Source organism: Misgurnus anguillicaudatus, chromosome 17, assembly GCF_027580225.2.
Source record: "Misgurnus anguillicaudatus chromosome 17, ASM2758022v2, whole genome shotgun sequence".
Classification (NCBI taxonomy): domain Eukaryota; kingdom Metazoa; phylum Chordata; class Actinopteri; order Cypriniformes; family Cobitidae; genus Misgurnus; species Misgurnus anguillicaudatus.
In genome coordinates, this window is record NC_073353.2 from 31,524,880 (window position 1) to 32,101,595 (window position 576,716).

At 37.6% G+C, this 576,716-nt stretch overlaps 2 protein-coding genes across 6 annotated transcripts; both read right to left on the reverse strand.

Annotated features, from left to right (window-relative positions):
• Positions 1-22,076: 22,076 nt before the first annotated feature.
• Positions 22,077-460,171, reverse strand: erbb4b (erb-b2 receptor tyrosine kinase 4b). Its single transcript, XM_073854619.1, has 28 exons — positions 459,800-460,171; positions 259,356-259,507; positions 199,143-199,329; positions 161,840-161,971; positions 152,593-152,658; positions 146,024-146,142; positions 143,462-143,603; positions 140,479-140,592; positions 140,196-140,322; positions 138,321-138,394; positions 132,352-132,442; positions 126,424-126,623; positions 121,676-121,808; positions 115,752-115,823; positions 107,578-107,671; positions 100,375-100,529; positions 95,973-96,017; positions 84,268-84,400; positions 80,839-80,961; positions 80,420-80,518; positions 76,608-76,793; positions 38,012-38,167; positions 36,804-36,879; positions 35,492-35,638; positions 33,433-33,530; positions 31,179-31,349; positions 23,314-23,647; positions 22,077-22,960 (listed from the first exon to the last, which is right to left on the reverse strand). Exons 1-28 carry the CDS (start codon positions 459,876-459,878, stop codon positions 22,299-22,301), a joined length of 4,167 nt encoding a protein of 1,388 aa, XP_073710720.1. The 5' UTR covers positions 459,879-460,171; the 3' UTR covers positions 22,077-22,298.
• A 33,312-nt stretch (positions 460,172-493,483) lies between these two features.
• On the reverse strand, positions 493,484-528,989 carry ikzf2 (IKAROS family zinc finger 2). Of its 5 annotated transcripts, none has more exons than XM_055215644.2 (8): positions 528,790-528,984; positions 525,756-525,804; positions 517,333-517,437; positions 511,550-511,741; positions 506,823-506,990; positions 501,597-501,734; positions 498,446-498,574; positions 493,484-497,456 (listed from the first exon to the last, which is right to left on the reverse strand). In XM_055215644.2, exons 1-8 carry the CDS (start codon positions 528,796-528,798, stop codon positions 496,732-496,734), a joined length of 1,515 nt encoding a protein of 504 aa, XP_055071619.2. In that variant the 5' UTR covers positions 528,799-528,984; the 3' UTR covers positions 493,484-496,731. The 5 variants fall into 5 exon arrangements, with proteins under 5 accessions (XP_055071619.2, XP_055071623.2, XP_055071620.2 ...); XM_055215648.2 differs by having other exon boundaries at positions 528,716-528,982; XM_055215645.2 differs by lacking the exon at positions 528,790-528,984 and adding an exon at positions 527,946-528,310.
• Between the last annotated feature and the right edge of the window lie 47,727 nt (positions 528,990-576,716).

Here is a 576,716-nt window from a genome sequence, read left to right on the forward strand (position 1 = left end):
AACGGCGAATCCGTCCATTGAGTTAATATGAGATTCAAAGCAGCCGAAAGTGTTACCTGTCATTCTGGCCGCCCTCAAATCCGTGGCGGAAGAAGTAGTTCTCAAACAAAGAGGCTTTTAAAATTACTCCGTTGTTGTTTTCTAGTTTTTCGTTTTTTAATTAAGCAATATCGCTCTCGGAGTCGTGTGATATAGTTCTATATCATCACGGCTGTGATTGCCTCCGGCACTCGGCCTACGGCCTCGTGCCTCTGGCCTAATCACAGCTGTGATGATATAGAGCTATATCACACTCCTACTCGAGCGATATTGCTTAATTATTAGTAATATGTGTTATAGGGACTGAATATTTCGATTTTTTGCACCCTCTGATTCCAAATTTTCAAATGGTAATAGTAATATCTCGGCCAAATAGTGTCATATCCCAACAAACCATGCATCAATGAAAAGCTTTCAGGTGATGCATAAATCTCAATTAAAAAATGTTTCCCCTATGACTGGTTTTGTGGTCCAGGGTCACAAATATGAACAACCCCACAGGTGAGTTATTACAACCCAGCATTTTTTCTATTTTTTGTATCTTTAAGATGGCAACTTATTGCCCAGAAGTCATAATTCTGCTTTGAATTGAATGATTTCCTGTCTATTCTGGACTCTTATTGTCTGGGTGTCTTATTTGGTGTTCCTGTAACTCAGAAGAACATTGCATTAGCAGGGCAAAGGTCATGGGTTCGATCCCAGGAATTACACATATAAAAGACTCAATATGTCACTGTAAGTCACTTTGGATTAAAGCATCTGCCTAAAGCATAAATGTAAAAATATAAGATATAACATTGAAAATATGTTTTTTTCCTGCATTATCTAGTAGAAGTCGTTTATTTTCAAAAAAAAAAATGACTTTCCTACTTAGTATTTTTTTCTTGCTTTCCGTAAAAGTATCTAAAAATTCTTAAATTAAGATGTATCTTCTTGATGAGCAAAATGACCTAGGAAAGTAAGTCTAGTTTTTTGACAAAAAATATAAAATGTATATTTTAAGCGAATTTGTGCTTAAAACAAACAAACACTGCCAATGGAATAAGAAAAACATATCTTGAATTAAATATTTATGAAAAAATGTACTTATTTAAAAAAAAATCTTATGCCATTTGCAATTTTTTGCACTAATTTACTTAAAGTGGATATTTTTTGTCTAAATACTAGACTTATTTTCCTAGATAATTTTGCTCATCAAGAAAATACATCTTAATTTAAGAACTTTTAGGGTGTTTTCACATTAGCACATTGGGCCGGTTACCAGCTTCAAGGTATACCGAGGTTTTAAACCGTCAAGGTTTCAAAACCACTAAAAATGTTCTGTAATACCGTCTCCAAGGTATGAGCTGTGTTTATACAAAATTCATTAAATCATTAAGTCATGTGATTGATTTGATGTTTACGTTTAATATACATTACGGAAATATTATATATTTTTTGAAAGCAAATTATAATTTAAAAAGGCTATATTTTTACCTGGCATTTAAAAATAACACATTTTAGTGTTGCAATGGCAATACAGCAACACCGTGACATTTTTTGCTAAAGGTTATCATACCGCCAGAATCTTATACCCGCCCATGCCTAGTCCAGACCCTATTGGGTCAGGGGCGTGTTTGTTTAGGTGATTTCAAATGTCAACATCGGCTTTCAGAGATCATGCACCCTGCCTTTAAGTTAGTTTCTCTCAACACTACTAATTACAGCACATATGTGTGGGTTGTATGAAAGGATGTTAATTTTGGATTCACCATGTTTGTAATTTTTGTTAAAATATTGATTTAAAACATGGCGGTTTACATTTCCCTATGCCTTGCATTATTCATTGTATACATTTCCACTCATTGCTTGTTCTCATGAGACATATGCAAAGAAAAAAAACATTCACTAGATTTGCAACTACATTCCAAAACCACACTGATCTCGGGAACCAGAAGGCACTGGGAGGTGATGAAGAAGAACATACCACTGACCCGGGATGACTGCAGGACCCCAGAGTCTCTTTTCATGTAGACGTTTCTCCTTACTGTCTAAGCAGAGATGCTCATGTCTCCCTCGTGACTTGCTGTGTCTCATCACCTACCTGCGGTGTAAAAGGCATGACTCATACCTTATATGAGTGTTGTTTGTTGGAACCAGCGGTCAGAGAGGCCACATCTTGAGTTGTTTGCTTGCCAAGCAGTAAGGTAGTGAGGGAGATGCTTGGCTTTACACTGGAGATTGGATGTGTGAGCCATTTCTACATTTAAATTAAAAAGAGATGGAGGGTCAAGAGTTGATCAAGACTGCACCAAAATTCCTAACGAAGAACTGAAAGGCATAAATATTTTTTAAATTGCTAACATTTTTGTGAACTGAGACTTCGTACTTTAAAAATATATTTTATTAAAAGGTTGCTTTTTACAGTTGTATGATGGCTTGGCCTGAACTATTTTCAGGGTTCCCACACCTTAGTTAACTTCAAAATCAAGGACCTTTCAAGGACTTTCCAGTCCCAATAACCTCAAATTCAAAGACTAAATGTGGGGACACATTTCAAGTGAGAGCAAGGTTATATCGTGTTACCTTTTAAGATACATTGTTACAGTTCCCTTTCGAGGGAACTCGGGCTGCGTCGCTGCAGTGACACTTTGGAGACGCCTCCAGGGGTAAGTACGTCTGAATGTGTATATCAAATTCAACCAATGGTGAGGCTTAACGACAAAGACAGGGTGACGCGGAAGTCAGGAAGTATATCGCTATCTGAAATACTGCAAAATATGGAGTTACAGGGACGCAGGAAGTATGGCAAGGGAGACACAGTGTCTCATTCCCTTCTCAGGGAACAACAGTTACATACATAACCCTAGACGTTTTCATGTCAAACACAACTGTGCAAAAAATCATTTTGGTATGAATCAACATTCACATACAGAAGCATTTAACTAACAGTTTAGCACGTGTGCTTAAAAAGTAAAAATTTTCTTTTGTTATCCTACACTACACAGAGAATAAAATGGATTTTTTCCAGAAAACTTCTTGCATAAAATAGCTTCAAGGACTTTCAATGACCTGTATCTATGTATGTTTTTTTCAAAAACTTCACAGGGCCTTGAATTCCCCCCCCCAGATTCACAAAAATGTGTCCCCACATTTAGTAATTGAATTTTCAAGGATTTCAAGGACCCGTGGGAACCCTGTAATTTGATTTCACCCATCTGTGTTCACATTGAATTTACAAGTTCAATTCAATTCAATTCAATTTTATATAGCGCTTTTCACAATAGTTAATTGTTTCAAAGCAGCTTTACATTAATAGAAGCAGTGAAAATAACAGATTTATCTAAAACGACTAATGTAAATGGTAATGTACAGCCAGTCGGTTGTTAGCAGAAAAATCCAGACAGGGTGATCAGGACCCCAACGTGAAGCAGAGGGATTTATTTGTAATAACAACCCGGCTAGCTGTACATTATTGGTTTTATACAACGTGGTTGTTAAATGCTTTATTCTGATTGGTTGAGAAATGTTCCACGAGTATGCATTATGTAAGGGATAATGTAGAGGCAGTCAGGGAAATAAGCCCCGACAGTGTGATCAGGACCCGACGCGAAGCGGAGGGTCTTGTATCACACTGAAGGGGCTTATTTACCCGATAACTACCGGCTGCCTCTACATTATCCCGCTTATTACACGGCTACTTGCCACATAAGAAAAAAACTTGACATGAATATGAATTTGAAACATTTTATTGCCATATTTGTTTTAAATTAATATTTTTATCCTTCCGCGAAACTTTGCACAGATGCATAAAATGATTGTAATACCTTATTAAGATCCTCTGCTTCATACTTGTCTGCCTCCATTTTTTTTCTCTTTTAGCCAGTCTTTGAGAAGTTTTAATGCCCATTCTGTATTTTTTTGTGTGTTGGCTTCGTAGCTGTCATGCTCTATTTTGTCAAGTTCAGTCTCAGTAAGCTCTCTGTGTCTTGTCGTTGTTCGTTCTTATATCCACTGTTTAAATGTTTTGTTTTTTTCCGTACATGTTAAAACGAATGTCAAAATTTTTCAGTCTTAATTGTGGTTGTCCAGTGTTTGTCACAAGATGGCGCCAAACAGTAATCTTTGTTGGCGCGGAGGGATTTAAAACATAAAAGTAGTACCGGCTATGCGTTATTACTTTGGAGTGGTTATTATTTGAAAAGAACGAACCTGCAAATGTCTCAACTGACCAATCAGAATCAAGTATTCCAGAGAGCCGTGTAATAAAATTTGATAACCGCACACCTAACCTGTCAAATGTCTTAAAACAGCCACCAGAGCAATGTCTCTAGTAACCAAGGTATAAGCAGAAATATTATTTGAAAATAATTAAATAAATAACTCCGCTTTGCATTGTGCCGCATTACCACCTTAGGTGTGCATTATTTTCGAATAATTCAACGGCCCGTCATCAATTATTCCTTACATATGGTTCCATGAAGAAATTTTAACATCAACAAAACTTTTCTGTTTCACTCTTTACTGCTCCTTTTTTTCTCACTTCAGATAAAAGTGTCTAAATGCCCAAAAGATAAATGCATCTGTAACCCAGACCACTTCTCATGTACACTTGAATGAAGTTGGGTCAAGAATTTACACTAACTACATAAACCAAACTTTTACATCAAATGGACCAAAAGCTTTTATATGAAAGCACCGTTTGAGAAATGAAGCTGATGGGACTTAAGCACTCAATCTTCAGCTCTCATGCCCAAGGGCGAGCAGAAAAACTTGTCTCATTTAGAAGGAGCCATGTGTAAAAAAGACGCAGAACAATTACACAGAGAAAGAAGGATGAGAGTTTGTCTTGAGATCGTTTCACTTCAGACCGATGCGACAGAGATGGGCCGCGCTGTAATTACGAAGACAAACACGAGGATGCGCGTCCTGCCACGGCTTTGCTTGACGGCTGTTTCCTGATTGCTAATTGTGATTAAAAGCAGCACCTGAGGATGGAGCTGACCTGAAGAACGATCCTGTTGTGGGAGAGAAATAATTGGGGTAATTTTCTTCGTTCCGCTTAAATGAGACCGCGTGATTAAAAAAAAGGAGAGACAAGAACATTTCTAATGACGTTTCCATCACAAAAGGAAAAGAAAGGAGTCCGAGGAAGCCAAGTGTGTGCGTGAGGACGACGGAAACAAAAAGCAACCGTTGTAAATTGACAGAGGACTCTGTGCTCGCAGTTTACGTTTCATCTCTCCATTTGTGTGATGAATAAAATGAGACTGCATCATTCTCTATTCAGACTAATGAGACATTGTGCTCAACCGAGATTCTCTCCCGCTGCACTATAGTCCTTTACCCACTGCGGTTTCGGGTGGGAATGAGTGTTTCAAAGGCTCAGTAAGCATGTGGATGGGGCGGTAATTCAATCTGGTTGTGATTTAAGCTCTGTACTAAAACCTTGTGAACTTCCACTCTGCCTGCTGACTACATAAGCAACTGCCTTTAAAGGGAACAACTTTTTTGCATCACTCCACATAGGCAGCAACAACTCTGCATGCCAAACAATCAACACTTATGATTATACCCAATTAAACACAATTTAGATCTTGATGATTACCAGGGGCAAAAAGTGGCAGCTCACCCAGTACACCCCTGTGTTTTGGAACCCCTTGGTAGCTCGGGGCCCAAGGCAATTGCCGACCTTAGCCTAATGGGTAAATCCGCCCCTGCCCATGAATATACACTCACCTAAAGGATTATTAGGAACACCTGTTCAATTTCTTATTAATGCAATTATCTAATCAACCAATCACATGGCAGTTGCTTCAATGCATTTAGGGATGTTGTCCTGGTCAAGACAATCTCCTGAAACTCAAACTGAATGTCAGAATGGGAAAGAAAGGCAATTTAAGTAATTTTGAGCCTGGTATGGTTGTTGGTGCCAGATGGGCTGGTCTGAGTATTTCACAATCTGCTCAATTACTGGGATTTTCACGCACAACCATTTTAGGGTTTACAAAAGGGAAAATATGTGGCGAATGATGTGGGCGAAAATGCCTTGTTGATGCTAGAGGTCAGAGGAGAATGGGCCGATTGATTAAAGCTGATAGAAGAGCAACTTTGACTGAAATAAGGTATGCAGCAAAGCATTTGTGAAGCCACAACATGCACAACCTTGAGGCGGATGGGCTACAACAGCAGAAGACCCCACCACTCATCTCCACTACAAATAGGAAAAAGAGGTTACAATTTGCACGAGCTCACCAAAATTGGACAGTTGAAGACTGGAAAAATTTTGCCTGGTCTGATGAGTCTTGATTTCTGTTGAGACATTCAGATGGTAGAGTCAAAATTTGGCGTAAACAGAATGAGAACATGGATCCATCATGCCTTGTTATCACTGTGCAGGTTGGTGGTGGTGGTGTAATGGTGTGGGGGATGTTTTCATGGCACACTTTAGGCCTCTTAGTGCCAATTGGGCATCGTTTAAATGCCACGGCCTACCTGAGCATCGTTTCTGACCATGTCCATCCCTTTATGACCACCATGTACCCATCCTCTGATGGCTACTTCCAGCAGGATAATGCACCATCTCACAAAGCTCGAATAATTTAAAATTGGTTTCTTGAACATGACAATGAGTTCACTGTACTAAAATTGCCCCCATAGTCACGAGATCTCAACCCAATAGAGCATCTTTGGGATGTGGTGGAACGGGAGCTTATTGCCCTGGATGTGCATCCTACAAATCTCCATTAACTGCAAGATGATATCCTATCAATATGGGCCAACATTTCTAAAGAATGCTTTCAGCACCTTCTTGAATCAATGCCATTTAGAATTAAGTCAGTTCTGAAGGCGAAAGGGGGTATAACACAGTATTAGTATGGTGTTCCTAATAATCCTTTAGGTGAGTGTATAAGTCATGTGGCAATATGATAAAAATAGCAAATATACTACAGGTATGTTTAAATGCTTGCTTTATGCCTACTGTTTCATATACTATTTTTAATAGTATATAGTATATACTGTTTGGTGTGCTGTAGGCCTATCAATAAACTACAATGCTTACTCAGTACCACACCACTCAACAATTTTCTTAGTTCAATTACAAATTATATTCCATGCAGTTATAAAGGTTTATACAAATTGCAGTTAACTGAAAAATAAAACTTTCTTTGCATGTATACTATTTAGAATAAAATTACTTTTTGATTTCAAAACATGCTATATCTTTAAGCATAAAATTCATGAGTTGTATCTGCAGTCAGCCCATGTGATGCTGTGGTATAAGCTGTTCATCATACTGTAGGTAATATATCACTAAAGCATTTCCCATGGTAATAAAGTGCTTGTTAGTAGCTCTACGGTGTGAAGCTGTGGAAAAGCATCAGCCTCTTTGTGTAAGTAAAAGATAAGCAAGCAAGTAAAGACAAATAATTAGGTAAACACAAGTGTTGGGGAAGCTACTTTGAAACTGTAGTAAAGCTACTTATAAGTAAAAGTAGTTAAACTACAGCCAAGCTACCCATCTGAAAAGTAGTTAGCTAAACAGTTACTATTAAAAAGTAGCTACATTAAAACTGCTGATTTTTTTTATTTATCTCAAACTGATAGTTTGCAAAATTGACAACGGATAGACATAAAAAATATTTTAAAAGACTCAGAAACACTTTTATTTCAGCTCTTTATAATAATAATCATTCAGAATTGTTATTAAGAATTAATATAAACAAACTAAGATAACATCATGTGGTTTGATAAATGTATATAGACCATTTCAAAAGATGTAAACACTGGTCCAGAACCACTTCCTGTTTTTTTTTTCACACATATCATTATCTTTAAGATGTTTGTTTAACTTTTTGATCCAGTTCTATATGTTCTGTTGGTTGTATTTTATCCAAGCGTTTATCTAGTGTTAAAAAACTGAAACAGGAAGTGCTTGGACCAGTGTTGTTTACATCTTTCGAATTGGTCTATATACACTGAACAAAATATAAACGCAATACTTTTGTTTTTGCCCCCAATTTTTACCGTACATAAGTGGAGATGCATGCTTAAAAATAAACCACTAAGCTAGACTATACCAGTATCTACTGTACTAAATCAAAAAATTTTAAAACTGCATACAGAAGATGAATACCGACTGGTTCTGCACTGTCAGAAAAAAAAGCTAGTCAATGGAACAGTACCCTTCTAAAGGTCCTAATATGTACCATTTATACAGATATGTAACTTTATGGTACCAGTACGTACCTTTGAGTAATGATATGCATTCTTAAAAAAAAATGCATTCTTTTGGTACACACATTTGCACCCCAAACTATGACAGCATTTTTAGCACACAAACCCTTGACAGAGCCGACAAATATCACGTTATTTACTCACCGTTTTCTCGTGCAGATCCAAAAAGGGTTTTACAACCATGATAAGCAAATTCCAAAACCGGTCATTTTTTTCTTATAAACGCATTGCGTTTATTGTTTCATGTGATCAATCTGCAAGTTATTAAGTGCTCACATCATGAGGTTTGCCTTTTCAGAGTTTTTCAAAATAAAGTATGTCGGGTGTGAGGAGATCCTACACTTCTTTTCCCACCGTTGTATATGTTGATTTAATTTCATTTCATTTCCATAGTGTTCAATCTGTTGAAAAAAATTCAACAATTTAAGTTTGTACTGTTGGTTGCTTTTGAAAAATTTGATAAAACGTTTTACATTTGTCCAAAATTCCACCTGGTATTGATAGACCACACTTGTGAGTTACCGACCACAGCAAAATATCTCTAAAACGTTATTTATTTATTTATATATATGGTAGGCTACTTTCACCGCCCCCCCCCCCACATTTCAGATTGTGAGCTGCTGTTGTACAGTACACCATATGACCCTACACTGTCTCAAAAGTTACAAAAAGATATTCAAAAATTTAAAAACCATACATTTTCTGTTGCGTTGTACCTTTACTAAACATAATAGGCTATAAGGTTGTACCTTTTGGGGTACATTACTTCTAAGGATCTAGTGTGAACATTTAAAGGTACAGTTTTGTACCACTTAAATTTAACTGGTACAAAATTTTACCTAAGGTACATGTCAGAGAGCTGCCCTCTGTTCCCTGGTTAGCCCTTTAGAAACACATGAACACATAAGCCTACTTGGTTTTTAAAAGACTTTTTTATTTACCTTGAAGTACCAGCAAAGGGAGAGATGGATAACACCCACATTTGCCCAAACATACATCTACAACTCGAGTGTGGTGTCTCAGACTGGCCACCTGAGCACAAGCCCAAAGGACATTTAATCTTTCTTCAAACTATGGACTGTTACCTGGATCAGCAAGCATGGTGGCGGCCATCTTGATTTAAGTAAAAGACTAGAATGGGCTTTTGTTGTTCATTTTATACCTGTGCTGTGTTGCATCATGGGAGTGGGAGATACCAAGTATGATATCAAGGGGTGTAACTGTTTTAATTAGGTTATTGATGTTTTCTTTCTACAACTATAGACCCCTTCAAGGTTTGTAAACATTGAATGACTATCGGGTGCGCGCGCAACATGGGGTCAAACTGATCATACCATTTAGGCTTTCTAGTTTAATTTAACAGGGCTGAAAATGACGACTTACCTGAAATGAAATGAGCACTACAAACACAAGCCTCTTTGATCTTTGCATTGTCCCAGTCTGCATGTTTAAATGCTTGCAGCCACAGATGTTGTATTTTTTGTTTTTGAGATTCTGCAGGAATCCCGAAAAACTTAACGGCAGACCTGGTGCTATTTTCACAGCCCATGATGCAATAGGCATTTTTGACGATACCGAATAATACGCAACTCAATCTGCTGTAATGACTTTTCTGACCCCGACATGCGCTGTGGGAACCGCCTGTGACGTGAACTGTGAAGGGGTCTATTGTTGAAATGAAGTTTGTGCTGTGCTATTTAAATTTGTGGGTGGAAGGAAATTGGGTTTTTGATCTTCTAATACTTTTATTCGATCTTTAATACCTGTTCATGACCTTAATACTTCCCCAGGTTAATTTTTTGCTGGAAAATACTTGTACCCATGTGTATAAATTCAGACACAAGGAAGTGGGCAGGTTAGTCTATGACTGGCAGTAGTGAGAGCAGTAGTACTCTGATGTAATTGTTATACCTGATCCAAGGTTATTGTTTTTATACGTTAAAGTTTTTTTCTGTTTTTGCACCTGTGAGCACCTTGCACTGTACTGGCTTGGAAGAACTCTAGACTGTGTCCCTAAACTAGTCTATGACAGTACACAATAGGTCCTTAGGGTATAAGGTACAACATTTCAATGTGTATTGGAAAAATGAACCTTTTAGGGTACCACCGCAGCAACAGAAACTGTAGTTTTGTACATTTTTTCTGACTGTACCTGTGAAAAATCAGGTAATTCAAATAATCAAAAAATTAAACATCAAATAATTTTTTCTAAATAAAATCATTCTACATAATGCAAAGAACATTCTATGAAAATGTAATCTTAATATCTTTAATATTGGCTGGTCAAAGATTAAAATCAATGCTTGAAATCAAACTTTGATGCTTCATATCTCATAATAATTAGATTATGAGACTTTATCCCAGATTTGGATGAGGTAACAAATTCATATCCTGTAACTTAAACAAGTGTTACAACTATATTGGGTCCCAAAGGCTTTAATGCAGACTCTAAAGTGTGAGATTTTCAGTGCCTATATTAAGCAGCATTGCGCATTTACTGTGAGCTTGTAATATATCACACCAAGTAATGAATGAGGTTTTATCCCACATTTACAGATTAGCCGAGTACAGCATTGCTCAAAATGGCAGCGGGCGTAAAAATATGCCTAAAACATGAAAGAATGCTAAAGTGTTTGGTGGCAATCATTCTGTTATGTTCAAAATTATATTTTGTAATGGGATTCAGTCAATGAGATTGCCTCATAGGTTACCTGTAGGCTGAGGCATATCGACAGACGCGTTGAGGGGAAAATGAAAAACTCTAGCTCGGTGGCTTTCGCGTCTCATCTCTCCACTGCAGGGGAATGTAATATGCGTTCTATAATGAAAGCTCTCAGGGGAAGTCTTCCTCTGCTTAGTGGTCTATACCGGGCCCACTCAATCACGAACTCCGTGCGTACTGCTGTATGACAGGGCTTTCAGTAACACTAGACTGCCTAGCCTGGGATGTTGTGAAATAAAGGATGAGATGGTAAAAAACAAGATGAGCTGAGACGGAAAATGTCTTTTGCGTTTTGCACTTTCACTTTCCTTGCCACGTGATGAAGCGCAACATTTATCTCTGCTTTTATGGAAATGATGATGCTCGACTTTACATTGGGCTGTGCATTGGGCTTTCATTGACCTTTGCCCCAGCTGGTTCATTAATGAAAAGGGTAACTGTGACTTTAAGAGCTATAATTTATGTGTAATGCAATTTAGAAAGCGTAAAACTGCATTCCATTATTGCATACAATTATAACAAACTCTTTAGTCTTAACTTTTAAGCATGTGGGTATCTTTACAAATATAAACTGTAAAATTGGTCTTTTTACTTTCACAGAGACAGATGTTTGCATTTGCATATGTGCTATTTCTGTATCACTCAAATTTTACAGTATTAGAACTTTCTGTATATGTGTGTATGTATAAATTATATAAAGTTGAAATAAGTCAAGCTAATTCAACTTTATTTTTATAATTTGTAGCAACTCCTTAATTGTCATGAAAGTTCAAATTGAATTGAAGTTAAACATTTTAGTGCAACAATGAATTTTGAATTGAGTTCATCCCAAAATTTAATTCTGTCATCATTTACTCACCCTCGTGTTGTTCAAAAACTGAGTTTCTTAATTCTGATGAACACAAAGGAAAATAACTTGAGCAATATTTGTAACCAAACTGATCAGAGGCCCTGTTGACTTCCATAGTATTCTTTTTTCTACTATTGAAGTCAATGGGGCCTCGGATCGGTTTGGTTTGTAAATGATGACAGGATTTTAATTTTTAGGTGAACTATCCCTTTAAACACAAAATATGATATTTTGATAAATGATGGTAAGCGCAGCACACAGTTGACTTCCATAGTACTTGTTTTTCTTACTATAAATGTCAGTGGGTAACTGTGCGCTTACCATAATTTATCAAAATATCTTCTTTTGTGTTCAACACAATAAAGAACTTTGCAAATGATGCCAGAATCCGCTACTCCAAAATGCAGAGATGTTCAGAACTACAGGTACAAAACCAGCAGCAATCAATCATCCCAGCTAGAAAGATCGGGTCATATTTAGATCCAGAGATTCAGATCATCTCTGCATGGGAAAAATCCATAGGAATGTCATAAAGAAACGTTAGGAGGAAGAGAGGTAACAATGATGGATTGCATCTATCACGCAATTATGTGCTTGAGAAAAGCTATTTGACTCAGTATGAGGAAAAAGATAAAACAATACTGATCACACCCATCTACGATATTGGATTTCCAGTGACAATGCTATAAAATGTCATTGCCAAAAAATAAGTGCAGAATCTTTCATGCACAAGCAAATGCCACAAATAATCATACTTAGTCATCTTGCAGTCTTATTTGCAGGGATGTACTTTATTTATTAAGGTTTTTGATTTCAATGTAATTCTGTGCAAACTTAATCTGAATTAAAAAATGACTTAACCCTCATAAGCCCAAATTTTCCTGTTTACATTAGAGTTCTGTGGGGGTCAAAATGACTCCCAGAAATTTAAAGAGTGATTACAAAAAATATATATCAATTTTTAATGATACAAATATTATAGCATTTTTTTGTTTACTTCTCATCTATACATTAATGCTGTGTTTTGGTAGATATGAAGTACTTTTGTACCTGTTTACAACTCAATTCCTCAACTACACCATTAGCTTGCATGTAAAATATGATTTTTTTACGAAAAAAAATTCACAAGTATGATGTAAATTTGATTTAAATTGTTTTTGGATATTGATCAAGATGTTATATGTTAAATTCGGCCATCTTCTGGTCAGAAGAAACATAAAATAATTACAGTTTAGGAAATTAAGAGTTTCGTTGCAAAACGAGATAAATCCATTTTTTAACATTTTTGTCAAAACATGTTTATTATTATGTTATCATGTTATTCTTTGTTTTATGGTGCTACTTAGCTGTATTTTTTATGTTATGAAGGTTTTAAATCAAAACAAACCAACTGCAGTTGCATTGAAATGAATTGGAATGCACAACCAAAAAACGCAATTTCTGAACAATTAAAAAAACGGTGGTTATCTCGTTTTGCAACGAAACTCTTCAAATAATCATTTCGACCAGCAGAGGCCCATAGAGAGCCATTAATTTCACTGGATGTGGCCAACTGCTCACATCACTACTTTAGTGATACATTTTGTGAATTTATGTATCTAAACATAGTAAGGACATTAAAAATAAATAGTTTTTCAAATTTTTAAGAACTTTGAAATGTCTGTTTTTACAAAATGACACAGAAATTTGACACTGAATGTAAGTGTGTGTGCCTGTGTCTGTGCGTGTTTGTGTGCGACTTTGTCTTTCTGTGTGTGCCTGTGTAAGTGTTACTACATCTTTGTGTGTGTGTGTGTGTGTGTGTGTGTGTGTGTGTGTGTGTGTACCTGGTAATTATCACGACCAATTGTCCCCACAAAAATAGGAATACCAGTGTTTTTTTGACCTTGTGGGGACATTTTGATGTCCCCATGAGGAAACAAGCTTATAAATCAAACAAGATGATGTTTATTGAAAATCTAAGGTACAAGAAAGGTTTCTGTGATGGTTGGGGTTAGGGAATGGGGTAGGTAAGGGGAATAAAATATACAGTTTGTACAGTATAAAATGCATTACGTCTATGGAATGTCCCCACAAAACATGGAAACCAGAATGTGTGTGTGTGTCTTTGTATGTGTGTGTGAGTCTATGTGTGCATTTGTGTGCGCATGTGTGTGTCTGCACGCACTTGTTTGAGCATTAGAGCCCACCAATTTACATCTTTGTTTTGCATCTGTGGCTGTTTTTATGCCAAATTCTATAAAAAGTGCTCTCTGCATACCTTTGTGTGTTTGTGTGTGTGAATAAGCATGTCTTTTCTATATTGCATTTTGTGCCCTAGTACCAGGCCTATTTTCTGTCTTGAAATTTTCAGATATATTCTGGATGCATTAATTTAAAAAAAAGGAAAAAAAATCATTTCCCATTCATTTTCAATTGGGGTCATTTTGACCCCAAACGCCTCTTTTGGTAACATTTGGAAACATTTTACACATCTTTAGAACAACCGAATCAAGCCCAGTTTTTATATGGATATTTATAATCTAGAAAAGTCACAAAATCTTATACCACTGAGATGAAGGGAACCATTTTTTTAACTAAAGAAAACTGGCTTGGGCCAAAGAACTAAACTAAAGAAAAGTGGCATTTTGACCCCAAGGGACTTATAAGGGTTAATGGCCCGTTCACAACAAGAACAATAACATTTATTTTGAATCTTAGAAACTTTAAATGCATTGGCCCTTTAAATTTGAATGGATTTTGATTGGCTGTCAACGTTTTCTTGTTCATCAGCAGGAAAAGTGATCCCAATTATATTATTTCTCTGTATCTTTATTGTTATAGTTGTGATGTATAGACTCCTCTTGGATTTTAAAGAGGTCCTATTATGCGTTTTTATCCACAGTCTTGATTATTTTTGGGCTGGACTACAATAGGTGTACATGCATAGTTAAAAAAACATTATTTTTCATATATTTTACCTTTATTCTACATCGCTTACTCATCAGTTGTCTCTTTATGGAACAAGTGGAGAGATTTCTGTTACAGACAATATCTCCATTTGCAGTGAACTTTAAACTTTGCAGAAACTTTTGTGCCGAAAAAAACCCCTCTAATCTAATCTGATTTTTTAAAAGTTCATCTTTATGTAGTTTGTTATCATCCTTTAAGTCTGAGCATGTGATCATTAACGTCTATGGCCGGTACACAGTGACATTTTGATGCTTTTATAATGACACTGTCTTTTTAAAAGCTTTAAAAAGCATCTGATTTTAAGAGCATACAATACTGAATTATTTCTTCCTTAAGCATCTGCTGTGGATTTGAAGTTTTCTTCACTATCCATCAAGAGGTTTAAAATGCTGTGGAAAAATGTCAGCTTTTGACATTCAAAAAGCAAAAATCTCCTCTTAATGTCACGTATACATGAATGTTGGAAGCATTCATAAAAAAATCAACCGAGACTCACATATCAGGTGTTGTATTTATTTATATTAAATTAAAAATATAGATTCAGGTAACAAAACTGTGAAACAGTATTTAAATGCTCTAGCTTTGGGGAATGAATAGCTGTGGAGGAAAGATGAGCTATTTAACCAATTACTCCTCGACTCTCTCTTTATGCTTGGATCAAAGTTGACACGACTTGACTTCAGTTTTGACAAGCCGTCACTCAAGACCATCGTGACCAAATAAACCCTCCAGGTAATTAGCCTGCTTGACAGCGCAAATAACACATGCTGGCGGACCACCCAAGGGGTGCAAATCTGGACACCAACAACAGAATTGTGGCTTTATGCCGTTTTTTTCACCATATCGGGCTTACAGCCCCGGACCGGGCTGAGCTCAGAGGGTTAACAGTGTGTGACTGGCTGCGGTTGCGAAATGGAGACGAGGGATTGCAGCATGAATATGAATTATACAGAACTAGACACTGCTGATGTGACCAGGACTAAAGTCAGTAAAAGCCCCACTCTGGTTCAGAGAGATGCTGGGAGATACAAATGCTTTTGTCACACAGCTGCAGATTCCCCACGCTGGATTCTGTACAAAAGAGAAAATCGAGGATGCGGGGTGATGGGAGAAGGAGAGGACAGGCTGTACCTTACAAAAAGAAAACATCCTCTACATCTTGAGCTCGGGCAGAGGTTAAAAAACACAAAATGCACCAAGCCGGGCTAGATACAGTCACGAAACACACCAAAATTACTAAAAGAACCTGCGAGATCTACAAAATCAAATATGTGCTTTTCAAATTACAGATATATACAGCCATCAAATAAGAATAAATGCTCACACACAATATAGGTGAATAAAAGAAAAAACCTTAGAAAGAAAATGAGTTTCCCAGCTATTTACAAATACATCTGGCCAATTCGACTGTCTATAAAAATACTATTCACATTTTTCATTGACATACAGTAGTAAAGTGATGAGGAACAACCATTCCCAACGTCAATGCAGTAGGAAGATGAATTCGTTCTTTAATTTGTCCTTATGATATAAAATGAAGTACGTACTGTGCTTAATCTACCGATACTTCCCAACTATATGGTCACATGCAAAGTAAATTCCAGTGAGCATACTGTATCAAAAAAGACAAAAATGAAAATAAAAAGAGGGCTCAATAAATAAGCAAAAGCAAATACAGTGCTTGTTTCCATGGTGCTTATGAACATCACATGAGATCAGCAAAGGTAGACAACTCAATATTAAAATACTGAAAATTAATTTAATCCAGTAAATATCACAGAGACACCTCATTCCTAAAACGTAGGCCAATGGGGATCTTAGTGGGCTTCTCACATTTTAGGGTCCTTGCGTATTTCTTGGATCTAAACAATATCATCGTAGACCTTACCTTACACTATTACTATTAAAAAAATTAAAATAGTAGTGCTTATTTATATGCAAGCTTTATTTTGTTATCTTATTGCCTCTTAATATTGTAATCCATCAGGGTCACTTACATGTATAGTTGTAGGGCTCATTTTAGGTCAATAAAAAGCAAAATGGGATTTTATGAGTATCTAGGCACATGATTAAAATCATATGCATTATAATTACATGTGCATTGTATTTGCAGGTGTTATTAAAAAAATGTAAAAATGCGAACATAAAGAAGCCTTCACCAATACCTTTTTACTTACATACATAAACATCTTTCAGCCCCTAATAATAAAATAATGTATATTTACTCAAGTTCATTTTACCATTTTTTTTTTTTTTTGAGATACAATTTGGTTACATCAATGAACGACGCATATGGAAACGTTTGTGCTCTATCTCTCAGTGTTCCTAAAGAGACAGCAATGTGTTTGCAAACTAAAGATACAGAGACACATTTTGTTCCCTTCTTAATGGCCTAGTTGTTGCTCACTTTGCAGGAAGGATAGGAAGATTTCCACCCATCCTGTATTCACAATTTGCCACATAAATACAATTTAAACACCCTGACCCACCATCTGCAGGCCTTGCTGTATAACAAGGGGTGCTAACAGTAGTTTAAGCACATTGGTTACTGTATTTTGCACAAAGGGCTTTTTTGCTCTCAATCCCACCTATGGTAAAGGATTGTTCACATTATAATGATAAAAATTGAGAATTGCGGAGGAACGATATCGTTGGGATCACTTGCCGGGCGATTTTTTTTTTCAACTGGTGAACGATAAACTAATGACACACAATAAAATCTACTTGAATCTAAAGCGCACACGCAATATGAATCAGTACTGTAGTTAATGCCATTGAAGGTAAATGGTTTGCACGAGTACTGCACCTCACGAGCGAATTAGCATAAAGTTATCTTTATCGCCCGGTGGTGTGGACGCTAATATAGTTAACGTTATAGTTAACGTTATAATGTGAATGGCCCTTAACTGCTTAATGTATCTCCAATTCAACTGCAGTCCTGAAAGGCTGCTGTCATGAAGACGGCAACTATAATTAAGGTCACTGAGAAATTGAAATTAAAAACTTAAAATTTGTATGAATTATTGTAGTGTTTTATTGTGTATAGTGTTGCACTTTATATTTAGTTTTAAATTCATAATCTTTAATCAAAGAGGTTAACCTTCTTCAATCCTCAAAACAACCCCTCTTCACTTTTTGTCACGAAGAACGGTGTGAGGGTGGGGCTATCGAAGACTAGTTTTTGCCTGGGAAAAGATTGCGGTGATTAGCAATTAGCGACATGACTCAACGATCCAATCAGTTCTCGATGGACTAAATCAAGTCCCTCCCTATTTTTTTGCTAATTTCAGAATCTGTTTCACTCGGTATATACGTCACAATACGGAAAAAAAGACTTTTTCGAGAAGAAATTATGTTTTTTGAAGAAAACATTCCAGGATCCTTCTCATTCCAATGGACTTCAATGGACCCCAACACTCAACAGTTCTAATGCCGTTTAAAATTGCAGTTTCAACGAACTCTAAACGATCCCAAACGAGGCATAAGGGTCTTATCTAGCGAAACGATTGTCATTTTTGGCAAGAAAAATAAAAAATATCCACTTTTAAACCACAACTTCTCGTCTTCCTCCGCTCGTGTGACGTGCCAGCGCGACCTCACGCAATACATCATCAAGTCAAGAGGTCACGGATGTGGAGAAAGAGGACCGTTCCGACGTTGTTGTATGTGGAATGATACTAATTAATGTCTTTGTGTCAGTTTATTGTTTGAAATGGTCCACAAATGTGCGTTTCATATATGTAACACGTGACCTTTCTACGTCATTACGCAATTACGTGAGGTCGCGCTGGCGCGTCACAGGACCGGAGGAAGACGAGAAGTTGTGTCTTGCCAAAAATGACAATTGTTTCACCAGACAAGACACCCATGCCTCGTTTGGGATCGTTTAGAGTCCTTTGAAACTGCAACTCCAAACTGCATCAAAAGTGTTGGGGTCCATTAAAGTCCATTAAAATGAGAAAAATCCTGGAATGTTCTCCTCAAAAAACATCATTTCTACCGACTGAACAAAGAAAGACATCAACATTTTGAATGACACGGTGGTGAGTAAATTATCTGGATTTTTTTTCAAGAAAATGGACTAATCCTTTAACGGTGACTAAGTTAGCATTAAACATATTGTAAACATAAATAGGAATATCACATGGCCTCAGTTTTACACTTTGTACTTACTCAACATTCCCCAAACTCTACCGGAGCTAAAATAAGTAAATTCAAGTATCCGATTCTTTGTATTAAAGTGTCTCATATTGTTTTTAGAGGTGCATCTAAGAATAGTCATATGTTTAAATATATTATTCAGCAATTGCTTTCAGCTAGATACAGATTGGCAGATCATTATTTTTCAGACAGGTGAAAAGCTTGCGATAAATACTTTCATTAGTAAACATCTGTGTTTGGCAAAATCACAGCACGTCACTAAAATTCCCTGATTTTGTTTTCAGTAGAGAGCCAAAAATGTCTAATCTATCATCACATGGCAACACCAAAACCCATAACGAAAAATCTCTCTTCTATCTTTGTCGCTTTTGATAATTAAAGTGCTCCATTTAACCGCAAAACCTTCATATTTGTAAGCACACACACACACATATAAATGCACATAAAACATGATGCGGCAAAACAAAAGTACAAGAGCAGGTGATGTTTGCTTTAAAGTCATCTCGGCTATGATCATAATAATTCAATCAGTGCTTTTGGTGCTCAAAACAAACTCATGCGGCCGTGCCAGGCTGTTAAGTGCTATAAAACCATATCATGTCCTATCCATCAACATCGCATTATTGTTCCTCTTAGCAAAAGAAAAGCGAAGTGCCTGGCAGTGTTCAAAACTATACACCAATCTGGCCTTAGAAACAGAGATGGCATGATTCATATCCAAGATGTTGCAAAGTTTCCTAGCTTTTGAGAGGAATAAAATCCTGATGTCATCTTCATAAAACTCATCTTTGTAGTTACCTCCTTGATACTTCCACAATCCATAGAGAAAGTTATTATGGGAGACAGTTCAAACGGAGATAACAGATTTGAGGCAGTCTCATCTCTGGCCCGGAGGGCAAAACATTCCCTTAATGCATTTTCATTTGTTCCTTGTGGCATGATGGTATTCCTGTCTACCGTTTCATATGTCTCCAACGTCACATTTTATGAACAAAGCTGCCGTCTTGATCGTTTCCCACTTTTGTGCATCTGGATGAAGTTGCATGTGGTCTTTAATATTCACCCTTTTTACAGTCATACAGTTTTAACAGTTTTCCGGCCATATTTCAAAACTGGTGCCAGGTGTCATGTGCTCGAGTCTTTCGTGCAAACCTGGTGTGTAAATATCCTTTTGCCGAATGTCCATCTACGTGGGACAGACATCTTGGTCGCTATTGATTTTACTATCTGAAGTTCAAGGTGCATCCAGTTTTTCAACTTGGGTTTTAATTTCCTCACATTAAATGGCACAAATAAAGAAAGGCTACATTAAGGTGACAACTGTGTGAGTGTACAGATCAATGCTGGCAAGATCCACAATAAAAACATTATTAGAGTAGACTGCTGCAGATCTGTTTTTATGAAGTTATTGATTTAGCAGCAGGCTACAGTAAGGCCTGGCTTTTGTATTTCGCAAACAGGCTGATATGAGAGTTTTTCTCAGCGTGGAGTGTTTCTCTTTATCTGTTTTTCTTTACACATGTTGTTACATGTGTGCTGCTCAGAAGTCTAACGTGGACTGTTACCACATAAGAAATATATCCAGTCTTGTTGCGTATTGAAAGGAGAATGGCTCACAAGTATTAAGATGAAAAATAAAAGTGCCTTGCTTGAGCGATATAATACATATGAATACAAACCATGGATTTAACAGGATTTAACATACAACCAGGGCCATTGCTGAAATCTATCTTCTATCATTGGTTCAAGTCCTTCTTTCCAAACCGCAGTACAAGACGCCTCTTCTCCAAGAGTTTGGCTATTATTCATGTACATTACTTTTATGCATTCGGGTGATTCTCGCGAAATTAGACTTATGCTATCAAAATAAGAAGCATACAGTTACAAACATCTCTTCATGTACTATTTTGCACATGATTTCAAATGACATCATTCAAACCAATTTTGTTGTTTTTTCCACATTTAAGGGAAAAATTGTCATTACCGCAACGTGTCCATGACTGGATTTGGGTTCTTTGACATGGAAAAATTTCTAATTAAAAAATCTAAAAATATAAAAAGCTTCAGTGCATGTTATCCTATAAACATTTACAGTAAAGAAACATGTGGTATTTGGTGATCACTGGTAAATAATAATAAGGAATACAAATGTGTCCAAGAAATTGTTCTTATTCTCCGCAACAATTTTCAATTATTGTTTAAGCCCTCAAGGAACTAACATTTTCAAAAAAAAAAAAAGATTGTTGAAAGGGACATAATTGACCGTGACACTCAAGATGGCTACCAGGTAAGTAGTTCTTATTTTTTCTCTCCAGGTAAAAGTTGACATTTTTTTGTCATAGTACATAGACAACTTTTTAGTTCTCATTACCGAAACATGAGTTTGTAAATGCATATATTTCATGTAATATCATGTTGCGGTAATGACAATTTTTGAAAATGATAATCTAAAAAATTCAAATAATTCTATAGGAAATATTTTTTAAATCCTCAAAAAATAACGTTTATAGTTAGTTCAGACCTTAATCTTATATGTGCAAAAAATAGTTTCAAGGGCTTTTAAAAAAATCTGATGCTGAACACCTTCTAAGTCTGGATTTCGTGAGAATCACCCATTCGGCAGACGCTTTAATCCAAAGCGACTTACAGTGCATTACAAGCAATACATTTTATCAGTATGTGTGGTCCTTTATATCGAACCCATGACCTTTTACATTGTTAACGCAGTGCTCAACCAACGTTGAGCTGCTACAGGGACACTCCCGGGTTGTCTACCCTTGATGATGGCCCTGCATACGCCATATCTGCCTTCTCATATAATCTAAAGTAAACTATACTTGTTTAACAACAATATTCAAAGTTATAAATTACAACAGATCATACTGTAGTAGTTTTAAATCAAAATTCAACCCAAAACAAGATCGAAATTGTTGTCATTGCACAAACGAATGGCTCCTTTCTGCTGTTTAAAACGAATCAATGACGCATTTTTGTTTTTATGTCCAAATGTCCACACCATGTGGCACTAGGTTCGTACTTACAGAAAATACAGGTACCTCTTGCAATGAATGTAACATCTACCATTTGATGCGACGAGTATTTTTATATAGCTTTCCAAATGGTGGGAGGGGAACAGGTGTAAATGATGATCAGATTGAGGAAACACAAGCAGATGTCACGCCTCTGGACGAGAAGCCTACACAGGTCGTTGAAAATTTAGCGTTAAATCCAGTTTGGAAAGGATAGGAGACATCTGGATGCTGGTGTGAGAGAGCCAGGGTGAAAATAACGTTTTAGATGGTCTCTTTCTACCTGTATATTTCCCACTTTGTCTTTCGTTTCAATTGGCAGATGTTGCTACACAACAGTGTTCCTCTGGCGATAAGGGGGCGGTGGCAACACGGTGCCCGGCTTTAGCGCATATTCCGACAGGTACTCCTGGTTCTCGGCCACGGCAGGCCGAATCCGACCGTTTTGCCGGTAGAAAAAGCGTGTGCTGCAGTCCTGCAGGTACTCGGGGTTATGGAGAGTTGCCTTGGGCGGAAGACTGTGCTGCCAGTACTCAGGATTGTCGAATGTCTTTTTGGGCTTTTTGTCGACCATGATGGTCCCGGAGTGAGTGGGATGGAGGGTGTGCGTTGGATGGAGGACGTGTCCAGGATGGGCAGAGTGGAGGGTGTGGCCTGAAAGTGTAGAGATGCTTGGTTGGCCGTGGTATAGAGGCTGTGGTGTGATATGGGTAGTGGGTGCTGGTAGTTGAATTGTTTGGGGAAGATTCTGGCTTTTCGAAGCGCCAGAATTAGCTGATGCTACTGTTGCCGATGCATGAGGCCCAGGGACTCCATTCTTCCTCAGGACGTCGTGACTCTTTTCCCCGGAGTTATGGAAGGTGTTGAGGTAAAGCGGATCGTTGACGTAGTCCTCCTCCACCTTGGGCTGCCCATTGGAGGCACTGTGGACCTCTCCGTTTCTGCGAAGGGTGACAAAGGGGTTCTCCTCTACAGGGGGGTTAAGATAATCTGCAGGAGAAAAGAGAGGAGGAAAAGTGAAGAGCCGAACAAGACTTTTTAAGAGTCGTACAAAGTGAGAACATCTTGTTGATTGCAAGCTAGTGCTGTAAGGTAACGGCAAGTACAGTATCATTGATCTCGGCAGATTTTTCTGACAGACTCAGAGAGATGTTAGCACTCTAGGCTTTATCTCTGAAGACCTGGATTGAATCAAAGTTTTGAGCATGAGTGACTAAGACATGAAAACTTTCAGATAAAGAACTTCAATATAGTTTACAAAAGTATTGACCGAACTCTCCGCGAGCCCTATACAATTAGGCTTCTTTAACAATTCTGCTCGCTTTACAGTTTATTTCAATTACCCGTGGGCTTTTTGTCCTGTATGGAGCCCATGTATCCATCCTGGTCAGTTTCAGCTCTGGCTCCACGCTCGCACAGCATCATGGTTGGATCCGCGCAGTAACGCTGACCACTGCTGTCCTCCCCGGTGCTCGCCCTGGGTGAAGCCTTCTTCCTCAGCGTGCCATTACAGCGACTGTCTTCAAATGCCTCCGAGGACCCTGAGGCCCCCTGATGGGCCACAGATTGCTTCTGAGAGGAACAAGCCGGGCTTACTGCAGATACAGCCACAACCCGAGGGATAGTGGCCATCATCTCCTCCATGCCAAAGCTTCCATCCTGGTATGCAAACTGGTTTCTGAAGAAAAACAATTAACAATGCAGTGATAATCAACCAGATGCACATTTACCCCAAGGGAGATTCAACTTTAAGTTATATTTGTACAAATGACTACACAGCATATTTGTATTTGAACATCTGTGATATTTCTCAATTGTTTTCTGTCTTTTAAACCATTTTCGCTTGGGTTTAGGGTTAGATTTTAGATTTGCTTAATGAGGTTATTTAATATACAGGTTTTTCCATGTTTTTGTCCATATTTAAGCCATGGTCACTTGGAGTTGGGGTTAGAGTTGGGGTTTGGGTTAGGATGTCATTTTTATATAACAAAAAGTTGTTCTAACCCTAAACCCAAGCGAAATGGGTGGTAAAAATAGCAAAGAAATTGAGAAACCAATAACTAAAACGACAAAAAAGATGCACTGTTTAAGTGAATGGGAAGGACTGGCGTATCATATGCACGCCAAAGTGGAATTTGGCGTATGTACTGCACGAGTTTTACACTTCGTGCTATTTATACGCATCTTTAGGAGACTGGGCTGCTATGACTGGAACTAATAGGGCCCTATCTTACACCCGGCGCAATGCAGCCCAATGCGCAACGCTAGTGTTTTTTGCTAGTTTCAGGCCAGCGCAGTTATATTTTTCACATCCAATGTCACGTTGTTTAAATAGCAAATGTTTAGGCGCATTGTTGGCAGATTGCTATTTAGACTACACCATTGACCAACTAAAACCTGGTCAATGGCGCAATACGGTTTTTGTTATTTAAATATCGCGTTAGTAATATGTGCCTATAAACCACACAAACGTTTTTAAATATAAAAATTAAAGGATTCAAATGTAAAAGATTATTATTGAGTCTCTTGGACATAAATGAGGACCGATTATGAGACGTTAGAAGGCGTAAACCTTTTAAAAGGTACTGTCCCAGTGACAACTTTTGTACCATTTATTTCTGAGAGTGTACCATGGTCCTTTGATCTATAACACTGTACAGAATAAAAACCATTTTCATGTACCATGGTATTTAGTACTTTAAAGGATTAGTCCATTTTCATCCAGATAATTTACTCACCACCATGTCATCCAAAATGTTGATGTCTTTCTTTGTTCAGTCGAGAAGAAATTATGTTTTATGAGGAAAACATTGCAGGATTTTTCCTCATTTTAATGGACTTTAAAAGAAAAATAACAAATATACACTTTTAAAGCACAACTTCTCGTCATGTAGATAGTTGTGGTTTAAAAGTACATATTTGTTATTTTTCTTGTCAAAAATGACAATCGTTTCGCTAGATAAGACCCTTATGCCTCGTTTGGGATTGTTTATAGTCCTTTGAAACTCCGTTGAAAAAAACTGTTAACTGTTGAGTTAAGTATTAAATGTTGGGCTCTGTTAAAGTCCATTAAAATGAGAAAAATCCTGGAATGTTTTCCTCAAAAAACATAATTTCTTCTCAACTGAACAAAGAAAGACATCAACATTTTGGATGACATGGTGGTGAGTAAATTATCTGGATTTTTCTTTTAAGAAAATTGACTAATCCTTTAAAGCAAAAACATTACCACAATACCATTTGGTACTCTTCTGTTCGATCTTCTGTAATTTTGCAGGTGTTCTGTGTGCCCAGAGAAACACTGTCTGTGTCCTGAATTTAATGTCTGTTTCCTTTAGCCCTGACATTTCCTCTGTGTCACCACTAAGCACAAAACACCCATCTCATCTATCTCGCTTTCTCTCTATCATCTCATCTAGCTCTCGCTCTCCATCCTCTCTTCTCTAGCAGCCACCCACGATTCTCTTTGATCACTCTCGAGCTCATTGCTGTGAATGAAGGCTTCTGTCGGAGAGAGTACTTGTCTGATGAAGAGGAAACAGACAACTTAAGACTGTTACAGCGAATGTAAAACTAGACTCGCATAGAAGAGTGGGCAGTATGACCAAAATCTTATGGCACACTAATGGTACTGTACATGGCATATTCTTTTAGAATTTATTATAATTCACAGTATCAACCGTGTACAACCTGTTTGCATATTAGTCTCTTGTACATTAATATTGTCAATATTTATTATTAAGTCTTCAGTATACTGTTCTGCACATAGAATTTTATTATGTAAATACTATTCTATGTTATATTTTAATGAAATTATTTAATTTTCTATTTTTATTTTTTATTCTATTCTGTCCATGGAGCGGACCTCACTGTCAATTAACTACTAGATATATAGTCTCTATACAGGACTCTAAACCATCCCAAACAAGGCATAAGGATCTTATCTAGCGAAACGATTGTTATTTTTGGCAAGAAAAATAAAAAATATGCACTTTTAAACCACAACTTCTCATTTTCCCGGTCCTGTGATGCGCCAGAGCGACCTCACGTAATACATCATCACGTCAAGAGGTCAAGGACGACGTATGCGAAACTACGCCACAGTGTTTACTGTGTGGAGAAAGAAGACAGTTCCGACGTTGTTGTATGTGGAATGATACTAATTAATGTCTTTGTGTCAGTTTATTGTTTAAAATGGTCCGCAAATGTACGTTTCATATATGTAACACGTGACCTTTCGACGTCATTACACAATTACGTGAGGTCGCGCTGGCGCATCACATGACCGGATATAAACGAGAAGTTGTGGTTTAAAAGTACATTTTTTATTTTTCTTGCCGAAATTGACAATCGTTTTGCTAGATAAGACCCTTATGCCTCGTTTGGGATCGTTTAGAGTCCTTTGAAACTGCAATTTTAAACTGCATTAAAACTGTTAAGTGTGGGGTCCATTAAAGTCCATTAAAATTAGAAAAATCCTGGAATGTTTTCCTCAAAAGACATAATTTCTTCTCGACTGAACATAGAAAGAAATTAACATTTTGGATGACATGGTGGTGAATAAATTATCTGGATTTTTTTTTTTTTTTTTAAGAAAATGGACTAATCCTTTAAAGGTATAGTTCAACTAAAATATTTCTGTCATCATTTACTTACCCTTACGATACATTCACACGGGGCAAAATCGTTAACGGTTGAAGGAAAACTTGTCTGAAGCGTGGCCAACAGCCAATCACAGTGGCCGCACCACATGCTCCGGTCTTGCATAAATGTAATTGGCTGGCTCGCAGTAGGTTATTTGCATAAGGCGATCTGATTGGCTGATGCACGCATTGGCGAGCTGAGAAAGTAAGTTACGAAATTTTCAACTTCTGCCACGAGCAACGGCAGTGACACGACGTTGATGGATCCACAATTCAGTCCGGCAACGCATGACGTCACCCATTAAAAGTAAATAAGAAGTGTTAACACTTTCGCCCCGTCTGAATGTAATGTCAAGACCTGTATGAATTTATTTGTTATGGTGAACACAAAGGAAGACATTTTGAGCAATGTTTGTAACCAAACTGTTTCTCAGCACCACTGACTCCCATAGTATTTGTTTTTCCTACTATGGAAGACAATGATGCTCCTGTTTTCTGCTTCATTACAAATAACTTTTTTGAACTATCCCATTCAATATTACTAATCTAATCTTTAGCCTGGTTAAAACCAGACCATTCTCAGTAGTAACTGAGTTATGGTCTGGCAAAGCTTTATAGACAAATAATTTCCAAAGGGACGTTACCAACAGATGTCACTCAAATGCCTCTGATCGCAATTGGATAGACCTAAAACCAATCAGAGCGATGAACGAGATGACATATTAGATATGAAGGCTTCGAGTGTTTTTCTTTGCTTGGGTTAAATGAAAAGGAAAAGTTTAAATTGCTTAACACAGATGCGATAGCTGATTCGAACGAGTGATGTTCCACGGCGGAATCCATCTTTGTAATGTACAAAATCTGCTTCACCGTCGCTGCGCTGTCGTCATTGTGTAAAGCCCGCCTTTTGATTGGTGCTGCGATTTCAACAGATTAGAAATGGGCTTGAATGGGCTCTTTGCCAGCCTTAGGCCCTGTCCCAAATGGCACACTTCATGTAGACTTTCGGTCTCGTGGACCTAAATTACGCATGCTCGCTTAGTCTACGAGTCCGTAGGGTGTCCCATCTGTCATTTTTACACTCCGAAGTGTGCTCATCAGGCTTCGCGCACTTTACCAACCCAGAAGTCCTTGCGAAAGAGCAATCAAACCAATCAGACAACGGAAGGAAGGAGTTCACACTACATGATGTCATCAAAGTGTGGACTCTGAAAAGTTCCACAAGTCCGGAGTGTGCCATTTGGGACAGGGCCTTACTTGCAGAGCAAATCTAAATTTGCCGGAACTTGTCTGGGTTTTCCCAGGCTAACCAATCTTATAAAACTGATCTAAATTTACATTGGATGAATGTAATTGAACTTTGGTCAAGCCACCGAGCTTTAAGGTACATGCATAATAGGATGGATTGCTAAATTCCTCAAACCTTTTAACAAATGCTGCCAATAACCTTATTCTGAATCTGTAAAAGTAGCTTTTATATACAATAAAACTCACATCAATACCCAAAGCACAGCTACAATACAAATGGACACATACATATTCACAAATGTGCTTATACTCTTAAACCCAAACTTTAAAGCATTCTGATTAGATATGAATTTGAGCTAATATTTCAATCTGCTACTCGGGTTATTTGGCCGAGTTTTGTTTTCCCAAATCTCAGTTTATACGGCAAACTGCAGGCGAAAGATTTCTGTAATGTTCCAAAGAGCCTCTGAAGGATTGATTTCCCTCATTGATATTCAAACCACCCGCTTTTCTCTTTTCTCTCCCAGTCAGACGAAAACAAAACGCAAGTTAGAATGCAAAATGGCACAGATGGTTAGCAAACGCGGTCTAGACAAAAAATGATCCGTTTCATCACACCACCCTCCTACTCGCTCTCACAACTATTAAGACTATTGTGGTGTCCGAAACCACTTATCTGTTTACATTCACTACTCCCTATATAGTGAAAGACATTTTTTGTTCACTATATGGGAAAGAAGTGAGCGAAAATGAGAGAATGAAGTAAAACGGCCGACACCCTACATAGTGCACTATACAATAGGGCGAATATCATACACAGCTTTCGCCATGTGTAAGTTACAGTTATGAGTTGGGAGAAGCCACCAAGCTGCATTCTGATTGGCTGTCCTTTCCTGGCTCTGCCACACAGACGAAGAGTTAATAACATGCTCATGGCTGACAAACAGAGAGCAAATACCCATCTCCGGACTCCCCGTCTATGGGCAAATATCATCTTTCCTTAGTGAGGATCCGGTATTTACACTGGCATGCCCCTGTAATGAAAGCCCAGCAACAGCCCATTATAGGCACACATGTGGTGCCGACTTTTCCCGCTCCACATGAAAGCCTTAATGCGTGTCACACAAACACAAGACTGCTGATGTTGGAATGCTCAAAAAACGTAATGCATATTGAAATACAAATAATTAGTACGTTGGACCACGTAATACCATTAATAAACAAGCAGGCATTATTTGCTATGAATGAGGCTTTTGATACGGCCTTTTTTCGGCTGTCATCACATTCAGAATTTTATATTTCGGGGTGGACAGGTTAGCATTAGGAAAGATGGATGAGAGTCTGTCAGCAGCAGTATGTGGGCTAGGCTTTCCAAAGTGCTTTTTGTAGGCGGTACCTAATTGGCTAAAGCCTGTGGGAGCATCCATCCACCCCAAGGTCGAAGTCAGTCGGATGATAAACTCATTTAAAAACTCAATTCAGCCTCGTACAAGCAATAAATAAGAGCATCGTTTATAGAATGAGAAAGGAAAGTGCTTTAAATTGTAAAGGTCTCCTAAAATATGTAAATTCGAAGGTTGCATGCATATGCATGATGTATTGTGTAAATGCATGAATATATCTGCGTGACCTCTTGTCCTTTATACGATTCGAACATACATTATATTAATATTATCTCTGACATTATTTGACTCATTCTCCAGATTCAATGTGATTTTATCCTGAATAGCGCCACCAAAGCCGATTGATTCTCTCAAATCTCTTTTCACAGGGAGTAAAAAATAAATGGGTTGCTATTGAAGACTCTGTGGGATTAATAACATCATGATTAAAAAATAAATAAAACACAAAATCGTTGAAACAACAAATTCAATAGCTGTTTTCAAAACCGAAATAAGCTCAGTTAAACAGTAGTTTTTTGGCCCATTGATTCTTCAATTCATCTGTGGTTCAGCTGTAAGTCAATAGACATGTATCAGGAGATGGGGTGTATTTGTTTTTGTTTTGTTATATAGCTAAAATAGAGACCATACTGCGTATGAATGATACAGAAGTGTGGCATGCTTGTGAAAGCAGGTGACTACATTGATGCATTATTCCAAAATACACAAAAAGGAAAAAAATCATTAAAACATTAACTCAACAATAGCCATGGGAAAGGGTACACTATAACCCTTTTCACACAGACATTCAGTAAAATACACGGGAAAGGCATCCGGGATTTTTCCGGGATCCTTAGATTTTTTTATTCATTCACACTGCCATGATTACCCGGCATCTGATGGTCCTGAAAGACACGTGACCTATTGAAAGTCCCGCCCTCTCTTCTACGCAGCGTCTGAAGTTTGCATATTATATATTATTTCTCTCTCCAAGAACCGCGCAATTTTGTTTATGATAAGATTATAAAGGAGTGCATGACGCGCCCTTCTAATGCTGGTGAATGATCTCAGCTTCAGAGTGGATATTTGATGAGCTCTCTGATCTCTGCTTTAATACAGTTTTCAGACATTTCTCATCGTGATTGTTTATATGCATTTAAAACCTGCATTTTGAGGAACTGAACGATATATCTTGTTGGGATGATGCGCGGGTATTTTCGTTTATTATAGCTCAAATGAGCATGTGACGCGATATTCTTTTATGCTGCTGAATGACCTCTAGCTGTTTCAACGCAGTAAGTAACGAGCTAACTTACCTGATATCTGCTTCAGTCCAGTTTGCTGACATTTCTCGTAGTTAATGTTGTAAATCCCTCATTTTAAAGAGTTGAACCAACTTCATGTTGCCATGACACGCGCGTCCACACTACGGCACCTGTCTCATTGTTTATGTGTCTCATTTATCATTTCCTGAAAACTGCATCAATATAGTTTGCAATATTTCTCGTGGTGAATGTTTATATGCATGTTATCTCTCGTTTTAAGGAGCTGAACCATAACTTTTGTTGTGATGAAGCGCGCGTCCTCACTACGTCACGCCCATTACGGCATTCTTTCGGCTTCTTGTTCACACAGAGGGTTATCCGTGTATCTGACTAGGTCCTCTTTCCGGCAACGATCCCAGAAGATTAACGGGACAAGTTTGTGTTCACACAGACGCTTGTCTGGCAATTTTACGGGTATTTTCTGGGACCAAAGGTCTGGGTGAATGGGGTTTATGTATATTGCAAGCCTAAAATTAAACCCGCCTACTGCATTTTAAAAATAATACAGATTTTTAAGAAGAAAAGCTGATCACACAAATCTCAGATAGACCGTGGTGTGTTAAATCACTCGACTAAAGGGTATACGTGTGAAAATTAGTGGAAAACTCACTCTGTTGGAGTCCATTCGTGATCTGGTGGTATATGCCAGTGGAGGAATACTGAATGCTTGTGGGACCAAATACTCTTCAGCATCCATCAGATCTTCCAGCTCCTCTTCATCTAACAGACTCTGGAAGAACTTACTGTCATTGGGGCTGGGGAGCTTCATGCGATCATCACCCTGGAACAGACATCATCGACTTCAGATATGATTCATTTTACAGACAGATAAAACATAATGGCTCTTGACATTAAGCATTACTGTATTTTCTGGACTATAAGTCACACTTTTTTTCATAGTTTGGTTGGTCCTGCGACTTTAGTCAGGTACGACTTATATGTCAAAATTAATTCATACAGACTAACATGAACCAAAGAAAAACATTACTATCTACAGCCATGAGAGGGCGCTATATGTTGCTCATGTAGCCTACCCCTGAAAAAAACTGTTAACGGAAACATTAACTTAAAGACAATGGAAAAAGACTTAACAAACAAAATGTCCCCCAAAAGAATAATAATTTTCTAAATAAATGCGACTTATAGTCCAGTGCGACTTATATATGTTTTTTTCCTCTTCATGATAGCGTTTTTTGACCGATGCGACTTATACTCCAGAGCGACTTATAGTCCGGAAAATACGGTAGTCCATTTTCTTAAAAAAATTAAGATAATTTACTCACCACTATGTCATCCAAAATGTTGATGTCTTTCTTTGTTCAGTCAAGAAGAAATTATGTTTTTTGAGGAAAACATTGCAGGATTTTTCTCATTTTAATGGACCCCAACACTTAACAGTTTTAATGCAGTTTAAAATTGCAGTTTCAAAGGACTCTAAACTATCCCAAACGAGGCATTAGGGTCTTATCTAGGGAAACGATTCTCATTTATGCCAAGGAAAATAAAAATTATGCACTTTTAAACCACAACTTCTCGTCTTTCTCTGGTCGTGTGATGTGCCAGCGCGACCTCACATAATTGCGTAATGCTGTGAAAGGTCATGTGTTAAATATATGAAACGCACATTTGCGAACTATTTTAAACAATAAACGGACACAAAGACATTAATTAGTATCATTCCACATACAACAACATCAAAACGGTCCTCTTTCTCCACACTTGTAAACACCGTGGTATAGTTTCGCATACGTCATCTGTGACCTCTTGACGTGATGACGTATAACGTGAGGTCGCGGTGGCGCGTCACACGACCGGAGGAAGACGAGAAGTTGTGGTTTAAAAGTGCATATTTTTTCTTTTTCTTGCCAAAATGACAATTGCTTCACTAGATAAGACCCTCAATCCTCGTTTGGGATCGTTTAGAGTCCTTTGAAACTGTAATTTTAAACTGCATTAAAACTGTTAAGTGTTGGGGTCCATTAAAGTCCATTAAAATAAGAAAAATCCTGGAATGTTTTCCTCAAAAAAAAAAAAAAAAAAAAATTTCTTTTCGACTGAACAAAGAAAGACATCAATATTTTGGATGACATGGTGGTGGTTAAATTATCTGGATTTTTTTAAGAAAATGGACTAATCCTTAGTGAAGATATTATGATCTTGTAGGACCTACATTGTCAGAATAAAGTGTTAAAAATTGGTCCCTAGATGAAAGAGTTCATATTAGTACCTCAGAGGTACATATTGGTAGGCTACTAAGTGTATACATATCTGAACCTAAATGGTACATATTAGGACCCTTTTAACTCTTTCCCCACCAGCGTTTTTTAAAAAGCAGCCAGACAGCGCCAGCATTTTTCATGATTTTAACAAAAGTTGACTGCCTTCCAGAAAGTGTTCGTCTTTAAATATATAAACATACAATATATCAGAAGAGACCATCTGCTTTAAAAAAAAAAAACCTGTTTCATCCAACCTTCATTAGTTCTCTTTGTAGTACCTCTCAAATATGGGCAGGTTTCTTCATAAATACCATACTTTGAGCAAAACGCTGAGATAATTCCATTTTTGTGAAGGACTTTTAATTAAGAACAGATTCAGAGCATACACGGACACACAGCTGTTTACCCTAGGGCGATACTTCTGGGTTTTATAAGTTGCGGAAGAAGTTGTCAATATATTCGTCATTGGCAAGGAAGCGTTTTCTCTTAATTGACAAGTTAACTCGTCGTCAATGGCGAGAAAAGAGTAAAAGGGTACTGCCCTAGTGACAGCTTGGGGTCATTTTTTGCCTTTTTTTGAGTGTTTAAATGATGGGAACCTTAGTTATTTCAATGCTTCACCAACACTAGTTGCAAGGTTTTTACCTGGATCACGAGGTAACGCTGTGGGTCTCTTGCCATTCGACTGAATTCTGCTGCAAGCTCTTTAAACCTGGGTCTGCTATCTGCATCTATCATCCAGCCTGGAGGAGCACATATACAGTAGCAGATATCTTTAGATGTAAACAGCGGACAGCAAAGCACAGAAGATTTACTTTGGGGAGCTTACACAATGCAGTGAGCTTATTTCTTATATTACTAGACTTTTAAAGAAAAAAAAATAATTTAGCTTCCCTTAATTTGTAAAAATAAACAAATATGTACTTATGGAAAAAGGCAAGGCATAGAATTTTAATGAATTGTATAATGTCATTCTCAAGAACTGAATAAGATCGTCTCTGAGGGTCATGTGTTTGTGCTCTGTAACATGGCAAGAGGTGAGAAATGTGGCCATCTACTGTCACTCAGACTCCAGAGGAACAACATCATTTCTGCATCACTGCTTGTTTACATCTACAGTGATGAAAGATGATGACCTATGACCCCACATCCCTCCATGACACCCATGACAAAATCACATCAGCGTGAGAGCTGCAAATATTTTTTTTTATTCACAATCAATAGATGTCATATTAATAATCACTATGTATATCATATTACGGATGTGCTTAATCACAATATAAGGATATTCCTGGTTATACAGCATTGCAGGAAAAGTGTTACAATTTATTAACAACAATGTTGCCATTTATTAACAATGGCAAAACCTTTAAAATAATAATAATAATAATTGTAAATAAATAAAATATTGGGTAACACTTTACTTGATGGGGTGTACACAAGACTGACATGACACGTGTCATGAACATGAACATATTTTATGCAAATGAATGACAACTGTCATTAAGTGTGATTTGTTCAATATGTCATTTTTAATGCAAAGATGACATTGTTTGAGATGTCTTTGTTATGACAACTTGACATAAACCAGTACATCATAACTTCTCATGAATCTGTCATAAACATGACAAATCAGAATAATTATCAAACTTAAGAAACTACCTTTATGGGTTAACATTACATTAAACTGATATTGAAATGATTGTCATTAAGTGTTATTAGCCTGTCAAATAGTTTTATGCACAGTGTCATGAATATTTTTCTTGACCTCAACCACAGTGGCACAAATTGAACTCCTGATCAAAATGTCAATGTGTTAATACTGTCAAATAATTTTAAATACCTTAACAAAATGCAACAGACACGTCAAAAGATTATACTTTACATAAAAAACTGACAACAGAACCTGTTCTTCCTCACACAGAGGGTTCTGAAATTGTCTGACATAGAAGAAAAAACGAACAAAACATTTAATTAATTGAATTAATTAATTTAAAGTAATTAACTGTTTTTCCAGCGATATGGACCCAACGCTGCATGGTTTAACCAATTATTGTACTGTTATCATTTAATTTGAGGTAAATCGGTCTCCAAATGCAATACAACATAATTTATTTAATTTTAATTATTACTATTATTGGATGATTGATTTTATTTCTTAAACACCTGGAGGAAACTTAAAAAAAAAAACATTATAAATTGAAGAATATTCATGACGCTGTTATAAAAGTATAAGACAGAGTATTAACACTTAATGACATTTTAACCACAAATTATATTTGTACCACTGTAGTTGAGGTCAAGAAAAATATTAATGACGCTGTTATAAAACTGTATGACAGAGTATTAACACTTAATAACATTTTAATGACAAATTCAATTTGTATCGCTGGTAAAAAGCGGTCAGTTATGTTGTCTTGGTTAATGTCAAGTTGTCATAACAAAGACATCTCAAACAATGTCATCTTTGCATTAAAAGTGACATAATTGAACAAATAACACTTATTTTACTTACTTACTAGTTGTCATAAACCTGCACAAAATCTCCTTCATGTTTATGGCACGTGTCATGTCATGATTATGAAGGTGTCATGGCAGTCTTATGAACACCCCTTTAAGTGTTACAAAATATTGTTTTAGGGTTGGGTGTAAAGAACAGAAAAATTAAATTGTGCAGGTGAGAATCCAGGCAAAGCAGCCTTACATTTGACCATGACCATGTAGACATCAATAGTGCAAATGGGAGGTTGAGGAAGCCTCTCTCCTTTCTCCAGAAGGTCGGGAATCTCTCGTGTTGGGATTCCATCATATGGTTTTCCACCAAATGTCATCAGCTCCCAGATCGTCACTCCTGAAGAAGATCCAATAAACTTTTTAACTGTTTGTAGATGTATTAAAGGACAAGTTCGGTATTTTACATTTAAAGCCCTGTTTTCAGATTGTTTATGATGAAATAGAACGGTTTTGACTGAAATTTGGACATGTGATGCTGGCCCGGGAATTTTCGGGTGTTTGTTCTATCGCCTCCCACCTCTACAGTGGTGTACTGGAACAATCCTTCCTAAAATGCATTAAACTTTCGTTTACAAAGACGTGAAACTCACCGAGTGATCAGGGGTGTTCACTGATATGCTCACACAAAAATCGCTGCAAAAGATGCTTTCCAACCGGTTTTATCGTAGTTTTTGTCCAACTCCATTGACTTGTATTAGATGTGCTGTGAGGTACGATATTACTCCGCGCCAGGAACTTTGTTTCTATTCTTGCAATTGGCAAAGCCGGATTATCGGCACCACCTGGGCTGGAGTGTCTATTATTCAAGCTCTCAACAGAAGAATATACGGGTGTGAGGCGTTTGGAAAAATAGGTCCACAAGTTTACAATGAATGCTAAAACACCTGATGGAAAGCATCTTTTGCAGCAATTTTTGTGTGAGCATATCAGTGAAAAATCCAGACGACTCGGTGAGTTTCACGTCTTTGTAAACGAAAATTTAATGCATTTTAGGAAGGATTGTTCCAGTGCACTTATCGGGCCAGCACCATATGTCCAAATTTCAGTCAAAACCGTTCTATTTCATCATAAACAATCCGAAAACAGGGCTCCAAGTGTAAAATACCGAACCTGTCCTTAAAGACTGTTTGTAGATGTATTGAGACTAAAATATTTCAGGTGTGGTGTGAGTTACTGATGATTTTTTGGGGTTGCATGTAGATCAGTTGTATTAGCATGAACTTCAAGTGGTCTTTTTAAATCATATGTCATGCAAATATTTTTTCTGTCCACTTTTCAATATAAATAAGACGGTTAAACAGCATTATCTGCATTATTTAAATTTTTAAATCCAAACATTCATTTCCAAATATATATTTTCAAAAGTGTCAAAAGTATTATGTCTATAGATAAAAGTGTAAAAAAACTACAACCATTTAACTTTCTTATTTTTAAACCGGGCTTATGTTATAATTTATGTTGCTGAAAAATAAAGTCATGCAAACAATATAGGCTCATCTCACCGTAACTCCAGACATCACTTTGGTGGGTGAATTTCCTGTAGTGTATACATTCCAAGGCCATCCACTTTATAGGCATCTAACACAAAAAGAAGGCAACATTTTAAATAAAACCTACTGCTTAGGTGTTCTGTTTTTCCCATACTATGAATTCAGGAATTAGGCACATTTCTGCAGCATTGTCTATTTCACTATGGCAGCCAATGTACGATTCAGCAGATTCAGATGGCTAAAATCAAATTAATGTGAAATGGAGCGCATACAAGGACACAGCAGCAGCAGCAGGTGGGCCAGGAAGTTTGTTGAAATAAAAAGATGCAGCAGGTACCAAACAGCGAGAGAAAATCATGCCGAGCTAAGCAAATACAGAAGTCCATATTTTTTTCACAAATTATAAAGTAAGCTCATGCAAAATTTGATGCCACAGAGTAACAGTGGTGTGGATGATTGCCCAGGTGTTGCAATGTCGATGACCCAAGACAAAAGAGCCCACCCGCTTTTTAATGCAATATTCTGATCCCTAGATACTGTATAGTTTACGTTGCACATTAACATTTATGCATGTAGCACATGCTTTTATCCAAAGCGACAAAGGTTCAAAGGTCTCGACTTTATTTTATAAGTTATAACAACTTATCTCTAGTCAAAATAAAGTGTATAACGCCAATATTAACTCATTTAAAATCAATTAGTTAGTTTCTGTTTGTTGGCATTTCTTGGATCAGTGTAAATGAGCATTTTCAGTGCATTCAAGCTACACATTTCTTCAGTATATGCGTGCCATGGGAATCGAATCCATAACCTTAAAATTTGAGCAACAAGACTGGATCCCTGTTCCAATGCATTGAAAATGTTTTGCCTATTTTATCATCCGATTGTTGAAAACTGAGTGCAATCACTTGGCAAAATAACAGCATACCAAGCCGCATGTTTTAAAGGACCATCTAAGTACCGAAAATTAACACCTGCTGTAGGATTGGGGGTTTTATAACAAAGGGGTAGTAGAACACCAATAATTAGCCTGTTACTCATGACTGTGTTTTTAAACCCACAGGATGAATATTAAGCACAACAATCTGGTAATGATGACTCAAAAGCCGTACTAAAAAAAACATGTGTTCTTTCAACACAAAGTGCATATGTTAACAGACGCTACACAAAAGAGTAAAAAAAGCGTGCCATTTACTCTGCTGGAGTCATGTGACACTAACCTTGCCGCCATCTGCATTATATTCCTTCTCATTTGCATCCAGGAGACGAGCCAAACCGAAGTCGGTGATCTTGATATGATTGGGTGACTTCACTAAGACGTTTCGGGCTGCTAGATCTCGGTGCACAAGTCTCCTCTCCTCCAAGTACATCATACCCTGAAAACAACACACACACAATTACACACAAAACAACAGACTAGGAAATAATGCTCATCATCATTTAGTAGGAATAATCCAACAGTTGTGTAGTGATTAAAATCACTGCTTAGAATGATCATCTACAGTGTTATCTTCTAATACAATCACATGATGTCTGATGACACCGTCATTACCTTCCATTACCTAAACACATTCTTCATGTAATTTTGCATTAGTGTAATGATAAAAGATCCATCATATCATGTGGACCAATTTGAAGCCATAAAAGTGAGTTCATTTAGATCAATGTTTTTACCATGTATAACCTGTTTAACTACACTCACCCAAAGGATTATTAGGAACACCTGTTCAATTTCGTATTAATGCAATGGTGTAATGGTGTGGGGGATGTTTTCTTGGCACACTTTAGGTCCCTTAGTGCCAATTGGGCATCGTTTAAATGCCACGGCCTACCTGAGCATTGTTTCTGACCATGTCCATCCCTTTATGACCACCATGTACCCATCCTCTGATGACTACTTCCAGCAGGATAATGCACCATGTCACAAAGCTCACATCATTTCAAATTGGTTTCTTGAACATGACAATGAGTTCACTGTACTAAAATGGCCCCCACAGTCACCAGATCTGAACACAATAGAGCATCTTTGGGATGTGGTGGGGTGGGAGCTTCCTGTCCTGGATGTGCATCCCACAAATCTCCATCAACTGCAAGTTGCTTTCCTATCAATATGGGCCAACATTTCTAAAGAATGCTTTCAGCACATAGTTGAATCAATGCCATGTAGAATTAAGGCAGTTCTGAAGGCGAAAGGTAATCAAACACAGTAGTAGTATGGTGTTCCTAATAATCCTTTAGGTGAGTGTATATCACATGTCTGAATATATATACTCACCGTTATGTTACTTAGTACATTACTGCTGACATGAATAGCAAAATATGCATACATATCTTTTTAATAATATTTCATTTACACCCTCAATAACAACAATTATATAAAATAAAATAAATAATAAAAATGTCATTATTATATAGTCTAAATTTAAAGTCTAGAGACCCTAGAAGCTATATGAGTATAATGTTGTTGGCTATAACACTTTAGTGAATTTACCAAGTTAGAAACATACAGCTTTTTTTGCTCTGTTATAACTTTTCAAAGATGCTTCATAGGGGGATTAACTTAGAAAAAACCGCTGTGGTTTTATTCATGGAAATTGTTCACATTGATAAGCGCTGAGTCTCTTCTCAGGCGTTGCCATGTATTGCAAAACAACGAAAACTCCAGACATCAATTTTCTGGAGGAGTGAACAATGCGCGTAATCGATTTAAGTCCAAGCGGCTGCACTGAAGCCCTTTCACAGGACGTGAGCCTCCATTCGTGAGAAAACAGCCACTCTGCTCTTTCCTCCAACAGGCTTTCAAGTGTCCTTGAGCTGGAGGCTGGATGAAATTTAAATCTTAATGTGATTGGTGAAGAGGCTGGGACAGCGTGTGGCAAAATGGTTTTACTGAGAGAAAGATTAGCTTGTAGAAAACAAGCAATGAGGACACAGTTCAGTTTGCTTTTAAGCTGTTAATAATAAAAAATATAAAAATGATATCTATATAAGGTAGAGATGTTATAGTTACTACTGTGCGTCATTTGTAAAGCATTATTGCATGTTGCTTTAGACACAGTTGACAATTGCAATTTCTCAATATGCGTTCTTATGCGATCTTGCATTCTTGTGTCCTCGCTCTCATCATCAACCATCAAAGTCCGTTTCCAATACTCAAGAACACAAAAACAGAGAATGCATGGAAGTACCCAGATGTGTTCTTGATATTGAGGATGCAATGAATGCGGACCTGCACAATCCTAACCCGCTTGAAGTGTCATAAGACATTGCAACAAAATGATGAGTGAGGAAGGAGTTGCTACTCATAACTATATTTTTAATGCGTTTCTAATGACAATAGCCTAAATATGCATCTTTAAAGAAATGGCAATGAAGCAGAAAACCTGCATAATATTGGAAATTGTGTCACAAAATGTAGTCGTGTCATGTCAAAGATAAAATAAAATTCATTTCGCGTATATCTAATGAGCATTCTTAGGTCTTATGTATTATTTGTGTCTATTATTCACATATCGTCTTTTATTTGATATTATAATTTTAGTTCAGGTACCAGCCAGAAGAGGGCTGGTAAGCTTGTAAACATTATAATAAGGGAATAAACATACAAAAATGTGTGTTTTGCTGAAATTTACATTTACACGTACAAAGCATTTGCAAAATTAGGCCTAAATATTTTTTTATTTACGCATTTAAAAATGACAAAAATGCAGCAATTTATGTTGCATTTTTATGAAGATCACAGCACAAGCACATTTCAATTCCTTCCAAGTTCGTTCTTCCAAGGTTGCCCGGCAAGACCAGTCTCCACGAGAACACAAGTCCATTCTTTGCATTCTTGGAATTGAGAAACGGCCCATGTGTCACATATTGGGGTGTGGTTTAAACCAGAGGTCTTCTGGGGACCCAAACCAAGAGCTTCACTATCACTTGTAAATTATATGCAGGTGTGTTGGAGCTGGGTTGGAACTAAACTTTCCAGGATAGTGGGCCCTCAGGGCCATGATTGAAGACCTCTGTTTTATACCTCTTTCAGTACACCTTTGCACCTAAAGAGTTCATATTAGTATCTCAAAGATACATTGGTACCAAATGTTTACATATCTGTACTTTACAATGTATACGTATCTGTAAGTTACAACTAGAGCTGTGCACGATTAATCGTGCAAATGCGCGTTTTCTCAATGAATGAATTTGAATGAATTACTGTGAAATGCCGCCACATCCAAAAGCCAGAGGGCGCTCTCGTGTAGAAGACATTTGTGCCACAGAAGAAGTAGCATTACGAACGCTATTTCAGGAAATGTCTAAAGGGATAATAAAAATATTTGAATAATATTTGAAAAATATTTTGAATGATTGTGTTTGACCAGTGTTGCTTTTTAATATCACTCAATGACTTAAACTCATAGGGGCGGTTTCCCGGACAGGGATTAGACTAGTCCTAGACTTAAACACTTTTAAGAGCACTCCAAACTGAAAACAACTTGCACTTACATATCTTAAAATACATCAGTGCCCTTTGTTTTACCTCAAAATGCACACAGGTAATGTTTTTAGTAAGGCATGTTTGTTAAAACTAGTTATATTTCCAAATTAAACTAAGGCCTAGTCCTGGATTAAGCTAATCCTGGTCCGGGAAACCGCCCCATAGTGATTTTAGATTGATAAGGACTTCCTAGTCACAGAGCCGTAGTACACGCACAAGCTGTGCATGAAACACAGATTCGGAGCCTTGCCATACAGAATCGATTTCAAGCAGGTCTTTTTAATGGGGAACGTGATGTTTCGTCACAGCCCTAGTTACAACATATTCAACCTATAGGAAGATGAAGATAAACAAAAAAAATGACACGTGCCTCAATTTGCTCTTTTTAAGAAACAACCAATCTGAACATCTGAATATCCTTAATTTTAACACTGATATAACGGAAATCTCATAAAAAAACATTCTGAATTTTTGTAACCTGACATTTTTAACATTTTATAAACAAAGCAAATGCCACTTTCTGACATTTACTTTTTATTAATACTTATTTTAAATATTTAAAATAAGTCTGCTGAAGACGAAGATGTTTCAATGTGAATATAATATATATAAGAGTGGATTTTGATGCTTAAGGTGAAATGCAAAGAATATTTTTTTAAATATTCAAATCTGCTAGATATTCCTCTTAATTCCAAACTAGATGGTGATCATTGCAAAATAATAGTTAAACCTGAGATTACAAAACTAAATGTAAAAAGAATGCGAGCACTGACTGGTTTGCAGTAATCTAAACACTCTAGACCCATGACTAAAAATGACTAAAAGCTTACTCGAGACCACTTGAATGAAATTACATGACTGCATCAGCTGTCAAAAAGAAAATCTTTCAATACATATCAAGTTCTGAATACATAGCAGGAAGGGTTACGTCAAACCATTACCCAATGGGTTTTTATGAGGTTAAAGACGCTTATGCCTAATAACATCAATAAAGAAAAGACTAATTTGTTGCCAAGATGGTTTTTCGATAAAGAGAGAAAAACTTTAGGTATGAAAGAGAGTCACAAGGGGGAGAGATATTATTATATATATTTTATTATCTGCTAATAATGTTGAAGCTTTTTGCACTGTAGCTCACAAACACTTCCCAAGTGAAGCCAAAACGTCTCGATCGCCCCCCAGTGACTGGTCCCAGTATAGGTCATAAACCCCGCCTCCCCCATGTTATTCAATGGGACTTTAGACCAACTAAACAATTTATTTACACTTCAATTATCTTTTATTCCGACGCTGGTTTCAGTAAATTACTGTAGGTTTTACCACGCTTATGTAAATACAAGTGTTTGTTTATAATATAAGTTTGTTTTTAGTTAGTTATTTAATGCTATAAAAACGGTGGTGTCACGTCATGATTGACAGCTGTGATATACGAATTCTGCGAGAGAGGGGGGGGCTTGATTTCTCAGCTTTACTTCCTGCTCACTACTGCGCAGGGCCGGGTTTCCCAAAAGCATCGTGAGGCTAAGTAGATCGTAAAAACGATCGTACGAATCATCTTACAATTACGGGCCGTTTCCCAAAAGCTTCGTAACTTAAGTAGCACTTGAAAATCATTGTAGATCTACGAGTGGTTTGGAGTAATCGTTCATTCATAAGTGCATTGTAAGACAACAGTGTTACAAGGTCACCTGCAGGACAACCAGCAAATTGCACTCCTGCAATGACGATAATGTAATGTTTTGAATGTATATTTATATATTGGGTTCTTCTTTGTTTATTTTATATTAAATATATAATATAATATATTTAAAATTCAAATGAGAAATGAAATTTAAATGACTAAACATAAATTAATAAAGAAGGAAAACGTATTTGGTACAAGTTGGTAAATTTTTGTTGGTATTTTGGTAAAAGTTGGTATTAGCAAATTGATAATGGGTTCCTACAGATTGATGCATCTAAAAATTTTTTTAATTTTTTTGGGAAATGGCATCTAATTAAAGAAACTAAATAAATATTTACGGTAAAATGCAATAATCCACAATAATAAATTAACATAGATAATAAAAACAAATAATAATAATAATCTAAACTAAAATATTAAATGCAGAGGGCATTTCGCAGTGGGACGACTCCTAACTAAATACGGAAAATAATATTTCATTATGCACAAATTATTAAAAAAAATAAAAAGTCTTTGAACAATTATGAATAATAATATTACAAATATTAGTGCACATCGGCTGAAAATAATTAGCCTAAACAAGCTTCTGCTAAAAATTCGAGTCCTTCTATTGGTGACATTTCAGCACTTGACAAACAGATAGCGACTCGTAAGTAGCACTTAAAACCCAACTGCGAGCAATCGTTATACATGCATCTTTGGGATACGCACGTAAATGAACAACGAATGTTCGTAAAGTAGCTCGTAGAAAGCGCTCTTAAGTGCTAAGTTCAATCGTTATCGGGAAACCCAGCCCTGGACTGGTCCCAAAAACACTACTGCGCAGAAATATGTATAAACTGAAATGACCTTTTGACTGTTTGTTCGAAAAAATTACAATGCGTGTACATCAAGCTTGTTCATGTCCAAAAATTTGATGATTTGTTCATGCTATGACCTTGAAAGCTTAAAGTGTGTATAGACAACTTAATTGGACAATTTATTTCAAATAATTCTGCTTCCCCAAGTCTACCATCAATGTTATCTAATGGACTTCTATCTACATCTACATCCAAACATCATCTTACCTAATGCATCTTGCACAGTTTTAAGTGGTGATTAACTAAACCGTGCTTCTGGTTAGTAAAGGCACAGATGGGAATTGTGTGAATGTGATTGGTTGAAAATGATAAATGAAACAATAAGCCTTTAGTCTCTCTGCGGTTTGAGGTCAGTGGTCTCTTATAAAAGGCTTGTAGTCCACAGGTGCTTATAAAGGGTGGAGGAAGAAATGAGCGGCTGCTGCTTCAAAATACACAAATGTGTGCATAACTGTGTGCACAGGCTTTTCGCAGCAAGCAAGTGTAATCCAAAATTAGTGATGTGGGGATTACACTCTCTGTCCATTATGAAGGCAAAATCAGTTATTCCTCTTTACGCCCACCAATACTCTCACATTTCATATGGTGCTTTATTACATCCAGATATACAGGGCCTTCAAAACACACATACACTATTAGCTAGTAAGAAACTAATCTTGGCCTCAGCTGACCAATACTGATACACATTGCACACATTTATGGGTGCAGATCTGTGTTTAAATTGTTTTGTTTCAAAAAGATTTATACTATGAGCTTTATGAGGGGGAACAATTTGCTGGATAAATTTGTGAAAGTCTTTCTGTGCAACCAGCATCACCAAACAGAATGGCGACGGTGTTTCTCACACACCCTCCATCTGTCTTTGGTTGGACAAACAGACAGCCCAGCCCAAACTCAATGGTCCAGTCAGTCCACTCAAACAAACAGATTTTAATTATAGTCCCAAATCTGGTTCAGCTACACTAGACACACACAAACCATACAACACCTTCACCTAGATGCTCTCAGGAAATCACAAACAAAATCATTGATCACTGTCACTAACAGGCAGAGATGGAAAGTAGGTACGAATGACCATTCGGTTGTCCTCCCTCCCTCAGGTACCCGCAAATGACATGGTCCTCTGACAGGGTTTTTTTTTTAAAGATAAATGAGCCTACATTAACATTAATTGTCATCTAAAATGCCATTACCTTTGAGTTTGCAGAGCTTAAGTGGAGAGGAATATGTATGTATCATGGTAAATAATCATAATTTTTGCATAGCTGTACTACCTATAAAGAGGTTTGCTTAAAATGCATATACGTCATTGAAAAAGCAACAGTTTTGGATGTGCCTATATTGGGTATGAGCGCAACAAGACATGTTTTCAAGAGTCTTGCATGCAGCACACTCAATAATCTTCTCGATTTTTGAGACAATTAGACAGTGAGGAAATTTGGTATTACGCTACAGTGCGATCATTAGTGTTCATTACGAAAGTGGATGCAAATTAAACAAACCAAAGAAGATACACAGATGTGCCTTTATAGCAATGGTTCCCTCATTTCAGCTGTGTGATTTGTTGATGAGAGACAAGGAAAAAAACAGCTGTTTTAGCATTAAGACCACAGGGAGAGAGAGAGAGAGAGAGAGAGAGAGAGAGAGAGAGAGAGAGCTGGAGTGCTCTCGAGGGCAATACATTATGGTCTCAGGAGAAAATCACTACCCACTCAGAAAATACGAAGGCGCCCCCCCTGACATTCTTATTTATGATCTTATTGAAGGCAAGCAGACAAAGGTTCAGTCGATAGGATTGTCCTGGAATGCATTTCGTCGTAAACAATTTGCCGGCCGGCCATGGTCGGATATGAAATTTATTTGATCCATGTCTATGTCTGGCTGTGGGCGGACCCTGGAACCACCCACAACTATTGGACACACATCTGCTTTAGTTAAAGAAATGTGCAAGTGATGTGCCACTAGCACTGCAAAAATAATGACCAAGTTTCAAATTATTGAATCTTCCCAAAATCCCAGAATCCCCTTCACTAAACTCCACATACTTTTGGTTGAGCCAATTCTGTTATGTCAATTATACTACTTAAACAAACAGATTGTGGGTTTGAAGTATTGGGTAGGTAACACACACATACAGACACAATGTATAGCTTGTCGCTTTAGATAATAAGCATCTGGCAAATATATGTGACCCTGTTTGTTAAATCCAGATTTTCATAGAATGGTTTTACAGTACATTATGTAGGATGATTTTATTGTAGGATGTATTAAACAGTAATAAATGACTTTATCTGGTTTTCCACAGGCAGGGTCACAAAGTATTGATATTAAGTAAGTCTTTGCTTAAAACAATAAAAAATATTTTAATTAGACTTAGACCTGTTTATCAAAGGTGTAGCGAAGGATTTTCTCAAATTTTAGAAAAGAACCGCCTTCTCCACTTTTTAAAAAAATGCAATTGCGCAACACTCCTGATTGACAACTAGGAGGACAAATAGTCTTGATGATCCACAAGGAAAAAGAAAATCCTTTGTTGAATCACGATTTGTTTGTAAAACCATCCGTACATCTCACGCATAAATTTGTGCGTACGCATGCTTGGTGAATGAGACACAATGTTTTTTCCTATTTTCTTACCATTGTTGCTAGGGGTTGGGGTTAGAATTAGTGCTGGGCAATATGCCCCATTTTGAGATAGTCCTATCGTCAGCCTGTGAGATCGGCGATTCGCGATAGTATCGGGGGGTGGGGCAGTAGTTTACTCATTTTTTATTTGTTAATTTTTTACTCATTATAACAAGTCCCTTGATTGGTGGACAAAAAAAGAACAAGAGCAACGCCGTCATGACCGCAACCTTCTTAAAACTGATGCCATTAATGCGGGCGCGTCATTAAAACCCTAACCATGATTACTTAACTGTTAAAACATGCATTTGTCATTCGTGCTCAAGTCACGAAAAAAAGCTGAATTTCCTGACATGGACACAAATAAATCAATATAATTTTGCGTGACTATAACACGACTTTCCCTGAGATCATGTTGCAAAAATACCAATTTAGGGACCAGTCACACCAAAAGCGCTTTAAACGCTTGCAAACGCAAGGCGCGACGCACTGCCTTTTATAAAAAAAGAGCATATTTTTCATATTGCTAAGCAACCACCGAGTCAGCTGTCTTGTCAATCAAATATTGAAGCGTGAGCGCTCTTTTGCTGTTAACTGTCATATAAGCAGAAACTTTAAAAAGAGGGTGCTTGCTCTGACCTTGTTTGAGGGTAAGAGGTGCACAAACACGCAGGAGAGAGTGAGCGAGTGGAGTCCGGTTCTTCAAAGCAACTGTAAACTTCCCTCACCACAACGTAAGGCCCGACTCTCCCCTCATTCGATTGGACAATGGAAAGACGCGAATGATGTCGGGCGCTTCTCCGCTCTCAGCGCTCCTTCAAAAACGCGTGCGCGGCAGGCGGCAAAAAAGCGCAAGGCGCTCGGCGCGCATAAACAGCGCGCAAACGCGCCCTGCCCATAGAATATCATTCAAAAAAGGCGCCTGCAATTGCCATAAACGCTTTTGGTGTGACTGTCCCCTAAGACATTTACTTTTGCCATGTAGCAAACTAGCTAACACAGATTCCGAACAGAGCCCAATTCTCTCATACAAAAGGCCTGATAACATTACTAGAACACAGATTTAAAATCTTCATGTTAAAATATGCACTCTCACGTTTATTGTCTTTCTGTCTCACAGCAGTGCACTGCAGTTTCCTTTAGTTGTTCTGCATTTCTTGCTGGACTAAAGCTGAGCCCATTGCACAGTCAAAGCACAGGCCGTTCTGCCCCATTCTCTGGTCCCAGTGTATTTAAAACCGATTACTTCTGCAGCCCAGACAGCCAATCAATACCAACTCTGATTACAATAAGCCACAAGATGGCCGCTCCACACAATATTTATCCCCAGAGTGGACTTCAGTGTAATTAGAAATCAATGGCTCACACAGTCTATTAATGCAGTGAATGTGCTGATAGAGTTACACAGATTGTTGTATGCATCAGTGTGACAAACTCCAAAGACAACGCGAATGTCTTTATGAAAGAGCTGATCAGCTAAACAAGAACAATCCCGTTTAATTACACGTCGATATTTCTTCGTAACGGCAAGGGGGAGTTTAAATGTTTTTTTCAGAGTTTAGATAGTGTGCAGTATCTATTTAGGACTACACAAAGCAGGGACAACTATAAATCAGGTGCTTATTAGTTTGGTTGGCTTTCTAAATATGTTAAAATGCAGCCTATAAAAGTGTACTTTTGATTTCATAAAAACATTTAACATTCATAAACTTTTTCTGTTGCACTTTCTGTTTAAAGATTCCACAGACTAATGCTATGTTTACACGCCATGTTGTATTGAAAAACTGAAAAGTTTGTCCTTTGTGCTCATGAAAAATTTCACGTACACACACCTGTAAAAACAAGCAACGTTTACACAGATCAAAATGACTAAAAAACGACCCAAATGATGTTGATTTGTAAACGAATAGACAAACCACATAAGAACGTTCTTGTTTATGATTTAAATCAGTGTTGGGCCCTATCTTAAACTCGGCACAATGCGACGATTGGCACGGCACAAGTGTTTTTTGCTAGTTATGCCCGACACAGTTATCATGTTCACGTCCAGTTTGAAAATATGAGATTCTGATTGGTGTATTGCATCAACAGGTACAACTCTTTTTGACAATGCGCATGGGGCCCCGACTTTCATGAAGAACCCTTTCTAGGACCCCACTTTGTTCATGTAATGCACTGCAAAAAATTATTTTCAAGAAAAAAAATTCTTAGTATTTTTGTCTTGTTTTCTGTAAAAATATTAAAAAATTATTAAATTAAGATGCTTTTTCTTGATGAGCAAAACGACCCACAAAAATAAGTCTAGTTTTTAGACCAAAAATATCATATTTAAGTGATTTTGTGCATAAAAAAGCAAAAAACCTGCCAATGGTGTAAGAATTTTTTTCTTGAATTTTTTTTTAGTGAAAATCACTAAAATTTGATATTTTTGGTCTAAACACTAGACTTATTTTCTTGGGTTGTTTTGTTCACCCAGAAAAAGCATCTTAATTTAAGAATTTTTAGATATTTTTACTGAAAACAAGACAAAAAAACTAATAATTTTTTGCAGTGTGGTGCTTTTTCATTGTATAGGACCCAACGGTTTGGTTTGGGCCAGGTCAGCTTAATTTTGGGGGCTTTTCCACTGGGTTCAGTACATAGTACCATGATACCACTGATACCAAAACTTGACATGAAAACACTGTAGATCACTGATTGGTCTGAGAGAATCGTCACTACCAGCGTCATCGCTATAATGTAAAAGATTAGCTTTAGTTTACCTTCATGCTAGCTTGCGCTGTCTTGAGCAAACCTATTGTCATCTGTGCCTGGCTGTAAGTTCCAAAACTGCATTTTAACGATGAAAAACATCCACAGGTTGTGAATCAGGAACACCATAACAGTTTTTACAGACTTGCAGTTTGTGGCGGCACATTCGTGATGCGCAGTTGCGCACGTCCGCATATGCTTAAATGCAACTTAAATGAGGCTCAGTGGAGCGTCGACTGACACCATGGGTGTTTTTACAGAAACTGTCATGTGAGAGAGAGATAAACAATGTGCAAACATCTATTTGTGGTGGTCAATTTTAATTTTGTGCCGGACTGAGAAATAAATGAATGTATGGGAATGTACAAAGACGCTCACACTTGTATGATGTCACAGCAGTAGGTAGCGCAAATATAACGACCCGCCTATAATCCCCTCCACTCCGAAGTGTTACTAAATTCGATGGAAAAGCTAACCAAGCCAAGTGAGCTGACTCGACCTGACCCAAACCAAACCGTGCGGTACTATGCAATAGAAAAGTCCCATAAGAGAACAACATAAAAATTTGTTTCACAAAAGAGAGAAAATATAATGCAGGTTTGGGATAATATGAGAGGGATTGCATTAAAAAAATTGGGCGAACTATTCTTTTAAAATCACTTGAAAAGCATTAGTTCTTACACACAGATGAAAAGGATTTGACTCCATGTGTAGTAATTGTGTTTTAAACCGAGAGTTTATAAGGAATGAAACGATTCTCCAGTTTCATCATTATCGGATTACTTTCTCCACGCATGTACTGTCTTCTCTCCATAAACTGTTATGATTAAATTAACTTACTTTTGACCTTATGAATTGTGTCCTCCATTTCCCGGAAGACATATTTAAATTATCTTTGACACCTATTAAGTGTTCTGGCACTGCAGTCATTTAAACATCTTAGAATTCAAAACCTAAATGCTTGCGTGCGGTTCCTGTCTCTGCGGAGCTCTGTGCGCTTATAAAATAAGACTGAGAATAATCGGTGAGTAAAGATCAAGGAAGGTGACCCGTGAGGATCTGTTTTCGCCGTCCGATTTCTCTTGCTTTCTTCCGACTCTCTTTTAGCTGTAAACACATCCGACTGGGATTAAAATCAGTCATCTTTCCTCACCCGAGATAAATTACCCATCCCTGCTACTTCAGTGCTGCAGAGCGTGGGATTGCGTGATTGGCTAACCCATAATTAGTTTTAAAGGTGTCATCATCAGTTTTCCAAATGTCCATTCGGAGCTGTTTTACTCCCTTTCAAAGCACTCCATTAATTTTAAACCTGTCTGTGGACCCAACTTCTTTAAAAAATTATGACAATCAACAAAATGGGAAGTGGGGCGTATGTCTATTGATTATAACTTCAATTACACTGGGGACCTTTGTCAGTTGACTCTTATTGGGAAGAAATTGGGGCTTTGACCTCGTACATAAAGTTGACTGTCTGGAAATGCAGTCATGTTGGAAAGGCCATATCGAGGCAGACTACAGATACAGTATTATCAAAGAACCATTTCTGGTTCCCCAAAGAACCTTCAAGTCACAAGTTCTTGACCTATAAAGAACCTTTTTTGCAGGTTCGGTAGAAGTTAAAGGCGGGGTGCATGATCTCTGAAAGCCAATGTTGACATTTGAAATCATCTAAACAAACACGCCCCTACCCCAATAGAATCTGGACCTTCTTTTTAAAGATCCGCCCCACACATATGCAACCCAGGCAACGATGTCAGTTGGTGGACATGCCCCTTACTGCTGATTGGCTACAAGTGTATTTTGTTACCCGGCCCGACTCCCTTTTCCAAAGTGTTTTTCAAAAAATCATGCACTCCGCCTTAAAAGGTTCTTTATGGAACCACACCCCAACCAAGAACCTATACAATTTTATTTTTAAAAGTGTAAGAACTTTTTGGTATCGGCCGTCTAGGTGTGTCATTACTCTACAACACATTTCCCAGTTGCATCAGACCTTATAGTTTTAGAGTTGAACCCTTCAGTTTCCGTCATGTCTGAAACTTAAGGTATGTTCACCCTATTTATGTAGTGCTTATAAGAAATTATGTTATTAATAGCCCGGCACTAGAGGCTGGATTGTGCATTAATAAAGGTTAAAGGATCTCCTTTTGGCAGCATGAAGCTCCCTCAGTGACCAATTTTCAAGCCAGCATTTGAAAAACACACAATGCGAACATGGGAAAAAATAATAAAGCACGGCATGCCGCACAGACAAAGGGCTAATTAAAAGATGAGCGGCACAACATGGCTGACAAAAAAGCGGCATGTTTAAGTAGTTTGTGTAAACATGCCACTGAAGACTACTAGTGCAATAATCACAAGAAGGAGGAGGACTGGGGGTTAAAGAAGTTGACAGGTGGTGAGAAAGAGAGGTGCTGCAAAAAAGATATGGCAGAATACATGGAAATAGAGCGAGAGACACATGAGAGAAAATAACAGTACTAACATAACGGCACTTATGTCTTGCAGCATATATTGTTTAGGTAAATGTGAGCTGCACTGCTTTAAAGAGCTATGTTTTGGTGGTAATGACCAGCCTGATCCCACAAGAAATCCTACGTATTTTAGGAGGTAGCTAATTCATAAGAATTCATACCAGAGAGTCGTACCAATACGTACAATTATCATAAAAAACAATAACGAAACCCACCCCTAAACCTTAACGTCACAGGGGCAAAAGCAAATCGTAAAAATATGTACAAATGACCTACCTGATAAAATACGTTCAAATTGCCCTGGGATGACGTTGTATTGACACAACACTATTGTAATGACACAGATCAAAATATGGACAGTTTAAAAGTGCCACAAGTTTTGTTTTGGGAACACATGACTCTACAACCAATTGGTGGTTATTGTACGGTGTACATTTTAGGACATCCTCAGACCTCAGCGTCAGTACTCAGCATCAGATAAAACGGCATCGTGCCTCAGACTTAAAAGCATCAGTTTTTAGAAAAACATGGTCAGGACTAAAGTATCGCACATTAGGCAAAACGACCTCGGATTGATGCTACATACACAGCAAACGCAGGGCATCGCGTTACTCGCTCTAGATTACTCGCGGAATTTAACTTCGTGTCATGCAAATTTTTGGCTCGAGTTGAAAATTTTCAACTTGGGCGAAGACGCGTTTGAGGTGAATAGCGGGTGTTTTTGCGGCAAAGACGCCGACCATATAGTGTCATTCACATCATCCCACGCGAGGACGCATCTGATCGCGTCTTTGCATTGACTTTGTTTGTATTTTCCCGCGCGAATTGTTGAACCCGCGTCTGGTGTGAACCCACAGTAACAGGCATCAGGTGAAACGGCCTTGGACAAAAAGGGATCAGGTCTCACTCAATCAGACATCGGGCAAAATGGCCTCGGACTAAATGGCATCAGACGAAACGGCATCAGGTTTCATACAACAAGTCATCTGGCAAAAAGGCCCTGGACAAAATGACATCAGGTCTCACGCAGGGCCTGTTTACACGAGAACGATCGAGGGTGAAAACTTAAAAATATTTTATCGGATGTGCCTTTCGTTTACACGGCAACAGCGTTTTGGGGGCTTAAAAACGCAAAAAAGTGAAACCACCCTTCAGAGTGGAAATCTTAAAAACGATCTACCGTCGCATTCTCGTCTAAAGAGTAAAAACGAAAAGTCTGCTCACGGTGGCTCTCGTCGCATACTTATTTACGTCACAGGCATGCGCCTGTTCAGGAAAATAACAACAAACATGTCGGATTATTTCCATACGTCGGACCTTCAAGTTGCCATAGCAGCTCTGATAAATATACAAGTCTTTCCAGCAGTTGTACGAAATATTCCCAGCTAGTATTACTGATCAGAGAAGGCGCCAATTCATCGGAGGCAAACCAGACGGCTTTGGACGAGACCTGGGAGAACCAGGGAGAAGGTTGTACGCAGGCACACGGACTTGGTGTTGTTGTGTGTCAGTGCTTCACATTGCCACCTAGCCACCTGGAGTGCATACTACATCGAATATCACAAACTTTTGCGTCACCATATGCATGCAGATTTCCCCCTCAAAACGCTCGTATTAACGCGGAATAAAAAGTGATAACGCAACGCCCCTTTTGCGGTTTCTTTTCAGATCGTTTCCATGTAAACTTAGCCTCAATCAGACATCGGGCAAAACGGCCTCGTGCTAAACGCCATCAGGTCTCACTCAGACATCGGGCAAAATGGCCTCGGACTAAATGGCATCAGACGAAACAGCATCAGATTTCGTACAACAAGGCATCGTACAAAACGGCATCAGGTCTCACTCAATCAGATATCGGGCAAAACGGCCTCGGACTAAGCAGCATCAGGTCTTGACAATAAGGCATCGGACAAAACGGCATCAGGTGTCAATCAATCAGACATCGGGCAAAATAGCCTCGGACTAAATGGCATCAGACGAAACAGCATCAGATTTCGTACAACAAGGCATCGTACAAAACGGCATCAGGTCTCACTCAATCAGATATCGGGCAAAACGGCCTCGGACTAAGCAGCATCAGGTCTTGACAATAAGGCATCGGACAAAACGGCATCAGGTGTCAATCAATCAGACATCGGGCAAAATAGCCTCGGACTAAATGGCATCAGACGAAACAGCATCAGATTTCGTACAACAAGGCATCGTACAAAACGGCATCAGGTCTCACTCAATCAGATATCGGGCAAAACGGCCTCGGACTAAGCAGCATCAGGTCTTGACAATAAGGCATCGGACAAAACGGCATCAGGTGTCAATCAATCAGACATCGGGCAAAATAGCCTCGGACTAAATGGCATCAGACGAAACAGCATCAGATTTCGTACAACAAGGCATCGGACTAAACGGCATCAGGTCTCACTCATTCAGACATTGGGAAAAACGGCCTTGGACAAAATGGCATCAGACGAAACGGCATCAGGTCTCGCACAACAAGGTATCAGACAAAACGGCATCAGACAAAAATAGTCTCAGACTTCATCGGATCAGCATCAGATGATTTTACACGTGGCCCCGCCCATTCACATGACGTCACTATTGCAAACTTACTAGAGATCAATAAAAACTTATGAGGGCACTTTTGTTTCTTTAATTGTGTATTTAATTGTAGCCACTTTGTAAAATACATCTGAATTCCAGTGAGATCAGGTTGTAAGATGACAAATGTACACACAAAACAAAACACGTCATTAAGTCATTAAACACATACAGCTGTGCAACACATACAAACAGACACACTCAATACTAGCCTGACTTTCTTGTGCAAGTTTAATAAAAAGTTTTTTTAAGTGATGAGCAGGTAGTTTTTAATCTCCTGTATTTAAATTCAAAATGTGCCTGTCTGTTTTCAAGTGTGTATGTGTGTTTGTGTATATGTGTTTAAGTCTGGCTTCTGTCCGTCACACTTCAGTACCCATTCAGCAAGGCTCAGGGTGACAGAATACCAATAGGGAACTTAGACAGGAGAAGGACAATCGGGCCACAGTGAAACCACACTGGACGCTGACAGAAAGAGAATTAGAGGCAGGTGTGCCATAACACAACACTACAATATATTCAACAATTTTACTTAAAATCTCAGAGGGTGTTGGGTTCAGCTGACAAAAAGGTTTGAAAACTCCTTTTCTAGATTAACTCTTAATTTGTTCGGCTAAAGAAAGGAAGTCATATACACCTGGCATCGAATTTGACTATGTGTGTCTCTCCAAACAATCCCAGTGCAGAATATATGGTTGTGTTATACTACAAAACATCCTCTCCAGTATACAGAATGAATACCTGTAATTATTAATCTTATTTCTATTTTAACATATTAAGTATTAAGTGTTACCAGAGATGTACAAATAAATGAGTGTACAGAAAAAACTGAAATATGACAGAAAATCGGCACAATATTAATTCATAAAAAGTTGTCCAAATCATTCTGATTATAAACTATTATTATAGTTATTTTCAGTTTATTAAAGTTAGTGTGCCAAGCAACTAGTAACTGAACATATTTTAGTTTTATTAAAAGTGAGACCTTGATCCGCCTTAAAAGCATTTGTTTGGAAAAATTTCCTCCCGCGACACCGCTACTTGGCGATCTAGTGCACTGATCTGATCTCAGGTGTTGGGCCTTTGGGGAGTGAAACGGTGAGCCAGAACATAAGGCAACACATGACCTTGTTCTGACGGGCTGGGCTGTACTTGGCATGGAGCACAGGGCACCAGATGGGCTTGGTAATGTGCTTGGCGTGAGGGCATAGCGAGACCTATGTGCACTTTTCCATCAGGTGAGACCTGGAGACCTTTGGAGGTCTGGGATGGGGGTCCAAATTCATTAACAACACAGTGTGGTGGCCACAATAGGGAAGAGGGGGCATCACCCCCACCCAAAAGACATTATTTGTCCTCTGTTGTGACCTACAAGCATGAATCATACAATTGAGACATATGTAGAATAAAAGCAAAAATGTTGTCCTTCGTGTATTTTCCAGAACAAATTTCAATTTAATATCCACTTAAAGCTTTTCAAGGCCCTTTCTGTTTATTAGTTGCTGGAACAGATGAACAGAACAGTTTATTATAGAACAGCATTTAGAAAATCCCTGAAACAGACATAAAACGTCTAGACATGAAATCAGGTTAAGGATGTTGCTGTATGCCACTTAACCAAAAGACATTTTAGTAAGCAGGTTCATAGAAAATAATTGCTGTATTTAATTTAAGCTTCAACTTTTGCCTCAGATGTTGCTTAATAAAAAAAAAAATGAGACACATACTTTTTTATATATTTAAAATGGTTTATATACGTTATATACCTATAGGTCTTATATTTATATATCAAAAGCTCAGATGGAAAACCCGCTAAGTGTGTCTTGCATGATTTCTTGCAAGGATTTTTTTTGGATTCTGGCTAAAACCAGTATTTCTGAGTGCGAGATTAAGCAGATTTGATGCGAAAGTATTTGTCCCCGGTTTAATCCCTGGCTAGGTCAGGTGGCCTTTATGTGTGGAGTTTGGATGTTCTCCCGCTGTCAGGGTGGGTTCATCCCGGGTACTCCGGTTTCCTCCCACAGGTAAAAAACAAGCAGGTTAGATGCATTGGAGATGCCAAACGTATGTATAGATTAACTTCTGATAGGATCCACTATTCAGTTGAATAACTTGGCTTTCCAGATTAAATGTCTGCTCTTCAGCTTGGATTTTGTGAAATTATTTTCTATGAAGGTAATTTAGTGCCTAAAAGATTTGCATGCACAGGATAAAATTTCTAAGAATATACTTAACATTGCAAGCGTAAAATAAATTTGCATGTGCAAAAACAGTTTTGTAAAGGTGTAAATCAAGTTGCAAGCATAAGAAAACAAGTTTTGCAACATTCTACTGTTAATGGTAAGTGTAATTCATGTCTTGTAAAACTGAAACTTCATATTTACACTAAATAAGTATGAACTGTATGCATCTGACCTCAGTTTTTCCGCTCTTACACTTTTGGCACGGTTTTTGCGCTGAAATACTGGCAAAAGCATTGCAAGTCTTCAAACAGTGGTGTGCAATGAAAAGCACACGTTCATGAACGGCAAATATGAATTAATCGCGCAGAATCTGTCTCTGTGTGTAAAATAAACCAGTTGTAAATGACTTGTTGCATAAGAAGGGAAAACTATTTCCTGAAATAACCCGACATCTACTGGTCCCTCTGCCCTTGCAGTTTTGTCACGATTCTCTCACTGATTTGAGTTTGCAAGCGCGGGTGGGAAGGCGGGGCTATGAAATGAGGCTCCTGATGACTCATTGTTTTCACTTTTCTGATTGGTTCAATATAACGCCAGGACTTTTCTCAACCACTTGACCGTAGCCTGCCTGTAGTCTTGCTTACTAGAAGACTGCTGCTAGTTTTTACTTAAAACTTTCGTTTATACATTACAGTAAAACAATGTTGCAAAACGTGTTTTCTTACGCTTGCAACTTGATTTACATCTTTACAAAACTGTTTTTGCACATGCAAATTTATTTTACGCTTGCAATGTCAAGTACATTGTTACAAATTTTATCCTGCGCATGCAAATCTTTTAGGCGCTAAATTACCTTCATAATTTTCTAAATAATGCGACGGGTAGTCCATTGTGACTTATATATGCTTTTTCATCTTTATGGCGCATTTTTGATTGACTTATACTCTGCAGCGACTTATAGTCCGGAAAATACAGTACACATTTTTTTAAACTCTTAAGTAACTTTAAATATCGATTTGAAATATTTAATTAGCTCATTTTAATGAATGCAGATCTTCCACGAGCAAAACCTGTTTATTTTAGGCTTTATAGCAACACTAAAGAGTTTTTGCTCTTTGCTCCCCCTACAGGTTAGAAGCGTAATTGTTCATTACCACTGTCGTTAATACTGCAGCATAGCTGGCTCTGATTGGATTGTAGGTCTGCTGTAAAGTACGTTTTTGTAGTTTTCACTCGAACTACAGGACCACTACCCGACGGTTGGAAACTTCTTTAGTGCGGTTTTGGCCGATAGAGGGCTGCAAAGCGAATGTGAAAGTGCCATTCAGCCTGTTTTGAGTGGATGAACCACTGAAACGTTTTTGGAAACGTTATTTTAAGGTAAAAAAACCTCTTTGGTGTTGCTTTAAGATAAGACATTTAAATGTCACAAACACACTATTTGGTTTAATCATTTGTTAAAGTAATGTCATATATGTTATTCAAAGACATATTTATATTTAGTTTTTGTGTCAAAAGTGATTTTCCCGTCAAAGTAATTTGCAGCTTTCGGGTTTTCGTGTGTTTTTACTGTGGGCTCACACCAGCCACGTTTGAGGCGTCAAAATCGCATCTACGCGCCTAATTTGCCGCTTGTACAGTTTGGGTTTACTCGCTTCATTCACGCGTGAAAGACGCACATGAAAGCCGCGCATGAAATTGTAGTCATCAAGACATTCACACGGAAATTCTTTTGCGATTCCGCTCGCTTCCTGTAATCACGTCACTGCTAGAGCAAGCTCCTGATTGGTTAACGCGGCGCATTCTTCCGCCAAAGTTCACATTTTTCAACTCGCGAATGAGGCGGAATCGCGTCTACCTCCAGACGAGCATCAATGTGTCGTCACATTGACTTAACATTGAAATCACTCGCGCTTGATGCCTCTACCGTGGCTGATGTGAATGCAGCATTAGTTTGTGTGGTTGTTATCTGGGAATAAAAAACGGCAAATGTCGCGAGAATCAAACATTCCAAAGAGCCGTGTATTAATTTTTTTATTTTTTTATTTGACCTTTATTTAACCAGGAAAAAATCTCTCTGAGATTTAAAATCTGTTTCACAGGAGAGTCCTGAATATATAAACGTTCTCTCTCTCTCTCTCGCTCTCTGTGATGCTGTCATTATCTTAACTTCCCTTCAATTAAGGTGAAACACATTAAAAGTGTGAAAGTTCTTAAATCAAACTATCAAATCCAATGTAAACGTACCTGCTGTCACGAAATCGTCCTTTTCATTATGCGACATTAGACGGAGGCACAACCAGAGCTTAATTCTCATTTGCCAGGAGATTAATTTACTCTCAAACAGCTTCGAGCTTCAGCTTTGAGCAGCATTTCCACAAATTTCTTTTTTTACACAAACGCTGGCCTCTGTTCCATTTAAGGTCTTTTTTCTCACTTTGTTTGTCTTTCTCTCCAAGTTCTTCATTGCCTCTGACCTGGCCTCAACAATTGTTTACAGATTCACAGTGAGGTCTGGCCTTCCTCAGGCCACAGTAAATAAAACACACCTGTCTGCTTTTTAAAACACAGCCCGGCTCGCTGGTGTCTGTTAGGTGTTGGTCTAGCGAATCAATATTGCAGGTTGTGTTTGGCGCCAGGGGCTCGTGTGTGGACGGGGGTGTACGTGCCTTTTCTCTGAGGCTGGTCTGGCATCGCAGCGAAAATGAGAAGTCTAAACCTCTGTGGCAGACATGATAAGAATTTTAGCATAAGCCTTTTGGGAAAAATAATGATTAACTGTTTTTGCCTGTCATCAAACTCCCGCAGAAAAAAATATATGTGTACATATCCATAGGCATCTATTGTCATGCACAAGGATTATATTTAATATTAAATATGCCTATGTGCCAGTTGATTTTTACATATTGCTGATTTATTGTTTTACATTGAACGATTTAGTTCATGACTGCAATATTCATTTCAAAACCCTGATGTCAAACAAGAGTTAAGGTCACAAAAGTTTCTCTGGACCAATGCTGATGCTCACATGCCTAGAAAGTAAATATAGCAAACAAATAAACAATGCTTCTCTTCAGAAATAAGAAAAATAACAGAAGGGATTTATTTATTTAAGATTTTTTTTGCTTGAGGTGGCACGTCTGGCGCATCTGTTCTTACGCTTGTTTAACTTAAAACACTATGCCCAGTGTGTTTGTGTGTTACAGAGCAACTGCCCTCTCAGCACACGACTAGCCTGGACTGCTCATGCAAAAGCCAGAAATAAAGAGAAAGATACAAGACAATGGTGAGATGAGGGCAGACAGGTACATCGGAACGAAAAGAAAACAAACCTGAAGTGGAAAACATACACTTTAGCTTCATATTTTAAGTACAAATGAAGCACTAATCTGCAATTTTGCACGTTGTGAATTTAAAAGATCAACTTCGATAAAAATAAATATGGCTAGTTCATCAAAAAAGAAACATTTCGTATTCTTTTATTTCAACCCCAAATATAACGCAGGGTCATAATGGCATGGGGTGAATTTATTTTCGGTTCTAATATTCCTTTAAGCTGTAGCCTGTCAATCATTGATTCACATCCAGTTTCTTAGGGTATTATATTGCCCTTGCATATGTCAGTTTATTTCCACTGTAAAGGCCGGATCACACAGAAGTCATTATGCCTTTTTTAATTGTTTTCTATGGACAGTGAGCGTTATGCCCGATGTTTATGCGTGCCGAACTCCTCGTGTTTCTGCAACCTGCCGCGCCATACAGTTTTGCAGCAGCGCGCTAAGCACCTGATCACACCAAACGTGCTTTAAACGCTTAAAATTGCGAAGCAGATAGCACTGCGTTCTTGATACTTTGGTTTGCTTATAAAGGTAAACACCACCGTTTTCAATATTTTACTATGTTCTTACCTCAGCTTAGATGAATTAATACACACCTATATCTTTTTTCATTGCGTGCACTTTTAATCTTTATACAGCGCTTCTTGAATGTGTTAGCATTTAGCCTAGCCCCATTCATTCCTATGGCTCCAAACAAAAGTTTTATTTTGTGCCACTATACTTACTCATGTAACTACTCATGTAACAGTCTTTAAATAGGGAAAACATGGAAGTGTTTGGTGGCTTCTAAATTCATCCCTGTTTGGATCCTAAGGAATAAATGGGGCTAGGCTAAATGCTAATACATTCACGAGGCGCTGTACAAAGTTTAAAAGTGCACGCATTGAATAAAGATAAGTATGTATTAATTTGTCAGTTGTTCCAAGCAACTTTTGTCACAACAATATAAGGCTCGCCTTATTCGATTGGACAATGGAAAAAACATGAATGACTTTGGGCGGCAAAAACGCGAGCCTTTTCAACGTTTTCTGCTTAATCCACACCTTAAGTTGAAAAAAGTTAACTCTGAGCAGAAAAGCGTCCGACGTCATTCGCATATTTTCCATTGTCCAATTGAATGAGGGAGAGGCGGGCCTTATGTTGCTTGGAAATAGCTGGAGACTGCACTCACTCACTGTCTCCTGTGTGTTTGTGCACCTCTCACCCTTGATCAAGGTCAAATAACTCTCTCAAAAAAAAAAAAAAAAAAACGCAGCGCACTGCTTTAACCATCAAAAAAGTCCCTTCTATTTTCTTATATATTTTTGCTTTAGTTATGCATCTGTGCACCCACAGCGTACAGTAAGCGGTCCGTAAAAGCTTCTTCACACAACCACAAGGCTTGTCAGGCTTTCTGTGCACGCTTGGGCATAACAGATGGCTGCCTGTGGTAAATACGGCTAACTTGACCTGACGGAATAGCACAACATCCGATCCAAGTCATTATCATCTCCAGTTAATTGCAGAGGACTCGATGAAACAGCAAGACCACATGTGATTATATTAAGATTAAATAGTTAAACCACCCATTCAGGTACACACTAAATGCTGGGTTTGGTTAAATATGGACAAAGCAAACCGTTGGGTTTAAATAAACCCATGCTGGGTTGCCCTTGAGCCAAAATGGTTGGGTCAGATATGGATATTTTCTTTAAACTTCTTATAGCAGGGTTGTGCAAGTCATAACAATTTAAAATTCCAAATCAGTTCCCACAGAAATAAAAGGTCTAATAATGGTCCCTAGCTCAAAAAGTACACATTTGCACCTAAAGAGTTCATATTAGTATCTCAGAAGTACACATTGGTTACAAATGCATACATGTCTGTACCTTAATGGTACGTAATATCCTTTGCCAGCTATTGAGAGCTTGGGGCCATTTTTTTTGACAATTTTTTCTGACAGTATACAGAATTTAAATAAAACATCAATGTGAACATATGCAGTATCAAAAGAATAATGTAACTTCTGATACACATAATCACATTTTAAAATGTATATTAAGTTAAAGGCTATAGATCGCCTTAAAGCTTTTCTTTACATAACACACGCTGTTTCTGCATTTCTGATGTTAATCTGGAGTACCTATACAGTAGTATTACATCCTTTATATCTCTGAAGAGTCTTTAGTTTAATCAAATTTATAAAAGAAAGATTAGCTTTACCGAATCTTTCCGATAACGTACGAAAAATGAGGAGTTATTATAACGGGAGGAGTGAGTACGAGTCATGCAACACTATACAACACTGTTTAACTTATGATTCACTATATCTTCGTGTCATTTATATAATATGCACGCGACTATTTTCAATATAAGACAAAAGTCTTACTTACCGCATGCAACTCATGACCCCGTTGGGATTTTCAATGAAATTCAGCCCATCAAACACACACGCAAAACTCCGCTGAAACCCCGAATAATAAACTATATCCATTGTTTACATAAGGCTGGCTTTCTTCTACTTACATCCAAAACACACTTTTTCATTCATGCCACTGTTGAGTTTTGAAATTAAACAAAACTGCCGCGTGTATGAATGTTTGTAAGTTCTAGCGTCTCCCGCTGATTGACGGGTGGGCGGGGTTTTCCGGGGTAAGGGCCCATAAAAAGAAGTGATACGTATAGAAACCCCTTAAACGTCAGCTGGACCTGTAATCGAAAAAAAAAAACTTTACGAAACTTGTACGAACCCTGGTGAAGTGCATTCGGCACAGAAATACTCTGTAACACGCCCAAATGCTTTTTTGACATTTACCCAAGTTTAGCACGAGGAAACAACTCTATAACTGTGTTAATAAGTCAGAATGCATGAAATACCATTGAACCACCCATTTAAAGTAAGTTGGTGACAATGGAGGACCAGAAGTGTGTAGCTGTGTCTGTCATCTTATATATCTATGTCTATCACCTTTGAAGCAGAAAAAATAAGATCAGAAATACTGATATATGTATGAAGAGACAACACCGAGTTACAAATATTGCATCATCACACTGCGAAACAGTTTCATTCGAATAATCCCAAAGGTCTGACATATTTACACTTGCTTCTGTCATAAAAAGAAATTGACTGAAGCAAACACTTGACAGCATAACCTTACACTCTTCTTCTTACATAAACATCATAAGTGATGGCTTTATAACACTCAAAAGTATATAGACAGCGACTGCAAACTGTACAAATAGCACGTTAGTGTGTTTTTTGGCTGTAAAAAAATTCAGAATTTTATTTGCATGTGATGCCACCTAGACTTTAAGCCTCGGGTCAAAATAATTTTAGCATAATGTTGCTGTTTTACATGCAAAAACAAAACACCCCTGTCCTTTCTTATTGCTTACATTACTCCTAAATGTTTTTAGTCTTGATGAGGTTAAAGAACAAATAATAGGTCTCTGTACAACCTTCTGTCCCGCTTTAAACAACCAGACGTTTCCTGCAAGGTCAAGGCAATTTAATTTGCTCTGTCATCCAGTCGCTTTCAATACTCTGATAATTAAAAGTGAAGCTTGGCTAAACGGTTGGTGTCCACTTCATCTCTAAACCATCTAAACCATCGAGTAAGCAATCCAGACACATCCAGAAAAGATCTGTTTTGTCTTTCTGTGTTTAAAATTTCAGCAGCTCAACATTGCGGGAAGAGAGAGGGTGATGGAGAAAGAAAAAATCTATTTCGTATGAATATTGCAAAAGATTAGCATGGATGGCCTTTAAAGTATAATTATATGGTGTGTGCCTTTTGTTGGTCATGAGTTGGCAGAACATGGAATGGATTTAAATGCAAGGTTTAGTTCAAACACTAAGTTTCAGGCATTAGCCAACCAGAAGACACAACTACAATGCCAAGTTATGGATTAACATAGCTAATTAGGTTACATTGTTCAGGAAAGGTGTAATTTTAAGACATCACACATGATACTCTATGGTCAATTCATAGCTTACATTGTTCGCGGCCCGACAATTGTCATCTCGACTGAATACCAAGCATCAATATAATTACATCTATTCAAAAAACAATTGTCTGAGTTTCACCAGTAAAGAATTCATTTCCTCTATGAATATGAACCATGATAATAGGAATAATTGTTGCCTGTTATTTTATGCATATAATCTTTAAGCTGAAATTGAATTCAGTCGTGTACCACTATGCCAGTGTTTCTCAAACTTTTTCAACCCAAGGACCACTTTATCTTCCAATTTTTTTCTGAGGACCACCTAACAGAATCCCCCTCTAACACGCCCCCAAAACACAACAAAATAGGAAGGATAAGCTAAATTTAAGTTTAACATGCAACTGTTTCAAGTCAAAAACTAATATTTTAAACACAAATGCAATGCTATGTTCAGAAATTATTATATGAATTTTATTTCATTTGAACAAGTAAATGTCAAATGAGTTACAGCTTAATATGAAAAACAAACTGCACATATGAAAAAAAAAACTGCAATTAAACACAGTATAACAGCCTAGGTCCCACTTAATGTCATTCCAAAGAGCCATTAGTTTAAAACTGAGGTGGTGGGTATATGAAGTCTATGGTTGTAACTATGGTAACAATAAAATGCTGAAAAAAATGTTCCCCTTAATGTCCAAAATCACTGAAATTACAGGGATTTTACACATGAAACAAAAACTAGTACATTACAAAACTAATAGATCTGTGGATTTTAGCTGTTTTCAGTTGAAGCTTGATCTTTTATTTTGACCCTCTTTGGTTAAGCCAACCGATCCATTTTTACGTTATTAAAACAGAATGGCAAGAACTGATATCACAGTTTCGCAAGTGCATTAAAAATCTACTTAAATAAGTGACGATTGTATAAACACTTGAATTACTGCACTATGCCCACTGTGTACCTTTACATTCCCAAATAAAACTAGAACTGTGTCGGATCCCAACTAAAATATTGCTACATATAAGTTCATATGAAGCAAATTTCACTGGTTTCTACCAAGACCATGAGAGTCTTCACCGCCAACTGTGACAATATCAAACATGTTAAATGTTTTCAGAATGAGAAAGAGTCGGCAAGCGACCACCGGCTGAGAGACGTGTTCGCATGGGCCGACTCCCTATTCTCAAACGACTACGTAAATAGGGTTTACAACTGAAAATTGGCCGGAAAATCAGCTAGTGGGATGCCGGCCTTAATGAGAGTGTAGGCATGTGTGAATATTTTCCTGTTTCATGCTGTTCGCCTGTGCTGTCACTTTCTGTACGTCACAGTCTGATTCCGAAACAATTACACCTCTACGCTGCTTTCATAAATGCCACTCGGAAAATACAGGCTGTAGTGGTAAACAATCACAACACAACAGCCACATGTGTAATTACTGCGTAAATGTTACGGTACAGAGTCTTACAATTAGTATTTGAAGGAAACTTCAGTCTTGCATGGCTGCAGCTGGTGGTCTACTTCACTTTGATGATTTGAGAGATGGTGCTACTGTGTACAGCCCTACAGGACCATAAGAAGTGCTTCTGACAACAATTACTAGATAAACACACTTTAACTTACCAGATAAAGGCCAAGGTCTTTCATTTTTTTTTTGATGCCCCTTGGATTAAATATTAGATTTTTACCATTATGGAATCCTTTCAGCGGATCTCCAGGTATTGCGGAACCACTTTTAGCATAGCTTAGCACAATCCATTGAATCTGATTAGACTATTTAGCATGGCGCTCAAAAATAATTAAAGAGTTTCAATATTTTTCCTATTTAAAACTTGACTCTTCTGTAGTTACAACGTGTACCAAGACAGACGGAAAATTAAAAGTTGCGATTTTCTAGGCAGTTATGGCTATGAACTATACTCTCATTCTGGAGTAATAATCAAGGACTTTGCTGCCGTAACATGGCTGCAGGAGGCGCAATGATATTACGCAGCAGCCAAAAATAGTCCCCTTATTAACTTTTTATAGCAGGGGACTATTTTCAGGCGCTGCGTAACATCATTGCACCTCCTAAAGCCATGTTACAGCAGCAAAGTCCTTAATTATTACGCCAGAATGAGAGTATAGTTCACTACAGAAGAGTCGAGTTTTAAATTATCGAAACTCTTCAGTAATTTTTGAGCCCGATGCTAAATGGTCTAATCAGATTCAATGGATTGTCTTAAGCTATGCTAAAAGTGGCAGCGGCAGGCAGTGTTGGGGGTAACGCATTACAAGTTACGCACATTACGTAATAATATTACTTTTCTGAAGTAACGAGTAAAGTAACTCATTACTTTATAAATGTACACATTAATATTTGAGTTACTTTTTTAAAAAAGTTTTCAGTTTAATTAATTCAATTTAAAGATAATATAACGTACTGAATTAAACTGAACATATTAACGTAGATTTACGCACTCTATGCGCCTGAGCAGGAACAGTTTGAGTCAGAAACGGAGATGGCAGGCCAGAGCTTGACATTTTTGTGACCATAAAAACACCTGCAAGGCCTGAAAGAGATCAAGCCTCAACCAAGTAAGAAAAAGTAACGCAAAAGTAACTAAAAAGTAACTTAAGCTTTACTTTCCATGAAAAGTAAGTAAGTAACGGAATTAGTTACTTTTTTGTCAGTAACTTAATATTGTAATGCATTACTTTTAAAAGTAACTTTCCCCAACACGGGCGCCAGACCCGGAGATCGGCTGAATGGATTCCAAAATGGTAAAAATCAAAAGTTTAATTCTAGAGGATCTGGAAAATTGGTATATTTTCAAAAAAAGTGAAGTGTCCCTTTAAGGCTAATTTTACACAACATTGATGTAATAAAAAAGGAAAAATGTTCACATACAGTAGCAACACTAGTCAAAAAGATCTGCACTAGATGATTAAATAAGCTGTATTACGTGTGCCAGGCCAGTAGCCTTGTGATGAAAAGCTACATGCTTTTGCACATACAGAGCAATAAACACAAACACTCAAAACATAGAACGCATCATGCAACTTTGTTTAGATAAACGACGAGGTAAGTTGATTACTACAAGAGACCCTGGACTATAAAGCACCAAAACTTTGTTGGAGAAACTTTGTTTTCAATAAACCCAGTCCTGTAGGCCGCCATTGTTTTGGTTTGGTTATACTTTTGCATACCTGCACAGAATTAACACAATCGCATGATGTCACAGTACTTACAGATTTGCGACAATGTCTCATAAAAAAAAAACAGGTCCCCAAAACGCCATTGTCTAGGCTAGGTGTTTCCAACCATGCTTCTGGTTAGCTACCATCATGCAGTCCAACACACCTGTCTGTAATTATCAAGCAACCCTGAACATCTTGATTAGCTGCTTCACCTGTGTTTGATTGGGGTCAGAGCTAAAATCTGCAGGATGGTTACTCACAAGGAGCAGGGTTGGAGACCCTTGGACTAGGGGGACCATACGTGCCATTTTCCCAGACACGTTCTGGACAGGATTTTGGGTACATCCCCTGGAAGTTGCATTGATCGACCGCATACGTTATTAAAGGGTAATTCCGCTATTTAACACTTCGAGTCTCTTTTCTGGTTTGTTTTGGATGAACTACAGTGATGGACACTGAAATTTTGACAATGGGTCGTGTCTTGACTTTTTGACTCCTTTAGAAGCGTCTCTTGACTGCTTCAGAATGGAAGTCAAGGGCCATGCACAAACATGTCATTAAAGCAACACTTAAAGGAACAGTACTGTATGTAAGAAATTTATATCAATTAATCATAAAATGGGCCTGATATGTCACTAGACATTAAGAAATCATTTTCATTTCAATACTTATATCACTGACAACAATGGTCCGGCCAGGATATTGTCATTTAAAAAGCGGAGTTGCAGCCCTCAACTGATGTTTATGTTGTCATGTTGTGTATTGGCCACCATTTGTGTGATTGCAGTACCAGTTTTAGCCACAAGTTTTGTGATTGCAGTACCGATTTTGGCCACAATCCAAATACTGTTCCTTTAACGTTAATTTTCAAAACTGTGCTACTCACCGAGTGGTTTGTGGTGTTCGTTGATGATTAAAAACAAGTAGTGTAGTGAAATACAGTTTCTGTCATGTTTTATTTGGCATTTTGTAAGACTCAAATATAGAGCGGAAGTTTATATGCGGTTGTGAGGTATCTGAAAAAATAGATTCCCTATAGCAAATAACACGGATTGAAAACATATAGTGCGCCGATATATTTGTTTTTAATCTTCAGCGAACACCACAAACCACGTGTTGTTTTAATGACATGTTTGTGCATGGCCCTTGACTTCCATTCTGAAGAAGTCAAAAGACGCTTCTAAACGAGTCAAAAAGTCAAGACACGACCCATTGTCAAAATTTCAGTGTCCATCACTGTAGTTCATCCAAAACAAACCAAAAATGAGACTCAAAGTGTTAAATACGGGAATTATCCTTTAAGGTTTATTTTTCAGAAAAACCACTGTTACATTTCAAGGTAAGAATGAAACTACGATTGTATGTCTTAAGAGAAATAAATGTAAATTTTTATGTTTTTAACTTGTATGTGACGTATGTTGTCGACAAATACGACTTCCGAAAAACGGACATGAAATCCTGGACAGGACGTGTTTGAGAAAAATGACACATATGGCACGTACCCTACCATTGTCATGTAAACTAACAGCCAAACCGCATAAAAACGTTCCCATTTACAGCTGAAAATGTTATTGTATAAATGACCGCTAAGAGTTAGAAAAACAAAATGGGAGGAGGTGGGTTGTTCACTAGCATTAAGATTTGATCTAAATTAACAGGCCAATTCTATTTTATTGCTCATCTATTATTGCAGTTCCTGACCTTTAATCCAATAAAAAGTTAATCGCTGGTGATCTTTGGTGAGGGTAAACTTTCAGCTTCACACATACTTTAATGTATTGTATCAGATGTGAACTGAGTCTTGTCGAGTAAGTCATGTCTGTATCTATACATGATCAGGCTTATTCTGTTCCAGGTGTCTATCTGACATTTATTAACATTGATAAAGACAAAAGAATAGAGAGAAATAGAGCGCCTGTTGAACTGTGAAAAAAATAAGGATGAGGAAATGCTGGTTTAGTGCAGCTGGCACCTCTGGCCAATCTCATTTCATTGCATTATTCATTTATTAATCTACTCATCAAAATTACTTTTATTCATGATTATTTCATCAATAATCTATTGCATGAAGTACGTTTTCTTTTACAGATATGCCACTGACTCCCAAACTGCCATTAACCTGTAAAGCACACGGCTGAAACTGAGAAAAATGGGCCTGTAGTCATATATGACACGTTTGACTTATTATCTCTCTGCTTGGCTCTTCCTAAACCTGCTTTAACCCTCTAGGCGCCACGGTCGACTTTTGTCGACAAGATGCGTCACTGAATGTAACTGCCGATTTTGTCACATAGGGTGTCAAATTTCGTTCACCCCCCTCCACTAGATGGCAGACATGTCCTACTTTATACCTGACTCAGAAAAACATCATGCTTCTATACAAACTCTTAGAGCAAGAGCGCATTGAAGTGCGCAACAGCATAGCTAGTGTGCAAGTGAGTCATTTTATCAGAGCGATAACCTCAGCGAGTTTTTTCAATACATGATCATATAATGGCATCAAAAAAGCTTACCTGCAATGAAGTGTTGGGTCTTATATTTGCTGGCAATGATTCTGAAGGGGAATATTTGCCTTCAGAAGATGCTGGTGATTCATTTAGTGACCACGATTCAGACGCGCCCCTGCTTTGCAATCGCGCGGCTGCACAAAGTGAAAGTGTAGCTATACACCAAGCACATGATAAATCCTTTGCCCAATGTCAGTGGTGGGAATGTTACACGGGGTCGGAGAATTCATCGGGTTAGCAGGCGTGTTACAGGTGTGGGGAATGAGGCTGGAGGTAATATGCGCGTCCAGTCTTTTTACCGTGCAAGCAATGTAGAGCAAGCTGCGTCTTCCCGAGCGGGCCCTGGGAGTCTGTCGGGCGAGCGGCCGACTTCCAGTGCTCCGTCCCGTGCACCTCCTCACAATCACGCCGACAGTAATGGCAATAGTCCCAGCTGTGCAAATTCTCTCCACTCGGGGCGCATGCGAGCAGAGGCGGTGTTATACACGGGGCAGAGGAGCCATTATGCATAACGTTAGTCTATCGGCGCGCAGATCAGTTTGTTTACTACTTACTATTTACCTGAGCATTCAGTATTGTGCAATATAGCATACAGAAGGTGAGGGACATTTTGGGGGAAAGAAGTGCTGCATTTTATCAATCAAACATGTGACTTTTCATGAAAATTCAAGATGGCTGCCACATATGACGTCATAATATGCAAATTTAATGGGACATTTTATTCCCCTCCATAAAGTGTGTCATCCTTAATATTTCTCTAATTTACAGAAAGTCTCTATCTCTTATCACGTTTAAGATATAGCCTTTTGAAAGTAACATGTCAAAATTAAACGTTTTAGGAAAAAACCTCTGGCGCCTAAAGGGTTAAATCACTACTGTACATCATCTATTTTGTGTCTCATCTTTTGTGCTCCATTTCCTTTTCCATAAAAACTTTCTTGTATGTGGTTACTGTCATTATACCCATGACCCTGTTCATCTGGTAAAGGAACAGTTTTTTTAAAGACTAAATGTCATTATTTGCTCACTCTAATGTTGTTCACCTTATTTTTTTTTCTGTGGACCAATGAGAATTTAGAAAAACCTTTGCACTGGTCTTTTTTATATAATGATGGGTCATAGTGGCGATGCCTGTTCGAGTGATCTTTGTATTTGTTAATAATTAAAATTTTTATCTATTCAAAGTCAAAGCTGTCATTTGGGTGCAGAAAACAGAAAACGTTACCTATTATGCAAAATCCACCAGGTGTTTAGACATTAATGTGTGTTAGCAGTGTCTAAACATAACCACCCTACAGTGATCCACCTACCACTTCTTTATTAATCCCCATTAAATCCAAAGCAGTCTCATTAGGCATGCCGTTATGATTCCATTGTTAATGTGACATCACACTGATAAAGCCCCGCCCACGACCACACAACAGTCCTGCATTACCACAGTTTCCACCCTTAGCCAGTTATACACAGGAATCAGATCTATTTGAACTCAAAGCGGGCACTGTCTCTTTTGGTAAGGGAGTGAAGATTAGTAGCTCATTTAAATTGAAAGGAATAGACACGGAAACATTGTGTTTTTGCAATTGCGACATTATGGGCATGCTATAAAACAATCTGTAAGGTATTTTGAGTTGAAACTTCACAGACACATTATGCGCACACCTAAGACTTATATTACATCTTGTAAAATGGGTATAGCAGATGCCTTTTAAATTATAGCACATACGTCATAAACGTTACTTATTATTATGCCTGTTTGCAGTCTGCCAGACATGGTCATGACAAACTGATTTTGGATGATATAAGGGGGAAAAAATGGATTTGGTATAAACTACTCTATGCACCAGACATCTTCGCTTATTCTTGCACCAGCAAGCACATAAAAAAATCTTCTCAATTAATAAATGTAGATTGGGTGAACATTTACTTTATTGAATCACCTAAGACAGATAACTGTGAACAGTTCAATGTCCCATTATCCTCAAATGTGTGATTCTAAGGACAAGTGTATGACTTGCACTGTATTTTGCATTTAAGCATAAAAATGTCTCCAATTGAAGACATGCATCTAGAATTCTGCATCTATATGAACTCACTGCTTGCTGAAACACATAGCAGTAACTGTTGCCATTCTTGTTATCGTATACAAAACTATCCAAAGCCTCTCCCTGCAGCTCGGTGCTCACAAACTGATTGTTAGTGCAATACAAGAGAGCACTTTCATTGTGTCCTTCCTCAGTTTTTCGTCTAAGTTGTCTTTTTGGCCTCATTAGAAGCAACTCCTCATAGCCTTACACACACACACACACATGCACTGCATAAGGAAAGCACTGCAAAAACAACATGCTCTATGTCTGTAATAAGGTGTTTGTAAATAATGTATACTGTATACCGTGGTTTTGCTGTATCAATAATACATGGAACATAACAAAACATAGAAAATGTAGCTTTTCTCATCAAAATGAGCTGAGCTTTAGTAACTCAACAACTTTGTGCAATGAAAATGAAGAAAGTTAAAGGCATGTTATACTGATCAAGATAAAGTGCAGACTGTCGACGCGCTGCAGTTATTTACCATATCTTACAATAGTGCACACGTATAGGAGATTTCTGCACTAACATATCCTTCTATAATTTTGCATAATACATCAGAGTCAACCGTTGACATTTTTAAGCTAGATATTTAACACAGAGTATATTGAATGACATTTTTAAAGTGTCAAAAAAAAAAACACAGGGCAGACAGTATTTGATTTTACTCCCACTCCACAGTGTTGAGCTTTTTACTTACAGAAAGAATTTTGTGTGTTTAATGCATAATAAATAGCCTTAGATTCCAGCGGTTCAGATAACAATTGTATTCTGATTAAAATCCTTTATATGTTATGCTTTGGAAAAGCCTGTGGATTGGTCATGTTGGTCAGCAACAAAATCACTCAATATCAATTCAACATAATTCGATTTAAATGCATGATGTTCATAGTTTTGATGTGTTCTGCTTTATACAAAGCTACAGTACAATATGACAAATAATATGGATAGTCACTTTTTAAATATGTAAAATAGATTTATTTATATAAATAAAAGGGAAAGATTAAAAGAAAACAGGTAGTTCATATTTTACTTACCCTCCAGCCATTCTAGGTGTATATGTATTTTTACTTCAAATAATATTTTTTTCTGCTTATAATGGAATTGAATAGTGCCCCATTGTTAAAGATTTTTGTCAGGCAACATTTATGTTTCAAACTTTACAAACTACGGCTGTACACGTTTACGAGAGGTGAGGTCAGGCAGAAGGCTGACTTTTGACCCAATGTTACAAAAACCCATTCTTTTTTTATCAGAAGACATTTAATAACTTTTGATGGATGGATGTGCTTTTTTGGAGCTTAAAACTGGGGTACTATTCAATACCATTATAAAGATATTATTTAATATAACTCTACGGGACCTATCATACACCCGGCATAATGCAGCGCAATGCCCAATGCAAGTGTTTTTTGCTAGTTTGAGCCAGGCGCAGTTATCATTTTCACATCCAGCATTAAGTTGTTTAAATAGCAAATGCATTTGCACCCATTTGTGTGCCCATGGGCATGATGACTTGCGCATTGTTGGCGCATTGCTATTTTGAGGCAACTAAATAGACTACGCCATATACCAACTAAAACCTGGTCTAAAGTCAATGGCCCAGTATTGTTTTTGTCATGTGAAGAGCGCGTCAGTAATATGCGCCTATAAACGGGAGACAACGCAGTTTGCTTATTACACACATTGACAGCACACAAACATTTTTAAATATAAAAATTAAAGGATTAAAATGTAAAAGATTATAATTGAGTCTCTTGGACATAAATGAGGACCGATTAGGAGACGTTAGAAGGTGTAAAGAGCTAATTGAATGTTACAAATGGGTCATTCTACAGAAAAGGTGGAATTTGGGTGATGGAAATGTGCTTATATGAACTTCTTTAATAGCATTAATTAACTTTTCAAATCTATGAATCCGCAAAAGGGGGAGCTTAATCTATTTTTTAACTTTTTAATACATTTTAATAAAGAATCAATGAGTCATTTATTTGTCATTGGTGTTACCTGTGATTTAAACAACATTAATGTTGATACTAAATATTTTTTCTCATTACAGCTTGTGTATTTAGTTAAAGGTTGAGTAGAGGAATGGTAACAGCAAGAAAAATCATTGATTATTAATATTTTGTTTAATTAAATTCTTCATCCAGCATTGTATGAAATTATTTGATCATCAGTTTGACTTTTTTCTTTAAAACCAACAAAAACAAAAAAATATTCAACCAAAAAGGCTTTGATGCAAAGACTGAAATATCAACAATGTCTTACATCCCATATCAACAATAAAATATTACTAGAAAGTACACGAAAATACATTCATAACACCAAAACTTGGTTTAACACCAATGACATAATGTAACACCAATGACACAATTAGAATATAATAATAGATAATGAATATGATAAAACTTATAAACTTTCATAAAATGTTCCATCTTGTTTTGTTTTTATGCTTTTATGTTGGTCAGTTAAAGGAATAGTGCTTAGGAAGTACTCATTATAGAAGTAACACTAATGACAATTTACAGAAAAAAACTAATATTTTAACAAAATGGCTGCCATTAACCATGTGCCATTTCATCAGAGATGTAACAATAACATACTTATTCAGTATAATGTATTTTTATGTAAAGATCTTAACACTCCCGGCTATAAAAAAGAGTAACACTAATGACATCCAAAAAATCTTATCTCAAAATTCTTAGATATATCATGATATTTTAGACAAATAAGGTAAGACATCTCACAAACCTTTTGCCTTCCTCCACTGCAATTCTTTCACTGACCTCTTGACCCATGAAAAACTTCAAAGAGCTGATGCATTGTTTCAAAATAAAGGTGCTTTGGGTAGGGTAACACCAATGACATAAATTTGGGGGACAAATATTTATTTGATATTATTTATATTAATAGTGTATTTTTAACATTTCAGTGTTGTATTAAATTCATACAGGGTTAAAGGTAAATGTAAATTCGATTTGGTTTACAAAAAACATGGTTTTAAATAATAAGTACACAGTTCAACTTACATGTATGATCAAAGGGACAGGGCACTTTTCAGGACCAGACATTTAAAAAAAGAAAAAAAAAAAGAAAAAAGAAAATTAAATAAATAAACTCTCTCCTCATTTTTTAAGGACAGTCTATATTTATTAAATATATATCATTATGGGATTATTGGGTCAAATTAAATGATTAAGGGGTCTGCAAAAGCAAGGGACAAGCATTTCCACCTTTTTTGTAGAATGACCCAAATATTGCAATTATTTTGAAATGTTTTTTTTTTTTTAATGATACCCCAAGAATTTGTATATGATGACTTTGTACCATATGGTGAGATGATAACCTTTTTAAGTAATGCTTTTCAAAACTCATGTCGCTGTTCGAGTGCTGAAACGTTTTGGCTCTTCACACGTTTGTAAATTCTTTATCTCCTGTTTGTTACAAATAAAGTTTTTTCCCCCCTTTTCTTGCATATTTGTAAATTATTCTTTGAGATTACACTGATCATGTAGGCTATCCATACATTTACAGCAAATAAAAGCCTGCAATTTTTTACTTACATAACTGAAAGAAAACGACTTTAAAAGAGAACCAAAGGTTTAAAAAAATTTATTACATTTATAAAAAAAATTTTTTTAACATCAATCTTAAACTGGTGGTCTTCTACCTCCGCTTAGTTTTTCAGTTTACAAATTCCGCCATCTAAATAAGGAATCGGCATGGAGCGAGCGCAACTGGCTTTTAAAGGGGATGAGAGATAAGACTCTCATTGGTTTATTGCACGTTATGCCCAAAACACACCCATTACTCATTACGAGAATAGAAACAACCCTTTTAAAATATTTTTTCCCGTCGTTAAATTAGCAAAAGTGGATTCGGACACACCATTTTAGACTTTGCGCTGTGTGCTTTGCGCTGTGTGCTTTTGACCATGCCCTTAGATCCTTAAAATAGGGGCAAAACTGTGTTTAGATGTAAGAAAAAATCTTGTACACATAGGATTTCTTAAGAGTGAGTAAGTTTTAGGTGCAAAGACTCACCGCAAGTTGTTATAGCTTTAAACAGTTTCTACAGTTTGGGTTATGAACATAATTTAGGATATATGTATGTAAGGATAAGTAATGCAGTACACAGTACAGTCACTGCAAAAAACATTTCAACTATCAACAAGCTGTTATGTAACTTCTGTATGTAACCTGTACGTTCATATTCAAGGTTAAGCTCATATTCTCCTTTAAAGAATTTTTTGTAAACAAAAATTCCTTAAATGTCGGTTCTGCCAGTGCAGAAAAAAGAAATCATTTTCTTTTATGCCCCCACAAAATCTTAAAGCATTTTGAGTTGACAGACAGCTGTGCATTTCGGAGGTGTCAGAGATTTGGTTCTCAGGTGACAGAAACTAAATCGGTTACAATGTGAAGTTCAGATCAGAGAAGGCGTACGTGCCGAGCTGCTGATCTATCCCAGCAGCCTTTGAGGTGCCGTTACTCTGAGATCAACTGCATGTGCATCTACGCGTGCGAGTCTGAGAGAAACTGAGAAGAGGAAATATAAGCACCACTGGTGTGGGTGGAAGATAAACAGAACACTACAGACAGCAAACCTGGTCGGGGGTCTGATATCAAAGAAATCTGGTAAAATGAACCTCTCTGGATGACTGATAAGAAGAAAGACTAAGCAAAGTCCTGATCAATATTTAAATGCAAGTTCAAACGCCAGACATAAAATACACCCTAATATTTACTTTAAACATTCACTCGGTTCCGCGTAAAGTTAATTTTACACGTAAAGAAAGCATAATACTTTTGGCAAATCTGTCTGAAATGTGTATATTACTGGGTGAAATATAAACATTTTCTGAGTTAATTTAACTCAACAGCTGGGTTTTTCCTTTTCTGACCCAACACTGGGATGAAAACAGACCAGTATTTTTCTGCAAACAGGATATTTATACAATGACATCAATAACAAAAAAACCTTTTGCTGTTGTATGATGCTGAGGACCAGTTCTATAACTCATATCAGGATCTTAGGCCGCCCCTATACTGGGATTCACATTCATATCCCAAATCTCCTCTGTCCAGGCAGGATATGTCGAGTCTTACCTTGGCGATTTGAACACACCAGTTGAGCAGTAATTGGGAGCCAATGTTGTCCTTGTGCTCATGCACGTAGTCCAGCAGACAGCCGTGGGGCATGAGCTGAGTGACCAGCTGGATGGTGGGGCTCAGGCAAACCCCCAACAGTCGTACAAGGTGAGAATGCTCCATACTGGCCATGATCAGAGCCTCCTGGGGGAATAACAGGGACTTAGATCACAGGAAATCACACACTATATTGGAATGCTGAACTATGAGTTTGTGTGGCCTGTCGTATAATACGATAGTATAGCCTGGTATAGCCAGAACTAGGGCTTAGTTGAATTTAGATGTTTAAGCATCTTTTATACACATTCCTTAGAAAAAGATGTTACCGGTATATATCTTGAGACAAATCAACGGCACTGGCATATTTTAAAGAGCACGTATTTCATTGCTAAAAACAACGATATTTTGTATATTTGGTATCTGTTTGTGTGGTTTATGGTAAAAAAAACACATTATTTTCCACATACCGTACATTTTTGTTGCTCAAGATTTCACTCTCTTCCTAAAACGCACAGATTTGAAAAGCGCAGTGTCCCTGATTGGCCAACTAATCTGTCTAAATTAGTGAACGGGTCCACTTAGATTGGAAAACGCGAGGTCCGACCCGAGACCCAATTGGGTTCTGGTCTAAAAGTTTCACATGCGCCTCGGACATGGGTCGGGTACAATAATTTCAGCATCGGGTCTCGGGTAATTTAAAATGAATGTGTTTTTGCTGAACGGGTTAAAAAAATTAGTCACTAGTTCGGGTCAGACTCGGGTCTAATTTTCTCGGGTTTGTCTCGGGTCGGGTCTTTCTTTAAAAAAAATTATTTATGCACGTCGGGTTCGGGTATAAAGTGATTCAGGTCATTTCGGGTCAGGTACATTTCTTTGGACCCGATAAGACCTCTAGTCTGAATACCTCTGATGTCAGCCTGAAATGTGACGCTCCCTACCATGTTTAAAATAATTGGTTGCTAACTTACAAGCTGTGAGTCCGAAGCGGGAGGAATTATGATAATATCGTATATGTCTTGACTATATCACCAATCCCAGTAAGTAAACTGTTGCCTACAATCAATGTGTTTGTTGTAGTCCAAGAAAAGAGATTTACAGTGGAGATGATAACTCGCATCATCGTTTACTTTGGGGTTATGTACCTTTTGCATATCATTAACATGAACTAATACACACTTACACACCAAAGGAAATTTAAAAACGTGAATCGGACAATAGGTGCTCTTTAAGATCTGTCAGTCCAAGTTATTTTCAGTTGAGACAGCTCAAACATTTTAGTCTTTTAGTCTGGAACTAGCCTTAAGCCTTGTCTGTGAAACCGGGGGTATATGTTAGATTGCAAAATAGTGAATTATATAGAGAAATAATAGGATATTTAAATTACAAAATATAGATATAAACATATTACCATTCAGAACACATTCAGTACAGCTAATTTATTGATGATTTAGTCTATACTACACTTAGCATGCTTGTAAACACACACAAACACACAGTGTCCCACTGAGATTAAGAAGTGAAAAATACCTTATACTCAGATATTGCAACAATGAGTTTTGGATACTTACTCTGATTTAAAGGGACACTCCACTTTTTTTGAAAATATGCTCATTCTGCAGCTCTCGTAGAGTTAAACATCAGATTTTTACAGTTTTGGAATCCATTCAGCTGATCTCCGGGTCTGGCAATACCACTTTTAGCATAGCTTAGCACAATCCTTTGAATCTGATTAGACCATTAGATTAGACCAAAGAGTTTCGATATTTTTCCTATTTAAAACTTGACTCTTCTGTAGTTACATCGTGTACTAAGACCGACAGAAAATTAAAAGTTGCGATTTTCTAGGCAGATGTGGCTAGTAACTATACTCTCATTCTGGGGTAATAATCAAGGACTTTGCTGCTGTAACATGGCTGCAGGAGGTGCAATGATATTACGCAGCAGCCGAGGATAGTCCCCTTAGTATCTTTCAATAGCAGAGGACTACTTTCGGGTACTGCGTAATATTATTGCGCCTCCTGAGAGTGAGAGTATATTTCCCAGCCATATCTGCCTGGAAAATCACAACTTTTAATTTTTCATCGGTCTTAGTACACAATGTAACTACAGAAGAGTTAAGTTTAAATAGGAAAAATATTGAAACTCTTTGGTTATTTTAGGCGCGATGCTAATGATCTAATCAGATTCAATGGATTATGCTAAGCTATGCTAAAAGTGGTAGTGAAGATCAGCTGAATGGATTACAAAACGACAAGAATCAAATGTTTAACTCTAGGGGAGCTGGAAAATGAGCATATTTTCAAAAAAAGTGGAGTGTCCCTTTAAGACACTGGCATATTTTCTCTTATGAACCCTAAATAAGGTGACTTCTTTTTTTAAGAAGATGACTCCATAAGCAAACTATTCAGCTAAACTAATATTAAATATTAAAAACTCTAAATATTTTATTGTGCATCAAAAGGAATATCAAATGGTTAGGTGGGCTAAAGTTGCAATAATTACTCTTAGTCCTGATACAAATAATGTTGGATTCAAATTCCACAAATTTATCTTTTACAATCAATTTTATGGAAATAGATGTTCAAAAGTTGTACAAAATAAAAGTAATTTGAATATTTTCCCTTAATCACAGAAAAATAACTGTAAAGGCTTTTTTGCTGTTTAATTGATGGGGTGAGGGGTTCTCTTTTTAAATTAGAGAGGGTCCAGGTCACCCCGTATGATTATTCAAGAGCACACCAATCAGTACTATATTAAATCAAATAATCTAAACAAACAGATGAAATGTCTGTGAGTCATTTCACTAAAACAGCATGTTCACCGTTTCCATTCTAATTGAACCGATCCTGTAGGAATAATTCCAGTTTATATCCAACATATTTTACTTATGGTAAAAACAAAGGATAGCCTGGAGTATAAAGTTAACAGGGCACAATACAAGGAAGAATTAGAGAATGTAAAAAATATATATATATAATTTTCATAAACAGCTGAGGGGATAATTCTGAAATAATATCCAAACTTCGGGCCATAAGGTTATATTACCGCAATAAACGATGCCTTAGCCATTAATAAGATTTCTGGCCTCAAAGGGAATCTCTTACGATGTTTCAACATTTAAAAAACAAAAACAGCCTGCTACACACATTCACAAACACACACATGCACAAAACCGTTATCTGGGCACTACATAAAATTACACACTTGACAGTTATATAATGAGCATTCACGCTCCTGCTATTCTCCAGCTGCCGATATGATTGCATGCATTCATGCTGCTCATCCAATCAGCAGCAGGGTCCGGCATACAGTACACACATCTGATCCGCCTGCATGCGCGTGTGCATTTTTAGCGCGTTATGAGAGGAACTACAAAACCTTCTAAGGAAGTGCGATCCATAACCAAAAAAATAATTGTGGGAAACCATATAGTCATTGTGGCCATACACAGGGGTTGTCGCATAGAGACCCCTTAAATATATGCTTAAGTCACACTTGCTGAAGACAGATGAAGACCTAACATCAAAGCCAGTCATCTACATCGCCAGCAAACACGCGACTTACATATAAAAATAAGACGTTGTAGACTGAACTCAACATGGGTGTAAAAGGCCCTTTGGTATGTGTTTCATAGTCCTTGCATCATCTGAAAGGATGAAGTTTACATACATGTTTCCTTTTGAAGTATGAAAGAGCTGAATATTCTGAAAATGTGGGTGAAGCCTGAAAAACACAACAAAAAGAGCTGCAGGCACGGCAGTGACACTCACATCCATAAACTCCACGTTGGCTTTGGGGCCCGTCGCCTCGTTTAAGATCTTGATGGCCACGGGGATCTTCACAGTCTCGCCCTCGGGTACCCAAATGCCCTGAAATCACAAAGAAGAGATTTTTTGAGGAATTTTGGATGAACTAGATTTTCACATTTCTGTAGAAAAGATGAGTGGTGCGCGCCATTGCATTGTGGGTTCTGGATGGGTGCTAGATGGTTGCTTACGGCCATCATTTATGGCAAAAGTTTTATATTTTGTTTCTCATAATCACTTGTGAAAAACAAAAGTACCTCCAACAATTATGTAACACAAATCGAGCTGAAAGACTGACACACAAAAGCTCATTACAAAATCCTCTAAGAGCCCTATTCATAGGCAACCTTGTTCAGTTACCTCGACCACTTTAAGGTCATTACCTTGTAGACGGTGCCGAAAGCTCCGGCTCCCAGAATCTTCACCCTTTTCAACTCGGTCTCCTTCAGAATACGCAGTTGGGCCTGGTTAGGGGCGGCACCACTGGGCGTCAGGGGCTCCACCAGCTGAATCGAAAAGAAGTGAGACTTCATAAGTGAAGTTATAAATCTGGGACATTCAATCTGGACAATCGATTAATGTTCGGCCTAACTCAAATAAACTGCAGTGCATACAGCACAGTTTATGATTTCCACCTAATTTATTTTATCTTTCTGTGCTCTTATATTTTGCATGTCAAAGTTAGAGAGTCCAATCAATGAATAAAAACCCCTGGCGATCAAAGGACCATTGAAATGCAAGAAAGGAACAAAGATAAGAGAAGAACGAAGACAGGAGATACTGGAACAATGACAGAGAAATAGAGAAGGTTACCCTGATAAAAATATGAAGCGCGAGTGAGAGAAATCGGGAAAGAACCGGAGAGAAAGTGAGAGCGTAAATCAGTCGTTCTATCGACCCTTTTTGTCATCCCCTGGCTCATCATAGCCACCTGATTAAAAAACAATAGCAGTTCTTCATTTAAATGGAATTGTAAATCAGGAGTCTGGACACAGAAAGGCGGAGGAGAGCTAGGGGAGGGGCTTTCAGAGCGGAGGCACTACTGCCAAGATACACATCAGGAACTGTCCGTGGTCCTGATCTCCCCCGGAGGTGCTGAAAAGTCTGAGCAGAAATGGTGTAGCTCACACTTAACCTAAACTGAATCCAGACAGAAATGCCCTATTTTAGTGAAAACAGAAGTATGGACATGCTTTAGACCAGGGGTACGTGCACCCGAGGGGGACTTAAAGGGAAAGTTCAGCCAAAAATGAAAATTACCCCATGATTTACTCCCCCTCAAGCCATCCTCGATCTGTATGTGATTATCTTTTTCCAAAAAACACACTCGGAGTTATGTGTGACCCTGGACCACAAAACCACTCATAAGACGCACGTGTATATTTGTAGCAATAGCAACAATACATCGTATAGTTCAAAATTACAATTTTTTTTAAATGCCAAAAATCATAAGGATATTAAAGCAACACCAAAGAGTTTTTTAACCTTAAAACAACGTTTCCAAAAAAGTTTCAGTCGTTCATCCACTCGAAACAGAGTGAACGGCACTTTCACATTCGCTTTGCAGCCATCTATCGGCCAAAACCGCACTAAAGAAGTTTCCAACCGTCGGGTCGCGGACCTTTAGTTCGAGTGAAAACTACAAAAACTTGCTTTTACGGCAGACCTACAATCCAATCAGAGCCAGCTATGCTGCAGTATTTACGACAGTGGTAATGAACAATTACGCTTCTAACCTGTAGGGGGAGCAAAGAGCAAAAACTCTTTAATGTTGCTTTAAAGTCTCTGCTATACCCACTTACGCAAACATGTGTTTCTGGCAAAAAGTTAAACTACAAGGTCATAAGGTCTATGAAATGTTATGGTTGGGGCGTAATCAATGTGACATCACATTGATAGGGGATCCCCAACAGCCTGTTTTGTGTCACTGTTGCGGTTTAAAGGAGATTACACAAAAAATAATATATGTATTTGTATAATAACAGGCTATTTCTGCACACACTGGCGACTCATTTTCTGATAAAAAACATTTAAAAGTGCATTTTTAGGTTCGGGGAGCTTTAAATAAAGATGAACATTTTCATGAAGATATTTTCTAAATTACCTATCGTAAATGTATCAAAAATGTATTTATCATTTGTAATATGTGTCGCTAAGGACTTCATTTAGACAATTTTCTCGATATTTTGATTTTTTTTTTTTTTTTGCACCCTCTGATTCCAGATTTTCTAATAGTTGTATCTCGCCAAATATTGTCCTATTCTAACAAACAAAATTAAATAATGTATAAATCTCAATTTTAAAATGTAGTGATAAGTTAATGGTAAAACATTGTCATGAATTTCCGATCACATAATTTTGTATGTGCTACTGGCCAGGTCTTCGTCATCCACATTAACTGTGTTAAGTGACTTTAAAGGGACCCTCCACTTTTTTTTGAAAATATGCTCATTTTCCAGCTCCCATAGAGGTAGACATTAGATTTTTACCATTTTGGAATCCATTCAGCTGATCTCCGGGTCTGGCAGTATCATTTTTAGCATAGCTTAGCATAACTCACTGAATCTGATTAGACCATTAGCATCACACTAAAAATAACCAAAGAGTTTCAATATGTTTCCTATTTCAAACTTGACTCTTTTGTAGTTACAACGTGTACTAAGACTGACGGAAAATTTAAAGTTTCTACTTTATAAGCCAATATGGCTAGGAACTATACTCTCATTATAGACAATAAAGGGTTATTTAACTCTTAATGATGCGGCTGTTCTGTACATATGGTTTTAGACAATTTTGGTTGTTGGCATGTATGGTGTCCATTTTCACACAAACAGTACACGGTTTCTTCTTGGAAACATGTGTGGGCCTGCTCCAGATATCTGTGTGATATTATTTTCTCTACTCAAAGCCTCAGGTTATATGGATATATGCACATGTGAGGAGGAGGGGTCAGAATCTCTGGATCTATAGTCAACCTGCATTCCTAAAAATCCTCCACCTACATTGTGATATGAAATAACCTTGTGTTTTTAGAAAGACAGATACAAAGAATGAATAAATGAAAACGAGGGATTAAAAGATAGGATGTAAAGATTTGTAAATAAAAATGTCAATTATAGTAGTAGTATTGCTACAATTTACTGTTACACTGAGTAGTAGTAGTAGTAGTAGTATAATTAAAAACTGCAATTTGTATTAATGTGCCAAGTTTTTATATTGCATGATAACAGTAAACTAAGCTGAAACGTTACAACAATAATTATTAATAATAGATACAACTCTTTATTGAACATTGGTGTCTTTATCATAGCAATAAACCTCAGATCCATCTGTTGGTGTGATTGAAAACCCCATACTGCATGGTTTCTTGTAGCTTATTGCTTTAATGGATATCTAATTATTGCATACTGATGCATTAGATGCAATAAATAACACAGTGATCTTTCCTTTTCAGTGTTTAGACCAATTTAACGAGGGCTATGACAAACACTCACACTTAAGTGGCCATGCATAAAATAAACATGCATGCAATAAAAACATGCATGAATAACCAGCATAAGATTCTGTTTTCAATTGAGAAAACTTTAAGTAAAATTAAATCAGGAAATCATCTCACTCATCTCTCAGTAGTGAGTACTTCCTCTCTGAACTTGACATGAGACACAATGAGGACCACAGGTCACACTCCACTTCTCGTGCCTCTCTTTCATCATCTGCTGTCTCTAATTGGCACTCGATTTCCAGAGGTTTTCAGGTCTTGTGGAATTGGAGAGTATGCTCTTCATAAAGTATTTTAAATATAGATGTCTAACCTCAGTCTCCAGAAAGCGTCTTAGGGCTCTTTTCTTCTTGATGCTCCTCCTTCTCATTGATACTGCAATGCTCAAGCCCACGATGATCACCAAAAACAGTCCACCGATAACCCCAGCCGCGATGAGAGGAGTCCTGTGTCAAACAGAGGACAGATAATTAACATTACAATCTAAACATAATGGGAAATTAATGTGGAATACATCCATATACGGGTGATTCTCTCGAAACCATTGAAACACCACGGCACTAATGATTTTAGCTTTAAAATGTGTAATATAGTAACATTAAAAAGATCAGAATTTACACAATACTGTGTTCTACTTTGCACAATGTGTGATTTCAACATAAGAATTTATAATTGGAAATTTTATCTCATTTTCTGCTGAAATTCTCATTACCGCAATGTGTCCCGCTGTGTTTGAACATGCGTTATGTTGTAATTTAATCAAATTAACACAAACATATTAAGAAAAAAAATAAATGGATGTTTTGCTAGACTACTTTAGATGACAGAAAAAATATTTACTGAATATTCATGTATAAGAATAATGAAGAAAAATTAGGAAAATGATGTGTCCATGCCTGATGTTCTCATCCTCCGCAACACTTTTTGAGAACAGTTTAAGCACACATACAGAATTTTAATAAAGTTTGATTTTGAGTGACCAAGCACATGGACCAGTTACTTCAAAATGGCTACCAGGTAAGATCATTTTTTTTACAGTTAATTTGAAATATTGTCTTGTCAGAATGCTTACACGACATTTTGATTATCATTACCGCAACAGATGCTTATTAAATGTTAATTTAATTAATAGAAGCATAATACTTTGATTTTAAATGCATGTGCAGAATCTCCAAATTATGTTCTTTCAGGTTTGTCATGTCATTTTGAAAATATGTCAGTGTTGATGTTTTCTGACTGTTGCGGTAATAAGATTTTTTAGGACTAATTTTTTTAATTATGTTACAAAAAGTGTTAAATGATAAGTAAAAGTTTTTAAATTAATGTTCCCATTTACTCCAGACTTTGTTTTTCAATGTCTGGTAGGAAAAAAGTAAATTTAAGCAATTTTTACATTTCCATGCTTGACATTTTTAAAACCAAGTTTTTCGTGAGAATCACCCATACAGGAAAATATTTTTTTTATGTATAATTGTAACAGTATGTCTAGTACTTATATTTATAATGCTTTATTAATATTTTTGTTTTACTTTTGTCACAGACTTAAACTTAAACTATAAAAATACATGATGAAAGCATTTTTACTTGTTTAAAACTACATGCAGTATTTCATAAATGAGTAGAAACCCGCACAAATTGTCTCTCTCAGCGAAGAGATATTTAAAAGGATATGTCTAGAGTGAGTCTGTCCAACTAATGTCATCTTACATCAGTCATCTCTGAGCCGTACTTTCAGCTTTCAGTATAAATTTCATGTAAACATGTTCCCTCAGCATTAATGAAAGGCCTAATTCAGTTAGCATGGAAGAAGGCAGAACTAAAGTCAGCACTGCCTGCAGAAAATACACAGCACAAACTGTCCTATTACAGCTTTGTCATTCTAATTCCAATCTTCAGAGTGCAATACAAGTCTTATCACATTTATTTACCGCATAGGACCCTGTTATGAAACGGTTAATTCCAGTCCGTGATTGGATTACGATAAAACACAGCTATGACCGCTGCACCCAGCGATTCTGTGTATCACTTCGCAGGGAAAGTTAAGTGAAAGTTGAAATTTTAAAGTGACAATAAGTAGGATTTACCCCCATCTAGTGGTGAAATTGTATTTTGCATTCAAACGAATAGTGCTCTCTTGCGCCTCGCTTTTCCAAATGCGTGTTGCAAATAGGGTAGCCGTTATGTAATCACTGATCACCTTGTCCGTTTCAGCTAGTTCACGTGTTCTGAATGAAAACGCATTGTGGAAACGCATTGGTAGGCTAGTGCTTTTTGTCCCTCTCTGCTATTATAGTTTATTAGTATGGCGGAACGACATGGAAGCCTCCTTAGACTTACCCATTCAATGTAAGTAAAGAGAAGAAATTCTAAGCTTACAAAGAAAAGTCAGATCACTTTGACACCAACGAGGACATATTTATGAATAAAGACATTGATTTTGATTAATAAAACACTTAAAATCCTACTTACTGTCCCCTTAAAGAAAAATGTTGTGATTTTCCCTTATGCATTGATACATTTTTGTTTGATTTACTCTTTGTATTGTTTGTTAACCATTTTATTTAAAGATGTAGTGTGTAGATTTTAGCAGCATATACCGGGGAGGTTGCGAATTGCAACCACCCCTCCCTTTCTAAACAAATAGGAAAGCTACGGTACTGAAACCACTCGCGGAAAAGCTTCAGTCTCTTTAAGAGCAACTATCGTTTGATTCACAATTTTACATTTCCTTTGGTGTGTAAATGTGTATAGTACATGTTAAAGATATGGAAAAGGTACAAAGCCCAAAGTAAACAATGACGCGAGTTATCGTTTCCAACTGAAATATCTTTACTTGGACTACAACAAACACACGGACTGTAGGCAACAGTTTACTTCCTGGGCCTGTTGACGTGGACAAAACCGACATTTATAAAACGGTTAGTTCCAATCCTTGATTCTGATTGGTCAATAGGTGTGCTTTATTGACAATAAAGCACTGCTATGACCGCTTCACCCAACGGTTCTATTTAATATCACTGCGCCCTTAGCAACACCCTTAGCAACACATAAACATATAATGAGACAAAGTCTGAGAGCAGTTTGTTGTTTTTATTTGAGCTTCCATGTTGTTGTTTGCTTCAGGGACTATTTTTTCTAGCGGAAGGAATGCTTTTATTGATTTAACTTCATGAAAGTTGCACTAATATTTTTTTTACTTTAATATTGTGTGGTAACCGTTTTATAAAAGCAATAAGGTACTCGAGGCAAGTGCTGTATCGTGAATAAGTAACGGCTGAAGGGGTTGCAGGCACTCCGCTTCGCGTCGTGCCTAACAACGCCCTTCAGCCGTTACTTATTCACGATACAGCACAGCCTCTCGTACCTTATTGCTTAAATATATATCCTCCCGCTTGGTCTTACAGCCTGTAAATTAACTCCTGTTAGTATTGCATTGTAAGTGAATCTTTCAAACATGGTAAGGAGTGTCACATTTTCGGCTGACTCGGAGGTATTCATGCCAATCACAATGTACAGATTAGCAGGGGAATCAGGAAAACAGCGCTTTTCGAATCGATAAGCTTTGTACAAAATCAAAGCGTTTGAGGAAAGCAGTATATCTGGAGCTACAAAAATGTACGGTATGTGTAAAATAAAGTGTTTTTGTAACCATAAACCACGCGAACACATTGTATTATACCAAATACACAAAATAACGTTTTTTTTAGGAATGAAATAGATGCACTTTAACTGCTAATTTAAACACATTGTTTTGTGTTATGCTATTTAACACATGTGTTATTCTGTGTTTATTTTGTTTTCAAATTAATAAAAGGGAAAACACAAGATGGGTTAAAATAAAATATGTTATCCCTAACTAGACACATCTCTGTGTTATTATTTGAGCAACACATTAATTGTGTTGTCCTTAACTAGACACAAAATGTGTTGTTTTAACACAACCTTTTTAAGAGTGTCCTACAACCTGAATGAATGCTTGTGATTGTTTTAGGGCAATCACAATACACTTAACAAGACACTGTTTTAGCTCCGCCCAACAAATCCTGAGCACAGAAATGTGGAAAAACTGAATTATGTCTTTAGGAACAATTCTCTTTAATTCGCGCAGCCCTTTTTGAGTGGAGGGGGGGGGGGTGAAAAGGTGATGTACACCTTCAAATTAATATAAAATTTTTTGGTCTAAAAGCCTAATTTTGGTCTTGGTTTAAAGAAGACACTTTTAAAAAAATTACGGACGTGTCTGGAGGTGAAAATGTATATATTTTTGTATAGGAGTTTACATTTATTTGTAATAAATAAAAAATGCAATATAGTATTATTTTTATACATAAAATTATATATATATATACTGAGGTTTATGTTGGTTTGCTGTAAGGTTTGCTGCATACTCTTGTCACAAATGAATAAATTACAGTTACTGCATTATTATTACTGCTAAAAGGTTTTGAAATATAAAAACTACATTCTTAGACCTTTCCAACAATATATAGTTTTTTTGTGATAACTGAACATTTATAAAATATAAAAAGTAAAACGCCAGTTAAAGGGTTAAATTACTTTACAAAGACTTGATGACTAAATGATATAAGGGGCACCCAAACAGAATACATTGTTTTACATTTGTGTTCTTGTTAAACTGGTCTACACTTTGTAACCAAGTCGTGTTCCTGAAAAATTCAAACTTTTTGAAAAATGTTAATCAAAACTTAACATAAAAATGAATATAAAATATTTTGAGGTTATACAGTATGTCTAGGTCAAATAAGAAATTTTGTGACATTGACCATGCATGTTAACTTGCTTTGTATAAATGGTCAGATTTTCTCTCTTTTCCACATCCTACATTTTTAATTTTAAGAGTCATTCACGCTGTGATAAAATTTACTTTTGCTCAAGCTTGTGCAGTCCATGTCAGCTCGGGTGCATGTCAATAAAGCAAAAAAAGACAAATGCTGTACTGTAAAAATCATCAACAGCATTTTATATAAATTGTTATGCTGCTATTATAATTTGTAATAGAAAAACAAAACTCAAATCTCAGCTGAAACCATACATCACTGAGATCTAATGCTGTAAATCAGCAGTTTTATGGAGCAAAGACTAAAGATCAAATTATAGGGGAGCAGGGAAAGACAGAAATTATGCGATGGACTCTGTTATTGTTTGGTCTTTCCTCCTGTGTAAACTTGAAACTGCAAGTTTATGGAATGAAAATGAAATCCCACCCAATAAAGCGTGAAGCATTGCCCGGACATGATGAGTGATAGACTGCTAAATTATCTCCGGGCCAGATGAGAATCTCCCCCGTTAATTTGATATTGATCTGCAGTCAGAATACAAAAGCGTATGGGCCGCAATAAGTATAGATCCCACGTGCATGAGGAAGCTACCGTCGCACTGACAATGAGCAGGCAATTATGTTGATGCTGCATTGCTGTCAGGGCGTAGTGTAGTGTGGCGTTGCCGTATATTGCAGGAGACGCGGCGCAGGCTGTCTGACATCTTGTTTTGTGTAACCTGCCATGTCTTCTGCAAGCAAGCAAGAGACGTTCTGGAGAGATACAGTACACTTACAATATACATTCGAAACATTTCTGTTGGAATGCATTGCTCAGTAAATGTACAGTAATGCTTTCGAGTATGTGAATGGATGCTATTGCACTTGATAAAAGCATGCACCTGTTTTGATGGGTGTGTTACATGTGCATTATTTTATATTGCTCCATTATTTTTCTACAAATCAAATGGCATCTAATATGCCTTACTACAGTATGTGAATCTGCAGGCTGTTAAAAGTGTTGCCAATCATCTGCTTCACCTCTACAGATCCTCATCTCTCCCCTGAGTGTTTTTAGTCTCCAGGGTTACTGCTCTTTTTCTTCAGGGTTACTTTTAGCAGTCTGTACTGTGATATTCTGTCCAAACAACCAGCACACACTCTTGCTCTACAGCAGACTATTAAGACAAGAAAAAAATGTTGTGCGTGAGTGTGAGTATTAAAGATTTATTTACATGGCTCTAGCTACAGCAATCTATGTAAACTGTCATTTTTCCAGATGATTGTGTTCAGTATATATGTGCAATGTCGGCAGATACCGTTGCTCAATAATATTAGGATTTTTTTAAGGCCAAATGTTAAAGGAATATTTCATTTTCTTAAAAGAAAAATCCAGATAATCTACTCACCACCATGTCATCCAGGGTGTTGATGTCTTTCTTTGTTCAGTCGACAAGGAATGATTTGTTTTGGGGAGAACATTGCAGGATTTTTCTCATTTTGATGGACTTTAATAGACACCAACAATTAACACTTAACGTTTTCTTTCAACGGAGTTTCAAAGGACTCCAAACGATCCCAAACGAGGCACAAGGGTCTTATCTAGCAAAACGATTGTCATTTTTGACAAGAAAAATAACAAATATACACTTTTAAAGCACAGCTTCTCGTCTAGATCCGGTCCAGCGCGACCTAACGTAAATGCGTGGTGACGTAGGGAGGTCACGTGTTACATATATAAAACGCACATTTGCGGACCATTGTAAACAATAAACTGACACAAAGACATTAATTAGTATCAGTTGACATACAACAACGTAGGAATGGTCCTCTTTCAACACACTTGTAAACACTGGGGCGGAGTTTCACGTTCGTCTTCTGTGACCTCTTGACGTCATGACGTATTGCGTGGGGTCACGCTGGCGCATCACGACCGGATCTGGACGAGAAGTTGTGCTTTAAAAGTGTATTTTTGTAATTTTTCTTGTCAAAAATGACAATCGTTTTGCTATATAAGACCCTTGTGCCTCGTTTGGGATTGTTTGTGGTCATTTGAAGCTCCGTTGAAAAAAATTGTTACGTGTTGAGTTAAGTATTAATTGTTGGTGTCTATTAAAGTTCATTAAAATGAGAAAAATCCTGCAATGTTTTCCTCAAAAAACATAATTTCTTCTCGACTGAACAAAGAAAGACATCAACATTTTGGATGACATGGTGGTGAGTAAATTATCTGGATTTTTCTTTTAAGAAAATGGAATATTCCTTTAAATACTCTATTGCTTGTAATGCCCAGTGTTGGGGGTAACGCATTATAAGTAAAGTGCATTAAGTAATTATATTACGTTTCTGAAGAAACGAGTAACGCATTCATTTTTAAATGTACACATTAATATTTTAGTTACTTTTTAAAAAAAAGTAATGCACGTTACTTTTTTTGTTTAATTAATTCGATTAAAAAATATGTACTGAATTAAACTAAACATAGTCACATTATGCACTCTATGCGTACACGCCTGTGTGGGAACAGTTTGAGTCAGAAACTAAGGCGGCAGGCCAGAGCTCGACATTTTTGTGATGAAATATGCAATTTCTCAATGCAGAACTTTTCGGTCATAAAAACACCTGCAAACCTGAAAGAGATCAAGCCTCAGCCAAGAAAAAGTAACGCAAAAGTAACAAAAAAGTAATGTAAGCATTACTTTTCATGAAAAGTAACTAAGTAACACAATTAGTTACTTTTTTGGGGAGTAACTTAATATTGTAATGCATTACTTTAAAGTGACTTTCCCCAACACTGGTAATGCCACAGTCACACTAGACTTTGAGCATGCGAATATGTGTCGGACATTACTGTGAAAATGGGCGGGGAACGGTTTGCATTTGTCCATTTGTGCTTTTTAGTAGAGAGAAAGGTCACGCCATGACGTACTGGTTTCTACTGGCCACATATCTCCATAGCCCTTTTCACACAGACATTCCGGAAAATACATGGAAAATGCATCCTGGAATTTTTTGGGATCGTTTTATTTTTTGTTCATTCACACTGTCGTGATTTGCCGGGATCTGCAATGTCCCGGAAAGGCACGTGACCTGTTTAAAGTCCTGCACATCTTCTACGCAGCGTCTGAACTTTGCATATTATTTATTATTTCTCTCTCCAGGAACCACTCGCGTGCATTTTTGTTTATGATAAGACTCAGTAATTGACGAGCTAACTTACCTGATATCTACGTCAGTCCAGTTGCTGACATTTCTCGTCGTGAATGTTGTAAATCCCTCATTTTAAAGAGTTGAACCAACTTAATGTTGCCATCACATGCGCGTCCTCACTACGGCACGCGCATCATTATTTATGCGTCTCATTTATCATTTCCTGATAATTGCTACAATTTAGTTTGCAACATTTCTCTTCATGAATGTTGATATGCATGTAAATCTCTCGTTTTAAAGAGCTGGACCATAACCTTTGTTGTGATGACGCGCACATCCTCACTACGACACGCTCATTACGGCAATGTTTCGGCCTCTTGTTCACACAGAGGGCTTTCCGTGTAACTTACTAGGTCCTCTTTCTGGCAATGATCCCAGAAGATTTACAGGATGTCTTTGCGTTCACACAGAAGCTTGTCTGGCAATTTTACGGGTATTTTCTGGGACCGAAGGTCTGTGTGAATGGGGTTCATGTGATACAAATTCGCAGGTCAGAGTTCACAAGATTTGTACTTTGGCCAACAGCCAATCACAGTGGCCGCAACACATGCTCCGGTCTTGCATAAACTTAATTGGCTGGCTCACACTAAGTTAATGGCATAAGGCGATCTGATTGGCTGATGCACGCGTTTGCACTTAAAAAGTCGAGAAATGTTCAACTTCTTCCACGAGCAACAGCAGTGACGCAACGTCGACGGATCCACAATTCATGGTACAGCACAGGGCGAAAGCATTAACACTTGACGGAAGCCTTGTCTGAAGCGTGGCCAACAGCCAATCACAGTGGCCGCAACACATGCTCCAGTCTTCCATAAACGTAATTGGCTGGCTTGAAAAGTTGAGAAATGTCACACAACTGGAGCAATGGCAGTGACGCGATGTTGACGAATCCACAATTCAGTTCGGCAACGCATTACGTCACCCATTAAAAGTGAATAAGAAGCGTTAATGCTTTTGTCCCGTTGAACGTAGCGTTAAAGCATCTCCTGCATGAATAATGCAAATGTTTAAATTCTGAATAAAAACTTTTAAAATGAGATTTCTTTGTGCTACAACAAATTCTGTTCTGTATTGCAGACATTTTGGAATTGGGTCATTTAAATATTTGTGACCCTGTCTGTGAAATCCAGGCTAAAGTCTCATAATCTGAAATTTGGAGCATCAAAGTTATTTATGTTGATTTCAATCTTTTACATCTTATTCAGTTGATAATAAAGATAGGTTATTTTCCAGAGAATGTTCTTTACATTATGTAGAATGGTTGTACTGCTTGTAGATAACAGTAAATCACAATAAAGACTAGCTGGGTTTTCACAGACTGGGTCTCATATTATGTAAATTTATTGTATACATACTGTATGTCATATATTTATTTATATTATATCCTGATGTACTCATTTTGATGTACTAATTTGAATTCATTAGGTGCAAAGGTGTACTTTTTGAAAGGGTACCACCCCACTGACAGCTGAAAGCTATTTTTCTAACAGTGTATCAGTTTAACTAGGAATCTTAAATCTGAAACTGCATACAAACCAGAACTCAATGAAATATACCCAATATATAATGAACACTGTGGATATCAATATTTTTACCTTTAAAAGTATTCAACACTCTCAGAAATAAAGGTACAAAAGTTGTCACTGGGACAGTACCCTTTCAAAAAGGTACACCTTTGTATCCAAAGAGTGCATGTTAGTACTTCAAATGTACATATTGGTAGTTCAAAGATACATATTTGTACCTAAATGGTACATATAGACCCTTTTACAGCATACGTGATCAAATAGCCTGAGCGCGCATTTAGGCAACAGAAGTGGTGTTATTCCCCATTGGTTCGAACGTGTTAGCAACTCAGAAAGTTTATTAAAACAGTTTCCCAGCATCAAAACGTCTGGTTGTTGTGTTTGGTTGCACTAATATAGTATACTAATATGTATGTATGTATCTGGCAACTTTATTTTTGGCAATCTGCTAACGTCTTCTATCCACTTCACTATATTACACGGATCTGGTAGCTGTGTTAAAAAAGTTGATAAAGTCAACTTTTTAAAATAACTTTCTCTGTCTGTGGTGCTTCACTGCTGATTCTTGCCATACTTCTGTTGCCTAAACGCGCGCATACGCTGCCACGTCATCATTGTGTACAAACAATAAAAGGGTCTATTAGGACCTTTTTTAAAGGGTACTGCCCCAGTGACAGCTTTTGTACCTTATTTTTGACAGTGAATACTGCAAATCCAAAAACTGCCAAAATCAGCCAAATTCAGTGAGGAGTGTTTCATCCAGCATAAAGCACTTTATATTATTACCGTAGCAGGTATCCGACAGTCTGTGATTGGTTAAGAATAAGGCCTGTGATTTTTAGTTCTGACTTCCTAGCTGCAAGGACTATGTGTCTAACACTACGGTAGATTTGAAACGGCAAATGCATTTGCTCTGAACACTTAATGGTATGTTGTTCCTGTTCTCCCAGGAGACCAAAGGAAAGTGATATCAATTTATCAAATATGCCGCAAAGCAAATGCAAGCTCACACACACATACACACAAGCCTCACAGCAGCACATTAATCACAGAACTGTGGCTTGGTCATTATATAACACTCCTTCTCCAACACCCCCACCCCTATCTGCTGTTCTTGAGTTGAAAGGCAGAAAGGTTTTATGTTGAAAGTCAGCTGGGGCTAAAACAATGAGTAAGCGAAGACAATTGTGGGTATATTTGAATGGGTAGGGGGTGTCCAAAAATGTGGAGTTTTTTGCATCCTTTTTTTAAACTTAGTTGAAATTGTTTAGTATTTTGTGTGACCCATTTTGTTGTACTGACAGCATGCATTTCAGAAGGCATAGACTTTAAGGGGAAGTTTCCCAGACAGGGCTTAAATTAATCCAGGACTAGGCCTTAGTTATATTAAGACATTTGAATAGATTTTTACGGAGCCCCTAAGGGGACATGGAGCAAAAATTTAATAAAGTTTAGTTTCGCATGCGCACGTGAAACTATCGCGTGCGCACGTGAATCTATCATATGCACACGTGAAACTTTCGCTTTCATGTAAAATCTACTGAGCCCCTAAGGTGACATTGGAGAAAAAAATCTAAAGTTTTGTTTCTTGTGCTCACACGAAACCTTCATGTGCAGAATTTTTTTTTTAAGTTTTGTTTTGCGTGCTCACGTAAAACTTTTGTGTGCGCACTCGATAGTTTCACGTTCGCACACAAACGTTTTACGTGAGCACGCGAAACAAAACTGATCTTGCATCCTCGTGTCCTCGCTCTACGTCATCATTAACTGTCGAAGTTCAATTCCAATTCCCAAGAACGCAAGTACAGAGGACACATGAAAATACCCGAATGTGTTCTTGATATCGAGGATGCATAGAGTGCAGACTTGCGCGCTGAAATCACTTTACACCCCATAAGTCATTGCGGCAAAACAATAGCGGAGGTCAAGTGACCAACAAAAAGATCGCACACATCTTAATTCTCACAAGAGCGTTTTGTGTTCTCGCGACCTTCTGAGTTCGTTCTTCCAAGGTCACCTGGCAAGAACGATCTCCACGAGAACGCAAGTCCGTTCTTTGCGTTCTTGGAATAGAGAAACAGCCCATGGTTATTTTGTGGTAACCATGGTTTTACAACAGTAATCATGTTTTTTTACTGTAGTAAAACCATGTTTAATTTTCGTAAGGGATGTATGTGTGCTCCAAGTATAATACTACAGAATTGTGTGTGGACAAGGATCTCTAGACACAGTGCTTCTCTATCGATGCCAGTGTGAATAGAATCTAGTGCTGGACGTTGGGCGCAACACCAAAATAGATGCCATGAATAAATGATGGCTTGAGGGAGGGCAGGCGAGACAGAAAATAAAGATGAGAGAGAAACTGGAGCCAAGATTCTGACCTTGCAAACCTACTGACAGTGGGAGTCACTGTGCCTTGGAGAATGAGTGTGTATTTGTGTGTGAATCCAGAAGAGTGCAATGTATGAGATCATTAGATATAAGTAACAAAAATGTAAGGGATACCTGTCCATCATGCCAATGCAGTCTTGCAGACGGGGTCCTGTGCATCTGAAACAATTAATTAAGAATGCAAAATTAATGAATTTATAATTTAACACGCAAGCAGAAAACAACACACTAACATATATAAAGAAGAAAAAATGAATAAAAACAACCTTAAGTGGTTAGTTGAGTTTCACAAATGCAAAAGATGTGCAATGTTTTAAGAGTTCTTAAAGTGGCAATTCACCCAAAAGTGAAAAAATACTCACCCTCATGTTGACCTAAACCTTATGAGTTTCTTTATTCTGCCATAATATATTTTGATAAATGATGGTAAGTACATACCTGTTTACATTTACAAACCAACTGTTTACATGAATACCTTATAGGTCACTGACAGAATTTTGTGGTACATTGGTAAAGCAGTACCATTCAAATGTACAATATTCATATATTACACTTTGACAGAGTATCACTCACTTTAGATACTCACAACTGAAAAGAAGCAACAGTAGTGACCATAAGCTTTATATTTACTGAAGGTTATAAAGATAAAGATTATTATAGAGAGCTCATGAACTGATGGAGGAACAAAGTCATCCTTGATCTAGTGTGTATAATTAATAGTGATAGGTAAATGCTCATAACAGTCTCTTTATAGAGGAGATTAATACAAAAGTCTGGGTGCTTCTGCCAATGGAAATATCTGCCATCTGGAGAGCTATTCCCCCATTCACAAGCAGATGTTTTTTAATAGCAGCATTCTTTAGCCTATTGAGAGTACAGGACTCTCAAGGGTTATGGGGATCCTAAAAGTGCTCTGTAGAAGACACATAATGACTAAGTGTGTTTTGTATCTATAGAGCTGAGGGAAATAGCTTAAGCATTTAGCAACATTTAAAGTCAACATGAAAAACGATAACTCTTTTTAATAGTATATTGCAGTGTTTACTATAAATGATTTATCTGTACAGATCATGTTTTTTTTTTAGTTTATGTGCCCTCATAATCTTTGAATAAAAACACTAACTTTTCCTCTTCCTTAAAATGATATCTCTTTTGTTAATAATGCATTTCTTAGCCTGAGGGCAGGGCTATATTGACTGTCCAATAGGCCAAATATGGAAAGCATATTTATTCAGCTTTCAGATGATTTATAAATCTCAATTTCCAAAAATTGATCATTATGCTTTTTGTGGTCTAAGACCACATTTTATAATATTCGTGTGTTTGTTTCAAAATGTCAAACATGGGCATTCCAACATGTGCAAGATAAGTCTACATTATCATTCAATATTCATGAGGAAAAAGTACTTTTTAAATTCATATATTTTCTAGAAGGTTAATTTGTCAAATTTTAGTTTAAATTTTAGTCGAATTTTAGTTGAGCGATTGTCTTAGTTAAATAAGACAATCGGGTGATTCAGGCGAAATTAGATTTAGGAGGTGCCATGAAATATTTTGATAAAAAAAAAGTAAATGCAAAGTAAGAGTATCAAAATAAGAAGCATACAGTTGCAAAAATCTCTTCATGTACTATTTTGCCCATAATTTCAAATGACATCATACAAACCCATTTTTTTTTTTTACATTTAAGGAGAAAATGTTCATACCGCAACGTGTCCATGACTGGATTTGGGTTTTTTTGACATGGAAATATTTATAATTAGAAAATCTAAAAAATAAAAAGCTTCAGTGCATGTTATACTATAAACATTTACAGTAAAGAAACATGTGGTATTTGGTGATCATTGGTAAATGTAGTGACAATAATAAGGAATATAAATGTGTCCAAGACCAAATTTCTCACCCTCCACAACAATTTTCAAGTATTGTTTAAGCCCTCAAGGAACTAACAATTTCAAAAAAAAAAAAAAAAAAATTGTTGGAAGGGACAAAATTGACTGTGACACTCAAGATGGCTACCAGATATTTTTTTATCTTTTATCTTCTCTCCAGATAAAAGTTGAAATTTAGTTTGTCATAGTACCTAGACAGCTTTTTTGTTCTCATTAACGAAACATGAGTTTGTAAATGCATATATTTAATGTAATATCATGTTGCGGTATGATAATTTTTTATAATGTGTTAATCTAAAAAATGTAAATAATTCTATAGGAAATATTTTTTAAATCCTCTAAAAATAATGAGTAAGTTCAGACTTTAATCAATTAATTCAATGGCTTTTTAAAAAAATCTGATGCTGTACTCCTTTTAAATCTGGATTTTGTGAGAATCACCCAATCACCATTTGTGGGTTGTCACGTGACAGTGAAGAAAACACAAATCCAGTGTGCAGCAACAGTGCACAGTTCCCTCAGTGGATGTTTTTCTTTTTTTGCCTGCAGGACATCTAAGCTGTCAGTCATCTTAACCCTGAGGGGCTTATGAGGTTAACCTGCAGGTGCCTAGCAGGACAAATTTGGAGAGCATGATGGGTATCATTTAGTCCAAAGTTAGATCGCAGAGACATAGCAAGGGCAAACTGTTTCCTTTAAAATTAATGATGGCTTATGCGCAGGCAACTCTAAGGACACAAGCGCTCTTAAAAGGGTCAGTGAATTGAAAAACAGGCTCTCCAAATTTCCTGAGGCTTGAACAGCAGACAGCACATGAAAGCGCATACACTTCCACTTTAAGACCCAAAAACATAATTTCCGCAATGTTTTAATATAAAAAAAAAAAAACATTTACAAAGACGTTTGGCGTGCTGTCCAGGGAGGGCTTTAAATTCGGAATCTGGCCCATAGCCAGAATACTACCCCCCCCCCCTTTAACTCAGAAAGAAACCAGCCAAGAGTGAGGTGATGGGGTGGTGGAGGATAGAGGTGAGAGACCAGCTTTATATACCGGCTTTCTCTTGCACTGATTGGTTAAACGTGCACCTCCCGAATTTTGTAAAACTTCATTTTGTGAACAGCTAAATATACAGCTAGTATTCACACCTGGAAGCCGGGAACACAAAGAGCTCCGGCCATTTATTTTCACTGTTTTCTCTTAGCTGCAGACACCAAACAAAAATACACATTTGCCATTGATAAGTGACATTTTGGGCCCTATTTTAACGATCTGAAACGCAAGTGCGAAGCGCAGAGCGCAAGTGACTTTGTGGGCGGATCTTGGGCGCTGTTGCTATTTTCACGGCGGGAGAAATAAGTCTTGCGCCGGGCGCAAATCAATAAGGGGTTGGTCTGAAGTAGGTTCATTATTCATAGGTGTGGTTTGGGCGTAACGTCAAATAAACCAATCAGAACGCTATCCAACATTCCCTTTAAATGCAAGGGCGCAAGTTCCATGGCGGGTTGCTATTATTATGATGGATTTACCAGGCGCACGCCAGGAGCGGTTCACAGCCGAGGAGACCCACGTTCTTGTAAGAGCAGTCAAAGATAGAGAAGTTGTTTTGTATGAGGATGGGAGAAACCCGCCCGAATCAGCGTCAGTTAAACTGGCGTGAGAGGAAATAGCCGCAATTGTCTCATCAGCTGCGCCAAGCACTACAATGATGTCAGGAGACGGGGGGATCCCAAGCTTGCCAGCATAAATCGGGCACGCCGGGCACACAGGAGGACATCGCTGCGTCCACCCTCACAGCTGAAGGGGTTTGGGGGCTTTGAAATCGGACACAAGAAACGCAAGGTCCAACCCCAAAGTACACTTACAAATCAAGTTCATATACATAAAGGTTTCTTATGAAAACACTTTAATTATTATTTACATAAAATAAAAGTAATACAGTCACACAACAAACTTATGAAAATATTTTAATCATTATTTGCATGATAATTGTTTAACGCTGCCACACAAAATAAATAAAAACTATCACCACAATGCTCACCACTATGATTTCCCTTATCTCATGTGTTAATATTTTTTATTGTAACAATTTATGATGATTTCCCTTATCTTATATTTTTTATTGTAAAAATTTATGATTTGCAAAAATAACTGTTGCATCTGTGTAGATTAGTTAGCAATGCGCGTTGTGCACGCTATACATTATGGTCAAGCATGCGCCCTTAAAATAGCATAATGAACCACGCGCAACGCGCCACTGACTTTAGACTAGTTTTTTTTTGGTTAGTAGAGCAAATGTTTTTTTAAACTGCAAAATAGCCTAAGAGATGGTTTGCGCCGGAGCACGCCTCCATTTTTTCGCTGAACCGCCCAGGGAGCGCAAGTTCATTCCCTAGTTTGCCGACGTGCGTCTGTGGAGGGAAAAACCCGCTGTGCGCCGGTGCAAAATACGAAATGATACATGCGTCACTGACAAAGTCAATTGCGCTGGGTGCAAGATAGGGCCCATTATGTTTGTGCTTCCCTTTTTAGAAAAGCAAAAGCTGTCATCGAGCTTGACACCCTTACAAATACTGCACATCATACACACACACAACTCGCAAACATTTAACAAAAACATCCTTACCCCTGGGTACAGTTGACATGGCAAGGGTGACACTCATTGTTGGCCTCAGCATATTTGAAGATGAAGCTGTTTGTTCCCTGTAGGCCATCGGGGCATTTCTCCACACAGTTGGGCCCGTCTTTAAAGTGAAGACATTTAACACAGTGATCAGGACCCTGTGTGAGAGAAAGAGAGCGAGGTAAGAGAGACATAAAATACCAACAACAGCAGATAATAAACATTCCTCAACACACACACACACACAATGACCATAACAATCAGCCGGCGCAGGATTTATGGTGGTAATATGGAGAGAGGAGGCAGGAGAGAGGGAATTGTTAGCTCAGATATCAATATAAGAACCATTGGAGTCAGCCGGGCACCTCATCAACCTACTGTAAAGACAAATACCACTTCACTTACAATATGAAAAGATGCTCCATATTCTTCAGTTTAAAGTCCGACACACGCACAGCACCCACATCACCTTAAGAAACGTCTGCGTGCCAGTGGATATGACTGGACCCCTTGTGATAAATGAATAAATGCCTCCAAGCAATTACAGCTGCTCTTCATTTCACGCTGTAAACCGGCCCTGATGCAATAAAGCAGCGAGTAGATGGCAATGCAAGCCTGACACAGAACATTTCGCTTCCTTACCCAGTCTGTGAAATCTACTGCTTTCGGCAAACATATGCACTGTTCGCAATTAATGAAATAAATCATTGTTGGAGCTGTGGCCTAGTGCTTGCAAAATGTAAAAAAACTAGGAGTGCACCGATAAATGCCGATATAAACTAATAATACGTGAATAATACGATAACTATTCTGAATCGCACAGCCGGTATTATTCACAGCTAAGTTATTTCATGTACTACGGCTTTTGATCAGTTAAGTCTTTATCAATCAAATCACTGTTAGTTTGAGACATTTATAACATGCATTTGAAAAAGCAACACTTGTCACACATAATCATTATACATATTCTTTATTATCATGAAAATACCGGAAAAGGTTTGAAGAACAGCAATATAAATATATCCCTAAGCCATTTCCTGGAGCTGCGTGTCAATGGCCATGTCCCAAATGGCGCAAAGGGGGCGCTGATGAGCACACTTCAAAGCGTAAAAATGACGGATGGGACTCCCTACGCACTCGTAGACTACACAAAAACGCGCAATTTAAATCCGCGAGACCGAAAGTCCACATGAAGTGCGCCATTTGGGACAGGGCCATAGCTGCGTGTGTAAGGTTCTTCGTCTACAGCGCATATTGGGTTTCTGCACGAGAGCGCCCCCTGGCGTTTGGATGTAGCGGCATTTCACTGTAATTCATTGAGAAGCATATCAAGCATCAAAACCCGATATATCGGTGCACCCCTAAAAAAAACAGTTGTTTGAGTAGCCTAGCATGATTCATTGTTTACCTATTCATTAATGCATTGGATTTGTACAGAGGTGGAAAAAGTAATAAAATATTGTACTCAAGTAAAAGTAAAGTTACTTTAATAATATTTTACTTAAGTAAAAGTAAAGTTACTTGTCTAAAAATCTACTCAAGTAAAAGTAAAAAGTAAGTCATTTAAACTTTACTCAGAGTAAAAGTAACTTTTTTTACAGCGGGAAGAGGTGGAGGTTCTAGTATAGTTCAAAAACGACAAGGGAATATACATCTCAAACTAGTTGTTTTTAACTGTAGGAACATCTTTACAATTAAAGTGCAATAACAAAAAGTTAATTAAAAAAAAAGCTTTTTTAAAGTAAGAAACATTTATGGAATTATTTAATGATTTTACATGTGAGTTATGCACTTTTGAAGGTGGTCAGCAGCTTGTAAATACAATCACTATAGTAAGGTTGTAATTTATGTATTCCTGTTAACATACATTATTTTATTAAACTATATATAGTTTAAATGAGCATATAATGAGATGAGTGCCATGTCTATATACATTTGACACGTTTATTATTTTCTTACTTCCCTGACCTGGGTACCTGATGACCTTTATTCTTCTCTCTCTCTCTCTCTCTCTCTCGCAATGTCTAATGACCAGCGCATTCTCGAGGACGTTTTGAAGTTGTGTTTGACTTGACACAAAGCTGCTATACCTCAGAAGATAATGCGCATGGTATTAAAAACGCGTCGTGCAATTTCGTACTTAAGAGCATGAATCCTACCTTTCATAGAAATTAAACACTCGCTTCGCGTCAGTGGAAAGTGGTCGCTTAAATATGACCAGGGGTTTCTTTCATAAGATTTGAACTGAGGCGGGTCTGCATTAGCGCGCACCTGTCTCCTCCGTCTCCATGGTTCTTTTTGCGCGTTCCCCCGGGCCCCGCCCATTTACATCCGTTGCGCGTCTTTATCACCTTGCTTTTTAAAATATTTTTTTACTCAGTAACGGATATGATTTAAAATGTAGCGAAGTACAATACTTTAAATAAAACATACTTAAGTAAAAGTAAAAGTACAGATTTTAAAAACTACTCAAAAAAGTAAAAATACACAAAAAACCTACTCAATTACAGTAACGTGAGTAAATGTAATTCGTTACTTTCCACCTCTGGATTTGTAAGTTTTAAAATGCACCTATTAAGCAAAATCCACTCTTTGGACATAAATGTGCATTGGCAGTCCACACAACTACTCTACAATGAACCCTTTTTAATCCCCATTAGACATGTTGCTTTGATTTTCTTGTTAATGTGATGTCACACTAATAAATCCCCGCTCATGGCCACTGACTGACAGTCCTGCACCACCATATGACCGGTATCAGTAATCAATATGTGCAGACATAATAATTGGTTAGCTGTATCGACAAAAAAAATTGTATCGGTGCATTTCTAAATTGATCCTATTTATAAGGTGACTACGTTTCCCATCATTCATTTTGGCAGCATGAGAATTATTAAACCACTGCAAAAGCAAAAGAAGCAGGCAGCATTCGACATCTATCAAACTTCTAAGAAACAGTTACTATTGTGTTTCAGTTTTAGCATTTAGATAAGGGTGGAGGAATAACTCCAAGTCTGGCTAGAAAGCAGGCAATTTGCATCTCAGGTAATTGTGCCGCTTCTCCAGACACCTGCTGCACGGAGATCTTCATTTCCTCGCCACACTACAAATAACGAACTCACTGTTTGTTAGTGTTGTTTAATTACACCTTTGATTGTTTCACAGCTACGTTAGACAACTCAGCTGTAAACATGAACTAATAGCAACAAACAGGGTAGGAGCAGACTAGGCTAAGCTTAAGTGGTATTTACACTTGGTCACTTTTGAATGCTCTTCAAGATGCGGTGGAGACAGAAAGCAATCCGCTTATTTACGTTTATGCATTTGGCAGACACTTTTATTCAAAGCGACTTATCCAGAGGCGTCACGCCCATTCAAACTGAGTTTTTTTGAGCCAAATGGATTTTGCATGCAACCTCCAAATCAAAGAAGCATCCTTTAATCTGTTACTTCTCTTTTTATCTGTTTAATGTGCACAATATTATCAATTCCGCACTGCATCCTTGTCACTTTTCAAAGATTTTCGCCGTTTTGATCGTGTTACATGGTGCTGCAGTGCAGACGCAATAGCGCAGTCGCAGACAGCATCAGCATCTGAGCACTATCTGAAAAATGAAAATGTCAACAAAAACGCTCAAAACGTTTCCAAACCCCAATCCTGTAATGTGCAATTAACCTTTGCTGTGTAAAAAATGTATGGTATGAAATGTGACGATGTATATACACTCACCTAAAGGATTATTAGGAAAACCTGTTCAATTTTTCATTAATGCAATGGTGTAACGGTGTGGGGGATGTTTTCTTGGCACACGTTTGGCCCCTTAGTGCCAATTGGGCATCTTTTAAATGCCACGGCCTGCCTGAGCATTGTTTCTGACCATGTCCATCCCTTTATGACCACCATGTACCCATCCTCTGATGGCTACTTCCAGCAGGATAATGCATCATGTCACAAAGCTCGAATCCAATTCAAATTGGTTTCTTGAACTTGACAATGAGTTCACTGTACTAAAATGGCCCCCACAGTCACCAGATCTCAACCCAATAGAGCATCTTTGGGATGTGGTGGAATGGGAGCTTTGTGCCCTTGATGTGCATCCCACAAACCTCCATCAACTGCAATATGGGCCAACATTTCTAAAGAATGCTTTTAGCACCTTGTTGAATCAATGCCACGTAGAATTAAGGCAGTTCTGAAGGCGAAAAAGGAGTCAAACACAGTATTAGTATGGTGTTCCTAATAATCCTTTAGGTGAGTGTATTAGTCGATAAATAGATTCATATTGGTACAACGCCGTAGTTCACGGGGGCACACATGGCCGCGGGAAGTGGGGGTGCTGCGGGTGCTGCAGCACCCCCTGTTGGCGAGAGGGAGATTTTTAAAAATTTTTAGATGGGTTGCTCGGCGACGTCATTAACTGGTTGCGAGAGGCAGAAAGAAAAGACGTGCCTTGTGTTTTAGGCTAGCTGTGCCTGTAAGTCAAAATGCAAAGGAGTTGTTGTGTGGATAATAGTACCAACAGAGTCAGTGCTGGGTGCCTGATGTTAACATACCAGTAAATGCGACTGTTACTAGCCCAACATTATAATTCATTTCGTCTTTTGAAGACATGGGTATACGCACTCACCAAAACCCAGAAAAGACTCACACACCTTTGGCTGATGCATGCCCACACAGAAATTCTAAACTCCCTGGGCATTCGTCCCCTCATGAGAGACTTTGGACTTTATTATACAACCGGCGCAATGCGCGACGCGAGTGTCTTTTGCTAGAGTAAAGAGCGCGTTGATAATATGCGCATATTAACGGGATGACAACGCGGGTTTGTTATCACATACATGGATGCGAAGCATCACAAACACGCCTTTTTAAAGGATTAAATGTAAAAGATTATTATTGAGTCTCTTGGACATAAATGATGACCGATTATGAGACGTTAGAAGGCGCAAAGAGCTGCTTCATCTGTAGCTAAGTAAATAAATGATTTGCTTTTAAACAAATGCATCTATTTTTAAATGCTTCCCCGCGAATTTATTGTATATAATGACTCTTTGGATATGGTGAAATGAGAACGTTTGTAAATTCTTTATCTCTTGTTTGTAACAAATAAAGTATTTTTAGAGTACAAACCTTATATAAAGCCTATATATTCTAAAAATGTAATTATACAGCATGTATTTCTTTATAAAAGTATACAATATCAGAACTAAACCCATTATTATTTTTGTTCAATGTATGAATTATTTATAAGTTAAAAAAAGCCAGCGATAGTACTATTTAGTAAAAAAAGCTCTATATAAGGTATGTAATTGTGAGAATATTTTACCACTGTTAATCGACGTGTGATCCTAACTTAAAAACGAAAGTAAAATATGTTTGTCTGAACATTGAAAATGTTGAAGTTTATTTAATATTATATGTTGTTATAATATTATATGTTGTATGTAAATATATATATGTAATGTATGTCTGAAGTTGTAACGAAAGTAATTTCCCCTGGAATTTTTATAAGTATTTCTGCTTCTGATTAATAGCGCATATATTAATCTGATGTCTGTGTGTTTCACTAAAGTGTATATGACAATAAAGTAGTGTGAAACTCAATGTCTTTATTTTTAAAATGTATTTTAAATGGGCCTATAGGCTCATAGGTTTTTTGTAAAAAAAAAAAAAAATTCACAGCACCCCCTGTTCAAAATGACTTCCAGCGGCCCTGGGGGCACAGAATCACATGCTCATACTGTATAAGAGAAAAAAATTAGTGTAAAAATGCGTTCCTTTAATCATTTTATATAAACATTTTTCTTATTATTGAATATTAAAATTAACCACTTGACTGTTGTGAGTGTTATGTCATTTTCATTGTTTATAAAAATTTATAAAATTATACATTTTATAACAAAACGCAGTTGTTGTGCAAAAATTAAACAGAATATAAATAAACAAAAAATGCAATTTCAGATGTAAATATGATGCCAATATGTCATTATTCTGATTGAATTAATTGATATAAGTATTTTATATTAAAGTTAGTCAGCAAATTTTTTTGGTTGGTTTTACATGAAGGCAGTGGGCTCAGATTGTTAGAAATGTAAGTGGGACTGCCATGGATAAATATTTATTTTAATGTCTGTGTATGCACACTGTGCCCCCTTAAAAAATGGTACATGACACCCCTGGGGCCATCAGCTGTACATTTTATTATATCAGCATTTGTGTAACCAAGGATTCAAACCAATGACCTTTGCGGAGCTAGTGCAATGCTCGACCAGTTGAGCTGCATGAACATGCATCACTACATCAAAGTTGCATCTGGAAAAACTTTCATCCCTGGCATTAGCAGAATCAAAGTGATAAGCACGTCTGTATAAATGTGATCAAATGTAAGCTAAGCCTCTCCTAGACACTGTGGTGATATTTTTTATTTGGTTTATGGTTTGTCTAGAGTTTCAGTTATAAACCCAAACATAAAAGTATCATATCGGTGGCTTATTGTATTAGACAGCTAAACTGCTAAAAAAGTCAAGACACGCATGCAGTTTGTGTCAGACTTGCATCTCGGTGGGCTCATGATCGCGTCATCCGTGAGACCTCTCTGTTTCAGTCAAGCAGACAACAGCCTGAGGGCTCGGCGCATTAGAGATGGATCGGACAAATCCTCTTTCGGCAACACACAGCCGTACGCACCTCGCCGTGTTGTCATCCATAAAAACCAAAAGCACTCGAGGCTGTTTTGGAAAAAAAGGCCAGCACTGAGCACACAGCCCATCTGTGAAAACGCTCCTCTCGCCTGATCAAATTCGTAGATGTCGAAACGGCTTATTCGTCTAACTCTCGGGTCTCTCTTTGGGGCAGGGCGCTCTGTAAACACTTGCCAAGATTAGGCAACTTAATCTACTTTCTCACTAAATTAACAAGAAGCTAAATCAATCCCACGGCAGCAAAAGTACACTTCAAGAAGGGATTCAATTAATCATTTGACCGAGCCAATCGAAATCAGTGTCTGCTGTTCAGCCATGTTTGTGCTCTAAGCTAATAGATATTGAGAGAGATCACATTGAATTGAAAGAAACATACTTTCAGGGTCTGAAAATAACAATTGCTTTGGTAAGTATTGGTCAATTGCACTAATAGGAACTGAAACTTCAACAGTCCATATACATAAAAATTTTCATTCACGGTGGACAAGCAGGAATGAAACTTACAGGTCCAGTGCAGGCAAGACCATCATCTTCTGCCACCTCACATTGTGCATCACACTCCAAACACATTGAGCCATTCGCAAACTCGCGCACGTCCCTATGGATGAGAGAGAGAAATAGAGAGAGAGAGAGAGAGGGGGGGGGGGGGAAGACGAGACAAGAAAGATTGTATTAGTCCAAAACATTAAAATTGAGAAAACTGCATGTCGATCTTGAAAGGTATACATTTTTTTTAGAGAACTTTCTATTTTCGGACTACAGTATATGTTAAACGTATAGATACGTTTTCAAAACCTAAATAAATACACTGAATCATATGTAAAGTAGAAAGCAGAGGTGGTCTCACACACAGACACACATGCACGGTGGTAGGTGGTGAAAATATAGCCAAAGGGAATTCAGTGCCTGAGGCGCTGCAAGGCCGTACACAAGCGACAGTGGAATCTAACACATCCGCCGAGTGTTTATAGCACTTGTGGTTCACTTCTCAGAAGGCTGCTACAAAATCTTGCAACAGCTGGCAAACACAGTTACTATTGACCAAAAGCAAGCAGTCAACAGCCTTCACCACCTATAGAAGTGACAATTCATCAGGCGTGTTCAGAGGCACCTCAAACCACCAAAGGGATTTTTGAAAACAATCACAAAATGACTCAACACTTTTGTTTTCTCATCCTGGTGGACAGAAACCTGACATCAGTTGGAGCAAGAAATGTAACCCAGTGGGAACGGCAGACGTAAGAAATACAGGTGGCAAAAATGTGAGCTGCCTCAATGGCAAGAAGAAATTAATAGAAGAAATGTGACCCTGGTCATAAGGTTCAGTATGAATAAATAAGCTTTTCATTGATGTATGGTTTGTTAGAGGACAATATTTGGTCGAACTATTTAAAAATCTGGAATCTGAAAAAAAATCTAAATATTGAGAAAATTGCCTTTAAAGGGACACTCCACTTATTTAATCCATTAAATCTGATTAGACCATTAGCATTGCGTTTAAAAATAGAAAGAGTTTTGATATTTTTCCTGTTGAAAACTTGACCCTTCTGTAGTTATATTGTGTACTAAGACCGGCAGAAAATTAAAAGTTGTGATTTTCTAGGCAGATATAGTTAGGAACTATACTCTTATTCTGGCGTAATAATCAAGGACTTTGCTGCCGTAACATGGCTGCAGGCAGCAAAATGATATTACGCAGCAGCCGAAAATAGTTCGCTGCTATTGAAACTTACTAAGGGGACTATTTTCGTCTGCTGCATAATATCATTTTGCTGCCTGCATATAGTGTCCAAATGAAGTCCTTAGCAACACTAGTCCTAAGTCCCTAATGCCAAATACATTTTTGATATATTTACGATAGGAAATTTACAACATATCTTTATGGAACATGATCTTTACTTAAAATCCTAATAATTTTTCGCATAAAAAAATTATAATTTTGACCCATACAATGTATTGTTGGTTATTGCTACAAAAATACCTATGCGACTTATGACTGGTTTTTATGGTCCAGGCAGGGTAACAAATAATTAAAGGGTTAGTTCGGCCAAAAACGATATTAAACCCATGATTTACTCACCCCCAAGCTGTCCGAGTTGCATATGTCCATCGTTTTTCAGACAAACACATTTTCGGATATTTTAGAAAATATTTTAGATCTTTCTGTTGATTAAATGTAATGTTACGGGGTCCAGCAATAGTCCACGACCTTCAAGTCCAAAAAAAGTGAGTCCATCCTTCACAAATTAAATCCAAACGGCTCCAGGATGATAAACAAAGGTCTTCTGAGGGTAATCTGTGCGGTGGTGTTGTAGAAATATCCATATTTAAAATGTTATTAACTTTATTAACTACCTTCCGGTAGCGCCGCCATCTTAGAGTCATCCGCATTCAGGATGAGCGCTTACGCAGCATACAACGGTTTCTCTGTTGCTGCTCTGTCCCCCGCCCTCCGAATTTGTCATACGTCACTAAGAAAAGTGCGTACACTACGCTAATACTCTCTCCTGAGTCTAAGATGGCGGCGCTGCCGGAAGGTAGTTGGTAACGTTGATGGCATTTTAAATATGGATATTTCTGCGGCGGCGCCGCACGGGTTGCCCCCGGGGGACCTTTGTTTGTCGTCCTGGAGCCGTTTGGATTTGATTTGTGAGGGATGGACGCACTTTTTTTGGACTTGGGGGTCGTGGACTGTGGCTGGACCCCGTGGCATTGCATTTGATCAACAGAAAGATCTAAAATATTTTCTAAAATATCCAAAAATGTGTTTGTCTGAAAAACGATGGACATATGCAACTCGGACAGCTTGGGGGTGAGTAAATAATGGGTTTAATATCGTTTTTGGCCGAACTATCCCTTTAATTGTATATCTATAAAGCACAGCACATATTGTATGTCTCAGGACAGCCAGTGAACAACTACTTTGTCATAGATTAAATACTGTATGTTCTCATACACTATTAAACATTATGGTTCTTAGGGTGTTTTCAGACTTGAGCCTTTGTTTCGGAACCTGGTGGGTTTTCTCCCTTGGTTCGGTTCGTTAAGGCACATGTAAACATTAATTATTTAGGAAAAAGCTAAAATAATTGCATATTTGTGAAGGAATTTTGTTAGAGATCAGATTTAGAATGATTATCAAACATACGCAGAATTTAAAATTAGTAAATAACGTTTTTGCTTCAGTTTTTTCATAAATTGGGTAAGTGCCATCTAGTGGATAATTGCGGTATTGCAGAGAAACATAAAATTACTCAGAAACACTTTATGCAAATGTTTTCTCTTAATTGACGAGATAACTCGTCAACGGCAGGGAAAGAGTTAACTGAATTCTGGTGAGCACATCAACGCCATTCACAACCAAAGTTCCGCAATAGGTACATGTTAAAAATGTTGTCCCTCCTAAGTTTTGATTCCTGCTCACAATAATGAAGTTATATAACCATAGATACCAAAAACCGCCACACGATAATCCCGTAAAACTGCTGTCTAGAGCAGAATCACAGAAAATAAACAGATGTACTTTGACCAATTAAAGAAGAGTTTACTTGCACACAGGGCTCAAAATTAACTTTTTTATTTGGTAGCACTGGTGCTCCCAACTTTAAAGAGTTAGGAGCACCAGCAAAAATTTAGGCGCATTTATCCAAAAATTTAAAAGCACCACAACTACAATGTAAATGTTAATAGATTTATTTTATTAAAAATAAAACACCACCACCGGGCTTTACACATCCTATGGCCAGCATTTAAAAGTTGGTCTTCTATTTTATTTTATTTTGCTGCATAAATTCCTAAATTAATACCCAAAGCTGTTGAAATAGTATAGCAGCAATAATAATTTAACAATTACAGGTAACATGATTAAGATTACATAGAAATCTAGCAAACACGTAAATTACTGATTAATTGTGACATTACAAAAGTGACCCTAATATAGAAGGCTAATATATATTGGTATTGAAAACTGCATTACCAGGATGCTTTTACTACTAAATAGGCAATGTTTTAAAAAATACAACAAAAACATACCATCAGCAATGTCGTTTTCCACATCAACATGGACAACAAGGATGTTTGTCGGATGTCCATTCACCAGCGCATGCGCACATACACCATCAAACACACTTTGACAGACAGGAGGTCGGTGTCTCCATCAGTAATAAACACATTTGTCATGACACGTCTTTTATTTTTGGCACTTTCGCCATGTTTAAGCAAGGTACGTCTAGCGCTTAAAATGTTTTGATTCCGCCATTAACGCCGTTTTACAGGATTTACAGTAAACACAGTAAGTTACATTTTAATAGCGAAGACACTCGAAATCTTTAAGCCACTCTGAAAGGTTTAACGTCAACTCGTATTTTCCGGTGGTGGAGTTACATTTGAATCCGGATCGTTTTCATAAAATACAGTAATAACCTTGGCTGTAATCGGCTTGCTCTCGTCATGCTCGCGACGCGTTCGTCTTTTCACATTTCCGCGCTCCACGGCAACAAGGAATGACTGACGCTCATATTAGCCAATCTGTGGTCTTCATTAAACGCAAGAACTTAATGGTGAAATTTGATTGGTTATGTATCGTTGGAGAGAACACTGAACCTGGGACAGCGCCAGCACGCAGGATCACAATCAACTCGCGTCAAAATGGGCAGTCGCACAAATGCTCCCAAATATATTTTAAGGTCGCACAGATTAAATTTCGGTCGCATATGCGACCAAAATGGTCGCAATTTCGAGCCCTGTGCACATGACTATATTAACAAAGTCTGGTTCGTTTGGAAATATTGCCCTGTGAATGCGAACTAAACCAACATAAAATTGCAACAATGTAGTCATTTAACCCCCAGTTTCTTAACAAATCAATCGATCTACAGGTCTGAAAAAACACCCATAAAGGGTACACCAAAGGGAACCAATTTTGGTTCTCCAAAGAACCTTTTAGATCAAAGGTTCTTAAAAGAACCATTTCTTTTTAAAGGCACACTCCACTTTTTTTAAACTATGCTCATTTTCCAGCTCCCCTAGAGTTAAACATTTGATTTTTCCCGTTTTGGAATCCATTCAGCTGATCTCCGGGTCTGGCGGTACCACTTTTAGCATAATCCATTGAATCTGATTAGACCATTAGCATCGCGCACAAAAATGACCAGAGTTTCAAAATTTTTCTATTTAATTCTTGACTCTTCTGTAGTTACATCGTGTATTAAGACCGATGGAAAATTAAAAGTTGTGATTTTCTAGGCCAATATGGCTAGGAACTATATCTCATTCTGGCGTAATAAAGAACTTTGCTGCTGTAACATGGCTGCAGCAGGCGCAATAATATTCACAGCGCCCGAAAATAGTCCCCTTGTAACTTTCAATAGCAGGGGACAATTTTCGAGCACTGCGTAATACACATGGCCGGACTTACCATTGGGCTGGAGTGGGCTTGAGCCGGCTTGCGTTCGTTTGATTTGTTAAGTCGTTTTTATTTTTTATTTTACAGTCTATTGGTTGGTGCTGCATTTAATTCGTTAATATATGTCAGTCATCTTGGTGCTGAATATGACGTGCTGAGTTTACTGCTTTTGAAACCCATAGATGCTGGTATAATAGCGAATACGCGATAACGCGAAATGAGAGTCATAAATGAGCTTTACAAATAACGAGAAAGAGCAACGCGAAAATGAAGCGCTCCGTATGAAAGATTACTAGAGTAGGTTTTGTAACTCTGTTTTTTCTTGTTTGTTTGTAATCTAACGTGATACACAGCAGGTATACGCAGTATACCCACTAGGAAAGGTCAAGGATTTCTGTATACCCATTTAAAAAAGCGTGAAAATACTTAACAGTGTGTGACAAACCTTTGACACTTTCATTCATAAATTGACATCTGAATCACTCACCATTCGCATGCTCCACTTGCTACTTTGGCGGGTTGAAGCTCATATACAGTCGGCTCTTTGATATTTGGTACATTTGACTTCATGCGGCACTGCGCGATCCGATCATTATATGAAATCAAACTATCACGGCGCAAAAGTGACTGTAAAGCAGGCGGGGGTATTCATGTGGTTCAACAACAGCCAAAAAAATGACATCAGAGTACCGCGAGAGCGATTCGAGAAATCACACGGAGAAGTCTACTTTATAATCGCTCTCGCGGTACTTTGACATCATCACCAAGCGGTCTGCGTAGCGCCAAATGAAATCCAATCTGCTCGCAGTCTGCAGCTCACACGACACTGTAACCAAACTATGAACGAGTGGAACAGAGCTACGAAACATAACAAAATCCGGAGCGTTAACCACGCACATATGATTATGTCAACATTTAAATCATCAGTCCAGTTTATTACTTCATCTGGAGGTGAGGATTCACTAAATCATGGCCATGTTGATGTCCGGATGGTTTTTGATATAATCCACTATAACTTAGCCTACCTGTAGTTTCTCTTTCAGCATGTTTGCTAACAGAATCACAGTTTAAACTTCTGAAAAGTGTTCATTTTTATATCTACGTTCAAGGTTTTAATGTATTACGTTCATATCAGACGCAAAAATTAATGAATGATCATCTTCTCCACTTTGGTTTTTGGTGTCTAATATTACATGATGGTCTTGTCATAATTATTAAATAACATCCTAAAATATTTTCTTTTCACTGCACCACTTAGGCTATATGCACAAAATACACTTGTTGATTATGTTTATAACTTTATATGGTGTGTAATAAGGTGAATGTTAATCAAAACATATCATTCTCTTCTTAAGCTAAGTCTAACACAATGATTTTAAATGTTGTTATGGGGTATTTTTTAATGTGCATGATTCATTTGGATTTGTGACATCCCTAAAAATACATGATTTAATTTTAGACTGGGCTTATGTTCTGCTATAGAGACATAGGGGCAGTTTCCTAGTCAGGTCTTATCTTAGTCCAAGACTAAAATGCATGTTTGATCTGTCTTAATTTAAACACATGTTGCACTGATGTATCTTAACATATATCATTGTCATTGTTTTGTCTCAAGACGCACACCAGTGATGTTTTTTGTAAGGTTTGTTTGTAAAAACTACTTGAATGCCCTAATATAACCTATAGCAATAGGCCTAGTGCTAGATTAATCTAAACCCTGTCGGGAAACTTCCCTAAAATGTAGTTCTATGATATATTTTTATTTTAGGTTGTTTACTGTATGTGCACTTTCAGAAGATAATTTACACAAGCTGTCACTGGGGTGGTACCCTTTCAAATAGTACACCTTTGTACCTAAAGAGTGCATATAATGGGTACAAATGTACCTATATCTGTACCTAAAGGGTAAATATTAGGACCCATTTAAAGGGTACCGTCCCAGTGACAGCTTTTGTACCTGTTGTTCTGATAGTGTAGGGCCCAAAATTTATTCAAGCCCAGGGGCCTCCACCCTGTTAAGTCCTGCCCTGACGGCAGGGAAAGAGTTAACTGAATTCTGGTGAGCACATCAACGCCATTCACAACCAAAGTTCCGCAATAGGTACATGTTAAAAATGTTGTCCCGCTTAAGTTTTGATTCCTGCTCACAATAATGAAGTTATATAACCGTAGATACCAAAAACAGCCACACGATAATCCCGTAAAACTGCTGTCTAGAGCAGAATCACAGAAAATAAACAGATGTACTCTGACCAATTAAAGAAGAGTTTACTTGCACGTGACTTATATTGACAAAAGTCTGGTTCGTTTGGAAATATTGCCCTGTGAATGCGAACTAAACCAACATAAAATTGCAACAATGTAGTCATTTAACCCCCAGTTTCTTAACAAATCAATCGATCTACAGGTCTGAAAACACCCATAATGGGTACACCAAAGGGAACCAATTTTGGTTCTCCAAAGAACCTTTTAGATCAAAGGTTCTTAAAATAACCATTTCTTTTTAAAGGCACACTTCACTTTTTTTGAAAATAGGCTCATTTTCCAGCTCCCCTGGAGTGGAGCATTTGATTTTTGCCGTTTTGGAGTCCATTCAGCTGATCCCCGGGTCTGGCGGTACCACTTTTAGCATAATCCATTGAATCTGATTAGACCATTAGCATCGCGCACAAAAATGACCAGAGTTTCAAAATGTTTCTATTTAATTCTGTAGTTACATCGTGTATTAAGACTGATGGAAAATTAAAAGTTGTGATTTTCTATGCCGATATGGATAGGAACTATAATCTCATTCTGGCGTAATAATCAAGGAGTTGCTGCTGTAACATGGCTGCAGCAGGCACAATGATATTACGCAGCGCCCAAAAATAGTCCCCTTGGTAACTTTCAATAGCAGAGGACTATTTTCAAGCACTGGGTAATATACCTGAATTTAATCTCACCTCAAATGTCACATCACAAGTGTTATCATTTTAGACCGCATCCATTCCTGCACTGTACATCCACACACCACAATCTATCTTAACAATGAACGTCAGAGTATTTTGTGGTGAATTTGTTTCTGAATTTTTGGTCTGTTTGCTCCTAGCTCGGTATGTGAACAGTAGGAGGTTGACAGCCAGAGAAGAGGAAAAACACAGACTCTCTGATCACCTTATGAAAACAAATACATTCACACACACACACAGATATCACTAAGTGACGCATGTGGCACGGATGACACGTGACGTGTGAGACAGTGATGCGTCTGTGCGCCTGTAGCCGTGTGCCGTACCTCTCCAAACCTGCCTGTCGCTTCTCGACCACGTAGGGCCTGCTGAGCAGCTTGGGCCTAGAGCCAGACAGTCTGCAAGGCAAAAGAATCATGTGGGACGATCGCAGGGTGAACCAGCCCTGAGCTACACATTGCCTTTAATAATGCCTGCTGATTTATTATCAATCACAGTCAGAAAAGACAAAACTGATGTCACCATTTTACCCCATCATTCATGGTGTACATTTATGGGACACTTTCATGAATGGGGTTGTAAACGTGGGAAACAGCAAACAGTATATTGTTTAACTAAAATGAATTGAATGCCAATTTACAGTAATTTTAATTATTGGATACGGTCAAGAAAAGGTCTTGACCAGAGAAACATGAATGAATGAAGTACTTGCAGACCAAAGTGCATTGTATTTGTGGAAAGTGCCATTGCATTTATGTGTCTGGATAAAAGGGACAAGGGAACACATAAAACAGCCTATACGGTTGCTTTACAATGTGATTGTGTTTGTTGTTGTCTTGTTTTAGCTCTGGGCAAAGTAGAAAATAAATTTCACTGGTTCATTCAGTCAAATCAATCAAATGCTGATATTCGTCTTTCCCTTCGAGCGGTGCGAAAGCACAAAACAAATAAAGAGGGAATTCAAATACAATCTCCTATTTACCTTCTCCATGGTACTGATTAACAGTTTCACTGCGTATTTATTCTAATTGTAAAAAACAAAAACGAAGCCAGTTTATCAATCCAAAGCTATTTTGGAGAAACAGACAAACTTTGTTGCTGAAAAGCAAAGATTAGTCCAATGTGAATTCTGTATAGTGCTGGTTTGGCCACTTAAGGCGCTTTTCCAATGCATCATACCCCACGGGTTGGGTCATGCCAGCTCAATACTTTGGCTCGGTTAGCTTTTCCATTGAGAATCTGGTACTACTTAAGGCCATTGCATAGTAACCCCACGGTTTGGTTTGGGTCAGCTTACTTTTGTGAGCTTTTCCACTGGGTGCAGTACCCGATACTTTTTTTTTGGTACTACCTCGGTCGGGATTCCAAGCGACCCAAGCTGATACCAAAACGTGACCCGAAAACACTGTAGATCACAGATTGGTCTAAGAGAATTGTCACTACCAGTATCATCGCTATAATGTAAAAGATTAGCTTTACCTTCGTGCTAGCTTGCGCTGTCTGGAGTAAACATGCTGTCATCTGTGCTCTGCTATAAGTTCCCAAACTCCCTTTTAGTAATGAAAAACAGTCACAGGTTGAGTATCAGGAACACCATAAGAGTTTTTTCCAAACTTGCAGTTTGTGGCGGCACATTCGCGACGCGCACATTCACATATGCTTAAATGCAACTTAAATGAGGCTCAGCGGAGCGCGTCGACTGACGCCACGGGTGTTTGTACAGAAACTGTCATGTCAGACATTGGTAGTGATAAACCCGATGTGCAAACATGGTGGTCAATTTAAATTTTGTGGCGGATTGAGAAATAAATGACTGTATGGGAATGTACAACGACGCTCTCACATGTATGATGTCACAGCAGTAGGCAGCGCAAATATAATGACAGGCCTATAATCCCTCCCACTGCGAATTGATACTATACTCGATGGAAAAGCTAACTAAGCCAAAGCGAAGTAAGGTGAGCTGACCCGACCTGACATGACCTGACCAAACCGTGGGGAACTATGCAATGGAAAAGCGCCATTACTGTATCCAGTTGAAAACCCCCCAAAAGTTAGCTGACCGGTCCCGTGGGGTAATATGCAATGGAAAAGCGCCATTAATGGTTGATCAATGATGTCTTTCTGGTTAAACTACAGTAGTTAACCAACAGGCTGGGAACTTCAGAAATCTGGCATCCAATGCCAGGAACCAGTATTTAAACATTTACTGTACATTTATGCATTTGGCAAATGTTTTATCCAGAGAGACTTACGTATTATATATTAAATCTATATATTTTTCTGCAGAATGAGTGTTTCCTGGGATCGAACCTATGATATCTGAGATGCTATGCTATGCTTAGAAACGCAATGCTCTACTAAGTGATCTCCAAGATCACCTGGATACTATGCTGTGGTTTCAGCATAGAAACAAAAGTGTGCACTGCTGTTCAGAGATGATACGATAAACTCAACCAATCTGAATTACATTTTAACCCGGTTGTAAGTTTTTACTCTGAACTGAACTGAAGTAAAATGATCAAAACAGGCTATTGTATGAATCACAAAAGAACTTAAAAACAATACACAGACAACATTTATTTTTACTGCATTAACTTTGCCGACTGCATGCAAAACAAGAAGCACAAGATGCAGACATGTTGCACAAAATGTTTCGGTAGAGTGCTTTGATACACATTCCCTGTTCCTTATGCAAAAAACCTCTTGATTTACATGTGTGATTTGACACTATGTATATCTACAGTATTTGCATAGAAATCCTCTGATCTTGTATATTTGCACTGGCTATCTGGATTGCATGGGTTTACGCTAGCTTCAGGATGAGACAGCTGAGCGCTGTCAGTCATACACATACTGTATATACACATAAACACACACACACACACACACACACACCCCAACTAAATCCTCACATCTGTGTGGAAATAAAACCAGAGCTTTAGTCAGTTCTTCATTCTGTCATGATTCCTTACACGTCGCTGTATTTGATGTAGACGCCACGTGAGGTAGAAGATGAACCCAGCTCATCTAGCTGGCCCAAACATTGTTATTTGTTTAGGGGCTCAGCCAAGCTTACGTTTCATCATTCCAACTCGCTCTTAAAAGCCCAAGGGCACGCTGCTTTGTTGTTTTGTTTTTGTTTGTCTAGAGGATGCAGACATGCATCTTTGTGAAATCTCCAGGGACCGAAACCAGCAACAGTTCATCATTAGCAAAACACACCTCCTACAAATGAACATGAATGAATCACGAATATTGGCTACTGTACAAAAGATCCGATTTCCTTTTCAGAATTCCACAAGATTCTTAGGCCCTGTTTATATTAGAGCATTTGCGTTTTAAAACGGCATTTTAAAATGAAAACGATCCTCGTTTATACTGGCATTTTAAAAAGAATCTTCATCCACACTGTACACCACCATAAATGCATGAAACATGACCAATCATGTAACTGGGCATGCGCATAAAAGTGTAAAATAACTTATTACTCTAATAATAGCTTACCTTTGCGCGTTTATGCAGCCTAGGGGTGTGCGATATTGACAAAAAGTCATAATTGGGTCCTTTGCTGGCAACTATAACAGACACTATTTTTGAACCTATAAAAATGTGTTTGGGAAAGTCTTATACTGTTTGGTCAGATTACCCAACCATGGGTTAAAGCCACACAATATTTTTAGAGTGTAGGTAAATATTTTAGTTCAAAATTTCACTCAAATTGTTATGTGACTTAAAAAAAATAATAAAATTGTTGCATTAATTTAGAAAATATTGCAAGATAGACTCTCATTTACTGTATATTTGTAACCTGCTCCATACTTCGGAGTCACTTTGACCAAGCAGCACATTTGAGTCACACACCAGGGGTTCTCAAACTTTTGCAACTCACGGCCCACCAATGATTGTTTAAAAGCATTCGAGGACCACCTTTCTACATATGATAGCTTGAACGCAGAATAACAGAAAATAGAAAATTGATGCCTTTCGCATCACTATGAAATCTATAAAAGATAAAATGTACCCCTAAGGTGGTATCCCTATGTAGACAAATGAGAACTGCCATTGCTTCCAATGAGTAACCAAACCACAGGCGTCAAATTAAGTGAAAAAAACATTTAAAGTTCCACTTTGCATTCACACCAGACGCATCAGAGGTGGCAAGCGTGAGTGATTTACATGTTAAGTCAATGCAAAGACGTGAATAGGCATCCTGTGGCGCAGTACACATGAATGACGTGGAACGCGTGACGTGGTTGATGCGTTTCGCGCAAATTGAAAGGTGCCGCAGGAAACGAATTGGAAACAAGTTGAAAAATCGGAACTTTGGCGGATATTCGCACCGCGTTAACCAATCAGTTGCTTGCTCTAGTAATGACGTGATTACAGTGAGGGAGCGGATCGAGTCGCAGAAGCCCCTCCCATGACTAGAATATCACAGGTGAATGAAACTCAAAATGTTCAAGCGTCCAACTATGTAAGAGTAGCGTGTTTTTGCAGCCTCTTCCACAGTTAGATTTTATCTTTATTACGGTACTCAAGGGTAGTACCTAGTTAAATCTTTAAAGTAAAAATATACAGCTATTGGAAAAACCTAAGAGACCACTTCAAGACGTTTGAAGTTTTTCTAAATGTACTATTTGTGTGAATTTAAGTAAAATTATTATTTAAAAATATATATTTGCATTTATTTACGGAGAATTTAAATAGCTAAAAAGTAGTCAGACTACTACAAAAATCTGCAATAACACAATATTATTTTTTTACCTGTATTTAGGAAATGTTATATTTGATGGAACAGGCTAACCCTGATTTTTAATCACATCTTTCCTGTGCAATGGCATGTTCTCAGTCTTTTACATTACTGTTTGGTGACTTAGGTTAGGTGAAGTTATGTTTCCTTTTATTAGAATTCAACATATAGTGGACTGAAACAGTCGCAATACAAGCAGAAATTATGAAAGAAAAAAAACCTGAAGTGGTCTCTTAGTTTTTTCTCTTTCATTTTTTGCTGGCTATATTAAAAAGTATTTTTACTTGTACACATGCAATGAAAATCTTCTTTATGGCATTTTTGGGGGTCTTAATTGGCATAAGTCAAACAACTGAAAGTACCCTCAAAAAAATGGGAAAAGCCCTGAGCAGCAAAAAGTGATGCGCAAAGCATGTCAAAAAGTGGCGCAAAAGGAGGGGATACCCTGTGTTTTTAAAACGAGGGGCAACCTTATGATCTCTTTGAAGAAGCTAATACGGAAGTGACTTAAACTGCAATTGATCGACTGACCACTAGGGGCTCCAAAAGGGAGTCAATTCCCATAGACCCCTATGTTAAAATGCCCAACTTTACAGTAGAAAATAATATGTTTACAGCCTGCTGCAAAAAGTGTTTTTAGTCTATATTGCTAATTTTGTCCTTCATGACAACTGTAAGGGGGGCGAATTTTTTTGTAACTTATTTGTTTAAATTATATTAAGCCTTAAAGTTTTGGATAATTAGGGGCGTGGCCACTTGAGTGATGGGTGATGTCACTAGAATCGAGCTAGGTGGGTGTGGTTTCAGCAACCAGGCATCTCAGCTTCATCCACGCCTCTTTACCCATTTTTGGTTATCTGTGAGTGATGCACGGTGACATGTAGCCAAGATGGCGAAGGCAGGCACCGCCTACTTTAAGCTGCCAAAAAGCTCTTCACAAACCTATGGCTGACATCACGGACACTATGTCCATATCTTTTTTACAGTCCATGGTTTAAAAGCAATCTACACTGCAGGGGTGAGGCTTTTGCTCCTTTTCATGGTATTGCACAGCGGAGGAGCGCTGTGGACAGAAGCCACCAGTGCTTGAATTTTAAATATGTAATGTGACGCGGACGTGCGGTGTGCGACCCCCTTAACGTAATGTGTGTTGGCTGCATCTGAATAAACAAACGTTCTATCTGATGTGTGACTTGATTGTTTTTGCGATAGAATCATGCATCTTCACTGGGTGTTTTTATTCATATAAATTTATAGGAAAAGTTTAATGCGAAAATATCAAAGATTTGTCTATCGAAAATAAATAAGAAATCATTTGGCAGTAGTCTACCTCTGCCTACGCGACCAGCTTAGATGGCGCTCCACAGGCACTGGTTGAGATCATTGATATACACTAATGTAAAATAAAAAGTCACATTTATCAAATTGATAAATAGATGTTAGTAGTTTAAGCACAAATCTAGTGCTGCTGAATTATACGTCTCCACGTGTACTCACCCTTCGTGTAGGTTGCAAGACTCCACACAGGTGCGACCCCTGCTGAAGAATCGACAAGACACGCACTGTTCAGGCCCCGGACCCCAGCATCCAGCATCCGAACACAGCGGGTCACATATCATACGGTCCGAAACTGTAAAGAAAGTAATTTTGAATTATTAATGAAAGGCCAGAAAACAGTAAACGTTTAATTTGACTACAAGCATTAACATTTGAGAGTCTACACCATATTCAGCAAAATAATAATAAATAAGCAGGATTAATCGTTTTTTTTTCTTTCAATTCCATTATTAAGGGAGACAGCTCTAATTGAATTTTGTTCTTCATAATAAATGTCACAATGACAAAGTAGTTTCTGTCTATACAGTTACAATTCAATTTACTGTATGTTTTTCTCAGAATAGCGCTGTCAGCCCCCCATCTGGCAAAGCATTCAGCCGAAACAGGAAAAAAGCTTTCGTCAAATTGTGATTGAACAAAATGCACGCGCCATCTTGTCTGGTCATGGATCTCTCATGCTTGTAAAAGGCTGGTTGTGTATGAACTGCTGTATTTTGAAAATGAATTTCTGAAAGGACATGACGGTTCAGACAGCCACCCACTGAGGAGCTGGATTCAGCAGCAGCTGGAAAAGTGTGTTAAATTGCTGCTGACGCTACTTAAAGAGGATTCATAGACACGTGACAGATGTAGGTCTCTCCGAAATCTTAGAATCAGAAGCTGATCAACTTCTGAAATGGATATAAACTTCATGACTGATGGACCATATTTAAAAATGTCCTCTTATCCTGTAAATATGTAGTGATGTGCAAAATGTCAAATCTTCACTAAAGCACACAAGATGCTCTTTGAATCTCAAATGATGCTAATGATCAGACTAAGAAACAGACATATACACTCACCTAAAGGGTATTAGGAACACCATACTAATACTGTGTTTGACCCCCATACGCCTTCAAAACTGCCTTAATTCTATGTAGCATTAATTCAACAAGGTGCTGAAAGCATTCTTTAGAAATGTTGGCTTATATTGCATCTTGTAGTTGATGGAGATTTGTGGGATGCACATCCAGGGCACGAAGATCCCGTTCCACCACATCCCAAAGATGCTCTATTTGGTTGAGATCTGGTGACTGTGGGAGCCATTTTAGTACAGTGAACTCATTGTCATGTTCAAGAAACCAATTTGAAATGATTCGAGCTTTGTGACATGGTGCATTATCCTGCTGGAAGTAGCCATCAGAGGATGGGTACATGGTGGTCATAAAAGGATGGACGTGGTCAGAAAAAATTCTCAGGTAGGCCTTGGCATTTAAACGATGTCCAATTGGCACTAAGGGGCCTAAAGTGTGACAAAAAAACATCCCCCACACCATTGCATGACCACCACTGCCATGTGATTGGTTGATTAGATAATTTGCATTCATGAGAAATTGAACAGGTGTTCCTAATAATCCTTTAGGTGAGTGTATATTGGAAGTCAACTGGGCTTTTGATTGTTTTTCATTTATTTTCATTATTATTCAATATTATTATTGGTTAATGCATTAGCTAACATGAACTAACAATAAACAAAACCGATTTTCAGTATTCATTAGTCTTTGTTAATGTTAGTTAATGCTATTTTGCAATTAACTAATGTTAACAGTTACAACTTTAGATCTTAAAACTACTAGTAAATGCTGAAACTAACATGAACTAGGATAATTAAATACTGTAGAAGTCTTGTTCATTGTTAGTTCATGTTAGCTAATTCATTTACTAGCCTTAACAAATACAAGTGTTACCATAATTCCAGATAATTTCATAATTAAGGATATAAAAAGGATTTAACTTTACCTAAAACAATAAATAACATATACACTCTCAGAATAAAGGTACAAAAATGTCGATGGGGTGGTACCCTTAGGTTCCTTTTGTACCTTTACAGGTAAACAAAAACATAATACAATGTTTTACCTTTTTAGGTACATTACTGTACCTTAAGGAACTATTGTGTTTCTTTAAAGGTACAATTCCGCTAACATTTAAAGGGACACTCCACTTTTTAAATAAATATGCTCATTTTTAAACATTTGATTTTTAACGTTTTGGAATCCATTCAGCCGATCTCTGGGTCTGGCGGTACCACTTTTAGCATAGCTTAGCACAATCCATTGAATCTGATTAGACCATTAGCATCGCACAAAAAATGACCAAAGACTTTTGATATTTTTCTTATTTAAAACTTGACTCTCCTGTAGTTACATCGTGTACTAAGACCATTGTTGCAGGAGGTGCAATGATATAACGCAGTGCCTGAAAATAGTCCTCTGCTATTTAAAGTTACCAAGGGGACTATTTTCAGGAGCTGTGTAATACCACTGCGCCTCCTGCAGCCATGTTACGGCAGCAAAGTCCTTGATTATTACGCCAGAATGGGAGTATAGTTCCTAACCATATCAACTTTTAATTGTCTGTCTGTCTTAGTACACAGTGTTACTACAGAAGAGTCAAGTTTTAAATAGGAAAAATATTGAAACCCTTTGGATATTTTTGAGAGCGATGCTAATGGTCTAATCAGATTCAATGGATTGTGCTAAGCTATGCTAAAAGTGGTAGCGCCAGACCCGGAGATCAGCTGAATGGATTCCAAAACTGAAAAAATCAAATGTTTAACTCTATGGGAGCTGGAAAATGAGCCTATTTTAAAAAAAAGTGGAGTGTCCCTTTAACTGGTACAAGTCTGGTCCTTAAAGGTACACAATAGGTCCTTAGGGTATAATATTGTACCCCAAGAAGAACAACATTTCAGTGCGATGAATACACATAAAGGTAAAAAATTGAGCATTTGAGGGTGACATCCCCAGCCCAGTGACAGAAAAGGTACAGTTTTAAAGCTTTTTTCTGACAGTGCCTTATCTTCCATGTAGCCATACATTATTTGCAGAAATCAATAGATGAATCAGCAAAAACAAAACTGTAAACACTTCAGAGTCCTACGTAAAAACCCAACCTTTCTCAGAAAGGCACACGGCTGGTTTCTAACACACACTTTCAGCTGTACTTTTTGGGATGGATTGATCAAAAAGATGGTAAGATCAAAGTTTTGACCTGCTTATAATGGGCCAGTTAAGATGTGCTGACGTCAAAGGTTGGTTTCCAGAGAGACAGGTAAGAGCCAGAAGGATCAGTGAGCCCTACAAGACTACGGTTGCTGTGAGACATTAACAATTGCTGCTACATGCGCAATGGAAAAGACACCAAAATAATGGGCAAATAACTTTTTTTGTCATAAATATAACCCTGAGCTTAGAAAACAACAACGCTTTTGAGATGGGGAGAAAGTGAATTCCCTGTGGTGATTATAGCTTCTACATGAAAAAAATCACATTCGAAATGTCAAAAATTGTTCCCGTCTCCCTCTGCAATTAATTCTCTACAACGTTTTAAGGAGCAACTTAACATTTGCGGTGAATGGATAATTAGATTGGCGACCTGTGCTAAAACGCAACTTTATCTTAGACAAAAAGTCACTTTGGGGTTCAGTTTTAATGTAACGTTATTCAACATCTTTCAAGTTCTTAAAAACCTCAAAAAGCTTAGATGTGTTTTAGGCCCCCTGGCATTTTCAAAGGGTGAAAAGAGTTGGCACTATAGGAGGGCCACATCAGCACACGGACTTGGTGCCTTTCACAGCAGAGTGAAGCTCAAAACATGTAGACGCTTTGTGACCCCTCCATCTGCAGAGGAACGTGGCCCCCGGTGGGCTCAGTGAGGTGCATTGACCCAGACAGTGGTACGGGTAGCTGCACCAGCCTGCTCCAAAGTGACAGAGCTTAATGCCTCAAAGTCAGGATAAGCTCTGCGTGAGACGCCGTGATCTTTCACTTCGGTTAGGGTGAAGCCGGCCATACAGCAGCTGGGAGGCTGGGACCGATACTGGGCCAAATAAATGACATCCAGTCTGAAGTAGAGTGAGCGAGACCTATTCTTACAGGTCATATATTGCACGTAGTCAGGTATATATTTGGTCTGAAGTCTGATGAATTTGCACTGTTTTTGATTTAAGATTGGCCCTTTTGTAATTGGATATAACACTCACAGAGGCCGGGATAGCATTGTGTCGAGGTGACGACATATTGATTTTACTTTTGCTGATGGAAGTGCACTTCTTGAGTTTAGAAAACTAGTTTTGCCACTTTCCTCAGTAACTGTACTGAACTTTAAAATAAACTAATAAACAAGGACCTGAACGTGACCAATCTAGGAAGCGTGTCTTAAAGGAACAGTTCACCTAAAAATGATGTTTAAATGGCATATAGAACTGAAACTACTAGAAGTCTTGCATAATGCTGACTCAATCCTTGTTTATGCTTGAAACCTTTATTGCTCAGAGCTTGATCTTGATTTTATAAGTTCTTGGTTCAGTTTGTATATCAGTATCAACTTTCTCAAGTCTTGCCAGGTCTGCAATCAAAGGCCAATTTAATAGATTTTAATATGAATATACAATTGATATTAATATTATAGCTCTATACACTTCATTTATTGCAACGATTGTCTCATTTGTATCTATTTCCATTTCTCTAAAGCAACTTTAGGAGGAAGATCTGAGGGAAAGTCGATACTTAAATAAGAACTCCATCAAATGTCCTGAGGTATGAAAGAGCCACCTCTGATCAATAATGCTTTCCTTTGGGTCTAGTTTAAGGTTCATTTATCTCAAAGATGACTGATACACTAAGAAAACAGAGCAATAAACTCACTGCACTCCTTCGGGTCTCGGTTGTTTCGGATCATGGCCTTCTGGGTGTTGGTGCGGAACAGCTGCGTCCAGTTGACGGTGTTGTAGTAGCAGAGTTGGCTGTTGTTGGTGACGTAGATGTTTCCCGCACTAATCTCACTGAGAGACTGCAGCTGCAGCGAGGATATCCACTGCTGCTTCAGCACCAGAAGAGAGATCCCACTAGACAAAACAAAACCAAGAGCAGACTTTAAAGTTCTGAATGAACAAACCCATCACTTTACTGTAAAACATCTGAATCAAGAACAAACCCAACACTTTACTGTAAAACATCTGAAATCAAATATATTACTTTAAAACATCAGAAACATGAACAAACACAACACTTTAATGTAAAACATCTGTAACAAAAACAAATGTATCACTGTAAAACATCTGAATCAAGAACAAACCCAATGCTTTACTGTAAAATATTTGAATCAAGAACAAACCCAACACTTTACTGTAAAACATCTGAATCAAGAACAAACCCAACACTTTACTGTAAAACATCTGAATCAAGAACAAACCCAACACTTTACTGTAAAACATCTGAATCAAGAACAAACCCACACTTTACTGTAAAACATCTGAATCAAGAACAAACCCAGCACTTTACTGTAAAACATCTGAATCAAGAACAAACCCACACTCTACTGTAAAACATCTGAATCAAGAACAAACCCACATTTTACTGTAAAACATCTGAATCAAGAACAAACCCAACACTCTACTGTAAAACATCTGAATCAAGAACAAACCCAACACTTTACTGTAAAACATCTGAATCAAGAACAAACCCACACTTTACTGTAAAACATCTGAATAAAGAACAAACCCACACTTTACTGTAAAACATCTGAATCAAGAACAAACCCAACACTTTAGTGTAAAACATCTGAATCAAGAACAAACCCAACACTTTACTGTAAAACATCTGAATCAAGAACAAACCCAACACTTTACTGTAAAACATCTGAATCAAGAACAAACCCAACACTTTACTGTAAAACATCTGAATCAAGAACAAACCCAACACTTTAGTGTAAAACATCTGAATCAAGAACAAACCCAACACTTTACTGTAAAACATCTGAATCAAGAACAAACCCACAGTTTACTGTAAAACATCTGAATCAAGAACAAACCCAACACTTTACTGTAAAACATCTGAATCAAGAACAAACCCACACTTTACTGTAAAACATCTGAATCAAGAACAAACCCAACACTTTACTGTAAAACATCTGAATCAAGAACAAACCCAACACATTATTGTAAATCATCTGAATCAAGAACAAACCCAACACTTTACTGTAAAACATCTGAATCAAAAACAAACCCAATGCTTTACTGTAAAACATTTGAATCAAGAACAAACCCAACACTTTACTGTAAAACATCTGAACCAAGTGAATCAAGAACAAACCCAATGCTTTACTGTAAAACATTTGAATCAAGAACAAACCAAACACTTTACTGTAAAACATCTGAATCAAGAACAAATCTATCACTGTAAAACATCTAAATCAAGACCAAACCCAACACTTTACTGTAAAACATCTGAATCAAGAACAAACCCATCTATTTAAAAGATTTGAATCAAGACTAGATCCAACTCTTTAAAACATTTGAATCAAGAACAAATGTATCACTTTAAAACATCTGAATCAAGAACAAACACAACACTTCACTGTAAAACATCTGAATCAAGATCAAACCCAAAACTTTATTGTAAAACATCTGAATCAAGACTGGACCCAACTGTTTAAAACATCTGAATCAAGAACAAACCCAACACTTTATTGTAAAACATCTGAATCAAGACTGGACCCAACTGTTTAAAACATCTGAATCAAGATCAAACCCAAAACTTTATTGTAAAACATCTGAATCAAGACTGGACCCAACTCTTTAAAACATCTGAATCAAGAACAAACCCAACACTTTAAATATTTGAATCAAGAACAAAACCAACACTTTACCGTAAAACATCTGAATCAAGACTGGACCCAACTCTTTAAAACATCTGAATCAAAACATACACAACACTTTAAAACATTTGAATCAAGAATGACCTTTGGCTCTAAAACATTTAAAACAAGAACTAACCCATTGCTTTTATAAAATCCAAGATGAACCAATCTCTTTAAAACATCTAAATCAAGCCTAAACCCAACTCTTTAAATTAAAACATCTAAATCAAGCCTAGACCCAACTCTTTAAATTAAAACATCTGAATCAAGAACGAAGCCAACCATTTTAAACATCTGAATCAAGAACCAAATGATTGTTTAACACATCTGAATCCAGGACAAATCCTTTTCTTTAAAACCTCTGAATCAAGACCGGACCCAACTTTTTAAAACCTCTGACTCAAGAACGACCTTTGGCTGTAAAGCATTTAAATCAAGAACTAACCCATTGCTTTAAAAAAAATCTGAATCAAGATGAACTCATACTTGTAAAACATCTGAATCAAGAACCAAATGATCAGTATGACAAGATCAACCGTTCTAAAATATTTGAATGAAGAACTAACCCATCACTTTAAAACATCTGAATCAAAGACAAACCCTTCCCTTTTATACATTTATATGAGATCAATCCTACATAGTAATCTGATATATGGAAATACATTTGTTCATGTATGGAATTTACTGATTTACAAATACTTCTACAGATATTTAACATACTGTACATTCAAAAATACAATAGGTCACAATTGCATACAGTAGATATAAAAAGATGTTCTCTGTTTCATGTTTGCACTAAAAAATCTATTTAACACATAGTTAAATTCATACACAAAAAATATACTGTATATTTGTGGACCTACTGTACACTACATGTGCATATATGACCATACATCGGATTTATGAAGTCCCAAAGTTTGGATTACTCTCCTCAGCCTGGATACTGAACAAGCACTGAATGGAGAGTGAAATGAAATCCTAAAGCTCTGAAATGATGGCTTCATGAACAAATGTGAATGTATGATTTCTCAGAGCGACACACGCAAGAGTTTAACATGCGTCTCCATGTACCTGCGGCGAGGATCCCCTGCTGCAAATTCATTGAGATCAGTTAATATGGAGCCATAATCACGACAGTGTTTTTAATCACAGACGGGCGTGCTGAAGAGCACATCAAAGGGGCTTTGAAACGGCCATCAGAGAGAGTCAGGGAGAGCTGTACGTGCAGGTGCACTTAGACACTGACATCGCTCTCATCGCATTGACCTGACTCTCTAAGAGTTCTCTCTCTCTCTCTCTCTCTCTCTCTCTCTCTCTCTCTCTCTCTCTCTCTCTCTCTCTCTCTCTCTCTCTCTCTCTCTCAAAACAGAGGCATTAGACACTGTGTGTTTCTTCATTCTTCAGCATATTAGGTGACAGAGAGTACAGTGGTAGAGCTTTCAACAAATAACCCGACAAATGGCTGGCAAAAACAGGCTCTCTTCTATTTTTGCCTCTCCTGGTTCTTTAACTCTGATCAAACGGGTGTCGAACTGTGTGAATGGAGCTTTTCACTGGAACTCTTTGAACTCTTGGCAAGAAAAGCTTGGCCTCTTTAGAAAACGCAAAATCTATCCAACATGGTCTATCGGATTGTCTAGGCCAGGGGTCTTCAACTACTTTTCTTCGGGGGCCAGATTTTAAAATTGTAAATATGACGCGGGCCAAACTTTTACCCCTATTTTTACTTTTGAAATATTTTTTACTTTTACCATATATGTGTGTGTGTTGTTGTCGTTTTTGTTACTTTTGTTGTAGTATATTTCAAAAAAACATATTAAAAATATGCATTTTCAAAAAAATTGAAATTTAAAAGCCTTTTAATTACTGAAAACTCATATTTTCTTTATTAATATTTAAAAACAATTGCAGTTTAACATGTAAGAGCCAAATGTTAATAGTAAAAGTGTAAGAGATCAACACTCCTAAACATATTTTGTTTATAACTGTTTACTTTCATTAATTGTTACATGTCAAGTACTCACAACATATAGCCAGTCTTCTCCTAATGACTAAAATTGCACTACATGTTTTATTTTTTAATATTTTATAGATATATACCTAAACAGCCTTTCCATTGTACATTACATACAGATATAACTGTCGGGAGTTCGCCCCCTAGTGGCATAATGAAAATGTAGTTTAATCGTAAATCTGTCGTGGGAGAGAACATTTAATCTACGAATATATGTATAGTTAATAATTTACTTACCAGTAATTAAAGTATTCAAGTGTTACTGATAAAGTAAAACAAAAAATAATTAATAATTTTAACTTTGCACACAGTTTTGATTGGAACACACTGAAATACATCACTTCCGGTCGCGTGTCACATGCTGTCGCATAAGTTTATTTTCTTTTCCAAAGCTCGAATTGGATAAGATAATTACGCACCCGCAGATGGTTGGCACCCCACACAGCCCCCTTTCTGTGTTGTCTTGTACAGTGGAAAGGTAAAAGTAACCACGCTGAATTTAAATCAGAGTATGGTCGTTTCTCAATAAGGCTGCACCCTCCGGAGGTCGCATTTCCAGGCTGCATACGTCATTAAGTCTTATTTCAGAATTTTAACAATTATAAAATTGACTGTTATTTTCAGTTAATCGTAAATTGTTGTAATATGCTTATGATTTGTGAATGTAATGCTCAGTTAACTTAATCTTGATGACGAATGCAATCTGCATATGCGACCTCCGGAGGCTGCAGCCTTCCGATTGAGAAACGGCCAAAGGTGACCGGCGGGCCGGATAAAGATGATTGGCGGGCCGCACTTGGCCCGCGGGCCGCCAGTTGACTAGCCCTGGTCTAGGCTAAGATGAAACGCATATTATATGTAGAGAAGATGCTGTGATAAATATTCATATCTATGAAATCCCTTTAAACAAACCTAACGCTTAAATACTTTCAGAACAACATACAGTAGTAGCATGTGCACAGCCAGTAGCGTAAATTTAAGCCAGGACCGTCTGTTTGTCTGACCAACGGTTGACAAATAAGAGTACCAGTACAGATAATGATGCCATATTACTACAATACAAAGGACGTGATTTCATGCCAAATTATATCAAAGCAGCCATAATAGTCAGAAATAAAAATGTGATAAATCATCCATAACGAACATTTTGATAAAAAAGTAAATGCTATCAAAATAAGAAGCATACAGTTACAAACATCTATTCATTTGCACATGATTTCAAATGATATCATACAAACCAATTTTGTTGTTTTTTCCACATTTAAGGGGAACATTTTCATTACCGCAACGTGTCCATGACTGGATTTGTGTTCTTTGACATGGAAATATTTATGATTAAAAAATCTAAAAAATAAAAAGCTTCAGTGCATGTTACACTATAAACATTTACAGTAAAGAAACATGTGGTATTTGTTGATCATTGGTAAATGTAGAGGCAATAATAAGGAATATAAATGTGTCCAAGACCAATTTTCTCATCCTCCGCAACAATTTCAATCATTGTTTAAGCCCTCAAGGAACTAACATTTAATAAAATAGTTGGAAGGGACATAATTGACTGTGACACTCAAGATGGCTACCAGGTAAGCAGTTCTTATTTTTTCTCTCCAGATAAAGTTAAAATCTTGTTTGTCCTAGTACCTAGACAACTTTTCAGTTCTCATTACCGAAACATGAGTTTGTAAATGCATATATTTAATGTAATATCATGTTGCGGTAATGATCATTTTTGATAATGATCATCTAAAAAATTTAAATAATTCTATAGGAAACATTTTTAAATCCTCTAAAAATAATGGTTATAGTAAGTTTAGACCTTAATCTTATAAGTGAAAAAAATGGCTTCAAGGGCTTTTTAAAATGTTTGATGCTGACACCTTCTAAATCTGGATTTCGTGAGTATCACCCAGCTGCATCTCACCTGTAGAGAGACCTGCCACCTATGGTTGCCAGATTGGAGAAGACACTCAAATCCGTCATGTTTTCTGGCCAGGACTGAATGTTCAGGAAACCTGGAAAACACAAGATGACAAACACTCAGTGTAGCTCAGCGTAAAGCATAAAGCCAAGGTTACAGGTTTGAAACAGGAAACACATGAACATACAGCAAATCACTTTAGGCCTAGTCCACACGGACACAGGAGTTTTTCCTCCAAAAAAATCCCATTCACACATGCTCAGTTTAAAAGAAATCTCCATCCACATGAAAAAGCAAAAACACACGCTATCAAGCACTGTCAAGAGCATGCCACACCAGCAGGCGGCGATATAACCCAAACCGTAAAGCAACCTTGGCCAATCAGAAGCCTAACAAAAGTGATGTCTCAAGGCAAAAATCCCGGTTTTACTGTCTACACAACAACACTGCAACTGCGTTTCTTAAAATCCTCACCCTGGCAGGGGTTTTCAAAAATGTTCGGTTTTAGTGCCCTGATACTGCGATTTTGTGTGGACGAAAGGCCGAACCGCGTAAAAAAGTCACGGTTATAAAAATACCCTGTGTCCGTGTCGACTAGCCCTTATGCTATGTACACACCAAACGCTGGGGATCGCGGTACTCGCTCTAGATTACTCGCGGCATTTTATTTCGTGTCATGAAAATGTTTCGCTCAAGTTACGAAGATACGAAGGGCGAAGATACGTTTGAGGTGAATAGCGGGTGTTTTCGCTGCAATCGTGCCGCCCATATTGCGTCATTCGCATCGCCCACGCAAGGACGCGTCTTATTGCGTTTTTGCATTAACTTTGTATGTAATCTACTCGCGCAAATCGTTGAACTCGCGTTTGGTGTATATGCCATTAGACACAACGTAAATGTGTTCAATTCTCAATTCAATTCTCAGAGAATGTACATATTCATAATACATATAGGTTTATTGCCCTACAAATCACTTGGGATATAAAGTCTCGCAAATGCATAAAGGTAACTAAGTAGCCAATGCAAACAACGTTGTGAAATTTACCCAGGGATGAGCTTAACATCGAGAAGTTTCATTCCTCATCTTAGTTTGAGCTTATTACAAGTCATTAAGGAATGTGAAATGTGATTCATGGCAACTGATGTGTTATTTGTATAAATATGCCAGCTGTAACATGTATGGCTACTTGTATTGGCAATTCCTGTATGCATCTCAATATATTTAATGCAGACCGAAGCGTTGATAGCTATAGATCATTGCAGCATTTTAATAATGGATTTTTTAAAAAATGCATTATTTATCAAAGGGAAAATCTTGTGTATAAGCCAAGAGACAATAAACAGGCCAGCGAGAGAGAAGGAGAGCAGCATAAATACACCAATTAATTTATCATTGGCAGCATCCAGGCTTTTCATTGGTAAAGTCAGTTGCATAACAGATATTTGATTCCCTTTAAACTAATTCATTACTTACAAAGGAACATGTTTACAGGTAGTGTGTTAAAAGGCTAATAAAAATATTATTCCTGTGAGGTTTTATCATAGCTGTATCTCTAGGCCACAACTTTCTGCTCATAATAAAATGGTAAGTTTATAAGCCATCGTCCCTGGTTTGTTTTGTTCTGCTCTGTTAAAATTAAGTTTGGTTTCCAGCCCATTAATATGTCGCCTAAAAAGGATACAATAAATATTAATGCAGGCTTTTGATTAAGGCGTTTCCAGCGGTGACGGAGAGAAAAATCCCATCAATAAATGATAAATCTGTATCATCTTAATTTCACATATCCTGAGTCTGACACTGATACTAATTGAGCTTTTCGCATTGTTGACTGCAATTTTCACCGTGCATTATTCATCCTCAGAGTTTAGTGTTTATTAATGCCAAAACTAACGACGGTCTTAACACAAACACGGCTATAATTTCATCATTTAAGCTTTTACAGGCAGATCTCATCAGAGTAAAGGGCTGAAATGGAGTTAACTACAACATGTGCGCTTTTAGCTGCAAGCGTCATTTTGTCTAAGGTTGTAATGGCAGATTAGAGGAAGTGTCTCGGTGAGGTGTCATTAGTATGGTGTCGACTGACACTAATTGCCTTAATGACAAAACTGCGGCGATGGGAATTCTCAGTTTGTGTGTGCGTGCGTTTTGAGAGCGGGCTGCTTGGCTTTGTGCGTTGTAATCTGTTTACTTTACGTGTGGAGGCGAGACTTCATCATGCTAATAGTGCTAACAAGGTCCCACCGAGCACCTGTCTGCTCCAGACGACTCCAGACAAACATCAGGAGAGCAATGCTGCCCCACACGTGAAGGGGTATGCATGAGAAACAACACAAGAAACTGCTGCCAATCTTTGAGAATTTATACATGTGCTAACACGTGATGTTAATTTATGGTCTATTCTATATTATTACAGGGCTTAAAGGAATACTGGATTAACTTCCCCTTTGTAAAATGATTAGGGGGGTGGTGTCAATGGTATTTCATGCATTCTGACTTATTAACATAGTTTAAGAGTTGGTTTCCAACAAATGCAAAGTGTCAAAAAAGCAGTTGGATCTGTTACAGAGTATTTCTGTGCCGAATGCACCTTACCAGGGTTCGTACAAGTTTCGGAAAGTTTTTTTTAAAACAGTTCCAGCTGACGTTCCAGGTGTAAGCTATACGTATCACTTGTTTTTATGGGCACTTCCCCGGAAAACAAAGCCCACACGTCAATCATCGGGAGAGGACGTTAAGTTACAGGCATCACTTCATGAGACAGATTTGTTTTATATCAAACTCAACAATGGCATGAAGGAAGAAGTGTGTTTTTGGATGTAAGAAGAAGAAAGCCAGTATATGGAAAAAATTGATATAGTTTGTTTATCCAGGGTAGCAGCGCAGTTTTGCATGTGTGTTTGTTTAACTCTGGATTTCATTGAAAAGTCCAGTCATGAGATGCATGCGGTAAGAGAGACTTCTTTGTTATGTTGGAAATAGGCATGCAAGTGCATATTATATAAACGACACAAAACATGTAGTGAATCATAAGTTATCCAGTCAGTGTTGTATAAAGTGTTGACTTGAACTCGCTCCTCCCGCAGCTCGTGACTCCTCCTTCCAAATTTTTTCATAAGTGATCGGAAAAACTGTAAAGCTAATCTGTCTTTTATAAATCTGATAAAACTTAAGACTCTTTAGAGATATGAAGGATGTAATACTACTCTATACACTCTTAGAAAGGATCTTTGTTGCATTAAGCTTTTAACACATTATGTGTAATTTTAAAAGTTAAAAGTAACACAAAATGTGTTGTTTCAATAATAACACAGAGATGGGTGGATTCTGGGACAACACATTTAGGCAGAAACAGCGTGTGTTAAAGAAACAATGTACACTTGACTCTTGAGGCACTTGACTTCCCAAATGACCCACCCCCCAAAATGTTTGAACGAAATCTACAGCCTTAAATAAATTGATATAACATCTAGCCAATATATTTGACTTAAAATATTTTTCGCAGCTACATCAAATACAAAGAGACAAGAGAATGAATCAGGATATCCACCTTTGTCCACTTCTCTCTTAAAACATGATGGTACACACAGAGCTCGAGCTGAATGCAACACGGTGAAGAGCTGCAGGCTGTTCTCAAACCTTCAAAAACTGGTTAGGAAGCATCCAGCTGAGGCTTTGAAATTTTCATTTAATGTTAGTCAGGGATGTTGCTCCATCTTTGGGATTTACTGGAAGCCAAACTGGTAGTGTACTATATCCATGCAAAAATTTAACGACAGGGCCGAGGAACATGGGTTTAGCGAACACATCTAAAATGCATTTTTGCTGCACCATGGACTTCAATGGCACCCTAAATGACCCACTTCCAAATATCATCATTTGATAACACATTCGATTTCAAAAACGAACCGCATTGAAATAAATATCGAATGTGAGCCTGCATCTGTCAAAGTCTTCAAGTAGGGGTCACAGAGCAGAAACACCTTGTCAGTGAAGATGTTGTTCTGTCAGAAACTGTGGCCACCTGCATACAGATGTGACAGGCTGACATGCATGCCTGACTGACTTTTGAGAGCCCGCTTTGCTGTCACCACAGAAAGAGAGGACCGGAGTAAAAGAGAGAGAGAGAGAACTTCTCTATGTGGTTTCAACCTCTTCTTGTAAGCCTACACTCCTGGTGCCCTATGGGGAGCTCTGTTCAGCTGGAGAAACGCTCTTATCATGTATTCATCATGCAGTATATAAGGCCTCCCCACTGAGCTGTCCAAAAATGTACACTGGTACAAATGCACACAGTTACATACAAACGCGCACACTATCTCATACACATGCTAGATCTTTCAGTGCTTTGTTTTAAGTGTTTTTGATGCAACTCTTAAATAAAAGGGTAATTTTGTATATCTCTTCATATTTCAAGCTTAAAGTGCAGCTTTCTAAAGCCTTTTTACACAGAGATTATAGAAAATACAGGGAAAATGCTTTGTTTGGGATCATTTAATTTTTGGTTCATGCACACTGCCAATGATTTTCTGGAATCTGTGTGTGCATTCACAAACAAACCGTAAAGATCATGTAAAGAAACGTGACGTATTTAAATTGAATGTTGATCGGCGTTTAAATCCCTTTGTCAAAGAGCTGAACCATACTGTCACTTCTTGTTGCGATAACACAAGCGTCCTCACTACGGCACGCCTCTTACAGCATTGTTTCTGCCTCTGGTTTTCAAAGAATGCTGTCCATGAATGTTACGGCAATGTTACTAGGTTGTCTACGGCAGAGGTCCCCAACCACCGGGTCACGACCCAGTACCGGGTTGTGGATAAGTTGTCACTGGGTCGCAAATACGTCTTTGTCATTAGAGTTTGAGCATACAGTACTTCTAAAACACAATCAATCAAAGAATTGCATATTTATGTTTTTATGAATAATTTGCAAATGTACCTCGCAAATCATGTAAATACATGAAGACGTTCAACTCTGTGACATCGCATATGACTGAAAAGTAATTGCAGGCACCATGATCAAAATAAACTCTTTTACTACAGTAATAATATTTTAACTGACCCACTTTTAACGTACGTTTGAAAGAAACCTAAACATTTAGTCCTGTGTCAATCATCATTAAAATCATATGGTAAACGGGAGTCTCCGTGCCTCTGCGGTGCGCCCAGACGCAATTCTTCTGGCATCTCTCCTCCTCATCTCCTCCTTTTTTTTCTTCTGTTGTGTTACTTGAACTTGGGGGTCGAGTCCGACCTAAGGTTTCAGTTGCCTTCGAGAACAGCAAGCCAAGTTCGTTTAACGTTAATTATTAAGACCAAATGGGCAGGCAAACTCGTGAAACAACGAAAGCAAAACAATCCACCGCTGTGTGAATGGGGTATAACAGAAATACAACTATTTTGTAATGTTCTATATAGACATTATAAAAATTGTGCTCCTCATGTGATCTTTGCATGATTCTGAAAGAGTTTGCCGTTAAAACAATGCTACGATTATCAAATAAGAATAAAAAAACAGTAATAAGAGAAAACTCAAAAGCAAAGCCAAAATTAATCAAATAAAGTTGGTGCTATTAAAATAGCAGGCTGAATTCAGGTAAATAAGGGGATGTCTTGATCTTAAGGGGCAGTCACACTACTCTTTCTTTACACTACTGTTTCGTTGACTTCAATTCATGTGAATGCACTAGACCGGAAGCGCAAGCTCTTGCGAAGATATTTTACTGTGTACTAAAGTTCAAGTCTGGTTAGCTCTGACCTGTGAATTCATATTATGTGGAGACATTTGACCAGTAGAAAACTAGTACACCACGGCGTACACCACACATCTACTTAAAAGCAAAGATGGATGAAGCGTTTCCCGTCCATATTCGCAGCAACGTCCGAAAAAAATTGCTTATATTTTTACAAGTCTAGTGTCTAGTGTACAAAAGTACAAAAATGTGTAAAAAGTGCTTTAGTTGACCTACCAGTGATTTCTCGAACAGTGCGAAAGACGTTGAGTTTCTCCGGATCCAATGGCTCTATGTTGTGGTATACATCCCTATAACACACACGAAGACCATTTAAAACTTATGAACCTTTTCTTTATAACTTTTTACAAAATAAAGCTAATTTTATAACAAACTGAAACAACAAGGTTGTATAAGTGAACATTAGTTAATGAATTAGCATGAATCTAAAATATTCTTGGTTATTTTCAACACAGCGTTGGATCAAAAATGGACAAACCCAGCCGTTGAGTTCACTTAACCTAGAAAATTTTTATATGTGACCCATCAATGTGTTAAAAAACCAAGCAGAAGTCAAATTACCAACCAATATGTTGGGTTCATCCCTTTTTGACCCAAGAACAAAGCTTGTCCAGAACATTCACACAAAGCATTCACATAACTCATCTGGGTAATATACTTCTGCCGCAATAGTTAGCCTGTCTGGAAACGAGCTGATTTAAACCACAATACTGTATGACACTTGCATTACATGTGAACGGCCCCTACGCTAATAGGATTCTGTATCTCTCTCCCTGTCTCGTCCTCGACCCCGAGGACAATGAGACAAACAGACCAAGTTCCTGCTGCTGTGAAGGTCATCACACCACTGATCTACTGACCGTCCTTCAACGTAATGCCCAGCCGATGCCTGACCAACGACCACCGGCGGAACCTGTTTAATTTCTTTATCCATTTACATACCCCAACAGTATTTATATATATAAATATATGTGTATCCCTGTCAGGGGTTTTTCTCCTCCTAGGAGTTTTCCTCCTAGGACTAGCCATGAGTATTTTTCTCCTAGGGTTTTTTTCATCCCCTGGAGAGTCCGCCACCATTGGCTTAACTTAATACTTTACTGTATATGTTACATTATTACTACGCTCGCTTTTCCATGCTTTTTCCTACACCTATTAATGTAAAGCGGCTTTGAAACAACTAACACTTGTGAAAAGCGCTATATAAATAAAATGAAATTGAATTATAAAAAACAACCCAGTATTTTTTTTAGAGTGAATTAATAATGCCTCTATACTATAAGTTAATTCTGGGCAGTGTCTGGTGAGCCTATCAATGCCAGTATGCCAAGTTTTTATTCTTCATGCAGGTCTATCAAGCAGTACAGCAGCTTTTAAAAGCACCATTGAGCTGGAGACCTTCAGGGAGGCCGTGTACTGTACACAACACCTGCTGATGCAGCATGAGTGAGTATGTGTGCATTGGGAATACATATCTGCACTCCATATAACAGTTTGCGTTGCAGATGATGTCACATGTATCAAAATCGGTGTGTGCGTGTGTGCACGTGGCTTTCCCTAGAGTATGTGCCGGCACGCCATGGCTGCCGGTCCTGGATTTCTCTTTAAGAGCAGAGTCAGCTATCTGGGGTTAAAGGGCCGGCCGATTTAGGCACTACGGTGTCACAAAGACGCCACCAGGGGGACAGTCAACCAGAGGTTAAATGACTTCTTGACAACATGACAATCCAATATTTCTCATTTCTCCCAGCACTTACAGAGAAAAGGGTCCTGTGCGCCTCCCATTAACTGTGGCAGTCTTTAGAGACCCTGTCTAAGTCAGCAGTTGGCACAGAGGTCTCATACTGTAGGTTTTGCTGGACTGTCTACACCCTCAAAATGTGTGTCCTTTACACTCGACTGCTGTACTATTTACACTGATGATGTGAAAGGTTTTTCTAACGCTTATATTCCAGACAAATCCCTTTTTCCTCATTAAAGCTGATGAAAAACAACACTATAGGTCAAATGGCTTTCGGCGATCCAATATTCAATATTCAGCAGTAAGGCAAAATGCAACTAACCCGAAGGGCATGAAAGAGCAACTCTCACCCTTTAATCCCGGTGATGAGAAACACCAAGTTGCCATTGATCTTGGTACAGTTGATGAATCTGTCAATATTACTGGAGTCGACGGTTTGAGCCGTCTGAAGACTGGCGGTGCCGATGCCATCACATGCTGTAACAGAACCATCACCTCAAACACCACAAAATCTAATATTTATAGGCCATGGAAGTATCAAAATCCAAGCAACCCATTTATAATTTTTATAATAGTATTTTTATGCTGTAATAGTAGATTTTTATAAAGTTAGAGCTTTGACAAAGTTTGTACCTTTCGGGCAGATATCTGTGCAGGGAATGCACATCTTGATCCTGTTTTCCTCCACCTCCATCTTGTTGCTCGGACAGGCTCTGACACAGGAGCTGTGGTCCACCACGAAGTTATCTGTCAAGCCACACGCAAAAGGAGAACAAACTGTTGGAAACCTCTGAACAAACTCTCAGCAATCTCTGAGGAAAAGGCCATTGACATTTTCTAATGGTAGAGAAGAAGCATCTATCCTCAGACGAAACCATTAACACATCTGCAAGGACGCGTTGGGGACTGTGGCGTGCGTTTGATGGAAAGGACCCATTTCTGCTGGTGTCTGGGCGGCATGGCATACATCACTCGTGAGGAGAGAGCTACAGTGAGGGCCAGATAAAAGAAGATGGAGCTCTCGCGAGCGAACATCTATTTTCATGACAAACTCCTAAACTGTGAGCTAACCGACACGGGACCATGCTGTTGGTATGGATATCTTGTGTTTAGGTTTGTTGCATATAAAAAGTAAATCTAATCACCTCCTTAAATGCACCTTAAGATAAGATAAATGAATTTTCCATGGCACCAGGTTAGGTTAATAATCTGCTCAACCCTGATCAAGCCATCGAGTCACATGACAGCCTGGAGAAACATTGCTGTTCCCATTGGCCTTGTGTGACTGTGGAGGGCGGTCTGGGTGACGGGACTGGTGCCTGAGTACTTCACAATAACATTCATCATGGACTGAGTACTGAAGTGGGCATCTCTCAGTGTGCAAACCCTTCATTCTGCACCAGTGACAGCTCAGCGAAGGGGAATAATGGAGCTCGCACTCACCTATCATCTAGCCATCACTGTTATCATAGCACCCTTTCATTCTGACCCTCTATTCTTTTACTTCCTGTCTCTATTCACTCCACTTCAATACAGCCAGGTTAGGTCACATGAAAACGTTCATTGATTCAATGAAAAATACAGAAGATCTTTATCTCTATAATTACAGCTCTCTCTCTTTCTCTTTCTCTTTCTCTGTCTCTCTCTTTCTCTCTCTCTCTCTCTCTCTCTCTTTGTTTATTCTTCCTGCATTTTCTTTTAATTCTCTTTCACTTTTTATTTCCATAATTTTGTTGCTTAATATTCCTTTTCTTCTTGTTTTGCTTAAAATTTTGGCTTTAAAGTTATTTCTTCTTTATTGTATTCTATTTCCTTCCTTCTGTTTTGATTTCCTTTTATCTTTTTTGATTTCTATTTTTTTATTTATTTTGCTATTTTATTTCTTTTTTGCTTTCTAAAATATTTCCTTCGTTTTTGCATTTTATTTCCTTTCTTCTTTTAACTTTCTTTTCTGCTGTCTATTTCCTTCATTTTTTTGCTTTTAATTTCCTTCCATCTTTTTATTTTTTTAATTTTCCTTCATTATTGCTTTCTATTTCCTTCCTTTTTTTGCTTTTCTATTTCCTTACTTTATTGTTTTCTTTCCTTCCTTAATGTTTATTATTTTTTTCTTTTGCTTTCTGTTTCCCTCTGTATCCTTTTCTTCCTTCTTTTTTGCTTTTTACTTTCTTTTTAACTTTTTATTTTCCTCCTTCTTTTTCCTTTCTATTTTCATCCTTAGTTCTTTCGCTTTCTATTTCCTTCCATTTTTTACTTTTTATTTTCTTCCTCCTTTTTTGCTTTCTGTTTTCATCCTCAGTTCTTTCGCTTTCTATTTTCTTCCTTTTTTTACTTTTTTCTTTCTTTTTTGCATTTAATTTCCTTCCTTCTGTTTACGTTTAATTTCCTTCCTTCTTTTTGCTGTCTATTTTCTTACTTTGTTTTTCTTTTCTTTTCCTTCCTTTATTTTTTTTCCATAATTTTTACTCTTTTTTTTTCTTTAGCTTTCCGTTTCGTTCGTTTTTGCTCCTGTTTCCTTCCTTCTTTGTTTATTTTTACTTTCTTTTTAACTTTTTATTTTCTTCATCCTCTTTGCTTTCTATTTTCATCCTTAGTTCTTTCGGTTTCTATTTCCTTCCTTCTTTTGTACTTTTTTCTTTGTTTTCGTGTTTAATTTCCTTCCTTCTTTTTGCTGTTTATTTCCTTCCTTTGTTTTTGCTTTTCTTTTCCTTCCTTTATTTTTTATTTTTCTTTCCTTCTGTAATGTTTATTCTTTTTTTCTTTTGGTTCTGTTTCCTTCCTTCTTTTTTGATTTTTACTTTCTTTTTAACTTTTTCTTTCCTACATCCTTTTTGCTTTCTATTTCCTTCCTTCTTTTTGCTGTCTATTTCCTTCATTTGTATCTGCTTTTCTATTTCCTTAATTTATTGTTTTGTTTTATTTCCTTCTTTTTAACTATTTACTTTCTTCCTCTTTGTTCTTCCTTTGTTTTTTGCTTTTAATTTCCTTCCATTCTTTTTGCTGTCTATTTCTTTCCTTTATTTTTATTTTTCGTTCCTTCCTTAATTTTTATTCTTTCTTTTGCTGTCTGTTTCCTAAGTTTGTGCTTCTGTTTCCTTCCTCCTTTTTAGATTTTTACTTTCTTTTTAACTTTTTCTTTTCTTCCTCTATTTTGCTTTCTATCTCCATCCTAAGTTCGTTCACTTTCTATTTCCTTCATTGCTTTAATTGTTTTGTTTTATTTCCTTCTTATCAACTGTATTTTCTTACTCCTTTTTTGATTTATAATTCCTTCCGTCCTTTTGTTTCTTTCTTCCCTCGTTTCTTATTTACTTCCTTTCTTCCGTCTGTCTGGATCACTGCCAGGAACAAGAAAAAACTAGACTGGTGTTAATGGGGAAACAGAGGTCAGCACCAGAAATGAGACTCAGCAGATATGATCACTCCTGAGACTTCATGTGTGGACCTCACCATGTCAGAAACCTCAGGAGCATGAGGACTCAGGTGCAGCCGATACGCCTCGTTTAGGTTTAATCTGAAACATGCCCTCCCGTGTGCTTCTCGATGTGCCACCTGCTATCCATTTATGTGTCCACAGCTAAAATAGTGTATAAGCATCATGTTCGGTTTCACTTACGTGGGCACTTTTTGACACAGAATGCACCGTAGGTGTATTTGGCCCGTGGGTTGTGCTCCAGCTGAAATGTGGTGGGGTTGTAGACGAAGGGCTGTGGGCATTGGGTCACACATGCGCCGCTGTCGTTGAAGTTTGTGCAGGCCTGGACAAAAACAAACTACATTATTGACAGCAATATGCACTTAATAATGAAAGATCTGGCTGCAAAAGTACTCTTACAGTGTCTTTTGGGACATTATGAGTAAAGTTAACACTTAATATCAGCTTTGTCTAAACCAACACCAATACAGCATAATACCAATAATGCAGTAATGCTTCTTATAAATAACAATTAGACCTGAATAAAAAAAAATAAGCAAGCGTCTTGCTGTAAAAAAAAATCAGATTTTTGGGTTTTCTGACTCGAAATTGCTGAGATGTAAAAAATGAAAGGCATTGATCGAAATCCCAATGCAGGCCGCAAAAGTGCATTTTCAATTAAAAGAGAAAATTGAGAAGTACAATATGATTACAGCTGAGGATAACTAATTAAAAAACTGAGAGGTGCGATAAATCGCTTTTCGGAGAGCCGGAGAAGCGAAGAGCAGTCAGAGAAGGCCGGGATGTGCCCAGGCAGCCCGCAACAAAAGAGCCACAGAGGTGTGGCCGCGTTCTCATTCACGGCAAGGCATTGTGGGAGGAAATGAGATTTTAATGGTATCTCTGGTGCAAAGAGCGTTTCCTACAGGGAGATTTTCTGCTCAAAAGCGAGTCATCTGTAGTCAACATGGGTCTCTTTTACAGACGTGCATATCACATCCGGACAAAAACCCGCAGATAAGGTGAGGGAGCTGGAATGTGTCTGCTATTACTGAATGAGCTCTACAACTGAGCTTTATGCGATGGCTGACAAGTGGACTGGCACTTTTTTGTGTGTAGTGTATGTGTGCATGTTTGGTAAAAATATGTGCTACATACTGAGACATTTATTAGCATGCTGTGAGTATGTTGATGCAGAAAACAACATTCTGGGGCTACTGTAGCTTACTAAACAGCTGTGTTTATTGCATGCAAAAGCTTGAGTCTTATTCACTATATTTTAACCACTACACAATATACACTCACCTAAAGGATTATTAGGACCACCATACTTATACTGTGTTTGACCCCCTTTCGCCTTCAGAACTGCCTTAATTCTACATGGCATTGATTCAAGAAGGTGCTGAAAGCATTCTTTAGAAATGTTGGCCCATATTGATAGTATAGCATCTTGCAGTTGATGGAGATTTGTGGGATGCACATCCAGGGCACGAAGCTCCCGTTCCAACACATCCCAAAGATGCTTTATTGGGTCGAGATCTGGTGACTGTGGGGGCCATTTTAGTACAGTGAACTCATTGTCATCTTCAAGAAACCAATTTGAAATGATTCGAGCTTTGTGACATGGTGCATTATCCTGCTGGAAGTAGCAATCAGAGGATGAGTACATGGTGGTCATAAAAGGATGGACATGGTCAGAAACAATGCTCAGGTAGGCTGTGGCATTTAAATGATGCCCAATTGGTACTCATTCTGTTTATGCCAAATTCTGACTCTACCATCTGAATGTCTCAACAAAAATTGAGACTCATCAGACCAGGTGGTACCCGGTGGGGTCTTCTGCTGTTGTAGCCCATCCGCCTCAAGGTTGTGCATGTTGTGGCTTCACAAATGCTTTGCTGCATACCTCGTTTGTAATGAGTGGTTATTTCAGTCAAAGTTGCTCTTCTATCAGCTTGAATCAGTCGGCCCATTCTCCTCTGACCTCTAGCATCAACAAGGCATTTTCGCCCACAGGACTGCTGCATACTGGATGCTATTCCCCTTTTCACACCTTTCTTTGTAAACCCTAGAAATGGTTGTGTGTGAAAATCCAAGTAACTGAGCAGATTGTAAAATACTCAGACCGGCCCATCTGGCGCCAACAACCATGCCACGCTCAAAATTGCCTAAATCACCTTTCTTTCCCATTCTGACATTTAGTTTGGAGTTCAGGAGATTGTCTTGATCAGGACCACACCTCTGAATGCATTGAAGCAACTGCCATGTGATTGGTTGATTAGATAATTGCATTAATGAGAAATTGAACAGGTGTTCCTAATAATCCTTCAGGTGAGTGTATTTTAAACAGACTCCTGCATAGCTTAGTTGTAATGTGGCTCGCACACTCACTGGGGTAGTACCCTTTTAAAAGTACACCTTTTGAAAAGTGCAAATTAGTACTTTAAAGATATCAAATGTATACATATCTGCTTCATGATGGGACCTTTTAAAAATGTACTTTCCCAATGACACCTTTTCTATGTTTTACCTGAGTGCATGACTAAGTTTACTACCCATATTAATATTAACCATGGTTTCACTAATGCGATCTGGGAAGCCGTCTTTGAATAGCAGATTGCCTCCTTGTCAACTGAAGTCATGTATCACATGACTAGCGGACACAAACCCAAAGCATCGATTAGTGGTGGAGCGATTTGTCGATTATTTACGCCAGTGCCTAGGTTGCATAGGCGTTGTGTAGGAAGAATAATGCAGACATACAAAGCAGTCCGTGTCCTTTGGGCCCGAACAACCTCCGGCACACTCGCGATGACAGCAGTCACTGACGTACGGTCCAAAACAGCGACCATCACACTGCTCGGCACATACTGTCTTTGTCACTGAAACACACAGAGAGAAAGGTTATTAGTGAAAGATGCATTATTCATTACAGAAAAAAATAATAATCAGTAAAACTAATGTAATTTTCTGCTGCACCGTGAGTAAACAACGCCCTGGCCAAGGGGAACATGTGGAGACATGTGGTCTCTTAGCTACCGCAAAACTGCTTTCTCTTTCTGCAAGCGATGTTCACAGTAATGAACACAGCCATTTACAGTAATTTCTACCATATGGCATGTAAAATGTATCTCCAGCGTACTCGCTAAATGAGCTTGGGAACGATTTCTAAAATAAGGGCAGAAAAATGGTTCACGCAAGCATGCACTTGTAGATACAAATGCTCGGCCAACCATGTGCACCGTCCTGTTAAACAAACTTCATGCTTGTGTTGCTTTGGCCATAATAAACGTATTACTCAATGAGTTACAGAATTACAGAACTGAGTGTGTTATTATATTATATATAATATCAGGTTATCTATGAACGTCTTAACAAAATTGTTAAGTAGAATTTCATTCAAACTGTTGCTCCACCATGACGGTTGTCCTAAAACAGAAAACCGGAGTAAAATTGCAAAGGTGCTTAAACGGTTCTTCATAGCGATGCCATAGAAGAACCAATTTTGGTTCCACAAAGCTCCACCTTTTTATAATCCGAAGAACATTTTTCATCACAAAGAAACAGATGTTAAATGGTCTTGAAAACGTTATAATGGTTAATGGCTTCTGCGTCATAAGGCATCTTTATTCTTAAAAGTGTTGGTTGTGTTGGAGATTTTAAAAGATGAGTTTATGATATACTTTGCTTATCAGTGTATGATGTATAATGATGTAAATGGATTTCCACAGCATCATTTATATGTTCATGCGTGTTCAAAGAAAACAAACTCTTACTCACGCATATTAAAATGTTATCAAGAGCTCATAATGCTCTTTTAGTGTGACTGGATTCAGATGTACTTGTAAAGCTGACATGAAATTTCAATCAGCATCATCACTGTCCAATGTGAGACACTACACCCATACAGGGACCCCATTTTATTTATTTATTTTAGAAAGGTTTGTATAATTTTATGGGGGTGCCTTCTGTATGACCTTATATTAATAGTCACAGCACTATCTGAAACGGTAATGTTATGAAAATCAAATTCACACTTTGAAACTCGGTCATGGTGAGGCAACATGCGATAACTTAAAAAAAGTTTTGCCTCTCTGCTCACCATCACATCCTTGTTTTTATAAAGACATCATGATTTATTTTTCAATACATTATTATATGAGAGCCATACATAAAAGTTTTTTATGTGCATAGATTGAAAGTTGACCTTCCTCTGTAATACCACTCCACCGCTGCCATTGACAGCAGAGCAAGCCATTACGGCACAGAGGCCAAATGGTGTACTTTATATACACAAAAAGACGTTTTACTGAACCACGAGCAATTGCATGTATTCATTTGCCATAAAACACACTTAAAAAAGAACCATCTCCATATCAATCTGATCCAGAGAGTGCTATAAAACTAAATCCTCCAAGAAATTCATTAGTGACCTAACAGCCGTGTTTTATAGCACCGACACATTTTAGGCCAAGAAGCCTTACTTTTATTTAGATATAATTCCAATTTAGCAATTTACAAATTGATGCTGGATGTAATTATGCTCGAAAAAGATCACTATTTGAATAGAATAGATTGAAATATTTACTCTGCAACCACTGAGTTGAATAGAAATGAAGATTTAACTTTGCTAAAATGACAGCTAAACAAATGCTCAATTCAAACAAGAACGTTTAATGTGCTCAACTTTGTGAAATAGCTTCATTAGTGTAAGAGGAAACTCTATTTCACAGTTGCACAGTTACTCCATTACTTCATCCTTATCATTTGGGCAATTAAGGCTACTCAAGCTAGGCGTCTGGGGGTGAGGCGAGCGGCGGGTTTAACCGCTGTTACACTCCACGGTGAGTGAACAGAGGTGAGGAGGGTGAGGTAAGAGGAGAACGCAGTAGGATTTATCCGGTACAGATTAGTGACATATAGGCGTTTAACGTTTCTTCAAATCCTCAATCGATTACATTTTTGATTCTGAGGATTCGATTCTCGATTTTTACTTTTTTTTAAATGTCTGACCTTGAACCCTAAGATGTCCTGCCATGTTAGTCGTGCTGCCAATAGAAAAATATGGTACACGAACATACATGATAAAACAAAACTTCCTGTCAGATGAACATTCCTGTAAGTACTTTGCACCTTAAAAACGCGCATTTATTACTGTCAGACGAGATTGTGAAACTATACCCCAATAAGTCATGTTTAAATGCTGTTTTCATAACGCAAATTAAATAAATTGTTGTGAAACTTAAACAGGTCTCAGTTCAGAGAAACGACCAGTCCTGTTACAGACGCCGTTCTGCTGTGCACGTGTGAGTGCTCTGATTGAGATCAGCTGAAGGCGGGAGGCGCTTGCTGTTTTTTGTTTCCCATGTAAAGAGCAGCTCGCATGGTGTCTCCTGCATCAGCCATGTTATCTTTTGACTGGCTGTAGCTAGCTAAGTTAGAGGAGGTTGACTTGCGGCACTCAACACGTGTTTTTTTATTCCCGCTTGGCAAGGCGACCGGACGCAACATGGGGGCATGGCAGCATCGACTATTCCAATTTTTAATTCGAAGTTCGAGGTTGTGACTTAATTTCGATCGACAGCCTTAGTGACATATCGTATCTTTGTGCAAGGAGTGCAAATGCTTATGACTAAATGATCTAAATCAGAGACACAGAGAGAGAAAGAGAGAGAGAAAGAGAGACTGACCCCCCTTGCTTGAAAGTGAATGAGTAAAATGACAGATTTTGTTGGCACCCAGATGGAGAAAGTGAAATAACAGGTGCATCTGCAGGTGAGAGAGAGGAAAAAGCACATTACGGATAATTATGGTGTGTTTGAGCAGCGAAAAGACCCGTATTGCTCCACTTGACCTGCCGAACCATTTTACTGTACAGAGAAGGCTGTAAAAATGATTGTCCATTATAAGAATAAATGGCAATATTACTAGAAAAATACGAATTTCTGATACATTATATTTTTCCTGCAATTCACTAACCTCTATATTCGGAATGGCAGTAAAATTGCTCTGCCCTGCAAACCTTTGTAATGATATTGTTGTGAATGCTACACCATGTGCATGTGCCTAACCCGTTCGTCTGGAATATGCAGAAGGTTTAGCTTTTGACATTTTGTTTTTCTCATTTTTAATAGTATCTGTCTACCGACTTAAAAAAATAATGAAATTGACTATTTTACACATAAATATCTCTATGGATAACTTCCACATAAGTAGGAGTGCACGAGGCAAAAAAACTAACGTGGGGTTAGTTGTAACACAGACCGTTTACATTATTGCACAGGGTTGAGCGATTTGTATTTTCCGTATTGTTTTCACGCTGCCAGAAGGCGATCTCCCGCAAATTTATGGAAAGGTATAATGTTTTCCATAGATTAATTGATGAAAGAGGTTTTGGTGGCATGTAAGTACATTTTTTCATCATATGTTTTTTTTTTTTTTTTGGTTTTTGAGTTGGGTGTGTAAGATACCAAAACCAATGTTATGTCATATTAATAAGGGTTTTGTTTACTTAAACATAGCATAATTTTGAAATATGTCTGCAGCAACTTTTTTTGGTAGGCTTGAAAAGTTTTCATCCAGTGGGGTTAATTGTTACCCTGTGTTACAACTATCTCCTCAGCACTTACGATATGAAAACCGCTAACGTTAGCGTAATTCTTGCCGTTGTTTTAAAGCAACACTAAAGAGTTTTTTTTTTACCTTAAAATAACGTTTTCAAAAAAGTTAGAAACAGGGTGAACGGCACTTTCTCATTCGCTTTGCAGCCCTCTATCAGCTAAAGCCGCACTAAAGAAGTTTCCAACCGTCGGGCGCGGTCCAGTAGTTCGAGTGAAAACTACAAAAACTTGCTTTACGGCAGACCTACAATCCAATCAGAGCCAGCTTTGCTGCAGTAGGCTAAATTATTTACGACAGTGGTAATGGACAATTCCGCTTCCAACCTGTAGGGGGAGCAAAGAGCAAAAACTCTATAGTGTTGCTTTAAATAGGCTACACACTAATGATTGCTTCCAACAAAATAAATGTGCCTGTCTTATCAAAAATTGTGTGTCAAAATGCATTTGTGTTCATATATTCAATATTAATTGAATAAGGTCACGTCAAAGATTGAAATCATAATGAAATTAATGGCTAAAATCAGACTTTGATGCTCATTATCTCAGAATTTGATTTTGAGACTTTAGAATGGTTTACAGACTGGGTCACACATAAAACTTCTTTTTTTGTCATAATTGTGCTGCTTTTTCTCACATATTTAGACATTTGTATCCAGTTATAGAGGGTTTCATACACGTCTGGATCCAAACCTTACTTCCGGTTTCGTTTTTTTTAATGGTCTGACTAGTTGCTAAACTGATCTCCTGAACAAATGCCTCGTCGAAAATAACAAATGTTTTGGTTTCCTAGGTAATCTATGTGTTGTTGTTTTGCTTGTTATATAAATAAACTACGTTTAAAGTACTTTGTTGTTATTTATTATTAGCGAAGTTTACCGGAAGTTACGTGCGTACCGCGACAGCCGCTTGTTTATGTTGTTACTGCTGAAACCATCTATAATTGAACTATGGTTAGTTGAGGGATGAATAGTGTAAATACTAGGGATGCTCCGATCAATGCTGATCTCCACTAAAAATACGTGGCCGATCACTATTCTGAATCTGACAGCCCATCATATTCACATCTATTTCATGTAAAACGGCTTTTGATCAGTAAGTCATTATCTATCTAAAATCACTGTTAGTTTGAGTCGTTTATAACATTCATTTGAAAAAGCAACACTCGTCAAACATAATTATTAAACATATTCTTTATTATCATGAAAATACATAAAAAAAGTTTTGAAGAACAGCAATATAAATATATCCTTAAGACATTTCCTGGAGCTGCGTGTCATCATAGCTGCGTGTATTGTTCTTCGTCTACAGCGCATTTTGAGTTTCTGCACGAGAGCGCCCCCTGGCTTTTGGATGTAGTGGCATTTCGCTGTAATTCATTGAGAAGCATAGCAAGCATTATCAGCCGATCGATCGGAGCATCCCTAGTAAATACCTGTCTATTATAGACAGATATATAAACAATATTCACTTCAAGTATATATAGACAAAATAGTATTGAAATATTTGCCTGCAAACTTAATTTTTAGCACTCTGCCTTTTACAATTAACCACACCTATGGGGTAGGTTGTAACGTTTGCACTTCTGTCATGTTTGGTAGAATTGTCTAAGAATGGTAAGTAATAGAAACAAACTTCAAATTCTCATTTGTAGCAGAGATGTGTATGTTGCTTGTGTAAAAAATATAAATAATCAAACTTAAATATTTGTTTAATGATCGAGCCAAAACCAAAAAGCGTTTCTCCCTACATCAGGTGTAAACTATGGTAAAATGTGCTGAACTGAAGCGTTACACACTTTCTAATAACTGGATGAATAACCTTAACAAATTAGCTACGATTTTAATCTAATAAACATGCAAGGGCAGGTGTTGTGAATGACAGACATTGTCCATGTGTGTCACCCTATTAGCATCCATCTCCTCTAACAGAACATCATGCAATTTACACGCCACTCTAGTTTCCAATTTCTTGAAAACCATGCTTTTCATATTTTAGCGGACAAAATTCAATATGGCGTGAGTGTTTTGATTTTAAAAAGGGATTTGTATGACTGCATTAGCGTGCTTTCCGATGCTCCCGTAATGACATGTTTTTGACTTAGCGCTTGGCCGCGTGATAAGAGCATGTCGAGGGAAATCAGAGTTGCGATGTGTCGTGATCAAGCTTCTTGAGAGGAAACCTGGAAGGCAGGCAAAAAATCGTGCTACGTGCAAGAGTTTTGAGGGTCCTGAAGTAATTAATCTCGACAGTTTTAAGTGCAGCTGGTTTCCGCTGCTACAGGTGAGAGTACAGGGAGATTCAGGCTGCCTGCCTCTCTCCGCAATCATCCTCCATGGGGAGGGCGGCGACGTGCCGTGGCCTGTCGGAGATGCCTTCAACGGGCCTGCGAATGAAGCTGGAGAACTTACACGTAATGGAATGACTCTCACCTATGAGTCGATGTATTAAATTCATGAAACAAAATCATTTCTGAGGATCAGAGTTCTTCATTTTGGTCGATAAATGAGGGCATGGAAAGTAATATGAAATTAATTGTAATTATAGAAATTGTGCACTGGAGATGCATAATTAAAGGTGCGCTACAGTGATTTTACCACAACCAGAGGATGTTCTTATTAGCATAGTAAATATCTGGCAGATAAATGACTACATACAGTATCACTAATAAAAAACAAATATCAGTCTATGGATGCAGTCACTATTGATACTCACAACTTTGACATTGGTTCTCCTTTGGTCCCCAACAGCGTCCATTACATGCTCTGTGACATCTCTGACCTGCAACCAGAATACAGTATTTACTTTAGATGCTTTTATCTATAGTGACTTACAAGGTTTTACATTTCATCAGTAAGTGTGTTTCCTTTGGGTCAAACCCGTGACCTTTTGCTCTGCTATTGCAATGCTTTAGCAACTGAAAACAAACATTAATACTACATTAATAGGAAAATAATCAGAAACTCACTGGAAACTAATTGCATCATAAAATAGGTTGTTACAAAACTACATTTTATGCCGTATTGCGTACAAAATCTCCAACCGTGCATATTACTATCCATAGTAAATCCATATTGTATATGAGACCCTGTCATTGAAAACTAAGTAAAGTCTCATAATCAAATTTTAAGAAAACAATCCTCAAAATTAGATTTTATTCGCTCATTTCACTATGATTTTAATATTTGGCATGGCCTTACTCTTTCAATATTAAATATATCAAGGTCATATTTTCACACAAGGTTCTTTGCATGATATAGGATGATTTTATGTAGAAAACAGTAAATTATGAAAGGAGGGTCACAAATACACAGTGTAGTCACACATATTGGCATAGGGGGTATAGGTTATCATCTGAGGGTTGTCGCCTCAAAAACATTAAAGGGACAGTGAATCAAAAAATCAATTTTAACTTGATATTCTGTTATAAGAGGTCATCATACTTAAATGAACATCTTGCACGCTTCAAAACTGAAAACGTCCTCTTTACTGAAATATAACAGTTTTTGGCACCAAACCAAGAAAACGGTCGGTTCAGGAATGTGCCGAAATGTGATGTCAGATTAGAATTTAAACACCTCCAAACCGAAAATTCAACGACCACTTTTGTAGCCCTGCCCACAGCTTTGCTTGACACACATGTGGGCCAGGGGCAAAGCAAACCATGCAGTGTCTCAACAATCAGTAAACCTGTCTTTAAAGATTGCCAAATGTAACCAAAATGACTTTTAAATACATTTTTCCTGAGAGACTTTTACTTTGACACAGTGATCTGTTATGAGTACCCATGGAAACGGAGTGTTCGGTTGTGGAAGAACACAGTCGCTGTATAACCTAACATTAGGAATGCGTGATAGTTTGTTTTTAAACAAATTCCAGCTCGCATGGGGAGTGTTTGTTTAAAAGCACCATTAATATTGGATCTGACAGGAATGGCAAAGCAGTACACAGTGAGTAAAACATTTTTTGAAGTTACTACGTTTCATTATTGCTTTGTTAGAGATCGCTTGATATGTCCTGCTTGTAACATCTGTGTCTAAACAGGAATGTTTGACTGTTTTAATTTACTAAAAACATTAAACGGTTAATAAAGGTTCAACATTTAACAATTCAACTGTAATATAACGATAGAAATATACAAAGTTAGTGATACGGAAGGACTTACCAGGCGCAATTTAGATTCTGATGTCCGTTTACTGTGTTGTATACGATAATTTAGGCAAGTTGCGTTTGAAAGGTCCAACACTCAACAAAGCTTTTTTTATCATATAACTGTGTTATGTAACGTTATGTGTATGTAAGAGCAACCTCACAAGCACAATAGAAATATACAAAGTTATTGATAAGGACTTATCAGCCAGGGTTTAGATTCTGATGCGTGCTTACTGTGTTGTATACGATAATTTAGTCATGTTGAGTTTAAAGTTTTGTTTCTACTTTACTATACGCATTGTCATTTATGTGTATCATCTTTAGCACCCAGAATCTTTTGTGGCTCAAACATATACGTGTTCGGCTGCTATTTTTACGCACTACTGTTTTTAAAACATTTCAACACATATAGGGGTGTCACGATTCTTCAAATCCTCCATTTGATTACATTTTCGATCCTAAGGTCACGATTCGATTCGATTCTCGAAATGCTATGCCATTATTTATTATTATTATTATAGTTTCACATTAACATGCACATTGCGTGCTTTTCCTCGCATGGGGGTTTGTGGGCTTTACTACGCGAGAGAGCTTGTAGAGAAAAGATTCCTTCTTGCACGCACATGGACTTAATGCGCGCGTCTGGTTGAAGTCTAAACATAAACCTAAGTAGTAATATTTACGTATTTGTAAATTTTTTTGCATCATGCGAGCTGAGGCAAACTATCCCTTTTGTTTAAAATATAACCTGCTGGATCTTGGCGCCTCTCTCACTCTGGCGCACGTGCAGAGAGCTGCGCTCTGTCCGAAGCAGATCACTAGGTTGTAATCCTGTTATTATGATATGCATTTCAAGGAGTTGTAGCAATACATCCCTCGTGTTTAAAATATAAATGGCGTTCCGCTGGACCAATGTTTTTAAAGGCATCTCTGAGTTTTTTTTCCGCTTGGCAAGCCGACCAGACGTGACATGGGGGCGTGGCAGCATCGACGATCCCATTTTTTAATTCGAAGTTCAAGGTTGTGACTTAATTTCAATCGATTTTAAAATTAAAATCGTGACACCCTTACCCACATATAATGACAAGGAATGAAGCTATCCAATCATAGCAGTGAGCGTTTACATCCCGGTCTTCAATGCTGCCTGCCCATTCAAACGAACCATTTTTCCAGACAGCATCAGAACCATGTTACAAAATAGCCAATGACTTATTGCTTTTGATGTATTTTGAATGTAAAAATCACCTGAACATCATAAGTAGACCTCAGACAACAGTATAAAAAAATAAAATCGACAGATTCATTTGCCCTTTAAAAGCTATGCAGTGTATGGTAAATAATCGAATATACAGTATTCTAAAAAACCATGTAAGTAAAACAATACAAAAACTGTTTAAAGAAATTTAAAGGAGTCCCCCTCCCTTGCCTCACAGTGGTTTGGTCCACTGCCTGCTTTCTCCCTTATCCTTACCTACACGCATACAAATCCAAGAGATCTACACTCTTGTTGAGCATCAGAAAGCCTTATAAACTAATGCAGATGATTTAAACATGAATATAAAAGGCGTGGGACATGTGTAGAATTATGTATGCCACATACCCAGATTGCATGCGGGTCTAGTCATAATGTTAAAATAAAAATAACAGTGAACAGGATTGACTGTGATTCTGTTTTCAGACAGAACTTGCTCATCATTCTGTTCTGGTGATTTAAGAAAGAGCTCCTGACTGACAGTGCAATATCCTCACTGTCTTCCCCAGAGCTCTGCCTGTATCCACACTGCTCCGGGGGAGACGCGTCGTATGGCTTTGCTACATTCATCTGCTGGGCAGCTTGCTTTTTCTGCCACCCCAAGCTTAATTGACTGTTGGGTAATTGCTGTGTGAGCATGTCTGACTGATGGACTGTTGTCCCCTGTCTCTGTTCCACTTCACTTAAGAGTAATTATACTTGCGGATTACTCACTTCAACCACATGGGCCAGCCACTTTTGACTATTTCCCATACTCATTTACCACCAATTTTGCCCTGGCTGGTTTTTAGCCTCACTGCTTTGGTTTTTCTGCCAAAGTCCTCTCAAATCCTCTTCACAGGAGTTCACTCACAGAGTGTTTTATATGAAATTCGGGAAGAAGGTTGGCTCATTTCTTTTCTTAAAGAAATAGTTCACACAAAATTGAAAGTTCTTTCATTATTTACACTGCCTCATACATTAAAAAAGACTTGAGGAACACTTGACCAAGCCTTAATGAAAGCACTTAACTCTTTCCCTGCCATTGACAAGTTAATTAAGAAAAAACGCTTCCCGGCCAATAACGAGTATTTCCGGCTTTCCGCAATACCACCAGGTAGTTCTCTTCCTCAACTTATAAAACCCGGAAGTATCGCCCTAGGGCAAACAGCTGTATGTCCATGTTTGTTTTGAGGATCGCTCTGCATTTGCTCTCTATCAAAAGTGAATCACAAAAATGTAATTATCTCAGCCTTTTGCTTAAAATTTTGTGTTTTTGAAGAAACCTACACATATTTCAGAGGTGATAAAAAGAGCACTTTTTTTAAAGCAGTGGGTGTGTTCTTTTATTTGATATATTGTATGTTTATATATTTTAAGAAGAACATTTTCTGGAACGCATTAAACTTGTGAAAATCATGAAAAATGCTGGCGCTGGCTGGCAACTTAAAAAAAAACGCTGGCGTGGAAAGAGTTAAATGTCCATAAATCCATATCTTCTGATAGCTTTGTGTGATGAACAGACTTAAATTTAAGTATACAAAAAAGCACTCAAACCACATTGGCACATACAGTGTCAGAAACAAATTAGGGGAAAATGGTCCCAAGCTGTCACTAAGGCAGTACCCATAAAGGACAAGTTCAGTATTTTACACTTAAAGCCCTGTTTTCAGATTGTTAATGATGAAATAGAACGGTTTTGACTGAAATTTGGACATATGCTGCTGTCCCGAGAATTTTCAGGTGTTTGTTGTATCAGCCCCCACCTCTACAATGGCTGCATAGGTGCACAGGAACAATCCTTCCTAAAATGCATTAAGCTTTCGTTTACAAAGACGCGAAACTAACCGAGTGGTCAGGGGTGTTCACTGATATGCTCACACAAAAATCGCTGCAAAAGATGCTTTCCAACAGGTGTTTTAGCATTCGTTGTAAACTTGTGGACCTTAGTGTTGGGCGATATGCCCTATTTTCAGATCGTCCTATCGTCAGCCTGTGAGATCAGCGATACACGATATTATCGGGGGGCGGGGCAGTAGTTTACTCATTTTTTTATTTGTTAATTTTTTACTCATTATAACAAGTCACTTGATGGGTGGACAAAAAAAAACAAGAGCGACACCGTCATGACCGCAACCTTCTTAAACATGATGCCATTAATGCGAGCGCGTCATTAAAACCCTATCATGATTACTTAAAAACTGTAAAAACATGCATCTGCGCACGCACACACACGTGCGCGCACATACAAACAATTCAATGCATTGGTTTAGTGCTGTTGCAGAAGGCTACACGTGTCAAGCAGTGGTGCTCTCAGATGAGACTTTTTAAACGCATCTGTCCAGCAGAACGCGATCATATTTTAAACACAATCATATATTAAACACGAGGGACGTGTTGCTACAACTCCTTGAAATGCATATTATAAACAGGATTAATACCTAGTGATCTGACTTCGGACAGAGCGCAGCTCTCTGCACGTACGCGAGAGTGAGAGAGAGGCGCTAATATGCAGCGGGTCATATTTTAAACAAAAAGTAAAGTTTGCATCAGCTCGCATGAAACGCATTAAACTGAACAAATAAGGATTACTACTTTAGTTTATGTTTAGACTTCGGACAGGCGCGAGAGCGCGTGCACGTGAGACAGAGAGAAGCGCAGCTGCTCATGACGCGGCGCGCTGGATTTAGTGGTAGAAGGAGACCAAGACGCACGCATTAAGTGCAGGTACGTGCAAAAAGGAATTCTCTCTTTACAAGCTCTCCGCGTAAAGTGAAGCCCACAAACCCTCATGCGAGGAAAAGCATGCATTGTGGATGTTAATGTGAAACTATGATGATAATAATAATAATAATAATAATAACCATTCGCCAACTATCGTCATGACTATCGCCATGAAAGCCTGCCATTGGCGATATGTCTGAAGATCGTCGATACACGATACTATCGTCTATCGGCACAACCCTAGTGGACCTATTATTCCAAACGCCTCACACCTGTACATTCTTCCGTTGAGAGCTTGAATAATAGACACTCCAGCCCAGTTGGTGGCGATAATCCACCTTTGCCAATTGCAAGAACACAAACAAGGTTCCCGGCGCGGAGTAATACCGTACCTCACAGCACATCTAATACAAGTCAATGGAGTTGGACAAAACTACGATAAAACCTGTTGGAATGCGTCTTTTGCAGCGATTTTCTGTGTGAGCACAAGTGCACCTATATACCCATTGTAGAGGTGGGAGGTGATAGAACAAACACCCGAAAATTCTTGGGACAGCATCATATGTCCAAATTTCAGTCAAAACCGTTCTATTTCATCATAAACAATCTGAAAACAGGGCTTTAAGTGTAAAATACCGAACTTGTCCTTTAAAAAAGGTCCTATAATATCTACCATTTAAATACAGATATGTATACATTTGGTAAAAAAATTAGATACTGATATGACATCGCTAGATATAAAGGTGTACTTCTAAAAAGGGTACTGCTCCAGTGAGAGCTAGGGACCATTTGTTGAGCATTTTTTCTGACGGTATGGAAAAAAGGTGATTTAGGAAACATGTATGCTTTTGGGTACATTTCACATAAGGAAGTTAACATTGTCAAAAATGAAAGAATACCTCTTCTTACATGAAAGACTGAGTTTAAATGAATCTAAACCAGGGAGAAGATGGCACCGTCACCTTGTAGAGGGCTCAAGGTCTTAATGTTTACATTGGCAATCAAGATTAGTCTATGTTGTACTGCTTCAAGCCTAATCTGAAGGTTAAATATATTGGAAAAAGAAATTGATAAACATTGGCCGAGAAGGGCAGGACTGCATTTTAATTGGTAAAAAGAACGTTGGCTTTTCTTTGAGGTTTTTTGAAGAGCTAAACTAAATACAACCAATGAAAACACCCCTACCTCAAAAATATTCCCATTATTTCTATCTGTGTCTTAAATACGATTCGGACGGGACTAGTTTTACATAGGGAGGTGGGGTAAAGCAATTTTTATCAGAGCTTCTCAGTGATTTTAGTCCCGTCCGAATGCTCCATGTTAGTAATCATTACAGACAATGTCAGTAAAGATAACGGCGACTTTTACCTTCTGTAAAAAGGTCCTGAGAAATTACCTCAAGTAATACTAATCCAGTGCGAATAGACCAGCTGTAAATATACACGTAAATACCGTCATTTCCTTTTAATTTGCGGGTTTCTTTTAAATATAAAAGCACTTAAAGAAGCCTTAACTTGCCTTCTAGGCGGAAAAACAAGTCAATGGCAAGTCAGTTCCTGAATAACACGACACAAACTTAAAAAAAAAAATTACTTCTCAGAGGCGCGGAACTGTTTATGAAACTGACGTTCTCCCCAAACGGAAATTAAACACAGTGTTTCGCGTTTTCCTCGTCTGTGTCATGTTGTTTGCACATGTGATATCAGGAAGAAAGGTAATGTGCACATGAAGACGAGAGGTGACGCGCTGCGCAAACGAGTTACCCCTTCCACTTCTGAATGTTTTACTGAGATTTCTGATCCCGTCCGAATCGACCATTAATATTACAGACGTCCTGTGGTAAAATTACATTATGCCATCTACCCCTGTAAAACGATTCGGACGGTATTTTTATCAGAGCTTGTCAGTGATTTTAGTCCCGTCCGAATGCTCCATGTCAGTAATCATTACGGACAATGTCAGTAAAGATTACGACAACTTTTACCTTCAGTAAAAAGGTCCAGAGAAATTACCTCAAGTAATACTAATCCAGTGCGAATAGACCAGCTGTAAATGAAGAGTTTGGTTCCAAAACGCAAGTTACTGTCAAAATCAATATTATATCAGGTCAGTATTTAAAAGTAAATTCTTAATTTTACGCAAAATGCAATATCCGCCGTGTTATTCTGTTATCTTTTCTCCCTTTTTTTCCCAAAACGCAATAAACGCCACTCCTCCTTTTCTGCAGAATGCAATAAATCCGCTTAATAATTCACGGCGCATCATTCCACGCATTGGCGGCGCGTTGAATACACTCAGAATCCTAGTTTTCCTCATCTTGTACTTTCATGTTTTCTGTAAGCCATCAAAATCGAATAATTTACGCGAGAGCTACTCGGGAGACAGGTTCTCCTGACAGTATCAAGCTTCTCACATTGACTCCAGGGGATCTTAAGAAAAACTTTTCATTATTTTACGCAAAGCCAATGAAAATCGAGCAGGACCAAAACATTTTACAGCTGATCGCTTTGAAAAATGTTAAGCGACGATGTCCCAAGTATAACCGCAGCAATGACAGTGTTCTTAATATGACAAAGTAAGTGTTTTGATTAATGCCATTAATGTCTATTTTTTTAATCATTGTAAGACTAGTCAACTAAATGAATATAACATGGCAAATATGAATGCACATTTATATATTGATTCAATAGATTTATAGCAGTTTTTATAATAAATCTTTGAAAATCAAATTATGGATTTAATTTTTTTATGTTTTATAACCTAAAGATGCTATGTGAAAGTTCGTAACAGAAAATAGGGGTTTTCATCTTGTCACTTTCTTGGTATAGACCATTTCATCGGATGCACGTGCGTTGACGCGATACGCGTCTGGTCCGAACTTTACTTCCGGTTTCAGTTTTTTAATGGTCTGACTATTTGCTAAACTGAACTTTTAAGCAAATACCTCGTCGAAAATAACAAATGTTTTGTTTTCCTAGGTAATCTACGTGTTGTTGCTTTTTGCTTGTTATATAAATAAACTATGTTTAAAGTACTTTGTTGTATTTATTCTTAGCGGAGTTTACCGGAAGTTACGTGTTGACCACGGACGCCGCTTGTTTATGTTGTTACTGCTGAAACCGTATATAGAAAACACGTTTTTACCTGATTTTTTAAAATGGATTTATTGCGTTTTGGAACCAAACTCTTCAAATATAGATGTATATTTAGTCATTTCCTGTAATTTTGACCAGTTTTTTCAAATATAGAGACACTTAAAGAAGCATTTCCATTCTAGGTGATTGAACAAGTCAGTGGCAAGTCGGTTCCTGCATACCACGACACAGACTTTAAAAAATGTCAAAATCACTTTTCAGAGGCACCTAACTTTTCTGAAACTGACGTTCTACCCAAACCAAATTTAAATATGGTGTTTCCTCTCCGATTTCGAGACTTTCTCGTCTGTGCCATGTTGCGTGTGATATCAGAAAGCAAGGTAATGTGCACATGACGACGAAGGAATTGACGCAATGCGTAATCGAGTTACCCTTCCCACTTCTGAATGTTTTACTGAGATTTTTAATCCCGTGCGAATTGACCATCAATATTACAGAAGTCCTGTGGTAAAACTACATTACTCCATCTACCCCCGTAAAACTAATCCCATCCAAATAGGGCTTTAATCTGTTGCAATGACAAAATTATTTGTCTCCATTCAGAGAGAACTGGGAAAACATGCATTATATGTTATTTTACTCTAATGTTCATTTTAATTTATTCCCAGCAAGCAAATTTGTGTTTAAAAGACGTCAATGTGTCAAAATGTATTGGATGTCTAACCATAGCCCAAAAAAAATTATCAATGGCAACACTTACAGGAACTGCTGCTATTGGATGGCACAACCAGGTGATCAGGACGGGCATTCTTCACAATGTCCTGCCAGTGGATGGTGTCAGCATGACACAGGAACTTGTTCTGGTCCACGTACACCCCTCCATTCAGACTTTCTATCAGAACACAAAGAAAAAAAACATGAGGCATATATATCACAGCATGTCATTTGTGTGAAGGTGACTCTTATTAATGGTTGAGGTTGTCTGAAAACCAAAGACAACATACAACATTTTGATTTCTGCACACGGTGGCTCATTTCGGTGGCCCTCTTGTCTGTTGGACAAGACTTCATTCTTAAACGGGTTAGTCAGCAAGACTCCCACCAAGCCCCCTAATTCCCTGAAATCCAAAGTCGGACATGACTGATGCTTCACAAAGAGGCCAGACAAATCCAACTCGTATTGCTTTTATTAATAAACATAATCTATCTTTGTTTTGATTTTCTCTTCATTTTATTTTAATTTTTTTCTCTCCAGCCCACAGAGAGACGGCTACTCTCAGCAGACGTGAATAGAGGAAAGGAAATAATTACATTCCCTGACAACAACTGATTCATCTCAGATTTGGAGCTTCGGCATTCTGGACAGCAGCACTAACAGGTTTGTAATTTCACATTTTATCTGCAGGGAGATGCTTCTCAATGCTTTGCCCTAATATGCATTATAGTGTCTAACATGGATCACCGGATTTGGAACGAAATCAATCTGGTTTTCCCCTCCCCAAGCTTTCACCAAATTTCCCTGTGTGGGAACATTACGATCTTAATATTTCTCTTGAGTAATCCTCACATGCGTGGACAAAACAGTGGAGAGCTTATAGCAGATTTGCATTATTTACAGAACTGGATTTCTCTTTAGCGGCTGCATGCGATTATTCGCGTGGCGCTACAACAGATGAGACATATTCATAGCCACGGGCCATCTGAAACTGATAATAGCCTAACAAAAGCTTGATTAAACTGTACTCCACGGATGATTGGAGATGTTGTTATTGTGTGTTTCGTTTCTCTCTACAGGGCATTGCGAAACCTGTCGCTCAATGGATAAATTAATTTAAGCGTTGTTTCCGTCTGGCATGCTGGGAGGGATGAACGCAAATGTCTTGCGCTGTCCTACAGGCAGGAATGAGAAAAAACAAATAAACACAATGGCACGTAAACACAGCATGGGGTGTTCAGACAGTATAAGCCATTGAAGGAAGGCAGGAAACTCCCTCTTTCCTTTCTCCAGCATCACTAAACCTTAGTGTGCACATCAGATAAAACACCAGAGGGAAGCAGGTACAAAAAAGACACATCATTATGATTAAGATTAGCACTCATCATCAAACACAGATTATACAATAAGAAGTCCTGTGGTAAAGTTGCATTACTCCATCTACCCCTGTAAAACTAATCCCGGTCAAATAGGGCTTTAGACAAATAAATAGATTTGCATTAGAACATTTTTTTCATAGACTAATGGGCCATACACACCAAACACAAAGCATGTTTCGCATCAGGTTCCTCGCTGATCCGCTGCGGAGTGGCGGCGGAGTCAATCGGTTTCCATTCAAGTCAATGTGTGACTGCGTTCCGAATCCGTCAGAACTCTGGCCATCCGCAGCCCTCCGGAACAAATACGCAGAGCTTCTATTTTTGCCGGATGCCGGACAGCTCCGCAGGGCGGAGCCAGGACTATATCGCGTGATCATACCTGAATTCGCAAGATCTCGTGTCATGATCTGGGCTGGTCCAGCAAAACATCATAATTTAACGTCATAATTGGCGGAGACAGAACTAGATATCGCGCAATCATCACCTGAATTTGCGAGACCTCATGGGTCCTCGTCACTTCAGCATGCAGCCGCTCTGCAACAAATACGGAACTGGTGGGTATAGGCGATCTGCAGCCGTTCCGCAGTTGGTGAAAATCCAGCGTTACTCATTGGATTTAAAAGCGAGGTGCATGATCTCTGAAAGCCAATTTTGACATTTGAAATCACCTAAACAAACACACCCCACCCCAATAAAATCTGGACCTTCTTTAATAGACCCACCTTACACATACGCAACCCAGGCAATGATGTCATTTAGTAGACACGCCCCTTAGTGCTGATTTGCTACAAGTGTGTTTTAGTACTCGGGCCAACTCCCTTTTCCAAAGTGTTTTACACAAATCATGCACCCCGCATTTAACGTTGGGTCAGGCAAATGTTTTAAACTTGTTTGAGGCGAATATAGCACATTCGCGGCAATCACGCCACCTTATTCATGTCAATCACATTGCCCCGCGTGAATTTACGTGTGTTCGCGTCTTTGCATTGACTTTGTATGTAATTTACTCATGCAAAACGTTGAATTTGTGTTTGGTGTGTATGCCCCATTAGATTTAATGTGTATATGCAATATTCAGATGTACATTTTTAACATTTTATTCATTTTTGTATTAAGTACATATTTCAATATTTCAATACGGTTTTTTTTAGATTGTTGCGGGCAAAAATCCTTGATCTTCAGGCACTTTTTTAATGCTATGGAACATGCAGGATATTTATGCAATTTTATGCAATAAAATTGTGAGAATTTGCCAAAATTGCGGAAACTTGCAAAAACTGTGTGAACTTGCAAAAACTGTTTGCAGCTTTTGCAGCTTTTCATTGATGTTCATGTCGCGTAACTACTGTATGTCACTTCCTAACATTCCCATTGGACATGGGACATGGCTGCGCATGTGTGAAGTACACTGAAAAAAAATGATTCATTGAATTTAATAATTTTTTTAAGGTAAGTGGTTGCAACTTGCAATCAATTTATTTAAGCTACATTTAAACAAAAAAGATTAGTAACGTAAAATAAAATATAAAACTTTTGTTTAAATGTAGCTTAAATAAATTGATTGCGACCACTTTCCTTAAAAAAAATTATTAAATTCAATGAATCATTTTTTTCAGTGTAAATGCAACATTTTTCAACTTTCTGCTAAGATATATATGACTTTTTGCTACAAAAATGATCGAAATCATGCAAGCCCCACATATTTTGTGAGCGGATATCTGCAATTTATGCGGAAAAAGTGCGCTGACTTAAAAAATGTGATTTAAAAAATGTGTTTAAAAAATAAATATGCAGACTTTGGCTGATTATGCATTGAATCATGCAATTGCATAATCGCGTTTTTCTAAAGGGACTGATATTTGCATTACTTTACATAATAAAAAATGAAATTAAAAAGCATAGTTTTAATTTAGAAAAATACATTAAACAATGGGCAGTACCACCCAATGTTAAAGTCCCTGTAAATTCAATCATGAAAATTATTTATAAAACACATTATAAATGTTAGAAATATATTGCTAAAACATGCCACAAAGACTTTAAACTATTGATACTGAATTGTGGAGTTAAGCCAGTTTTGAATTCAGGATTCAGGATTTTTTAACAGTGGTTCAATGACGCATTTGATACATCGCACATGGCCCCGCCCCTAACACAATCACGAGAATCCATTCAAAATAAAAATAAAAATTCTGTCATGAGAATACCTTACATTTAATATCTGACTTTACAGGGACTTTAAAGTCACATGCACAGATTGGCAGGCAAGTTACTTGTATCAAAGGACGCACAGCTGGAGGGTTAGGAGAAAAGCACACGCACACCATTAGATGCCAGAACTGGCACTCAGATCAGTAAAGTTTAGTCTCTCACCACAGTTGAGACAGCTGGCCTCACATCGGGACTCATTTGCATGACTGTCTGACTTCTTATTGAGTCCAAATAAGCTACAGGTTCAGTTTAGTCTCAGATGGAGCGATAAAGGCTTTCCAATAACATCATTTTTTACGCCATTCTGTACATTTATGTTTACATTTTTACTTATATTTTGGGGATTTTGCCTTTATTTGATAGACGGTATTTCAATTACGCTTACTGTATATATAGGCCGCTCACTAGGTTTTGAAACACAGCCTCTCATGCTTACTTAAACTTGCGGATCGATTCCTTCAATGAGAGTGTGAGGATGTTTAACGTTCCCCTATAGGGAGGTACACACTATGGTGGTTATGCCATGCCAGTTTGGTTTAGCTAAATGAAACAGCACACCAAGAGCTTTCACCAGCTCAACTCAAAATCCATACACTTAACCTACAGTAAGACTTTCTTTGGCCTCAAAAAGAAAAAACGTATATATATATATATATATATATATATATATATATATATATATATATATATATATATATTGGGCATAGATATTTTAATCTGTTTGTCAAACAGTGGCAACATCTGCGCAGCCTCACAGCAGTCATTGCCAGCAGTCTGACTTTGTGTGTGGCACAGAGGGACTCCGGCTGGCAGGGCTTATGAGGAATGATACACCAGACTGTGCCAACTTCCCCTGCCGCCACTGTACAAATAGGTGATCTTCTGCGCAATCCATCAAAGTAAGACTCTGTACCGCACAGACCGGCCTCTCCAGCCGCGTTACCAAGGAGATGCTGTCTGGGTAAAAAATCCAGCGAGTAAAGTTGAACAAACAATGAGAAGGAACACGCAGTGATTGTTCTTGCAGATGAGTAAAACAAAAACCTATAATCTAAATCATTAGGGCTTTTGTAAGAAAAACCCAACATGTAGTTTTACTTGACATTATTGCTCTTGTTTTCTATGAGGTTTTTATCTATAAAGTTATCTTTTTTTCTTTTGTGCGACCACTAAAATTAGAGGTCTACTGGATATCATTTTTATATTGATTTCTACTGTGCTAAAGTCTTAGGCCACCATGCCAGAGTTAAATTTGTTGTTTTAGCAATGTTATAGTGATCATATATAATTGTTTCTCAGTCTCTTTAATAGAATACATCCAGAAAATACAGGAAATGTACAATTTTCTGATTTTCCTTTTTGTATTTTAATATAGATAGCAAAAAATGAATACGGATGGTCATTAAAACTTTGCTAAAACAACAAGGTGGTAGTGGCCTAAAAGGCTCATTATAGTTGTGCATAGGTCCTAGAGCGTAGCATAGCATATGGCTTAGCTAAGGCGTAGAACCTATGCACGACTATAAATTACACTTAAAGGAATAGTCCATTTTCTTAAAAGAAAAATCCAGATAATTTACTCACCACCATGTCATCCAGAATGTTATGTCTTTCTTTGTTCAGTCCAGAAGAAGTTGTGTTTTTTGAGGGAAACATTGCAGGATTTTTCTCATTTTAATGGACTTTAATGGACACCAAAACTTAACACTTAACTCAACACGTAACAGTTTTTTTTCAACTGTCGCTGATAATGCACTTTTAAACTACAACTTCTCATATTCCTCCGGTCCTGAAAGCGTCAGCTTGACCCCACGCAATACATCATGACGTCAAGAGGTCACAGAGGACGAACGCGAAACTCCGCCCCAGTGTTTACAAGTGTGTTGAAAGAGGACCGTTCCGACGTTGTATGTCAACTGATACTAATTAATGTCTTTGTATCAGTTTATTGTTTACAATGGTCCGCAAATCTGCGTTTTATATATGTAACACGTGACTTACCTACGTCACTACGCATTTACTTTAGGTCGCGCTGGACCGGACCTAGACGAAAAGTTGTGGTTTAAAGGTGAATTTTTTTTCTTGTCAAAAATGACAATCGTTTCGCTTGATAAGACCCTTATGCCTCGTTTGGGATTGTTTATAGTCCTTTGAAACTCCGTTGAAAAAAACTGTTACGTGTTGAGTTAAATGTTAAGTGTTGGTGTCCATTAAAGTCCATTAAAATGAGAAAAATCCTGCAATGTTTTCCTCAAAAAACATAATTTCTTCTCGACTGAACAAAGAAAGACATAAACATTTTGGATGACATGGTGGTGAGTAAATTATCTGGATTTTTCTTTTAAGAAAATTGGCTATTCCTTTAAGACTTTTGCACAGTATCTTTTACTAGAAATTGAGAAAGAAAATGAGATACCTCCTTGCATTTTTTCGGTTATCCCACTCCTATCAGACAGAAAGATCTGCTAATACCCGATGTGTAACATAATATTAATAAGTAATCTTAAACTTGTGTGCGGTTGGAACTTTTAGGCAGATGCTAAAGCTTCATAAACCCATCACACAAAGAGCAAGCTAAAAGGCTGAGAGCCACATACTATTGCTCACTGAGGTATTTAGCCGTGATAATAAGAAGCTTCAATGATATGCTTATCATGAACACTTCAACCAAGGTCAGAGAAAAAGATCTCCTCGCATAAATCTAGAGGAGCATGGGTTGCAAACTGGAAATAAAACACAGCCAGACTCCATTTGAATTTAATTGCACTTTTATGTATTTAACTACTGACCTGAAAAGAACAACGGCTTTAATTTAACTACATAAAAGCATTTATGAGCAGTTGATGCCGCAGGCGTTCAGGAGAAGGTGCGGACACATGCAGGAGCAGTTCGGCGGGCGTTCACGCCACGCCGCCTGCAAGCAAATGCACTTTTAACGAGACACTGTTGACATTCAAGCATGAGTGGCCACGGCTTGCAAAGCATCATGGGAGACTCTTGATGGTTTATATGTGACTGTCGCTGACAGCAGAACATGTGTTCGACCGGTTACATGTGTCTGCGTCAGTCCTTGAAATTCTTCGGAAACCAAGGATCCTCTTGTAGTAGCACACAATGCATCATTTTTGCTCAAGAGAGCAGACAGGACAAAGACCCAACACGATAATGACTCTTGAAAACCAATGACAAAGGCAATAAATAATAGGCAAGAACTGCATTGAAATAAATCCTTTTCAAATCCGACCAAGGTTCATACAAATGAAAAAAATGGGGGTGAAAAATAGGATGCTCTTTCTGTCCATGGGAGGGCAGTTTTTATTGACGAATGTTGTATAGGAAATTGTCACAGTAACTGCATGATATACGAGCAACAAAGACAGAATAGGAAGTGTATTATGTGCTAAGAGAGAAAGTGTGTCAAAACACCAGCCTGATCTTAAGAGAATTTGTACACATTTTACCAGTTAGCTAATTCGTATAAACAGAATTATGTTTATCATAAAAAACAATAACGAACCCCTAACCCCAACAAACTGGGGCAAAAGCGAATCATACAAAAATGTACGAATGTGGTTGTTCGAATTTATACGAATTAGCCACCTCGTAAAATACATATGAAGAGCCATGAATAGCATTAGTAACACCTTTAGGCTAGAAGTATAGTTAATTTTACGAATACGCAAGGAACCCCATACAGTGCGGGTAATGCAAATTTCATCATCAGAATAGTATGTGCGCACTGTACGCGCACCGTCAGATTTTTGTAACCGTACATATTTTTAACTTGTACAGGAAAATGTATTACGTAAAAAATGTAGTATGGAGATGCATTGCGTTTTGTCGCAATATGCATGCTTCGAAAGTGTGTGTACGAGTCAAACAAACTATGCCTCGCAACCATAAAATGCAATATGCAATTGCGCAACACTCTACTTGTCTGCGCGGTTTGTGACTTGTGCCAGGGCTAGCATCGCTAATCATAGCTTAAATCAACTTTTACTAGCAGTGATTTTAAATGGATTTCTCCAAATAGCATGCAAAACTTTACCTGTCGAGTAGAAACTTTGCGTGGGAAGCCCAACCTGTGCTTTTAGCGCTCGTCCGCATGTGACGCCTTTCTCTTTTTGTCAAACAATTTGTAGACACTTTTTCTCTTGCGACTATCAGACATTTTGAAAAAAAACACGGTGAGAACGTGAGCTTCAATGTTGGCTAAACCCGTAGCTCACCACACATATACACCTGAAAGTGCGCATGTGCAGAAAGCAAACCTAGGGACGAGCACGTACGATGGCCTTACGTAAACATATCACCAGAATGATTGACAACTAGGATGACCAATAGTCTTAATGTTCCACCCGGAAACTAAAATCTTCCGCTATACCTTTAAATTTTAAACTACCCAGTCTCACAAGGTCTCGTGATATAGTAACGTAATTTTTTTACTATTTTTTCGTGATATTATCACAAATTTTCGCATTTTTTTGTGTGATCGTATAACGAATTTCTGTTTTCGTGTGATTATCACATATTGGTTACTCAACTGCTTTTTCCTAATTTCAAATCATTGTCGCTTCGGTTTAGGGTTACATTTGGTGCTTGCGTTAGAATGTCACTTTATGTATTGGTTAATACTATTTTTTCTGATTTATTTTGTTATATGTTGCCTGGTGTTAGGGTTAGAGTTGGGTTTGGGTAGGGATGTCATTTTATGTAAATCTAACCCTAAACCGAAGCAACAAAAGTAAGAAAATAGGACAAAACAGTTGAGTAAGCAATACGTGATAATTACACGGAAACACAAATTCGTTATATGATCACGGAAAAACGCCTAATTTCGTGATAATATCACGAAAAAATAATAAAAACTATATAACGTGACTATATAACGAAATTTCGTGAGACTGGGCTGGTTTAAAAAAAAACTGACAGACATTCACAATGCACTCAAATAAAAACGCTTACTGCAAAATAATGTGAAAATGTTTTTCGCTACCCAGTTATGGTTCTGTTCGGCTATTAATGTACATTATTACTGTACTTTACTACAAGAATGCATGGTATAAACAAGCTTCTTGATGAATGGAGGACTCAGACTGTCAGGAGAAGTTACCCACAATCCTCTCTGCCCCCACACAACTGCTGTGACTTCCTCAGGGTGGTAATTGCATTTAAAGCAGGTTGATTAAATTCTGTTATCCCTCCGCAATTGTTTTCTTTGAACCTTTATGAAAAATGGCCAAGATTAAAGGCTTATGATATTATCTAGGGCAGAGAGCATCTGCTTATTTATTTAAAAAATAATAATAATAACTGAGAAATAGGAGAGGTATAAAGAGTACAGGGAATAAAGGAGAGCAGGATTCTCTCTCATTCTAATAACTGGAATGACCTTTCATGTTACAATATCTGGGTCAGGTACTGTAGGTGAGCGTGTATAGGCTGAACAAAAGCAGGGAAACAGCTGCATACAGTGACTTAAATGCACCTATAGGAAACATAACGTATAGTAATGCTCTGTTTGCAGATAAAGACTACAGCTTAAGATTATCATCTATGTTATTATTGAGTATATGTGGTTTAACCAGATATCTCCTGTGGGAGGTTTTAAACACAGTTATGTCAAGTCAGCATTGTGATGAATACTTATAATATCATAGGGCAGGTACAACTGTACTTACACCAATATCCAAGTGACAATATTAAACATGTAGCATGCATTACTTTCTATTTAACTGAGGACCTCTCCAAATGTTCAGAGTAAATGCATATGCATTTACGTAGCTGTGGCATGTGGCATGCATGTGCATGAAAAATAGTATATCTACACCGCCATGTTTATATATGGGATGTACAGTAGCTACAGCAACTGTTCATGCTATATGCGATTTTGTATGCAACCTACATCGTAGAGGTAAAATAGCACTTCCAATGTAAAAAAGCTGATAGCCGTACCTGTAACGCTTCAAATTATGAGAAGGAGCCAGAGTTTGCTCATTTTGTGATATCTGAAATAGGCTGTGGTAAATGCTTTTGTTAAAATTAAACAATGAATCATATGCTTTCTTTGGGTTTAGCATCTCTGCAAAGCGAAATGGTTCTTAAACTGCACAATGGTTTAATCAGAAAGCACAAGAGAGCTTAAACACGGGCCTGAATGAAAATAAGAGCAATAATAAAATATAGGTGGGGGGTATAGGTGGCTTTAGATTTTAAAGCAAAACTGAGTCACCTTAAGAGCTTTGTCTCTGGAAACTCCACAGAGACAATGAAAAAAATCACTCCTAAATGAGACCCATGAGGACTTGCATGCAAATGACTTCATTGTGACCTCACTTATCCCTTGTCTGGCAGCAGGGGAGCTGGGAATGCCTTTGAACTTAACCTCTGAATCTCATAATAGCCTAAAATAGACTGATTATTGGTCATTAAAAATATAAAATAATACAGTTTGAGGTTTATGCTACTGAGTGATTCTCACGAAATCCAGACCTAAAAGGTGTCCAGCATCAGATTTTTTCAAAAAGCCATTGAAGCCAATTTTTTTGCACATAAAAGATTAAGGTCTGAACTTACTATAACCATTATTTTTAGAGAATTTAAAAAATAATTCCTATAGAATTATTTACATTTTTTTAAAAAAAATCATTACCGCAACATGATATTACATTGAATATATGGGTTTACAAAATCATGTTTCGGTAATGAGAACTAAAAAGTTGTCTAGGTACTATGACAAACAAAATTTTAACTTTTATCTAGAGAGAAAAAATAAGAACTGCTTACCTGGTAACCATCTTGAATGTCACAGTCAATTATGTCACTTCCAATAATAGTTTTTTTTTTTCCGAAAATGCTAGTTTCTTGAGGGCTTAAACAATGATTGAAAATTGTTGTGGAGGATGAGAAAATTTTTCTTGGACACATTTATATTCCTTATTATTGTCTCTACATTTACAAATGATGACCAAATACCACATGTTTCTTTACTGTAAACGTTTATAGTATAACATGCACTGAAGCTTTTTATTTTTTAGATTTTTAAAAAATAAATATTTCCATGTCAAAGAACCAAAATCCAGTCATGGACACATTGCGGTAATGAAAATTTTCCCCTTACATGTGGAAAAAACAAATTGGTTTGTGTGACGTCATTTGAAATCATGTGCAAAATAGTACATGTACTTTTTTTATTAAAATGTTTTATGACACGTCATAAGTCTAATTTCGCAAGAATCACCCTACTGTGTGTCATTTCATTTGCGAGCAGCACCTATTAAAATCACAACAATATGACTTTCTCCAGATGGGTTTCCCAAACACATCTTTCAATTGTTGAGAAATTACATAAATAAACTTCTGAATATAATTTAGGTCTCTTCCAACTGGTGGTAATGAATGCGATATAAATTGCTTTCCAAACATTTTCTATTACTTCTTCTTCAAAGATACATCTAATGACCGGTTATACCAAAATTACAGTCTGCTCTGCTACCAAAAATAGATGAGACTTACATTGTGCAACACCTGATAAAGAGTTCATGCAGAGTACTACGAAGTGATGCAAGACAATTTTCCGTGTTTAAAAAGTGTTTTCAAATGTACGTTGAGCCCCTTAAATGAGAGGCCAGGTGGGGAGTAGATACAGGGGCTTGGGGTATATTTAGCACCGTGCATTCATTCGCATGGCAGAGCCCACCTGGGCAGCCCGAGTGCTTGGCATGGCTGACATACGGCAGCATGGTCTATTCCTACTACTCTCCCCAGCACATCGCCCCTGAACCTTTCCCTGTGAACCACTATGCAAAAATAAATACATTAATTATTAAACCACAGAGGAAGGCAGGGGAAGCTGCAGAAATGCTCTGTTGTGGCATTTTTGCTAAAACATCTAGACACTAGATTCACCGCTCCAGATGCACACCAGCTGTTATCTCCATTTTGCTGCCTCTCTTACTTCTTCTGGTGTTTTTATGTCACATTTCATTGTGGCTTTGGTAACAAGAATTAGGGATGATAATGATGCTCAAACTCAGTTCGTATATCTAGATTTTTATCTTTTATGAATATTTTAGTGGTGGTGTTTTAATGGTGGCACATTTTTATAATCTACAAATTCAGAGTCATGACAACACCGCCCATCTCATCCCAATTTCATCCCATCCCAAGCTGCTGCTACAGCCATATCCACATACATACACACATACACATTTTAATGGACATATAAGGAGTTTGGATCCAAAGCCTTTTAAGTGCATCTGATATGTTTTCTTGTAAATTAAATTTTTTTTATCAGACTTTTATGTTTAGTTTCAGTAATTTCACTTTAATGCCAATGAAAAGGTCATCAGTCAGTAATTGAAATGCCTTATTTTTTACAAATGTCCCTTTTGTCTTTGCATTGTAAGTGCAGTGCATGCAAAGCTTTTGTGGTAAAAACTTCCACTTTCTAAAGAAATCCACTTCTTTGGACAAAACATAGTAAATAGTTGCAAAATCACTAAAGATGGAATTAGAAACATTGTACATTTTGTAAGTCAAATTGTAAAAATGAAGAAACTGAACCACACATAGGTGGCCCATGTGACTCACAGTTCCAAGTACTCACAGGGGACACAAGTTTAAATGTGATCAATAGTCGTTTAGAGAGGTGTATGGGATCGGCAAAGGACCTCGAGCCGGGATTCGAACTCGGGTCGCGGGAAGTGCGTTTGCACCATATGTTGGAGTAGTGGTTCCCAAACTTTTTCAGCGTGCGGCCCCCCTTGTGTACCGTGCATTCCTTTGCAGCCCCCCAAAGAAAATTTGTGACAAAAAAAATGTTCTAAAACTCAACATTTTAATTAAAAAAACATTAAATTATACAAAAAAGTAGTGCTTTTGGTTAGTAGCCTTATCTTTTTAGGTTAAATTACACAGAATTCATAATAAATTAATGTATTTCATAAAATGTCATAAAACTGGGGCCCCCCTGGCACCATCTGGCGGCCCCCAGTTTGAAAACCACTGTGTTGGAGCACTGTCCACTACACCATTGGCACCGACGCATATCAGATTTGACAGACTCACTGTCCACACTGTTCAGATCCGATCTGTGCATCCTGTAGCGTTTTGCAGTGTTCCGGATTATCTGCACTGTTTTTATGGCAACATCTGATGTTGTAGAAACTATATTCCCCAAAACATGGACATTTCCAAACACCCCTATCATTTAGTCAGAAATGAACGGTTCCAAGGTTCGCGCTGGGGTTCCGTTTACGTGACGTGACCGCATGACATAACAAAAAGTTGACGTAACGTTTAGCGGATTTTGACATCAATGCGGCATTTCTGAATGGCGTGAGGCCGGGATTAAGCACATTTAAAGTGAAGGTATTTGGCAGATGCTTTGTTCCAAAGTCCACAGACTTACATTTATCAATGCTCTACCAGCTGAGCTATAGAAACACATACATTATTTGATGCATTGTGCCCTGTTTTAGTGTCTTATGTTGCTAGTGTAACACTGTTAAAGGCTACAATTTAAAAACGTAACATTGAAAAATGCCACTTTTATTATCTTTGAAAGATACTGTACTGTATGTCCTATCGTTTCTAAAAATGTGAGCCAGAAACCTACTTAGGTATTTACTCAGGACACACACATTTAGGATCAGATGACCAGTTGATTATGAAAAATGCTACTTTGCACATCCTTATCAAGAATGAGAGCTTCTGTCTCTTATAAAAGGTCAAACATTCTGTAAACATTATGAAGATGAATATCTGAGTGATATCTGAGCATTTCCCATTATTTTCCCACCATCTGGGATTTCCAATCCCATTAGTCTTCGATATTCCCCTCAATGCACTGTATGCTACCATGCAGTTATATTATCAATATTGCATGATCTGTGAAACTATTATAGATATATGATTTACATATTATTGCATAAACTTTTCTCTAATTGCATGAATTCATCTCCAAACCACCAAAGACCCATCAACCAACAACATTTCTTCTTCCTACCCTTGACATTCCAGAAATTGGGGTCTGTGATTGGCAGGAGCAAAGATAATTGGCTTTACACTCTTAAGTGTTTCAATAATGTTTCCCGCTGTGGGATTGATGAAACAATGATAAAGTTACAACAGGCAACATCAAGTTCAGAGAAGTTAGATATGCAGACCAAAATCTTCTATCACGATAGGATTTATTTTATATCATGATAACGATATGTATCATAGTAGAGTTTTTTATTAAAAAAATCTTTAATACCATAGAAGTGTTTATAATTCTCACAAAAACATTATACAAGCATAAAAAGAAGATAAAAACAAAACTCAAGCTCTCTAAAGATAAACAGTCAATAAAAAGGAATGATAATAAATAATTATTTAAGGTAGAAAAGTGATTTAGTCAAGAGCAGTGAGAGATTTTCTCTCAACGCTGTTTGATAAACATGAGAGACAGACAGGAGCAAAATTACGTAACTTTCCCTTATCAGATCTGTTACACATGCGTTTTCTCTTTTAGCTGTTCACTTTCTCTTAAGCCCTAAATTGTTGTGTTTATAAGGATACTTGCAAAGACGGGAATTTGATGCATATGTATTTAAAGGTATTGCGGAGGATTTTCTTTTTCCGGGTGGATCATCAAGACTATTGGTCTTCCTAGTTGTCAATCAGGAGTGTTGCTCAATAGCATTTTTAAAAAAAAAATGAAAAATCCTCAAGAGCTTAATGAGGAGCGGTTGCGCGACTTGCACGCTCCTCACACACAGAAAGAGTGCACACATATAGATCTGTTGTTTGTGTTTCAATGGCTTAAAATAAGTTAAATACGCGTAGAAACGTTACGTTTTTCGTGACCACGCGCATAGGAGTGTGACGTGCGTAACCTCGATAGAGACGATAGTCCAAAATCTCTACTGGTTGACAAATTTCTACCAGTTAATCATGTCTACCGGTTTATCGCCCACCTCTACTGTGTAATAAGCGGTATAATAATATATATACACACATACATGCATACATACACACTTTATTTTTCCATGTTTTATATGGACTTTCCATAGACTTTTAATCTGTAGTGACTAGGGATGCACAGAATCCAGATTTTTTAGGTTCGGCCGAATCCCGAATCCACCGTTTAAGATTCGGCCGAAACCGAATACCGAATCCTACTCGCATCCTTATTCCATTAACACAGTAAAACACATTAATGAAGTAAACAACGTCAACAGCAGTGTATTTTTCATTTTATTTAATTTTAACTGTGCATTATGCCAGGATGACAAGTTGGAAAAACTATTTTGACAATTACCATAAGCATATGCATAATGAAAGCGATGCGTTGCGACACGCTCGTTTTTCCAATAAGCAAGCAGCTCCGCGCTGAAAACTATATTTAACTTTGAGTGAGAAGCTCCGCTCGCCAATGTCAGTTTTCACACGGCCATCCAATTACAGTGGAGGAGGGGCGGGACATTACCACAGCAACCAACCGGCTCACAGCTGAAGCATCACAGCTACCAAGCGCTCGACTGAAAAGCAGCTGGCATTTGGCGTCCTCAAGGCGTTTTCAGCCGTGTTTAAAAGTTTTGGTGTGTCCAGCCCCTAAGTCTCACCGAAAGAAAAAGCTCATCTCCACGTCAGCACCCGATGTGTGTAATCAACGGCCACGTGACGTCGACCAGCGTAGCGCAAGCCAAGGGTTCGGTTCGGTGGAAAAAAAATCTAGGATTCGGCCGAAGCCAAACCCCGTCAAAAAGCCCAGTATTCGGCCGAATCCGAATCCGAATCCTGGATTCGGTGCATCCCTAGTAGTGACTGTATGTTGTCCCATTCCCAAACCAAACCCCTAAACCTAACCTTTAGGAAAATTTCAGCATTTTTACATATATTCAAATAAACATCATTTAGTTTTCCTCATGGGGACAAAAAAAATATGTGGTCCACACACACGTGCGAGCTAACACTGCCATTGTTACACACTTTGTCTGCACATGCTTTGAGAACCATCCAGAACTGCTGGCAAGAGCAACATGTCGCTGCTTAAACATCCGCCACGCATGCACACCTGCCGGAGTCGAAGCCAAAGAAACGCTCATAACCCGCTGAACAGCACAGCACCACGGTAGATCACCTGCTACGTGCATCATCTCCGACAGATCAATACGACCGAGGTCTATAGTGTGTCTGGGATACGGAGTACTTTGATGTATTCTGTTCAACACACTCCACAGTCTTATGTGGAATGGCCTGATTTTCAGCTCAAAAATATCGCCGCAGGGCTGTGGAGATGCGGAGGAAAATGTTTTGATTATTAATTGACATTAAAATTCTTTGCATGCCTCACATTAACTTTTAATGAGGTCCAAGTCTGATGTCTAAGCGGGTGGAGAGCTGAAACAGCTTGGAGTGGACAGGCGAGCAAGTTTTGCAGCTTTATGTGTGCTGCTGATAGATGGTGTGCGTGTGTGTGGGACAAAGGTGAGGTGTGTATATGCAGCTCATCCTTGGTTGGAGTTCCTGCACTACGCCAGGCCCTCCAACCCTGTGTGCTGCCAGAACTGAATTATTCAACGCCTAGAGTCGTTTTGTTTTACTGTTTCGTGCATGCATTTGCTTGTATTACATTCACAAAACACACACGCATATAATTAACACCAAAAACGTATGACTGACATGCACAGTATTGCCACTTAAGCAATATCATGATGTATGAGTCTGAATCAAAGGCTGGCTTAGGTTCATAAATGATTTTATAGAGGTTTGAATCAAACGGTAGAGGTGCTAACAACAGCCAAGAGACTTTCAGAGTCATTAGCAGAGGTTTACATGTAATGGAGACAAATGGAGAAACCTACAACATGTGTACTGCATGTCAAAGCTCTACAGTCGGTACTCCTATATTTGATCATTGTGACATTTTAAATCTGCAGTATGTAACGTTTGCTTCTCTATCATTTCAGTTTGAAACATAAAATTGCAGGCTACTTTACATACTCGCATTTATCTTGATGTTTGCATACTCGCATTTATCTTGACATTTGTTAAAAAACAATCTGACCTGGCAGCTTAATTTTAAATCATTTTATGAATCGGAGAAAGTTAAGGAGACCGTTTTAAAAACTGATATTTGTTTTATTTTAACCAGAATTACATTATATCTGCAAAAATATTACACTGCAAAAAATGATTTTTAAGAAAAAAAATCTTAGTATTTTTGTCTTGTTTTCAGTGAAAATATCTAAAAATTCTTAAATTAAGATGCTTTTTCTTGAGAAGCAAAACAACCCAAGAAAATATGTCTAGTTTTTAGACCAAAAATATCAAATTTAAGTGATTTTGTAAATAAAACAAGCAAATAAATCTGCCAATGGGGTAAGCAAATTTTTCTTGAATTAAGTGTTTAAGAAAAATTTTCAAGATTTTTTTGCTTACCCCATTGGCTGATGTTTTATGCACAAAATCACTTTTTTTTTTTTGGTCTAAAAACTAGACTTATTTTTTTGGGTCGTTTTGCTCATCAAGAAAAAACATCTAAATTTAAGAATTTTTAGATATTTTTACTGAAAATAAGACAAAAATACTAAGAAATTGTTCTCTTGAAAATCATTTTTTGCAGTGTAGAATCGCCCCAAATAATAATAATAATAATAATAACAATAATAATAATAATGAAACCCTCGTTCTAATAGCAACCAGCACCGATTTTCAACTAAACGTAGTAAATCATGGCTCAAGGCTGTGAACTACAGGCTATTAAAAATGACATGCCATAATGATATATCCTTCACCTGTTTTAATAAAAAATGTCAACACAGAAAAAAACTGAAACATCAAGCTACTTCATGGCGTTTTCATGCTTTTTATTCGTATAGTTTGCTTGCAAAAACCGCCTATGCCCAGCTGCACTACTTCCTGAACTTCAGCCAGTTCCTTGTTTCCTGTCTGCCATTATTGGACAAACTAATTAATCCAGGTGTGCCTGACCTCAGTAGTCACAACAACAATAATCAGACACACCTGGATTAATCAGTTTGTCCAATAATGGCAGACAGAAAACAAGGAGCTGGCTGAAGTTCAGGAAGTAGTGCAGCTGGGCATAAAGCCTATTGTGCTGCCATCTAATAAACCCTTTATGTCACTTTACACTATTTCTTCACTTATAATATTGTGTTAGCTTTGCATTAGCAGCGCAAAAAGTTAATGTGTGTGTGTGTAGATTTGTTTGTTTCTCTTTCTTTTTGGACTTTGCAAAGTGGCTTTTGAAGCCAGGAGATATGTTTTAATCATTCAGATCTTTAATGATGACACCAGATTCATTATTAATAGGCCCAGGATCTCCAGTGATTGGGGTGGGCGAGTGGGTATTAGCACTAGCCCTGTGCTCTCTATTTGATCTCTGTGTAATTACCGCTTTTCTTTTTTCTGTCTTCACAGGCTTTAAATACTGAAGCCCCGAAGAAAGGATTTCTTCATTTTTCCACTCCATTTCCCGGGGCTTTGTTTCTTTTTGTGCAGCAGTTCTGTCACGCTTTCATCTTCATAGAGAAGAAAAGTACTGTACATTCTGCATTTGTTCTCTGTATTCAAACATACTAGTGTCAAAAGTAGAAGTGCATCTACAATAGTTGCTTTTTACAACACACTATAAAACAAAACTTCTACCAAAAATCACTAAAAAGCACAATTTAGTGGCTATGCTACTCTTTTGAATTATTTGCTGTAAGACCATATCACTTTTAATTATAATTATAATTACACATTATACAATATAATTTCATCATATGATGGAATTTACTGTATGCTGTAATGCTATTGACTATTATAAAACGGTTAGTTCCAATCCTCGATTCTGATTGGTTAATAGCTGTGCTTTATTCATGATAAAAACACGGCTATGACCGCTTCACCCAACGATTCTATTTATCAGTGCACCCTTAGCAACCACATGAAGCATTTTTTTTTTTTGAGCTTTCATGCATATTACACATTGGAATGTTGTTGTTCACGGTCAGGGACTATTTTTTTTTATCGGAAGGAATGCTTTTATGGCAGGCGGGGCATCGCGTTACTCACTCTAGATTACTGGCGATATTTAACTTCGTGTCATGCAAATGTTTTGCTCGAGTTGAATACTTTAAACTTGGGCAAAGATGAGTTAGAGGTGAATAGAGTGTGTTTTCGCGGCAAATGTGCAGGCCATTTCGCGTTATTCGCATCGCCTCATGCGAGGACGTGTCTGATCGCGTCTTTGCATTGACTTTGTATGTAATCTACTCGCGCAAATCGTTGGACTCACGTCTGGTGTGAACGGCTTCAACCATTACTTATTCACGATACAGCACAGTACTTTACTTTATCTCGTACTTTATTGCCTACGTAACTCTACACCAGTGATTCTCAACCGGTGGGCCATGGAGCGCCATCTGGTGGGCCGCGTAGGCAGTGGTAGACTACTGCCGTTGATTTTTATAAATCTTATATTTGCATCAGATTTGTCTTATGAATTTATATGAATTAAAAACACTCATTTAAGATGCATGATCTAAAAGCCCATTTATGTTTGAATATCCGACAGTAATAACGTCACTTCAGATGTCGTGTGTTCCTTTAGAGGCAGTAACACTATGCGTTGTGCCACATTTTAAAGTCGAACACACTGGTGGCATCTACAATAGCTGTTCACTATATTTATTGTTTGTTTGTCTTATCTGTTTTCTGTTTTGTTTTATTTATTGTTATTTACCAAACGTAAATAGAGTCACTTTCTGTGTATATTTAAAAAAAAAAAAATCCTGACAAAAAATGATGACATTTTCGTGATCAAACAAAAAAAAATACAATAGCTGTTCCCGGCACTCCACTTTGTGACTCCAAAGGGGCAAATTTCTATTTTCAGTAAATAAATGCATTATTTTTAACTAGGAATTTGGCAGAAATGTTTTTATTGCAGTTGATAGAATAAAACATTTATTTTTACTTAAACACCTATAAAAAGTACATTTAGATAAATTTTAAAAAATCATGAAATGGTATCTTTATTTTCTCTGCGGCTGTAAATTTTACAACATGATCTCACGGAAATTTGTGTTATAATCACAAAAATTTTATTCATTTATTCGTGTCCATGGCATGAAGTTCAGATTTTTTTCGTGCCTTGAGCACAAATGTCTATTTTTTGGCATTTAGCACGAATTTATAAAAAAAAGTTTTTCGTGTCCGTTGCACGACTTTATTTTTTGGGTCATTTTATGTATTGTTTTCTATTTTTTTCCTATTTTTTAAATCATTGTCGCTTGGACTTGGGGTTAGATTTGGGGTTTGGGTTAGGATGTACTATTATGTATTGTTTTCTACATGGTTTTCTATTCTATTCTCACCTGGAGTTGGGCTTTGGATTAGGATGTCTAAAAATGTAACAGAAAGTGATTCTAACCCCAACCCCAACAATGGTAAGAAAATAGGGGGAAAAAATAATAATAATTAATAATAATTAATCTAATTTTATGTGCCTATAACGCGACTTGCCATGAGATCAGTCTAAAATTTTACCTTTAAAGATGCAACATCTCAAAAGAACTACCTTTGAGTACTTAAAGATAACGCCTAAAGTCTAAGCCTAAAAGTCCACCTTTACATCTTTCACTTTAAATGTTTTTTTCTGCTCATGACACCTATGTGGTTTGGTTTTTCCATTGAAAGCAATGACATTCCTTGTTCATCTACAGTGGTACCACCAGGTGTACCTTTAGTGACTTTAGTGACGTGAAAAGCATGTCACAACAATGCATTGTTTTTCTGTTATTCTGCGTTGATACTATCATGTTTAATAAGGTGGTCATCAAAATGCTTTAAACAATCATTGGTGGGCTTTAAGTTGGAAAATGTTGAGAATCCCTGCTCTACACCACTGTACTTTCCTTTGCAGTCTTCTATTTTACACAGCATATACAAGTGTATATAAAATACAGTATATGCGGTGTAAAATGGTATTCCATCACAAATAATCTCTTTTATAAAATATTTCATTTCCATCCTACATATTACAGATTTTACATCTGAATGAACTTGTCATGCTTCAGTGTCTTTAAGTGGTTTAATTACCATCATATCTTGCTTTTTCTTTTCTTTATGAGGGCCGGAAGGTCAAATTTCTTTAATGATTAAAATGCTGAAAGTCTCTGTGGTTGGACATCAATATTTCATTACATTCTTTTCACACAGCTTACATAATTCCCAAAAGCTTCAATTAATGAGCTTGAAAACAGTCAGCAAAATTAAGAAATGAAAAGCACAAAGAATATGTAAGTAGGAGCAGGGGGAAAAAATGGCAACGCTCTTTTTTCCCAAGGCCTAATACACACGCATTTGTTGTTGCAAATAAAACTGTGGCCTTTAGAAGCAGACTGTACACATTTTTTACATTAGTAACATGCATATATGTAACCCAGTCTGTGAAAATCCAGCTATTTTTTTGTGATTTACTGTTTTCTACATAAAACCATCCTACAAACTTTAAAAGTTATAACCTTATGAAAGTAATATCTACAATATTGCTGTCAAAGATTAAATTCAATGACTGAAATCATAATTAGACTATAAGACTTTAGACTGGAGAACAAGACAATAACCGGTTAATTTTCCAAACATTACGGCACTATTAAAATCACTATCTCTGATTAATTTTACATCCTAACCAGCCTAACATTGATGTGACATTTAAGCAATGGTGTGACTTCGGGGCGGGACTCTTCCAACCAGTAGCAGGATGGAGGTGTTCAGAAGCCTAAAATATTTTTCAATTATGTTTGGTGACACGCTAGTGACACAGAAATCACTTCACCTTTAATAAAAAATGCTATTTTCCTCAACGCAGCTCCTTTGAGCATCTAGAGAAAACCTTCTGTCAACGACACTGTCTTTTCTACCTCCGTAACCTTGCGTTTGTGGTTTATGTCTCTGGTTATTACTGCAATACAGCTGCGCCAAAAGATTAATAATACAGGCACAATCCAGATTTGCTGCAGTGCAACTGTTGTCCTTCAGAAGGAGGATCGCTCCCCTGCGCCTCAAACAGTGAAAAATCGAGTATGACACAAACGTAATTGCATGGGAAGTAATCAATTAGACACACAATTGGAAGTGACCCGGGGTCTGGAAGCCTTCGCGCGAAAGATGGAAATGAGTGTTGTGCAAGCACCAACAAAAGTAATTTTCTTTTTCTCCTCTTGGATCCCTTTACACAGACTGCGGCTAACCGAGAAATACAGAGAGATAGAGACAGACATGTGTCTGAGACAGTCACGTTCTGATCTCGCTTTTCTCGTTTTTGGCTTTCATCTTCTGTGTGCTGTTCCAGAACGCTTTCATGAAACGTTGAGCAGGACTCATCGAGGTTAATGCATGATCATTGAGATTTTCTCCTTGAACTGGTGCAGGCATTTTGAAGAGTGAAAATACAGAGATGCGGAGATGCTCCGATGTGCACAACCCTCTGTATTATATGAACAAAAGTAGTGCATTTGAGGAGCCTTTTGTCAGGCTCTTATGTTCAGTAATTTCACTTTAATTGCAATGAAAAGTTATTATTCAGTCATTGAAATGCCTCATTTTCACCAATGTCACAAATTTGGCTGACTTCCGCTGCAAAACCATCTAAGTGCATGCAAGCTGTTTTGGCAAAAATCTCCACTGGCAAAAAACACTCCTTTGAACAAAACATAGTAAACAATTGCAAAATCACTACTAGAAATTGCAAATGATAAAAGTCAGAATGTGAAAATGAAAATACTGAACTATGCATTGGGGGCGCTGTGGTCCATTGACTGCCACATTCAGGTTGTATTCAGGTCTTAGCACTGGGGACACATTGTGATCCACGGCCGTTTTGAACAGTGTCGTTCATCCAATTAATTTATATGTGCACTTTCAAGACTTGCTGAAAAAATCGACATGTTTTTTAGAGGATTTTGCCAACAAACCAGTATTTCTGATTGGCCTGAGGCCGGGATTAAGCAGATTTGAAGTGAAAGTATTTATAGAAAATATAATAATATAATAAAGCAATAAGCCCCAAGAAGAACTGGGCATTTTATAACAGCTAAGGAACGTTGTTAGGCACGACGTGAAGCTGTTATAAAATGCACTGTAACACCACTGCGTTGCGGGGCTTATTGCTTTTATAAAATGGTTACTTTATTTGCATAGCAGGATTTCATAAAATAAAACACAGCAAATAAGTTGTAATTATATTAGTACAAATATTACTCTTCCGCCAAACAAAGTAGTTCCCCAGAATAAGTTCCCGAGCAACACACATGCAGCAAAGACACAATGAAAATATGATTAAAGACTGTGGGGTTTATTTTTATGAATCACATTCATCTAATTTATACATTAACATTTATATCGTGCAACTGTTAAAGTGATAATCAAATATGCTTGGAAGCATGCTTAACTCTTTACCCTTCAGCGTTTTTTTTTTTTTTTTTTTAAAGTTGCCACCCAGTTTTAGTTTTAGTTTCATAAATAAACATAAAATATATCAAATAAAAGAACAGACCCTGCGCTTTCAAACAACACAACAAAAACGTTTCATCCTACTTTCTCTTATAACCTCTAAATTTTTTAGCTAAAAGCAGAGACAATTCCATTTTTGTGAAGAACTTTTGTAAGAGATCAGATTCAGAACCATGATCAAAACTTACACAGTGTTTTTAGTGTTGAGTGAATGCCTCAGTGTTTAAGTTGGGTAAGATCGCCACCTAGTGGATAATAGTGGAAATATGGATTTGAAGTAGAAACTCCTCAGAGAACGTTTTCTCTTTAAGGCCACCACCATCCAAGGAGCATTATGTTTCTATATTTTACACTCACCAATATTTATTGACATTTATCTGGATATCGCCATTAATTGTACAATTGTAGAAAAAATAAAAAAATATAATTAAAGACTGTGGTGTTTATTTTCATAAATCAGTATGTAGCAACAGTGACGCAGTGATACTAAGGTAATGCGGTCTGAACCATGGGGTTACCTGGGGATTGTATCACGGCTTAGAAGAACGCGTTTCAACCAATCAGAATGAAGGACCAGAACTGCCCATTTTATAATAATATAAAAATACATGTTGCAAGCATTCGGATATTATTATGGAGGTGGTTTTTAACGGCTTTCGCATCTAAGCTCCTCATTTATACATGCTGTTCAAAAACACCCCATTGCAGGGTCTAAAACCCTGCAAGTTTTTTGTTTTGTTTGTTTCTCAACAAATAGTTGGTGAGATAAAGTAACTGACCTTTAAAAGTTGTTAATTGTTGAACTATACATTTTTTTTGTTGACATTTCAAATAAGTTGACATTTTTGTAACAAAAATGTGCGACATCTAAATGCATTTTAAAAGTCTGCATTTTTATTATTTATTGTTCAGTCAGAAGAATAACTGAGATTAATTGCTTTTTTGTATTCCCCACTTTTGTAATCACTTTTGATAAAAATCAAATGTCTAAATCTAAATGCAAAATTTTTTTAAAGGTACCCAAAATACATAAATGCAAAATTTTGCCAGCACCTAATCTACAGTATAGGGTTGCACATTTAAAGTACAGTAATGTACCCAGTAGTATCATGTGATTTTGCTCATACTGTGTAACTTTTTCCTCTCAGGTCAGAGATTTTGAAAGTGCTGCAGTGTTGTTGTAAGAAAGTTGTTTGGGAGCAAAGTACTGTAAACGTCTCTGTAAAAGTGAACAAAAGGGCAAGAAAAGCACAGAAAAGAAAACTCTGATCAAGTTATTGTAAGAGACAGCCTGAGGCCCAACAGTACAATCTACAGTATACCAAACCCCTGCAGAGCCTTTAAAAGACTAGCATACAGTTCTCCATCTGAACCATGAGATATAACAAAACAAACCTGGACAAAAACAAAGTCTTCTTTCAAGACAATTTGCTAGAAAAACAAGGCTTTTTAATACAAGAACAACAGCAAAGTAAAGCTCAATTTGTACTACTATAAAAACAAAACAATTCTTATTTTTTTCATAGAGTATTAAAGTGTTATCTATGTGGGTTATTATATCTTTATATTCATGTGCCCTCATAAACGTTAATCAAAATCTGAAAATGTAGATCTGCCTTCTTATAACGATCCTTCTCTGACATCAGTTTGACGGATTGAGCAGAACATCTGTTAACTCCGCCCCCTCCAACCGTCAGTCTACTGTGAGTTCCAATTCTGAGTGAAACGCCTACTTTTCTATATACAATCGATTCATGGTGGAAACACAAGCCACACCCACTATTTTTCTTGTCAAACCAATTAACAAACACACAAATACAATCAGCAGGGAAAATGTGACAAATTCATACAGAGATTATAAGTTTTGAAATGTGCTCAAATGCACTGTATGTTCAGACGGAAAACTTTTATACTAAAGAAAACTGTAAACTAGCTGAAAAGACAGGAAATAAATAGAGAAAAATGTGTTAAATTTACATTTGCATTTGTTTTTATGGAGGCTGTTATTATTGTGAGGTAATTACCATCTAAACACAAGCGCTCGTGCTCGGCTGCACAAAGCAAAAAAATAATAAATAAATAAAGATAATGAAAAACAATAAGGAGGTCCATGAATGCTAACTAACTAAATAAATAAATAAATAAACGTTTGCCTAGGGATGGAAAACATCTCTAATTCTTCTGAAATGGACAACCTAGTGCCACTTTGAAATGTCAATGAAAAGATGCGTAGTTTAACCTTTGACCCAGCAGTGGGACGATGTATAATTATTACAAATCGCCCGCCTCCAGAGGCCTTATGAGCATGTGGACAAGAATGGACTGCTCCTTATGGACTGAAATACAGTATACTTTCTTTGAAGCCCGTATACATAATGCATTATAATGCAAATGCATTTTTTCATAAATAATTTTCACCACTGCTATAATGAAGCTTAATGCTTATTCGGTTATTCATGGTTACACCTTAATGTATGCACACCTTCTTTAATTAACAACAAAATAACATTCACATTTAATGCAATACATTACACCCTTTTGAATTGAATTTATAATTTTACGTTGATTCATTCATTAAGCAGACATTTTTATCCAAAGTGACTTACAAATGAGAGAACATTTAACATTTTGTCGAATCATAAATAGTTAACTATTGTAATCTATTTAATTGTTTGCAATAATTGAAAGGAACACGAAACTTACAAAAAGGTTTATTATGGCATTTACATGCAAATAATGTATGTCAGGTTATTAAATTAGATTATTTAAAGGGACATTCCACCTTTTTTTTAAAAATATGCTCATTTTTCAGCTCCCTAGAGTTAAATATTCGATTTTTACCGTTTTGGAATCCATTCAGCTGATCTCCGGGTCTGGCGCTACCACTTTTAGCATAGCTTAGCACAATCCATTGAATCTGATTAGACCATTAGCATCACGCTAAAAAATAACCAAAGAGTTTAGATATTTTTATTTTATTTTTAGCTTTATTTAACAGACAGTAATGTAACGAGAGGACAGAAAAGTACAGGGTGGAGAGAGGGGTACGAGATCGGCGAAGGACCTTGAGCCGGGATTCGAACTCGGGTTGCCGAAAGTGCATCTGCACTATACAGTATGTCGGAGAACTGCGAACTAAGCCATCAGATCGGACTTTTGAAGTAGTTTTAATAGAGAATGTGAAAATAACTAACTAATTTTTAGAAATATATACTTATATGTTTAAAAAGAAATCAAAGTGGGTGTTGTTCCAATTCATATTTAAATAAATAGCTCTTACTTAACACAGCAGGAAGGACATTTGAAACACAGTCACAGGGGAATCCCTACGACTAATGCCCGGGCACCATGCATATCGCTGTCACCCACACATTGCCTCCCAGAAAATCAATAGAGCAATAGCAGAATATACCAGCGACAAATTGATTTTATCCAGGGCAATTTCTACCTCCATGGATTTCAGTTCTGGTAGCAGTGCAGACAGGCTCGTCTGATCAGATTTGGGGATTAGGTCCAGCACAGTTAATACCCTTTATTCTCCTCGATATCGCTTTTGGATGGCATTGATCACTTTACACATCCCTGGAGAAGTGCTGTATGAGATGATAATATGACAGGCGATCAAAAGAGTCATAATGTATAAGTCTGACCAGCACATTCAGAGAGAGATGGGGAGAGAGAGATGAAGAGAGAGAGGAAGAGAGATGTGTCTGGGCTTTGTTCCAGCTTTGATCTGGCCCAGGGTTACATGATGTTTACTTAGTTCAAAATTTAGGAGATCATCGTTAGGAAGAAACTTTGAAAAGTGACCCAACAACTGCTATACTGGTAAACTTTACAGTAAAGTTGTATTTAATAACATTAACAAATGCATTAGGTAACAATAAGGAGTATAGCTGTTTCAGGGTTAATAAAAATGTTAATATTAGTTAATGCCATTGCAAGTCATGTTAGTTCATTGTGCATTAACTAATGTTAACAGTTACATCTTTTGATGTCAAATAAATCTTTGGTGTCCCCATAAAAGGCATGTAAAGTTTTTAGCTCAAAATACCCCACAGATAATTTATTATTGCATGTTAAAATTGCCACTTTGTAGGTGTGAGCAAAAATTTGCCGCTTTGGGTGTGTCCTTTTAAATACAAATTAGCTGATCTCTGCACTAAATGACAGTGCCGTGTTTGGATAGTGCAGATTAAGGGGCGGTATTATCCCCTTCTGACATCACAAGGGAGCCAAAATTCAATTGACCAATTTTTTCACATGCTTGCAGAGAATAGTTACTGGGTTAATCTTTTTCACATTTTCTAGGTTGATAGAAGTACTGGGGACCCAATTATAGCATTTAAACATGGAAAAGTCAGGTTTACATTTTATGTCATTTTATGTCATTTTAAAACTGTATTAGTGAATGCTAAAAATAATATACATTTTGATAGAACAATCTTGTAAAAGTATTGTTCATTTGCAGTTCATGTTAGCTAATGCATTAACTGTCGCCGTCCCGTATACGGGACACCTGTATTTACTTCAATATTGTTGAGGTAAATGTTAATCTATCACTACAAACTCTATATTGTTGGAAAGATCTAAACCTCTAGAATACATATTTCAGCAGTGATTTATAAAATAAATTATAAAGGGAGAGTAATTGATTCATTTATGACCAGAGTGCGCCTCAAAACATTTAAATCCTGCTAAATGTCACTGTCTTGCCAGCCGGGCGCCTACGTTTACTTCAGTGTTTTCCATGTGAATTCTTATCCAATAATGACAAACTATATATCATTGGAAAGCTCTAAGAGTGTAGTTTTCATATATCCTCACCATTTTGGGAGAATTATGACGTAGTGAGACTCAGTTTCTAAAATGTCACGGGCCAACATGTAGGCCCAATTTGATTTTACATATTTATAACACTAAACCCCTACTCTAAACCTAAAAAATCTTGATAAACTATATATCACTGGAAAGCTCTCAGAATGTAGTTTTCATATTTCAAGGTCATCTGATGATAGAAATAATGTAGTGACAGTTTTTAGTTACATGACCCCACCCCCCATAGGAATGCATATTAATTTTATATATTCATAATTCTAATATCATATTATAAATCTTCAAATATGTTGACAAACTATATATCATTGGAAAGCTCCAAGCCTGTAGTTTTCATATTTCAAAACATTTTAGCAGTAATAATAATGCAGTGACAGTTATTTATTAATTTGCAGCAAGAGTATGCAGCAAACCGTTGACACCTAGTGGCCTTTGTTGGTAAAACGACAAAAAAGTCACACAAACCTCATTTTTTGGGATTTTACCTTGAAAATTGAGTCACAACAACTTGAGACTTATAGCTTCATTTTTGCATTATTTCTTTTTTGAAATATTTACATTTTTATTGTTTTATTTATAAAATTATTATGTTATGGAATTATTTTTATTTATTAAAAGAAATTTAAACTGCTATAACATTTTTTCTGTTTAATATTTTTTTATATCCAGACACTTCAGTGATAAACCTTAAATTGTCTTCTTTAAAACAAGACCAAGATTAGTCTTCTAGACAAAAAAATGCCAGAGTTATATTCATTTGAAAGTGAACATCAAATTCCCCCCACACACTTAAACGGGGTGGGTGACAGAAAAGGGGTTAATTTACTGTCGCCGTCCCGTATACGGGACACCTGTTTTTACTTCAAATAATAACGACGGGCCGTTTAATTAGTCAAAAACAATACGCACTCAAGGTGGTAATACCTTGTCACACAGCGGAGTGCATTATTTTCAAATAATTCAAAGTCAATTATTGTGCTTATGTCACAGACATTGGTAAGACATTGCAAAAATAATGCATACCCATGGACCATTTCTCAACCAATCAGAATATTATAACGAATGTTAACAAATGGAACCTGATTGTAAAGTGTAGATAATGGGGCATCCAGACCCATCATACAAGTCATTGCTACACACCACTGAGAGAAAAAGGTAATGACAATAGATCTACAACGACCAAAGTAAAACTGAGCAGAAGATAAATAATGCACACAGGCAAACGTAGAAAGATTTAGACACAAATGAGGAAAAGTGAGTAAAACGAGCGGGCAAAGGTTCTCAATTGTCTTTTTTATTTCCCTGTGGGCATGGCTGGGATTTCAAACGTTCCTTGACTCCACTGCTGTGCCATGCAAGACTGCCAGAGAGAGATCACGCTCCTTTGAGAATGCCTGTTCCTGTCATCTTCCAAGAATGCAGTATGAAAGTGGCTTAGAGCTTCAAGTGCTGATGTAGACAGTGCAATGTAGTATTTGGGTAATGTACAGAGCACTAGGATTGAGGGAATGGATAAGTGGAACAATACATGTGGCTTGAATTATTTAACCATTAGCTGAATCGTCGGCTATGTGGAATCTCCCTGCTCTATATCATATGCCTTCGACACTCTTAAAAAGCAAATGAAGGCGTTATTTAGACCAGAAACATTGTCCTATAATAGCGAGAGTGCTTCAGAATCATTTGTATGCCCGGGTTAAAAAAATTGTTTTTAAATTGGCTAGACTTTACATGACAATATACATTTACATTTATGTATTTTACAGACGCTTTTACCCAACTTGCATTATGTGTTCCCTGGGAACAAACCCACAACCTTTTACATTACTAATGCAATGCTCTACCACTGTACTATAGGAACATTTTAAGAAAAAAAATTTCAGTTTGAAAACAATTATTTTTTTTAAAAGCGGCAGTATGTAATTTTTGCATCACTTGATTACTTTAAACAGAATTAAATATTGGAATTAAAAATACAAACGGTACAAATAGCATGTTTCCAGAGCAATCCTCAATCACACCATTGATTTATTTGATTGTAAGACTTGTTAATAAGATCAAGCAAACAGCCACTGAGCCATAATTTTAATTTCCTACAGATGTTTTACCTGCAAGCTTACATTATAGTTGTTTCTCTATACACTTCTAAAAAAAAAGATGCTACATAAGGTTCTTCACAGTGATTCTATAGAAAAGCCATTTTTGGTTCCCCGATAAGCCTTTTATTCAAAGGTTTACCATTTATTTTTTATAATTTAATAGTCTAAAGAAGCATTTATCTACTACAAAAACTTTCTGCAGATGTTAACTCTTTCCATTGCCATTGACAAGTTAACTCATCAATTACGAGAAAATGCTTCCCTGCCAACAACGAGTATTGCCGGCTTTCTGCAATACCGCTATTATCCACCATGTGGCGCTTAAAATGTCCTTTCTAAAATCATTCACTGCTCACTCAGAAATGGATGGCTACTACAAGGAGGAAGCTTTTAGAGTTTTTAATAAAAAATTCTTGTTATATATTGACTTTATTCTTGAGATTTTACTAGGGCCGGGACTCGATTAAAAAATGTAATCTAATTAATTAGAGGCTTTGTAATTAATTAATCAAAATTAATCACATTTTAATCACATATAAATATTTGACCTGAGAACATTAAGTTATTTTTTCACATGGATTTTAGTATACCATGAATAATGACTGAAAACATAAGCTTAAGCAACAAAATATTGTTTATTTTTGTTCAAAGTCGTTGTACTCGGAGTCGGGCTAATGTCCACGCTAGCTGCTATATGTTTTGCATTGAGATGAGGCTCGATGTGCTGCGGTGATATGTGAATTCCTTGTTGCATAGCTTACACACAACCATGCTCTTATCGACGCTTCCATCCGTTCGTTTTTTATAAAAAAATTCCCATTCACGGGGCCAACCAAAGCGATCTCATCAGCTTCTTTGTTCATGTTCACTGTGGTTTGTTGTTGTCTGAAGTCATGAACGCTAGTTGGTGCTCCAGTATAATCGGTCCGCCGAAACTCATCCAATGAGAAATGTTCCGCGGTGCAAAAATAAGTGCGATTAAAATGCGTTAAAAATGTTTAATGTCCCGGCCCTAGATTTTACGAATTTATTCTTGCTATATATTGACTTTATTCTCGTTAAAGAATGACTTTATTCTTGTTAAATAATGACTTTATTCTTGTTAAATAACGACTATATTCTCGTTAAAAAACGCTTTATTCTCGTTAAATAATGACTGTATTTTAGTTAAATAACAACATTATTCTCGTTAAATAATGAATTTGTTCTCGTTAAATACTGACTTTGTTCTCGTTAAGGAACGACTTCATTCTCGTTAAGTAACGACTTTATTCTCGTTAAGTAACGACTTTATTCTTGTTAAGTAACACCTTTATTCTTGTTAAGTAACGACTTTATTCTTGTTGAATAACAACTTTATTTTCGTTAAATAATGACTTTATTCTCGTTAAATAACGACGTTATTCTCGTTAAATAATAACTTTATTCTTGTTAAATAATGACTTTGTTCTCGTTAAATAACGACTTTATTCTTGTTAAGGAACGACTTCATTCTCGTTGAGTAATGACTTTATTCTCGTCAAGTAACGACTTTATTCTTTTTAAATAACAACTGTATTTTAGTTAAATAATAACTTTATTCTCATTAAATAACAACATTATTCTCGTTAAATAATGACTTTATTCTCGTTAAATAGCGCTTTATTCTCGTTAAATAATGACTGTATTTTAGTTAAATAATGACATTATTCTCGTTAAATAATGACTTTGTTCTTGTTAAATAATGACTTTGTTCCCGTTAAATAACGACTTTGTTCTCGTTAAGGAACGACTTTATTCTCGTTAAGTAACGACTTTATTCTCGTTAAGTAACGACTTTATTCTCGTTAAGTAACGACTTTATTCTTGTTAAGTAACGACTTTATTCTTGTTAAATAACGACTTTATTTTCGTTAAATAATGACTTTATTCTTGTTAAATAACAACGTTATTCTCGTTAAATAATGACTTTATTCTCGTTAAATAATGACTTTGTTCTCGTTAAATAACGACTTTATTCTATTAAGGAACGGCTTCATTCTCGTTGAGTAATGACTTTATTCTCGTTAAGTAACGACTTTATTCCGGTTAAATAACAACTTTGTTTTTGTTAAATAATGACTTTATGCTCGTTAAATAACAACTTTATTCTAGTTAAATGATGACTTTATTCTTGTTAAGGAACGACTTTATTCACGCATATTAATTAGTTTAATCTCGAGACTAGTTTGTTTTATTTTTTTAGCTGGGCCCTAATCCTCCTTGGTAGAATGAGACCTAATGTATGCATCAAAATTATTGACTTTTCTTTTATGCCAAAAATCATTAGGATATTATCATATTCTATGAAGATATTTAGTTAATTTACTCCTATAAATATATCAAAACTTTTTTAGGGAGTGGATGCAGTTGCTTAGGACTTCATTTGGACAACTTTTTGGTGATTTTCTCAGTTTTTATTTTTTTTATTGAATGTTATCAGATTCCAGACTTTCAAATATTTGTATCTCAGCCAAATGTTGCCCAAAAACCATATATAAATGTAAAGCTTGTTTATTCAGATTTTTAGATGATGTATAAATCTCAGTTAAAAAAATATCCCTAAAGAATGGTTTTGTGGTTCAGGGTATAAATTCACACATATAAATACTTTTATATTTACCTTTGAGATACTATGAACCCTTTAGGCGCAAAGGTGTACTTTTTAAAATAATAATAATATATTTTATTTGTAAAGCAGTTTTCATAGTTAAAAACAATCCCAAAGTGCTAAAACAATCCCAAAGTGCTAAAAGAGTACTGCCCCAGTGTCAGCAAGGAATCATTTTGCCCATTTTACTGACAGTGTAGGTGTAGGGCTTTTTTATTTTTAAAGGGGGTCTGGGATAAGAGATAATCATTTTAACATAAAATAACAAGCATAGCTTTGGGGGTTTTCAAATCTATTTTTCACAACCCATTTTTTGAAAGTTTTTTGTTTGATTGATTATGTGAAATATTTGAGGGAACAAAATGGCATTGAACAGACTGTACTTTAAACCTCAGAGCCTCGTTTTCATTTGAGTCAAACAAAATAATAAGCCATCTACCCTGACTGAAGTCTATTTTCTGTCCAATTTTTTACAGGGCAAATGTTTTCAATGTTCCCAAATGAATGCATTCTGAGCTGTGAAAGATCTAAAAAGAGACATCCAGCAGTGATGTTTTATCTCAAAGATTGATCACCACTAAATAATATTGAATAAGTACCAAGAAACAGAATAACCCATTTCGAAAAATGCCCCCATTCATCCATTGTTCGCCCTAAATCCACTTGGGTTGAACAAAGTTGCCTTAATCTTCAAATACAGCAAGTATGGTTTTGTTTTAGACTGTAGGTCAGGACTTTCCTCTGTCTGGACAGTGCAGTAAAGAGTGAGGTAGTGCATGGTAAATGTCAGGCCCATGCACTTACAGTACACTAATGCTGTCATCAGGACCAGAACAAGTGCTGTCTAATAGCACTGCTCGTGTACTGGAAGAAGGTCAGAGAAAAGACTTTTCAACATGTCCTGGCAGAGCGGGAGTCATTATGGTGACACATAAGTAAACATAAAAACATCAAAACTTCATATATTTGTACTGTTTTAAATTATACAAGATGCATGTGTTAAATTACAAGTTAAACAGAGTCTTATTTGTGCAGAATGTAATGTTTGTTTACTATAACGTTTGAATCCACAGAGGTTTATGTGAACGGGTTCATTTTTCAACACATGGTAGGCAGGCTGTTAAATATAGCTACTGATGTACATCTTAGAAATATACTAAAGGCTGAACATAGCACATATATCCTTGCGATGAAATGAACAACAGTTAATGCACTATACTTTATAAGTGGACTAAATAGTGAAGAATGTGGGGTACTGAACAGGGCATTTAAAAAGACGTCCTTCATAGAAAAACAGCTGTTGGAAACAGTAATGAATGGAGAAAAAAAATCTATTATCTGAATATGAAAGATAAATTAGTGTACAGGATGTACAGAATATCAGTTCTGTGCAATATGTTTCCAAAGCATTTTATCAAACTACTAAACAGCCAACAGCCTCCATACCAATACTAGCATGATGGGAATATATTTCATGTTAAACTATCAAAAACTTTTGGCAATTTGTTGTACGCATGACTCAAAATATTGTTTTTGATTATCATATAAATCTACAGAGCAATAAGCTTTAACACAACTTCAGTGGACCTTTAAAGGAAAACACCACCATTTTCAATGCGTACACTTAATCTTTGTACAGCGCGTCGTGAATGTGTTGCATTTAGCCTAACACCATTTTTCCCTTAGGATCCAAATAGGTATGAATTTAGAAGCCACCAAACACTTCCATGTTTCCCCTATTTAAAGACTGTTACATGAGTGGATACACGAGTAAGTATGGTGGCACAAAATAAAACATGGCGATTTTTTAAGCAGATAAAAAATGGGAACTATATTGTATGGCGGAAGAGCGCTTACAGTAGTTTACCGCACTTCGACCTCGGCGCCCAGAAACATCATCACTCCTGACTACCTCTCGCTCAAACTTCCGTCTATATTACTTTAGTAATATAGTAGTTATATGTAGTAAACTGTAGTAGTTACTAAGTGCTCTTCCGCCAAACAATAGTTCTAATTTTTATCTGCTTAAAAATCCCCACGTTTTATTTTGTGCCACAATACTTACTCGTGTAACTACTCATGTAAGAGTCTTTGAATGGGGAAAACATGGAGGTTTTTGGTGGCTTCTGGGTTCATCCCTGTTTGGATCCTGAGGAATGGGTGGGGCTAGGCTAAATGCTAACAAATTCACAACGCGTTGTAATAAGATTAAGTGCACGCATTGAAAAAAGATAGGGATGTATTGATTTGTCAAAGTTAAAATAAGAACATAGTAAAATATTGAAAAACTGTGGTGTTTTCATTTAAAGAAAAAAGTTACAAAACTGTAGCTTTTTGTCACTTGGGTGGTACCCTCAAAGGTTAATTTTTGTACCTTTATGGGTGTACAACACACTGAAATGTTGTACCTTTTGGGGTAACCTAAGTACCTATTGTGTATGGGACCAATTTTGTACCAGTTAAATGTTAAGAGGTATAAGGTACAACATTGTATTATATTCTGACCTGTAAATGTACAAAACAGAACCTTAGGGTACCACCCCAGTGACAGAAAAGGTACAATCTTTGTACCTTTTGTTCCGACAGTGCTTATGCTGAAAAGAAATGGAATAGCCAATTGTCAATACCATGGGTTAACAATACAGTAAACAGCCTAGACAAAGAAGCTTTACTGTCCTATAGCAGACACTACAATATAGTCTGTAAAATGAGGCTGTTTCTATTCCTTTGACTTTCATAAAGTCAAAAGATCAATTTGTTTATATAACCTTTACCTCTTCTCTAAAACTGATGGATCTAAACTATAATAAAGACTTCATGTGAGCGAGCTGAACAGCAGCGCTGTCATCAAGCTGGTCAAGCTCTGTGGTTCTCCACCAAACCTATCACCGAGTTTTATGGATCCAATTCCAGGTGTAGATATTTGGGAGTATTTCACTGCCAACGTCTGGCAGAGACGTTGCCCTTCCAATCCACCAGCTAAAGCATTTTTTTGAGTCGTGTGAAATCAGTTCAGCATAATATCCATAATGAGAAATAATGCCTCTTTTATGCCTGTCATAGATATCGAGGAACATTCATCATCTTCACTAAAAGCCCCGACAACAAATATTATTTTGTAAAGAATTGTATATGCAAGTACGTTTTATATTTGTGTCCAAATCAATTTCAAGTGCTCAGGGTAAGCCTTAAGATCAAAAGGGTTTATAAAATTACGTGTCTGAACTTTTAAGGTGCAGTATGTAGATTTTAGTCTTGTTTTCAGTAAAAATATCTACAAAATTTTTAAATTAAGATGCATTTTTTTGATAAGCAAAATGAACTAGGAAAATAAGTATGTATACAATATAGTTTTTAGACAAAAAATATATAAAATAAAGCGAATTTGTGCTTAAAACAAGCAAAAAATAAGAAAAAAATCTTAAATTAAGTGCTAATGTACTTAAAGTTTATATTTTTGTCTATTTTTTGCAGTGTAGACACTACGGTAGCTGCCACAGCACAAACATGTCATCGTCTGAGACAACATGCATTCTGTAAATCTTTTAGTCAATTTGGGGCCACTGCAAAAACATTAGGGCGCAAAATGGCAAAGGCGACCCACGGCCTATGTAGATAAAAACGTCTCATTCTTAGGTAATAAAAACATCATAGTTCATTATGTAAAGCCTGGTATACACTGTGCGATTTTAAATAGTCCTTTAGGATTGTTGCTTGCCACCCTGTGCGATCAATATCGTAGTTAAGTCCATGTCACACTGTATGATCTCAGTTTCCATCAATGTCAGACTGTACGAGTTAAAAGACTTAAAAATCGGACGCACGCAAACAAACAAACGTGTCCGCAGTTTTACGTCATCGATCGACGACGGCTGTGCAAACACACGCTGAAGCAAAGGCTAGCAAACCGAAACAACATTTACCGTTCATTTTAATAATAAGCATAAAAAGAAGAAGGAGACGAGTACCTGGCATTTGAATTCAGCGCGGTTTCTCTCCGGGCTGCTTCATTTATATACTATCATGGTACAGTGGTGATGACACGTTGTACAAACACTCTTTATCTTTCAATAACTCCTCAAGTTTCTCCTCCTGCTGTATAGTCAACCTGGCTCTTTTTGACATTTGTCTGTGTTGATTTGTTGTTGTCGCTGTACTAATTGCATCATCGGGTTCTGTGCTTCTATTGGTTCTTGATCTGCCAGTTGTCGTAGGAAGATGTCACACAGCAGGATTGTGTCTCAAAATTTCTGACACTGCCAGATTTTTGTCGGAGGATAATTTTGATCGCAACGGTCATTAATCGGCTGTCTGCCAACATGTCAAACTAGCGATCAAAGGCGGCAGATTTTGGCCTGGGATTCCAGAAATCTTTTAGGATTTCAAAATTTGTCCCAGACAGCTAAATCGTGGCTGAAATCTCACAGTGTGCACCGGGCTTAAGGTCTTCATACACCACTGAAAATATAGTTATGCATATTATATTCCAATTCTGTTAAGAGATCCTCCTAAAAACTGCACACAGCACCTTTAACTGGTACTGTACATTCTTAGCCAAACAGTCATTTATGTACCTTCAACAAAGACATGATGATCACAGAGATGCCATCAACAAAGATCAGCAATGAAAACCGAATACTAACAAATAAACACGCAACCTGTTAAAAAGCGAACTCTCTTACCTGTAAGATTCTTGAGGCCGAGCTGACGCAGCCCGAAGTTGCCGTCTCTACGGTAGTTGAGAAAGATAGCCAACGCATAGCGGTCTTCATACAGCCTGGTTCCACGGACGATGCGGAGATTCTCCAAGGGCAGATATTCAAACTGATTCAGTGCCACAAGCACATATCCGGTCACCTCACGAATAGACTGCAAACAGGACAAAGCACAGCTGTTAACCATACAGCACAGAGATGTTTTCAGAGAAATTTATTTTAAAGTCAACTGCATCATTTCCCAGTAGCAAAAATATTGACTTTCCCAAACACTTCTCTAATCTTCTATTGTTTAAGCAAATTCACAACGCTGGTTGAGCCAAGAATGTTACATCCAATCGAGTCAGGACGCTCAAAGAGACTGGTATGGCACTGCATTAGCGCCCCAAAAGTTGTGTGTTTGAATCCCAGGAAACACACATAATCATGATCTTAAATACACTATACTATGCTGCTTTGGATAAAAGCATCTGCCAAATGTATAAATATAAATGAAATACAGAGTTTGCAATTATATAGCAAGAACATATCTGACAACACAGTGGACAGCACAACATTAGCAGTAATGTTGGTCAGAAAGTAGTATAGTCTGTTTTTTACGTGTACACGAATGTACACGCACAGATGAGCACACAGCCTAGTTTTTTTGACTCGTACGTGTACACAGACATCCGACTCATGCACATTGCAACAAAATGCAATGCATCTGCTAGGCTACATATTACATTCGCCTGTAGGCGCATGTGCGACCTACGTGTACAAACAAAGTACGCGGGGTTTCAAACTTTCTGGGGGTTCGCATACCCTTGCGTACAAAATGCACCATACTTTGGTCTTAAAGGCGGGGTGCATGATCTCCAAAAGCCAATGTTGACATTTGAAATCACCTAAACAAACACGCCAACAGAATCTGGACCTTCTTTTGATAGACCCGCCCCACACATACACAACCCAGGCAATGATGCTTAAATAAATCATACAAACATCAGCTAAAATGATCTATAGGCTATATGATTATAATCAGAGCATGTGCATGTTTGTCAGTGATTTATTTATATTAGGTTAATTTTAAAGCATTTAATAACCATAGACCTACGCAAAGGAGGTGCATTTCATTTGTAAAAGCCTTAACCACAGATAAATCAGACATTGAAGTACAGGAAACATTAACCTATATTAATACATATATCACAGCTTAAATAACATAAGGTTATTATTTAGGCTCATTATTTCCTATTAATTATGGTAATGTTATGGTTAAGTGAATGTTAGCAGTTATCACTATAATCACTGCATATAGAGATGTTTTTCATATTTTCTTCAAATGCTTAATATATCTGCTGTTCATATGTTCATTTATTAGTGTGTTATATGATTAGAATGTTGTCCCGGTTTTAAAATGAAGCACAGCAATGATATTTAAGAGTTTATCTCCCTTAGTAAGTATCGAAAAGTATCGGAACCGCGATTCTCGACTTGGTATTGGCACGAAACAATATTTTTGGTATCGTGACAACACTACAATGAGCTAGAGGGAATTCTCTCTCTCTTTCTCTCTCTCTCTCTCTCTATTAGACAGATAATGATCATGGGGGCGACACAGACCCATCCAACCACATCCATGAGACCCTCACCGTGACATACTAGTGCCATCACAGCGTCTGCCATTACAGAAGACAGAGTTTCATTCATTTTGACAGAGCACATCCCACTGTGATAGATGACACTGTGTGTGTGTGTGTGTGTGTGTGTGTGTGTGTGTGTGTGTGTGTGTGTGTGTGTGTGTGTGTGTGTGTGTGTTTGGGGGTGGTGGGGACAGAATTAGCTCTGAGGAAGTGTTGGCATTAGCAAGCCGCCCCATTGACAGCCGTCACTAAGCGTGAACTTTAGCTCGGGCCCCATGCAGAGTGACAGGACCGGGTCTGCAGCTGTCATCGTTCGCCATGTCCAGCTAATGGACAGAGACACAAGCCTTTTTTAGTACCAGCACTTGAAGACCAGTCAGGGCTTTAGTCATTTATCTGGGCTAATGAACTGATCTAATAGCCGCTCCCTGACTGTGAAGATATGGCGGGGAGAACTTCCTGCATGTGTGTGATACATGGGGTATCGCTGATGGGTCCTGGGCATTGTATTAATGGGGTTATGGAGCTGATTGGTCACCATGTAGAGTACGTGGCTGTAAAAGGAACATATTGCACATGCTGTAAAGAGTAAGAGTAAAAGCGAGGTACAGTATACGACACATGCTTAGCAATCTACAGTATTATACTATAGTATATTATAGTAATTACTAGACTTTGGTAATGTAAACTACAGTATTTTTTATATTTTACAATGGTAAGGTTCAAAAACACTATAGTATCTAGTAGTGATGCACCGATGTATCGGCCGACGATATTTATCGGCCGATATTTGATGAATTTGAAACCATCGGCATATCGGCAACAGCACGAGAAAGGCCTATACCGATTGTTTATTAATTTACTGCATAAAGGGAATGAGTTGCATGTCTGTTGCATAATACAACATTTTTAACCCCTCAAGGAACGGATGAAATTCCACAATGGGACGTATTTGTTTCTCAGACGTTGCACAATAAACGTGACATCCGAATATATATTCATTATAAATCGTGAATGAAAAGTGAGATTCGAACGAATGTCCGTTAGTGAACTAATTGCATACACTATTTATATCGTAATTCAGTCAGAAACGTCAAGATTGTGAGATGAACAAATCATTTTGGATTGAAAAGCTTGGATATTCCATTTCCTTGGACTTTTGGGGATTTATGAACAATTTGTTTTGGACAATTTCACTGAAGCGAATAAAGGGAAGATTTTGAAGGTAAGTAAATATCCTAAATCGGCGCGGCCCGGTTCAGGTAGCTAACAACTAGATTACAGTTTTATGACTGCTAAAAATCATATTATGCTTTGTGTGTGCGCTTAATGGATTCCCTAAAGTCTAAGCTTTACAACGATGTGCCGCATGGCCGTATATTTTGAAGATTTAATGCTTCAAAGTTACAATGACATAATGCAGCCTCACGTGCAAGGGAGGGGGTGTACCGTATACGGCACAGTGTTCCTTATCAGGTTAACAATAATTATCAAAATAATTAAATACTTCCCAAAACAAAATAAGTTGCATAAATTATAGTCTGTCAGACGTGCGATGAGGGAAAAAATTATAAATCACGTAGTTAATCACGCGAGATTACTCATTCATGTGATCCATGCGGTCTACAGTATTTCGGGAAAATGTCTGCGGTCTGGGCTTTCTACAAAATCTCGGATTAAGACAAAAAAAAAAACGCCATTTGCAACGAGTGTTCTGCAGAAATATCAAGAGGAGGTAGTATTGTATACAAGTGTTAAATATCGGTATCGGCCAGAAGTTGTCTGTTTAAATCTGTATCGGCCCAAAAAAATCCTATCGGAGCATCCCTAGTATCTAGCTACAAAAGTTTACTACAGTATATTCTCTAATGAGTAACACAGGTGGACATTTGTGTTGAAGTCTCGAAAATAATGTTTTTGTTATTCCATAGTTTTGAAAAGTTTATACAAAATTTGAAAAAGTAATACATAAATAAAGAAAAAGTTACTCTAAACTTTTGAATAACAGTATATTGCTTCCACAACTTTCTGACGATTTCACTAAATATTTGACAATGATACAAAATACTAAGTGAAAATACTAAAAAAATCAAAGGTTTCCTAAATTGAGCAAAATGGAAAAGGGGAAATTACAGTCACTTCAACATTCTGACCCTACCACTGCTGTCTGAAAGGTTTGGATGAAAACATGAACTCTGGCCAAACCTTTGACATTGGCATGATCCTCTATTTCCTATTGCTGTCCTTACACCTTACAAAAAGCCAATGCACTCCTGCCACATCCTGCCAACAACCCTCTCGCCCCTGGGCACCGGGAACTGAACCCATCCCAGTTACCTAGCAACCACTGGAACCTGCCGCTGTCTAAGAGACAGAAGAAAAGGACCTGAAAAGCAGAAGAGGAAAAACAGCAACATCTTTGTTGTACTTCTCCTAATTTAATTAAAGGATTACTTTGCTGAGATTTTCCACACAGCCTATTTGGCTTCCAGTGTTCACTTTCCAGCACCATTTAATTTCTCTTTCTCAAACTAATTTGTTATTTTCAAGCCAGTGGATCGATACTTTCCCGAGTAGAGGAGCAGAGGAGAGAAGGAATAGGATAAAAACTCGGGCCTTTTTCTTCTCTCTGTTTGTTCAATAATCAACCACATAAATAAAGGTAAACACCTTGTTGTGATTACAAGCTCAGTTCATAGCTAATGGCATAGTGTCAATAAGAAGCTCTTACCACCTGCCATTAACAGAAAAATACATGCAACCTGACTTCATCTGAGAGCTGCGGAGACAAATCAATGGAAATATTTGGTTTTATTCTGTTTTTACGGCACTAACACTACATTACTGCTCTGAGCTCCAATCTGGCCTTATCTAAAGTAGTTGATACTAAGGCTGGTATCGGCAAGAATCTTGCAATACGATGTGTAGCATGATACAGGGGTGTGATGCAAATATGTTACGATACTGTAAAGAGAGGCAGTATATTAGGATATTTCCTAGTTTGGGAATATACCGTATGTTTCGGTCTATAAGCCGCGTTTTTTCATATCTTGGCTGGTGCTGCGTCTTATAGTCAGGTGCGCCTTGTAAGTCAGTAGGAATTAATTTTGACATTTATGAGGCAAGAGACTCATAAACATTACCGTCCACAGCCACGAGAGTCCGTGATATGCTGCTCATGTATTTATGTAATTCAATGGATTCAGTGATGTGGAATGATGAGTATGTGAACTTCAGGCTAGTTGGCTTGTTTGTTTAATGTAGCCTATTCAACCTTCCAGGTAAGTTCTGTATGCTATGGTTAATCGTTTAAATAACTAGCAGCGCACCCCTATGCTAGTGGTTCCCATCACTGTTTAAGTTTAAAGATAAGAAGAATGCCATTGAGTGGTCAGAATAAAAACTCTGAAATGAGTACCATGAATATTGTATGGACAGCTTCATCAGACACACGTGCGTTGTCGTGGTTACGCATCTGGTCTAGGGATGCACCGATATGGAAATTTTGGCGATACCGATAACCGATAACTCTTTAAATTTGGGGGGCGATAACCGATATCTAAAGGCTGATAAATTTTCATATTATTTTCACAATGAAAAACTTGCAGACCGCGGACATCTTGTCTTTGCGCTAGACTAGCATACTCTTCTTAAGCCCGCAACACGTGTCATCTTCGTGCTATGTCACAGAAAGCACCAATCAAAACTCCACATGGCCAGCAATGAGCAAGTGAAATGGTTCAACAAACCAAAATAATCCATCATTTATCGGCCTAATTTTGCTATCAGACCGATAACCGATAATATTACAAATAAGAAGTTATCGGCCGATAACAATATGTCGGCCGATATATCATGCATCCCTGATCTGGTCGAAACTTTACTTCCGGTTTCTGTTTGTTTAATGGTCTGACTGGTGGCTAAAATGAACTATGGAACAAATACCTCGTCAAAAATAACAAATGTTTTGATTTCCTAAAGACGAGGGGAGACGGCGATCATGGATCACCACTATGTGAAGGGAGTTAGCAACGTTAGCTCACTGTCTTTTTTACGCTTTAGCTACTAAGGTAATATACTTTTTTATTTTGTTTTTGTCATGAGAAATAAACTACTCTAAAAGGATTATGTTGTTATTGATTCTTAGCGGAGTTTACCAGAAGTTACACTTGTTCCACGAAAGCCATTTGTTTATGTTGTTACTGCTGAAACTTAATATATAAAAAAACAAATCGCTATTGCATTTTGAGAATCAATTCAGTATTCCTTAACAAAATACACCCCTAGCTGATATCACAATATTTTTGTATATTTCTTTGTAATATGCAACCGTCAGTCACGCAATGAATTGCAGGCTAAGGCTAAGACCGAGATGTACCCAACAATTCATCTTAGTTTTGGAAGTCTATGTTCCCTTGCATGAACAAGGTGATTTGTTTGTTTATTGGAGGAAAAAAAGAATACAAGTTACAGTAAAAATGATCTGTCCAAAACAGTGAAAAGAAACCTTTATTCACTAAAATATAATTTTATTATTTATTTACATGCACGTCATTCCAATCCAGGATGATTTACTTTCCTTTTTAGAATACACAATGCCATAGGTGCCATTTAGGGGCTTTTGCATCTGAGCTCCTCGTATCTTCTTTTGTGTTACACAGAAGAAAAACTCTTATTGCATATTCAAGTTTTAAACAACAGGAGGCTTTTTAACCTTTGGATGCGGCACACATTTCAGAATTTCTGTCTTAAAGGGCACCTATTTAATAAAAAAACAAAAACTTTATTTTGTGTATTTGGTAAAATACAATGTGTTTGCGTGGTTTATGGTTCAAAATACACATTATTTTCCACATACTGTACATTTTTGTAATTCCAGATTTTCCTCTCTTCCTGAAATGCACAGATTTTGTACAAAACACTTGATTTGAAAAGCGCTGTGTCCTTGATTGGCCAGCCAATCTGTACGTTGTGACTGGCCTGAACCTCTGACATCAGCCGGAAATGTGACGCTCCTTACCATATTTGAAAGATTCGCACACAATGCAATGCTAACAGGAATTAACTTACAGGCTGTGAGTCCAAGTGGGAGAAATTAGGATAATGTCGGTCTTGTATACATCACCAAATCTAGGAAGTAAACTGTTGCCTACAATCCGTGTGTTTGTTATAGTTCAAGAAAATAGATTTTTGTTGGAGATGATAACTTGCGTTTACTTTGGGGTTTGTACCTTTTGCATATCGTTAACATGTACTAATACACACTTACACACCAAAAGAAATGTAAAATTGTGAATCGGACCATAGGTGCCCTTTAAAATAATTAAATAAAGCTTTCTGTTTCTTTTATTTTTCATTTCATGCCTCTATTGTCTTTTGTGTAAAACGCATCCAAACTGATAATTTGGTATCTGCTAGATCATTTTAGTCTGGCATAAAGCATGTTGGCATCTACATTCGAGATCAGTTCTGCTCTCTTTGAACACTTCTGCATATCCGATCTGCTATTTACCGACTGACATAAAACAGAGTCCAAGGATGCTTTTAGAAGGCCAATAAGAGAGGTTCTTTTACAGGTGTGCTAATAGAGCACTTAAAGATATACCCAGCACTGGAAGCCATTTAGAGACCCTTGTGATGACTGTTGGAGGATACAGGCCTGCAGTCCTGATAACGACAATCTATAAATACACTTCATGTTCCTCCATGAAGCATGTGGAGAGAGGGGAAGATATGGGAAAATAAGGACCCTGATGCTGGGTTTGGAAGCTCAGATGACAGTGGTCCACTTAAAGCTCTTGTGATACTGACAGGAAAAGAGCAACTTATTGTTGATAAGAACCCTTACAAATTATTATGTGGACTCCGTATAACAGACTCCAGCTCGCTGGGACGTCTGAACTATGACAGTGACTATTCAAATTACAGTATTTGTGCATTTGATTTTATAAAGATGGATTTTAGCATCATGTTGAAACCAGATCAACAGAAACTGCACTGTATGTATAAAAGATCCATTAGACAAGATCTAAAATCCAATAGACATAATATTGCTAGTTGATATTATTCATTTACATTTCAAATTATGCATTTGGCAGATGCTTTTATCCAAAGTGACTCATATTGTTTAACTTAACAGTGCACCCGTAAAATGTGTGACCCTGCCTAAAGTGATTTTTTTGCATATAATACGTATAATATAAATATTAAATCATACAGTATATTTAATATTGTAAGGTCGTGTCAAAGATTGAAATTAATCAGCAAAATCCAACTTTGATGCTTTTATTCTCATAATTAGATGAGACCTCAGCCCTGATTTCACAAGAAGGATCACACATGGCTCCATAAAAAAACTTTAACATCCGACAATTTTTTTCTGTTTCAATTAAGGTTCTGTGTAGTGGAAAGGTAAAAAACAAAATGGTATTTTTAGAAACCTTTTATTTAATGGTTCTTTGGAGAACCAAAATAGGTTCTTCTATGGCAGTGTTTCCCAACCAGGGAGCCCACAGGGGGCCTCAGCAGATTTCCAAGGGGGCTTCAAGATTCAAAAATTGGACAAAACAAGGGTAAATCAAGATGTTTCTTCTTTATTATATTAGTCATATACGTCTGTCCAGTCATTGGAAGCTCTAGTTCAAATATTCTTCAAATATTCTTGTGGGGAACTAGGGGTCCTTGAAGTGAAAAAGGTTGGGAACTACTGTTCTATGGCACTACTGTGAAGAACCTTTTGCAGCGCCTTTAATTTTAAGAATGCATGTGTGTTCGCTGGGATCGAATCCATGATAAACGCTGTTAACTGAAGGCAACTCAACCGTCTCTTTAAAATAAAGTAAATGCGCTTAAAGGTGTAGTGTGTAACTTTTATAAGGATCTCTTGACAGAAATGCAATATAAAATACATAACTATATTATCAGTGGTGTATAAAGACCTTTCATAATGAAGTGTTGTGTTTTTATTACCTTAGAATGAGACGTTTTTATCTACATACACAAGAGGGTCCCCTTACATGGAAGTCGCCATTTTGTTTCTACAAAAACCCTTAATGGACAACATTTTTTTTACCAAGTTGTCTCCAACAATGACATGGTTGTCCGGTGGTGGCTACCGTAGCTTCTCTATGCATTTCGGTGAACGGTGGACTGAAACGTTTGTTGCAATTGCAACCTCACCACTAGATGTACTAAAATTTACACACTGCACCTTTAAATTCACAACACATCTGAATATCTGTTTTGATCATGCAAGCATTTGTGCTAAAATATTACAACCAAAAGTCACGAAACTGTTTGCGAATTTACCGCTGGGTCTTCCTTTGAAAACCAGACAGAGAAAACAACACTTAGTGGAAGTCAAAGGCAGCTCAAACAAAAAGAAAAAAACACTGAAAGAAAAAGACAGATTCACTAGATTTCCTAAGATTCTTTATTTGCTCGCTAGTAGTGTGTTCGGTTAGAGGAAGTGTGCCACGAAAACAAAACCTCCCTTTCACTCGCCGGGACGTGCTCGGTGTGAAAATAGAGTCCTTCAGTCCACAAACAAGCGTGGAATGGAGAGACAAACAGGGATGAGAAGAAGGAAAGAGGGATGGCGATGAGGTGAATGGTGAGAGCAGGGATGCAGTAGAGTGGATCGGCTTTGGCCTTCTGTATATTTTAATGCATAATTAATACTCCACCTGTTCCAGTTCAGAAACAATGGAGAGAGAGAGACTGAGAGAGGAAACTAGAAGGGAATGTAAATGTATAGAAAGATCATGGACGTTTGCATACTGTTATCCTAATTAACCATCATTTACATAGATATAGATCTTATTATGCCCGCTGGAAGGATGGGCGGAGACATTCCCAAAACATCCTAGGCTTGGATCACTGCATGGACTTACAAACTACTGTACAAGCATAACTTTTCTCCTCTGCATTTCAAAATGACCTATGCAGGTTTCATAATGAGAACTTAATATTATGTAAATATTCACTCCAAGCATTATAATTACTTATTAGTTCCTCATTCTTTAGACGTTTTGGTGGGGCTTTGAAGCAGCATGCTGTAAACTTTAAGTGCATGTGTTTTATTCACAAATGTAATTTCACGTTCGAGCGATCGACTGAGTTTCATGCACTGTTACTCAGTGGCACAGCTACTGAACCAAAAATAATAAATAAATACAAAGAAAAATATTGTTATTATGTTAAAGCTAAGTTGTGAGTTCAAAGTCTTAAAAAAATTACTTCAATTGGTAATGCCTAAAAATCGTTGTAAATGTTTTTAACAGAGTTTCTCACTTTAAAGGCGGGGTGCATGATTTCTAAAGCCAATGTTGACATTTGAAATCACCTAAAGAAACACGCCCCTACCCCAATAGAATCTGGACCTTCTTTTTATAGACCCGCCCCACACATACGCAACGCAGGCAACGATGTCGGTTAGTAGACACGCCCCTTACTGCTGATTGGCTACATGACAAGTGTATGTTTTGGTACTTGGCCTGACTCCCTTTTCCGAAGTGTTTTTCAAAAAGCATGCACCCCGCCTTTAAGCAAACAATTTAAAGGAGCATTTTAATCTTGGAAACATTAATCTTTATTAAAAGTGGATCATTTTTGTAGTCGAAATGTAACATATATTTCGAATTTGGTGCCTATTTGACCGAGAAAAGAAGTGTTTGTAGTCTCACTCCCTTTACAAAGATATAGGGCTCTATCTTACACCCGGCGCAATGCAGCGCAATGCGCGACGCAAGTGTCTTTCGCTAGTTTCCACCCTTATTTTCACGTTTAGCGCCACGTTGTTTAAATAGCAAATGCATTTGCGCCCCCTTTTGCGCCCATGGGCGTTCTGGTCTAAAAACGAGGTGTGTTCAGGCGCATTGTTGGCGCGTTGCTATTTTGAGGCAACTAAAATAGACTACGCCATTGACCAACAAAAACCTGGTCTAAAGTCAATGGCGCAATGTGTTTTATGTTATTTAAAGAGCGCATTAGTAAAATGCGCCTATAAATGGGAGGACAACGCGGGTTTGCTTATCACAAAGTACTACATGAATGCGCAGCAGCACAAAAATGCTTTTAAATATGAAAGATTAAAGGATTGAATGTAAAAGATTATTATTGAGTCTCTTGGACATAAATGAGGACTAATTATGAGACGTTAGAAAGCGCAAAGAGCTGCTTCACCTGCAGCCTGGTAAGTAAATAAATGCTTTGCTTTGAACAAATGCATCTGTTTTTAAATGTTTTTTTTTAATGCTACCTCACGGATTTATTGTATATGATGTACCTGTGGATATGGTGAGATGAGAAACATTTTTAAGTAATGCTTAAAAAAACTCTTTGCTAAAAAAACGCTGTCTAAAGTGCTGAAACATGCTGAGAGCCGTTTGTAAATTCTTTATCTCCTGTTTGTTACAAATAAAGTATTTTTAGAGTACAAACCTTATCTTACATATACTTGTAAATTATTTTTTTATGATATTGGATAGGCATACATTTAAAGCGATTACAAGCCTGCTTTTTTACTTCCATGACTAAAAGAAAACGGGTTTTAAAGGTTTTAATAAAAAAATAACAATTTCAAAACGACACAATTATTTAACATTAATCTTAAACTGGGGATCTTCTACCTCCGCTTAGTTTTTAAGTTTAAAAAGTCCGTCATCTAAATAGGGATTAGACAAAGCCCCAGCGCAACTTGCTTTTAAAGGGAATGAGAGCTGTGACTCTCATTTGTTTACATCACGTTACGCCCAAAATAATCCCATTACAATAGGACCTACCCTTTTCGACCATGCGCTCGGCGCAAAAAACATTTTTCCCGTCGTTAAATTAGCAAAAGTGGATTCGGACACGCCCATTTAGACGTTGCGTTGGGCGCTTTAGACAATGCGCTTAGATCGTTAAAATAGGGCCCATAGGACTTCCTTCTTTCAATGATGCAAAATTATGATTTTTACATCATTGAAAGAAGGAAGTGCAACACTGAAATCCATAATTCTCCTGTCTAAGGGGCCAGTCACACCAAAAGCGTTTATGGCAGTTGCAGGCGCCTTTTTTGTATGATATTCTATGGGCAGGGCGCGTTTGCGCGCTGTTTATGCGCGCCGAGCGCCTTGCGGTTTTTTGCCGTCTGCCGCGCACGTGTTTTTGAAGGAGCGCTGAGAGTGGAGAAGCGCCCAACGTCATTCGCGTCTTTGCATTGTCCAATCGAATGAGGGGAGAGGCGGGCCTTACGTTGTGGTGAGGGAAGTTTACAGCTGCTTTGAAGAACCGGACTCCACTCGCTCACTCTCTCCTGAGTGTTTGTGCACATCTCACCCTCAAACAAGGTCAGAGCAAGCACCCTCTTTTTAAAGTTTCTGCTAATATGACAGTTAACAGCAAAAGAGCGCTCACCCTTCAATATTTGATTGAGAAGACAGCTGACTCGGTGGTTGCTTAGCAATATGAAAAGCTGCGTCGTGCCTTGCGTTTGCAAGCGTTTAAAGCGCTTTTGGTGTGACTGGCCCCTCAGGGGAAACAGAGGGAATGATGCACAACCATTTAAAAACATGACTGGATTTCTAACTATACACAGCTTAATGCAAATGGGTGAAGTGTCCCTTTAAGTTGAAAAATGTTTAAATATTTTAGGTGTTAACAGTTGAAGAAAATTTTAAAAGTTTTTCACCTTAAATTTTTCACTTAAAGTAAGAAAATGTAAGTTTATAAAACTTAATAGTTTTAGGTGTTACCAATTGAAGCAGCTTTACTTTTATAAAACGTTATGTTTCAATAAAAAAATTTACCCCAGCTGTCACTACAGTGGAAACCCTTTTAAAAAGTACACCTTTGGACCTAAAGAGTTTTTATTGGCACCTTTGAGGTACATGTTGATACCAAATGCATACATATCTGTACCTAATGATACATATTAGGACCTTTTTAAAGGGTACTGCCCCAGTGAAAGTTGGGGTACGTTTTGTCTGACAGTGTAGAAAGCAGTGTTGGTGTGTATGCAATTTAATTCACATTTATTTCTATAACACTTTAGACAATTTCACATTGTAGCAAAGCAGCTTTACAGCTTTTTCGTTGTTTCCATTTCATCTATTTCAGCTACTTTGGTACGATGAACAATTGTTAAACACGCTATGTAAATAAAATTGAATTAGAATTAAATACATATTAATGCATGCATATAAAAATGTGGATATGAAAATGACGAATTTTAAAATTACTAAAATAATAATAATAGCTACGATACGAATAATGGCTACGAAGCTGGAATTGTTAAGCAGAACAAGAAAATATATTATAATTTTGTCAAATCCTACAACCCTCAGTTTGAGTACCATCAGTGGCGGCTTGTGACTGCTCTTCGGAGGGGCGCAAATTCAAAATATGTGTTCGGAGTGTCACGTTTGTTGCTCGTGTTTTCAAAATATGCGTTTTGTTGCGCCATGTGCATCACGTGTTTTGTCAAAATAAGTGCCTGCTGCACACGCATCAAAACTATTTATGATAAAACAGGCCTTTAAGTTCAAAAATACTGTAATCTGGCAACTGCAAGCGTCTCTTTTATCATAAACCCTTTAGCCGCGTCTGCAGCAGGCACTCATTTTTACAAGACATGTGATGCACATAGGATCACTCGATGCGCAGAACACATATTTTAAAATTACGAACCACACACATGACGGGCTACATACATGTTGTGACGAACTTCGCATCGTGCGCTCTCGTAAAAAGAAGTCACTGGCAGCCATTGAGTACCATATAGGTAAAGCAAAAAGATGATCTACTGTATAATTTCCAAGAGTTGTTTAATCCCAATCCCTCTCTATTCCACCTCCATTTATTCGTCATCTCTCCATATATCCTTTTTTTGAACGCAGACACCAGACATGCTTTGTGTGAGGAATTGTAAATGAGAGGGGAAGCTAAGCGCGCTGCTTGATTCTCATTGGTTTAGACAGCGCAACAGACTCATGTCAGGCTTGGTGATAAGCAAAGCCTGCAGGATATGTTGATTACCACAAAACCTTCTGTGACAGCAAATATATGAAACTCCAAAGCCGAGTTGACAGAAAGGGAGGTGTTCAGTGTAATTTTATATTGCATGTTAAGAAAACAAATTGTTGTATTTATTATCTCTCTGTTTGTTCGTCGATAAACACACAAATATTGTTTGCATTTAGAATTTGTTAAGGCCGCATATCACGAGAGCCTTGCTTGATGCTATAAAACAAAAATAAATACACCTCAGACTTTTTAAAACTACGTGTCTCAACAAACCTTCCTTCCCTAGTTATTTCTTTCATATACGAAGTTATCAATACATCATAAAAAATGTATTAGGTTTGTAATATTGACATTTTCCAAAATATAACTGGTTGTGTTAGTGTATGTGTCTATGTTTCTTCTCCCTATACATATCTTGTTCTACCCATGTCTGTACTCAACTGTACTCAAGGACGAATTTTGAGATGCAAAAAACAGGATAAGATGTTTTGAAGGTGAAGCGAGCCGTCATCCAAATCTGACAGCAGTGTAAACACAAGTTTGTGTTTCCTCACACCGCTGCTATGGGTCTCTCAAACAGAGCAGATAGGGGCAGACAGTCGCCCACCACCAGAATGATGTCACTGATCATTAATGGAGCTTTGGGTTTTGTTTTAGCAAACATGCGTTTTCGAACCATCTGGCTCTGCGGAGTGTTGATGCTCAAACATGATATCTTTAACAGCGACTGAAATATGTTCAGGAAACATGTCTGGCACAGGAGCACTCCATCTGTGTGCTTGCTAAAGCTGGTTTGTGGATACAGAAAAGCTTTAACAGATGCATAGATGCGTTTCGTTAAAACATATGACCTAGAAATCATCTAAGGGTGCCATTAAAATCAGAATCCATAATATAAAAGTGAAACATCAGAAAATATCCTAAAATCCTTTAATCGTTTAATTCATGAATTAAAAGTGAAGGGTATTTTGGTAACACTTTTACAATATTGTATTTGGTATGCATTAGCTAACATGAACTAACAATGAACATTATATTTTTCCAGCATTTAATAATCTTTACAAATTTTAGTCAATGCCAATACAACTATTTATGTTAATTTATTGTGCATTGAAGGGATACTCCAGCTTAATAGAGGGTATGCATTGACGTCACTTTTCCACGTGACCATGACAGAGCACGCTGTGTTGAGTGGCAAACGTTCAACAAAATGGCTGGTTTTCATAGGGGCTGCTGCGAAAATGCCAGTAAACTGACTATTATCAGCTTAAATAAAATTTAGTTGGACTTGATATCAAAGGTGGACAATACTTAGTTACATTAGTTACATTTTCCAAGCATCTGTACTTTATTAGGTTGTTTGTATTGGGAAAAGCATTACTTTACTACATTCTAAAGCATAGAATCATACTGTGTATTCGTTAATATTGCATATTAAAATTTATTTAATACCTAATTACATTAAAAATGTGTACTTTTACTTGAGTAAAAGTACATTAATGTACTTAAATATTAAACATAAAACAAACACATGTATTTATGGAATGTAATGGAGTAAATATTATGATAATATGCTTTGGAGTGTATGTTTTTCAAAGAAAAATACAGATAAAATACAAATACTTGAAAAAAAATACTTTTAAATAGAAAGTAAAACCTCTGGTTGATAGTGACCCTAGCAACTTATCAACCCACCTGTGGTCTGTGGACGTTGGCATGAACGATCAATTTACTTCTCCTTTTTTTTTTTTTTGGCAGTCTGTAAAACGATAGCTCCGAAATCTTGTTAATCTGTTAGTACAGTCTATCCCACAACAGCTTTTTCCCATTTATACGCGTTTTCCTCGTGTTTTCGCTGATTTTACACTGTACTGAAATGCTGCCACTCTGTCTTTTGCCACTCAGTGGGCGTAACTGCAGTCATTTTCGCCGAAGGTGACGTCACATGCATACCCTCTATATCAAATTACCTCATAATTTACTCACTTTCAAGCAATCTGAGATACATATGCCCATAATTTTTCAGGCACATTTGGAGTTATTTTAGTAAATATCATTGCTCTGCCAAACTTTAAAATGGCAGAAAAAGGGATCGAGGAACAACTTCTGACTTTAAACCCCAAAAAAGTGCATTAATCCTGCACACAGGTAATCCATATGGCTCCAAGGGGTTAATAAAACTCTTCTGCAGGTAATTAATGCAATTTTGTAGGAAAAATCCATATTTCAAACTTTATAAACTGTAATATAGCTTCCGGTAACAACGCCATCTTGGACTCACGCGATCCACGAGAGAGTTTTAGTGTAGTGAGCGTTGGTTGGCATGGGTACGTTGCACAGTGACTCGTGTGAGTCCAAGATGGCAAAGTTACCGGAGGCTAGTTATTATATTTTATAAAGTTTAAAATATGGATATTTTTCTTACAAAATCCCATAGAAGACCTTTAATAACCCCTTGGAGCTGTGTGGATTACTCTGTGAAGGAATGATGCACTTCTTTGAGCTACAAAGTCAGAAGTTTCTCCCTAATCTCTGTTTTCTACAGTTATAAGCTTGGAAAAGCAAGGACATTTACTAAAATAACTCCAAATGTGTTTATGGACACATATATCTCGGATGGCTTGAGGGTGAGTACATCCTGTGGTAATTTTGATATTTAGCTGGAGTATCACCTTAACTTAAAGGGGACTTTTTTAAGATGTAAAATAATTCTTCAGTGTCCCTAGAGTACATATGTGAAGTTTTAGCTCAAAATATCATCTAGATAATTTATTATAGCATGTTAAAATTGCCATTTTGTAGGTGCGAGCAAAAATGTTTTGGGTGTGTCCTTTAAAATGCAAATGAGCTGATCTCTGCACTCAATGACAGTGTCGTGGTAGGATAGTGCAGATTAAGGGGTGGTATAATTCCCTTCTGACATCACAAGGGGAACCAAATTTCAATTACCTATTTTTTTCACATGCTTGCAGAGAATGGCTTACCAAAACTAAGTTACTCGGTTGATCTTTTTCATGTTTTCTAGGTTGATAGAAGCACTGGGGACCCAATGATATGTCCCCTTTAAAGTTACAACTTTTGATACTAAAATTAACAAATGCTGTTGAGATGATATTTATTGCTAATCCATGTTAGCTAACTATTGCATTAACAAATACAACCATGTTGTAAAGTGTTACAGAAACAGAAGTCGGTTGTACACTCACCTAAAGGATTATTTGGAACACATGTTCAATTTCTCATTAATGCAATTATCTAATCAAGCATATTGATAAACAGAATGAGAACATGGATCCATCATGCCTTGTTACCACTGTGCAGGTTGGTGGTGTAATGGTGTGATTGATGTTTTCTTGGCACACTTGAGGCCCTTTAGTGCCAATTGGGCATTGTTTAAATGCCACGGCCTACCTGAGCATTGTTTCTGACCATGTCCTTCCCTTTATGACCACCATGTACCCATCCTCTGATGGCTACTTCCAGCAGGATAATGCACAATGTCACAAAGCTCGAATCATTTCAAATTGGTTTCTTGAACATGACAATGAGTTCACTGTACTAAATTGGCCCCCACAGTCACCAGATCTTAACCCAATAGAGCATCTTTGGGATGTGGTGGAACGGGAGCTTCCCCTGGATGTGCATCCCACAAATCTCCATCAGCTGCAAGATGCTATCCTATCAACATGGGTCAACATTTCTAAAGAATCCTTTTAGCACCTTGTTGAATCAATGCCACGTAAAATTAAGGCAGTTCTGAAGGCGAAAGGGGGTCAAACACAGTATTAGTATGGTGTTCCTAAAAATCCTTTAGGTGAGTGCATAATAAAACTGGTTCACCAAATGCCTGTACAAAACATTCAAAAATCCAAATCCAGAGCAATCGATAAAAACACTATTCACAAAGTTGAAGACAGCTGCTTCACATAATTTTGTTCATCGAAAACCAAATGAAAAATGTCCCTTCGGATACTAAAAACTCTGAAAATGTGGGCACACTTACTGTAGGGACGCCACATTCAAAGATGGAGTCTGGCTGGGATTGTGTGTTAAGAGCCTTGATTGCTGCTAAAGAAATAAAGGCCTGTCACTCTGCATGAAGTCTATCTTTTTTATCCTGTTTTCTCCTTCTTCCAGCTCTTCCCCATGGACCGAAAATCCCAACGACAGAACTGCGGTAACACTAAATACTGCACTCTCATCTGCGCTCTCCAGAGGCCACATGTGCGATTTATCGTGACTCACTGCTGGGAGACATCTCATAAAAACAGAATAAAAGGCTCAGATGTCTTAATATAATCCTTCATCTATTTGTTTTATGTACACTTAATGAAAGCTCACACACACTGTCACTTTCATGCCCAATGATAAACAACGCTTGAGCTCCTGTACTATTGATTTGCCTGAACAGTAATTAAAACGGATAGCCATCTCTCATTGACTCTCTCAGTTTCATTTACTCTTTGTCCTCAACATCTGCCATTAAAATCTTCACCCTCTATTTAAAGAAGCCGTTCGAAAAAAGAATGATTGTTTAATCATCCCATGTTACTCCGAAGCTATATTAGTTTACTTCTCATCCATAAAGCATGAAAGATCTATGGCAGAATGCCTGGAAGCTTATGTTTTTGGTGGATGCACAACGTTAAAAGTATTCATACTGTACAAATGGTAATGGCTTTCAAACTCTGACACAAGATCAGTCACGTGACATAAGAAACAATGGTCTTTGGTGTCAAAGGTGCCTTGTTTTTAATTAAACAAGCACAAATACGTATCGAGCTCTGCTGGAGCATAAAATTATCAGTGAATAACAAATTACATTTTGCGCTGTTGTTTACAAAGCTTTAGTTTGGTCTAAGAAAACTTGGGAACATTAAACAAAAAAGATGTTAACGTTGCTCAGTGGGTAGATATTAGCAGTGCAAAAGGTGGTGGGTTCGATTCTCAGTGAACACACGTGATGAAAACAAACCAATCTCATGGTAGTTCATACGTATTTTTTAAGGTTAATCTCTATGACCACATTTTGGTCATTTTGCTTTCACCCTGTGACGTTGGGGTTAGGGCGGGGGGGTTATTATTGGTTTTTGTAATTCACTTTGTAATAAACATACAAATTAGCCAACTCATAAAATACATACGCTGGGGAATTGGTAACACTAAAACTTAAAATAAGTGGAAAATACTTATTTTTAGGGCTGTCAAAAAATTAATTGCAATTAAATGCATACAAAATAAAAGTTTTTTTGCATAATTTATGTGTGTGCACTGTGTGTAATTATTTTATATACGAAGAGTTTGGTTCCAAAACGCGATAAATGCCATTGTTGAAAAAATTAGTTACTGCCAAATCAGTATTATACCAGGTCGGTATTTAAAAGTAAATCCAATATCCGACATGTTATTCTGTAATCTTTTCTCTCTTTTTTCCCAAAACGCGATAAACGCCACTCCTCCTTTTTTACAGAATGCAATAAATCCGCTCCACAAATTACAGCGCACCATGCCACGCAATGTAAACAAACAATGGCAGCACGTTGAGTACACTGAATCCTTGTTTTACTTAACTACTTTGTACTTCATGAACAACAAACAAACAAAAACAAAATAAAACTTTAATGGCATTGATAAACCTGTGATGGTTTTCTGTGACGGGAAAGAAATTTAAGCCATCAACATCTAATAATTTATGTGAAAGGCACTCTGGAGACGGGTGCTTGTTCTCCAGACAGCATCAAGCTTCTCATGCTAACACATTGACCCCAGAGGATCTTATGAAAAACTTACCATTATTTTTCTCAAAGTCAACGAAAATCGAGCAGGACCAAAACATTTTACAGCTGATCGCTGTGAACAATGTTAAGCGATGACGTCAAGTATAACCGCAGCAATGACAGTGTCATTAATATGACATTAATATGAAGTAAGTGTTTTGATTAATGACATTAATGTTTTTTTTTTTTTTTATTAGTGTATACCACTAGTCAACTAAATGAATATAACATGGCAAAGATAATGCACATTTATATATTGATAGATTGAATAGATTTATAGCATTTAAAAAAAACTCATTTTGTTGCATTTTGTGGAAAAAAATAGTTCGTTTTTATAATAAAGCTTTGAAAATCAAGTAATGGATTTGAATTTTTTATGTTTTTATAACCTAAAGATGCTATGTAAAAGTTTGTAACAAAAAACGTGGTTTTCATCTTGTCACTTACTTGGTATAGAAAACACGTTTTTACCGAAATTCGAAAATTGCGTTTTGGAACCAAACTCTTTATATATAAATACCCACACATTAATGTTTGTATTTAAGAAACATTAACATGTATATTTATATATATATTGATATATTTTATATTATAATATAAATAAAAATATACATAAATAAAAATTTTCTTAAAATGTATACATGTATGTGTGTATTTATATATACATAATATATACACACAGTACACATATATTATGCAAAACAAACTTTTATTTTGTATGTGATTAATCATGATTAATCTTTTATTAAGTGTTACCAATTTAAATAATTTTTAAGTTGATCCAACTTTTCATTTTTACAATGTATGAGTAAAAAATGTATACCTTGAATGCATGCCAAATGCATAAATGTAAAAACATGTAAATATACAATAGTAAAAAATATACTTATATGCTGCTTTTATTTGCATTAATTTATTTTTACATTTATTCAATTAACAGATGATTTAAACCAGAACCTTGATAGACCTTGCTAATATAAAACACAATCTATGTTCATTATTTCCATGATTTTGCATTCACGGAATAATGAAAATAATGTGGTCAGAACAACATGACAGTAAGTAAAATACATCTCTCTTAATGTACATTTTCGCACATCAGAAAACATGTTTTTTCCATACATCCTCATAGCAAAAACATATTTGTCTGGTTGATCTGTCAATCTATCCTGTCTTCAAAGCATTTTCTGATTTATATGATATTCAGTACTCGCTATCTATCTGTGTTCACTCACTTCTTACTATGTCCTCTGAACACAAAGATGTCAAATATGTGATGCTGACAGTAATCGCAGGAAGAATTCAAGACAAGCCTTCACATTTTCATTTGATCTGTCACAGCAAGGGCATCCTATGTTCCAGTTGTACTTCCTGTTCTGCTGTTTGAAATACTTAAAAATATCTGGTAGACTTTCTAGAGATTTTCCAAGCTTGTTTTACTTCCATACACATACTGTACAGTATGGCAAAGGTCTTGGGAGTGCTAACTAAATCAAGGTATTTTAAAGAAAGTCACGGCCACGTTTGCAATGCTTCTGCACAGTTCTTTCAGTCATGCAAGACTAAAGCCCTATCTACTTACAAGAGGAAAGACATATATATCTAAAATTGCATGCTAACTAAGATTAGCCCGGGCTTCCCCATGCTGCCTTGCACTGCAAGTCTAGCATGGAAACCCTGGACCAATTTTTCCCCCGAAATAGGGAACCAATCACAAAATGGGGCGGGGGCAGCAAGACAATGACGATGTCTGTGCGACACACCGAAGCAGTTTTGGTTATCCAACACGGCAGCAGATGCGAAGTTACTTTTCGATGCAGCATTAGATAGTGGTCTAAGTAGTTTTGAACGCAAAAAAGCAACTTTTGACGTTAAACAATTTCATATCCAAGAAGCATGTTTGGATATGGCAAGACATGATAGCCACAGAGTTTTATAGGACTAACCTGCTAGGCATCGTTGTCGATGAAGTCCATTTAACTTATAAAGGGTAAGTGGTATTTATAAATATCATATTGTCATTATTCCTGTAGCCTACCCACTGTGTTTGTCACAGTGCCACTAAGTTGTGTTGCTTTTCAATATCAATATACAGCTTTCAGCTGTCTGCACACATACCCAATAAAAGTTGTTGACGCTTGAAATTACGTCGCCCTATATACATCATCTGGTATAATTGAAACGATTGTCTATGAGCTACGTACAGACGCATTTAGACATTTGTAGCGCCCAATAAACTACTCTGGGCATTCGTAAACCACGATCAAATACGAGAATTCTCTATGAGACTGGTCTGGTTTTAGCCAGATGCTAAGATCACAATTAAACAACATATTTCATACCAACAATTAAACCTCACAGCAACGCTACCATAAATTTGGTTTGGCAAAATCTTTTTTTTTCGTGGATGTACACAGGTTGGCAAGCATCTCATGCAACTCTGCACAGAGCTCCTCCCCAGAGAATCGATTAATTTTGGTTCTTTTAACTGAAAAGTGGGACTTCAGTCGCCAGAAACCCATATTGAGTGTTGCATTGCCCCCTATTCAGAATAATAGAATAGTCTTTAATGTTATTACACTCAATATCGTTGACTAAACACCACATAAGCCAAACAAATTAAGAAAATTTGTTATTTATCATACTTTTTCTTTGTTAAAAGACTAGAAATTAGTATTCATATGCAATGAAGAGTATTTACACAATTGAAAGGTCACATCTCTTATGACCTACAGAAAAAAAAAGCTGCCCCGCTGTGCTTCTGGTGCATTAACCATACATTTTTTTAAATCTGTCTCTCTATGCACTGAATGTTAAAATCTCTGAAGCTCAGCGCTATCTGAACCCAGTTGATATCACTCAGAGACGGAAGAACAACTTTTCAAGCGCTGAGTCTAGGAAATGACATCATCAGTGGCAGACTATGATGTATGAGTTTTGCCCTGACTGATGGCAGATCAGATTCTCTGTCTCTAAAGCAGATGTTAAATCAAGGTTTATGCACATTCAATCTCTTTGAGTTTTAAAGGTCTCTTCAGCTGAGTTGAAAGCTAGATTTTCCAGACATTAGAAGAAGGATGAGAGGTCTGCTGCTCTGTCAAACAGTTCCAGTCGACTTCTGTTGGCAACACGAGTCTTAAATATTTTAGACCTGGCTCAGTTTCTCACCCACTTCTGGAAAAACACCTTTATCGTAGCAATGATCACATTGCCTTTTTGACAGATAATATAAAACACCACTGCAGTATTATTTCTTCAATAAAAGTTGGATATTGAATAACTGGACTAATTGCGCAAAAAGTGCAGTAACAGAGCGCAATGCATTCATTACTGTATCCTACAGTACAATATGCTTGATTTGACCTTTTTTCATAAATTACAGTTTCAATAAGACTTAATCTGGTATTTTTTTCAAACACAATCACTTACTTTGAGTCATTTCATTTTGCTCACTTTCTCACCATGATAAGCAAGACATTGAACTACACAGCATGTACAGTAATAGCGGGAAACTAAAACAGCCCTACTTCTAACAAAAAGACCAATCAAGAGTCCTACTCATTATTACAATCAAAGTATACAACCCATATAATGCCATATAATGAGATTTAACTGCATAAGCATTGTCTATAATGTCTATGATGTTAATATGGTTTAATAACAAAAGTCTATATGATCCATTCTTTCTCGAATGCTGTCTACAGCCCTAACTTAAAACAACATTTGTCACAAGTCAGGTACATTTTGCCAACTTCCGTGTAATGGACTGTACACACTAAAAACAAAGGTTATTAAAATATTCGGTAACACATTACTTAAAGGGGTGTTCATAAGACTGACGTGACACATTCATAATCATGACATGACACGTGTCATTCGTTCAATTATGTCATTTTTAATGCAAAGATGACATTGTTTGGGAAGTCTTTGATATGACAACTTACTTGACATTAACCAATACATCATAACCTGTCATTAAAATGTCATTATGTGTTAATACTCTGTCCAATAGTTTTATAACAACATCATGAATATTCTTCAGTTCATAATGTTTTTAAGTTTCCTCCATGTGTTTAATAATATTTAGTGTTGGGCAAAAATTAATCGCGATTAATCGTATACAAAATAAAAGTGATTTTAGGCATAATATGTGAGTGTGTGCTGTGTGTAATTATTATGTATTTATAAATTCACACACACATTTATGAATGTCTTTAAGAAACATTTACATGTGTATATATATTCATTTATTTATATTTTATATATTCTATATTATATATAAATTAAAAAAATCTATATATAAATTAAAAAAATGAAATGAATACATGTATGTGTGTGTGTGTGGTTAAATATACATAATAATTAGACACAGTACACACACACATATATTATGCAAAAAAATCACTTATTTTGTATGCGATTAATCGCGATTAATCTTTGCCAAGCACTAAAAATAAAATAAAATAAAATAAACCTAAAATTAAATGAAAACAGTACAATAATGGGTTAAGCCATGCAGTGTTGTGTCCATATCACTGCAAAGTTAATTACAATAAATTAAATGGATTAAATGTTTTTGTTAGTTTTCAGAACCCTCTGTGTGAGGAAGAACAAGTTCTGTTAGTTGTCAGTTTTTAAGGAATTGTGCACATACGTAAAATTAAGGATAATATTTTGACATGTCTGTTGCATTTTGTTTAGGTATTTGACATAGTATTAACACTTAATGACATTTAAATGACAGTTTAATGTAACGTTAACCCATAAAGCTAGGTAGTTTTTTAAGATTGATAATTATTCTGCTAGTCATATTTATGACAGATTTATGACAAGTTATGATGTACTGGTTTATGTCAAGTTGTCATAATAAAGACATTTCGAACAATGTCATCTTTGCATTGAAAATGAACAAATAGTTGTCATAAATGTGCATAAAACCTCCTTCATGTTCATGGCACGTGTCATGTCATGATTATGAAGGTGTCATGTCAGTCTTATGACCACCCCTTCAAGTAAAATGTTACCAAATGTTCTTTGTTGGGCTCTATGGTTCCACAAAGAACCTTTTACATCCAAATTTGTTCCCTCTTTATAATAAAAAAAGGTGGGAATCAATATGGTTCTTTTAATAAAATTGACTCAATGGTTCTTTGGAAAACAAACAATTGTATTGCATCACTGAAATTACCACCTTTATTTTAAAGAGTGCATAATGTCTATGACTTGGTAAACCTTATTTCAAGTGATTTATTAGAAATGACTGGGCAGAAAAGGACAAACTGTACCTATGTTTGACTTTGACACTCTGAACATCTCCTTGAGCAGTGTAAATCTTATACAGCGTTGTCCTATGTACAGAGACTGAGGTAAAAAAGAGAAGCGTCTCTCCTCGTGGGAGCGGGACTCCATCAGTACTCTGATAATGAGGGGATCTCCTGCAGGAATTCTCCAAATAAAGTGATTTGTAATTGATTTGGTGCATTAATTACCGTCCGGCTCTGCCTGTGTCATGGTTAATATTACACACTTCTGATGAGAAGAGGACCCGCGCTGGGAACGTTTGGTCGAATGGCAATTATTCAATTAGGGCTGCGGTTCTCACTGCATATCTTAATCCAGTAGCAGTACTCCATCAGCCCATGATGCTACAGGGCCCGCTTTCAACAAATAAAGTACAAAACGGGCAATATTTTTTTTTTAAATGATTACTGAAAGTATGTGTTTAACCTTTAGAAAGTTTCAAAGTGTTTTTGGATTTTGTGTGATTCAGAATTTCTCAAAGCCTGTTTTCACAAAATGCATAAATGTAGCTATTGTTCCAATTAATTGCTATAATTTATGTTAAAATAAAGGTGATAAATGATGCCATATAATAAGGGTGCCCAAACTCAGTCCTCTGCAGGTCCGGTGTCCCACATCCCATTTCTACCCTAAATAACCTTGAATTTGGTTAAATGCCATTTTTGCCAAAGTTACTTGAAGATGTATGATATTTCAACATGTAAGCAAAGTCAAGGTGTTTGCTTTCATTTGTTTTTAACGTACACATATCGTCTATTCTTGGGCTATGGTTGACATATACTGACAACCCAAATTTAGCCTTGTTTTAGCCAAAAATTGGAATCGTTATTTTAAGAACCCTTAACTGAATGGTCTTCTTTTACAACACTGTGAATAAACTTAAAGGATTAGTCCATTTTCTTAAAAAAATCCAGATAATTTACTCACCACCATGTCGTCCAGAATGTTGACGTCTTTCCTTGTTCAGTCGAGAAGAAGTGATGTTTTTTGAGGAAAACCTTCCAGGATTTTTCTCGTTTTAATGGACTTTGATGGACCCCAACACTTAACAGTTTTAATGCAGTTTAAAGGTGCAGTGTGTAATTTTTAGAAGGATCTCTTTTGATAGAAATGCAAAATAATATACCTACTAAATTATCAGGGGTGTATAAAGACCTTTCATATTTAACCGTTATGTGTTTATTGCCTTAGAATGAGATGTTTTATGTACATACACAGAGGGTCCCCTTACATGGAAGCCGCCATTTTGTGCAGCCATGTTTCTACAGAAGCTCTTAACGGACAAACTTTTTTTACTACACTCTTAGAACGAATGTGTTAAAAACAACATATTAGTGTTGATTGTGGGACAACACACTACATGCGTTGTCCCAGAATTCACCCATCACTGTGTTATTATTGAAACAACACATTATGTGTTACTTTTAACACAACTTGCGTTATATTTTAACACAAAATCAACACAAAATGACACATTATGTGTTAAAATTACACATAATGTGTTAAAAGCTTAACGCACAAAGATGTGTAAAAAATTAACACATCCTTTCTAAGAGTGTAAGTTGTCTCCAACGATGACATGTTTGTCCGGTGGCGGCTACCGCAGCTTCTCTATGTGTTTCAAAAGCAAGAGGTGAGCAGTGGACTGAGCCGTTTGTAGCAATTCGCAAACTCACCACTAGATGCCGCTAAAATTTACACACTGCACCTTTAACATTGCCGTTTCAAAGGAAACTAAACGATCCCAGTTAAAGCATAAGGGTCTAATCTAGCGAAACGATTGTCATTTTTGCCAAGAAAAAAATTTCACTTTTAAACCACAACTTCTCCTCCCCCTCCGGCCGTGTGATGATGAGCCAGCGTGACCTCACGCAATTGCGTAATGACGTCGAAAGGTCACGTGTTACATATATGAAACGCACATTTGCGGACCATTTAAACAATAAACTGACACAAAGACATTAATAGGTATCATTCCACATACAACAACGTCGGAACGGTCCTCTACACACTTGTAAACACTGGGGCGTAGTTTCGCATATGTTATCCGTGACCTCTTGACGTGATGACGTATTACGTGGTCCATTAAGGTCCATTAAAATGTGAAAAATCCTGGAATGTTCTCCTCAAAAAACATTATTTCTTCTCGACTGAACAAAGAAAGACATTAACATTTTGGATGACATGGTAGTGAGTAAATTATCTGGATTTTTTTTTAAGAAAATGGACTAATCCTTTAAGTGTCAGTAATAAGACTGAATAGTTAATGGAATCACATTCCCAAGAGGAGTCAATAAATAAATAAATAAATGAATAAAATAGAAAATAAAATAAAATGAGCTTAATCATGTCAAGGAATAAGAAAAAATAATGGTAAGACATGCCAAACTAGCTTTTTCATACCAAGTTAAGGTATGTTAAAGAGACCATGTTATAAGACTTTTTTAAGATGTAAAATAAATCTTTGGTGTCCCCAGAGCACGTATGTGAAGTTTTAGCTCAAAATACCATATCAATTATTTATTATAACATGTTAAAATTGACACTTTGTAGGTGTGAGCAAAAATGTGGCATTTTGGGTGTGTCCTTTAAATGCAAATGAGCGGATAAAAATTCAAACACTGATCGCAATGATGATGGTTTGCTGCAATTGAAATTTGATTGTGCTGTGAATTATTTTCTCTCTCTTTCTTTCTCTCTGCACTAAATGGCTGTGCTGTGGTTGGATAGTGCAGATTAAGGGGCGGTATTATAATAAGATCTCCTTATGACATCATAAGGGGAGTCAAATTTCAATGACTCAATTTTTCACGTGCTTGCAGAGAATGGTTTACCAAAACTAATTACTGGGTTGATCTTTTTCAAATTTTCTAGGTTGATAGAAGCACTGGGAACCCAATTTAACATGGAAAAGTCAGATTTTCATGCCATGGCACCTTTAACAGATTTCAACTAACACCCCCAAATAGTTTTAACATCATAAAAAGTCAGATTTGTACCTCTAATGTTTGAGAAACATTAATGGGAAACCAGAGTGATATGCATTCATAAATCAGACAGAGATGCAGGTGTGTCAAAGGAGAGGCTCAACAATGGCAGTCAAAATTAATATGCATTTTACTCTCTTTCATTGTATTCTATCCCTCTTCTGTTTAACATTTAACCTGTAGGCTTACTACAAAAGACAAAGTCAAGTCGTCCTTGAGAGCCAATGCCGATGAAGATCACAATAAAAACAATGTGCTTTTCAAACGAATCTCAGTCATTTAAAGTCTGAAAGATTGTTTATGATTCTCTAGCCTCTGTAAAGGCACTGATAAGTTTGTCATTCACGAGCAAATTTTCAGTTTCTGAAAGGCTTTGTTTGGTATCTCACGAGAGACGACCTAATGCCTGAAACTTCTCCGTCAACCCGTCACTTCTGATTGGTTTTGAATGACTTCCCAAAGATATCAAAAAACAGCATCAGGTTAATTGCTTATTTTCAAAAATATAAATATTCATAAGATCTGCTGCATAGAAATTAAAGCACTAAATGAAGTCATTGTTCATTAGCCTAACCACTTCGGGCAGCACAGAAGCGAGAGATGTTTGAACACACGGGCTTGTTAAATTAATCCAAAATAATCACAAAATGATAAGAGAGTTTTAAATTATTGATGTGATGTGTGAATGTTTCTACTACACGACAAACACGCTTTGGGTTGTACATATAATAGTCTCTTTGGAACAGGTCGGTTTGAATTAAGTGCCCTTTTCATTTAACAGGAAAAACGTGGCTCATTTAGTCACACAACTCATTTAAGCTGTTTGTCATAAATCAAATTTATGAGGATGAAATAGCACATCTGATTAAATGAAATTGAAAAGGAATATTCTTTCCTTTGAGGCTTATTTAGAATCTGAACAGATATTAGTCATTAAGAAATCAAGGAATTTACTCTCCCTTTTCTACGTAAGTTTATTTAATATCCACTTAACAATCTCAGAGAAAATAAAGTTGTAACTCCATTTGAAAATGAAATGCTAATTCTCAACCAGATTTTACATGTAGGGGAGAGCGGGGCACAACCTAACGCTTTTTGGCTTTGGCTTTATAATTAAAAAATATTTATGCTAAATTAATCCTTTTTTTACAGAATCAACACACATCTATGTAACAAATAAACACTTAAAGTTTGTTTGTGGGACCCAGTTATCGTACAATTGCATCGAAAGTGACAGGAGTGCAAATGTTACAACTTACCCCATAGGTGGGGTTCATTGTAACATAAAGAGGGTTTGTTGTAACATGTGCTAGAAATTTTAGATTAAACACAAATAATTCAATACAATTATGTTTTTATAATAAATTTGGATATTGTTTATATATTTGCATATAATAGATAAATATTCACACATTCACCCCTCCATGATCCTTCTAACCTTGTATTGTCCATCAATGCATATAGATTTTTTTAAAGGGCTGCACAATTAAGACAAAAAAAATCATAATTGTGAGTTATTTCACCTGATATTGTATTAACAGATATAATTTAGATTAATAGTATTTACATTGTTTTCATTGCATCATCATTGTATACCCGAGGCTTAATTGTAACACTGTGTTACAACTAACCCCACTGTGTACAAATGTTTTTAATTCCAGCTATCAGTTACTAGAAGTTGCTGACATGTTTCAAAACCTACCCGTTCTCACCAAGATCCGTACAAATGACACGCAGTGTGATTATCGTGCAATAGATACGCCAAATTCCGATTTTGCGTGCATGTGGTGCGCCAGTCCTTCCCATTTGCTTGTGTGGCGAGTCGTTTCGTGTCGTTTTGTTTGTTGTTTTCTCATTTGTTTTCTGTTTTTTAAACCATTTTCGCTTGGGTTTAGGGTTAGATTTCACATTTGTTTAAGCAGGTTATTTAATATACAGGTTTCTCTATGTTTTTATCTATATTTAGGTCGCTTGGAGTTGGGGTTAGAGTTGGGGTTTGGGTTAGGATGTCATTTTTATATAATAAAAAGTTGTTCTAACCCTAAACCCAAGCGAAAATGGTTTAAAAAACAGAAAACAAATGAGAAAACAATAAATAAAACGTCACCAAACGATTCGCTATATAAGTAAATGGGAAGGACTGGCGTATCATATGCACGCAAACTCGGAATTTGGCGTATCTATTGCATGATAATCACACTGCGTGTCATTTGTTCGCTTTTTGGTGAGAATGGGTTGTTCAAAACTGTGTTATGTTTTAGGTAACAAGACAGTGATTAAAATATTAGGTTGGATTTGGTGACTTACACACCCTACTCAGAAATCGAAAAAAAAACCCACATAAGAATAAGAATTTTACTTTCATGCCTCCAAAACACTCTTTGTTCAATATCTTAATGAAAGCACATCAAAACTTTTCAAAAATTCACAGGAGATCATCTTTTGACAGTAAGAGAAAAAGACCAAAAGCACAGATTGCTCGGCCCTGTATAAATATATAAAGTAGGCGGTTTTAATTAACCCCGCGTTCGTTTGTGCCCTGCTCACCCATACAACTAAAATATTTGAGATTTTAGATAATTAAATTCTAGTTTCTTTTGAAATCTGAATCTGAGAGTCTGAAATTCTTAAGAGTATGATCCTTCATCCCTTACACTTTTAAAAATATAAGTCCTTTAAAAGGTTCTTCACAGAGATGTCACAGAAGAATTTTTGCCTTCTCAAAGAACCATTCAGTCAAAGGTTCTTCAAAGAACTATTTCTCTAATGTGAAGAACCTTTCTTTACCACAAAGAACCTTTAGTGCAACAGAAAGATTTTCTCTTTCACCGCCAGCATTTTGTAAAAAAGTTGCCAGCCAGCACCAGCGTTTTTCATGATTTTCACAAAAGTTTAATGCCTTCCAGAAAATGTTCTTCTTTAAATATATGAACATACAATATACCAAATGAAAGAACAGACCCTCTGCTTTCAAACAAGAAAAATAAAAGTTTCATCCTAACTTCAGTAGTTCTTTTGTAATCAGCTTTTTGAGCAAAAAGCAGAGATAATTCCATTTTTGTGACGGACTTTTCATACAGATCCCATTCAGAGCGATCTTTAAAACAGACACGGACATGCAGCCGCTTGCCATAGGGCAATACTTCCGGGTTTAAAAAGTTGCGGAATACCTGGTGGATAATAGCGGTATTGCGGAAAGCCGGAAATACTCATCATTGTCAGGGAAGCGTTTTCTCTTGATTGGCGAGATATCTCGTCAATGGCGGCGAAAGAGTTAAGTTCTTCATGGACCAAAAAAAAGATTCTCCATGAGTTCTCACTTAACTTGATCTCAGATATTTCTTCTAAATTCTTACGACAAAAGGCATAGAGTACATGACACATATAAGTTTAGGGCAATACAATTAATGTAGACAATCTCAAATCTAAGTCAAACATTAAAATCCCTAAACTTGATAGCAGACTTTGGTATCTTGGAAAGACTAAGCACAGTCTGAAATGTAAAAGAGCTTTGCTGAAACTTCAGAGGAGACACGTGAGATAACTGGGATATTTTTCTCGGGACAAAATCTAAAAATCAAGAAACTGGAGCAGTCAAAATTTAATCTCACTGCTATGTACAAAAAATAGTCTGAGTCTCTAAAGAGATCTTTATTATATTTTTTCTTTCCTCCAGGTTTTAAAATGGCAAGATACCAACAGCAGTCTACGAACAGATATATAGCATTATGTCAGCATACAAAATATGCCAGTCGTTTAACAGCTAATAATGGGAGATGGCCAAAACCATTTCTCCCAGAATCTCCTGCAACCAACTCGCCTACACTACTATAAAGACCAATGGGACTTTACCCACTTTAGCTCATTTATGCTTTCTTGAGACCTTTGACGTCTGACCTGGTTTACAAACTAAGCAAATTAAATTGCATGTTTCACCACACAAGTTGTTCTTATAAAAAACAATTGTGCTTCCCTGCAACACAATCATAAAGATGCCATGAAATCTAAATTCACAATGCTTATTTTTATATGTAATATTGTAGTATTTATTATAAATGATTATTTAATGATTATTATTTAAACACTTCATTATTTTAAAAAAATATGTGCCCTCATAATCTTTAATCAAAAATGTTAATCTTCTCACTTCCTGTCACAGGGAATGGCACAGGGGTGTGGCTATTGGCGACTTATTTCTGCTTAAGAGTACAGCAATTAGCAACGCAGCCCAACTTCTAATGATCCAATCTCGATGGACGAAGTCCCGCCCTACATTTTTCCTCATCTTAGAAGCCGTTTTAGTTGGATATACGGCTCGATATGGAAAAGAAGTGCTACTTCTGTTTCATTTCCACTTTAAAGCCCTGGACTTCTGAGCTACCCTATGAGAGAAGAGCAGGTGCCCCAGCCACAAATTTCCAGTCTCTCAAAATCACTGCTAGTGATAGCTCTGTTAAAAAATCTCTGCTACTAAACAAACATTTACATTTGCACATTCGGCATTCAATTTATTCAAAACGACTTATAGTGCATTACAAGGTACTGTATTATATCAGTATGCGTTTCCATTTGCACTACTAAAACAGGGCATGGATCAAGTGAGGGAGTCGTCATGCACATACTTACCCAAAAACTGAGAAGGACAGAGAATTAAAGGAATAGTCCATTTTCTTAAAAGAAAAATCCAGATAATTTACTCACCACCATGTCATCCAAAATCTTGATGTCTTTCTTTGTTCAGTCAAGAAGAAATTATGTTTTTTTTTGAGGAAAACATTGCAGGATTTTTCTCATTTGAATGGACTTTAATAGAGCCCAACATTTAATACTTAACTCAACACTTAACAGTTTTTTTCAACGGAGTTTCAAAGGACTATAAACGATCCCAAACGAGGCATAAGGGTCTTATCTAGCAAAATGATTGTCATTTTTGACAAGAAAAATAAAAAATATGCACTTTTAAACCACAACTTCTCGCCTAGATCCAGTTGTGATGCGCCAGCGTGACCCCACGCAATACGTCAAGAGGTCACAGAGGACGAACGCGAAACTCCGCCCCAGTGTTTACAAGTGTTGAGAAAGAGGACCGTTCCGACCTTGTTGTATGTCGAATGATACTAATTAATGTCTTTTTGTCAGTTTATTGTTTACAATGGTCCGCAAATGTGCGTTTCATATATGTAACACGTGACCTCTCTACGTCACTACGCATTTACGTTAGGTCACGCAGGACAGGACCTAAACAAGAAGTTGTGGTTTAAAAGTGCATATTTTTTATTTTTCTTGTCAAAAATGACAATCGTTTTGCTAGATAAGACCCTTATGCCTTGTTTGGGATCGTTTATAGTTCTTTGAAACTCCGTTGAAAAAAACTGTTAAGTGTGGAGTTAAGTATTAAATGTTGGGCTCTATTAAACTCCATTAAAATGAGAAAAATCTTGCAATATTTTCCTCAAAAAACATAATTTCTTCTCGACTGAACAAAGAAAGACATCAACATTTTGGATGACATGGTGGTGAGTAAATTATCTGGATTTTTTTTTTTTAAGAAAATGGACTATTCCTTTAAGAACACAGATTTTTCTGCATTTTATAAAGATCATATAAGCTGTGGGTTTGTGGATCGATTTGCTGGCTTTTATATTTACTCATAGGAAAGATGTTGCCATTGCGAATGGCTGATGATCTGAAAGCTAATTAGTCTGACCTTTGCTGTGTGTTTATCCTAGCCAATCTTTACTACTGCTGAAGTGTTTCTCAGATCGAGTGTCAAATCAAGCAGAACTATTAGCGATCCGAGTTTTAGCTCTTCCACGCACACCACAAGCAGTTTTCCTTAAATGTGTAGAGAATAGCTCTTTAATAGCGGAGCACAACCTAATACTTTTTTTGGTTTTGGCTCAATCATTCAAAAAATATTTGAGTTTGATTATATTTTTACACAAGCAACACACACATCTCTGCTACAAATGAACCTTTGAAGCTTGTTTCTAGTACTCAACATTCTTGGACAATTACACCAAACGTGACAGAAGTGCAAACGTTACAACTTTTTTCCATAGGTGGGGTTAATTGTAACAGGCAGGGGGTTAGTTGTAACATTTGCTAAAAATTAAGTTTGCAGGCAAAAATGTCAATACTATTTTGTCTATAAACTTGAAGTGGATATTGTTTATATATCTGTCTATAATAGACAGGTATCCACACTCTATTCATTCATCCAGCCCTTTACTAACAACAGTTCAATTATAAATGGATACAAATGGATAAATATGTGAGAGAAAAAAACAGTACAGTTATGACAAACATTTTTTATATGTGACCCAGTCTGTAATAACCATACTACAGTTTCAAAATCAAATGATAATGAGCATCAAAGTCTGATTTTAGCCATTCATTTTATTATGATTTCGATCTTTGACGTGACCTTATTCAATCAATATTAAACATATAAACAAAAATAAATTTGACACACAATTTTTGATAAGGCAGGCACATTTATTTTGTTGGCAGCCAGCAATCATTCGTGTGTAGCCTATTTAAAACAACGGCAAGAATATTCAAAATGGGTCAAAATATTTTCAAGCCCACCAAAAAAGTCGCTAAGAGCTGCAGACATATTTCAAAACGATGCTATGTTTTAGTCAACAAGACACTGATTAAGATGACATAGCATTGGATTTTTTATCTTACACCCATCTTAGAAACCGAAAAATTATGAAAAAAATTGCCACCAAAACACTCACTCGTTCATCAATAACTCTCTGGAAAAACATTATACATTTCCAATAATTTGCGGAAGATCGTCTTTTGGCAGCTCAAAAAAATACCAGAAAAACAAAACCTTGTAACAATGTAAACAGTCCGTGTTACAACTAACCCCGTGTTAGTTTTTGCCCCACGCACCACTACTGTGATGATCTTAGCTAGTGATGTTGACACGTATCATTTAAGAAGTTCAAAAGGAAAAATAAGGCAGTAGTTTTTCTCTCTGTTCTCTCTCACTGTCAAAAAAAAAAAAAGAAAACATTGACAACAGGGAGAATGCCCGGTATTTACAATAGATTTCCCTGAAGAAATGTGCTTCCGAACTACTGAGAAGCATCCACAAAGCTGTTTATCAGTTAAAAATAATTAAATGTGTATAGACTTTGACTTTCAATTCTGGTTGCTGCAGAAATATATGTAATAATTGTTTCAGTCATAATTAAAAAAGCAAAAATATACCTAACATGGCAGCACATAGATTTAGCTTAGCTTGCTAAGTTCTATGTAATTCTGAAAGACCTTCAAGTATCTAATGCCAGTAAATGGCCAAATCCACTGACTATTTTTCAAATGACGACAGAAAAAAAACATGTTTTTGGTAGGTAAAATGTGGACTCGAGAAATAAACAGAGCTTTGTGACCCAGTTTGCCTTCGACACCCCTCCTGCAATCTTCACACAGACCGGGTTGTGCTTTTACACTAATAATCTTTAATTCATTGAGTATGTTTTCACCTTACAGAGAGTTAATGTGCTCTTCTTATTGATCAGAGCACCCAGATAGACACAAAGTCTCTAACTCTCTCTATTGATTTTTTGCTTGTGATGTGGATTTAGTAACTAAAGGCAGTTTTGTAAGACAGAACCGATCTCCAGGGTTTAAACAGAGAGACTGGAGTTTATAAAGTATCACAATCCATTACTAACAGCTGAAAACAAGCTTCTTATATCCACTGTGACATGGCCTGCACCGTGACCGCTCACAGAAGATGCATTAGACCAGTGTTTCCTAATCTTGTTTTATTTCTTATGTACCCCTACAGTCTGTAACCAGGGCTGAATTACCTTTTGATCAATAGCACATCAGAAATAGACGGATAGTTTTAGGGGATATCATTCAGCATAACCCTTAATAGCATTCAAATTATGATAAAAATTTGTATTTAAAACTTTCGAATGCTGATTTAAGATTCTTATATATACATATATATTAGGGCTGTCAATCGATTAAAATATTTAATTAAGCAATAAACCCCAAGAAGCAGTGGGTTACCAGTGCATTTTATAACAGCTAAGGGGCGTTGTTAGGCACGACGCGAAGCGGACCCCCTTAGCTGTTATAAAAATGCACTGGAACCCCACTGCTTTGCGGGGGTTTATTGCGTTTATAAAACGGTTACATCATATGTATAGCAGGGTTTCACAAAATAAAACTAAAATAAGTTGTAATTATATTAGAACAAATATTACTCTTCCGCCAAACAAAGTAGTTCCTCAGAATCAAGTGTGGCTGCAACAAAGCGCAGTTCCCAACCAACACAGACGCAGCAAAGACACAATGAAAATATGATTTAAGACTGTGGTGTTTATTTTTATAAATCAACATTCATCTAAAATATACATTAACATTTATATCGTGCAGCTGTTGAAGTGATGATCAAATATGCTTGGAAGCATGCTTAACGCTTTCCCCGTCAGCGTTTTTTTTTTTTTTTTTTTTTTTGAAGTTGCCACCCAGTTTTATTTTAATGCCTTACAGAAAAAAGTTATTCTTTAAATAAACATAAAATATCAAATGAAAGAACAGACCATCCGCTTTCAAACAACAACAAAACGTTTCATCCTACCTTCATTTGTTCTCTTATCAGTTATCACCTCTCAAATTTTCAGCTAAAAGTGGAGATAATTCCATTTTTGTGAAGAACTTTAGTAAGAGGTCAGATTCAACGCTGTTGTGTCGAGTAAATGCGTCAGTGTTTAAGTTGGGTAAGATTGCCATCTAGTGGATAATAGCGGAAATATCAATAAGACAAAACAACTCAGAGAACCTTTTCTCTTTATTGACGAAATTACTCAACAATATTTATTGACATTTATCTGGATATCGCCATAATTGTGCAAAGGTAGAAAAATTTAAATATGATTAAAGACTGTGCTGTTTATTTTCATAAATCAGTACGCAGCAACAGTGGCGCAGTGATACTTGTGATGCGGTCTGAAAAGTGGGTTTACCGGGGTATTTTATCACGGCTTAGAACGTGTTTCAACCAATCAGAATGAAGAACCAGAACGAGACGTTTTATAATCTAGATTAATCTCAGAATTACAGAATGCATGATTCAGATGTGTCAGTCACCGCGAGGTAGATCGTTTGGAGCAGACACGGTTTGAGGTGTTTCTAAAAGGCTGTTTACAGTTGGCATTAACATGCGTTTTCGTCAATCGGATCACAAGTGGGCGACGTTAATGCCAGGTGTACACGGTGTTCAAAACGTTTTGAACGCGTCCACTTTCTACCACTTTCAACCACATTCAGAGGTAGTCGAAACCCCTTTTGATCGGATTGCTTTTGTATTGTAAACGCACATGTGGGTGAATGTGTTCGAACAGCCACACACGACCGCCTTCTCTCCACCCATTTATCTTATCTGAGATACTAAACACAATGTTTTACGTCTTTTCTGACTTCTGGCGCAAACACACGGTGAACAGCGCTAATTTTAGCCTTTCATTGATTAAACTAAAGCGGCTAATCTCCGCAGTTTCATTTTGCAAGCGTGTAAAGTTGCGCAATCCTATTTCACCAATTGCGCTGAAAATTCAGAGAAAGCTCTAACATATACATGTAGAAAACACTGTCCAGCATGTTTACTTGCTAAACAAGCAGTGGACTCTGTCATAATATTAGTTCGCGTCCATATAAACTCATCATTACTCCCGCTCGCGTTTGAATGACAGCGGAGAGACTCGCCCACCGTAGTATTCAGGACAGAAGCGGTCGAAAGTGGACAAAAGAGACGGATTGAAATACCAGGTGTAAACATGATGTGTCTCTCTCGTCCACTTGTGATCCGATCGACGAAAACACATCTTAATACCAAGTATAAACAGCCCCTTAGAGGTTTTAGTGCATCCCACATTGATTATGTGACTTACTTGTATCAGGTGACCTGAAAATGTGAATAAACTGTTTCCATTGCAGTTTTGTGAAATATACCTTTTCCAAATTGCCTGAAAAACCACCTCATGCAAGCAGAAAATGTTTTCGGAGATATATGAGCGTTTTTGTCAAATTGTCGTGTTTCCATTGGCCGTATTTTCAATTGGCAATGTCAATTTGTGCAATTTCATGGGTAATGGAAACGCAGCTACTGACACTGATGCAAATGTACCTTGAAAGTGTAAGACATTTTGTATACGACCATCAGGCGAAGGCATAAACGTAATCTTTATACACTTTGAAAAACTCATCTTAATAAAGGGCACATATCAAGAAAATCTGACTTTTTTCATGTTTAATCTCCAATGAAACGTCTGAAATTCCACTAGGGGGCGTTCCTCATAAATCGTGAATGAAAAGTGAGAGTTGAACGAATGTCTGGTAGTGAACTAATTGTTTACAGTATTTATATCGCAATTCGGTCAGAAATGTCAAGATTGTGAGGCGAACAAAAAGTTTTGGATTAAAAGGCTTGGATATTCCATTTCCTTGGACTTTTGGGGATTTATGAACAATTTGTTTTGGACAATTGCACCAAAACGGATAAAGGGAAGATTTTGAAGGTAAGTAAATATCCTAAATCGGCGCCACCCGGTTCAGGTAACTAACAACTAGATTATAGTTTTATGATTGGTATAAATCATATAATGCTTTGTGTGTGCGCTCAATGGAATCCCGAGAGTCTATAAGCTTTCAAATGATGTGCCGCATGACCCTATATTTTGAAGAGTTACAATGACGTTCATGCAGCCTCATGTGCAAGGGAGGGGGTGTGCCGGGTACGGCACAGTGATCTAATTATCAGGTTAGGTGCTATGTTAGGTGCTTGTGTCAACCTGGAAAAAGTAAAAAAAAAAGAACAACCCAGTAACTTAGTTTTGGTAAACTATTCTCTGCAAGCCTGTAAAAAATAGGTATTTGAAATTTGGCTCCCCTTGTGATGTCAGAAGGGGATAATACCGCCCCTTAATCTGCACTATCCAACCACAGCACTGCCATTTAGTGCAGAGATCAACTCATTTGCATTTAAAAGGACACACCTAAAAATGGCAAATTTTCGCTCACACTTACAACGTGGCAATTATAACATGAACTATATGGTATTTCGAGCTAGAACTTCACATATGTACTCTGGGGACACCAACGATTTATTTGACATCTTAAAAAACTCTTATTAAATATTCCCTTTAAGTTTTGTGACGTGCATCACAGAGGCATGTTTCACACCCATCGTGAGTGAAGTCAATCGCTCTTTTCAAACTGTGTGCTCACCGTTGCCCTGCAGGCAAATTTATGAGCTTTCCCGAGAAAAAGCTCTCCTGGCCAGGTAATAAATTCAGCCCCGCATCCTCTCTGAGGTCTGAGGCATTATCATCAAATTTTCTAAAGGTTGCAATGCTGTCAGTACTCCGTCCGGCCGCGTTTAGATTTACAGATGACTTCAGTCTCCCTGGAAATAACAGGCTTTTCAAACCTGTATCCCTCACGCAGTCACTTCACATTTTCCCTCGCTCTTTTCATATTATTTGAATCTGACTACTTACGGACAAAAGAAGAAAGAGAACGAGCAATTTGCCTTTCATTGCAACTCGTGCCTAAAACTATACAAAACATCTATAATTACACAGCGCTGTATTTATGAGAGAAAGATGAAGTCCTAACAGTGGTGCGGGGAGGAGTCGGCACAATTTAACAATGCTTTAATTTCACCATAAAGGCCTGTAATTACATGACTGCTCCTTTTTTTCTCCACATTTTCCCTTTGGTTCTCTCTCTTCCAGTCCCTTCGTTGGCTATGTCGGCGACAGCTTAACCCTCTTATCAACGCTGCTGTCGGGGTGAAGGATATTAGAGCCTTAAAACAGCATCATTAGCTGATGAGGAATTAAATTAGTCTGTCGCCTCTATTTAAGAAAAGAAGAGAGGAAAGCGGCTTAATCTGCCCTCCTCCTCCCTGCGAGGTAACCTTTGTTTTAAAACAGTACACTGAAAGGGGACGGATCTCATATTGAGCTCTTTTAGCCGGCGAGGTGGCACAAATACTTCAGCGAAACAGCGAGCAGCGGCTTCTCGGAGCTGAACATATCCGTGGCTCGTTCCGTCTCAATTATAAGCCCGTTCATTAGCTCAGGTGCCGCACCACTGCCTCCTGCTCCACAAATCAAACTGAGCGTCCTCTGAACTCAGGCCAACACAACACAAACCACAGTGTGAGAAAACACACATAACCTCAGATAATTACAGCATTTGCAAGACAATCACTGTGTTGAAAATACTCATATTTTTCTTATTGTTTCCCCACATGCATTTGCAATTAAGACAGCTCCAACCTCTATGCAAACTTTTTAATAGATAACTTCAGCCTGTGTTGTACTAGATTTTAATAGCTTTATGTAACTTTATTGCTTTTAGTATTTTCACATTTTAAGAAATATTGTCCTGTTTCCGACAAAATTTTTTATGATACTGGTAACACTTTACTTTTAATAAAATTTACATTAGTAAATGCATTAGCAAACCAACAGTGAGCAATATAGTTTTTAAGCATTTATGAATTTTTGTTAATGTTAGTTAAAGGCACACAACCATCTCTAGGGTTTACAGTGAATGGTCCGAAAAAGAGAAAATATCCAGTGAGTGGCAGTTCTGTGCCTTGTTAATGCCAGAGGTCAGAGGAGAATGGCCAGACTGGTTCGAGCTGATACAAAGGCAAAAGTAACTCAAACAACCACTCGTTACAACTGAGATATACAGAAGAGCATCTCTGAACGCACAACACGTCGAACCTTGAGGCGGATGGGCTACAGCAGCAGAAAACCCCACCGGGTACCACTCCTGACAGCAAAGAATAAGAAACTGAGGCCACAATCCCCACAAGCTTACCAAAATTGAACAGTTGCCTGGTCTGATGAGTCTCAATTTCTGCTGCGACATTCGGATGGTAGGGTCAGAAGTTGACGTCAACAACATGAAAGCATGGATCCATCCTGCCTTGTATCAATGGTTCAAGCGGGCGGTGGTGGTGTAATGGTGTGGGGGATATTTTCTTGGCACACTCTGGGCCCATTAGTACCAATTGAGCATCGTGTCAACGCCACAGCCTACCTGAGCCTACCTTCTGACCATGTTCATCCCTTTATGACCACAGCGTACCCATCTTCTGATGGCTACTTCCAGCTGGATAAATCATCTCAGACTGGTTTCTTGAACATGACAGTGAGTTCACTGTATTTAAATGGCCTCCACAGTCACCAGATCTCAATCCAATAGAGCATCTTTGGGATGTGGTGGAATGGGAGATTCGTATCATGGATGTGCAGCCGACAAATCTGCAGCAACTGCGTGATGCTATCATGTCAATATGGACCAAAATCTCTGAGAAATGTTTCCAGTACCTTGTTGAATCTGTGCCATGAAGGATTAAGGCAATTCTGAAGGCAAAAGGAAGTCCAACCCGATACTAGTAAGGTGTACCTAATAAAGTGGCCGGTGAGTGTACGTGCCTGCAGCAGACACTTCAAAGGGGTTTATGATAAAGGAGACACTCGCTAATCAGGGTTTAGTGTTAAGTGATTGTCTTGCGAGTATTTTGTGAACGTGTCTCTTTAATCATGAACCATTTCAACACATGTGCAGCAGCCACGTATTTTGACATAACGCATTATGCACATAGGTTCACATGATGCACCAAACACATATTTTAATGTGACGAGCCAGACGCATAACACTCTGAACACACATTATGACATGACGAGCCACACGCGTAACACTCCAAATACATATTTTGACCCGACGAGCCACACACGTAACACTCCGAACACATATTTTGACACGACGAGCCACACGCATAACACTCCGAACACATATTTTGACAAGACGAGCCACACACGTAACACTTCGAACACATATTTTGACAAGCAGGCCATACGCATATCACTCAGAACACATTTTGACACGACGAGCCACACGCATAACACTTCGAACACATATTTTGACAAGACGAGCCACACACGTAACATCAGAACACATATTTTGACAAGCAGGCCATAGGCGTAACACTCAGAACACATATTTTGACACGACGAGCCACGCGCATAACACTTCGAACACATATTTTGACAAGACGAGCCACACACGTAACACTTCGAACACATATTTTGACAAGCAGGCCATACACGTATCACTCAGAACACATTTTGACACGACGAGCCACACGCATAACACTTTAAACACATATTTTGACAAGACGAGCCACACACACGTAACAATCCGAACACATATTTTGACACGCAGGCCACACGCCTTATACTCCGAACACATTTTCTGACACCATGAGACACACTGATAACACTCTGAACACATATTTTGACACGACGAGTCGCACGCGTAACACTCTGAACACATATTTTGACACGACGAGTCGCACGCGTAACACTTCGAACACATATTTTGACAAGACGAGTCACACGCGTAACACTTTGAACACATATTATGACACGACGAGCCACACGCATAACACTCCGAACAAAAATTTAAATTTACGCCCCTCGGAAGAGAAGTCACCATCTACCACTGTTGTAAAGTGTTACCATGATACTTTTAAGGTGCTTGTTTAAGACAAAAAGGCAGTGTAGCCGAAATAATTAAACCCGAAATAATGAAAACATTATGTCCACATACCTTTGGTCATGTATTGCATTACCCTCAGTGGCTCCAAGAAAATATCTAGAAGATCACAAGCCTAAAGCAGGTAGGACCACAGCATCATTCAATGTGATTTTAGCCCACACATGCTGTGATACAAACTGAGACAAACAGCCCAGGCAGTGCTTGCGCTTTTTGGTGAACTTGATTAATGGCTGCACTAGTCCCTAGTTAAACCCATAATTATAGCCCACAATTGGATTTCGGGGGGTTTTCTGCAGAGAGGAAAAGAGCAGAGATATGGTGCGGTTGTTGTCCCCTATTAAACTGCAACAACACACAAGAGGTACGGTAGCCACACAGGCAAATAATGGACTGAGCGGTAAAAGACACAGAACCAGGGATGAATGAAGAAGAAATTAACCAAAAACTTAATGAGGAGTGAGTTAAATGACCGGAAATGGGAAAGATGAGGAATATGTCAAGAAGAGAAACAATCAGGTTAAAGATATATATTTATTTAAGTGTAAACGTATAAGCAGATGATGAGTTTTAAATTGGCTGGGCCTCGCATATATGATTTGAGGATTTCTAGGGAATTTTTGTTAATGTCTTAATTTGTTTTGGAAGTAAATGTGGCCTGTACGGGTCACTGACTATGTCCAGTTCCTTTGAGGGCGATCTCACCTTGCCCCGTGGCCCTTTTTTCGGTCATTATTTTCAGCTACATGAGAAATTGGCCGTAGGCTAATCAACATTCAGCTCTTCGGAGTGTGTTATTACACAGTCATTGATGGATGGTACAATTACACCCAATGTCACTTAGCTAAATGGCTATGTAATTCTAATGAGTTCTTATTTAAACAGCCACTAGTTATTGTCTGAAAATAGAAGACGGTTAGGGGAAACGGTAAACAGGCTGGACGACGCAGAGACATTCGTTTACAAAAACGATTATGCTGACATTGCGCAGAACCAGAGTCTAAGCAGAATAAATCACATTTTAATCTCTCTAATGAACATCTCTTAAAAAAAAGCAGGTGAGTCCTTGGTTACAAAACAGACCGCTCTCCCACGCGATTCGGTTCCTCCGCCTCGAAACAAGGTCACAAGGACAAGCACCGACCAATCCTAATTAGAGTCAAGCGGCGTGAAGGCCCACCCCTTGTGCTCAAGGACCCCCGCAATAATAGAAATAAAAGACCGCTACTCGCGGTGCCCTAGCAGGAACGCCACAAAACAAGATGGATTCTCATCAGGCCCCGGCGTCTGCCGTCTCTTTCTCTCTTTCTGTCACACCTACACGCCCTGTCTGACTGTCAGCTTCTCTGCAGAGAGCCGGTGTGGCGTGGATGGGCGGCTCAGACGGTCCTATCAAGCACCAGAGCGTGTCCCAGCTGTTCAGTCCTTTTCTGCAGGTATTAGTCTTCATTTCCATTGTTTACACATTCTGTCCTTCCTCTAAAACTCTGTCCTCAGGGCCTCCTTCCACAGCTAGATGTTTCGTCTTGACTGCTATAAAAACAGTAGCAGGAAAATGGCCAACAGAGGACATTCTTTCTCGTTTCTTAACCAATAAAACGAAAAACATTTGGTTTCCTATACGTTTCAATGTTGCTTTAGGAAATGTAGAGTTCTGTTAAAGTAAACATAAAATCGAAATCAGCCCCACTGCATAATTTACTACACTCCAAAAATATCCAACAGAACACAGCGTTGGGTTAAAAATGACCCATTGTTGCTTTGTGTTGTTTTAAGCCAATGCTGGGCTGTTTCAACCCAACTGCTGGGATATTACAACTCAATGTTGGGAAACAATTTACCCAGCATAGGTTTAAAACAAAACAGAATTATTATTTTTGTAAATCCCATTATATATTGATTTTAAAGCTATGGGCTACATTTCAGCATATAGACGGTTTCAGCAGTAACAACATAAACACACGGCTTTCGTGGTCATCACGTAACTTCCGGTAAACTCTGCGAAGAATAAATAACAACAAAGTCCTTTTAAAGTAGTTTATTTATATAACAAGCAAAATAAACAGCACGTAGATTACATACACTGAAAAATTATTCATTGAATTTACTCAATTTTTTTAAGGTAAGTGGTTGCAATCAATTTATTTAAGCTACATTTAAACAAAAAAGATTAGTAAAGTCAAATAAAATAAAAAACTTTTATTTAAATGTAGCTTAAATAAATTGATTGCAACCACTTACTTTAAAAAAATTGAGTAAATTCAATGAATCATTATTTTCAGTGTAGGAACCCAAAACATTTGTTATTTTCGACAAGGTATTTGTTTAAGAGTTCAGTTTCAGCAACTAGTCAGACCATTAAACAAACAGAAACCGGAAGTAAAGTTCGGACCAGACGCATCACCACACGCGCGCCCGATAAAACGGTCTATACAGAGAGAGAGAGAGAGAGAAAGAAAGAGAGAGAGAGACAGTAGAGAGAGCGCACCTTAACTGTGCCAGGTTCTGACCCCCTTATACCTTGTTCACACTGCCAGTCCATATCCGATTTTGGTGCGTATTTGACAAACTCCCTGTCCATATTGTGTATCCCAACCGAATTTCTATGGCAATGACATCATTCTGGCACGACAATCTGCCTCGACTTCTGACGTTGTAGAGACTACAGTATATTCCCCAATACATAGACTTACCCAAACACCCCTATCATTTCATCAGAAATGGGCTGTTCCAAAGTTCGCTGGGGTTGTGTTTGCGTGACGTGACAGCATGACGTAACCAAAATGTTACACAAATGCGATAAGAGCGGTCAGACTGAAATGGATTTCCGGAAAGTCTGTTTAAGCGTTCTAAATGTGATTTGATTTTAATCTAACCTATTCTCCAACCATTGCTTTGGTCGTTGGTCCATTTCACCAAATACGACCAATAGATGCATTTACTAAATTAGCGCCTCTACCGGCAGCAGGTGAAACATTATATATTAGGGAATAAAATTATATTTTGGGGTATAATTTTGCTATGAGGACATGCACTGGGATACGATTTTAAAGTTAAACCACCAGGATTAATTGTATTTTATTACACATTACACTATTCAGGCATTTAGGGCAAATAGCGTACCCATTTATTTATTATGATATAAACACAGCATAAAAAACATTCACAACTTTTTAAAAATGTACTTAAAATATTCCAAGAGTACCGAGGTTAAACAATTGATTTAATAAAAAAAAAAAATGCGAAAGTGATGACAATCCGCTGTAAATATCAGATCCGGTGTAAACTGATTCAAAAACTGCCGCCAGAAGAAGCGATGATACGTCATCTATGATTGTTAAAAGGCATTGGCTCTCGTGTGTCTCGTGACCGATCACATCATTACGTTAGCTAAGAATGTGAATCTCTATTGGCTCTTGTGACCGACTATGTCATGCTGGTTTATGTTTGAATGAGATCTGACTGTGTGTTTTGATCACAAAGTTCTTCATATAAAGTAATCTTATGAATTTAGTTCACAAGCTTTGCAACGCGTATGGTTTGTAATACTTTTATACTGTTTTATGCAATAAATACCTAAGACTGGACTTTTACTTGCTTGTTGTGTTTTATATGGTTGAGAAGTGGTTGGGTTTAGGGCAGGGGTGTAGCCACGAGGGGCCTGGGTGGGCCTTGGCCCCCTTATTTACATGTCTGCCCCCTCAGATTTCCAATTGCTTGAAATACAATAAATAAAATAAGAAAATGTTGATTTCTTAGTCTGATTGATAGATTGACCAATCAAAATGCTGCACGGTAAAATGCAGCTGTTTTCAAACTTGATTGGATTAGCTCATGACACGTATTGTTGTGCGTAACTAACACTATCATCTTCGCATGAGAGTTCATTAATATTCGGTGACAATGGCAGCTGGTGCGTAAAGTACAATATTACGCTTTTTCAAAAAAGCACGGAAAGATGAGCGAGAAGGAAAAAATGTGCCATCTACATCATTTGAGTCTACTTCATGTTCTGCTGAAACGGTGAAGTAAATATGCTGTTTTAAATGTGTACAGGTGTTAAGCTGTTTTATTTATAGGTGTTAAGCTATACTACCCGTTCTCACCAAGATGCATACAAATGACACGCAGTGTGATTGTCGTGCAATAGATACGCCAAATTCCGATTTTGCGTGCATATGATACACCAGTCCTTCCCATTCACGTATATGGCAAATTGTTTCGTGTCGTTTTATTTAGTGTTTTCTCATTTGGTTTCTGTTTTTTTCCCATTGTCGCTTGGGTTTAGGGTTAGATTTCAATTTTTTTTAAGCAGGTTATTTAATATACAGGTTTTTCTATGCTTTCGTCTATATTTAAGCCATGGTCGCTTGGAGTTGGGGTTAGAGATGGGGTTTGGGTTAGGATGTCATTTTATATAACAAAAAGTTGTTCTAACCCTAAACCCAAGCGACAATGGGGAAAAAAACAGAAAACAAATGAGAAAACAATAAATAAAATGACACAAAACGATTCGCCATATAAGTGAATGGGAAGGACTGGCGTATCATATGCACGCAAAATCGGAATTTGGCGTATCTATTGCACGATAATCACACTGCGTGTCATTTGTACGCCTTTTGGTGAGAATGGGTTGAACTATATATATATATATATATATAGAGTTGCCCCCTCATTTTAAGATGGGACCCCCAAAAAATAAAATTCTAGCTATGCCCCTGGTTTAGGGTAAGGGTGAGGGTGGTGTTAGATGCTCCAAAATATATTTAAAACATAAATGTTTATGAAACCGTTTCTACATTCATAAAATTAAATCTGTCTAATCTAATGTATAAGGTAAAAACTTTAAAATTTAACAACAGGTTGTATAAGCTACCGCCGCTTCGTTTTAATCCCTTATAATGTAACTTTTACGTCGTAATAAGGTGCTTGCACATTGGAGGACATTCTCTTCCAATCAGATATGCACCAAAATCGGATTTGGACTTCAGAATAGGGAGAACCTCATGTTTTGAATCTGTAGTTTAGACACACACTGTGTTAAAGAATTACACCAGAGACCTCACTAAAACCTCTCTCAAATTGTGAATGAACCCCTTTAAACGAGAAGTGTTTAGATGGAGGGATATCTCCACTTAATTCCAGATGGCTTTGTTATCTGAGAACAGCCGTTAATAAAGTATGTTCAGGCATTGTGGGTATGTTGAGCCTGACACAGCCCATGCTGAGATCCTGGAGTGAGCGCTGCTATTGTGCAAATTGATTTCATTTAGAGCACGAGGGCCCAGGTTCACCTTCTCGCCACGCAGAACGTCAGGCAGATAGGACAACGAAACGGCTGGTGTAAGTGTCGCCCCGGATGGACTATTGTGTCTTCCTGGCCGCTTTTCCTCCCATGGTCTTTTATTCAATGACCACTGTTCTGTTGAGATAAGAAAGCAGCACTTCTGCTCTTTATCTCATTTCTCTCTCTTTCTCTCGGGTTAGTTTTATCTGTTTTCTCTGGGATTGGTAAGTGTATGTGAGTGACTCAGAGAGCTTGTCAGGTTGTGTGTTCTGCTGTGGTGGATGGGAGACATCTCAGTTAACACAGAGGAAGTTTCCGGCACGCAAAGGTGCTTGTCACCTTTACAACAAGCCTCCGGGCTGCTGAAAGTCACCTTGCTTTTGGTACATATGAGACAGTGGCGGTGCTTATAATAGGGAGAGCAGGGCTTGTTTCTGTACAGGCACATCATTGTAAGTTCTTACTACTCAAACGCTGTTGAGCCTTTCTATGGTTGTTGGCCTGGATAAGGATAGTTTATTGAACAGACTATTGCGGGGGATGTTGCATGGGGTAAGCTTTGTGACATGGTGCATTATCCTGCTGGAAGTAGCCATCAGAGGATGGGTACATGGTGGTCATAAAGGGATGGACATGGTCAGAAACAATGCTAAGGTAGGCCGTGGCATTTAAGCGATGCCCAATTGGCACTAAGGGGCCTAAAGTGTGCCAAAAAATACACCCCCCATACCATTACACCATTGCATTCATAAAAAAAATTGAACAGGTGTTCCTAATAATCCTTTAGGTGAGTGTATAAAGCTTATTTTTAAAATTATGCAGGTAAATAATATGTGAAAATGCAGATTCAATATGTCTTCCCTGAATGTACCATAAGAAACATTTGAGCTTTTTTCGACGCGAGAGCTACAGCAAAACTATGTTGCTGAAATTGGAACTAGGTGCCCATCCATCCAAACCACTGCTGAAGAAAAAAAAAACACTGCAATTGGACTTTTGACTCAAAAGCTGTGATACAGCCCTTGTGACAACTTTCTCATGTGACAACTAACCCTGACCTCCCCTTTAGTTATGTAATAGCTGAACTTCAGTTGCAGGATTTCCTATCATGCCTGAGGAAAGGAGGATGATGTTAGAGGTGAAAAACAAGTACAAATAAACAAGCCAAGAAAATAAAAAGATGTCAAGTTGTCAAAGGGAGCGCAGGCATTTATGGAGATGGTTATTGATTGTGAATCCTGCAGTACTGACATGGGACGTGCTGCTTGTGATGCTTGTGAAATAAAACCCACTAAAAGCTTAAGCTACGGTGATAGACACAAAGGCAAAACGATCCCGGAGAGACTCTGAATGGAAAACCAGGTCAAACGCTTGCACAAGGATAAACTACAAAAACCTTACAAAGACTTACAAATAAAATGCTTGGTATGAACGGTGTAAAATGTAAATCATGTATATGACAAAAGGAAACACAATGTATGTTTTTTTCTGAACTAATGTCACCAGGTGACTATGGCCTTGTGCAAACCGCAGATAATTTGGATTGTCACCTCATCTTTTAGTACTTAAGCCTATTCTGTAAACATACAATTTAGTATTTTACGTAAGTGATAACTGCAACCAAATGAAGTCTCGCAAAATGCAGGTAGTGACAACCGCATTTTCAGAAATTCTGCACACTTTTTACAGAACCAAACTGAACAACTACCGTATTTTCCAGACTATAACGGTACATTCACATGGAGCAAAAAAAGTTAAAGGATAATTCCGGTATTTAACACTTTGAGTCTCATTTCTGGTTTGTTTTGGATGAACTACAGTGATGGACACAGAAATTTTGTCATTAAAACAACACTTAACGTTCATTTTCAAAACTGTACTACTCACCGAGTGGTTCATGGTGTTCGTTGATGATTAAAAACAAATATATTGGCGTAATGTATGATTTCAATCCGTGTTATTTGCTATAGTGGAACTATTTTTTCAGATACCTCACAACCGCGTATATACTTCCGCTCTATATTTGAGGCTGAAGCATGAATGAACGTAGTCCAACAAACTGTAATAAAACGGTAGCATACTTTCAAAATCAAGTTTATTTATAACACTTACACCATCCAATATGTTTTTTTCATCGGCAGAACAATAAAGAAGATATTTTGCAGAAACCCCAGTGCACCGTCATGCAAGTCAACAGATCCGCACACTTTAAGAGCTAAAGCATATATATCCAATACAACAGTAATCCCCCATAACTCCGTGTGACATATTGACGTCTTGTGAAGCAAATCAATCAGTTTTTGCAAGAAACTGAACGTTATTTACAACATTATTAACGTGAATGCCAAAGCAGGAAGCGCGTTTTCCGTTTGAGGCGATCTTCCACTGGTGTCGTTTGGTGGCTGATGGCTATTGATGTTGGTCTCACTTCGCCACATATAGAGCGGGAGTGTGAAGCGCACATCCTGCTTGGCAAAAGCTCTGCATTAAAGCTGTAAAATATTTATATATATTTCGAATCTCAAAACTGAAAATCGAATGTCAACCCACGGAACGAATATTCGAATATTCTGGTCCAGCCCTACAAATATGTGAAAAATTTATTCGGAAAGAAACCGAGCGAAAAAACTACAAACACATGTAAACAGTCCCTATTTCCCGGCGGCGGAGTGATATATCATCGAGCAATGAGTCTTCCAAGAGAAGTCAATGGAATTTTACAAAATGCCAAATAAAACACGACACAGAAACTGTATTTCGCTACACAACTTGTTTTTAATCATCAACGAACACCACGAACCACTCAGTGAGTAGCACAGTTTTGAAAATGAATGTTAAGTGTTGTTTTAATGACATGTTTGTGCATGGCCATTGACTTCCATTCTGAAGCAGTCAAGAGACGCTTCTAAACGAGTCAAAAACTCAAGACACGACCCATTGTCAAAATTTCTGTATCCATCACTGTAGTTCATCCAAAACAAACCAGAAATGAGACTCAAAGTGTTAAATACCGGAATTATCCTTTAACGCTTAACGGAAGGCTTGTCTGAAGCGTGGCCAAGAGCCAATCACAATGGCCGCAACCTATGCTCCTGTCTTCCATAAATGTAATTGGCTGGCTCTGCCTAGGTTATTTGCATAAGGTGATCTGATTGGCTGACGCACACGTTGTCCCTTGAAAAGTTGAGAAATGTTCAACTTCTGCCGCGAGCAATGGCACTGACGGATCCACAATTCAGTTCGGCAACGCATGACGTCACCCATTAAAAGTGAATGGGAAGCGTTAACGCTTACGCCCCATGTGAATACAACATATGTCACTCCGGAGTATAAGTAGCATGAGTCAAAAATGCGTCACGAACATATATAAGTCACACTGGACGTCGCATTTATTCAGAAAATGATTTCACAAAATCCAAGCCGAAGAACAGACATTTAATCTGGAAAGGCAAGTTATTCAACTAAACAACAGCACACAGAATAACAGCCTGAATATGTGTCCGTGCATGTTAACGTAACATTAACAGTTATTTACATGATACACAATAGCATACAGATCATACCTGGCTGAATAGGCCAAATGAACATAACAAGCCAAATTCAAAGTTCACCAAGCTCCCAAAGTCATTCCGCATCACTGAATCCATTGAATTACATAAATACAGAAGCAGCATATAGCGGACTCTCACGGCTGTAAACGGTAATGGTTTCTCTTGGTTCATATGAATTAATTTTGACATACAAGTCACACCTGACTATAAGTCGCAGGACCAGCCAAACTATGAAAAAGTGTGACTTATAGTCCAGAAAATACGGTAGATGTCAATTACACATTTAAATGTGCATCAGAGCCATGAGGTCTCTATGCGGGATGCAGGAAATCACAGGAAACAAGGTAAAAGTCTTTACTTACTCATGTTGCCAAATCTTGCACGATGAATGGTAAATATGAATAAACCCGTAATAACCCAAAACGAATCCAAATGCTTTACACTGAAAAACACCCGCGCCTGCACACTTAAAAAATCTGACCAATTTATGAGCCTAGTCCCAAAAAACAGTGAGATTACATACACTGTAAAAATTTGTTGAATCAACTCAGATTTACAAGTCATTTCAGCTTACTATTATTTATCTTGACTAAAGACAAGTTTTTATAACTTCAGATGAGTTCGTATAACTTATAAAATATAGTAAATATCATTTTATAAGTTGTAGCCACTCATCTCTTGTCAAGATAAATAATAGTAAGTTGACATAACTTGTAAATCTGAGTTGATTCAACAACAACAACAAAAAAATAAGGCAGCAAAGATTTTTTTTTACAGTGTATGGATGAGACACTAATTAAAAATATTTCTTTTACATAAACAATCAGAATGATCATCATCCTTTATTAATTGTTTTTAAGAACTAAATTTCCTGCCCTGTGCAGATATAAAGTGAGATAGCAGTAGAGCAAATTGAGTAAAGCAGTAGACACAAATTGTTGCTGCTTTGACACAACAGTTGTTTGTGATGTTATGTATGATAGGTAGGTGTGGTTGAGACAAACAGTGTTATGATGGATCTTATTGTAATGAAGATGTCTATCAGGGCTTGTAGCACCATGAAAGAAGGATGCATCCTGATTATATCTCATGCATCTTCCTGACAACACAAACCGTGTGAACTTCAGCCTTTTGTTTTGCTAAACACAGACCAAGCCATTATTAAAGAACAAGTTCGGTATTTTACACTTAAAGCTCTGTTTTCAGATTGTTTATGATAAAATAGAACGTTTTTGACTGAAATTTGGACATATTATGCTGGCCTGAGAATTTTCGGGTTTTTGTTGTATCAGCTCCCACCTCTACAATGGCTGCATAGGTGAACAGGAACAATCCTTCCTAAAATGCATTAAACTTTCGTTTACAAAGACGTGAAACTCACCGAGTGGTCAGGGGTGTTCACTGATATGTTCACACAAAAATCGCTGCAAAAGATGCTTTCCAACAGGTTTTATCGTAGTTTTTGTCCAACTCCATTGACTTGTATTAGATGTGCTGTGAGGTACGGTATTACTCCGCGCCAGGAACGTTTGATTTCCTGCAATTGGCAAAGGCGGATTATCGCCACCAACTGGGCTGGAGTGTCTATTATTCAAGCTCTCAATGGAAGAATGTACAGGTGTGAGGCGTTTGGAAAAATAGGTCCACAAGTTAACAACGAATGCTAAAACACCTGTTGGAAAGCATCTTTTGCAGCGATTTTTGTGTAAGCATATCAGTGAACACCCCTGACCACTCGGTGAGTTTCACATCTTTGTCAACGAAAGTTTAATGCATTTTAGAAAGGATTGTTCCAGTGCACCCATACAGCCACCGTGAGGGTGGGGGCCGACACAACAAACACCCCAAAACTCTCGGGCCAGCATCATATGTGCAAATTTGAAACCGTTCTATTTCATCATAAACAATCTGAAAACAGGGCTTAAAGTGTAAAATACCAAACTTGTCCTTTAAACATTATTAAACTAAGCCATTATTCCTGCCCCTGAGGTCGAACAGATTGCCCCTTACTGTATGGATGCATGAATGACACTTAAGCTTAAATGGACAACCTGAGGTCTATCTGTGTTCATTTTAATAATGTTCTATATACAAAATATTACATATATACTAGGTTTTGTTCAATGAGATCAGTGTAGGCTGCCTCAATGTAGGCAGACACAAGAAAATATCAACAATGGAGCTGACAAACAATGATTTCACACACATACAAACAACCTGTATAGAAAACGAAAGGCTTAAATGCACAGCTTGGGTTGCTTGCCTTGTTACCCTTTATTGTGTCTCACCATATCTGTCTTCAAGTTCAAACCCATCTCCCTTCCTTCAGTCTCCTGCTGTCTCGCTGACGACACTTGTCACTAAGGAGTGAGAGACATCCCTGACTGCAACACTGCCGTGTGCTGAGCCTATGTGAATTTGAACCTGGGCTGACATTCGCCAGAGGTAGAAAAGTGAGGAGACGCTCAAGCAGCCCACATGCAAGCCAAAAACGAGGTCTTTCTTTTGCCACCTTTCCTGCGTGTGTGGGAGTGTGCTTCTCTTCTGTAAGAATGCATTAACCTGTGTGCTTAAACATGAGGTCAAACTTCACAATGTTGTGCAAATATTTAAAACAGTTGCATAATAAAGTGTATGGATTTATGATATTTGGATTTCTGCAGTCGTAAAATCTGATAAGATCTTCGACTAAGCCACAACAATAACTGCTTAAGCGAAAAACAAACACTGATGCTTTCTCGTGTCTTGAATTGAAAACAGCATGTAAACATTCACAATGCTAGGTGAATAAAGTATCTGTCACTGTTCAGATGAAGTTCAATAAACAGTTTTTCATCTGCAACTGTGCAGTCTAAGACGAAACCCTAAAGCATAGATTTCTTCTTATTTGCTTGAATGGCTTATACAGTATGTGAAATTTTCCATCTCTTGCAAGTTGCTGTTTCTCTCCTCCCCCTTTATGCCTGTCTTCGTGTCATATTAAAGTGATGGAAATGAACTTGAGAGTTTGCTAATTGCGATTGTCACTCCCATCCAGGCAGCACTGACAGACACGGACTCCCAAACACTTCATCAGTCTTCATTAATATTGAAGGCCGCTACGAAAGCGTCTCTCAGATCACGCCTGATGTAATGCGGCACGCGTGAAGCGTTCAGCCCTGAAAAACGTAACCATACAGATACACGGATTCTCTTGTCCAAGACACCAATTTATTACAAATAGACCACAGCGAACATTTTGTTTTTTTAAAGGACCAGTGTAAGATTTGTATTAAATGCATTACTGTACATCTATGCCATTTAAAGTGTTTAAAGTATTTATGCTAGGTTAATATAATTTTTCAGGCATAACTAATAGAAAACATGGAATTTGTGCTGACATAAACAACAAAATGGGACGTATTTACGTATTCGTGAAAAGTGACATGAACTATTATGGGCATAACACCTTAAAGGCATTATGCAGAAGGTTAATAGACTGCTTGAAGGTATGAATAAACCTTCCCTTGTCCTACAATATATCTCTGTTTGGTAGCTGAGTGTTGCCACAGACCATGTGAGTCACCTGGCTTATTAACATCTATTTGACTTCTGTCCTCTGTTATCCACTGGGTTACATGCTACGGTGCTATGTAGGCAGCTGCCTATGCAGATAGTAAGGTATTGCCAGGCTTTGGAACCGCCACACACACACATTATACACACAAAAATGATTTATTCATTTTCAAATAATATCCTGTTAAATTTGATGAAGGTAAATTGCAGCTCATCTTCATAAAAATGAGCTGCATATTTTCAAGGTTAAACGGAGAATCAAATATTCACATCCCACACTACAACGGTTGCTTCGACAGTATTTGCCAGGAAAGTGATCCTAAACGGCTCCTTGTTCCAAGATAAGTTTTATTTGAATCAATATTTAGAGTCACAAACAAACTCGAAAGTTTATATGAATTGAAAAGAAACTTTGTGTCAGCCTATCCATCTGCAAAAAAACTGTTGGGTTGTTTCAACCCATAGTTGGATCAAATATGGACAAACCCAACGGACGGGTTATTTCAAATCAAATGTGGGGTTGTTTCAACCGATAGTTGGGTCAAATATGGACAAAGCCAACGGATGGGTTATTTCAACTTAAATGTGGGGTTGTTTCAACCAATAGTTAGGCCAGATATGGAAGAACCCAACAAATGGGTTATTTCAACTCAAATGTGGGGTTGTTTCAACCGATAGTTGGGTCAAATATGGACAGGGTCAAATATGGACAAAGTCAACGGATGGGTTATTTCAACTTAAATGTGGGGTTGTTTCAACCAATAGTTAGGCCAGATATGGACGAACCCAACGAATGGGTTATTTCAACTCAAATGTGGGGTTGTTTCAACCCATAGTTGGGTCAAATATGGACAAACCCAATTGATGGTTTATTTCACCTCAAATGTGGGGTTGTTTCAACCAATAGTTGGGTCAAATATGGACAAAGCCAACGGATAGGTTATTTCAACTTAAATGTAGGGTTGTTTCAACCAATAGTTAGGCCAGATATGGACTAACCCAATGAATGGGTTATTTCAACTCAAATGTGGGGTTGTTTCAACCCATAGTTGGGTCAAATTTGGACAAACCCAATGGATGTTTATTTCAACTTAAATGTGGGGTTGTTTCAAACCATAGTTGGGCCAAATATGGACAAACCCAACCAATGGGCTATTTCAAATCAAATGGGGGTTGTTTCAAACAATAGTTGAATCAAATAAGGACAAACTCAACAAATAGGCTATTTCTACTCAAATGTGGGGTTGTTTCAAACCATACAGTAGTTGGGTCAAATATAGACAAACCCAACGAATGGATTATTTTAATACAAATGCGGGTTGTTTCAAACCATAGTTGGGTCAAATATGGACAAACCCAACAAATGGGTTATTTCAACTCAAATGTGGGGTCGTTTCAAACCATAGTTGGGTCAAATATGGAGAAACCCAATGTATGTGCTATTTCAACTCAAATGTGGGCCTGTTTTAAACCATAGTTGGGTCACATATGGACAAACCCAACAAATGGGCTATTTCAACTCAAATGCGGGGTTGTTTCAACCCAGAGTTGGGTCAAATATGGACAAACCCAACGGATGGGCTATTTCAACACAAAAGCGGAGTTGTTTTAACCCATATTTGAGTCAGATATTGACGAACCCAACGGATGGGTTATTTCAACTCAAATGCGGGGTTGTTTCAACCCGTAGTTGGGTCAAATATGGACAAACCCAACAAATGGGCTATTTCAACTCAAATGCGGGGTTGTTTCTACCCAGAGTTGGGTCAAATATGGACAAACCCAACGGATGGGCTATTTCAACACAAAAGCGGGGTTGTTTTAACCCATATTTGGGTCAGATATGGACGAACCCAATGGATGGGTTATTTCAACTCAAATGCGGGTTTGTTTCAACCCATATTTGGGTCAGAAATGGACAAAACCAACGGATGGGTTATTCAAACCCAAATTTGTTCTTTAAAGTGTATTGTTTCCATACATAGTCATACGTAAAAAATAATATTCAATGCAATATTATATATAACTTGTATATAATCCCAATCTGAATCTTTAAAATATCAAAGTGACCTTGGAAGGGTAGTGACACTTTAGCAAAGTCACGGCAGTGCTTGCGAGGACATCAGCTTTTCTGTCCAGACTGAGAGTTGTTTTAGAAAAAAATTGCCTCTTTGTAAAAAAAGACCATCTGACTAAACTGGACAACATGAGGGTAAATAAAAAATAAGATCCTTTAATGAGAAAGAGACAGGACAATATTAAAAAAAAAACAGATGGAACAGGTTTAATCCCAATAAAACGTGGGCTCCATGGCAACACGGCATCCAGTAATATTTCCAATCAGACCTCACACGCAACGCACTCTGCAGTATCTAATCTTCAGCCTAATGACACGCTGCCTTGTGGAAATATTTACGCTTTCCTCTTGGAAATGACAACCGGTTATTAACTCTATATCGCCTCATTAAATCCTGAACTAAGCATATAAAGCATTTTATGAGGATGGAAGGCCAAAATCTGGCCCAATCAAAGACTACATTATTGTAAGGGGGTGTCACCTCCCACCGCACCAATGTTTCTCATGGACTGGACAAGCGTGCCAAACATCTTAAAGAAATTAACTTGGGGATGCATCTTCACCTTTGCTTTGCAGGAAAAATGTGTAAATTTTATATGGGCGGAATTACAGTTATTTATCACATGGAGGGTTTAATACATCAGCCCTGAAGGCATGAGAAGATGAACTCTGTTTACCACTAAAGCTTTTCTAGATGTTTTGGAAGCAGCCATCAATCTCTGGCTATCTTTAAAGAAAGCATCAGTTTCAATCACTCGAGAGAAGGCTAGTCAACCGCTGAAAAGATTTCTCCTCTCCTTCTTGTCGTCTCTTCAAGGTGAAGTGTTCCCCTGATGACATGCGAACCCTGCGGGAGCGTGTTATTAATGTTTTAAAATAATAACCTAAAATACACATCTGACTCCGCCCCTTCCCCTCTGCTGTTGTTCTCAATTAACATCTTCAATTAACCTGTGCAACTGAGTGCCTCTAGACACAAAAAGACCTTGATGGCTCACAAAAATGATGGCCCTAAACCTAAAGTATCTTCCTTTAAGGCACGTCTCCGATACCCTACGGTGTGAGGAAATAAACATGCGCTTGAATTGTTTTTAGATTGATGTCACAACACAGTGTGTGTTTTTCCCCCAACCATCATCCCGTTGAGCTCGAGTAGTAATACGACTCAGTTTATCTGCACTGTTACTTTGATACCAGCAATCGTATTGGACAATTACCTCTGCAGGAAGCCAATGGTTGCGCTGCACTCGCATTGGGTTTTCCTGACCTGCAGGGGGGCGTTGTGTGTTACTGAGATGGTAAGACTGTTGCGGGTTACGGCACATCCAAAATCCAATTATCAATGAGCAGAATGTGATTTTAAGTCACTGCCCTGTTGACCACATAGCACCGAGTTATATAATCTGACTGGATTTTTGGTCCGTACTTTTTATCTTTAAAGGACAAGTTCGGTATTTTACACTTAAAGTCCTGTTTTCAGATTGCGTTTGATGAAATAGAATGGTTTTGACTGAAATTTTGACATATGATGCTGGCCCGAGAATTTCCGGGTGTTTCTTGTATCACCTCCCACCTCTATAATGGGTTTATAGGTGCACAGGAACAATCCTTCCTGTTCCTAAAATGCATTAAACTTTAATTTACAAAGACGTGAAACTCACCGAGGTGTCAGGGGTGTTCACTGATATGCTCACACAAAAGACGCATTCCAACAGGTTTTATCGTAGTTTTTGCCAACTCCATTGACTTGTATTAGATGTGCTGTGAGGTACGGTATTACTCCGCGCCGGGAACCCGTTTGTATTCTTGCAATTGGCAAAGGTGGATTATCACCCCCAACTGGGCTGGAGTGTCTATTATTCAAGCTCTCAAAGGAAGAATATACGGGTGTGAGGCGTTTGGAAAAATAGGTCCACAAGTTTACAACGAATGCTAAAACACCTGTTGGAAAACATCTTTTGCAGCGATTTTTGTGTGAGCATTTCAATGACCACCCCTGACCACTTGGTGAGTTTCACGTCTTTGTAAACGAAAGTTTAATGCATTTTAGGAAGACTTGTTCCAGTGCACCTATGCAGCCATTGTAGAGGTGGGAGGTGATAGAACAAACACCCGAAAATTCTCGGGGCAGCCGCATATGTTGAAATTTCCATCAAAACCGTTCTATTTCATCATAAACAATCTGAAAACAGGGCTTTAAGTATAAAATACCGAACTTGTCTTTTAATAATTGTATGCCTTTTTTCACACAGACATTATGGAAAACAGACAGAAAATGCGCCCGGGATTTGTCTGGGATCATTTGAATTGTGGTTCATTCACACTGCCAATGATTTTCCGGAATCTGTGCATGCATTCAAACTGCTTTAAAGATCCCATAAAGACACGTGACATGTTTCAAGTCCTGCATTTGGTAAGTTTCTGCTCCGCAGCGTCTGAAGTTTGGTTGGATGGTTCGCTGAGTTGCGGTTCAAACAAAGTGTTAAAAATCCTCCTTTGTGAAATGTATAAAGTTTTAAATGGAAGTAAAGATCAAATAACGATGCATTAGGAAATTTAATAACAGCTTTATTTTAATAGACGTGTAAAACAGTTTTACTTTCATTTTTATTTCACGAGTTTGCCTGCCGTCTTAATAATTAAGATCTCTATTAAGTTTCCTTAGCTATGAATAAGCAAGCTTTCAACAATAAAGTTTTCCTCTGCAATGGAATGAACACAACATTTCAATGAAGACATGTGATAACTGCTAGCCTACAGCCACAACCAGCCCACTGAGAGTTGCATGCATCTCGGCTAAAATCATAGCCTGTGGCCTCTTCTACATTTCCTCTTAAATTTAAATAAATCAATCAATTTAAATAAGTTTGAAGTCAGGGATAAGCGATAAGCACCTAGGCAGGGATGTGTTCAGAAGGACTTACGAACCACATCTGAACAGTATTTTTTCCACTGCTGTTCCACAAGAAAAGATCCCTGACCTTTCTTTGACCACCCATTATCCTCATCATGACATCAGGCACACTGTAGAGGATTAGGCTATTGTGATGGAGGGAGTGGAGTAGGGAGGTCAAACCTCATGTTCAATCCAAGCTCGTTTTTCTTCCTAGCATAGAAAGATGTGATTTTTTCTATTTCCTGTAAGGCTGTTTTCACACTTTTGTTTCAGAGTGCTTTAAGTGCGAATCATACCGGAGTTTATATGAACCAGACCCGCTGGTGTACAACAAGCTTGGAAAACCAAAAGTGAATTCTGAAGTCATTTGTGTTTACACCAAAGAGCTTAAAACGTGACGTTTGGTTTCCCAAAAAAGTACTATTGTAAGTAGTGGCTCCAAAACCAGACCTGGGATAAATCATCAGTACAACAAATGCCAAAGGAAATCCAAGAAATCACTTACCCTTAGGAAAGACAGGTCATGGCTGCGGTCGATGCTTGTGATCTCCAGGTTGCCCATCACCACTTCGCAGTTCTCATAGTATTTACGAAGGGTCCGGTACTGCTGGTCCAAGTCTGACAGAGTGCTCAGTTTATTCTCTGTGCCGGTGCATACTGTAGGGAGAGGAAAAAATAAGCAGAATGAAATTACATTAAATAGTATAAACAACAGATGCAGGAACAGTATATCAGACTGGTTGATGCTTCAGACCATCTAGCATCGCAGTTTAATCAGGCCCGGAGCCCCAGAATCCTCTGAGGCAGACGGGGGGGCCGAAGCCCAGACGGACAACTTGACAAGCAATTAAACAGAACCATTTCTGCTCATCAAACACCTTGCACCAATCAAAGACATCTGCCATCTGTTGCATCAGCTGGCATTGCCTTTGAGCCAAAAGTGTATACTCCTTCTCACGCCTCGCTGAACCACTGTCACAACATCTCACGAGCACATCCTCACCCATCCCGCCCCATCCCATCCGCCCGACCAACCATGAGCTCACCCGAAAGAGAACAGACAATTACCCAGCAATACAGATACATTTACACCTTCACTTGATTTTTATAGAAACTAGGATAAGACATTATTGGTTAATATTACAGTATTTCTCCATGTCTTTATGAAATTAGTTTCTTCATCTTTTTAAACAGAGTGCACCATTAGGGAAAAAACACACAACAAGTCTAATGGCAAATCGTACATATTATATGACTATTTCGTATTAATTCGTACTACCAGATTTATAGGTTTTTGTTTGATTTGCTTTCGCCCCTGTGACATTAGGGGTGGGGTTTCATTATTGTATTACATTCGTTTTTTATGTACGACCACATTCCAAGTTTTTTTTACAATTTTTATAATAAATGTATGAACACATTCGTACTGCAGGTTTTTGGACAATTTTTTCATAACAAATGTACGGCAACATTCGTACTGTAGGTTTTTGGACAATTTTTTGTAATAAATGTACGACGGCATTCCTAAGTTTTTGTAAAATTTTTATAATAAATGTACGACCATATTTGAGGGTTTTTGTACTATTTTGTTTATAACAAAATGCATGACCACATTTGTACTGTAGGTTTTTGGACATTTTTTATAATAAAAATATGACCACTTTCGTAATGTAGGTTTTTGGATGATTTTTTTATAATAAATGTACGACCACATTCGTACTGTAGGTTTTTGTAAAAAAAAAAATTATAATAAATGTGCGACCACATTCCTAAGTTTTTGTACGATTTTTATAATAAATGTGGGTAAAAAAAAACATTTGTAAGTTTTTGTAAAAAAAATTTTATAATAAATGTACAACCACATTCGTACTGTAGGTTTTTGTACAATTTTTTATAATAAATGTACGACTACATTTGTACTGCAGGTTTTTGGACAATTTTTTTATAATTAATGTTCGACCACATTCGTAGGTTTTTGTACTATTTTTTTATAATAAATGTACGACCACATTCATACATGTTTTTACTATTTTTTTATAATAAATGTATGACCACATTTGTAGGCTACTGTAGGTTTTTGAATTTTTTTATAATAAATGTACGACCACATTTGTAGGTTTTTGTACTATTTTTTTATAATAAATATATGACCACTTTCGTACTGTAGGTTTTTGGGTGATTTTTTATAATAAATGTATGACCACATTCCTAAATTTTTGTACGATTTTTAATAAAAATGTACGACCACATTTGTAGGTTTTTGTAGTATTTATTTTAATAATAAATGTATGACCACATTTGTACTGCAGGTTTTGGACAACTGTTTATAATAAATGTACGACCACGTTCGTAGGTTTTTGTACTATTTTTTATAATAAATGTACAACCATATTCGTACTGCAGGTTTTTGGACATTTTTTTAATAATAAATGTACAATCACATTCCTAAGTTTTTGTACGATTTTTATAATAAATGTACGACCACGTTTGTACTGTAGGCTTTTGGACAATTTTTATAATAAATGTATGACCACATTCATAGCTTTTTGGACTTTTTTATAATAAACGTACGAGCACATTCATAGATTTTTATACAATTTGTTTTCACCCTGTGACGTTGGGGTTAGGGGTAGGGTTTCATTATTGTTTTTTTTTTTATAATAAACATACGCATTTGAATGATTTACTTCATACGAATTCATACAAATTAGTCAACGTACGAATTCCTGTGAGATCAGGCTGCAAAAAACTGTGACCAGTTTTAAATTTGGGTTACTTCAAAGTAAGTAACCTGTGTCCTTAAAGAGATAACTCACCCAAAAATCGAAATTCTGTCATAATTTACTCACTCTCATTATCTCATATTTACACAAACATGTATAAATGTCTTTCTTCTAAAAAAAACAGAAAGGAAGATATTTGGAGGAATCAATAGAGACAGAGCGCCGTTATGCAAATTTGAAAACCACGCCCACCGGGGGGGAAATCAATCCAACCGTCTCCATTGACTTTGTATTGCGAGAAGCCGCCTCCTTGTCATTTCTGGCTTATAACAAAAAACTGAATAATGCCTAAAAGCTGCTGTGTGACAATATGTACAGCTAACAAGCCAAAGAACCCAGAAATAAGTTTTTATAAGCTGTCGAGCCGTAAAACCCAGCCTTTAAGGAGAATAAAGTGGATCGCCGACTACGTTTCCCCATGGTGGAAGCAGTTCTACTAATAGAAGTACTATGAAAAGTTGCCTGTATCCATTTTTGTGTCTTTAAACGCTCGTTTTTTGGGGTCGACAGCTTATAAAAACTTATTTACAGATTAAACTTAAAAACAGAATAATACCTAAAAGCTGCTGTGTGACAAGGTGTACATCTAACACGCCAAAAAAATAAATAATTTTTTATAAGCTGTCGACTTCAAAAAACGAGCGTTTAGACAGAAATGGAAACAGGCAACTTTTCATAGTACTCCTATTAGTAAAACTGCGTCCAATAGGGGGAAACGTAATCGGCGATACACTTTATTCTCCTTAAAGACTGGGTTTTACGGCTCGACAGCTTATAAAAACTTATTTCTGTGTTCTTTGGCTTGTTAGCTGTACATATTGTCCCAAAGCAGCTTTTAGGCATTATTCAGTTTTTTGTTATAAGCCAGAAATGACAAGGAGGCGGCCTTTTGCAATACAAAGTCAATGGAGACTGTTGGATTGCTTTCCCCCCCGGTGGGCGTGGTTTTCAGGTTGTGACGCGCTGCGCTCTGTCTCTATGGTCCCATTGACTTCCATAGTAGGATAAGAAAAAACTATGGAAGTCAGTACAATGACAGAATTTTCATTTTTGGGTGAATTATCTTTAAGTAATAAAATAATCAAAAATGCAGTCATTAAAGATTTTCTTGTCTCCTATTATAAAACACATGTATTTTGTCAAACACAAATTTGAAACATGCACAGGTCAGATGATTCAAGCTCAAAGTTTTCAATAACCGTTAACATGTATTAGAGCGAGGGAGGCATTGTGAAGGAAGCTTAGTTGTAATAAAGCATTATTGCACCCTCGAGGGCACTGTTGTAAAATGATAGGTGAATTGTGGAATATAATCTTGTTAGAGGGGAGGTTCCTATACCCATTTCTGACAGCTAAAAAGCCAACCGACATCAAAAGCATGAGTTGGATAATGTGCTGCAGGCTACTCAATTCACACACTGTCTGGATTATAGCCACAAAATCATATTTTACCACTAGCTTTCCAAAAAACAGTTAACAACATGTTCTGTCATCATTCATTCACCCTCATGTTTTTCAACAAAGAAATACTTTCTGCTGCGGAAAGGGAGCAGTTTAGTCAGAAGTTTACAAGTCATGTTTTCAGGATTAGATCTGGCTATTTTATTTTTTAAATAATAAAAAAAATGTTTATAACTCCTAAAATGCTATAAATATAAAAATCCTCTAGACTGAAATGTTACATTCACCAAACTGTCACTGGGGTGGTACACTTTCCAAAACTACACCTTTGTACCTAATGGGTGCATAATGATGACTCAAGAGTACATATTGTTACCTCAAAAGGCACAAATTGGTACATACATATACCTAATATTAGAACCTTTTTAAAGGGTACCGTCCCAAGAACAGCATTTGTATCTTTTTTTCTAGCAGTGTAGTATTAAATTATATTTATTTGCTTTTTTTCTGTATTAATTTTCTTATACCGTATGCTGAAATGAACCCGATTCAATCCCGACACGTCTAATGCATTTAATCAAAGATATAAAATGCTCTCTTTCCATACTCACTCACAGATGCAAAAACAAAACTGTTTATCATCCTCCCATAGTTCTAACGCCTGCCGGCCTTGCATTTGTCAAGGAGTTGTGTGTATATATCCATCATGACCAGAATACATAAAGCATTTCTTTATCACTAGGACAGTGAAAGATTCCTTTAGGACCATAAAGAGAGTTGATGGGAATCTAAACACCATAGCTGTGACATTTTCTTTTAAACATAGCGAGACACAAAAAATGCAAAGAAGAGAAAGACAGTTAATAGGGTTCCCACACCTTTAACCAAAGAATTCCCATGACTTTTCCTGTTGGTCCTGATTTCTGGATGAGGATTTTCAAACTGGATGAGAATTTTTAAGCAGACGTTTTCATTTGTAGTGGATGGAAAATACAATTTAATTTTGAAATGACAAATGGTGAACAGGGCAAACTCCCATTCCCAGTTTGAAGGGCAAACTCTCACTCCCAGTTTAAGCTACACACTTTCTCTCCATCCATCAGATGGGTGGCACCTCCACAAAGATCCATACCTAGCGAAGCACACACGATTAACCCCCATAACCTTCTACAAACTGTTTCTGTTATCTGATTTGACAAGGGACAACAATATTTGTTAGAACGCAAACAAAACAACGCTTTTATATCATTAGATTTTCGCATCACGACTTAACAAACCGAGCATAAACACAACCTCCATTCTCATCAATTTCGCCATCGCCGCAGTTTGATTTAGATTTACTCTCGTTGGAATTAGGTATGCCTAAATTCATTTCATAAGTAGAACACAAAAATAATTCCATCAATGAAGAGCAGGGTTTATTGAACATCAATACAAGCAAGTGAGGAAGTCTGAGTCTCAAAGGCATATTGGACCCACAGCAATGGTAGAAAAGGTCATGCCAATAGCCAGCAACTCATTGAGCTAAATAAAGTTGCAAATGTCACTTTCTGAAGTAAACATCGTCAATGTGTCTGTTTAGGGGACGTGAGCCGATTGGAAATTTAAAGCCGATGCTCACGTAAGAATAAGATCGCCGTAGGGCTAAAGTGATGGTTTGATCCGGGCGACCATTGAAAACGCTCTGCATCGCTACAGTTTGGCTCTGTGGCTGATGATAGCATCCTTTAGCTGTTAAAAGGGCATCTGGTGAAGGACTAAATGGTAATAATGACAGTCATGATTACATCTCTGCGTGACAGCGCTACGGTCCGGTAACCGTGTCCTCTAACATCCCTGTCGCAAGTGCACGGGTCTGCCCACTCCATATGGGACAGGCAGATATCGGCACACATAAAGACTCAACTGACTGAGCACTGCAGCTTTGTGCCATTGCGACCTAACTTACATATGAGCTCGGGCCATCGTGACATTAAAAAATGTGTCCGATAAAGAGTCGTGCACCTATAAATAATCGCTTTACTGCTTCTAAGTGCACTTGGAAAGACAATTTATCAAGTAAATGTGTCATGAAATGATCAGGAAAACAGACAGTATCGGATACAAGAGGTTACACTTTTGCAAACTTTTTAAACTTGTTCACCTGATTTAACTGCTTTTGTCAAATCTGCAACATAGAAACTCAAAAATTATTTGTTGTCACTCGTCACCTAGTCAAGCAATTGTCAACCTGTATCCCTTTTGAGGTAAATATTGTATGACTAGTGACATCATAAGGTTGAGCATAAATTAAATAAGATTTTTTTTAAGTTTTAGTGAGCTATATTCAAATGTAAATGTCTTTGCACCTTTATAATTTGTTACATTTAAATAGCGCTTTTCTGCAGTACTCAAAACGCTTTATATATAAAAGGCGGACTCTTCTCAACCACCACCATCAGGGATGGGCAGTATTTCAAAAACATGAATTTAAAATACGTATTTGAAATACAAAATAGTATTTTGTATTTTAAAGCCTTTGAAAAAAATGAAATGTAATTTGTATTTAAATACATTTAAGATGAGTATTTTTGTATTTTTAAAATACTCAAAATACTTTGAGCCAGTCAATGTGCTGTTTTCATGCATCAACTAGTTCAGACCAGACACCAGAGTTCAGGTAAGCAAATATATCTGTGCAGCTTTTAGTGGGCAATAATTGAAATGTTGGAGTGGGAAAAAAGCAAGGGCGATTGAATAATTGGGTGTGATGTGATATTTGTTATTATAACTGTCGCGAAAGGAGATTCAAATTCACACTTGCACATTGCACGACTGAGACAGAGTGTGACAAATAGGCCTACACTTTTGACTTAAAGGAAAACCACCATTTTTTATATTTCACAATGTTCTTACCTCAACTTAGACAAATGAATAAATAACTATCTATTTTCAATGCATGGAGGAAGAGCACTTAGTTTGCAGCATTTCGACCTCAGCGCGCAATAACATCTTTACAGGAGTGATGATGTTATTGCGCCAAAGGTTGAAGTGCTGCAAACTTAGTGCTCTTCCTTAGCAGCGATGAGAGAAAGTAGTTTGCCGAATAATTTGTCAAACACTCGTCTCGTGAGAAGTAAATACGTGGATTTCTTCACATATAAACTGTTTAGGTTGTGGGTCGATGACACATGAAAAAGTTTTGAAAAAGTTTTTATAAAACATCACTTTACATAAGGCTGACATGACACATTCATAATCATGACATGACACGTGTCATGAATATGAAGAAGATTTTATGGACGTTTATGACAACTGCCATTAAGTGTCATTTGTTCAATTATGTCATTTTTATTGCAAAGACGGTTGGAAACTTCTTTAGTGCGGTTTTGGCCGATAGAGGGCTGCAAAGCGAATGTGAAAGTGCCGTTCACCCTGTTTTGAGTGGATGAACCACTGAAACTTTTTTGGAAACGTTATTTTAAGGTAAAACAAACTCTTTGGTGTTGCTTTAACACTAAACTTTGATTATGCATGAGATTATGCGAGTATCTGGCAAATGCGAGCATCTCTTTTATCATAAACCCTTTAGACACATCTGCAGCAGGCACTTATTTTGACAAGATACGTGATGCACACAGGATCTCTTGATGCGCAGAAAACATATTTTGAAATTACAAACCACACACATGATGGGCTACATACATGTTGTGACGAACTTCGCATCGAGCGCCCTCGAAAAAAGAAGTCACCCGCCGGCATTGCAAACCAGCACTGCTTATTGTTTGTAAAAACTGCTTAAATTTCCTAATATAACTAAGGCCTAGTCCTGGACTAATCTAAACCCTGTGCGGAAAAACTGCTCCATAGTTTTCTTAATGGAGTGGGACATGCGGACCTTTCATATACCGTCTAATTGACATTTGGTTCAGGATAAAAACTTCAATTTATCCTTAGGAATTGGAAGGGAATAAACTCTTTTAGGTTTATCTCTACCGAGCTGTGTCGGATTAACAGTAAGACTAGAAAAATCGGGACTTTAACCAAATCGTTTTGTTTTTGAGCTTTTCTCTCATATGCTAAATATGTTTCCAAATCTGCCTTATGATACAAAGAGAAAGTTTGTTTGCATTTACAAGAATCTATTATAGGTATTAAATTGAATTGTCTTTATTAAATAACATGCAGAACTAGTTTTCTCATATGAATGCATGAACGAATGTAGCGTTTTCAGTATAAAAATATGCATAATTGTCATGGACTAAATAGATGGTACTATAATTGCTAATTGAAAGCATTAAAAGAGCCAAAATATTGCCTAAATGATCACACAAGGGGCAAAAAATGCATAAAGTTTGACAAGTGAAAGCTTTCAGCAAAACTCTGTGGGTGCAGACTCTGTGTCTGATTTAATCTGCAAAACCTTCAATTTTTTGTTACACGCACATGGGCATGCATGTGTACGTCAAACACAGCCTCAGTAACACAGACGTGACATTCTCTAAGCCCCTGTTAACACATTACCTGTGACAGGTTTCCTGAGTGAGAGAGAGAGATATGGGGGGATTATCCGATATGATGTGTTTAGCGGCATAAACTCTCTCCATGGGGCCACAAACGCTTCACGGCAGGGAAAGCTGCCACGCTCCCATTTCAACCCTACCAGCAGGACATCTGTGACAGACTGTTTTCTATAAAAGTGTCCCTGTTTGGACCGTGAAAAAGACTAAAGGCTACGTCTACATTAATTTGGATACAGTTGAAAGCTGATCTTTGTATCTATGCTTTGGTCTTCTGTATGTAGTCATGTGACACAATCCACAACTTAAAGCGATACTCCAGCCAAATATCACAGTTATCCCGATTTACTCACCCTCAAGCCATCTGAGATACATAATGTCCATCATCTTTCAGACAAACACATTTGGAGTTATTTTAGTAATGTCCTTGTTTTTACAAGCTTAAAATGGGAGAAAACAGGGATCTGGGAGCAACGTCTAAAGATTGATAAAGATCTCCTGTGGGTAATCAATATGATTTTGTATAGTAAATATCAAGATTTCAAACTTTATAAAACTTTATAACTAGCTTCCGGTAATAGCGCCACCTTGGACACACACATTTCACATGGGAGTTTTAGCGTAGTGAGCGTTTTTTGCCATAACTACTGTACATTGCACAGCAGGCTTGTGCACAATTCAGAATTGAATTGAGAATGACTCCTAAATTCCAATTCAATACTTGAATTTGAATTGATGTCAAAAACAGGATCTAGAATTACAATTCGAATTTGAATTAAAGGAAGCAGAATTGCAATTCAATAGAAATTCAAAGAAAATCATATACATATTATACAGTAAGTAAAGTGTTAAAAATGAAGCTTTCAGTATGTATATGTCAGATATAATTGCATTACATAATCTATAAATTATATTAGTTTGAACTACTTTGAACTACTGTACAGATTACATTAACAGAAAATGTTTTCCCCCAGCAATTAATGTTCAAAACTCTAGTCACATAACAAATAATTAAGTTAGATTCTTTTGTAATTGTAATTTTGTGGAACACGATGGAACATGACTTCATTTCCCAGAATGTTTTACTTTAACCAAGTATTTAAAATGGTTTCCAAACAATTTTCCAAAGTAACTTTCCTAACACTGAATATATGTGAGATTCTTTCTGTTTTGTTTGTGGAATTTCTTTGAATTGCCATGAATTTAATTCCACTTCCTGTCATTCCAATTCCAATTCAAATTCAACTTCCTGTAGGGCGGAGTCAATTCAATTCAAATTCCAATTCATGAATTGAATGGAGGCCAATTCTGAAATTCGGAATTGTGCACAAGCCTGTTGCACAGTGACACTTCGTGAATCAAGTGAGTCCAAGATGGCATTGCTACCGAAAGCTAGTTTTAATAGTTTATAAAGTTTGAAATATGGATACTTTTCTTACACCATCGCATCGATTACACGCAGAAGACTCTTATTAACCCCTTGGAGCCGTTTGGATCACTTTTGTGAAGGATCGATTCCCTCTTTTTTAGTTTAAAGTTGTTCCCTGTTTTCTCTCATTATAAAGCATGGAAGAACAAAGACATTTACCAAAATAACTCCAAATGTGTTCGTCTGAAAGATGATGGATTGCTTGAGGGTGAGTAAATCATGGGGTAAATTTGGGGGTAATCCCTTTAAAAACAATCAATATGACAACCTGTTATGCCAGCTATTCACAAAATATATTTGAAAATAAATTAGTAAATATGCCAAAATACAATACAACATAGTCCCATACTTCCAAGTCAAGTTTTACCTTAAGTTAAATCAATCAATTTGTACATATTTGTGTCCATATTCAGCCTGGTCTCACTGTTAAAGGCGGAGTCCACGATGTTTGAAAAACGGTTTGGAAAAGGAGACGGGCCGACTACCAAAACACACTTATAGCCAATCAAATCAAATCAAATGCCAGGTTGCGTACGTGAGGCGGGTCTATCAACAGAAGGTCCAGATTCTATTGGGGTAGGGGCGTGTTTGTTTAGGTGATTTCAAATATCAACATTGGCTTTCAAACATCATGGACTCCACCTTTAATACGTAATATTTATGCGTAACTTTAAAAAACTAAAAAATATTTTTTGTAAGTTTAAATAGATGCTAAAGTGTACAATATAGATGTATTTAAAACATTTAAATGTAGCATTATTAAGTTTTTACAGCTAAAAAAAACTTAAAATATTTACATATATTTCGTTCCATAAAGATTGCTGTATAATTTCCCTTAACCCTAAAAGTAGTTAAAATGATGATGTGCTGCAGCCAAGGTCCTCTCTGGAGTATATGAAGTAAAGTAAAGAGAAGTATGAACATTAATTTGACTTCCCTCTGTCACGGCGCATTTTTTTAAATTTCGTAGACCAACGGAAACGTAAATGATGCAAATATGTCCCGTAGCACACAAAGAGCCAATGAGCTTTTGATATTACTGCCGTAAAGCAATGTGTCGTAAAGCTTCTTGAGGCGCAATATTTGAATTCAAATTTATATAACGAACGTGCAATCTGACTTTATGTTTGCTGATGAGAATTCGGTCAAGGTCGCTGGATAAAGGGCTGAATTTGGATCTGTTCCTCGCAATGGTATGAATTTTAAAGATTTGGATCACAGCAAATAAATAAAAGAAAACATCTTTTGTGAATTTATGTTGTATTTTGATGTAATTATTGCTTAGTAGTAATAATAACATATTGCATAGACGGCAGGATTGGAGAAAACGCGTTTTTGTGTGTCATGGCAAACAAACTAAATATAAAAAAATAATTAAATAATTTATTCATTTATATTCATATTAAAGTTTTAAAATGTTCAATATTGTGTCATTCTCTAAATATCATAATCATTTCATTAGGTAAAGTAAACTGTCTTAAATAAATAAGTCAGAAAATATGACTCAAAACATTTGATTAATATGAGTATGAAACGCCAATGCCCGTAATTTTAAAATTTACGAATAGGAATAACTTACGTAAAACTGTAAATACGTAATTTACATATTAGTCCTGTTAAAACGTCGATATTATACATTTCAGTGTGTTTGAAAACACAACCACACTGAAATGTAAAAATACACACGTATTCTCATGAGATCACTTGTCATATTTTAACCAACCATTTTGTAGAGGCCAATATTCGTACCTCACCAAGGCCCGAATTTCTATTTTTGGTGATGTTGATCGAGCAATAAATCCATGTCACCAGCTAATAGCAGGAAAATATATCACAAGCCCATCACAGGCCGTAACCAAAGGCATTTAATCTGCTGCTGTATGGCAACTCTCACTGTTTCAGAGCACTAGGTCATTGGCAATTAGAGAGTGCAAGAAATGTGCTGACAGCTAGCGGGAACTCAGTTTCAATACTCTACCGGCTGCCTTTGTGTCTGAGGAGCACTCGTTCGGTTTTCTTCCCTTTCTGTGAGGCTGGTCTATCTGTGAAGGCATCAGACAGGTGTGACTGAAACCTTTCCTAATGGTTTTTACAGCACATTTACGGCAAAAGCGCCACCTCACCATCAATTACTCCCCTGCCTGCTTCAAATCTTGCAGTGTATCGCTCATGCAGGAGGCCGTCTTGTTCCTTCATGTGGCCCAAGGAATGAATCTTCGTCTAATACGCGAACAGCCCTCATTAATTTCCACAACCGGATCCTCCTACTCTCTTTTAGTGTCATTAAAAGTGCAGAAAGGATTTCTCTTGCTAATTTTTTTCTGAGTACCCCATCAGACCTGTTGCTCCGTTGGGTTCCTTATCAGACAGTGAGTGTATGTATGGCTTGTTTTTGCCCATTTGGATCTTAAAAGAGCTTTTTGATCTGCCACAGCAGACTCAAAAACAGAGAATGCACATAATACCGAAAAGTCAAATTTCGATTTTCAGGTAGAAAAATGCTTATACAGCATAGCATAACCCAGAATAGATAGTTCAGTTTGGTAGAGGATTGCATAAGCAGTGTAAAGGTCATGGGTTTGATTCCTAGGGAAGAGACATACTGAATAAAGATGTATAGCACGAATGCACTGCAAGTCAGTTTGGATATGTAGACAAGAAACATATTACATTTTCTAAATAAAGATTTGGTTCAGACCCTCCTTCAGTGTACACCAATGGGATTTGTTCACCTACATTTGTCAGATTTTCACCTATGTTGATCAAAAACACTTGTTTAAATATTTGCATTTACAATTGGTGAATGCTTTAATCCAAAGTGCATTAGAAGCTACAGTCAGTTCCTCTAGTTTTTCACGATTACGCCATTACAGAACACAGCGCAAAATCAACAAAATGTCGTAGTTTTTGCGTTTCTGCAAAATGTGTATCACAAAATACAAGCAAAAATAAAAAAGATCTTATAAAAATCTAATAGTCTGTCATGATATGAAGTACACAACTTGGTGATCAATTTTTACAAATTGGTGAGCTTTATTTAACAAACGCACATGAGCAATCCCTTTCTTTAGACAGCTGCACAGTCACTCACAGTCCTGCACAGGTCCTGCTTGTTAAACCCACGCCCGCAGTAAGAACATCCGACCCGTTGTCCGACAGCAGCATTAATTTAAACCCGTACCCTACCCAACCCGTTTGATATAAAGACCACGACCCGAATCGCACCCTACTTTTTTTGTGTAAGTACAAGTTGCGCTGTAAGTACAAACCTTTAGCAGTCTTCAGACAGACACAAAAAAGCACAGAACCATTTAAAAAGGCGCCTATATCAGTGTGTATGGAGTCGAAATGGTTTTGTGAGCATTTTTTTATTCCCGTCCCACATCCGAACCGCAAATGACACGTTAATAGGCCTATTATTCCACCCATTACATCAAAGCATCGGTATACACACACACGTAAAATATTAGGGAAAATTTTGTTTTGGACGTGTGGCTATTGATCCCAGTATAAATGAAGGTTTTTTTTAAAGTGACAGCTGCCTGTTTTTATAAAAAAACATACCTAGTTAAAACCCTGGTTATCTGTAGCTTGTCGTGGTATTCATTTGTCCTATTTTTATTTGTTTCTCTGTTCTTATATTTTTACTGACTGTTTACTTGATTATTTAATTACTTGAAACCTTGCTAATAATTTTATAGGCAAGCATTTATTGTATTTTAATTAGAAAAATATATATATATTTTTAGCAAATTTCTATAAATGACCACCGCAAAATCAGTCATTTTGATTGCAAAAATCACAAAAAAGTTGCCAAATCCTGGTTGGACTGTACAGCAGTGGCGGCTCGTGACTGCTCATCCAAGGGGCGCTAATTAAAAAAAAGGGTTCGGAGCAGGGGCGTAGCCACGAGGGCGCCTGGGTGGGCCTTGGCCCCCTCATTTACATGTCCGGCCCCCTCAGATTTCCAATTGCTTAAAATAAAAAATAAGAAAATGTTGATTTCTTAGTCTGATTGATAGATTGACCAATCAAAATGCTGCGCAGTAAAATGCAGCTATTTTCAAACTTGATCAGATTAGCTCATGTCACCCGTTGTTGTGCGTAAATATGCTGTCATCTTCGCATGAGACTTCATTAATATTCGGTGACAATGTACCATCTACATCACACAAATATATATATATATATATATATATGAGTTGCCCCCTCATTTTAAGATAGGACCTCCCAAAAATCTAATTCTGGCTACGCCCCTGGTTTGGAGTGTCATGTGTGTGGTTTCCTTTTCCAAAATATGTGTTCTGCATGTCGAGAGGTCCTGTGTGCATAACATGTTTTGTCAAAATAAGTGCCTGTTGCAGACGCGTCTAAATGGTTTATTATAAAAGAGACACTCATGTTCACAAAATACACGCAAGACACTCCCTTAACACTAAACTCCGATTACGCATGAGATTATGCGAGTATCTGGCAAACGCGAGCGTCTCTTTTATCATAAACCCTTTAGACACGTCTGCAGCAGGCACTTATTTTTGCAAGACATGTGATGCACACAGTATCTCTCGACGCGCAGAACACATATTTTGAAAAAAAGGAACCATACACATGACGGGCTACATACATCGAGTGCCCTCAAAAAAAGAAGTCACCGGCCGCCACTGCTGTACAGTGCATTTTAGCAGTATGTGTGTCCCTAGAAATCAAACCCATGACCTTTTGCACTGCTTACACAATGCTTTACAAACTGAGCTACAGAAACACAATGGTTATGGTTATGAGCAGTAATAATAGTGATGCTTCTCCCAGCAGACATCACTAATTATAGAAAATGAAATGATGTTTAAAAAGCTTTAAAATGAGCTTTCCATGCAGCATCTCCCAGATCATGCTTTACACAAACACTTATGTCACTGCAGCAATGGGCGAGAGCTGTAAGAGGTAACACTAATCTCTGTTATCCATCACTACAGACCACTTGTGACAGGGTCTTCCCGTATCTTTCTTCATTTGTCTTAGAGCTTGCAAAATGGGGGTCTGACCACAATACATTTATTTGCCTCCCTTTACTGCATCTACTTATGTCTGGAAGTGAACATGACATCACCTGCAGAAAATAAAACAGCATTTTGTATTTTTATCACATTTAAGAAACCTGCATCTACAGTAGTAAAGCGATAACTATGGCACACTTGAAAAAATGAAAATTTCTCATGGGCTCTTACTAAAGGGCTAAAGATGTGGGATGCAATTACTGTGCTTGGGTCATTTTTGAGCTAGTAAACAAAATGAATGATAGCCGAAAAAACACTATCCACAATATTCAAGAATCACCCATTTAGCTCTTATTTTGCGTGTATGTGGCCTCTAAAGGGGAGCAGAAAGTAGATTGCTTTATTCCAGAAGAACCCATTCTGCCTGAAGGGCCATTTCACGGGGGATATGGGGGGTGAGGGGTTACACGAACATCAAAATGAAAGTGCGACTGCATTTCTATCCCGACCTCTTTCATCATGAACATGTACAGACGCTGACATGGGATGCTGTTTATACAGTAAGTGAATAAAATAACCCCATGTACAAGACTTCACACGTCCCGGTTATTCCAGCCAAACGCTGTTTGTTCCATTTTAATTTGTGAAAGATGGTCTTACCCATTATGCTTCGAATCGATTATAATTCGTTTTAATGCCGAGCAGAGGAATGTAAATTGCGAGGGCCTGACATTTAAAAAGATATACAAACACTCAGCCAATCCAATCATGGCAGGAACAGCAGCCGAATTCGACCGAGGCAGCAATCTTCGCTTACATTACATCAGGGCACAAATTCAACTAGAGATATAACATATTAAGTGGGTGAAAGGGTTGGCTGTCTGATGAAGAGATGGGCCAAGAGGATGAGCTATCAAAGCTATCAAGGGAAAATACTGCCCCCCTAAATTCCCAAGCAATACAAGAGCAGATTCACACAGCACTGATTCACTGCCAGCTCTGGGCTTTAAGCTCAACATTGTGGCTGTACGAACAGTAGCATAAAATAACCAAGTGATTTTTCTACTTAGCATCACAAATGTTGTGTTTCAATAGCTAACCAACATTTACATTTCTGCAGCTGACATTGTGCAGTCAGGTAAATGTTTCCTTCTGCCTAGAAATCTAACCCACCCATACACTCTCAGGAAAAAAGGTACAAAAGTTGCACATTTTTCACTAGGACAGTACCTTTAAAAAAGGTTATAATATGAAGAGTTTGGTTCCAAAACGTGATAAACGCCATTTAAAAAACAAAACAAACAAAAACAAACGCAAAATCCAATATCCGACCTGTTATTCTGTCATCTTTTTTCCAAACCGTGATAAACGTCAGTCCTTCATCTCTGCAGAATGCAAAAAAATTGCTTAACCAATCACAGCGCACCATTCCATGCATTGTAAACAACAATGACGGTGCTTTGAATTCACACTGAATCCTAGTTTTCCTCATCTACTTTGTACTTCATGATCAATAAACAAACAAAAACTGTGATGGGGAAGAAACGTAAGCAATCAAAATCGAATAATTAACGTGAGAGGTACTTGGGCGAAGGAAAAATGCCGGCTGTTGCTTGTTCTCACACAACAGCATCAAGCTTCTGTCATGCTAACACATCTTATGAAAAACTTTCCATTATTTTACTCGAAGTCAACGAAAATCGAGCAGGACCAAAAAATGTTCAGGCCATTAATGTTTACTTTTTTTAATCAGTGTATACCACTAGTCAACTAATTGAATATAATTAACATGGAAAAGATAAATTCACATGTATATATTGATTCAATAGATTTATAGCATTTTGAAAAAAAAAACGTCATGGATTTATTGCATTTTGCGGAGTTTTTATAATAAATCTTTAAAAATCAAATTATGGATTTGAATGTTATTATAACCTAAAGATGCTATGTGAAAGTTTGTAACAAAAAATATTGGTTTTCATCACGTCACTTTCTTGGTATAAAAAAACACATTTTTACCGAAATTAGTCAAAATGAATTTATTGCGTTTTGAAACCAAACTCTATATTTGTACCATGTAGGTACAGGTTGTCTTTCATTTAGGTATCAACTTTGTCAGATGTTTCTGTTGAGTTCATATTGAAGTCAGCATTGGTGGCTCATGACTTCTTTTCCAAGGAGGCACGAATGCAAAACTTGTCAAAACATTGTCATTTGTGTGGCTCGTCATGTCAAAATATGTCATGCGTCATGTGAACCTGTGTGCATCATGCGTCATGTCAAAATACGTGCCTGCTACAGACGCTTCGTAAAGGTTTATGATAAAGAGACGTTTGCTAGATACTCGCTTAATCTTATGTGCACTCTAAAAACAAACAGTGCTAAATAGCACTAACTAAAAGTGGTTCACTGGCTCGTAATCATAGAGGAACCATTTTAAGTGCCATATAGCACCTATGTATTACCTGTGTAGCACCTGTGTAGAACCCTATTGTGTTATATAGAACCATATCTGGTGCTATAGTGGTGCTATATCACCCCTGGATAGTTCTTTATAGGTTTTTATAGATGCTGTATATCACTAAAAATGGTTGCCCTATGATTACGAGCTTTTAGTGCTTTTTAGCACTATTTTTTTCAAAGCGTGTAATCAGAATTTAGTGTGTGTCTTGCGAGACGTGAGCATCTTCTGTATCATAAACCCCTTCAAAGCATCTGCAGCAGGCACGTATCTTGACACTACGAGCCACACACATGACAGGCTAAATACATGTTTTGACGAGCTTCGCATCGAGCGCCCTCGAAAATGAAGTCACCAGCAGCCACTATGTGATGCACATAGGTTCACATGATGCGCCAAACACATATTTTGACATGACGAGCCACACACATGACATGTTTTGACGAGCTTTGCATCGTGCTCTCGAAAAATAAGTCATTGCACGTAAACATAAAAAGTAAAAAGTGCATGTGTATTTCAGTGAAACTGCAAAGTGGGAGAGTTTCAGATACTACCAACCCTAGTCACAACATGAATTGTGTTATTTTATTGTTTTTGTGAGTTTACTTTTATTCTAAAATGTGGAAAAAAACTATACAAAAAAACAAGTAAAATATAAAAATAAGTGAAATATGTCGAATTGAGTGTCACGCTTGAAACAAGAACGGAGCTCCAGAGCCAAATTGATGTGTTGTTATGTAAATCTTCATTACAGCAACACCACAAAGAAGCTGCAGGTTAAAGCAATTACATACCGGCCTTTGTTCGTGTTGAATTGGAGCAATGCTAATTTGACATGTTATTATAGCCAAACCTGAACAACATCCCTGCCGAACACGCTCAGGCAAATACACGTCCTTCACACTCAGCCTTGGTGTTGAATTACAGCAGGTTGTGCGGATGATGATAATGCAGCTTGAGCAGAACCACTACATCTCATTGACATCAGTTAAAACCACACTAGGGCAATTCCTGCATTTTTAATGGCTTATGTTTGTTCTGGTGGTGTTTGGGTGAAATGGAGCAAACAGTGTGAATGAGATACAGGAAGCGGATGCTGCTAGACACAATGAAAGTGACCAATAAGTAATTAAACCAAGTCAATCAAGTCAACAGGGACAAAAGAATTGATTTAATGTCTTTATATTTTTATTTATGAATTCAAAAGACATTTTGGTAACACTTTACTTGTGTTCATAAGACTGACATGACACCTTCATGGTCATGACATGACACGTGTCATAACAATAAAGGAGATTTTATGCACGTTTATAACAAGTGTCATTCTCTTAAATATGTCATCTTTACTGCAAAGATGACATTGTTTGAGATGTCTTTGTTTTGACAACTTGACATAAACCAATACATCATAACTTGTCATAAATTTGTCATAAACATGACATAGCAAAATAATTATCAAACTTAAGAAACAATAGCTAACTTGTTCTTCCTCACACAGAGGGTTCTGAAATTTTCTGAAGAAAAAAAAATTAATTATTTAATTATTTAATAGGCTTTATGCCCAGCTGCACTACTTCCTGAACTTCAGCCAGCTCCTTGTTTCCTGTCTGCCATTATTGGACAAACTGATTAATCCAGGTGTGCCTGACCTCAGTAGTCACAACAACAATAATCAGACACACCTGTATTCATCAGTTTTTCAAATAATGGCAGACAGGAAGCGGGTGGCTGGCTGGAGTTCAGGAGGTGGTGCAGCTGGGCATAAAGCCTATTAGTTTTCCAGCTATAAGGACCCAACGCTGCATGGCTTTACCCATTATAGTACTGTTTTCATTTGCTCTCCAAATGCAATAAAATGCAATTTAATCAATTTTGATTATTATTATTATATTGGATAATTGATTTTATTTCTTAAGTTGTCATATTAACACTTAATGAAATTTTAATGACACATTATATTTGTACCACTGTAGTTGAGGTCAAGAAAAATATTCATGACACTGTTATAAAACTATTTGACAAAGTATTAACAAATTTTAATGACAAATTCAATTTGTATCACTCGTAAAAAGTTGACAGTGTTCATGTTGTTTTGGTAATGTTATGACAAGTTATCATGTATTGGTTTATGTCAAGTTGTCATTACAGTGACATTTCAAACAACCAGTGGCGGCTCGTGACTGCCCATCCGAGAGGCGCAAATTCAAAATGTGTTCGGAGCGTCATGTGTGTTGCTTGCATTTTCAAAATATGTGTTTGTTGCGTCATGTGAACCATGTGCATCACGAGTTTTGTGAAAATAAGTGCCTGCTGCACACGCATCAAAACCGTTTATGACAAAAAAGACGTTCACGTTCAAAAAATACACTCCCTTAACAGTAAACTCTGATTACGCATGAGATTATGCATGTATCTGGCAAACGCGAGCGTCTCTTTTATCATAAACCCTTCAGACGCGTCTGCAGCAGGCACTTATTTTGACAAGACACGTGATGCACACAGGATGCGCCCAGAACACATATTTTAAAAAAAGGAACCACCCATATGACGAGCTACATACATGTTGTTACGAACTTCGCATCGAGCTCCCTCAAAAAAAGAAGTCACCGGATGCCACTCCAAACAAGGTCATCTTTGCATTAAAAATGACTTAATTGAGCGAATGAAATTTAAACACAGTTGTCATAAACGTGCATAAAATCTCCTTCATGTTTATGAACACCCCTTTAAGTAAAGTGTTACTGACATTTGTATCCAAAGTGACTTCAAGTGCATTCAAGGTGTACATTTTATGTGCAATCTCTAAACTGTAAAAAAAATGCAGCATTAAGTTAAAACATCTTGGATATGCAAGTAAATTCAACCTATTATTTTAAGTTTGAAAACCATGCTCATGTTGCTGAATGTGTTCGAAAAGCTACAACAAACTACTCTCTGCATACTGATCTAATGCGTAAGGTACCAATCATAATGTTTTTCCATCGGTCCTGACTGCCGGCACTAACCCACTACATGTACAGCACGGTCTTTAGGCTATCATTGCTAAAAATAAGAGAGGCTGCTCTCCATCTCTTTTCTTTTAGTTACAGTTTGCGAGTGTGTGCAAGTTGCATGGGCTTATTTCTTCAATTGCTCAAAAAAATCTAATGACATATCCCTGACATATGCATGTACAAAACTTTGTGCAGCATATTCATTAAACAACACAAGCAGTGGTACTCTGACATAATATTAGTGAGCATCAACTTTAACCCATAATTTCTCCGTCTCGTGTTTTAACGATTCGCCCATAGATCATCTCCTCGAAGTAATCAGGATAAAAGCGGTCGAAAGTGGATGAACTTAAACACCAGGTGTGAATGGGAATGTGTCTCTCTCGTCCAATTTTGATCCGACTGACCAAAACTTATCTTAATACCAGGTGTTAACAGGGCCTGTGTCACTTAGGATATAAAATATCTCCCAAATGTGTTAATGTAAATCAGCTTCAATCCAAGTTATAATCTCTGCAGGCTCAGATATTAGAACTACGTTTTACTGCAACAAAAAGTCTAATTCTCACACCTTATATTGCTATGAACAAGTCAATAGAGAAGGTCTTAAGAGTGTAAGGAGAGCCCAGGACAGATAGGAGGGGTGTAGAACATATCCCAGGAGTTGATTCAGGTTGGCTCTAATTTGTCATTTTCTCCTGGGGTATGCTGGTTGTGTTCACCGAGGGTTTAAGAGCTGCTAATTGTTTAATTTTCAAGAAGGTCACTCTGCTCACTTACACAAATTAGCCTGGAGCTACGGGAAATTACGCCCCGGGCCTCTGTTCTGGCACAGAACTCACCGGAAGCCACTTCCAAGCCTAGCAAAAACTGCTTGCTTCTCTCTCAATTTGACACTCTATCTCTTGCTCTTTTCTCCTCTCACTGTTTTCCTATCAGGAATCGATACGTCTACTGGGACATGAGAACTGCGATGAAAGCGGAGTTGATTTCTTGAAAGACCATGTCACTCTTAATACAAAATGAATTGCTTAACTCACCGTGAGGAATAAATACAGCCATTGATCTAGAAGGTGTTTGGTGTAATTGAATAGACTTACAGATCTCAGCTGGCAGCTGAACAGTACAGATCAGCTCTTACAGCAGCTCACTGTGATGCAACAATAGGTTCTGCCGCTTTAGAAAGCGAGCACACAAATAAAAATCTGGATAAAAATAACCCCACCTATGGGGTAAGTTGTAACTCTTGCACTAGAGCTCTCCTCAGGTCCAAAGAAATGTACCTGACCCGAATCACTTTTTACCCAAACCCAACATGCATAAATCTTTATTTTTTAAAGAAAGACCCGACCTGAGACAGACCAGAGAAAATTAGACCCAAGTCCAACCCGAACCAGTGGCATTTTTTAAACCCGACTGGACCCGAATGTAAACAGCACCAACGTGTGTGCGTTCTGCAGACCCACACGCACCAGTCAGACAGAAACAACCAATTTGGCCTGCAGCTCCATTTATTTAAACGCAAAAATGTACATTTAATATTGATTGACAGGTGTGTCTCAACGATGTCGCAAGCTCTTGGCAAACAGAGGAGGGTTGGAAAAGGACATCGACACACACGCGAGAGTTGGGTCGTCTTGGGTTCGTTTCAACCAAAAAAACATTAATTTTAAATTACCCGAGAACCGATGCCGCTATTATTATACCCGACACGTGTCGGAGGCACACATGAAACTTTTAGGGTCTTAGGTTTGACCATGGATTTTCAATTATAAATGGACCTGTGAGTACCTCTAGTTTACTGTAATTTTTGGTGTAATTGAACCAGAATGATATCACACTCAAACTTTAAAGGGATACTCCATCAACGTTTTCCCTATTTGAAACGAGTAGTTATACAATCAAATATGGTGGCACAAAATAAAAGGTGGCGCTTTTAAAAGCGGGTTAAAAAGGGTAATTATAATGTATGGCGGAATAGCACTTTTGGGAGTACTTCGACTCAGCGCAGTAAAACTCTCCCTCTCATTATGAGAGGGAGAAGGGGGGTGGACTTTTCAGGCGTGACTTTTTACTGCACCGAGTCGAAGTACTCCCAAAAGTGCTATTCCGCCATACATTATAGTTACCCTTTTAACCCGCTTAGAAAACATCAGGTTTTATTTTGTTTTTCCGGTTTTCTTACCATTTTTGCATGGGTTTGGGGTTAGAACGACTTTCTGTAACATAGATTGACATTCTAACCCAAACCCAACTCTAACCGTAACGTCAGGCGACAATTGTTTAAAAATCCAGAGAAAAAAGTATAAACCAATAATTAAAGTAACATCCAAACCCCAAATCTAATCCCAAACCCATGTGAAAATGGTTTAAAATAGGAAAAACAACTGGGTAACCAATACGTGAAACTAACAAGGAAAAGAAAGTCCATGGTACGGACACGGAAAAATGCGAAGGTCTGTGACAATGACACGGATAAATGTGCAAAATATTCCGTGACTACCACAGAATTTTGTGAGATCATGTTGTTTTGAAGGATAGAGTCAACCAAAAATGTTAGGTTGTGCCTTGTTCGCCCCTATTGTCTGATATTGCAGCCTGCAGAAATTCAACTATTTGTGACCCTGGACCACAAAACCAGTCATAAGTCTAAGGTATATTTATAACAATAGCCAACAATGCACTGTATGGGTTATCGTTTTTTTATTTATTTATGCCAAAATAATTAGGATAATAAATAAAGATCATGTTCCATGAAGATATTTATACATAGACATATCAGAAATGTATTTATCACAAACAAATACGTGTTGCTGAGGACTTAATTTGGACAAATTTAAAGGCAATTTTCTTGCACCCCCAGATTCCAGATTTTTTTAAACAGTATCTTGGCCAAATATTATCCTATCCTAACATACCATACATCAATAGAAAGCTTATTTTTTAAAATGATTTACAGTATAAATCTCTATTTCTGACTGATTTTGTGGTCCAGGATTTGGTCCACATTTACAAGGTGGTTGATATGTATGAATTCAATACAATGTGAAACTACAAAAACTACAAATCCTAACAAAACTAGCATGAAAGCAGGTCGTACTAAAACATAGAAATTAGCAACCCTGTAAATTAGTTATGAATTGCCATGAGATTGTGTTGGGTATTGAGGTCTCTGTCAGAGATGCCCACCTGCCTGTTCTTTTAACCTCTGGGGTTGAGTTAGTGAGAAACACTGTAATAACTTGCAGTCGGAGATGAGATTTAAAGGGAATTCTTTAAAAGTGTAGCCTTCATTTCCAGAGCGACACTGCAGGAAGCCCAGTGCACTCTGAGCCCAATCAGCTGAGACGGAGCGCAGCCTCCACACTGCAGTGTCGTCCTACAGAGACTGAAATCTCGGTGCTTTACAGAAGAACAATTCTGCTTTCTGTAATCTTTACCAATTATATCATATTTTACTGTACACTTTGAATTATAGGTATAGAAAGGGAGAGAAATGATGGAAAAGACTAAAATTACCATTAAGAGTCATCTGGCAAAGCATGATATTAACCACTTAGCCAGAGTTTGGACCAATTTTTGGCAATTTAAAAAAAATACTTCACCAAAATATGAAAATACACATAAATTACATTTCATGCCATCCCAGATGTATATGACTACCTTTCTTCTTCCTCGAGTATAAACAATTTATTTTAAAATGCCATCATGCTATCTTCTTTTACATGGTGCAACATGGCAAAGCTCCATAAAGCACATGCAGTTCTCATTAAAGTAATCCAAATGACCTCAGTGAGTTAATATATGTCTTCCAAAGTAAAACCATACATTTGTGAGGGAAAACAATGAATATTTAAGCTTTTCCATATGTGTAAACTTACAGATCAGTGTGGTGACACGTCAATAACTTTTAATCTCATTGAATAAAAATGCCATCCAGCGTTCATTGCGAGAACTGGTTAATCAAATCTATACACAAATTAATCCACGCAAGCTGCAAAGGGACAATTTGGCATCTCTAATACACCTGAAGCTAGGGCCACACCAAAAGATTTTTTAAATCTTATCAGATTTTCAAAATGTGAGCAACCACAAACATGATGACAAAAAATCGACGATTTAACACGCTATGTGGTCATTACAGCACACCACGCACCATCAGATTAACTTCACAAACAATGCAAGTCTCAGCTGAGAACACAGGAAATCTCGTGGAGATCTCGCAACGTTTTTCGTGACCAAACCGAGGGGCAACCTTACAATTTCTCTGATGAAGCCAATACAGAAGTGATTTAAACTGCAAATTCATCGACTGGCCACTAGAGGCTGGCTCCAAAAGGGAGTCAATTCCCATAGACCTCCATGTTAAAAACTTTACAATAGAAAATAATATGTTTACAGCCTGGTACAAAAATTGTTTTTTGGTCTGTATAGCTAATTTTTCCCTTCATGACAACTGTGAGGAGGGTGAATTTTTTTGTAACTCATCCGTTAAAATTATATTAAGCCTTAAAGTTTTGCATAATTAAGGGCGTGGCCACTTGAGTGACGGTTGAACTGCCACTGCTGTCACTAGAGTTTAGCTAGGCGGGCATGGTTTCAGCAACCAGTTTGTCCACGTCACATCTTTTTATTTATTTACGGATATATGCGAGTGATGCGCGGTGACGTGCGGCCAAGATGGCGACGGCAGGCACCGCCTACTTTGAGCTTCAAAAACTATATTCAGAAACCTATGGGTGACCTCAAGGACACTACCTCAATCTTTTTTACAGTCTATGGGCCAAACGTGACTTCACACGTAACCAAACAAACATGGCGAACAACAGGCATAAAGAAATGCCATTAATAAAATGAACTGCTTTTTACATCTCTATTGTCCATCTCACTTTGGACTGTGCCTGCTGCCCCATATAGTTGTTATGGTTTCATCAGCTCGCTTTTTAATTGGGTATCGTTTCGTTTCACGTGACAATCTACAGCGTGTGTGTTTGTCCTTGGGGTTTACCTCACACAACACCATTTCTGAAAACATGTTGAATATTTACGATTTGCAATCGGAGTGGCCCCGATGTGCTTCCAAGCAGATTCAGACGCTCTTAAAATCCCACGAAGACGATCGGGACTTTACCTAGAATTGCCGTGAGGAGGAAAATTGGTCCAAATTCAACCCGATTATCTTGTGGTGTGTAGCCGGCTTAACCTGCATGTCTTTGGACTGTGGGAGGAAACCAGTGCACCTGGAGTAAACCCACCCAACTGACACAGGGAGTCTCTCAAACCAGGGCCCTTCTTGGTGTGAGATAAGGTACAGTATTGTCCAAGTTTGTTTTTCTCTTACAAAAGTGGAATGTATATTCTATTTAGATTATAGGATATTTAGTCAATTAACATGATGGATACGTTTTAAAGTATTACATTTAAGCAGACATGTCTTTCCAGCCTACATGGAAGTAAAGAAGAGAGGAGTGAATTTTCATATATGAATGAACTATTACTTTAAACTCCAAATTGTTAATAAACTGTCATAGACAGAGAAAACAAGAAATGTGAATATGGAAAGTAGGGTGTAAATTGAACAAGCCATGGGCTCAACTCACAAACCTCTAGACTCATCATATTTCACTCTTATATTTCACAACTGCTTGCACAAATTGTGATGTTCTTAAGATGTATTACATCTGTAACATATTATATTCACTTAAGATCACTTGCTGAACCACCAGCCTTAATGAATCCTCAGTCTCCAACTAACCAGAAACACCAAGACCAATCACACACAGGCTTGAAGACAGCATGTGATGTTCTAACCTGCCCGTGCCATAATTGTTATATACCCCTTGGCTCCTGGCAGTTATGCTTCCTGACGTCAAATTAGGTGCTAATGAAAAACAAGTCACAGTGAATAAGGCTCAAGCTCACCAGACCCTCCATCTGCCACCAAACGTAATGAAGAGACTCTGAGAAAAGAACTGCAGGATGACTTTGGAAACGAGCTCTCGGATAGAGGGGTGGCAGAGACGGAGGTATCCGTGGAGGGAGATTGTCGGCTCTCTCTCCGTTACTCATTATACCAACCCATATCTGAGCCCATCCGGCTGCCAGAAGACGACATTAAAAAGCATAAACTGGCTAGTCTTTATACTTACATTTCTTTAAAGTGGGTCGACATGTGCTCTGACCTTTCATTGCTGGCATTATGAAGGGAACATGTCCGTGTCCATCCCTAGGAAGAGATGCACCTAAACCCGGCCTGGGGACCTGAGCGGGAAGGCAGCAGCAAAATAAGAATGCGGAGTGCCATGCCGTTTCTCGGCTAACTTAATGAGAAAGTTACCACTGTAGACACACAGAAACAGTGTCTGACTGTTTGGCAACACTTACTAACTTCTACCTGACACTTTGGGTTTAACAATTGCAAAGCAATCACATCAATGTTAAATCAATTTTCAAAATTTCTCCTTGTCCATAAATGAAAATAAAGGTTTGCAACAACATTTTTTGGGCAAACTGGATCACTTCAATGATTAAAAATCTAAACAAAATGGGAACAAGGCATACATCAATATATAAGGTTGACTAAACTTACATTTTAAAAGTGTTTGTGCAGTTATGTTTAACTTTTAACAACTTTTTAGTTTAATTGAACTGAATTTGAACATTGTCAGAAAAACATTAATAGCACTAATAATGAAGATCAAATTAACCAATTTCTCAAGTCCAAGTCTCTCCTTGTCCCACAGAAGCTGTAGCTGAGTTTACTCACGGCCCCAGGAAAATATAACAATGTGCCAGTAGTGTAGCCCGAAAATTTGAATAGCACACACGCGAACAGGGTGTCACGGTATGTGCTCGGAGGGAGACGAGGTGACTATGAATAAACTGAATATGATTAAACTGAATATGAATAAACTGAATATGAATAAACTTTAATAAACATTTAAAACAATAAACAGGATGATGGGTGTATATCACAAAACATTAACAAGAACGGACAACCAAGAGGAAAACAGACAGAGTATAAATAGACAATGGAGATGATCTTGGTAAATGATGACATGTGAGGATAATTATAAACAAAGTTCAGGTGAGAGAGTGAGGGGGATTATGGGAAATGTAGTCTGGATTGGGGATGACAGAATGGAGAACAGACTAGGAACCTGACACAGGGGGCGAATTTTAATCGGAAGTGATCATCCCTATGCCCTATTCCTCTCGGAGACCAAAGCTTCTGTGTAAACTTTGGAGGGAGTTATGCAAATGGGTGATTCTCACGAAATCCAGATTAAGAAGGTGTACAGCATCAGAATTTTTAAAAAGCCATTGAAGCCGATTTTTTTGCACAAATTGTTTTATGTGCAAAGTCTGAACTTACTATAACCATTATTTTTAGAGGATTTAAAAAATATTTCCTATAGAATTATTTAAATTTTTTAAATTATCATTATCATATATACACAAGAGATATCCCGCACACTAATAACTTGCAAAATTTTAATTTATTGCGACGTTTCGATCGTAAGATCTTCTTCAGGCATATGAACATGATAATGGTATCACAAAGTATTTTAAAAATTCATAGACCAATCACATCACACAATGGTCACCGACTTTTTGGATTTTTACTTTAGAAACATTATCGCCTCGTGGTTTAAATGATGAAGCCCTTTTCAATGTGATGTTATAATCTTGAGGTAAAAATTGTTTTTTTTAAATTGTTGATGGAGTTTTGCATTATGCTTATTTATTCTAATTTTTCATGCAGTATGTACGGTTTATGATGTTTTTCTCTTGTCAGTATAGACGTTTTCTGATTTGTATGATATTGAGATTGTTGATGTGATGAAAAAATTGTAGACAAATTTGATTGGTCATTGAAGGTCCGATACTATGATTAGTCGGTGACCATTGTGTGATGTGATTGGTCTATGAATTTTTAAAATACTTTGTGATACCATTATCATGTTCATATGCCTGAAGAAGATCTTACGATCGAAACGTCGCAATAAATTAAAATTTTGCAAGTTATTAGTGTGCGGGATATCTCTTGTGTATATATGTTTGATGGACTATTATTGTCTCTTTATCCAACGCACCTAACCGGAACACACAGGTGTGCGACTTTGGTCATTCATAGATTATCATTATCAAAAATTATCATTATCCCAACATGATATTACATTAAATATATGCATTTACAAACTCATGTTTCGGTAATGAGAAATAAAAAGTTTTCTAGGTACTATGACAAACAAAATTTTTACTTTTATCTGGAGAGAAAAATAAGAACTGCTTACTTGGCAGCCATCTGGAATGTTCCTTTCAACTATTTTTTTTTAAAACGTTAGTTCCTTGAGGGCTTAAACAATGATAGAAATTTGTTGCGGAGGATGAGAAAATTGGTCTTGGACAAATTTATATTCCTTATTATTGTCTCTACATTTACCAATGATCACCAAATACCACATGTTCCTTTACTGTAAATGTTTATAGTATAACATGCACTGAATTATTATTATTTTTTTATTATTTAAGATTTTTTTAATTATAAATATTTTCATGTCAAAGAACCCAAATCCAGTCATGGACATGTCATTTGAAATCATGTGCAAAATAGTACATGAAGAGATGTTTGTAACTGTATGCTTCTTATTTTGATAGCATTTACTTTTTTATCAAAATGTTTCATGACACCTCATAAGTCTAATTTCGCAAGAATCACCCAAATGTGTCTCATAGCCTAGCGTGTGGTCTTTAAAAATACACTTGGCGAATAGAGCGATGAAAGCCATTTGGAATTTGTCCAGGGAGTTTTAATGAGTGATGATCCCACTTTCTGTCCGAAACGTGCTGTGAGGTTTTAGTTTTAACTTAGTTTTTTTATTTGTGAATTCAATTGTGTTTGATTTTGCGTTGAGAAAATACAAGATCCAGGTAACAGATATTTTTTAACATGCAATTATTATTTACAAATGTAGAATTTGTAATTAACTTTAATTTGTAATTAACTTTAAGCATTTTTTATCAGACTTATGGATTCTGGCATTTCTGAATGGCCTGAGGGCAGGATTAAGCAGATTTGATGCAAAAGTATTTGATGAATGTATACGTGTCAAGAAGAGCATTAGGTTATCATCATCATCATTATTATTATTTATTTATTTATTTGTGGTGGTGTTTAGCAACTTTGGCATCTGAACTCTTCATATATAGAAAAAAAATGTTTCAAACCCAAAGTTTGACTGTTGGGGCCCCACTATGTGGAATCACCTAGGGCCCCCAAATCACTATGTCCGCCCATGGATACAGAATACATTGTATTATCCCACACTTAATTGTCCAATAAAAGACTAGATAGTGACGCATATATCTCAACATATCCAGCTGACTAAAACTTAACTTAAAAAAGTTTGTGCTGCTCTGTTTAAAGAAGACATTTCACAAGACTTTTTTAAGATGTCAAATAACTCTTTGGTGTCCCCAGGGTACATATGTGAAGTTTTAGTTCAAAATACCCCATAGATCATTTATTTTAGCATGTTAAATTTGCCACTTTGTAGGTGTGAGCAAAAAATGTGCCTTTTGTGTGTGTCCTTTAACATGCGAATGAGCTGATCTCTGCACTAAAAAGTGCAGATTAAGGGGCGGTATTATCCCTTTCTGACATCACAAGGGGAGCCAAATTTCAATGAACTATTTTTCACATGCTTGCAGAGAATGGATTACCAAAACCAAGTTACTGGGTTGTTCTTTTTCACATTTTCTAGGTTGATAAAAGCACTGGGGAGCCAATTATAGCACCTAAACATGGAAAAAAATCTGATTTTTATGATATGTCCCCTTTAAGTTAAAACAAAAACGCAGAATTGAATTTGAAAATGGATAGAAAAGAACACACGTATACCACTAATAATGAATGGTTGCAAAGGTTTTTAATATACCTGAACAGTTCTATTTTTAAAGTTTCAGCAAATATTTCAAACAGATTCACCTTATGGTTTTGAAGGTAACGTATGTGAGGGTATGTTCCTCTCTCTCTCTCTCTGCCTGTGGTTGGCCTGGGGCTTTCTCTTCCCATGGCACCTGACAGTGTAGTAATATTATCTGAGTGCAGTGGCAAAGCCTTATTGCTTTTCTCTAAATCTCATTTGAAGGATACGATGTGTGTTAGAGATTAATGATTTAAATAATATTGCTTGAAAATAATGACGGCCGTAAATCCACCGGTTCTGAGCTAACCTTGAAAGATTTTGTTTTTTATTCAAGAAATGAAAACTCTGCACAATGTGACAATTTCTTCCTACGGTACCTCTTTCTAAGACACCCGGCCCTCCCTGTTATAGAGCAAGACCGGTTGGACCACACTGAGGACGCTAGAGACTGTGGCATGCTGTAAAAAGCCCCAGGAAATAAGGGAAAGGCGAAAAAAAAGATGCTAATCTCTGCGATACTTAAAGGTGTAGTGTCTGGTTTTCTGTGTTTAAATACTTTCTCTTCTCCTGGTTTAAAGTCCAGACAACTTTTAGAGGAAAGTTCACAAAAAATGAAACTCAACCTCATATCAAACGGACTGTACAATTTTAATTTCATATTAATAAACTTTTTTTATTATGAAACCAACATTGACCATCATAGAGCTCCATTATAGGAAAGCACATGAAAGCAGAATCTGCATCTACAGTGGCTTTAAACTGACACTACAGCAGCTATGCCTTTAAAATAAATGCACAAATCATATCGTCTGTGCATGTAAAAAAAACATTTCCATGTGATCTGCAGTTTCCCACAATTGTGAATCCACGTAAAAACAGCTCATATTTACTCTACATGTATGCATTTGACATGAGCTTCCTCATTTCTATGAGTGAAATCTACGAGTCAAGTAGATATCTGGGTAGATCTAGTTCATCGCGATGTTGTGAAAGGTGAAAAATGACAGCAGAAGCCAAAGATGGCTTTAATAAAGGAGAGTTATATGATTTCTCTCACCTGGAGTGATCTTGCTACACTGAGAATTAAAGTTTGATATCTGATTAGCATAACCAAATACAGAAGCACTGGCAGAGTAGAGATGGGCATCTAGGGCTGAATAAATCACACAGTGAATGCAGGAAAGCATAGACTGTCTCTCTCTGATGCATTCATGACAGAACGCTTCAGAACCATCTCATTCAAATCTATTTTACGTAAGCAATGAGATACGAGAGGCTATGCTGTATTGTGGAATAAGTCACGGCTGAAGGGCGTTGTTAGGCACCATTCAGCGTGCAACTCCTTTAGCCGTGACGATACAGCTCTAGCCTCGAGTACCCTATTGCTTTTATAAAACGTTACCACACAATACAAATATTATAGCAAAAAATATGTATCAACACAACTTTTTTAAAGTAAAATCACTAAAAGCATTCCTTCCACCTGAAAATATAGTCCCTGATGTGAACAGCAGCAGAATGTTTTACGTTTCTGTGGCTAAGGGTGCTGCGCAGTGATACATAGAACGTTCATGGGTGTTTATCATACACAGCTATCTGTATAACGAACAGTGCCAAACAATAATGCTTTGAGTATGCTTTAAGGGTTTACTCAAATTGGTGGCGTGTTTGCAAACAGCATTTGACAGCAAACTAAAAGAGATAACATGTGTACATGTAAGGCGGTCCCTTTACTTGCTGCCCTTTGAAGGGGCTATTTTCTCTCTGTGGCTGTCTCCTCATTTTGAATGACATTATAAATTTCAGGTAAGCACAAGGAAAACATTGACCTTTCTGCCCAGAGGCCTGTGGAATCGATAATCAAGGAATTAAGTGAATTAGGCAGCAGCACTGGCCCATGCTAACTGAGGAAGGGTGGAATAATGTCGAGGTGTAATGATGAACTCAATGGCTTGTAAGTAATGCTCCATCAAACGGGCCGCCTGCGAGCCGCCGGGTCTCATGGTTATTAAAAAACTGCCACGTTCTTTCTGCGAGCATTACTCACCATTTTAAGTCTAGACATGCAAAGTGCAAAGTGTTAGACAGACGTGGGGGGATGTTTTTTATACCGTTGACTCAATGAAGTGTCTGCTCAATTAAAACCCTTATAAGTTGTTACTGAATAAAATCTAAGTTAAGCATCATTTCTAACCATTAAATGGGTTATTCAATTCAATATTATATTCAAAAAGAGCAAAAGCCTCATAGTGGGGAATAAATGCATTCCATCATTGGATTTATTCAGATTAGAATGAATCAGCGTTAAAGAGCAATACAGGTACTTGTGGTGGCTGATTTGAGTCTTTTAATAGTATATGTATGGTAATTTTGTGTTAATTTGATAATTGTTGCAGATAGATGCACACACAAAAATAACATCATTTTAAATTTCCAAATTGAAAAATAATTACTTTTAACCAGCATAACAAAGCATCTCACCACATTTCAGTGCTGTTTTTTTTTTTTTTGTAGGGGGCAGTAAAATAAAGATCCAGTTTCTAGACAGTTTGCTTCGTCTGACCTGCAACGTGCCATTGTTTCTGTTTCTCCATATTTCTTTTAACTTTCTTAGAAAAACTCAAGAGTTTGTCACGACACATCTCACAATGAGTCTTAATTGCTCCCTAAGCCTTGTTAAATGGCACAGTACATTAAGGCACTCACAAAACAATACTAAAGCGCTTTTGAAAAACATGCCATTCACCACAGCTTTTATTAATGTGTGTGTGGCCGACACCTTTCTCTGCCTTGCTAATCATAAGGACCAAAATAAGGTTACTGGGACTCTTATATAACTGTTTTCGACTGCACTACCTAAAACCTGGATGACAATTAAAGTTTAAGGAAAGAATTAAACCAAAGACACAAGATTGAGCACTCATATTGCTATAAATAGGGGACAATGCCATGCTCAATATGTCCGCTCTGGTGACTAAAGTCCCGCCTTCTAGTTGAAAAAAACAATCATCAATCGATAAAGTCTGACAGTTCTCTGGGGGAGGGACTTTGCACCGAGTCATAGAGACAGAGCGCAGTTATGCTAATTTGAAAACCACGCCCACCGGTGGGAAAACAACCCGACCGTCTTCATTGACTTTGTGTTGCGAGGGACCGCCTCCTTGTCATTTCTGGCTTATAACGGAAACAGAATGGTGCCTAGGGGCTGCTGTGTGACAAGGTGTACAGCTAACAAGCCGGGAAACCCAGAAATAAGTTTTATAAGCTTTCGAGCCGCAAAACCAAGCCTTTAAGGAGAAAAAAGTGGATTGCCAACCACGTTTCTCTTTAGTGGGCGCAGTTCGACTAATAGTAATACTATGAAAAGTTGCCTGTTTCCACTTTTGAGTCTTTAAACGCTCGTTTTTTTTGGGGTCGACAGCTTATAAAAACTTATTTTGGGGTTTTCTGTTTTTTTTGTTATAAGCCAGAAATGACAAGGAGGCAGCCTATTGCAATACAAAGTCAATGGAGACTGATGGACCCCAATGGGCGTGGTTTTCAGGTAATGATGCTTTGTGCCCTGTAAGGCACTTGCCGACCTTTGCACATGTGCTGTAGCTGAAACAACCTTGAAAAAAGTGTTTTAGAGCAATTTGAGCTTAACTCGTCAATTGAGAAAAAACGCTTCCCAGCCAATGACAAGTTTTTATGGCAATCCATATTTCTGCTATTATCCACCAGGGGACGCTCTAACCCAACTAATAAAACACTGAAGCATCCACTAGGGCCAAGCAGAAAAAAATCGGTTTATGTTTTGATCATCGCTCTGAATCTGATCTATCAAAAAAGTCCTTAAAAATGCAATTATCTCAGCATTTTGCTCAAAATTTGGTATTTTATTTTTTAAAACCTACCCATATTTGAGAGGTGATAAAAAGATAACAAATGGAGATAGTTTTTTTTTTTTTTTAAGGCAGAGGGTCTGTTCTTTTAATTGATATGTTGTATGTAGTTATATTTAAAGGAAAACATTTTCTGGAAGCATTAAACTTTTGTGAAAATCCTAAAAAAAACGCTGGCAGGGAAAGAATTAAGAAGCAAACGTTATGGTACGGTTGATGTCAGGTTTAAATCTTGATCAGAAATATGTTGATTTAAGCGATTTTAGAGACATCTGTCTTTTTCACATTCCAGTAGATAGGTCTTGCATGACTGAAATAACCGCAAAGATGGCTGGCCAGTGACACAACTTCCATAAAGTGTCTTTGATCAAAAAATGAGTAAGAAATACTAAGAATGGACAGTTTGTAGAAGACAATAAAGATGCATAAAACATTTTGAAACATGGGTGAAGTATGTACTGTACTATGGTAACAGTATGTTGATTAAAAAAGAAATTAACAACTTAACGATTTTTGAAAAACGCTTTGAAAAAGGGAGTCGGGCAGACTACCAAAACAAACTTGCAGCCCATCAGCAGTAAGGGGCGTGTCTACTAACCGACATCGTTACCTGGGTTGCGTATGTGTGGGGCGGGTCTATCAATATAAGGTCCATATTCTATTGGGATAGGGGGTGTGTTTGTTTAGGTGATTTCAAGCTTTCAGGGATCGTGTACCCCACCTTTAAACAAACATAACATGAAATTAAATGCACAATAAATTATACTGTTGTAAAAAAATGGCAATTAAGGTATAAATATAAACACTGCCTCTTCTATTTATCAACCAGCCACATTTAAACTGGCATCTGATGCTTCAAGGGCAGAACACCATAGTGTTGCTACTGAGGGAATTGAGCTGCTGGCCAGGCAAAACATTTAAGAGCGCATCTGCTAAACCTCCACAGCTCTGGGAGAATCCATCTGGACCTCTCCATACACATCGGGTCTGTAGTAGACCCTGATAAAAAGTGAACTTGACTTGGAAATGCACCAGAAAGTCACCGTCTCGTTTTTTGTAAAGCCAACATTACATTAAACCATAACCTTCGCTGCTGCTCTCGCTGGCCTGCAGCCACGACCGCTAACTAAAGCGTTTGATCCTAAAGAACAAACAGATACAAGAATGAAGATCTAAGCACAGAAAATCTCCTCAAAGCGAAGACAACTGGGTCTTAATGCAGCGACATCACTCTCTTTTAAACTCTGACAGCTTGTCTGAGGTACACTCTACAAAAAGAGGACGATACGTGTCTCAAATAATTTCAGTTTTTACAGCAGTGTAGAGACAATGGCATCACAGGCATTTATTTACTAGCTCAAAACAGCTGTGAGCAGAGCAGACACTTGACGCCCAATGAAAACAGCCTCACAAATACTTTGTTTATGATGATGGGATATCGAACTGTCCTCCAGCTCAGAGAGAGAGAGAGAGAGACAAAGAGACAGAGAGAGAGGCATTATGTTTTGGTATTGCTTATGTTTATGTATTTCCTTTACATAAAAATAGCTTTAATAACAAAATTCAAGTTTTGAAAATAAAAATGTTGCCATAAGGCAAGTTTGTACATAAACAAAAAATGGTCAAAACAAGTATATATGTGTGAAGCATAAACACAATATATTACTATTAACACTTCTATAAACACCAATTAATTATTGCAATTTTATTACACGGCTGGTTGTAATGCTTGATTCTGATTGGCCAGTCGCGACATTTGCAAGGTTGTTATTCCCAGATAACAACCGCTCAAAACTAACAACACACGGTAACCCGGATGCTGCAAATTATTTTGACAGGTACAGTTTAACCAGTCCTTCCAAAAAAATGCGGAGTTTGTGATTGTTAGGGGCAAAAATCCTTGATCTTGTGGCACGTTTTGGAATATTGCCGGATATTTATGCAATTTTATGCGATAAAATTGCAGGAACGTGCCACAATTGCGGGAATTTGTAAAAACTGTTTGCAGCTTTTCATTGATGTTCACATCGTGTAATTACATTGCTTCCTAACATTCCCATGAAAACAGGGGACATGGCTGCGCATGTGTGAAGTAAATGCAAAATTTTTTACTTTCTGCTAAGATATATTTGACCTTTTGCTATGAAAATGCGGGGATTATGAAATCGTGCAAGTCCTGCATATTTTGCGGGAAGAAATCTGCAATTTATGCGGCGAAAGTGCAGCGTATTTAAAAAATGAATAAATATGCGGACTTTGGCTGATTATGCATTGAATCATGTGATCACATAATCACAATTTTCTGGAGAAACTGGTTTAATATTACACAGAAATTAAATATTTTTAATAAAATGCATGACATTATATTTACAAAAGATTAAACCAAATAGTTTGTTCATGACATTTGAACGTCTTGTCTTATCTTAAAACTAAAATGAAAAAAAAAAACATGTTTTCCTCATGGCGTTTTGGGAAAAAAGGGAGAAAAGATGACAGAATAACACGGCTGATATTGTATTTTGCGTAAAATTAAGAATTTACTTTTTAAAAACTGACCTGATACAATACTGATTTTTTTTGCGTTTATCGCATTTTGGAACCAAACTCTTTTTATCTTTACTCATTTTCCTTTTAAAATATGGAAATTGAGAAAAATGGTCAGAAAAAATAAATGTTAAAGAAGGGTACATTAAGAGCAATACTTTGATGAGGACTTTATCATGTCCACACAATACAGTATGATTGATCGCACAAAAACTAACAATCCTGATAAGAAAATCAAAAGACATCTGTACATCTACATGTACATTATGTGTTTAGCAGAAATAATGGCGAATATTTTTTCTTGGGAATGAAACCCATCACTCTTGTGCTACTAATGCAACCCTCTACCAACTGTACTACAGGAACACTTAAAAACAGTGGGTTTGAAAGAAATGCATATAACAAATACAGAAATGCCAAGTTAACCACTGAAACCTCATTTGAGTATAAAACGCTCTGGTGCCAATCTGAACACAAGCCTCTGGCAGATCTGGCCAACATCCGGAGCTCCAAACAGGATTAGTGTCATTTCTTTTGATCTTCATTCTTCATTGCAGTTATAGCCCATTATATTACTGAAATATAGCAACCACCTCAGACAACACACAGGGGAAACAAAAGTTCAACTTTTTACATCTCTCTATTCATTATTGTCAAATGTAATTATATGTTTTGCCAATCACAAGATGACACTGTCAATACCAGGTCATTTCCTACTTTGCGATTCTAGTTTCACTTCATTGATGTATGGCAAGAGATCACACAGAGACTTTGTGAATTCATAATGGAGATATGAAGATGCTGTATTACATGAAATGATGAGAATGTGGGTCTTGAGTCCTTGTACAGAGGCCAATTGTTCATCATGCCCATTTCTCATGGCCAGCCATCAGTTATAGATTGTGAAAGCTTATTTAAAATGCTTTCACCTTAGTGTTGAGGGTTCAATCTAAAAGAACCCTCTATGTACCAAAAAAGCTATCCTTACTTTGCCAAGAACTTGTTTTCATTTCTTCATGAGGTTTCATTATGAAATGCACAATGGCAGACCCTGTTTTACTGTATCGAACACCTACTTGGATACTATAAATACCTTAAATAACCAAAACCAGACAAATATATTTGTCTATATCTCTCACTTTTTTGCCACTTGTCAATCACTTGCCAAAACAGATTAAATAGTTTCTCATTCTTTCGTTCGATCTGCTGTGTTTGAATTCTGGTGGAAGCTGCCATTGTTGTTGAGTTACTCATATCTGATCAATCAGAACTGAACTGTGGGCGTTTCACAGAAAGCTATCAGCCAGCCAAGCTGCAGGCAATCCCATGATACCACATGACTAAAGCAGCACCAAGATAACATCACGAAAACGTTCACATTGCTCCATAAACCGCGTGCAGCATCCCAAACCACAATTACCACAGGTGAATGAAGCCTTTACCTTCAAACCATAGAGCTTTTACAGGACAAACAACTTTATACGGCTAGCCCTATCAAATGCATCTATGCCAGTGGTCGTCACAAATTTCTTATGAGAGCCACACTGATAGGACAAAGTCAACAGGAGAGCCAATGGAGAGCCGAAATGTATAAAAAGTTATATTTTGTCATAAATAGCATGCTGCTTATCAATCTATCATCCCTGAAAGTACAATATGGAATACAAATAAAACACAAGGAGGGAATCATTCTTTATTATTTACTAGCCAAATTTTGTAATTGATGGTTTCTCTTAAAGGGGACATATTACAAAAATTACTTTTCTATGTTTAAGTGGGTCCCCAGTGCTTCTATCAACCTAGCAAATGTGAAAAAGATCAACCCAGAAACTTAGTTTTGGTAAACCATTCACTGCAAGCATACAGTGTATGAAAAAAATAGGTAATTAGAATTTGGCTCCCCCTGCGATGTCAGAAGGGGAAAATACCGCCCCTTAATTTGCACTATACAACCACAGCACTGCTATTTAGTGCAGAGATTAACTCATTTGCATTTAAAAGAACACACCCAAAATGGCACATTTTTGATCATATCTACAAAGTGGCAATTTTATCTATATGGTATTTTGAGCTAAAACTTCACGTACATACTCTGGGGACACCAAAGACTTATTTGACATCTTAAAAAAAATCTTGTGAAATGTCCTCTTTTAAAAATAAAACAGGATTACCTCAATGCTAATGTGCGTATGTATGCAGTGCCCCTTAAACTGCTAGGGGCCCCCAAACTGCTCTTAATTTCATGCGGCAATGCATGATTGCTGTGTGACATCACTGGCCGGCACAACAAGCAATCTGATCTCAGGCTACTTTAATGTCCTCATGACAATCGCATGATAGCATGATGATATCACCATATTATTTTTAAAGAAACTAGATAAAAATATGGCATGAATGAGGTCTATATTTAAAACATTTTGAGTATGAAGTATGAATGTTATTAGAATTTTTTTTTCATAAAAATACGCCAGTGTTATGACAACATTATGAAATCAAAGTTGTAATATTTTAAGAATAAAAATAAAATTACAAGATAAATTGCCCGGTTGGCTTGCTTACTGTTGATATTAGCTCAGCTTTATTTTCTTTTAATTTGTAAAGCTGCTTTGAAACAATAAAACATTGTGAAAACACACAATGTCAAATATGACTTGACCTAGATCCAGTCCAGATAAAATAACTCAAAAACAATAAAGTATTTATGTGTTGTTAAATCTTATAAACTATTGTTTAACTAATTCTGCCACATTCACTTCCATTAAAAAGACTGATACACCTTGTAATCATTGCGATGACGCTTTAACATTATTCTCATAATCCTACAGACTCTCAAATTTTTAACGTGTCATTAAAGTGTCATCTAATGAAAAGACACAGACAGCACATTTCACCACCCAATATTTTTACCTGATGTCTAAAATACTACATACCCGTACATGACTATTTATACAGGCCCACTTTCATTTTCCCCTCATGTGGCATTTTGATGTCCTGCAGATTCAATGGGGCATTTAGAGCCAGAGGTCTGAAGCCTGTATGTTGTGCAGTGATTGACAGGATCCTGTGGATATAATGTAGCATCACAGCAACGCTTTCTGCCTGGCTGGACCCTAATGAAAACACATCCAACAGAAACAACTCGACTCCAATGTGATCTCACGAGTGTAGCTCATGCAGACCTTGAGAACTGAAATGCCGGGTGGGGTGTTTGATTTAGGGATGGTGTTGTTGTGTGAATTTGCTTATACAGTACAACTGCTTTAAAATTGCATGTGTAATTTGTGCATTGCATTTGTATTAAAAAGATGAATGTTCAATTCTCAGTATCCTTTAATAAGTATATTTTCTGTAATAATAATTCAACATGCAGTTAAATGATTTACAGCAGAACAGCACAAAAAACGTAGATAATTGGGTCTCAACATGTCTGTCCTTCGTGTGTTTCAGAAAAATGAACAGTTGTATTCAGATCAATAGAAAAACAAGATGAACTTCAGCTTTTAAACACGTTCATTGCAAAACTATAATAAACAATAAGCTCCGTCTGCAATGCTGTTCTTGAGACCGTGTTAGCACAGGGGTGCCAAACCATCTTGTCCTCAAAGCCAATCAAAATAGACAGTGACCGCCCAGTTTTCAGCCTTGGTTCTCGAAGTATTTTTCCAATTTTCCCCAACTGCAAAAATGATGTAAGGACTTCAAGTCAAATATTCAGCACTGCCAATCACAACATATCTGATTCCAACCACACTCAAAAAAGCTTGTTGATTTAACTTAATAAAATTATGACTTATTTCCACACAAATCAGGAACTGATTTATCTGAACATAAGCCAGGGGATTGTACTAGCACATAAAAATTAAGTTCACTCAACTTCATGTTAAAATTCATGTTGAATAATGAATGATGCTGACAGTAAGCACGACTAAACACGAGTATTGCACATGATTACTCAATAAGTAAAGCTGCATGCATACATGCCAAAATGAAATAAACATGCTCGTTTGAACCCAAGTGAAAAACACACACTTTACCACTATGGTAACAAAAAATTTCTGAATTTCAACATTACAGAACAACAAACAATAACATGTCCTCATAACTTTCATCTTGCTTAAAAACACAGTTTAGAACTTAATTTTAACATTTACCGTCTTCATTTCGTGTCATGAGAGCAAAGCATGCTGGGAACTCAGTCCTCTTCATATATTCAGTTAGTCGATGTTGTCCCAACACAATTAGATTAAGCAAACGTACAACTCATCCTAATTAAGTAAACTGAGCAAGCAGTTAATTGTCTTAATTGAGTATTTTCAAAAAGAAAATAATAAGTTGTGTCAAAGAGTTACCTATTTATGTCAGTATGCATTGAAATTTATTTTTAACCAAAAACTAAAAAAAAAATGTAAGGGGCGGGACTTGATTTTGAGGCACATAAATAAATAAAAAACGAATGAAGCGCACAAATAGGCAATTTTTAAAAACACTTCAATGTTCCATGAATTTCTTTAGGTTTTTATGTTTTTTTTATTTTAATTTTATGGTGGATTTAAGTATAAAATTATAAAATCTGATAGAATAAAAACACTTTGATTTTGCACGTCAAATTCGAAATTGTTTAACTTAATTTTTAAATGTCCAACTCATTTAAGTAAACTGAGCAACCAGTTAATTGTCTTAACTGAGTTGAGTATTTTCAAAAAGGAAATAATAAGTTATGTCAAAGAGTAACCTATTTATGTCAGTATGCATTGAAATTTAGTTTGAAAAAAAAAATGAAATGTAGGGGGCGGGACACGATTTTGATGCACATAAATAATTTTTCAATTTTATGCTTAAGTATAAAATTATAAAATCTGATATAATAAAAACACTTTGATTTTGCATGTCAATTCAACCTACTATTTTAAGTTGAAATAACTTATAAAACCAAGTTGAAACTGTTTAACTTAATTTTGACAATTCATGAAAAATATGTTGATTTGACAAAAATGCTGCATTTTACAGTGTACAATTATATTACCTCCTTTTCAATGCTTTATGAGCGTGTACTTTCTGAACAACCTGTATAAGATTGTTGAATCTTATCTAAAAGAAAGCAATTAAATTAAAATTTTAATATAAAGGTAAAATCGCACTGACTTCTTGTCACAACAACTTTCTTTAAAACTCAAAACCTTCTTTAAAACATAATGGTTTTGAAAGCTTATTATTTATAATCCTGCTAGCATTTCTCTAAATAAAATATTTTTGTACTGTAGTATATTATCTTGTATATGTTACAATAGATGGTGTATTACAATACACCCTATGGAGTACATGCACTGTAAAAAAAGTTTCAAGATGACAAGATACTATATGTTTTAACATCACTGTTAATCACAATACAGTAAGTAATCCAAGTTACACCCACTCATCACTAGTCAAGAATCAAATGTAGCAGTATGTTGAAAGTACTTTTTATTTTGCTAATTTTATTATGCTTAAAAATTTAAGGCAGCATTTTTTTACAATGTGGAGCTAGAACATAAGAAGGCCTCTAAATATTCATAAGAGCTTGTTTAACTACACACAAACAACCAAAATAAAAGCAGAAGATACAGCTTGTTGTGCGTGGGTTAGCTTTGCGCTTCCAGGACGCTCCTCAGATCAATCTCTTTTTATGAGGAAAAAATAAGGTGTGAAACCAGCAAGCTGTTACTATTGGTGGAGGATGCGTCTCATGCTTAATGACTTGGCAGATGAGCAGAGAGCAGATAACCCTGAAGACATCATCTTAGACTGTTTATACAACCTACATCCATCACTTAGCTCTCCTGCTAATAAGACGGCCAAGTGCAGGCCATTGTCCGAAGAAGCGACTAACCAAACGAGAGAGTTTGAGAGCGGAGGAGTCATCTGGCTTTCGGGAGGTGACCTCTCCGTCTCTGTGAGAGACTGGAAACTGCCACAGGGAGACAGACAGTTGGGTTGGCAGCTCACGAACGTTGCCCGAATCGTGCCATCTGACACAGGGATGAGATAGGGCAGAGAAACAGAGCTGCCAGCACTGGGCACACGCATGGTTAAGGGCCAGCTGCCACGATTCCCGCCTATGTGAGGACTTAAAGGGCTGGACAGGGTCCTTGCCACAGGTCCAGCAACCCCACCCCATTCCAAACCAGACCTTGAATCCTCCTGTCCTCGAGCAATGCCATTCACACATAATGGCAATACGTCAAACTACAGTAGAAAGACAGACACAGAGGGACAGGCCAGGATCCTTCAGCCCAGAGTGTGTATGAGGGCATGAGGTCGGGTCTTTGAGCCTGTCAGCTTGGTTCTGGACTCAAAAAGCTGCTAAAATTGGTCTTAACAGCTGTGGCTGAAGCCTACGGTGAGAATCGGACCCAGCCTATAACTTTTCTGTAGAGCACTTATTTTGACTAAACACGTGATGCACATGGATGACATGACGCAACAAACACATATTTTGAATTTGTGCCCCTCGAATGAGCAACCACAAGCTGCCACTGTAGGTAAATGATGAAAGGATTTTTATTTTTGGGTGAACTATCCCTTTAAAGGGGACATACTATGAAAATTTGACTTTTTCATGCTAAGTGCTATAATTGAGTCCCAAGTGCTTTTATCAACCTAGAAATGTGAATAAGATCAACCCAGTAACTTAGTTATGGTAAACCATTCTCTTCAAGCATGTAAAAAAATAGGTCATTGAAATTTGGCTCCCCTGGTGATGTCAGAAGGGGATAATACCGCCATTTAATCTGTACTATCCAACCACGGCACTGCCATTTAGTGCAGAGATCAGCTCATTTGCATGTTAAAGGACACACCCAAAACGGCACATTTCTGCACACGCCTACAAAGTGACAATTTTAACTTGCTAAAATAAATGATCTATATGATAATTTGAGCTAAACTTCACATATATACTGTTGGGACACCAAAGATTTATTTGACATCTTAAAAAGTATTGTGAAATGTCCCCTTTAATGTGAACTAAATTATTTAAAACGTTTTTTGGAAAGTTAAGTCTTCCCTAGTCCATGTCTAATTTTGTGTTTGATTTGAGCCATTTTTTATTCATAGAGTTTCTACAGATTGAGTTCCCAAATGCAATGCTCATTTTTTGTCACACCCATAACACGAGTTTCATTATCTGAACTGGAAAGAAAACTTGTCTAGACTGTGATTTTCAGATGTCTGGACTCAATCTGCAGAGCTGTATGATCATACATACAAATGGTCCCACTGGACAAGCAATAATGAATACATTCCCTGAAAAGTTATTCACATTTCAAGTGCAAATGTCATGTAACGGGCGAATTGTCCATACCGAACGTTTGTGCTTGCGATGATGCTGGCTGACCTGAGAACAGAGAGATGATGGTCAACCTTAAGCATGTGCAAAGGTAAAGCAATAATGATCAGTTATCAGCTGAAATGTGGCAAATTCACATTGGCAGCCTTATGCTGTTTGCCTAGACATTTATGAGTTACTCGTAATGTAGCCTATGCTTTGGAAAAGAAAGATAGAGAGTAAAACATTTGTGCTTGTTGAGAGGAAGTCATGAAAATGTAATTGCTCTGCGGTGTGAGGCTGTCTCAGAAACAGCATATGAACCGGGAAGATGCTATATTTGTGTCATCTAAAAAGATAATATTCATGATGTGGAATTCAAATATTTTTACATTAAGTTTTCTGGGTTGACGTGAATGTGTCAGAGCTGAATTTCTTAAAGGGTTACGGAGATCCTCATTTCTGCTTAATGAAAAGAGTAACGACTCAAAGTTAAAAAAACAACAACACACAAGGAAAGACAACTTATCTTGTAGAAATACTACGATGTTGAATATTGAAATATTGAATTGTGAATCTTTCTTAACTCTTTCCCCGCCACTGACAAGTTATTTCTCCAAGAACCCCACCCCATTCCAAACCAAACCTTGAATCTTCCTGTCCTCAAGCAATGTCATTCACACATAATAGCAGGCCATGATCCTTCAACTCGGAGTGTGTATCAGGGCATGAGGTCGGCCTTTGAACCTGTCAGCTTGGTTCTGAGCTTTAAAAAGCTGCCACAACTGGTCTTTAACAGCTGTGGGTGAACCCTAAGGTGAGATTCGGACACAGCCTATATCTTTTCTGGAGAGTAGAGGGTCTGTTCCTCTACAATGGACGAAAGTTTGGCACCAAAAGCAATGACAGAGGCTCTCAACAAAAGGTAATTGCAAAATAGGCTGGCTGTTCACAGAGCTCTGTGTCCAAGCACATTAATAGAGAGGTGAAGGGAAGGAAAAGATGTGGTAGAAAAAAGTGCACAAGCAGTCCAACTTTAAGAACCACTACGCACAGACGTATGCAAGACATAGGTTTCAGCTGTGGCATTTCTCATGTCAAGCCACTCTTGAACAACAGACAGCGTCTCGCCTGGGCTGAAGACTGAAAGGACTGGCCTGCTGCTGAGTGGTCAAAAGTTAAGTGTATTTAAAAAATCATGATTTCTGTTCAATTTGAAAGCACATAGGAGAATAGAAGAAGGGGTGTAGCCAGGGACTTTTTTAGGGGTGGCCAAGAAAGACCCAGTGATGTTATTGGGCCAAAAAAAAATCACCACAGACACATTTGTCAAAACTGCTTTGTACATAAGGGGTGGCCAACCTTTTATCAGGGGTGTCACTGGCAACCCATGTCCGCCACGTAGCTACGCCCCTGTTTAGATGCAAAACCAGCATGCATGTAATGGCAACATCACCATCACATATATAAAGAAAAGACGTGTTTACACTCAGCAAACAAACACTTCATTAATACAAAAGCTGAACGGACCAACCAACGTTCTGCATCATGAATCCTGTAATTAAAGGTTATTGTATTTACCTAAATCACAAAAGCAGGACATGATGTATTATGCACTCAAAAGATCATAATTCTTGTGCTGCAGTACACAAGGATGTGCGAAGACTAAAAAACAACCATGTTTAGGATCGCTCTGATGTGGCACTTACACAAAAAATCTGCTAACATCAACTAACACAACTACTGTAACAGCATCTTTCATACACCATAAATTTTACGTAGCTACTAAGCATTGAATCAAAGATACTTGATTCATTAGGTGTCAAATTAGATGAATAGAAGAACCTTTTCAATATCTCAAAGAACCATTTAGTCAAATGCACTTTATGTGCATTTCTTTTATAAATTTTTATAATCTAAAGAACCCTTTTCACCTTAAAGAACCTTTTGTGAAACAGAAATCATAAAGGTGCTTTAAAGAACCAATTAGACACAAAAGGTTCTTCTATGGCATCGTGAAGCACCTTTATTTTTAAGAGGCACCATCCTCAGGGACTGCCAGCACACACACAGATAAAGTAACGCAACCTTTACTGTACCTACACAGACATCCGCATTATACTGTACATGAACTAGAAATAAATACAAACGTGAAAAAAAAAGGCTGACAGGGAGCGAGAGATCGAGCGGGAGAATGAATAACAGCTCTGCTGATATATTCAGAAGAAGAGTTAACATGAAAAAGCAAGGCTGGCGGAAGATCAGAGAATATGAAAGAGAAAAAAGACGGCTGGCCTCTCTTGAGGGTCAGATATAGATGCTACACAGATACTAAACTGCCAGAACTGGGCTACAGTATATCAAGTAGCGTTTATGTAATATCTGTTGAATTAAAGCCACAATATGTAGATTTTTACAACTAGAGGTCGCTATTACACAAAACAATAGCAAAGGCAAAGCTTAATGACGTTATTAATGAATGAGTGCAACGTGGCCCTGCTACGGACTGTCTTTTTCCGTGGCATTCTCACCGATTAGTTACTCAACTGTTTTGTCCTATTTTCTTACCATTTTCGCTTCGGTTTAGGGTTAGATTTAAAATGGACTGCATTTATATAGCGCTTTCATAGACCAATGGCCATCCAAAGCGCTTTACAATTTTGCCTCACATTCACCCATTCACTCACACATTCATACACCGACGGCGGTGTCAGCCATGCAAGGCGCCATCCAGCTCGTCGGGAGCAGCTGGGGTTAGGTGTCTTGCTCAGGGACACCTCGACACTTGATGAGGTGGAGCCGGAGATCGAACCACCAACCTTTCGATTTGTAGACAACCTACATGAACCACTCAACCACTGCCGCCCCATTTACATGAAATGACATCCCTACTCAAACCCAACTCTAATCCCAACGCCAAGCGACAATTGTTTAAAGTTTAGAAAATATAAAAGAATAAATCAGAAAAAATAGTATAAACCAATAGTTAAAGTGACATACTAACGCAAACACCAAATCTAACCCTAAACCGAAGCGAAAATGGTTTGAAAATAGAAAAAAACAGTTGAGTACCCAATCCGTGAGAAAGCCATGGAAAAAGACAGTCTGTGGCAGGGCCACGGAAAATGTGGAGATCTGTGATAATGCCACGGAAAAATGAGCACAAAATTCCGTGACTATCCCACGGAACTTTGTGAGATCATGTTGTTATATATTATTATTAACAGTTTATGTTGCCAACAGAAAAATCGAGCAAAAAAGTATCACTAATAAGTACACTCCAGGAGAAGAAACCCATGACACACAATGATTCCAGAGTCAATTGTGATGTAGCAGTCTCAACAATACACTCATTTTCCCTAGAGAATGCTAACATATTCCCGTTATAAAACATTTTCAAACGCATTATTTTCGCAAAATGACAGAAATTTAGACCCGGCGGGGGATGTATACTGCTTGTGGGCCGCGTGCTAATTGCTAGAAGCTAGCGGGAGTTCCGGACCGTGTCTTGGGAAAGTGATAGAGACTCGGGGGTACGTTAGCCTCGCCAGAAAAGCCGGGTCGGTAAGGACTGGTCTCGGTAAGTTTGGCAAAACACTTTTAGTTTGGCAAAGCACTATTACTTAGTTCATGTAGAATTGTAAAATAAAGCCGTTAAATATTTTGTTTAACTTTCTGCAAAAATCTAGCCGGCAAAAATATCTATATAGCCTACTGTCTACAAACAATAATATTCACATTACTATACATTTAAAAGGTATAATTTACGGGATTAGCATCAATGTATGATCTCTGTTTTGAGATACAGATGCTCTAGCATCATAAATGTAGTATTTTGTGACAGAAGATGACAACACGCAAAATATAACGTGACTTCTTACCTTTTGTGTTGATATAACGATCGCGAATCGAATCAAGTCTGTTTCAGATGTGTGAATAATCCATGAAAGTCCAATAAAATACATCCAATGACCATTTTTGTCCACAAATGCGTATAATCCATGAAATATAGATACATAGTCTGTTGTTTACATTAAATTTCGCATGAACGTCTTGTAATAGAAAATAATATCGCCTACAATCTGAGGACTATTTGCGTCGTAACACACTGTATATAAGATTACACTTTAGGTTCCAATAAACACGCGTTAAAACTTTGTTCTTAAAAGTAGGTGGGAGTATAATCCATAATATCCAAATAGCGCTGTTATTTCCGTGAGACATGATAACAGCATAGAGTGTATCAGCGAAGTGACTGCTCTGTGCTCTCTAGCTGCAAGATGGGTGGAGACCTGCGAGTGGGGTGGTGGGCGGCAAAATTCAAACGGAATGTGACGAAACGGCTAGTTACATCACAACGGTGCTGAGTTTGAACTCGTGCAATCTGAGACTCAAGGCAGAGGACATTCAGAAACGTGTATCTCACTCAAAACAGCATGGATGGATTTTTTCCAAGTTTGTATGCGTGTGGGAGCATCAGAGACACAAATGAACAACCCAAACCCAGAAAAAGTGAGTTTTTCATAATATGGGCACTTTAAAGGATAATGTAAGTACACAGCCTATACCTCACTGTGCAAGTGGTTTTGGAAATCTTATTTAAAAATGTTTACATATTGTGGCTTTAAAGATGGATGAGCTGAAACCACAGCAAAAATGAATGCGTCTGCTGCAGAATGTGAATGTATAAGTGCTGTTTTGGTTTGATTCACACATTTGAAACATTATTTTTATGCTTTTACATATTCGACTGTCTGATAAAGTGGCAGGTAATTCCATGCAAATGTCAACCTTATTATGACAAGTTTTTCCCCAAAGTTTTTAACCATCTCAGATATCAATATTAGTAGTTGAAATACCCATTGAAGCATTTTATTTTTATTTTCCATAGTTCAGAAACGTGACATCCATATCGTTGTGCTTATAAATGAGCAAAAAAAATCACAAAAATGACTTATAGCTGGGTTTTCACAGGTTGGGTCACATATTGAAATCTGAGGTTCATTTATCCTTTTTCTTTTAGTGACCACGATAGAAAAACATAAAATGTAACTGTAAGAAATTAAACAGCAGATCGAAATGGAGCATGCCAATTTAAAATTGCTATTATATAAAGACTGTACTTTCATTTTTGTGTGAACTGTTCTTTTAAAAGTGAACCCCAATAATGGTGGCCACTTTTCTCTGTTATTAGACTTCTGCTGAGAATATGACATATGAACACTGCAGCCTTAAGGTCACGCAGTCACAATATCCACAATATAGTAGAGAGGAGAAAAATATTGAAACGGCATGTTTATATAACACACATTTATATAATGATTTATATAATGCCTGAGGACTTGGTGGTATATCGAGTTTTGATAATATATGGGGGGGGGGGGGTCCCATCAGGATACGTGATGAGACAATACTATCTATATCAGTATGGTCTGATATGACCCTGCTTTGCAACAGAAGCTCTGTCAGAAATGTACACTTATAAGCTTTTCAACCAGCTCGCATGTTGTGCAGATGTATATTTACAAACAGGAAGTAAAACTCTGTCTTTACATTTTATTTCCATCATAAGCTGTTTTAATAAGATGATTGTGACATATGAAGCTTTACACTGCATGTTAAAGGTTTGTCCACCTAGCAGAAAATACAGCAATATCGACAATCATCCCAAAATTACTAGGATATAAATTTGGGTCAGTATTACCCAGCCCAATAATGCCACAGTGTGACATAAGTGACCTCCCTTTGTTTTCAGTTTGCAACTTTAGATCCCACAGAAAATAAAAATATACAGTTATAGTCACACAGGTAAAATAAATAGATGGAGAGTGAAAGAAGGAAAGGTGCTGGTTTAATAGCAGACTAAGGATTAACGTCATCTAAATGATTTGTCATTAGACATCAAGCTGCTATTGACAATCACTTTTGTAGTCTGTAATTTCAGCTAAATGGTTAGTGATTCCTATAATCGGTTTCTTATTTTTACAGTCGGGCTGGAACATGCATGCTTGAGTTCTGCAGGACAAACTCATTCAGTGGTGAAAGTAGAACAGATTTAGACTAAATTGCTGAAAAAATTGGGTATTGCACCAACAGAGGACGAAAAAAAATATAAGTAAAACATTACATAAAAAAAGTTTTATTCAAAACTTACACAAAACCATAAGTTGGACCAAGTCATAAGTAGCACAGGTATATTTGTGGTAATAGCGAACAATACATTGTATGGGTCAAAATTATACATTTTTATGCCAAAAATCATTAGGATAATTATTAAAGATCATGTTTCATGAAGATAGTTTTGCTAAGGACTTCATTTGGACAACATTAAAGGTGAATTTACTGTTCTATCCCTACAAACCATACATCAATGGAAAGCTTATTTATGATTATTTATGATTTGTGATGTATTAATTTAAATATCAAATTCATCTCACTTTTTAATGAACATTAACTAATAATGTTTGCAAATGTATTTAAAGATCACCTATTTTATTGCTAAAAACAATGTTATTTTGTGTATTTGGTATAATGGTGGTTTATGGTTAAAAACACATTATTTTCCATATACTGTTGCTAGCAGGAGTTAACTTACAGGCTGTGAGTCCTAAGTGGGAGGAATTATGATAATGTCGGTCGTGTCTACATCATCAATCCTAGGAAGTAAACCGTTGCCTACAATCCGTGTGTTTGTTGTAGTCCAAGAAAAGAGATTTACGTTGGAGATGATAACTCGCGTCATCGTTTACTTTGGGATTTGTACCTTTTGCATATTTTCAACATGTAGCCTACTAATACACACTTAAGGCCGATTTATAGTCGTGCGTAGGTTCTACGAACGTAGCTACGGCGTAGGCTATCCGTAGCCTGTGCGTAGCTCTGCGTAGCCTGACGCGCACCTCGCAAAATTTTTAACAGCGCGGCAGTTCTACGAGGACCGCAAGCGCTGTGATTGGTCCACCAGAACCCCTCCCGTCAGGTAAAAAAACTGCGTCATAGGTATTTCCGTTTGTGACGGTGAAAACAAAGATGAACCAAGTTGAGGAGTGATTTAACTCAAACTGCAACAAAAGTTGCTGTTTATTTACTTCCATCATTGCTGGTCTTCTCAAATTATACACAAGAAGTTGCTGTTTCTTCTTCGTTTGTGGGTTAACTTGCCCGGTTTCTTCTTCTCTAAGTCGCGCTGCTACTGTGGTTACACGCGTGGATACTGCCCACCAGCGGTCGCGCGTGTGTTTGCACGTCGACGCGGACGACGACGACGCAAAAGTATAAATTAAAACCGACGCGGAACCTACGCCGTCGTTGCTACGCCGTAGGAAATACGCACGACTATAACGAGCCCTTTACACACCAAAATAAATTTAAAAACATGAATCGGACAACAGGTGCTCCTAAATAAAAGTCACTGAAAATAATTTTGAAATCATTTCCTTGAAAAACTAAACTTTTGTCATTATTTATGATATTGTTCCAAACCAGTATTATGTCCTTCTGCAGAACATGTTTCTAATACAATTTATGGCACTATTTCTAAGCATTATATATTGAAATAGCGTTATTTCTAAAAAAATCTTTCAAATCATACTGGTTTAAAATGAACATGCGCACGTGAAACTATTGCGTGCGCACGTGAAACTAAACTTTAAAAAAAATCTGCACATGATGGTTTCGCGTGAGCACATGAAAGTTTCACATGTCACCTTAGGGGCTCGGTTAAAATGAGACTGACAGATCTAAGATAAAATATATAAGGTGCCGTAGAAAGTAAAACTGTATTTACGTAGGCATAGATGAATAATAAGAGCCACGTGAGCCTCAAACACTATTGTTTCCTCCTTCTTATATGCATGCAAAAGACAGCTGGTAAACAGGCAAATCTCAACATAACACCAACTGTGAAGTTTCAGTCGTGATGTACGCCCCCAACATTAAATTACTCATTAAATTAATTACAATGTTGTTAAAAACATTGTTGTTAAAATGCTAAAAAGAAAGCTGAGACAGCTAAGTTAGCGCTATATGCTAGTTAATGCTATATGCTAACGTTAAGGCTGCGTACGCTAGCATTTAAAAAAAAAGTTGCAAGCCAGCACCAGCATTTTTCATGTATTTCACAAAAGTTTAATGCCTTCCAGAAAATGTTTTTCTTTAAATATCTAAACATACAATAGATCAAATGAATAACAGATCCTCTGCTTTAAAAAAAAAAAAAACGTTTCATTCTACCTTCATTAGCAAAAAGCTGAGATAATTCCATTTTTGAGAAGGACTTTTGAAAGAGATCAGATGCAGAGCGATCTTTAAAACATACACAATTTTTTTTCTCTTTCACGTGAGGCCTTACTTCCGAGTTGTATAAGTTGCGGAAGTGCGGAATTATAGCGGTATTGCGGAAAGCCGGAAAAACTCATCATTGGCAGGGAAGAGTTTCTCTTAATTGACGAGATAACTCGTCAATGGCGGAGAAAGAGTTAAGGCAACTTTTTAGGGGGGACTTGTTGGCATCAGAAAAGTATACCACAGGTTGGAGATTGAGTTCAAAGTCATCTCAAAACTTCTTATGCCAAATAAAGTGTTATCCAACTCTGCTCTCGGTGGCACTGCTGTGTGTATACACAATGCCAAAGAGCATGCAGAGAAAATGAAAAAGACAGGTCCAAACATCTGGACCAAGAGTCAAAGTCACACAGAAGCTCACGTCAACACTGATGGGCAGCACACAACCTTTTCAGTGTGCCTGACACTCAATCCTAAGCAGATGGGATGTGACAAGTTGAGAATCTAGTCATTTTTCTGTTCCTACTGAACACAAATGATAAGAATTGGCAAAAATAATTTCTGATGTTTTTTCACCATGAACACCATGACTATTCAGACAAGCTTTAATTAACTTGGAAAATATGTTATTGATCACATGAGGTTTTTTCTAAAGCATAGTGATCAATGGTTTATATAGACCATGTTATAGAAGTGTGTTCTCGTCATGACAGTTCTAAAGATTGTATCTGACATTTCACAAATCCTCATGTGATCCTGCTTTGTTCATGCACCGCAACCTGGTTAATTTATACACAAGTTGAACGACACAAGTTAATCCATACACAGGTTGGGGAAGGGCAATTTGGTATCTCCAAATCACCTTTTGGCCTGTGGGAGGAAACCAGAGTATCCGGAGTAAACAAATGCTGACACAGGGAGAACATGCAAACTCCACACAAAAAGGTCACCTGACCTAGCCAGAGCTCAAACCGGGGACCTTTTTACTGTGACAGTCAGATCTAATGGGGTTATGAAAAGAGTCCATTACCCTTCTGCTACATTTCTTCTCATAATAAGTCTGAGGTGTCATCTTTTACAGTTCTGCTCAAATGCTGCTCCCTATACTGTCTTGGAAACTCGGCACCTGCTCTCAATCTCCATATGTTCCCTTCATATCCCCTGGTTTTATCTCTGACCTTCCTCTGTGATGGTTTTCACAGGAGATAGGCTGGAGGAAAGCACGTTGTTAATAGTTTAATGAGAAGAAATGGCTGAAGAGCGAAGAACTGCTAACGTTTCATCTCGGTCCAAAACACAACATACAATAAAAGCTTTCTGTTCACATTTAACACTGCTTGACAACGGGGATCACTAAAATGCAGTATTTCGTTGAACACAGCCACATTGTGTTTCACTTGTATCTGGTAAATCTGTTTTAAAAGACTGTAAATAGTTCAGCCAGAAGCAGTAATACGGTCTTTCTGCTGGGCTGCACATGTTCTCCAACAAGAAAAATCCATAAGAGTCGGATGTTGGGTTGGAAATAAATTGAATGTCTGAGAGGTCCCAACAGAATGACCTCTTGTACATTATATAGTACAAAAGAGGAACAGAACATGTAGCCATTAGACAAAGCCAGCTTCCAACCACATTTAAACATCTTAAAAACATCTAAAGAAAATGTTTAAATTAATAATTGATTTGGTTCGCTAAATAAAAAAGTTAAAGAATAGACATAAATGAATGACATACTGTAGTTGCAATGGCTGTATTTTAAGATACCAGATTCCTTAACGGAACACCCCCACATTTTGGGAATTTAGCTTTTTCACCGTATCCCCCAGAGTGAGATAAGTCCATACATACCTTTCTCATCTCCGTGCGTGCTGTAACTCTGTCTGACGCAGCCCCCGCTAGCTTAGCTTAGCACAAAGACTGGAAGTGAATGGCTCCAGCTAGCAAACTGCTCCCAATAAGTGACAAAATAACGCGAACATTTTCCTATTTATGTGTTGTGATTTGTATAGTCACACCGTGTACAAATAACAAGGCCATATGAGACACAGCCATCTTTTAACCGCATACATACTGGGAACTATATTCTCAGAAGGCGAAGCACTGCTACTTCGGCGGAGTGATTTGCACAAATCTGACCGAACTCTCTGCTCCTCACCAGGAGGCTTCTCGGGTGCTGCGAGCAAATCACTCCGCCCAAGTAGCAGTGCTTTGCCTTCTGAGAATATAGTTCCCAGTATGTATAGCCTACTGTTAAAAGATGGAAATGTTTCATATGGCCTTGTTATTTGTACACGATGTGACTATATAAATCACAACACATAAATAGGAAACATAAAAGAAAAAATAAAGTATACATTTGTGCAATTCAGTTCCCTTTCGAGGGAACTCATGCTGCGTCACTGTTGTGACGCTATGGGAATGCAACCAGGCATAAGTGCGTCTGAATGTGTATATCAAATTCCACCAATGGTGGGAGCCAGGAAGTATAAAAGGCGACCTGAAAAACGCTTTCACTAGCTGAAATATGCAGAAGGCGGCGTAACACGGGAACAAGGGTTACATACGTAACCCAAGACGTTTGATGACAGTAGTGTTTCAAAAATGTGTGAAACAACGATAGGGGAAAATAAAGATATTTCTTATGTTATATTAGCAAAACATACTTTCCCAAAAGACTTTTATGTTTATTTCAGGGCCACGTTAGAGACTCTTCCTATGTTCCTGGCAACAAACCAAAAAACGCTGAGGGGCCTTTGTGGAGGATAAAGTCTGTTTTTGACTGGTAGCTTGTTTTTATGTGTTTTACTTGTGCTTTTTGGCACTTTCATCGACAAACCTACAAAGCCAAAGTTGGCACTGCTACAGCAATGTCAAGACCAAACTCAAATCTCCATACCTGCCTCATGCGTTTTCTTTCATGCGAGTGCCCTCATGTGACACCAAAGCTGAATATGATAACAAACTAAAACAAAAGCAACTTCGATCGATTTCATACTGTGCAGGATTATATGCGAAGTTTTTTCTCTTTACCATTATACGAGAACATTCAAAGAGAGTCCCAGTTCTCCGTTCTCTATGATGACGATAGTGGGAACATGGTTATGAACAAAAGACAGAACAGAGAGACCATATTTCTTTTAAACAAACATATCTTATAATAATTTTGAAACATCTTGAATGTCTCATTGGCTTACTAACAACTTGCTAATCCTTCGGCAATGGAGAAAGAGGTCAAAGTTAAAAAGGGCAACTGCTGTATTAAGGAAGTATTCAAGTAGACACCAGGCCTTGGGCAGATTACTCTCACACCTCTGCAATCGACCTTGCTTTCACCCACACACGGACATATGACATAAGGATACACGTGTGTTTTGATTAACGGTGACAAAATCAAAAACATCAGTACTGAAAGCTGGAAACACAACGAAGGATTGTTTAACAGATGCTTACAACGTGTGCGATTTGTTTCCTCAGACAGCACTTACAGCTGCACAAGCGGCCGAGTTTGACGCTCCATGCTGCGTCGTAGCGGGACACCCGTCTGCGCTTGGTTCTCCAGGCATATCTGCTGTTAAACCCTTATAATTTCATTATGAAAGATGGAGGGAGGAACACAGAAGAGAAGAAAGCGGGCCAGGGGGCGAGTGGGTGTGTGTGGGCCGCCGGTGGAATCGGGAGAGATTTCAAGAACGCGACTGAAGAGAGGAAAAGCGATTGCACAGCGAGGCATCTCACGTGCTAGGCCTCTTCACTTCAACACTGCTCGAAATTCCTCACAGCAGATGGTCCTCCAACCATCCAAGCTGAAGAGAAGACACAGAGCGCGTCCACTATGAAGAGCCACCCGCAGCTCTCACAAATGGCATCAATATATGGAGCCGTCTTCAGAGAGGAGGATGAGAAGAAAAGGATTGTCATTACAGACGTGAGAGGAAGTCAGGCAATTATGCAAAAATTGTGAGAGAAATTAAATGATGAGATAAATCTGAGCCTCCACAATTGACAAAATATGAGGTTAGGAGAAAAACGGGTGAGATCAAGCCTCATTATTACTTAACTATTCGATGTTGATGGCATGTAGTAGTGTACATCCCTAATTTGTACAGTACTGAGTCATTTGTGATATTTTATGCCATGCAAAAATGGACACGCTTGTCACCAAGAAATATTTTTCCGGTCTCCACTGCCTACCTTAATCTTCTGTGGCATTTGAAAAGGGCACACTGCCAACATTTGTATATAGTACATACTCGCACTGATTGTTGAACTTAACAGCCTCTGGATTGCTTTGGACTGTGATTCAGGGCCCTTTGGAGGTTCATTAGACTGAGAACGCCATTTGTTCATTCATCAGTTCTTGAATTACGATTGATGTAAACTGCATAGTATGCTCCTGCATTCTATCACGCAGATACAAGCATATAAAATAACCATCTTCTTGACCAGTGACTGCAGACAAACTGGCTTGCTATGATCCAGTGTGTGTATAGAAAGTGATATTATTAATGATATCATATTAAGGTCCCACAGCTCGGGCAGTGTGTTCTCGCTGTTGGAGTTTGGCACAAGCTCTTACTACTGTGTAATCCCTGCACAGTGCAACAGGGAGCGCACCTGTCCAAACTGGACACACACACACACATTGTTGACGGTCAGGGCTGGACAATAAATCGCATGTGATTGTCACGCGCATCTCGTCAGTAAAGCCGGTTCCTTGATTAGTAGTAAACGGCCTGACGTATCGCCTGCGATAATGAATGCGATATTGCCCAGCTTGTCAGTTTGTGTAGTAAATGCCCCTCCATATAAAAGCAGGTGGATTGGGGATTTATTACTAGTCATGGTTTTCAAAAACCATGGTTAGTGTAGTAAAACCCTGTTTTTCTTTCGAGAAACTTTCGCTGCGTCACCAGGCGTGAGTGCTAGAGGTCTTCTTGGGTCCAAAGAAATGTACCCGACTCGAAATGACCTGAATCACTTTATACCCGAACCTGACGTACATAAATAATTTTTTTAACAGATAGAGCCAACCCGAGACAAACCCGAGAAAATTAGTCCGACCCAAACCAGTGTCATTTTTGTTAACTCGACTTGACCCCAATGTAAACGGCACCGATGTGTGTGCAGTCTGCAGCCCCACACGCAGCAGTCAGACAGAAAGAAACACAGCTGGTCTCGCAACCAATTTGGCAACTGCTCCATTTGTTTAAAGACCCAGGTAACAGAGGAGAGGTTTGAAAAGGACATTGACGCACACACGCGAGAGAGTTCAGGCTTTCGGGTCCGTTCGGCAAAAACAAATTAATTTGAAATTACCCGAGACCAGATGCCGCTAATATTATTTCCGACCCGTGTCTGAGGCACACGTGAAACTTTTAGACCCAAACCCGATCGGGTCTAGGGTCGGACCTCGGGTTTTCGGATCTAAGTGGACCCTTGAAGACCTCTAGTGAGTGCGTCTGGACGTGTAAATCAAATTCAAACAATGGTGGGGCATGACATCGCCAGCGGGGTGACGTGGGAGCCAGGAAGCATAAAAGGTGACCCGAAAAATGCCCTCACTATCTGAAATATTGGCGAAGACGGCGTAACAGGTACGCAGGATGTATTGCTAGGGAGACGCAGCGTCTCGTTCCCTTCTCAAGGAACAACGGTTACATACGTAACAAGATACGTTTGGTTAAAAATTTAATCATTACACCAAAAAACACAGTAACTACACTTTCTTTAACCAATAAACATGGTTAACATTCGTAAAAGTTATATATTCATTAAACGCCACAAAGGTAGTAGGATTGTTTTTGGTATGTTACTATACTGTTTCTTTGGTTATGTGAGTGGGTTTTTTTAGGGGGTAAAAAAACAGCACTGATATTCCTATGAGGCCATCTCCTTCAAAAAAGCTGCAAAACTTTAATCTATAGTATTCCTATCTATAGCGCAAATGCTTAGGGTTGGGATTTGTTTAATTCTCTTACCCTCTGTATGTACAAATGAACATGATTTTACCAAGTACAGTATAACATGTTCCTGGATTAACACCGTATTAAAGGAATAGTCTATCATTTTTCCATATTAAACCATGCTATTACCTTAACTAAGCGCTGGTACATACCTCTATCATCTTAGTGCGTGCAAGTAAGCGTTGTGGCGCGCGGCAACACTTCGATAGCATTTAGCTTAGCCCCATTCATTCAATGGTACCAAACAGAGATAAAGTTAGAAGTGACCAAACAGATCAACGTTTTTCCTATTTACGACGAGTAGTTATATAAGCAAGTATGGTGGCACAAAATAAAACGTAGCGCTTTTCTAAGCGGATTTAAAAGAGGAACTATATTGTATGGCGGAATAGCACTTTTGGGAGTATGAATGGGGCTAAGCTAAATGCTATCAAAGTTTCGCCGCACGCCACAGCGCTTACGTGCACGCACTAAGATGATAGAGGCATGTATCAACTCTTCTTAGTTAACATATTTTATATGGAAAAAGGATAGACTATTCCTTTAACAAAATTGTAAGATTATTTATGGTTAGGTTTAGGTTAGGGGCTTGTTTACCATTTTATCAAACATTATAGTGATGGTTTCATTAGAAAATTAATGTATTTATTAAACTAATTACAAGCAGACCCATAAATCAAATATATACTGAAAAATAACTACTGTAAATGAGGAAGTACCGTGAATACAAATTGAACAGCATGTACATGACAGACAGGTTTATCTAAAGCCACTTACAGTCTTTTTTCACAGTCACTATGTGCGTTACCTGGCATTCAAACCCGTGACCTAGCATTACTAGTGACATCTAACACGATCGGCTATGGGAAAATCAAAGGAAAATAGAATAAAATGAATACTGTATTGTACAGCATACCTCAGTGTGACAATGGAAAAATAAAACAAACAGCCCAAAAATACTTTTCTGAGAATGTTCATGTTGAATGGGAGAAACTAACTTAGAGGCATGTGAAGGCTTGATGCACAACACTGAGGTGAGTAAGAGAAGCTGACAGGAAGGGTTGATGAAAGGGGATGAATGCAGATTGGAGGAGTGAAGGGACACGATGGTGTTTGGGTACAGGGCAGCTGTTAATGTACCATCTGTGAGACCAGGCCTGCCAGGGCAGTAATCAAGCAATCCATCACTCAGTTTCCTGATGCTGTCAAATGTACTATGAGCTTTCCTCTATCATTCTCAACTCTATCCTCTTTTTATTCCTCTCCTCTTATTTTCCCATATTTACTCTCTCATTAGTCATTAACATGAGAGATAAAAACTAAATTATTACACTGAATTGCATTCATTTGCATTCTAGAACGCTTGTGCTTATTGGATATGGTGCTATTTGGATCACTTCCTAGTGAGCAGCATAAGGATCATTTAATGTAATGTACACATAAGGCTGTGTTGCAGGACTTTTAAAGGGACACTCCACTTTTTTTTTAAATAGCCACAGTTTCTGGCTCCCCTAGAGTTAAACATTTGATCTTTACCGTTTTGGAATCCATTCAGCCGATCCCCGGGTCTGGCGCTAGGCTTTTAGCATAGCTTAGCATAATCCATTGAATCTGATTAGACCATTAGCATCGCACAAAAAAATGTCCAAAGAGTTTCGATATTTTTTCCTATTTAAAACTTGACTCTTCTGTAGTTACATCGTGTACTAAGACCGGCAGAAAATTAAAAGTTGTGATTTTCTAGGTAGATATGGATAGGAACTATACTCTCATTCTGGCGTAATAATCAAAGACTTTGCTGCCGTACGATGGCTGCAGGAGGCGCAATGATATTACGCAGCACCCGAAAATAGTCCCCTTGGTAACTTTCAATAGCAGGGGACTATTTTAAGCACTGCGTAATATCAAGTTAATTTTCTGTCAGTCTTAGTACACGATGTAACTACAGAAGAGTCAAGTTTTAAATAGGAAAAATTTCTAAACTCTTTGGTTATTTTTGAGTGCGATGCTAATGGTCAAATCAGATTCATTGGATTATGCCAGACCCAGAGATCGGCTGATTGGATTCCAAAAACGGTAAAAAACAAATGTTTAACTCTAGGGGAGCTGGAAAATGAGCCTATTTTTTAAAAAGTGGAGTGTCCCTTTAAAGGTGACATAGAATGATTGAACGGAGTATTTATCCTTGTTCTGTGATGTGACATGTAGACAAAAATTGTTTTGTTTGGGTCTGTAATGCCAAAAACCTCTCTCAGATAGCTCTATTAGGGTTGGGGGGGTTAAACAAGTGGTTTCGCACCTATTTGGCTCCCCCTACTGGCTTAACTTGCAACCTCATTACTGATTGGCTGACTTTGCTGCCACTCAAAAAATGTAGCCAATTATTTTAAAGTGGAGGGGCAGTTAGATGCCTGTGATGTCATAAGCATCAGTTTTTCAGATTGGGCTGTTTTCTGGCTGACATTTCTAAAAGAGGAATTTCTATGAGACTGAGATGTTTAGCACTTTTTGTATGTTTGTGAATGTGGGTAGACTACCATTATTCAACAAAGACAAGGTAAAAATGGTTTTTCATTCTCTGTCCCCTTTAAGGTTACAACCAAAGATAATAGATATAACTAGATATCACTGCTGTAACTATGAATGGGGCGAAATGCAACTCTTAATATCTGCTTTGGTGATGAAAGTCCCGCCTTCAAGTTAAAAGAACCAATCAACAATTAATAAAGACTGATGGGTGCATGCGGAGTAGCTGCAACGGCTTTGATTGAAAGCTGTTTTTAGTGCAATTTGACCATAATAAACTAAAGTTGAGGTCGGGTTTAATTGTTTTGTCGGAAATATGTTGTTTAATTATGACTTTAGCACGCAATTTTAGAGATACTCATCTTTCCCCATTGAAGTAAAAAGATCTTTGATCTAGTATGACTGCAATTACTGCTTAGAGGCGTTCCAAACATAGCCGCCTAGTGGCATGACTTCCCTAAAGGGACTTTGTTCCAACTGACTTCAAAAATTTCAAATTTCAGATTTCAAAAAGAGCTATACTTACTTTTTTGCATCTGACTGGTCGCTTAATAAGTATAGAGATTACGAATTTGCTTTATCTAAACTTTGGTTAACATAAAATGAGTAAGAAGGGGTTAAGAGAGACAGAGAGAGAGAGAGAGAGAGAGAGAGAGAGAGAGAGAGAGAGAGAGAGAGAGAGAGAGAGAGAGAGAGAGAGGAGGTCCTCTGCAAGCTGTGAAAAAACAAAACAACAACAGTCAAACATGCAACAAACACAATCAGTGGAAAGAGGCATCCAGCTCTCTCAATAACAGTGTGGGAGCGTGACGGACCAGATCCGCAATAAAATCCGCGGAGTGAAGAGAGGAAATTATTAACCAGCGCCTGATCTCTGCCACACTACATCAAACCGTCCCCTTTCCGATACCAGAGGCTCAGCCACGCTCTACGTTCAGAATTAAATGAGGACGTTACATTTGCTCAATGCTCTTTCTTCTTTTACATTTCCCTCCTCCTAGCTGCTTAAAAAAACAATCCTTTGTGCAGCTATTAACAACCTCTAATTTCGAAGTCACGCACTCCTGGGGAAAACACCGTGTTCAGAAGGTTGTTGAGTCACGAATCTAATTTAGAATGTGTGGGGATGATCGTCCTCGAACCTTGAGCACACGCACCCTTTCACTGGGCTGCCGGGACACTGAGAGCCATAACCAGAGGGAGGGGCATCATTTCCAATTGAGAGAAGATTTATGGTTAAGATCTGGAGTAGTAAAGACAGTAAACAACATAGAATATTAATTAAGAAATAGTGAAAGAAAATTAGTTACAATTTTATACACAAAAAAAATGTGACTTTGCAAAACAACCAAACTAAATTGAGAGTAAATGTGAAAATTATAAAAGTGTTTTCAGATATGAAAATTGTAATAGTGCAGAAATGATGTGGTGCTGTTATAAAATATTTTTACGTCTCTAAAGTAGATTCATAAGGATTTTTACACTTTAAAATGTTATAAAGTTTTAGCAGTAAAGCTGCTCATATGTTACAGTAAATGATCCTTACATGCTGCTCACTAGTAGGGGTGGCACGGTTCATGAAAAAAATCGGAACCGTTCGGTTCGCTTGTCTCGGTTCGGAGCGCGTGTGTGTCGTACGGTTCATGGCATGCGCAATGTATGTAGCCTCGTGCGCTGTATGTGACCTCAGATAGCGTGTTCCCCTTTCGCGAATAGCGCGGAAGAAGAGGTGACTGGTGTGGAGAGTGAGTGCTGCCGGTCATGTTACGTGTAGAAATGGCAAAGAGGGAGAGAAAAAGAAGTCTGCCCGCAGTTGGAGGATGCGCCAGCGTCGTATAAGTTTGGTGTGTGGAAACATTTTTTATTTCATGTTACCTATGATGACAGCGGAAAATAAAACAATAGATACAGCCACACGCGACAGCCTTCTCTCCGACCATTTATCTAATCTGAGGTAATGAACACTGTTTTACGTCTTTTCGTATTCAGCGCTATTTTTAGCCTTTCGTTGATAAAACGAAAGCGGCTGATTTCCGCGTAGTTTCATTTTGCTAGCGTGTGAAAGTTGCGCGATCTTATTTCATAAACTGCCCCTTAAAGTAATCAGGACAGAAATGGTCAAAAGTGGACAAAAGAGACGGATTTAAATATTACAGCTGTAAACGTTATGTTTCTCTCTCGTTCACATATTCTCTCTGCAGTAAGCAGCCTCTCAGTGATAAATCTTAGAGCTACACTGAAGTTGGCATTTTGATAAAGGCAAGTTATCTTTGTGTGCTAAAAATGCACACAAAGTTCATGTCGATGGCAATACACATTCTCTTTTTTGCCAAATAAATGAAAAGCATGTTGAAATCATCAACGTCTTCCCTCTCGCTGTGTCAAAATCTCGCCTGGCTTTCCTCAGGGATGTTCCCAATAATGTGCTTAAAGTCAAATTCAGTTTGTGCATGATTACATGATATAACTTTTTTAATACTGTATCCTAAATTATGGATAATTAATACATTAATAATAAGATAATACATTTCTGGAGTGTTAAAAAAAATAACAACAAGAACCGTACTGAACCGAGAACCGTGACCATAGAACCATGATACGAACCGAACCGAGGGTTTTGTGAACCGTGCCACCCCTACTCACTAGTGATCCAAATATCACCATATGCAAAATATGCATGCATGCTAGAATTATACTTTATGCAAGAATATGCACTTTTACGTCATGTATTTTCTCCGCATACAGTATGCTCTAATGAAAATAAAGGGTGAATTGCAATAAAGAAACAGACAAAGAAATTAGTTAAACTTTATTTTAAGCGGTCTTGTAATCTTTTTTCTCATTAGTGTACTAGTACATCCAAGATGTTTATGTGTTTCTTTGTTTAGTTGAGAAGAACTTAAAGGATTAGTCAATTTTTCTTAAAAAAAATCCAAATAATTTACTCACCACCATGTCATCCAAAATGTTGATGTCTTTCTTTGTTCAGTCGAGAAGAAATTATGTTTTTTGAGGAAAACATTCTAGTATTTTTCTCATTTTAATGGACTTTAATGGACCTCAACACTTATTTTAATGCAGTTTAAAATTGGAGTTTCAAAGGACTCTAAACGATCTAAAACGAGGCATAATGGTCTTATCTAGCGAAACGATTGTCATTTTTGGCAAGAAAAATAAAAAATATGCACTTTTAAACCACAACTTCTCGTCTTCCTCCGGTCCTGTGACGTGCCAGCGCCAATCCTTTAATAAATTTAATAGATTAATAGAATTAAAAGGGACATTTTACATTTTTACTTTTTTAAGATTTTCTGGTGTCCCCAGAGTACATATGTGAAGTTTTAGCTCAAAATATCATATAGATGATTTATTATAGCATGTTAAAATTTCCACTTAGATGTGATGTGAGCAAAATGTACCTTTTTTGGTTGTGTCCCTTTTAACTGCAAATGAGCTGATCTCTGCACTAAATGGCAGTGCTGTGGTTGGATAGTGCAGTTTTATCCCCTTCTGAAATCACAAGGGGAACCAAATTCCAATGACCTATTTTTTCGCATGCTTGCAGGATTGGTTTACCAAAACTAAGATACTGGGTTTTTTCACATTTGATAGAAGCATGGGGACTCAATTATAGCACTTAAACATGGAAAAAGTCAGATTTTCATGATATGTCCCCTTTAATAGATTCAATTGATATGTATTTGCAAAGTTACTTATAATTCGTAGAATGTCTATTTCGGACCATGACAATAAAGTGTTTGCTTATTTATTAAGCAGAAAGTCAACAAATACTTTAAGAATATTTTGTTGATATATAAGTGCAATGTTCCTAGTCAAAGGGCACCATCAAAATATAGCGATAACAGAAAATGACTACTTACATTCACACATACACATAAATGTGTGAATTGTTTCATTGTGATTGAATTAATAATTGCTTTCAATCATTGAATAATTAACCTATATTATTCTTTACAAGGCATGTGTCTACCAGCCAGAGACACAATGCAGCAGAAACAAAGTTTCTGTTGAGCAGGAAAAACCTCCTTAAGAGTCGACAGGAGCTCATCCTCTCCCACCCGAACACATACACCTGTTCACTCTCCCATGGAGAAACAACCACAGAGAGGGAAAGCAGAGGAGACTGGCAGACAGCCAGGATTACTCTACCACTTCAACCAGTTCTCAATCTCTCTCGCTCCCATGCTCCTTTTTTCATTTTCTGCTATCTTTGAATTCAGTCACTGTACTTTCGAATCACAAATATATGCAAAACCCAAGCTCGGTTTGGCGTCTTTCTATGTGACTACACATGCGTAAGCAATGAGAAACATTCTTCCGGTGCGCACATACACACAGTTTCTCAAAGCAGTTGTGGATGACTTGCATGGAAGTTAACACCAGAAAATATTTGCTAATTTTTGCATGTTGGACTCATGGTTAATTAGCTGGCTTACTTTGGATGTCAACATTAATTATAAACATGAATATTTGCATCTAACTACACTGTAGAAAGTGCTAAAAATAACTGTTTGGTTTGTCCGCATTTGCTCCAATTGGGTTAAAACAACCAATTTTTTTAAGGGGCTGAGTGAACTTTAATGCTGAAACAAGAAGTAGGAGCGGCTGCGATGGACTGTTTGTAGGGTTGCCACCTGTCCCGGTTTTACCGGGATTGTCCTTCTTTTTAATAACCTGTCCCGGGAAATGTATCAACTTTCCCGGGACACTGAATGTCCCGGTTTTCGAAAAGCTATGTTAATATGAAATTTAGCGCGCGCACGGCAGAGAGGGAGACCTTGCGTCCATAGATATGTATATAAAGGCTAGATGGCTCGTCCGCGCTGCTGGCCAATTGAGTGCAACGTCCGCATTTTGGCGGCCATCTTACGACAGGGCGCTCGCTCACTCGTAGCATTGAGTTTTAATGATGCAGGTACTTTTAAATGACCATAACTTGCTTAATTTTTTACCGATTTTCAAACGGTTTGGTTTGTTATAAACGTCAAAGATGTACCTATGACACTGCATACCTATACTAAAAATAAAAAATAAATTCATGAAACATGTTAAAGCATCCAGAATTATAGCCACGTTAATAACGTTTGTAAAAACCCAAACCGTTTGAAAATCGGTAGAAAATTGAGCAAGTTATGGTCATTTAAAAGTACCTGCACCATTAAACTCAATGCTACGAGTGAGCGAGCGCCCTGTCGTAAGATGGCCGCCAGGTGATGCCGTTAGGGACTCCGCCTTGAGCCATCTAGCCTTTATATACATATCTATGCTTGCGTCTGTGTGTGTGTTTGCCTCATTCAGCGCATGTAAGACAGAGAGCATCCTGATTGGCCTGTTTCAGGAAATCAACCAATCAATTGTCAGTGTGGGCAGGCTTTTATCTCTTCTCCCGAACCAAACTAATCAGTGTATCTAGAAACAGGAGCGCCATGGCAGAGGGAGAGTGCCCCAAAAGCGAAAATATAAGACACATTTTACACCAGACTACACGAAAGTGTATCCCTGTCTTAAAAGAGTTAAAATCTTGCATGGTGTAGAGTTTGTAACAGAGACTTCAGCTTTTCCCATGGCGGGTTAAATGATTGTAAAATACATGTTGAGGTGAGTTCAACAAGTTTAATTTCATGTGCATATTTGCTAGTTGCTATTTAGACCTGTTTAAAGTTGCAATGGAATATAAATAAAAACAGTTTACATAAATAGTATAAGCAGCTTTAATAAATTGTAAACCTGATTTACATATTTTAACATAATGAACAAATAATTGGGTAACACTTTACAATAAGGTTCATTAGTTAACACATGAACTAATAATAAACTGCACTTATAGCATAAAGCAATTTTGTATCTTTGTTAATGTTAATAATACATTTATTTAAATCTTGTTAACATTAGTTAATGCACTGTGAACTAACATGACTAAACCATGAACAGCTGTATTTTTATTTACTAACGTTATCAAAGATTAACAAATACAGTAACAAATGTACTGCTCACGGTTAGTTCATGTTGGTTAACTAATGTTAACAAATAAGAATTGAAAAAAAGATAATTGTAAAGTGTTTCCAATAATTGCATAGGCCTATAGAAATATTATGCTATGGGGGGGGGGGGGCTTGTGAGCAAACCAATTGGCCGGGTCATCGATATGTCCAGGTTTTTTATCAGACATGGGTGGCAACCCTAACTGTTTGTGATGTCATTTCATAAATATGAATTAGGTTGTGCTGATGTTGCTATATAACCGTCCCTAAAACGTATTCTAATTAATATTCATTTGTCACAATATGACTCGTAAAACAGCATTGTTTGTATTTGTTTGCATTGTGTGGCACTTTTCTTAATAGGTCAATGGACTGATATATTCAAATATCTGTTATTGACATGGTTAAAGGGGTCTTAACAGTACATTGTCAAATAAAAGGAACATTAAATATACATATTTCAAGGTTCCCACACATTAGTTAACTTCAAATTCAAGGACCTTTCAAGGACTTTCCAAGTCCAATATCCTCAAACTCAAGGACTAGATGTGGGGACACATTTCAAGTGAGAGCAAGGTTACATCGTGTTACCTTTTAAGATACATTGTTACAGTTCCCTTTTGAGGGAACTCCCGCTGCGTCACTGCGGTGACACTTTGGGGACGCCTCCACTGGTAAGTGCGTTTGAATGTGTATATCAAATTTAACCAATAATGAGGCTTAACGACAAAGACAGGGTGACGCGGAAGCCAGGAAGTATATCGCTATCTGAAATATTGCCAAAGACGGCGTTACAGGGACGGAGGAAGAAGATGCAGCGTCTCGTTCCCTTCTCATGGAATCAACAGTTACGCACGTAACCCGAGACGTTTTCATTTGTCAAACACAACTATGCAAAAAAACATTTTGGTATGAATCAACATTCGCATACAGAAAATATAAGCATTTAAAGCGAACAGTTTATCATGTGTGCTTAAAAAGTCTACTACACAGGGAATAATATGGATTTTTTTTCCAGCAAAACTTCTTGTATAAAATAGATTCAAGCCCTTTCAATGACCTGTATCTATGTATGCATATTTTCAAAAACTTCCCAGGGCCTTGAATTTTTCCCCCCAGATTCACAAACGATCAAGGATTTCAAGGACCCGTGGGAACCCTATATTTTCAAACAAATGCAAGGTCAGTAATAAAAGAATGATTATAAAACTTAGAATCCTGTAATTTTGTTCAATGTTACACGTTGTTTTGGTTATTTCCCAGTTTCCGACTGGTTCCACTATTCCATCTTTTTCGAAATATCAGGTGCTAAAACTAAAGTGAGTTGTATTTAGTAGCCTACCAGACATGCACTTTTAATGCAAGCCAGCAGAAGTACACCATTTAATACCAGGGGATTAAGTTCGGTTAAGCGGCCCAAAAGTGAAAAGTGAGGGCGTTCCTTATAGCAAGCATGTCTATGAATCTCTGAATCCTAAACTTAAAAACAGACGACACACAAAAGATCTGTAAAGCTTAATAATCGCCCACATCCACATGTAAACACTGTCACTCACGAAAGTAATATAACCCGCAATTACGTGTGCTGTATATGTAGCCGTCTGGTTCGAGCTCGTTTATGTGGTTTATTTTCCTGTCTGAAACTCTTTGCTACATCTGGGTGCTTCTGAGAGTGAAAGAGTGAGATTTAATAGGGCGAAGAATACTGCATTATTACAGCACTTTCGGAGAGGAACGATAAAGGTGAAAATGTCCTATGGCTTCCTAATGAAACTCGCTAGCCCATCAAGCGCACAGGCTAATAGGCATTAGAGCAACACCGCGGTTAAAAGGTGAGCTTATTAGGACACAAAACAACACAGTCACCCACGCACATCACACTTATAACGTGGCCCATCAGCAGATCGCTTTATTTTACCTCGGAATGTAACCAGCTGCATTGCAGGAAGATGATCGTGTTGGGAATTTACACAGGAAAGATTAAAAATTGACATTGCAACAATAATAGGCAACAATAAGATTAAAGGTCCCGTTCTTTGTGTGTTTTTAAAGCTTTGATTGTGTTAACAGTGCACAATAATATGTGTTCATGTTTCATGTGTAAAAAAAACGCTGTAACTTACTTATCTGTATAGCACTGTTTTCACTGTCCTCAAAACAGGTTGATGTCTTCCTTGTTCTATGAAGTCCCTTCTTCAGAAATACGTAACGAGTTCTGATTGTGTAGTTTGTTTAGTGTGTTGTGATTCGTTAGCAGCTTAGCTTGCCGTTAGCTTAGCTTGCCGTTAGCTTAGCTGGCAACTGACGTATTCCTGTGGGCGGAGTTTAGTCAAAAACTATTCTAGTGACATCATTAAAGCAGGAAGTAGCGGGCTGTAGTCCAAACCGGCCATTCGCTGTAGGCTTTCACTTTCGAATTCTGTTAAAGAAAATAACGCCTGGCAGTGAACTTTGAGCTTTATCATTTTACAGGTTTTATTTATGCTATTATAGCAACATTACACACTAACTAGGGTTTAAAAAATGGGATCAGGAAGAAGGTGACCTTTAAATGCAGTTTAAATAGGCATTTATGAAGTGTATTGGTGGCACTGTGAGCAACATACTCATGCCGGATAGCTGCCTATGCTTCTGCTTTCTGTGGGTAAAATTTTTCCCACAACCACTTTGTTTTGGAGTTTTAATCTGTTTTACTCCATCGAGTCCTCCCATTGTCTCCTCTCATGGGTGTGGGGCAGTGGAGCATGGCTTAAACTGCTGGAGTTCACCTATGTGAGAGAAGTATCCGGCATGAGTTTATATCTGGATCACTGCCCTGAGCATCTGCCCACAAAACAAAAGGCCAATTACAACCTGGCTCTATCAAAACATGACCCAATGAGGGAAAACATTGTGTTTAACAATATCACCTTTCATCAGTGTCTGTCATACATTATACAAGTTGAGTACCCGTCTTGACTCGACAGAAAAAGTGCCATTGGGAAAACATAAATCATACTGTATGTGAGCTGTGATATAGTGTGTAGGGCAAAACGTACTTTACGTGCTACTAAGAAGTCTTTTATTTTGATGTCAATCTCTTAGAGATTGCATGTTGTTGTATGATAGACAGATAGAATTTACTGGATGCTCTTTGAACTATTGCACATATTCATAATCATTACCTCCCTGAAACGAAGATCTTGAAAAAAGTAAAATTGAGATTTTGATTAAAGACCTCTGCTCTCTTTTGACTTTCCAAGTGATTCTGCAGTGAGTGAGTGTTGAGTGGATGTAACATGGTTAAAGTAATACTGTGATTAGCGACTGGGCGGTCAGGGAGAAAGACCATTAGCACCATTATTGTTCATTAGGATCAGACTCTTGGAGGACAAATGCTTCCCACTGCTTTATTCACTCAGTTCACAAAGTTCGGTTTTTTGCTTTGTTTGGTGTAAAGGGATCCAGCAATTAAGCCAGATATGAAAACATTATTAATCTGTATTAAAGGAATAGTCTACTCATTTTCAATATTAAAATATGTTATTACCTTAACTAAGAATTGTTGATACATCCCTCTATCATCTGTGTGCGTGCACGTAAGCGCTGGAGCGCGCTGCGACGCTTCGATAGCATTTAGCTTAGCCCCATTCATTGAATTGTACCATTTAGAGATAAAGTTAGAAGTGACCAAACACATCAACGTTTTTCCTATTTAAGACGATTGGTTATACGAGCAAGTTTGGTGGTACAAAATAAAACGTAGCGCTTTTCTAAGCGGATTTAAAAGAGGAACTATATTTTATGGCGTAATAGCACTTTTGGGAGTACTTCGACTCGCCTGAAAAGTCCGCTCCCCTTCTCACTCTCATAATGGGAGAGGGAGGGTGTTACTGCGCCGAGTCAAAGTACAATTTTTTTTTTTTTGCTGGTCAGGCTAGAAGGACAACTGACCAACCAGCTTAAACCAGCTTGACCAGGCTGAAAGCTTGTTGGCTGGTCTCAGCTGGTTTGACTTCTTTTTTCGAGGGCACACAATGCGAAGTTCGTCACAAAATGTATGTAGCCTGTCATGTGGGTGATTCGTAATTTCAAAATATGTGTTTGGCGCGTCGAGTGAACCTCTGTGCATCATGTGTCTTGTCAAAATAAGTGCCTGCTGCAGACGCGTCTTAAGAGTTTATGATAAAAGAGACGCTCACGTTTGCCAGATACTCGCATAATCTCATTGTTTTGTGAACGTGAGCGTCTCCTTTATCATTTTTGATGCGTGTGCAGCAGGCACTTATTTCCCTGCTGAAAAAACAGCATACCAGCAAGACCAGCATATGTTGTGTTTTGGTGCTGGTTTGCTAGTGAACACCAGCTAAACCAGCATCAGCACCAGTATTAGCACCAGCTAAACCAGCACGAAACCAGCATTAGCACCAGCTAAACCAGCTACAAACCAGCATTAGCACCAGCATCCCATGCTGGTCATACCAGCAAGACCAGCATATGTATGTGTAGCTTCTTCTTCTAGACGTTACATTAGCAATATGCTCGCTCATAATGTCGCGTCATAGCCGCAGCAAATTTGACTGCTTATGCTATTGTGTATTATGTTATGCTATCTGTCGTTTTTCTGTGCTTTTACTGCTTCTATTAATGTAAAGCTGCTTTGAAACAATTGAGTATTGTGAAAAGCGCTATATAAATAAAATTGAATTGAATTGAATTGAATTGTGTTTTGGTGCTGGTATGCTGGTGACCACCAGCTAAACCAGCATAGACCAGCATAATTCCAATGCTGGTCCATGCTGTTTTTTCCAGCAGGGTTTTACAAAACACATGATGCACATGGTTCACAACAAACACATATTTTAAAAACACGAGCAACACACATGACACATATTTTGAATTTGCGCCCCTCAGAAGAGCAGTCACGAGCCGCCACTGGGATTAGCTGCTCCTCCTAGACTGGGAAAGCTGTTTAAGCTGGTCTTCCAGCCTGGCTTCCAGCACCAGCTAAAAATTGGCCAAACCACTCTAAAACCAGCTTGCCGCACTACCTTAACCAGCTAAACCAAAGTCAAAGGCCTGTTTTTAGCTGATATTTTCAGTATAGGGTAAATATGAAAAATTTGGTTCCAACACAAGATAACACCCGTTTTATTTTATTTTTCAAAACATGTTTATTATTACATTATCATGTTTTTATCGTGCTACTTAGCTGTATTTTTTGTTATGAAGGCTTAAATCAAAACAAACCAACTGCAATTTGATTGATATTAATTGGAATGCACAATTAAAAAAACTAGATTTTTGAAAAAAAAAAGTGTCTTGTTTTGGAACTAAACTCTTTATATATTATTATATTATTTCTTAACTTTTGGTTTTTAACAACTAACATTAACGTTTTATTTACCATTTAACAATTATCCATCTTCAATTTTATAAACAAATTATCAAATGGCTGCCTCTACACCTACATTTAGCCACTAATGCCAAAAAGTACACACACACACAAACTTTCTTTCCACATGTATCTGTCACGGCCCAAAGAAATCACAAAGATCAGTCATGCTCTTCTGAAATACATGAGATTCAATCCAACAAATAAATTCAGTCAGTTTCCACATGCCACACTCTTTCTTCCTCACTCTTTGCATTTCCAATGAGACGGCATCAATCACAGACCTCCCCACAATTCCATCTGGTTACATGAACACTGTAAGGTTTTGTGCATTGCATTAATAAGTGACGTATGAGAAGATGTGCATGTGTGGTTGGTATGAATCTCAACACTCAATAAAAGATCCAAGTGTCATGTTGCTTCAAATTAAAATGATGGAAGATGCTTTTGCCACAAAAGCAATTGAGATATGGAAATAGTATGCATCAACAAACATCTGTGTGTAATTGGAGCGCCTCTGTTTTGGATGGCTTAAAGGGCACCTATTATGTCCATTTTTACAAGATGTAATATAAGTGTCAAGTGTGCCTTGAATCCGTCTGTGAAGTTTCATCTCAAAATGCCCCAGAGATCATTTATTATATCATGTCCAAAATGCTCTTATTTGGGTTGGAGCAAAAACTTGCTGTTTTCATGTGTGTACCTTTAAATGCAAATGAGATACAGCTCATTATTCCATTACAACAAAAGCTTTCAGTTAAAATAGATTTGATTCCTATGAATACAGTCTGAGACAACAGCGTACAATTTGCTGAGGGCGGAAACTATGGTTAAGCAGGACTGTCAGTCAGTGGCTGTGGGATGACTTCATCAATGTGATGTCACATTAACAAGAGAATCAAAACAGTATGTTTAATGAGACAAAAAAGAAGAAGTGGGTGCATTTTTTCATTGTAGGGTTGTTGTGTTCACATACTGCCAATAAATATTTATGTCCAAACACCTTATGAAAGTGGATTTTGCATAATAGTTGACCTTTAGGTGAAGTGTATTATAGTGCAACAAAACTGAAAAAAATGACATGTACATTAACATCTTCAAAGAATTGAAAAAGAAAACATTCCCCTCAGCTTACCTGGATTACCTGGAACAAATTTTTCGTGACTCATCTTGCACTTACAAGCGTATCCTGATCTTAATCCACTCATATCATGTCTAGAATGAGAAGTTTAATCACACTAATACCAGCCTCTGACTAGCAAGTAGCAGACCATCTTCACAGCTATATGCTATACAGTAAACTCAAGGCTATTTATAAGAGATGAGCCATCCAATACACACAACATTTCAAACATCAGGCCTATCAATGAGAAAAAGGCATAATAACAAAAACTCTGAAGTGTTAGTTCACCCTAAACTAACATTTTTCACACAATTTGTTCCTATAGTTCCAATTAAAACTAGACTTATTTTCTTAGGTTGTTTGGTTCATCAAGAAAAAGCATCTTAATTTAAGAATTTTTAGATATTTCTACTGAAAACAAGACAAAAATACTAAGAAAAAATGTTCTTGAAATTTTCTTTTTTTGCAGTGCTTATGAGCAAAATTACCTAAGAAAATAAGTCTAGTTCTTAGACAAAAAATATCAGATATAAGGCCTAGTCCACACGGACACGGGTATTTTTATAACCTGAGTTTTTCCGCTAAAAAAAATCCTTCCACACATGCTCGGTTTAAAAGAAATCTTTTTCAGTCCACATGAAAAAGGAAAAACATGCTATCAAGCGCTGCCAAGAGCATGCCACACCAGCAGGCAGTGATATAACCCAAATAGTAAAGCCACCTTGGCCAATCAGAAGCCTAACAAAAAGTTATTACCGGTTCCGCACACAGGAAAGAGGAGATTTGGGCTACGTCCACAATTTCACAAAATCGTCAACAAAGGAGTCAGGGACGCACAATCTGACGTCAAACACAGCGGATAACGGCGCACATTCTGATGTCGCAAGGCAAAACCCCCGGTTGTACTGTCTACACGACAACACTGCAACTGGCATTTCTTAAAATCGTCACCCTGACAGGGGTTTTCAAAAATGTTCAGTTTCAGTGCCCTGATACTGCGTTTTCGTTTGGACGAACGGCCGAACCGCGTAAAAAAGTCACGGTTATAAAAATATCCGTGTCCGTGTAGAATAGGCCTAAGTGAATTTGTGTATAAAACAAAGCAAAAAAAATTATCTGCCAATAGGGTAAGCAAAAAATCTTGAACTTTTTTCTTAAACACTTAATTCAAGAAAAATTAGCTTATCCCATTGGCAGTTTTTTTTTTTTTTGCTTGTTTTATGCACAAATTCACTTAAATTTGATATTTTAATACTGTAAGAATTTTTAGATAATTGTAATAAAAACAAGACAAAAATACTAAGCATGAAAGTAATTTTTTGCAGTGTAGGGAATCTGAGTTTTATTTGTATATAAAAAATGCATAGAAGCTCACGGGTTAAAAAGCATACGTTTCATTTACCCTTTAATTAAAGTTGTTGATGCTCTTATTTTGTAATATTTTGTTTTCGTTGTCCTATGCTTTATATAAACTTTGCACATGTGTTGTTAGCAGTGATGCACGGGTTGATTCAAAATGAGCGGGTGCCTGCGGTCACTCATGGTTTCGAGTCATCCAAAAATATTTTTAATGATATTCGGGCCGCGGTCTATGGGGTCGTTTGAAATAAAGATGTCAATTAACTATTTTACAAATTACTACTTTTAAAAATTGCAGGCCAGGAAGCGGGTCGGGTACAATGTATATATATTTTTTTGTGGTCCGAGTTGCGGGGTTAGTTGAAAATGTCAGTCGGGTGCGGGTTGTTTATACATTGACCCGCGCATCATTGGTTGATAGTCATTTTTTGCAAAGCTTTCTTAAATTTTACGCAAAGCTGAGCTCATGGTTTATTCTCCAAACACACCAATGCAACATGCATACAAAAAATGTAATGCATCTTAAAATATTAAAATATAGAGCCATGTTGTCAATTGTTCAAGATGGCATCACTTTTGGCTACTCTATCCATTGCATTGCAATTTCCTTATAATATTACACATGGGTATTTTTGCATTGCTTGGTTATGTTTAGCTGTACTAACCAATGGCCCCACAGGGGATTGATAAAGTACCTACCTTCTGCATCTATCTTAGGCTTGACAAAAGTATAATTTTGGGTAAACTAACCTTTTAAGTGGGTAAAAATGGTAATGTAATTTTTTTAAGATTTATCAAGACCCCTTGATAAAACATGGTCCCTTTATGAGAAATCTCCTTCCTGTTTTAGAACAACCATTAATAGATTTGTGTGAAATGCAAAAAAAAAAAAAAACTCATCAATACAATAACAAAGAAAATCCAAATTTCTTCCAGGCACCCAGCCTTTATGACAACAACTTGCAAGAAGAGAAAGAGAGATAATATGCGCTGTGTGTGCATACAGAGAATGAGAAGTCTTTAATAAGAAAGATGACATGGCTGGGTCCACACCATAGACCCCGGGTAAAAGATCATCCCATGACCTGTCACTCACCTATTCTCTCTCTCTTTTCTCCTGGGGTTTGGCAGGCTAATCCCACACATTGAGCAGAGTCAAGGGGCAAACACAATCTCAGAACTGAATGAGACACGCTCGCACACCTGGAGAGCAGTGCAGAGAGACAGTCGTGTGTCCCCAGCCTCCCTGTTTACCCACAATGCAGCGGGGTGTTAATTGCTTTTGGGAGGATTAGTCCTGACTGAGCAGGGCCTAAGCCACAGGGTCTTTGCACTGTCACACACATGGCGGGCCCCTGGAGTCCACTTTGGCTCTGGACCAGCGACGGAGGAGACATTTCCTCACAGCTGATTGGATATTGAGTCGATCTTAAGCTCGCTGATAGAGCACGAGCTGAGGCGAAAAAGGGAAAAGCCGCTCATTTAGAGCTGTGATCGCATGGAGGATGCTGAGAGATATGGATGAGCGAATAGCGAGGGGAAAGAGATAAAAACAAGGAGTAAACACAAGTGACACCACATGATAAAGCAGTATTAAATAATATTTAATATATTATTTAATTCAAGTATGTGTAAAGTACTTCTATATAATGACAAATAAAGCTAATTATTTAATAATCTGGAAATACTGAATGTATATTCGATTTCTGATAGAGAATAAATAGGTTTGTACATCATATATATATTCATTTATAACACTTATTTTTTAGTAAACAAGATGTAAATTTTCATGACGAATTGAATTCTGTAAAATTCCGTAAATAAGACATATTCAACTGTCTGTTTTCATCTTGCATTACCGATAGCATGTCACTGTTTATTGTAAGAAATATGACAAAGTGATTGATGGATGGACTCTTGAAAGAGGAGTGACAGCTTAAAGTGTGCAGAGACAGCAGCTAAATTGATCCAGAGCGAACGGGAAACTGCTGTGACCTAATCCCGGCTTATCCATGCATCAGGAATTTCACCAGCCCGGCACGCTTATTAGAAGGGCCTTTGCATATTTAAGCGCTGAAACAGCCTTAGGATAAAACTTAAGAAAGCATTTCCCTAATGAGGAACATTGTAATAACAGGAAATGACTTGTGTATTGCTAACACTTATTAACCGATACATTAGTGTAATACGACTCGCCGGTTTACCCAATCTGCTTTCATCCGTGCTGACTCACATTTTATGGAACGCATTATATGGTCGATAATTAATAAAGAGGCCGTGCATTTATGATACGGCTGTCGAACATGAGCAACTGCGTGTGAAGTCGTGTAACTGCTCAGCATGCCGGATAAATCCTCATTATGAGAGTTGCTCGTAATCTCTGATTGATTAGTAGATTGATCCGCCCTCCCTCGGGCGTCTGTAGTCGTGCCTGCTCGGCTGGGAGGACCCAGTCCTGTGGCTCTCTGCCATCTCATTAAAAAGCGCCCCATCGGGTGGTGCTGGGAAAGAGGAGGAATGTTCTCCGGAATGCCAAAGCACTCCTCTGAGACTGGAAAACCAAACAGCGACTCGAAGATAGAGAATGTCACTATATGTGCGAGTCATAAGACGGTGTCTGTGAGACTATATGGGCTTTTGTTATATTAAGGGTCCACTGACGGTAGAGGGGGATGGAATTCGTAAGATGACTGGGTGGCATTTGCTGTTTCGGATTATTAAAGTCTAAAAAATCTACACGGGAATCTCATACTATCTCAAACTATCTGGGCCTGTTTCACACATCTAACGTCCGCAGTGTTCAACGGGGTGGGCATCAAACTCTTATACTGATGTTTCTTTTGAAGATTAGTATTTAAATACACTGCTTTGTGAGTTAAAAATTCGCAATACCAATATCAAATCCCAGTGTGCCCTGTATCTGTCAGCAACAGGAGCATTGTTAGTCGTTTTGGATAAAAGCATCTGTCAAATGCATAATTGTAAATGGAGAAACGTGATCATATTCCATTTGTTTTGCAAATGCTAATCTGTCTCGATGAGTCACTGACAACATTGAAAGATCGCCTACTTACTCGTCAAATCAACCATTGTTCTAAAACTCTTTAAACTTGCCAGTATTGTGCAGCTTTCTGATCTGAAAAATTGTAAACCCACAAAAATATACGGTACATCCACATCACAGATGTTCTTTTTAGTGTGAAGAATTCATACAGTATAGTGATACAGGTCATTTGACTCACACCCTTAGTTCACTAAATAGAGGTTCTCAAATAAAACAACAGCTAAACAGAATTCGTAATTACCACAAACTAAAAAAACAACGATGCAATGACAAAATCATGTATGTATCAGATACCATTAAAAGTGGTCACCAGAGATGAAACATGTTACTTAGCACAGGGGTTTTCAAACTTTATGATGCCAAGGACCCACAAATTTGATGAACCTTTTGTGAGAGACACCTTTCTAAAAAAATATATATTTTTATAACAAACATACAATTGGCTCTACTTAGAGTTAAGCTGGATGTATAAACATTTTTAATTCAAATGTATTTGTACTGTAGCAACCCTAATCCACAGTAAGATTAAGGGGACTGTAATAAGAAAAACACAATAGAAAGATACAAAGCAAATATAAATTATTTTGGAATGTTTGTAGCAAGAAATGAGACAAAATACCTAATTAATTAACTTTACATTTTTTTCTCTATTAAATATTTTGAAGACTCCCTAGAACCTCCTGAAGGACCCATGGGGGTCACCAGGACCCCAGTTTGAAAACCTCTGTCTAAGCATACCACTTGTGTTTGGATCATCTGGGATAGATTCTAATACCAGGTATATTCCTAAAAATAAAGGTGCTTAAATAGTTTTTCATAGCAATGTCATAGAAGAATTATTTTTGGTTCCTTAAAGAACTATTTAGTAAAAAGTTCTTTAACCCTGTAAAACCCTCGGTTGTAATATTACAACATCAGTTTAAAATCTAATAAAGTATACATGTATTTTTCTCTTTACAACCACATTTACACAACTAAAAAGTCCTAATGTTTAACCCTGCAATGATTTTGAATGGTAGACTTTGTGATTAGGTTTGTTTTCCTGGCCGTGAACTTACAGAACCTGCAAACCTGCCTTGAAGAACATAACCTTTTTTACTGGACTAAATAAATCAACAATCACGTAAGTAAAATGCCTAAAATATTTTCTGTGATTAGTTATGTGTCTAGATTATGTAGATTTTAAGATATAGCTGAATGTTTTAATTATATTAGATTTTGAGCTTGTTGTGTCAATGTTGTAATATTTCAACGCAGCTGGTGATGTTTTCTTGTATGTGCTTTGTTTGCTCAAATATCTGATTGCTGCATGAGGATCAGATGATCTTGTTCTGCAATGTGGGGTGGGAGGTACAGGTGCTATTAGCATATAAATAGAGCACAGTAAGCTCGCCAAGACATTATTGTGTGAATTCTGTGGAATGGGTGAATCCTTTGAAAAGTATAAATGTGATTGGAATTGATTTGCATCAAGATTAATAAGCATGAAAATAAGAAGTGTTTTTTTATTTCAGAATTCTACCAGACATGACTGTCTTATCTACAATGAGTATGATGTCATTTTATATCATCTAAATTTGAAAAAAGTGACTTTGAGATGGGACTCTGATATAACTGATGCGGAGGTGGTTATACAACTATAAAAGAGAAATTAAAAACTTTGTCTGCCCTTATGATGATAATGTGGACATGACGCCAACAAAACCAAGCCATTCATGAACACAGACCTTGCCCCATGACAGATATTACTGTCGAAAAAAGGATTTTATCAGTCTCAAGACTGATATTTTTGTTATTGGCATCACTAATGATGCCATCTCCTTTCATATATCAATGGAGAACCTCTGAAGGTTTGCGTCAGAATACATGACCATAACACAAATGAGTAAGGTTTCCAAAAGAGAGGTGTTTCAGTTTTCAGTTTATCTGGTTTTGTAAATACAAAATGAGCATATTTTTATAATAAATGATTTTTCATAAAAATATGGTTTTGTCTGGTTATTATTTATTGTGTGATTATGTATATGGATATATAGGATACTATTATTGGGGTAAATAAGCAGTACACCCTGCAGAGTAACTCTTAGATGTTATTAACATTTGTTCAGACAGTGAGTGAAATCACAGCAATTCTGCTACCCCAAAGGCCCAATGCTGTAATATTACAACATTTCCATAAAAACTTACCAAAATGTAAAAAATGTAAAAACCCATTGATTTTTGCATTAGAGGACTCCTACAACAACATATAAAAGGTTAAATATTTTTCTACATTTGGGTCTTACAGGGTTTTTAAAGAACCATTTCTTTATACAATATCATAATCTGAAAAACCTTTCTTCACTGTAAAGAACCTTTTATGAAACATAAAGGGCCCTATCTTGCACCCAGCGCAATTGACTTTGTCAGTGACGCATGTATCATTCGTTTTTGCACAACGCGCACAGCGGGTTTTTCCCTCCACAGACGCACGTCGGCAAACTAGGGAATGAACTTGCGCTCCCTGGGCGGTTCAGCGCAAAAAAGGAGGCGTGTTCTGGCGCAAACCATCCCTGATGCTTTTTTGCAGTTTCAAAAAACAATTGCGCGACTGACCAAAAAAAAAACTAGTCTAAAGTCAGTGGCGCGTTGCGCGTGGTTCATTATGCTATTTTAAGGGCACATGCTTGACCATAATGTATAGCGTGCACAACGCGCACACACTTTGCTTATCTAATCTACACAGATGCAACAGTTATTTTTGCAAATCATAAATTGTTACAATAAAAAATATTAACACATGAGATAAGGGAAATCATAGTGGTGAGCATTGTGGTGATAGTTTTTATTTATTGTGTGGCTGTGTTAAAAAATGATCATACAAATAACGATTAAAATATTTTCATAAGTTTGTTGTGTTGCTGCATTACGTTTATTTTATGTAAATAATAATTAAAATGTTTTCATAAGAAACCTTAATGTATGTGAACTTGATTTGTAAGTGTACTTTGGAGTTGGACCTTGCTTGCGTTTCTTGGGTCCGATTTCAAAGCCCCCAAACCTTTTCAGCGGTGAGGGTGGACGCAGCGATGTCCTCTGCTGGCGTCAGGTCCTGTGTAGAGGCAGATCCACCTCCCGTTATACGGCGTGCCCGATTTATGCTGGCAAGCTTGGGATTCCCCCGTCTCCTGACATCATTGTAGCGCTTGGCGCAACGATGGGGATGCCAGGTGATGAGAAAATTGTGGCTATTTCCTCTCACGCCTGTTTAACCGACGCTGATTTGGGCGGGTTTAGGTTTCTCCTATCCCCATAAAAAACAACTTCTCTGTCTTTGACTGCTCTTACAAGAACGTCGGTCTCCTCGGCTGTGAACCGCTCCTGGCGTGCGCCTGGTAAATCCATAATAATAATAGCAACCCGCCATGGAACTTGCACCCTTGCGTTTAAAAGGAATGTTGGATAGCGTTCTGATTGGTTTATTTGACGTTACGCCCAAACCACACCTATGAATAATGAACCTACTTCAGACCAACCCCTTATTGATTTGCGCCTGGCGCAAGAGTTATTTCTCCCGCCGGGAAAATAGCAACAGCGCCCAAGAAAGTCACTTGCGCTTTGCACTTCGCACTTGCGTTTCAGATCGTTAAAATAGGGCCCAAAATGTTAAAGGTGCTTTAAAGAACCATTTAGACAAAAAAAGGTTCTTTTATGGCATTGTGAAACATCTTTTTTAGGAGTGTATAGATATGGACACATGTCATAAGTTTATTAAACCTAAAGAAATGACATTATACATTACAAAAGCAATAGAAACATATGAGAAGCTCAGATGCAAAAGCCGCTAAATGCAACCTCCATCAAACAAATCAGATCATGATAGTAACATAATGCTCTCAGCACGCATTACATGTTAAACAAAAAAAAAATCTAATCTTCTTAACCCCTGTACCTCAGGTCATCCAGAAATACCGGTTTGTTAAAAGAATCTATTAAGAGCCCGATAAAAATGCTAATTTGCATCAAAACATGTCAGACACACTAAGGGGCCGATCACACCAAACGCGTTTTATGATTTTCTATGGGCAGTGAGCATTATGCGTGCTGTTTATGCCCACCGAACGGCTTGCATTTTTTTTAAAGTGAACTAAAAAGGCAGTGCGGCACACCTTGCATTTCCAAGCATTTAATTCGCGTTTGGTGTGATTGGTCCCTTAGAGGGTTTTGCATCTGAGCTCTTCATATGTAGATATTTTATCTATGTACAGTAAATCCAAATTACATTGTCTTGATTTTTTACAGAGTGCATAAAAATAAAATTTGGGGCAAACACACTGCATTTTTCAAATGACTATCTGGATGTGTAATGTAACAGTTTTATGGCTGGGCTAATTGGTGATATGGTGGGAGTTTGTTGAGGAACGGGTCACGGGCGCTTTCTCTCAGCCGATTAGCACAGGTCAACAATAATGAGTGAGAGGTTCACCGAACCCCCGCACCTTATCAGTACACACATACATCGGGTCAACCTTTTGATCTTGGCTCTATGAGACCAGGGCGTACTGACCACAGGACGATAACAAGAGGTGGGTCTCATCTTTAATTATGAACTCTGTCTTTAATATCATGCCATGTCATGGAAAAAACATAGACAGGGTCATATCATATACTTATTTCATGGTTATTTTTTAAAGTGCCACTTCAAATTTAACATTTGTCATGATTCTAATAGTTTTTCTTTACCATTTTCACCTTCTTTATGACCCTTAGAATGTTTGTATGCCCTTTCAACATGTGATACTGCACTGCACTTATTTACAAGAATGGACCTATTTCTCCTGACAAGCTTTTTGTAATTTTTTTGAGAAACTTGTATTCCAACACTAACGACTTTCACAACCCTGAAAAAAATCATAATATGTAACTGTACATTAAGATACAAATGTCTCTTGACCAGTAGGGGTCACTGTGTGTGAACTGCAACGTTACAAATCTAGTATGGGATTTGTCACATGATTGCACCAACCCTGACCTACCGCCCCAACCACCAAACTGGTTTGCCATCTTAAGCAACATCTAACAACAACCAGTCCTCTATGCTCTTTATGCATAAGAAACGCAACTGTAAGTCTTTCAAACCGCCCAAGGCTATTAATGCTGGTCATACGAGTGCACACAATTTGTCTTAAAGTTGTCTGAAACATGAGACAACATTACAGCAAATCTATGGCAGGGGTGAGTAATCCTTCACCTGGAGATTTACGTTCCTCGCGAGTAAAGATATCACAGTCCTATGAAGCAAACCTTAACCAGATAAACTTAGTCTTAAGGTTCACTTAAAAAAGACATACAGGTTTATTAGAGTGGGTCGCACAGTGGGATAGGTGGGACATTCAATGTCGCTTGCCTACAATGATTTTGATATGAAGTTATTTTAAAACGGCAATTTACCATATATTTAATTTATAAAATACTCAATTTAAAAAGATAAACATTTTGTTTTTCCCTTATATTTACATTTAAAAATATGTTGATGGGTCCGGTATAGATTACACTGATCTAAGTATATTGCAAAATTAAAAGTTTGGGAACCTCTGCTCTATAGGAAGGTACTGTAGATGCACCAGAGAAGGATTGAACGTGTGGTGAACACATCTCAGCATGTGCCAAAAGAGGTCATGTTATCTAAGATGTTATGTATACCTTCATCTCCAGAGAAACAAAACCTGTCACATTTAATTGTTAAGGAAGTTAAGCGACACCTTACAACACACTGCACCCAAGTATGTGAATGCATATACTTCCAGCTATTATGGCTGCAAGATATTTTGTAATTATGTAAATATCACTACATGCACAATTGTTTGCAATAACCAATTGATTTTATTACTTCAATAAGTTATGTATAATCAAATCTTATGTTGGTGCAGATTGCAGAGAGACTAGCGAGCAATAGTTTCCTTTGCCAAAAAAAGCGAAACGTATGTTGGTTAAAGTTGCCATAGAATTAAAAACTGTGGCATAAATGAATAATAAGAGCTCTGTACATGACACATTGTCAACCTTAAACGGGTTTGTTTCCTCATTTTTATGTAAACCTTGGGTACGCAAAAAAAGACTGCTGGAAAACAGGCCAATCTCAACACCGACTGTGACATCAAAGTCAAGATGTACGCCCCAAGATTAAATTACACATTAAATTAATTACGAAGTTGTTAAAATGCTAAAAACAAAGATGTGACTGCTAAGTTAGCGCTATATGCTAACGTTTATGCTGAAGTTCTACTATTGACGTTACAGTTACGTTTTGCAGGTCCATACTGAAAAAAAATGTACCACTCAAAAACGTCCATTAACAATCTCCAAACAATTCGCTCAAAATTGTGAGCCTCAGAGCAGAGCAGAGCCAATCAGAGCAGAGCATTATAATTCATGACCCTTCCAAATAGGGCAAAAATAGACCATTTCATTCAAAGGACAAATCCTCGGGTTGTAAATGGACATGTTAAAACGTTTCTGGAAAATGTTTGCATAAAGTTACATACCTTCAATGTAAGTATAAAAGAACATATTATTTAACATATTATTTTAATGCATTCTTTGGCACCTTTAAATACACTTTAGTTTTTTTAAGGTGTTTAATTATAATTTAGCCTTTTTGGATTGCATATCATAAAATGCATTATTCAATAAGTTATATTACATTTTTCTTCAGTATCTTGCAGCCCTATAGCTATGCAAACTCGTAACATTGCGTCCGAGCGCAGTGCATGACGTCATTATTTTATGCATTGTGTTGTGCTACATTTTCAGCTTAACCTTGTAAAGTTTTTTTTAAAGGTAAAGTAATGTTATAGCATAATGTTAATTGTCTTTTCCTCTTTTTATGCTTGAGTTTGCTACTGGCACAGTAATGCGAGAACACACTGACCAAGCATTCACATCTGCGTTCGATTTCTTACCGATGTGCATGTGTGCCCTAAGCATTACAGTACATTAAAGTTAAAATTCTTTGAAAAGCATAACACTAGCATCATTAGCAGCAACAAGTGCGATAAACAAGGCATTGTGGACAAAAACAATGCTCGTCCAACATGAGTTAAAAGTCCAATTGATTGGGTTCAGGAGTAACAAAAGCTAGTTGTGTAATCGGCGCACCGCTGGGCAACAGATCAACTGAAGTGATTTTACAATTCCTCCTTTTGTGCAGAGAGCCTGAGGCATTTACTGAGCACATGTTTGTTTTACAATGTTCTGTAACTTACATACACACTTTACAGCGTTCGCTGGTGCACAGCCAAGAAGTGATCATGACAACATCTACACGACTCGAAAAAATCCACAGAATTTCTAGGAACGAGCACTTTGCACTTTCTCTCACCTGCTCTCGCTTATTTTTTTTCTACATCTGTTTTTTCTACATCTGTTCCCTTTTCTCTAACCATTGTGTAACAGTAGGAGTTTGTGTTAATAAACGTTGTGCTCCGGTCAGAGCTCTGTTGGAGTCTGTGGAGATGTATATATGAAAACAGCTCTCAAAAAAACATTAAAATCTCAGGATCACAACCTTTGTGCGTTACAAATCAAACATTGCATTCAAATATGAACCCTTCTGGCTGCCGGCCCTTTATTTTTTTTTAACTCATCTGAGTAACAGCATGTAATGCAAATATTTGCAGCGGTGACCTAAAAATTAAAAGTAAACCTTCGGACATTACGACATCGTTTTTGGTAAACTCTGGACAATAACTCTAATCTTGAATTCAAACTAAATATATAGACACTGGAGGTGTGCATGTGATAACAGAGCTATGAAAGAAAACAAAAAGTGTGAAACTACCTGAATTCAAATACGGACGACATTTTATTGAAGGCCTCGTGGAATTTTTTTTTATATATACTACAACAATAGCAAAATAATTTTTAACCATAACCCTCACAGAAACATGCAAAAATTATTTGATTCAAAGAGAAGCATTATTTGGCTAATATATGGGCATTTTAAATAGTAAAGATCAATCCAAATGTCTATATTTGGCCCTCATGGGAACATATATATACTGCGCGCACACACACATAGTCTCACGTTGTAGCTTTTGCTTTAGAAAGCATTAAATCAAGGCCTGCAGCAAAGATTGAATAATTACCCACAATGTTTTGTTTGTGTGACATATTGTGTACAAATCAATGTAGTTCACTCATCGTCTCAAAGCAAGCAGTATCTGTGGTGTGAAACGGTGCGCGACAGGTGGCATGACCCAGAAAGATAGGAGAGTAAAACAGGTTCTGCTTAACCAGTTTCTCCGCATTAGACAACCAAGATGGAATGCAAGCTCACACCTTCACACATGCACATGTACATGCATGCATACACATTGCACATACATGCATGCATAAAATGTACAGTGACGAACATGTTGACGTGCAAAATTTCATTTAAAGGACAAGTTCGGTATTTTACACTTAAAGCCCTGTTTTCAGATTGTTTATGATGAAATAGAATGGTTTTGACTGAAATTTGGACATATGCGGCTGCCCCGAGAATTTTCGGGTGTTTGTGTTTCACCTCACACCTCTACAATGGGTTTATATGTGCACTGGAACAATCCTTCCTAAAATGCATTAAACTTTCATTTACAAAGACGTGAAACTCACCGAGTGGTCAGGGGTGTTCACTGATACGCCCACACAAAAATCGCTGCAAAAGATGCTCTCCAACAGGTTTTATCATAGTTTATGCCAACTCCATTGACTTGTATTTGATGTGCTGTGAGGTACGGTAGTACTCCGCGCCGGGAACGTTGTTTGTATTCTTGCAATTGGCAAAGGCGGATTATCGCCACCACCTGGGCTGGAGTGTCTATTATTCTAGCTCTCAACGGAAGAAGAATGTACGGGTGTGAGGCGTTTGTAAAAATAGGTCCACAAGTTTACAACGAAATGTAAAACACCGGTTGGAAAGCATCTTTTGCAGCGATTCCTGTGCGAGCACATCAGTGAACACCCCCGACCACTCAATGAGCTCCACATCCTTACAAACGAATGTCCAATGCACTCTAGGAAGGACTGTTCCAGTGCACCATGCACACATTGTAGAGGTGGGAGGTGAAACAACAAACACCCGAAAACTCCCGGGGGAGCCGCACACGTCGAAATTTCAGTTAAAACCGTTCTATTTCATCATAAACAATCTGAAAACAGGGCTTTAAGTGTAAAATACCGAACTTGTCCTTTAAAGAGGAAAACAGCATGCATTGGGATTAGGCTTATATTAAGTGCATGCAATGTGTATGCATGTGTATATTTTCACATACAGTAGGTGCAGAGTGACCAGAAATGCAAAAGGGTTTGTAGATCATCTAGCTCATGCCCAATACTGTAATTAATGAATAGTGTAATCACTGTGTTTTCTCCGCTCTGTTTCTAAGCCACTAAATTAAATGCATGGATTATCGTTTATTCTGCCATCTAAGCATTACATCTGTTTTTAATATCCAACATTCCATCAAGAACCATAACAACCAGTCATAAAGCTGCATCACAATTCGATGCCAGGACCAGAACTCAGACTTCCAAGGATGCGGACTTTGATGTATCCGGTCTTGGAATGCATCGTTTGGAAGATGCTGCCTCTAAATTTGGGATGCAGCTATAGACCTAGCATCCTCCTAGCAATGCCCTATGAACAAGCCTGAATACTCTATCAAGTGTTTAGAAACCATTTAATGCACCTTAGCAACCTCTTTGTACGGTCTCCATCCCTAATCTTGGCATTTCCAAGCCAACACTTAAAATCAGGAAAGAAATGTCTAATTTTTAAGTGCCTTATAAACCCAAGATGCGATTTTATGTTGACTTTAACAGACTGGATTTCAGCTCTGTGACTTTAAGAAAAATCTCAGAGAGTCATCTGACAAATGCACGCACACAGACCAAGAGAGATCAGCAGGGTATAATTACGAGACCATTGTGCATTCACAAACTGACTGACAAGCCAACTGTTTGTTCAAGTGCTGTAAGTGTATAAAAGTATGAAGAGTTTTGTGTTACTCATGGTTGGCTCAGCGTACTGTAGCGTTTCTCTGAAAGGAGAACAAATGTCCACATCTTACCTGCAAAGACAAAAAAGAAAACATTAGAAACTGACTTTATGAAATCAAATCTGTTTAGCATTGTTTGGTGGCTTCAGTCAATGTTCAATCCAAAAGGAAACATACTGATATAAATGGGTTTTGTGTTTGTCCATTTTATTGAATCTGTTTCCAGCAATCTGTACATTCTGAAAGAGGTTATGCATAACCAGGACACAAGGGGCCGTGAACAGGTTAGGGACATGACTGCAACTGAGAGAACCTGTCTTTTCCCTTCTGCTTTTCTGTACTAGACAGACAGGTTGCATATCTGACTTGGCAGTCATGACTGAATGTAATCGTACTATGCAGCACACTGGGGAGAAGGCAGGAAAGTTTAACTCTTTCTGCATAGACAGGAATAGAAATCAATCAGGAAAAAAGCCAAAGAAATGAAAATAAGGTTGTATTAGTAAACATCAGTAAATGCATTAATTAATGAACAAAAAATGATCAATAAAGACTTTCAGTATTCATTCTAGGTAATGTTAGTTAATGTCAAGGTAGTTGTTCATGTTAGTTCATGATGCATTCATTAATTTTCAGTTACAATGCTTGATTTTTTAAAGATATTAGTAAATGGCCAAATTAACATGAACAAATATTAATAATTGTTGTAGAAGTATTGTTCATTGTTAGTTCATGTTTGCTAATGCATTAACTATAATTGTTAACAAATACAACCTTACTGCAACTGTTACCGGAAAATGGAAATCATTGGATTGACTGGAGAATATATGACATCTAAAAGATCAGACATGATGCTGCCTCCAACTTTTGGTCATTGCTTTAAAAAACCTAAGTGTATATTGTGGCGCTTCACAAACCTCCTCAATAGATTTTGGGTAATATTAGCCAAATAAAACACACATACAGCAGGGAAAATAATTATTTTAATCAGTAAGGGGCTATTGACACAAAATTTCCACCAGATGTAGCCATCAAGCCAAATATTGAATTCATACAAAGAAATCAGAACATTTAAGTATACAAGTTGAGTCATAATAAATAAAGTGAAATGACACAGGGAAAAAGTATTGAACACACTTTATATAATACTTTGTAGAAAATCCTTTGTTGGTGATTACAGCTTATAGACGCCTCTTGTATGGAAAGACCCTTTAAAGGTCCACTGTGTAGATTTTTAGCGGCATCTAGCAGTGAAATTGTGAATTGCAACCAACGGCTCAGTCCACAGCTCACCCATCCTTTTCAGAATGCATAGAGAAGCTACAAAAGCCGCCACCAGACAAACATGTTATCATCTGAGACAGCATAGTGACAAAACACGCTCAATAGAAACGTTTGTCCATTTAGGGCTACTGTAGAAACATGGCGGTGCAAATCCATCTAAGGGGACCCGCGGTGTAAAAGTGGCCAATTCTAAGGTAATAAACATAATACAGTTCATTATGTAACTTCTTTATACATAACTGATAATATAGTTATGTATTATCTGTCAAGAGATCCTTCAAAAAGTTACACAATGCACCTTTAATCTTCAATGAACACTATTTACACACTATTTAAAATGGATCATGATCCTTTTTTCCCTCCATCCCTTTCTCACCAACCCACAGTGCTATCGTGCAGTCTGCAAAGCTGTGGCATTCAGGCAGGAGAATATCAGGAATATTGGTAGCATTTGGTTTATGCATCAGTCAGCCTATGTGTGTAAACCATCACCGCCTCAGTGCACAGGAGACTATCGACTCAAATAGAGTTAATATTCCTCTCTTCTCCAGACAGCATCTATTGTCAAGTTGATTCAGTGGGAGAGAGATGAGAGGATGAGCGGAAGGAGAGAAAACGCACATCCAACATCTCTCCATGATCTCTATGAATAACTCATAGTACTGCTGCTATCTGCAGGGCAACACGTACAGTTTTTTCCTGGCTGTTACAGCCATAAGATGTCCTATAGACATTAAAACTGGGGATATGTTTATTCTTTAACTATTTCCCCATGATTTTAAGTAATATAAAGCTTTTCACAAATGCTTAATGCAGGCTTCAATGTTATTTGTAAGGCTGAATGGCTCCATAAATAACCTTTAACCTCCACAAAACCTCTCTGTTGCACAAAAGATTCCTTATAGTGAAAATGGGTCCTACAGACTGTAAAAGGCATGAAGAAAAAATGAAGAGCTCAGATGCAAAAGCATCAAAAATGAAATAATGATATTGTCTTAATGCTCTCGATATGCATTATAAATTCTTCATATACCGTAAAATCTGCTTAAACCCAGCCTCAGGCATTCAGAAATACTGTTTTGGTGGCAAAACCCATTAAACGATTTTTTGCAAGGTCCTCTAAGTGCACAAAAAATTAGATGAATGATGGCACCAGTACATCAAGGTACAAGAGTTCCTCACTTAGTTAAAGGAAGTTTACAGAGTATATTAGATTTTTTTATATCTTTTATTATTATTTAAAAATAAGTGAAAAGGGAATGGAGACATTTTTTGCATGTACTTAGAGGGTTTTGCTTTGAAAGACAGTCAAATTTGTTAAATGACTAAAGTGACATTTGTGATAAAATGATTACAATTGCTGACTAGGCATTGGCCGGATATGAGATTCTGGCAGCATGATAACCGTAAGCAAAAATACCACGGTGTTGCGTATTTGTCATTGTAACACGAAAATGTGTTATTTTTAAATTTCTGCGTATAAAAACATCAACTTTTCAAGTGGACAAAATACATTTTATCTGTAAGCAACATACAACGTTTATGCCAGGTAAAAATAAAGCCTTTAAATGATAATATTCTTTTAAAAATATGTAATTGAAATGCAAACATGAATTCAATTACATGATTTAATTCATTTTGTGTAAACACAGTTCATACCTTGAAAACGCCATCACAGAAAATTTTTGTCTCGTTATGAAACCTTGACTCTTTAAAAACTCAGTATACCTTGAAACCGGTAACCGGCCCATGCCTATTACTGACTAATAATATTTTCATTGGCAAGTGAAATTACTGAACCTAAACATAAGAGCCTGAAAATGCTAATTTACAAGAAAACATGTCAGATGCACGGTTTCCCATCTGAACTCTTCTTCGGTGCTTTTAAGTTCTTCAATGGCATTGCTCAAAATAATCCTTTATCTCTTTTATTTTTAACAATATACTTCAATAATCTCGTGAGCCTCCTAATTCAAATGTTCTGAGAAAATAATTACAGGGAAGATGAATGTGACACTGGGAATACCAAACATTCATTGTGTATTCATATGAAATAAATTTGAAATTCTGCACACATCAAACCACATAAATCGTGTCCCAGGCTTGCATTTTTTGAGTAGCTGTCTTACAATATCCCTTTCATAAGAAGTCTAATAAGTTATATGTTTCTCTATCCTGTACTAGATGTGTGGTTTATTTACAATTTTTTAATGCAAGACTAAAAAAGCTGGAGCAGAGCAATAACAAAAAACTTTGAGCAAGGATAGGAAAGCGCTAAAATACTCTGATTCTCTTACAAACCTCTAAGGGTTCATGAACCTGATTTCTCTGCCTACTCTAAAATATTTAGCCACCATCTATTTGGCCGAAGCAAGCACACAGACAGCATATGTTCTGGTCTTCAGCATCCACACCAGAATGCTTTTTTCAAGTTTCTTGATTAAATGCATGACCGTGCACTATAAAAAGGCCGTTTTTGGAGTGAACTTGGTTTACACATATAGTTAAATAGTTACACTCTTCATGAATAATAAAACATGAGTAACAAACATTAAGCACATTTCTGTTTTAAATTTTATGATTCTTGAGAAGATGTGCGAAACAAAGACAACATTATTGTGACCTGCAGCTATCCGCTATACAGAGCTCATTGATTCTCCATTAGCAGATACAAACCCGGGCTAAATCACCTTGGTTGTGCTCTTCACATGTCTGACAGTGCAATCTTAATTAATTCTGATCCAAGGCCAGAGAACTAAATTCCTTACTGTGTTCAACAACCGGCAGTTCATTTATCTTGCACATCTTGGATTAAATGACCATTCTAAGTGATATCTGCTTCTCGCTCTTTTTTCACTTTTTGTTTATTCTCTATTGTTAAGAAACACCTAAGCATAATTTTAGTCCGAATAAGTTTATTTTTTATAGATATAATCATAACCAAATCTCAGTTAAGGGCCATTCACATTATAATGTATGATAACTATAACTAAAAATATAGTTTTAAAAATATTTTATTTTAAAGAGAATAAAGGAGTTCAAACCACAACTATAAAGATAAAGATACAAGGAACTAAATCATTGGGATTACTGATGAACAATAAACGAATCTAAAGTGCACGCGCATTCGAAATGACAGATGGCACTGTGGAAAGCTCATTGCTGAGGTCCATTACATAAAATTACTTTAGGTGTCCAGCACTGCTGGTTATAGCTGCCGTAAATGCATCAAGAACAGCATATTTATACATTTAATGACATATGAACAATTACAAACGTTTTTATTGAAATAGTTAATGCCATTGAACGTAAATGATTTGTGTGAGTATTGCGCCTCATGAGCGAATTAGCAAGAAGTTACTGTCCGGTGGTGTGACTAGATCTGACTAGAACCTCAATCTTACAAACTAATCCTTCATGTCCAGCTGGAAAAAAAATCTCCCGAAAAAAACCTCATTAAATGACTTTAAAGCTGCAATTTGTAACTTTACTTTTTACTTTTTTTGTTAAAAATAAACAAAAATTATAGAGCTTTATAATAATGATTTATTTTTATTCACTAGATTTATTTATGTGATTTATTTAGGTTATCGTGTTGGATTTAATGGGAAATGTCAGTTGTTTTATAACTCTTTCCCCGCCAAACTTTTTTTTTGAAGTTGCTAGCCAGCTCCAGCATTTTTTATGATTTTCACAAAAGTTTAATCCCTTCCAGAAAATTTTCATCTTTGAATATAAACATACTATATATCAAATGAAAAAACAGACGTTTTCATCCTACATGAAGATTTATCCTGGCTTCTTTGTTCTCTTTTCTCACCTGTCAAATATGGGTAGGTTTCTTCAAAAATACAAAATTTTGCGCAAAAAGCTGAGATAATAACAGTTTTGTGAAGGACTTTTGATAGAGATTAGATTTAGAGCGTATCCTCGAACATACACTGAGTTTTGAACTGTTTGCCCCAAGGGAATACTTCCAGATTTTATAAGTTGGCTAAGAGTGCCACCTGGTGGATAATAGAAGAAATACGGACTGCCGGAAAAACTCGTCATTGGCAGGGATGCTTTTTCTCTTAAAGTGCATCTATTTCATTGCTAAAAAACAATGTTATTTTGTGTATTTGGTATAATACCATGTGTTCACATGGTTTATGGTTAAAAAAACATTATTTTCCATATACCGTACATTTTTGTAGCTCTAGATTTCCCTGACTTCCTGAAACACACTGATTTTGTACAAAACTCATCGATTTGAAAAGCTCTTGTCCCTGATTGGCCAGCTAATCTGTACGTTGTGATTGGCCTGAATACCTCTGACATCAGACAGAAATGTGACGCTCCTTACCATGTTTAAAAGATTCTGTCACAATGCAATGCTGACAGGAGTTAACTTACAGGCTGTGAGTCCAAGTGGGAGGAGTTACGATAATGTCGGTCTTGTCTACGTCAACAGGCCCAGGAAGTAAACTGTTGCCTACAACCCGTGTGTTTGTTGTAGTCCAAGAAAAGAGATTTACGTTGGAGAAGTTAACTCGTGTCATCGTTTACTTTGGGGTTTGTACCTTTTGCATGTTGTCAACATGTACTAATACACACTTAGACACCAAAGGAAATGTAAAATTGTGAATCGGACCATAGTTGCTCTTTAATTGACAAGTTAACTCATCAGTGGCGGGGAAAGAGTTAACAAACATAAATATAAGTTCGTAAAGTAACCTGCTGTTTTAAGTTTCAAACAATGATGGCGATAGAGAGGCAAAAGTTATGGATTGCAGGGTGGAGCAAATGCAGAGATGAAGAAGAAAGCTACCATGTCCCTGCTGTCTATGCTGCAAAGGGCAAGTTTTTGTCCTCACAGAGGAAAGCAGCCACTGATGCATAAAGGCGCACGTCCTTCCAGCTCCTTATGGAACTAGCTGGCTGCAATAATAATTTGAATTTCATGCCCCGATGCCTCGGTCAGGACAAATGGCCTCAGAATGTGAGTAAATTTGCTTCCCCAATCCCTTCGATCAATGAGGCCACCAGTGGAGCTCCATTGATCTGCCATTTGCAAGTTATAATCAGACCTTGTACCTCTGCGTCCTCTTCTGGCCTCTTGGGTTCTTGGCAGGAGCCATAAGAGGCAGAGGTTCGCAGATAACACAGACTTCTCACCTCTGTAAATGGAGCTAAACTTGTAGATAAAGTCCCCAGGGCCTCCAGCCAACACTTACAGAGCTATGCTCGCCATGCAGAGTTGTTTCCGCCTTACGCTTAGTCAGTTGTTGTGGCACAAGTAGGACAAGAACGCTCCTTGCTAGAAGACGAGCTGGTGTTTTAGTAAAGCTCCAAGATCTCCTCCTACCTGCTATGGATAGATTAATCCACATGTCAGTGGCTTAAAACTGTTTCAACTGGACCACGCTTACTACTTCGTTAACAATTAGCCTTAATCTAATTAGCCATGGTAAATGGGACCGCATGTCTTTTTTCAGGAATTTTATTGTAGCACGTTCAAGGAGGAGAGTTGATGTGGCATCCGTGCGGCGCCAGGGCACACCAAAAAGAGTTCTAGTTTATATATTGCCAGGCACCATGTTGAGCAAATCAGATTAGGCCCTGTAATCAAGTGGTCTTAATAGACCTCAGGGCTAAAGCAACACAACTAAACTCCTGTACAATGGGTAACAGCTGGTATATGGGAACAACACACTAAACCAAGAATTAGAAACATGAAACTGTAAATGTCATCATAACTGAGGTGAAAATTGTTATCTTATGACAATTAGCTTGATCCGGTTTTGATTTGAGGTGGTTTAACCTCATAAAAAGGAACAAACTGTGACACATGCTTTTACACTTACAAAGAGAAAAATTAAAATCATTATTGTTTTACAATTATTTTTACAATCGCGCGTTTGTGTATGATTCACTTCGTACGGATTCATACACATTAGCCAACTTATAAAATATGTAGGGCTGCAACAATGGATCGATTAAATCAATAAAAATCGATTACTAAAAGAGTTGGCAACGAATTTCATAATCGATTCGTTGTGTCGCGTGACGCAGAGACGTTTAATAAAAAAAAAAAAAAACTTCAGTTAAGCGCGGAGCGGAGTGAACACACTCGCGCTGTGTCCCAAACCGCCTATTTTCATACTATATAGTAGGCAAATAGTAAGAGAAGTAGTGCTTTTCGCCTACTATATAGTATGGAAGTATGCGGTTTGGGACACAGCGTCGGTCTCTCTAGCGCACTTTTGCTTGCAGAGTTCGGAGCCTCATAGACAGGGCGGAGAAAAGACAGGACGGAGAAAAGATTAAAAAAATGTCAGTGTTTTACTCATCCCAAACATAAGCGCGTCACCTGGAAGTTAGCCGGCAAAGAGGTAAACAGACAAAGACGACACGCTTGCTTTATGGAGCGACGACAGCGGGTAAAAAAAGTTTCTAGAACTAATAAAAATGTACAATGACAAACTCCAATGATATTAAACAAAGAAATAAAACTTTGAGAGAGAGTTGTATGAACGCTTTTCCCCGTCATGGACCTGTACTTAAATCATCGCGCCGTCACTCTTCTGCTGCTCTGTACTGCTCGCTACAGCTCATGCCGACTGCCGAGCAAGGAGACGCACGTGCCCGGCCCAACATACAGTACAACATACAGTAAGTGCTGCCTTTTGTTGCATAAACATCGATTTACAGGCGAAGTAATGAATGATGTATTTGCATTTTGCGCGGGAGTAGAAGACGCATTTTCCGTTTTCACAAGATGCATGTATGTGGCCAAATGTAAATGGAACAGTTTTAACAAATGAGATAGGTATCCGATCAGAATTATAAAGGCACAAAGCTGCCACGGGGCAGCACCCTTTATAAAAGGTCCTAATATGTACCATTTAGGTACAAATATGTATCTTTGAACTGCCAATATGTACTTTTGAAGTACTAATATGCACTTTTTGGGTACAAAGGGTACTGTCCAGTGACAACTTTTGCACCTTTATTTCTGAGAGTATACTCATATACTATCTTTTTGATCCCATCAAGAGAGGCTTATTGATGAGAATTGCATCATAAAAAAGTCTATATATTTGGCAGATTTAAAGCTTACATGTGTATTTTTTGTGTAAGTCCATTTTTTATTTTATTTTATTATTATTGTAACAGGTCAGGGATGTTCAAGGAGCAACATGTTTGTGTAATTTCTAAAGATTTTAGTTTTGTTCTGTATAAGGGGTTGGAAATGAATGCTTTTCTTGTTTTTTGTTTTTTATCCGATTCATCGATTAATCGAGAAAATAATCGACAGATTAATCGATTATTAAAATAATCATTAGTTGCAGCCCTAAAACTATGTACACATTTCTATAAGATCAGGTTGGATAAATGTGATGGATGCATCTAAAGATTTTCAATAATACCGACTTTGAGTTTGAAAAAAATGAAAGTTAAGAAAACCAAGACACTTAAAGGAATAGTTCACCCAAAAATGAAAATAATGTAATAAAGACTCACCCTCATGTCGTTGGAAACTCGTAAGACCTCGGTTCATCTTCGGAACACAGTTTAAGATGTTTTATATTTAGTCCGAGAGCTTGAGTGTTGACCCTTCATTGAAAATCTAGTAACGACATACTGTCCATGTCCAGAAAGGTCACAAAAACAATCAAAGTAGTCCATGTGACATCAGTGGGTCAGTTAGAATGTGTTGAAGCATCGAAAATTAATTTTGGACTAAAAATAACACAAAATACGACTTTATTCAGCATTGTCTTCTCTTCCGCATCTGTTGTGAAGGGCATGCACAAGACTAAAGTCACGTGACTGCAGTGACGCGGATGACGTATGACCCGGCTGACGTGTTATCTGGTGCGCCCCAGCTGTTTTGTTTTTTGTTTTTTTGTGTGCCCGGGCTTCGTTACAGACACACACTGTACGTTTGAAAAAAAAACTTTGCAAACATGTCTGAGGATAACACGTCAGCCGCGTCACTGCAGTCATGTCACTTTAGTCTTGCGCATGCACTTCACAACAGATGTGGAAGAGAAGACATTGCTGAATAAAGTCGTAATTTTTGTTATTTTTGGACCAAAATGTATTTTTGTTGCTTCAACACATTCTAAATGACCCACTGATGTCACATGGACTACTTTGATGATGTTTTTATTACCTTTCTGGACATTGACAGTATACCGTTACTAGATTTTCAATGGAGGGTCAACAAGTTCTCGGACTAAATATAAAACATCTTAAACTGTGTTCCGAAGATGAACGGAGGTCTTACGCGTTTGGAACGACATGAGGGTGAGTCATTAATTACATTATTTTCATTTTTGGGTGAACTATCCCTTTAAGCATAGGTTTCCATTTGCACTCTGTCTAATCTCATGAGAAAATTTGAGACAATCTTCCTATGGTACAAACGTTCATACACTTTCTGGTCAGCACAAACCAGATCACTCGCATTTTTTTAGCAGCTTTAAAAGTAGGTTTTGAACAGCTGTGTCTTTCTGAGCATACTTCAGAGTGTTACAAACCTAATAACACCAAGCGATGAAGACGTCTACAAACTTTCAGATATATCAAACACTTGGCCTCCGGCTCTTTAATGGTAGAATGAGGCCATCTTTGTGGATGTGAGAAGAAACGGGAGACGTTGTAACACGCATTTCTGCTCTAGGTATCCTGAGACTTTATTAACACTAAAACAAGCGGCATGCACGCACACACACACACGTGTGCGCACACACACACACACACGCACATATACAGTTCACACTAATTAACTAAGTTTCCCAAACGAACCGCTGCGCAGAAATAAGTGCATTTGGGATCTTCCCTTCAAAGCACCGATGGCACAGTGGCATGCAAGAGATTGTGGAATGTAAATGGAGCTGTGATGAGAACTTGCCAAAAGCCATCACTCTAAAAACAGAAAGATCAGACAAAACACTACAATAAACAGAAGCCCACAAACAATACTAATTCAGCGAGTCTGGGGAACAAGTGTTGAACGATGACAACTAGAGTTGCTTTTGACCTTTACACTGGGCTCGTGACTTTACGTCAAGCTTTGGAATTGGGATAATAATAATTGAGATTGATGGGCACCCTGGGTGAACATGGATCAATGAGTGTCATGACAGCGCATGAATAATCCTAATGAGCAGAACACGGAAAAAAATAACAGATGGGATCACTTTCATTTCTCAAATGTTTCCTAAAGACAAAAATGGGTTTAAACGGAAAGCAGTCTCAGACTTTTCTCCTAAACTCATCAATTTCTCCTAAAATAAAAAACTCAGGTTTCCACTAGAGTTTTAGAAGTGATCTCAACAATGTCACAGACTGCTTAAATTGATTAAGTCTGGAATTAAAAGTCAATATTAAAGATTTTGATATAAACTTTGGTCATTGACTCCAAACCATCCAAACCATGATGAGCAATTTATTTTCAAGTGATCCTAAAAAAAAAAACCCTGTGACTGTGCTTCTTAACATATTTGATGATTGTTGGTTTCAACCCCTATATAGTACACTCTCAGAAATAAAGGTACAAATGTTGTCACCGGGACAGTACCCTTTAAAAAAGGTACACCTACCCAAAGAGTGCATATTAGTACTTCAAAGGTATATACTGGCATTTCAAAGATACATATTGGTACCTACATGGTACATATTAGGACCTTTTTTAAAGGGAACTGCCCAGTGACAGCTTTGTACCTTTATTTTTGACAGTGTATATACAGTAGTAGTAAATATATGGTGTGATTCTAAAGACATAAGCACTAAGCAGAAAAATATAGTACAGACAGCTCTGTTGGCTATAATATAGGCAACCAGGCTTGTGTTTTTTAGCTATTATCTGTCTCATCCACTCACTTTCAAGATTTTTCGTCTTCTGCGATGTTAAATAATTTAAAGCAGTTGTTTTTAATCTGATGCCAGACTTTTATTTGGTAAGAATAATCTGGCATTTTTGCCTCCAAGGTCCATACTAAAAGAAAAATAATAAAGCAAACTGAATTATAAAAAAGAATTACTTCAAGCTTATATAATATCTACAACATGTTGGGGTAGAAATATTTTAGCAAAAGTTACATTTTGTATATTGTGATATATACCATGATATAAGATTTTCTTTATGTCCGAATTTGTCACGTCTCCTGAAGGGGGCACTATATTGTGTGTCAGCTATTTGGTAGTGTTGTTCTAATTTTGAGTGAACAACTCATTCCATATTTTTGAAGAGTTTTGTTCCAAAACGCAATAAATCCATTTTGACTGTTTTGGGTAAAAATGTGTTTTCTATATCAAGTGAAAACCACTATTTTCTGTCACAAACTTTCACATAGCATCTTAAGGTTATAATAACATAAAAAATTCAATTGACTAGTTGTATAAACTGATTAAAAAAAACATTAACGACATTAATCAAAACACTTATTTTGTCCAAGCGTGCCGCACAAGCCCTGAAAAGTGAAACCAAAACGTCTTGATCGCCCCCCAGTGACTGGTCCCAGTATAGGTCATAAAGCCCGCCTCCCCATGTTATTCAATGGGACTTGAGACCAACTAAAAAAATTAATTACACTTCAATTATCTTTTTTCCGAAGCTGGTTTCTGTTATTTACTGTAGTTTTTATCACGCTGATGTAAATTCAAATGTTTGTTTTTAAAATAGTTTTGTGTTTAGTTAGTTATTTAATGATATAAAAACGGTGGTTTCACGTCATGATTGACAGCTGTGATATCGTGTGATATGCGCATTCTACGAGAGCGAGGGCGGGGTTTTGACTTCGCGCTTCCCTTCCTGCTCACTACTGCGCATGACTGGTCCCGAAATCGCTACTGCGCAGACTCAAGTCCCAAGATGTCAGCGCCATATCGGGCAACTGGCGGCTTCACTTTTCACCAATGGAAAAGAGCGAACAGGCGTCGTCCATCTTTTTTACAGTCTATGATTTTGTCATATTAAGAACACTGTCATTGCTGCGGTCATCCTTGGGACGTCGTCACTGAACTTTTTTGACAGGGATCAGCTGCAAAATGTTTTGGTCCTGCTTGATTTTCATTGACTTCACGTAAAATAATGGCAAGTTTTTTTTTCATGATGAGGAAAACTAGGATTCCGTGTGTATTCAAAGCCCCGCCCTTATTGTTTACAATGCATGGAATGGTGCTCTGTGATTGGTTAAGCGGATGTTTTTTATTCTGCAGAGAAGGAGGACAGGGAGAAACGGATTTTGTGGAAAATGAAGAATTTACTTTTTAATACTCACCTGATACAATTCTGATTTTAAACGCCGTTTATCACATTTTTGAACCAAACTCTTCATTTGTTCACTACTTTTACCCACAATGCACTCTGATTTTGTGTATACGATGTGTGTTCTCTAACTTGCTATTTCCCACAAAACAATGCGACAAATGTGTGACTGGAAACATCTGGAAATCAAAAAGGTATAAACTTTTTTATTTATGTTTATATACTTGTGTTTGTTCTTGTTTGTTTTTCTTCTAAATAACAGATTAAATAAATGTGAAAGACAGTAACTTAATTTCATTGTAAATAGAATATATATTTTTCATTAAATATAATTACCGTTCAATCATGTTTATGACGAATTGCTGCGACACTACTCTCTGACGCGTAGTACTCTAAATTTTCGTTCACTCCTTCCCCATATACTGTAGTGTGGTGGATTATTTAGCTTTCGCTATATAGGTTACTTTCTGTAACTAGCAGAAACTTTGAATTCCCAGGAAAGGGGTTTTAAAATAAAAAGGAATAAATTAAGAATGAAACATGAATAAAAAGTGATGCCAAAGTGCCACAGCACAGCAGGACAGTTATTCAGTATTTTCAGACAGCAGAGTTGGGTAATGATCACCATACTGCAAACAGCCTCTGGCACTGACCGCATACACACACACACACACACACTCACACAACACATCTGAACATCTACTATCCAAAGCACCTGTTTCTCATCCAGGAGTTAAGCTAAACTTCCCAAAATGTTGGTGACATTGTGCACTGTAAATCACATCCAGAACATGCACAAATGGAAGACCCAAAACATTCTCCATATATAATTCTGCCCACATCACCGTGTCCAACAGAACCCTGCTTGAATCTACAGAAAAGTCTTTGTGTTCAGGCCTCATTAACAGAACACAGTAACAAAAGGGGTATGGGTTCTTTTCGGAAGGATTTTAGAAAAGCTTGCTCACAAAATCTCGTTCTGCTCCGTGAGCAGGTGAGAGACGCGTCTGTGCCAAAAGCATTTAATGAACTTCTTTCCCACCTCCTGTTAGAGTTCAAAAGCACTCTATCATCTTCTGTATCCCTGATAACGTTGAATAAGCATCTATGGCTTGAATTAGAAAGGGCATACATCTTATCATATTAATATATTTGAGTATTAAAAAATGTACTAAATGTATTAAAAATGTTCTTAAGCCCTTTTCACACAGACATTCCGGAAAATATGCGGAAAATACATCCTGGATTTTTCCGGGATTGTTAGATTTTTTGTTCATTCACACTGACAATGATTTGCCGGCATCTGCATGGTCACGGAAAGACACGTGACCTGTTTAAAGTCCTGCACTTCTTCTACGCAGCGTCTGATTTGGATATTATTTATTATTTCTCTCTCAAAAAAGCACTCACATGCATTTTTGTTTATGATAAGACTATAAAGGAGCGCGTGACGCGCCGTTCTATACTGGTGAATGATCTCAGCTTCAGTAAGGATATTTGAAGAGCTCCCTGATCTCTGCTTTACATTTCTCGTCGCGATTGTTTATATGCATTTAAAACCCCCGTTCTGAGGAGCTGAACGATATATCTTGTTGGGATGACGCGCAGGCATTTTTGTTTATTTTAAGCTCAAATGAGCATGTGACGCCATATTCTTTTATGCTGCTGAATGACACATAAATATTTATTACCCACCATGAAACTACAATTTAAACGATCTATTTTACACTATTAAACTGTATTTTTTTTTTAAATTTACATAAATATTTACATATTTTTATATATTGAAGCTTGATATATGAATTATTTTTATTATTGTTGTTGTTCTAATTAAAACATAAATAAAAACATATATATTACTGTATAATCTGCATATTGTGTTGCAGCTCTTAATGTGGCAAATAAGATGACAATTTCATCTTGCATTCAACATTTGGCATATGTTAAATTTGGACCCAGGTCTCAAGGCATAATAATGAAAACAGTGTTGAGGGTAACGCATTACAAGTAACGTGCATTACGTAATAATATTACTTTTCTGAAGTAATGAGGAAATGAACGCATTACTTTATAAATGTAGACATTAATAATTGAGTTACTTTTTTAAAAAAGTAATGCAAGTTGCTTTTCAGTTTAATTAATTCGATTTAAAAAAAAATTATGTACTGAAATAAACTAAACGTATTAAGTAAGGAATAATTGACGATGGGCCGTGAAGCGTTACACCTCGGGTGTGCATTATTTTTTTATAATTTAATGGCCGGGAGTCAATTATTCCAATTATACTACAGTTACCACACTTCAAGACATCGATCACAGAGATTTGTACTCAAATCACTATTGTAAGTAGGACTATTTCTTTGCTTACTCCAAAAAGTAATTTTAAAGCTGGCAATGGAGGCTTGAGCCGTTGATAGCATCCTAATGCAGTTGTTAATAGTTATTAGAAAGAGAGCGAGAGGGACAGAGAGAAAAATTAAGAAAGAGAGAGAGGGCGACTGAGAGAGAGAGGGTGAGCGAGAGAGAAATAGAGATATTTTGTGAATGAGGCTACCTCTGTGCGTCTCTTAATAGCGCTGTCATTGCCTCGGAAAATCGTCTGTCATGTTGTTTTTGTTAGTCCGTTATTACAGTTAACTATGCGAAGTGATGTGGAACTGTAATGTGGTCAAGAGAGCTGCCTGGAACTACATTAGCCGTGCGTTTTCCAAAAAATAATTGCACATCTCAGAACGTTCATCAGCCAATCAGATTCAAGCATTCAACAGACCCGTAGTATAACTTTGAATTACGCACTCTATGCTTGTGCGCCTAAGCAGGAACAGTTTGAGTCAGAAACGGAGATGGCAGAACAGAGCTTAACATTTTTACAATGGAAATATGCAATATCTGAATGCAGAACTTCTCAGTCATAAAAAACACATGCAAGTCCGGAAAGAGATCAAGCCACAGCCAATTTAGAAAAAGTAACGCAAAAGTAACTTAAAAGTAACGTAAGTATTACTTTTCATGAAAAGTAACTAAGTAACGCAATTAGGTTTTTTTTGGGAACTTAAAGCAACACCAAAGAGTTTTTTTTACCTTAAAATAACGTTTCCAAAAAAGTTTCAGTGGTTCATCCACACAAAACAGGGTGAATGGCACTTTCACATTCGCTTTGCAGCCCTCTATCGGCCAAAACCGCACTAAAGAAGTTTCCAACCGTCGGGTAGTGGTCCTGTAGTTCGAGTGAAAACTACAAAAACTTGTTTTACGGCAGACCTACAATCCAATCAGAGCCAGCTATGCTGCAGTATTTACGACAGTGGTAATGAACAATTACGCTTCTAACCTGTAGGGGGAGCAAAGAGCCAGAGTTCTTTAGTGTTGCTTTAATATTGTAATGCATTACTTTTAAAAGTAATTTTCCCCAACACTGGTCTCCAACTCCTTATCTTGTGAACTTTAGTTATCAAAATAATAATAATAATAATCGCATATCTTCTGCAAACAAAACAGCATGGTTGTGTTACATCGGTGTCCCTTGTAAAATACAACAAGCACATTTATTGCCCCAAACTATCTAAAAGACTTTAAAAAACCTCTTAGGAGTTTTATATGCAGTGTTATACGTTTTATAAATCTCATTAACATCAATGTTCTTTCTTTTAAAAGACGAGGTGAAAGTGACTGCTTCAATTTCAATTTCCCCTAATAAATAGCCTGATGGATAAATGAATACATTAGCTCGTTCATTAGATGCTAAACCAGGTAATTATGCATAGGCACACCGCGCTTTCCCTCTGGTTAGCAAAAAGCCTTTAATCCAGAAGTAATACAGAGAGCTCGTTGAATTTCACTCTGTGTAAAGGCAGAGAAAAGTTTGCCGTTATCTACAGCGTGTTATCATATGAGATCCAGTAATAGTGGGTCATTTTTCAAAGGGAAAATAAGATGAAGGCAACACCAGCAGAAATAAGCAATAGTCTTGTCTTCTGCATCTCACGTCCTTGGAGCTAATCACTTTCAACTGCAGCAGGTTGACGTTGTTCTGCGCCAAATGTGAACAAATTAAATGAGGCAATTAAAGACTGAATAAGCCGGCGTTGATAATTGTGGCCTGATGTGCCAGAAGCAATTTTAATGAGCCCGGTTCTGCTCCACGGAGTAAGCACTGTTCAGAAACGCAGCCGTGAGTAGTGTTTTACCAGGAGGGCACTTGGGTCACGGTTTGCAGCGGGAATCCAGAACTGTCTGTCCTGTGTATGACAGGACATGATATAAAATTTTTCCAGTAGGACCTGCTGTAAAATTTTAACAGTGGGAGTGCCTATTAGAAAAGAATCATAATATTTATTTAAAACCAAATTATCTCAGCTACATAATCTACCTTAATTTAATGTATTTCGACAATTGTATCATAGTTTTCCTCAGCAGTTATAGCAGAAACGTCTAAAACAAAGTTTATAACTAAATGAAGCACAACTTAAAACTTCCCAGATGAAATCTCCTATAAAAGAGCAACCTTTCAGCAATAAAATGTTCCCCTGTGCCCTATAACATCGAAAAGGCCTGGTGGTTAATAGCGGACGTTTGCAGTGAGGAGCAGCCTGGCGTAAAATTGGGCCGCTATGTTATATCCCGCGCTGTCATTCCTGAGCTTTTACTCTTTGGGTTTATTGTTCAGGAAAGCTCAGTTGTTAGAGTTAACTAGCCCTGTCACTTCCATTAAAAAAACAACCACTGATCTCAAAATCAAAATAATTTTCCTCTATAAGCTACAAGAGAGTGTTTAAATGCGACTAAAGCCTTGCCTTTTCAGGTCAGACCTGTTTGCTGGCTTTTGGATATGGTTTATGTAAAAGCACAACCGGGGGAAAACAGCGCAAACTTCTGCTCGGCCAATTAAAGCTGCTTACTGAAATGAGGTTGTGATGAGGAGAACACAAACACAGAGTCAACACGACAGGAACACGAGCACGAGAGCCCCGAAATGTCTGTTCGCCGTATGATTCTGAGCAGAAATGCCTCTGTTGGAGGTAGATGGATAAAACCTGCCAACACAAACTGGCAGAAAACACTACACGAATGATGATGGCAATACAAACATGTTAAGATGTGCAATGCATCATTCAGGATGGGAGGACAGGTGCACTTTGGGATACACTATCCTGGTTTTTAGTTGTGCATGTTTGTAAAACTAAAATCTTAATTAGCTTATAGCTCAGGATCATATCAGTGATTTTCAAACTTTTTCGGCATGCGGCCCCCATGTGCATCACTAAATAAAGGTATTTATTAAAACTTGCTCCATTTTTTACAGATTTTCAAATGATTTGGTTTCTTACAAACATTATTAACATGGCTATAATTCTGGAGGCTTGAACATGTTTCATGAACATTATTCATAAAGCATGTAGTGTCACAGGTACATCTCTGATGTTTATAACAAACCAAACAGTTTGAAAATTGGTAGAAAATTGAGCAAGTTATGGTTAAAAGTACATACATCATTAAAATACAAAGCTACGAGTAAGCAAGCTGACTGAGACAAGATGGCCGCCAGGTGCGGACATACATAGATATGTACACTAGATGTCGCCTTGGCTACGGCAGTTCATTGGACCGAATGCGTCAACTAGAGCCGCCATCTTGAAACAGGGGAACCCTGCATCAGCATCATTATAAGCAAAGGTGTAACAGAAATAAAATCACCATAAATAGTCATGAACGCGATTTTCTTGGTTCTCTTTTGGTTCGTTTCAACAGTCAGGCGTGTATTTAGCATTGAATCCAGAAAAAAATAAAAGTTTTGATATTTTGAAAATCTACTTTTTCTAACTATAATGCATAGTGCTAGTAGGCCTAACATCCACACGCAGCACAAAAGTCCGGCATCGTCCATGAATTCGAAGTACAGGCGGAGATAGCAGCTTTACCTAGCTACTTCCTATGACAAGACCCCTGTTCCAAGATGGCGGCGGTTTTGACGCATGCTTAGAACCCCAAGGTGACATCTAGTGTATATATCTATGGTGGACATCAACCTCCATTGGCCAGCAGTGCGGGCAAGACATCTATCCTTTATTATACATATCTATGGTAGTAGTTGATATGTTTTAATTAAGGTAATTTACTTATTTATTTACCTTGACAAAAAAATCTACTCCAGAAGGACTCTCTTATTATTGATTCTTTCTGGAAGTCTACCGGAGGTTAAGTTTGGGTCACAAGAGCCGTTTCTTTATGTTGTTACCACTGAAACCATCTATAGCAGTATATCAGACAGCCATGGTTCGAATTTCTGGGAATTTATTATAAGCAATGATAATTTTTGTTTTTTCCCAAAGACTATCCTTATAAAATTGAGATAATATGATCTGGAAAAACACTGAAAAGTGCTAGCACAATATGTCTTACAATATATCCTTCAATTCACAAAGCACAAAGAGCCCAATGACTATGAATTAAAAAACCATGAGAAACAGTCTGAGCAGTTCTGATTGCCTTGGCCCAGTTATGTTGAATATCTGAGTGCTGTTGCTTTAAGTACCTCTCTTTTAGTAATGAAGGAATAAACAGCTCGCTCGCTCATTCGCTCTCTCTCTTTCTCAGACCCAATGTCCTCTCATCAAGTTTTCTAACAGCACATCAACCCTGACCCACACTGTCAGCTGAAGCCTTTTTAATACAATACACAGCTTCATTTCTGAGTACTGCTCATACTCTGAATGCTTTACTGCTCATTTACGGAGGAAAAACTGGAAAAACTATAACGCAATAATGAACTGCGTTATAAATACATAAGACTGATACTGACAATCATTGCACGTTCTAAATGCACTGTTTGTATATACGCTAAACACTGCATCGGATGAAAAATACTGTATGTAGTTAAAAACTATGTGTGTTTCATATAATATCCCAAACAATATCTGTGCATACTAATAGAAGTATGTAGTCATTGCTTAACACAACACTTTCAATCAAGCTTAATCAGATGTGCTGTTAACATGAAAGCTTAACTATTGATGCTGATGGGGAATTGTGGGATTATCTTCTTCTTGAAAGCTTATGTGCAACCATAGCACAGTTCTGTAAAATCAAAGTCTATACGAGTGTGCCAAGAAACATCTCACAGGTCTCTTTTTACTTTGCAACACAAAATATAACACGATGTAAGAATGCCAAAACTCCTCTTTAGTAAGCAAGCAGGGTAGCGATATCTTGAGCCTCGCATCTTGCATCTCTATTGCTCAACTGAGCCGAGTCAAGCTTTCGGTCGAGCGCTCCGGAATCGCCTCTCGCACGGGACCTCACTGGAATTGCACGAGCCCTTTAATCAGTGCAGTAATTGAAAAATTTAAGGGAAAAACAAGACTCTGATTTTCTGGGATGGGTCTTTGATAAGGCCTTCGCTTCGAGAGCTTTGAAGAGAAGTCTCCTCTCATCTTCTGACTCTCGCTCAAGAATTTAAAAAAGGCAAAAGGTTCTTTTTTCATCAAAGAGGGAACAACTCTACATAGTATTTCCCTGCTTCACATCAGTCTTGCTATTATGCTGGCAATGTAGAATTGACTGCAAAGGTGTCAAAGACGGTCTCATTAGCATAACACCAGGGCAGAGGCTGGGGGTTGGGAGTATGATGAGGGTCAATGTGACCTCCATTATCGGCACCGGGGTGTGAAATGACGTGCGTGTGCGTGCATGGCCTTAGTGGGATCTCCTGGTGGTAATGGTGAGTCATTGGGGAGTCGTTCTCTGCAGCGGACTAATGGAGAGTAATGAGGAGAGACCCCGTCGCACGGTGGATTTCAACCCGGACCCACCACGGCCCATCTGCCCGCCAATCACCAGTGCGACAACTGACAGATCCAGAAACTGGAGATCTCTCCCATGTCAAGCACATTCCTGAAGGGAAATGAGGAATGAGGTGTTGTGTGGGAATTGTGTAAGCGCCACTATGGGAGGTTTTGATCAAAATGATGATGAATGAAATTGAATTTTTTTGCTCAGATGGTTGGAATAAATCGCATAGTTTTGCAAATCCAATTTTCTGTACTTCACATAGATTTTTACATTGACCCGTGTCTTTCAACACCTTCAGACACAATCTATTGGATTTCTATGTTCTATTTAGGAATCCTGAAAACGCAAACTTCTGTAGATAAGTTTCCTTGTCGTCTATGTTTAAACGATGTGAACGTGAATATGTAACCCTTTTCACACACAGATTATAAAAAATACATGAAAAAAGCATCCTGAATTGGTCTGGGGATTGTTTGATTATGGTTTATTTACACTGCCAATGATTTACCGGAATCTGTGTGCGCATTTACACACATGCCATAAAGGTCCCGTAAAAACATGTGACGTATTTAAAGTCCTGCACTTGGTCATTTTTATTGTATTCTAATATCTGAATGTATGCCTTTATCAAAAGCTATAAAGTATAAAAAAGTTAGTAAGTTTTCTTTTACTTAGGTTTAAATGGCGTGATTTCTCTCTCTTGATTCTTCACTGCTCAGTGCATGTTTTGTATTGATCCCTCTTTAGACAATGGTGTATGTGCGCAGACTTGCAGTGTTAATTTTACTAGTTTAAATCGACATCTACTGATCTGGCATACATGACGTAATTTTTTTTTCAAAAACGCAAAGGGAAAACTTTTTCACTTTTCATTACATTGTTGTCGTGTAGACATAGCCTGACTGTGCGTTCACGCCAGACGTGAATGAAGCATTAAGCGTGAGTGATTTACTTGGTAAGTTAATGCAAAACCGCCTTAGACATCTTGTGGCGAAAAAGCCACTGCACAAATTGAGCGTTCTGGGGTTTGACGACAAATGTCTGTTGAAAAATCTGAACTTTGGCGGATATCTGCGCCATGTTAACCAATCAGGAGCTTGCTTTAGTAGTGACATGATTACAACGTAGCGAGTGGATGTCAGAAATACGAAACAACAATGGAAAGACAAAATCGTTGTCGCTGTATATACATATTAAGACTACAAGCTAGCTAAAGCCGGCAAATACGGTATATGTCGAACGTCACATGACCCAACCGGAAAACTGGTTTGATCGCTTCCAGTTGCCAGTATGTGCTATTGTAGCTTGTTATTGTTATTCATAGTATTATTGTTTGTGTTATGTTCTTTTGTATTCTAATATCTGAATGTATGTGAGGAAAAAAAATGCCTTTATCAAAAGCTATAAAGTATAAAAAAGTTAGTAAATTTTCTTTTACTTAGGTTTAAAGGGCGTGTTGCAGGTTAACCACCACTGTCGATTAATGGGTACATAACTCACTCAAGATATGTATATCATTTTTGAAATCTGGGATCTTTTTTTACTTTTTTGGTATTAACGTTTTTTTTTTACGCAATTTGGCGATGACGTCACATTGTGGAGAAGTGGAGAAAGCCTCAGCCAGAGCCATAGAGATAGATGAGACATTTATTGCTGTTTAATACTTACGTATATAATTTGGAAATCATATATACATAGTAGGAAATATTTAATGTGGTATACTGCAAAGTTACCATGCTAATTATTATTTATGATATATGTGGAGATAAATAAAACTTTGCAAATCTGCTGATTTGATCCATTCATGTCCTGACCACCATGCAGGCTAGAGATTTTTAAACATCCTTAATCCACACTTACTAGTCTACCAAATAAAATCTAAAATATATTGTTTTTGTAAAATAAAAGGCTGCTTTGATTTGTTTATGCGATCATAGCGAATCACACAATCATTTTATATGCAGAAGCAGCGGTCACTCGGATCCGACCGCATAGATACTTCAATAAACAGGCGTTCGGCGGCTTTTTACATCAAAGGACGACAGGCCATGCCATTTGAGGAGGAACCGCTCATTGCTCACCGTATTTTTATAAGTCCTGTACATGGTTGGACCTGCCGAACGGGTTGAGCACTTTTATATACTTTGTTGATCAGAAAGGCTGCACAGTTTGACCAGCGGGCTGCGGGAAGCGTCCGCACATCACGCCGCCAGACGTTAATATAACTAAAAATGTATAACTATTATAAGACCGGCCCAGCGGGAAAGTCCCGACTCTCCCGATTGCCACTCCGCTAACGTTACTGGCTGGGAAGTGAGTGCTTTTTGATATGTAAGTAAGTGCAGTAGATATGGGTTGAAATTAGACTCAAAATAATTAACAAACACATACACATTTATCTGTGAACTTGATGCACGTTACAAATTTATTTTTTTATCCACAAGCAAATGTCTTGAGATTTGAATATGTGAATTCAAAATTTAAATGAATGTGTATTGATTTGTATAAATGGAGACATATTATGTGAATTAAAATGTTTTATTTTTTATTCAAATATCATCATTTGCCCATGCAAAAAAACGGAAATGTGCATGTGTGGATCAGGAGAGTTTATTCCCAAACAGAGAAAAGATTATTTTAACGTCATGCTGTACTATTTTACAGTTTGCATGCCAAAATAGTGGTGATCCATGCCTGCAATACTACAACAAAAGATTCTAATCCTGCTCTGGGAGGCCCACTGTCCTTCAGAGTTTAGCTTCAACCTCAAATCAAACACAGCTGAACCAGCCAATAAAAGTTTGGATTAGATGTTTGATTAGGTTTGCGGAAGGAAAATTCCTTTACTAGGCTAAACAAGGCCAAAATCCTAAACATGCTCAAGGTCCTCTCTGCTGAGTGCTTTTAAATTCACCTGTGAGTTTTAAGCAGAGAGCACTCATATGTATCAGCACAATGATTTCATCAAAATCCATTGCAGGGTCATATAAAAAGATTAATGACTTGAATTTTGCCCCAAGAACACTGGTTGAGGATCCCTGCTCTGAGAAAGGAATATCTGCCTCGAGTCCATTTGTACTTCACCGTTTTGCACACAGAGCAAACCTATGTTCTTTGGACCGATCAATCTGATTTGGGTTTAACCTAAAGTTTAACTAAAAAAAATGTAGTTAAAAATTTAGAAAATGTCAACTATGTTAAGTTCAAATATCATTGCCATCCATATTGTAAGTGCATCTATTCAAGGAAAAGTTCACCCAAATATAAAAACTTACTTAACCTTTTGCTGTTCTAAAATTTTTCTTTCTTGCATAAAAAGTTCAAATAAATAAATATGAGAATGAATAAATAAATAACATCAATAGTAGCCTAGGTTTAACCACATAAATTCATAAAATGTCAAGCTAAACCTAAGAGCAGCACCTGTTTGATTTCAACGTTTCAAAAGATCTTGTGTGCATTAACTAGTACAGACACACATTTTCACGGTAAGACACACGCACAACAGGGTTACACAGCAGCTGCTGCGGGTGGGTTCAGTAAGTTGCACAGTGAATGATGAAAACAATTAAGAGCTCTAATTACCTCAGTACATCAGCTCTCAATATGCTGGCCAATGATTTGATAGAGCGCACAGGACTTTGGATGAGCAGTAATCAACCAACTTCATATAGGAGGGAAAATATGAAGAAATGGCCTGCTGTTTTATCTGGCATAAACTCGGGATGCATAATTGCATATAAAGAATGCATTCACGCCATCTTATTATTATTTTTTTCATTTTTCTCTCACACACCAACTTAAACAGCCATTCTGCCGATGTTGTTGGTTGTATAAAACATAAAAATCCCAGGTAGATAAACATGTGTGCTTCACTCCAAATGATATCCCACAATTGTGATTGGTGCAAAATATAAAAACTGGTAGCTTTAGCTTTAAACTAATGGCTTATTTTCTAGCACTATTTTATGTGGCCATGGATCTCAAAACCACTTTTAAGTCCCACAGGTATATTTATAGCAATAGCCAACAATACATAGTGTGGTTCAAAGTTATCGATTTTTCTGTTATGCCCAAAATCATTAGGGTATTAAGTTAAGATCAAGTTCCATGAAGATATTTTGTATTTTTTTTACTCTAAATATATCAAAAATGTATTTATTATTAGTAATATGTTTTGCTTAAGACTTCATTTGGACAACCACATAGAGGTAAAGGTGATTTACTGAATATCTTAATTTTTTGCACCCTCAGATTCTTATGATTTTTAAATAGTTGTATCTCAGCAAAATGTTCTCCTATCCTAACAAACCATACATCAATGAAAAGCGTATTTATTCAGATAATGTGTAAATCTCAATTTCCAAAAATTGATCATTATGACATTTTTTTTGTGGTTCAGGGTCACATATTTGCTTGGTTACTGTATGTCACCAAAATATGACATTATGATCCACTGAAAAAAAATTCAGATTTAAATCTTCGCTTTCTTAAAGGCGGAGTCCACGATGTTTGAAAAACGCTTTGGAAAAGGAGACGGGCCGACTACCAAAACACACTTATAGCCAATCAAATCAAATCAAATGCCGGGTTGCGTATGTGTGGGGCGGGTCTATCAACAGAAGGTCCAGATTCTATTGGGGTAGGGGCGTGTTTGTTTAGGTGATTTCAAATATCAACATTGGCTTTCAAACATCATGGACTCCGCCTTTAAATTTTTTGTTGAATCAACTCAAAATTACAAGTCATGTCAACTTACTATTATTTATATTGAGATAAGAGATGAGTTGCACAACTAATAAAATGAAGTTGACTTTTTCCAATTATACTTTATAAGTTATAACAACTCATCTGTAGCCATAACAACTCATCTCTAGTCAAGATAAATAAAAGTAAGTTGAACTGACTTGTAAATATGAGTTAATTCAACAAAAATTTAAGGCAGCAAAGATTTTTTACAGTGTATTGTTATATGGTACAGTTCGCTCAAGGTCATCTCTCTTTATTTCATATCCGCAGGTAAACTTTTTTGCAGATAAATAGAATTTCGTTGTCCAAAGAAACACATACATAAAAACATAAAACAATTAACATACAAATATACTGGATAATAACAACAGACAGATTCAACTAACTACCACATACTAAAACATCTCTCTTCTTATTATTATTTAAAGCAACACTAAGGAGTTTTTGCTCTTTGCTCCCCCTACAGGTTAGAAGCGTAATTGTCCATTACCACTGTCGTAAATATTGCAGCATAGCTGGCTCTGATTGGATTGTAGGTCTGCCGTAAAGCAAGTTTTTGTAGGACCGCGACCCGACGGTTGGAAACTTCTTCAGTGCGGTTTTGGCCGATAGAGGGCTGCAAAGTGAATGTGAAAGTGCCGTTCACCCTGTTTCGGGTGGATGAACGACTGAAACTTTTTTGGAAACATTATTTTAAGGTAAAAAAACTCTTTGGTGTTGCTTTAAAACCTCAATTGCCGCAGGAACAAAAGTATTCTTGTAGCGTCTCGTTTTCCATCTCGGGGCCACAAACTGGCAACCCGAGGGAAGTAACTGAAACCCGTTCCTTAAAGGAGCATTTCACCCGTGGAAACATTCATCTTTATTAAAAGTGGATCATATTTATAGTCAAAATGTAACATAAATTTAGAATTTGGTGCCTGTTTGACCGAGAAAAGGAGTGTTTGTAGTCTCACCCCCCTCTGAAAAGATAGAGGACTTCCTTCTTTCAATGATGCAAAATGATGATTTTTGCATCATTGAAAGAAGGAAGTGCAACACTAAAATCCATATTTCTCCCGTCACAGGGGAAACAGAGGGAATGATGCATGACCATTCAAAAACATGACTGGGTTTCTAACTATACAAGCTTAATGCAAATGGGTGAAGTGTCCCTTTAAGGGATGCAGCTCTGGTTTACTTCTATTATCTTACTCGCCCACTTTACAATTTGGTTGGGCCTATTCAAGTAGACTGGTGTATTTGTATACCCATTAGCTAGCTGTAAAATATCTGTCACTATTAATGGCTGACAAGTGAAGTAAGTTGCCCTATAGAAACTTGGCTAATATCCATTAATAAGAATTCCTGTGGGTTCTTCATAGGTCTCAGATACATCACCGGGAAACCTGCCAATAGTGATCAGTGATGATGAAAAATGTAACGTGACGTTTGGTCAATAAATGTTGCCAGGAAACCGAGCATTAATCCATTCCTCTGATTAATTCAGATTCTTCAGCGGGTATTTATTTATACAATCATTTCCTGTCTATTACCATCAGATTACCATCTATCAGATGTCCCCGTAAATTCACAGGTTTCTTCCAGAATGAAGCAAACACGCAGCATAATGCAGATCAGGTGCGGCAGTCGTTTCGAAATAAGAGATGTTTTTTATTACAACGATAAGCAAGGGAACAAGATGAAGTGATGGACCGTGTCAGGTTACGCTCTTATCTCGATCAGCTGGGTAAGAGGTTGAGAGAGAGAATGAGAGACAGACAGAGAGGAAAAGGGACAACGAGAGAGAGAGAAAGAGAGAGACAGGGAGAAAAAAAGGGACAACGAGAGAGACTGAGAGAAAGAGAGATAATGAAAGAAAGTGAGAGACAGGGACAGAAAAGGGGACAATGAGAAAAAAAGAGAGAGAATAAAAAAGCAGAGAGAAAAAATGAGAGACAGGAAGAGGTACAATGACAAAGACAGAGAAAAAAGACAGAAAGAAAGAATAAGAGACAGGGAGAGTAAACGCGACAATAAGAGAGACAGAGAAAAAACACAGACAGAGAACAAGAGACAGACAGAAAGAAAAAAGATAGAATGATAGGCAGGGGGAGAAAGAGGGATAGGGACAGAAAAATGGACAATGAGAAGGACAGAGCGAGAGAAAGGGAGAGAAAAGGACAATGGGAGAGAAAGAGATATAATGAAAGAGAGTGAGAGACAGGGACAGAAAAGGGGACAATGAGAAAGACAGCGAGAGAATAAAAAGGCAGAGAGAAAGAATGAAAGATAGGGAAAGGAAGAGGTACAATGAGAGAGACAGAGAAAAAAGACAGAAAGAAAGAATGAGAGACAGGGAGATTCAACGGGACAACAAGAGTGACCATGAGGAAGAGAGATAATGAAAGAAAGTGAGACAGGGACAGAAAAAGGGACAATGAGAAAGACGGAGAGAGAATAAAAAGGCAGAGGGACAATAGGGAAGAGGGACAATAAGAGATACAGAGATAGAGAGAAAACACAGACAGATAACAAGAGACAGACAGAAAGAAAAAAGATAGAATGAGAGGCAGGGGGAGAAAGAGGGACAGAAAAAGGGACAATGAGAGAGAAAGAGATATAATGAAAGAGAGTGAGAGACAGGGACAGAAAAGGGACAATGAGATGGATAGAGAGAGAATAAAAAGACAGAGAGAAAGAATAAGAGACAGGAAGAGGTACAATGAGGGAGACAGAGAAAAGACAGACAAAAAGAATGAGAGACACGAAGAGAAAAAGGGACAACAAGAGAGAAAGAGAGATAACGAAAGAAAGAACGAGACAGGGACAGAAAAGGGACAATGAGATGGACAGAGAGAGAATAAAAAGACAGAGAGAAAGAATGAGAGACAGGAAGAGGTACAATGAGAGAGACAGAAAAAAAGACAGAAAGAAAGAATGAGAGACAGGGAGAGTAAACGGGAAAACAAGATAGAATGAGAGGCAGGGAGAGAAAGAGGGACAGGGACAGAAAAAGGGAGAGTGAGAAGGACAGAGAGAGAGAATAAAAAGACAGAGAGAAAAAATGAGAGACAGGAAGAGGTACAATGAGAGAGACAGAGAAAAAAGACAGAAAGAAAGAATGAGAGACAGGGAGAGTAAACGGAACAACAAGAGAGACCAAGAGAAAGAGAGATAATGAAAGAAAGTGAGACAGGGACAGAAAAAGGGACAATGAGAAAGACGAAGAGAGAATAAAAAGGCAAAGGGACAATAGGGAAGAGGGACAATAAGAGAGACAGACAGAGAGAGAGAGAGAGAGAGAGAGAGAGAGAGAGAAAACACAGACAGAGAACAAGAGACAGACAAAAAGAAAAAAGATAGAATGAGAGGCAGGGGGAGAAAGAGGGACAGAAAAAGGGACAATGAGAGAGAAAGAGATATAATGAAAGAGAGTGAGAGACAGGGAGAGAAAAGGGACAATGAGATGGATAGAGAGAGAATAAAAAGACAGAGAGAAAGAATGAGAGACAGGAAGAGGTACAATGAGAGAGACAAAGAAAAAAGACAGAAAGAAAGAATGAGAGACACGAAGAGTAAAAGGGACAACAAGAGAGAAAGAGAGATAATGAAAGAAAGTGAGACAGGGACAGAAAAAGGGACAATGAGAAAGACGGAGAGAGAATAAAAAGACAGAAAGAACGAATAAAAGGCAGGAAGAGAAAAAGGTACAACAAGAGAGACAGAGAAAGAAAAAGAATGAGAGACAAGGAGAGAAAAAGGACAATGCTAGAGTAAGAGATATAATGAAAGAGAGTGAGAGAAAGGGACAGAAAAAGGGACAATGAGAAAGACAGAGATATATTAAAAAGGCAGAGAGAAAGAATGAAAGATAGGGATGGGAAGAGGGACAATAAGAGAGACAAAGAGAGAGGGAAAAACACAGACAGAGAACAAGAGACAGACAGAAAGAAAAAAGATAGAATGAGAGGCAGGGGGAGAAAGAGGGACAGAAAGAGAAAAAAGACACAGATACATAGAAAGCATGAGAGAAAGAGAGACAGAGAATGAGAGATATGGATACAAAGAGGGACAACGACAGAGAGAGAGAATAAGAGACAGAATAAGATAAAGAGAGACATAGAAAAACAGTGTGGACAACAAGAGAGACAAAACACACGGAAAAAGAGAGAAAAACTAAGAGAACACAGACAGAGAAAGAGAATGAGAGATGAAGAAAGAGAGAGAGAGATAGAGGGGTGATTCTCTGTGCCTTTCCAAACATAATCCTCCATTCACAGAGTCACCGTTCAAGACTAGTGAAGTGTGACAGCAGAAATGCTGAAACGTCCATATGGCAGCACATAAAGTGAAGAATACATAAACATTCAAGAACACCTCGGGCACAAACAGACACACCTGCAGCCTACAGGAACGCACCGCTGTATTATACTGCCCTAACAGCACTACCGTTAACAGCCAAAAACACCACAACTTATGCTAAACAAAACATGCAGGTGAGAAGAGATGACATCATACCTGTACATAAATCATCTAGCATTATACAGAAGGACAGGAAGGATTTAGTGCAGGTTGAGTGCAAGAGACCGATCTAAATATCTTCTCACCCGAAGCTCCGCTCACCCATAAAAATCCACGGCTATGGGATACACAGCAGACAATGGCAGTCACAGATAGCATCGGCCACCAAAAGCATGAGAAATCTACCAGCAGAAGCCTGTTTCACCGAGCGTGCCATGAACACAGATCTCCATCTCACCGCGGCTAGGCTCAGTTTCTCATGAACAATGTTCAAAACAAGCCATAAATGGAGGAAATTTATTTTGTTTGTCATTTCACATGTATATTTTGGGTTTCAGGTGAGATGTCAACAAGATCAAGACACTAAAGTCTGCAATATGTGACCCTGAACCACAAAGTCACACAATATGGCCAGTTCACACTGGTCAGACAACTACCAACTCCAACAGACACCAACAGACCCAACAGACACCAACAGACAACCACATTCTAAAGTCTCATTGACTTTGATCCAACAACTGCCAACAGGGGTTTCACACTGGTCAGACAGACTCCAACAGACGCGTCTGTTGGAGTCTGTCTGACCAGTGTGAAGTGGCCTTAAGAGTTGCTTTAATCATGAAATTAACTCTTTCACCGCCAGCATTTTTCATGATTTTCACAAAAGTTTAATGCCTTCCAGAAAATGCTCCTTTTTAAATATATAAACATATAATATATAAAATAAAAGAACAGACCCTCTGCTTTCAGACAAAAAAATCAGTTTCATCCTACCTTCATGTGTTCTGTTTTTATCATCTCTCAAATATGTGTAGGTTTCATCAAAAACATCAAATTTTTAGCAAAAAGCTGAGATAATTCCATTTTTGTGAAGGACTGTTGTTAGAGATCAGATGCAGAGCGATCTTTAAAACATACACGGACAAACATACACTGTTTGCCCTAGGGCAATACTTCCGGTTTTTATAAGTTGCGGAAGAGCGCCACCTGGTGGATAATAGCGGTATTGCAGATTGACGAGATATCTCGTCAATGGCGGGGAAAGAGTTAAAGAGTAAAATATGTGTTCAGGGTGTTGTGTATAGCTCGTCATGTCAAAATATGTGTTCGGGGTGTCATGTGTATTTCTCGTCATGTCAAAATATGTATTCAGGGTGGGTCGTGTGTGTAGCTCATCATGTCAAAATATGTATTCAGGGTGCGTCGTGTGTGTAGCTCATCATGTCAAATATGTGTTCAGGGTGTCATGTGTGTAGCTCGTCATGTCAAAATATGTGTTCGGGGTGTCATGTGTGTGGCTCATCATGTCAAAATATGTGTTCAGGGTGTCATGTGTGTAGCTCGTCATGTTAAAATATGTGTTCGGGGTGTCATGTGTGTGGCTCGTCATGTCAAAATATGTGTTCAGGGTGTCATGTGTTTGGCTCATCATGTCAAAATATGTGTTCAGGGTGTCATGTGTATGGCTCATCATGTCAAAATATGTGTTCGGGGTTTCATGTGTGTGGCTCATTATATCAAAATATGTGTTCAGGGTGTCATGTGTATGGCTCGTCATGTCAAAATATGTGTTCGGGGTTGTCATGTGTGTGTCTCGTCATGTCAAAATATGTGTTCAGGGTGTCATGTGTGTGGCTCATTATATCAAAATATGTGTTCAGGGTGTCATGTGTGTGGCTCGTCATGTCAAAATATGTGTTCAGGGTGTCATGTGTGTGGCTCGTCATGTCAAAATATGTGTTCAGGGTGTCATGTGTGTGGCTCGTCATGTCAAAATATGTGTTCAGGGTGTCATGTGTATGGCTCATCATGTCAAAATATGTGTTCAGGGTGTCATGTGTGTGGCTCGTCATGTCAAAATATGTGTTCAGGGTGTCATGTGTGTGGCTCATCATGTCAAAATATGTGTTCGGGGTTTCATGTGTGTGGCTCGTCATATCAAAATATGTGTTCGGGGTGTCATGTGTGTGGCTCATCATATCAAAATATGTGTTCAGGGTGTCATGTGTGTGGCTCATCATGTCAAAATATGTGTTCGGGGTTGTCATGTGTGTGGCTCGTCATGTCAAAATATGTGTTCGGGGTTTCATGTGTGTGGCTCGTCATATCAAAATATGTGTTCGGGGTGTCATGTGTGTGGCTCATCATATTAAAATATGTGTTCAGGGTGTCAGGTGTGTGGCTCATCATGTCAAAATATGTGTTCAGGGTGTCATGTGTGTGGCTCATCATATCAAAATATGTGTTCAGGGTGTCATGTTATGGCTCATCATGTCAAAATATGTGTTCAGGGTGTCATGTGTGTGGCCCGTCATGTAAAAATATGTGTTCGGGGTTTCATGTGTGTGGCTCGTCATGTCAAAATATGTGTTCAGGGTGTCATGTGTATGGCTCATCATGTCAAAATATGTGTTCAGGGTGTCATGTGTGTGGCTCATCATGTCAAAATATGTGTTCAGGGTGTCATGTGTATGGCTCGTCATGTCAAAATATGTGTTCGGGGTTTCATGTGTGTGGCTCGTCATATCAAAATATGTGTTCAGGGTGTCATGTGTGTGGCTCATCATGTCAAAATATGTGTTCAGGGTGTCATGTGTGTGGCTCATTATATCAAAATATGTGTTCAGGGTGTCATGTGTATGGCTCGTCATGTCAAAATATGTGTTCGGGGTGTCATGTGTGTGGCCCGTCATGTAAAAATATGTGTTCGGGGTTTCATGTGTGTGGCTCGTCATATCAAAATATGTGTTCGGGGTGTCATGTGTGTGGCTCATCATATCAAAATATGTGCTCAGGGTGTCATGTGTGTGGCTCATCATGTCAAAATATGTGTTCAGGGTGTCATGTGTGTGGCTCATCATATCAAAATATGTGCTCAGGGTGTCATGTGTGTGGCTCATCATGTCAAAATATGTGTTCAGGGTGTCATGTGTGTGGCTCATCATGTCAAAATATGTGTTCAGGGTGTCAGGTGTATGGCTCATCATGTCAAAATATGTGTTCAGGGTGTCATGTGTGTGGCTCATCATGTCAAAATATGTGTTCAGGGTGTCATGTGTGTGGCTCATCATATCAAAATATGTGTTCAGGGTGTCATGTGTATGGCTCGTCATGTCAAAATATGTGTTCGGGGTTTCATGTGTGTGGCTCGTCATATCAAAATATGTGTTCGGGGTGTCATGTGTGTGGCTCATCATATCAAAATATGTGCTCAGGGTGTCATGTGTGTGGCTCATCATGTCAAAATATGTGTTCAGGGTGTCAGGTGTGTGGCTCATCATGTCAAAATATGTGTTCAGGGTGTCATGTGTGTGGCTCATCATATCAAAATATGTGTTCAGGGTGTCATGTGTATGGCTCATCATGTCAAAATATGTGTTCAGGGTGTCATGTGTATGGCTCATCATGTCAAAATATGTGTTCGTGGGTGTCATGTGTATGGCTCATCATGTCAAAATATGTGTTCGGGGTGTCATGTGTATGGCTCGTCATATCAAAATATCTGTTCGGGGTGTCATGTGTTTGGCTCATCATGTCAAAATATGTGTTCAGGGTGTCATGTGTATGGCTCATCATGTCAAAATATGTGTTCGTGGGTGTCATGTGTATGGCTCATCATGTCAAAATATGTGTTCGGGGTGTTGTGTGTGGCTCGTCATATCAAAATATGTGTTTGGGGTTTCGTGTGTGGCTCGTCATATCAAAATATGTGTTTGGGGTTTCGTGTGTGGCTCGTCATATCAAAATATGTGTTCAGGGTGTCATGTGTGTGGCTCGTCATGTCAAAATATGTGTTCGGGGTTGTCATGTGTGTGTCTCGTCATGTCAAAATATGTGTTCAGGGTGTCATGTGTATGGCTCATCATGTCAAAATATGTGTTCAGGGTGTCGTGTGTGGCTCGTCATGTCAAGATATGTTTTCGGGGTGTTGTGTGTGGCTCGTCATATCAAAATATGTGTTCGGGGTGTCATGTGTGTGGCTCGTCATGTCAAAATATGTGTTCAGGGTGTCATGTGTGTGGCTCATCATGTCAAAATATGTGTTCAGGGTGTCATGTGTATGGCTCATCATGTCAAAATATGTGTTCGGGGTTTCATGTGTGTGGCTCGTCATATCAAAATATGTGTTCGGGGTGTCATGTGTGTGGCTCATCATATCAAAATATGTGTTCAGGGTGTCAGGTGTGTGGCTCATCATGTCAAAATATGTGTTCAGGGTGTCATGTGTGTGGCTCATCATATCAAAATATGTGTTCAGGGTGTCATGTTATGGCTCATCATGTCAAAATATGTGTTCAGGGTGTCATGTGTGTGGCCCGTCATGTAAAAATATGTGTTCGGGGTTTCATGTGTGTGGCTCGTCATGTCAAAATATGTGTTCAGGGTGTCATGTGTATGGCTCATCATGTCAAAATATGTGTTCAGGGTGTCATGTGTGTGGCTCATCATGTCAAAATATGTGTTCAGGGTGTCATGTGTGTGGCTCATTATATCAAAATATGTGTTCAGGGTGTCATGTGTATGGCTCGTCATGTCAAAATATGTGTTCGGGGTTTCATGTGTGTGGCTCGTCATATCAAAATATGTGTTCAGGGTGTCATGTGTGTGGCTCATCATGTCAAAATATGTGTTCAGGGTGTCATGTGTGTGGCTCATCATGTCAAAATGTGTTTGGTGCATCATGTGTGTGGCTCATCATGTCAAAATATGTATTCAGGGTGGGTCGTGTGTGTAGCTCATCATGTCAAAATATGTATTCAGGGTGCGTCGTGTGTGTAGCTCATCATGTCAAAATATGTGTCCGGGGTTTCATGTGTGTGGCTCGTCATATCAAAATATGTGTTCAGGGTGTCATGTGTGTGGCTCATCATGTCAAAATATGTGTTCAGGGTGTCATGTGTGTGGCTCATTATATCAAAATATGTGTTCAGGGTGTCATGTGTATGGCTCGTCATGTCAAAATATGTGTTCGGGGTGTCATGTGTGTGGCCCGTCATGTAAAAATATGTGTTCGGGGTTTCATGTGTGTGGCTCGTCATATCAAAATATGTGTTCGGGGTGTCATGTGTGTGGCTCATCATATCAAAATATGTGCTCAGGGTGTCATGTGTGTGGCTCATCATGTCAAAATATGTGTTCAGGGTGTCATGTGTGTGGCTCATCATATCAAAATATGTGCTCAGGGTGTCATGTGTGTGGCTCATCATGTCAAAATATGTGTTCAGGGTGTCATGTGTGTGATTCATCATGTCAAAATATGTATTCAGGGTGCGTCGTGTGTGTTGCTCATCATGTCAAAATATGTTCAGGGTGTCATGTGTGTGGCTCATCATGTCAAAATGTGTTTGGTGCCTCATGTGTGTGGCTCATCATGTCAAAATATGTATTTAGGGTGCGTCGTGTGTGTAGCTCATCATGTCAAAATATGTGTTCAGGGTGTCATGTGTATGGCTCGTCATGTCAAAATATGTGTTCGGGGTTTCATGTGTGTGGCTCGTCATATCAAAATATGTGTTCGGGGTGTCATGTGTGTGGCTCATCATATCAAAATATGTGCTCAGGGTGTCATGTGTGTGGCTCATCATGTCAAAATATGTGTTCAGGGTGTCAGGTGTGTGGCTCATCATGTCAAAATATGTGTTCAGGGTGTCATGTGTGTGGCTCATCATATCAAAATATGTGTTCAGGGTGTCATGTGTATGGCTCATCATGTCAAAATATGTGTTCAGGGTGTCATGTGTATGGCTCATCATGTCAAAATATGTGTTCGTGGGTGTCATGTGTATGGCTCATCATGTCAAAATATGTGTTCGGGGTGTCATGTGTATGGCTCGTCATATCAAAATATCTGTTCGGGGTGTCATGTGTTTGGCTCATCATGTCAAAATATGTGTTCAGGGTGTCATGTGTATGGCTCATCATGTCAAAATATGTGTTCGTGGGTGTCATGTGTATGGCTCATCATGTCAAAATATGTGTTCGGGGTGTTGTGTGTGGCTCGTCATATCAAAATATGTGTTTGGGGTTTCGTGTGTGGCTCGTCATATCAAAATATGTGTTCAGGGTGTCATGTGTGTGGCTCGTCATGTCAAAATATGTGTTCGGGGTTGTCATGTGTGTGTCTCGTCATGTCAAAATATGTGTTCAGGGTGTCATGTGTATGGCTCATCATGTCAAAATATGTGTTCAGGGTGTCGTATGTGGCTCATCATGTCAAAATATGTGTTCGGGGTGTTGTGTGTGGCTCGTCATATCAAAATATGTGTTCGGGGTGTCATGTGTGTGGCTCATCATGTCAAAATATGTGTTCAGGGTGTCATGTGTGTGGCTCATCATGTCAAAATATGTGTTCAGGGTGTCATGTGTATGGCTCATCATGTCAAAATATGTGTTCAGGGTGTCATGTGTATGGCTCATCATGTCAAAATATGTGTTCAGGGTGTCATGTGTATGGCTCATCATGTCAAAATATGTGTTCAGGGTGTCATGTGTATGGCTCATCATGTCAAAATATGTGTTCAGGGTATCATGTGTTTGGCTCATTATATCAAAATATGTGTTCAGGGTGTCATGTGTATGGCTCGTCATGTCAAAATATGTGTTCGGGGTTTCATGTGTGTGGCTCGTCATATCAAAATATGTGTTCAGGGTGTCATGTGTGTGGCTCATCATATCAAAATATGTGTTCAGGGTGTCAGGTGTGTGGCTCATCATGTCAAAATATGTGTTCAGGGTGTCATGTGTGTGGCTCATCATATCAAAATATGTGTTCAGGGTGTCATGTTATGGCTCATCATGTCAAAATATGTGTTCAGGGTGTCATGTGTGTGGCCCGTCATGTAAAAATATGTGTTCGGGGTTTCATGTGTGTGGCTCGTCATGTCAAAATATGTGTTCAGGGTGTCATGTGTATGGCTCATCATGTCAAAATATGTGTTCAGGGTGTCATGTGTGTGGCTCATCATGTCAAAATATGTGTTCAGGGTGTCATGTGTGTGGCTCATTATATCAAAATATGTGTTCAGGGTGTCATGTGTATGGCTCGTCATGTCAAAATATGTGTTCGGGGTTTCATGTGTGTGGCTCGTCATATCAAAATATGTGTTCAGGGTGTCATGTGTGTGGCTCATCATGTCAAAATATGTGTTCAGGGTGTCATGTGTGTGGCTCATTATATCAAAATATGTGTTCAGGGTGTCATGTGTATGGCTCGTCATATCAAAATATGTGTTCGGGGTGTCATGTGTGTGGCTCATCATATCAAAATATGTGCTCAGGGTGTCATGTGTGTGGCTCATCATGTCAAAATATGTGTTCAGGGTGTCATGTGTGTGGCTCATCATGTCAAAATATGTGTTCAGGGTGTCAGGTGTGTGGCTCATCATGTCAAAATATGTGTTCAGGGTGTCATGTGTGTGGCTCATCATATCAAAATATGTGTTCAGGGTGTCATGTGTATGGCTCGTCATGTCAAAATATGTGTTCGGGGTTTCATGTGTGTGGCTCGTCATATCAAAATATGTGTTCGGGGTGTCATGTGTGTGGCTCATCATATCAAAATATGTGCTCAGGGTGTCATGTGTGTGGCTCATCATGTCAAAATATGTGTTCAGGGTGTCAGGTGTGTGGCTCATCATGTCAAAATATGTGTTCAGGGTGTCATGTGTATGGCTCATCATGTCAAAATATGTGTTCAGGGTGTCATGTGTGTGGCCCGTCATGTAAAAATATGTGTTCGGGGTTTCATGTGTGTGGCTCGTCATGTCAAAATATGTGTTCAGGGTGTCATGTGTATGGCTCATCATGTCAAAATATGTGTTCAGGGTGTCATGTGTGTGGCTCGTCATGTCAAAATATGTGTTCGGGGTGTTGTGTGTGGCTCGTCATATCAAAATATGTGTTCGGGGTGTTGTGTGTGGCTCGTCATATCAAAATATCTGTTCGGGGTGTCATGTGTTTGGCTCATCATGTCAAAATATGTGTTCAGGGTGTCATGTGTATGGCTCATCATGTCAAAATATGTGTTCGTGGGTGTCATGTGTATGGCTCGTCATGTCAAAATATGTATTCGGGGTGTCATGTGTGTGGCTCGTCATGTCAAAATATGTATTCGGGGTGTCATGTGTGGCTTGTCATGTCAAAATATGTGTTCAGGGTGTCATGTGTGTAGCTCGTCATGTCAAAATATGTGTTCAGGGTGTCATGTGTATGGCTCATCATGTCAAAATATGTGTATGGGGTGTCGTGTGTGTGGCTCGTCATGTCAAAATATGTGTATGGGGTGTCGTGTGTGTGGCTCATCATGTCAAAATATGTGTTCAGGGTGTCATGTGTGTGGCTCGTCATGTCAAAATATGTGTTCAGGATGTCATTAGTGTGGCTCGTCATGTGAACCTATGTGCATCATGCGTCCAAATACGTGCCTGCTGCACACAGTGGAAAGTGTTCATGATAAAAGAGACGCTCACGTTCACAAAATACGTGTAAAACACTAACTTAACAGTAAACTCTAATTACACATGAGATTAAGCGAGTATCTGGCAAATGTGAGCGTTTCTTTTATCATAAACCCTTTCGAAGTGTCTGCATAAGGCACGTATTTTGACATGACGCGTGATGCACATGGGTTAACATGACGCACCAAACACATATTTTGACATAGCGAACAACACACATGATGGGCTAAATACATGTTTTGATGAGCTTCGCATCCTGCGCCCTCAAAAAAGAAATCACCGGCCGCCACTTAAAAATAAAGTTAAATTAGCTTAAGTTGTTTCAACTTTATAATTTATAGCAAATCAGAAAAAAACACTTTAGCTTTGTTTTCACAGACTGGGTCACATGTTCCCTCCTTACAAATTCCAATGCAACAGTTTATCAAGGTCCCTGCAATGTTTCTTTAAATTAACTTCTTTATTCGAGTACCATGTCCAAAAGGCGGATGAATGATTCAGGTCTTCCATCTCTACTTAAAATAAAATATCAACATGACTCGCAGAGAATAAGTTTGCTCTGAGGCCATTTAGAGCACAGAGCTGACATGGCTGATTCCTACACAAAAACAAGATAAAAACAATCTAAGGCCTTATAATCAAAAAGAAGAAAGAGGGGGAAGAGAGGAGACAGAGCTTTAAAGTCTCTGTGTTTGCATTCGACTGCGCTTCCTCACAGGGTGCATCCTAAAAATAAAGAGAGAACGTCAGGCTTTTAAGGGCTGTGAAGATAAAGTAGGCCGTTGGTTCTCTTATTTGGGCCTGTTATTCCTCTGAGTGTCTTTGAGAGGGGACAGGCCGGACCACTTGCTAGCGTGACTGTGCTGTGATTGAATTTTTGACAGTCAAGCCTCTGCTAAAAGAGCACCACAACGCTTGGTTATACACAATTCAGATCTACATAACAATGTTTTCTTATTATATCGAGGAACGGGAATCACAAAAATGCATGATTTTCTTAGTGATTGCAGTTGTTTAGCTATTCAATTTCCCTTTTTTTTAATAAAAAAAAATATATACACTTGTCAAATATGCTAATTTCAGACTATCACAAATACACAAAACACAGTTAAATCTTTTGGATGTAGAGAAAGAAAGCGATGAAATAGTTGATTCATAAGTTTGTTTTATTTGCCGCAGTAATAAAAATTGTTGTCTATGTTTTGGCCTTGTATTATTCTACTGGACCCTGTCAGATTGAATTTAGCATGCAAACTCAAAAATAATATAATATAATATAATATGATATACTATAGTATAATATAATATAATATAATATAATTTCTAAATAAGAACCAATTCTCAAATCTTTACCTAATAAATGTTGAAAAAGATTTTTCTTAAGCAAATTATTTAAGTATTTTGATTTACTTGAACAAATAAACATTATTTGTAAAGGCATTGGCATTATGACTTTTACATCCCAGGGAATCAAACCCACAACCTTGACATTGCTGGCGGCATGCTCTAGTAGTAACGCAACAGCAATGTTGTAGCACTGCATGCAAGCGACATCATTTGTCAGACTGAGCGACCGCGATAAGCTGCCGTGTCCCCGCCAGCAGCGTTGTGCGGGGCTGTTGATTCTCAGTACGGCGCCCATTCCTGCCAATCAGCCCTCTGTTTAGTTTAACCCACCCCCAACCAGGTCTGGCACTTCAGACCTCCTCCCGCGCCCTTCCCCTTAGCCTCCAACACGCAGGCTATATTTAGCCGTGACCGCGTTTGCCAGGGCCGCCCGTGGAGAGAGACAGGTGGAGAAGAATTCCCCAGCTGCACATTCCCAGAGCCTAATGATGGGGCTTCACTGCTGGCTGATGGGGACTTAGGCACAACTGTCCATTTTTAGCAGCTGGTGAAGCCCATTACATGGGATTAAAACATGCAAACATGCCCCTGTCTGTGGACTCACAGCCAACTTCACCTTGACCTGGACTGAGGCACATTTGTTCAACATTTGTCGCCTATAAAACAGGCACGTGCAATGTGACATTTTTTCATAAAATATTTGTAAGTTGTCTGAATGACTAGTTTATATAAGGAACACTGTATAATCCATCTGTTTCAGGGTTATGTCAACCACATTTGCATTTTTCTTAAAATTGATAAAATGTTATTTTTAGATGCTTACGAAAAGGCAAAGACGCTTGGGGAAAAGACTAAAAATATCTGTCTGTGTATATAAAAGTCAACATTTGGGACCCTTCCTATGAACCAGCTTGGTTTACATAAAATCATCTGTGAATATAACCTTGACAACCTTTAAAATTGACTGAGTAAAGGTCATGTCAAAGATTGAAATTGAAAATGATTGAAAATAAAAAATTGGACTAAGAAAGACTCAATTTCACAGATGGCCGGGTCACATTTATAGAATAACCCAGACTAAATGCAATAATGTATCACAAAATAAAAAATGAATATGTAATAAATCATGTAAAAAGTCTACCACAGGAAGTTAAATCTTTTTTTATAAACTTGATGACCTCACTAATCGACCATTCTGACCCAAATCTATTATACTCTCTCTACCACGGGGCCGCCGTCCTCTCAGGGTAACGTCCCATCATTCTTTACTGCAAGAATAACCTCTGTAAAAGAACAGAAAAGCTTTTAAAATGAACAGCCTGTCTTCCCTAGGTGAAGCACTGTGTTAACTATTTAAAGAGATATATCTTTTGTTGGCACTGCCCCAAGTGTAGTCCATGACAGTCCTAGCAGCCATTAGGGAGCACAGGTAAAGACCTTCGAAATAAAACTGAGAGTTTTGCATTTTACAATGTCTAATAATTTAGCTTTTTGACAGTAGTCCCTTTCACACATGCAGTCTTTACTGGTAATTTACTGGTAAATTGCAGTTAACAGATCATGTGTGAACAGAACCTTTCCGGTAATCAGTGCTCCCAATTTACCAGTAAGACAGGTTGTAAGCTTACCAGTAATTTACCGGTAAGCGCAATGTGTGAACGAAAAATATAGGATTACCGGCATTTAGAAAGGACGACGTCAGATCGCGCTGACAGCTTCAGACCAATTATAATGTTTTAATACAGATGACGCGTTTACCCCCGCACTGTTTTAAGGACGTTTCCACACACATGCTGCTTGAAAGTCGAGCACACCTGAAGTTCACATCCACATTTTCTTCACCAAAGTTGTTTAAAATAGCTTGCCGAATTGCCAACGTCCTTAGTGCGCTCTCTGTGAAGCCTAAAGTGCAAACAGTACTGTTGTTTAAAACGCATTTTCGGTTTGACGTCGCCTCATGCAATGTTGTTTGGTCATGAGCAACTTCGCGACTGTCAGAGTTTACCACAGACGTAAAAACAACAAAATAAGGACCGTGGATATGAACGACGTGGATTGTTTACAAATACAACCCTGAGCTCAACGCGCTCTGATGTGTGAATGATGTCTTACTGGTAAAAAGACGGAATGTCACTGCATGTGTGAACAGCACATGGTAATTTACCAGAATTACTGTGTGAAAGAGGCTACTGAAGAACCTGCAGAACAGAAAAACATCAGTAATGGACGCCAGAGTTCATACTCTAATAAAAAAAATCTCAGAAAAAGGAAACTTATACATCGCCAATAGTATTGTATTTTATATACAGTAAAGGCAATCGTTCGAAAAGGGCATGAACAACGTGTGTCCTCCACCAAAGACCACAGGCTTTGTGCTGAAGCAAAACATCATTCATGTAAGAAAAAACTGAGCTTGTCAAAGACAGCGATCGTAAAGATATACCTTACGGTTCAAAACAATCTGCTACAGCCTTCTCAACTCGTTCGGCACTTAATAACGGTTGACATTTAACATGAAACAAATAAAAGAACGGCGAAACAGGTGTCTGCCTCTCCGCTGTGAGAAATGTGCTTTACTTCGAACTATAAAAATATTTGACACAATATACCCTCAGGTTTTCTCGTTTTTCACACAAGGCCCAGCGCAAAAGAGATTTTGATAGAACTACGATCCGAAGAACCTTGAGCGGTAAAATGAATGTTATGTGTTTTTTATCATTAACGCAACGTCCTGCAAAGATCAAAAATAGGTGTTGCAGATGTCAAAAATCTAGCACACGGACGATTAGAGGATTTTTTTATATGTGGAAGACTGAGCAGAAATTGCATTACGCTATAAACAGGAATCTAAATGCGATGATCATTAACCCAGACACAAGATTATCGAGCAAACCAAAAACACACATAAAGCTGTAAAATTATAGGTAGTTGTCTCATTGTTTTGACTTCAGGACATAACACAGTGGATATAAAATCAGGCTGTACTTCCAGAAGACTTCAAACTCTCACTATAGACTTAAAGAGCATGGGCTCTAAATACACAAACAGTCCTGTGATGATAAAGCAGTATATGTGGAGTGATGCTGTAATGCTGGCTTTAAACGCTGGAGCTCTGTTCCTCTCCCGAGGAGCTGCTAGCTGGGGAAACCACACGCAGAATTGCTCATGCTCAGACAGGTGGGTGATATGGCGTTATATGAAGAATCGAGTTACCAAGTCATGGGGGATTTGTGCACGTTAGACATGTGTGTGTGTGTTTGTTTGGTTTGTAGAGGAAGGGTTGTGGGTAGGGGTGAACATTTTGGTTTAAAATGCATCACTCAAGAGTATCAAGTGAGTCAGCAATGTAGTGTAAACTTTATTTTGTCTTTTATTACAGTATATGTGACCCTGGATAGCAAAACCTATCATAAGTCGCACCGGTATATTTGTAGCAATAGCCAACAACACATTGTATTGCTCAAAATGATAATAATAATCATTATTATTGAGTAAAGATCATGTTCCATGAAGATATTTTGTACGTTTCCTACCGTAAATATATCAGTGTAATTTCAAATATATCGAAGGTATTTGGGTCAGTGACAAAAACGATTTTCAAGAAATTCAAAAATCTTTATAAAAATGTGTTTTAAAAGCACCCATCAGGTTTATTTCAATGCAAATAGTGTATTTATGTTAATTTTATACAATAAAAAATTACATTTGCACCTTTTTTATAAAAGTTAAGACTGAATGAACCTGAAAATGTCAAATGGTGTAAACGCCAATTGCGCTAAAGAATGAAAAATATTAAATATTTTATCCACCTTGATGGCATGTAAGCGTACTCATCAAAATAATAATAATAATAATAATAATAATAATTTTAACATATAATTTTATTAGTTATTTCCAAATATAAATTTTAATGCATTTTTTGTAATATTTCTCATGACCGAGGGGCAACCTTCTGATCTGTCTGATGAAGCCAATACAGAAGTGACTTAATCTGCATTTCATCAACTGGCCGCTAGAGGCAGGCTCCAAAAGGGAGTCAATTCCCATGTTAAAACAGCCAACTTCACGTTAGAAAATAATATGTTTACAGCCTGGTACAAAAATATTTTTTGGTCTGTAAAGCTAAGTTTGCCCTTCATGACAACTGTGAGAGGGGTGAATTTTTTGTAACTCCTTTTAAATAATATTAAGCTTTAAAGTTCTGCATAATAAAGGGCGTGGCCACTTGAGGGAGGGGTGAACAGCCACTGCGGTCCCTAGAATCGAGCTAGGCGGGCATGGTTTCAGCAACCAGACATCTCAGCTTCACCAACGTCCCGCCTCTTTACCCATTTTCGGATGGCAACGGCAGGCAACGCCTACTTTATGCTTCAAAAACGATTTTCAGAAACCAATGGGTGACATCACGGACACTACGTCCATATTTTTTTACAGTCTACGGTCCTGACATTTGTCCGTTTAAAAGCATGCATCATGGTTTTTTCAATGCAATTACATTTGCACCATTTTTATGAAAGTTAACACTGAATGGACCTGACATATTATATTTTTAATCCACCTTGATGGCATGTAAGCATAATCATAAAAAATAATAATTTTAAAATATAATTTTATTCGTTATTTCTAAATGTACATTTTAATGCATTTTTGTAATACAGCTCTGTTTTCTAAATAATCTTTGACAAATGATGCAAACATGTATGTAAAAAAATCACATTACACTAAACTAGATGATTATATTTTATTCCACATTTTTTATGAATATTTATATTTTCATTTAAAAAAATGCTAGTTACACCAATTGACACAGACCGGTTACACCACATTGACATTTCTGCAATTATCCCCCAAATATTCTTTCAAAATGAAATAAAAACAGACATTTTAGACTTGGTCTTCAAAAAAAGAATGTATCCAAGTAATCTGCACAATTATTTTGAAATTTTAACCCTTTAAATTTAATTGAACCATACGGACACAAATTAATTAACATCACGTCATTGACCCATTTATCATTTGTAATATGTGTTGCTTAGGACTTCATTTGTACAACTTCAACAGCGATTTTCTCAATATTTTGGCACTCTCCGGTTCTAGAATTTCAAATAGTCGTATCTCGGCCACCTATTGTCCTACCCTAACAAACCCTATCAATGGAAAGTTATTTCGCTTTTATGTGATGTATAAATCTCAATTTTTTAAAAATAGACTCTTATGACTGGTTTTGTGGTCCAGGCTCACCATTTATTTTATTTATTTTATTTAGTTCTCTATGCAGGGCTTTGTACAATATTTGCATTTAATGCCCCCTCAGGTTAGATTAAACCATCAAAATATGAGGTGTATGGTACAAATGGAAAAAACACTAAACTTTTAAGCTATTTTTTGAACAAAATAATTTGGCAAAATGCAAACCACAACATATTAGGAACATTTTCATTTGTTTAATAATATTTTTTGATCTTGTTTTGTGGCAATAGCTAATAGCTATTACCCTTGGCTATGTCTATATACATTTTGCATGTGTTTTATAATATTTGGTAAGCCTCCGTAAAATCTTCTCAAAGCTGAGCTTTAGATCTTGAAACAACAATGCAACATGCAAACAAAATTAAAACGCATCTAATTAAAATCTCAATTGTCCATAATTTTTGGCCACTACTATATGAAAATATAAACATTTATACACACACATATATTTTTATATGTACATTAGGGTAGACTGTGTGTACAGTTGTCCCACGGACAGCCTATTCAACAGATTTTTTAAGCACCATCAACAATCATCCCACCCAGGGAAGCTCCAAAACGGCAGATGAAAACATGTTTAGGAACGTCTTAACAAATCGTAGCAGCAACTGAACAACGAACAGGAGGGCGGCAGGGCTTAGTCTCGACAGCAAATCCACACGATGAGGGAATTCTGTCAGCTGCAATCCTGACAAATGTCTTTGGCTGAGACTACGAAGTAAAACAAACGAACTGAGACAGCTCTGAAGGTGAGGAGAAAAAAACACAATAAATATCCCTCTGCAAGCCGCTCGTGTGCGAGTCCTCCGTATGTGTGTGCGTTCTGATAGTGTATAAAAACTAGCAGGTGGCATATGGTGTAAGGGCTGGATTTTTGAAGGCCACCCTAAAAATATCTCAAGCTTTACACCAGACGCGGTGTTGCCAGCATCACACGCACACCAACAGGGCAAGCAAACTTGCCAACTGCTTGGCAGAAGTTTAAAACGTGTGTTTAGCAGAACTGAATTCCTCCCTGTGTGCGCTGGGCTCCACCCCACACTCAGGGACCCTCGACTGGTCACAGGCCAGGGTTGCGATTGTTGGAAACCCAAAGGATGCAGACAGGATTCTGGCTCTGTGTCGCGGGGAACCCGACGACACCATCTGTCCCTCATCTGCTCCACTTCAGGCCGATGCGTCACGCCACAGCCCCCGGAGGGATTTTGGGAGTTTTCAAGCGCAAACGTGAACGAGCGGGTGCATACGTTTATACACGCAGAAAGAAAATCCACAACAAAGCTATCTCATGTGACAGTGCAACATTTAGTGACTGAAGTATGTCATGACAGGCAGCTGTGTACACACCTGAGGTTTGCCGTGGGATTGGCAGCAAGCATCTGGATGGTTTGACTGTCTGCATGCTGAAAGGCTTTCTGGGCTCTGTGATTCTGTGGTGGGGGAACGGTGCTTTTTCTCCCTTCCTTAAGCTCTACTGCTGTGCTGGAGACGAGTGATGCCGAATGTCTGCAGCCTGGCTGTCAGGTTACAAAAAGCAATACATCCAGCCGTCACCTCCAGTCAGACTCCCATCAGCCTGCTGTCATAGTGTCACAGGCCCCTATACAGATCCTAGCCTCACCTTAATACGTGCTGACACAGCAACACCAATAGTGTGTGTACACACACAAACAAGGCAACATGTATACAGACATGCATGCACAATACAAAAAGGACAGGACAGGAAGGATAAACAGACAAAAGGAGAAGGCGTATGAAAGAAAATAAATATAGGAGTAGGCAGTAGGGTCATTTCCACCATTTTTTTTTCTGGTATACTGAATAACCAAGTTATGGTTTATATAATCGTAGGATATGCCTACTGTGCAAACTGGCAGAAGTGTTGGGAAAATATTTGGTCTCAGCCAGTGCTCAGCGACTGCCATTAAAACTGCCCAGAATCTCATTCATAAAGCTTGGGGTTCTCATGCAGAAACATCACTACTGCAAAGCATGCATTCTCATTGTGATTCATTTGAGTAAAAGTCACCCGTCATGAAAGCAAACAGCAACATGTAAAAAACTCTCCAGGCAGATATCATCGGCCGGTCAAGCTTATGTTAATGGACAGTTGTCGTATGCAGCCTGCTTTGTCTAAATATAGTTTAGTGATAGCAACTATTAAACATGACTAGCCTGACATTGTCATACTCAATTCTAGTCAGAATTTGAGTCTGATACCGCTCCATTGGGCTGTGATTATGGGGCGTGTTTCAAAAGAAACAGTACAAAAAATGCCTCTGCACTCAATTGGATAGAAATGGCATCTGTCCTCTTTTGCAGCCTGAACTGCTAGTTATTTCGCTACAGTGAGACTCACATTATGATTGTACTAAGTCTGAGTTAGCGAACGTACCGACACTATGTTTACAACATTTCATTCATATCACGACATTGTGAGTTATTTACTAAGTCATCCAGTCAGACTCTCTCTTACCATTTGTAAGTTAGATGAACTTCATCCATGGGCTTCCGAAAAGCTGGCAACAACCGCTAGTTAAAGCAACACTAAAGAGTTTTTGCTTTTTGCTCCCCCTACAGGTTAAAAGCGTAATTGTCCATTACCACTGTCGTAAATACTGCAGCATAGCTGGCTCTGATTGGATTGTAGGTCTGCTGTGAAGCAAGTTTTTGTTGTTTTCACTCGAACTACAGGGCCGCGACCCGACAGTTGGAAACTTCTTTAGTGCGGTTTTGGCCGATAAAGGGCTGCAAAGCGAATGTGAAAGTGCTGTTCACCCTGTTTCGAGTGGATGAACAACTGAAACTTTTTGGAAACGTTATTTTAAGCTTAAAAAAACTATTTGTTGTTGCTTTAAATCCACATTGTTGTGCACGCCGAGTTGTACATGCACGCCGAGCCAGCTGAAAAATTTAACTTTTGCCGAATCCCGTAGGAGGGACGCCAAAAACATCTTTCCGATCCCCAAATGCTTTGACCGCATTTTTCTGTTCCTCTTTTAAAATCAATGCGCTGTTGATATCTTCTAGAACAGACTCAATGGCAGAATATTCACATCTCAATTGTTCGAGCATAGTAGCGCCATACCGAACTTCCCATCCTGAAATGTTGTGGGCGGGGCAAGTTCAGCTGGCACTCAGACTAGAACATGACTAAACTATACTGTAGTTTCAAATCCATCACCCATTGTTTCGAAGAGATTTTGGCTGGGTGATTTTTCATTCACTTTAAAACTAGACAGGATGTACCGAGAAGGTCTTAGGGGTGATTATGGACATTAAAGGAATAGTCTACTCATTTTCAATATTAAAATATGTTATTACCTTAACTAAGAATTGTTGATACATCCCTCTATCATCTGTGTGCGTGCACGTAAGCGCTGGAGCGCGCTACGACGCTTCGATAGCATTTAGCTTAGCTCCATTCATTCAATGGTACCATTTAGAGATAAAGTTAGAAGTGACCAAACACATCAACGTTTTTCCTATTTAAGACGAGTAGTTATACAAGCAAGTTTGGTGGTACAAAATAAAATGTAGCGCTTTTCTAAGCGGATTTAAAAGAGGAACTATATTTTATGGCGTAATAGCACTTTTGGGAGTACTTTGACTCGCCTGAAAAGTCCGCTCCCCTTCTCACTCTCATAATGGTAGAGGGAGGGTGTTACTGCACCGAGTCGAAGTACTCCCAAAAGTGCTATTACGCCATAACATGTAGCTCCTCTTTTGAATCGGCTTGGAAAAGCGCTACGTTTTATTTTGTAACACCAAACTTGCTCGTATAACTACTCGTCTTAAATAGGAAAAACGTTGATGTGTTTGGTCACTTCTAACTTTATCTCTAAATGGTACCATTGAATGAATGGGGCTAAGCTAAATGCTATCGAAGCGTCGCAGCGCACTCCAGCACTTACGTGCACGCACACAGATGATAGAGGGATGTATCAACAATTCTTAGTTAAGGTAATAACATAGTTTAATATTGAAAATGAGTAGACTATTCCTTTAAGCCCTCCCTGACAATTTGATTGGTTCGAACAGTTTTTGATTGAGCATAGTAGTGCCAGACCGAACTTCCCATCCTGAAATGTTTTGGGCGGGGCTAACTTCGGCTGGCACTCAGACTAGAACATGACTAAACTATACTGTAGTTTTAAGACCATCGCCCATCGTTCCGAAGAGATTTTTGCTGGGTGATTTTTCATTCACTTTAAAACTGGACAGAATGTACAGAGAGGGTCTTGGGGGTGATTATGGACATTTCTTATGCCACTAGTGTGAAGTTTCTCTAAATTTTCTGGACATAAGAGCTGAACTGGCTTCCCTTGAGATCTATGATTAAATGTTCTTTTAATAGACCGATTACTGCTGAGTCCGTGCTTCAGTCCTTTAAGAGGCTTAGGTATAATTACATGATATCTGAAACGAATGACTTCGATGCGGTCTTTAGTCATAGATACTTTCAACAAGACCCCACATGGGATAACAGAATAGATTATTCTTGGGTTATTTTTTATTTAAAGGACCCCTCTAATACTTAAAATCTTGGAATATTTTAATTATGCCATTCAATGTTAAAAAAGAATATTTGAATTCGAACCAATTTCTATGAACAAAAAAATAAAGAACACTTTGTGTTCCATCCAAACACTGACATGATAACTGCAGGCTTTCAATTTGCTGGCAAATGTGGTGGACACTGATCTGGATACGGCTATGCCTCAAGTGTAGCATCCATGTGCAAGTTAACAGATAGGATGTGATGTTGCGTGTTAGACCAGGTAAAAGTTGTAGGGGTTTTCGGCTGGTCAGAATGAGCATGAGACTGATCCCACTGCTTCTGCACTGATTGGTCCAATAGACATTAATTCACTCTAAAAATGCTCAGTTGTTTCAACCCATAGTTGGGTAAAATAGGGACAAACCCAAATGTTGGGTTATAAGAAGTATGAAACAATCTAGCATTTGGGTTGAAATTGGGTTTGTCCATATTTGACCCAACTAGGGGTTAAAACAAAACCCAACATATTTAAGTGTGGCAGTATCGAGGTTTGATACACCAGTTTACCTTTTCTTAAAGGACAAGTTCGGTATTTTTCACTTAAAGCCCTGTTTTCAGATTGTTTATGATGAAATAGAACGGTTTTGACTGAAATTTGGACATATGATGCTGGCCCGAGAATTTTCGGTTTCTGTTGTATCAGCCCCAACCTCTACAATGGCTGTATAGGTGCACTAGAACAATCCTTCCTAAAATGCATTAAACTTTCGTTTACAAAGACGTGAAACTCACCGAGTGGTCAGGGGTGTTCACTGATATGCTCACACAAAAATCGCTGCAAAAGATGCTTTCCAACATTTAATTGTTCGAAATAAAAGATTTAATTCATTCATTCATTCATTTTACCATTCGTTGTAAACTTGTGGACCTATTTTTCCAAACGCCTCACACCTGTATAGTCTTCCGTTGAGAGTTTGAATAATAGACACTCCAGCCCAGTTGGTGGTGATAATCCGCCTTTGCCATTGCAAGAATACAAACAAGGTTTCCGGCCCGGAGTAATACCGTACCCAGGGGGCGTCGGACTGGGGGTAAACTCTCTTCCTTTGGGGCCCTTGAAAAGTCTGGAATATATTATGGGGGTGAGGCATGGGGGCCCATCAGGACTGCCTATGCATAGGGCCCGAGATCTTGTGCAACGCCCCTGACCGTACCTCACAGCACATCTAATACAAGTCAATGGAGTTGGACAAAAACTACGATAAAACCTGTTGGAAAGCGTCTTTTGCAGCGATTTTTGTGTGAGCATATCAGTGAACACCCCTGACCCCTCTGTGAGTTTCATGTCATTGTAAACAAAAGTTTAATTCATTTTAGGAAGGATTGTTCCAGTGCATCTATACAGCCATTATAGAGGTGGGAGGTGATACAAACACCTGCAAATTCTCGGGCCAGCATCATATGTCCAAATTACAGTCAAAACCGTTCTATTTCATCATAAACAATCTGAAAACAGGGCTTTAAGTAAGTGTAAAATACCGAACTTGTCCTTTAAAGTTTTACTTAAATTTCAAAAAGTCAATTTTTTTCCCTTTTAGGAAAATATACCATCTTTAAGTGTCTTTTACAAACATTTAACATCAGTAGGGGCGTGTATCTGTACTCAGAGACACAAACATACAGTACAAACTATAAAGATGCTTTAATCTGATGTGTGTACAGAAATCAAGTAAATTATGTTCTTAAATAAAAATGAAATGGGGCATAAGTCAAAACAATCTGTACAAATGCACAGTCAATCTGACTGCATTCATAAGCTACAAGAGTTTGAATGATATTCATCTAAAAACCACAAAATTTTCTGTAACCAAAAGTGCACGCAGGAGATCCACAGTTTGACTCACACGGTTTTATCTCATCAATGAGCTCTCGTCCTCTGAGCAGAGATTAAAGTGTGTGAAGGAGAGGTAATGCTTCGGTTTCCAGTTAAAGATATTCAATAGGAAACTGAAGACTGCTATGCTTTATGCTACATACTGTGATTCATGTGCAAAGGCATCATCAAACAGCTTCTAAAAAATAACCTGAATTGCATGCACCTCTGCAGGTTTCAATAGCATTCATCAACTCGTCAAACTCTTATTCAAACATTCATGTCTGTGCTGGTTTTATTCATAAACCGTTTCATTACGAATAATGTCTCACTCTCCTCTCACTGTTTGCGACAGAAAACCATATATTTTCATGATAATTCACAGATAAATTGCTTCAGTGGTTTATAGTTATTACCTCTCTGCTGTGGGAGAGGCCAGTTATCGGTTGTAAAGCGTGCACGGGAGAGCTTGACTGGCTTTATATGGAGCACTGTCCAGAAGACAATGTCTCTATGGGGAAAGGTGAAATCATGAAACGATAAAAAATGCACACTGGATTATTTTCAACAGCATTTTGGGGAAAAAGTGCACCTCAAGGGCACCTCGGTCGCAACCTTACAGCTATGAGACTCAAACCGGTGACCTCTGGATTACAGCACAACTCTTTAACCAATAGGCCCCAACTGCTCCAACTGGTTGGGTTTGTCAATTTTTACCTACAAAATTGCTTTTTTGAGTGCACATTATAGTTTAAACAGGGCAAAAAATCTGCAATATTGCTGAGTTTTAACTGCATTTCTATTTTTGTTAATAATAGCCTGGCACAACTGACATCATACTGCTGCCACCCGCAAACAGATACACTGAAAGTAGATTAAGACCCCTAAGAGGCCAATTTGTTTCAAATGACAAAAGTCTTTAAACAGGCTCCACAGCCTTAAAATTAACAGTCCAGAATATAAACCTTAAATTATCCCGTTCAGACTCCACAGCCATTGGGCTCGAGGGTGCCATTTTCAGGAGTGCATAAAACTCTTCAGTAAATTATGACTGGTGACAGAAGTGTCAGTCGAGAACATCGGTCACCACAGAGATGGAGTGCAATGTCCTTGGCAAACTTCTAAAACGTCAACCACGCTAAAATTCATAAGTTAATGATGATGCTTAAATGATAAGCACGCCTTTTCAAGAGGTCAGCTCATCTATATTCTGGACGTGGTGTTAGATAAACAAATCCATCAACAGCTCATAAACTCTTCTCTTTTTATCCGTCTCCGACTGGACTTGGATTTCACAGGTAAAAATCTCATCACTTTTAATTATTTATTTCCCTCGTATTGACCGATGCTTCACCACACTGGTTCTCAGTTCATTAAGAACCAGCGGCGTTTGAAATTGGTCAATATATTTAACAAACAACCTCTTCGGAGGAGTTATTTGCCATCTCAGCAACCCCACCAAGGCCCGATACGGACCGTTGGGCCATGGTCGTGTTATTTCTCCTTGACATTAAGTATTGGGAAGGAAAAGATAATGAACTAATGTGGCCTGTGGGAATGTGCTTAAATACACAAGAATAGAAATAGAAAATGCATGCGCGCTACCAATCTAAAGTAGGATTTGGGACTGAAATATGTTTGATCTTAAAAATCAGATCTGAATATGCTTAAATGTTCAAGCAATTTGTATATAAAAATATAGTTTAATTTTATTTCAACCATAAAATTGTATATAAAATGTTTTTGTAATAGATGACTTGGACCAAATAATGAAGATAAGCAACCAAAGAGTCCAGAACATTTTATAAATATTTGAGAAAAATCCCATTGCTAAAACCTTAAAAAGCTGGTTGATAAAATAATAATGAACATTTCTGTGAACATGTCTACTTTTGCAGGTGTTAAAATTAGAGCTGCCAAAAGATTATTCACAATTAATCACATACAAAATAAAAGTTTGTTTTTGTATGTGTGTGCACTGTGTAAAATTATATATGTTTAAATATTTTATATATAGATATTAAAAAATATATACATAAATACATTTTTTCTTAAATTTATACATGTATGTGTGTATTTATATATACATAATAATTACACACAATAAACACACAAATATATTATGCACAAATACAAACTTTTATTTTGTATGCAATTTATCGCGATTAATCTTTTGACAGCCCTAGGCAAAATATAAGAAATCTACACTAAAGATGGTCAAAAAATGGTCCCTTGCATTCACTGGGGCGGTACCCTTTTAAAGCATACCACTGCATGTAAAAAGTTCATTTTAGTACCTCAAAGGTGCATATTAATACCAAAGAAAGCTTATTAGTATACATCAAAGGTACATTTTAGTACCACATGTATAGATACTATATGTACCTAAATGTACTGCCCCAGTGACACCTTAGGGCCGATATTTGACTATTCTTCTGAAAGTGTATGATTCATTTTACATTTCTAGTTCTAGTTTTGTTATAGTTTTACTTTCTTTCATTCTCCAAAAATATTCAAGAATGATAAGTGATCCTAAACATTTGTCTGGAGGTGTATTTTTTAGGATTTATGTTGATCCTATAGAAAACAGTCCCAAAATGCAACAGTCTTACAGCAGGTGATTTTAAGGCAAATTTAAAGGAAAACGCCGTTCTTGCCTTAACTTAGACAAATTAATACATACCTATTTTTTCAATGCGTACACTTAATCTTTGTACAGCGTGTTGTGAATGTGTTAGCATTTAGCCTATTCATTTCTTAGGATCCAAACAGGGATGAATTTAGCCACTAAACACTTCCATGTTTTCTCTATTTAAAGACTGTTACATGAGAAGTTACACGAGTAAGTATGGTTGCACAAAATAAAACATGGCGTTTTTTAAAGCGGATAAAAATGAGAACTATGTTGTTTGGCGGAAGAGCACTTAGTTTGCAGCACTTTCGACCTCGGGCGCAGTAATATAGACAAAAGTTTGAGCGAGAGGGGGAGTAGTGAGGAATGATGATGTTACTACTGATGATGATAGGTGGAAGTGGTGCAAAAAAAGTGCTTTTCCTGCACCATACAACAGTTCTCATTTTTATCTGCTTAAAAAAATCTATTTTGTGGGGAAAAATAAAAAAAATTATTTTGTGTTTTATTTTAAATAGGGAAACCATGTAAGTTTTTGGTGGCTTCTAAATTCATACCTGTTTGGATCTCTTGAAGGAATGAATTGGGCTAGGCTAAATGCTAACTCATTAACGCTGTACAAAAATGAAGTGCACGCATTAAAAAAAGATAGGTATGTATTAATTTGTCTAATTTGAGGTATAAGAACATAGTAAAATATTGAAAAACGGCGGTGTTTTCCTTTAAGGACATTACATACTGCAGCTGTTTAAAAATTTAAATCTTTAATTTGTTTATAAAGTCAAACAGATGTAGAAAAACTGGTAAATGTAAGAAAAGGACCCACATTGGCACGGATCTGTAGACCATAACACAACAGATATCCATGTACAGGTATTTTCTGTATGGAGGGTTCCACCTGGCATGGAACCCCAAAGTCCCGGCAGCAGAGTAAATAAACATTTATGTGGCCCTGCTTGTGCTCTCTCCATCTGGAACGTTCTTCTCTCAAAGGACAAAACGCTCTGCTGTATGTATGACATCATAGCCCTGGCACGGAGAGACTACAGGCTGAGCTTGCATGATCTTGGAAGCTGTCACTGTGAACTGTGAGAGGATAAGCCTTGTTGTTTTATACAGTACGAGTGGAGGGTGCCAGGCCGGCAGGACGGTAAAGATCCTCACCCTGAAAGTCATATGTTTGTGCTTACGGTTTATGTTTAAAGAGGCAAGACACAAGAAATATAATTTGCAAACATAATGCCTCAATGCTGTCACAAGGAAACTGTGGTGAAATTGGTTTAGCTATTGGACCAGAATTGCTTTGCTATTCACCAACAAAATTCACCTTGTAAAGCTTACAGACCAGCGTGATCTTTCAGGTGAACCCAAAGCCTTTTTGCAGAAGTATATCCAACCAGTTCAGTTATATAAAGTGTTTTGAAACAAGAAGCCTCTGAATCTGATATTTTCCTTGGACAGTGTAGTCTTTGAGGGTGGTGGTGACTTCAGCCAAGCATCTGTTACATCACTGCACACATATCAGCAGGGACGTGGCATTTCTGCTGGCCATTACGGATCGATGGCGGTCGTCGCGCTTAACCCCACACTGAGAGCTTCGCACACCAGAGCAGGTGATCTGCTTCACTGCTAACAGATGGAGAAGCACCCAGCACCTTGCTGTTTCTTGACATATAGCTCCTCTGCTGTTTTCCATGGTCTGAAACCATAACAAGACTTATTCTTTAATCCCCCTGAACTCAACTGCCAATCCTGGGTACCTTAAACCTATGTGTTAATCTTTGGCCGAGTCGATAATCTATTAATTTACACAGAGGTCCCGTCAATGGCATAGGCCACACAGCGGTAAATGGAGGAAGACAAAGATCTAACAGACATTTATTTCCTCAAGACATCATGATTTAGTATTGCAGTTTACACAATTGAGCCACAGACCACCCATATCTGGTCTTGATGTAGCTCAATTGGTGAGCATTGTGTTAGCAGCACAAAAGGTCATTGGTTCGATCCTAAGGAACATGCACTGAAAAAAATGACTTTCTTAGTTTTCTTGTCTTGTTTAAAGAACAAATATATATAAATTCTTAAATTAAGATGCATTTTTTTGTTGAGAAAATTACCTGCAAAAATTATTTTCAAGAAAAAAATCTTAGTATTTTTGTCTTGTTTTCAGTAAAAATATCTAAAAATTCTTAAATTAAGACGCTTTTTGTTGATGAGCAAAACGACCCAAGAAAATAAGTCTAGTTTTTAGACCAAAAATATAAAATTTAATTGACTTTGTGCATAAAACAAGCAAAAAAATCTGTCAATTGGGTAAGCAAAAAAATCTTGAAAATTTTTCTTAAACACTAAATTCAAGAAAAATTTGCTTACCCCATTGGCAGACTTTTTGCTTGTTTTATGCACAAAATCACTTAAATTTGATATTTTTGGTCTAAAAACTAGACTTATTTTCTTGGGTCGTTTTGCTCATCAACTAGAATTTTTCTTGAATTCTTGAGTTCAAGATTTTAGCTAACCCCATTGACAGATTTTTTTGCTTGTTTTAAATTGTTGTTTTTTTTGTCTAAAAACTAGACTTATTTTCATAGGTGATTCTGCTCATCACGAACATACATCTTGATTTAAGAATCTATCAATATTTTTACATAAAACAAAACAAAAATACTAAGTAAGAGTCATTTTTTTGCAGTGTAGTTTTTAGACCAAAAACAAACATAAAATTAAAGCAAATTTGTGCATAAAACAAGCAAAAAATAAATAAATAAATCTGCAAATGGGGTAAGAAAAAAATCTGGAAATTTTTTCTTAAACAAGAAAATTCAAGAAAAAATTCAAGAACACATTTCTTAACCCATTTGCAGATTTTTTTATGCTTGTTTTAAATTGTATATTTTTGTGTCTAAAAACTAGACTTATTTTCTTGGGTAATTCTGCTCATCATGAAAATACATATTGATAAAAAAAATTCAATATTTTTACATAAAACAAGACAAAAATACTAAGTAAGAAAGTCATTTTTTGCAGTGTAGTTTTTAGACAAAAAAATAAATAAAATTAAAGTGAATTTGTGCATAAAACAAGCTGAAAAATCTGCAAATGGGGTAAGATTTTTTTTTGAAAATGTTTCTTAAACACTTATTTCAAGAAAAAATTCTTGAAATTTTTTTTGCTTGCTTTAAATTGTATATTTTTGGCTAAAAATTAGACTTATTTTCTTACGTGCTTTTGCTCATCAGGAAAAAAGTATTGATTTAAGAATTGTTCGATATTTGTACTGAAAACAAGACAAAAAAACTAAGTAAGAAAGTCATTTTTTTGCAGTGTAGTTTTTAGACAAAAACAACAACAACAATATAAAACTAAATTGAATTGAATTTGTGCATAAAACAAGTAGAAAAAAAATCTGCAAATGGGGTAAGACAAAAATCTTGAAAATGTTTCTTAAACACTTAATTCAAGAAAAAATGTCAATTTTTTTGATTGCTTTTAATTGTATATTTTTTGTACATTTTTGCATAGTGCATACTGATAAAATATAAACCTTGTAATGTAAGTTGCTGCCAAATGCATAAATGTAAATGTCTGGTCAAGGAGGAAGTGTGGGGTGGAAGTATGTGACTATGCGAGGTTAGGCTTTTCTTTCAACATGAAACATGATATGCAGTTATACAATAATGTAGTACAATCATATGCAAAAGTTACAAAGTAGGCCCTTATTTACGACCTTATTATTTTGATGAAGTTGACCATTTTGTTGCAAATTGATCTATCATCATGCTCTATTTGACTTAAAATTAACACAGCACCCCGTAAAAGTCTGGTTAAAAATGGACTTCCTGTCTAATGTGGGCAGTGTAGGCCAAAATGAGCTGCGAAATGGACAAGACTTGATGATGATCATCAGAAGTGTGACACAGAGCACACACAACGGGAGAATGTTTGAGTTCCAACCCAACATGTCCAGTATCATATTTAGGATAATTATGCTGAAGAGCTTCATCGGTGTGGATTTTGCTTCCAATAAATGGCTGGCAAAGTGAGCTAATTAAATGCGGAGCGGGCAGAGAGTAAAGCCGAGATGGAGGGCTGGAGAGAATAATGACACTCGTGAAGAGCAGAAGGAACGAGATAATGAGAGCAACTCGGGTATACAACACACACACGCGCGCGCTACACGAAGACTGAGACAAGACAACGCGCAAGATGGACCGACGAGCCGCATGGCGCACACAGCAACAGAAGATGAGGATTTTGGTGCCAATACACACATAAACACACACAAAGTGCTCAGAGCCAAAGCAAATCTGTGAAGCAAATGAACTGCAGAAATGAGTGATATGAAGTAGAGATCGCTGTAGCCAAGTATGGAGAGTAAAAATGACGCATATTGTGGCACACTGCCATGGTCATTACGCGCGCATGCAGATAAAATGTTTATGTTAATGACCGGTGCCGCATGGAAAACAAACACCGTCTCTGCGTGCAACTCACTTCTCGCAGCTTTAACATAAAGGAGAACGCGGAAAAGCTCTCGTGTGCACAGCTAAGTCCACTTTTAAATTGTTTGGAAATGCGAGTCGATGTGTTCATGAAATGATTATGAGAGCCATTTTCTTGTCTGCGCCAAAAATCCCCTCTGATGTCATTAACTGCTTTCACATACTTTGCAAAGATTGCATCCCACATGCTGACAACATTTAACGGGAAATGGAACGAGAGGGCCTAATGGAGCTATTCCTTTATAACAAAAATATGTACAGACCTCTGGAACCAACAAGATATTAAGACGTTAACCAGATATTATGACAAGGTTCCAGTTTGTGTAAAAAAAAATGCAAGATAGAGAGCGAAGGACGGATAGTTAAAAAGGAAAAAAGAGAAGTTATTCTATAATACGTATTGCCCGGAGCTCACCATTCAAAGGCCTCCTACATTTTGGAAGTACGTGTTTTACTAAAACAATAAAAAAATTATTTTAACAACTTTGCTACACAAGACTGGAGACACTTTTAAAGTTTCTTCAAGTTTTACTTTTTGTCTCATGTACAATAAAAAAAATAATGGTAGTCATATTTTTTCAGCAATGAAACTTTATTTTGCATTATATTTTAATTGTTTCTGTTTTTATTGCGACAAACAGTGCCGGTCAGCATAACACAAAGTGTTTATTCATCCATTTATCATCCATTTAAATGGTCAAAAAATGGTCTAGCTGTCACTGGGGCAATAGTGCACTTTCAAACAGTAGTGGTGTGCGGGGCAAAAACTAACGCAGGGTTAGTGGTAACATTGTTGCACAGGGTTGAACGTTTAAATTTTCTGGTATTTTTTTCATGCTGCCAAAAGATGATCTTCTGCAAATTATTGGAATTGTATAATGTTTTTCCAGAGAGTTATTGATGAAGTGTTTTGGTGGCATGTAAGTAAATTTTTTTTCATCATATGTTTTTTTCGGTTTCTAAGTTGGGTGTATAAGATACCAAATCCAATGTTATGTCATATTAATCAGTGTCTTGTTGACTAAAACATAGCATTGTTTTAAAATATGTCTGCAGCTCTTAGCAACTTTTTGGTGGGCTCGAAAATATTTTGACCCAGCGGGGTTAATTATAACGCTTTGTTACAACTATCCCCTCAGCACTTACGATGTGAACACCGCTAACGTTAGCATAATTCTTGCCGTTGTTTTAAATAGGCTACACAGAAATGATTGCTGGCTGCCAACAAAATAAATGTGCCTGTCTTATCAAAAATTGTGTCTCAAATTTCGTTATTTATTGCATATCTTTAATATTGATTGAATAAGGTCACATCAAAGATTGAAATCATAATAAAACGAATGGCTAAAATCAAACTTTGATGCTCATTATCTCAGAATTTGATTTCGAAACTGTAGTATGATTATTACAGACTGGGTCACATATAAAAAAATGTTTTGTCATAATTGTGCTGCTTTTTCTCACATATTTAGACATTTGTACCCATTTATAATTCAATTATTTTTGCTAGAAAAGGGCTGCATGAATGAATACAGTGTGGATACCTGTCTATCATAGACATATATATATAAACAATATCCACTTCAAGTATATAGACAAAATAGTATTGAAATATTTGCCTGCAAAAAAAAAATAATTTTTAGCAAGTGTTACAACTAACCCCCTGTCTGTTACAATCAGCCCCACCTATGGGGCAAGTTGTAATGTTTGCCCTTCTGTCACGTTTGGTGTAATTATTCAATAATGGTAAGTAATAGAAACAAACTTCAAATGTTCATTTGTAGCAGAGATGTGTGTGTTGCTTGTGTAAAAATATAATTAATCAAACTCAAATATTTTTTTAAATGATTGAGCCCAAACCAAAAATCGTTAGGTTGTGCCCCACTCTCCCCTACACCTTTGCACCTAAAAAGTTCATATTAGTACCTCAAATGTACTTATTGGTACCAAATGTATATGTATCTTTATCTAAATGGTACATATTAGGACCTTTTAAAAGAGTACTGGCCCAGTGACAGCTTGGGACCATTTTTTTCGCTGAGCATTTCTGTAGCTCAGTTTGTATTGCGTTAGCAGTGCAAAATGTAATGGGTTTGATCCAAAGGGCAAGTGACTTCATTGACTGGCTGCTATAAAGACTGGCTCCAATGTTAAAACGTCCAAGTTTACAGCAGAAAAACTTTTAGAACCTGATACAAAAAAAGTTTTGGTCTATATAGCTAATTTTGCTTTAGATGACAACTGTAAGGGGAGTAGATTTTTTGTAACTCATCAATTTTAATTATATTAAACCTTAAAGGGGACATATCACAAGACTTTTTAAAGATAAAAATAAGTCTTTGGTGTCCCCTGAGTGCGTATGTGAACTTTTAGCTCAAAATACCATATAGATAATTTATTATAACATGTTAAAATTGCCACTTTATAAGTGTGAGCAAAAATGTGCCGTTTTGGGTGTGTCCTTTAAAATGCAAATGAGCTGATCTTTGCACTAAATTGCAGGCCATGGTTGTATAGTGCGGATTAAGGGACGTTGTTATCCCTTTCTGACATCACTAGGGGAGCAAAATTGACTTATTTTTTTACATGCTTGCAGAGAATGGTTTACCAAAACTAAGTTACTGGGATTTTTTTCAAATCTTCTTTGATAGAAGCACTTGGGACCCAATTATAGCACTTAAACATGGAAAAAGTCAGATTTTCATGATATGTCCCCTTTAAAATTTTGCATGAGTGACAGGTGGATTGGCGCTGCTGTCACTACCGTCCAGCTAGGCATGTGTTGTTTAACAACCAGGCACCTTAGCTCCACCCACGTTCCGCCTCTTTGCCCATTTTGGTTATCCGGCAGTTAGATGATGACGGTAGGCTCCACCCACTTTGGGCTTAAAAAATTGCTCGCATATGCAATATGCCACGTCCATGTTTTATAGAGTCTATGGTTTGATCCCACAGAACACACATAGTGATAAAATGCATATCTTGTAATGCAAGTCATTTTGGATAGAGTAAAAGCTTTGCCAAATGCATAAATGTAAATGGCACTTGTAAGAGTGTTCATTTTAGTCCCTGGTTACATGCATTTAAACAAGCATCCACACTGACACTATCTACATAAGATAGTAAATGCGATGGAGAATGAAGTGCAAGACCCATAGTATTCAGAATGCATTGCCTTAATCGAATCGCTCATCCAAACATAACCCACTCTTTCACTCAAATGCCAGTGCATTTTCCTACGTGAAAATGAATGTGCATCTCCATGTGGCGGAAAAAGAGCCCGGTGTTAATTCCGGTGTTAATTCGAGCAAATGCACCAAACATAAGCACTGACATATTAGGACGAGCATCTCATTCAGTGCCTGCTTCGCTCTCAAAAGTGCACGTTATTTCAGCTTGACCCCCGTATCGCTGTTTCACTCATAAATTTCCTGACTTTATTATCTCCAACAGTCTCTACGCTGCCTGTTGGCTTTTCTCAATGCTCAATGTCTGCTACCTGAGGTGATGACTAAATCGTAGTAAAGCACTCCTGTAGTGAGCCTTTAATGTTGTACACTAAGCATCAGACACATTTACTGGTCCTCGGGGTCTTTGTAACATTGCGGTTGAATGTAAAATGTTTTTCGCCCTTTCTTGCCACCAAACCATTTGACCTTTCCTGCAGATTTGTGTGGGTATCGAACTCGCCCAATCAATTGGGAAACTAAACAGTGACCGTGGCTGAAGGAACCTGACCCGGGAACAGCCCAAGGATGGCGACTCCATTACAGAAAAAGAAGGGATTTGAAAGACAATCGATAGGGCAGGCTGAAATGGCCCATTTTGTCAGGCTGGAGGAAATAGAGGGACACTCGAGGTAAAGTATGTTACAAAATACAACAACAAAGGCGACAGAGGACTGATCGCTACATGGTACAGGTAGCAAAACTAATATATACAGTAATCATCAGCAGCTGAACTTTTACAAATGCTTTATTAAAAACTATAGGAAACTGATTTAGTTGGAATGCTAAAGTTTGGAAGTGAAGGTTTAGCTGCATTCGTAGGACAGTGTTTGACCGAGCAATAGTTGTTTTTATAGCGTGTCGTTGACTTAACTTGATCATGTGTGATAGCAGGCATGATTTCACTGCAATTATGATACTGATTGAAGTCATGTGCAATTGCGTGCAGCTCTGGGACGCATTCACTGCGCTGACCTCATCGCTTATCAGCTTCAGTAAACAATAGGGACAGAACAGAGTCAAATATTAAACCAGCCAGACACAAAATCCAACTAATGCTTAGCAACTGGACGCATCAAAACCCAACACATACCATAATGAAATCCAGAGAAACTGCAAAAACTACCTGAAGCTGTAGTGCAGGTAGCCATATATGAGCATCTGGCTCAAGAGGACCTGCATTTGAGCCAATACAGTCTTGTGTGTACCTATTTTATGAGGCGCTATTGATTAGAATTCATACTGCTTTCGCTCCAGTGATGTTGGGGTTAGGGGTGGGATTTCATTTGTGCTTTTTCTGATAATCGTATGTTTTGCACATTTAATACATTTTTTACGAAATCCCCACTTTTCTGTCCATGCTTTACTTTTCATAAAAATACAGTCAAAAAAAGGCCAAAATGTTTATAGTAAGAAATACACTCATCTAAAGGATTATTACCTGTTCAATTTCTCTTGATGCAATTATCTAATCAACCAATCACATGGCAGTTGCTTCAATGCATTTAGGGGTGTGGTCCTGGTCAAGACAATCTCCTGAACTCCAAACTGAATGTCAGAATGGGAAAGAAAGATGATTTAAGCAATGTTGAGCGTGGCATGGTTGTTGGTGCCAGACGGGCCGGTCTGAGTATTTCACAATTTAGCTCAGTTAATGGGATTTTCACGCACAACCATTTCTAGGGTTTACAAAGAATGATGTGAAAAGGGAAAAACATCCAGTATGCAGCAGTCCTGTGGGCGCAAATGTCTTGTTGATGCTAGAGGTCAGAGCAGAATGGGCTGACTGATTCAAGCAGATAGAAGAGCAACTTTGACTGAAATAACCACTCGTTACAACCGAGGTATGCAGCAAAGCATTTGTGAAGCCACAACACGCACAACCTTGAGGCGGATGGGCTACAACAGCAGAAGACCCCACTGGGTACCACTTATCTTCACAAATATGTACAAATAGGAAAAAGAGGCTACAATTTGCACGAGCTTACCAAAATTGGAAAGTTGAAGACTGGTAAAATGTTGCCTGGTTGATGAGACTCGATTTCTGTTGAGACATTCAGATGGTAGAGTCTGAATTTGGCGTAAACAGAATGAGAACATGAATCCATCATGCCTTGTTACCACTGTGCAGGCTGCTGGTGGTGGTGTAATGGTGTGGGGGATGTTTTCTTGGCACACTTTAAGCCTCTTAGTGCCAATTGGGCATCGTTTAAATGCCACGGGCTACCTGAGCATTGTTTCTGACCATTTCCATCCCTTTATGACCACCATATACCCATCCTCTGATGGCTACTTCCAGCAGGATAATGCACCTTGTCACAAAGTTCGAATCATTTCAAATTGGTTTCTTGAACATGACAATGAGTTCACTGTACTAAAATGGCCCCAACAGTCACCAGATCTCAATCCAATAGAGCATCTTTGGGATGTGGTGGAACGGGAGCTTCATGCCCTGGATGTGAAACCCACAAATCTCCATCAACTGCAAGATGCTATCCTATCAATATGGGCCAACATTTCTAAAGAATGCTTTCAGCACCTTGTTGAATCAATGCCACGTAGAATTAATGCAGTTCTGAAGGCGAAAGCGGGTCAAACACAGTGTTAGTATGGTGTTCCTAATAATCCTTTACGTGAGTGTATATTTGATACAACAGTCACAGGCTACTGCATGCATATGTCAGGGTTTCTGCAGTCAAGACCTTTTTAAGACTGTTATGAATTAAATTTAAGACATAAACCAGAATCACTGAACTGCAGAACAGCAAAACAGGTGTATGTATAAGTTAATCTTCATAATTTAATATGTTGTCTGGCTCCATTTTATTTGCCAAGCAAAATACCAAAGCATGCCTGACAGCATATTATGCAAATCTCTGCGTGATCAGGACCTGGATGCAATTTCACACTGATCGGACCCCAAAATGATCTGATTAAATAAAAAGAGAGGGGTGGAAAGGCTGAGGAGCTGAGAGGGTCAAACTGTCAAAAACCAAGAAGGATGGCACTGTATTTAAACTTTATGATTATCGGGAATATGGTATAATACTGGAATCTGCTTCTCTAAGCTAATCTACAAGTAGGCAGAATGTATTGTGGACTCATGCGTTGCATGCAGCTGAAAGCATGAATCTGTGCTCGGAGAGAACGGCGGAGCGGAAACTGCTCACGTGGGGAGGCATTTAGAGGTATTACTGCCAATGTAGTGATGGGAAAATGAGCTACATTAGTAAGCTACCTTTCCCTCAGGGGCTTTAGCTTGCTAACTGTGGGGTCTGTGTTCATTAAACACAAGCATAAGCATGTTACCAAGACTCAGGAGGGTTTTAAATGGAGCCTGAGTGGTCGGGGCAAGAAAGCAACCCCTCAATTTATTATTTTACAAGCTGCTTTTATTCAAGTTCACCCTTTAGATAAGATTACGACTGTACAGTAGATAGTGAGCTACATCCTTTTGCGTAGTGCTTTAGAGGTTATTATTTAAAAGCAACAGGTGCTGGTTATTTAAAAAAATTAGTTGACTCATGATTCTGATCGATGTAAACCTGTTGAATGAATTATTTCATTTTGTGAATCTGATCATAATAAGGTTGTATTTGCTAATATTAGTAATCGCATTGGGAAACATGAACTAACGGTGAGCAATACAGGTTGTAGCATCTTTGTTATGGATAGTTAATGCCAATACCCCCCCAAAAAATGCATTTCTTTGGCCAAAAATGTATGTTTTAGTTATAATATAATATGTAATATATTGCATATATTGTAATATATAGTTTTACATATATGCTAAATACATTTTGTGGAAAGTTAAGCTTAATAATTAAATATATTTTTGAATTTGAAAATGTATTTAGTTTAAACCTTCATATATTAACATATTCAAAATGTATTCAGTGGCTACAAATACATTTCTAATTGTACAACTTATATGGCAAAAAACATGTTTCTATAGTCAAAATATAAACGTTTGTTCAAAATGTATAAAGTATAGGTATAAAAGTACAGGTATGTATAAAATCTAAAATTAAAAGAATATTTTTGCAGTTGATAATATATTTAATCTTAATCTTTTCAAACCTGTTACCTTTTCTTCCAATGCGACGTGAATATAAATGCTTTAAAATATATTTATTTTTTAAATATATTATAAAATATACAAAAAATATATTCGTGAAAAATAAATTTTTGAAAACATATTTAAATATACATTAGTACATATATTGTTTGGCCATTTTTGTATATTTTTTTATTTTATTTTCAAAAGTATTTTTTGCGGAATGGGTACAGGTGCTTATGTTAGGTGCTCACTAATGTTACACTGAAAAGGGTTTTTATTCAATTTACTCAATTTTAAGGTAAGTGGTTGCAATCAATTTATTTAAGGTACATTTAAACAAAAATATATGAAAAAATAAAATAAAAAACTTTTGTTTAAATGTAGCTTAAATAAATTGATTGCAACCACTTATCTTAAAAAATGGAGTAAATTGAATGAATTTATTTTCAGTGTAGGTGCTTACTAATGTTTACAGTTTCTTTTGATTTTAAAAGTGCATTAGTAAATGCTAAAGTTTATATTAACTAAGATAAATAATGCATTGTTAGTTCATATTACCTAATGCATTTTGTTAACAAATGCAACCTTATTGTAAAGTGCCACTGATTTACCTTTTGTGTTTCAAAGAAGAAAAATTCATTCATATTAGGTTGTAACAAAAGCTTGAATTAAAGCCTGAGGTTTTCAACTACGGCATTCCTTTAAATAATACTCTGCTTTGCCAAACAAACACTTGTGACTGGGACAAGCATTGATTTGGAGACCAAAGCAACATGTTTACAATGAGCGCTCAAGTAGCCATTATCTTAATAAGAAGTATTGTGAACTGAGGAGTTGTTTATATTGGTTAGGCTCTAGGAGATAAATTATGAGTATGTTTTGGAGATACTGTAAATGAGCTATCATTATGAGTGAGTGAGTCCCATAGTTGTTTTAGCCAAAAAACCTGAAAACCATCCAAGGACCTAAGAAGCCGTGCCATCTTATACTGTAAGTAAATCAATAAGTGATTTCCCTTCACAGAGCAAAGCTATTTTGAGATAAGAATCTATAGGGGGGGGGGGGGGGGGACTACATGAATGTCTTTCTGTAGCTCAGTTGGTAGACCATTGCATAGGCACCCCAATTTTATGCACATTTTGAAGAATCGCATAAGAAACTAGTGATGGAAACACAAAATTTCGAATAAAAATTCCTTAATTTTGAAAAGATTTGCATTACGTTTAGATGTAAATCCACTACTGATAAAAATATGTAAATTGAATTCACTTTAAGCTGCTTTGGACAAAGGTGTCGGCCAAATGCATGATGTAAATGTAATGTATAATGGTGATGTAGAGGGTCTAGGTGGTATGGGGCGAGTGGGTAGAAGCTTACGGGGTTGATGACGTTAAATGCACCATTCACGTCATGCTGGAAACCCTGTCACAGCGTGATGTCTAAGCAAACAGGCAATGAGAAAGAGAATGAAATTGGAGACTTTCTAAAAGAAAACTATGTTGAATCTCATTTAAATCCCTCAGCTCCTCTGAGAGCATTGAGATATTTATATTGTTCTGACAGATGATTTTATGGAGGCGTGAGGAATAATCTGGTGTACTGTTAAGCGTCGCCGTCCCGAATACGGGACACCTAAGTTTGCATTAATATTGTGGATGTAAATTTTAATCCATCACTTCAAACTATATATCGTTGGAATCCTGAATGTCTCCAGAATAGACATTTCAACAGTGTTTTATAAAATACATTATGTAGGGAGAGTAATTGATTCATTTATGAAAAGAGTGTGCCTCAAAACATTTATTTTCTGCTAAATGTCACTGTCCCATAAGCAGGACGCCTACATTTACTTCAGTGTTTGTATATGAATTATTATCTAATCGTGACAAACTGTATATTGTTTGAAAGCTCCAAGAGTGTAGATTTAACTCAATAGGGTGGGGTGACGCTTAAAGGGTTAAAGTAGGTATATAACCCAGTGTAGAGCCACTATTCTGAGACTGCAATCTAGACAATTTCTACACGCTTACTGGGATGGGAAATGCAGTGACTTCCTTTCTTTTATATGCAAACGGTACCGGGTCAATGGAAAATAATGATGTCTGAGATGAATAAAAGGAGAAATCTTTTACAAATCTAGTTTAAAATGCATGTGCAAAGCTAATAAAAATGCAGTCTTTGTATTACATGTTTTGGAAAAATCTTTATACAAAAAGATTTAATGACTCCAACAAACGTCAAGAAGCAAAAATGTCAACCAAAAGTAATAAAATATGTTATTTACATCCTGAATATGCTAAATGTTTTCATGCTATTCAAGGAGCTTAAAAGTGTTTTGGGGTTCGACATTACACATTTTAAAATCTATGAACCAATATGAATATGAATACTTTGACATGCCATGCCTTGAAAAGGTCAAAATGTCTATCAATATAATCTTAACAGATGAATACAAATGTTATGAATTTTGAAGTGTAAATGCATTTACTAGAAATATAAAAAGCCAAATTTCAACTTTAAAAAATTCATAAAGGTTGTGTTCATCTGTGAAGAGAAAACGTGTAAGTGTCTTTGACACAATTTTTTTTGCGATAATCCAGAAGTCTATGGGAAAATAAATGGGCTTTTGCGAGGGAACCAGTGTCCAGCTAACTTCCAGGTTGGCCTACAAAAATATGTCAACCTTTCAATCACAATTCTTCAGGGATCTTCTCTTTGACCTTACTTCCTCTTTCATGGTTGTTATGCGACAACAAAATAGGTGTGCTTTAGATTACGCAGCACTGCGGAGATCAATCGGCGTATGACATCAAAGTATCGCATGAGCATTTCGAAATCATGCGTCTATTTCATAGCCGTAGCCAGATATGAGGTCACCAAGGTTCGGACCTCAGTCAATTTTTCCTTTAAAAAATTACATTTGAAGTTCCCTGAATGACTAATTAGTTTTTCAAAACAACTCATATTGGCATGGGCGTATATAAGTATACAAGTAAGTTTGGACATTTTACTGTATAATTTAGTGTTAAATGACAGAGAGGGTGCAGAGTTCACAGTGTTGCCAGATCTTATTGTTAAAATGTAGTGTTTTAGCAATTAATGAGACACTTTGGGATATTTATAAAGTGATGATTGGGTGTATTAGTGTTAGCGATTTCTCTGATTTATTTCTGAAAGACAAGATTTGAATTTACTTTGTTCTTTACAGCCTATTATTTTTGCTTGTTTTTTTGTACTAATATCTGGCAACACTAAGTGACCAGCACAGAGTTATTAAATAAGGCGCATAATTCAGCGCCAGCAGGTCGAACAAACCTAAAGACTAAAATACCAAAATACTTACTGTTTTACCCAAGAATTTCTTAAAATATAGACTGTTTTTCTCTTTACTACAATATTTGGTCATTTACATGCATGTTTTTCTTTACCCCGATGAATAAGGTGTTCACGCAGTTCAATTGGTAGAGCATTGCTTTAGCACTAAGGTCACGGGTTCAATTCCCAGGGAATACACATACTGATAAAAAAGTATACCCTTGTAATTCACTATACAGTAAGTTGCTAAATGCGTAAATGTAAATTCAGACCATTGACCCATAAACAAAACACACATACATCCCTTTTAGATTCAAAGACTGAATATGTGTGACACAACAGAGCGCATGAGATCTGTCTCCTCCGCTCTCACCTCACCATCCTCTTTCTAAATGGATTACCGCAAGGACCATTACCCCCTTTTTTAAAAGCTGTCTGGGGCCAATCAATGGGTCCCTTGTCTGGGGTCCCCCATTCTCCGCATGAGAATTTGGGGTGGTTTCATAGAAGGTGCGTGATGTCAGAGGGCAAAGCCTCCAATGCTCTTCCCATAACTCTCGAGCACCGCGGGAGCAAAAGGCTAAGAGCGGCCCCTCAAGCTTAAGTGGGCGAAACAACAATGTGTCCACTTCAGGGGGTAAAAAACACTTGGATCTTGGAGGCCAAGCTGCATTTTTGTGCGGTTAGTAATTTTTTCTTTGTTAAATTACTCCCTTCTTTCCCATTTTAATTTGCGAAGACAGATATAAATAAGCCATTCAAAGTCGAACAGCCTAACATAACATTAGCTCATCCACATTGCTTCAAAACACCACCTCGTCCTTTATAACCATTAAAAACACACCTGAGCATTAAAGGGATAGTTCACCCAAAAATAAAAATTAGCCCATATTTTACTCAAGCAGAAAATATTTTAGTCACACAATCACACAATAATATCCTGGCTCTTCTATACAAGCACATCTATCCATCAAAAACTAATCCATACAGTTATTAAATGTCTTCCAAGGCAAAGCGATAGGTTATTGTAGTGAAACGTGTGTATTTCAAACTTTATAAACTATGGTTGTATGCATGTTTACGAAAGAGTTCTCATGGTGAGTTAATAATTGGGTGATTTCCATTTTGGGGTGAACTATTCCTTTAAGTTAAATTAGCAAACAGAATCAAAGCCGATCAAATGCAAATTCATTGTACAACCCAAACTAAAAGAGAAACCAGTTGACCATCGAAAAGTTTTAAAATGGGTTACACTTTGAATGTAAAAATGTCTTTTTTTCACTTCTAATGTGGGCTTGTCTACTGAAGGTCTGGGAACCATGACAGCTTAGAATTGCCAAAGACCACCCAAGAGGCATATGACTGACACATAAAGCAACCAATTACGTTTCGCTTTGTGCCACGTCATGTTTAGGGGCTTGGAGATGTCGCCACAATAACAGACCAGTGTGCAACCATCATTCGCAAACTCTCTCAAAGTTTCTAAAGTTTATAACAATAACACATTGAAATACCTTGCATACTTTTAAACATTCAGCGTTAATTCGATCTTGATGAAGCATATTGTCACAGATGTAAACATGTAAGCTTTCTTCTTCGATCAAACGGCTTTGTGTTGTTTCCAGGTGGACCGTTAAAATCGTAGTACACACATCTCCCGGAAATCCTGCAGGGTTCCCACACCTTAGTTAACTTCAAATTCAAGGACTTTCCAGGTCCTATACCCTCAAATTCAAGGACTGAATGTGAGGACACATTTTAAGTGAGGGCAAGGTTACACGGTGTTACCTTTAAAGATACATTATTACTGTTCCCTTTCGAGGGCACTCGCGCTGCGTCACGGCGGTGACACTTTGGGGATGCCTCCAAGGGTAAGTGCGTCTGAATGTGTACATCAAATTCAACCAATGGTGAGGCTTAACGACAAAGACAGGGTGACACGGAAGCCAGGAAATATATTGCTATCTGAAATATTGCCAAAGATGGCGTTACAGGGACGCAGGAAGTATGGCAAGGGAGACGCAGCGTCTCGTTCCCTTCTCAGGGAAGTTTTCATGTGTGAAACACAACTATGCAAAAGAGCATTTTGGTATGAATCAACATTCACATACAGAAGATATAAGCATTTAAAGTGAACAGTTTAGCACGTGTACTTAAAAAGTCTAGAATTTTTAAATTATCCTACACTACACAGGGAATAATATGGATTTTTTTTCCATATTATAAATTAGATTCAAGCACTTTCAATGAACAGTATCTATGTATGTATATTTTCAAAACTTCCCAGGGCCTTGAATTTTTTCCCCCAGATTCACAAACTTTCGAGGATTTTAAGGACCCGTGGGAACCCTGTCTTATATAATTCAACCAATCAGAAGATAACTTTGAAATCTGCTGAAGTGTTTCCAGAAAAGTGTTCCACATCGTTCAGCCAACGGTCCATGAGCGGTCCTGATTCTGTTGTGAACAATTCTTTAAAAGTAGTTCTGTTAAATTGTATTTAACATATTTCACACATATTTTGGTCCTAATCGTAGCCAGACAGACAGCCAATTTGGCTTTTTAAAGATGTTAATGGAAAGCAAACAGAGGCCAGATTAAAAAGACACTTCCTCCTTAGAGACCAGGAGACCCGAACTTTCTTTCTCCTCAGAGCAACGGAAACCTTCACAAGACAACACGTCCTGATAATGGGTGACTAATTAAATTAAGCCTTGTTTAATAAAAGAGGAAGCAAACTTTATTTCTCCTTTTGCCATCAAAGGCACTAGATGAGAAGTGAAAAAGAAAATTCATAACCTGCGGTTATGAATCTTTGTGCTGTACGTGCCGCACACTGATTTAGAGCTGAATGCAACAAAGAGGGTATAAAAAGAAAAATAATTTAAAGAAATGGCATTGAGTTTTGTTTCCGACAGTTAAAGGGATTGTTTAATACTTCACAATAAAACTTTAAGTTCTATAGATGCCCTGCAGTGTTTCCCAGCATTCACTTGCTTGGTAGGCTACAGCTGAGCACACAAAGTATACTGCGGTTTAAAACAATTGAAAGTGCTACTTCACCTACGTCACCGTAAGACAATCTTTACATTACATTTATGCATTTGGCAGACGCTTTTATCAAAAGTGCATTACAAGATATACATTTTGTGTTATTTTCCCTGAAGGTTGAACCCATAATATTTGAGAAGCTAATGCACAATATGGATGTGATTATAAAAATACTTTAATATCGTAATCCATGTAGATTATATCTACAATAAAACCTCATTGTATTACTATGTTAGTGGTAAGACAGAGACTTGAGGATTATCAGAAAAAAGTTCAAACTTTATTGTAATGTTAAATCACTCTTGCAACATTAAATAGGCCTAGCTTTTCATGAAGCAAATATAAACAATTTATGTTTATCTGAGCTGTGGCATCACGTGACGTCCGATGTAAAATCTGGGTCCTGAGTTAAAACCAGTTGAGAATAGACTAAAGCAGACTGCCGCTTCCTTCCTGACCAAACGGGGAGAGATGTTATGTAAATGATATGCAGAACTATTCATCGAGGTCTCCTGAGAGATAATTACCATTGGCTTGCCATCCTAATTGGCTAAATCTAATTTCTACTTTCTGTGTTATTCTCCCTCGCTCACACACTTACTAACTTTCTCACTCTCTTAATTTTTATTTTAAGCAGAAAGCAAATCTTCTTCTTCGTCCCGTCTTTGTGCGTCCCATCATCGCTCTTCTGGTGAGCTTTGGATGATATCTTTGAGCTTTATCTGAGCATCTGCTCCAGCTGGCAAACACACTTAGCAGACTTTAGCAATTACTAATTCCAGCTATTTGGCTGGACTAATTACTATTGGATGAGGACGATATAACGTTTTTTTTTTTCAGAGAATGAAGTGAATGTGAAAAAATTTAAATGGGGATTTTAAGTAGCAAACAGACAAAAATCACTATGAGATTTTATAGCAAGTGTTCTGATGGCATAGCGATACCTGTAACTTTTTGTAAAGAATATAGCAAAATTTAGGAAACATTATTCACTGTAAATCTTAAAGGTCACATATGTATAAGGTCTATTTTAACAAGATGCAATATAAGTATCAGGTGTGCCTAGAATGTGTCTGTGAAGTTTTAGCTCAAAATACCCCACAGATCATTTGTTATAACATATCCAAAATGCTCCTATTTGGGCGGAAGCAAAACAGTGCTGTTTTCATGTGTGTACCTTTAAATGCAAATGAGCTACTGCTTTTTAGTACTAGATCTGATTCTTGTGAATACACTCTGAGACAATAGAATCTTTAGTTGCATTAGTGCTACAAATTGCTAACAAACACATTTAGAAAAGCTTATTCATGGCTCTCTGGAATGCTTGATTCTAATTGGTCAGTTGAGACATTTGCAGGTTCGTTCTTTTCTAATAATAACCGCTCCAAAGTAATAACGCATAGCCGGTACTACTTGTATGTTTAAAATCCCTCCGCGCCAACAAAGATTACTGTTTGGCGCCATCTTGTGACAAACACTCGACAACTGCAATTAAGAATGGAAAATTTTGACATTAATTTTAACATGTACAGAAAAAACAAAACATTTAAACAGTGAATAGAAGAACGAAAAACGACAAGACACAGAGAGCTTACTGAGACTGAACTTGACAAAATAGAGCATGACAGCTACGAAGCCAACACACAAAAAAATACAGAATGGGCATTAAAACTTCTCAAAGACTGGCTAAGAGAGAGAAAAAAAGGAGACAGACAAGTATGAAGCAGAGGAATAAGGTATTACGATCATTTTATGCATCTGTGCAAAGTTTCGCCGAAGGATAAAAATGTTAATTTAAAACAAATATGCCAATTAAATGTTTCAAATTCATATTCATGTCCAGTTTTTTTTTCTTATGTAGCAAGTAGCCGTGTAATAAGCGGGATAAGTGTAATAAGCTTCACGTCGGGTCCTGATCACACTGTCGGGGCTTATTTCCCGATAACTACCGGCTGCCTCTACATTATCCCTTACTTAACCACTTGGCTGTGGGTGGGACTTTGTTTGTATGATGTCACATTAACAAGCAAATGTCTAATAAGACTGCTTTGGATTAATGGGAATTAAAAAAAACTGTGGATTTTTTTCATTGTAGGGTAGCCAACACACATTTATTTCCAAACACTTTGTAAAAGTGGATTTTACATTATATGGGCCCTTCAAGGTGCTGCTTCATACTGTACTTCACATCAAGATTGAAAACGGTTATGCTGCCTGACATCCAATACTGCAAAAAATGATTTTCAAGAAAAAAATTCTTAGTATTTTTGTCTTGTTTTCAGTAAAAATATCTTAAATTCTTAAAAATATTAAAAAATATAAAATTTAAGTGATTTTGTGCATAAAACAAGCAAAAAGAATCTGCCAATGGGGTAAGCACAAAAATCTTGAACATTTTTCTTAAATACTAAATTCAGATTTTTTTTGCTTGTTTTATGCACAAAATCACTTAAATTTGATATTTTGGGTCTAAAAACTAGACCTATTTTCTTGGGTCATTTTGCTTCTCAAGAAAAAGCATCTTAATTTAAGAATTTTTAGATATTTTTACTGAAAACAAGACAAAAATACTAAGAATTTTTGGTAACACTTTATTATAATGTTAGTTAATACATTAGTTAACTACATTAGTTAACATGAACTAATGATGAACTGCACTTGTGCAGCATTTATTAATCTTATTAATGTTAATTTCAACAATTACTAATACTTTATTAAAATTTGGTTAACGTTAGTTAATGCACCGTGAACTAACATGAACAAACAATGAACAGCTTTATTTCTATTAACTAACATTAACAAAGATGAATAAATACTTTAACAAATGTATTGCTCATGGTTTGTTCATGTTAGATAATACATTAACTAATGTTAACTAATGAACATTATAATAAAGTGTTACCGAATTTTTTTCTTGAAAATCATTTATTGCAGTGAAGACAATATTTAAACTGATAATCAATAAAAAGCCAGATTTTTAAGTAAATAATGTTTAAAACTTGGCAGTGGCACACAAAGCTATAGTTTGGCTTCAGAAGTATTATATACCTGTAGACTTTAAATGGTGACTTTTCTGTCATTCTAGAATTTAACAAACTGAGTACAAAGTCCCCATACACTTCAAAAAGCGTCCAGCACATCTATCAAAATTTTAACTTCTGCATCCATTGAAGAAAGTCCTGGCTCATGAGAGTTTAAACAGCATGAGGGCAAGCAAATGATATTACAGACTTTTTATTTGGGGTTGATCTATCCCTTTAAAATGTATAGGGAAGTCCTACTGTGCTGGTGGGTGGGTGTATTCCGACTTATCTTTCTGACTTAACTATCTTTAATTTCCATTATAGGCAATCTATCCTCCCTAAAAGAAAGTGTAAGACACTATCATATTCTGCACTTCAATGCTGGGTTAAATACAACCCAATGTTGGGTCATAAACCAAGCTGTTGGGTTAAATGAAAATATTTAACCCCAACAAACATTTTGACCCCAAAATGGGTTAAAACAACCCAGCATTTTGTGTTCATTTTTATCTTGGTTTGAAACAACCCAGCATAGGTTACATTACAAAAACCTAGGATTTCTTTTGTGTGTACATTATGCCAAACAAATATATCCTGGATTTAAAAATATAGCACAAAAAGAATTAGTTGAATTTGTTAGCTAATAGCAATACATAAAGGGTAACACTTTACTTGAAGTGGTGTGCATAATACTGACATGACAGCTTTATAATCATATTGGTTTATGCCAAGTTGTCATAACAAAGACATCTCAAACAATGTCATCTTTGCATTAAAAATGACATAATTAAACAAATGACACTTAATTGTCATAAACGTGCATAAAATCTCCTTCATTTTCATGACACGTGTCATGTCAGGATTATGAAGGTGTCATGTCAGTCTTATGAACACCCCTTCAAGTAAAGTGTTACCCATTTTTCATGCAATAAACATGATCATGTACTCTATACTGAGTCTGTCAATATTGGAAAAACAACAACACTTGTGAGATGATGTGTCGGGCTTTATTTGATGATAGGGACCATCCGACTCCCCGTTTACACTACATATTGCTCACTGTGTGACTTTTATCTTTTACCGCTGCATTACCATTAGTGACTTAAGGCAGACGCCGCTCGCGGTTAGTGTCGGCAACATAACAACCTCAGCACTGCTGCATCTGCATTCGTCTGAGAGGGAGAAATAGGAGGTGACACTGGAGCATAATGAAACTCCATTTATCTATTCATCTTCCAGGGCCGGACGAAGGAAGAACCCTTCACACCGCCGCAGATTGATGGTCTGCCAATTCGCAGCGCACCACTCCACCAGCTGGGGCGTGGGCCGCACACAAAGGAAAAGCCGTTAGCCATTTAATTAAATGACAGTCAAGAGATATGGATTATGACCCAGGGAGTAAAACCTGGGCCATTGTACCGTGACAACATTGCTGTAAAAGGCACCGGAGCAGAGTGGCTGAAAAGCTGAGACAGGCTTTTCCTTAAGTGTGTTTTTGAACAATGCTGTCAGCTAAATAAGCCCCCAAATGTCTTTTGTTTTTAGCAATGAAATCAAAGCTCATGCTGTTAAACAACAGGCTTCTGTTGACTAAATATGGAAGTACTGTACTGTATATGCAAATAAATCGAAAATTTGCAAAAACATTGCATATGGTGGAATAAACTGTATATTGAACATTTAAGACATAATATACTTTAGAAATAAGGCTTTATCGCAGTGACGCCATTTTGGTTTCCGAAGACCCTATCAGTCAGCGGTTCTTAAAAGAACAATTTCTTTCTTACCTCTTTATAGTCTGTACAACTTTTCCACAAAAAAGAAACTTTTTGTGTGGATGTTAAAAGTTTAAAGAATCTTTAAAGTCACAATAAAGTTAAAATTAACAACTAAGTTTATTGTAATGTAGTGGTATTTTATACAAATGACTTATCTGTGAGCTTATCTGTGCACTAATAATCTATAATCAAAAAAGAAAATCTCCTAAATGGTAAATAGTAACTGGACTGCATTTATATAGCGATTTTAACAGACCTATGGCCATCCAAAGCGCTTTACAAGTTGCCTCACATTCACCCATTCATTCACACATTCATACTCCTCCCCTCTTCGAAACAATCTTTCTTTACTTCCGATCACAAGGAATAGCGGGAGGGTGGGGAAAGATCGTAGCGATTGGAAAATAGCAACATGACCCAACTTCCAACGATCTAGTCAATTCTCGATGGATGAATTTAAGTCCCGCCCTACTTTTTCTCATTTCAGAAGCCGTTTCACTTGGATATACGTCACAATGGGGAAAATAGATGCTAATATCGCTAATTACGTTTCATTGTGACTTTAAGGAACCTTTATAAAGACTGTATATCAGTATTCAACTAAACTTTAAGGAGGTCTAGTTAGAGAAAATTTCTTGAAGCAAAGGTCCGGAAGATCACAACATCTAACTATTAAGTGTGATATATATTTAAGTAGCCAATATCTGCATCAATACCTGACTGTCAAATCAAATAAATTCAGTGCAATGCAAAAACTTTTTAACAATATTTATTGTCACGTAACATAGAACTAAACATGTATGTATGTTCTCTCATAAACTAAATAAAAGTATTTCTGCTTATAAAATAAAATAAAATAAAATAAAATAAAATAAAATAAAATAAAATAAAATAAAATAAAATAAAATAAAATAAAATAAAATAAAGGGAGGAAAAGCTTTCTCTGTCTCACTCATCTGTTTCTCTAGCTATCTATGTCCGTTTCATCATCCGCTAAACCACTGCTGTAAAAACTACAAAAACTGCGCTGGTAAAATAGTCACGTCGTGTCAGGTTTTAAATCATAACGTTTTGTTTTGGCTGTAAATCTGGGTACGTATATGATGGCTTCTGGGTCCTAACCATGGTCCGCCTGTTAGTGACCTTTGCTGTATAAAAATGTTGTATCAAAAAACTTTCATTTTGTGACCCACCAGGTATAGAAATAATCTATACAGGGACCCACCAATGTATTTTTAAAAGGAAATAATAAGGAAAGCCATGTTTCTCTTTTTTCTTGTCATTTTTTTATAAAATATTAGTTTAATTGCATTATCAAAACACCTTATGTTATATAATTTCAAAATCATTGTCGTTGCTTGTCTTTAGTTGGACTGATTTTGGGTTATTCACCACTAAAGACAAGTGACTTTGCGCAACCCACCTTATCCCACTGTGTGACTGACCCACAAATGGGTCCCAAACCACAGTTTATTACGACATGAAATAAATATTAAAGGGCACCAATGGTTTGATTCACATTTTTAAATTTCCTTTGGTGTGTAGGTGTGTATGATATGCAATAGGTACATAAAGTAAACAATGACGTGAGTTATCGTCTCGAACGTAAATCTCTTTTCTTGGACTACAACAAACACACCGATTGTAGGCAACAGTTTACTTCCTGGGATTGGCGACGTAGACAAGACCGACATTATCATAATTCCTCCCGCTTGGACTCACAGCCTGTAAATTAACTCCTGTTAACATTGCATTGTGAGCGAGTCTTTCAAACATGGTAAGGAGCGTCACATTTTCGGCTGATGTCCGTGGTTTTCAGGCCAATCACAACATACAGATTAGCTGGCCAATCAGGGTACACCAAGCTTTTGAAATCTGTGCATTTCAGGGAAAGAGTGAATTTTTTTTAACCATAAACCACAAGAACACATTGTATTATACTAAATACAAAAAATAAATTTTTTAGCAATGAAATAGGTGCTCTTTAAAATATTATAAGTATGCACAATATCTAGCTCACTTACAGGTATCAAATAAGCCAATTTTAGACGATGTGCAATGCAACTTATTCAAACTAAAGACCAGAGACTTCTGTTAAAGCACACAAGATGCTCTCTGGAAAATTCTCAAAATATGTTGAGATCAAAACCTTGTGATGCTTATTAAGTCAACACCAGCTTGAGTTTAAAACGCAAGCCAAAAACTGCATGCTAACTTTTAATTCGACTACACTTACGCATTTTGCAGATGCTTTTATTCAAAGCAACTTACAGTGCATTGCAAGTTATACGTTTTTATCAGTATAGGTCTTGGGTTCAAACTCATGACCTTTTGCGCTGCCAACACAATGGTCCATGATGAGCTATACAGAAGCAGCTATTTACTCGTTTATTTGTAATGAAGAAAAAATAAGGTTTAGTAAACAATGACTTTTTGGTGAACTTTAACAGCTGTATGTGCCATTAGCCAAACTAATAAGAAACAGTAGTGAGTCACAGCCGAGTTCACCAACATTCTGTGTATACAGCGTAACTTTGAGGTCCATGTAATGTTAGTCTAATAAATGCAATTTAAGAGCTATTTTACTCCTAATGAGTGGATCAGAAAGCACAAACCGTTTCCATTTTAGTCTGCTAGTCCTGTGCAGGTACCAAAGCTTCTGGCTGTTCTTCGGGCAACACTATCAGTTCGGCTACAGCTGGTCTTTTATAGATAAGTGCAATGTTTAACAATCCTATTTCGTGAATGCTATTTACTGACAGTAATGAAGAGATAGCGCGGAAAATGAAAACAGAGGACGGAACGGGAAGAATAAAGGAAAAAAGATGATAGAGAAAGCGAGGAAATTAAGTTGAATAAATGTGGAAAATTAAAGCATTGCAGGGTAGGAAGTATGAGGATATCACCTAAGGCCTAGCTGCATGAGAAGCTTAAGCAGAAAAAAACAAAGAACATCGCCTCCGTTTAGTGTTCGCATTTGGGAAAGTTGTCGCCAACTTAGAATGTTAAAAAGCTTACTATAAATCAAGCTTAAAACACAGTTGGTACAAACATGATCTTGTAATCTCTAAACATTAATCTGACCTGCATGCATGATGATTGCATTAGATTACATTAAAAGGAAGAGCTGCGTTTGTTTCTCTCCCCCAGCATTGCTGTGATCCAGGTTCACACTGACTTGCGTTTCATTCATCACTCAATCTTAACAGAAGAAGGCCGTGCTCAAGGGGCATCTCTCAGTGCCGGTGGAGACGCGCCGTTGGCAAATTTATGCACCACCAGCCATTATAGTGATTAGAAGCAACATCAATCAAAGAGTGTCCCAGAAGCTAAAGGAAGACATGCGGACGAACAATTAAAAACACCTCATAAAGACAAAGTGCCAACCTTCCGTCCTCCCCGGAGAAGATAAAATGAGGTGCATTGTTCGAATGACACACCACGAGTCGACATTTCACTACAAACATCACATAAATCAGAGAAACAAGCATCGTTACAGTTGTAAAAAATACGGCTTAACATAAAAAGACATATGTAACAGAAACTAGATAGTGAGTGAGAGAGTTGTACAGTAAGTAAAGAGGTGCTCTCTATCAACAACCACGTAAGGTCATACTTAAGCCTACTTGTTAAAGTGCCCGACTCCCATTCCTGACCAATCGCATTAACGAGTCCCACACGGGTCGTGTAAAAGTAGGACCGGTTACAGTGTTGCCGTGACCCAGATGGACGCTGTAACGGAACAGAACCGCAGACACTTATTTGGTCCAGATCAGCAATATATATCTGAGCCGATACTAATGATCAGGCGGTGCTGAATCGGCGCTGGCACATATCCGCAACAAACCCTAAAAACAGACCAGAAACGGCTTTGGCCCGATGTGCTCATTGTTATTACACTGCGCAATGATATTATGCAGTGCCCGAAAATAGTCCCCTATTGAAAGTTACTAAGGGGACTACTTTCGGCTGCTGCGTAATATCATTGTGCCTGCTGCAGCCATGTTACGACAGCAAAGTCCTTGATTATTGCGCCAGAATGAGAGTATAGTTTCTAACAAAATGATAGAGCCAGACTCGTTCCTAAGTCCAAACGCACATCGGGCCAAAGCCGTTTCTGGTCTGTTTTTAGGGTTTGTTGCGGATATGTGCCAGCGCCGATTCAGCACCGCCTGATCATTAGTATCGGCTCAGATATATATTGCTGATCTGGACCAAATAAGTGTCAGACACAGCTAATGTCTTACGGTTACCTTTGGGAAAAGTGATCTGGGCCGGACTCGTTCCTAAGTCTGTAAAATTATCTAAATACTGAACTGAAGGCAGTAAGATGTTTAATCTGAAACCTCTGGCACGGATCTGGTTCACAATCAGAAAATGTTTCTAAGATAGCAAGGGGTTGAACTGGCTGATTGAACATTACGAATATCAACACATTACCAAAAATTAAAATTTTAAGTCTAAATCAGACTGATCCGACAAACTCCAACAAACACAGACAAATGGCAACGAGTTTGTTAATTCTTAAGTTTGTCAGTGTTTGTTGGCGTTTCTTGGCTTTCATTGGATCAGTGTGAATTAGTCATTAAACTACAGTTAAACATAGATATTTAAAAAGGTAATTTTATTTTATTTTATTATATAATGTTTTTCCTGAGACCCACTTAAATGGTTGTTTAAGGTGCCGTAGAATGGAAAACTGTATTTACCCAAGCATAGATGAATAATAGTTCTGTACATGCTAATGACAAACACTGTTGTTTCTGCCCCTACTGAAAAATCCAGCATAAGGTGGCATTAGCTGGTTTAAGCTGTTCCTCCCAGCCTGGCAAAGCTGGTTAAGGTTGTCAATCAGGTGGTCTTCAAGCCTTACCAACTAAGTCCAGCTAGACCATCTTAAAAAGTGACCAAAACACAGTTAGACCAGCTTAAAAAGTGGCCAAAACCCAGCTAGACCAGCTTGCTACACCAGCAAAACCAGCTAAAACCAATCTGGGAGACCAGCTAAAACCAGCTCACCACTGAAAAACAGTTATATCTCAATATAACACCAACTGTGACGTTACGTTTGCGATGTACCCCCCAACACCAAATTACACATTCAATTAATTACAATGTTGTTACAATTTTAAAAACAAAGTTGTGACTGTTGAGTTAGCGCTATATGCTAGTTAATGCTAACGTTTTTGCTGCTAAGTTATACTATTGACGTACAGTTACGTTTTGCAGGTCCATACCGAAAAAACACAAACTTGAACAAACAATGTGCTCATTGTTATTACACTGCGCGATGATATTATGCAGTGCCCGAAAATAGTCCCCTATTGAAAGTTACTAAGGGGACTACTTTCGGATGCTGCGTAATATCATTGTGCCTGCTGTAGCCATGTTACGACAGCAAAGTCCTTGATTATTGCGCCAGAATGAGAGTATAGTTTCTAACAATATCGGCCTAGAAAATCACAACTTTTAATTTTATGCTGGTCTTAGTACACAATGTAACTACAGAAGAGTCAAGTTTTAATCAGAAAAAAAATCAAAACTCTTTGGTTATTTTTGAGCACGATGCTAACGGTCTAATCAGATTCAATTGATTGTGCTAAGCTATGCTAAAAGTGCTAGCGCCAGACCCAGAGATCGGCGGAATGGATTCCAAAATGGTAAAACTGAAATGTTTAACTCAAGGGGAGCTGGAAAATGAGCACATTTTCAAAAAAAAGTTTAGAGTCCCTTTAACTAATGTGAACAGATAATTTTTATTTTAAAAATGTATTACACTGTAGAAAAACTGCAGCATTAAGTTAAAATTTCAACTAACTATTTTAAGTTTTTACTTGCGATAAGTTGACATAAAATTTAATTAAACAAATTCAACTTAAGTTAAAGTAACATATTACAGTGTAGTAAATGCTTAAACTATCATGAGATTACCAAGATTAATAAATGCTGTAATAATATTATTCATTTTTAGTTCATGCTAAGCTTGAATTAATGTTAACAAATACAACCTTATTGTAAGCGTCACCTTTTTATTCTTTTAAGTGTCCCCTTAGTAACTTCCCGAGTACTTCGACTCGCCTGAAAAGTCCGCTCCCCTTCTCACTCTCATAATGGGAGAGGGAGGGTGTTACTGCGCCGAGTCGAAGTATTCCCAAAAGTGCTATTACGCCATAAAATATAGTTCCTCTTTTAAATCCGCTTAGAAAAGCGATACGTTTTATTTTGTACCACCAAACTTGCTCGTATAACTACTCGTATTAAATAGGAAAAACGTTGATTTGTTTGGTCACTTCTAACTTTATCTCTAAATGGTACAATTGAATGAATGGGGCTAAGCTAAATGCTATCGAAGCGTCACAGCGCGCTCCAGCGCTTACGTGCACGCACACAGATGATAGAGGGATGTATCAACAGTTCTTAGTTAAGGTAATAACATATTTTAATATTGAAAATGAGTAGACTATTCCTTTAATACAAAATTTGTAGTAATTTGCACACACCTTCAGGCACAGCAGCATTCAGAGTGACAATGAATGAGCAACATTTAAACTCCAGCACTTCATGAGCTGTACTATCAGGTAAGCGTGGATGGGTCTCCTGAGAGCTAAAGAATGACACTTCAGCAGAAACAAGAGGTCAGCTCGGTTACAGACCTGCCATTTATCAAACACTTCAGACGGTGATCATAGCGGTACACTGAACCTGACTGACATTACTGAAGCGTCAGACAGAAATCCCATGATCCTTTCTGATGTGGTATCTCTACTGCATGACATGTGATCGATCCTGTTTGATCATCAGAAATACTACACAACAAAAAACTGCATGATTATTTATGAGATACAAAACTACAAAAACACTACATCTCACTGACCCTTGGCACTCCCTCACACAAGCACACATATTTTAAACATACTTATCTTCAATAGTACATGAAAAGTACAAAAAGTACATAAATAGTTCAGAGGCTCATGTTTACAGTAAACCTGCAGGTCACACATGCCTTTACTGAATAAAACCTACATTCACGCACACACACAATACATTATTAAATATTGCTTTATACTTCTGTACTTGGATGCTTGTAACCATGAGGAAAACTCAGGGCATGTTGCCTGTTTTTCATCACGTTTCTTTATACATTAAAGTTCCACTATGGTGTAAATAAAGATTTTAAAGGTGCCAAAGAATGCATTGAAATAATATGTTAAGTTGTTCTCTGATATCTACATAGAAGGTATGTGGCTTTATCAAGTGCAAAAATTATCCAGAGACGATTTTCAATGTCCATTTACAACCTTAAGATTTGCCTTTGGCATAAAATTGTCTATTATTACCTTATTTGAAAGGGTCATGAATAATAATGTTGAGCTCTGCTCATTTTTTGACTGATGCGACTTATACCCCGGACGATTAATAGTCCAGAAAATACGGTAATTGAAATTTGGCTCCCCAAGTGATGTCAGAAGGGGATAATACCGCCCCTTAATCCAACCACGACACTGCCATTTAGTGCAGAAATCAGCTCATTTGCATTTAAAAGGACACACACAAAAAGGCACATTTTTGCTCACACCTACAATGTGTAAATTTTAGCATGGTATAATAAATTATCTATGGTATTTTCAGCTTAAACTTCACATACATACTCTGGGGACACCAAAGATTTATTTTACATCTTAAAAAGGTCTTGTGAAAAGTCCCATTTAAGGGGCGGGGTTTCATTATCATTTTATTTCTAATAATCGTATGTTTTTGTACAACTCAGTCATATAAATTAACTGACTCATAAATCAGGATGAGTTAGTCTGAGCTGGTGTGAATGAGTGGAGGTGGGGACTAATTTGCATATTCATGTATTCACGTATACTAAATGAAGCAAGAGTTTAGAGTTACATTCAAGCTATTTTAAGGCTTGAATTAATTATTTTCAGAAAAGAAAATATTTGGGTATGTCATTTTGATGATTAAATTATGAGTTTTAAGGAATAAAATTATCAACAACATGGGGACTTGTGACTTGATAAAATGTCATATCTTCAGCAACCGAGCTGTAAAACTACGCTGCCACTTTGTTTGTGCTGGCAGTAATGAGGAGCAAAAGCTTGCCGGCGTGCCGAACGCAGCAACAGTGTTGTGATGCAAATGAAGTCTGCGTCCTGCCCGCCCCTGTGCCAGTATCACCTTTAATTGTCTTCTTTGATCTGCTGCTAATTCCACTAATTAGGAGTCTATTCTAGAAGTTGAACATTTTGCTGTGCTTCCAGCAGCTATAGACACTACGCTGGGCCTACCAAGGGAAGATGAGAAATTGGATAGCTAGATGAGCAAACAAACACAAACAAGCTCATTGAGCTCCAACAAGAAGAGAACCCAACATAGAGAAATAGATGAGCGATCACATGCGATCACACTGCATGACTGAGCACAGATGCTGACTTCAGCCTTCAGTTGCATAGACTAAAATGCAGAAAGCATGAAGAAATCTGTCAGGACACGGATATTAAACACCGTCCCTCATGCCTTTGGCCCCTGATGCCATATTTGTTGTGCTCGAGCACTCTGCTATCGCAATGCTGAGTCACACTATGTACTGCATACTTGCACTGTACATTACACTGGTTGGATCTCTGGCCACCAAATAATTAAAAACAAGTTGCATGCATATGGAAGCTGCTTCTAGTTAAGGTACATAGGTTAGCCACAGGAACACAAATAAATGAGCACCTAACATAACACTGAAGTCCAAGTTTTTGTAGCAACCTTAAAGCATAATAAAACAGCTGCTTGACAGCGGTAATATTATTCCTGGTGGGAAACTTCGAAAAAATAATGCAGAATTTCTAACTTTGATCTCACCATGAGTCCAGGAAAGTCAAAGTTCTGGATCATGCGCCTCCTGCCGCGTACTCCACCATTACTGACCCTTACCTGTGAGCTCAGCATATGGACACCAGTAAACACCATTCTGTTCTCATTTTCTCTAACATGATACGCTTTGCTTGGCTTTCATAAGGAAATTGTCTTTTTAGGCACAAATATTTTGCTACCCAAAAATTTGAATAATTTAACTCCTACCCCGCCATTGATTAATTAAAGGATTAGTCAATTTTCTTAATAAAAAAAATCGAGATAATTTACTCACCACCATGTCATCCAAAATGTTGATGTCTTTCTTTGTTCAGTCGAGACGAAATTATGTTTTTTGAGGAAAACATTGCAGGATTTTTCTCATTTTAATGGACTTTAATAGAGCCCAACATTTAATAATTAACTCAACACTTAACAGGTTTTTTCAAAGGACTATAAACAATCCCAAACGAGGTATAAGGGTCTTATCTAGCGAAACGATTGTCATTTTTGACAATAAAAATAAAAATATGCACTTTTAAACCACAACTTCTCGTCTAGGTCCGATCCTGTGATACGCCAGCGTGACCTAACGTAAATGCGTAGTGACGTAGGGAGGTCACGTGTTACATATATGAAACGCACATTTGCGGACCATTGTAAACAATAAACTGACACAAAGACATTAATTAGTATCATTCCACATACAACAATGTCGGAACGGTCCTCTTTCTCAACACTTGTAAACACTGGGGCGTAGTTTCGCGTTCGTCCTCTGTGACCTCTTAACGTGATGACGTATTGTGTGGGGTCACGCTGGCGCATCACGACCGGACCTAGACGAGAATTTTGTGGTTTGAAAGTGCATATTTTTTATTTTTCTTGTCAAAAATGACAATCGTTTTGCTAGATAAGACCCTTATGCCTCGTTTGGGATCGTTTATAGTCCTTTGAAACTATGTTGAATTTTTTTTTTTTTAATAAGTATTAAGTGTTGGGCTCTATTAAAGTCCATTAAAATGAGAAAAATCCTGCAATGTTTTCCAAAAAAAAAAAAACATAATTTCTTCTCGACTGAACAAAGAAAGACATCAGTTTTTTGGATGACATGGTGGTGAGTAAATTATCTGGATTTTTGTTTAAGAAAATGGACTATTCCTTTAACTTGTCAATTAAGAGAAAACACTTCCTTGCCAATGACGAGTATTTCTGGCTTTCCGCAATACCGCTATTATCCACCAGGTATCCAAACAGCTGTATGTCCGTGTAAGTTTTGAGGATCACTTTGCATTTGATCTTTATCAAAAATCCTTCATAATATTGGAATTATCTCAGTTTTTTGCTCAATATTTGGCGTTTATGAAGAAACCATATTTGAGAGGTGATTACAAAAAAACTAAAGGTAGGATTTTTTTTTTATTATTATTTTGAAACCAGAGGGTCTGTTCTTTTATTTGATATATTATATGTTTATATATTTTAAGAAAATTTTCTGGAAGGCGTTAAACTTTTGTGAAAATCATGAAAAATGCTGGTGTTGGCTGGCAACTTTTTTTTAAACGCTGACAGGGAAAGAGTTAAAGGCGGAGTCCACGACGTTTGAAAAACGCGTTGGAAAAGGAGATGGGCCGACTACCAAAACACACTTATAGCCAATCAAATCAAATCAAATCAAATGCCGGGTTGCGTATGTGTGGGGCGGGTCTATCAACCGAAGGTCCAGATTCCATTGGGGTAGGGGCGTGTTTGTTTGGGTGATTTCAAATATCAACATTGGCTTTCAAACATCGTGGACTCCGCCTTTAAGCTACTATTTAACTTATGTTAAACTTTATTTTCTATAATTTATAGAAACTCCTCACTTTTAAAGAGAGTTGAAATTATTGTAAATTCAAGTTGATTAATCTTAAAAATGTAAGTACAACAATGATTATTTTTACAGTGAGAGCAATCTGTTGATGATTTGTACAATATATAAAATACATAAATTATACTAGATGTCCGAAACGCTCCTTGCATACACATAAATACCACACAAAATGGGTCAGAGACAATAAAAGGACAGGAAAGCTCTGAGAGTATTGTGCTAAATTGAGGAGACGTCCCCTGCCAATCAGTGCTTGGCCTTTCAGCCATTCCCTCTGCCCGAGATGCCAGTTTGATGGACAATATGAGTCCTGGTGACAGTCTTCAACATGGTGAGTGCGTATGTGGGTGCGCTGTGTGTGTACAAGCAGGACGGCAGCGAAACGCACTACGGGGCAGAACACCGCTGCCAATTTGCAGCTGCGTGTTGTTAGAGTTTCTGCTGGCACGACTGCACATCCTCCTCGCCTCACCTGCAGCTCTGCTAAACAATCCCTCCTCTTAGTTATTCATTCATGCCTTCATTAGCATCCCTGCCATTAGCGCTTAATCCTCAAGCCTTCACAGCCCATCAGACAGATACCCTGTCTGTCAGCGAGAGAGCAGGCGATATCACTTCCTGCAATTCTAATGCTATGAATGTACCTTCAGTCTCATCTTTATGGGTTCTAGTAGCTTCGTTAAGCAACCGAGACACAAAAAGACAAGCAGGAGGTAAATGAGAGGTTTGTTGGTCCTCTGTATGTATAATAGCTTACTATTTGTAGTCACACATTTATAGTAGTATTCCTGTAGCTCAATTGATAGATCATTGCATTAAAGCAATATCCCAGCAAAATATCAAAATTACCCCATGATGTACGATCCGAGATACATATGTCCATCATCTTTCAGATGGAGTTATTTTAGTAAATGTCCTTGCTTTTCCAAGCTTATAATGGGAGAAAACAGGAATCAGGGAACAACTTTTAACTTTGAAGCCCAAAAAACTTCTCACAGAAGTAATACAAAGGGTTAATAAAGGTATTTGCAGGAAATCGATGCAATATTGTAAGAAAAACAACCATATTTAAAGGGACACTCCACTTTTTTGAACATATACTCATTTTCCAGCTCTCCTAAAGTAAACATTTGATTTTTACCGTTTTGGAATCCATTTAGCCGATCTCAGAGTCTGGTGCTACCACTTTTAGCATAGCTTAGCGCAATCCATTGAATCTGATTAGACCATTAGCATTGCGCTAAAAAGTAACCAAAGAGTTTCAATATTTTTCCTATTTAAAACTTGAGACTTCTGTAGTTACATCGTGTAGTAAGACCGAGATAAAATTAAAAGTTGGGATTTTCTAGGTAGAATATTATTGCTCCTCCTGCAGCCATGTTACAGCAGCAAAGTCCTTGATCATTACGCCAGTATACAAGTACAAATTCCTAGCCATATCTGCCTAGAAAATCACAACTTTGAATTTTCCGTCGGTCGTAGAATGAGTAGTGAAGGAGAAGATGAGAAGGAGTAGTTGCAGCTATGGGCGGAGGCACGGAGACTCCCGTTTACCATATTTTTAATAATGATTGACACAGGACTGTTTCCTTTCAAATCTATGTTAAAAGTGTATTAGTTAAAATATTACTGCAGTAAACAAGTTTATTTTTTTCATATTTTGTAGTGGTTTCTAAAAGCCTGCAATTACTTTTCAGTAATTTGCGATGTCACGGAGTTTAACGTCTTCACGCGTGACGCATTGACATGATTTACGAGGTAAATTTGCAAATGATTCATGAAGTCATACCTCTACAATTATTTGATCGATTGTGTTTTAGAAGTATGCTCAAACTTAATGAAAGAGCCAATGTATAGGTCAAGCGATGAGTCTAAAAATCTGTATCTGTTAGGGATCCCATTGTGGCTCAAGCTAAATGGGCGGAGCCATCAAGTTGGCCTCACCTCTTTGAATCGCAACAATCTGGACTGTGACTCTAACAAGCATTTTGTCAGGTTTGTTGCTCTAATTAATTCAATTAGGGAAATTCAGGGGCAGATGGCTACAAAGCAGGCAAATGATCGCACTTCCAGTCTCTGCCTCTCTGATGCCCCCAAAACCTTCCACAGGGAACTACTACAGATGTGATGGCTGGAGAACCTGTGAGTACATGACGCAGCCAAGACACTAATCACCCATGATTAGATGTTACTGATCTGCAAATGTTGAAGAAACCTCTGTATAAAGAAAAGCAATATATCACAGCTTACATGCACATTTAAATTAAGAAGGGGCCAACCACCTGATCTCAATTGTTAGAAAGCATACTTTACATACTATAGTATGATAAATGCTTACTGGCAGATTTGCTCTGAAAGCATGTGTCCCGTGATGTGGTCATGGGTTCCCTCAGCCTTGCTTTGGGCTACTCTCTTCAGGACATGATGGATGCTACAGAGACACGCCACAGCGATCAATAACACAAAGCAACATATCTGCTGATTCAGAGACTTGTGCATAGAGCTTAGTACAGTCCCCAAAATGTGATTTTAGGCTTATGCGGCAAAATATTAGATGACATTTAATCATTTGCACAGCTGAGATTTGTAATATTGTGTAAACTGTAATAATATCAAAAGTGCATTATGAATAAAAATTCTGAATCTATAAATGGGCAGTTCGACCAAAATGAAAATTCTGTCATCACCTGTTTCAAACCCATTTTCTTATTTTCTGTTAAACTTTAAAAGCAGAAGCCTCAGTCATCATTCACTTTGACTGCATCTTTAGTCTATACAATGGGTCTCCAAACTTTATGTGTGCAAGGGCTACCACAATGGAAATAAAACAATCTGGAGGGCTACTTTTAAAACTTTTTTGTTTTACTTGTTGATATGTTTTAATATTGTTTAAAATGTTAACATACGTAAAACAAGCCAAGCTAATATAAAAAAGTTATAAATAAATATTACAATTAAGACTATTAATAGAATGTGCTTTGGCGGGCACCTCTGACTAACACCTCATTGTTTGTGTTACACAAATAAAGATATGCATATAAGTTTGGAACAACTTCAAGGTGAACAAATGAAATGTGAACCTACCTGTGAAATTATGAGAATAGGAGCGTCAAATAATTGATTTTACATTGATTTTAATCTTCGACATGGCCTTACTCGATATAAAAGAGTTATGTAGGACAACTAAAAAACTTTAGGGGGTGTTTTCACAGGCAGGGTCACAAACATTAGTATGATAATTTTGTATATTTTGAGTGAATCCCATTAAAAATCTGGTTATTATTAATCTCCCATAAGCAAACAGACAGACATAGATACTTTCTTTGCTGACCTGGCTCATGGAGAAATGCTTGTGGGTAGAGCAGCTAAACCTGCCAGCTCCCCCAGGGGCACAAACTATGAGTGCCCATTAGAATGATAGAAACTGGCAGCTGAGTGCCCTTATACCCTCCTAATTAAACCCAATGCCACATTGACACTAACAACAATGCTGATTGTAACTGGTTGAAGATAGGCTGGGTGTGAGGGGATGGACTCTGGGCATTTTAGGATGATGCTGGACATATGGGGAAGTCAGGGTGATTACAGTGCTTGCAGGGCAATAGTAGCTTATTCCAAATTCTCATACATCTACTGAATTAAAAACCTCTTCAAAATCCCCTAAAGTATTAAACTCATGTAGTTATATTACTCTATTCAAACTTTGTTTTGTAGGTACTTTCAGTCTCAGGTAAGATGCTTTTACACTTTATTCCAAAGAAATTTAGGATTAAGATAAAAATTTAACTGACAATGATACACTATTCCATTTATTTGCTTACTGAAATGTGATTGGCTGTCAGATAAGACCAGAACCAAAGATAACACTGTTTACTTTGTTGCCTTACAAGAACTAGGATTTTAGTTTCCTATTTATATCTTTCTTGGTACCAGCGACACCTGCAAGATTGTAATCCATTGAACATATAAAAATAACTATAGGTTCATGAACATTAGATTTGGGTCCTTTAGCACTTGCAGTCTTCAGAAATGTTACAATCGATACTTACACATATGTGTATAGATCATAGACTGTAAAAAAGATGGACGTAGTGACGTCACGCATAGGTTTCTGAAGATCGTTAAAGGCCCTATCCCAAATAGCACACTCCGGACTTGTGGACCTCCTCAGAGTCCACATTTTGATGACATCTTGTAGTGCAGACCTAAGGGACCCTTGACACGAGTCCAAGAGGGTGCACCAGAGTCGTATTTTGGGACAGACTGGAGCGTCATGCCGGAAATAGGAAGAGAAGTTGCCCATCAGTGTGAACTTCTCTCTTCCATCGTCTCATTGGTCTGATTGGTCTGATTGCTCTTTCGCAAGGACTTCTGGGTATGTAAAGTGCGCAAAGGGCTTCGCCGAAGATCACATCAAGGGTGCAAAGGGGGCGCTGATGAGCACACTTTGGAGCGTAAAAATGACAGATGGGATACCCTACGGACTCGTTGACTTTGCGAGCATGCGCAATTTAAGGCCGCGAGACCGAAAGTCCACATGAAGTGCGCCATTTGGGACAGGGCCTTTGTAGCTTAAAGTAGGCGGTGACTGCCGTCGCCATCTTGCCCGCGCATTACTGTGCATTACTCGCAGATATCCAAAAATGAGTAAAGAGGAGGTGGGTGAAGCTGAGGTGGCTGGTTGCTGAAACCACGCCCCCTAGCTTTACTCTAGTGACAGCAGTGGCAGTTCAACCGTCACTCAAAAGGCCACACCCTTAATTATGCAGAACTTTAAGGTTTAATATAATTTAAACGGATGAGTTACAAAAAAATTCACCCTCCCACAGTTGTCATGAAGGGCAAAATTAGCTATACAGACCAAAAATCTATTTTTGTACCAGGCTGTAAACATATTATTTACTACTGTAAAGTTGGGCATTTTGAAATGGGGGTCTATGGGAATTGACTCTCTTTTGGAGCATGCCTCTAGCGGCCAGTCGATGAATTGCAGTTTAAATCACTTCCGTATTGGCTTCATCAGAGAGATCTGAAGGTTGCCCCTCGGTATAGATACAATAATGAACATATTCAATCATACGTGTATAGCTCAATAGTTGAGGAAGTGGAAGTGACTGAATCTTAAACTGTCGCATTAATTACGTCATCATCTGTAAACAAACATGTCTTCGCCGGTCTATTTGCAAAACATGTTCAGCAAGTATTCCGAAAGGAGGGACAAGGTTTTAATACAACTTATATCTAACTTGACAGGTTGTCATCGCGGTGGTGAAGATGTATTAAAAGAATATGAAAAAGCGGCAGCAGTAGGTAAAATTACTAGCGTGGAGCCTAAAACGTGGAGCGTTGAGCATCAAGCATTTGAGAATGATAAAAAATTATCCAGAGAGAGCGGAAAGCCTAAAGCTATAAATGACAAAGTAATCGAATTTATAGTCCTCAACGACCAACATTTCTCCATGGTAGAGGATCCGGGTTTTTGGAGCCACGTTATACTCCGCTTCTTCTCTAAGGTTTTCCTCCCTGCCTTGTACGATTTGGTCACCGCACACATTCAGAATTTGATTGACAACTATTGACTACACATAAGTTTCACCATGGAAATTGGGACATCTGGTCAGTATGCTAGCTTAACGGCTCAGTAGTTGGATGAAAATTTTAACATGCAGAAAGTTCTGCTGCATGCTCAGGAGTGCTCCGGATCCCATATGGGACAATGATATACCAAGCTTTTGAAGCCACGTTCAGACAAATGAGTATAACAAAAGACAGAGTGCATGTTGTGCTAAAGGTTATATTAAAATTATAATATGAAAAATAGGAACTTATTGGTTATCATTGGAATCTGCCATTAGGAATATTAGGAACACCATACTAATACTGTGTTTGACCCCTATTCGCCTTCAGAACTGCCTTAATTCTACGTGGCATTGATTCAACAAGGTGCTGAAAGCATTCTTAAGAAATGTTGGCCCATATTGATAGGATAGCATCTTGCAGTTGATGGAGATTTGTGGGATGCACATCCAGAGCACGAAGCTCCCGTTCCAACACATCCCAAAGATGCTCTATTGGGTTGAGATCTGGTGACTGTGGGGGCCATTTTAGTACAGTGGACTCATTGTCATGTTCAAGAAACCAATTTGGAATGATTCGAGCTTTGTGACATGGTGCATTATCCTGCTGGAAGTAGTCATCAGAGGATGGGTACATGGTGGTCATAAAGGGATGGACATGGTGAGAAACAATGCTCAGGTAGGCTGTGGCATTTAACCGATGCCTAATTGACACTAAGGGGCCTAAAGTGTGCCAAGAAAACCTCCCCCATACCATTACACCATTGCATTCATGAGAAATTGAACAAGTGTTCCTAATAATCCTTTAGGTACGTGTATATAAATATAAATAGCGGCAAATTTAAAGAGTCTCCGAAGCTATAATTTTTCCAGGACCAAAGAAAAGAAACAGTAAATTTTCACAAATCAGAAAAGATTTACATTTTTAAAATGATCACAAAGAGTTGCCAGTGATGCATGTTCTCCATACAGGTCGAGCGTGTAACCTGCCGGTACTATAAGAGCTCAGACGGAGACGGGCTTTAAGAACATGTATAAAGAGAGGTGAACAAGTGTTCTAATTAGATGTGAGCCCAAACGAGTCATCAACTCCAGGAAGAGAGCGCGAAGTGGAAACGGGCCCAGCTGGATGTATTCAAAACCAGTTGCATAAGTAAGAGAGGGAAAAGACACAAAACCATGAATACCTGCAAGAGGACCCAGCTGTTGTGTGCAGGCATTTCACCAGAGACTGACACAAGAACAAGTGCAGATGCTAGAAAAGCATATACTCTTGCTCTGAAAAGTGTAGCGATTTACAGTATCATATTACTATCAGCTTCATGGTAAAATGAAAGGGAAGCCTATGACCAATGACAAGATTGCACTTTCCCAATAAATAAATCTGACCGGTTCACAAAAGATGGAATCATGTACAATGTTTTATTCATCTTTCTGCACGAACCGTCAGCTACAATAGTTGTCAGCAGGCAAAAATATAGCTTGCATGCTTCAAATGTTTACGCTAAAGAAAATGCAACTCCGAAAACAGGTTTCAGGTTGAGCTATGTGGAGAGATTGTGTGTTTGAGGGAAGAATGCAGGATGCGGTTCTAAGACCGGTTCTCCATCACAGGGGCTGTTGAACTCGAAAACAGCGTGCTTGTTGTTCTGAGGTCTCTGGCTCATCTCCGAGCATGGTTTTCGTTTACCAGTTTTTAGTCCCAGGAGAAACCACAAGACTCGGGTAATGCAAGAGAGGTCTGGGAAATGTCAGGCTGGCTATTATCTCCTCTCAGGCCATAGCACAGACACCTTAACACATGATAAGAGAAGTACAGGAGACAGTGAGATTACACGAGGGTCACACGAGGGGAAAGAGGTCAGGATACTTATGCTTTGGTGGTCACTGCAGGTGTTTCCACTGCCCTTATGTTGTTGCATTACACTTACATTTATGCATTTAGCACTTACAGTGCAATTTTACCTGGGAATCAAAACCTATGACATTGGTGTTGCTAGTCCCATGCTCAAGTGCTAGCAACAGCAAGGTCATGGGTTTAAATATCAAAGCAGGTAAAGTGTCTGGAAAATTTAAGATAAAAATTTGAGAGGGGGCAATTTGTACAGGTTATCACACCTTGGCTAACTTCAAATTCGAGGACATTTCAAGGTAGTTCCAGTTCCAATTCCCATCAAATTCAAGGACTAAATGTGGGGACACATTTAAAGTAAGAGCAAGGTTACATCGTGTTACCTTCTAAGATACATTGTTACAGTTCCCTTTTGAGAGAACCTCGCACTGCGTCACTGCGGTTACACTTTGGGGACGCCTCCAAGGGTAAGTGCGTATGAATGTGTATATCAAATTCAACCAATGGTGAGGCTTAACGACAAAGACAGGGTTACGCAGGAGCCAGGAAGTATATCGCTATCTGAAATATTGCCAAAGACGGCGTTATAGGGACGCAGGACGTATGGCAAGAGAGATGCAGCTTCTCGTTCCCTTCAGGGAACAACAGTTACATACGTAACCCGAGACGTTTTCAAGTGTCAAACACAACTATGCAAAAAAGCATTTTGGTATGAATCAACATTCGCATACAGAAGATATAAGCATTTAAAGCGAACAGTTTAGCACGTGTGCTTAAAAAGTCTAGAATTTTTATGATATTATCCTACACTACACAGGGAATAATATGGATTTTTCCAGAAAACTAAAAATAGATTCAAGCACTTTCAATGACCTGTATCTATGTATGTATATTTTCAAAAACTTCCCAGGGCCTTGAATTTTTCTCCAAGATTCACAAACTTTCAAGGATTTCAAGGACCCGTGGAAACCTTATATATAAATTGAAAGTGCATAATACATCATACTATATGCACAAGATTATTATGCATAAATAAAACTCATTTTTTCATCATAACATTGCATGTGCCCATAAACAAATTCCCCCTCAAAAAAGATACATACATTTTTCCTCCATCTTGCCAATATACAATATCTCACAGGAGAGAGTTACATGAAACCCTTTACTTATTGGTAGGTAACGCATGCCAACTCTAATTGTCCTGTATAAAGTGTATTTAGCACAATATGAGCTTAAGAAACAAGATTTACAGTACAGTAGATGTCAAGTTTAAGTGTTGCTTGGAAATATGTTGATTTATTGTGACCTTAGTAAGTGATTTTATAGATATCCATCTTCCCCATTCAATTAGACAGGACTTGGTCTTGTATGACTAAAATAGCTGCCCGGTAGCTTGCAAATATGGACATCATGTCTTCTGAACTTCTTTTATTTTGCAGACGCTCCCTGCATGTCTTCTTACCCACTGTGTTTGCGGCAAAATCAATTATGACCCATTGGTCAAGGTGGGGAAACATAAATCGTGTACATGAGCTTTTGGCTTGAAGGCCTTCCGAAAAATTGTTTTTGAGAAAAGATGTCAGGAGAACCTGGGAACAGCAGGTCCTTTCTAATAAGAGTTTAGTCAGGCTATGAAATCAACAAGATCAAGAGTACCTTCAATCAACACGAAAAGACAAATGACATAAAACCATTGGACGCTGTCGACAGATTTACACAAACATCCGCACAAATGCACGATTACAAAATCAGAAACCAAGCCAAGACTTAACAAGCGACAAGGAGAAAATTGGAAAACGTCAAACAGGTGAAAGCAGAAGAATGAATTTTTCTTTTAAAAAAGTGCACTAAAGGCTAGAGCCGTTTCTCAATACCAAGTACGCCAAACTTGGACTTGTGTCCTTCGTAGTTCGAACTTGCAAGTTCAGACTCGGAAGAACGAACTCCTGACACGAAATGCATTCTGGGAAACTTTGCTGTCATAAGTCCACATAAGTCTCCTCTGATGCATCCTCGATAAAATGGGCGGATCAAGAACACATCCGGGGATTTTATGTGAACTTGGGCTTGATGCGAACTTTGATTTGGAAAAGTACTTGGTCCGCGACTGATGCCGTTTCACAAGTCCAAAAGAACACAAGTACAGACAAGAACGCATATTGAGAAATGGCCTAGGTGTGCCAGTGGCATCTACATTGCACTTTCAAAAAGGTCCTATGTACCATTTGGGTATAGATATGTACCTTTGAGGTACCAATGTGTACCTATGAGGTACCAATATGCACCTTTTAGGTAGAAAAGTGTACCTTTTGAAAAGGAACCAACACAGTGACAACTTTTGTACCTTTTTGTGTAGACTGTGACTCTTTGGCAACACCAACAACAGTATAATCTTTCTGTAAGATTAATTCTGGATCATAAAAGTTTTGATGCCCTATATATTTGCAGACTAATTAATTCGAGAAACTATACTGAAATGCATATAAATCAAATGTTAGGGAGAAGTTCAAAAAAACCTTGCAGAAAACGTGACCGTGCCGCTTTCCTCCTTCTCTGAAAAGTTTAATTGTCTAAGAATGGTAACTAATAGAAACAAACTTCAAATGTTCATTTGTAGCAGAGATGTGTGTATTGCTTGTGTAAAAATATAATTTATCAAACTCGTTTTTTTAATGATTGAGCCAAAACCAAAAAGCGTTAGGTTGTGCTCCACTATACCCCAAGTATCAGCAAAATTTAATAATGATGCATCACTAATGTAAAAAAAAATGTGAATGGACCTAACGTCGCATTTTTTCGCTTTCTTATCCTGGATCACAGTCCTGCAGGCATCCTTGGCGGGAGCCAGCAGTGTGTTTGGAGAGAAAAGATAGAGCAAAGGCAGGGGACAGAGAGAAAAAGAGATTCATGCAATTGGATGACAGACTCTAGATGTCCAATGGTTGACCAGGATAAAATGTCCCTGTCACCGGTTTGTGGCTCCCCAGAGTGAAGTCTGATTAATTGGGCTGTCCACCCTCTCTGATAGTGGGTGTTTTACCCATAGCTCCAGGGAACTGTACCCATGCCCCCTTCACTCAACCCTATGCCAAAAAGAGAAGGAAACGAATATCAGGCCCTTAAGTCCTAGTAGCTAAAATTAGCGACTCTCTCTCTTTTCCCATCTCTCATGTTTGCTGTATCTCTCTCTCCATAATCCAAAATGCTCCTGCATCAGCATTACATTCACCTTGCTGGGGGGTTTAATGTGCCTTTATGTGCATGTGTATTGGGAAACTGGGGACAGTCAAACAGTGGACACCTCAGCATGAGTCCTATACCTTTACACTACAAGTCTCAAACTGTGCCGCGTGTGTGTGCGCATCTATATCAGTATAACCAGGTCACCAGCAACCTCCTAGATTAAGTACGGATGTCTATAGTAAACAGCCACAAAAGTTAAAACTCTACATTGAGCTTTGCAAAGCATTTTTTTTGTAGCAAAGTTTCACCAAAGCCTGCAGTGCAACCCTACCCACAATTCTCCACTGTATCATATCACCTTTTATAGAGGAATGAGCTTGCTTTACACTTGATTCATTGGGGGGGAAAGCGCAGTATGATTTGTCAGGTAAATAAAGGCTAAAAACAGACTTCCATTGAGTAAGATAAGTACACCAGACAGTAGTCAATGAATCACCTGAAAGCCCATCTTTAACTTGCTTCTGCACATTGAATGACAGTCTTTCCTCAGTGCATGGCTCATCCTTCCTGCAGTCAGCCAACCAGCCAAGGTCAATTGCCTTTTCACTCTTTCCACTCATTCAATGCTTTATGTGGCTTTACGGCCGACATTATATTTCCCCTGCACCAAGGTGACTGCTGGGCCACAAGAGAGACACATCGCTGACCATCGTAACAGCTTTGCGAAGAGCATCCTAGCAGTATACGAAGAGCAACTGCGTCATTTCGGAGCCACTGCACGTAATAAAAAACATAAATAAATACATTTTTTCCATACACTCCTCTTGACATTGGCTACACAAACACACGGTCCCACCCCAAAGTTACGTCATTGCTCGATCTGATGTTGCCATGTTGTGATGTTCAGATAAACAGTGCAATGTATTAATAGCGCCAAAGTGTTTACACTGTTTGCGTAAATCAATCAAAGGCTTCCTTATGGTTGTCTGCACGAGGAAGTATTACAACTTTAGAAAAATTTACATACACCTCCAGAACTGAAAGCAATGTTGGTTTGTTTCTTTGAGTGTAAACCAAATCAGATTTGTGCAAAATCAGATCTATTAGTTCATACCCATACGGCAAAAATATTAAATATATGCTAAATGCGTTTTTAAAAAAATAAAGATTTTTTAATTAGAAAATATATTTAGTTTTAACCTTACAAAATGTATTTTAACAGAGACATTTTTAATTTTACAACCCATATGGCAAAAAAATATATAAATAAAAGACTAAAATATATTTAATTTAAACCTTTCAAACCTATTATGTTTACAGGTTTGTAACATACAAAGTTTTTCTTCCAATGCATGAATATAAATTATTTAAAATATATTTATTTTTTAAAATACATTTTTGTGAATGTATTTTTTTGTAAGAATGTTTTGAATATTTTAAAATATTTTTATAATTATATTTGAACTAGGGCTGCATAATGAATAATCACAACTAATTGTTTGCCAAATAAAAGTTTACATCATTTATGTATGTGTACTGTGTATAATAATTGTGTTCATATAAAAACATACACATGCATGTATAAGTTTAGGAAAAATATATATTTATATAATAAGCATTTATACTTATGTATAATATAAATTATATATAAATATAAAAATGTAAATGTACACATGTAATCCTAAATATATACATGCGAAAGTACATTTTTTCAGAAAAACTTAATAAAAAAAAAATAATGTTATAGACAGAGATATATTTTTACTGTGGTCAATAACTCACAAGCGTGGTTTATCAATACCAGGTGGAATTTTGTAAAAATGTAAAACGACTTCAATATAATTTCACTTTAAATACAAGTTAATTGTTACTTTGGACCCCACCTGCAGGAAAGTAATGCAAAAAAACAAGATTTTTGTGTTACACTTGTTTTTATTAAATATACATTACTATGACGTCGTTAATATGTAACTGCAAACATATTATGTAATTTATCTTTGTAAAAAATAATACTTTGTAAAAAAAATACTTTTTAAATTTCAGTTTTATCAAAAGCAACCAACAGTACAAACTTAAATTGTTGAGAGTAAAACATTTGTCAAAAGTTTGAACACTATAAAAATTAAATCAAATTAGAATAATATACATTTTCAACATATACAACAGTATTAGCAGCGGGACAAAAGTAACAAGCGTTACTTTCGACCCGACAGGAACTCCTGATATTTAAACCTGATTTACTTTTATTTTGAAAAACTCTGAGAAGTCAAACTTCAGGATGTGTTAGAGCACTAAATAACCTGTACATTGATCAGTACTTTAACACACACAATGCGTTATAAGAACAAAATGACGGCTTTAGGAATGTACTTATCATGGTTGAAAACACCTTTCTGGATCTACACGTGGAAAAAGGTGAGTAAATAATGTGACATTTGTCAGGTCTGTCAAGGGTTGTGTGCCTAAGATGCTGTCGTAGTTTGGGATGCAAATGTTATCAGGGCTTGGAGAAAATCACTTTGTTAATTTCATCCTGTGTTACTTTTGCCCCTACACAATTATAATACACAATACACACATATGATATAAACAAAACCCTTTATTCTGCAAACGATTAGTCGTGATTAATTATTATTTAGCCCTAAATTGAACTTTTTTTGCCGTATGTGTACAGTAGCATAACACAGACATTTGCTATGTAAATGCGAGCTAATAGACCTGCTGCTGAATATTATGCCACAAATCAAACAGCAATATTGACATAACAAAAAGAAAACAACGAATTACCAACTGTTTGTTTGACTAATTACTTGAAAAACTGGAAGTAATGCTTGCTTTAATAAGAACATTTACATTTATGCATTTGTCAAATGCTTTAATCCAAAGCGACTTGCAGTGCATTACAAGAAAAACCTTTTAATCAGTATGTGTGTTACCTAGCTTTGAACCTACTGTATATGACCTTTTCACTGCAAATCCAATGCTCTGAGCGAAACAGCAGCATGAGAAATACTTGAAGACTAAGAACGCGTCCACATACATGAAGCCAGAGCCTCACTATCCGATTGTCCCCCACGTTTTAAAAAAAGTCAGTAAACACGGGATCGTCTCAAGAAATATCTGCGTACACACGAAACCACTAAAACCGGCCATAAAGGTCTCGTTATTTCTGTGTTTTTGAAGCTTTGATTGTGTTTACAGTGCGCAATATACAACACGTGTGTTCATGTTTCACGTAAAAAAAAAAACGCGGTATTTTTCACACAATTGACTTATCTGTATAGCGCTGTTTTCACTATCCTCAAAACGGGCTGATGTGTTCCTTGTGCTATGAAGTCCCTCCTTCAGAAGGAGTAGTTGAGTAGTTGAGTAGTTTGTTTAGTGTGTTGTGATTCGATAGCAGCTTAGCTTACCGTTAGCTTAGCTGGCGACTGACGTATTCCTGTGGGTGGGCGAAGTTTAGTCAAAAACTGTTCTACTGACATCATTAAAGCAACACTAAAAGAGTTTTTGCTCTTTGCTCCCCCTACAGGTTGGAAGCGGAATTGTCCATTATCACTGTCGTAAATAATTTAGCCTACGGCAGCTGGCTCTGATTGGATTGTAGGTCTGCCGTAAAGCAAGTTTTTGTAGTTTTCACTTGAACTACAGGACCGCGACCCGATGGTTGGAAACTTCTTTAGTGCGGTTTTGGGCTGCAAAGCGAATGTGAAAGTGCTGTTCACCCTGTGAACTTTTTTGGAAACATTATTTTAAGGTAAAAAAAAAAACTCTAGTGTTGTTTTAAAGCAGGAAGTAGGGGGCTGTAGTCGAAACCGACCATTCGCTGTAGGCTTTAAAAGGCAAATTCTGTTAAAGGAAATATAATCGCCTGGCAGTGAACTTTGAGCTTTATCATTTTACACGTATTGTTTATGGTATTATAGCAACATTACACACTAACTAGGGTTTAAAAATGGGATCAGAAAAACCTGACATTTAAATGTATGTAGCACACATGCCAGACCAGTATGTGGTTTTGTAATTCTGCCACAGAGATGCACTAAAAACAGAGAAGACAACTTGGGACATGCACATAAACCTTATTGTTGTCCATAATCATTTGTTGCTCATTGTAATAACAAAGGAGCCAAAGATTTTGGTTTATTAAAGCTAATAGGCTCACTAACTTTTGCCGTTGACTGCCTGTTTACTATCACAGCTTTATCATTTTATGTTTCTATTAATCCGTTGACCATAATCACTTAAAATGTTTATGTTGTTGTATTGTATCATCAAATTTTATGTAGACTCTCCACATTCTTGCATTCTACTTTTACTCTCATACTTGAATGTTCATATTTCTCATTAAATCCTCAGTTTACAGTATACTCCTCAAGTCTTTAATCCTCACCTCAAAATCTCTCATTTACGCTCTCATCTTCAATATCTTCTGTTTTCTCTCCCTGTTGCCGGCTATTATGTGCCACCATGGGCCGAAAAATCACCTACAACCGCTCGCTACCATAAGAGCTTCATTAGCGGGGACAAAATGTATCTGTTGTGCACAGCACAATGAAAATCTGTCCCTGAGAGGGAATACAAACATTTAATTATGCAGCAATGACACGGAGAGACTGAAAGCGAGAGAAATCGCTTAACTCCTCTGCTAATTACTGCCTTTTCATTTTGACCGTCCATTCATTACAACATTTGACTGCCTTTCCGTTATTTCAGAATTTTCTGTAACAAGATTAAGCCCGGTTGACCAATGTGGTCGTCTTGAAACGTTTAATATCACTCAAAGCCTTGCTGTAATAACATTGCTAATCTGCATTTACAATTAATATTGAGTGCCACAAAAAGACAACAGACGGGAAAAGAGAAAATACACACAGAGGAACAGGCCCTTCAGCATCCTCTAATGAAACTCTTTTTTGTGTGTCAATGAGCATGAATGTCTTTTTCGTGTCACTCAGCATTAATTTCTATATATTGTTTTTTCTTGTCCCCAAGCACAACTTTTCGTGTCATTTTATTTATTGGTTTATGAAATTTTCTTCTATTTTGTTTTACTATTGTTGCTTGAGGTTGGGGTTAGAACGACTTAAACTCCAACCCCAAGCGACAATATATTAAAAACCAGAAAAGTATTAAGTAGTTGAGAAACCAATACTTAAAATGACATCCTAACTCAAATCTATTTGAGAAGACCAGCAGTAATGGAGGTAAATGGACAGCGACTATTGTTGTAGTTTGAGTTAAAGGTGCAGTGTGTACATTTTAGAAGGATCTCTTGACAGAAATGCAATATAATATACATAATAATAACTCCTTGAAGAACAATAGGGTCCTCGCACCTTGGTGCTCGGGCCCTAACTATATGTGCAGTGGTGTATAAAGACCTTATATAATGAACTGTTATGTTTTTATTACCTTAGAATGAGCCGTCTTTATCTACATACTGAGGGTCTCCTTACATGTAAGTCGCCATTTTGGGCCAGCATGTTTCTACAGTAGCCCTAAATGGACAAACAGCTTTACAAAGCACGTCTTTTGAGACAACATTTTTGTCCTGTGGTGGCTACCGTAGCTTCTCTATTTGTTTCGAAAGGGACGGGGTGAGTGGTGAACTGAGCCGTTGGTTGCAATTTGCAATCTCACCACTAGATGCCGCTAAAATCTACACACTGCACCTTTAAATATCACATCTAAACTTGGCTCATCTTTGCAACCTATTCTCCAACCCATATGATTGCTTTGGTAGTTTGTCCATTTCACTAAATACAACCAATAGATGCATTTACTAAATTAGCGCCTCTACAGCAGGTGAAACTTAATATATTGGGGTATAAAATTATATTTTAGGGGTATAATTTTGGTATGATGACATGTACTGGGATAAGATTTTTAATTTGAACAGCCAGGATTAATTGTATTTTATTACACATTACACTATTCAGGTATTTAGGGCAAATAACGTACCCGTTTATATATTATAGGATATAAACACAACACTCAAAACAGTCACAGCTTTTTAAAAATGCCCTTAAAATATTCCAAGTGTACCGAGGTCAAACGATCGATTTATTTAAAGAAAAAAATGCAAGAAAGTAATGACAATCCACTGTAAATATCAGATCTGGTGTACACTGATTCAAAAACTGCCGCCAGAAGAAGCGATGATATGTAATATGATTGTGAAAAGGCATTGGCTCTCGTCTGTCTCGTGACCGATTGCATCATTACGTTAGCTAAGAATGTGAAGCGCTATTGGCTCTTGTGACCGATTACGTCATGTTTGTTTATGTTTGAATGAGATCTGACTGTGCGTTTTAATCACAGAGTTCTTCATATAAAGTAATCGCATGGCTTCAGTTCGCAAAGTTTGCAACGCAAATGATTTGTAATACTTTTATATTGTTTTATGCAATAAATACCTAAGACTGGACTTTTACTTGCGTGTTGTGTTTTATATGGTTGAGAAGTGGTTGGGTTTAGGGCAGTGCTTCTCAAATAGTGGGGTGGGACCCCCAGGGGGGGGCTCGAAGCGACACCAGGGGGGGCGCGCGAGACCCCGGGGAAAATACTTTTTGAGGAAGTGATTTTTTTTCCACCGTCACTTAAAGACATTACACCCCAATCACGCTGATAAGCCGCTTGAGTTTTTTATTATTATTTATTGATTATATTTAATTTAATTTTTCAGTATCAAATGGTCAAAAAATATTATACTTTAAATAAGGATTGATTTTTTTTATTTCAGGCAAATTGATGCAAATTGATATTTTTTTTGTGTGTTTTCTTTAATGTTAATAAGGATACAATGTTTTGCAGATGTGCAATTTTATAGACAAATTATACTATTTACAGTCACGGCGGAGAGTTGGGGGGACGCGAAATGTTTACTTCTTCCTAGAGGGGGCATGACAGAAAATAATTGAGAAGCACTGGTTTAGGGTAAGGTGAGGGTGGGGTTAGATGCTCCAAAATATCTTTAAAAACAAATGTTTATGAAACCGTTTCTACTTTTACAAATTCATAAAATTAAATGTGTCTAATCTGATGGATAAGGCAAAAACCTTAAAACCTAACAACAGGTTGCTACTGCCACTAGAGGACACTAATCCCTTAATATGTCACTTTACGTCGTAATAAGGTGCTTGCACAAACGACCTCTGAGGTCATTATTTTTGGAGGACAGTCTCCATCTTTGTTTTACCGTCGTAAGCAGAAATCTGCCTGATGGGAGGGGCTTTAGCAGACCAATCACAGTGCTTGGGATCCACGTAGCATTTACACGCCGTTACATTTTTGGGAGAGGTGCTCGTCAGGCTATGCCATTGGTTACTGCGTAGGGTTCACGTTTCTGCGTAGGCTACACATACAATCGACACAGGGGTACAGTGTAAGGCTTGGTTTAGTTGTCATTAACCTCAGAAAGAACAACAGAGAGAAAAAAGGTGAAAGTGGGGACGCACAATTAACTTTAATTCGGTACAATTGCTTTTATTTCCGCAGTAATGAGCACGTTTTACCAAAGATTAGGCCTATATCTATTGTCATACTAATTTCTCCCTTTGTGGCACGCACACAAAAACGGATGAAAGAAGTTGAAAGAAAGAATTGAAGTAGACTTAAAGAGAAGCCCGGACGACTCCGTATTAAACGATTGGCAGTGTCAATCAAAGCCAATGTTTGGCGCTCTCCTTCTATATCCTCAAACAGACAAAATCTTTGCAGTGGCACTTAACAGCCCCTCTGCTGTTCTTAATTGTAGGCTGACAAAGCCTGTCTTTGGCTTTGGGAATGAGGGACAAAAGCAGCTCTCAAACATCATAGTTACGGACGTCTGAGCAGCTCATGTACATGTGAATAGCACTTTGTATAATGAGTCAGAGAACTGAATGTTATGAATTTTGTCAGTACGAAGAGGTGGAACTGAAGTTCACGTGAAACAATAGCTAGTGACTGATTGACATTGCGTTGTTTATTGCCTGTATAGCTGTCAATCTCTCAAACTTGGCAGTTTAAAGTAAAGAGGACTATTATTAATCTCTCCCGTTCGTTTGAACTGTTAGTTGGCAAACTAACTTATTTTAGTAATAAAGCTATTTAATCACATGTTTGCAGTTATTTCAGTCATGCAACAATAAAGTCCTCCTACTTGAATGGAGCAATGGAGTTTTTGTAACAAATTTTTTGTTTCTTAAGCTTAAATTTCGCTAAAAACTAAATTATCGAAGTCACATCAGCTACTGCGCATGTGAACAGGTTGTCAAGCGCCTCACAAGACTTTTGTTTCTCAATTCCAAGAACGCAAAGAACAGACTTGTGTTCTCGTGGAGATCGGTCTTGCTAGGCGACCTTAGAAGAACAAACTCAAAAGGTCGTGAGAACACAGAACGCACTTGCGTTGGTCACCTGTCCTCTACAATTGTTTTGTCGCAATGACTCCTGCGGCATTTTCATGCATCCTCTGTACTTGCGTTCTTGAGAATTGGAATTGAACTTCGATGGTTTGATGACGTAGAGCGAGAACACAAGGACCCAAGATTGCTGAAGAATGCATATTGAGAACAAGCGTGCCGCACAAGCCCTGAAAAGCGAAGCCAAAACTTCTCGATCTCCCCCAGTGACTGGTCCTAGTATAGGTCATAAACCCCGCCTCCCCCCTGTTATTCAATGGGACTTGAGTCCAACTAAACAATTTAATTACACTTCAATTATCTTTTTTCCGAAGCTGGTTTCTGTCATTTACTGTATTTTTTATCACCCTGATGTCAATTCAAGTGTTTTTTTTTTTTTAAATATATTTGTTTTAAGTTTTATCATTTAATGCTGTAAAAACGGTGGTGGCACGTCATGATTGACAGCTGTGATATGCGCTTTCTGCGAGAGCGAGGGCGGGCCTTGGTTTCGCGGCTTTACTTCCTGCTCACTACTGCGCAGGAGTGGTCCCGAAATTGCTACTGCGCAGACTCAAGACCAAGACCAAGATGTCAGCGCCTATCGGGACACTGGCGGCTTCACTTTTCACCAATGGAAGAAACCGAATGGGCATCATCCATCTTGATTGGTTCTTTTAACTAGAAGGTGGGACTTCCGTCAATAGAGCGGCCGTATTGAGTGTTGCATTGTCCCCTATTAATAATAATAGTTCACAATCTTGTTATATCCAATATCTTTAATTTAATAAAAGATCCTATATAAACTCATGGGACTCTTTATGATAGAAACATCGTTTGTCTGCCTTTGTCGGTTCAAAACCATTACAATTTATTATATCTCTTGAGTGTGATGTTGCCGTTTCAACGCATTACCACTAAACCTATAAAAAATAGGAATCAAGACAACAGCAGGAGCCAAACAGGCAATCACTGCCATACAACATAAAAAAGAAAGCATCCCCAGCCAGCAGGGCTCTGCAGTCGGAGGTTAAATGATTTGCACTTCTGACTTACCATGTAACTGACCTAGAAAAGCCAATAGCCGAGCTTCTGTCTGATACGATACTCTGCAGACGGTAAAAGAGTGAATGTTTTGTCTGCAAACAACTTTACGCTATGAATTACGCATGAGTTGTCATGCCCTTTTACCCATGGTCAAACACTGCATGTATGAATACTGACAGCAGTTCAGTAATGTGTCAACCCAATAGAAGATAGTAAACACGGCATGTGCATATGAATGGAAAAAGGGCACGTTTTAAACACTGCGAGGTATCTGTGCAGTTCTTTGACTTTAGGCTTCATAAAGACATTTCATACTTGGTGTAGGCGCTAATACTATTGTTAGAGGCGGGGTGCACAATTTTTGAGAAACTTTTTGGAAAAGGGAGTCGGGGCAGAGTACCAAAACACACTTGTAGCCAATCAGCAATAAGGGGCATGTCTACTAATCGACATCATTGACTGGGTTGTGTATGTGTGGGGCGGGTCTATCAAAAGAAGGTCCAGATTCTATTGGGGTAGGGGCGTATCTGTTTAGGTGATTTCAAATGTCAACACCCGCTTTCAGAAATCGTGCACCCGCCTTTAAATGACCATATAGTTAAATTTACACTGGGGTGGAAAGAACACGACCTTGGTGTCCATCTTTGCTATTTAAAAAAAATATGTTGTGTTAAAATTTAAAACAAAAGAATATTTAGCTCAACAGATTACTGAAGGGGTAAATTTTGATTAATCCAGGACTAGGCCTAGTTATATTAGGACAGTAATTTAAGTATTTTTTACATACTACAAAATAACAATACTGGTATGCATATTCAGATAAAACAATTGCATTCATATATGTTACACTGATATGTCACTACAATGTGTTTTTAAATTAATAAACATGTATTTTAGTCTGGGACTATGATAAGCCCTGTCCGGGAAACCACCCCTGCATGTTTAAAAAAAAAAACGGTCTAATCGAAGAAATCTTGGAATGAGCATGACATACAATATTGATAATAATATTAATTGTTTATACATTAAGCTTTACTACAATAATGCTGCATTTGTTAACATTAGTAAATGCATTAGCTAACATTAATGAGCCATGTAGTTTTTTAGCATTTATTAATTTGTTAAGTTAGTTAATGCCAATACAATTCATCGTACATATGCAACTTTTCATTTAAAGGGGCCATGGCACAAGAGTTTTTTAAGATGTCAAATAAATCGTTGGTGTCCCCATAGCACATATGCAAAGTTTTAGCTCAAAATACAATATAAATAATTTATTATAGCATGTTAAAATTGCCACTTTGTAGGTGTGTGCAAAAATGTGCCGTTTTGGTTGTGTCCTTTAAAATGCAAATGAGCGGATGAAGTGCAAACACTGATCACAATGATGGTGGTTTGTTGCAATTAAAACTCAATTGTGCTTTTCTCTGCACTAAATGGTAGTGCTGTGGTTGGATAGTGCAGATTAAGGGGTGGTATTATTATAATAAGAGCTCCTTATGACATCATAAGTAGAGCCAAATTTCAACTACCTATTTTTTCATGTGCTTGTAGAGAATGGTTTACCAAAACTTAAAAGTTACTGGGTTGATCTTTTTCACATTTTCTAGGTTGATATAAGCACCGAGGACCCAATCATAGCACTTAAACATGGAAAATATCAGATTTTCATGCCATGGCCCCTTTAAATAATGCATTCATAAATGAAGACTAAGATTAACATGAACTAAGATTAATAAATGCTGTAGAAGTATTGTGTATTGTTAGCTCATGTTAGCTAATAAATTAACTAATGTTAACAAACACAAAAGAAACTGTAGCATATGAGAAGTAATACAGGCATAAATATGAGGTACTTATGTTATACAGTCTTTTTAGGTTATACACATCCTTTTAAACAGTCCCAAAATTCATTTTCTGTTCTGTTCATTTTCTTCAAGTTCCTGAAACCCAGCTGACTCAACTTCCAAACCCAAATGGGGAGACACATAAAACCAGAAATTTAAAACTTCAAGATGATTCAGCATGTTCTGTATCCTAATGCAAGGCAACAACGTGCATAAAACAAATAAACACAAGTCTTGTTAGGGAACTTTTTAGAAGAAGATATTAAGCATATGTTGGTCTCAGTGGCAAGCGCTTAGGTTTGGTTGTTAACGGTGGTTAAATCAGTAAGTTATAGCAAGCCAAATAAATCGACAAAAGCATAAAATGTTTTCAGAAGTATCTAATTCCCATCAGTCTTTGCTTCTCTGCACTACAAAGTAAGTCAGGATGAGAAGGCACCTTCCTCCTAACCCAAGCATGTACAGCAACAGTCAGTCAGAGCAGATCCAGCGAGACACTCGGAGCCGAAACGGAGAGCAGCATGCATGCCGCGCAGGAACCCGCCTTCGCTTGGCAGGAGTTGGCGCTTACTAACAGAATCAAAGGCTGCTTTTCTTCCCATTGAAACACACAAGCTCAGAGGTCAGCTTGCCTTTCTTGGACCACGGTGGAGAGAAATGGAATAAATGGGCTTTGTGAGACAATGGCTTATTGCTGTGTAGGCAGGCGTTTGTAGCGCCGTGGCCTCTTACTTTGACTAAATAAAAAGGGAGCGATAGATGTTGGTCTCCGAAAGCCGCGATGAAAGTAAATACTTTACCCTTCTTTGTTAATAGGGCTCCTCGCCCGTAAACATTTAAATGTACGGTGAACTTGAGATGTGTCTAGGGAAGTAAACATACAACACGGGTCATAGCAGACCCAGACTTAAAGAGTTAAATGGATAAAGATAAACAACAGTAAACTACATAATTGCAGAAATCCATTAAAGATGCATTTGACAAAGTGATAACATTTTTGCAGAATGCTAGGCGAAACTAAAAAAAACCCATTATGATAAAGTAGGGCAAGAAAGAGGATTCCCGTGGGATACTTTGGCCTCATATGGGCCCTGTCAATCAAAATCTTGAATGAGTTCTCAGAGGCCAGACCGGACAAAACGGAGCCAAGAAATATCTTCTTTTTTACTTCCACACAAATCGATATTACACAAATAAATACTACCTAATCACTCTAAAAGCTTTGCCATTAGGTACTAAATTAAACTTTTAACATGAATAGGCCTTTTAATGAGATTTGTTTCTTTACAACTGCACTTTGAAAGAGGGCTTTTTATAAACCATATAAATGAAAGCTATTTAGCACCTAAAAGGTATCTGCAATTGCTACAAGCCAAACAACCTTCTCCGGTGCTGTTTGCACTATAGACACTACACGCTTACATTTATTTATTTATTTATTTATATATAAAGGTTTCTAAAAAGGTACATTCACAAATTCGTTCTGTAATCCAAAAGGTTTTATGTAGTGGAAAGAGCTTTAAAAGGTACGAAAAAAAATGATTCAGTGCAAAGAACCATTTTCAGCATATTCTCTTAAGAGCGTGTCAGTCACTTCTCCAATGCTTTCAAATGTTATTCAGCTCTATTGTAGTTGGAAATCTAGCCAAAGGATATAGATCAGATAGAGGAGAGTTTAATTGTCCAACGATTCGTTCTCATCAACAGCCAGTCTCTTCAATCACTGTCAGGACTTAATCCAAACCTAACCCGATTAACAAACTGATATTTGTGTTCTTCTTATTCACTAACACAACTCCTTCCTAAATGTCAGGAACTGATTTAAATTCAGGGCCATCTTTAGACAGATAGAAACGATAACCGATACTAGAACTGCAGTGGTCATATATGAAGTGGATCATTATCATCAAACCTTTCATCAAGTCCACATTTAACTGAACAAGCCACTTCAGGATTTCAGCACAAACATCTCTCAGACACACAGCAAAGCACATTATGGTATTTGATTTAATAAGTTATTTTGATGTAACTTAATATTTTATTAAACATGGGACATTTTTTATTTATAACTTTTTTACTTGTATGAATATTTAGGTTTGCATGCATGCACTCTCAAAAAATTATGACTTAATGCAGGTTTAGCTAAAATAAAAACCCTTTTATTTATCATTTTGGGTTATTTTATTTGTTTGTTGTTTTAGTTATATGTTAACGTCCTTCAACACTTTTAAACACCTCTGCTGTCACATTGAACTTAGAAAGGTTATTAGACTATAAAAAATAAGCTTCAGTATTTATATTTCACTTTGAAAAATCCAAATCAAAGATCCGACTGAATGTTGTTGATTTGTCTTATTTCATGTAAAATGTCCCGATCAGCGTCTCGTCTCGCAGCGCATCTTCCCTAGGCGTGTGTGTGTGTGTGCGCGCAGCGGAGCGCGCTTTCTCTTCCAGAAACACTGAGATCAAAAATGAACCAAAAAGATGAAGTCGTGCTCTTCTTACACTTTCAGTTTGTGCTACATGTAGTTACTGATCAGGGTTTATTTGTATATACAAATATTACTATTATTGGCCACAAAACACCCACAATACACAAGAACAAACGAAACGTCCGACATTATGTTCAACCTTTAAAAAAACCAATCAAACGGCGTAATGCCTTGCTTTTTACTTTACAAGTTTACGTGGATGTTTTAAATGAGGTCAGACTTTGATGGGGAAAAAACGATAGCCACAGCATCATTTATACGACTGTAATCGATACTGCTTTTTTATATTGATGAATTTACTTATTCTGATGGATCTACGTCTAAAAATTAGCCACGATGACTATAATTTATCAATGGATGTGTGTAAGAGAAAGAGAGATAGAGTGTGGGGGGGAATGTGAAGGGGGGAGAGAGAGAGAGAGAGAGAAAGAGATAGAGAGAAAGAGAGAGATGATTCAGAGTATCTCGGTTCATACCACCACCATGTGGAGATCTGGACTCGGCGTAAATATGAATTCAGGTTAATAGCTAAGTGGTAAAACAGGATATCTTTCCTTAATTTTACTTGCATTATGGTTCTAAAATACCAATTGCCTTGGAAACATAAACACCTTATAAATAAATCATGAATGCAACATAAAATTGTATAAGAAACAAGAGTTTACAAACAACTGTGCTTTCAAATAAAACGCTAAAATAAATCTAAACCATAAAGCAAATATGGTAAATAAATACAAAATATGAAAAAAATGATGCATGATGTCATTTTTAATACAGTACAATTCAATATTATTTTAATCTCACAAAAAACTAAACTGTCATCCAGTCACCAACACACACACGCCAGAGGTTCGTCAACAGAAGTGACATTTTCCACACAGGGAAACAAATGACCGCTTAAAGTCTTTCTCAGACAGTGTACGGGCTAAGAATAACAAAACAACGTCCAGTGAGCACTGAATGCTCCTTTCATTCAGTGCCACTCCAACAGTGCCATTCTGCGCTATCAGTGCCACTGCTCCAACTGTATGCCAGTCTAGTACAACACAAACACCCATAGAGACTTAATGCATGACATCTATAATGCGTACCATTGTGTATGGAGAACAAGTGACACTCAGTATATCACAAAAATGCATCTCTACAGGTTGTAAAATCAGACTTAATGAATGAGCAATATAAACATTTATAAATTCGATGGTTGCGCAAGCCAAAAGATCCATCCACCCAAAAAGTAAATTGAGCTTACAGGTGCGTGCACGAGGACGCATGCACCTTTGCGCACGAGACGATGGTCAGTAGTTACTCACCTTGTTGCGAACGGCTCAGCCGGACCGCCACTGAAGTGAGAAGAACGCCGAGGCAACACAGACAAGACGCCAGCTTCATTTTTTAAGTTACCTCCGGTATTTCACATGTCCAATATCATATCCTCTTTATTTTAAATGTCTTGGAAAGGCAGGTATGCAAGTGCTCTGGAGTGACTTGTGAAGTGCTGCTGCTGATGCAAATAATTCAACAAGAAGCTCCGTTTAATAGGTCAAATAGTCCTCCGGAAACTGTGAAAGTTCAGGTGCGAGAAATTCGCGTTACGGTGGTTTGACGGGATCCCGACGCAAAGCTCATGCCATTACTCTCTTCACGCGCTCTTCAGCGCTGCTACGGCACACAGCCTGAGACACGCCCCCGTCGAACAACATTCCGCCCTGCGCTAATCTGATTGGCTCAAAGTCTGTAGAATTAGACACGAGCTCTCCCTCCACAGCTCAGCGTAAGTTTATGATTGGCTCGTCGGGCGCTTGCTTCTGAATACACCTGTCTCGTGTTTTTTTTTATTGCAGAATAAAATATAAGCAAAAACATGGACAGGGATAAACAAATTTTTTCTCAAATATGACGCAATTTAGTACAAAAAATACACAAAATTTGAATTATAAACAGATTTACGTTTAAAAAGCAATGCATGTTAAAAAATCTCCTTTAATATGAATTTTGATTAAAAAGTTAGTGTTTGTTGTGTTTGTAAGTAGAGCTCTAGAGAAAAAGTTGGTACAATGTTATTAAGGTGGTGTAGTATACAGTAGGTTACTCAGCCAACAATCTGACACTATAAGTGCTTTAGTTTGCGATCTCCACCTTCACACCTGCCATTAAAGATTAGGACAGTCAGCCCATACTTAAAACATCTGGTATGCTTCACACGCGCCCATATAGGCTATAGCTAGGTAGAGTAGACAGGTCACGCGCTTCTATACTGCAGAATCAACAGACTAATTAATTTGGTTTATTTGTTTAATTAAATAGACATCTGTGGTTTTCCACAATGCTAAAAGAATTTTGTACCCAATTTTTAATTTTGATGTATATTTTACTTATATTCAGTTATCACAGAAATGATAACCTTACACTTAAAAAAAAGCTTGGTTATTTTCAACCCAATATAGGGTCAAAAATTATCAATTTGGTTCAATTAACTGAGAAATCGTTTATATTTGACCCAACAATGGGTTTTAAACAACCAAATATTTTGAGTTTAAATAACACAGCAAAGGTTAAATTAAAACTCAGTGGGTTGGGTTCGTACCTTTTTGACCCAGTGCTGGGTTGAAAATAACCCGGCATGTTTTAGAGTGTAGTTGCCATATTGTAACAAAAAATAAACATAATATCGAGTAAAAATACTTAAAAGCAAACAATATTAAGTTATGTCGTACAGTTAATTAAGTCTGGGATTTCAACCTTTACAGAGCCAGTGAACTTTCCACCCCAGACTCTTAGCCAACACAGAAAAAATACCAATACAGAAAAGCTAGATTTGTTTAATAAAGTAACGTACCTCAAAAACATTACCAAACAATATTACAATCGAATGTAAGCAGAATACATTTTATAGGAAAATCTTGTTATCACAGATTCTCTGCAGGACATATTTTTGACCCTCAGGGGTCCATGAAAAACCCTGGTGTTAAGTGATTTAAAGTGGATGAAAACCTTGACCTACAGCTGAACTAGAAAAAAATCGTATTCACTTTCCTTTTCACTGTGCCCTTGATTCCTCTAAACTACTCTTTTATAATCTATGTCTGATGGAGTCGACGAAAGGCTTGTCAGCCTGTTCTGCCGGTGTGTGACATAATATGCATAGTTACTGTAGTAATGACCTTTCGCCACAGGAGGGAGTCATAACCACACTTTACCGAGGGTAACTAACAGCAGGAGACCAAACTGCTTTTTCTGAAGCATGCATACATACATACAGCTACTGTATGACATGCATATTATTATTATTTAAAGCGTGTCCTCTGCATCTAAAAATAATAAGTAACTAAGTAGTGATTTATACACTCTAAAAATGGCAGGGTTATTTTTGACCCATAATGGGTCACACTGCTGGGTTAAAATTGATCCAATGCTTGGTTGTTTTAACCCAACTGCTGGGTTATTATATCCCATGGTTGCATAACAACAACCCAACATTGAGTTTTTAAAGTGTTATATTTAACCCTTAAGATCTACACAGAACTATACGATCAAGCGACAAAATATTCAAATGATGTTTTTCCTGTAATAAATCTCTCAGAATGGTACTCTATGCATGACAATATCTTCCAGATGCTCTCAATCGCATTATTCATTCTCCGCATTAGACGAGTGATCGCAAAGGTTCCCCCGGTTGGCAAAAACAGTCTTGATGCTAGGTTTAGATCTAATCTAATACACTACTGAATGATTTGTCTAATGGAGAGTTAGCTGTGCAAGAGCCGCCAATAAAACCTGAGCCTCCGAAGGCCCTCCTATGCATAATGATTCCAGACACACAATATCCAAGTAATGAAGCGGCTTTATCAACAAGGCAGAGCCTATTTCCACTGGTGTCTTTCTCTCCCCCGCTATCTTTCATTACACTTCCTGCATTCAAACACCACCTCTTAACGGCCTGACGAAAACTATCAACTAGAATAAGACCACTGAAATTATTATGAAGAGTAGACCATTGCAATGTGAAATCGCAGGGGATTCAGTGTTTTTAATGCTACAGAAGTGATGTTCAAGATACAAACCGCAATTAATAATACGTGTTTATCATCAAAGCAAGTGCAGCCCTGTTCAAATGAATACAAGACATGCTTTACATGTAGACAGTGCAACCAACAAGGCTGCATTCAAACTTGGGCTACAGATACAAACTTACAGGCCTAGGCAAAAATAATAAATTAGGCCTACTTTAACAGTGTTTCTCATTTATCAAAGTAATAAAAAGTATAAGTATTATGAAAAAATCAGCCAGAATAGGTCAAATAAATGTTACATATAGAGATGATTTCTGCATTCAAGTATTAGAAAAATACCTGCCTCATTAATTCTTAACTGAATCGACTGAAACGGTCCACGGCGAGCTGCAGAATGTCAGCATTATCCATTTCTGAGAAAATACCAAGGTTGAATGGCACAGTAATTTAATTTCTTTTATAGACCTTAATAGAGATCAATACATCACAATGTGCAAATTGCTAAATTATGACATAATTATGCTTTTGAATGAGTTTGCATTAAGTAATCTAAATTCTCCTCAAAGTTTGATGATGTGTTACTTTTTTAATGGTCTGGAGTCAATTGACAAATTGTGTGTTCTTACTCTAAAGCCGTTAAGGCCGCTTAGATCCAGAGTCGCTGAGCAATGAAAGACATTACCGAATTACACACACACCATTACGTGGCCACCGCCACCACTAACTGCCCTCATCAGAACATAGAAGAGGATTCAGTGACTGTGTAATTGTTTTCCATTTGGTGGATGCTCTCTCTGCCATCTCATCGCAAGAGTTTTTAAACTCTGTAAACGGTACTGTGTGGATCATCCGTTCAGACCTTTCATAACAAACATTTACCCACTAAAATATAAACATGAAGTATGAATGTATAAGAGTGTGTAAAAGAGTGTTAAGCTGGTGAATCAGCCGTGCAATGATAACTGCTTTTGCGAAAATGATGTCAATTGGGTTTTTAATATTACTTACTAGTCATAATTTTCACTGGAGCACATATATGACTGAGTGAGATTTGAATAAGGAACTAAATCATTAGCTAATGAACTGATGAAATACTGTTGTAATGTTTCATAGACTTTATAAGAAGTATATTTTTCTTTACGATAGAATACACAATATGATGCTGCCATCTACAGGACTACATGGGAATTGCATGCAGACACTGCAGCTCATACACAATGCAAGATACTGTAGACAGGTTCATAAGTTATTAATTTGAATAAAAATGCAAAAAATTACATCTACTACCAAAATAAAAATAGCAAACTTGGTTAAAAAAAAAATATATATACATATATATATAGATATAGTATATATATATATATATATATATATATATATATATATATATATATATATATATATATATATATATATATATAAATATATATATTTAGTTTTTTTAAGGTTTTTTTTAGTTTTGATACACTCTAAAAAGTAATTCAGACGACCTTTAGTCATTACTTAAATATATACATTGTTGTGAAATAAAAAATCAAGTTCGGAGATACTGTTAGACTTTTTACTTGTGATTGTTATTTTATCGAGCTAGGATGACACATAAATTATGCCTATTGATTTAATGTATTATCATGACTTGTCTGAATTTCACATTTTCAGTTAATCAAAAATAATTTAATTTTAAGTTCTGTTAATGTAAAATACTATTTGATGACGTGTGAATGGACGACCCACAGTTTCCGCGCCATGTTCAAGTATACGATTGTGGTGCCACAGCTGAAACTCGTTGAAGTGTAATTGTAGTACTCCTGAAAGGAGAGATAGAAATATGAAGAGAGAAAATCACAGACGTGTTGCTTCTTCAGTACTTTTATCCTGAATCATTATTTTTCAAACACATTTTCACAACATCACATTTTCACAACAGCACATTTTCACAACACTGCAGCAACATACAAAAGATGGCAATATACATTTACCCTTCTTTAAAAGACAATTTGAGTTTAAATAACTTCTCTCTATGTATTGTCTTCAATGCCTTCTCTTTTCTGCACATATTAAACAAAAATAAACTTGCTACAACAACACAAATTTGCAAAATAACACGCTTACATTCAGTAAAGACATGCATGTTCTCAATAAAACCACGTAGCTCATAACAAACCTCATATGGACATGAAGGGGTTAAATAACCCGCACACACGAGTTAGCGATGGCTTTTGACACTGGATTTGCATAATACATAAACATTACCAACTCTTACACATCAAATATACAATATAAACTTAGGGATTCTTATATACAGCGAACAACACGCTAATCAGGATGCACACATTCTAGCCATGTGCTCATACATGTGCAACTCAAAACGATTGATAAAGTACAAGGAACTGTTTCCAACACGTTTAACTCAAATATATACCATTTAACACTATTTCCACTTTAACACATCCGTGTCTTTTGTTTTATTAGATCATACCTGAAAGGAGAGATAGAAATATGAAGAGAGAAAATCACAGACGTGTTGCTTCTTCAGTACTTTTATCCTGAATAAAGCGCGTCTCGTGACGTTCACTCTATCTGCGCATGACGACAGGCACGCAGGTACGTAGCCACGCAAACACACACGCATAACCCATCACATGCATACATATCATAACAATAAAACAAGTTAATTATAATTTTTAATTCCATCTAATGATTATTATTAATATTATAACCATTTTAACATAACCAATATACACATTTTAGTAATTTTATAACATTTAACAAATAGCAACATTTGACCAATATCAACATTTTAGTCATTTTGTAAACATTTAATCGATATAAACATTTAGCTATTTTAAATTGTCTATCATATCAAGCAGAAACTGTCTTTACAAAAACTGTATTTTTCCACTTTATCACACTCTCCCCTACAGCAAAAAATGTCGTCCCGACATTCACCAATGCTCTTATCAATCATTACAACTTTTCATTACCCACTGTTTTCTTCTTTCTTTGATACACTTTATGACATGTCCTGTTTCACATCTGTATACCCATATACACATTTCCTCAATATTTACACACATTAAGTTCACCTTTACACAATGTACATCAATCGTGAGTTTTTTTCGTGACTCAAATGCAATTGATTATTCCACACATTAACAATGAAAGTGCAAGGGTCTTATTCAATGTCTCAAAGAGGCAAAAGAAGTCCACTTCATTGAAAAAAATTAATAAATACTTTTAAGTCCCAGGCTGATGCCACAAAAACTTAGAAGGAATAATCCAGAGTCTCTGCAAAAAATGCTTTCAAAAAGCTACATGTGCAAAGTCTACATTCAATATTTTATAGGCCTTGCAAACAGTCCATGTCTTTTTTGGCCTAGCAACAGTCCATTTTATGTGCGTATATATATGTGCAAACAGTCCATTTTCATGTGTGTATATATATGTGTAAACAGTCCATTTTCATGTGTGTATATATATGTGCAAACAGTCCATTTTCATGTGTGTATATATATGTGCAAACAGTCCATTTTCATGTGTGCATATATATGTGTAAACAGTCCATTTTCATGTGTGTATATATATGTGCAAACAGTCCATACTATTTGCACTCCAAGGCACTTAGTAGTGTAGTCAAAACAGTAGATCAACTTATGGATATGGTAGTACACGGTTAGTAGCAAAAGGGTGGGTTTTGGTGATAATAAAAGGGTATTGTTGGCCAAGTGTTTGGGACTCTGAAATCCTGATAATAGTCACCACTCATGCTCTGCACATTGCGACATACTGGTGTCCCAAAGGTGTCATAAGTGAACTTTTTTGGAGGCCTTCGCGTTCTCGTTGTTAACTTGAAACTGTCTTGTTCCCCTAAATTCATGTTTCTCTGTTCTTGTGTTGCAGGTGCTCCTCTCTCAACTAACTCTTTTTCCTCAGACTCAACAGTTGATCGAATCTCCTGAGCTTCCTGCCTGCCGCTTGTGTTGTTGTCTTGTCTCTCTTCTCTAGGCTCAATTTCCAATCCAGCTTGGGTTGACTGTGGATGTTGTTCACAAGCTAGTTCATGGGTACCTTCTGATGATCCAGGTAAGTCTAACTCCCTTGATAACACTTCATTATTTGTCTCATGTTGTCCATCTGTCCTTTTGTTTCTTTGTTGGAATTCTACTCTGAAGCTGTACTCATCTTCGTCACTTTCACTGTTGGTCTCCGGAACATACTCTCTGTTCCTTCCAAGCTGACCCCTCTTTTTCCTTGGTTGGTTAGGTGTGGAGTCCTTTTCCTCTGCAATGGCTGATGGTAAGTAATCACATGGTAGAAGTAAATTTCTGTGTAAAACTCTTGACCTTCCTTTCCCTTGCTCAGGTTTCACCTCGTAAATAGGGACATCCTCTATGACTTGACGGATTACAACATGAACTTCGTCCTCCCAGTAGTTCCGTAGCTTTCCAGGACCCCCTCGCGGAGTTAGATTTTTCACAAGAACTCTGCTTCCAGGGTACAGGTCAGCACATCTTACTTTGTGGTCGTAATTTCGCTTGTTCCTTTCTGCAGACTTTTTTCCATGATCCCGTGCAATCTCATAAGCCTCTTGCATTCCCTTTGTCCAACGTTCTACATACTCTCGCTGATTAGTGGTGCCGCGATCCTGGTCAAGTCCGAACAACGCATCCACAGGGAGTCTTGGGGAGCGACCAAACAACAGGTAAAATGGCGAGAAGCCGGTAACCTCACATTTAGTGCAGTTGTATGCGAAGACTAGTTTGTTAAGGGCCTCCTTCCAATTGGATTTCTCCTTCTCTGTCAGAGTCTTGAGCATCTGTAATATGGTTCGATTGAATCTTTCCACCTGGCCATTTCCTTGTGGATGGTAAGGGGTTGTTCTTGATGCTGTAATACCGCTGTACTTCCTTAGTTGGTCGAACAACTGGTTCTCAAATTCTCCACCTTGGTCGTGGTGGATCCTCGAAGGGAATCCAAACTTAAGGGCGAAATCGTTAAACAGTCGGTCAGCCACCGTTTTGCCTGACTTTGATGTGGTAGCATAGGCTTGAACAAATCGAGTAAAGTGGTCGATGACAACTAGGATGTACTCATATCCTCCCTTACACTTATCCAGATGGAGAAAATCAATCGAGACCAGCTCAAACGGGTAAGTTGTCTCGATGCTCTTTAGGGGTGCTCGTGTCTCCCGGCAAGGTTTTTTTTTCTTAATGCACGGACACGCCCTTAGCACATGATGCTCAATGTCCTTCTGCATCTGTGGCCAGAAAAAACGGTCTCTTATAAGGCTTGTTGTCCTATCCAGCCCTTGGTGGCCCATCTCATCATGTAGTTTTCTCAGGACAATGTGCTTGAACTTGGCTGGTAACACAAGCTGTGTCCGCTGTGACGTTTTACGGTACAGTATGCCATGTTCATCTATTTGTAACTTGTCCCATTCTCGGCTTAAACCTCTGGCTTTTGGGTTGACTGCCCGCCACTGCTTTGAGTTTGGTCGGGACCCCGACTGTAAGTGCTCGACAATCACTTTGATGTCCTTATCGTCACTCTGTGCCTGTCGAATCTCCTCTTTTGACAAAGATGTTGGTGATATTTCATCTGTGTCTCTCCATGTCATTACATCCTCGTATCTGACAGTCATGTTGGGACCCAGCTCATCCTGTATTTCTACTGCCTGTATCATTGCTCCGATGCAATCTGATGGTAGCTCCTCTGTGTACTCTTTCATCACAGTCCCGACGTCCAATGGCATCCTAGACAACGTGTCTGCATCCACATTCTCTCTTCCTGGCCGGTAGCGGATTGTGAAATGGAAATCCGCTAACTCACCAACCCATCGGCACCCGGTTGCATTAAGTTTTGCAGAGGAGAGTACATAGGTCAAGGGATTATTATCGCTGTACACAGTGAAAGTTGGGGCGTAGTACAAATAGTCCCTAAATTTTTCAGTCACAGCCCACTTGAGGGCGAGGAATTCCAGCTTCCCGCTGTGGAGGTGGTAATTCTTCTCAGCCGCTGTCAATGTTCTGGACCCGTAAGCAATCACCCTCAACTTTCCACCTTGTTGTTGGTATAGAACAGCCCCCAAGCCTTGATTTGATGCATCTGTATGGAGGATGAATGGTTCAGAGAACTCTGGGAACCCTAACACAGGTGGTTGGACCAAACACTCAATCAATTCCTCCAAGACTTCTTGGTGGTTTGTTGTCCATTCAATCCGCTGGTTTGATGGCACTGCCGAGCCCCTCTTGTTCCTTACTGTCCTTTTCTTTGTCTTTGCTAAACTTTCCCCGTCATTGGTTTTGCCCTTCAAAAGGTTATACAGCGGACTGGCAGTTCTTGAAAAATCCTTTATGTACCGACGGTAGTAGCTGAGCAGGCCCAAGATCTTACGTAGCTCACCTACAGTGCTTGGTGGCTTGTCCTTCAAAGCTGTTACAGCAGCTGTGTCAGCTGGGTCCAGGCGACTACCCTCTGCAGACACAATTCTGCCCAGGTATCTCACTTCGTTCTTAAACATGTCGCATTTCTGTGGTTTTAATTTAATCCCGTGGGTACATAATTGCCTCAGTACCCTCCTCACTGCCTCCACTTGCTCATCAAATGACTTTGTGAAGACCAAGACATCGTCCAGGTATGGCACACAGATCTTGTCTCTCAATCCTTCCAAACATTCCTCCATGAACCGCTGGAACGCTGCAGGAGCATTCATAAGGCCAAAGGGGATGCGAACCCATTCATATAAACCCCAGGGGGTTGTAAATGCTGTTAGTGGCCTGCTCTCTGGGGTCATGAAGCCTTGGTGATACGCTTTCCCTTGGTCGAGCAGAGAGAACCAAGAATTACCCCCAAGGCCATCTAAGATGTCCTGCACTCGAGGGATCGGCTGGCGGTCAGGTACTGTCTTCTGATTCAAGTCTCTGTAATCTATGCACAGTCTAAGGCTGCCATCCCTTTTCCGGACACACACAACTGGTGAGGAATACGAGGAGTTGGACTTTTCTACCCACCCTTGAGCTATTAAGTCCTGTAGGTAGTCTTTCATCTCCTGGTACAAAGGCTTTGGAACTGAATTGTATGTCAGAGCTACAGGGGTACTGTCATTCAAGGAGATACTCATTTGAAGTCCCTTGGCACAGCCAATCTCGTCGTCGGATTTTGAAAAAGCCTGGCACTCCTCCCTTAACATCTGTTTCACTTGTTGTTGTTGCTGTACAGTTAGATGGCTTAGGTCAACTGGGGGATCCCACAGTCTGTCTTCCTCCGTTCCCCTTGGTGTCTCATCAACCCTAACCTGAGTCACAGATCCTGTTTTCCCTGGGGATATCATTGTCGCAGGTAAGACTGATTTAACTGGTTGCACCTGGCCCAGCTCCACTCCACCTCCAAGGATAATATCGTGGTCGGTCTCGTTCTGCACGCTCAGAGTGACCAAAGGGTAGGTACCTTTTTTCACCTCCAGTAGAGTGTCAAACAGTTCGAGACCCTCAGGGTGTTGAGGGTTAACGCATGGCTCAAACAGCAACACACTGTCTTGTCTCACACGTGGCATTTTAACTTTGCACTGTATTTGGGTAACCGTGTGCCTTGGTATGTTCACAGATCCCTTGGTAGTACTCACTGTATACTCGCCAAGATCATCAGCTGTCACCAGATTGATGAAGGTATGCACTCGGCCTCTTTTCAGGTTGGGAAAGGCGTTTACAACGGTTTGGTACAGCTGCCTGTTAGTCGCTTTGTCTGCATTGTCAGTGTCTTTTTGTTTCATCATTTGCTCAATTACATTAAATCCAATGATAGGTTTAGGGAGTTGCTGACCCTTTAGAACAAGCATAGGGATGACTAATTCTTTCACTCTTTCAGCAGGGGAGGCCAACTTGAATGTCACCTCAACCCATCCCCCGTACGGCATGTCAGTACCATTGGCCGCCACGAGATGTAGGTGTTCAGGTGTCTCTGTGGCTTCAGAAATATCCCTCAGTCTAACTTCTGGTATGTAGCTGTCTTTCCATTGTTCATCAATAATACACACCTGGGAACCTGTGTCCCATAAAGCTTCTGTCTCATGTCCTTGCAAATAACAGGCCACCAGGCATTGCTTGCCAACTAGGGAGGTTACTGGGGAGTGCTGATTAACTCTGCATTGGGCTGTTATTATGCTGTCTATCTCATGAGGCAAAGGGTATTGCGGTTTGGTTTTGAGTGGTCGGGTTATGCGTTGTCGGGACGTGCTTGTCTCTTGGGTCACTCCCTGTCCCTTTGGAGCGACCCTTGCCTGTTTAACTGCATCTCTCTCGAGTTTCTCGTACCCCGTACTCTGCAACCAGCTGCATAATGTTCGCTGCTGCTACAATAATAGCAATGGGTGCACAGCTCCGCGGTTCCCCTCTGTTGGCAGTGAAAACATTGTCTAGCTTGCTGCCGTCTGGGCGGTTGAAACTGGCGTTGGGGTTGTGACAACAGTTCATTTGGATATTGTTGTGTGACTGGGTATAGTGACCGACTGGCTTGGGGTGGTATTTGAAAGTGATGGTGCTGGGGCTGTTGTTGTTGAGCTAAATGTGTCAATGCATGGCGTGGCCCTGATGTTGCATACTGTTGCTGCGAAACAGCACCAAATTGCGGATGTTGTGATTGAAATTGATAATGTTGTTGTTCATATGTGACCGAATCCGACCCCTGTGCTTGATGACCTGGCCCTGGGCTCCACTCTGATGACAACGGGCTGGTCCGTGTCATGTTCTGCGGATGGAGACGTCCTGCGGTCACTGCAACCTCTTCACTGTTAACTGCAAAGCAATGCTGTGGTGCAACTAGTGGTTGTTGGATTTGCTCTTTGATCAGCATAATGTCATCGCTAAGTCTTTTTAGCTGAGACATCAAGTCAAGCTTTGACTGTTTAGGCTGGCATTTTTGTTCAGGGACGGGTTCATCTAGCTGGGTTGCGTGAACAACGGCTTGGCGTTCTGTTTTCCGCTTGTTTTGCCTCTCTGACTCACGAGAGCATGCAACATTTAGTTTTTCCAGCAATACTTCATCGGAGATCGCAGTGTCAGATAGATACGGCTGTAAGTCGCCTTGAACACGGTCATTCTGCAAGCCTGTTAAAACTGAATGCAAAAACATGTTTTGCACTAAGACAGGGTCATACTTTAGTCCAGATTCATCTTCTTGTGAGGCAAACAGAATTTTTTGTCTCAGGTCAAGAGCACGTATCAGGAAGTTTTGTGGGGTCTCTTTGCTGCGCTGGCCCTCGGTGGTTAATTGTTTGTATAATTCAGTTGCATTTTTTTCTTGATAATGGGATCGGAGAATGCGTCTCAGAGTAGGAAGAGTTAAACCAGCTTTCCCTTCGAGATAGCTACGCAGCTGAAGCCCAGGTGTAATGGATCTGATTACTGCATCAATGATTTCCTGTTCAGGGTATCCCTTGGCCAGCCCACTCTCAATTTGACGAGCAAGACTAGAGAATGATAATCTGTCCTTTTGGCCTGGTTCACCGATCAAACCTGAGATTTTAAACTCTTTGTGCCAAATGACTGGCGCGCTGTGTCTTTGGGACAGTTCTGAAGGGTCTGTCCGCCTCCTGTCTGATGTTGCCTGAGCTACTGATGTGGTGTGCGCATTGGCAGTATTAATATGCATGGCCTGAAATGACTCAGTCACAGCACTAGCTTCTTTTACTAGCCTCTGTGCCGTGTTCATGTCCCTTTCGACGTGTCCGGGCTCCACCTGTTTTTCCAGGCTGTCTGTAGTGGTCACTGTGAGGTCACTTATCTTCTCATAAATAGAACATAACTCTGCCATGCCACTATCCTCTAGTTCTTCTAGCTCACTCCTCAATAAATGACTGCTGATAGACCTTATGAGCGAGAGGCGGGTCACATCTTTCACTGACGTGATGTGTAAAAAAGAGCAGAGTTCTATTAATTTCTCTCTTGACAGTGTGCATAATTTTTCTCCTATCTCCTCCTGAAGACTTTGAAGCGCATCCATTCTCTTTTTTTTTTCTCTACAGTATTTAGCAGTGTTGAAAGTGGTGGTTACCTCGCTAACCCAGGTGCCGTCGCTTCTGAACTCACTGTGTCTCAAGCGCACGCACCGCTAAATCAGCCTCGTCACTCCACTTCACACTGCAGACTCACTGCTGTATGTCTGGGTAAGAGATGAATGTAACTGGGTGGTTCTCGCTGTGAAGGAGTCAGACCACCCAACAATCATCCCAGCGGTAGCTCCAAAATTGTAGTACTCCTGAAAGGAGAGATAGAAATATGAAGAGAGAAAATCACAGACGTGTTGCTTCTTCAGTACTTTTATCCTGAATCGTATTTTTCAAACACATTTTCACAACATCACATTTTCACAACAGCACATTTTCACAACACTGCAGCAACATACAACAGATGGCAATATACATTTACCCTTCCTTAAAAGACAATTTGAGTTTAAATAACTTCACTCTATGTATTGTTTTCAATGCCTTCTCTTTTCTGCACATATTAAACAAAAATAAACTTGCTACAATAACACAAATTTGCAAAATAACACGCTTACATTCAGTAAAGACATGCATGTTCTCAATAAAACCACGTAGCTCATAACAAACCTCATATGGACATGAAGGGGTTAAATAACCCGCACACACGAGTTAGCGATGGCTTTTGACACTGGATTTGCATAATACATAAACATTACCAACTCTTACACATCAAATATACAATATAAACTTAGAGATTATTATATACAGCGAACAACACGCTAATCAGGATGCACACATACTAGCCATGTGCTCATACATGTGCAACTCAAAACGATTGATAAAGTACAAGAAACCAACACGTTTCCAACACGTTTAACTCAAATATATACCATTTAACACTATTTCCACTTTAACACATCCGTGTCTTTTGTTTTATTAGATCATACCTGAAAGGAGAGATAGAAATATGAAGAGAGAAAATCACAGACGTGTTGCTTCTTCAGTACTTTTATCCTGAATAAAGCGCGTCTCGTGACGTTCACTCTATCTGCGCATGACGACAGGCACGCAGGTACGTAGCCACGCAAACACACACGCATAACCAATCACATGCATACATATCATAACAATAAAACAAGTTAATTATAATTTTTAATTCCATCTAATGATTATTATTAATATTATAACCATTTTAACATAACCAATATACACATTTTAGTAATTTTGTAAACATTTAATCGATATAAACATTTAGCTATTTTAAATTGTCTATCATATCAAGCAGAAACTGTCTTTACAAAAACTGTATTTTTCCACTTTATCACATAATGTGGTGATGAATGGTAAGTAATTTTATGCTTAATTGCACATATTTGCACCCAGGATTCTGTTAGTGATAGTATAACCTAATACTGAGATTTGAGCAGTGTTGATAGTCTGTTTGCTGAGGTAAAGTTAGTTAACGTTAGCCTGCAGTAGCTAACGGTCGTCCAAGGCCCTATGAATTCCATTTTTTCAACAGAAAAACTCTGACAGCATGCTTTTTTTGTCTGTTGAGAATGTATTTGAGGAACCATATTTCATTAATAAGGGTTTATAAGCTCATATTTATGTTAAGACAGTTAGTGTGATAAATAATTCAGGGACGTTCACAGGGGGGTTGCTCAGGTTGCCCGGGCAACTGCCCATATGCCCTTCTCGAGTCTCGACTCAAGTTGCCCTTCCGAGGTGGAAAAATGTACTTTTACTTCGTTTACACTATGCAGCGTTCCTTCGTTACTGTATTTTAATTAATTACGAAATTTGTATTTTATTTTTAATTTGCTATCTTGTGTTTCTGGCGCATTCGCGAATTAATGACTCGTTTGAGTCGATTCCTTACAAAGTGTTGCAAATAAATGAGTCATTTGAGTCGTTTCTTTAAAAAACGAATTGGCCAAAACTTTTAATTTGGTTCGCGAAAAAGTTTTAATGAATTGTTCAGATCACTGCAAACACGGAATCGTCCGAAGCTGTTTTACTCGTAACCTATGTAGAAACACGCAGAATATAACCAGTGTTGGGTGACGTGGAAATGAATTTAACAATCTTTTAACTAAAAGCAAAACTTCACACATGTACCCGCCATTACATACGCGCGAGTCCTGTTCGTCGTCAAACACAGTTAAACGCGTGCAACCTCCAGAAACGCTAGCACAGATTGAAGAAAATCCATCGATGATTGACGTCTGATTCGCTGCATAATGTACTGTATGATGTAAGTGATTCTCACAAAACACACGTGACATGACAACGTATGAAAACATGAGTTTTGTCTAAAATCATTTTTATGTAAGTGTAAACTGTCAATGTCCTTAGACCATCTTAGGAGGCTCTAACTTTATACATATGCAAAACTGTTGTCAGTTTACTTGTCTGATATTTCAGCTATAAGCTACATCAACATTTAGACTAAAGTTAATTTGTTAATTTGTAATGCTTGTCTATTCTGTGTTTGTATTCTTTTTTTTGTACTGTTTGTGTATGTTGCAGTTTTACACATACTGCATAATTATTCATAAGTATTCTTCTATTTGTTGTGGAGTCAAGAAATGTCTAAACATTAAAAGATAAACATGAGTACAGAATCTGTCACATTATTTTTTTTTTAATGGGCACTGAGCTGTGTCCTGATTGTTTACACATGAAAAGCATTAAATGTGTAGGATCAGTTTGATTCACTTATGTGCATTTGTGTACAATACACATAAGTCAGCATTTAATGCGGTTGTTCTTTGTTGTTAAAGCATGTATGTGTTGAAACATAAACAAAGGTTAATAAAATATGACATTCTAAGCTTCTGACATACTGATATTTATCTTACCAATTTCTGGTCTCCTCAGCAAACAGAAAAACCTTGTCTTTACAGTTCTGATACTTATCGGGGTCACTTTATTGTGTGTGTGTGTGTGTGTGTGTGTGTGTGTGTGTGTGTGTGTGTGTGTGTTTGTGTGTCAATACAAAGAACAACAACAAATATCGGTCTTGCCTACACAGTGTTATGCTCGTTTTAAAATTTGCACCCACTTCAACGGGGCCAGTTTTAAACCTGCTTTTAGCCTCTTAACATCCTTGATGTGACATTTTAAGTGCCCAGCCCATGAGTGATCCCCTCAATAGCGAACAGAGTGAATCTGACTGCAGCAGATGCGAAAAACATGTACAAAATTGATGCCAATTCAGCCAGCCACATATCTGTATTTACATCCTGTTTTCGATTTAAGTCCACAGTAGTCGATTGTCCAAATCCCACGCGTGACTGAGCTACGGTGGAGACTCAGATGCGCGTGAACTCGACGGTCGACTGCTGTGGACTTTGACTGAGGGCAGGAGGAAAATGCGGGCATGTACGGTGGCTGAATTGGCATCACTTTTGTTCATGTTTTTCGCATCTACCGCAGTCGGATTCACCGAGGTTCACACTTGGGGTAGTCACTCATAAGGGCTGGGCACTTGAAATGTCACATCAAGGATGTTAAGAGGCTAAAAGCAGGTTTAAAACTGGCTCCGTTGAAGTCGACAAGGTGCAAATTTTAAAAAGAGGACTACACAGTGTAGGCAACACAGATTTTTGTCATTGTTCTGTGTACTGACAGCACTCCAAATTTACAAATAAATGAGGTCAATGTTTAAATTCACCAGAGTTCTTCTTGAACATTATTCACCATTTACTAAAAATGATTGAAACATGTAAAACATTTTGTGTACAGGATGCATAATGTCACAACCAGTTCAACTCCGAGTGATTCTTGCGGATCATGATGTCCGTAAATTAGTACTACCATCTGGAATCCCTGAGACAGTGGATAACCTTCACTCAGTCATGGTAAGCCTGAATTTCATTTGGAAAAAAATCTGATCATTACTGGTGTCTGTATATATTTAAAAAATTGCCTACTGGGAAACACAGGAAAATGTCTTTATTATAGGCAGGGCTCATCTTAACTCTTGTAGAGATCAACCATAATAAGTTCATGTGACTTAGAAATGTGTTTTATTATGGGCAAAAACTTCTTCATCTAACTTAAAATATTATGTTAGATCAACTTTATTACTTGCATTCATGTTGAAAATAATTAAGTTCATATTACTTAAAAATGTGTTTCATTGTGGCCTAAAAGCTACTTCTCCTTACTTAAAACATTGTTTTGGATCAACTTAAATATGCGTTTTATTGTGGCATAAAAGGTAATTCACCAAACTCAAAACATCACTTTGAATTAATGTAATTCTGCAAGCAGTCTAAAGTCAAAAATTCTAGTGGAAACGGTTAACATATTTTTTTTTGTTGATTCAATGTTTTATTTTTTAGAGTGTACCCAGAAACATTTGCACTGTTTTTGGTCACAGGATTTTTTTTACTAATGAGTGCACTGTACTTAAGGAACATTTCTCGGACAAGGTTTAGATTAATCCAGGACTAGCCCTTATTTATATTAGGTCAGTTAGCAGTTTTTACAAACATGGCTTACAAAAAAAAAAGAAAAACAATACTGGTGTGCATCTTGACACAAAACATTGACACTGATATATGTTCAGATATGTCAGTGCAAGATGTTTTTAATTTAAGAACGCTCAAACATGCATTTTAATCTGGGACTAAAATAAACCCTGTCCCGGAAACCCCCTAATAGACAATTTAAGATAACACTTTACACTGCTGTTGATAAAAGTATTTTAATAAAAATTATTAACACTTTGCAATAAGGTTGCACTTTATAATATTAGTACATTCATTACCAAACATGAACTTACAATGAGTAATATAATATTTCAGTATTTACTAGTCTTTGTTAATGTAAATCCCAATGCAATTCTCGATTAAAAAATATAAATAAATTCGGAACTATTATGAATTAAGAATAATAAATAATGAAGAATTATTGTTTATTGTTAGATCATGTTATGTAATTCAGAAACTGAGGTTAACAAATATACTAGTCAACATTTGAAGTGGATCAAAAAAGTTAATAAAAGTTGTCCTAAGACAAGAATTTGTATTGGGTATTGGTTTTAAAACTACTTTTATGAAAGGTTTTGACCCACTTAAAACATTGACTAGTGTATATGGGAATTAATTTAGATTATATTAGGATATTTAAGTAGTTTTTACAAACATGCCTTATAAACAACAATACTGGTGGTGATATTAAAATGACACTGATAAATGTTAAGATATGTCAGTCCAAAATGTTTTTAAATAAGGCAACTCAAACATGCATGAGGCATTTTAGTCTGGGACTAGAATAAACCTTGTCAGGGAAACAGTTAACAATAAGGCATAAACTTATTGTTAACTGTTTCCAAAAAATTAGGATAGGTTAAGAAAGGCACACTGATTTTGAATACTGAAATTATACCATAAAAACAACTTCAAAGTAATTGGATCTCACAAAGAAATGCAATGACATATAAACATTACATCACATTTTTGTAGGTGAAACGTGGTTTCTGGAGCACCATGGTACCAAAGAGAACATCTACCACAATATTTGCACTTTTAAAAATGAACTGTTTGAGGGAAATGGTTACCATTAAACAAAATGTGTCTCTACATTGTGTAAAATTATGACATCTGCTGGACACTGAGAAAAACAACACAGTGTGCGGTTAGTAATAGATAAAAAAATGAAAACAGGATATTAGGAAATTAAGGAAGATTGGGACACTCTTTGACATTGAGATGACTCTATCCCAAACAGCCTGAATATACAGAATATTACGAAGGGTTAGGTGTAGGTATTTAAAAGCCTCTGCCACATGGAGGCAGCATCACCCTTGTGTAGAGGTCTTCCAGTACTAGAGTCTGTAATAACCACAATATATAAAAATTCATGGATATACATTGAAGTCGTTTAAGCTCAGCCAGTTATCTTTAACGTCGAAGTAAAATAAGCCACATAGAAGAAAGCCACGCGCATATCTTATTCTCGCAAAGCTCTGAGAACTGCCTGTGCATCTCTATAAAAAGACAGAAAACGCAGTCCTGCGGTCTCACGTGGTTCAGGGTATATGATGATGATGATGCTGCTTAGCATTCTCATTTATCACTATTTATATAGGCTACAGATAGCCTACTGACACCAGCTCCACTCACGATCAAGATAAGCGCGTGCATTCAACATGCCAGAGTTCATATCATTGCGCCTGTGCGTGCATACTTGTCGGAAAATTGACATTGTATGTTCGCGTGAGTGCATGTCTGCAAGTGTCAGTTTGTGTGGGTTTTTTTCTGTACACTTAAAGCATACCGAATCATCTCGACCTGTCAACCTTCTCATCCAGACTCTCCGCAGTTTCCCGAACCGTCAACCAACTTCTGCTGTGATGAAAGGCCGAAAAACTTGACACTTAATGGATGACGTCAGTGGTCACAGCTGCGCGTGCAAAGTACATTCTTCATACTGTTTACAACTATCGACTGTTTTCCTTATTTATGTATAAATTAGTTGTCAACTTCGAAGAAACCTTGCAGAAGAAATTAAAAGAGGCATCTGACGCGCCACCTGTAAGTCACGTGATCGCAGTTCATCCAATAGCAGAACAAAAGTCACGTAGTTATGATTTCTTAACCTGTAACCCCTTATAAATTTTGCTGGAGGTTTAAATGTTATTTACCTTGTAAATAATTTCCTAACTTCTGCATTTAAGTAAAACATTTTACTTTTCAAGAAATTTTCAAATAAAATAATAATGTGAAAATCTTCCCTTGATTCACACTGAAGTTAGCTGTTTTAAAAGTTCGTGAACGCGGTCTGTTTAATTAAACCAATTTTATATTTTATATTTTATCTTTTTCAACTACAATTACCAAAATATTGTTCACCATATTGTATTTTATGTAAATTAGAAATAGGTTTACTATATAATATCTAACTTTAAGAACTGTTTCAAACGTTTGTTTCAAATATGTTTTATTAACAATACAACTACACATTATATTAAATCAATTCGCAGTCTTTGAGATGTTGTATTATTTTACTGTACCTTTGAATAAAGATGTTGAAGAAAGAGATAAGTGCATCACAGTAAAAAAAAACATTAAACAAGTCAAAAAAGTTTTCTTCCCAAATCATAGTTTTACTCACAAACAATAAGTAAAAAAAGTTTAATGGTTTTTCACAAATTGAATATAACCACCACAATACAGGAACACATGAGGCCTAGAAGGTGGTGATGAGGGGGTTTATATGTGTGTGGTTCTTCATCCACCTGACCATCTGTCAGTTTCAACACGTATACATCTGTGAAGAAAATTTCTTTAGAAAACACACAGATTATAGTATCAGAGACACCTATAAATAAAGTTTTAATTGTAAATGTTGACTGTATTTTTTTAATAAAGACAAAGATAGCTTGCAAAGAAAATGCTAGACAAATATTCAGTTTATTTAGATTACATTAGAAAACTACATTTCCCATCATTCTTTGTGGCAGCATCAGAATGGTAAAATAAACAGATCATCAATTACACACCTAATGTGCTTTTATTCCTCCACATTAAAAAACAACTTACCTACAAAACTCCCTCTTTTTTTTTAAATTAGTGGAAGTTAATAATACCAAGGTAACAATGGATTTTGTATTTGTTTTTTCTCAGTAACCAAAACATTTAGTATAACTTAAATTGTTACATCATATTAGTGCAAACATCTATTTCTTGAAAATCCCATATCACTTTTGCACCCACGATGCAATGCTCACAGGATAAGATCTGGATCCTCCTGTCAGGGCAGAAGCAATTGCTTTTAAATAATACTCCACCCTTTCAGCGTCACTTGCTTAAGTGTTTTTTTTTAACTCTGCAGTTAACATCTGACCTGTCATAACCTCACACTGATCGTGCCATTCACATACAACCAATACCATCCCACACACATACTACTACCAAAAGTCTTCCTACACATTACAGTAGGCCTACAGTGGAGAAAACAGCGGCCGCAGTGACATTTGGAGAAGGAGGCACAATATCAAATAAAAGAGGTGAATTGTTTTGTCATATCGTAAAGTTGTGTGGTCTATACAGTAATGTCATCAAAGAGCTATGGTACTATATCAAAAGTGTGGACGCACTAAACTGAACTGATGTTTCTCATCTAAAAAAAAAAAACTGTATGCTCAAGTGCTTAAAATTATTATTTTTTTAAAATATATTATGCATATTTATTTATTTTTTAACTTAAAATTGTAATTATTCCAAATATAAAGTAAAGGGAGAGCAGCAAAAATGTGCTTTATATACATGGTATATCCTTTAAAAGCTACTACACTGTCAAAAAAAAGCTCCCTATAGCTGTCACTGGGGCGGTGCCCTTTTCAAAAAGTACAGCTTATATAGTACATCAGAGGTGCACATAGGGCTGTCACAATGATTAAATAATCGTCCCATCGCGATTATTTGACCTCATCGCAATTATTTCAGATCACCGCAATGATTGCACATCTCTTTAAAAACACAAGGGGGAGCTGCAGAGCCTATATAAACGAGACAGTATGAGATGGCGCTCCTTAACTGACAGTGTAATGCGATACATTGCAAAGCCATTCAGTACAGTGGAAAAAAACAAAAAGTAGTATGAACTGCCAGGTAAAACATACATTTCCGAACAAAAATTATTTCATGAACAAACAAAAATAGTTTGAGAATTAAATGTCAAAGCAATTAAACAGGCAATTAATCGTCATAATCGGCAAAGCTCTAAAACAGGCAATAAACCGTCATAACTGTCACAATTTATTAGTTAACCGTAAGCCAAATTTCATAACCGTGACAGCCCTAGGTGCACATTGGTACCAAATGCATACATATATGTACCTAAATAGCTGGGGTACATATTTTGACCATTTTATCTGAAGGACACCTCATAAGCATGCAAAGGTGTAAAATAGGCAAAGTGTGACTACTCTGAACTAAAATATACATTAAGTTTTTGGTCATAAATAATTCATACACACTATCCAAATTCTATTAAAATGTCAAAGATGAAAGAAAAAAAGCAGCCATAATTTTTGTTCCTGTACTTCTGGGTCCTTTAAAAGTTTGATTCATACTGTTCAGCTAAAGTAAAAACTAAATATGAAACAAATTCTGCACTGTTTTATGCAGATTTGTCATTCACAAGCTTCTGAAAATGCATCCACAGTGTCAGTGGTGTATCTGAGGTCAAGGCTTGCTGAGTAAGTTGCAGCCGCAGTGACAGCACACTCCGCTCAGAGACACGGGACCAGCATCTGGTCCTTGGTTACAAACTGGCTCCATCAGCTCCACTGCGGTTACGTTCCACTGACCTTTTCAGTCCGCAACGCTCAAACGACTGCTCAGGATGTGAGAGTGTGAACACAGTGTGCATATGCAACTAACACGCTGAGGATTAATGCTTGCTGAAACCTGACAGAGGAGCTCAGCCTGTGGGTCAAAGCTTATGCATGGCGCCATCTGCCTTTACGTGATCTTTCCTTGTTCATCCTGCGGTCCTAAAATACACCTTCTCGATGTCATCATGGGGTTGTCAGATGTATCGGGAGATGTCATATTCATTCGTTTCCTGTTTTCACTTCAGCTATTGGCAGCTGTGCACCCATTTTTATCAAACCACTGTTTCACAGTTTTCCTCCAGTTATCTCTCTTTTTCTCCGCACGCCCTCAGCTCCCTACAGAGTCTCTCTCGCTTTCCTCCACATCTCTCCACAGATGTCTATTTCCACACATCTCCTTTCACACAAGCTCCTCACAGGTGCAGACACACAACCCTCGGTTTTCTACTTGTGCCGTTAAAGTTCATCCTTCCACCGAGCGCAAAGTTCTCTGCATGTTTCGGGGCTCGGCGTTCATCTGTACATTTTTGGGCAATTTGTCCTGAATGGGTCTCGGTTTGGGAGTTTCCCCATGGCAGTGGCTGTATGAATTTGGTGAGCGGTAGGAAGGAGCGTGGAAGCCCCCTCCCGCTGCTTCGTCCTCCTCTCGCTTCAGATTGCGCCCTAGCTCGCCTAACCACAAACCAGCCTGTCAATACCCAGAGGCCTTTGCAGCAGTCTCTTTCTTTCTTTCTCTCTCCCTCTTTCTCTCTTCGTTTTTTTTTTCTTCTTTTTCACACTCAGCACAGGAAATAGCACTCCTCAGCCCCTTCAAAAACCCAAGATGGAGGTGTAGCATCCCCGTAGCTAAGCAAACGTATGTGTGATATTACAGGCCAGAATGGGTCAGGCCAGTATGAGAATTTATCTGACACATAGTATCCAATATACTTCTGCGCAATCCAACCAATATTGCATTGTAATTTCTTCAGGACAGGTTCCATAAAACATTAAATTAGATCTAAAACTTTGTTTTCTTATTGTTATTTCTGCCAAGCTCAGTTCCAAGTACTTCTTACATTTTTTTCAACACTGTAAAAAATGAGCTGTAATTATGCAGCTGGTTGTCAGTAACTTCCGGTAGAATATAAAGCGTGAACCTGTTTCATGTTCATTTAACTTTGAACAAACTGTTGCCAGTAAATAACATAAATGTAAAATCTACAGTAAGTTACTGGCAGCTAGTTGCCAGTAATACTGTGAAGGATGTCAAACGCGGTACAGTAAGATTATCAGTAACATGACATAGAAGATATGACCACATTTGAAGAGTTGGTTCCAAAACGCAAAAAAATGAGTTACCACCAAAATCAGTATTGTATCAGGTCAGTATTTAAAAGTAAATTCTTAATTTTACGCAAAATACAATATCCGCCATGTTATTCTGTCATCTTTTCTCCCTGTTTTTTCAAAATGCCATAAACAACAATGGAGGCACGTAGAATACACTTAATAGTTTTCCTCATCTTGTACTTCGTGATCAATAAACAAACAAAAACAAAATAATACTTTTGATGGCATTGATAAACCTGTGGTGGTTTTCCGTGACGGGAAAGAAACGTAAGCCATCAACATCTAATAATTTACGCGAGAGACACTCGGGACGAGTCGGGAGACAGAAAAATGCCGGTTGCTTGTTCTCCCGACAGCGTCAAGCTTCTGTCATGCTAACACATTGAACCCATGGGATCTTATGAAAAACTTTCCATTATTTTACGCAGGGCTTTGAACCAGAATTTTTTCCAATTGGTTCGTTCCGAACAGAAACAGTATTTTAATGTTTCCGGTTTTCGGTTTAACCCTAAAGTTGACGTTCCTGAACTGGTTAGAACAAAAAAATGAAGTTCCTGAACCGGTTAATAACGTTCCATGTCAGCTGTGGGACTTAATAAGTAGGCTAATTATTAGGACATTAAACTTAAATTATTAGTCTACATAATTTTCCTTAAAGGACAAGTTTGGTATTTTACACTTAAAGCCCTGTTTTCAGATTGTTTATGAAGAAATAGAACTGGACATATGATGCTGGCCCGAGAATTTTCGGGTGTTGTTGTATTACCCCCCACCTCTACAATGGCTGCAAAGGTGCACTGGAACAATCCTTCCTAAAATGCATTAAACTTTCATTTACAAAGACATGAAACTCAGCGAATGGTCAGGGGTGTTCACTGATATGCTCACACAAAAATCGCTGCAAAATACACATTCCAACAGGTTTTATCGAAGTTTTTGTCCAACTCCATTGACTTGTATTAGATGTGCTGTGAGGTACGGTATTACTGCGCACCGGGAACGTTGTTTGTATTCTTGCAATTGGCAAAGGTGGATTATCGCCACCAACTGGGCTGGAGTGTCTATTATTCAAGCTCTCAACAGAAGAATATACGGGTGTGAGGCGTTTGGAAAAATAGGTACACAAGTTCACAACGAACGGTAAAACACCTGTTGGAAAGCATCTTTTGCAGCGATTCTTGTGTGAGCATATAAGTGAACACCCCTGACAACTCGGTGAGTTTCACGTCTTTGTAAACAAAAGTTTAATGCATTTTAGGAAGGATTGTTCCAGTACACCTATGCAGCCATTGAAGAGGTAGTGGGTGATACAACAGAAACCGAAAATTCTCGGGCCAGCATCATATGTCCAAATTTCAGTCAAAACCGTTCTACTTCATCATAAACAATCTGAAAACAGGGCTTTAAGTGTAAAATACCGAACTTGTCCTTAAAGTCTCTATCTTGTCATCAAACATTAAAAAAGGCTACATTATGTAAGCGGCATAACTGTAATTCTGACATGCCTACATTTGTTGAGTGCACTTAAACACGCGCACACACATAGACGGAGGACGAATGCCAAACGGCGCTTCAGGAAGAAGATGCAGCATAAACAGTTGCTCCACATAAAGTGAAAATTACGTTGTTTTTCAGTGCTATATTTGCCAAATGTATTTTAATGGACTTCATGAGACACAGTAGCGCAACTCTCAAATTTATACATCAAGAGTTCTGATCTTTGAAGGGCATAGGGATAATCACGTTTGATTGGACTTGGACCTGACACATTCAACCGCATGTGCGTCTCTGTGTACAGAAAATTGTTCACTTGAGCGCCTTTTTGTGGTTAAATTGTTTCAAATCACTTAAGTGTTAACATTTGCAAGCCTTTGAAACACGTGCAAATGATCAACTTTCACCCTATTTAAATTTGCGTATTTATCCGCAAATTGCATGCAAGCCGAACCGTGGGTCGTGATCTGTACGAATCATGGATTAACTGCAATGCTTTACACCACTAATTAGTATTAAAACAAACATCTTGAGATACTTGGTAGCCTACAATATTTACCTCTTATGATTGAGCATTAGAGACTTGGGCTTGAGTAGGCTACTTGCCTGTGGCAAGCTTCTCATTTCTCAGATGAGTAAACGATGACTGGAAGTGAACTTCACCGAGTCTTTTTGCACAGAAATCTTGTCAAAGAACGAAAAAATAACGGTATTAACCAGTTACCATTATTTAAAATAAACTTTTCTGCTCCAAAACATATATTTTTGAAAGTTTCTGGTTTTCGTTCCGTGAACCGGTTCAAAGCCTTAATTTTACACAACGCCATCAAAAATCAAAAAAGTTCAGCGACGACATCCCAAGGATGACAGCAGCAATGACTGTTCTTAAAGGAACACGCCCAGATTTTGGGAATTTAGCTTATTTACTGTATCCGGCAGAGTTAGATAAGTCCATACATACCTTTCTCATCTCCGTGCGTGCTGTAACTCTGTCTGACGCAGCCCCTGCTAGCTTAGCTTAGCACAACGTCTGGAAGTGAATGGCTCCAGCTAGCAAACTGCTCCCAATAAGTGACAAAATAACGCAAACATTTTCCTATTTATGTGTTGTGATTTGTATAGTCACACCGTGTACAAATAACAAGGTGATATGAGACACAGCGATCTTTTAACATTATACATACTGAGAACTATATTCTCAGAAGACGAAGCACTGCTACTTGGGTTTTGATTTGCTCGCGGCACCCGAGAAGCTCTTGGTGAGGAGCAGAGAGTTCGGTCAGAGTTGTGCAAATCACTCCACCCATGTAGCAGTGCTTCGTCTTCTGAGAATATAGTTCTCAGTATGTATAATGTTAAAAGATCGCTGTGTCTCATATCACCTTGTTATTTGTACACGGTTTGACTATACAAATCACAACACATAAATAGGAAAATGATCACGTTTTTTGTCGCTTGTTGGTGGCAGTGTGCTGGCTGGAGCCATTTACTTCCAGTCTTTGTGCTAAGCTAAGCTAGCGGGGGCTGCGTCAGACAGAGTTACAGCACGCACGGAGATGAGAAAGGTATGTATGGACTTATCTAACTCTGGGGGATACGGTGAATAAGCTAAATTCCCAAATTCTGGGCGTGTTCCTTTAATATGAGAAAGTAAGTGTTTTGATTAATGCCATTAATGTTTATTTTTTTAATCAGTGTACACCACTAGTCAACTAAATGAATATAACACGGCAAAGATGAATGCACATTTATATATTGATTCAATAAATTTATAGCATTTTGAAGGAAAAAAACTTGTAATCAAACTCTTCATTTCTTATAGTTTTATGATGCTTTTTTATTTTTAAATATGTAGGCCTAAAAAGTGCTGGGTTGTTTTAACCCACGGTTGAGTAAAATATGGACAAAACCAACCCGTGGTTTAAATTAACCTAGAAATTGCCCATATTTGACCCAGCAGCATGTTGGGTTTGTCCATATTTTACCGAACCATGGGTTAAAACAAGTCAGCATGTATGGAGTACACATAAAATGATTTTTTTACACATTCAAGCAGCTCAGTTTGCATTTACCGAAAATTGGAAAACGGCACGATGAGTACATTTTTGGTTCAACTATTGCTCAAATGCAACTCTGTAAATCATACCAAAGCTCTCCTTGTTTGTTTTTCATGAAACCGGCCCGAGGCGGAATGTTGACAGCAAAACCTTTTTCTCTCACACATCTTCATCTCCCATGAGCTCGTGTAGGATTTCAACAATAGCTTTAGGCCCTTAAGACAGTGGCCTTGCTTTCCTAGGGCTTTGTGAGAAAGGATACTGGCTGTTGGCACTTCATGACGGTCAGCAAACCACCCACACCTGTGGAGCTGGATTCTCCTGACACTCCCAGCACTAATACACAGCATGACAATCGCTCGTTGTTTTTCCCACGTAAATCTCTTAACTTTCTGTCTTTCAAATGTACTTGAGTCACGACTCTTACAGTTTGTGTGCCGTACATTTTTTGGACGTTCTGTCACGGCGTGCTCTGAATCCTGCCGACTGACTGTGGAGGTGTGTGGAGCAATGGTCTTATAAAGGCATGCATTTTTAACAGGGTGTGTTCTCCAATGCAGTGGATGGCACAAAGCACCAGCTAATGCAACCCCCACATTGCTGAGCTTGAAAAACTGGAATAGGAGTCACCTGTGATGATTGCACAACAATCCTGAAGATATTTCTGGGTCACAATGATCAGTTAGTACCTGACAGTACAACACCAATGATTCGAAATTAGCATGAGTCACCGGAGATCTCGAGAAGTAGACTTGCGTGATTGGTTATGATTGTTGGAGAATGGATGGAAATTGGATATTTCAAAATATGAATCAAGTTCATTCAGCGGGACGTTTCAGGAAATGAGTGACATCCATTGTGTAACAGAGAAATGTTGTTTTTTGAAACATGAAAAAAGGTCCTGTTGCGTATTTACACACACTGTAAAAAAATTCCGTAGAAATTGCAGCTGGGTTGCCGGTAATTTACCGTGGATTTAAATTTGTTTTTTACTGGCAACATTTTGTTCAAGGTTAAATGAACATGAAACATTTTCAAGTCTTTGTCTTTACAGAGTAAAACTAAAATAACAGCATCAAGCAAAACATTCTGGGAAACAAAATCTGAAGCAAAAAACAGAAAAAGGTTGAGGATGATTTCTGGTTCCCAGAATGCTTTGCATGAGGCTGTTATTGTATAGTTTTATTCTGTAAAGATAAAGACTTGTTAATATTTAAAATTTATTTAACTTTGAACAAACTCTTGCCAGTAAATAACATACATTCAAATCGAAGGTAAATTACCGGCAACCCAGCTGCAATAACATTGTTATTTCTACTGATTTTTTTTACAGTGCAGTAAAAAATAAATAAAGTCAAAAATGCACAATAAATTTAATCAGGGTTTGTGGGCTAGAGTAAAATATATAATAAAGGTGGGTTTTAATAAAAAAAAAATTGAATTTAACAAAGGTCAGGGACAAGTTGTTTACTCTGCAAAAGCTGCAATCTATGAAGTTTTTTGGTTAAAAACAAATTAAAGTCAGTTTTTCAGCAAGCTTACATTAACAATCAGGGGTGGTTTCCCAGACAGGGATTAGCTTAAGCCAGGACTAGACCTTAGTTTAATTAGGAAATATAACTAGTTTTAACAAACACGCCTTATTAAAAACATTACTTGTATGTATTTTGAGGCAAAACAAAGGGCACTGCTATATTTTAAGATATGTCATTGCAAGTTGTTTTCAGTTTGGACAGCTCATACATTTATTTTAGTCTAGGACTAGTCTAATCCCTGTCCGGGAAAACGGCCCTTAATGTTCAAAACTGTCTCTTTACTTTACCGCAGTACACTATGGTAAGCTTATAATAACAGCAAGCTTAATAAGTGTTTTATAAGTTGAGCTGTCAGGTCAGATTTTGCGGGAAATCTCAGTTGTTTCTCAAAAACTTTGTAAAGTAACATGCAATTTTATGTTTCAGACAGAGATGGCGACAAAGAGGCAAATGTTACAGATTGCAGCATTAAATATTAATAGAAATATTATAGCCTAATATATATTAGGATCAATTTGGGTGGCATCCGAAACAGCATACTGTGACAGTACTGAATTAGTACCTACTCATCGACGTTTAAAACTATATGTTCTATGTAGTATGAATATGGATAATATGAAAGGATTCCGAATTACTACATTCACCATGTTAATACGTAATTACGTGACATAATTCGTCATAACAACAAGTTAGTCATTAACTTGTATGACTTTAAACTAGTGCAATTTAATCACAAGGGACAGCTGTTTAATATATGTATTTGCATTTGATTAGGGCTGCGTTACCACTTTTGGACATTTTTGAATAAAACTACACCACTCCGTCTTCTTCTACAATGGATAACTCCTCTCACGGGGCTCACAGGATAGCAAAGTGTCCATCGGTGTCCAACACTTCGGGATCTCAAGCTGATAGAAGAGCAACTTTGACTGAAATAACCACTCATTACAACCGAGGTATGCAGCAAAGCATTTGTGAAGCCACAACACGCACAACCTTGAGGTGGATGGGCTTCAACAGCAGAAGACACCAATGGGTACCACTCATCTCCACTACAAATAGGAAAAAGAGGCTACAATTAGCACGAGCTCACCAAAATTGGACAGTTGTCTCGATTTCTGTTGAGACATTCTGACGGTAGAGTCAGAATTTGGCGTAAACAGAATAAGAACATGGATCCATCGTGCCTTGTTACCACTGTGCAGGCTAGTGGTGGTGGTGTGATGGTGTGGGGGATGTTGTCTTGGCACACTTTAGGCCCCTTAGTGCGAAGTGGGCATCGTTTAAATGCCACGGCCTACCTGAGCATTGTTTCTGACCATGTCCATCCCTTTATGACCACCATGTACCCATCCTCTGATGGCTACTTCCAGCAGGGTAATGAACCATGTCACAAAGCTTGAATCATTTCAAATTGGTTTCTTGAACATGACAATGAGTTTACTGAATTAAAGGGGCCCCACCAAAATCACCAGTTCTCAACCCAATAGAGCATCTTTGGGATGTGGTGGAACGGGAGCTCCGTGCCCTGGATGTGCATCCCACAAATCTCCATCAACTGCAAGATGCTATCCTATCAATATGGGCCAACATTTCTAATGAATGCTTTCAGCACCTTGTTTAATCAATGCCACGTAGAATTAAGGCAGTTCTGAACGCGAAAGGGGGTCAAACACAGTATTAGTATGGTGTTCCTAATAATCCTTTAGGTGGGTGTATTATGGAAGTAGCCATTTCGGATGCAGCCATACACTGTGACTTCTTTTTCGAGGGCACACGATGCAAAGTTCGTTAAAACATGTTCGGTGCGTCACGTGAACGTATCAAGTCAAAATATGTCCCTGCTGTCTCTTTTATCATAAACCCCTTTGACATGCGTGCAGCAGGCACGCATTTTGAGATGACACATGATGCACAGTTTCGAATGACGCACCAATAACACACATTTTGATGTGACAAGCCACACACATGACACTCCGAACACATATTTTGAATTTGCGCCCCTCTGAAGAAAAGTCACCGGCCAGCACTAAATACTGTAAGTATGTATAATTTGTATTAGTTACAGCAAATGTTGGCTTTGCAACGGTTTGAATACATTACCTTTCTGTTTTTAACAGTTTATTTTGTATTTATCGTTTAATAAAGCATCCTATAGAGGTTGTGACAGCTTACACCTAAAAATCAATAAGTTTTCAATTAACTAGCTAGGATTTTGTGTCTATACAGAAATTAAACTCAATAAACCAATCACGACAAATATACAATAAAACAGTCTGACATCCACCTCCGCATCGAAATCTATTAAGGGTATATGAAAGAAAATTCTTATTTTACCATTTTAGTTGTGTGAGAATTTCAAAAAAAGGAAGTTTAAAATACACCACAGAGTAACTTCACACCTATCTGAGGGCTTAAGTACATGTGCCGCAGCATGAGGGCTAAAGGCCAAACGCATTTTTATGGCACAAGTCACACCTCAGTTTTAACTCTCCTTCACACTGTGGTGAACCCTGATGTGCAGCTTCCCTAAGATTTTACACAAATATAACTTGAGACATGAACATCCCCACTTGTTTGGTGCACAAGCAACCCTCAGCATTAACAAGTGTTAGGCTGTTACTTACTAAAAGTGCAACACTGTTCATTTAACTATATTTACAGTAGTATAAAAGTAGCTTCGTATGCTGTACAGACCAAGCTACTATTTTCAACCAATGAACTGTACATGTATGCATACGGCAGAATCTGTTATCCAAAGTGACTTTACATTCACTTTACATTCACAATGCATGCATGTCCTGGGAATCGAACCCAGGACCTTGGCATGAAGCTACGGGATAGCTTTAATTTCACATGTATTTTATTAAAACACAGTAAGAACTGATAAGTACTTAAGCACAAACAGTATGCAAATGAATACACCTATAATGCTCCCATGCAATATCTTTCAGCATGAAGCCTCATGCAATGTCTCTTAAAAAGTTCATTAGCCAATGAAAGTGTGTCAGTCAAAGCTTTGGCAGGGCTCCTAAAATCAAAGCAAGGCAAAGAGACAGTTAGAGAGATAAAGCTCACCTCCACCATTAAGGATATGAGTCATGCTCAGACAAGATCAGCCCAAGAAACTCGCACAACACACACACAAAAAAGATAGAGAGACAGTAGCAAACTGACAAAACCCCAAACAATAGGGAGGGCAAAGTGGAGGTTTAGAGATGCGCTGTTGCAATCAGCTCTTAACCAACACAGCCCCTTCAACGCAGACATATCTCTCTCATCTCTCTGCAAGCGTACCTATCTCTGGGGGGCTTCGACGCTGCAGGCGCAAAGAGTCGAGCCAGCACTTTGATGCATGTGGACTTTGAGAGCTCTAGGGGATGCCAGCATTGCTGCATAAAAAGCCACAAAGAAGGAGGTACCCGCTGCCACCTGGCATTCGGAGCATCACCCTTGTCTGAAGGACCAAACGCACAAGCATGAGCAAAGGTCACGGACTTGGCAAGCAGCAGCGTTTATGCAATGTTAGTGAAGCCCCAGCGGGTTCGTTGCTGTTATGGGTTCATCAAGGGCTTTCCAGAACACACAGACGCAAAATAAATACGATTATATGTCTGTGTTCGTATGAAACACTTAGATGTCCTGCTTTAACAGGTGTTTTGTAGGGAGATAACACCTGTGATTGAGACACATAAATGCTTAAATAAAAATGAAATGGGGAGCGGCATTATTTGCTTTTACAAAACACCCTTTCAGTCAAAGGTTCTTATTTCTTTATTACTAATTTATAGTCTGAATAACACTGTAATAATATTTTTGCACTTATTCAACTTGGAAAGTCATTTAAACTGCATTGAATAGTGATGAGTTGCTGTAACTTAATAAAATAAAATTGACATTCAACTCAATTTAATCAAATTAGCAACTTGTCAAGATATATGAAATGACTTTTAAATCCTAGTTGATTAAATTTAAAAATGTAAGTGCAAAAAGTGCAACAGAAAGGTGCTATGGATGTTAAAGGTACTTTATGGACCCATCAGCCGGATAAAGGACATTTTTGTAAACTCCATTTTTAAGATTGTATGCCTGTCAGTCAAACTTGTCGTTGTGAAACTCTGTATTTAAAAGCAGTACAGCGATTAAAATACGTTGAGGTAAACAAAGGCGGTGCTATATTATAAATATCGACTGCAAAATAACCATCAGTTGTGGGTTTCACAGTAATTTACTATAAAACCAATGGTGACAGTATTTCGGGTATTACAGGATGATATTTTGATACCTATATATTTTACTCTTCATACAACCTAAAATGTAATTAAATATTATAGGGGCTGTTTCCCAGATTAATCCAGGACTAGGACTTGGTTATATTAAGACATTAGTATATATTAGTTTTATAAACATAATAAAAAACAATATTGAGATACAAAATTGCACTGATATGTTTGCAAATAAAATAATATGCATTTCAGCCAGGGACTAATCTGGGTAATTGCCCAACAATTTTCATTTACCAACCTGAACTTCATGTCTATCAAAGAAATATCCTTTTTCATAAACAATGGCTAATAAGCATATAAAACTTTGGATAATTTTACCCACACTGACAAAACACCAACATGGCAACATAAATTAAAATAATGCAAAAAACATAACAAATTTAAATTAAAACTAAACGCTTTTGACTGGATAAAAGAAATAGGATTAATAACTTAGTTATTTGATTATTAATATATGACTCAAAATGATTCAATCGCATAACCCAGTGGCCACAGAAAAACATTAGTCAAACTTATGTGAAATTGATTCATTCTAATTTCAGCGATTAACAACAACACTGATTTGCAAAGTATGAGTCTGAATGTCTCATGCAGGTAATTCGGTTAAAATAAGAAACACAGTCATTCTTTATCACCCAGTAAATATAATATCAATCTCCGGCTTGTTTTTCCTGTAACACTGCGTGTGTTTGTTGGTGTGACATTCAGTCAGGCTGCTGAACAACTTTGCAAACCAGCGAAGGACAGTGTAAAGGAAAGAAACGGCCTTTGACTAAACCACAAGTCCTCTAAAAGGCCTCAGTCTATATAAGACAACACATCTACGCTCGGTAGAGAATCGAAAGAGTAATTCACACCAGAAACAATATAACACACATACACACACACACACACACACATTAAATAGACTCAGAGTTGAAAAGAAACAGACCGCCACAGCTTATGGTGATGACTGAGTTTAATGCAGAAAAGCCCATGCTTTAAAAACCAACATACAACGACACAATTTTCTCAACGTTACAAATTTCAACGTTTTATATCAATAAACCTGGTCTTGCTTGTAAGATTCATATATTTAAAAAATAAAAAATATATATTTATATATTTATAGATAGATTTGGATATCTGACGTTGGATTTTAAGTCACATATTATCAAACAATTCAATATAATTTCATATTTCCTAAACTTCCTTATAAATTCCGTTATTTAAGATTTTGACAACACTTTACCTGAGAAAACCCAAAAAAGCGAACCAACACACAGCAAAAGATAACCCCCTTTCAACATTTTAACCAAAATATACTGTATGTAATCCATACATTTGTTCACATGTTATAAAAATACACTGCAAACCTCTTTTTTGTACTGCTTGTAAGGTCCACAGTCCATAAGAACAGTTAAAAAACACTGCTCACTCACGAAAAATAGATATTTACACAGATGAGAAAATAGCAGTCCCATACACTTTAAGGTAAAAAGTGAAACCTGACTTTAGAGGGCCTTTCTCGTAACTTCAAGTACTCTGCGCTTATGTGGACTCATAAGAACACGCTTTGTTCGTGTTGTAAACATAGTTTTACATCAATGTGTCCTTCACCTTGTTCCTTTTTTTTTTGTTTTTTTTGGAAAAAAGTAAAATATACAATAAGGTATGATCATTTAAATGCCCTGGAATCGTGGAGCACATTCAGTGTCATGCCCGATGATCATGCCTGCATGTGACACCAACCGAATCGAATAAAATAAAAAACAAAAAACGCACAAGATATTCATGCTTCACAAATACAAATAAATTCTTCAAAACGTTCCAGGAATTAAGAGGCGGTGTGCGTGTGTGATATTTTCGCGTGTGAAAAAAAGCAAAACAACTTTTAAAAGAACATCATAAACGTTCAGACAATATGAATGCGTCTCTATCAGTGCTATTCGTCGTATTTTACCACAGAATGTTTAAAGGGCATATTCACAGTTGTTTGGGTTTTTCACAAAGCAATAAAGGCAGAAGCAAAGCTTTTCAAACGGTTTACAAAACTACAATAGGCACAGCAAAGTCTTATATAATGTTTTTAAAGCAAGATAGCGGTGTAAGGCTCTTTCAGAACTGACACAAAACGGCAAGGCGGAAAAGCCCATCAAATGTGCAAAAGGAGATTTTGACAGTCGTGAAGGCTGTGATGAGCCGTCCACATTCATTAAAGCTCGATTTATGGGTTGTGCTACAGAGTGCTTATGTAATTTTAAACAATATTTACAGATAACTAAGAAAGAGGTAACAGAAACGAAAATTCAAGGGGTAGTTTACCCAAAAATGAATCATTTACTCACACTAATTTTTTTCTAAACCTCCAAATTTCCATTTTAAATTGGTAACCAAACAGTATTGGAGCACCATTAACTTCCATAGTATTTTTTTTCTACTATGGAAGTCAGTGGTGTTCCTATTTCCCCACTGATTACAAATATCCTCCAGCAGGTTTCGATCAATTTTTACTTTTGACTAAACTACCCCTTTAACAGGTAAATATTTTAAAAAGCTGATATCAACAATTGTAAAGACGGTAGTTAACAATTCTCAAAAAGTTTGCCATGCTTGATGCAGAAAAGTACAAAGGTTGGGGGGGGGATAATAAGATAAATAACCACATTTGTATCTGTCGAAGCTTCCAAGCGATGAAATCTCTCCAATCTTTTGACATCTATTAACTCAAAAACGTATTTGTCACGCCATCTGATTTTAAAGATCTGCTTTGTTCTGTTAACTAACCGAAACTCGCTCAGGTCGCGTGTTGTTTACTTCTCTGCGTTCAAATAAAATGCGCTTTCTAACCAGAAGCTAACCAAAACTCTACGTGCATATTTCAGAAGCCCTGTGAAAGTTTAATAACACGTTATTTTGTGGCAGGCGTGTGTATTGAAAATAGACTTTGTGCAATACGAAAATAAAAAAGAAGTCCTATTATTCAAGATGATTGTTCAAAGACAGTGATGAGGCATTTGGTCTGAAGGCTGAATGAAATTCGGCGATTTCACTCAAAGGTATATGGCAACCCTGTTGTTAAAGCATGTTAATATAAGTGAAACTACATATGCAGCAGGTTATATACGGTATACATATCGATACTGCGACTGCTGAATCATACATACGATGACAATATAGTATTCAGTGACTATAGCTAAACTGCACTCTGACCTTTGTTTGCTTTATCAATAGCATGAAAATAGCAGATTTTTGCCCAAGGCCTCAAGCTAACAGTGCAAAAACAGGTTTATCAAGGCATGTGCTTGCTTTCAGCCAAGTGCATATTAAGCGCATGAGACGACAGACAACAGCAGCAAAAGACGGCACGCGAAACTCATCTGTCTTCATCTGATAGTTTTTTCGTGTCCCCCATTAAGATCTGCGAGACACAGTGGAGATTGTCGATAACGCTTCATCAAATTCTGTCCGAGTTGTTGTATCAACCCACAGCACTTCTTTTGAGATGCTATCATCGCATAAAAAATAATAAAAAAGATGTATTATTAATGAAAACTCACGAGTTTGTCTGGAACTTGAAAGAAAGGGAATGGCTGATAAAGAAAGATAAAAAATACTCCATAAAAAGGCAAATTGTGCCATTCAAAACATCAGCAAGGCACTGAGAAGCCACAGCAGCATGAAGCCATGAATACAGTCTTTTTTTGTTCGTTTTTCACTACACTAAGTATTATTTAGTTCTTGAGTGACGTCCTTTGTTCGGTTTACCTGTAAAATTGATCATGGTCCATGAAACAGGAGCGACAGCATGCGTTGAGGTACTCCGAAAAATACAGACAACAAAAGGTCAAGAACTTCACAACTTAGGGTAACATATAGCTGCTCTGCTGGAAGATTCAGTACATACACAACAATCAAAAAACAAACATAGGGAATGTCTATATAGGGGGATTAAAAATAAGGCTAACAAATGCTGCTTTAACAAACACCAACACGTTGGCTGTCGTCTGCCCCAACAAACATTAAGGCAGGGTGAACGAGCCAAAACAAAACATTCACATCATAAACGTACTCATCCCCTCACCACAACAAAAAATCTTCAAACAGCTCCATTTCTATTGGACCCAAACCTTCATATATCTGTTATATGGTGCTCACATAATGCTTCAGGTGAGCGTTTTTGCCTCCTTACATGCCGCCCTGTGTTCGGGGCTCTTAGCGAAAGGTGTGTTCCCCACGGACGATGTGCGAGGAGAACTCGTAGCGATCTTTGCTGCAGTGGCCGCAGATGTTGCACTCCAATGGGTCTCTGTAACCGTGGCAACCCATGTGGATGGTATACATGACGTGGTCCAGGAACAGAACGCGGCAGTGCTCGCACTGGAACACCCTCAGCTCCTGCCCCTCGCGTCCGAAGACCCGGACTCCATCCCTCGGGGCGATGCGGGTGGCGTCGATCGCCCTGCCTTCCTCCGACCTTCCGAAACCAGGGCTGGATCTGGACCTGGCGTTGATACTGAGCTTGTCCCGAGGGCTGCTCCGTGCCGAATCGGCCGAATCCTGCCCGCTGTTGCACGGTGACCCGTCTCGGGCTGACTGCGGATTCTTGGGTCTGACCAATGAGATCGCTCCATTGGTCGGGTGGGGGAACTCATGGTTAGGGTGGGGCAAATGAGGAGCCTCGCGGCTGCTGGGGCGGTCCATGCGCGGTCCCAGTGGGTAGACGGGATGGAAGAGAGGGTTCACCATGGGTACCACCTCAGCCATGGATAGGGACGGGTGGTGGACCACAGGCCTTAGGGATTCAGAACCCAGGTAGTTGATGGCATTACTAATAGCATGGTCTATCATTTGGACTTGCATCATCTCAGCTTCTTTCTCATACTTTAGGCCCATCTCATAGTTCAGCTCGGGGTACGAATAGCGAACCATTTTTTCACCTTAACAAACAATAAAACACACGTTAACACCCGCAAAGTTTCCATTGCGATAAACAAATCTACTTCATCTACTTAACCAAGCAATTTACTGTAAGATGAAAATAAAATCTACTGCAGTGAAAATACTGTTACTATGTTTTTTCTAGCATTAATGATGGAAAGCCCCGTTTTGGAGACCAGAGTGCGAAAATTTAACCCCTGCATAATATGGATGCGGTAAGCTGCTCTGGCGTACTCAGTAAAAGCAATGGCAAAGTTACAGGTGTGCAAAAACCACAGAATGAAAAAAACAACAACTCCTACTCAAAACTTTTTTTTCTCTCTTTCACTTTAATACTTTTTGCAGATATTACATGCAGCCTTCAAAATTCAAAGCATCTTCGATTGTTCATTTTAATGCTCTATTTTATCTTATAAGGAAATGTAGCATTATAAACCAAAAAACACGCAGCACAAAAAAATCTGAATGACTTACTAAATACCCATAATCCAGTTTAACCAGATGCTGAGCATTAGTATAATAATAATAATAATACGCTACAATTATCATTCTTAGCAGCACAAGCAAGCTGTCTTTTAAAGACTGCACCTTGCTCACAAAATTTCAACATTAATAAACATCTGATTCAGGTGTCTGGATCGCTCCGGTGGAGCGATGCTCGACAGTCACAGCAAATTATCCCAAACTGCTATAATCTGGTGCATCTTAAAAAATGTAACCTGCAAGACGGGAATCGGCCCGTGCAAAGTACATGATTTCAAATCAGGAGACGATAGCGATAAACTACACTAGTGATTCTGAGTACGTTCCCACGCAGCGTTATCACCGCGTCCACACTTATAACAGTGACTGCATGTGTGAGGTTGAATCACATTCGGTTTTTTAAACCATGTGACCTGCCTACATTCATTAGCACCACTAAAACTTTGAAGATCAATGTGTTGCATACAGTAGATTCAACCACACTTTCTGCTGAGGTGACACTCACCCACAAACTTCTGTGGCGTGGTACTCTTCCGTTTACCTACATTCCCCTGCAATCTTTCAATTACAGGAGGCCGGTCGAACGCTGCCATGCCAGCCGAATCCAGAGGTCTCTGGTCCTTCTGAACTTCTCCTGAGAAAACAGATAAGATTTAGGTTACACCACAAGTTCTTGGTGCAGTAATATAAATACACAGCGTTGGTGTTGGCTTTTATAACTAAAAGCTAAATTAATTGCGTTAACAGCGCAAAATGTCATGGGTTTGAACACACATAGTGATAAAAATGTATACCTTGTAATGCATTTTTATGGTTCAAAAGTTTTTGGGGGTTTTATTTTATAACCCTGTAACAAAGTTTTTTTCCGAGCTTGACCTGACAACAAGAATTTTTTTTTCTAATAAAACCTACTTCCACCCCAAACCCCAACCAGAGGCGTCATGCCTATTCAAACTGAGGGGGCACTTGCCCCCTTGGTTTTTTTGAGCCAAATGGATTTTGCATGCAACCTCAAAATCAAAGCGGCGTCCATTAATCTGTTATTTGTCAATATTATCAATTCTGTGCTGCATCCTTGTCACTTTTCGCTGTTTTGATTGTGTTATATTACTTTATTCTGGTGGCAGGCGCTGCAGACAGCGCAGTCGCAGACTTCGTTAGCGTCCGAGCGTGCTCACGGGATCTTTGCTGTTACTGCTGCATTTTGCTATCTGACAAATTAAAACGTGTAAGAAACGCTCACATTTCCAAACCCCAGAACAGTAATGTCCAGTTAACCTCCTCTGTGTAGAAAATGTATGGTTTACATTGTGAAAGTCTCGACGTTATATTAGTATATTTCTAGATTCATCTTCTTGGTACAACGCCAAAGTTCGCCAGAGTTCACGGGGCGCGGAATCACACATGCTCATAGACGAGATAAAATTTGATGTAATAAGTTCCTCTAATAATTTTATCTACACATTTTTTTTAAATCATTTTTAAACATTAAAATCATAATCACGTGGCTATAGCTTATTTCATTTTCATTGTTTATATACTTTATGGATTTAAAATTACATTAATTTTATAGAATAATGCAGTTGCTGTGCAAAATGCATTAATGACACTTAAATAAATAAAACATGCTGTTTCAGATGTAAATATGATACCAATATGTAATTATTCCAATTGAATATTTGATATGAAAGTTAGTCAACACTTTTATTTTGGAGGTTTTTGCATGAAAGCAGTGGTGTTCAGATTGTTAGAAATGTAAGTGCTATTGAAAAGACTGAAAGCTCTATAATATTTCGTTTGATGTCTGTGCATGAACAAATTTCTGTGAGCTGTGCAAACTGTGCCCCCTTAAAAAAAAAGAAAAAATAGTGCATGACGCCCCCAACCCTAACCATAAATTAACCCTAAAACCAGCGGGAAATGATAAGTAAAAAACAATGGTCTAGAAGCAGCTAATCCTGGTTGTAAGCTTGAGCTTGAAACAAACTGTGAACTTGTTTCTGAAATCCGATTGGTTGATTAAAATGTTGTCCTAGGGTCAACAAAAATGTTGCCATGAGGGCACCAACCACTTCAGGAGAGATTGATTACCATTTTAATTACAATAATTTGACCAATAATATCATGGTTAATCTACAGGTATGGCCTCCAAAGTGTGACAATGATAAATGTGCGATTATTATTTGTGGTAATCATGGCTAATATAGTAAAACCATGGTGAATTTTCATGTAAAAGTGGCCATTACAGCAAACCCAATGATGTGTTTATGTCCGATATAATTAAAATAATTAAAAACAAACACCTCCAAACACTTTAAACTGTTACAGATTTGCAATACTTAAACAATAAAGCTGTGGAGAATTAATCTCTCGTGTCAAGTTTAACCTCCTAAGATATGGATGGACATCACATTTTTTTGTTGTTTGCACCATAATACTTAATTCTATGTAACTGGACCCTGTTGTACACAAATGTGGACAATTATACTGCTTCATGTTCTAAGAAAAATATTTGGTTATTTTTTTTATAGGTTCAACCTAACCCCAAAATGGCTGGAAGAAATCTGAATAAAAGACAAACCAAAGCTCGGGTCTTGGGAGGTTAATGCACGTCTGCTGAACTAATAGCAGTACAAAACACAGACATGAACTTTTATGAATTAACCATAAAAATCAAACAACAACACAAGCTTCCACCCCTGTCCAACCTCCATATCCACCGAATGACACAAGAAAGATATGAACAAACCGAATCACCTAATACCTGTGGACTGATGGAGGGTTTTATCTCCTTGGTCAATGTGAACAAGTTTTTTTTTTTTAAATCTATGCAATAATAAAATAAATAAAGTATCTGTATAACAACTCGCTGGGACTATTGATTATAGTGGGCAAGGCTATAATCGGGACACGCTAGATGTGCATATTTATAAAAATGCTGACTGTGATCGCTGCTAGACTGGTTGTGTTGTGTGTTTTTGATTCACTCTTATGAACAGGTTCATAAGAGTAATTTGTTCAGACTTTTACTACAGAAAGACATGCTTTCATGGCATTGTTTCCTAGTACATTGTCTTTTCTTCTCATCACATAAAAGTGTGACTGCTGCAAACCTGATCAGGAAACTGTGTACACTTTAATTTTACACACTTGAAAACCAATGCATTGGCACCGGATACAAATCTTAAAAATAAAGGTGTTATAATGGGCTCTTCATAGTGATGCCACAGAAAGACCATATCTGCCCCCCCCCCAAAAAAAAAAAAAACATTTATTTTTTACCTTTCTTTTACTACAAAGAACCTGTAGGGCAACCGAGTGATGATGTGGACATTAATGGTTATCTGCACCCCGAGCAAGAAACCGCAAGAGAATTTATTTTTAAGTGTGGGGTGGCAGTGCTTTATTTAGGGTTGCAGTTTCTTTTTAACATTCTAATGCTTTTGATTATTTATTAATTTAAAGCAGAAATTAGTTTAAAAACTGACTTTAACTAGGAACTGTATTACAGCATAACGCAAATAAAATAAATAAGTAGCTTCCAAGGAACACACCCGAGGAACATCACAACAACAAACAATTTCACAAGAAGTCATAGTTATTCTCAATTAATGAAGTGCAAAACATTCTCAATGAAGTATGCATGAACCACACACCTGGATAGGGGCCAGGATTGGAGGCGGAGTCCATGCCGGCGCCCTGCAAGTAATTATGACACCGTTCTTTGTGCTCCTCCAATGACGTACGCTGTTTGTAGCTCCGCCCACAGTAGTTGCACTTGTGTGGTTTGCCCACTGAAAGAGACAATCAGAGAACAGAAAAATAAGCATTAGGAGGCAAAACAACTCATTCAGACCGCTCACACAACCGAGTTTCACTCTCTGACTGAGTAACCCTGTGAGTGGGCACGTTCAGAATTTGCGATGATGCAACCCCAGGGCGAGATGTCTCGAGCAGAAGATACCGATCGAGACGTCGAACCATGCAAAGAAACAACCCCGCACACAAATAAACCACTACAACACGATAGTAGCCGCGCGTAACATCTACATCGATCTGCTGTTGGCACCACGCTCAGTCAAGCCACAAGCGATCGCTTGGAAAGTCTCTGAACAATAAGCAGAAAAAAGAAGGAGTGTTTCTTCTCAACCGGATAAGGTGTGAAGTGATTCACCGTCTCGGTTCCACTAAGACTAGGTCAGTGCAAGGGACCAAACCTCCAAACAAAGAAGAAGCTATAGGAACAAGCACCGTGTCCTTCCACCGTGGGCAGAGGAGAGTACGAAGGTGGCTGTGAAGGTTTAGCCTCCAGAAACAGAGGCCGTGCCCTGCGAGTTTTCCAGTAGCTAATGGAACGCTTCTTTCATTGATTCATTTCACGTTTCATTCACAGATCGACTGATTCATTCAACTATCCGTCATGTTTTCTGATTCAGTCATCGGCATGGAGTCGGAACGCAGCCCACCGTTACCTCTCCTCTTTTCTGTTATGTCAGCCAAAACCCCGATCGAATTCAATATAGGGCCTGCTTTAAGCTCTGTGGTCAATTCTCTGGTGTAAGGGACTTTCAGAATTGTTCATAAAGAGCTCGGCAGCGAAACGAGCTTGACTCATACTCCATGCGAGCAGTTAACCAGTCTTCTGCTGCACGTGAGAAAATAGTGAACATTCACACCTGTTACTAGCAAGCCTGTGGGATTACCTGTAAAGCGTGCCAATTGTAAAAATACCCCAGACACATTTCAGTAACCCTCTTCAAAGCACTGTAGTGCTTTCAGTCTGAAGCAAAGAGTGAAAGTGAGACAGCTACTGAACAAGACTGTATAAAGTGACCTTTCACATGTATGCATGTTGAGTAACACACCTCACCAATTCTGTGGGAAAAAAGAGGGATTGCATATGTCGGTAATGGCTGACTCAAAAAATCAACTTTTGGTTTGCTTGCAGATGTTTATATTATGTATTCATCATGTATCATCTTTCCATTAGTTTACGCTCTTAAAAATGCTGGGTTATTTTTAACCCATCAGGGTTGGGTCAAAAAGAAACAAAACCAATTTGCTGGGATAATTAACCCAGATAATGCCTATATTTTACTCAAACAACCCAGCATAAGGTGGGATTTGGTCCTTTTTCACCCGAATGCTGGGATGAAAAAAACCTAGCATTTAAAATACTAGGTTGTTTTAACCCACGGTTGTGTGTCAGACACTGCAGGGTTAAAATGACCCAACGTTTTATTGGTTATTGTTAATCAGCAGTGTGGTCTATCCAATAGGATTAGTCAATTTTCTTTTAAAAAATCCAGATAATTTACTCACCACCATGTCATCCAAAACGCTGACGTCTTTCTTTGTTCAGTCGAGAAGAAATTATGTTTTTTGAAGAAAACATTCCAGGATTTTTCTCATTTTAATGGACTTTAATGGATCCCAACACTTATTAGTTCCAATGCAGTTTAAAATTGCAGTTTCTCTAAACGTTCCCAAATGAAGCTTAAGGGTCTTATCTAGCGAAACGATTGTCATTTTTGACAAGAAAAATATGCACTTTTAAACCACAACTTCTCGTCTATCTCATGTCCTGTGACGCGCCAGCGCGACCTCACGCAGTACGTCATCACGTCAAGAGGTCACGGATGATGTATGCGAAACTACGCCCCATTGTTTACAAGTGTGGAGAAAGAGGACCGTTCCGATGGTGTTGTATGTCGAATGATACTAATTAATGTCTTTGTGTCAGTTTATTGTTTAAAATGGTCCGCAAATGTCCGTTTCATATATGTGACACGTGACCTTTCGACGTCATTACGCAATTACGTGAGGTCGTGCTGGCTCGTCACAGGACCAGCAATAGACGAGAAGTTGTGGTTTAAAAGTGCATATTTTTTATTTTTCTTGTAAAAAATGACAATCGTTTTGCTAGATAACACCTTGGGGTCCATTAAAGTCCATTAAATTGAGAAAAATCCTGGAATGTTTCCTTAACTCTTTCACCGCCAGCGTTTTTTAAAAAAGTTGCCAGCCAGCGCCAGCGTTTTTCATGATTTTCACAAAAGTTTAATGCCTTCCAGAAAATGTTCTTCTTTAAATATATAAACATTCAATATACCAAATGAAAGAACAGACCCTCTGCTTTAAAACAAAAAAACCCGTTTCATCCTACCTTCAGTGGTTCTTTTGTAATCAGCTTTTGAATATGGGTAGGTTTCTGCAAAAATACCACATTTTGAGATATCTCGTCAATGGCGGTGAAAGAGTTAAAAAACATAATTTCTTCTCGACTGAACAAAAAAAGACAACAACATTTTGGATGACATGGTGGTGAGTTTTTTTTTTTAAATGGACTAATGCTTTAAAACAACCCCTAGCACTTTTAGAGGCTAATTTGTTTATTTTCTAATTTCAAAATCATTTGATGCTAAACTTAAATCTAAAACGTCATTATATTTATACTGAAATTATCAAGCACACTTTTATAAATGTATATTTAAGACACCCGAAACCTCTTTAATGACTAATAACTAAGTCATTAATGGGAATTCTCATCACGCGTCAACTTTAAAGATTACTTGATAACCCGACCTCTTGTGAACTTGGGTTTCGATGTAGTTGTGTAAATGTCAGGTAGTCAGGGGATGTAGGGTTCAAGAATCTTTATATGTCAGTGTATCTTTATATGACTGTATTAGAAACATTTCACTTGGTAAAAGAGTCATTTGTGGTCACACTTTCAATATTTCTAATAAACAGGAGGTTTTTGGAATTTGGATGTCTGCATCGTGCACCAGAAATGGTTTAGTGATGACATTTGGAAGGATATGTGCATCCAGACGTACAAATCTGCACTATAAATGGATACAAAAAAAAGAAGTGATATGTTTGGTTCAATGAACTGTTAAGACACCTGCAAACTGTAAAGTCTGGGACAAACAATCATGCTAATACGCATTGGAAAGAAACACGTGACCTTTTATAAACAAAAATCTCCGAATTTGCCTAAATCCGGATGAGCTGTTCCCGACCCTTCGACTTCTTGTGGCAAAGTTTGGACGATTCAGAAAAAAAAATCCCTGCCTAAGCATTTATTCAAATGCAAATACATGCAGATGGCGTTAAAGCCCTCTAAACCGCATCCATTCGGGTTGAAAACAGGAAGCTGTGCTATGGGGATGACATTTCATTTCAAGTAACTGCCTATCAATTGTAGTGCATCAGCACAAGTACCTAACTTACTCAACACGCACCATCTTAAAACATCAACTGTGTAAATCGGATGACAAAGGTACCAAAAACAGCCAAGTCAAACAGAGGCAAATTCATCAACATAATGACACACACCTAAAACCGTGAAGGAATATATGATGTTTCAGTTTCATCTTTTACAAAACAGCTGAAACAAGTCTGTGGCGTGCATGCGAACGTATTGGACTGTCGGTGAACCATTGGCTGGCTGATATTATGTTTGCATGTTTTGCTCCCTTTCTTAACCGTTTGTCACCAATCCCCCTATTGCCAGAAGCTAAAACGGGAAGAGTCCTTTCACGTGGCGCTCCTTAAACAAGAAGCCGTCGGACCTGCTGAGTTCCTCGCATTCTTCTCCATCTGAGGTGGCTGATGGGAAGGCACACGGTCATTAATGGGTGGGGACAGACAACATTGTTGCTATTACTCATTAAAATGACTCGAACTACAACGTAACGTGTCTCACGCTGTGGTAGATCAGACCTTTCTTGTGGTGTCTCCTGGTGATGCCTATGGAAAAGGATATGCGAATGATCTATTACATCTCATTGGCCACAAATATTGACATGCTCAACATTGTAAGTTCGGTGAGATAGCTGTGTGCGTAGGCTTCGGTGGTAAAAGCTTTCTCATTGACATTTGATAGCAATATGATAGACCACAACACACATCCACCACGCATTTTGCATAGTTAGCTGTTTAAATGATGGAGGATCGACACCATTAGTCAAAAATTTGGACACACCTACCTGTTCTTACTCACATTTAAGTTTTTTCAAAGAAATTACCTTTTCCCTAGATTACAGCTCTGTGCGTTTTCTCAAACAACATCATGAGGTGGAAATTTCCATGTATGCCAAGCAAATGTCCTTCACTATCCAATCCAAATCATTATCTATATCAAAACTAATTATAATTTTCACCAAAAATTTAGTCCACCGTGTGGCTGCTAGTCTGCGTGCAAACAAAAGCATGCGGTGGTCATCATCTCTCCCATTACGACCATCTGAAACCAAAGCTGTGTTTTTAAGTAATATTTCAAGACATGCTGCCCACGAAAAACAGGACACCACAGACATCAGCTGCCTGGCCTAAAAACTGCACTATCCCTGCACACAGAGATCAGAGCAGCAAAACAGGAAATGACAAAAAACGAGAAAATATAACACGATTAGAGCGATAGGCCGGTCCTGTTCCTCTCCTTATTCATTCTAACAAGTCCGTCCCTGAGTGACAGCTCGTGAAGTCCCGAAGTGAGCGCTGATGGTATCGCCTGACCTGGATCTTTAACATTGAGGACTAGACATCTGATGGTGAGCTGATATGAAAGTGGGTTAGAGACTGCTGCTTCACCAAAGTGACATTTCCCTTTGGTTGACAGAGAGCGTTTCCTCTGGCTTGCAGGCAACACAACAGCTAAGAGTGTCCTAAGAGGCCTAACCACAGCGCTTACTAGATTGTCTGTTCACGTCCCTCCGAGCCGACCCGGGTAAGCTCAGAACAGGACAGATGTGGTTGCTTTTTCCAGAATATGTCAGCTGTGGTCACAGAACCGCAATAATTTATCTATGTCACATAATAATGTCAAACTACCACCCGGACGCGAATGAATATCTCTCCGTAAACAAATGTCTGACCTGAGTGGGTGCGCAAATGTCCGGTGAGAGCGTCACGCCGACGGCATGCGTAGTTGCAGAAAGGACATTTGAAGGGCTTCTCTCCCGTGTGCAGCTTGATGTGTCTCAGCAGGTTACCCTTTTGAGTAAACGAAACTCCACACTGGTTACACTGGAATGGCCGCTCACCTGATGGATAGAGAAAAAAGTAATTATACATAACGTATATACACGTTGCAAAAGTGCAGAGATGTAATTTTTTTCCCTTTCAGTCTCTTTTAGTCTGTAAATACTTACAAATTAATTAGACCATCACCCAATGTAAGGTTTGCACCATAGCTGCCCTAAACTAACATATTGTTAGTTGGTTACAGAAATAATGTTTCTGTAATGGTTAAAGTCGCAAAGTTTCTTTTAAGTTGTTTTAGTCTTTTATGTTGTTTCATGTGTTTTGTAGCCCTTGCAGGTCATTGAATTGATGTAAAGTGCGCAATAAATAAAATATATTATTATTATTATTATTATCAATTTAATTGAAATGCAAAAACTGTATTTTTTAAATATTGGAGCATTTTTTACAAATTAAAAAAAATCATGTGTCCTCATAATCTTTAATCAAAAATGCAAATCTCCTTCTCTACTTGAAGCGATTTTCTCTTTACCTCCGGTCATATGGAATGGCAGGTGGGCCGGGTCCGGGAAAATCGCAGCAATTAGCAATTAGCAACATGACTCAACTTTCAACGATCCAATCAATCAACAAACGAATTAAAGTCCAGCCCCACCTTTTTTTCATTTCAGAAGCCATTTCACTTGGATATACGTCACCATGGGGAAAATAATTTTTTATGTTTCTGTAATGGTTAAAGTACCAATATAATTGAAATGAAAAACTGCAATTTTTAAATATTGTGGCATTTTTTACAAATAAAAAAAAAAGAATGTGTCCTCATAATTTTTAATCAAAAATGCAAATCTCCTCCTCTCCTTGAAGCGATCTCTCTTTACCTCCGGTCATAGGGTATGGCAGGTGGGCGGGGTCCGGGAAAATCGCAGCAATTAGCAATTAGCAACATGACTCATCTTCCAACGATCCAATCAATCAACGGATGAATTCAAGTGCAGCCCTACCTTTTTTATTCATTTCAGGAGCCATTTCACTTGGATATACGTCACCATGGGGAAAATCGTTTTTTATGTTTCCTAATGGTTAAAGTCGCAATGTCATTGAAATGAAAAACTAATTTTTTAAAATATTGTGGCATTTTTTACAATAAAAAAAAATGTGTCCTCATAATCTTTAATCAAAAATGCAAATCTCCTCCTCTAATTGAAGCGATCTCTCTTTACGTCCGGTCATATTGTATGGCAGGTGGGCGGGGTCCGGGAAAATCGCAGCGATTAGCAATTAGCAACATGACTCAACTTCCAACGATCCAATCAATTAACGGACGAATTCAAGTGCAGCCCTACCTTTTTTATTCATTTCAGAAGCCATTTCACTTGGATATACGTCACCATGGGGAAAATCTTTTTTTTTTATGTTTCCATAATGGTTAAAGTCGCAATGTAATTGAAATGAAAAAATGTAATTTTTGAATATTGTGGCATTTTGTACAAATTCGCAGCGATTTCCAGTTAGCAACTAGCAACATGACTCAACTTCCAACGATCCAATCAATCAACAAACGAATTAAAGTCCAGCCCCACCTTTTTTTCATTTCAGATGCCATTTCACTTGGATATACGTCACCATGGGGAAAATAATTTTTTATGTTTCTGTAATGGTTAAAGTGGCAATGTAATTGAAATAAAAAACTTTATTTTTAAAATATTGTGGCATTTTTTACAAATTAAAAAAAAGTGTCCTCATAATCTTTAATCAAATATGCAAATCTCCTCCTCTAATTGAAGCGATCTCTCTTTACAGTATGGCAGGTGGGCGTGGTCCGGGAAAAAAATCGCAGCAATTAGCAACTTGACTCAACTTCCAACGATCCAATCAATCAACTCACGAATTCAAGTGCAGCCCTACCTTTTTTATTCATTTCAGATGCCATTTCACTTGGATATACGTCACCATGGGGAAAATAATTTTTTATGTTTCTGTAATGATTAAAGTGGCAATGTAATTGAAATGAAAACTAATTTTTAAAAATATCGTGGCATTTTTTACAATAAAAAAAATGTGTCCTCATAATCTTTAATCAAAAATGCAAATCTCCTTCTCTAATTGAAGCGATCTCTCTTTACCTCCGGTCATATTGTATGGCAGGTGGGCGGGGTACGGGAAAAATCGCAGCGAATAGCAATTAGCAACATGATTCAACTTCCAACGATCCAATCAATCAATGGACAAATTAAAGTCCGGCCCCACCTTTTTCATTTCAGAAGCCGTTTCACTTGGATATACAGTACTGTGCAAAAGTCTTAGGCCACCACCACCATGTTTGTTGGTTAAGAAGTTTTAATGTCCATCCATATTTATTTTTTAATCTATTTTACTAAGATACAACCAGAAAATACAGGAAATATGTAAAAAAAATGTAAAAGTTTTTTTCAGGACTAAATGTCATCTTTAGGCATCGCCGATGTTTAGTGTGACCGCTCTGGGCACTAAAGATATCTTGAGCAGACTGACGTAAAAATACTAATTTCTTTCAAATTAGAAATTAGGATTTAATTTTATTTAGGTTTAAGAGATCCTGCAGTTTCCTGCTATTGCTCAAGTGCAAGGGGAGTTTACCCTAAACACTTGAAACACATTAGTTTTGTTGTATACAGTTTTTAATACTATATACACATTTCCTGTATTTTCTGGATGTATTCTATTAAAGAGACTGAGAAACAATTAAATATGATCACTATAAGATTGCAAAAACAACAAATCTAATTCTGGCATGGTGGTCTTTTGCACAGTACTGTACGTCACCATGGGGAAAATAAGACAATCACTACTTCCATTTCATGGCGACTTAAACCAAACAGTATGCATTCTTTAGTCTTTAGTCACAGTTGTATTTCTAATGCTATAAAATGAATAATTATTGTTATCCATGAATTTAAAAAATGCTGAAAAAATAGTAAAGCACTTTGTTTTTATTTTTATTCAGATGCCCAATTACAGTTATTTACTTGCAGTCCTTAATAGAAAAAAGCTTTAATGGTTAAATGTTATGCTTGAATCATTTCTGACTTCTAAGAACAAGTTGAATGTGCCGCCTCACATGTGGGTATAAAACACAAATTCAAAATGGTGAAATGTCAACTTTCTGAAAAGAAAAGAGTCCACATTAAAGCACTTCACGATCTTGGATAGTCATTGAGACGAACAAAGACTCTTTGAATCAGGTGGTTTAATAAATTTGTTAAGCACTGTATATATATATATACACATACACATACTGCAGTCTTACCAAGGTAGCTGTCTATAAATAGACCGTCTACCACAGCACATAAAACCACTGCTTATTTTCAATCCGAGCCGTGCGATATATAAAATATATGAATGTTTCCATTATTATAATAAAGGGTTTTTAAATTAGACATCAAGTTTCTTTAATAAACATGTATTTCGTTAACGTCTCCAATAGTTTCTTTCTAATGAAACCATGTGACTTCCGTCATGACATTTAAACCACTACTGTTGAAGTTTTTCCTTGTTGAAGGCGGACTCAAAGACAAGCTTTCACATTTTCTCTTCTACGATAAGACACGATCTGTTTAGCTTTTGTTGTCGTCTTAAATTCATTGGATTACTCATACATGAGTCCTGCGATGTACTGTAAGCACCTGCTCTAAATATAGCTCGACTCTCAATTAAAGGTTTGGTGAACACATTATCCATCATCTGTTTTGTCAACCCCACCTACTGTAGGTCAAAAGGATGCTGCCGTGACTCGATAAAGTCAAATTTGTTCTCATTGTGTGCCGAGATAAAGACTTGGAAAAGCGACACATGAGCCAGTCCTGTTATCGTGCCGTCAGGCGGTATCAGCGTCAGCCCTGGGCTTGGGAACAGGTTGTGGAAGATTCCTGGGATGTTTTCCCTGAGAATAATTCTTAACTATTGTCTACTTACTGAACAGCTACTCTCTCCACACCCTTTTAACACTGAAAAAGGAAGAACGCATGAGCGACAGACCTTGGTCACGGCAGAGTTTTGCCATTTTAATGGGAAGTCGGTGAAATGTTTTCTGTCGAAACTTACTGGAGAAGTGTCACAATGGATTGCGGCAAACGTTTAAACTGTGCATTGTTAGTTGTGTTTGTTTATTACATTGTCAGATTTAAACTGTGTTCTTTTTAAATAAGCTAAATCTGATCTTTTATCTTTTTAACACACTTTTTTGTTCCTGTAGATGAACTTAAGTGATAACACAATGACTTTACGCAACTATTGGAGTTGACTTTACACATCACACACGCCAATTTACACAACCAATGTAAAAGTGAAGCTAAAGAAATATTTATAAAAATATACACTATACGCTGTTAGAAAAAAAGTCCAAAGCTGTCATAAATGCTAATATGTAGCATTTAGGTATAGATATGTATACATTTGGTATCAATATGTACCCCTAAGGGAACTAATATGAACTCTTTAGATGCAAATATGTACTTTTTAAAAGGGTACCCCCTAGTGACAGCCGTTTTTTGACTTTTTTTGACCATGTAGTAAATTGTGACCTCCTATAAGTACTGAAATATGTTATCTAGACCTATTTCGAAATAAAACACGTATTTACCATTAGGCTGTCTTAGTCCTATTTCACTTTGTGCTTCTGTTCCTGGCCCAGCGTCTTGTATGTTGTTTGGACTGTCAATCATGGGGTCCTCCAATCCAGATCCTTCCTCCCCACTGTGCCCCGTCTCATCTGGACCAATCGGCCGCCTCTCCGTCTCCTCCTCAGTACCTTCCTCTTGTTTGATTGTAAGGGCTGTAAAACAATAAAAAATTTTTTTAGCAACATTATTCTCATTAAAGACACAATAAATCTGTTAAGCTATGAAAAAAACTCTTATAATCAAATGCAGAGCTTTGTAACTTTGTATAGACGGTTTCATCAGATGAATGTGCGGTCACGCAATTGCGTGTCTGGTCAGAACTTTACTTCTGGTTTATGTTTGTTTATTGGTCTGACTAGTTGCTAAACTGACCAAATACCTCGTCGAAAATATAAATGTTTTGGTTTCCTAGTGTACGTGTTGTTAATTTTGATTGTTATATAAATAAACTACTTTAAAAGGATTTATATTATATATTCTTAGCGGAGTTTACCGGAAGTTACGTGATGACCACGAAAGCCGCTTGTTTATGTTGTTACTGCTGAAACTGTCTATAGCACTTATATTCATATTACTGACTTATCCCTTTATTGCTGTTCATTCTTGTATATCCTTAGGAATAAAAGTGTCTGCTTAATGCCTGAATGTTAATGTAAAATCATGGGAAAATTACTTTTGTGTGGCTTAAGTGAAATAAAGTCTAGGCTGATTACATTAAAAATAGTAACTTTATAAATAAAATGTTGCAATGAGTACAATGAATTTACTTCATTTTAGTTTTTTTGCAGTAATATTTGTCAAGTAACACATATGTAAACAACATAAATCTACTTAACTAAGTGTGGTAACTGCAAAATTAAAAGATGAAACATAAACATCTTCTTAGTCTCAAAGATAAATGAACACTTAACAAGTCTTTCTTTTTAGTTTTAAAAAAAGATAAAATAGCAGTTTCAAATTTTACTCCAAATGCAGTACCATGCAAAGCATGCTGGTAACTACTAATCTAATGCTTAGTTAGTTATGTCTACTGAAATCATTCATGTAGTTTCAACACAAAATTATTAGGTTAATTTCCTTCTTACAAATTTAAGTGGATTGTACATGATACAATTTAACAAAAAGTTGAATTTACTTAATAATGTATTTTGGAATTTGAGAATTACTCAAATTAATCAAACTTTTCAGGTTTTTTTTAACTCAAATTTTGGTTAAAAAACAAAAGTTGATTTTTTTTATATAGTTTACTCATTTTATTTTCGTTAAAGGGGTAGTTCACCCAAAAAATGAAAATTGTGTCATCATTTACTCACTCTTATGTTGTTACAAACTCATATAAATTTCTTTGTTCTGATGAACATGAAGGAAGATATTTTGAGGAATGTTTATAGACCGTTTCATCAAACGCACCTGCGATGACGAGATATGCATATGGTCCGAAATTTACTTCCGTTTTCAGTTTTTTTTAATGGTCTGACTAGTTGCTAAACTGAACTCCTAAACAAATCTACGTGTTGTTTATTTTGCTTGTTATATAAATAAACTACATTTAAAGTACTTTGTTGTTATTTTTCTTAGTGGAGTTTACTGGAAGTTACGTTTTGACCACGAAAGCCGCTTGTTTATGTTGTTACTGCTAAAACCGTCTATAACCACACCGTCCGTGGACCCCATTGACTTCCATAGTAGGAAAAAACAATACTATTGAAGAAAATGGGGCTCGTGATCAGTTTGGTCATAAACATTTCTCAAAATATCTTCCTTTGTGTTTATCAGAACAAAAAAAAAATGTATACAGGTTTGTACGAGAGTGAGAGTGAGTAAATATGACACAATTTTAATTTTTGGGTGAACTATCCCTTTAAGTGTAGTAGCATACAGTAGCATACAATAAATGTGTTTTTTTGTTGTTGTTGTTTAAATTGCTTTTATTACATCAAACACCCTCATTTGTCCTAGATCCTAACATGCATATTTCAAATAGTATTAAAAAAGCTATAGCCTCCATATAAATGTCCAAATGCACATTAGTGACAATGTCAGCATTTCATTTGAAATCACTGGTTACTATGACAGCACAGTGACCAAGAAATCTGTCAGCCGACACGATAACAACAGCGAACAGGAGTTAAGCATTCGCAGCTGTAGTGTCTAAAGTGCCCAAACAATGAGCAGGTGTAGCGAAACATGACTGACAGTGGGAGACTGGGTTTAGGCAAAAGGGCCGGTGTTTTGGTCTGGGTAGGAGACTGTATTTATCTCAGTGTGCAGGCTGTAGAGAGCCTCCAGAGACGCCACCCCCACATGCTGCGATACATAGAGCGTGACAAAAATAGACATGCAACAGGGACACATAAACACATAGCGACACATAAACACGCAAAAGCCCGGCCCGCGACTTTTCCGTCTCAACCACGCACGCACCAAACTCTCCAGGTTCTCTCGGCAGGTGGAAAAAAGAGCAGGCGCCTTTCTCCGCCATCCAGACAAACCTGTTTGTATTTTTTGTTTGTTTATTTTACCACCAGTCTAATCTCTGGGCGAGAGCTGGAGACTAAGCTTTGAATCACCTCTGTCCTTCCGTTTGCGTTATCCCTCAGGCCATTTACTCATCTCCGTCTATTAGTATACAGGTATGATTGAAATCTCGAATCCCTCTGGTCAAAAGTTCCCATCTTTTCAAACTGTCTGTTTAAACCCCAGGCAAAGACTGGTTTTACCTGCACTTTTAATCCTGGATTATGAAAGGGTTGGATACGCAGGCCTATTGGATATACGGATATATTTTACAGATCTTTAAGAAACAGTGCAGTTCTGGAATACTCTATGATAGCCAGTTGTTTAGCAACAGAAGACTTTAGAAAACCAGAGATGATTTACATTTTACATTTATGTATTTGGCAGACACATTTGTGACCCCCGAACCACACACCCAGTGATATGGGTCTAAGCTTTCCATTGATGTGAGGGTGCAATTTTTTAAAATATGAATAAAATCACCTTTTAATTTGTCCAAATAATGTCCTTAGCAACACATATTACTAATGATGTATACAGTTTTTATATATTTACAGTGGGAAATGTACAAAATATCTTTATGGAGCATGATCTTTACTTAATATCCTAATGATTTCTGGCATAAAAACCCATACAATGTATTGTTGGCTATTGCTACAAATATGCATGTACTACTTATGACTGGTTTTGTGGTCCAAGGTCACATTTATCAAATGCAACCCACAGTGCATTACAAGGTATACATTTTTTTATCATTGTGTGTTCCCTTACCTTTTGCTTTGCTAGCGCATTGCTCAAGATAAACAGTTATTGTGTCATGCATTGTGTCATCCGATCAATGCAATTATTATATAATATACAGTGTATTATAGCTCAATTGGTACAGTGTTGCATTAGCTGCGCAAAGGTCATGGGTTCATCCCCAAACCTATACTGATAAAATGTACCTTTAATGCACAAATTGCTTTAGTTTGCCAAATAAATAAATGTAAACGTAAAATGTAAAAATATAAAAGGTATGACATTTAGAAATGTGACATAATTTAGGATTAAAGGAATAGTCCATTTTCTTAAAAGAAAAATCCAGATAATTTACTCACCACCATGTCATCCAAAATGTTGATGTCTTTCTTTGTTCAGTCGAGAAGAAATTATGTTTTTTGAGGAAAACATTGCAGGATTTTCTCATTTTAATGGACTTTAATGGACACCAACACTTAACACTTAACTCAACACGTAACAGTTTTTTTCAATGGAGTTTCAAAGGACTACAAAACAATCCCATACGAGGCATAAGGGTCTTATCTAGCGAAACGATTGTCATTTTTGACAATGAAAATAACAAATATATACACTTTTAAACCACAATTTCTCGTCTAGGTCTGGTCCTGAAAGCGTCAGCGTGACCTCACGCAATACGTCATGATGTCAAGAGGTCACAGAGGACGAACGCGAAACTCCGCCCCAGTGTGTTGAAAGAGGACCGTTCCTACGTTGTTGTATGTGGAATGATACTAATTAATGTCTTTGTGTCAGTTTATTTTTTGCAATGGTCCGCAAATGTGCGTTTTATATATGTAACACGTGACCTCCCTACGTCACTACGCACTACGTTAGGTCGCGCTGGACCGGACCTAGACGAAAAGTTGTGGTTTAAAAGTGCATATATTTTTTTTTCTTGTCAAAAATGACAATCTTTCGCTAGATAAGACCCTTATGCCTCATTTGGGATTGTTTATAGTCCTTTGAAACTCCGTTGAAAAAAACTGTTACATGTTGAGTTAAGTGTTAAGTGTTGGTGTCCATTAAAGTCCATTAAAATCCTGCAATGTTTTCCTCAAAAAACATAATTTCTTCTCGACTGAACAAAGAAAGACATCAACATTTTGGATGACATGGTGGTGAGTAAATTACCTGCATTTTTCTTTTAAGAAAATTGACTATTCCTTTAATGTATATTAATATAAATTTTAAGTATAAAGAGCCTAATTGTGTCCTCTCTGTTTATTGCATCAGAGCAATTGGACATCATAAGACAAAATACAGCATATCAGTACATTACAGTATAGTGAAAACTAGTTAAAAAGACTCTTTTGTGGCAGAACCTAGCAATAACCTTCACTTTACACACTGACACTTTCAGCGCATCATTGCATGTGTACTTACCTAACATTGCACAAGAGATCTCCACTTTCAAAGAATCAAAAAAATTGCCTTAAATCTCAAAATACGCAATCGCTTGGAACAGATAACAAAATGCATCTACACGTCTTAAAGTTAAAATCGTGTTACCTCATCGTGTCAATTCGACAGACACTTTCAGACCGGTGCGAAATACACTCCAATACTCTCCATCAATCATTAAGAAAGAGGCGTCTGTGTTTTAATATCTCCTCTAGCATGCACATTATGGAGTGTCTGTGAAGGCTGCAGAGGAGTGAACTTGAAACGGTTGCCGGGACAACATACAGAATCCTTTAGCGTTCTCATCCTCAACTCATCAAAGAGGATGAATGGAGGCATGGCACACACACAAAAGCATTCGTGTGTTATTTATAGTTGTCTGGGTTTTAAAGTGTTATTTCAGTCATGGGGTGAGTTAAATATTTTGGATGAACTCATATCTTTTTTAGCGGGGATATGAGAAAGTCATTTTACCTCAAAACAATTACACATAACAAAATGTTGTTAAGAATAATATTAAGGTGCTACAGAAGGGCACAACATTGGCACTGTCTAGCACTTTTTCAATTAAATCAAATTATGCATTTTCTACACTCGATTCTTCATATTCATGGTCATTATGGGGTTAACTAAACTAAAAGTGTTTAGTTACGGCTGGACTTCTCTTTACCCAGTAATATTTCTCAATCTCCTGCGCAACGTGACCCATAATTTATCTCTGAGAACAATCTCAATCCGGGATTCTGGTCTGTGTTTCCATCCTTTAGCAGCGAGCTCTTCCCTTTTCTCAGTATGCACCATCATGCTGACGAGACCTCAGCCTAACCATCAGTTTACTTTGAGGAAGAGACATGTCACAGATTGGGCCTATCCCATCAGATCAGAGATATAACAAACTTTTTTCACACTGTAAGATAAGAGCTCTTCCCCTGCCCTACAGCATGCTGATGCTTACTCATTTCTCCTTTTCGGCGAGGTGTTAAACATTTTACATTCGCTATCGACAGACTAGTTATAAAACATGCAGTACGGGCCAACTCACCAGGAGGTGAATCAGGACTTTGGGAATGTTGGCCATTGGGTGTGTTGGTCGACAGGTCCACCAGCATTCTCGAGTTCTCTTTCCTAGGAGAGCAGTCGCCGTTACCTTGGAGACAGACAGAAACAAGTGCACTGAGTACATTGCCTTGCTTCAGGCAGCACTGCTATTGTGCTTCAATACTGCTGTAAACAGACAGATCTGTAAAGGCAGACAGTTCAAGGAACAGCTACCGAAGCACTGTCGATGCAAATGGAGATTATCAGCGACTTCACAGGATGGAAATATAACACACATATAGTTTTACATGGATGTAAACACCCTCACCCTCATGCTTTCCTAAATGTACTTCCTTTCTTTAGTTGAACACACACACAAAAAATGCTGTTATGGTGTCATATAGGGGCCAACATAGTAAAGCTCTTAAAAGACATCCATTATAATATATATAATATATATATATATATATATATATATATATATATATATATATATATATATTGCTTCTGAAGTATATGCTATGTTGTGCATCTATGGCAACATATAGGCTCCATACACACTGTAGCTAAATTCGATTGTCTTTTCACCTTTTGTTTGTTTCTTTGTTTGATTATTCTTTATGGCATTTCACCATATACGGCTATAACTGGTTAATACACAAGTTAATCCATACAACCAGTGGCGGCTTGTGACTGCTCATCCGAGGGGCGCTAATTCAAAATATGTGTCATGTGTGTTGCTTGCGTTTTCAAAATATGTGTTTGTTGCATCATGTGCATCACGTGTTTTGTCAAAATAAGTGCCTGCTGCACACGCGTCAAAACCGTTTATGATAAAAGAGACGCTCACGTTCACGAAATACCCGCAAGACACTCCCTTAACAGTAAACTCTGATTACGCATGACATTATGCGAGTATCTGGCAAACGCGAGCGTATCTTTTATCATAAACCCTTTAGACAAACTGCAGCAGGCACTTATTTTGACAAGACACGTGATGCACACAGGATCACTCGACGCGCAGAACCACACTTGACGGGCTACATACATGTTGTGACGAACTTCGCATTGTGCGCCCTTGAAAAAAGAAGTCACCGGCCGCCACTGATACAAATGTTTTTGGCCTGTAGGTGTAAACCATGGTACCCAGAGTAAACCCACACTGACACAGGGAGAACATGCAAACTTTACACCGAAAGGCCAACTGACCTAGCTAGGGCTCGAACCGGGGACCTACAGTACTTGCTGTGAGGCAACACTGCTACCCACTGAGAATTTACGGGAGTGACAACTGCATGTACCTACAAAAGGGAAAATGTCTTCAGTATGCACAGTGCAGAAAATTACAGAAGTATGGGCGTTTGCTTACTAGTGTTGCCAAATATTGCACAAAAGACAGCATGTATCCAAATGCTTTACCTCAAAGACCAAAAATATTGAGACCGGCACCTTTTCACTTGAATAAAACCAAAACTTAATCGCTTGATCATGAGACAAGTCCAAAAACGGTTAAGCACCACAATGATGTAAGCCCAAAGTAGCAGCCTCACAAATGCGTACAACACACAACACCAATATGGAGATTTATTAAAATGCCAAAACACAACGCTGTAAAATCATTTTGGCCATAGCAGTGAATGGTAAACCACGTGAGATGGCAGAACGTTGCTATGGTTAACTCGGTGTCAATAATCACATTTTCAGGAGTGAGTCTTGTTCCGTACAGACATAGAATGATCATTTAGGGGTTTAACACCCGCATTTAAATGCAGTTGACACTCGCGAAACATTGCAGTGTGGGGCCATATATCAATCTGATGTTGAGATCTCTTGCGTGTCTCATGACTAGTTGTCATATATGTGTTTTATCCAATGGGCAACCTTTCGATCTCTCTGATGAAGCTAATACGGGAGTGATTTAAACTGCAATTCATCGACTGGCCACTAGAGGCTGGCTCCACAAAGGAGTCCATTCCCATAGACCCCCATGTTAAAGAAACACCAAATAGTTTTTTTTTACCTTAAAATAACGTTTCCAAAAAAGTTTCAGTGGTTCATCCACCCAAAACAGGGTGAACGGCACTTTCACATTCCCTTTGCAGCCCTCTATCGGCCAAAACCGCACTAAAGAAGTTTCCAACCGTCAGGTAGTGGTCCTGTAGTTCGAGTGAAAACTACAAAAACTTGCTTTACGGCAAACCTACAATCCAATCAGAGCCAGCTATGCTGCAGTATTTACGACAGTGGTAATGAAAAATGACGCTTCTAACCTGTAGGGGGAGCAAAGAGCAAAAACTCTTTAGTGTTGCTTTAAAACGCCTAACTTTACAGTGGGAAATAATATGTTTACAGCCTGGTACAAAAATAGTTTTTGGTCTGTATAGGTAATTCTGTCCTTCATGACAACTGTGTCGGTTTAATTATATGAAGCTTTAAAAGTTCTGCATAATTAAGGGCGTGGCCACTTGAGTGACAAATGAACAGCCACTGCTGTCACTAGAGTCGGGCTAGGCGTGGTTTTAGCAATCAGCCACCTCGGCTTCACTCATGTCCCGCCTCTTTACCCTTTTCGGATATTCGCAATTGGTGCGCGGTGACGCGCGGCCAAGATTTAAGCTTCAAAAACGATCTTCAGAAACCTATGGGTGACGTCACGGACACTACGTCCATATTTGTTTACACTCTATGGTTTTATCACAAGATTTGTGAGAACCAATGAGATTCAATGTTATTATGGTGCCACCATATTTAAATTCATTGTATTTGAATTACTGTCATTTGTATTTCTTTTATGATGGATGTACAGGCTTTTTGGCGCTAAACCATGTTGAACCCTGATAAATGATGGCATTTAATATAAAACTATTTGTTTGTGTTAAACTGATGTACATCTGGGATGGCATGAGGGTCAATTATGAGACAATTTTCATATCTGGGTCAATTAATCCTTCTTAATAACACTCAAATAAACTCCATACTGTAATTTCCTGTTTAAAGTGAAATACTTAAATACAAAATACATTAGCACCCTACTGTTTATACCTCGAATATACCCAAAAGCCTAACACTAGGCTACTAACCAGTATACTTCCTACTGTAACAAAGGAGAGCACCATATCCCCCTGTTCTTCAGGTGCTGTATACACTTAACTGCTTTTAATAGCACCCATCTCTGTTACCCGAGCTGAAATTTCTCCAGCAGGGTCAGTGTCTAGCTCAACACTTCGGTTTACCGAACCATCGTGCCATCATCTCATGTGCGGAGAGCTTGTTAAGCTTTCAGCCACATCCTCAAGATCCAGATAGGATTTCCTCATCTCTCCGCACCCGCTGCACGCATGCATTTGGGAAATAATACGGCTTCAGCGACTCCACTCAGGGGGACCGAATCCCGCTCCCTGATCCCATTACCCACTGACCCCTTCAGAGCCAAACACTCAATACAACAGCAATGACATTAGACAGCTCTAAATCCTTGCATAATGCATACACAGCCACCAAGGGCAGTATTAGGGTTTACATCATTCCCTAAACTCTAGGTTTGTGACTGGAAGCGTTCGGAAAGTACCTGGAATGTCATAGTTGAGATGTTGTAATAATGTTCGTCTTTAAACATAGCCAGTCCCTCCTTTAAACAGGTTTGTTGGGTAGGAGATTAAGTGTGTCAAACGACCATAAACTCCAAATCAAAAAAATCTATTTTGTTGTAAAATATTCTTATTTTATTCCAAAGCTGCACAGTTTAGAGAAGTAATGCATTTTTTAATTTTAGGTCAAAGATTTGTTTAGCATAATTTGAATCCTTTTTACTGAGGGCAAAGAAGGACTTAAAGTACCATAGGCTTACCAAACCATCTTAGAAAGTGTAACTTATAGATTTGTGATGCATTTTTATCTGTAAAGCTGTATGTATTTTGAAAAGTAATATACAAATAAATCTAAACGATTAGATTTTGTTTGTCAGGGTACAGAAGTGAGACGGGAGCTTTAAGGTAGGCTGATATCTGTGCCGTCACGCTACAGGACAGACACTGTCAGTCTGACCGAGAGAGAAACCACAGTCAATTACACAATCCCAGAGCTCGTCTCTGGTTACCTGCCGGGGTTGAGGAAAATCTCAGGTAACCGGCAGTCCCTTGGCAACGGGAAACAAGCAGCCACTCCGATTTGACTGACGGCAGAGAGGAGGATTTTTCCATAACAGAGCCGTGGGTCTGATGCCGTCTTAGGTTAGGTGAGAGTAAACCAAACTCTGTGAAAGAGCTCTCCTATCCTAGATATGAACTAGAGATATGCAAATCTGTATTATAATAATAATAAATTAAACGATGGGTTTTCCAAACAAGTTGTTTTTGTCAAAGCCATGTAAAATTACTGTGAATTAGGATCACATCCACCATACTGCGATTTGATAAAAAAATTTTTTAGCTAAAATAATTAATAAAAATAAATAAATTACAGGTCTTCTGATGAAATATCATATAAAAAGCAATGCACCCCCATGTTTATATTAAGTGTTGATATGCTTTAGTTTAGGTTTTAATTTCATTAAATAAGCTTACAATACTCAAAAATAATCGTTTTCTTTCACAAATGTATTGTTTGGCTAGATTAACCTGGTAAAGTAATTTCTTTTTTCCATTTAAATAAATACATTTCCATTTTTGTTGCACCATTTCTTTTGAAATTAAAACAACCACCCTATCCCCTTCCTGACCTAAACAGAAATCAAATAATTATATCAGATTTAGAATCTTTGATGCACTTTTTTTTCCACAAGTTAGCATTGATTTGACTTGCTTTTTTCTTCTCTATAAATCACACCGACATTCCCACACTGTAGGATGACGGCCTACCGCACCAAATTTTTTTATAAAGCCTTCCATCTGCCCCCGGGTAGTGATGCAAGCTGAAAATCTGTAGGCCCATTGGAGACTACAGGAGTGACTACAGGTCTGGACTGAGACACTGCTGAGTCAGAAGTAGATCCAAATTCACTCAGATCATTCAATGAGGCTGGGCGTACACCAATGTAAAGGGGGACAGCAACCTACAAAACGGACGTTTAAAGCTTGCTTTCAGGAAATTGGCAGGGATAATATATGGGAGAAGTTGGTGTCATGGTCCATGATGGTCCCAAATGTGATATTAAATGACAAAGTGAAGGACAGGACAACATCCATTTACTATACTGTTCATCCCATGGACTGTAAAAAAGATGGCGACCGTTCGCTCTCTTCCATTGGTGAAAAGTGAAGCCGCCAGTGTCCCGATACGACGCTGACATCTTGGGTCTTGAGTCTGCACAGCAGCGTTTTCAGGACCCGTCCTGCGCACTAGTGAGCAGGAAGTGAAGCCGCGAAATCAAGGCCCGACCTTGCAGAATGCGAATATAACAGCTGTCAATCATGACGTGACACCACCGTTTTTATAGCATTAAATGACTTACTGAAAATAAACACTTGAATTTACATCAGCGTGATAAAAACTACAGTAAGTGACAGAATACATCTTTGGAAAAAAGATAATTGAATTGTAATTAAATTTTTTATTTGGTCTCAATTCCAATAGAATAACAAGGGGGAGGCGGGGTTTATGACCTATACTAGGACCAGTCATTGGGGGGCGATCGAGACATTTTGGCTTCACTTTCAGGGCTTGTGTGGCACGCTTGGTTTATCCCCTATAGACCAGTGGTTCTCAAACTGGGGGCCGTAGCCTCTTATGGAACGGCTGAAATTCCACAAGGGGTCGTATTTGTTCCTCAGACGTTGCACAATAAACGTGACATCCGAATATATTCATTATAAATCGTGAATGAAAAGTGAGATTCGAACGAATGTCCGTTATTGAACTAATTGTATACAGTATTTATATCGTAATTCGGTCAGAAACGTCAAGATTGTGAGATGAACAAATCGGTTTGGATTAAAAGGCTTGGATATTCCATTTCCTTGGACTTTTGGGGATTTATGAACAATTCGTTTTGGACAATTTCACCGAAGCGGATAAAGGGAAGATTTTGAAGTTAAGTAAATATCCTAAATCGGCGCCGACCGGTTCAGGTAACTAACAACTAGATTACAGTTTTATGAATGCTAAAAATCATATTATGCTTTGTGTGTGCACTTAATGGAATCCCTAAAGTCTAAGCTTTCCAACGATGTGCCGCATGACCGTATATTTTGAAGTTTTAATGCTTCAAAGTTACAATGATGTAATGCAGCCTCACGTGCAAGGTAGGGGGTGTACCATGTACGTACGGCACAGTGTTCCTGATCAGGTTAAACCTAAAAAAAATAAGGCTACATACCAACAGCACTACTTTGTATAATTTAATATGTTTTGTTTAATTTAAATGTTACGTTTTAGAACAAATTTGTCATAAATTTTCTTTGGGGGGGGGGTGACGGAATGCACCGTACATAAGGGGGAGCGCATGCTGAATAAGTCTGAGAACCACTGCCATAGACGATAGATGGACACATTTACAGTAAGGCAATTTTAGAGTCTCCAATTCACCTTACCGATCTCTCTCTCTCTCTCTCTCTCTCTCTCTCTTGCTTTTACATTTTAAAATCTGTGTAAACTAAAAGGCATGTGATTTTGGACTACTATTTATACTGTATATACAAATGCAATCAGGTTCAATATTAATATACAAATTATTGCCTGGGGTACATCCAAATTATCTCCTCAACACATCAACAGTCACAATTGTTACTTCGATACTGTGCAATTGGTACAAAAATGGCCAAAACTGATTGGGTACTGAACTGATTTGCACCTCAGTGTTTCCAGTGACTTTATTCCAGTACAGAAGGGGCGGAGCTTAGAGGCCGGTTCTGCACTACAGAAGTAACACAAGACAAAAAGGGGACTTTTTACCAGGATCAGTTCTCCCAGGAAAGAGAGCGATTGGTTGTGGCATGTTGTAGACGCTCAAGCTTGAGTTTAGATCAGGTTTATCCTGTCCGTCTACACACCTCCAAACCATCCTTCCACATCAAACACAAAACACATTCCCACTCACGCTCCTTGCCACCTGCCATTGCTGAATTGCATTTCTTTAAAAGGATATGTTGAAGTGGACAAGGTCTTATTAGCATATCAATAGCAGACACAAAAGGCTGAGGTATTAGCCTGTGGTTTAAGGTGGTTAAGAATAAAGTCTGACGACCGCCTACGAGACAGAAACCAAGTTGAAGCATCACCTAATTTAACCATTTATAAATCTGCTGTATCCAAGTCAATCTCATGGATGGTGATTTGTAAGTATTTTACAAGGTGGATAATTTGTATGAATTCATACGTTCTTATTTTCAGTGCTTTTGCGCCAGCGTCAATTAAGTTTAGGGGTGTGGCTTCAATATTGGTTTCTCTAATAAGCACACATTTTTGTATACTTTAATGCAAATTATACAAATTAGCCACATGGTAAAATAGTTACGAATTCTTGTGAGATCAGGCTGGTCATAGATATGCTAGAACTGCTAAAAATAAACAGATTAGAAAATGAGGAACGTAAGATGCTTGATGCACACGTGACAAGCAAAACTATTGAAAACATGTGACGTGTCGATAAGCATTAAATCATAGCCATTTCGAAAGAAAAAATGCCTGTATGTTTTTGGAACCGAATTAAACTGTAAACTTTTATTTTTCCAAGACACCTGCAAAAATCATAGACGAACGACTTTATCAGTAAGTTCCATCTGAGGGAATCTGTCGGGGGAGGCAGCAGGCGGGAAGGTACCACTGTGCACCTGGTACTGAAGCCCCATCCAGATAACAAATCTCAAGAGGAGCCAAAACTAAAGCAGCTAACTTTTCAATGGGATCTCGTGTGCTTGTCTACTGCACTTATTTATAATGCAGAACTGGGTGTACAACTGCAGACGCACTCCCACAGTATGCTGCCGGATTTAGATAGCATATCAAAAATAAGTGTATAAATCAATATGGATGCAGAATAAATCAATATATATAATATATAATTTGAATTTGATAACGGATAATGTCTTACTTCATAAAGTTTAGAAATGTATTAAATAATATTGGAAAGCATTTATTAATACTGCTTAAAGCTGTTTTTTAGTGTTTAATGAAATACATTCCTCTCATTTTAAGAGAAAAACTGTTAATATGCATAACTGTAAGGTCCATCAAGTCTTGGTCGTATACAGACTTAGAGGCAGGCGACAAGGTATAATCAGTAGAGTACATTTGAAATCTTATTTTTCTATTTATCTCCAAATATTTCTAATCAGCATTTCAACACATATCTAGCATAGGCAATACTTACAAAATAAAATATGCATGCAATATATTTAAAGCAATTCAGAGAGAACACCTCCAAGTTTCCTATACAATAAAAGTGCACAAACACATCATATTTGTTAAATGTGGACATCCAGATGTACTTACTTGCAGTATAGCCATTCAACGACTCCATGTCCATATTCAGGGGGCAGAACTGTGGATGAAGCGAGTTGGTAAATTAGATGAATTCTGTATTACACATTTACATTTGCACATTTGGCAGATGCTTTTTTCAGGACATTCAAGCTATGCATTTTATGTCTATTCCCTGCATGGGAACAAACCCAATGGCCTTTCTTCTGTTAACGCAATGCTCAACCAATTGAGCTACAGGCACACTATTTAACCACACACTTTAATGTCACAATCGAAGCGCATGGTTTAGTGATGGATTTCCTTAAATTAAAAAAAATTGCAAACCTAGAAGTAAAAACCTAGAATGTAGTAAACAATAAGCGTTAAAAACATCTCATTAGCCAAGAAATTATAAAATACCTTAACTTTTTTCAATGTTTACAGCGCACACTTCTGTTTTCCACTTAAATTATACAATATCCTCTTGAAAAGCTATAGACACAAGCCTTTAAAAGTTTAAAATGCCACTTTATTTTTTTTCAAAATGTTTAAAATACAATCCACGAGCATCTTTAACCCTACCAAGCAACGGCACAACTTTTTCCTCAGCGTTAAACTTTTTTCATTTATTCAGTTTTTAGCTCTTCTGAACTAAATGTAACTATCCCTGCCATGCATAATTTTACGTACATGATGTGTACCAAATTCAACGCATATATATATATTTATAAATTGTCATGTGTATTATTAGGGAAGTAACAGATAAAGTTATAACTTCCTGGTTATAGGCAAAAATCATACATGCAAACGCAAAAATGTGTTGCCACTTAGTTTCAGGTCCAGGCATTTTCAGTTGTATTCATTGTTAGAAAGAAACGTATTGTTCAGTCTTGGTACAACAGATGGGCCTCAATTCATGTTAAACTAAATCAATAAACCAAGGTCTGAGAAAAGAGGAAAACTTGTAAAATCGCCATAAGAAAGTTAAACAAGAAAAGGTTATTATAATCACATGGTTATGTATTCAATCATTTAATAGACTTAAATGGGAAAATATTATTTTTACATATGTTAACGGATTTAAGCAGAAATTCCAATGACGTTTGTGAAGTATCATATGAAGATCTATTGCAAGTTGTAATGCTGATGGAAGGAAGGAAAATGACTCAATCTGCATACAGTATATACAAATATATAATCTAGAGGCCTGGACCCAAATGAATCTTAAAGCATCTTCCTACAAGCATTATACATTTTAGAATTAGGAAAAATTTATTTTTGGTAAATGTGATGTTTAAGTGATGTAAGGTACTGATATTAATATGTGTAAAAACACTTAAATCTGCTTCAGATTTGGTAAAGGGTGTGTTTTAACGTATTAAGTACATGAACTAGGCTAAATCTATTCACAAATGTGCTTTTTAATTAGAGATGATAAAAACACTTTAATCCAAGACAGATATGATTAATGTAAAATTAAAGTAAATGTAACTAGATTTATGTCTAAATTATTTAGTTTTACTATCTTACATGCAATTAAAAGCCTAACATACATAATGCGTCAATGATTACGTTAAAAGTCACAAAAGTTACATAATTTTTTGGTCTCGAGTTAGCCCAATACAGACGCATGTATTAAGTAACACATATAATAAACCATATTTCCTAAAATCGAGCAAATTATAAAAAAAAAATTTTTTTACACAGAAGTGCTTTTGAGGAGATCTTTCTAAAATTAACATGAAAGCTAAATCGAATATTAATACAACCAATTAAATACAAAAAGTAAACTTGAAATGAAAAAACAATAAAAAACAGAACTATAGATTGATGAAGTTATAAAATGTAAAAGTTAAGCTGTCCTCGAGTACGGCGCTGCGCGTCTCCTGTGGCCCCAGCGCGCACCCTGATCAGTGTACGCGTGTGCGCACGCTGACAGGCTTCACATACAACACTGCAGTACTGTCCCCTACCAGTCCCTCATGGTGCACAGACTGCAATATGGATCCTTTTATTAACTTTTAATAACTCTTGGAAGTGTAATGTGTTGATAAGTACTAAACTTATCAAACTTGACAGCATTGATGGATAATGGTAAAATTATTTTAAACTATTTTAAAATGTATTTACTTTTTAATATACTATCTCGTACTTATATTTTAAATAAATTAAGATTCTACAAGGGCTTAATATATTAAAAGGTTGGCATAAAACCTTTACCTTTTTAGTCTCCCCCCTGTGAAAAGTCGCTTGAGTGTCCCACGAAATCCTTGCGTAAATGAAAGAAACGAGTTAAATTATTTCCAATGACAGAAGGTTTTCAGAGGCTAGTGTGATGATGAAGTCCTCTGATGACTGTCATGTTCAACTGGAGTTCATATTAGCCACAAACAGGGGACGATCTTGCACCAAAACGAAAAAAAAGAAGAAAAAAGTTAGGAAGCGAGCTGCTTGTTGGGTTTGTATGGTTTGGCGACTTCCTCTGCGCCGATCGAGCCCGTCAGCTTTTCCATTTCACACGCGTCTAAACGCTTTCCCCCCGACTATTAGATTTCTTCCTTTGATCTCAAACTGCTTCAACATAGTGAACTGAAACCTGCTCAACACCTGGGTCAATCGATGTCAGACTCGGGCGAAAGGAGAAACACTCAACTGGATCCACCGGTTCCAAGGGAATTAAGCCATAAATAAGGAAACGATGGGAACTGCCTACAATAGGCTCAAGATTTCCACCTGTCTGAGACTTCTTCGAAGGTTGTCACTATGCATGCTTTCTTTATGCATCACGTGCAAATAACTGCATAAGTATTCATTTTAAACACACCAATAAAAGCCTTTACGCGTAGATATGCACGCACGCGCCTGTCAGACGCTTCGTCTTAATGCACAATAAAGACAGCAATGTCTTAACTACTGACATTCAAACAAGTGATTCAAGCCGGTTCCGCACCTGTCAAAGCCCAAAACAGACAGACGCACGTACATCTTACCTTGACAAGTGCTCAAGTCCAGACCCCTTAAGAAAGAAAAAGCCTTAACATCCGCATTGCTCATGTATATTTACCTTTAACATGTCGAGGGATGACACACATCCATCTCATCGGATGTGGAGTTGACGACGTGTGGGTTTTTAGATGCCGGGTATCCACTGCAGTGCGATGTAACCGCAGCAACAGTTCTCGCCTGCTTCCTCCATCTTCAGAACGGACAGCTGCGACCGGCTGACACAGAGAAACGGATCTGTCGGTGCTGCTCGGTTATCGATTAGTCGCCTTAATAATGCAGTTTTAAAAGCTGCTATTTGTAAAACTTATACATTTTTTAGTTTGTTAACTCTGAGTTACTTTCTTCCTGTTGCGCAGTTGGTGGCGCATTGTGTTAGCGACACAAAGGTCGTGGGTTCGATCCCATGGAAACACACACACACACATACACAGAATAAAAATGTATAAATTGGATGCACTGCAAGTCACTTTGGATAAAAGCGTCTCCCAAATCAAAAAAAAAAAAAAAATGCAAACTATTACGGAATTAGGCTAATAGAAAATAAAGATTAAGAAGTTAGAATGAAGACAGTAACAACCCCTCCTGCAGCATTTATTGACAAATGTTATAAGTTATTAATATTATAACTTTGTGAACTTCCAAACTTTTGTTACACATCTTCCACCTGATGTATCCCTTATTTAAAAGATACTTTTTTTATTTTTATGATCAATTTCGAATCCGTGGGTGGGAAAACCAGGAGACCATTTTTACACCACGGTCACTTGATGTGGCCATACAAACCTGCATGTTGGTATTTAGCTTTATAAAGTTCAGGGTTGTACATTTTCTCTTGGGCTCCCTCTACCGGTTGGAAAGAGAAGCACTCAAATGACCTAGTTGGATTCCTGTCAGATCTGAGCAGAAGAGTGATGTCAGTCAAACACAATGCTCTTTGAAAAGGCTGAGGAAATCACTCATTTTTAAACTGTATGTTATTACTGTACATATCAGATAAGAATCTTCTCAGGTTAGGCTACCATTTTTATTTAAATCAGACCTATGAACAATAAAACACTTGTAGTCAGTAAAACCAACCACTAATGGTGTTGCCATTTTCACTATGATCTTATGAGGGTGAATCAGTGCTGTCTATGGTTATGATGACTTCATAACAGTGTACATGACATGTATCATTAAAATGATAACAGGAAGAACTGGAGCAGATCATATTAGTCATGAAAGGTTGTGCATTTCCAATTTTTCATTGTTTCGTTTACAGTAAATTGAAGATGGAGATGCTTAAATTTTTTTTACTGTAAGTGAAGTTGACAAAGGTTGAAAAGATTTTCAATTTTAATAGTGTTGTTTATATCTAATTTCTATTATATCATTTAAATCTGTCGGTATGTTTATTTGTATGTGCTGAGAGTAATAATGATATTAGTAAAGGTGAGTTAAAATTTTCCTTCTCTTCGTATACATAAATTAATGTGAAATTAATAAATCTAAATAATAAATCAAATATTGCACAACCGCAAACATGATTTGTAATTGTAACATGATTGTTTTAGTACCAGGGTCTCCAACATGGTGCACATTTTATTAAAATACTCGATTTTAATATTTATTTATTGCATATTAGCTTGGCTTCTTTTATGTATGTTAACATTTAAACAACAATAAAACATATCAACAAGTAAAATACAATACAATCAACAAGTAAAAGAAAAAAAAAAAGATTTGGGAAGACTACATCAAAAAAGTAGCCCTATAAAGGATTTCATCTGACGCACGTGCGCTGATGCGATACACGTCTGGATCCGAACTTTACTTCCGATTTCCGTATTTTTTAATGGTCTGACTAGTTGCTAAACTGATCTCTTGTCGAAAATAACAAATGTTTTGGTGTCCTAGGTAATCTATGTGTTGTTTTTTGCTTGTTATATAAATAAATATGTTTAAAGAACTTTGTTGTTATTTATTCTTAGCGGAGTTTACCTGAAGTTACGTGCAGACCACGACAGCCGCTTGTTTATGTTGTTACTGCTGAAACGATTTAAAATGAAAATTCTGTCATCATTTATCTTCATGTTGTTCTAAACCTGTATGAACTTCTTTTTTCTGATAAACACAAAAGAAGACATTTTGAGAAATGATGGTAAACACACAGCAGATTGTGACCATTGACTTCCATAGTAGGAATAAAAAATTATAATGGAATTTAATGGGTGTGTGCTCACCATACTGTAATTTATCAAAATATTTTCTTTATCATTTATCACAATACTTCCAAAATATTTTTTCCCTACTATGGAAGTCAATGGTCACTATCTGCTGTGTGTTTACCATCATTTCTCAAATTATCTTCTTTTGTGTTTATCAGAAAAAAGAAATTCAGGTTTAGAACAACATGAGGATGAGTAAATGATGACAGAATTTCATTTTAAAGTGAACTATCCCTTTAAGCCCTTGCTCACAAAAAGGTTGGCGGCTTCTGTTTTAATACTTACTGTTACAAACACGGCTTGAGATTAACTTCAGAAATATTTCTGAAAGAGATTTGGTGGAACATTAGCAGAAGTCGATTTGCTTTAAAGCACTTAATCAGGTCACCGTTTCAATTAGTTAAACTGTGTTCTTTGAAGCTGCATTGTTTGTTTACCATCAACCTTCTGATTTTTAGAAGTATCCTCAGATAACAATCAGTTACTTTTGTTGAGAACCTGCTAGTTAACTTTCCATAGTTTAAAGAGCACTGTTTGAAGTAGAGGATGAACCGTTAGACACCCCCTCCTCTGCCAACCTCTCTTATACTTCTTTATCTGTTGTTTTTGTACATTTATGTCTACCCCCACCCCTCCTTTGTAGTTTTCAGCCATCCATGAATTACTTGAGTCATTTCTGATGGTTTCCACAATAATTTTGCATTTATGCACCTGGCCGATGATTTAATCAGAATGTGCACTTCCTTGGGAATCAAATCCATAACTTTGGTGTCACTAGTGCCATTAAGCTGCAGGAAATTGCTGCAGAATTTAGTTCGTCCTAAAAGTTGATTAAAATGCTATGCTTTCAATCATTTATTTAAAGGGGTAGTTCACCCAAACACCTCATGCTGTTCTAAATCTGAGTTTTTTTATTTTGATGAACACAAAAGAAGATATTTTGATAAATGATGGTAAGCACACAGTTGATGGTATACCCATTGACTTTCATAGTAGGAAAACAAATATTATGGAAGTATTGTGATAAACGATGAAGAAGATATTTTGATAAATGCTGTAGTGCTGATGATAGATGAAGTACACTGTTGACGGTATGCATTGACTTCCATAGTAGGGAAACAAATATTATAAAAGTATTGTGAAAAACGACGAAAACGATATTTTGATAAATGATGGTAAGTACACAGTTGACGGTACGCATTGACTTCCATAGTAGGGAAACAAATATTATAAAAGTATTGTGAAAAACGACGAAAACGATATTTTGATAAATGATGGTAAGTACACAGTTGACGGTACGCATTGACTTCCATAGTAGGGAAACAAATATTATAAAAGTATTGTGGAAAACGATATTTTGATAAATGATGGTAAGTACACAGTTGACGGTACGCATTGACTTCCATAGTAGGAAAACAAATATCATGAAAGTATTGGGATAAACGACGAAGAAGATATTTTGATAAATGATGGTAGGCACACAGTTGACGTTACCCATTGAATTCCATAGTAGGAAAACAAATATTATGAAAGTATTGTGATAAACGACAAAGAAGATATTTTGATAAATGATGGTAGGCACACAGTTGACGGTACCCACTGACTTCCATAGTAGGAAAACAATTATAGTGGAAGTATTGAAATAAATAATGAAGGAGATATTAAAAAAAAAAAACGATGGTAAGCACACAGCTGACTGTAACCATTGACTTCAATAGTAGGAAAACAAATATTATGAAAGTATTGTGATAAACGACAAAGAAGATTTTTTGATAAATGATGGTTAGTACACAGTTGACGGTACGCATTGACTTCCATACTAGGAAACAAATATTATGAAAGTATTGTGATAAACAACGAAGAACATATTTTGATGAATGATGGTAAGCATGCAGTTGACGGTACCCATAGACTTCCATAGTAGGAAAACAAATATTATGAAAGTATTGTAATAAATAATGAAGAATATATTTTGATAAATGATGGTAAGCATACAGTACGCATTGACTTCCATAGTAGGAAAACAAATATTATGAAAGTATTGTGATAAACAACGAAGAACATATTTTGATGAATGATGGTAAGCATACAGTTGACGGTACCCATAGACTTCCATAGTAGGAAAACAAATATTATGAAAGTATTGTAATAAATGATTAAGAATATACTTTGATAAATGATGGTTAGCATAAAGTACCCGTTGACTTCCATAGTAGGAAAACAAATATTATGAAAGTATTGTGATAAATGATGAAGAATATATTTTGATAAATGATGGTAAGCTTACAGTTGATGGTACCCATAGACTTCCATAGTAGGAAAACAATTATTATGAAAGTATTGTGATAAATGATGAAGAATATATTTTGATAAATGATGGTAAGCATACAGTTGATTGTACCCATTGACTTCCATAGTAGGAAAACAAATATTATGAAAGTATTGTGATAAATGATGAAGAATATATTTTGATAAATGATGGTAAGCTTACAGTTGATGGTACCCATTGACTTCCATAGAAGGAAAACAAATATTATGAAAGTATTGTAATAAATGATGAAGAATATATTTTGATAAATGATGGTAAGCATACAGTTGATTGTACCCATTGACATCCATAGTAGGAAAACAAATATTATGAAAGTATTGTAATAAATGATTAAGAATATACTTTGATAAATGATGGTTAGCATAAAGTACCCGTTGACTTCCATAGTAGGAAAACAAATATTATGAAAGTATTGTGATAAATGATGAAGAATATATTTTGATAAATGATGGTAAGCTTACAGTTGATGGTACCCATTGACTTCCATAGAAGGAAAACAAATATTATGAAAGTATTGTAATAAATGATGAAGAATATATTTTGATAAATGATGGTAAGCATACAGTTGATTGTACCCATTGACTTCCATAGTAGGAAAACAAATATTATGAAAGTATTGTGATAAATGATGAAGAATATATTTTGATAAATGATGGTAAGCTTACAGTTGATGGTACCCATTGACTTCCATAGAAGGAAAACAAATATTATGAAAGTATTGTAATAAATGATGAAGAATATATTTTGATAAATGATGGTAAGCATACAGTTGATTGTACCCATTGACATCCATAGTAGGAAAACAAATATTATGAAAGTATTGTAATAAATGATTAAGAATATACTTTGATAAATGATGGTTAGCATAAAGTACCCGTTGACTTCCATAGTAGGAAAACAAATATTATGAAAGTATTGTGATAAATGATGAAGAATATATTTTGATAAATGATGGTAAGCTTACAGTTGATGGTACCCATTGACTTCCATAGAAGGAAAACAAATATTATGAAAGTATTGTAATAAATGATGAAGAATATATTTTGATAAATGATGGTAAGCATACAGTTGATTGTACCCATTGACTTCCATAGTAGGAAAACAAATATTATGAAAGTATTGTGATAAATGATGAAGAAGATATTTTAATAAATGATGGTAAGCATACAGTTGGCGGTACCCATAGACTTCCATAGTAGGAAAACAATTATTATGAAAGTATTGTGATAAATGATGAAGAATATATTTTGATAAATGATGGTAAACATAGAGTTGACGGCACCCATTGACTTCCATAGTAGGAAAACAAATATAGTCGAAGTATTGTAATAAATGATGAAGGGGATATTTAAAAAAAATGATGGTAAGCACACAGCTGACTGTAACCATTGACTTCAATAGTAGGAAAACAAATATTATGAAAGTATTGTGATAAACGACAAAGAAGATTTTTTGATAAATGATGGTAAGTACACAGTTGACGGTACGCATTGACTTCCATACTAGGAAACAAATATTATGAAAGTATTGTGATAAACAACGAAGAACATATTTTGATAAATGATGGTAAGCATACAGTTGACGGTACCCATAGACTTCCATAGTAGGAAAACAAATATTATAAAAGTATTGTGATAAATGATGAAGAATATATTTTGATAAATGATGGTAAGCATACAGTACCCATTGACATCCATAGTAGGAAAACAAATATTATGAAAGTATTGTGATAAATGATGAAGAATATATTTTGATAAATGATGGTAAACATAGAGTTGACGGTACCCATTGACTTCCATAGTAGGAAAACAAATATTATGCAAATATTGTAATAAATGATGAAGAATATATTTTGATAAATGATGGTAAGCATACAGTTGATTGTACCCATTGACTTCCATAGTAGGAAAACAAATATTATGAAAGTATTGTGATAAATGATGAAGAAGATATTTTGATAAATGATGGTAAGAATACAGTTGGCGGTACCCATAGACTTCCATAGTAGGAAAACAAATATTATGAAAGTATTGTGATAAATGATGAAGAATATATTTTGATAAATGATGGTAAGCATACAGTTGACGGTACACGTTGACTTCCATAGTAGGAAAACAAATATTATGAAAGTATTGTGATAAATGATGAAGAATATATTTTGATGGTAAGCACACAGCTTACTATACCCATTGAATTCCATTGTATTTGTTTTTCCTACTATAAAAGTCAATAGTTACAATCAGCTGTGTGCTTACCATCAATTATCAAAGTATCTTTTTTGTGTTTATCAGAAAAAAATAAATTCATACAGGTTTAGAACAAAATGATGACACAATTTTCATTTGGGTAAACTATCCCTTTATAATGCTTAGTTGAAAATGCATCTGTTAACAGAATTTAAAATTGTCACCAAACAGTATTTAATTGTAACTTCAACTGGACAACACATGGTTTAAAAAGCAAACATATTTACTAAAGGTGTAATCTAATGTAACTATTTTTACACAAGCTCAAATTACCTTAAAAATGATATCAGTAACTCTACTGTATTAAATTGACACTAAAGCTAAACACCAAATCTCTATAAAGATCTATGAAAACAATATAAATAAACTAAAAAAATAAAGATTATTAAATAAGGCAACATATAAAATAACGCAAAATTTCATTTTAATGTCATATAATGTGCATAAAAGAGTAAAAATGCTGCTAACATTAAACAAAGGAACATTTAGTTATATAAAATCTGGCTGATTATATAAAGACTGTACTGTACAGTACATCAAACTGAGCAGTCAGATCAGATATTCACAATGGAAAAGCGAAAAGCAAATGAGCTACAGTAACTGAAGCATGAAGTTCATTGTACATCCTGTGCTGGCTTAATCAAGTGTAACATACTGTATGTTAAGTGGGTTAAAGGTACAGTAAAACACAATTTAATGGGTTATAAAGAAACTTGCACTTATGCACCACACATACAGAAAATATGCTTTTATTTATTAACAAAATAAAAGATTTATATATTATTCACAAAAGGAAAATGACAAACTTTTTTCATAAAAATTTTTCATAATTTATTAACTTTAAACAAAATGGATTAGCAAGTTTGTTTCAAAATGTATAGGCCGATGTGATAATCTTACCAATGAGAAATTATCTATGTAGCAATTTTTAATTATTAAAAAAAAACTTCAACCTTGTACTTTTAACAGCACTGACATCATAGATCTGGAAATGTTTTTGTGTAAAGACAAACAGGTGTTTTGGAGAAAACTACTGAGGTGTGTCTTTTTGCACCATATATATATATATCATATAGCATCAAATACCAGTTAAATGGTCCTGTTTTTAGTCTATTACCTTTAGTCTAAAACATTTACAGCAGTAGATTGCAACGGTATTCAACATTTAATCTATTTTACTCACGCAGTAAGTGAAATATCTTTTACATATAACAGAATTTTATTTTCTATAGTGGTTGGAAAAAGTGTGGTTGGCGTACATTAGGATCTAGTTTCTTGAAATGATTCAAATATGATTGGGAATGTCACAGATGTAGATACAGAAGGGTCTTTTGGTCAATAATGTGAGATACCTATCCGTTCCTATAAAAGACATGTTTTACAGTTTTATTAGCTCAGAAGCGAAATGAAGGAATAAGTTTCATCTTCATCTGTCATACACTGATGCACTCAACTATAACAACATGCAACACATAGCTAAATGTGTCACAAAACCACTGATTAGAAAAACAGTCTAAACCACAGGCCTCATTTTCCTCATATTCTAATTGTGAGTGTTTTTTAGTCGTTTTTTTCTGCATTCACCTCCCCCAGCTTCCAACCCTCTCTATACCTCAAAGCACACAAATAAAAAAAAAATGATATGCAAGTAGACGTATCTGCAATAACTGCACCATTGCTTTCGTGTTGCTACCCAAGCATCCTGGTAAACCCAATTAAACATCTATCCCTCAATGCATAGACAACCAAACATAAAGACACGCACACTCATAATAAACCTGTATTTTCACCACAGGTTCTTATGTCACCAAAAGCATGCTCGCTGCACCAAGAAAGAGAACCAAAGCAAAAACCTCAGATAGATTTCGAGTTTCAGACACCCACACTGAGAACACGTGCAGGGGGTTGGATATGAGCCCTGTACAAAGTTTGGATGGCCAAAGATGTGAGAATCTTTTGAAAGCGTGCAGGGTGCATATCAGCTCCTCTCAACAACCACCGATGCACTTTTAAACAGGAAACGTCTTCGTACCCAAGACTGGAAACAACCCAAGGTCTTTCACAGGAGAAAGTCATTTCCTGCTTAAGACTAAAAGCAGCACACCTCTAACATCTATACAGCTGGCAACATATACACCCTACTGTCTTTAATAAGTGTCCACTGTGCACTTTTTGTCTCACTTTAATGAAAATAACAGTAGGGGTGATTGGAGTCCCTGTAGGCCAGTGGTTCTCAAACTTATCGCCCTTGCGTAGGCTGCATCTCTTCGCGGCCCCCCAAAGAAAAATCATGACATGAAACAATTTCAAACTTAGAATTTCAATTAAACAAAGCATATTAAGTGCTTTTGGTTAGTAGCCTTGAGGTTATGATGAATTCATATATTTTATAACATGTCATAAGAATGCACCGTCCCACGCCCCCAAGGTGGGCCCGCCCCCCAGTTTGAGAACCACTGCGGTATACCAATAGTGCATCAAAATTCTTTCTAAGTTGGAAACTCATAAAAATGGATGAAAGAATAAACTCAAAGGTACTGGCATTTGGAAAATGACCCACAACATATTGAAGAAATCACACTGGTGTTTATTTATATCAATAGGATAAATGTCCTCGAGTGACCAAAGCTAAAACTTCAATCCAATTTATCCAACTAAACTAATCTGTGAAATAATGTACACTCTTAAAAATAAAGCTGTTTAAAAATGTTCTTCAAATTGAAAAAACATTTTTGGTTTCTTAAAGAACATTTCAGTGGTTCTAGAAAAAACATTTTATAATCTAAAGAATGTGTATAACAAAGAACCAGAAAGGTTCTATTGATGTTAAATGTTCTTTAAAGTACCATTTAGACAAAAATGGTTCTTCTACGGCATCACAAAGCACCTTTAACCTCCTAAGACCTGGGGTCTCATTTATAAAACTGTGCATAAGATCCTTACTAAAAGTCTACATATGCACAAAAGACAAAAATGGCATACGCCAAAAAATATTAAGACTTATAAAACAAAGCAATGTTCCTTGCGTACATGAATCATCCGCAGATCTCATTTTCCCTTTAAGTTTTTTATAGATCACAACCTTTGCGTGGAAACGCTTTATAAATGAGACCCCCGGTGTGTCCAAATACGTGGACATCTCATTTTTTGGTGTTTGCACCATAATACTTAACTCTGTGTAACCGGAACCTGTTGTACACAAACGTGTACAATTACATTGCTTCATGTTCAAAGAAAAGTATTTATTGGTTCTTCCTAACGCCAAATAGCTTGATGAAATCTAAAATGCAAGCCAAACCAAAGCTTTTGTCTTGTGAGGTTAAGGCCACATCCACACAAAGCCAGAGCTTTCCCTATTTAATAGTTTTCATCGTTCTAAAACAATAGTCTGTAAACTTGTCTCAAGGAATTTCCGTGTACACACGAAACCCCTGAAAGCGACTCAAATCGAAAGTGCCAGACCAGTATGTGCGTTGTAATTCTGCCACAGAGATACACTATAAAAACGTAGAAGACGATTTGGAGCATGCAACTAAAGAAATGTTTACAACAAGATGTATTTCGTCTCAACTGCACCCTTCTACTTATACCAATGACGAATAAGTGCAATTATGATAGCAGAATGTGTGAGAGAACATTGCTAGAATATGAATATATTGTATTGCAATAGCTAGCATGTGCAACGTTAAATCAAAACCAGTTAGCAGATTTATAAATGAAAAAGTTTAATTACCGTACACTATAAATGCATGACATAGTAAACAATATGTGTACAATTAACTGTTTCCAATCTGTATGAGATATTAGATGAATCGATAGAGGACAGAGGAAGAAATAAAGTGTAAAAGAAAGACACCATTGAGAACTGGAAGCTTGAAGAGAAGGAGCTCAAGCAGAGCTCAAGGATAGCAGCCCAGAGGGCTCACATTTAAATAGATGCTGAAGCATACAATGTAGATGTATTTGCAACATTCATAGCATTATTACATTTTTACAAACGTTAAAACATTGCTGTGTATAACCATTTTATCAATAATGTACTTTACCCCAAACCTTACCCTAAACCCAAACTTTAATATGTAATGCATTGTTTTTATAATATGTTACGTAATGGACAGAAATGTGTTAGATAAATTTTGTATCAATAGTAACAATATAGCATTTAAAAGATAGTTTAATACAGTTGTACCCCAAAAGTTTATTTAAATCATGTACTGTTATTAATCATGTACTAACATATTTATTGCGAAATTTCGAAAGCAGTCCCAAATTAGTTAAAATGATGGTGTGCTGCAGCCGTGGTCCTCTTTGATGCATATGAAGTACAGAGAAATATTAAACTTTTTAATCTACGAAAACGTTAATCCGGCTTTTCTCTGTCAAGGCGCGCATTTCAAAAATACATCGACTGAAAGACGGAAATGTCGCAAATCTGTGATGTAGGACGCAAGAGCCTATGAGCATTTGATATCAGTGCCATAAAGCAATGTGTTGTAAAGCTTCTTGAGGTGCAATATTTGGAATTAAATTCATAGCAAACGCGAGATTTGCCATTTACGGTCGACTCGCTGCTGAGAACTGGGATCAAGATCGCTGGATAAAGGGATGAATTTGGATATGTTCCTCGAAATCGTATGAATTTTATAGATGTGGATTACAGTGAATGAATAAAATCAACATCTTTTGTGCTTTGGTGTAGAGATTGTTGCATAAAACAAACACTTTTGTGTGTCATGGCAAACAAACTAAATATTACGAAATGGTTAAAGAAATTTTATATATTTTAAGGTTTACAAGTGTAGTCCTGTTTAATATTATGTAATTCTCTAAATAAATAAGTCCGGAAACTGTTAATATATAAATAATTAACTTACTAGACCTAATATATAATAATACGTATAATATATATGTATTATTATACGTTTCAGTGAGTATAAAAATGTAAGTAAATATATGTGTACCACACTTAAAGTAAAACATATTCTCATGAGCTAGCGCATTTTCAACATTACTTTTAATTCCTTGCTTTCACCATGTGACTGAACCCAACTTGGTACGATCAAATTGGTTAAATTAAAAGACCACTTTTAACCCCCACTGGATAAACAACTCTGCCATTAGTCTTTGCCAAACCGGTGGGCTCAGGAATACAAATGAAAATCGAATGGGGGTTGCCACATATAAACAAATTCCTGTTTTTTCAACCCTACACAAGTATGAAACTGCAATATGATGTGTAAGGTTTGGAGCACACATAGCACTTTACAAGAGCGCCCAAACACTGGATTTGTGTCCATCAGAAATATTAAATATTTTCTCACTTTTTTTCATCTTTTGGTAAACACAAGATATCAATTCAACATCAAAAAATGAAAAAAATAGGCTTTACAACCTGGCAACACGCTTTGTCAGGCTATAATGAGAAAATGTCCAAGATGAGTGTTTCTCATTTTGTGTTTTATTAGGCCAAAGATGTGTGGTTTTTGGTAGCTACTAGATGGCACTATTGGTCTTTCAGATCCTCCAGTTAAACAATATTCAGTATTCACACAGCATGCCAAGCGACAAGCCTGCATGTTTTCCTTACATCCTTAAGTTTTCATCAGATAAATAACTTAATTATCTGACCTTCCTCCTCCTCTTCAAAGATAAATTACCCGTATATGCTAAGTAAAAAGACAAATCATTCATGTTAAACTCGTGCTTGTTATCTGACTTTAAATCATATAACGCAAACGTTGTGTTGTTGTTGTTGTTGTTCAGTTAAATCAATGCTTGTTGTCATTTTGCCTGAGACAGAGAACTGTATACTAATGAATAAACACTTAAAGGGATAGTTCACCCAAAATGTAAAACTCTGTCACCATTCATCATTTCTTTTGAAAGAAGATATTTTGATGAACCAATCAGAAGCCCCACTGACTTTCATAGTATTTTTTTTCTACTATTGAAGTCAAAGGGTCTTCTGATCATCAATAGGGATTTCATAGTGATCAGGTTGTGCTCTTAATGATTTTATTTCATAACTGTCCTGAATTCCTGACATATTTTCTGTAGACATTCATGTCTTCATTCCTGGCTGCCTTATTGATCCAACCTCACCCAATCCATTGTTTTGCCAATATCTGTGTTAAAGGAATGGGGTGGCAGATGATGAGCTTAACGTTTCTCAAAATCAAGATAAATGGTTTAACACACAAACAAGGATCATAGAATCAGTACATAGGACCTTGTTACAGCCAGACACAATGATGTAGTTTCACAACATCATGCATGCAAGCTTGTTTTGAAGTGTGGAAAGGCAAAATGCATTGCAGAATAGCTTGAAATCGTATCTCATATCTCAGCTGGGGTTTTGCCCAAAGGCATGTAAGACACAATCTGGAAGACGTCTAGAGACAAGTAGATGTGCGACACTGAGAGATACAGCAGTCTGTGCATAATGAAACCAAAACAACTTATTTACAGACCTTGTTAGAAAACAGACACCATACATTAGGTCTAAGCTGAAAACTGGGTGACATATAACATATATGCAAATATTCCTACATTGACTGTGAACACCCAAACCAGTGAGATCAGAGTTACAGATAGTGTATATGCAGCACATTTTTGGCAGGGTTTTGGTCGTCATGTATTAGCAGTGGTGGGCAATAATCAGATTATGTAAGTTTCCCTTTTTTGCAACCAGAGCTTTATTTATCTGCTAATATTTGCTATTTGCAAAAATAAGATTTGCATCTTATTGCATTGTGAGAACATCTCACATCTGAGCTGCAATAATGTTTCATTTTTTGGACTGCTTCAGTTACAGTATTTATAAGAAAAGCATAATCTACTTACCAGCCTGTTAGGTTGCATACTAATGTGATAAAAAGCAAATTAGTGTATGGTCAAGCTACGTACATCAAAAAAATATTTGGTAAAAGTAGCTTACTGCTTAAAAATCTACACTATCCCCCGTGTTTCGCAGACAAGGCTTGAAGGGATAGTTTACCCAAAAATGAAAATAATGTCATTAATGACTCACCCTCATGTCGTTCTAAACTTGTAAGACCTCCGATCATCTTCAGAACACAGTTTAAGATGTTTTAGATTTAGTTTAAGAGCTTGTTGACCCTTCATTGAAAATCTACATACAGTAGAGCTGAAGATCTTTGCCCAAACCCGACGAGACCCGTTGGGACCCGAACATTTTACACGGGCTCGGGCCGGGCTCGGGCTTGCGCTCCGGCTTTGCACAGTAAATGAGCAGTCAAGTTCAATGCTGCTGGATGCACTATCAATAAGCGCAGGGCCGCACTGAAGCAATTTACAGTGGATTTAATAATTTTCCTCAACAAAAACATGTAGCCTAAGATTGGTGAGTAAAGGTTTTTCAATGTATAACTAAATATTAATTGAGTCTTAAATACAGTAATTTATATAAAATAAATATCTTAGACAGAGGATATAGACTAATGTTGGCATTAATGGAGATAAGTGCCGAAGCAAATCCCGTGGAGCCTTTATCTTAATTTCATTATTGCCAAATACCCATCTTAATTCAGAATATTATCTTTATTTAATTCGTTAAGAAATAATAATTTTTATTGGCATGTTGGCCTATTTATAGTGTATTGCATAGGCCTATTTAGAGTGAGATGTTATGATGTTACAGATTACTTCTTTTATTTCTTTGTTTTAACTTTCAAGTTGCGTAGCCTAGTTAGTCATAAATAAATAATGTTAAAACCTGTGTAAATTACTCATTCTTGACAAAAGCTGTATACGTGCGCACATTTAAATAATGTCGGGCTGTAAACGGGTTTTAAATCAAAATGTACTTTCGGGTTCAGGACGAATTCTGTCGGGCTTCGGTCATTTCGGGCCTAACTTTTAAGGCCCGATTACAGCTCTAACGTACAGTATACTGTCCATGTCGATAAAGGTAATTAAAACATCATCAAAGTAGTCCATGTGACATCAGTCGGTCTGTTAGAATGTGTTGAAAATCGAAAATACATGTTGGTCCAAAAAAAAAAAATTAAGACTTTATTCAGCATTTTCTTCTCTTCCACGACTGTTGTGAAGCGCATGCGCGAGAATAAAGTCATGTAACTGCAATACGATGTGGCTGACGTGTTATCTGGTGCGCCCCAGCTTTTTTTTGTGGGCCCAGGCTTCATTTACCGTCTGAGGGAGACGCACGCTGTAAGTTTGAAAAAAAAAAACTTTGCAAACATGTCTGAGGATAACACTTCTTCCGCGTCACTGCAGTCACGTGACTTTAGTCTCACGCATGCGCTTCACAACAAACACGGAAGAGAAGACAATACTAAATAAAGTCGTATTTTTGTTATTTTTGGACCAAAATGTATTTTTGATGCTTCAACACATTCTAACTGACCCACTGATGTCACATGGAGTACTTTGATTATGTTTTTATTACCTTTTTGGACATGGACAGTATACCGTACGTAGATGTTCAATGAAGGGTCAGCAAGCTCTCGAACTAAATATAAAACATCTTAAACTGTGTTCCAAAGATTCTTACAAAGAGGTCTTACGAGTTTGGAACGTCATTAATGAAATTATTTTCATTTTTGAGTGAACTATCCCTTTAAGGCTGGTCTTGGAATAAAACACATGTTTAAGTTGTCTCAAATGAAAATAACTTGCACTGACGGTTCTTAAAATATGCCAGTGCCATTGATTTGTCTCAAGATACACACCAGTAACGGTTTTTTAATAAAAGATGCTTAAACATCTTTATTTAACTAATGCCTGTCCTGGCCTTTAGCTAAGCTTTGTCTCTAAAACCTGGCCTAGATCTATAACACCGTCACACTGAGAAATGTAGTTACTGTAAATGAGTAGCATTGCTATTTTAAGCTACAAATTAGTGTGAGACATTCTTAGATCTCTAAAGTTACATTTTACTCTTTAAAGTATACTGCAGTGAGACAAAAGTCAAGCATTAGACCCTATAGTTAGTTATACCTGTACCACTATCAGATCAAATGTTCATATGTTGACCCACAGGCACTGCGAGTCACAGAGACCACAAAAGCGATTACCATCGCCCTCTTTATCAGCACCGCATTCAGAAAGACAGCAACTGATAGACATGAGCGCTCCATCTTGACAGATACAGTTGAACATGGTGTGGGTTCCTCTACCGTATATCTTTCCCACAATGTGTGCACAAAATCAGCCACTTATTTTAAGCAGTAAGCAATGATCAACAGACAAATGAAAAATGTGAAAATGCTATTTTAAAGGTATGCGCATGTACATCATATAGTGAGAGAAACCTTTATGCTGATTACTGGGAAATAGATTTGCTAAGGATGCTGAAAGCTAATCCAATCAAGAAGGTAAAAAAATATGCATTTTAAGGTCAATATGGTCTTTTCTTGTACACTGACTTTCTCTGACAAAAAAAAATAACTGTACAAAAATGCTAAAAAGATATAATATAAAAATATTAAATAAATAAAATGAATGCATTTCCGGAGGAACTGCGAAAGTGTGCTTGCTCTGGTGCCGCCCATTTAGTTTTTTATCTTGTGCATCCTCACACTGGAGTCCCAAGTTCATGTACAAAGTTTGGTTTCAATGCGTGAAAGTGTTCCTGAGATACAGTATGAACGACTTCTAGTTTGGCGGCGTAAAATTTTAGATTTTTTTTATGTTGTGCATCCTCACATTGCAAACCCAAATTCATGTACAAAGTTTGCTTTCAATGTGTGAAAGTGTTCCTGAGATTTGAACGACTTCCTGTTTGGCTGCGTAAAATTTTAGAATGTTTTTTTTTTGATGTTGTGAATCCTCACATTGGAGACCCAAGTTCATGTACAAAGTTTGGTTTCAATACGTTAAAGCGTTCCTGAGATATGAAGGACTTCCTGTTTTGGCGGCTACGCCACAGATTTCGTTTGGGCTGTGACAGGCAAATGCTCCTGAAAATCAAAAATCCTTCTAGTAACTTTTGTGAGGCTTGGTCCAAGGATCATGTACGTCCAGTTTTGTGAAGTTCGGACAAAATGTGTGATCTGTGAATCTTTTTTCTGTTCAATCCAATATGGCGGAAGAATGACATAGATCTGTGATGTCATCTCCTCAAGCAACTTACACCGGCACTGCCCAAATGTTTTAAAGTTTGAACGGGGTCTCTGTGACAAACGGCCTAGACGCAGGAGCTGGACAAAAATTAGGGCGGAATAATAATAATAATAACAAGAAGAAAACTTATGAAGAACAAACTTTGGTAACGCTTTAGATTACAGCCCGGAAAGTACTGTGTAAGTACAGCGAATTTACTGCGTGTGTTTCTGTAATTATAGTATACTTCTGAAGTACGTACGTGTAATTATAAGGGAACAATTTATAATATTTGGGGAATAAAGGGGTAATAACCAGGAAAATACAAATAATGCAGTAAAGTACTGTGTAAGTACAGCAAATTTACAGCGTATGCTTCTGTAATTATAGTTTACTTATGAAGTACATACGTGTAATTATAAGGGAACAATTCATAATATTTGGGGAACAAAGGGTAACAACCAGGAAAAATGCAAATAATATATGCAGTAAATATTTTATAACTAAGGGCTAACTTTTTTAATATTACATGATATGTATGACTTATATGCTAAAAACGTGGGAAATTACAAATTATTAATACATTAAGTAATTCATAACTTCGGACTAATGATTTAAATACAGTCTAAGTCAATTTTTTTCCCCCTTGTTTCACGTAGTTACAGAGTAAGTATGGCATCTGCGGGCTGTAAATTAAAGTGGCACTTGTTACCCCCTTGTTTCGCATAGTTAAAGAGTAAATACAACATCTGCGGGCTGTAAATTAAAGTGGCACTTATTACCCCTTTGTTCCCAAAATATTATAAATTGTTTCCTTAAAAATACACGTAAGTACACTGTAATTACAGAAATGTATGCTGTACTTATGCAGTACTTTACTGCCTATAGTATTTGTATTTTTCCTGGTTATTACCCCTTTATTACCCAAATATTATAAATTGTTCCCTTATAATTACACGTACATACTTCATAAATAAACTATAATTACAGAAACATACGCTGTAAATTCGCTGTACTTACGCAGTACTTTCCGGGCTGTAATCTAAAGTGTAACCCAAACTTTTTGCAAGCACACTTAATTAAGTCCAAGAAGTTAAACAATTTCAACTTATCACAAGTGAAAACTTGCAAAAAAGTTGTTTTAACTTCATGCTGCCTTTTTTTACAGTGTACATGCCATTATATTAAAAATCTGTCTTTTCTGTAGTAATTTGTTGAAGCCACATTACTCCACGAAAAAGATCCAAGGCTTATATTTTTGGTTATGTCTCACTCCATAATGAAATCTAGGTCCAGCTGTGAGATATATGAAATGCAGGAAAACTGTATAATGCTTCATTTAACAACTACAACAGAAGTACTTTACAGACCCGTGCTGTTGATGAGAAACAGATACGTTTTTATGCTTTACTAATGTAGTGTTCACCACGTGCCATCTTCCTGTAGCTGTACTGCTAGAGACACTTAAGAAAACATTTGTGACCCTGGACCAAAGCAGTCATAAGTAGCAACAGCCAAAAATACATTGTATGGGACAAAATTATAAATTTTTGGTCTAAAATCCTTAAGATATTAAAGGGACACTCCGCTTTTTTTGAAAATATGCTAATTTTCCAGCTCCCATAGAGTTAAACAATAGATTTTTACCGTTTTTGGAATCCATTCAGCTGATCTCCGGGTCTGGTGCTAGCACTTTTAGCATAGCTTAGCACAATCCATTTAATCTGATTAGATCATGAGCATCACACTCAAAAATAATCAAAGAGTTTCGATATTTTTCCTATTTAAAACTTGACTCTTCTGTAGTTATTGTGTACTAAGACTAATAGAAAATTAAAAATTGCGATTTTCTAGGCCGATATGACTAGAAGCTATACTCTCATTCTGATGTAATAATCAAGGACTGATATTATGCAGTGCCTAAAATAGTCCCCTTGAGAACTTTCAATGGCAGGGGACTATTTTCGGGCAATGCGTAATATCATTGCACCTCCTGCAGCTATTGTACGGCAGCAAAGTCCTTGATTATTAAGCCGGAATGAGATATAGCTATATCTGCCTAGAAAATCACAACTTTTAATTTTCTGTCAGTCTTAGTAAACGATGCAACTACAGAAGAGTCAAGTTAAAAAAAAAAATTATTGAATTTAAAAGTAAAGATCATGTTCCATGACGATTTTTGGTAAAAATGTTTACCGTAAATATAAAAAATGTATTTATCAGTGGTAATATGGGTTGCTAAGGACTTCATTTGGGCAACTTAAAGGCAATTTTCTCAATATTTAGATTTTTTGCAGCCTCAGATTCCAGATTTTCAAAAAGTTGTATCTCGGCCTAATATTGTCCAAACAAACCAACCACCAATGAAAAGGTTATTTATTCAGATGTATAAATCTCAATTTATAAAAAATAACCCTTATGGACGATTTTGTGATCCAGGGTCACGTTTGATATCTAGCGCAGTGGTTCTCAAACTGGGGGCCCTGAGATGGTGCCAGGGGGGCCCTGGTTTTATAAGATAAATTAATTTATCATAAATTCTTTGTACTTAAATCTCAGAAAAATAATGATACTAACCAATAATTGAATACATTGAATAATTTAATATGTTTTGTTTAATTAAAATGTAAAGTTTTACAATGTTTTATGCCATCAATTTTTTTTTTTTTGGGGGGGGGGCACGAAAGAATGCACCGTATTCAATGGAGGCTGCACGCTGAAAAAGTTTGAGAACCACTGATTCATCGAACATATATACTTGTTAAATGTATGTCATGCATACTGTAAATGTGACCCAGTCTGTGAAAATCCATCTGAAGTCGTTTTTTTTTTTACTGACTGAGCAAGATCGTGTCAAAGATTGAAATCAATGTGATGAACTTTGATGCTCCTAATCTCATAATTTATGAGACTTTAGTCTGGATTTTATAGATAAAAATGACACTACAGCTGGATTTTACAATCTGAAGTAACAATCTGAAGACTAATTGGTGTGAAAACTTACTGGAATCCCCGAAAGTTTGGTGCATTCGTTGTAAGACTATTCAAAGAAGTCCTGCTGTGTTCATAGCGGTGGGGTTTTGACTTGAGTTAAAGACAATTGTCCCTACAGTAAATGCACACAGCAGTTTAGCTCATGGCTTGGGCCGACAACTAGTCAAGTATTGAGTCATGAACCTCCCACAGTTAGCCACACACTCAAGATTCTTTTTATCCACACCTTTCATCCATTCATGGTAGAGACTTGGAGAAAAGTTACTCACTCTCACTATAGGCGAGAACAGAGATGAGTTTTTGGTGTGAATTGACTGAACATTTTAATGTATTGACATTCTCAAAACCTCTTGTTTCTGTTTGAAAAGAATTTAAGTCGTCTACTGTATATAGTCAGAATACTGATTTTCTTAGAAAGTTACACTCTTCAATTTAAGTGGGCTTCATGATTCCATCGAATAACCTTTCTTTAAAGGTGTGTTGTGTAGCTTTTAGAAGGATCTCTTGACAGAAATGCAATATAACATATATAACTATAAACAGGGCTCCAGACTGCCACCAAATGGTTGGTGCCATTAAAATTTGAGAATGTGCCACTGAATTTTACATCCAGTCGCACATGTGCAACCAGTACATTTTTTTGTGATGTGACACTGAATTTGAAACAGCACATTTTACTTTCTGCATATATCATCAAATTAATTATTATTAATACAGTGGAAATTAGTAGAAATGTGAATATTTGGTTAGCATGTTGATTTACGGTGTGTGCCCCTAAATTTTCTGGTTGCGCCACTAAAATTTTCAGTTGGGAGCCGCTGTGCTCCTAGTGAAAAAAGTTAGTCTGGAGCCCTGAAATACATTATAAAGACCTTACATAATGAACTGTATTGTTTTTATTACTTTAGAATAAGTCGTTTTAATCTACATGCATGTTCCTGTATAGACGATTTTATCGGACACACATGCGGTGACACGATTACGGGTCTGGTCGGAACTTTACTTCCGGTTTTTGTTTGTATAATGGTCTGACTAGTTGCTAAACTGAACTCTTATGCTGAGTTTACACCAAACGCGTTTTGTGCGTCAAAATCGCGTCTACCGCGCCTAGTTTGCCGCTTGAACACTTTGAATGCATTCGCGCGTGTAGAGCGGAGTAGATGCGCGGAAAAAGCAAGATTTGACGCGCGTCCGAAACAAAATCAGCTTCTTGTGGGAGGGGCAGCTGCTGTGCGAGTGTCTGTTTGCAAGATGACTGATGTTACTTGTGCATTTATCAAGAGAGTTACCAGTTTGTATTGGGTAACCTTACTATAGGGGGGAAATAAACGGCGCGGATCCATAAACGTCACGTGACTCAAAAGTGAAGTGTGTATTACAACTTACCAGGTTGCCCAAAGTCCTTCCTGACACTCTTCCAAGCGAGGTCCTTTTTATTCCTGTCTCCTCTATAGAAATAACAACTTGTGTCATATAGCTTCGAGTGACTGCTTGAGTGAGTGACTCCGGTCGGGGCTGCCACCACAGCAGCAGGCAGGCTCTTGATTGGTGAACGCGGCGCGAAATTCCGCCAAAGTTCAACTTTTTCAACTCGGGCGTCAGCCGCAAATTCGCGTGAACCGCAAAATGCACAAAAGCACCATTCGCGCTTACCGCGCACAACGCTCAATTCGCGCCTTTCGCAATGAGGCAGAAACGCGTCTTCCGCTCCGCGCCGAACGCCTCTTCCGCGCCGCGGGACCTCCTGACACGCGTCAACGCGTCTGCACATTGACTTAACATTGAAACACTCGCGCTTCTCGCCTCTACCGCGGTTGGTGTAAACGCACCATTAAACAAATACCTCATCAAAAAAAAGAAAAAAGTTTTCGTTTCCTTGGTAATCTACATGTCGTTTATTTTGCTTGTTATATAAACTACTTTAAAAGGACTTTATTGTTATTTAATCTTAGCGGAGTTTACCGGAAGTTATGTGTTGACCACGAAAGCCATTTGTTTATGTTGTTACTACTGAAACTGCCTATATCTCAGTGGTAGAGCATTGCGTTAGTGAGCTGTTGGTTGCAATTCGCAATCTCATCACTAGATGCTGCTAAAATTTTCACACACCACCTTTAACATCTAAACACCCTTTCAAATAGGTTCTTTGTAGTGACATAAAGGGCATCTTTTAGTGCATCGCTCTCAAGAACATTTTAAGCATCTTTTTTTAAGTGTAAAGTCTTAACAAAATTACAGAGTTTATTTAAAATCACCGAGCATTTACAAGTGCCTACCTATTGTTGATGACATTAAAACATTTGCTCTATACCTTGTCAATGATTTTAAGGGCCAGATTTAATACCAGCTTTCACCAGCACAAACCACCCTTTGAGATTAAATAACTACTGTTAGGTTTTACTAGAAATTGTGAAAAATTAGCTCTGAAAAGGTGTGGACATACTTACTTATTTTTCACGATTGTTTATTGCACATGCAAGGAGTTTTCCTTTCAGACACAAAATTCAAGGGAGGGGAGAATTTTTATGAAACACGCAATGCGATTAACTAAGTTTTGTGCTCATCAGTTTACTGGTATTTCGGACAATATTTAACACCCAAAAGCCTTAAATTGGGTATGATATTATGGTAATTAGATGTTGCACCTGTATTCTTTAACATGAGCCTTGTCACTAAATCACCTGCAGAAATTTCAATGCTATCTCATGGGAATTTGTAGGTATTTAGGAAGATGGCACGTAAGGAATAATTGACGATGCACACCCAAGGTGGTAATGTGGAGTGCCGTTACTGCGTGGGTGTGCATTATTTAAAAAAACTAAAAGGACCGGAGTCAACAATTCAGCCACGGTTACCACAAACATTGCACTGATAGTTATTTTAAGACATTTTACAGGTCAGGTGTGCGTTTTACAGAAAAATAATCAACACTCGTGGAACATTTCTCAACCAATCAGAATAAAGCATTTAACAGTCCTGATGTGGTATAGCAGGTGGCTAATTCGTGTTAATTCGAACGACCACACTTATTTTGTACGATTTGCCTGGACCCCTGTGATGTTGGGGTTAAGGGCGGGGTTAGGGGTGCACTCTTCAAACCGTTGTGTTAAAACAACACATTTTGTGTCTAGTTAGGGACAACACATTGAATGTGTTGTCCCAACCTAGACACATCTCTGTGTTATTATTGAAACAACAAATTTTGTGTTGTTTTTATCACATCCCTTTTATTTGTTTGAACACAAAATTATACATAATGTGTTAAAATGACACATAATGTCTTAAATAGCATAACACAATGTGTAAAAATGAACACATCCTTTCTAAGAGTGTATGAATTCTCATTAGATCAGGTTGGAAATTTCCAGTGCCATCCACTCCATTATTTTTTTTTTGGATTTGATAATATCCTGTTTAGTAAATCTGGCCCTAAGGGGGCGTGCACAGTACACCTAAGTGTTTAAATGAGTACTGGAAACACTAGACTGGGCGCCAACGGTGGGCGCTTGCCAGCGTTTTTTCAGCTAAGCGCATTGGTTGCTATGAGACTTCTGTTTTGTTTATCAGTCGTTGAACAAAAGACCTTTTATGCACTTCCGCATTTTTCGACTGGAATACGTCAAAAAAGTGTATTACAACTTCCTGTTATCGTAGCGGCAGATACAAAAAATAGCAGAGTCAAAGAGTCGCATTTCTGTGGTGTTTAAGGCTGTTCGTCTTCCAACCAGAAACAGTTCTACCTTTATAATAGTTTATAACAGGGACGTGCACAGACATTTTGAGGGGCAGGGGCTCAAGTGAAATAAAGGGCACTTCTCATTAGGCCTGGCAAACTCGATTCCTTGTTAGGATCCGGGTTACTGTGAGTCACTCACTAAAGTGATCGGGGTTGTGTGAGTCATTTGAGTCAGTATTGCTAAATTGCCAAGGAAACTCAGTACAGAACCACTTGTAACCGGCTGATCCCCGCGACTCGAGATTCTCAGAGCCGGAAACATTGCAGACTCGCAGACCATGGGACTCTCACTCTACAGATCCACTAACCAGCTACGGTTAGTGGATCTATAGAGCGAATGAAGTCTCCTCAAAAGCAAATCCACAACAAAAGCCTTTCACTTCTGAAAAACATGCTTATAGGTTTTAGATTTGGTGTGTATGGTCGACAATTTAAAAAAATAGGCCTAATAATAGCAAAATAATATAGAGAAAATGTAGAAAAAACTGTGTCTTGATTAGTAGCCCCCGACCCAGAGAGTCTCTCTCGAGTCTGCATGTTTCCGGCTCTGATTCGAGAGACAGTTCGCGCAGATCAGCGGTTACGGATCAGCCGGTTACGAGTTGAGAGATTCTCGAGGCAGAGCAGATCCGCATGTCTCTCGAGTCCGCATTGTTTCCGGCTCCGAGTGAGAATCTCAGGTCAGTTCGCGGCTCGCGCGGATCAGCAGGTCTTTCGAGTTTGCATTGTTTTCCCGGCTCTCAAGATAATCTCGGGCCAGTTCTCGCGCAAATCAGCCGGTTACGAGTGGATCTGTAGAGCGAGCGAAGTCTCATTAATAATGTTGAAAGAGGTTTGTGTGTGTGGTTGCGCTGTTTATGGTTTTACATTGAACTGTAGTAGGACTCAAGTGATCCGGGTTAATGATACTAGAGACTCGCGAATCATGAGTTAATTTAAAGATCCGGGTGAAAGATCCGAGTGAGTCACGACTCGAACAGGTCTACTTCTCATAATTATGTTTTTTTTTTCTTTTTTTAAACAAAAAAGTATATATATTAACGCAACTCTGACTTCCTTTTTAAAAAATGTATTTAAAGTTAATTCATATAATCTTCCTCAAGCTCACGCAATTGTTTCATTTTCAAAATATGTCTACAAAATAATCAGTTCACACAGAAACCACGGTCTTCTTATGATTCTAGGTTTATAGAGCAGCAAAGGAAACCATTACACAATGTGCATGTTTTGAAAACATTAAATTACACATTAATTACAAATTTGTGCTAAAAACAAAGTTGTGACTGCTGAGTTAGCTTTGCATGCCAATAAATATTATATGTTAGTGTTTAGCTGAAGTTCTATTAGTTAACAATTAGTTGTTACTCAAAATCTGTATTTTTGTCTGATAAGGGCTCAAAATATAAGGTCTGTTTTCTAATGTGAGCTTCTGGCATGAGCCTCAGAGCAGAGCCAATCAGAGCAGAGCTCAACATTATTATTCATGACCCTTTCAAATAGGGCAAAATAGACCATTTAATTCAAATGACAAATTCTAGGGTTGTAAATGGACATGTAAAAACGTTTCTGGATAATTTTTGCACTTAATAAAGCCACATACCTTCTATGTAATTGTCAAAGAACAATTTAACATATTATGGCAACACATCCTATGGCACCTTTAATCTTAGGTTTCATATTTATTAGGGTTACACATTTTAGAAACAACAAATATAGATTAGGCCTATTTTATTTGTATTTTATATTTTACTTTTTTGTGATGTAAGTGAAAATTCAGACTGGGCAGTAAAATACTGATCCATCAGATTTCTTCCCAATCTACTCCAGCACTCCAGTAAAACACATTATAGGCTACTTATTTAACAGCCATTACAAAAAAAAAACGCAAACAAAAAAAGCTTACTACTGTAGTTAGCAATTATTTTATTGTTTGTGCTTATTATTTTATGAGCAGTCTGTTTAAACTACATACACTAATATACTGTTACAAGTTTGCAACTCTTCAGGTTAATATGGGATTGTCGTGGGAAACAATGTCCCTGAATCGTTATGTGTAACAACGTGTCCCATATTTTGTGCATAAAACTGTTAATATAATGCTTTCTTCCTCACACACTTACCGGTAGCTGCCTGCATAATCATGCACATCACGCCTCGTTCAGGCTGAGCTTTGGCGCTTCTTACAAGCGCGAATGCAGCCTACAATACACGAGTAAAAATTTAAACCAATCATAAAGCGAAGTAGGTTAGAGAGGCGGGACTTAAGAAAGGTAAAGCCAATCATATTAGCAATGTGAGTTTTGGAGGCGGGACTCATCTGTTAACCGTTTGTGTACCACAAATAGCGCTATTTTTCTTTTTATAAGAGTTTAAATCTCATTTAAATGATTCCTGAATGAATTCATGTTAAATTAAATAAGTAATAAGTAAAACACACAAGAAACAGAGAGACATCAGTTGTTATATGAATAAAGATCATATTATTTAAAAAAAATTAAAAAGCACCCCAGAAATAAGGGCACTTTCTCTCCAGGAATAAAAAGGGCAGGTGCTCAAGCCCCCTTTGATGTCTATCTGTGCACGTGCCTGGTTTATAATAGTATATAATAGTAATAGTAAGTGAAGAAAGTGCCGCAGCAAGAAGAGTAAACAGGCAAGAACGGGAAGCTTTTGCCAACCGGTATGCCAACCGGTATTCTGTCTGTATTAAAACCTTCAGTTTGTGAGGCTCCTCGCTCTCTCTCATTGATCTGAAGCATCTACCTCTCACTACTACCTGTCCCTGTGGTATATTTGATACTTTAACCGCATGTAACAAGAAAACATTGCGTGTTATCTCTCATAGAAATACACAACTTTGCAGCAGACTGCCAGTAACATTTACCTAGTACAGCAGCTACACCAAATTACTGGTTGTTATGTTAATCTCATGCCATCTCACTTAAACATAACTTACACACGACATATTCACTGCGATGTGTTAAATCTTATATTACAAATTCACAACCCCTAGATTTACAATTAACGTAAACGGAGTTATAGCCGGATTTGTAGCTAAAACTTACCTAGAATTTATATTCCTTATCCAGTTTGTTCCCTTTAGTGGACGAATGTATACCCACCCTCTTCACCACATCGGCGCTGGTGAACTTCGGTAGACAAGTAAGGAAAGTTGGAAACACTCTAGCTGCCATTTCTCCACCAACAACAAAGCTTATACCGGAATTGCGTTTACCCTTTGTTGACGTATTTCCGGTTTTTGCGTAAATGGTCTATTGTTGGTTGTTGTGGTATTTGTCCCGCCCCTTCTCCACTGCTATTGGATGGCTGAGTGAAAAGTGACATTGATGAGCTGAGCGTTTCACCCAAAGTTGAAAATTTTTCAACTCTGGGTGCTCAGCACTAAATACGGAAAAATGACCAAAAACACCAGTTGCTGGCTTTTTTTCAAAATGCTGCGCTTTAATTGAAAACAACTGAAAATGTATGCCGGTCGCAGGAAAAAAACCTTGGTGTACACACCCCCTTAGTGAAAGTGAACTGAACAATCACGTTTTAAGTAACTTTTTTACAGAATTGATCCTCTCGGACAAAATCTCATCGATGCAGAGTCTGCATTCAAAAGTCAAAAATCTCAATTCGATCTTACATCAAATTCTCATCAAAAGCTCAAATTTCTTACTGCATGTCAACAATATGTGTTTGTTTTCATTTCTCAGAAGGAAACACATTAAACATAAGAGCAAGCGGAGCAATAAACTCGTCCTCTGGGTAACACTGTGCAAGCATCCTGCTATGACCTTTATTGCTAATGATAACGGTTTGACTGTAAACACTGTAAAGTGTTACTTTTCATTTTAAGTGTGGAACACACATTAAAAGTCACCTCGTTCAAAGTGTCAACATCTTTATAGCTTGACATCAACAGCGCACCCGCTGCATGTTACCTCCGATAACCCAGCAGAGTTGCTTTGGCTTTGAAGAGAATAAAAGGTCAGACGAGGTCAAAACAAAAACAAACAAGCATCATATCTTTAGGTTATGATACTTCACTTTTAGGATCTCAGAGTGTTAAAAAGCAACCCTGTGCGTATGACACCCCAGACCACATGTTTCATACAAACCCCTCACCCCCTCCCATCTGTTGAAGTCATATATGGGAAGGTAAAGGTGGGCTGTGAAGAAACTCTATTCTGGGGATTGTAGGGTCGCGTTACCTGCAGACTGCCTGGTGTTTAACAGGCTTCCAGTATTGTGTAGGTGGTATTGTCATCAGCCAGGTGAGATATGACTATCAAATACTCACTTCACTGTACCTTTATCTCAGCAAACCACTTCCACTCATAAACAGACGTTGACTCATCCCATGAAGAAGGCAATTAGGCAAATTATTGAGCTCATTACAAAACTACAGTGACTACAAAAAAAAAGGATTACTGGCAGAGTATTGTGCAAAACATTTTATAGATATATGGCAACACTTTTAACACATACAGGAGGTGTTTATGTAGCTCTGCTATTTGAGCATTGCATTAGCAATGATAATAAATGTGAGCTTTAATGCCCTGTAAGTCACTTTGGATAAAATGTTTTTTTTTTTTTTGCAGTTTATTAGCAATTATTAAAATGTGTTGCTTATTAAACTGTTGCTTTACAATAAGGTTGCACTAGTAAACATATAATACATATAAAATACATATAAAGTTGACACACCAAAGCTCTAAAAGTATCAAAAATGACTTTCACATAGCGTGTGATGTTTCCAGGACGCAAGCGCTTTATCAGACAATCAAAACCGCAAAAGAACCACCCTACATACCTCCAGGTGATCACCAAAGATCAGATTACATACTACGCCACAATACAAAACAAATTAAATTAACCAAAAAAGAAAATAAAACGGGGGAAATCAAATTAAACCATGCGATTGTCTTAAATCAAAATATACAATTCAGCAAACATTTTATGATTGCCCAAAACAATATATTCAAATAATGAAACAAAATCCTATTTCAAGAATTGTTTAAAGAAATGGGTGAATATCAAAGTCTTCGTTTAAAAAGCCTTACTCTTAAGAAGCAATTTGTTATTATCACCTCCGCGGCAGTTTATTTATTTTGTATTATGTTGTCATCTTTGGTGATCACCTGAAGGTATAAAGTGTGGCTCTTTTGTGGTTTTGTTGTCTAATCAAGAGCTTGCATGCTCGAAATGTCATACGCTATGTGAAATAATTTTTTTAATATGATTTTTAGTTGATCACCCACTTTAGGTTGAAGTGGTTGCCATCGTTTTGTTTTTGTCATTAGTAAATGCAACAACTAACATTAACAAACAATGAACAATATAGATCATAGTATTATTAATTTGTGTTAATGGTAGTTAATGTCAATACAATTATTTAGGTTAGTTCATTGCATTAACTAAAGTCAACAGTTTAAATGTGTTAAATGCTTAATGCTAAAATAAACACTAACTAATAAATGCTTGTATTGGTTATTGATAGTTCATTAAAATAACAAATTTTTAACAAATACAACCTTATTGTTAAGTGTTAACTATGTTATGCCACTTTTCCATGTGTGTTATCATTTCAAAAATAATCTCTCTTAAGCCCCATTAAAATATTTCTAGATGAAAATATGGTGGAAATACATTATTGTTCTTTTTTAGACTGTAGTTTTTCATTTTTAGTGTAGTTTATATTTTTCTTTCATTGAATGAAATACAACATATCATATAAAAATACCATGGTTAGATATCAAAACTATTGTCATTGCAAGTCATTCATTGACTAATGTGTGCCATTTACCGCAACAGCCAAGTGACTGCGAAGTGTGTGACCCACCTCCTAACCGAAATTGGACCCCCATCCTGTATACAATTAGTATAAATTTGTAATTTATAAAAGGATATTAAATTTAGACAAAAATAAAAAAAATCCTATTCGAACCCTACTTTATACAATAGTTTATACAACATATTTTCAGTAATCAACTATCTGTACACCCATGATGTTTTTTTTATCAAAAAGGGACAAACTCAACCTGTTAACCCCAAAAATCAGAAGCCCCCTTGAGTTCCATAGTATTTTTCCCACAATGGAAGTCAATGGGGCTTCTGATCAGTTTGGTCAAGGCTATCTCATGAGAATTCGTACATATTTTACGAGTTGGCTAATTCGTATTAATTCATAAGTAAGTATTGATACGATTTGCCTTGACCCCTGTGACGTTGGGGGTGGGGTTAGGGGATCGGTTTCATTGTTTTTTATGAGAATCGTACGATTTTGCACGATTCACTTCGTATGAATTGATACGAATTAGCCAACTCATAAAATATGTACGATTTCTCGTGAGATCAGGCTAGTTTGGTTACAAACATTTCTCAAGATATCTTTCTTTGTGTTCATCAGAACAAAGAAATTCATAGAGGTTTGTAACAACATAAGGGTGAGTAAATGATCACAGAATTTTAATTGTTGGGTGAACTATTCCTTTAACCTATGCTGAGTTATTTCAATCCAAAATGCTGGGTTGGGTCAAATATAAACATTTAACCCAACGGCTGGGTTTTTACAGTGTTCAAAGTGTTTATGTACTTTTAAATTTTTAAGCAAAAAAAACTTCCCTATAGTACCCTTGAAAGACTTTTAGGGTCGTATAAATCGTACAGATCCAGCATGACTAAAAGCACAGCGTTTGCCAGAATTCTGCTGTAAGTTGGTAATGATGACCTTGCCTTCCACTCCAACATAACATTTTATCTCTCACATCCGATGGTGAGATGATTTAACACTAACTGGACAGCAGTTCAGCATTGCCTTTAATCTTGTGTGCGACTGTGCGTGCATACAACATGCTTGGCTCCTTAATGTCTGTCTTTGTTACTTAGCAACATCAACACGTGTGCTCCACAGGACCTGAACCCTCATTAGCATGTACAAACTGTCTTTCTGCATGTGACCTTTTACTCTCACATGCTGTTAGTCGCATATAACCGAGTTGTATAAACAGCGTAAGCACTTTTAACCTCTGACTTTTCTTTGTGACACTTCACGATGAGATGGGTTCAAAAGTTTTTCTCTTTACAATATCTCTGTCATACATTTTTAAGTTAAACATGCTGTATGTTGTTATTATTATTAAAATATACCAAAAACATCCCATCAAAGTTTTAAGCAGTTGACCTTTCGAAAGTTTTCAAAGCAATAAGACCATTCACTGTACAAAAAGATAGGAACCCTCACCAGTTTGTTTCCAGTTCATAGGACATCCCAACGCTTTTCTTCCCATCAATAGCTTAATCTTCCCAGAAGGTCAGACAAGTCCTTTATGTAGTATAGCTTAACTTCCTTCACCTTTAAGAAGTTGCTTTTGCTTGAGGTAAATGGAAATGGCAGTAATGGTAAATAACCGCATATGATATAAATGTCACATACTATATAAGCAACTCAAGGGGGTTCAGCAGTTACAGAGAATTGGGCTTGTTCAAATTAACCCATCTGAGACTGTCTGCTCATGTAAAAAATAGGGTAAATGTAGTTATACATTGTATAAACAAAACCAGACTTACTTACATAATCACTCATCACTTCAGTAATGCTGACCTTTACATTTTTCCAGGAAGTCAGAGGAAGCATGAGGGCAGGAAGTGTACGGTAGATACTAGACAGCAGTGCATGAGATCAAGCTCTCACTTTATATGCTCGGTCCAGCGGGTCACTAATATACCTGATCGCACAAACGCACATTCAGCAGCAGGCTTTTGAGTTACATACAGGATCTGTAAACTACACTGTGGACATGCAATACTTATTATCAGATGATATTTTGCATGACATTTCAGTTCCATGATGCATATCAAAGAAAAATGAATCAAACAAATACGTGGAAATGCCATGGTACAGTATAATAACAGTACTTTTCCAAATAACTATTTATACAAAATTTTGTTAGCATGCTAATTAACTAAGCCTGATTGGTTGTGTTGTTTGACATTGATGAAGTTTATAACTGTAATTATGGGGTGCCCCCTGGTGGTTGCTTCTTTTTACAGCTGGTTTTTATTCACGTTACTACAAACACACCTGCAGAATGAAATATTTCTGACATGCTTCAGTTTATTGATAGCGTGGCTCGATGTGCAACCTCACATGCAGAAGCGATCTGTTTATAACACCGGGATATTGAGTGCTGGCATTACGCTGATAAAACTCGAATCTGCAAAGCCTGGGATATAGGCAGAGAAAGGGAGATACAGCATGTTTGCTCCTCCATATTCATTTCACAATCGTGTTAAAATGTCTGCAGGCATATTATGCAGACAACTGCTTGTGTCGTGAACGAAAAGCACATAAATCACTTTGCCTGCCTGACAGACATAACTATAAACATAACCAAGAGGCTTTACTGTAGCTTATGTAACTGCCGTGAACCATTATTTACTAGTCAAAAGGATGTGTTAAGGAAGGTTTTTTCCTATTATTCACATTCTGATTGGACAAATAATCAATAATTTTTCATTCAGTATTATTCACATTCTTGCAGGGGGTTTCAAACTGGAATGCCCCAGAACAGTTGTCTCCAACATGGTTGCCCAGACAGAGTGAGGTGCCCATTCTATTAATAGTCTCAATTTTAATATTTATTTATTACATATTTTTATATTAGCTTGGCTTCTTTTATGTATGTTAACAATTTAAACAATTATAAAACACATAAACAAGTAAAACAAAAAAGTTTTGAGTAGACTATATCAAAAAGTAGTCCAGATTGTTTTATCCATGGTGGTAGCCCTTGCTCACAAAAAAGTTGAAGCCCTCTGCCCAAGGGGTCCCCAGAAAATTTCAAGAGCATAAACAACATCTGCAAAGTTACAACACTCACAGTTCAACGCAAAGGGAGATATTTGATTTAAAGGATTAGTCCATTTTCTTGGAGGAGGAATCCAGATGGTTTGCTCACCACCGTGTCATCCAGGGTGTTGATGTCTTTCTTTGTTCAGTCGAGAAGAATTTGTGTTTTTTGAGGAGGACATTGCAGGATTTTTCTCATTTTAATGGATTTTAATAGAGCCCAACATTTCATACTTGACTCAACACTTAACAGTTTTTTCCAATGGATTTTCAAAGGACTATAAACAATCCCAAACGAGGCACAAGGGTCCTATCCAGCAAAACGATTGTCATTTTTGACAATAAAAATAACAAATATACACTTTTAAACCACAACTTCTCGTCATGTAGATCCGGTCGTGATGCGCCAGGTGACCCCACGCAATACGTCATCACGTCAAGAGGTCACAGAGGACGAACGTGAAACTCCGCCCCAGTGTTTACAAGTGTCTTGAAAGAGGACTGTTCCTACGTTGTTGTATATCAACTGATACTAATTAATGTCTTTGTGGCAGTTTATTGTTTAAAATGGTCCGCAAATGTGCGTTTCATATATGTAACACGTGACCTCCCTACGTCACTACGCATTTACGTTAGGTCGCGCTGGACCGGACCTAGACGAAAAGTTGTGGTTTAAAAGTACATATTTGTTATTTTTCTTGTCAAAAATGACAATCTTTTCGCAAGATAAGACCCTTATGCCTCGTTTGGGATTGTTTATAGTCCTTTGAAACAGTTGAAAAAAACTGTTAAGTGTTGAGTTAAAGGAACAGTATGTAGGATTGTGGCCAAAACTGGTATTGCAATAACAAAACTTGTGGCTAAAACTGGTACTGCAATCACACAACTGGTGGCCAATACACAAAATGACAACATAAACATCAGTTGAGGGCTGCAACTCCACTTTTTAAATGACAATATTCTGGCCAGACCACTGTTGTCAGTGATATAAGTATTTGAAGTGAAAATGATGTCTAGTGACATATTAGGGCCATTTTATGATTAATTAATATACATTTCTTACATACCGTTCCTTTAAGTATTAAATGTTGGGCTCTATTAAAGTCCATTAAAATTAGAAAAATCCTGTAATGTTTTCCTCAAAAAACATAATTTCTTCTCGACTGAACAAAGAAAGACATCAACATTTTGGATGGCATGGTGGTGAGTAAATTATCTGGATTTTTCTTTTAAGAAAAGGGACTAATCCTTTAACAGAAATCACTTCTAAAAAACCACAGTGAATGGCTGGATTTAGGCAGGTGTGCTGAGGCAAGTTGGAGCTAAACTCTGCAGGACACCGGCCCTCCAGGACTGAAGTTGCCCATCCCTGGCATACAACTAAGTCTCTTCCTGGGTTAGTGACATCACAAAGCCCAAAATTTACATAAACTCTGCCCCCAGGAACACGCAGCAAAGGTTTTTTTTAACACAGCCAATCAGACTGGGACAGGTAACCAATCTGAGCGTATTAAATAATTCTGAGGGAGGAGCTTCGTAGACCCAGGAACTAAACAGCCTGTTTTATGAGGATGGAAACAGCGGTGTAGAATTTAGGTAAAATACATGAAAAAATTATGTTTTTTTTAAACTAAGCATAAACACATGTCATAGTATAACCCGTAAACAATCAAATCTTAGAAACCTACAAATTTACTCCCCCTCCCCAATCAAATGGCGCTTTTTCATTGCATAGTACCCCACGGTTTTAGCCTGGGTGCCAGCCGATCTTAGCCCCGCCCACAACATTTTGAGAACGGGAAGATCGTTCTGCGGTTTCTGCGTTGAGGAGCTACTATGCTAGACCCAAAGTTGGGCGAACCAATCAAATTGTCAGGGCGGGCTTTATACGATGATGGACAGATGATCAACAGTAACGTAATGAACCACGTCACCAAAGAGCGCGTGTGTTTAATCTGTTTAACGAAATGGCTGCCGCTGGAGAATTCAGATGTGTGGATTCTGACATTGAGTCTGTTCTAAAAGATATCGACAGAGCATTGATTTTAACGCGAGCAAGGCATTTGTTGATGTTTTTGCCGTCCTCCCTATGGGATTCGGCAAAAGTTGGTCGCAACTGAAATTGGTATCACGGCGATGCAACTCGGCGTGCATGACGAGATGGATATAATTAGCGGTCGTTGCCAGCTTCTTTTCGGAAGCCCGGAATCGTGGTTGCTGAATAAGTGGAGGGACATGCTAGGCTCCAATATTTTCAAGCCAACGTAATGGGTATCGTCGTGGATGAAGTTCACCTAACGTACAAATGGTAAGAGATAGTCTTACTGTATGACTTAGTAAATACTTCATATAAACGAAATGTTGTAAACATAGTAGGTGTTGACGTTCGCTAACTCAGACTTAGTATAATCACAATGTTAGTGTCATTGTAGCGAAATAACTAGCAGTTCGGTCAGGCTGCAAAAGACGTAATTTCAACATACGTCACACTCCGTTGCTCTGATTGGTCGTAGGTCTCTCCAATTGAGTGCAGAGGCATTTTTCGGTTGAGACACGCCTCATAATTATAGCTCAATGGAGCGGTATCAGACTCAAATTCTGACTAGAATTGAGTATGACAACGTCAGGCTACCACGGTTTGGGTCAGCTTTCTTTTGGGGTACCCGATACTTTCTTTAGTACCACCTTGGTTGGGGTTCCAAGCGACCCGAGCTGATACCAAAACGTGACGCGAAAACACTGTAGATCACTGATTGGTCCGAGAGAATCGTCGCTACCAGGGTCATCACTATAATGTAAAGATTAGCTTTACATTCGTCTCGAGTAAACATGATGTCTTTGCTGTAAGTTCCTAAACTCCCTTTTAAGATGAAAAACACTCACAGGTTGACAAACAGGATCACCATACCAGTTTTTTCCAGACTTGCAGTTTGTGGTGGCACATTTAACATATATGCTTAAATGCAACTTCAATGAGGCTCAGCGGAGCATGTCGACTGACGACACAGGCGTTTGTACAGAAACTGTGATGTGAGACAGAGATAGTGATAAACACGATGTGCAAACATCTATTTGTGGTGGTCAATTTTAATTTTGTGGCGGACTAAGAAATAAATAAATGTATGGAAATGTATGATGTCACAGCAGTAGACGGCGCAAATATAACGACACGCCTATAATCCCTCCCACTGCGAAGTGTTACTAAACTCAATGGTAAAGCTAACCAAGCCAAGTGAGGTGAGCTGACCTGACCTAATCCGTGGGGTACTATGTAATAAAAAAGCGTCATAAAACACAAATCTCCTCCCCTCCTTAAAACAATCTCTCTTTACTTCCTGTCATGGGGTGTGGCAGGTGGGCAGGGCCGGGGAAAAGATTGCAGTGATTAGCAAATAGCAACATGACCCAACATCCAACGATCAAATCAATTCTCGATGGAGAAATTAAAGTCCAGCCCTACCTACTTTACACAGTTTCAATGTTTCTTAAAAAAAAAAAATGTGGATACAGTATATATTTTAGGAAAGATGGTCCCTCACCAAAGGTTCATTATTATTTGGGTGAGTCCCTGGCATGAAAATGTTTAAAACTGTTCTAGAGCATCTGAGTGTACAAAAATGGATAATTTCACATCAATATTTCAGCTTGAATCATTTTAGGCAGCTGCTGAAAGCTATCTGAGATTGAGATCTTTGCCAGTTTAAATATTCTTCGAGGAAAAATATCAAAGCAGGATAGATGCACTGGGAAAAGCCACAGGTGCCAAAAAAGCTCTTAATGAAGTATCCTGTTGTTGTACGACTCCATCCCCCTGCATTGAATGAGTCATCTATCCGGTCGCTCCCTCAACATTCACTCCTTCCCCAGCTAAACTCTCAATTACCAGACACGTTTCCCTTAGTGAGAGCTTTGTAGACAAGGCCGCGCCAGTTCAATCGGCACCATCTCTCTCTAATTACACCGTGATGAGGTGCGAAACGGGAATCTGCCATGGAAGACATTTCGACTCTGTGCACGGATGAGGCTGCTAAGTAATTGGGCTGATACAGGTGCCAAAATATTGACAAAATGCCTTGGGTCTTTTGTCTGAAAATCTTCTGCCCTTTGTTGAGGGGCTGCAGTCAGGGATTGTGTAAATGAAGCTGATGAAACGCTCAATCCACGGAGACAGATTTAGAGCAAGAATTGTTAAGAAAACATAAGCGCCTATAGCGGCGGTCTGCTTTAAAGAACAAATAGCCAGAAAATCATTATTAAATATTATTCGCTGCTGATTTATGTACTGTGCATTTTACTTTAATGCCCTAGGTTGACAAGATCATTTTATTTAGCAGGCCTTTGTATGAACAAATAAGGGCCATTCCACTGAATTGGTGCCATTTCTGTTCCTAGGACATGGGGCGGTTTCCCGGACAGGGTTTAGAATAATCCAGGACTAGGCCTTAGTTATATTAAAACATTTAGGACATTCCTGGAAAGGGATTATCTTAAACCAGTACTAGGCCTTATAGTTTAAGGAAATATAACTATTTTTTAACAAACATGCATTACTACATTACTGGCTTGCATTTTGAGGCAAAACAAAGGGCACTGATGTATTTTAGGATATGTCAGTGCAAGATGTTTTCAGTTTGGACAGCTCTTACAATTATTTTAGTCTAGGACTAATCTAATCCCTGTCCGGGAAACCGCCCCTTAAGGAGTTTTTACAAACTTACAAAAAACAATACTGGTGTGCACCCATCTTTGCTTTAAATATTTTTACCATTAAAAGAGTCATAATATTTTAGATAAAATGCACATTTTAGTCATGTCTCCACACGTTCCCCCCTCTGTAAATTTAGAAATATTTCACAAATCACATTTTCAAAAGGAAGTTACATAATCTGGATAGGGCTGTCACAATGATTAAATAATTGTTTCATTGTGATTGTTTGACCTCATTGAGATGATTTCAGATCACCGCAATGATTGTACATCTCTCTAAAAAGCACAAGGGGGAGCTGTATAAACGAGACAGTAGCAGATGGCGTTCCTTAACTGACAGTGTAACTAAATACATTGCAAAGCCATTCAATACAGTGAAAAAACAGCAAAATACTGCAAAATGTTGATGAGCAGTATGAATTGCCAGGTAATACATACATTTCTAAAACAGAAATTCCACATTTAGGGAAGTGAAGCATGCTATTCTTAAAGGATTAGTCTATTTTCTTTTAAAATCCAAATAATTTTCTCACCACAATGTCATCCAAAATGTTGATGTCTTATGTGCATCACATGACCGGAGGAAGACGAGAAATTGTGGTTTAAAATTGTGTTTTTTTATTTTTCTTGACAAAAGTGACAATCGTTTCACTAGATAAGACCCTTACGCCTCGTTTGAGATCATTTAGAGTCCTTTGAAACTGCAATTTTAAACTGCATTAAACTGTTAAGTGTTGGGGTCCGTTAAAGTCCATTAAAATGAAACGTTTTCCTCAAAAAACATAATTTCTTCTCGACTGAACAAAGAAAGACATCAACATCTTGGATGACATGGTGGTGAGTAAATTATCTGGATTTTTTTTTAAAATCCTTTAAGGATCTGTAAGGAATCAATTTATTTTTTGCAGCCCCTACAGACATGTTTGGCTACTATTTAAGGCCTGTTCTGGTATAGTCAGTTTATTTTGATAGCATTTTTATTTTTAGTTATTTTTCAGACACTTTATTGTGTTTATTTCTTATGAAGAATTTTCAGTTTTTGAAACATATATTTATTAAACAATTACTTTTAAATATGTGTTATGTGTATTAACATTTACTGCCAGGTAAACCTTGCAAAATATTTAATTAAAATAATCACAACAATGTGTGAAAATTAGTTGTCAAAGCCCTAAAAATACAATTAATCGGCAAAATTGTCACAATTTATTAGACAATTAACCATCACCCACACTGTAAAAAAACTTTGCTGCCTTAAAAATGTTTGTTAAATCAACTCAGATTTACAAGTCATGTCAACAGAAATTAGCTGTCACAATTTATAAAATATAGTTGAGAAAAGTCAACTTAAATGTATAAGTTAAAACAACTCACCTGTAGTTATAACAACTCAAGATAAATAATAGTAAGTTGAAATGATTTGATTCAACAAAATATTTTAAGGCAGGAAAGTATTTTTTTTACAGTGCATGTATTCCTACAATATATTGGTTCTTTGATGTTATCAGTTTATTTTAAAATAAAAAAGGTAAGTCACTAGATTTTGCTCAGTTTCATGCTATTAGCACATATTTAATGCAGTTATATTTCATGTATTTGCTAAATCTATGCTAAAAACTCACTCCTGTTACTTTTAGTTCTGTTATCAAAATGCCTCCATTAAGAAATCATGTTAAAAAAATCAACTAGTTACCTGAGATTGACCAATACTTATTTTGAAAAGTAAAATATGCGTTTAGTATTAAAAATAAGATAAAAATGAACTTAAATTTTGATGAGTTACAACATGCAATTGGCACTAATTTGGTGGAATGGACCATTTTCAATTCAGATGACCTTTAGCCCACAACCTCTGATGAAGCTTCGCATTTATAAATTCCTAGATACATCCTAGACACAACACCATTAGATTGCAGTGATGATAAGGAATGATGATGAGGAAGAGCAATCTATCAGTCTGCCCCATTTGATCTCTTCCTAATTAACTACTCCACAAACTGCGTCACCTTATCTCCGCATCATAAATACACATCTAAACAACATGCTCAATTACAAGCAACTGGTTTGACCTCTAACTGTACCGTTATTTATCATTTATGAATTAATTTACTGGAACAAAATCATTTTAAGTACAAGTAATTTACTTACTTCATTTCAAAAAGAGAAGCAGTCTTATATATATATATATTATAATCATGACTCTGAAAACCCTTCTTGAACGCCTAATCAGTGTGCCAAGTGCGCTCACTACTTGGACCCTTATTAAAATGCACTAAATTGTAATATTGCTTTCAAAATGACATTGAATGCTCCTTGGGGCACAGAGTATCATTTGCAGGTATTACCGAAGCTCTTGATCCATAACAAAATAATAGTTCAGATTAACGGTAGCTTGTTTCAACTGTTCCAGTATGTATAGTTGTTTTAATAGTAGAGAAAAGTTCCTTTAGAAGCTAGAAAAACTTCTCTTTGGACTGACATGGTTAATGATCTGTTCCCATTGTGCACAAACCAATTAGCTTACGTGACCCCAAGCTTTGGTACCATAACAGTCCAGCAGAACCTTGCGGCTGGCCACTGCCTTATCTTCAGACACATAAGAGGCTGGAAGCAATGCATTATGGGCTTGAGCTAGTCGAATGATGATATCACATTTGGGAAGGCTGCAATTAGCAAAAGCTGCTGAGAATGCTGGGAAATGTATTAAAGTCATACTGTTGAAAAAAACTTGTTAATGTTTCTTTTAATTGAAAAACTGTTTAAATGTTTAACCAGGAATGCAGGGCAGTAGATATCCAGCGCTTGGCCCGAGACATTGGTGCATTGATATCAATCCACTATAAAAGATGCATTTTAAAAACTTTAATTTAATCTTTCAATACTAAAAAGTGAGACTGGCTTGAGCATAAATCCTACTTTCTTTATGCCACCACTATACACATTATGTCCAACTATTCCTGTTGCTTCTCTGCTATTATACTTTGTACAGTATCGAACCCACTGACCACAGTTCAAATAACTCTACAGGCCCTATATCATACACCCGGCGCAATGCGCGCCGCAAGTGTTTTTGCTAGTTTTAGCCCGGAGCAGTTATCATTTTCATGTCATGTCCAGTTGTTTAAATAGCAAATGCATTTGCACCTATTTTTGCGACTTTGGGCGTTCTGGTCTGAAATTGATGTGTGTTCAGGCGCATTGTTGGCATGTTGCTATTTTGAGGCAACTAAAATAGACTATGCCATTGACCAACTAAAACCTGGTCTAAAGTCAATGGTGCAATATTGTTTTTGTTATTTATTTAAGCGCGTTAGTAATATGCGCCTATAAACGAGAAGACAATGCACGTTTGCTTATCACACACATGGACAGCACACAAATGTTTTTAAATATGAAAAAATTAAAGTATTAAAATGTAAAAGGTTATTATTGAGTCCCTTGAACATGAGGATCGATTACGCGATGTTAATAGGTGTAAAGAGTAGTTGAATGTTTTGCTTTAAACAAATGCAAATACTGCATTTATTTTGAAATGTTTTTTTTTAAATGCCACCCCATATATTTATTGTATATGATGAGTTTGTACCTCTGGATATGGTTAGATGAGAACCTTTTCTGGCTTTTAAAGGGAATAAGAGATGAGACTCTCATTGGTTTATTGCACATTATGCCCAAAACACACCAATTACTCAATACGAGAATAGGAACAACCATTTTAGACAGTGCGCTAGGCGCACATACCATTTTGCCGTCTTTAAATAAGTAAAAGTGGATTCGGATACACCCTTTTAGCATGTGAGCTTTAGACAATGCACTAAGATCGTTAAAATAGATAAGCTGATCACATTCATCAACCAGAATGCATAACCTTAGTGTGGCCTTGGCCATCACAACCACTGTAATTTACCTTTTAACCATACCAAAAGTGTTTCCAGATCACCCCACTTGTTAATCTCTGTTTCTCATCATTTTCTGACAGCACACAGGCAACATCACTTTATTTTGAAATAAAAATGAATGTGGGTTAACCAGGCTGACGTCATCTTCCAAAAACAAGACTTTTTGTAAAAGGAGAGTCATGTGACCATGAGTCTTTGTAAACTAAATCCTTCCAGTCCGGGAAGCAGAACAGACAACATTGTGTCAATCAAATATTCTCCGCCATGGAGAACTTCCAAAGAGATGAATGCGGGGTGAGAAGAGCTTCTACAGCGAAATCTCTCTCACCCCTTGAAGGCAGAGCTTTACAATTCAGCTCACACAGTCTGTGTCAGACGGCAGCGCACTGTGCTGATTCTCTTGGATTTGGTCCACGTGTCTCCTCAGCTCAGGCGAATCGTCTTGGAGAGAGGGCCCTGAGGCAAGGCTTTAAAAAGGTCTGTTCTGATAGTGGGGACCTGCTCGACTCTGACCGCCTTTCGAGGGAGTCTTGATCTTCTCTGACGTGCCGTTTCTCTCCACGCTGTATTTCACCAATGGATGCACGTGAAGCCATTCATGTCTTGGTATTTCTCTGGGTAGGAGCACATACATAATCCAATACAAATTAATTTGAGGGATCTGCTTCAAAACGTATCTTGTCTCGCTGCCTACCGCTTACACAGTCAGCTGACTCCTGAGGCAACGTTTTAAACGTCACGGGACATTCCACATCAGTTTGCTGCACAAATAACAAGCCACATGGGAGAATCGATTTGCAATTTATTTTAGTAATGTTTGACAGTGTGATACACAAAAAAGCATAAATGCAAATGGCACACACACATCACCCTGTTGGGTTGAGACTGCTAATGTTACCTTAGCTTAGGGCTAGTAAATTCTGTTAATATAGCTTTTATTATAGTGGTCCAGGTACAGTCAATATTTTGCATTTTTAGGGTTATGGTGCACTTAATGATGTTGTTGCTTAAATTGTATGCTTTTTACACTTCTGTGCCTGGTATTATTGCAAAATCTGTTTGAAATATAACACCCCATTACATTTTTTCTTCTTTTAAGGGCCATTTCCATGTAAGATGTCTAGTCTAGTTATATCTGCACTGTAAAAGTTATTATCCGTCTGCATCATGTCACTGCCGTTGCTCGGGCCAGAGGCTGAACATTTTTGAACAAGGGCCAATGCAGATGCATTAGGGGTGGTTCACATTTAGCATCTAAAACTGGATTGAAAACGCGTTCGCGCCACTTTGCTTCTTTCCAGTGTTGCATTCTGAAAAGTTGAAGTATTTTCAACCCATCAATGCTGGGTTGTTTTAATCCATTGTTGAGTCAAATAAAATCAATTTCTCGGTTAATTTACAACTGCCTGACAACTCGTGTCAACTACACCTGGGAAAATAAGTATTTCATACATCAGCATTTTTATCAGTAAGGGGATTTCTAAGTGGGCTATTGACACAAAATTTCCACCAGATGTAGCCATCAAGCCAAAGCTGAAATTATACAAAGAACTCAGAACATTTATGTATACAAGTTGAGTCATAATAAATAAAGTGAAATGACACAGGGAATAAGTATTGAACACATGAAGAGAACAAGGTGCAAAATGGCATAGAAAGCCAGGAGATCACATGAAATCTGTCAGTATTGAGAGAGAAACCCTGCCCCCTATCAGTACTAATTGATATTAGCTGCTTTAGTCCTAATTGATGGCCTATAAAGGCTTCTCATTACCCGTGAGGCACATAGGAAAGACATGATGGGTAAAAGCAAAGAACTCTCTCAAGATCAGGAGAGTACTCAAAGAGCCAAGAACCATTCGGGCAGAACTTCAGAAAAAAGCCCTTGCATCAGCAGGAATTGTTGTTTCAAAGAAAACTATAAGCAATGCACTGAACCGCCATGGCATCCATGCACGCTCTTCCACACAAGACTCCATTGCTGAACAAAAAGCCTGTTGAGGCTCGGTTAAAGTTTTCGAAAGAGCATTTGAAGAAGCCTGTGGATTATTGGGAGACTATAGTATTGTCAGATAAAAGCAAAATTGAACTTTTTGGCAGTCATTCTACACACCATGTTTGGAAAAGAAATGGCACTGCCCACCCCCCCCAAGAACACTATACCAACTGTTTAGTTTGGGGGTGGAAGCATCATGGTTTGGGGTTGCTTTTCAGTAAGGGGTACTGGCAGACTTCAAATTATTGAAGGCAGAATGAATGGAGGAATGTACCGGGACATTCTGGATAAAAATCTGCTGCCATAAAACAGGGTGGACATTTCAGCAAGACAATGATCCCAAACACAAGGCCAAGGAAACAATGAAGTGGTTTCAAAGAAAGAAAATCAAGTTGCTTGAATGGCCCAGTGAGAGAACTGAAGATCAAAGTTCATAAAGAGGCCCAAGGAACCTTCGAGATTTAAAGACCATTTGTGTGGAAGAATGGGCCAGAATTACCCCTAAGCAATGCAGACGACTGGTCTCTCCATACAAGAGGCGTCTAGAAGAATCACCAACAAAGGCTTTTCTACAAAGTATTAAATAAAGTGTGTTCAATACTTATTCCCTGTGTCATTTCACTTTATTTATTATGACTCAACTTGTATACTTAAATATCCTGATTTCTTTGAATTTAATATTTGGCTAAATGAACTGAATTGAAATTCGAATTTTGTGTCAATAGCCCACTTAGAAATCCCCTTACTGATAAAAATGTTGATGAGTCAAATACTTATTTTCCCCGCTGTATTAAGTGAAATTCATACAAAAATCCTAATACTGTATCATACAATGCCATTTTAAAAGAATTCTGTTTCGATTATTTCTTCACTTCATTTTTTTTAAAATTGGTGATTGTTTCTATTAATATGCATACTGCAAAAAAAAAAGTAAATGACATTAATGCCCCCCATGTCGAGACGCTTCAATTTTATTGTCTTATGATGATCTATTGCCGTCTCATGATGTATGATGCTTCATTTGGAATAATGAATGATGTCACTGAATGGGCGTGGAGGAGCTCATTCCTAAAAAGGCCCTGTCGACAAATGATATCTTGCGTTGGTTTATGATGAATCTCGCTGTCAGCTCTGTGTCTGCTCTGGTTATGTTACAAATTCAACTTTATAATGTTCAGGACAGATTTGGAGGACAAACATAAACTTCACTCATATCATCATGCCGCGAATATGCACTTAAGAGACAACTACTAAGATTTTTAGTTTGTTGGCTAATTTAAAGTATTTGATGTCCTGCGTACTTTCAGGAAACATTTGAAACCTGCCCAAAAAACTTCTGTAACTGCATGTGTTTTTACTGCACAGATCTGCAGGGTTAGAAGGGTAGTGGACAGAATTTAAATTGTTTCCCTTGAAAGGTGTTGGGTCTTATCGCTTCAGCACTTGTCAAAAAGAACAAATGTATTTTTCTTGTTTATCCCTTGAGCTTAATGACATGCAGACATCTATACATCCGACTTCTGCACCTATCATTCTTTTCTTTCATTTTCTAGCTGTTCCTTACAGCACAAACTTCCTTTATCTGAATGACGCACATTTTTTGCTGAGGTCCAGTGGAGGAAGTTAATACTGTATGTCACACACCGCTCACCAACAACGACAAGCGAACCGATTCGAGTAACACTTTGGATGAGTTGCGTAATTCATATGAGTCATCAAGTACCGTAGCTAACAAAACAATGTTTGTGTCATATCAAACAAGGATACAAATAGGATTTGGGGTTATTATTGCAATAACATGTTTTATGTTTCATATAGCATTGTTTTTTCACAGGGTATTTTTATTTTGTTCTCTTATAAGAAAGATAAGGAATCTTTCACATATTTGCCAAGAAAATAAAGTTCATTCATAAAAGGTAGAACATCCTTTTAAGTTATTAGCAGAGATCATTATTTGTGCAGTCTGTTTCAAGCAATTTGCATACGATTCACAGCTCCTTCTGCAGTATACGCCTATTTAGTTGAACTCATAAAAGTTTACATTCCCTTGATTCTTAACACTTTATGATGGACAATCACTTTATATTTTTGTGTTTTGTAATATGTGTTAATGGGTCTCTTGTTCAATCTGAGCCATTAATCTGTCAACCATTCTTTAGAAAAATCCTCCATGGCCATTATTTGCCATTCCAGCATCTTCTGCATGTTTGACCCCTTTTTCCAAAAGTGACTTTATGAAGTTGAGATTCATCATTTCAGGACTTTTGAGTGACTCATACACAACTATAACAAAAGATATACACATGAAATGATGCTCAGGAAGGATATGCATATATTTAAGGATTAGTCAATTTTCTTAAAAAAAAAAAAATTATCCAGATAATTTACTCACCACCATGTCATCCAAAATGTTGATGTCTTTCTTTGTTCAGTCGAGAAGAAATTATGTTTTTTGAGGAAAACATTCCAGGATTTTTCTCATTTTAATGGACACCAATGTAACAGTTTTAATGTAGTTTAAAATTGCAGTTTTAAAGAACTCTAAACGATCCCAAACGAGGCATAAGGGTCTTTTCTAGCGACAAGATTGTCATTTTTGACAAGAAACATTTTAAAGTGCGTGTTGCAGGTTAACCACCACTGTCGATTAATGGGTACATAAATCACTCAAGATATGTGTATAATTTTTAAAATGTGTCAAAAATGGTCTTAAAGACCACTTTTTTTACGTTTTTGGTATTAACGGTTTTTTTAACGCAATCTATCTATCTATCTATCTATCTATCTATCTATCTATCTATCTATCTATCTATGTAAATAATCTGCGATATCAGAACTGCACTTTACTCGTCTTTCTATAGTCATTCTCAATGCTCTCAAGGCGGCTTTGGTAAATTCTCTCCCCAGCGTGACGTCATACAGTGCGTTGTGGGGGAAAGGAGAATCATTGCAAACCGCTGTACTTTTTCATACTTTTTCGGGTTTTGTGATTCCCAACAACAGAAAATACAATGGATAACAGTTTAAATATTTACTATCAACAAGCAAATTGCACAAATTCGTTGAAAAATTTTACCTGCAAAACGCCCTTTAAACAAAAAAAGACATTAATTAGTATAATTCAACATACAACAACGTCGGAACGGTCCTCTTTCTCCACACTTGTAAACACTGGGGCGTAGTTTCGCATACGTCCTCCGTGACCTTTTGACGTGATTACGTGACGTGACGTATTAAGTGAGGTCGCGCCGGCACGTCACATGACCGGAGATAGACGAGAAGTCGTGGTTTAAAGTGCATATTTTAAATTTTCCTTTAAAAATGTAAAATCGTTTCGCTAAATAAGACCCTTATGCCTCATTTGGGATCGTTTAGAGTTTTTTGAAACTCTGTTGAAACTTCAATTTTAAACTAATTTAAATTGTTATGTGTTGGTGTCCATTAATGTCCATTAAAATGAGAAAAATCCTGGAATGTTTTCCTCAAAAAACATAATTTCTTCTCGACTTTTTTTTTTTAAGAAAATTGACTAATCCTTTAAGAGCAAGGGGTGTTTAAACTTTTTAAAAGAATAATCGGTGCAATATTTGAGCAGATACTGCAAGCTCAGCAGTAATACTCAAGTCACAGATGTTTAAATACATATGTGCCTAAATTCACAGATTTTCCTGGCAAATCATTTCAAAGACTCTATCTAGGCCTAGTAATGCAGAAATGATTGCATGTTCCTGTGCACGAGTCATTAAAAACCTTAGTGGTCGCATGTTTCGAACGCATCACCAGGGGGCAGAGTTGTCTCATAGTTGTAATGCCTTATGAGACAATTTTCAGCTCAATATGTAAATACATTATAAAAGGCTGGGTCACTGTCAGAAGCTTAATAAAATAATAACATCTTCATCATTCAGTGAATCTGAGTTATCCGTGAGTCCTTTTCAGCATGCAGACTTTATTGTAGATAAAAAAATATGTTACCCGCGACCTCTCTGTTCACAAGTCCTAATTACTTCTGAAGGGCAAAGCTCCTGCTATGTCAAATTATTAGAGAGTGATTTTAAGAGCGTGTCAGAGTGAATTACAGTAATTCACGCTCTTATATTCTAATCATGAGCTGCCACAGTCAGAGAAGGCTACCTGCATTTTTGGACGGCTGATTAGATGGTTCATCTAACCATGAACACAGACTGAGTAATTGGAAATTGAAATGTGTCATACATCACAAGAAATTCGTTCCTTAGGGTCAGTTTTTATATCAAATTACGCTCGAATAAAACAAGTTTATCATAGTGATGCGGATTAGATTAAAAGCGTTGGGCTGAGAGAGATGCAGTGGCATCATAGTTTATGTGCTGATCGAAATAGACACACAAATTTATAAAATAACTCGATTTTATGTTTTCTGAAGAAGAGAGTTATGTTTGTTTTTGCAAAACTCGCCAGCGCGATTATTTTAATATTTATGTATTTGGCAGATGCTTTTATCCAAATTGATTTACTGAACCATTCAAAGTATACATTTTATCACTATGTGTGTTCCTGAGGATTCGAGCCTGCACCTTTCTGCTTCTAATGCAATTCTCTACCAATTAAGTTACAGAGTTCTTGGTCACTGCTAAGATATCAAAGAGATTGTTATGGCAGATGATACCTTTTAAGTCTAAATGAGTCTAGCATACCTTTTGTTTAGATGTGCAGATATGGCTTAAGGCATCTGTCAGACTATTATGAATATATTCAATTGAAGTTTAATCCTATGCTTCCTGTGATACCTGGTAATTGAGATTTTGGATAATCCGGTCAGCATTAAAGGGATGGTTCACCCAAAAAAATGAAAGTTCTGTCATCATTTTCTCACTCTTTGTTCTGATGACAACGAAGAAAGAACTTTTGAGGAATGTTTGAAACCAAACCAATCATGAGCCCCATTG

Bases quoted from the DNA above. Each gene is read 5' to 3' on its own strand.
- erbb4b (XM_073854619.1), bottom strand. From the start codon at position 459,878: ATGAAGCTGGCGTCTTGTCTGTGTTGCCTCGGCGTTCTTCTCACTTCA. The intron at 152,659-161,839 runs GTAAGTGTTGCC...TTCTGGTTGCAG, and splicing joins ATCCAATAGCAGCAGTTCCT to GTCAGAGATGTCACAGAGCA. The intron at 143,604-146,023 runs GTATGTCTGCAT...GTTTTTGTCCAG, and splicing joins CAAAGGACACGGACTGCTTT to GCCTGCACAAACTTCAACGA.
- ikzf2 (XM_055215644.2), bottom strand. The intron at 511,742-517,332 runs GTGAGTTGGCCC...ATTGTTTTACAG, and splicing joins AAGTCCTGATTCACCTCCTG to CCCTTACAATCAAACAAGAG. The intron at 506,991-511,549 runs GTAAATACGTGT...TCTATCCATCAG, and splicing joins AGGACTAAGACAGCCTAATG to GTGAGCGGCCATTCCAGTGT.